This window comes from Tubulanus polymorphus, chromosome 11 (genome assembly GCF_964204645.1).
Source record: "Tubulanus polymorphus chromosome 11, tnTubPoly1.2, whole genome shotgun sequence".
Lineage (NCBI taxonomy): Eukaryota > Metazoa > Nemertea > Palaeonemertea > Tubulaniformes > Tubulanidae > Tubulanus > Tubulanus polymorphus.
Window position 1 is genome coordinate 4,558,094 of NC_134035.1, and position 511,055 is coordinate 5,069,148.

At 40.0% G+C, this 511,055-nt stretch overlaps 40 protein-coding genes and 2 non-coding genes across 55 annotated transcripts; 18 read left to right on the top strand and 24 right to left on the bottom strand.

The window, feature by feature from the left end:
- Window positions 1-7,523: 7,523 nt before the first annotated feature.
- LOC141912717 (uncharacterized) lies at window positions 7,524-13,144 on the top strand. Its single transcript, XM_074804065.1, has 14 exons — window positions 7,524-7,645; window positions 7,984-8,142; window positions 8,486-8,606; window positions 8,891-8,994; window positions 9,245-9,316; window positions 9,419-9,634; window positions 10,140-10,310; window positions 10,487-10,669; window positions 11,006-11,146; window positions 11,309-11,541; window positions 11,639-11,711; window positions 11,884-12,057; window positions 12,420-12,661; window positions 12,994-13,144. Exons 1-14 carry the CDS (start codon window positions 7,582-7,584, stop codon window positions 13,072-13,074), a joined length of 2,034 nt encoding a protein of 677 aa, XP_074660166.1. The 5' UTR covers window positions 7,524-7,581; the 3' UTR covers window positions 13,075-13,144.
- A 37,415-nt stretch (window positions 13,145-50,559) lies between these two features.
- On the bottom strand, window positions 50,560-164,722 carry LOC141912925 (one cut domain family member 2-like). The gene is made up of 5 exons (XM_074804355.1): window positions 163,411-164,722; window positions 116,591-116,638; window positions 95,410-95,463; window positions 66,829-66,867; window positions 50,560-50,834 (listed from the first exon to the last, which is right to left on the bottom strand). The coding sequence occupies exons 1-5, from the start codon at window positions 164,555-164,557 to the stop codon at window positions 50,560-50,562; spliced, it is 1,563 nt and encodes a 520-aa protein (XP_074660456.1). The 5' UTR covers window positions 164,558-164,722.
- A 3,275-nt stretch (window positions 164,723-167,997) lies between these two features.
- LOC141913039 (tRNA (guanine-N(7)-)-methyltransferase non-catalytic subunit wdr4-like) lies at window positions 167,998-178,668 on the top strand. The gene is made up of 10 exons (XM_074804478.1): window positions 167,998-168,074; window positions 169,317-169,436; window positions 170,032-170,166; window positions 174,749-174,905; window positions 175,482-175,594; window positions 176,423-176,483; window positions 176,884-177,038; window positions 177,510-177,702; window positions 177,784-177,850; window positions 178,377-178,668. The coding sequence occupies exons 1-10, from the start codon at window positions 167,998-168,000 to the stop codon at window positions 178,586-178,588; spliced, it is 1,290 nt and encodes a 429-aa protein (XP_074660579.1). The 3' UTR covers window positions 178,589-178,668.
- Window positions 178,669-180,752: 2,084 nt separating this feature from the next.
- LOC141913195 (UDP-glucuronosyltransferase 2B20-like) lies at window positions 180,753-185,835 on the bottom strand. The gene is made up of 2 exons (XM_074804666.1): window positions 185,762-185,835; window positions 180,753-183,538 (listed from the first exon to the last, which is right to left on the bottom strand). The coding sequence occupies exon 2, from the start codon at window positions 183,527-183,529 to the stop codon at window positions 181,889-181,891; it is 1,641 nt and encodes a 546-aa protein (XP_074660767.1). The 5' UTR covers window positions 183,530-183,538; window positions 185,762-185,835; the 3' UTR covers window positions 180,753-181,888.
- Window positions 185,458-185,529, top strand: Trnat-cgu (transfer RNA threonine (anticodon CGU)). Its single transcript has one exon. It is a non-coding gene; the product is annotated as a tRNA-Thr (tRNA).
- A 4,629-nt stretch (window positions 185,836-190,464) lies between the features above and the next one.
- LOC141912706 (uncharacterized) lies at window positions 190,465-197,390 on the bottom strand. Its single transcript, XM_074804051.1, has 6 exons — window positions 196,766-197,390; window positions 194,269-194,371; window positions 194,088-194,179; window positions 193,888-193,998; window positions 193,696-193,776; window positions 190,465-191,212 (listed from the first exon to the last, which is right to left on the bottom strand). The coding sequence occupies exons 1-6, from the start codon at window positions 196,820-196,822 to the stop codon at window positions 190,781-190,783; spliced, it is 876 nt and encodes a 291-aa protein (XP_074660152.1). The 5' UTR covers window positions 196,823-197,390; the 3' UTR covers window positions 190,465-190,780.
- A 1,304-nt stretch (window positions 197,391-198,694) lies between these two features.
- LOC141912801 (protein saal1-like) lies at window positions 198,695-204,059 on the bottom strand. The gene is made up of 9 exons (XM_074804200.1): window positions 203,954-204,059; window positions 203,323-203,447; window positions 202,652-202,923; window positions 201,774-201,952; window positions 201,573-201,696; window positions 201,409-201,491; window positions 200,738-200,905; window positions 199,905-200,431; window positions 198,695-199,478 (listed from the first exon to the last, which is right to left on the bottom strand). The coding sequence occupies exons 1-9, from the start codon at window positions 203,967-203,969 to the stop codon at window positions 199,272-199,274; spliced, it is 1,701 nt and encodes a 566-aa protein (XP_074660301.1). The 5' UTR covers window positions 203,970-204,059; the 3' UTR covers window positions 198,695-199,271.
- Window positions 204,060-204,302: 243 nt separating this feature from the next.
- On the top strand, window positions 204,303-205,398 carry LOC141912446 (1-aminocyclopropane-1-carboxylate synthase-like protein 1). The gene is made up of 3 exons (XM_074803645.1): window positions 204,303-204,386; window positions 204,679-204,738; window positions 205,250-205,398. The coding sequence occupies exons 1-3, from the start codon at window positions 204,306-204,308 to the stop codon at window positions 205,346-205,348; spliced, it is 240 nt and encodes a 79-aa protein (XP_074659746.1). The 5' UTR covers window positions 204,303-204,305; the 3' UTR covers window positions 205,349-205,398.
- A 52-nt stretch (window positions 205,399-205,450) lies between these two features.
- Window positions 205,451-207,176, top strand: LOC141912926 (1-aminocyclopropane-1-carboxylate synthase-like protein 1). Its single transcript, XM_074804356.1, has 8 exons — window positions 205,451-205,634; window positions 205,718-205,815; window positions 205,892-205,969; window positions 206,055-206,155; window positions 206,235-206,370; window positions 206,456-206,600; window positions 206,702-206,844; window positions 206,991-207,176. Exons 2-8 carry the CDS (start codon window positions 205,726-205,728, stop codon window positions 207,174-207,176), a joined length of 879 nt encoding a protein of 292 aa, XP_074660457.1. The 5' UTR covers window positions 205,451-205,634; window positions 205,718-205,725.
- Window positions 207,177-208,338: 1,162 nt separating this feature from the next.
- On the top strand, window positions 208,339-214,454 carry LOC141912768 (1-aminocyclopropane-1-carboxylate synthase-like protein 1). Its single transcript, XM_074804154.1, has 15 exons — window positions 208,339-208,365; window positions 209,488-209,630; window positions 209,833-209,892; window positions 209,981-210,051; window positions 210,457-210,526; window positions 210,615-210,681; window positions 210,755-210,852; window positions 210,949-211,026; window positions 211,433-211,533; window positions 211,617-211,752; window positions 211,837-211,981; window positions 212,555-212,697; window positions 212,815-212,980; window positions 213,628-213,735; window positions 214,052-214,454. The coding sequence occupies exons 2-15, from the start codon at window positions 209,523-209,525 to the stop codon at window positions 214,207-214,209; spliced, it is 1,509 nt and encodes a 502-aa protein (XP_074660255.1). The 5' UTR covers window positions 208,339-208,365; window positions 209,488-209,522; the 3' UTR covers window positions 214,210-214,454.
- A 155-nt stretch (window positions 214,455-214,609) lies between these two features.
- Window positions 214,610-215,378, bottom strand: LOC141912769 (mitotic-spindle organizing protein 1-like). Its single transcript, XM_074804156.1, has 3 exons — window positions 215,327-215,378; window positions 214,889-215,034; window positions 214,610-214,808 (listed from the first exon to the last, which is right to left on the bottom strand). Exons 1-3 carry the CDS (start codon window positions 215,376-215,378, stop codon window positions 214,764-214,766), a joined length of 243 nt encoding a protein of 80 aa, XP_074660257.1. The 3' UTR covers window positions 214,610-214,763.
- Window positions 215,379-215,636: 258 nt separating this feature from the next.
- On the top strand, window positions 215,637-223,667 carry LOC141912927 (uncharacterized). Its single transcript, XM_074804357.1, has 11 exons — window positions 215,637-215,696; window positions 216,267-216,419; window positions 216,790-216,964; window positions 217,726-217,823; window positions 218,204-218,322; window positions 218,425-218,508; window positions 218,893-219,076; window positions 219,446-219,548; window positions 219,825-219,978; window positions 221,269-221,406; window positions 221,984-223,667. The coding sequence occupies exons 2-11, from the start codon at window positions 216,271-216,273 to the stop codon at window positions 222,736-222,738; spliced, it is 1,959 nt and encodes a 652-aa protein (XP_074660458.1). The 5' UTR covers window positions 215,637-215,696; window positions 216,267-216,270; the 3' UTR covers window positions 222,739-223,667.
- A 398-nt stretch (window positions 223,668-224,065) lies between these two features.
- Window positions 224,066-229,880, top strand: LOC141912713 (PDZ and LIM domain protein 1-like). The gene is made up of 3 exons (XM_074804061.1): window positions 224,066-224,446; window positions 227,368-227,516; window positions 228,174-229,880. Exons 1-3 carry the CDS (start codon window positions 224,342-224,344, stop codon window positions 228,256-228,258), a joined length of 339 nt encoding a protein of 112 aa, XP_074660162.1. The 5' UTR covers window positions 224,066-224,341; the 3' UTR covers window positions 228,259-229,880.
- Window positions 229,881-230,703: 823 nt separating this feature from the next.
- On the bottom strand, window positions 230,704-232,069 carry LOC141912605 (ubiquitin-conjugating enzyme E2 T-like). The gene is made up of 6 exons (XM_074803897.1): window positions 231,896-232,069; window positions 231,715-231,784; window positions 231,475-231,580; window positions 231,305-231,403; window positions 230,928-231,008; window positions 230,704-230,836 (listed from the first exon to the last, which is right to left on the bottom strand). Exons 1-6 carry the CDS (start codon window positions 232,005-232,007, stop codon window positions 230,810-230,812), a joined length of 495 nt encoding a protein of 164 aa, XP_074659998.1. The 5' UTR covers window positions 232,008-232,069; the 3' UTR covers window positions 230,704-230,809.
- A 478-nt stretch (window positions 232,070-232,547) lies between these two features.
- Window positions 232,548-257,260, top strand: LOC141912603 (SPRY domain-containing protein 3-like). Its single transcript, XM_074803896.1, has 10 exons — window positions 232,548-232,670; window positions 244,269-244,460; window positions 245,196-245,311; window positions 246,136-246,223; window positions 246,932-247,103; window positions 248,715-248,900; window positions 249,974-250,123; window positions 251,903-251,960; window positions 253,079-253,344; window positions 254,097-257,260. Exons 2-10 carry the CDS (start codon window positions 244,291-244,293, stop codon window positions 254,229-254,231), a joined length of 1,341 nt encoding a protein of 446 aa, XP_074659997.1. The 5' UTR covers window positions 232,548-232,670; window positions 244,269-244,290; the 3' UTR covers window positions 254,232-257,260.
- A 688-nt stretch (window positions 257,261-257,948) lies between these two features.
- LOC141913105 (SCY1-like protein 2) lies at window positions 257,949-269,009 on the bottom strand. Of its 2 annotated transcripts, XM_074804555.1 has the most exons (17): window positions 268,846-269,009; window positions 268,138-268,229; window positions 266,618-266,800; window positions 265,795-266,097; window positions 265,010-265,156; window positions 264,239-264,454; window positions 263,756-263,872; window positions 263,539-263,664; window positions 262,870-263,046; window positions 262,379-262,501; window positions 261,859-261,972; window positions 261,319-261,451; window positions 261,115-261,233; window positions 260,537-260,637; window positions 260,143-260,215; window positions 259,937-260,059; window positions 257,949-259,612 (listed from the first exon to the last, which is right to left on the bottom strand). In XM_074804555.1, the coding sequence occupies exons 2-17, from the start codon at window positions 268,204-268,206 to the stop codon at window positions 258,791-258,793; spliced, it is 2,946 nt and encodes a 981-aa protein (XP_074660656.1). In that variant the 5' UTR covers window positions 268,207-268,229; window positions 268,846-269,009; the 3' UTR covers window positions 257,949-258,790. The 2 variants fall into 2 exon arrangements, with proteins under 2 accessions (XP_074660656.1, XP_074660657.1); XM_074804556.1 differs by lacking the exon at window positions 268,138-268,229.
- Window positions 269,010-269,119: 110 nt separating this feature from the next.
- Window positions 269,120-273,283, top strand: LOC141912748 (uncharacterized). Of its 3 annotated transcripts, none has more exons than XM_074804121.1 (5): window positions 269,120-269,172; window positions 269,776-269,874; window positions 270,417-270,549; window positions 270,646-270,733; window positions 272,079-273,282. In XM_074804121.1, the coding sequence occupies exons 2-5, from the start codon at window positions 269,817-269,819 to the stop codon at window positions 272,244-272,246; spliced, it is 447 nt and encodes a 148-aa protein (XP_074660222.1). In that variant the 5' UTR covers window positions 269,120-269,172; window positions 269,776-269,816; the 3' UTR covers window positions 272,247-273,282. The 3 variants fall into 3 exon arrangements, with proteins under 3 accessions (XP_074660222.1, XP_074660224.1, XP_074660223.1); XM_074804123.1 differs by lacking the exon at window positions 269,120-269,172 and adding an exon at window positions 269,197-269,233 and having other exon boundaries at window positions 272,079-273,283; XM_074804122.1 differs by lacking the exon at window positions 269,120-269,172 and adding an exon at window positions 269,376-269,552 and having other exon boundaries at window positions 272,079-273,283.
- Window positions 273,284-297,738: 24,455 nt separating this feature from the next.
- Window positions 297,739-320,852, bottom strand: LOC141912612 (harmonin-like). Of its 5 annotated transcripts, none has more exons than XM_074803906.1 (22): window positions 320,717-320,852; window positions 318,596-318,663; window positions 317,561-317,644; window positions 315,570-315,697; window positions 315,423-315,496; window positions 315,026-315,134; window positions 314,914-314,938; window positions 314,775-314,835; window positions 314,415-314,500; window positions 313,421-313,622; window positions 313,189-313,313; window positions 310,846-311,057; window positions 310,690-310,740; window positions 309,802-309,879; window positions 309,653-309,699; window positions 307,630-307,865; window positions 304,193-304,316; window positions 303,670-303,772; window positions 302,949-303,058; window positions 302,313-302,368; window positions 300,492-300,511; window positions 297,739-299,223 (listed from the first exon to the last, which is right to left on the bottom strand). In XM_074803906.1, the coding sequence occupies exons 1-22, from the start codon at window positions 320,753-320,755 to the stop codon at window positions 299,093-299,095; spliced, it is 2,169 nt and encodes a 722-aa protein (XP_074660007.1). In that variant the 5' UTR covers window positions 320,756-320,852; the 3' UTR covers window positions 297,739-299,092. The 5 variants fall into 5 exon arrangements, with proteins under 5 accessions (XP_074660007.1, XP_074660008.1, XP_074660011.1 ...); XM_074803908.1 differs by lacking the exon at window positions 300,492-300,511 and adding an exon at window positions 301,218-301,233 and having other exon boundaries at window positions 299,116-299,223; XM_074803907.1 differs by lacking the exon at window positions 310,690-310,740.
- LOC141912613 (uncharacterized) lies at window positions 305,036-307,359 on the top strand. The gene is made up of 4 exons (XM_074803912.1): window positions 305,036-305,067; window positions 306,354-306,637; window positions 307,022-307,080; window positions 307,301-307,359. Exons 2-4 carry the CDS (start codon window positions 306,361-306,363, stop codon window positions 307,304-307,306), a joined length of 342 nt encoding a protein of 113 aa, XP_074660013.1. The 5' UTR covers window positions 305,036-305,067; window positions 306,354-306,360; the 3' UTR covers window positions 307,307-307,359.
- A 407-nt stretch (window positions 320,853-321,259) lies between the features above and the next one.
- Window positions 321,260-329,127, top strand: LOC141912721 (peptidyl-prolyl cis-trans isomerase FKBP4-like). Its single transcript, XM_074804077.1, has 12 exons — window positions 321,260-321,684; window positions 321,917-322,180; window positions 323,166-323,413; window positions 323,510-323,593; window positions 323,925-324,170; window positions 324,962-325,150; window positions 326,057-326,249; window positions 326,715-326,840; window positions 327,490-327,564; window positions 327,699-327,845; window positions 327,951-328,028; window positions 328,127-329,127. The coding sequence occupies exons 1-12, from the start codon at window positions 321,381-321,383 to the stop codon at window positions 328,348-328,350; spliced, it is 2,178 nt and encodes a 725-aa protein (XP_074660178.1). The 5' UTR covers window positions 321,260-321,380; the 3' UTR covers window positions 328,351-329,127.
- A 2,042-nt stretch (window positions 329,128-331,169) lies between these two features.
- Window positions 331,170-343,208, bottom strand: LOC141912639 (ethanolamine kinase 1-like). Of its 2 annotated transcripts, none has more exons than XM_074803953.1 (8): window positions 343,057-343,208; window positions 336,550-336,806; window positions 334,716-334,871; window positions 333,673-333,815; window positions 333,268-333,351; window positions 332,767-332,930; window positions 332,008-332,081; window positions 331,170-331,910 (listed from the first exon to the last, which is right to left on the bottom strand). In XM_074803953.1, exons 1-8 carry the CDS (start codon window positions 343,186-343,188, stop codon window positions 331,841-331,843), a joined length of 1,080 nt encoding a protein of 359 aa, XP_074660054.1. In that variant the 5' UTR covers window positions 343,189-343,208; the 3' UTR covers window positions 331,170-331,840. The 2 variants fall into 2 exon arrangements, with proteins under 2 accessions (XP_074660054.1, XP_074660055.1); XM_074803954.1 differs by lacking the exon at window positions 343,057-343,208 and adding an exon at window positions 337,412-337,483.
- LOC141912640 (uncharacterized) lies at window positions 340,132-341,678 on the top strand. The gene is made up of 6 exons (XM_074803955.1): window positions 340,132-340,426; window positions 340,507-340,706; window positions 340,811-340,873; window positions 340,962-341,020; window positions 341,116-341,182; window positions 341,267-341,678. The coding sequence occupies exons 1-6, from the start codon at window positions 340,291-340,293 to the stop codon at window positions 341,495-341,497; spliced, it is 756 nt and encodes a 251-aa protein (XP_074660056.1). The 5' UTR covers window positions 340,132-340,290; the 3' UTR covers window positions 341,498-341,678.
- A 77-nt stretch (window positions 343,209-343,285) lies between the features above and the next one.
- LOC141912695 (farnesyl pyrophosphate synthase-like) lies at window positions 343,286-348,468 on the top strand. Of its 2 annotated transcripts, XM_074804028.1 has the most exons (9): window positions 343,321-343,404; window positions 343,707-343,968; window positions 344,224-344,367; window positions 345,530-345,670; window positions 345,772-345,852; window positions 346,282-346,404; window positions 346,539-346,703; window positions 347,125-347,337; window positions 347,713-348,468. In XM_074804028.1, the coding sequence occupies exons 2-9, from the start codon at window positions 343,720-343,722 to the stop codon at window positions 347,911-347,913; spliced, it is 1,317 nt and encodes a 438-aa protein (XP_074660129.1). In that variant the 5' UTR covers window positions 343,321-343,404; window positions 343,707-343,719; the 3' UTR covers window positions 347,914-348,468. The 2 variants fall into 2 exon arrangements, with proteins under 2 accessions (XP_074660128.1, XP_074660129.1); XM_074804027.1 differs by having other exon boundaries at window positions 343,286-343,968.
- Window positions 344,480-344,608, bottom strand: LOC141913792 (U11 spliceosomal RNA). Its single transcript, XR_012620637.1, has one exon. It is a non-coding gene; the product is annotated as a U11 spliceosomal RNA (small nuclear RNA).
- Window positions 348,469-348,815: 347 nt separating the features above from the next.
- Window positions 348,816-360,249, bottom strand: LOC141913127 (uncharacterized). Of its 2 annotated transcripts, XM_074804585.1 has the most exons (4): window positions 360,080-360,249; window positions 354,860-354,900; window positions 350,826-350,904; window positions 348,816-349,837 (listed from the first exon to the last, which is right to left on the bottom strand). In XM_074804585.1, exons 3-4 carry the CDS (start codon window positions 350,896-350,898, stop codon window positions 349,248-349,250), a joined length of 663 nt encoding a protein of 220 aa, XP_074660686.1. In that variant the 5' UTR covers window positions 350,899-350,904; window positions 354,860-354,900; window positions 360,080-360,249; the 3' UTR covers window positions 348,816-349,247. The 2 variants fall into 2 exon arrangements, with proteins under 2 accessions (XP_074660686.1, XP_074660685.1); XM_074804584.1 differs by lacking the exon at window positions 354,860-354,900.
- A 5,992-nt stretch (window positions 360,250-366,241) lies between these two features.
- LOC141912563 (small ribosomal subunit protein uS15) lies at window positions 366,242-368,788 on the bottom strand. The gene is made up of 5 exons (XM_074803845.1): window positions 368,717-368,788; window positions 368,394-368,442; window positions 367,534-367,612; window positions 367,266-367,435; window positions 366,242-366,437 (listed from the first exon to the last, which is right to left on the bottom strand). The coding sequence occupies exons 1-5, from the start codon at window positions 368,737-368,739 to the stop codon at window positions 366,303-366,305; spliced, it is 456 nt and encodes a 151-aa protein (XP_074659946.1). The 5' UTR covers window positions 368,740-368,788; the 3' UTR covers window positions 366,242-366,302.
- Window positions 368,789-369,201: 413 nt separating this feature from the next.
- Window positions 369,202-393,969, bottom strand: LOC141912811 (large ribosomal subunit protein uL15-like). Of its 2 annotated transcripts, none has more exons than XM_074804216.1 (5): window positions 393,964-393,969; window positions 371,162-371,223; window positions 371,000-371,075; window positions 370,323-370,503; window positions 369,202-369,374 (listed from the first exon to the last, which is right to left on the bottom strand). In XM_074804216.1, exons 1-5 carry the CDS (start codon window positions 393,966-393,968, stop codon window positions 369,246-369,248), a joined length of 453 nt encoding a protein of 150 aa, XP_074660317.1. In that variant the 5' UTR covers window position 393,969; the 3' UTR covers window positions 369,202-369,245. The 2 variants fall into 2 exon arrangements, with proteins under 2 accessions (XP_074660317.1, XP_074660316.1); XM_074804215.1 differs by lacking the exon at window positions 393,964-393,969 and adding an exon at window positions 371,661-371,719 and having other exon boundaries at window positions 371,162-371,225.
- LOC141912810 (uncharacterized) lies at window positions 377,838-398,220 on the bottom strand. The gene is made up of 10 exons (XM_074804214.1): window positions 398,130-398,220; window positions 387,892-388,016; window positions 386,244-386,385; window positions 384,476-384,882; window positions 382,489-383,544; window positions 381,574-381,679; window positions 381,327-381,415; window positions 380,426-380,627; window positions 378,909-379,115; window positions 377,838-378,201 (listed from the first exon to the last, which is right to left on the bottom strand). The coding sequence occupies exons 2-10, from the start codon at window positions 387,991-387,993 to the stop codon at window positions 378,167-378,169; spliced, it is 2,346 nt and encodes a 781-aa protein (XP_074660315.1). The 5' UTR covers window positions 387,994-388,016; window positions 398,130-398,220; the 3' UTR covers window positions 377,838-378,166.
- Window positions 398,221-399,094: 874 nt separating this feature from the next.
- On the bottom strand, window positions 399,095-402,047 carry LOC141912728 (ketimine reductase mu-crystallin-like). Its single transcript, XM_074804090.1, has 8 exons — window positions 401,595-402,047; window positions 400,679-400,829; window positions 400,530-400,592; window positions 400,345-400,446; window positions 400,072-400,255; window positions 399,715-399,836; window positions 399,549-399,633; window positions 399,095-399,423 (listed from the first exon to the last, which is right to left on the bottom strand). The coding sequence occupies exons 1-8, from the start codon at window positions 401,780-401,782 to the stop codon at window positions 399,359-399,361; spliced, it is 960 nt and encodes a 319-aa protein (XP_074660191.1). The 5' UTR covers window positions 401,783-402,047; the 3' UTR covers window positions 399,095-399,358.
- Window positions 402,048-403,657: 1,610 nt separating this feature from the next.
- On the top strand, window positions 403,658-406,739 carry LOC141912736 (ADP-ribosylation factor-like protein 6). 3 transcript variants are annotated; one of them, XM_074804103.1, is made up of 2 exons: window positions 403,658-403,725; window positions 404,165-406,739. In XM_074804103.1, the coding sequence occupies exon 2, from the start codon at window positions 404,236-404,238 to the stop codon at window positions 404,803-404,805; it is 570 nt and encodes a 189-aa protein (XP_074660204.1). In that variant the 5' UTR covers window positions 403,658-403,725; window positions 404,165-404,235; the 3' UTR covers window positions 404,806-406,739. The 3 variants fall into 3 exon arrangements, with proteins under 3 accessions (XP_074660204.1, XP_074660203.1, XP_074660202.1); XM_074804102.1 differs by having other exon boundaries at window positions 403,660-403,725; window positions 404,162-406,739; XM_074804101.1 differs by having other exon boundaries at window positions 403,670-403,747; window positions 404,162-406,739.
- A 153-nt stretch (window positions 406,740-406,892) lies between these two features.
- On the bottom strand, window positions 406,893-409,933 carry LOC141912735 (uncharacterized). Its single transcript, XM_074804099.1, has 4 exons — window positions 409,846-409,933; window positions 408,915-409,122; window positions 407,648-408,672; window positions 406,893-407,418 (listed from the first exon to the last, which is right to left on the bottom strand). The coding sequence occupies exons 1-4, from the start codon at window positions 409,888-409,890 to the stop codon at window positions 407,137-407,139; spliced, it is 1,560 nt and encodes a 519-aa protein (XP_074660200.1). The 5' UTR covers window positions 409,891-409,933; the 3' UTR covers window positions 406,893-407,136.
- Window positions 409,934-412,371: 2,438 nt separating this feature from the next.
- Window positions 412,372-415,214, bottom strand: LOC141912813 (uncharacterized). Its single transcript, XM_074804218.1, has 4 exons — window positions 415,127-415,214; window positions 414,302-414,509; window positions 413,035-414,059; window positions 412,372-412,802 (listed from the first exon to the last, which is right to left on the bottom strand). Exons 1-4 carry the CDS (start codon window positions 415,169-415,171, stop codon window positions 412,521-412,523), a joined length of 1,560 nt encoding a protein of 519 aa, XP_074660319.1. The 5' UTR covers window positions 415,172-415,214; the 3' UTR covers window positions 412,372-412,520.
- Window positions 415,215-416,888: 1,674 nt separating this feature from the next.
- LOC141912930 (uncharacterized) lies at window positions 416,889-418,590 on the bottom strand. The gene is made up of 3 exons (XM_074804362.1): window positions 418,386-418,590; window positions 417,579-417,786; window positions 416,889-417,337 (listed from the first exon to the last, which is right to left on the bottom strand). The coding sequence occupies exons 1-3, from the start codon at window positions 418,428-418,430 to the stop codon at window positions 416,889-416,891; spliced, it is 702 nt and encodes a 233-aa protein (XP_074660463.1). The 5' UTR covers window positions 418,431-418,590.
- Window positions 418,591-418,766: 176 nt separating this feature from the next.
- LOC141912745 (uncharacterized) lies at window positions 418,767-422,313 on the bottom strand. The gene is made up of 4 exons (XM_074804118.1): window positions 422,249-422,313; window positions 421,128-421,335; window positions 419,933-420,960; window positions 418,767-419,332 (listed from the first exon to the last, which is right to left on the bottom strand). The coding sequence occupies exons 1-4, from the start codon at window positions 422,285-422,287 to the stop codon at window positions 419,051-419,053; spliced, it is 1,557 nt and encodes a 518-aa protein (XP_074660219.1). The 5' UTR covers window positions 422,288-422,313; the 3' UTR covers window positions 418,767-419,050.
- A 373-nt stretch (window positions 422,314-422,686) lies between these two features.
- LOC141913243 (uncharacterized) lies at window positions 422,687-423,618 on the bottom strand. Its single transcript, XM_074804710.1, has 2 exons — window positions 423,538-423,618; window positions 422,687-423,222 (listed from the first exon to the last, which is right to left on the bottom strand). Exons 1-2 carry the CDS (start codon window positions 423,574-423,576, stop codon window positions 422,941-422,943), a joined length of 321 nt encoding a protein of 106 aa, XP_074660811.1. The 5' UTR covers window positions 423,577-423,618; the 3' UTR covers window positions 422,687-422,940.
- A 2,641-nt stretch (window positions 423,619-426,259) lies between these two features.
- LOC141912931 (ketimine reductase mu-crystallin-like) lies at window positions 426,260-429,627 on the top strand. The gene is made up of 8 exons (XM_074804363.1): window positions 426,260-426,423; window positions 426,569-426,719; window positions 426,808-426,870; window positions 426,950-427,051; window positions 427,127-427,310; window positions 427,635-427,756; window positions 429,143-429,227; window positions 429,507-429,627. Exons 1-8 carry the CDS (start codon window positions 426,260-426,262, stop codon window positions 429,614-429,616), a joined length of 981 nt encoding a protein of 326 aa, XP_074660464.1. The 3' UTR covers window positions 429,617-429,627.
- Window positions 429,628-432,537: 2,910 nt separating this feature from the next.
- Window positions 432,538-435,352, top strand: LOC141912932 (ketimine reductase mu-crystallin-like). The gene is made up of 4 exons (XM_074804364.1): window positions 432,538-432,683; window positions 433,091-433,247; window positions 433,649-433,832; window positions 435,249-435,352. The coding sequence occupies exons 1-4, from the start codon at window positions 432,538-432,540 to the stop codon at window positions 435,350-435,352; spliced, it is 591 nt and encodes a 196-aa protein (XP_074660465.1).
- On the bottom strand, window positions 434,345-456,825 carry LOC141912933 (uncharacterized). The gene is made up of 16 exons (XM_074804365.1): window positions 456,798-456,825; window positions 456,164-456,385; window positions 444,728-444,820; window positions 444,342-444,520; window positions 443,167-443,344; window positions 442,563-442,753; window positions 440,987-441,129; window positions 440,726-440,889; window positions 439,800-439,945; window positions 439,316-439,404; window positions 438,854-438,952; window positions 438,705-438,764; window positions 438,537-438,592; window positions 437,805-437,932; window positions 437,465-437,607; window positions 434,345-436,933 (listed from the first exon to the last, which is right to left on the bottom strand). The coding sequence occupies exons 1-16, from the start codon at window positions 456,823-456,825 to the stop codon at window positions 436,642-436,644; spliced, it is 2,211 nt and encodes a 736-aa protein (XP_074660466.1). The 3' UTR covers window positions 434,345-436,641.
- A 2,884-nt stretch (window positions 456,826-459,709) lies between these two features.
- LOC141912934 (tonin-like) lies at window positions 459,710-462,165 on the bottom strand. The gene is made up of 5 exons (XM_074804366.1): window positions 462,111-462,165; window positions 460,773-460,937; window positions 460,523-460,668; window positions 460,029-460,083; window positions 459,710-459,765 (listed from the first exon to the last, which is right to left on the bottom strand). The coding sequence occupies exons 1-5, from the start codon at window positions 462,163-462,165 to the stop codon at window positions 459,710-459,712; spliced, it is 477 nt and encodes a 158-aa protein (XP_074660467.1).
- A 1,798-nt stretch (window positions 462,166-463,963) lies between these two features.
- On the bottom strand, window positions 463,964-473,640 carry LOC141912766 (palmitoyltransferase ZDHHC17-like). Its single transcript, XM_074804152.1, has 15 exons — window positions 473,510-473,640; window positions 472,468-472,751; window positions 472,008-472,085; window positions 471,859-471,929; window positions 471,387-471,525; window positions 470,259-470,421; window positions 469,437-469,562; window positions 469,163-469,302; window positions 468,945-469,045; window positions 468,488-468,612; window positions 468,223-468,379; window positions 467,672-467,755; window positions 467,420-467,574; window positions 466,536-466,633; window positions 463,964-466,458 (listed from the first exon to the last, which is right to left on the bottom strand). The coding sequence occupies exons 1-15, from the start codon at window positions 473,579-473,581 to the stop codon at window positions 466,314-466,316; spliced, it is 1,938 nt and encodes a 645-aa protein (XP_074660253.1). The 5' UTR covers window positions 473,582-473,640; the 3' UTR covers window positions 463,964-466,313.
- Window positions 473,641-475,211: 1,571 nt separating this feature from the next.
- Window positions 475,212-490,785, bottom strand: LOC141912528 (uncharacterized). Its single transcript, XM_074803781.1, has 15 exons — window positions 490,674-490,785; window positions 488,850-489,058; window positions 488,338-488,368; window positions 487,854-488,047; window positions 486,414-486,497; window positions 486,196-486,329; window positions 486,016-486,104; window positions 485,203-485,375; window positions 484,209-484,475; window positions 483,067-483,266; window positions 481,701-481,802; window positions 481,478-481,605; window positions 476,904-480,985; window positions 476,387-476,515; window positions 475,212-475,799 (listed from the first exon to the last, which is right to left on the bottom strand). Exons 2-15 carry the CDS (start codon window positions 489,054-489,056, stop codon window positions 475,599-475,601), a joined length of 6,021 nt encoding a protein of 2,006 aa, XP_074659882.1. The 5' UTR covers window positions 489,057-489,058; window positions 490,674-490,785; the 3' UTR covers window positions 475,212-475,598.
- A 549-nt stretch (window positions 490,786-491,334) lies between these two features.
- Window positions 491,335-500,467, top strand: LOC141912983 (uncharacterized). The gene is made up of 6 exons (XM_074804421.1): window positions 491,335-491,454; window positions 492,214-492,609; window positions 493,180-493,333; window positions 493,416-494,132; window positions 494,610-494,779; window positions 496,675-500,467. Exons 2-6 carry the CDS (start codon window positions 492,328-492,330, stop codon window positions 496,999-497,001), a joined length of 1,650 nt encoding a protein of 549 aa, XP_074660522.1. The 5' UTR covers window positions 491,335-491,454; window positions 492,214-492,327; the 3' UTR covers window positions 497,002-500,467.
- Window positions 500,468-511,055: the final 10,588 nt, after the last annotated feature.

Here is a 511,055-nt window from a genome sequence, read left to right on the forward strand (position 1 = left end):
AGATGATTTCATTACAACCTACCAATATATGTCAATTCGATACAGCATCTTCAGCATGATATGAAACCCCAAAATTCCGGATCTTTCGGCCAATCTATTGAAATTCAGTTCAATACACCCTACCCATATGACAATTCAATACAGCATCTCCAGGACGATATGAAGCCCCAAAATTCTGGATCTTTCAACCAATCTATTGAAAACTCAGTTCAGAACACCCTACCCATATATGACCATTAAATAAAGCATTTTCAGGACGATATAAAGCCCAGAAATTCTGGATGTTTTGACAAATCTATTGGTTATAGTTCAGTATATTATAGTTCAGTACACCCTACCCATATATGACAATTGAATACAGCATCTTCAGCACGAAAGGAAGTCCCAAAATTCTAGATCTTTCGATTAATCTATTTAAAATGAGTTCAGTACGCCCTACCCATGTATGACAACTCAATACAGCATCTTAAGGATGATATGAAGCCCCAAAATTCTGGATCTTTTGAACAATCAATTGAAAATCAGTTCAGTACACCCTACCCATATATGAAAATTCAATACAGTATCTTATGGATGATATGAAGCCCCAAAATTCTAGATCTTTCGACCAATCTTTTGAAAATCAGTTCAGAACACCCTACCCATATATGACAATTGAATACAGCATCTTCAGGATGATGAGGCACAAAAATTCTGGATCTTTTGACAAATCTATTGAAAAACAGTTCAGTACACCCTGCCCATATGACAATTGAATTCAGCATCTTTAGGACGATATGAAGCCTCACAATTCTGGATCTTTCAACGCATCTATTGGAAATCAGTTCAGTAACCACCTACCTGAACTATTGCAATTTAAAACAACATCTTCTAGACTTCTAGACATCTTCTATGTAGCAACAAAATTCTGGATCATCCAACCGTTCTCTTGATAATCAGTTTAGTACAATCCATAGCATCTATAAAGATAAAGTACATCATTTTCAGGACCATATGTAGCAAGAAAATCAAGATCTTTCAACCCATCAATTGATTGAATACAACATATTTAGGTGGTATATGAAGCCCCAAAATTCTGGATCTTTCGGCCAATTTATTGAAAATCAGTTAAGAACACCCTACCAATTCTATTGAAAATTAGTTCAGTACACCCTACCCATATATGACCATTGAATACAGCACGAAAGGAAGTCCCAAAATTCTAGATCTTTCGATTAATCTTTTTAAAATGAGTTCAGTACGCCCTACCCATGTATGACAACTCAATACAGCATCTTCAGGATGATATGAGGCACAAAAATTCTGGATCTTTCGACAAATCTTTTGAAAATCAGTTCAGTACACCCTACCCATATATGACAATTCAATACAGCATCTTAAGGGCGATATGAAGCCCCAAAATCCTGGATCTCTTTTAATACACAATACTAATTATCAATAAAAGGGAAATGGATAAAAAAGATTACTGTACAGCGCGTGGGGTGTTTTCATTTGAAAAAGAAAGAGCCAACCGTAAGCAATCTGATGCGGGTACCGGACTTTTTCCTTTAATTACGGCTTTCGGGAGAGACGCGGGCGGCTTTGCGATTTGATGAGAAACAAGGTGTGATTTGATGGGGAGCATCCAGAAATTACGTACCTCAAAATCTCCCGTTTTTCTGACCCCCCTCCCCCTTGTACCAAATTCACTGATCCCCCTCATAGGTACATACCATCCATGACCACCACCCCCCACCCCCAATTATATTGATGCAAAGAACACAAATCAAAACAAAATATAAAAGATATAAATACCTGATTCCAACAAGTGCGTGTAAGATCGATACGGGTACCTGGTATGGGGAATTCCCAGTTGAAGTCTACTACAAGTCACTTGAACACGTCACTAGAAGCCGATAAAACACCGGTATCGGCTATTTTCATTTGAGTTTGGTGCATAAAGTACGTACCAAGATTGATTAATATCCTACGTACGTACCTTTTTGCTGACCCCCTCCCCCCATGTACCACTTTGTACCAAAATTAAGTAACCCCCCTTCCCCAATTAGAGGTACGTAATTTTTGGACGCTCCCATGAGAAACTAGATGTGTGCTTTTGCACTGTTGTAAAAAAGCAAATGCCCATTGATTCAAAGTAGGAGCATTTGAGTTTGCTGTAACGAGGGTCCATCGATTCAGAAAAGCATAAACCTGACCTAAGTTTCTTGCACACTAATCACGTACAAATTCTACCTACCAATTCATGAATGGAGCTTCGTGGATCATTTTGATAATTTTTCTTTTCCTTGGAAGATGCGACGTCCAAGATACAGTACGCAGATACGAGTCTTCTATCGGGCCACGTTGGTTTAATCATCACGTATCGACAGCAATCAGGTCCTGAGTGAGGAGGCTCTGAGTTCCACAGTGAATTTATCAGTATTGACAGCAATCAGAACCTGGGAAGTGAGGAGGGCCTGAAGTTCACTGTGAACTGTTGGTTTCAGCACGTATTGACAGCAATCAGGTCCTGGAAAGTGAGGAGGGCCTGAAGTCCACTGTGTACTGTTGGTTTCAGCTTGTATTGACAGCAATCCGGTCGTGACGACGAAGGGCCTTTCTACAAAAGCGGCAACGATTAAGATGAGAACTATTCACGTGTCTGTGCCGCTTTCTTACTGACGGTCTATCAATACGCATAGCACTGTCCGTTTGATTGCGATACATTCACGGACCTAACTCACTGTATATTAGAAACACATAACTGCTACCAGTGTAAAACTTATACTTTTAGGCAAATTCAGTACCAGATGTGAAGTACCAACTGCGCACCCCTTGACGGAGAAACCCATCCTCATTGGAGCTGCACCGTCGATGTCATACAATTACACTTCGGATACCCCAGGGCCATACTCTCATCTGGAAAATTTGCGTTTCGAAATGTGCTTTCTTCCTATCTAGTCAACACGCGGGATCATCAACTTAGAGGACTTCTACATCAACATCTACCCGAGAAAAAAAAAACCACAATAAACTATCGGACTATTTACACGTAGAAAACGACCAAAAAAATATAGAAATGGACAAAATGATCTTGATATTTAGCTATTTCCAGAATCTCATTGTATTAAATTAGGCAGCCAGAAAAATTCATCCCAATCAGTCGCTTGCCAGTTCAGACTGAATGGAAGATTGTTTGGATGAACCGGAACCGAATTTCCAATTATGTACTTCGATTTTAAAATATTCTGTTAACTCGACCGCCGATCACACATCTATATATCTGTACTTCGATTTCCGATTTCAAAATCAAACCCCCTGTTTCGCTCCCGGCAGGTGTGGTGGGTCTGTAAGGGACACTCAATCGAAAAATCAAACAAAATTTACCAGCCAAATAAATAAATAATGGGGACAATCCCTATTTTAAGATCAAAAAAGATGAGAACTTTTGATTTGACTCGATACATGTATCTTGTATTCTGTTATATCCAGTATCAAACAACGATAAATCTACTCACCACCAATTTGGAGCATCATGAACTATTTCGAACGGTATTGGGTCAACAGTGTTGGCGGCTAAAGGTTATGACGATGAGAAAATGAGTAATGAGTGATCTGAAAGAAAATATACGGGATACTAGCTCCAATAGTAGATAGTACCAACCATTGTGACCAACTCCAGCATTGTTCAGTTTACATTTTAAATATATGAAGTTGATTGTATTCTACAAGTCCCCATCAAAATGATATCTTTAAATAGGAATTTTAACTCAAATCCTTTTCAATTATCAGTAAATTCACATACGAATCTGCAAACAAAGCACGTTTGCAAAAGATTCTAATAATTCCGCTTTAATCTAGAATAATCCAGGACTCCAGGCGATCACAGATCACTGGTCCAAGCCATGAAGAAATGGAAAGTATCCAAGCTACAAACTAACTAAGACCGGGCCGAAGGTGATTGTGGATGGAGATGGTGGAGATAATGTCATCCAGTCGATCGGTCATCCAGTCGGCCAGTCGTCCAGTCATTCAATCATCTGTAACCCAGTCATCTACAATATCACCTTACCTGTGATAAGTCTTCGAATCACGTCACGATTGAGAACTGAATCACTACTAACCACAGGAACCACAAAAACACGTTTATATATATATATATATATATATATATATATATATATATATATATATATATATATATATATATATATATATATATATATATATATATATATACCTAGGATACTGGGGTCAAAAATTTTTTTGTCAGGTCCCTGTGCTACTAACGTTTGGAATAACGTTTGGCCCTGGTATGCAACTTAACTAATAAAAGCGTCGCCGGAGACTCCCGTGATGTAGTTTTCAGTTTAGATTATCGGTAAATACCCCTAAAGAATTTGGACGGGAAACATCTTTTAGCCTAAAGCAGGGTATTTCTGACTGATTCCAGAAAGCACGTAAAGCGCTAAATTCAAAAAAAACAGGATATACGTATCCACGTAAATATCTAGAAACGTTGCTAGTTCTACGAAATAGTGAAATAATGTGTATAGTTTTGAAAAAGACGCTCACGGCTTAACAAAGTTTGTTTCCACATCAGGATAGAATTTTTTGATCGAAATCGTATGAAAAAAATCGTTTTAAACCATATGAATGTATTAAACTGGTCTTGTACACGTGTATTTCATCTAATTTGCCCCTCTGAGACATTTAAAATCGTTAATACAAAAATCATTATACACGTATCAACACTTTAAATATATATCATACACACTTGCAACAAATCGATGGCGCTTTTCGCGGGTTTTGACCGATAATAACGAGTTTGTTATTCGCAGAGAAAATTTAAGATATCACGATGATGGCCTAAAACAGACGATTTCTGACAGAATTCAATTCTCCAGACTCAGATTCAGTCAGAAAACACATTGTGCCAATATAGTAAAAGAAAATCGCCGAAATAGAAATATATCAAGGTGGTCTCGTAAATGTGTATTATGCCTAGATCGTCGGGGAATGCATTCCCCTTGGAGGACACCTGGAACTGCTTATATAAAAATTGCTATATTATAAAACTAAAAATATGAAAACAATATATAGATTGAAACGATTCGATGGTGCTTCATCCGGATTTGACGAGTTATTTACGCCCAGAAAAATTGAAATCGATTTCTGAAGATATTATCAAGTTGGTGAACAATTACATTTGCAGATCACAAGGTAACAACTATAACAGAAAGTATCGACTGAGGAACAGTTTTGGTATTTTGGTGTGTTTTTTTCTTTATCGGCGATAGAAAAAAAATTCTCAAAGGACTGGTGGTTGTACACTCGAGGAGACAATGCTTAGTTCCTTTCAGTCAAAGTCTAAACAGTCAATCAAAGGTTTTCATCCCTTTGGGACATGAAGCATAATCTTCCTAATAACTCACAAGTATCACGATGAAGATAATATAAGATAATATCGCATGTCCGAAAGGGTTAACTTCTATAACTTGTATAACTTCCGCCTTTATATTTTATATTTTGCAATACTACTGTGCTCTGTGCAAACTTGTAAAATTGTGTGGAGCAATAAGATAAACTTCAACTTAAACTCCAGACTGCCGACTGTCTGCAAACTGAACAGAAATTAAAATCATATGATGATATGAAATAAAATCATTACGCTGTTCATAAAGTTGGTAGCGGGTATCATTTAAGCTGTCATCTCTCCCTGGTGAGAAGAACCACACGTGCCGTAGAACCCGCGTGAAATCCACTAGGGTACAAACGACACGAGAAAGACGAGGAAAATCCCAAAACCCGAGCTAAAAAATGTAAGAGAACCGAGGTAAAAACCTGAAGAAACGTAAAATGGCAAGGAATTAGCAGGATAACCAAATTTTCGAGTGAGTCATATCACATGCAATGGATCAGATAACAGTGATGTAAGCTTACTATAATACAAGCGAAGCAGCTCAAGAGATCTTAATAATGTATGAATTCATCAACAGTGTATTCGCCCACTAATAATAATACATACTAGAAGCATACCCATTTCCCAAAGTCGAAAGCAAAATTCTTAACTCAAAGAATACCCAGACTCTAAAGCAAGATTAGCCCAAGGAAAACTGTTTTGGCGAAAATCTACATAGCCAATGCGCTTTGGGCCTCACTAGCCGGGGCGAGCCATTAACCCTTTAGCCATTACTTGGCACAAAATCTCCGCTGTCCAATATCACTAGTTGGCACAAATCTCCACTGTCCAACCACAGTTGGCACAAGGGGGAGCTCATTATGGACCATCGCACTAAACGTGTTTATTCACTATATCAATGAAAAGGAGATCGATGAATTTTACATCGTATTATCGGAAGTTTCGTATTAATGTAATCGGGCTACTATTTTCATAGGAAAATGCTATATGAAAATCCGGGAATTCTTAAATTCATCGTATTACTGAGGTTTTCGTTGTAAAGCCGATTCGCACTAACGAGGTTTGACTGTAACAGATTTTATCGTACAGCAGGTTTTGATACGACGACCGAAAATGATGACGATGAGAAAAAAATTTATTGAAGCTGCTGAAAATATCTTGTCGAAATCATGGTCCGTTTGATATATCGAGAAATGTCATTATTTTCATCAATGATTAGCTATCCTTAAAAATTCATGGTTACAATCCCTGATATATTTTTAAATTTGTGATTAACTGCATTTCAATATCAGGGGATATTTCAGGCAGAAAATCAGTTTTATTTTATTTATAATCGTTTCTGATGAATATCGCCTAAAATTATAATGTACGAACCTGGCCCTGTACACTTGTATTTCCTCTTGGACACCTGGAATTGCCTACACAAAAAATTATTATATTAAAACTTCAGATATATATCATTCACACTTGAAATCGATGGTACTTCCTCTGACTTCGGTCGATGATAACGAGTTATTTATTCGCAGAATATTGAATTCGATTTTCACAAAGATATCATCTACGTCAAGTAGGTGAACACGTATATTTCCAGACCACAGGGCAACAACCATAACGGAAAGCATCGAAAGGTATGTTTTTCTTCTCTTTCCGACGATTGAATTGCAAAAAAGCTACACAAACGACTGGTGGTTGCACATCCGTGAAACCAGGCTGGAGATTTCATATTTGATAATTGACACATTCTTAGAATTTTAGTTAGAAGATTTAGCCTCGGTTTTTAGGAATTAGGTTTAGATTGCGAACCCGGCTAATCTAGTTGCAGTCAAAATCTGAACAGTAAATCAAAAGGGTTTTATCCAGACTCCTTTTACAGTTTTAACGGACAAACTGAACAGACAAACAATCATATGGACGATTATTTGAAATAAAATCATTTTAGTAGATCTATAATTCAGATTTTCATATTCTCATCTATCGTTTACATGCGTGCGTGTAGGTTTTATCTATTTTTGATTGATGATAAGTTATCAACTGACAAACCTACAGCCAGATAGCTCTGCAAACTTACAGTCAGATAAAAATGGTTTATCATTTTCCCAATGTCATTCTTTCTTCATTTCATATTATGCCGATTGTAGCTAGATCGACTTTTACACGGTTGAAAGTTAAGCGGTTAAAGGATGTTGCGGCTCTTGCTAATGATCACTTTGGGTGATGCCGTTGCTGTTTTGGCATCGCAACCAGGTAGATTGAAATATCAACTAGAAATCAGAAACTAACTAGATATTTATCACAATGAAATACAGAAATTTAATCGATTACTTATTTCAAATTTGTCATCGGATTTCATTCCTCAAGATTTCTAATAATTTAAAAGTTTATCACTGCTTGAGAATAATGTTTGAATTTTCAATTATCAGATTTATTCGATTTGAGTTTTTGATTTATTTTTTATAGCGTTCATCTTAATTCGCGATGCAATGTTCTACCTCGTGTTTTGCTTCTTAATCTATGAAATATTTGATAAGATAAACTTAGATAAAAGAAATACCGATATTTCATCAATTCTTCATTTTTTCAAGATTTTTTGGGAGACAATATCGAGGTCGTGGATGGTGACGTTCTGCGTTATCGGAACAAACCGGGGGCGGATGGTCCGGACAAACGGTCTGCTATTCTAGCACGCCGTAGCCTGTGGCGTAATCGGACCGTACCCTACACTTTCAATGGTATCGGCGAAGGTAAGAAGTGTACTCGTTTTCAAAAAAGCTAAAAGATATTGTCGTTGACCAGCATCTCTATTTCCAAACGCCCTGAGTTGTCATATATTAATACGTGACTATGATGTTTTATGATGTGGGCCCGGTTTTTTCCTTTATTTAATTTTCTCTCTATTATGGACGGCTGATTTATTTTACGCGCTGTAAACTGTTGATTCAAGCAGTTCTTCATCTAACATTTTATATTTCGTTTTTAATGTATATCCTGGCTAATATGACAATGAATACGATAAGATAGGTATGCTGGCTTTATCCGCTTTTCGATTACTTTTCTAGAATAACCTTCGCTCTCGTGTCGTTTCAGTTATGAAAGGTCTCATTTTGAAATCGTTTGAACATTACCACAACAAGACATGCATCAGCTTCCGCGAAAAAACTGCCGATGACGTCGACTATTTACAATTCGAAGGGGGATATTCTCCTTCGTAAGAGAATTTCGTCATATAAACTGTAGGATGTTTAGTATGTTTGCGCCATCAAGACAAAATATCGACAGATTCGTTCAAAAGTTGAATTTCATTTTCTTCTCAATAGCGAAATGTAATGCTTTTCAACCAGTATTGAACTTTTCGGGTCCAAAAATATGCATTACTTTCGATTTCTTCAGCCTAAAACGCTGGGGTTTAATGAAATGAATAGTCCATCCAATATGACAAGAGAATTATGTTATTCTTACAGGGTTTGTTTTTTTTATTGTTTCATTTCTTAGATTTTGCGCCTCATTTACGGGAAGACAGGGTGGAAAACAACCGGTCTATATCGGATCTTGGTGCCCGCTGGGTTCGATTATACACGAAATCATGCATGCTTTGGGTAAGTTACACTATGCGAGTAAGTGACTTCGTATTTATCGTAAGCGATCTTGTCATCTCGTTTATTGCATTATCATAGCTAAATTATTGTATAGATTGATGAAAGACTTCTCAGAGCCGTCCACTCGGCCAGTCTCGAATCCGATGCGGTTTCCATGGTCCAAACAGATTCGCAATTTCTACGAACGTCTATTGTTTTATTATGATTGTTCATTTCTGAATTATAATGCTCGTTATAAATATCTTTTTAGGATTCAACCACGAACACACCCGGCCCGATAGAAACGACTACATATCCATTTTGTGGGAGAATATAATGCCCAGTAAGACACTATAAATGCATATAGCGTCTGGGATTTATTAGGTTAAAAGCCTACTGATGGTCGGGGTGATTTCAAATTGTGTTTTAACTTATATATTCGTAGATGCGAGAACGAATTTCATGAAAAATGTCGGCGCCGATATGCTCGGCGTTAACTACGACTATGACAGTATCATGCACTATCCAAAAGACGGATTCACTGTCAACGGCAGAAATACGATCGAAGTCCTCGTTGATCCGAACACAGAGATCGGGCAACGGATAAAATTCAGCGCGCTCGATATTGTTCGCATAGATAGGCTCTACGATTGCCCAACCAGTAAGTATACTTCTGGACACCAGAACCGTTTCCACAATGCCGAGTTAAGTTAGTAGAAATTAACTCATTTGGAGTTCGATCATTACTCACACTCACATGTTTTGGAATCGTTTCCACGGTAAACAAATTGAACGATTATTCAAAACAGTTGGACTCGGACAAAAAGGTCTTAAACATAGCTGTCGAACAGGGCCGTGAATATTCATTTTCAATGAATTCAGCTTAAGAGTTCATTAAGACAGAATCATTCATTTAAAAGATGAAGCAAGAATTGAATTCATAGCTGTCGAACAGCGCCGTGAATATTCATTTTCAATGAATTCAGCTTAAGAGTCCATTAAGACGGAATCATTCATTTAAAAAAATGAAGCAAGAATTGAATTCATAGCTGTCGAACAGGGCGGTGAATATTCATTTTCAATGAATTCAGCTTAAGAGTCCATTAAGACGGAATCATTTTAAAAAAAATGAAGCAAGAATTGAATTCATTTTCGAAAATATCTAGGTTTAGACAAAGGAGTAACGCAGTGGTCAAACTGGGCGTCGTACGACTGCGCCTTCAACTGCGCAAAGAAATCCCGTCAGAGATACTGTTTCACGAGCTCGAACTGCCCGATAAACTACCACACCGGAGTTGAAACTCAGTACCAAGACTGCACTGAAGCCGAGTGTAACGGTAAAAATGAAAACGATTTTGCAAGAATTAAATAATTGATACTGAAAACAGGTTTTAATTAGTTACAATATTCGCGTCAGAACTAACTACAGTAAAACCTCGTTATGTAAGTCATGCTCTTTTCAAGCTTTCTTCACGTTTTTTTTTCCTACGATATTCGTCCCATTTTAACGCAGTTCCCATAAATGGTCACTGGGGAATGTGGTCGGAAAAGTCGTCTTGTTACCCGAATTGCGGCGGAATCTCGTCGATAAATCGAACTCGCCGCTGCATTGACCCGACACCCAGAAACGGAGGACTCGATTGTCCCGGCGAGGCGGTCGAGTATACACCGTGTAGGACGGATAGATGCGATATCGGTAGGTTTTGGGAACCAAATGGGCCCAGTTGGAGTGGAAAACAATGATTCCTCTCCCACGTTTATTTATGAATGCCGCAATTTTGAAACGGTAACAATAATAATGAGCGCCAAATAGCGCCCTTCACTGTGATGCAATTTCCAATTGGCTGTTCATTAAATTGGTATTATTACCCCTAGTCTATATCTATAACTGTGTATCAGTCATCTCTCCCTGGAGAGAAGTGATATTGGTATTATTACCCCTAACCTATATATGTAACTGTGTATCAGTCGTCTCTCCCTGGAGAGAAGTGATATCTGAGCAGGAACCATAACTAACTATTGTCTCTTGCAGGTGAATTCGATGCCGAATTCGAGAATTTGGGGATGCGCAAGTGGCAGAGTGTGGGTACTATGTCGTGGAAAATAAACCGTGGACCGACGAGAACGTCTAATTCTGGACCGAATGCCGATCACACTTTCGGAGACCAATACGGTAACATAGACACAATTAGAATCATTGTTACTGAGGATAGGTTAATCTTTACCACATGACCACTGGTCTAATATAAGAACAAGTCTGGATAGGGGGCGCCACGTAGACTTTAAAACAAACGGTAATTTATGTCCTTTAATTATTGAAATTGCCGTTTCTAAGGTGGATACGCATACGCGGCTGGCAGCAGTGGACGACAAAACCAGTTTGCTGTACTAAAAGCTGACAACGTACCGGGAGGTTGCAATCTGACTTTTTTCTATCACATGAAAGTCGACGGTTGGGATCAGTTGTTTTGGGTTTCTATCGATGATAACAAGGTGTTTGAGAGAAACGGACCCCAAGGCGACGCCTGGAAGGCGGGATCAGTAGCGATCCCTGATGGCAGTCACGAGGTTAGGAGAAGGAATTTCTGAATTCATTGCCAATGATTCAAGCCAATTTTGTGATAAGTAAACTATTTAGATTGAATGTTTGTTATTTCGTTTTTAGGTGAAATTTGTCGTTAAAAGGGGTTCGTCTTATAGATGTGATGTGGGCCTCGATGATATCAAATTAGTTTGCGGTAATTATTGGGGATATTTTCATGAAGATAGTGCTATATTATTTGTATTTGTGCAGCTTTATCAATTCATCAGTTTTCACGAAACGGCTGTGAGACATGTCACGCTGGTTTCTGCGCTACGGCGGCCACGCACTCCTGGCCGGGGACCTGATTCACATGATCGTTATTTCAGGAAACGGAAATGGAGGTGGTGTCGACTCGGAGCAACCCGCTGTATTGCCAAGTAACGATTTCGAGGTAGATTTTGGCAGCTGGACGAATACGAACTGGCAATTGAAGAAAGGGGAAACTCAGACGTGGCATACCGGACCTAAACCAGGCGATCACACCAAAGGCGACCATACCGGTAAGGAGATATTAAAAAGTGTAGGTGCGGGCGGTTTTACCACGTTGTGTAGCGTATAGATTCTGCTTATCATCCCGGTGATAGAACAACGATATATTACTATGATAGGTTGATACACTGCGTTGAAAATGCGTGTTATGTATGGAATGAAAATAGGGAATAAGGACAGAAAAAAGCTTTAACAAATTCTTTTTCTTTACTACATAAGCGTCAATCACTGCTTCGAATTATGAAGCAGTATTTGCAGAAATAATTATTCCCTTTTCAAATTAAAAACGTTTATTCGAAGTGACAGTTATGTCTTCGATTTAATATATCGTGCAGGAATAAAACTTACATTTATTTTTCTTCTGTATTTCAAGGTCAGTACATCTACTTGGAAGCGTCTAATGTCGAGCCTGGTTATACGGCCACTCTTGAGAACACGGTGACCACGTCGACCGGTACTTGTCAAATGGTTTTCTGGTATCAAATGTACGGGGCGGATATGGGCAGCTTAGAGGTGCACGTAAATGGCATTCGCGTTTTTAATCAGGTTCACTCTACCGGTACGATGGACTGGATGTCTGGTAAAGTGACGATCCCAGCTGGTGCGAACACCAAGGTAGTTTTCTCAACTGCAAAGAAAAGATATTTGAGAATCTCATCAAAACAAGGCGTATTCAAAAATACCTCTTATCAATAAAGGAACATAGTTGTATCTTAATGTATATGTGAAGATATTTTCGTGTGTTTTATCATGACAGAAGCAACCTTTACAACGAATTTCAGAACGAACATAACTCAACAGCTGTATATACTGTTCATTTTTGTGGAATTTAATTCACAAAATGATTAGGTCCGATCTCCTTGACCGGCACTGAAGGCGTGGTATCATTATAATTCTAATATAAACTTTTTTTACTATATTTAGACATTTTATGATTTGTGTTTCAGGTGAAGTTTGTGGCAATCCGCGGTTCCGGTGTGCTCAGCGATATCGCGTTAGACGATATTTCATTCGAAAATTGTGAATAAAATCGTTATGTAATTCCTGCATCGAAAACAGTAGTCGAATAAAAACCGCTATCACGCTACATAGTTTAACTGGTGGCTCAAACTCGTGTTCGTTATTTTGTTTAAAACAGAGTTCATTGTAGTACAGGTTTTCTTGATTTCGACCGAATTGATGGCGAGAGAACTATTAATTGAAGTTGATGAAAATGTCTCGTCGAAATGTTGGTCCTTTTGATATATCAGGAAACTTTATTAGTTTAAGAAAAAATGAGCTAGCCTTAAAAGCTACAATTCCTTTAATGTAGTTAAATTCGCGAGAAAATGCATTTCAATATCAAGGTTTATTTCAGGCAGAATATCTGTTTTAATATAAATCTAATCGTTTCTGAAGAATATCGCCTAAAATAGTTATGTATCAAACTGGTCCTTGTGTTATATGGATTGTAGGTGTATTATATGCACGTCGTTCAGAAGTGGATTCTTCTTGGACACCTGGAATCGCTTATATAAAAATTATTATATTAAAACTTCAAATGTATATTATTAACACCTCAAACGACTCGATGGTGCTTCGTCTAGCTTGGGCCGATTAAAACGAGTTATTTATGCGCAGACATTGAATTCGATTTTCAAATATATCATATACGTCAGGTTGGTGAACACGTATTTCAAGACCACAAGGTAACAACCAACTAAACGGAAAGCATCGAATAAGGTATTTTTTTCCTTTGTTTCCGACAATCGAATTGTACAAAAACTACACAAACGACTGGTGGTTGCACACCCGAAGAGACAAGGCTAGCATTTCTATATTTTGAAATCGCCACATTTTTAGACTTTTGGTTTGAGCCCCGGTTTTTTTAGAGGAATCAGTTCTTGATTGCGAACTCGGCTTAGTTCGTTTCAGTAAAAAAACAGCAGTTTGAACGTTTTTATCCAGACTCGACCTTGCCCAAACCGGTCTAGGTCTATAAAATGAAATTGTTACGGTTGACACGCCGAAAATTCAATACATCTATTAATTCAATTATTTTTCTGTTTTACATGCGTGCGTGTTGGTTTTATTTATTTTTAATTGGTGATGGGTAATGAACTAATAAAGCAGCTCTGCAAACCTACAACCAGATTAAAATGGTTTATGATTTTTTTCCAATGTCCTTCTTTCTTTATTTCATATTTTACCGATTGTAGCTAGATCGACTTTTACACGGTTGAAAGTTTAGCGGTTAAAGAATGTTGTGGCTCTTGCTAATGGTCACTTTAGGTGATGCCGTTGCTGTTTTTGCATCGCAACCAGGTAGGTTGAAATATCAACCAGAAAATTACGCAATTAGAAACTAATTCTATCAACTATATTTTTCATAATCTTTAAGAGATTAATCGATTACGTATTCTAAATTTGTCATCGGCTTTTATTTTTAAAATTTGATTGATTTTCGCAATTTTCAATTATCAGATTGATTCGATTTGGGCTGTTGAGTTATTCTGTATTCAAACCTATTCATCTGAATTCGCGAAGAAAAGATCTGCCTCGTATTTTGTACTTCTTATTCAATGAGATATATGTTACGATTCGCTCCCTTTTTTATGATAACTATCGATATTCATTTCAACTTCCACAGTCAAATTACGATAAGAAATTACGTAAATAATATAGCAGATTGTAAAGATACGTTATTTATATCAGAATACGTTGCATTTTACTCATGCTATTTCTTATCGTAATTTGATTCGTTTATATATTTCTATCTCTACTATGATATTTCATCAATTCTTTTCTGCAAGATTTCTTGGGAGACAATATCGAGATCGTGGATGGCGACGTTTTGCGTTATCGTAACAAACCGGATGCGGATGGCCTGGACAAACGGTCAGCCATTTTCACACGCCGTAACCTGTGGCGCAATCGGACCGTTCCTTACACTTACAATCGTATCAGCGAAGGTAGAAAGTACAAACGTTTTTTTTTCTAAAGCTTAACAAATTTTGTCCATTTAACTTTTTGTTTGTATTGCATTTTTCTGTTTATTCTGCTAAATCGTTAACTTTGTAAAAATTTCCATATTAAAAAAAATGAATCCGATAAGATTGATGTGCCGGCTATTTTTACTTTTCGATAACTACTCCATGGTGACCCTTCGCACGTGTCGTTTTAGCCGTGAAAGGACGCATTTTGAAAGCGATTGAACGTTTCCACAACAAGACATGCATCAGCTTCCGCGAAAAAACTGCAAATGACGTCGACTATCTATTTTTCGAAGGGGGATACCGTCGTGCGTAAGGGAAATTCGTCATATAATGCGGGATGCGGGATGTGTTAATATTCATGTGCCATTCAGTCAAAATATCATAGATGCGAGTTGGATCCGACTGATTCGTTGAAAAACTGAATTTCTTTACATTCTCGTGAATTCCATTATATTCTCAGTAGTGAATTGTAATCAAGCAGTTTATCTATCATCGAATATACTGCATTACTTTCACATTACTTTCGATAACTATAACCTAAAATGTAATATGTAGTCGCATATGAGAGTATGGCGACATTATGAGATTATGTTTACAGGGTTTGTTTTTTCTTTTTAAATTGTTTAATTTCTTAGTTTTTGCGGCTCATTTACGGGAAGACAGGGTGGAAAGCAATATATCTTAATCGGAGTCGAGTGCTCGTTGGGCTCAATTATGCATGAACTCATGCACGCTTTGGGTAAGTTACACTTTACGAGGAAGTGACTTTGTGTTCGGCGATCTTATCATCTCGTTTATTACATAATGATAGCCAACTAAAGTCTGGTAAACTTTATAAAATATTTCTCCGAGCCGACCACTCGCCCCGATATCAAATCGGATGCATTTCTGTTGTCAAAATAGATTCTCGATTTGGGCAACGCCTACTGTTTAATTATGATTGTTCATTTCTGAATTTATGATGCTTGTTATAGATTAGTTATTTCTAATTTCAAATATTTCTATAGGATTCTACCACGAACACAACCGACCCGATCGTAACGACTACATATCCATTTTTTGGGAGAATATCATGCCCGGTAAGGCAATAGAGTGTGAGATATATATATATAGGCCTATAAAGCCTACTGATGGTCGGGGTGATTTGAAATCGTGTTTCAATTTTTATTCGTAGGCACAGAGTCGTACTTCGAGAAAAAGGTCGGCTCCGATATGCTCGGCGTTAACTACGACTATGACAGTATCATGCACTATCCAAAAAAGGCATTTTCTGTCAACAGAAAAGATACGATAGAAGTCCTCGTTGATCCGAACACAGAGATCGGGCAACGGGTTAAATTCAGCGCGCTTGATTTAGTTCGCATCGATAAACTGTACGATTGCTCAACCAGTAAGTGCCCTTATGAAAATACCACGACCCTCCAAATTCCACAGTTCCGAATTTAGGTACTGAACTCATTTCTAGTCGGATCTATAGAATTCCACGGTAAAAATTGAACTAGCATTTAAGATTTGGACTCGAATGAATAAGTCCAAACAAATAACTGTCGAACAGGACGGTGGACTGAGAGTGAACAGTCATTTTCAGGTCTAACAGTCCATTTCGAGTGAATCATTCGTTTGAAGAAGGGATGAAGCATGAATTATATTTCTTGTTGTAAATCTGTAGGTTTAGATAAAGGAGTTACGCAGTGGTCGAATTGGGCGTCGTACGACTGCGCTTTTAAATGCGCAACGAAATCCCGTCAGAGATACTGTTTCACGAGCTCGAACTGCCCGATAAAGTATTACACCGGAGTAGAAACTCAGTACGAAGACTGCACTGAAGCCGCGTGTAACGGTAAAGATGAAAACGATTTCATACGAATTAAATATTTGATACTGAAAACTTTTAATTGGTTACAATATTCGCGTCGGAACTAACTACAGTAAAACCTCGTTATGTAAGTCATGCTCTTTTCAAGCTTTCTTCACGTTTTTTTTTTCTACGATATTCGTCCAATTTTTAACGCAGTTCCCATAAATGGTCACTGGGGAAAGTGGTCGGAAAAGTCGTCTTGTTACCCGAATTGCGGCGGAATCTCATCGATAAATCGAACTCGCCGCTGCATCGACCCGACACCCAGAAACGGAGGACTAGATTGTCCTGGCGAGGCGGTCGAGTATACGCCGTGTAGGATGGATAGATGCGATATCGGTAGGTTTTGGGAACCAAGTAGGCCCAGTTGGAGTGGAAAACAATGATTCCTCTCTCACGTTCATTTATGAATGCAGCAATTTTGAAACGATAACAATTTTAGTTTTTTTCGCCTGTCTTATTGGTTAACTCGATGATTAATAATGAGCGCCAAATAGCGCCCTTCACAGTGATGCAATTTCTAATTGGCTGTTCATTAAGTTGGTATTATTACCCTTAGCCTACTTCTGTAACTGTGTATCAGTCATCTCTCCCGGGAGAGAAGTGATATTATTATTATTATCCATAGCCTACATCTCCAACTCTAACCCAGTTATCTCTCTCCCAGGGGAGAGGTAACATCCGAGCAACTCTACTCAGTGTCCAGTAGTCTCCCATCAGACCAGGTACCCAGAACTTAGCATACTATCTTGCAGGTGAATTCGATGCCGCATTCGAGAATTTGGGGATGCGCAAGTGGCAGAGTGTGGGTACTATGTCGTGGAAAATAAACCGTGGACCGACGAGAACGACCAATTCCGGACCGAATGCCGATCACACTTTCGGAGACCAATACGGTAACATAGACACAATTCGAATCATTGTTACTGAGGATAGGTTAATCTTTACCATATGACCACTGGTCTAATACGCGAACAAGCCTGGGTAGCGGCACGTAGAATAAAACGAATGGTATTTATATTTTGGAATTTTTGAAATTGTTTTTAAGGTGGATACGTATACGCGGCTGGCAGCTGGGGACGACAAAACCAGTTTGCTGTACTAGAAGCTGACGACGTACCGGGAGGTTGCAACCTGACTTTCTTCTATCACATGAAAGTCGACGGTTGGGATCAGTTGTTTTGGGTTTCTATCGATGATAACAAGGTGTTTGAGAGAAACGGACCCCAAGGCGACGCCTGGAAGGCGGGATCAGTAGCGATCCCTGATGGCAATCATGAGGTCATACGGACAAAGAGTTTCAGAATTCATTGCCAATGATTCAAGACAGATTTGTAATAAGTTAACTATTTTGATTGAATGTTTGTTATTTCGTTTTCAGGTGAAATTTGTCGTTAAAAGGGGTTTGTCTTATAGATGTGATGTGGGCCTCGATGATATCAAATTAGTTTGCGGTAATTATTGGGAATATTTTCATGAAGATAGTGCTATATTATTCATATTTACATAGAAGGTGTGCTTCATTGGTTTCGAGAAACGGCTGTGAGACATGTCACGCTGGTTTCTATGCTACGGCGGCCATGCACTCCTGGTCGGAGAAATAATTCACATGATTGTTATTTCAGGAAACGGAGATGGAGGTGGTGCCGAACCGGAGCAACCCGCTGTTTTGCCTAGTAACGATTTTGAGAAAGATTTTGGCAGCTGGACGAACACGAATTGGCAACTGGAAAATGGCGAAACTCCGACGTGGCATACCGGACCTAAACCAGGGGATCACACCAAAGGCGACTATACCGGTAATATGATATGTGGATTGTGCAGGTGCGGGTGGTTTTACCACCGTGTGCAGCGCACAGATTCTGCTTGTCATCCCGGTGATAGAACAACGATATACCACCAAGATAGGTCGATACACTGCGTCGAAAAAGAGTTTTATGTGTGAAATGAAAAAGGAAAAATTTAAAAAAGAAAAGAAGAGCTTTGACAAATGCTTGTTTAGTAATATTCCCCGAAGTGAAGAATCCCTCTTGAAAATAAAAATGTTTGTTCGAAGTGACAGTCATACTGTCTACGACGAGTTAAGTAGATCATGCCGAAATGAAACTTACATTTATTTTTCTTCTGCATTTCAAGGTAAGTACATCTACATGGAAGCGTCTAATGTCGAGCCTGGTTATACGGCCACTCTTGAGAACACGGTGACCACGTCGACCAGTACTTGTCAAATGGTTTTCTGGTATCAAATGTACGGGACGGATATGGGCAGCTTAGAGGTGCACGTAAACGGCGTTCGCGTTTTTAATCAGGTTCACTCTACCGGTACAATGGACTGGGTGTCTGGTAAAGTGACGATCCCAGCTGGCGCGAACAAGGTAGTTTTCTCAACTGCAAAGAAAAGATATCTAAAAATCTCATCTAGACGAATCGAATATAGAAGTAGCTATGAATAAAAGAACATAGTTGTGATTTTGATGTATACGCGAAAGATATTTTACTTATATATTTTACTAAAGATATTTTATCATGACAGTAGGAATCGTTATAACGAATATCAGAATGAACTTTAGGCTCAAGCAGCCTACAATAGCTGTATATACTATTCTTTTATCTATGAATGTCATTCACTGAATGATAATAAGGAAACGTGATATCATTTTAATCATGATATTAACATTCTTTTACTATATTTAGTAACATTTTTTTATTTGTGTTTCAGGTGAAGTTTGTGGCAATCCGCGGTTCCGGTATCCTCAGCGATATCGCGTTAGATGATGTTTCATTCGAAAATTGTGAATAAAACTATCACGAAATTCCTACATCGAAAACTGTAGTCGAATGAAAAACCACTTTCACGCAAAAACACTATCATGGTCTTAATTTTGTTAAAAATGACTTAGTTTTTTGTACAGCAGGTTTTCTTCAGTAATTGATACCGAAAATGAATTGGCGAAACTGGCGAAAACATCTCGTCGAAATATTGGTCCTTTTGATAAAGGAAACTTCATTATTTCAGTCTTGTCGTGGCACCGCTCTTGAGGGGCTGCACCGATGTTCCGTACCCTGCACAAACCTATTAAACTACCGTTATTCAATCTAAGGCGTGTGCGCCGTAGCTCATTGTTTGCGAGAAACTCGGATACAATCCACGCATCCGCGGGCTATTGTCTCAACCACCTCAGCTCGACAAATATTCTATTTCTTCTTCTTGAAATATTAATCACCCGCTTCATTTACCTTTCAAAGCAATTAACAGCCGCATCGACCGGGGCCGGGCGCCCGTGTATCACGTGTCATATAGCTTATCGCCTGCTAGTCGATTTTAGTTCCCAGTCATCATCGGTCGACGTGTGGACCAGACATTTTATTCACGTATCGCGCGTTGTTTTTCTATAAAGTCTGTAAGATGTTGCAAATACGACTAAACAATAGCGACTCCGCATACTGCAACGTTCAAAGAATCACGCCCTAATCACGCCGTATTCTTTTCAGTGAATTTTGCCGCGATCGACTCGTTTTTCCGTCTAGAGTTTCCTCATTAAAACCTCGTACGCGGACATCATTTGTTGCTATCGTTAATAGAATTGAGTTTTAATATCGTAAACGCGTCCGCGCCCGATGTCCGGTTCATTCATCGCGCATCAATTCGCACGGATCACGATAGTAGAATTTCGTTGATTCACGAGCTTTTTTGAAAAGGCCACAAAGATCACGAATAACTTCTATGGACAGCGAAGGGGGGCAGGTACACTCAAAAACGTAGATTTTGGGGCTAAAGGTCTTTTTTGATTTAGTAATTAAGGCCGTTGTATAGAAGCTGTAAAAACCAAGCCAAAAGCCCAGTTGTAGGGAGACATGGAAACGGACAAATTCCGAGCGTTTCTTCTGTCGTACATGCGTTGGACTAAATATTATACTTAAGTTCGATATGCATTCTATGTAAAAATTTCACGCTACGTTTCCAAGGAGAAAATCTTAACAAAATTAGACGAGGATTCATTTAGATCCATATATACATACGATTATAAAAGCAAATAATTTCACAAATAATTTTCATTTATGATAAACGATATGAAAATGTTAAAGTACGTGCGTTAATATACCGCGAAGCCATATTGGATTTTGAATTGACAATATTGTAACAATAACGTGTAACACTTCAAAACCATGTGTTTACGAACGTCTCTTCGGTAATAATTCATTCCGATAATGTGTTGATAATTTCGATAAATTGATATTATCAGCTGTCAGACGACTATAGTTATATTCAATGCTCGTCGATTGAGAATCGCATTAAAGGGTTCTCGTAATCGGCGGCATTAAACATTCATCGCCAACACCTTGCGCCCCGTAAACGCGCTTCTTTTCATTCGAACTTGCGCTGAACATATGAAATTCATCTAAATATTTCAACAATAATTCGCGAGTTTATTTCATCATAACCGCCTTCGCAGTCGACGATTTAAAACCGTCTGCGCGCGCGCGGCGGCGTCCGTTATTTATTTAAATATGCATAATTTAACGACTCCAAACGACAGTAAACATTCTAACATTATTTATACAAGCGACGAGTTGTTCGAATCGTCGTATTTAAACTTGAACTGGAAGCAGGCTGATTGAGAAATCTTTGAAATTTATACATATTCGATGATGAAGTCTGTTATTTGAATTACGCAAACGTGTCCGGCCATATTGGATTTCGATATTTTTCAACGATTTCTGATTATTCGGAACGATTTTGCATTAGAAACACTTCAGCGCTTTGTTGTGTCTGGACTTATATTCAATTCACCTCGATATCCTTTTCAAGTTAGATATTTCAATTGATTCAGTCTGTCTCTGTTCATTATTTCAATATGATAGTCTAATGCGTCTTGTGGGAACATGCGGTGTAGATATTTCGAAATATGCGATTTCTTACTTTTCGTAGAAATTATAATTTTCAATCGGAGATGATTTCCTACCTATAGCTTTCTTCCTACAGTAACCGCTGAATTGTCGAAATTAACGAACTTCCACCCTGGAAATAAACAAAGAAAATAATGACGTGAACATGATTCCGCAACAATAAACACAATACGGCGAAGAATGCCTGGAAAATGCCACTTAGTCAGGTCAATATGTCGTCAGGTCAATATCTAGGAAATATGGTTCATCATTTGGAATATAAGATTGTCGATAGATTCCATAAGTCCCGAATGAAAGGTCTAGGATTCTCTAGGATTTTTTGTGGTGGACCCGAAAATTGGAATGGGCACATAATTCGAAAAAGTGCAGATTTGCCAATGCGAGGGCTACAAGTGAAACATTGATGGGGATTCTATGGGGGTCCTCCCAGAGAAAATGCTCACATGGGCTTTTCTGGCCCTTGTCATGGCCCATTTCGACTTATTTTTTCGTTTTTTATTTATTTTCTTTGCAAAAAAACGATTTCCAGACTTTTTGGAAGGCACAATTCGAATTTTGAAGGGGAGGGGTGGACCAATCCACCCGGTCTATTCGGCCCTTGGAATGCTCTAAACGACAAGAAAAGTCTACAGAATATACGGACACCTGGAAAGGCTCGATTTTCACATATCTTATGTTTACCAAAGAGTATACATAGTTCCGGTAAATCTAAATTCACTCTCATCGGGTTTTACATAAATTACTCGTACTTGAATTGTTTGTATTATTTTGTGTTAAACAAAACCCTATCATCGATTCGCTTTAGGACTAAATTGGAACAAGCGCGGCGCGGTCGGCCGATCAATTTTCGCCGCCGCCGATTTCTTAGCGTCGGTCTTTGATGGCGAAAACCAGCGACATCGCCACCTGCCCGAGCTTCTAAACCCCGACGCTTGTTAAAGTCCGGCGCAGCTGCCGCGCTTATCATAAGACCCGTGCGCGCCTAAAACAGGTAAACTATCGATAACCGATGAACAAGATCGGTGAGTTTTTATGGTCGGATTGTCGCCGGCGCAAATAACCCGTGTTTATAGGATTAATACCGCCATCACGCGTCGTCGACCGATGGCCATATTGAATTTCGGATGATAATTTTTGCCGAGACGACAATTTGTGTGTGTTAGTAATATTTCGTGCGCGGTGCGCGTTTTCGTCGATAGATAGGTAACCGATAAGCGGCTGCGATGATCTCATTAATTTCGTCTGATTTTTCGCGGTAAATATCATCGGTTTTGCGCGACGAGACTCGGCGTAAAGCAAAGCCACGACGACGCAATTTTCGATTATCAAAGAGGTACCTGTGCACGGCAGCACCTGGCCGTCCAATCACGTAGTTATTCATGTCAAATAAACCGTTACAGAGACGGCGAACACTGATATCTTACCGGAATCGACCGGCGTATGTCATATGCCCGCAAGATATACAAATTCGATAAGTTTTATTTGATTTCGGGGTCCCCGCTCTCTCTTCGGCGCTCAATTTCCCTCCCCGTCCTCGTCGCGCACATGATGAGCCGGGAATTAACAATCTGGCGCGGCCGAGCGATACGCCGATAAATATCCGCGCATCATAAACGAATTAGCAACGAAATTAGCGCGCATTGATTTAGCGCGGGTTGCTTCTCGTCTGCCGTGTTCCCGCCCAAATTAAACCAACCGGCGTCGCGCCCCGGAGCGTTCCTACCTCAGAGCCGGGCGACGCGGTTTCTAACTTTCACTGACGGGAATCGGACCCGGCGAAGCGGAATGTTCTCAACGTTCTAATGCAATAGCCACCTTCTGCAGGTAGACTCGTAAAGAAAGTTGAAGACGGGTTGATTAGAGGATGAGCCGTCGGGCGTTAGTTCGCGCATAATTCTATAACGACGACTAGTCCGTGTGCGCACCTGTCAACCGTCTGCCAAGACTTGTAACGATCAACTTTTTAATAATCGCCCGTATTTTAACGGCTCTACAAACATCGTTTTCACGATAATCAAATCATTTAGAGATGATAGGGCGGCACGAACGAGACATTTCCTTTTGTTGTTTTGCCGCATTTTGTCGACTACGCGCACTTCGATAATCGCTTTTAAAACCACCCCTAAATACGAGCGCCCGCCGAGCGACAATGAAAGCAGACATCTAACATTTACCAGATGAATCGTTCAATAGAATTCTAATCCCAGTAGATTTTATCTTTGACATTAAGAAATGTCACCAAGAATTTCATTTCAGGCATCATTTACAGTCGAGAAAAGCGAATCTTTCTTACGGTTTTCTTTTTAAAACCATTCAGAAAAGACCCGAGTGTTTTTGCGAACTATCGCTTTTTATAAAGAGCAAGGAGTAAGACTTGTCGGTGTTATCCCGCAGCAAATAAAAAAGAAATCCTTCCCCAATTATTCTTTACTCATTCTGTACATTTACTGACATCAGTATCTTGTACGGGATGGAAAGCAAGAATAACCACACTCAAACGTGGAGAACAGATAATAAGATACAAACCCTCTATATACAAATTTTAAAAGTTTTAAAATCGAGAGGTTATTCAATCAAAAATTAGTTAAGAGGATACGACATTTCGATCTCACACCTGACGATGATCTCTAGTGAGAGTTCGAAATTTCGTGTATCATTTTTAAACACTTTTTGATTGAATGAATTCTCGATTTCAGAACTTTTAAATCTGTATATCGCGGGTTTTCATCTGATCATTTTTTTGGCGTTCTCCTGGTGACAAACTAATTTTCACCGCGACAGAGTGTCGTATATATAAACTGGTAAACTTTGCTCTAATTACGCGTATACGTGCGCAATTTGAGAACGTTTTTCATTTGCGAAGACGACGACCAACCAAAATACAATTAAGTCCTCCCCTTCTATCAATTCAATAATAAGTCGCTTCAAAAAACTAACTCTGGCGAAATATTAACAATTCAAAACTTATTCCTCATGAGATCACTTTTTATCATTATTACTGATGGTCAGCTTAATAAGATTGAAGATACTCTATTACTAATGTCTTCATATAAACATGTCATGTCTCATTTCATCCATCTCGTGTAGTATCATATTAATCTTTTCTTTGTTTTTTTGGGTACAGACACCACTTGGCTTGGTCCAAAGTTGTAAGTTGTTACAGCCTGTGGGCTCTGTGACTGCACCCTAACTTATTGATGTTAATTCGGCATTTAACTTGTTCATTTCTTTGTTATCTTTAAGTGAAAAATAGGTTATATCATATTATATAACGACATCATTTCTGTGTATACACAACCTAGCTACAGCGCGGACTAAAGATAAGCCCAGATAAAAACTAGGAGCTGGTCGTGGTAAGCTCCCCCGGTGCGACACGCAATGTTTCTTCGTCGAGCAAATTGATTTTTTAAGTGGAACCCATTAGACGATGGTTTACCTATTCAGCTGGTATTTTCCGGCGCCCGACGTCGTCGTATGGCAATCATTTCTGTATAGTCCGTGGATCTTTGATAGACAATAGCCGGAGACATCCTCGGCTATTGTTCTAACAGATACGTCTCTATTGTTTCACTCCCCAGGAACCGCTGCACCTGGAAGCGAAGCTGGCATCATTAAAACATCTTCCTTAGCGTCATCGTTTTATACCTCAGTTCGCCGTGTCATTTTCGTTATTAATTGCCCCGTAATTTGCCGTATACCCCCCCAACAAAAAAATGAAAAATTGGAATTTCGAAACGTTTAATACGGAACGAGACGCACCGATCGTGTTGTAAATTACTCTGTGAAAAAAAAAACATTTCGAGTTATTCTTGCGAAAGCGAAATTATCAGCGACCATCACAGCGGCGCGGAGAGGGAACTTAGACGAACGACAGCAGATCACATCCATCCATTATATTATGAACGTCGCCGATATTTTCACCATAACATTTTAAATGTGAAATTATTTTCGGCAAGTCGAGCGCGAAAAAAGTGCCGCCGTTCGATTCCATTAGGGCGACGAGAAACTGTCGACTAGAACGAAGAGTTGCGCCAGGCGGAAAATCTCTACCGAAACGCACGACCCAGGGCGAAAAACGGAGGAGAGAGAGACGAAAAATGAAAAATGAAATCGGTGCTCTGAAAACTATAGCCGCGAGCTATCGACTGCCAGTCGAGATGGTGATGTGTGACGCGCCGGTGCGGTGTTTAGTTTTCGAGAAGTTGCTGGTTTCGTTTAGCGTTTTCGGACTGGTAAAAAATCGTTTTAGCGTGCAGCAAAATATCCAGTCGAACGATTTCACACTAATGGAACTCAAGTACATATACATATATACATATGTGTATGCACACAAAAATGATGAAGAATCGCACGATATGAAAAAAGATAACTTACTTGAAATACGCCTTGAAAAGTAGCACATATTATATCGTCTGATATTGCCAACAATAGATAATTGAGTATGATTTATGTTTAAGGATCAATAAAGTAATTTGGATTTGAATATATCAATAATTGAATTGAATTGACCGGCAACCAGTCCAGCTCCGATATATTGATGACGTAGTGCGCATCCTCTCAAAAATGATTTGTAAAATAAGAGTTGTGAATTATATCAAATTACAAAATAAACGCTTAAGTTCACAATTGTAATTTTTATTTTGAAACGCCGATATTGATGACGTAGTACACACATCAACTTACACAGAACCCCTTTGAATAACTCATACTATGTATCAATGTATATAAACATTATCGTTCGATATTTACGGCGTCAAAAAAGAGTCCGCAATACCCACGTGAGTTGATATCTATTCGACGTTTCGACTATAACATTATCTATAATAGTCGTCTTCAGAAATACTAGTGAAGATGACTATGAGGATATCATAAAAATCGCGAATAAATTGTTAGCACTTATTAAATATTTCAAACTGTTTTATCCTCAGTATGGGATCTTGTTTTTATTATCTTTAGAACACGGACTCAATGTTTACGTGAGGTCATGTCTATTCGCCGTTTCGACTAAATCGTAATAGTCATCTTCAGGAATACTAGCAAAGATGACTATAAGAATATAGTCGAAATTGCGATTAAATCATTAGCACAAGTAAATAATTCAAACTGTTTTATCCTAAATATGGAATCTATTTATGATCTTCTCAACACGGACTCAATGCTTACGTCAGTTGATATCTGTTAAGTTTCGACTATATCATAATATATTAATAATAGTGATTAGTCGAAATGTCAAATTTATCAAACATTTCAAACCTTTACTATTCCTAGTGTGTGGGATCAAACGTAAACAGACAAAATCTACAAATTCATAAAATAACGGGGCCAATCCCTATTTTGAGATCAACAATAAAATAGACGGGCTCATCGATGGTAATTAACAAATGTATATTTATATACAGTTTCTTATAATCTTCGTTTCCCTTGAATTCAGTCATTATACCTTCGATATAAATTCACTATCTTTTTCACAAATAAGCCGTTTTTACAGGTAAATTTCATATTTGGATAAAGTAGAAGTTTCGAATAAAGTTTGAGCACAAGTACAAATTTCAAACTGTTTTATCCTTAGTTTGGGATCTTATACTATCTTTAAGACAGAGACTCAAAAGTGTTTCATCAACGGTAATAAATATATAGTTCCTTACATGACATTATATATCATATATATCGTTTTTTTTTAAGATAAATTCATTATCATTTTCGCAAAGCCATTTTACAGGTAACTTTCATTTGAGGGAGTGTGAATATTTCATAAGATATCAGAGACGAGAGAAATCCCACAATAATGAAGCCAAAATTGAAAAGTTCTATAATATCAGAATGATTATATTTAAGAGCAACATTTCGGCTAAATGCTATTAGCCATCATCAGGCGTACTTGTCAATTTTGGCTTCATATTGTGGGATTGCTCTCGTTATCATCATACACGGATATTGTGTGTCTTCTCGTCTCAGAATTTCCGAAAGTTCCATCGGAATAAGATTTAACGAGATTGTCCGACGTAAGACTGTCCTATACACCATCAATCAAAATCCAGCGAAACTACATAAAAACGAGATGGTAACGAATATGAGAACGATTCGAATCAACCGCCTGATAACGACTCTCGATGTAGTTCAGGGGTTTATTGGTAGATGGCAGCATAGGAAGTAGCGCCCGAATCGAGAGGGGTTCTGAACCGCGTTTAGAATAAAACAAACACTGGCCCCCATCGCAATTACGTATTCGATATGTTCAACATGATTCTATGCAACTTTAGTTGCCTTAAATGAATAAACATAAAGCATCGCCAATCTATAATAATCTTTATCTTGCGCGCACGACATGTACTACACAGCATATATATATATATATATACTTATGTATATATATATATATATATATATATACTCGCGACTCCACCCTCTAAATAATATCCTAATCGTTTCTCCTTTCGACAAAGACTGTTATTTTTAGACGCCTTAATTCAGTTATATACGACGAAACTCGGCGCATTAAAATACCGAGGGAGAGAGAGCGATGGATATAGAGAACACGTACGTATACGAATGTGTTCGGAGCCACGCTGTTTGAAATGATGCAAATTCGAGCTCGAATTTCAGCAATTTTCCCGCCAGCGCGTCGCTGCCGAATACACGGGCGGTTGATACGCGCGCGTTGTTTTCTGCCCCATGGCCGCGTATACCGGTGTAGAATTCTATGCAATTTTCTGTGAATAATCCGCAACCGGCTACGAGGTAGACTTTGAGCGTTTTGTTTCTATTTTGAAAGTTTATTACATATGCGCAACAAACTGTTTGCAAAACAAACGCGTGCAACGTTTTATCGTCTAATGCAGTTCGAGTCGTTAATCGAAGATGTCATTAGGCAAAATATGACGAACAGGCCAAGATCGGTTTCGACCCAAATTCGTCTGTTTAATTCCACGTATAGAGATCGCGCTGTTTCAGGTGACCGACGCCATGCATATAGACAGACGGCCAATACAAGATTTATATGATAAATCCCCCGAAATTTGTAAATGAACAGATGGCATTTCTCCAGCACTGACAGTGAAACAAACTGTGACGGGTGAAGTGCGCGATATTCTCTATTGGGTGACTTTGAAAGCACAAAACATATAAAGTTTTCCGAGCTCAAACATGTTATAGTATGCAACCGAGACTGTGTCTACCCGGACGACTTCACACAAATTATAAGATAAGCCGTTTTAGGATGAAATTATTTCACGAACTGCACGTTTTTGTCAGCGAACGAAATCACAAAATAAATGGAATTAAAAAATGTATTGGATTTCATCCGTTCTACAGAAATGAATCGTCGATCAGAATTTCTTTTATTTCATTTCAGTTATTTCCTGAATAATTTACATCGATGCATTTAATGAATTTCAAAATGAACTTACAAATTTAGGGAATATGTAGATCGAAATATCAAAATAAATGCGATTTGAAAAAAGGTTGATTTCAATTCGGCAATTTCATTTTTTCCAAACACTACTGGAGGATTGCGATCCTATAATTGCGATGAAAGATTTAGGCAAACGTCCATGAATGTTGAGGGGGCGGAGAATAGCAATTATTGGCTCGGACAGTGACCCTCTGAAAACGGAGACGACACCAGCGTGGATGCAGTAATCAGGAATTCCAGACACCAGCTTTAAAACAATTTACGCCACTACGACCGCACCACACGGCTGCGATACATCGATAAATCCGAAGCTTCCAGATTGATTTCTGGTTGTACGTACGGGCACACAATCATAATTAAAGTTTACGATAGCCGACAATTTCGTAGGGCGTCAACAGAAACTATACTCGGTTTTGGTTATTAAAACGCCCGTCACATCATTTACCGTACCGCGCGCGTCAGACAGACACGGCGCGGTGTTACGTGGCGTTTTTGAAATACAGAACTCGCAGGGCTCACCCATTAAATTCACACCCTCCAGCGCTTTACAACCCGTATATTACGCTCATTTTTATCACCGGTGAAAGTTAACGACAAATAATTGTTATGAATAATTTTAGTATTTATCCAACAGGATGTATACGCGAGCAGGCTGCCAACCTCTGAAAAGTCAGTAAAAATCAGTAACAACTTTTCAGTAACATTTCATTGAAATATGAAAGAAAATTAATAAATCAGTAATCAACAGTAAGGCCTTCAGTAACATCTTTAATATTAATTTATTATAATCAAGGGGGTAAGACCCTCAGTAATACCTTTCATATTTCTATACAAATTAATCAGTAATCAAGGGGATAAGACCCTCGGTAACATCTTTCATATTTCGCTTTTAGTTAATCAGTAATCAAGGGGGTAAGACCCTCAGTAATACCTTTCATATTTCTATACAAATAAATCAGTAACCAAGGAGGTAAGACCCTCAGTAATACCTTTCATATGTCTATACAAATAAATCAGTAATCAAGGGGGTAAGACCCTCAGTAACACTGTTCATATTTCTATACAAATAAATCAGTAACCAAGGGGGTAAGATCCTCAGTAACATCTTTCATATTTCGCTATAAATAAATCAGTAACCAAGGGGGTAAGATCCTCAGTAACATCTTTCATATTTCGCTATAAATTAATCAGTAATCAAGGGGTTAAGACCCTCGGTAACACCTTTCATATTTCTGTTCAAATTAACCAGTAATCAACAATAAGACAGTCAGTAAAATCTTTCACGTGTACGCATCAAAAAAACCAAATCAGTATTTCTCGTTATAAGATAATAACAAATACTGAAAATCAGGAACAGTTAGCAGTTCTGTGCGAGCAACGGTTTCGTAATAGCTTCCATTATTGCTAGATACGCGAATACATTTTTATTTCATTCGAAAAAGTTGTTTCTGCAATTTACTTCACGATCAAAGCAGAAGATCATAATTTACGGTACTCTGGCCAAAAGAGCCTATTTTCTAGTAAGAATAACGGATACCGACGCCATATAGAACCGCTCAAAATTTGAAATAAAACATACGCGGTTTGCATGCCTACGTTGCGTATGAAAATATTAACGGTTTGAATTAACCGATTTTCGAATTCAAATAAACAGTATAGATAATGAATGCTAATTTCTGAGACTAGATCACAAATTTCAGCGCAACGTTTAGAAAGGAATGATGTTGTTAGTACGGTTTCCGCGGAGGATTAGGTATATTTTTTTGTGCAGAAATATTACGCATTCAAACATAAGAAAAAATTTGCAATAATGACATTTTATTCTTTTTCCTCAACCGATCTAACGGAAAAACACAGCCCTCCACCCCAGATATCTAACGCATTTCAGAACGAAAAAAAAAAGAAAATGGTGTCGTCACAAAATATTTTAAATTTTACCAGCTATATGTTTACTATATCGACCTACGCGTTGTGTGTATACGCCGCGTTTGTGTTGTTGAAATTAGGGTGGGTCCAAACTAACCAACCGTTACAAAACGCCTCGTCGCATCAGGCAACAACACGACGAGAATTTGGTCTGAAACGCTGTTTATGATATTCGAATAAATTTGATAGTATTGTAGTTTCTGCACACGTATAGTGTTACTATATCTGAAAATAATACATATATGTTGCTTTTGTAGTATTGTTTTGTTATTAAATCAATTTTGCGTCCAATGTAGCTTGTACCGAACTACATATATATGGCTGGCTATACGAAAATACCTTCATCCAAACAAGCCTTTGGTTGTTTTTCTTTCGCTATACGTTTTCACTGTCTTTTGTTATTCTAATAATTTCTCGAAATCTTAATTCGGAATTCGGAGTTTGATATTCTACGCTTCAAACACAATCTTCAATTTTACAAACTGCTCATGATTTCAGCGTCCTTTGGACAAGAAATGAAGTCGGTCCCGATTAATTTCGAATGAAAAAATATTAGTTTTTTTACGCTAAATATCCATGCAGGCCTATAATCGCACAAAATGATATTGCAGTATCAAGCATTTTCGAATATACAAAATATGAATTTACTCTCAGTAGAATTTAAGTGATATTTTATTCGTTGATCATTTCACTAATTTTGGCCGTAAAACATATGATGTATACTGGATTTAATAAACAAATCGTGAATTTCGAAAACAATAATTTGTGAAGAAGATTTGGCAACGAATACAGTTTTAAATTGGCCACGATTTCTACAGAATTCAAAGCATAGAATATTTTATGCTTTCATTTCATTTTGGTATCTAATGCATATCATATATTTCATGGCTCTATTATCTTGCGATAAGAAAACATGATTTTGATGCTAGATAGTATCAAACCTTTTGGGGGTGGCTATAGATTTAGGATTTACGGGTCTTAATACCGGAATCATTGCAATATTTCAGCTGCTAACAATAATTTATGAATGATATTTCCTGTTAACAACCAAAGCCTTATTTTGTATCTGAAAATCCTACGCGTGACCGGGTGCAAATCGGCGCCGATTTCTAGGGATTTCATAATTAGAAGAACAACTGACTAATTCTCTTCTTGTGATTAGCGTATTGTTTTCACCGAATCGTCTAAACTAAATTTGAAAAAAAAGAAAATCTGCAACACTCACGCTGTGCTGAAATATTTATGAATATGTCTAAACGGTGAGGCTACTTCAATTTGATTACTATACAATTTCAATATTGATGTCACCGAATGTTGACCTTTTGCCCGCGGTCCCGGGAGACCGGAACCGGAAATATACGGTGACGTAATTAAGCCGAAATTTTTTTAAAGTCGGAAGAATCATTCCGAAATATTTCTATTTTCACTTCGCGCGTACGCGTTGGTGCGTGGTACACGGGCTCGGATAGCTCCCCACCCCCCGATGAAGCCCAGCGCCACACGACGCTGAAAAACACGGAAACAGGAGACAGAAACGTGTTTCGAGAAACGAGAAACACGCCTTTTCGGGAAACAATGTTTCCGCGATCAAACACGTTTGATTCCGCGTTTCTGCGTTTCCGTGTTTTCTGCGTGCGTTGAGGGCTAAAACGGCGAGGCACAAATCTAGCTAATTAAAACGTATACATTTTTGTCTGACTTACCCGACGCGCATCCGTCGACGTGAGATTTAAATCCACCATCCGTTTGGCGACGAATGCGCGGCGGGAAATCTGGTGCAATTATATAAACGAAGACCAAGGGAACTTTATTGACAATAGATAAAGCTAAAACTGTGCTCATATTTGAAATCCATTGTCAATCTATAGCTATTTCATGGATTCTGAGTAGAGCGCCGTGCACAGTATAGTGAAATCGTTTCATTCGTTTGGACTCGACGGCACGGACGAACACGACAGAAATCGGTAGTAACCCGATTCGTGACACGGACAAGCGTGCGAGTGCTGCTTCTGGCTACCGGAGGCAACCGTCGGGTATATGTTGATAACCGGAGGGGAGGAATAGGGAGGAGAATAACAGGCGCCCAATCCGTTTAGGGGATTTTGAGCAAAATACTTAACATATTGAATATGTAACAAATTACAATTTAACAAATTTTGTTTCCTCGATTTAAACAGAAAAAATTAATATATTCCCTCTGAGTGTCCCTGAATTGTATAGATTACTATTCAAGACATTCATACCCGAGTCAAAAATTATTTTTAAAGATATTTTCGTGATTTCTAGCAACTTCCCTCGAGATATTCAACTTAATTCGTTCGACTCAGTTACCCCGAGGTATAAGTTTGATTTCAACATTTGTCTAGAAATATTCAACGCTTCGTGTGAACGCGCGATTTGAACGTGACGTCACTGAGTTATTAATAAATAATAATGTACGCGATGGATCAAGTTGCAGAACAGCCCCTCGCGCGCCTCCGACTCCATTGTAGCTCGGTATCGGAAAGTTGGAAACTTCTATCGGTAACTGATAAAATTTCGCCGGCGAATTGCTTAATCGAAGCGCGAGATAATGCAAAATCTAATACAATATTTCATTTCTAACGATCGGTAGCCCGGGCGCGCGCGCGAGCCGTTTGCCTGATTCGCTCTGCGAGGCCGCGTTGATTGGATAACCATCGACCTGGCGGCATCGACCCGCGCGTCACGACGACCGCCGCCGTAATTTTCCAATTTCGCGTTCTTTCTCTCCGTTCGCCGTTCGAGTTTGTTTTAGAATCGAACGCGGCGACAAAAAGAACCCGAATCACGCACAGAACGCACAGAACGCACAGAACGCAGAGACGAAACGTCGTTGTCGAAGTTTATAGATCGTCGCCGGTGTTTATGCAAAGAGTAATTATTCGCTAACGAGGTTTTGAGCGGTGTGACGATTGAATTCAACGATTGCGCCGACTCCGCCCGGAAAGGTCATTACGCGAGCAAAATCTAATTTTTAACTCGCGTCACTAAGACAAGTGGCTTTCTCGCTGTACAGCCAGTTAACCATAATGAGATAAGGGCCAAATGAACGGGCATTAAGCGATTTGTAATTGGCCATGTGTCACATATTTGCCTTGTAATCAATTTATCAAAGTCAGGCGGTCGTGTGGGCCTTGTAAAAAGCCCTCAAATGTTTTGAGGTGCCGTTTTCTAAATGAACTCTTTAAGATGTTAACTCACTCCCTTATCTCATGAAATCTTACGAAATGTTCTTGCATATTGGTCGGGCATAGGCAGGCAAGGGCAAGTTTGCTACTTGGAAATGCTGTATAACACCGAGGTAAAACTTCGCAATGAGTCGGCAAAAGAAGAGTAAAATATAATTAGTCCCACGATCGCTAAGTCGAAAAACTTGAAATATCGTAATATGAGAATTCATAAAAAATCCGAATTTTCGGTTTTCCCTGATTCCTGGTGATGGTCTTTAGTTTAAAACCCAAAATTCGGATTTTCATAATGAATTTTGATATTACGATATTCGAAGTTTTTGTGTGATTGTGGGATTTATATGTTACTGTAAAATGCATCTTAACTATATCCACAAATTCTTAATCGCTTTAATACGCTTCCGAATAATGTCTCAAAAATGCCCTTAAATGTGTCGCAAGACCTTTAAAAGTATTTAGACCTTGGATCCACCCCTGGCAGTCGACGAGACTTTAGACCTCCCCAAATAGACAGGATCCTTTTTCCGTTGCAGACGCTTCATGAGACGATATGAATATTGATAGCAATCTCTTAACGTCGAGTGAAGTGTTTAGAAAAGCCGGTAGGATGGACTCTGCGGATCAGGTGAAATTAAAATCCATTACCATCAGGTAATTCTTGCCCCGCGACTATCAGAGAGAGCCTAAGCTCCGCTCGATTACAACGGGGATATATTTAATTTTGCACGGATCGGCTGCTGGGGAGGTTTTACTCGCACGCAAGCGGGTCGAGACGAGAGGTGTTTCTCAGGGGCAACCGCTGTATCATCTCCCAGAAAGTAAACAATAACCCGACTGCTCGGTCACGCGATGTCTCAGCGCGTGCCGACACTTCTCATTTCCGCGTCTCGCAGACGAGAAATCGTTTTTTTTAAACAAATTTTTGATAAATTATAGATTCAGGTTCGTTGTCGACCACCGGTTTTTCCTATACGGGTTCAGACGCTGTAACAGCAGGAGTTCCTGAATCCAAAAGATCCCATTGTACTTTTGAATAAATGATTGATGTATAATTCATATGAAAAAATTCATTTTCGTGGTTATTTCATTATTTTCCTTCCCTATTTGCTCACGCAAGTCCAATTGTGTTTTCTATAAATCTATTCATATTTAATTCACTTTTTCGAATAAGCTTAGATAATATTCTCGAAGTTCACTTACTGCGTTCATATACTTATTACGGCGCAACTACTATTCCCAAAAAAATCTCCTTTTTTCGAAAATCAGGCGCTGATTCAGAATCTAACGCGATTTTCAATCAATCTTCATTAAAGAATGGAGCAATATCTGTCGACGATACAAATCATGATGTTTTTATCTGATCGTTAGTTCGGTGACGGGAAAGTGACAAATGCCGTTAATCATCAAAAAAATCTTTAATCAGATAAAACCTGTGACGCTCTTTACATTTTGGCTTATTGTAACGATTAGGTTGATAGTGGCAGTACGCACCAAGGGGGGGGGGTTCGAATCTGGGCCTCGTTCATAGACAGCTACGAATATGTCAATCTACGTAGTACATTTAACCAGTGCTTGTCGTCTGTCCTGCTGACGGCTCCGACAAATGTCATTCTATGGGCAATCAGACCGTATTTTACATTTCGCGTATCGTTCCGTATATAAATTGGTTGCCGGCGACAACTAAAGCGAAAGGTCATTTTCTAAAAGGCTCCCACACGCGACGCAGTTTGTGTCTTCCCGAGCCGGTCGGTAGCGAATAAGATTTAAAATACTAACCTTTCATCCATCGTATTCTTACGCATCTAAGTTATTATAAGACAGGTTTTTTCGCTATACCGAGCCGAAACCTTTCACCTTGTCGCTCGTAGTTCGCAGCGTGTTTATTCATTGTCTGCCGAAGTCGTCTTTTTCGTTTCAATTTTACTTCTATCTGCCACGGGGCTCCTTCCGTTCAGCGACCAACACTGGCCCTAGTCAAACACACGACTGTTCATCATTATATATAAATGCTATTTCATCACGAATCAACTATTTTTACATGTAGCGTAATATGGGCGGTCAATCTGAAAAAAGGTCACCATGAATGTCGGACGCTATTGTGCTTTAGTTGATTTTGTCCGTGCCCTACTTTGTTTGTTTGAATGCTTTTTCAAGAATGTCTTTGTACAAGGCCGAGCCGATGGTGTCGTGATTAAGAAAGACTTCGTTGATTTTGGCTGTTCTCTATTTTTTCATTGGAATGCTATTTCAAAGAATTTCTTTGTACAAGGCCGGACCGATGGTGTCGTGATGAAAAGATTTCGTTTCGCGGCGGATTGCCTTGCACTGCGCTCGCTTGCTTGTCGTCTGTCGGCGGCGCGGAGTCGTGGCTGAGAGTTGAACATGTGGTTTTACCATATTCACTGAGTCACGACAATAATGGGACAGCTTACTAATGGAAGATCGTTGCTGTAGGGAGCGAATACAACCGCTATTCTATATAACGAGCCGGGCTAATGGCACTAACTGACCGTCCTTGTACAATGGAGCGCTTATCCGCCGTTCCGAACACGGGATGATCGGCTGCGAATCTTGTTTATTCCATCATCGCCGCGCGCTTTTAAAAATGTCAGTTCGTGTAAAGCAAAATAGAATTGTCGCTCGTCAGATATTCTTTATTCTTCCAGCATCGTTTCGTCGATGGTTTTACTGCAAAATATCATTATTTTAAAAATCAGAGTTTTGCAACGTTCGCCCCGAGAACGTTGAAATCCCCTGACGACCTTATGCGTGGACGTTGAAACGGAGTCCGTGATTCACCCCAGGGCGGTTTTGGAAGAAGCCATTTATCGGTTCAATTCTAGACTAATTTTCGATTTTCGCTTCCCGGGTTGAAACGAACGATAACTACAGTACGGAACAGACATCCTGGACGGCCATTCCTTGGGCATTTTGGTGAAAAGATGAAGAAGATTGTGATACCAAAATTTGTTCGATATCAATTCTGAGAGAAACCGGCCACCAGGATCATGGTTCAAGGTTTATCCAAATGCGAGAAATCTGCTTACGATTTTAACAATCATATTCAATTGAATTGATTTTGAATTGAATTTATTTTGCATTCAAAAATTACATTACAAAATAGAAAAATTGAGGGTTCCGTGTGAATTTTCTTACAATATACAGCAAAGAATACAAAATCAAATTACATTGAAAATGGATTACACAGTTAAGCCAATTATCGTGTGTTTAAGCTTCTTTTTCGATTTGTTTATTTACTATTTTCATATCAATTTCGTCTTATCAACGAGCTCTCTGCCGAAGCTCTATAGATCGGTGAAAATACGGTGAAAAGATTTTTTAGCTAATCTAATATCAGATATCAGATATATTGTATATGTATATATATGAACACACGAACGTCCTTGACAGAGAAGCGCATCCGCATACGAGACCAGATACAATTTCATCGGGACAAAAAAGCTTTTGTATTTCAAAATTCAACATCTAAGAATTAAGCCGGCGGCTACGGGTTTTTTTGTGTAGTATTTAGGATTTTTCCATGCCGCTGCGAGGTACCGCCGGCAGCCATCCCTCGGGCGGTTATCGTTTCAGCATCGCCAGCTCTCAGCAGTGGTCCGTCGCTGCCGAGTTTGTAGCAATACGGCAATTTCATCGGTCTCTTTGTCCATCTATTTAGCGAAAAAATTCCCCTATCCGTTGTGTATACAGCCTGATTTAGAGCTTCAGAATTCGCATCAATTCGGAAGTTAATAGGCAAATCACCTTTCGTGGCATTCAGCCCGTTTATCATTGTCGTTTCAGACAATGTCCAAATCTTGAATACAAATTTTCTAATACGTAAATAATATACTTCAATAAATATGATATTCATAATATTCTTTTGCCAGACGTATCGTCACGCGCATGCGTCGAAACGGCAATCGTTTGAATTCGAACTAATTTAAATAAAAGACTACATAGAATCGTCATTCCTTTCAATAATGAGAAACGATTGATATTCTAATGGGGCTCTTATGCGCTAAAGTACGATTTCCCCGCTTTCGTCTGAACGAAAAAAAACAAGGTACGAGCAGAGGGGCAAAAACGCTGAATTCGATTAAAATTTAGGACGAGACGACGTCGCTTTCGGCTGATCGTAACAAGATTTATCTGACGGCGACGACGGTCTGTGTAGCGATAAGTATGCAGAACGTAGCGCCGACCTCGGTGGTAAAAACCCCATTTGCCCAGTGGAGCAACGTCGGCTAACCATTGAGGCGTGAAGCCCATTCATCAACGGGTAACATGTCTACGGCAATTACCTCGATTTACAACCGAAACATTCACAGATTATATCCCTGTGTCTCTTGCGCGGTATCAAACAAAACAAGACTAGAAGGTCTCGAGACAAAAAGATATCGCAATACGCTGCTTGCTTCGCTAAGATTTTCTTAACGAAAGTATATATGCAGGAGTAATAGCAAAAAATAATTTTCTTGTTTATTTTTTCTATCAGAGAAATCCGGCAAAATAATTGTGGGCGATATTCTCTGCGTTAACCGTTGTTTTGCTTCATTTTGATCACAAATTTTACGATTTACGCCTTTCGTATATGTACGTATGTAGGCTACCGTCGACAATTCGTCAAGTTTAGCAAGAGTCGGAGGTTCATTTTATCAACAACTGAGATCTGGAATCTCATTTTTCATTGTTTTCTCGGTCATTAGGTGTCGTTCGGTTGTTGTAACGTCTGCCTGCGACGAATACACAAATCGGTGCGCGTCTGCGAGGTGTGAACTGGTGCGAAAAGTCAGATTAAATTCTACATGTTAATAACCTTCCGCGCTCGGTGATTAATTACCGTTTAGATAACGTGTCCCTACGCTACTGATTTAAATCTACCCGCGTGAACTGAACGCTTCAGTTGGAAAACTACCGAAATTTCCTAATTTAAAGTGACATTTGACTACGGTATCAGTCGCCTTCCAGCCCTCATATCACAGGAATGATATGATATTTATTTTCCCCATGATTCAACATGTAACACAAATAAGCTTATATACTTTTGATAATACCAAACCGATGTTGGCATTAGTCCACAGGGAGGGGGTGTCGATTTTCAAGAATGTTGAACTTAGCTTTAAGAAAGTGCGAGTACTCGCGTAGACCACTTTAGAAATTAGATACAAAAAGGAGCCTATTTCATCAATTTCAAGTGGGGATGAAATTTTTGCTTCTTTTCCCTACAATTTGGAATTGAATCAAGTTAATTTGGCAATGTGCGAAATAGTGACATTTCTACTGGCGGCATTTTTTCCTATGTTGCAAACTGGTGGCATTTTTGCCGGTGGCATTATTTCCGTAACCAGTTTGGAAGCGCGTACATATTTTGAACGAAAACGAATGGAAGCGTTATCAATGAGTGAATCTTTTGAAATCGATGCTCAAATTCCCTCAAGGCCGGCGGCATCTGGGCGGAAATTCGTCAATCGTTCGAACCCCCCTTAATACAGGCCTGCATTGATTTTTAGATTTCATATTAAATTCAATTCATTTATTTTGGCCACAGCACATGTATATCTGACTGTGTAGCTAATGTCCTTCCTTGACAGTGGTTTCAAGTCACCTTACGTATACAGCACTATTCAATAGGTCATCACTAACGAGTCCAGGACTTAATCAAAGTAACTCGTACCTGTTTTAGGATGGGAGATGTTGGGTTTTCCTATCATATCGCCATTAGTCGCTCAAGCAGTTCGCCCACTTCTTCGTTCCCACAATCTCGACGGGTAATGCGTCATGACGTCATGAATAGAAAGGTCGAGATCAATTCTTGGAATCTTCCACAAATCTCTGTCCCTAATGTGGGTCAGGTCCGATGCACGGGGTAGAGATCTATCGGGCATTTCTGGGGAATATCCTTTTTGAGTTTTCCATTGCCGAGATGTTTGGACATGACCATCTTGAGGGAATTCGCTTTGGTTTGGACACGACTATTTTGAGGGAATCTGTTTTCGACGAATTAGGGCTTAGGATCCGTACAGGTCTTTCCTCGAGTTGGTCGTCTTCCGCGGACCAGAGAGATGGCAGGGGATATTCCAGATGGTATCCTTCAGCAGCGACCGAGAGAGACCGAGATCGGCAAATAACGAAGCAACACCTCGAAAAGTTCGATTCATGACTTTTAATCAAATACAGACCCTGATACACGTAGTATACAAATGCAAGTCAAATTTTTTTACATGATTTTTAATCATCAGTTTTTTTAAAGTACAAAATTTTACAACCAGTATATCTGACAGAGCATCTAAAACCCTTCAAGAACGGGGGGAGATATGTATCCATATTCGTTTCGTTTATATTAAGTTTTCGCCGACTTTTCGTGAAAATAAAAAAGCCAAACTGTTATTCTTTTTTTTACAATGAAACATTCCGAGTTATCATATGTAGGTAAATTGTTTTCGAAAGCGATACCGAAAATGTTCTCATAAGATATTTCCTGATCCCACAAAATTCGAATGTGAATTTCCAAATCCAATCGTTAGATTCACCTTTTTGTTTGGCTGTTTTTTTTTTTTAGCTATACATACATGTATTTATCATCTTCCAGTTGAAATTGGTTCAAATTTTCATTATTTTTCCATCTTATATTTTTTTCGTAACATTTCCACATAAATGCATAGTATATTAAATACAATTTTCCATATAGAGAATGAGGTTTTCTTTTTACAATCAAAGGGAACAATAGTAAAGTAATTACCAGTTTTTCTTTTCGAGACAAACCCTTACCAAACAATACATGGATTCATTTATAATTGAAGGTGTACAGTATAGAGTTAGATTCTAAAACGTAGAATCGAAGGCTTTAGGCAGATCGTCAAAAAACGCCGTATCGTCGAAAGCTTTGCGCGTCGTCGGTGATCGGGAAAAAAAGACGAATAGAATTTTCTGAGCCTCTCCGACGCGAACTTTGAAAACAAAACGCCTTCGAATACGGTATATCTCGTATACGATGTATGTAGACAATGAACTGCCTAAAGCCTGGAGGAAAATCGCTTTGAACCATACACAAGAGCACGGGAGGCTTATTCGACAACGTAACCAAGCGTTCGAAAATGATCTCGATTCTCGGATGTTCATCTCGACGTTTCAATGCCATCAATTCATCGTCATCGAGTTGGCGATAACATTTACCTTATTCAACCTAATTAATTCGTGCGATAATTATCACCTTCGTAAAATGCAACGAAAAACCGGCGAAAATTTCGACGGCGTTTCAGTCGCCGCATGATTAAGAATTGTAGAATAAGCCACTATTTTAATGCGTAGAGTGGGCGGTAGGGCCTATATCGACGCTAAAGTAACAGTTTCGTTCGCCTACTACGCCCGCCCGTGCTACGCGCCTCTATTCAAATTTTACATTTCACATCATGGTTAATTTTCTAGACACGATGAAGAAAATAACGATATGAGACGAGAGAGGTTTCGACGAACGTTCATTCTTCGATCTAAACTAAACATGGCAGTGATAAAGAGACAAAAACCCGGACAGCAAGGTTTATTTCATTACACATACATTCATTAACTACTATAATGGCTATATAACACGGTCACTTGCTGCCCCTAAAGAAATGATATCAATTATTATTTCTATACTAGAATAAGAATGTCGCTGGAATCGCGACGAAAACCAGCGACGGACTAGAAGATTTTCTGCTGCATTCCCCTCTCTCCGCGCGATAAATAACGGATTCAAAGGTGACAGGACTAGATATGTGCGGCTCGATACTAAATGCCCGATTATCAGTAATATATTTCCGAGGCCGAGTCCGCAGACGCGTTTTAAACCTAACCTAACCCCGAGCGAACTCGACAGAGTTGAATACCGCCGGGTGAAGTTTATAAACGCGTTTACGTGCAACAGACCCCTGGTTTATGATTGAATGTACCGGTTTCGTTTTTTTTTTTCGATTATTGGGAATTTTGCATAAATTCTAACGTAGTTAAAATTTCGAAGGTATTTCCATCGGCTTTTTACAGAGAGAAATTTAGCCCACCCCGCCCGAGATCTAAAGCGAACTTTAATAATAATAATAATAATCATATATAATTTATTTACACGGTAAAATTGGCGAGAAAAAAAAACAACAACGGCAAAATCTTGAAGAACAAACGAAATTTTTTTTTTGTCGAACGGTTTAGAAGAAAGTCGAAAATGCAGTAACTAAAAAACGTATAGAGCGGCAGCACCGGCCGAAAGGTACTCCGATTATCATTATTATCATCATATCATATTCGCGATAATCGTAACATTGTCAAAAAAACGTTCCCAGTGGAGAACCGGGCAGGCGGCGCCCCTCGCGCCAATGAGAGAGCGAGCACGCGCGCTCGCGCCGGACTCCTCGTGGGGGACGGTTAAAATCTGTCTCCGTTAATAATAATAAAGAACACGACGTGAAATCAGTTCCAAAATGTTCGTTTAAATATCTTACAATGACGCATTGAACAAACATATTTACATTATTATCATTATCGATATCAAACAAATCCTTCATTTCAGTAGAAATTGACGCCCGATTTATATATATATATATATATATATATATATATATATATATATATATTGCAATAATAGGCCGCTAAAAGAAACGTAAAAACTGAACAAACACTTGTAACCAACTGAGAGGAAAGCTTAGTGGAACCACGTTATAACGAACTCGCGGATCTTTACAGAATATAAGCGCTAAAAATTTAATTATGTTTCTCGTCGTTAAGATATTAAGAACTATCGGTTTTAACTGATCCACATTTCTGATCCGCGAAATTCGTCGCAACGAGGTTCCGTTCCGGTATTTTTTTTCAATAGACTCGGACGACGTCGAAAACGTTTTCAATTCCGTTTTAAAATCGCATTCGAAAACTGATAATCATTCGTTCGATTCGAATTAAAAAATGACGATAACTTATATGTAACGCAATAAATTCGGTAAAATACCAATCAATCGATTTAATAAAATTAGACGAATAAATTAAATTAAAATGGGCGCGCGCGCGCGCGTACGCGCGACGCGGACAAATTCTCGACTTGAGAAACGAACATAGAAATGAAATGAAATGTAAGATGGCTCCAACCGGCCTTACGTGCATTGAAATGAATGAACTTTCTATTTACATCGATACATGTTTCATCGACATTTTCCGTTAGTTCGATGATGATGATGATGATGATGCTGATGATGTTGATGTTATTGACGATCTTTCAATTAAAATGACGCTAAAAACCAACGTACGGAGAACAAGAAATTCTCGAGCATTTTTTGTTGAAATTTCTAAGCATGAAAAACAAAAAAGAAACGCTATCGACCGATCATGAGCATTGAAATAAAGACGATGTTAATGACAATGGTTCCCACAGATGCATGAATTAAAAATTCCCAAGTTTCTCCCGAGTGTTTCATGGACGATTTTTCAATTAACCCAATTAAAAATGGGGCCTTTGTAAAAATGAACAGATACGATCATACTGCAGTCAACTGGTTACTATTTGATAACGGTGATTTCAAAGAAAAATTGCCGAAGAAAGTTGCCCTCGTCAAATGCAATACGTGAAATGTAAATTAATTTCTCAAACATTACAATGACTTGAGGAAAATTTCTCAAATTCTTAAATATCTCCGAACTGGGAATTTTTTTAATAAGTTTTTCCCAATTTCCATGTACCGTGGGAACCAGAAACGTCATACAGAGTTTCACACTTTTTAATCAATTTCCCAAGCATTTCCCCGACCTGACGAAAAATTTTCAAATTCATTTATATCTCCGAACTGGGAATATGACTTTTTAGATAAGTTTTTTCCCAATTTCCGTGTACTGTGGGATCCAAAAACGTCATACAGAGTTTAACGCATTTTAATGCCAACACGATGAAATATGAAACTTTCAACTACATGCACCGAAGTACTGAATTTAAATTTACCAGCAATGATTACCTCACTCAACACTGTACTATGATAAATGGGAACCTATAATCGAGACGTACAAAATTGTACGTTGTTATATCGCGCATTGAACAGTCGTATTCAAATTACGACGAAATTACAGTTCATCATCTCTAACGCATAGTTTCCGACATCATCGTCGTTCTGACAATTCGTTGTTGTGTCTCGGGCCAGACACGCGAGATAGCAAACCCTGGCGTAAAAGGAAGCGCGACTAGTCGACGTTGATAGTTTTCAAGTGCGACACTAATTTTTCCGCTCTCTCTATCTATCTCGCTCAGTCTATCTTGTTAAGTATTAAGGCCTAAGTCGGACAATTAACAGTTTCCCTTCATTAAGATATCTACCCAAGGCATGAAATGGTGTTGTCTAGTTATGGGGGGAAATATTTTCGGATTAGAAAAGTTAACGTCGCCAAATTGTTCGGAGAATGATCTTTTCGTCGATAAGTCATCGGAGCATTTTTACGCAAAAAAAATAAATAAGAAACAAATATTGCCACAGAGTTGGCCTGTATTTCGCGGGAAGCGCAAACGTGTACATGGGCTGATATTGTCGTCACTTTACAGAAGCGAGAGGGAGAGAGGGGAGAGAGACAGCGAGCGAGAGAGAGAGAGGGGAGAGCCTCGCTGGGAACAAAACCATCTGTACAAGCTCTCAACTGGAGGTGTTTTTTCAAGATGCCTGAAGCTACATCAGTAAGAGACAAACTAGAGTGTCGCGCATCTTCAATCTTGACATCTCTCTCTCTTTCTCTCTATCGTTCTCTCCGCACTAACAGATGCCTGTAAATATATATCCCGAAAGATTTTTTTCTTCCCTTTCCGGTCATCTTCATAAGAAATACAGACATACAGGGGCGATTGATAGGTTTTCGGATAAGAATCTAAACGCGCGAAGTCAACACGACCCCCCCACCCCAGGAAACCATAATTTCAAATGAGTCTTAAATAGTTTAAAAAGAAACTATACGCGGGCAAGTTTGTCTTAATGAATGGTGGCAGAATCGCGGGCGGCAGCGTATCAATTTCCATACTAGTCGACGAAACTAGAGACCGAACGCAAATCGGTTTCCGATAGTTATACATGAACAATATCCGATATTTATTAATTAACTCGATGGAGATGAGAGCAACTTTTACGAGAGCCGTTTTAATTTTTCCGGGCGCGGCGCGCGTACGCTTGTGTGCGTTCGTGTGCATATGCTTTAACGACTCAGACAAAATGATGGACGAAATAAGAAATCTGACAATTTTCAAAACTTGCATCGAATTTTCATACGCGCTTTCAATGTCATTTAGCGCGAATGGATAATATCGTCGCGGTTCCGCCATTTTTGTTTGTTTGTTTGTTTTCTTTTTTTACAATTCTGTTTTCTTTTTTTACAATTTCGCAATGGCGCGGTATACCTGACGACGCAACAAGAGGAGACAAATACGATCAATGACCCGATACACTCGGCATCCGAATTCAATACTCGCGCGCCTTCAACAATTCATTTTATAGAAAATCCATCTGCGGTGAACGTTTACCGCGTCTAACACCAGATAGCGCCACAAGGCACCGACGAGACTGACTACGCGTTCGAGCTGCGTTCTACCGCCCTCGAAAAAAAAAATAATCCCGTTTTTTGCGAGGTCTTCATCGGTGGCGGTCACCGGCCGTAAAATGTCTCCTGAAATTGAATTCCATCAACGCGAATGCAATTACGCCGATCTCAATTCGATTCATTATTTAAATTAAAACTTTCTAAATCCGACGACGAGATCGCGTCTCTTTCTCTTTCTCTCTCGCTCGCTATCTTCTCTCATTTCTGCCCCCTCTCGTCGCTAACTCGATTTCGTAACAAAAGTATAAATTCGAATCGATTAAATCGCAATCAAGTTTCAATCGAGTTAATCTCCGCGCATTGTTTCAGTTCGCGTGGATTATGCAACGGTTTACAAATCCCCGGATATTGGAATTACGCCGCGCTGCTTGACCCGTGACTTTTACCGTCGTTCGAAATGCAACCAATATCTAAAACAAGAGAGAGAGAGAGAGAGACGTGCGCAGATGCGCGCACGCGGGGACGGGATTACAATCTCTCGACGACGTTAAAACGCTGCATCCCCCCCACCGACGACGGACTCAATTTCTCGAATAATGCACTTCGCCAATGAGCGTACGTCGAAAGCCGCGCAGATCTTCTTGTCATTTCCATAAATCTTTGTTTAAAGAAAAACAACCATTTTCATTATCAAAACCATATCGCAATTCGCAAAAGATGGCGGCCGACGTGTATAGACGTTCGGCGTGTACATCTGCACCACGTCTACGAACGGAGGAAGGTTTACCCCGGCGGTTGCGAGATTAGTTCAGCCCGATTACTGATGTGCGCACTGTGAAAATTAAATACTTAATCAGCCATGAATGCCAGATGACCGTCCAAACGATGACATATCGTGAAATATAGATAAGCAAGGCCTGCGGGTTTGCATCACTCATACACAGACCGAGACACAGACACTGAGTGTGTAGAGATGAGGATAGACTATCATTTAATATGCTTGAATTAGTGAAGAATTAGTTATGCATTTCAGCGTACACCCGACAACTAAAATCTTAACAAAACATACCTCATTATGTAGAAGTGTCTATCTTGAGATCAAATTAGAGATATTCACATATTTATAAGGACTAAGTCTTGCTTTGAATAAAACATTCAGCCAAATTTCGATATACCTTTTTTCAATGCTCACGACAGGTCAACGCGTTCAAATGCTTAATCCAGAAATATAGAACAGAAACTATGAAATTTGCAAGCTTAAAACTGAAGTTAAATCACCTAAAAAACATTCGATATTCTAGAACAGAAATTACAACATTTCGAACATCGTAAAGATGGAATTCAGTGACGGTATTTCTTGTTTTCCGTCGTCAAAACGAATTCAGCGTCGAATATGAGACAGAGAGATAAAATGCGATGACTGAAGCTCAAAGATGATACTGACTGACTAGAGACTAGTTGAAGAGGTGATAACTGCTGTCGCTGACGACCTTGGCATCGACGACCTCCGCATCGTCATCGGGGTTTTTTTTCGGTATGAAATTTTTTGATTTGGATTGAATTGAATTACGCGGCCGCCAATTATTTTTTCGAATTTCAAAGATTTAAGGGAAAAAAATAGCCCGATGCCGACGATGAAAACGCAGTTAAATCCTCATGACCAGAAATATTTAAAACGTAGCACATATCGCGATAAGACATCAATTAACGAGAATTAATCTAATTAACATAATAAATCAGCGAGAGACCATCGGAGCTAACTAGGCTTAAAATACCGCTAGACCGTTAGAATATTACGCATATATCATTTCAATAATATATCGATGTGTTACCTATTGCACAGTTCATCTCCGAAGGCTTTTTTTAAAAGCTTTTTTTTTTCAATATCGAACGTCGGCTTCGACTGCGTGAAAACCGTACGGTTATCCAGCGTACGAATACGAGCTCAGAGAGCTAAAAAATAGAATAACCAACGCGGCACGGCGAATGCCGTCAACAACCGAATATACCGGGGGCCTTGATTGTACAAACTACAATATTCTTACACCATGCGAAGTCTTGTCGCATTATTAACATCGTTTAAAAGATATGAAAAAATAGGAAAAAATTGGGAAGCCGATCATCGCGGTATAGAGGCAATTCCTAACTTATCCCTAATGTAAGTACAGCGCTTCGAGACGTTAGTGGTTTTGTTTGTTTGCGAGCGAAAAAAAAAAAAAAGAAAAAAAGAAAATGGATAACGAACAAATGCTGGGAAAAAAACATCGAACCATCATAGATTACACATTGTTATCATTATCATTTTACCATAATTATCAATAATCATCATCGAGAACACAGCTTGGAAATAGGGGGGTTGTATACAAAGGCTATATAAAAATGTAAAAAATTCGTTTTCGGTTTTTTTCATCGTCTGACTTCGTACGTACATTGATAAAACGCGGGGGGTGCCTGTACACGGTAGTGGGGATTCCCTACGACGACGTAGGGGGGAATCCCCGCTTCGGTTTCATCGACATTTATAACTAACACCATGAAATTGATTCGCACATGTTTATAATGGGCCTTTAATGTATAACTGGATTGTTGCGAGTGATAGAGAGGAGAGAGAGAAAGAAGAGAGAGAGGAGAGAGACAAAGGAAAATCAATCGTTATAAGAAAAAAAAATGAAAAAAAATCGATCAGATTTTTCTTTTCGATCACAAATCGGTCTACGTTTTGAGTTCGATGATTAATGTCCGTTGATATTCGGATTTTCAAATTTGAAAAGGAGGCGAGCAATGGAGGAAAGAATTTCAGTAATAGAGAAAGAGAGAGAGGAAAGAGGGGTAGAATTGTTAATAAAAATGAAAGGATCATTTGGAATGGTTTGTATAAGTACATAACTTGCTTTTTTCAGGTGACCATATAATGGCCAAACATAAAATAAACTTGACATTGCAAGGTCGCGTGGACGCCGCAAGGTCAGGTGACAAAAATGGTTTTGTTTAAATACACATCACTAGTCTATCTTACACGTACGAGTTGCCGACGGAAACCAGACAAAATTGCATAAATTATTATTATTACTATCTTAATATTATTACATTACTGTCGTCATAGTAACAAAATCATTGTTGCCGACGATGACGACGTAGCGGTTTTGTTTTCGCCGTTGAATCAAGATATCATTTTTTTATGCGATATGATATTTTGGCACCATTCCAATAGTCTGAACGAACTCTGTGACCCTGATTCTACCTACGGACAAAATATTTACACGGTTTTTTACTACTGCGCAGAAGATTCATCATTTGGAATCATTTATGTTTTTTCAATACGCGCCATTTTCAGTGTGTGTGGGGATTAAGTAATTACAAATCCGATGACTAGTCTGAAAAGATTACAGGGTAATCCCGTTTACACACCGAGCGAGCGAGTGAGAGTGGATTGGAATCCGGGTTAATCCGGTTGGTAATCCGCGATTCACGGATTAGCACCACTCTGTCTTAATCCACGGAATTCAACTGAATTTTTTTTTACCGAGATCATGTGGATTGTTATCGAAGGGATAGTTTTAAAACATCAATATCTACGTCTCAGCAATGCCTGGCTCTGACAACTGCTTATAAATAAATAGTTAATTAATGGTAATCAAATAATAATAAATAAATTAGATATAACCGGATGAATCGCATACGTTAAAACGTTCACCCATTGTAAATCCCGCTTTGCACATATATTAAATCGCTACTAATTATAGTTTTAAATATCATAGAATTTAAAATAAAAAACCAACATATGTCGAAATGGAATGTAATATCATATATCATATCGTATATCGTTTATCGTTGTACGAAAGAGAAAAAAAAAACGAATCGTCAGAGAAAAAACTATTTTTTCAAAAAAAACAACTGACAACTTTGCGGTCAGTTGAGGACACTGGCAACAATGTCACGATCGCCATCGTACCTACGGTAACTAGATCTAAGCGACGACCGATCGGCGACCTCGTCTGTGTGTGTGTGACCATCGCCGGTCGACGATCCTGTGTTCAGTGCGCTGTGAGTTCAATGTGTGTCGTGCGACCGTCTCGCCGCGCGCGAGCGCGGTCGGTTATCGTAAATATATATTACTAAAATTACTACTCGGTGAACTCGAAGACTTTTTCTCTCTAAGAAACGAAAACAAAAAAAAAGAAACACTTTGTTGCGCGCGTGATCTGACGATTTTTCCGGTTTCGAATCGGTCCTCTGATTTGGGCAGACGGGCGCCGCCTCCGATAGACGCGCGATACGAGGAGTGCTCCGATCGAATTGGCTCCAGTAACATCGGGCATCGTCTGCACTGCTCGTTTTTCTGCACTAAATACATATACAACGAGATATACATATATATATATATATCATTGGTTGTTCATATTCGTAAATATAACACGCGTGTGCGCGCGCCACCGCTTAACGGCGTGCACGCCACCAAAAAAAAGTCATTCTACTTTTTTTCGTCTTTATTTTCACTTCGTGGCAAAATCCGACCAGGAATCGTCATCGTCATCGTCATCATCATCGTCGTCGTTGTAGTTTCATAGTCTCTACTACGCTAGTATAGTTCCGTTTCGCTGACGCGTGCGCGCACGTCGTCGCGGTGTGCGCCACCGCCGAATGGCGTGTACGACGCGGTGTGCGTGCGTGCGCGTTTGGTGTGTATTTGTGTATAGTTACGTTTTCGGCATGCTCTCGCGATTGTTGTTGCCGTCCTCGTCCTTCCACTTATCCAAAGATCGTCTGCGGGCATTCATGAAGAAATTGGCCACCGTGGAAACCTCCAATCCCAGCTGTTGCGCTATCGTTGCCTGCATCTCCTTGGATGGGCGCTTCGTCTCTTTGAAAATTGCATGGAGTGTGCGTCGCTGAATATCGGTGAAAACGAGACGCGGTTTTTTCGGAGCTTTGTTTTCTTCGGCCTGACTTTCTTGCTCTTTCCTCTTGCAAGCTGCAAAACACGAACGGAGAAAACGACGTTAAATTTCCGGAAAAAAAAACAAACATATCGCATAATCAGGGTACATCGACGTGTGAGTTTCGTAAATATATCACAAAAGCTGAAATGAACGATGAATGAATGAATCCTGAAACGAAATATGATCGATTAATAATTCAATGCTGCAAAGTTTTCATCGATGTGTTGTTGTTGGTAGCGAGCTATGAAGAGTTCGTCTAACTCTAACGTCCAGGACCCAGTTCCACAGTTGTGAGTTAGAGTTAAGTCTGAGTTATAAAGTTAGTTCATTTTCAATGAGTTAACCCAGAGTCAAATCTTAACTCAGAACTGTGGAACTGGGTCCAGTTGAACAGTGGTAACTTAAAGTCAAACGATGAACTGAAATCATAAGACTGGTCTTAAGTTGTTAGATAGGCTATAGAGCAAAAATGAGCTTTGAGTCATATTGACTGGTTTTAAGTTGAAAGATTAGCTATAGTACCTAGATAAGCTTACACTGGTCTTAAGTAGTTGAATTGGCTTAGACTGGTTTTAAATCTAAGCGTCAACTGTGCAACTGGCTCCTGGGAGCTAGAACCACAAAAAAATTCAGTACAAGATTATATTGTGATTTGAGATGCTGAGTCAGGCATCAGCTAGTTTCAATCACGACAAACTTCTTCGTTCAGTAAACTGATCAGTGGAAACTTTTAGTTCAGTTAACCGATCAGTGGAAACTTTTAGTTCAGTTAACTGATCAGTCCCGAGTTGAGAGATGTCATGTTTAGAAAACCCCACAAAATCAACTACATTATAATAAAAGCCAACCCCGACGAAAAAGAAAAAATTACATATTTTCTTCACGATGAAATTTTTCATCAAGAATAGCTCTCTTGACATTTTTGCCAGTTAAAAAAAGAAAAAAAATTTCGCCTTAGCAAAATTTCCAGAACGTTCGTCGTCCGCGCGCGTCCATTTAAAATAATGACGACGACGTCGGAGGCTGCAGCTACGCATTCGATATCGATCGACAGATTACTAATGATTGACTGAGCAGGAATTTCGTCCGTTGTTAATTGTATCGATCGCGCGTCGAATCGCGTCTGATTTTTTGAAACCCAATCCATGAAAATAATTGAACACCGTCCGCGCCGCCCTTAATCTTGACACTAAACAGTATCCGATATGACACTGTTGACGTCGACGACGACGACGGAATTAAGGCCGCACAAATATCACCGCGCTAAATGCAAACTTAAAAACCGAATACCACCACCCACCCTCTCCCAGATCAAAACATATTGCAAATGTCATCTGCGAGTGTATCCGTAAATGCTATTTAGGGTTTCATCTAGCGAAGGCAGCTAAAATACCATAGTTGGCACGTGATGATACCAGCTACCATAGTTCATATCTGGTGATGGCAGCTACCAGATACCTGCACCAGATGATGCCAGCTACCAGATACTTTGTACCTGATGATACCAGCTACCAGACACTTAGCCCCTGATGATGCCAGCTACCAAATACTTTGTACCTGATGATGCCAGCTACCAGATACTCTGTGCCTGATGATGAAATTCTAAATGCATGTCTTAGCACAAATTTCTGTGCATCTATTGATAATGCGGCAGAAACCGAATAATTACCGATGACTGGCCTTACTCGACTCAGCACGCGCTGCCGTATTAAACGTCACGCTGTTATTTGGCCGAGATTTCTCATTTTTTCTCGCATCTTTCTTTCCCGCGGTGGTGTGCTTCGTCAGGTCGTCGTCGTCGGTTATGATCTCTGTTAACAATGGGTGTGGTTCTCATTATTACTCAGTAAGACAAACATAATGTACAGAAAAACACACCCCTATCAACCTATCTATTCACTGTCGTTAGCCGGTGGATAAATGCGTAGTAAAGTAGCTTCATTTAGGATCAAATTTCGCGAAATATTCTTCTCTTTTTTGGTATGAAATCCAGGGCGACTTCTATATTTGAAGAATCAATTTGCAGAACTTATACCCGCGAAACCGACACCACTTCGACAATTGCGAGTTTAATTCGACTCGAAAGAGTTGACACCAGTTCATTTCCTATTACTTCAACTCGATAGAATCGAGTTCAACTCGTAACTGTCCATCCGAGAGCCGGAATAGAGAATCACGTCCGGTGCACCGTGAACTCTACCTCCTTCACCCGTGTAAGATAACCGTATGATTGAATGCAATTACACCGGGGCCGTGGAATCTTCGCTCGCAAATTGGATCGCGCCACTTAACATCCAAATCCAATTAACAAATTCGCTAATAATCGGTTAACTAATTAAAGCGTTAATTGAAGCGGTGGACGGACGATTAATTAAATTCGTAAAGAGCCGCTCGATGACCTAGTTATCTATCTATACACGCGTACATCTGCCCGACGGCGATCTAAACCTGACAACCCCGACGAGGAGACAGGCGCGCGGAGGTGGCGCAAAAATACGAGTTTCGAATTTCGATCGATCGAAAGTAAACCTAGAATTAACTGAAACTTCAATAGATTTCTTCGCTCGTCGAATAAACAGCAATTGTTTTTTGGCGGGATGGAAGTAAACCTGGAATCGACTGAACTTCTATAGACGTGAAATCCCACAATTGTTGAAAGACTAAAAAGATTCATCTAAAATGGAGGTTCATTCTGAAACGATATGTCAAAACTACTGGGCCTGGTTTCATAGACCGAGTACCGAAGAGTGAACCCCTGATTTCGCGGGAAGCAAGCAAACCTGGAATCAACTGAACCTCTATAAATGTCGAATCCCACTGTTGAAAGACTAAAAAGATTATCAAAAATATTAGAAACATTTTGCGTGGTTCAGTCTAAAATGATACGTCAAACTGCCTGAAATATTTCGAACACTTCGAATAAACATTTTAGTCTTTCGACAATTGCTGGATTTTACACGTATCATTTCGTCGCGGATATTGTGATCTTACTGATTGAATAAACAGCAATCGTTGTCGCGGGATACAAGAAGCTTCGACGTACCACTGGAAAAATACCCCATTGAAATATAATAACTACTTAATCGATTTTCTGAATTCCGCAGAAATTATAATGAAAATTAAGCTGATTAAGCAGTTTATGACGATGATGGACAGATTCCGACCAGATGGACCGCACTTCAAACGGTACCCGGTTGAAAAACACTCAGCGCGGCAAGCTCTCTTCATCGAGGCTCGCGCGAGCGAAGGGTCTCTCCGGTAAAATTGTACCCTTCACACTTCAGACAATCTGTTCTTCGCAGGGAACCTGTTGTGTTGGAGTACAGCTCTCAAGCCATAGCACCGCGCTACGACGACGACCGACTCTCTACAGAAAATCTGCTGTTTTTCCCTGATTGTAACCAACAAAACACTAAAGTGTTTCGGCAACGAGGACACTTTCTTCTACTTCTCTGACGACACACGCGGGCGTGACGACATTTATTTACATATTAACGCAGATGAATTACGCGGCCAATGAAAGAAAGTTCATCCGTGTTCAAACGCGCGGTTCAGAAATATTCGAACCGTTCTATTCGTATTTGTTTACCTCAAAAGATTGCGATTCTTTTCTTTTTTCGAGCTTTCGTTCGTCGCGTTTATCATATCGCATCATATCGAGATCTTAACAGAAAAACGCGCTACGACGACGCTATTAGATACTGATGAACTGAAGGGCGCAGGGAAAAGAGAGGGCGTTTTATCAATTACTCATCGGGGGGGTAAGGGGGGTTACAGAATGAATGAACAATGACAATGAAAATATGAGTATTCTTTTTAGTCCGCTCTATTTGTACTAATTCATTAAGCGCGCCCTTCTTTCTAACGAGAGAGAGAGAATGAGAGAGAAAGGGAGAGATCGTATTAATCGTGCATCGAGGTAATAATAACTAAAGCGGATCTGATTTAATATTTCATGTGTCGTTTGTGTAGCGAGCTGCACCGCGCCGCGCCGCGTCGTGCGGGAGTTCGGCGTAAAAAATAGCTCATTGTGCATGATAGTTATAATAAAGGTGTATCTCGGAGGGGAGCCGCTCATCGCAGCTGATGATCAAGAGAAGAATTTTCCGTACGATATTAAACCGTATATCGAAACGAAGGCTGAACAGCGTTTTTAAAGGGGTTAAAAACGAGAAAATACTGGATCCAGTTCGACAGTTCCATTGATTAGATTTGACTCGGAGAATACCTCATTGAAAATGAACCGATTACAACTCTTAACTACGGGCAACTCAAAACTGTAGAACTCACATTTTACACGAGAAACTGGGCCCAGTTCCACAGTTGTTAGATTTAACTCCGGTTGAAATCAGTTCATTTCCTATGTTTTTAACTCTGGTCAACTTTAACTCACAACTGTGGGCCCAGTTAGAGTTAACTCTGATCTCGGGATCCAGTTCCGCGATTGTGACTTAAAATCAGTTCATTTTCGATGTTTAAACTCCAGGGCCCGGTTCCAGAGTTCCGAATTAAGATTTGACTCCGAGTTAACTCATTGAAAATGAACTAACTTCAACTCTAACTCACAACTGTGGAACTGGGTCCTGAGTCAAATTTAACTCAGACCAGTGGAAGTGGCTCCAGCAATGTTGTTTCAACGAGGTTTAACTGTATTCTAAAGGGGTGAACTCTTTTATCAGATCGGAGAATCCAGTTTGCCTCCAATCGTACTCTATCATTGGCCACATGACCTTTTGGAGAGTCTGAAACCTCAATTACGGCAAGGTGGTCTGATTCGGATTCTTGTGGAGACAACTGGAGATTTCGGATGCCATGAAATAATGCAGATAATGGCACTGCAAAATGTTACATTCAATATGAGAAACTGGCTCTGGCAAATCAAGGATTGACAGGTTTCGAGACGGTTATAAGAAGTGACCGAGTGATTGTCGGTCAGTTCGGGCAGATTTTTTTTTCATCGATGAGCTCTCCCGCCATTGCGAGCGAATGTCGCGTCGAGCCACACCGGATATCGCTGAAACCAGGAAAAAAGAAAACATCCGAATAAATGGGGCTGCGCGACATGTCGGCTGAACGCCGGGACAAGACGAGTTCGATGTTCGCGCTGAAACTCCGGGTAAATGCCCAGATGACACGAGCACGAGGGACAAGACTCTGCCATTAAACCGTACACGGACCACCTGCACGTCGACAATCCGCGATCGCTGTTTAACGGTTGTCATAGCAATCGCGGCAACAATGAAAACATGACAACGACGACGACACATGTTATGTATCAGACAGGGATATACGGTACATCTTTTACCTTCCGTCGTCGTCATGTCGCGGGCGATGGATGAAATCGGTAATTCACGTTCCTCCTTCCGACTATTAACGATAAAAATAACGCGCCGAGAATCTGACTTTTATGGATGTCAATCAATCTCGGAGAATCGCAGAGAACGGGTTGATTTAAATATAGCTTATGAATTTATAGCTATAGAAATAGACCCGTCTACCTGAATAATCGTATCTAGTTTTCACCAGAAATGAGAGTACGTAATTCGACATCACAAAATGTAATGGTAGTTTAATCGAAAATGAACTAGAAATTAATGCGATTTTTAGAGCATTTCGATATATTTTGGCAGTAGTTGAGCTCTTAGAACCGAGTAAGAAACCACCTTCGAAAAGTAGTTGTAGTCATAGCCTTTTAGCATTTCTTTAAAGATTTTGGACGAGGGTCTGCAGTTTCATGAACAAGTTTACGCTTTAAACGGTGAAATTTGAATTACTGTCCTAACTGAAAAGATGAAGTACCCGAAAAAGCAACGAAACCAAAATTTTGAGTCAGACATTTTTCGAAATTCGTCCGCTCTTTCCGTGGTTTCTATGTCTGATTTCTATGATACGACATTAATGAGTTTACCCCGGGCAATAACTTCGAAAACGCTGAACCGGTTGTTTTTATCATTTTACAGCGAATAGCCGGGTCCCCCGGTGCTGTTTAATCACAGCTTCGGGCGGCGGGTTCGCGCGTGGCGCCCGCTGAGACAAGACCGACGCTTGTGCATGTAGCAAGCCGGCTAGCGAGTTCGCAGAGGGGGTAGTACGCGTTGAGGAGGATTCAAAAAATTGACAACAATTCCTCCGGTCAAACAGAAGCCATTAATTAATGCGGCGACCGACGAAAAACAGTCGTCGCGTCGAAATCCGGAAGCTTAACAAAACGTACAACGACGACGGCTTAACAGCTACGCAAACAAAACGCTAACTACATTAACGTCGCGCTAATCTCTATTTTAGTGAAAACCAAATCCCTCCGAGTGACAATTACCGACGAGTCGATGTTAGCGTTGAAGATGGTTTCGGTCGTCGTTGTCGTTTTCTAGCTCGGTGGATAGTGTGAGAACGTAAACAGCGGGTGCCAATGAACCACGCGACGACGGTTACCGGTGGTGCTCACGGACCCGAGACATCTCGCTGTCCATTACGCCGTCACCGCGATCGACGCATCTGATTAGTCGGTTCATTAATTGATTGTGTCGTTGCCGGAATTCGACACCGGTTTATATATACACGGTCGCTGGTCGCTTCACGCCGAGGGCGTTCAGGCGTATCGCCGAAACGGTCGCGCCGTCGATGAAATGAGAACCGTCCAGGTGGACTGGTCGGTTTACGGTGGTGATGTCCATTAGACACTAGATTGGTCTCCTCTGTCTCTCTCACTCTCTCATCACTCGCAGGTCTAGAAAGTGATGATTTTCACACTGGACACACTTGCGAAACCCGCATTGTCGTGTTTTATGTATATACATAGGATCAATCAATACAGAATTGTGTAGATAAGATAATCTCAAGATCCATAAGTGAGGAGAGGATAGGAGAGAGAAATAGGGAGAGAGGAGAGAGGGAGGACAGAAAAGAATGATGGAGTGAGAGATGGAGAAAGGTGATGGGTGTGGAGGCAGGAGTGAGGAGAGAGAAGTGAGGGAGGAGAGAGAAGGGAGGGAGGAGAGAGAGGTTAGGGAGGAGAGAGAAGTGAAGGGAGTGAGGGAGAGGAGTGAGAGAGGGGAAAGAAGTGAAGGGAGTGCGGGAGGGAGGTGAGAGGTAGGGATGGAAAAGGATGATGGAGTAAGCGAGGGAGAAAGGATAGGAGTGACTGGAGGATGGTGGAGAAGAGAGATCGAAAAGGATGATCGGGTGAGGGAAAAGAGGGAGAGAACAGAGGTGGCAATAAACCATTTTCAACTGTCGTCTGATCTGGATTCTGGATTCTGCGTTGATATTCTCAACGTTTCGCGCTAATACACGAGAAGCGAAGCGAGTGCTTCACTCGTATCGGTAATAATAACACGGCTTAAACAAAACCCTGTCCTACGAGAGAGAGAGAGAGAGAACGAGATACAGACACCTTTTACTGCGTCGTCATCATCCGTTCGTTCGGCTGTTCGCGAGGAAATACCTGCTAAATCGCTCATTTCCTGTTTTTCTTAACGCCGCGCTTTTGACTCATCAATGCGCCGGCTAGTCGAAAATAACACCGGGATATGCGCGCCGCGCCGGCGTGTATAGTTATAAGAGCGATTTTCATGGCGACGACTGCCATCTTCATCACGAAGAGACTCGGACGTAGATGTTAATCCTCGGGGGCTTCCTAAACCGTTTAATAGATAGCCGACGATGCGAAATCGCCGGTTCCTCTAATTTCATCCCATGAACTCTGAAGGAAAGCTCGTCTTTCTCTCTCTCATGTCGCGGATTAACACATTTTTTCCATTAACTTTTTCATGCGAGATTTGCATAACCGGCCGGTTGAAATTAAACCCTTCCGACATGGCCGTTCCGAGCCGACGCTTAAACCGGAGCGAACCCGCCGACTCGAGAAAGCATTGGCTCTCGAGATATTCGCGGAGCCACCCCGAAACTAGATACATGCAAGAAGACATAAAAAATGGTATCATGCTATGATTGATATCGAAGGCGATTGAACCGATGATGATACTGGTTAATTCAAACACCACTGATTTTAAGCCTTAATGATGAAGAACAGAAGAATATTCACATCGATTCACACAAACTACGACCAAAGTGCGGCGATTTTCAAACTCTCTTAGTTTCATTTCAAGCACGGCTTCACGCTTTAAGAACATAATAACAATGATAATAATAATCATAATTCACTTTTTATTAAACTTATTAGGATATACAAGTTAGATGTAATAGTGGTTATAGTGAATATCAGTTAGATGAAGGAAGCAGTGAAAGCCTAGAGGCTGTACAGGTCACCTGTTAAAAGAGTACAAGTACAATGACACTTCGAGGGATATTCACATCAAAACAGCTGAAACAAGCGCCTCCGACGAGCTCATAAACGGACATCAAAAAAAAAAAGAAGAAACAACCAGTCATAATTCCTCGGTCATCCCTCGAATCAAGGAATGCTCGAGACACGTCGGATGATCACCGAAAACCCGAGAGAAATAAAATACCGGACCGTCGAGGTCGATAAACACGTTCGCAGCCAGAGTCGAATGTAACTGTAATCCCATTTATGACCGGTTTCGTTGCTTGCATTATAACATACGCGCTCGGATTTACCTGCGCTGGAAATGCAGAGCGCGGGCCTCGACGAGCCGATTCCTAAATCGTCGTACGAGATTTAGCGTACACCTCGCTAAATGCCGGATAATAACCCGAGTATGCCTTCAAGTGCGAACTGCGAAAACTTTTTCTAACTGCGGACCAGAATACACGATATCTTTAATTGTAATATTTATCACCCAAAATTTGATAGTAATTTGACTCAAAAATAGTAGATTAATTGAAAATGAACTATAAATGAATCCGATTTTGAGAGAAGTTTGATATTCTTGGGCTAAGGTCATTGTCAGGTCTGTTACTGACGCTGATTATAATATTATGATGAAGAAAACTACGAACACGACCGAAATATCTCACCAGATGGCGTTACGAACAAGTCTGGCATACTTGACAAGAATTCAATTTTGAATTTACATCCCTAGAAATTTAGATCGTTGCAAAGTCCATTTTGGTCGTAAAGCTTCTATTCGAATTCACAATAGCCGCAGTATGTCAGCATGAACTGGAACTTCCAGCAAAATACATGCTTTTCATTTTCATCTTGCGAAATCTGGTTTAATGCGGAGAATGAATGTTGGAAATATGGACAAAGACATAACATCATCGCCAGATTCCCGATTTCTTTTTTTATGTGTTTCATCTAAAGATAGAAATGGCAGCCTCTAGACACCAGCAGATACCAGCAGACTGCTGCTGCCACTATAAAACAGTCTTCTCTCCTGATGATTTCTGAGAGACATACATTTCTTTCTCCACCACCGTCGTCCGCCGTCACTGCTGCCGCTGCTGTACGGAATTGAAGAATTATGTTTGCGTTCGTCGACGGTTAACGAGGAATTCACAATCGGCTCGGATCAACGGCAACACTGTCAGTTCCATGTAAAATATTGTCTGATAATTGCCAGCGGAAACCTCTCTCGGGACACGTTCGCTCTCGAATTTTCAAACAGGACTGACTGACTGCCGAGCGGCTCCTCCGCTGCATAGCACTTACATACAGCAAACATATATACAAAATCTTATAACGGTGCGTTCACTCGGGTTATCGGTCGGAGGAGAAGTCCTAGATTCATAGACGGGCTCGAGGAGAAAGTGTGGCTCCAAATAGTACGGAGACTACAATTTGAGCCTTGCACGAACTAGATGATGGGCAACACTGACTCTGCCACAAGATGGCACCTCCGAGTCAGACACCTCTACACGGCTCCTCTGAGTCAGACATGAACGAGTTCAGTTTCCTTTCAACTTTGAAACTTACACAAAACACACAAGTCTGCGGTTCAATCTTCTGGAGCCAAGTTACACAACCAGACTCAAGACCAACACAGGCTAAGACCATCTTAGTTCTACAGCCTATCTAATAACTCAAGACTCGTCTCAAGATTTAAGACCACGGACTGTTGGCAACCCACTCAGATCTATGCATAATTTCTATTCGTCTTTCATCGAATTCGAAAAAATTTGCAAAGATTCTAATAGATCTTAAAAGAAAAATGGATGCTAGCTTGCCGCAGTAGCATCGCCGTGTCCTTATTGCCCTTCAAGTGTTTACAGGTTCAGAATTATAAGCTGATACTGTTCGTATCACCTTGAAAGACATAGCCATAAAACTCCCGCTAAATCGCGTCTCTACGGAGGCTAAGGAAAGGTCGAGTGGGGCCTGGGAAGCAGCTCGGCGCTCGCGCACGGGGAAACCCTGGTAGTAAATCCCACCACCTATTATCAGATTGAACAAAACGAAGGATGAAACCTATTTTCAGATTCTCGCAATCCTGGACACGAGGTTAATGGGATGAGTCATATTACGAGACGCCGAACCGGCCGCCACTATTCGGCGGCCTCCGCGTAACGGTTACTTCATCTTTTCTTCATCTCTTTTTTCGTCGTCGTCGTCGTAAACGAAGCGGTTCGTTTGAACGAGCGACCGCCGAACGACGCCGAAGCGCCCGCGGGTAATTCATCCCGTACTGAACGGGGAACGACGACGCCTTTAACTGTAATTGAAATGGGTGTCAAGTTAGCCGCGGTGATTGTGTTCGTCGTGTCTCGCGATCCCGAGTCTTATATACGAACGCGCGCGCCGTAAGATTACGCCGGCGTCCGGGTATCCAGTGTCGTTCGGTTAATTTCGCCGATCCGGCCACCGGGGACCGGCGCCGCGCACGCCGGCTCGACCCGGCTTAAAAATTACGCCGTGCTCGGTACACGCACGTAAGGTACCGGCGTACCCGTCTCGGCTGACGCATACCTGGCCGCGAGATTAGGATTACGTTGATAACGTTCGGGATTTGATTCGGATGGTTATGAGGTCGTTGATGAAATGGCAGCTGGCTGCTACTGCTACCGCTGCTGCGATGATCACAATGCCTTCGGAGAGAAGATGAGAAAAAGGGTCTACGGAAAGACAAGCCAGGTGTTTATATTTCTGATCCTCCGTTAACGCCGACATATTACGCACGCGCTGAGACAACAGATACCGAGCGACTAAATAACCGTAATAAAACTATCAGGGAGATTATCTCTTAATCTATCTTAATCCCTTACACTCGGGTTGAGGTTATCCGAGCTATGATAATTCGACTTAAACCTCTATTATATACCTATGAACAGATACGTATTATTATTTAGAACCGTGATGATGATGATGATGATGATAATGATGACGATGAAAGCACTCGCGCGACCTGTCGTTAAAAAGAAAACACGGGCTCCTTTTCGTTTAATTTCGAATAAATGAAAAACACGAGCGCAAACAGCTACTGATATAAATAATTGCGTCTTTGAATACGGTGTTCGGCGTGTTGACTCAACTGAAAATTTTACTTTCTCGTTCACAAAAAGCGGCCATTGTTGCGCGGTTGTCGACGAACAAATATGTACAGTTCGTAAGCAAACATGGCCGCCGCGCGCCGGCCGACGCCGTTTCCTTCGAAATCGAGAAACGTTTTTGTTTATTCGGCATGCTGTTACGCGCGCGCGCGCAATTCCACAGCGGTGGCGGCGGCGTCAGCGGCTTCGTCCGTCCGTCGTCCGCGTTTACGCCGACGTGTCGAACGAAAACGCAAATATTTAATTTGCATTAATCGTCGGAGAATATTCGAATGCGTTTCTAAGAGACCGCACCGCGTCGCAGGGTACCGCGCCGCACCACACGATGGTGTGTTAAATGGCGCCATTAGAATGATATACCGTCATTTACCCCTTACACAACTTATCCCCGTTTTTATAGTTCCTAAAGTGCTAAATTCAGATAGGATTGCCAAATTCACCCATTTACAAATTCCCTGATTTAACAGGTTTTTGACAAATTTTGTAAAATTCCATAAATTTTCCCAAATTTTTATTCCCCAAGTTTTCAGGTCCAGCAGCCAACCCCTGTGTTGTTTGTTTCCGATCTCTAATGATGGCAGTTTTAGTCCACAGCCCGAACTGGTTAGATTAACTAGCACATTTTCAGTAGGGGCGTGACGGGGGTACTTGTCATTCAACTGATGTCATAGTCAGTCATAGATACGCCATTACTTTTTAAAAGCGACGAGCGCGGGGTTCTAGCTTCAACAGATGACTATAATACCTCAAATACGTATCGTAATCAACGCCGAACATGTATTTTCTTATTCTCATCCTCTAGTCGGCCGCTAAGCCTCGGTCGTATCTGAAAACGGGGGCGAAAACAAATACGAAATCATGCGAGCGTCTCCGGAGCCATAACTCTCGCCGTTTCGACGTCGCGCGAATACCGCCGGGAACCACGCATCGGCGCCAGTTGCCAGGCAACTCGGCCATCCATCTTAGTTTCGGACGATTGTAACGTTTCGGGTCGCGTTCGAATCGCTGTGTAAACCGACGCGCCGCGCGAGTTGTGTGTGCTCAAGAGAAGTCGGCGTTTTCGCGCCGCGGTACCTGACTCGAATTCGAACGCCGACTTTTCCTTCGCCCGGAGCCGCCACCGCCACCGCCGCCGCAGTGGCCGCCGGCTGGTGCCGATCGCCCGGGAGATGAAAACGCGAATAAAACATACATACACGACTTTACGCGGGCGTTTCGCTCGAACAATGTCTGTCGCTATTTTTCAAACGAAGTCGTCGACGATGATTATATCCCGGTGACGAGCGACGTTCGTTGAAGAGCTTTCGAAATTATCGACGCATTAATAAGTAAAGTAACGAGAGCGCGATCGACGCACAGGTGATGGGACAACGATGTCACACTTGACGGAGCGCCGCGGCGACACTTGAAAGCGAAAAAGCTTCTTCCGTGTCGCGCGGCGCTTACTGAAAATTTCATGACCAATTTGCTAGTTTGAAAAACGGTTTTTTTTTTAAACCGGACCAACGTTCAAGAGTCATCGTCGTAACGGTGGGCGTCGTTTTCGAGAGTAGCGAAGGAAAGGGAAAGGGCGAACTTTGAATAATAGAAGAAGTCCCACAATTCGAATTTAGTACGATAAAATTTATCGAAAACAAATCCCATTTCCACTGTTGACTTACAGTCATCATCAGTAGGACTAACTCAGGCGTTGACTAAACAACCATCATCAGCCGACATCATCATTCCACCTGATGATGGCTGTTAGTTAGCATTCACGGAATAGCGTGTTTATTCGACTACTAAAATCGTGAACTTAAATCGTCATCTTTATCGTGAACTCAAGTACAGTCATTTAACCTTTTGCGATTTTAACATTTCCAAACCTATTCCGGGACTGATCTTCAAATTTTCCATCGGGCCAAATATCCAAATCGCCTTAATGAGGAGCTCACTAAGGTAGAATTGAACATTTACGCGAAATAGACATTAACTATCTAGACCACACTTTTAAAATTCCGAAGCTTTTTCATGGCTTCGGACACAAAACTTGAACATCCATAAACTTTCAAAGTCTCGAAACAATGATCAGCAATTGCCATAACTTTTGCAGGATTTTCTTGATAAATTAACCGAATTTTTGGGACCAGTACAAACCCTATCTCCCAGACCAACAAGGAGCCAGCAAATCATTTCCCATTACAAAATCTAAACTAAAGTTTTGATTTTGAAAAAAAAAACCAAACGTGACATTTCGAAAGCAGAGGGTGGTACAAACCCTATCTCCCAGACCAACAAGGACCCCGCATATCATTTGCCATTACAAAATCTAAACTAAAGTTTTGATTTTGAAAAAAAAACCAAACGTGACATTTCGAAAGCAGAGGATGGTACAAACCCTATCTCCTAGACCAACAAGGACGCAGCAAATCATTTCCCATTACAAAATCTAAACTAAAGTTTTGATTTTGAAAAAAAAACCAAACGTGACATTTCGAAAGCAGAGGGTGGTACAAACCCTATCTCCTAGACCAACAAGGACGCAGCAAATCATTTCCCATTACAAAATCTAAACTGAAGTTTTGATTTTGAAAAAAAAAACCAAACGTGACATTTTGAAAGCGGAGGGTGGTTACCAGTTACAACTAAAAATACACACATGAATTTCATATTTCGTATTTTCTGGTGATGGTGGTGGATATCAAATATTCATTTCATATCGCTTTTTTTTTCAAATTATCGTCGATCATTGAACTGTCGTTTGATGATAGATTCATCGCTTCAAAGACGCGTAGATTTTGAACGCGAATCGCGTCGATAATTTTTGGGTGTCGACGTGCGCGAGCGCGCGGCGGCGGCGACGACCGGGCGTCATCGAAATTCAAGTTGGCCGTTCGTCGGTAATTGATCGCGCTTCGTAACCCTAGACGCCCGAAAAACTTTCCGCCCTGAATTTTTTTTTCTCGAAAAAAACTTTTTCCCCAGATCGGTTTGAACGATAATTACAATCGATCGCTCGGCGATATCTATAATAATAATATTATTATTACAAAACGGAACGTTTCAAATTTTTTTTGCGAATAAAAATGCTCGCGCTAAGAATACTCGCGCGCGCGTGCAAGCTATTAAACTATCAAATTCAAACCGAGCGAAATCGCTTTATCGCGAAAAAAGATCGAGTATAAGCATCGACGATACGATGGTAAAAAAAGGTTTCTATAACAGAAAAAAAATTCAAATTGTTTCAAAATACCCGATAACCATTAATATCAGTTAAAAAAAACAAACTATAAGTAAACGATTAGAAATACAATATCTAAGCTTTCGACTGCCGCGGATAATTTTCATGAAATGGCAAATTTTTTTTCGGGAAACGATTTTCCAACAATTTCAACGGTTCATTCAGTTCAGCGGCATCGGGATTAATTCGTCAGGGCGAACACGCGGCGGTGAAAGGGTTAATAAGTCCGGGTTGCCTCGATTAATAGTCGAACGAATTCGTCGTAGGAATTTGATTAACCCCCTCCCCTCCGGTTAAACCGATCGATACGAATAAACAATTAAGAAGCTACTTTGACATTTTTCAAACGATAAAAGTTAATAATAATTTCTTTCTCGAGTTAATCATTTATATATGATAAACACGATGATTGGATATGTACGGCGTATGAGACGCGCTCGTGGTGTGCCTCCAGGCGACCGACGATGAATTCCGTATAATTAGAAAGAAAATTTCAAAGGCAGTTTTCACTTTTTCTATCAAGTCTCTTCGCGTTGAAACTGACGGGCACACCCTGTCGTCGTCGCCGCCGCCGCCGCTGCTGCCGTATGTTCATGTACGTAAACTTATACGGCGCATAGTTTCAGCAAGACTACACGCCCCTATATCATGACATGATGACATTTCGATTAAAATCACCTTCAAATTTGCGCTAGTTCAAAATAACTTCACCCTAGAGTTTGTCTAACATATATGCAAATGCACTGATAACATATACAATGGTATTTCTATGATATCTTAATCTATCTAAATGATATTAGGGTTTTCCCTGTGGTAACTAAAGGTGCAAGTGCAAAGACATTTTATAAGGGATTTTCCACGGTATCTAAAGGTATGAACGGAATGCAATGACATTTTACAAGGGTTTTTCTGCGGTACCTTTAGGTACTAATAGAACGCAATAACATTTTATAAGGGATTTTCCGTGGTATCTAAAATTACTAGTAGAATGAAATGACATTTTGTAAGGGTTTTTCCGTGGTATCTTTAGGTACTAATAGAATGCAATGACATTTTATTAGGGATTTTCCGCAGTATCTAAAAGTACCAGTAGAATGAAATGACATTTTATAAGGGTTTTTCCGTGGTATCTTTAGGTACTAGTAGAATGCAATGACATTTTATAAGGGTTTTTCCGCGGTATGGAACGGTACTAGCAGAATGCGACGTCATCTTATCAGGGTTTTTCTTTGAGGAGGTACTAATTGGGAAGCACTGATATCATTTTTCCCCATTATGAGTTTTAGGATGTTGAGCTGGCGTCGCACTGTTGTGGGGTATTTATACCCAAATAAATAAGACCGCGGCAGAGAACGATAGCGAGTTAGTGTAAGTGATAGAGATGTGGTTTTTACCTTGGAGAGCGGATTGCTGTAGGTGAGATTGAAGATCTTCTGCAAGCATAAAATCAAACGAAACATCAAAACAGAGCACAAACAAAGAAGACTATAAGTGACAAATAAAACGAAACAAATCAGAAAAAGCAGAGAGAGAGAGAGAGGGATAGAGACAAGGGTAATGGTATATACAATAGTAGCTTATTGCTTCTATTAAGAGATAGGAACATTTTATGAATGCAGCAATTAGGGCTAAGGTTTCGTTACGACATATAAGGAACTAGGACTCCGTGGTGCAACATACACAGAATACCGAAACAAGACAGAACACAAATCTTTTATAGCGGATTGTCTTAAATAGGCGACGCTTCGCATACGCAACCGAACAGGCACGAATCGTCGAAACGAAAGACGCCTCGTCGCTGCCCGGCGTCCCGGCTGCGCTTTTTTTTTCGTATAACGTCGCCGGGAACGTATCTTTAAAACGGTTTATCTACGATCATCGACACTACCTGCAGGGATAAACAAAAAATTACCTAACTACGCGCAATTCATTAAACATTCGAAAAACGCCCGAGGCGCACACACGCGCACACGAGGGTATTTTAATAACAAAATAGATCAATTTATTCGCCTCTTTCTGCATCGTTGCACACGCGGCCACACAGCCGCTGAAGAGCACTAAAATGCCAGGAATGCCGAGACGCGAAATACCGAGAACGAGTCGTACACGGCAGGATGTTCAGTCGCATGAAGCCGAAACATCGTGGCCATCTGCCTGACGAGGACGACTACAGCACGAAGCTAAAATGACGTGGCTGTCCAACTGGACCCAGTTCCACAATAGTATGAGTTATGATTCGACTGAGAGTTAACTCATTGAAAATGATTTGATTTTAACTCATGAGTTAACTCTTAACTCACAACCGTGGAACTGAGCCCCCGATGATGGCTACTAGTACGAGGCTTGATGAAGATTCGTAAATTCATTTTTAGTGCAGGAATTATCAACTATTCATCAATCAATTAATTATAAATTAATCATGAATGCTATAAATGGTGTTTGATGGTTCCATACACCAGTTATATATAAACCAAGTTATATAAAACTGACTGACTGACCGTGGTGGTGAGAAGTTTTCCTTTCACTCGACAAACGCTATCATTCATCAATTCTATCGAATACGACCGCGGTATTATTCATCGCGACCGTCGAGAGATGAGATTTTAGATTTCACTAGATTTCTATTGAACGACCGATTGCGCGTTGCGAGACACGATGATCGATATTTCTCCCTATAGGTTAATTAGAACAATAATATCTACGTTGAACACGATTGAACGCGAATGCAACGCGGCTTTTTCTTCGTCGTTCCCCCGGGCGTCGGCGGTCAGTCAAACGGTCAGTCAGTCAGCCGCTATCGGTCGGGTCCATCGTTTCGGATAATGCGGCAATCATTTCCACTTGCAGTGACTGATTTTCAATTTCGAATCGCTCGGCCGCGACAGTTTTCATGGCAAATGGGACCTAACGATACACCATCGTCGTCAACAGATGGCGCCGTAAATCTAGGAAATACAATCCACAATAACGCTAGTGCCACCTAGTGGAACCTTGATTGAACATGATAGACTTACAATCACACTAATGCCACCTATTGAATCCTCAATCGCCACAGTAACCTTATTTATAACAATATAACTAGCACCACCTTGTGGATACTCAATTGCCACAGTAACCTTACTTACAATATAACTAGCACCACCTTGTGGATCCTCAATCGCCACATTCACAATCACACTAGGGCTACCTGGTGGATCTTCAATAGCCACACCAGCCTTATACGAATACGAATACGAATATTTATTACACTCCAACCATTTCCATGGTATATGGAGGAAAAGAAACAGTATTTACAATTATTTACAAAAACAGTAGATAAAAGCACTTTGAAACATAACAAACGTTATTTACAACATACTATTTACACACACTACCGGAGGGATCTATATACATCCAGACCTAATTTGATAAATTTAGCAAGTTTAAAAGTTGGATTTTTTAAAACATCAAGATTCCGAAAGGTATTTGAATTTAGGTAGCTTTCACGGAATACGGTAAGTAATTTACAGTCAAAAATGAAATGTAGTTCGTCGCCTAAAACGTTACAGGTGGGGCATAATCTATCGGTTCTCGGTAGATGGAGATTTGACAATTTATTTACAGGTAGGAGATAAGACCCAATCCTGAACTGGAATAAGCTGGTCACTAAGTCGTCATCAAGCCGATTTATATAGTTTTCAAATTTGATATCCTTCTTATATTGTCTAAAATTAATGTATAACGGGTTATTATTTAGCCTAAATTCTGTCTCTTGCACATGCTGATCACGGAGTAAACGGTGTAATTGTTTTGGAGAAGTCCTAGAGTTTACCATAGATTGTTGTGTCCATATATACGAAAGGCCACAGTCATCAAAAGTCTTCTTAATAAATAACAGCCAGGGGCTCTTAAACCTATCATTCAGATATAAATTATAAGATATCTTATAGAGAATTGAACTAAGTTTACTTTGTTTGCACTCTATCGTTTTGACCCAAAAATTAATCATTCTACGCTTTACGCTTATATACATAGGATAACGTCCTAACTCCGCTAATACTTGAAGGTTATGGGAATATTTTGTAACTTTCATGATAATTTTACAAAATAAACAGTGGAGGTTTTCTAATAAGTCAAGGTTTTCATATCCCCAGATTTCGCAACCGTACAACGCGATAGGAGCGACGCACATGTCAAATAGTTTAAACATTACATCTACTGGAAGTTTCAAACGTCTGCCCTTTTGAATAATAGAATACATAGCTTTCATAGCTTTATCATAGAGAAATTTTTTTGCTTTAGCGAAACTACCGTTCCAATTGAATTTCACTCCGAGATACACATAATCCTCAACTAACTCTAACTCCTGATTACCGAACATGAATTTCGAAATACGCTTAATCCTACTTTTACTTCGAGCGAAGACTAATATTTTAGTTTTATCAACATTCACCGTGAGGCCGTTGTCGGCGCAATATTCAAATAATGTATCCAAATGTGACTGGAGAGATTCCTCATCTTCAGCAAGAATGACTGTGTCATCCGCATAAAGGATAATGAATAAGTTAAGTAAAGTCCCTAGTTCTGGGTCACAATTCACATTAAGCTTTTCAATATACGACAAAGTTGGTTTACCGCGCGTAGCAAAAAAGTCTTCAATATCGTTTAAGAATAAGGAAAATAGGATAGGTGATAAATTTTCACCTTGTCTTAAACCTCTATCAGCAGCAAAATACTGTGATGTGTTTCCGTTAAATTGAACACATGATTTCACCGAATTATAGATATTTTTAACTACGTTCAAAAAATTCCCCGTAATGCTACTCTCTATCAATTTTCTCCATAATGTAACCCGGCAAACCGAGTCGAAAGCCTTCTTAAAATCTACAAAGGCGCAAAAAAGTCTTCTTCCTTGACATAAGTACAATTCGACGATTGTTTTCAACGCGTAAATATGGTCAGTAGTAGAATATTTTGGTCTAAATCCGGCCTGTGCTTCACTAATTATATTGTTTGAATCGAGAAAAGTTGACAGCCTTTGGTTAAGGATACTTGTGAATAATTTACCAAGACAGCTAACTAGTGTTATACCTCTATAATTATCAGGATTAGTGGGATCGCCTTTCTTTTTAAAAACAGGTTTAATTATCCCTATAGACCACGTCTCCGGAACATGTCCAGTCTTAAGAACTAAATTAAACAGGTTTCGTAATATATTAACTAAGCACGGATACCGACTAAATTTTAATAACTCATTAATGATTCCATCTATACCAGGTGCCTTATTGTTCTTAAGCAATGAGATAGCTTTCATTACTTCATCAGCTGTTATGTCGCAGTTTAAAATATGGTTGTCATATACAGGAGGATCATCATTCTGTTGTTCAATATTATCGTTCCCTTCGTTTACACCATTTAAGTCATTTAATTGCATAAAGTGTTCAAGAAAAATATCAATATCAATATTAGCGTCCTTAGTTTTTGCATAAGTTGCAGAATTAAGCATAGCCCAATACTTTTTCGGGTTATTGACTTCACAATCTCGTAGTTCTTTAATAAAAGTTTCCTTCTGTTTTCTCTTACTTTCCCGGATGATTTTTTTATATTTCTTTGACGAGTTCTTGAAAGCATCAAAGTTAGAAGGGGTGGGGCAGCCTCTATATCTGTTTTTATTATAATTATAATCTTTACGCGCATCCCTACAGCTACGATTGAACCACTTGTTATGAACCGGGCTTCTACGTCTTCTATTTTTCCTATTGAGCACTAAGTTACATTCTTCGGCACTTAACACCAGGGAAGATACAAATCTATCAGTGAGTTTGTTATACATAATTGCACTAGTGCCACCTGGTGGATCTTCAATAGCCACAGTTACCTTATCAACTATATAACTAGCACCACCTGGTGGATCTTCAATAGCCACACCAGCCTTATACATAATCGCACTAGTGCCATCTGGTGGATCTTCAATCGCCACAATTATCTTATCAACTGCACAACTAGCACCACCTGGTGGATCTTCAATAGCCACACCAGCCTTACATCATCATCGTTTATTTCTCGAAGTCAAAACATGCAAAAGCCAGCAACACGTCATCATTCAAACGAACTATAATTCTCTAAATAAAAACGGTGACGTGGTCGGTCGCTGGATGGCATCATACGACGATGACAATAATAAAAATCATAATAACGCGCACGGCCACGTTCGTCTGCCGCTGCCGCCAGTTTACGAATTCGCCTGCGGGTCTCAATTTGTGTCACCGACAACGAGACCCGCCTTTAACGATAAAAACGCGCTGATATTCGACGCGGAAAATGTCAGAGCGCGTTCTCCGAACAACGGCGGCGAGTTTATTTATATACAATCGTATTTACACGGCGCTCTCGGTGATGATGGACCACGCGATGGGTGTAGCCTTTATCGCGCCGATGATGTCGCCTGTACCGTCGTATTAAAAGCTTCTATATATAGGAATCAGGGACGATCGCTCCGTTTTTCAAAGGCCACGCGAGAACCAATACCGTCACGCCAAATCAGCATTTTCCATTTCACGCGACATACCGGCGCTGCTGACCTTCGAGTATTTTCGTACATACTTCAACTTCGAGTAATTTTGTGATAACAAACGCACGCTTCGATTTAATAATAATACACTTTTATGCGACATACCTCGCTACGAATTTCAGGACGAAAGATTTTTATTGAATGTTAAAAAACTTCTCTTAATTTGCATGGTCATTAGTTCTTTAGTTTATATTAGTTTCATTGGTTTATGTTTATGCTAAAGAACCGAGCACTCAAGGTTACAATTAAGTAACCTCTTACAGAGTGGCAATCTCAACAAATTTCCCTCAATTTTCCCTGATTATTTTGTAGCTTCTTTTTTATTTACTGTCCAGGTTCCTGTCATCAATGCTTGCTTTCTTACAAATATCATGTAAAGTATCACGTAAAATTGAATTTTTGATGACGAAATTAATCATAACAATGACAATAATAATAATAATAATAACAATAATAATAACAATGATAATAATAATAATAATAATAATAATAATAATAATAATAATAATAATAATAGTAACTTACACAATTCCCGACTTTTAAAAGAATAGAAATTCCCTGACGTTTCCCTGATTTCGATGTAAGTGGCGCCACCCTACCTCAGTCGTACCCACCTCGAAGCACAATTTTCAAACATTTTACGGCAACGAAGCCCAACGGTTCATTGGTCTTTTAAATAAAAGAATCGGCAGAAGTTTCGTAATCTATAAAATCTGAAGTGATATAAACTCGACTGAGCGAATATTTTGAAAGGATAAATATACGCCTTGAAGAGACGAGTTCAATACTAAAAACATCGACCGCCGGCGAACGGGCAAAAAGTTAAGAAGATTTTCACGCAAACGGCGATTGATTTCTCAGAATTAAAAGGTTTACGCACCCTGGCATTTCAAGTTGTAAAACTTTCGCCGAAGTTTTCAAATGTACTTTGCTTTGGGTATATTTTTCATCCACGTCGCGTTTAGTTTCATCGATTCAGTAATTGCATAGTTCAGATTATATATAGAATTGGGTCTTGCGCAATACCACATACCAGGGAGGGGTACATATAGGTATTCAGCACTCTGGGCTGGTGCATATTACACAGAATATTTAACTATGAACGACCCAATTCTACAGTTCTAAGTTTGCAGTAGAGTTAGATTTTACTCTGAACCTAGTTCCACAATTGCGTGGATTTATTTTGAATCCGGATCCGTTATCATACCATCATTCTAGTGATCACAATTTCATTCTAGCGATCACAATATCATTCTAGTGATCATACTATTGTTCCAGTGATCTTACTATTGTTCTAGTGATCATATTATTGTTCTAGTAATCATACTATTGCTCTAGTGATCACAATATTGCTCTAGTGGTCACAATATTGTTCTAGTGATTATACTATCGCTCTAATGATCATACTATTGTTCTAGTGATCAAACTATTGCTCTAGTGATCAAACTACTGTGATCATACTATCACTAGTGATCATTCTATCATTCTAGTGATCATACTATCAGAAGACAGTTTTTTGGTAAACACTATTTTGATAAAACACTATTTATATTTTGTCTTCAATATCATTCTATCCGAAAGAACAACGTCGATCTGTTTTTGAAAGCCGTTGAGTTCAGGGTTTCTTTTTTTGCGGCTTCCGTCTGATAATGACAAGTACCGAGCGGCGCCGTTGTACCGCGATCTTTCACCGACGTCGTCGATTTTACGGTCGAGGAGGCGCCGCGAAAAAAAATCACCGCTCGCCATTCACGGGCGGAGTCGACGCGATTTTACACCGGCGCACGCCGGGACAATACGCGGGTATCAACGCCGCATGGCTCCGTGTACGCGTATCGGGCGTCTTTATAAAAACACAACACGCGCGATTAACGAAGCTTCGCGCGCTTCACCGCGTCCCGGCGACTCGCTACATCAACCCGGCGAAACAAAACCCGGTCGGAGTCGTCATTAAAATACAAAACGGGGGAGAGAGACGGAGAGAGAAAATACGGGCGTTCGTTCCTTCGTTCATTTGCTCATTAGTCGATGATGAACGCATCATTAGAGAGATGGTGCAGATGTATTCTTTACATACAGTGCTGAATAAACGCGCATATCGCGTTACGCTCGCTCGCAGAACGACGTTTCCATTACAAAACAAAATCGTAATCGAATTCGGTTAGAGGTACGAGGCATTGTCTGTTTAAGCCAGACATGCCAGGCATAGGTCGTACATGCCGGGGTATAGGTCAGACATGCCGGGCATAGGTCGTACATGCCGGGGTATAGGTCAGACATGCCGGGCATAGGTCAGACATGCGTAGACCTCATGACTGGGAGGGCTACATACGTTCGCGTTTCTGCGACGCGACCATCTCTACCAGTCGCAACCGACTGTGACCGACGCGCACTAGTCGCACGACATCACTGACAGCATAGCGGTCGACCTAGGCGACCCTTCACCACCGGTTACGTCGTGGCAGGTGAATCCGCACCCGCTCAGCTCGGCGATGAAATTCAACACCTAAATGTTAAGTTGATGTAAAAACATTAAACATTCGACCCTAAGCCGTCTTCTTCGCCGGTCGATCGATAGCGAACGACGAACACAATGAACGTAGCAATTATCCATTTAAGACGCGATAACTCGCGATCTGAGCGAGTTCTACGCCCATTCACCGCCTCGGCTACGCCGTTATTATTATCACAGTCCGGGTATTCGGATGAACGGACCCGGACCCCGAAGACTAACAAAACAAGTCGTCGGTTTATTCGTTGCTATTGACGATGCGCGCGGCGGCGGTATTTAGCATAACGAAGAGCGAAGGGTCGCGCAGGTGAAACGGTGACGTACCGTTGCGGGTCTCGACCCTAGATAAACACAGGGGGGATAAACGCAATCTCTTCCACCCAGGCGCAGCGCGACGACGACGGTGTTTATCCCCGATGCGGATTTCTGCGAGAAGCGTCGTCGTCGTCGTGCGACTTTAAACGGTATATTGTATCTACACGATGACGACCGCCTGCAGGTATTCATCGGTTAAAACCCATCGGAGACTCTGAGATCATACCATAGAACTCACATCAGACTTATATACAGAGGCGAATAGAGAATAAATTCTATACAATACAATGCATTCATAAATCGTCATATGAATAATTATAGATATCTACATCACCGGCTTGAAAAGTTAAAATCTTAAAATCGATACCACATCTTCCTGAATATACATATATATATATATATATATATATATATATATATATATATATATATATATATATATATATATATATATATATATATATATATATATATATATATATATATTGTTATATTATTATATGTCAAGATTGATTTTAGCATTAATAGTTTTCGTTTCATGTGTCCATAGTCTACCCGGGTTTATGATAATCTCGTATTCTAGATTCGGTCTTAAAGATCAGTATTAGTTCGGTTTGTAAGGGATTTCAGCTGATTAAACAATGCCATCGAATCATCATTATTGTTCGATCGTATGGGGGGGCTGTTAAACGAATGAACAGTAGCCAGACAGCTAGACAGACAGACAGCCCCTCGGGTCATTCTAACAAACAATTTATTCCGTGTCAACATCATTAACGAACACTTTTTAATGAAGACATTTTCATCGCCCAATGCTAAATATACAAGGTATAGTCGAGGCTCGGGGATCGAATACCAGCCAGTCTAAGCTCATCCCAGTTAAAACCACAGTTTCGTGACAGACGGCTATAGTTTTTTTTTTTGGACAGAAGCGACAGCGGGTCGTGGCAGCCGGGATTCGAAGAATCTAAATGCGAATCGAAAATAATCACACGAAAACTGAAAATCGTATCGACAAATTGCGATGAACCGTTCTACATAGATTTCAATAAAGAAACAGACGACGATCCTTTGATATCGGGGAAGATTATTAGAAATATAAATGAACAAATTCTCAAACGCCGATAATTCGATATTACGATGAAAGCCTCTAGTTGTTCGTTTGTTTGTTTTTACGCCGAGAAAATCCCGATTTTAATAACGATAAAAACGCGCCGAGTTTATTTTTTTCCTTCGATCGTTCGCGATGATATTTGATGAATCGGCGTTAAATCGTCCGATAAATGCGGAACGATCAGATTTCAAACGCTTTATCCGAACTTGATTACGGTAACTATCGACGATTAGTAATCGAAATAACGTATTATTATAGATAGTAAAACTCTCACGCGCATGTGCCGCGGCGTTTCGATTTTTAATTGATTAACGAACGACGCTAATTGGTAATCAATTCGCGGGTCATCGGCGGTTTTCGCAATCGGTAATCGCTAGCATTTCCTGCAGCGCGTTGAATTTCAAGTGGCAAAACATACGAATCTATTAATCGAAATTGATTTATGTTCGATGTAACACTCGCGGTTACTTTTTGTCGATAAAATCCAACTTCGAAATCTGATTTGAGGATATCCTTTTTTTTCTTGACACATTTTTCACTTTTCGGCCTCGTTTCAACGACCAGCATCAACTGAAACCCTGAGGCTTGGTTTTAAAATCATTTCTTTTCGCCAGGTCCGGTCCCAGTTTAAAAGACTGTTTTTTTTTTACTTCAAACCTCGTGCCTAATTTTAGGACCAGCCTCTCTTTAACCCCTCCGATTTCATAAGAACAGTTGCGGCTTTCACCCCAGGCCCGTACAGAAGTTTTATCTTATGAAAAATAACATATAATATATATACAAAAATATGTTACGCAATAATGAAGTCCTAATTATCAGTAGCGAATAATAGCAGCAACAAATACAATATCACATAGCCGTGTATATATATATATATATATATATATATATATATATATATATATATATATATATATATATATATATAATGTATATACATGCGACATATTTGTTTAGACGAAGTTAGAAAAAAAAAATCCGGGCTTAAAGCGCACGTTACATGTTACACGGTTTCGTATTAATTATTTAAAAATCGCAGACATATCGCTCACGGTTATTCGAAATATATTCATCAAACGTATTAACGCTCTCTATCTCTCTCTGCAAACCGAATTCTTATAACACGATATCGTTAATGACACGAGAAAAGTTCGGCGTTCGCCCGGTGGTGAAAACGACGCGCCAGACAATTTCATCTCGAATAACTGTGAAAATCTTGCGTTTTCCTTTTTTTTCCCATTCGCGTAAACATTCGTTCGAAAATAAAAATAGAAAAAAAATAACGCAGACTATTTAGGCGTGACTTCGATATTTTTTTCTGAAATGTAAATTTTCGATATCGCGAGAAACGAAGCCGTTTGATGCTTAACGATTCGGTAAAGTCGAATTTTTTTTCTCGAAATGCGAATCATCTGAAAATTTTATATAGAAAAAAACTGCTCGATTGCCTCCCATTATTACAAGCCCCGGACTCAGATTATTGCTCCCCCCAGACTCAGATTATTGCGCGCCCCGGACTCAGATTATTGTGCGCCCCGGACTCAGATTATTGCATGCCCCGGACTCAGATTATCATGAGCCCCAGACTCAGATTATTGCGTGCCTAGGACTCAGATTATCATGAGCCCCAGACTCAGATTATTATGTGCCCCTGGACTCGGAAGATTGCGTGCCCCGAACTCCGCTTGCCACAGAACCTATTTATTGCCTATGATTGTCGCGTGCCACCCTCCCCGACTTAAAACATTTTTCTACAGAAATAAATGACATAACCATCTGACTGCCCCGGAATTCGTCGATCGACACCCAGTCTACTGCGTATTAAAAAAAAAAATTCATTCATTTACAACATTAGATCTATCATGTGCTCTAAACGTCAAATCCAACAGCGATACATAAAACACAGTTTTTCAAGAGTCCTCACTCATTCATATACGTAAAGTACTTCTGCGCTGTTTTCGAGAGTTCAAACCAAACAAAGTTCTCCGTCATTGTGTCACCCGGCCGTGACGTTTAAAACAAAAGCATTTGAATTTTATGAGCATCCGTTTCGAAAAAATTCGCTTTTAAAGTTTCGAATTTCATCGTCGAATTCGCGCACAGCGTAAACAAGTGAACTGAGCCGGAGTTTGAGTCGCACGACTCCGCGCCGGAATCGGAGTCGTTAGAACGCGAGGCTTCGAGAGTCATTGACTGACAGGTATTTCATCTCAAATTTTCCCTGCAGTACGAGAAATTGTTGACGTCCTTAACAGTGAACTGAACTTTTACATGAGAAAAATGTTTAAATTCTGAAATGAGTAGAGCCGCATTGAAAAATCCCTGTAAGAACCTATCGAACCTATAGAGGCCTTCCCAAACCCTTCCCCTAGAACCTATTGATAGAGGCTGTAGTCTCAGAACCTTCTCAACCCTTGCCCTAGAACCGATTGATAGAGGCTGTACTTTCAGAACCTCCTTAACCCCTCCCTAGAACCTATCCATAGAGGCTGTGCTTTCAGAACCTCCACAGCCCTTCCCCTAGAACCTATCTATAGTGGCTGTAGTCCCAATGCTTCCGCATCCCTACCCCTTAGAACCTATCAATAGAGGCTGTGGTTAAGCATGGCAAAAACAAAGGGAGTGGGAAATCTCGATGAATAGTCTGTAAAACTTCCTTCGCGTTCCTCACCTGACTAAATACATGTTACCCGGAGGGGAATACTGCAAAGGGTCAAATTCACGATGGCTACGGACAGCGGTAAAAGGAAGCTAGGGAATTCGTCGTAACAATAGTCGTTTGTTCGACGTTTTAAGCAAACTTCCTCAGTGTGCGCGCATGGCGTGTGCGCGAAGAAAGACGAGTAATTCTCTATTAAGACGCGCGGATATTTCGAGGTATCAAAGGTCTTCGTAATGTCCGACGATAATACCGGGAGGTCTCTAAACGCTCGCATTGTGACGAGATGATTCGGCTGGCGCTCGCCGATCGCATAAACGACTCTACCGATTGTTAATTGTTAATTAAGATTTCTAATGGAACGCGTCACCGTACTTCTCGCCGAACAAAGACTTCGCGTCCGGATTAACCGTGAAATATTCGCTTTGACATTTCCGTCTTGTCTCTTCCCTGAATGGACGACCGACGTTTCAATCTAAACAAATTTAATATGACGCATGCGCGAGGGCCTCGTGCACTTTTAACGATGAAAATATCTATGACAATGAAAAAAAAACCAAATTTAACCCTTACATCACCGGCAATCATCAAACTAACTTCAAATTAAATCAACAATCAGTGCAAATGGATGCAGGTAATTGACAATAAACTAAAAATATAAAAATGATACCAATCATTTCAATTATAGATTCTGACTGCATAATGAGCAGTTTAGGGGAAATACATGAGACTTTTCAAGTTGTTTTTTTGCACAGTGCGTTCAAGGCTCGAATAGAATCATTCCTGAATTGAGTTCTAATCTGTCAGTAGTAGTAAATAAGTCTATCGGCTATTTACGCCGATTTTGAGTAAAATCCGTTTTCGCGATGTTGACCTTGAGAATTATTGAACCCGACGAAGAAGAAGACACCAGTTGCGACGGCGAACACACGTGGAATGCGCGGGATATTGAATTCTAATAACCGTATTTACGAAGCCGAACCCCCTACTTAAGGAAACCACTGGTAGTATCCGAAATCTATTAGCTCGTGTGTTCATATTGATAAACTATACCAGACATTAGTAATCGATACCAATAAAGAGAGGCAGAACCTCTGTTAAACAAGCCGGATAAAAATGAATCTGTGAACAAACAGCGATTACCCATAACTCGCCTTCAGTCTCGCCGGCCCGCCTGCCCGGTCGGTCGTTAATTTGATTAGAGAAATGAAAGAAACGTTTAAGACTCCGGATCGACTACGAAACTAGTTTAACCGTTAAACTGCCGCCATTTAAGTGTTATTATCGTAGCATTGTGACAAGACATGCTTTGAAACCTGTATAGGACTGCTAGGCATCTAGGAGTAACCTCGGGCGAGTGAGTTCAATTCAACAGGGCCGTCAACCTCTGAAAGGCATTTTTTTCCAGTAAAATTTCACTGAGATATGAAAATGTTCAAATTAATCAGTAATCAAGGGGGTAAGATCCTCAGTAATACCTTTCATATTTCTGTTCAAATTAATCAGTAATCAAGGGGTAAGATCCTCAGTAACATCTTTCATATTTCTGTTCAAATTAATCATTTATCAAGGGGGTAAGATCCTCAGTAACATCTTTCATATTTCAGTTCAAATTAATCATTTATCAAGGGGGTAAGATCCTCAGTAACATCTTTCATATTTCTGTTCAAATTAATCAGTAATCAAGGGGTAAGATCTTCAGTAACACCTTTCATATTTCTGTTCAAATCAATCATTTATCAAGGGGGTAAGATCCTCAGTAATACCTTTCATATTTCTGTTCAAATTAATCAGTAATCAAGGGGGTAAGATCCACGGTAACACCTTTCATATTTCTGTTCAAATTAATCATTTATCAAGGAGGTAAGACCCTCAGTAACATCTTTCATATTTCTGTTCAAATTAATCAGTAATCAAGGAGGTAAGACCCTCAGTAACACCTTTCATATTTCTCTATGCATCAAACAAATCAAATCGGTATTTCTCGCTATAAAATAGTAACAAATACTCAGGAACAGTCGACTGAGCTCTGATTCAATGAGAAACATTGGAGGGTGCTTGGAGCAATAATGTAGAGACATCGGGAGTGAACATCAGTATCAGAACTCTCTATAAGGGGTAGCTTTACCTTAAAATAACGAACTTAAAATGATAAAATCAGATGAATAACTTTAACCTCATGATTGTAACAAGTGAGTGCTGTACGATGTATTGAAACAAAATGATTACACAATAGACTAGGTGGGGAACGTGACGGTAACGCGCGTGTCCGCCGGCGTTCCAAGGGTTGCCTCGGATCTAGGGTCCAAAATACGAGCGATAATTTTAGAAACGTTTCGTTCAACGTCACGGCGAATTCTGCGCGACTTCTGCGTGACGTCAGCGAGAAAACAAAAATAACTCGGTAAACATGAATAAACGTAAGAGGACTGACGTAATGAAAAAACAATCGGTCAAACCCCCCACCTTTTCCAGGATTCACTACCGATCATTCTTCAGAGAAAACAAATATTTCAAATTCCAATTTCTCAATTTCAATTTCAATAGATCTATTATATGCACTGATTATACAGTCAAACACCGTTAAGTTAGATATCAATCACCAGATAAGTCGCCACATAACTTAAAAAGTCGTATCCCTATTTTCGAGCACCATTTGGTATGTCCAATTCAATTTACCACGCGTATAAGTCATCATCGGATAAGTCATGGACATCATTCTGCTATGACTTATATCAAATTTTGTTAACGATTTCATCAGTTCTGGCCGCAATTTCTACTGAATTTTCGGGGAGAAAAAAATGTGTGCGTTTTTGCACCACTCTCGTACTGGTCGAAAATTCATCGTCGCCCAAAAATATCTCGCTCGCGTATTTTCGCGAAGAGCGTATTCATCATTATTAAAATTATTATCATCATTATCATTATCATTATTATTATTACATCCTTATTTTCGAATGCCAATTCAATTTACCAAGCGTCACTAATCATTGGCTAAGTCATCGACATCCTAACGATCCTTGCTATGACTTCTGTAAGTTCAGATTTGTATCGGATTTCATAAATATTTTATCAGTTCTGGCTTCAATTTCTACCGGATTCGTCAAAATTCTTATGGAGAAAAAATGTGCGCATTTTTCCACTATTCGAAAATTTTTTAATGCGCAAAAATATCTCGCTGCCGTATTTTCGCGAAGAGCATATTCATCATTATCATTATTATTACTATTATCATTATGATTACTATTATCATTATGATAATATCGTAATTATCATGATCTATAAAACGGTCCAATTAATTTCCGCCGACGTGCGAAAGAAAGGCCGTCAGCCGGCCGGCGGACGGTAGGCCCCCTAATTACGCCGAGTCGAGGGAAGAGACGTTTTAAACTAGCGTGGCAATTAATTGCAATGCCAGTCGAAGTCGTCGAATGATGGTGAATCGGTGATCTCTAACCATCACCGGCGCTACCGTATAATTACTATAATCAGCCGACATTACCAGATGACATGTGGTTATGAAGGAATGCACCTCTCAGGAGCGCGAGACGATAAATGGACGAGTTCTACTTATTAATCCTATAATACGTAATTTGCCCGTGTATTCCGCATAAAGTCCGTATTCCGTAAGTCTTCGCCCGGAATGTTCAATTTTTTCGATCGAATCGTCTCTAATTATGCGAACTAATTAATACCTACCTGGAACGATATTTCGCTAAAATTCGGTCAAATGCGTGCGAACAGGGATAAGTTTGATCGAGGGGGCCGAATTTATCGCGGTCGTCTTCGGGTGAAAAAAAAGAGTTTTCACGCCGCGTTTCCACGTAACAAGCTGAATAAAACATCTAGATACAAACGAACGAACGAACGGACGAACGAACGGGAATGAAAAATATAGATTCGAAAAACGAAGCGATGATATTTTAAAAAATTTAACGCTATTTAAAGAAAAAATGTTCTTTTTATTAAAACGTATAAAAATGAGTGAGAGAGAAAAGAAGAGAGCGAGCGAGCGAGAGAGAAAAGAGATGTTAAAAAACGACGAAATATTTTTCGAAAAAATTGACGCCATATTATTAAACAGCTTTCGCATATAATGATTCGCAATCGTACATTATTAAATATATATATATATATATATTCATAAAATGCTGCTTCGCAAAAAACAACGAAATAAACGAAAAAACCGCGAAACGTACGACAACACGGAAAAAAAAACGAAAAATATTTTTGAAAGAACGAAAAAATCTAATCGAAAAATCGGAAGAAAAAAGACTGACTGACGAAACAATATAATGTGCGCGCCACGATCGACCAACCCCTTAACAGAGGACACGTAACCCCATCTATATTCAACAAACAGAAACGATGATGTACTATACTATATATGTATATAAAATATATATATATATATACCGACCTTTTTTTATATATATATATTCGCGGAACAAAAGTTATCAGTAAAATTATTATCATATATATATATATTTGAATATATATTATATAACGAATAAAGATTTGATCTCGTTTTTTCTTATGTGGATACCGGCGGATGGCGAGGTGACAGGTGGTCGTCATTTTTTTTTAAAATTTCGTTCCAATAAGAATCGAGGGACAGAATCGATAACCGATTCCTGCGATTCACAGACGACGCACCTATCAACCCGTCGATCGGCCGATATCGTCAATTGTTTTGTAAGTGTACCTTCATATTTCGTCCGTTGTTGATAAGGAAATAATTGTATTTTCTTTTCTATTTTTTTCGGCTAGAGATAACGGGCCTATTTATATTACTGTATACGATTTTTACGACCAAAGGAAAAAAAAATTCGAAAAAATTTTGAAAGTTTTTTCGGAACAGTAGAATATAAGCGTACTTTTCGTTATAAATCCTGATTAAAATTTTGACCCCCAAATTATCCAAATCATATATACATATATGTATATGTATACTTATATATATTTTCGTGAGTCTTTTCAGCATACTTTCTTCTGTTTCAGAGACAGGGGGACATACTTTCTAGAAAAAAAAGCGGTTCCCGACGAATTAGCGATAATTTCACGTAGATAATTTATCAAAAATACGACAAGCGGGCTTCGTATCGGGGTCCTGTACGCCTGTTCAAGGGGGGTGTCTTCGAATGCCAGCACCATGCATACAATAACATGGAGAAAAGATTGTATATAAAACCAAATAATTCGATGATGAATTGAAAACTGAGAGAGCGAGAAACGTATGCAATGATTGTATTTAGAGAGGAGAAATACTCACGTCACCGGTGCCTTTCCTTTTTAATGTGTGTGCGAGAGTTTCAAAAAATATAAAGAGAAGGACCTAAGCATATGATGAGCACACCTTCGGGAAAAATTATATTATTATAGTTATTATATATATATATATATATATATATATAATAACGTCAAAAAATATATAATAATATATATATATATATATAATAAAATGATGATATCGACCTGCTTTGAAACGACGTACATATTCGAATATATATATATATATACGAACATCTGTCTATTTTGACTGGCGATATATTTCTCTAATACAAAACCAGGTACACATAAAATATTTGAATTTCATGTTAATGCATAATTGAGACAATTAGCAGTCTGGTTGAATATCATCACGATAAACCCACTAATATCAATTCACAAAATTGTTATCGTTTTTTTTTTTTCTTTCTTACGTTTCCGGCAGAATCCTTCGACCCATCTTACGAGTTTATCGAGAAAAACAACAACGATATCATTTGTCCAGATCGATATATCGTGGGTTACTACTCATAACGATTTTCATATACTACATCTTCATATTAGGATATATCGATAATTTATGTTTATCGAAATAGACAGAGTATATATAATCGAAATATGTACATAATCTCATCACTTTATTCATATTAATTACCATCATCAGATCATACACGAATATAGATTAACGAACACGTTTTCTCGTTTAAGTATCTGCGTTTGATAACTTTTGCCCACGAATGATATAATAAAAAAGGACGAAAAATCAAAGAACGAAAAGGTAGTAATAATAATCGTGATATATATAATATCTATATATGTATATTGTATAACAGGTCAAAAATGTACTACACAACTTTGCAAAGTATTCAAAGGACAACATCGAAATCGGTTGCTGTCTCTTCCGACCGGCCGGACTCGACGGGTCGCGGCCGCCGCTGCAAGCGTAACCGAGCGCGATTAGCGTAAAAACTGCCCGAGGCGCCGCTATCCATCACCCGCACGTTCGGCAGTCGATCTGAAATCTTGAGAAAGTTACCAAAAAAAAGAGAAAAAGAGAATTCTCGAAGGAAGTTCGCTGCGGTCGGTCGGTCGTATATCGGGATATCTGAAAGCAAAGATAGCACACACACATCGCATATTTCTACTACGGCGATAACGTATTCCACCCACCCCCGAGAAACATCGATTTATTCTTCCCTTATTAATTAATATCTCCTTTAATTAACGAGCAGCGCGGCGTTTCTATTAAAATATACGTCGACTTCAAAACTGAGATTTTCAACGATGCAAATTTCGACTCTCATCTCGGACTGGAGTCGGACGCAAATTAAAACATTCGACGTAAAAAGCGGACGAGCCGCGGACCGTCGTCGTCGGTGAAAAAGCTAAAGAACGTACTCGAGGACTTCGACGCGCGGATGCGCAACATCTACAAGGACGTATATACGTACTTCATTATTTTCGAGTGTAAATTTGATGCATAAATATAACAGCTCCGACAACGGAGCGATGAACGCCATGAGAGAGAGAGAGAGCAACTCGTCTTTTGAGTCCTCGGTAAACAGAAGCGCTCGGCGACTACGGGTACGAAGAGGAATTTCGGCCGTCGACGACGACGTAACGTTTTTAATCAACCGTCATGACTAGCCCGTCGATGGAGCTAATTACCGAAAGAAACAGCGCGACGACGACGACGAGATAAACTGTTTGACGAAGTGGTGCTCGAACGGACACGAAATTAAGACGAAATACGCGTTTAATATTCGACATATACTACTGCTACTACTACTACTCGACAACTTGAATAAATTCCGAAACATTTTGACACGTGGCGATGACGATGATGATGACACTGATGAACGTACTTAGAATATCAACTCAGTTACGAAAATATCGACTCAGTTTCGAGAATCTAGTCGTAACTCGTAAATCGCAGTTCATTCTCATTCTCAGCTCATCACCTGTTTCAGTATAAAGCGAAAGGACACCTCCCTCTCCCCTGCCCCTCTCTCCCTCTTTCTCTTTCCTCTGCCCCCCTCAATCCCTTCCCCCTCTTTCTCTTTCCTCTGCCCCCTCTCTTTCCTTTCTCCCTCTTTCTCTTTCCTCTGCCCCCTCTCTCTCCACTCTCCCTCATACTCTTTTTCTCCCTGTCTCCCTCTCCCCTCTCTCTCTCTCTTCTCTCCTTTCCCTCTCCCCTCTCTCTCTCTTCTCTCCTTTATCTCTCCCTCTCCCCCTCTCTCTCTCTTCTCTCTTGGTCTCATTGTACCGCTATAATAAACGAATCCATTAAACGTGTGAATACTAACTATTCTTAATAAACAATCGAGACTATTGAATAACTGTGCGCTCGCTCTCGCTCGGCGCTGCTATTCTCAATTTTAATAGGCGCTTTGTCCAATTCTTCTTGTCAATGTTGCTTTCATTTGTAATTCAATCTAAGAAGCAGCGGCGGTACCCAGCGTGCCGTGTGTTGTGTGTATGTGTGCGCGCCGCCAGCTATTTTCACGCCCAGTCCAACAACCAAACAAACATCATCGGTAAACATCGGTGTCTGTTCAAACTCTTCACTTTCAAAACGTCTACGACTCCATTCATTTCTTGTCCACTATACGAAGATGTAACATATGTGTCTCGTAACGAAGGCCACGAGATGACCAAGCGACTATTGTCAAACTATTGTCCGACGCCCGATAATGGAAAGGGTTTAAATAAATGCCAGCTGTGACTGCGGTTTAAGTACGGGGAAACAGGTGAAGACTATGCCATCGTATGATTCGATATGAACATTTTTGTGACATCGCGTAGGACATTTTCGGCCACCAAGTGTACCGGATACTAGATATACTTCTACTATTCCTGGTACTAGCTTGCTAGGTTACAGGGCCTACATAGTTAGCTATGAACAGGCTGAGGGTCCCCACCTCCCTGATATCATATACTAACAATAACCTAAGAATTGAATGGTAACCTAAGAATTAAACATAACATTGTAAATTTAAACCTAGACTCTTCGCATTCAGCCTTTATCAATCCTAACATGCCAATTTTCTTTAATATCGCCAAACTTATATATCGTGGACTTGCAAATATCACTTAAAGAATATTGTATCATACCGAATATGCTAATATCATATTTCTATCATTCTATTCTAATCTCATATTAGCACTTGGCACGGATTGTAGGAAAAATGCCACTGCAAAAAATATCACAGGTCAAAATGAAACCAGGAACAAACGTCACCAATGATCAATAATGAGGTTTTTAATCGTTGCTTTTCAGTTGTGGTTTCATGAATAAACTTATTGATATCATTATAATAATAATAATAATTATTATTATCATTATTATCAGATACACGATTCTAGAACGCCTAATGCAAGAGTTGACCAAGAACGAAGACAATTTTTCCTTCCTTGTGCGATCGAGGAACCGGTAGCGATTACGTAACAATTCTCAAACAATTGCCGAGAGTCGCTTCTCAGAAATAACGACAGGATCGAAAACATCATGAATTTTTCAAGCGTGCGCGCGTGTTCTTCGATTCAAAGTGTAGCCATCTGCGCGAACGAACGCGAAATTATTATTATTACTATTATTAATACAAAAGGACGGACGAAATGAGGACGAAATTGAGTCCCGCGGTAACAATAGGTCGAACATCGGGTCCATTCCCACACACAGACAGGGAGAGTGAGAAAGAGAGAGGGGAGAGAGAGAGAGAAGAGTATAACTGGCGCAACGGCGCAGTTGTTATGATTGGGTAAATATCGCCGCCAACGTGTCAATCTATAGAACAATCGTTCTGAATCTAAAATGGCCAATTTGCAATTTGTACACATGAATCAACATCGCGCGAAACGAAGTCAAACAAAACCGCGACCAGGGACGCCGCGTTATAGCCTATTAAATATACATGATCGTAGAACACCTCACGCTGTCTAACGTAGGCGTTGACCAACTTCTATTTTTTGAAGCTTTATCAAACCATGAAATTGTTTCCGCTGATTGAAGGTGTCTACATCATTAGTAAATTGCCTGTTCGCGATTGTTTCGTTAATTTTTCGCGTCGGCTGCCAATTTCTACCAATTTCTACGAACTGTGACGTAAGATGATTTTGTAAATAGGCATGAAGTCAATCGTTTCATATTTTGAAAGCTGTTCGTTTCAAAAGCAATCCGTCTCTCCTTTCATCACCGGTTTTCAAATGGGAGATTTTGTAGAATTTTTATTTGTGGCAAATTTTTAGACCATAGGTTTAACGCCTTGAATACTTCCGTATCCACGTTCTACGAGTGGATAAATATCAAATTTGGTAACTTTCATTAAAGTTAGTTTTCTCTTTCCTTGTTATTATTCCATGTACAAATTTCATACATCATCTTTTTTATGTACAAAAATTTCGTATCATCCGCAATTTACGATTTCATGATGAATTAACATTGAATTGAATTGAATTACGATCGAAACGCCGGATTTGAAGGCGAGTTTTTCCATAGGCCGGCCGATCGGAGTGATATCGCAGGTGAATGATTCATTCCGCTATTCAACAATCAACAATAGCGCGTTGCATATACGCATAGAAAATACGTTTTCAGAGAGACCTGTTCGAAAACTGTGCCACCTCCGCCGCCGTCGTCATCACCGTCGACGATGATGAGAGCGGATGAATTTCAAATGCGGGCACAAATCAGCAGCGAGCTCCTCTCATAAAACACTCTCACTGTCTCCTCGCACACTCTCACTCTCACATTCTCCTTCTCTTCCTCTAGTTCTCTCCTCTCTTCCCTCTCTCTCTCTATCATACAAGCGTAACACATATGCATCGAAGTCGGGTATCGTCGAGTGGTGCTTGTTACCATTTTTCATTCACTCCGGTTCAAATCGTCCGCATCCGTACGCGAAAACAATGAATCGAATCGAATAATGAAAATGAACACGTACATATATATATATATATATATATATATACACACACACACACATATAAAGAGAGCGGAAATTTTTTCGAACCCGCGTACATTGCGACCCGGGTTCGACGAGCTAGGTGTAGGCCCGGTTCCACAGTTATGAGTTAGAGTTAACTCTCAGTTAATGTTAGTTCATTTTCGATGAGTCAAATCTGAACTCCGAACTGTGGAACTGGACCCAGTAGTATAACTGAGTTATGTAGTTAAAGAGATATAAATCGCAACGACCGATTTCCACCGCGACATATGTTGATGGCGTCGGCCGCCGCCATCGTCAGTATCGTTGGAAAGAGTCATCATCATCATTTTAATTGGTCGTTGGTGGTCGCGTCCGAGTGCCATATTTTCAAGTGCAATCATCCCATTTTGTGGGAGACAGCAGCCCGGGCTCATACGTATGTAGACATACAAGTGCACGCGCAGATGTTACGAAATTAACGCGACTTATTACGATAAGGAGGATACCGCGCTCGCCGGAAAAATATCAGCATTTAGGAAATTGAGAAATTGAAAAAAATCGACAGTTCACTTATCCGTGAATTCTCAATCTTTATCTCCGCACAAAATACTGAATATCTAATATTATGCTTGATGAGAATTTAATGTAAAATACCTACTTTACTCTATTAGCTCGACTATGACAGCTCGAACAGGACATTCTTAATCTCCGTACAAAATACTGAATATCTAATAAGATAAAATCCCACTATTTACAGATTAAAAGAATTTAAAAACCAGAATTTATTTATTCAATCAAAAATATATAAAAGACACGACGTTTCAATCTCACCCTAGAGATCATCGTCAGGTGTGAGAAATAGACTAAAAAACAGGGGTATATATATACAGAGGAGGACAGGTTAATTGAGTAAATTGGTGAGTGAGTAAATAATTAGTGTTTGGCAAGGCATGAAGTAATATACTTAGAAAGAAGGGAATTTTTTTTTAATTCTTTTAATCTGAGATTTCTTATTATCCGTTCACCACGTTTGAGTGTGGTCATCGTTCTATACTGAATATCTAAATATTATGCTTCATGAGAATGTGGAATACCTATCTTAAATATTGGCAAGACAAATATGCGATACGTTAAAACCGAAAATTCATAAAGACTATGAATTTTTGATCGAACGCGTGGAAAACGACTCTTACTGACTCGGTTAGCAGCACGGATGAGGGGTAACCACTCGAGGAGGTGCTACATCTCCCGCGTATCAATTTACGGCAGAATTTTTTTCAGAATTTTAAATCAACAGCATGTATGCTCGCTCGTACGGGGGTGGGGTAAAGGTGTAATGGCGCCGGAGACAACAGCGTCGTCGTTAACGGGCGTCTAAATAATTAAATTTCCACGAGGAACGAAATAAACAAAACCCGCGCGACGAGGACTCGACGGACGAACTCTTGATCCAGGCGTCGAAAACGCTCGAAATACCGTTCAACGATCGTTGAGTTTAGAACCGACGTCGCGTGAAGTATCGACTCGAAGTCGAGTTTGAGTTTCATCTAAAAAAAAAATTGGTCCCTATCAATAAATGAACAGGTAGCCTGACTGTATGACCGGCTATTTACATGATTTCACACTGCCGCTGGTAAGAACAAAACTTGAGAGTAATTTGTGATCAAAAACCGTTGTTTATTTGAAAATGAACTAGAAATTATTCTGATTTCGAAAGTGTTTTGAGATTTTTTTTTTAGCTCAGGGCTCCTCACTTCAGCACTAACACAGCTTTAAAGCTTGCTTGTTGTCCCTTTCCATATTGTAAATCAACTGTTTTACATATTTAGTTGATTATTTAAAAAAAATTTGTGGAGAAAATAAATAATCATATCATATCAATCATGATTTCTAATTTAAACAAAATTTAAGTAACTTCGGATGAGATGGAAAAAAACAGTCGGGGGTCAAACGAAGAATGGACATCAATGAAGACGTGGAATGTGAAGATCGTGGAATGTGAAGGTCGGAGGGACTGAAGATCGGTCGTGTTATGATATACAGTCAGTCGTAACTACAACATTTTTCCATTCGCATTTCATCGTCGTTCTGCCGACGACGCATTAGGCTCAGACCGAAAACTACAAGTTAATCCCCGCGTTCGCGAATACGACCCGACGACCGACCGACGCTACACACAACCCTCGTCGTACCCTCGTTCCTCGCGCCTCTAATCTCCATCATATCAACGTCGGACGATAAAACGTTCCCTCGCGAACAATTACTTGCGGCGTTTCATGGTTTTTTCTATCTTCTTTACGTATATCTGTTATGCGTATAGGACAAGCTGGACTAGTTCTACTGGTCAGCGCACTCGCCTTCTACGTACAAGACCCGGGTACAAGACCCGGGTACGATCCCCGTTCGATCCCCGGTGAATGGGCGTAATTTCACTGTCACTTCTCTTAATCGTTACACATCCGCACTCGATCGATCGAGTCAACATGTAAAAAATAAAGTCATAAAAATAAGTCGTTCATCGCTTCATCAGCATTTCCGCGGCGAGATTTCCGAATTCATTACATAAAAGGTCGACCTCCAGATCCGAGAGACCCGTTACCTCGAACGGCCTCCGATTCGACTCGTACCGGGTTCGACGGCGATCAAAATGAGTTCGCTCGTGATTAGAAACCGTAATCGGAGCCCGAGATCATCGTCGATATATCATCATTCGACTACGCTCATAGAAGTTTGATCGTTTTTCTATCGGCTGTTATCCGAGGCCCATTAACTCGCGCTACCGAGTTAGGGCCCGACTCCGCAATCACTCTCTCTCTCTCACTCTCTCTCTCTCTCGTTCTGTGCGTTCGAAACGGTTCATTAATATCGCACCCAAAGACATCAGCCGTCATAGTCGCAATCGGTATAAAGGACTTTCTGTCGAGACTAACATAGGGGTCATTCATTTATTACGTACGCATTAAGGGAGGGGGTAGGGCTCAGTGCAATTGCTTACTGTAATGCTTAATGTATAAGAAAAAATGGCCGATTTTGCGTACAGAGGGGGAGGGTTGAAAAATTCAAAATTTTATGCATACGTAATAAATGAATGATCCCATAGCGCGCGCCGCGTTCGTACCTCAGCAGGGCTAGGTATACATTTTTCAGAGGTTGAGAACGAGAGAGAAGGGATGAATGCATGGTCGTGCGGGGAGGTCAAAGAAAGGCAATGAGGAAAGTAGAGTGTAGGGTATACAGAGGAAACTGAGAGCGAGTGGAAAAGTGGGGAGATGGAGGAGAAAGGATGAAGGGAGTGAGGGGGAGAGGGGAGGTAGGGAGAGAGCTAGGACAGCGCGACTGTCATTCTTTCGCATAATTATCAAGTAAATGAATATGGACATAATCGGGTTTCACACATAATCTCTCTCTCTCTCTCTCTCTCTCTCTCTCTCTGTGTGCGGCACACGATGAGGATGAGGACAAGGTGAGACGAGGTGAGGCGAGGCACGCCGTCGCTGATAATAATAAACCCCTCGTCGACGATTCCACAATTCCACGACGACGACGGAAACGCAGAAGAAAAAAAACACGTCGCATCCGTAATTGGACATTTAATAGCGATCTACCGCTGCGTTAAAACGATTAATTGTCGCCGTGGAAACAACGCCTATAACAATGCCGGGCCCCGTGTGTGTGCGCGCGCCCGCGTACAATCGGTAGAGACGTATGTAAAGACGATGGCTCCGCGCGGCACCGGTGGGTGTCTTTATTTGATCGCCATATTTCGCGATCAACGTCGTCATAAATTAATGACGTGTTTTTTTTTTGCGACGACAAAATTTTCTGGATATCGTTTTGTTTTCGAGTTAATCGGGAAACGTCGATTCATATAAAATCAACGCGACAGACACGTTTGTGATTTCATGTGAAAGCGAAATATTTTACGAGCTCCTAAACAAACGACAATATAAAATACTTAAAACTTGCCGATCTTAGAAAACTGGGGACTGAGGTTACGTTTTCTTAATTCATCTTCATAATCTCGGGGTAGGGTGTCAAGATATGAATTACTGCATAGTCTGGTGTACACTCAATTGACTTTGAATTAAGCCCCGGGTTAAAGTTAACAAAAGGGGTTCGGTAAAGTTGCAAAGTATGGCTTAGATTTACGACCAGTGTAAGCTCATTTTGGTTCCATAGACAATCTAACAACTTAAGACTAGAGTAAGCTTATTTTAGTTCTAACCGATCTAACAACTTAAGACCAGTGTAAGCTCATTTTGGTTCTATAACCAATCTAACAACCTAAGACCAATCTAAGACCATCTTAGTTCTGTCGGCAATCTAACAACTCAAGACCAGCGTTAAGATTAAGAACCCCTTTTAGACTTTAAAGAGAAACTGCGCAATTGAGAAGTTAGATTCGGAACCCGATAACCCGTCAGCATCAGTGAGCATTCTATAAGTTTCAGCCTTTGTCGTTCTTCGGGGTCGGGCATCGGCGCATTATACCCGTAAGAATAAACGAACTTATATATTACCGGACTAGTATATGACAAGGTATTAGATCATATTACCGACACGCGTCGATAATACGGTTCAATACGGCTCGATAAAATCATTAGAAATCTATTATCCTCGTGCTACCATCAAACACCGAGCTGGTCGCGCCGTTCGATAATTCTATTAACACCATCATCATCACAGATATACAACATTAATGGTCGAATGGCCACGGATGACGACGACGCCGCCGCGCGAAATACCTACGCACACGCCTCGGCGAGGGCGGCCACTGTAAAGATTTGTTTTTATTCGAATAAAAAAAGAATATACTCAGCTGGAGAATCGTATCGACCGAATTGAATACACATTCTTTTTCATAACTCGGCTTCAGAGGAAATTCTCCGGTGCATTCGTTAGAAATAACCCGAAGCGAGGCGGTTACAATACTATCAATTCAATGAGATGATAATAGTAGAGTCTTTAGTTGACGTTGAAGTGAAACCCAAGAACGAACTCATTGTTTCCGAATAACTTCTGTCTTTCAAGCAAGCAGGGGCTACAGTTGGTCGAAAGTTGGTTAAAAGTAACCGGCGGATAAATACATTATAGTAACGATGAACTTTTAATCGTCACTATGTCAACTATCCACTGGTTAACTCTAACCAACTTATGAGTAACTGCAGCCTCTGTTCCGCAGTTCTGGGGCCAGTTGCTCAAACGTTTAAAGATAATCATCGAATAAATACTATAGTAACTATGAACTTTTAATTATATATATTGTCACTATGTCAACTATCCACTGGTAAACTCGAACTAACTTTATTCAGAGCAACTGTAGCCCCACAAGTATTTCACCTTAAACATTAGAAACGACAGTTCATCGTTCTTATGACCGACGGTTTCAATTTTAATTCTACGATAATCTAAAATATCAGGCGTTGTTCTTTGCGCGTGTATTTCACGTATTCCCATCGGTTTCTTCTACGCGCGTTCAAATCTCCCGAATAAAAAGCATTTACTACACAAGCGGCAAGCGAACTGACAACACCTACAAGAGCTAACCAACACCCGTGAGAGGGTATGAACCTTTCGTAAAACGATACAAATATCTTTTTCAAAATTCGTAGAGAAAAACTTCTGCTACGGTTTCGAGTTATTCGAGTTGTTCACGCGCCGGTAACGAGAAATCTGCTGAGCTGGCAATTTACGCGCGTGTTGGCTACACACAACCAGACAGTGGCGTCATCTGGTGGTCGAACGAGGAACTTCCACTCGGTGTTTAATAAGCAATTTGTTTAGATTCGAAAACATAGCGCGAGATTATCGACTAATCGGTGCTTCTAATCCGGGAGAGATGGAAAAAATTTCTGTCGTTTCAATTTCAATCGAGGTTGTTGTCCACCACGGACCTTTTTCTAAACATAATATATACTACTGTATAATTCACCCCTTGAGTCGAATACAATACCATTAAAAAACTGAAGATTTTTTTTTGCGATGAGAATCAATGGCCTGAGTGTTGTTACTACAGTGGAACCTCGTAACAACGAACTTCAGGAGACTGGAAAATCTGTTCGTTATAACTGATACAGCGGAACCTCGTTACAACGATTTTCAGGAGACCTGAAAATGTGTTTGTTATAACTGATGCAGCGGAACCTCGTTACAACGAACTTCAGGAGACCTGAAAATGTGTTCGTTATAACTGATACAGCGGAACCTCGTTACAACGAACTTCAGGAGATCAGAAAAACTATTCATTATAACCAGCAATGGTTTGTTTGTTATCAAATCCAATATTAGATGATCCGAATTTTGAAGTTGTCGTCAAATCCGATTTAAATCGTTTTATATCCCAATCATTCGTTACATCCGAGGTTCCACTGTATACAAGCGCTCTTCCAAACACTGTTGAATACTTTCTGATTCGGAAAACTCGAAACAGTTCTTATTCAATGTAGAGCAGTTTTTTTTCTCCGATTAATCCTACTTCTTCTCTATCTTTTTTTCTAAGGTAAAGTTTTCGTCGCGAAGGGTGAAAAATAACGTGTTTTGTATGAAAGACTTGTGCGCGTTTTGCTTGTGAAGTTATATTGTTATTATTAATATATACGGAATAGAATAATAATCATGTTGGATCCTACCTGCACCAGAAAGCCGCATTGACGTATACTGTTCACCACTACAAGGGTACCTACCTATAAATATACGAAAAATAAATACAACGATTAGATGAAGAGTATTTCAGCATTCAAGGGTGAAATTTAAAAAAAAAGAAAGGTTAATTCTTTACTAGCCAATATTTTTGGTCCCACTGATGTTTTACGCATTAATAACCCTTCACAATGCATTCTCATAGATATGCTGCATTTTGTGCAACCGCATGGTAAATTTTTCATATCTTTTTCACACAACTTTCATCGCCGTCGATTAAAACGGGGTATTTCTGAAAAATATCAAAATGGGCCGGGCCAAGAACTGGGTCGTTGGAACTGCTCAGGTGAATATCCCCTCCCTGACACGGCATCGCATGCGAACACGCGACGAACTGAGTTTTATAACTTCTTCAGCGCGCGGCGAAATTGAAATATGAAAATCATGACAATAGAACTTTACAATGGATTGTTTTTCAAGTTTTTTTTTCATTGTTTGGTACCGCGATGATACGACTGCGCGATACGGTGAGTTACGTTTAGGGCTGCAGGAAGTAACAATCTCGTTTTCGAAGCGTCAGTCGTTTTTTAGACGCGGTAGACCCTCGCGTTTATTTCCGTCTAGAATGCCGCGAACGGCTGCTGGAGAGTGCTCTCATTCGGCGACAGCGTTCTCTCTCAAACAGTTACCCTCATTACACACACACACATATATATATATATATATATATATATATATATGTATATATATATATATATATCCGCGTTAAGAAAATTCGAGAGAAAAAAATACTCATCATCCACCACCGACATGCCCTGATTGGAGGAGATCCATCGTTACAACTGCGGAATAAGCATCCACATCTTCCACCATGACTATTACCGGTAAACAATGCATTGGAAATAATGGTCAATACAAAGTTTCTCGTGAATGAAGCCTGCCAGTGTTACCCATTGACATACACATCGCGGCCTTAGAAAAATTCATGAAAACCTTTCCGAGTAAGTAAAAGGCTAAATGCACTTTTAGTGAGTGACTACACAACTCGTTGACATGTGTGACAATTCGATTCAAGCGGTCAGATGATTGCCCCTTTCTGTAAGGGGATCGTCCGAACAGCTGATGTTACGTGTGAACTGATTACATTTAACCTATTGATTCAACGGATTGAACTCGGAAAATCGAAACAAAATACGGATTGCGGATTGAACGTCATTTTAGAATTGAATTTCAATCGCATCCGATTCAGTTATGACTCTTATTATGTTATATATTCAGCCTGTACAATCAGTGGGGTAAAACCTTTGATCACCTGGTAATCAAGGGGGTAAGACCCTCGGTAACATCTTTCATATTTCTGTTAAAATTAATCAGTAATCAAGGGGTGGTAAGACCCTCAGTAACATCTTTCCTATTTCTATGCAAGTTAATCAGTAATCAAGGGGGGTAAGACCCTCAGTAACATCTTTCATATTTCTGTTCAAATTAACCAGTAATCAAAGGGGTAAGACCCTCAGTAATACCTTTCATATTTCTATAAGACCCTTAGTAACATCATTCATATTTCAGCAAAAATTGAACAAATGAAATCAGTATCCGAGGGGATCAGCGGGGCCAAAATAGTAACAAAAACACAAAAATCAGGAACAGCATGAGGGTGCTCCGGGCGGCTAGTATAAGGCTAGGCGACCCCTGCGTTCGTATATAATCACGCATTAGTTGAATAATCGATCGACATGGTGTGATCCGCGTTAATCGTATAAATTAGCTATAATAGTAATTAACGATATTAATCAAATACTTATAAATCTCGACGATTATATCGACGAATCAATAATGAGTTCAGAATGAGGGAACTGTAAACGTTCGAAAAGACAGAAAAAGCAAATCGGATAGCAAATAGTTGACCGAGGCTGTTGATAATGTAGTTACAATTGACAATTGAAAACGGACTGATTTAATTCAAACCATACAACGGCGTTCGGTTGAAAGCTGAATCGCGTGTGAATCATTGAGACGTAGCAAGAGAACGATTGCCAATAACACGAGCACATACAGTATCAGCAGCAAAAACCAACCAGCGCAGGACAGCGCGGAGAGAGAGAGAGAGACAGATCAATCAGAATGATCGTTGATTGAACAACCAACTAGAATGACCTCTTTCAATCAACAAATTGACCTCAACCAATAACATAATTTAACCCTTTCCAAGACAACGGCAGCGACGACGACGACGAACGACGCCACAAAATGTAGCCATCCCACTGACTGTCAAGTGAAGAGATTGAGCGCGACCGCAACATCGAAAGAAGAGAAAACTAGCGAGTCGATTTAAATGTCACCGAACTACAAAATCGATGTAAAAAGAACAGGAAATTCCTAACGTCTTCGTTGTTGTCATTTTCGGCCATGTTTGATTCGTATCCCGGACGCACGTACGGGGCGAGAGGGACGTTATCGTCGACTAAATTGAAACAAGCAAAGGTAAACAATTTCGTGCGCGCGTGTGTGAATGTGACGGGCAGAAGAGAAGTGACGCTGATGATGAACCGAGCCAGAGGCTGTATTCGCTGTGTTCGCTGTATTCGCTGTGCGCGTGTTTGCTCAGTGTGACGAGGGGTTAGAATGTCATGTACTTCAACTTCTCATCTCGAAAATGCAGACCGAAGGGGAGAGGGAGAGAGAGGGGCAAAGAGAAGAGAGAGCGAGAGAGATGGGTGAAGGCGAAGGGGAAGAGGGAGTGAGAAGGGAGAGAGCGGTCGAGGTAGGGAGATAATTGGGAAGGAAAGGGTGAAGAGATCGGTAGATGAGCTTGAGAAGAAAAATGGTAGATTAAAGATGGAATGATGGAATGGGAAAGGACAGGGCAGAAGGAAAAGGTAAGAGAGGGCTTGAAAGGAAAGGGACAGCGACTGAGGGATAGAGGGACTGAGGATGTGTCCATAACTCTTAACCCCTAAAGGGACCCTTTTTCCCCTAGAATCATTCAGAAACCAGAAAGGAGAGGCTAAGAGAGGGCTTGAAGGGAAAGAGACAGCCACCGAGAGATAGAAGGACCCGGGATGTGTCTAGAAGCGCACTTAACCCCTGAAGGGACTGCCGAACGGAAATTTTTTCCCCTGGAAACATTCAGAAACCACTCACTCACTCGGCACCGTCGCGTTCTTCTTCACAAAATTGCCAATTTCGACATCGGGTTTAATTTCGTCATCCGATAAGTAGTGGATATAATTGCAGAAACCGAGAGTCGAACGGAACCGACGACGACGGCGACCGGCGATGATTCGACTCTCACCGCCGCCGCTGGCTATATCGGTATTGTATTTGTACAACCCTCCGCGCAGGTTACAGATGCTTGGCCCTTCCTTCGTATATGCCTCGCAGATATCTCGCGCCGCTGTCATCGTCGCAGCTCGGCGCGGCGCGGTCCAACGCCGGAACGAGGCCTGAACTTTCCTTCGTCGATCGGAACAAATCAAATACACGCTGAAAACTCGTAATTAACGCCGCGGCAATTCTTACCGTTTAAAGCCCGCGAGATATAATTTCATCATCGTCGATCCCCACGATTTCAACAAATATATCATTAAAAATTCAACGCGTTTCAAATAATTCGAAAAAAAGAACATATTTCAGCCGACAGCGGTGTAAGTCGTATTACAACGCTGGCCAAATATACATGTAAAATATACTCAATTTGAAAAGCCGATTGCTGACTAGAGAGATAGAGAGAGAGAGAGAGAGAGAGAGAGAGATAGATGAAAAAGGTTATTAATTTCTTTCAAGGAATAGTTTTCTAATCAGCTCTGGAATTAGAAGCTTAAAATCCTCAAAATTCAGCGCCAGATTTTAAGTGAAAGATAACGCGTTAGAATGTTGGCATGTTTGATTGATTAAACCGGAGCAGATTGTTTCAGGTATGTGTCACGCAGATTGGTGGGTACAGCGACGTACAACACGCGCCCGCTTAAACATATCAAATTCATTTTTCCACTTCGACAAAGAACGTATTAACTATTACATACAGATTTCCCTAGATTAGAGAGCATAACATGCGGCACGCAAAGGGTTAATTCGAATGAGAAATAGCTAAGATAAAAAGTTGAAAGTTTAACCTGAAGGTTAATGTTAAAGAAAAAGCATTCGGGCTTTCTGCAAATGATCTAAAAATGCAAGCATTTTCGATGTAATCTTAGCCATGTTATTTCCATTTTGTCATATGTTTTTGTAAAGAGGGAAAACACCGAACCCGTTTGTTCGCCAGTTCAGGCTGGACGGAAGATTTTTTCTAACCCCAAACCGGGGATAAAATTTCTAAATTCTGTATGTCCGAATAGATTCCATCTTCTATATTTTGTACCCAGGGCCCGGTTCCACAGTTGCGAGTAATAGTTAAAATCAGTTCATTTCCAATGAGTAAACTCCGAGCTACAATCTTAACTTGCAACTGCGGAACTGGATCCAGATTTTTGAATATTTCATTCCTGGTAGGTCTAGCGATTGGGATTAATGAAATGAATTAGATATTCTTGTTGAAACGGATTATTGTTGAAGAGCAATTTCAATGTATTGGTCAGTTGTATTCATCTCGAGCTCGCGATGAGATGACGAAGAATGCCTGCAGTGAACCGATCTCCGAGGAATGTCAACAATCGGGTCGCGGAAGTGTCGGTCATTTCCTGTTCTCGAGCGCGGATCGCGATCGAGCTCGAGCTCGCGCGTCGTCGGCGTCTCGTTCCGAGGACGAGTTCGTCGCCGTCTTAATCTCCCGCCGAATCGAGCGACGACGACGGAAATTTGAACGCCACCGACGACAACGGTAATTAACGGACGGACCGCGAGCGTTAGAGGTGAAACGTCGCGCGCCGGTCTCTTCACGCGCGTTTCGTACGCTTATATCTGACAAAACCAGATCCTCTTCAACTAGAATCTCGACCGCGTCGTAACGTCGTACGTCGTACGTCCGCGATTCAACTAATTAACGTTCAAACGAACGTCGAAGAAATCGAATCGCGACGACGACGCCTAATCGGTTCGTTTCGAACTTTAATAGTCTTAAATTTAGTGGCAATTTCCGAACGCGTCGAAAAGAACGAGAGCGCGAACGAACACCGTCGGATAATTCTTTAATTTGAACAGATGCCGGAGATTGATGGTTAGAAATCGATGTGGACTCGGCTTAGGTTCGAATTGTCAAGCGATCCGACTTTTCTAGTAAATCCGCAGGTCGGCGCCCATTTCAACATCTTCGCTTCATCGTATAGTTTATAAGAACGAAGAGGTGGCATACTTTCTCATCGGTTTAATTGGCCTTCGAGTTATTGTTTCGTTATCGTGTAAAAGACCGTCGAAAAGAATGCTCAAGCGAAACGACATTGATCTAAATGGTAACATCCGCATTTTACCATAGCGAAAGACCATTGAAATCAATGTTGAAGCAGAAGAACATTGATTTTAAAAGATCATCGAATGGTAATATCTTCGTTTTACCATAAAAATGTTAAGGCGATATCAATGGTAATACCTCCATTAAAGACCTACTATACTAAACGACGCGGTTTACATATTTTCACACAAACGTATGAAAATAGATATCAAAACTGAACTGAACGAAGTCACCCAGTATAGCAGGATAATATATACCAGTCAAAAGCTTACATGACGAATATATTACGCAGTTTTACCCATAACTACATATAACAAAGATAAGCAGTTGAGCATTAGAGTAGACATTGTTGACCGAGCCCTAATGAGCGTGATTAATACGGACTTTCCAATTAACGAGAAGCTCTCTATCTGCAGAGGACGTATTGTTTACCGAGACAGACAGAGAGAGAGAGAAAGCGTGCGAGAGGCAAAGAGGGTAGAGAGGGTACCCCCTTATTGTCCCTCGATGTTCGTTTATATATCAAACACTAATCAGTATCGTCATTAGTTTGTATCACGACTAACACGATGACCTCATCTTAATTATTATCTAACGACCTACTGTTAATTACCGACGACTGAGTGTAGAAACTCTGAACGAATACGCCGCCGCAGACAGCCACGAGCAAAAAATTCGTTCACCTTGTGAAGGTGAAACCAGAGGCACCAGCAACCAGACTGTTGTATAGTCGATACCGGTGTCGGATCATTTCGGTTCTGTAATCGATTTCACGAGACTAGGTCTTAACCCATTTGCTTCCATAGCAAGACCGATCTATCAACTTAAGACTAAGCTAACCAATTTCGGTTCTATAGCCAATCTAATAATTTAAGACTAGGTCTAAACTCATTTCGGTTCCCTAAGACAAATCTACTAACTTAAAACAAAGGTCAGCCATATTGGTTCTATAGCAAGACCGCTCTCAGTCCATTTTGGTTCCAAAGCTAAACCAGTCTATGCCTGTTTTCTTAAACTAATCTGATAACTAAGGCCGTACTTTGAGTCACGACAGAGCAACTAGACCTGCAGGGTTATTCATATCCTTTGTGGCATCATTTGCAAATATATATATATATATATACATATATATATATATATATATATATATATATATATATATATATATATATATATATATATATATATATATATATATATATATATATATGGCATTCGTGCATGGTAAAGTTCGGGTCTAATGAAGTGCTATCACATGCAGCCATAATGAGAACATTACCGAAGTAATAACCACTCATTGATGATCAAGATAAGCATTCAGAAAAACCATTCATATAAGCCCAGTCGCGAGGTCGAGGCGCTCTGAATGCCCGGATATCTTTAGACGTTCGTTTTCGTAATGTTTCAGGTTCCCGATCTAGCCTCGTTGCGTCTCTCATAAGAGATCTGGGATACAGTACGCCGTCGCCGCCATTTAGATTTCGAAATCCACACACGCAGCGAGATTCGGGTAGGGAAAGGGGGGTAGAAAAGAGGGGGATGGGGAGGAAAGAGTGGAAGAGAGGGAGTAAGAGGGAGCGAGTTGGAAATACGATCTGACTCATTGCACAACGCCGAGTTTATCTACAATAACATTGAAGTGATGTTAACGTCAAAATCCGTGACAAAACACTTTCTCATTTTCCTCTCATTCACAACTTTACTAAATACGCTGAATATGTACACAGCGTGTACACACACACACACACACATACACATACATAAATACGCTGTAGACAATTTTCAACCCGAAGTAGACCTACTCCTTACCGAGGGATAACTTTTTAACGAGATTCTTTTTCGCTACTTAAAAACGGGTTAAGGTTAAAGCCTTCAAGCGAACTGAGATATGTCGACGGACACGCCACGGAAATTTGGGGGCAAAATTAATGTTGAGATTTAAGAACAGTCTGTGCCCATCATGGTACTAGGCCCAATCTAGCTCATCCTGCTCTAGAGCTGGTTCTAGAGCTGAATTAGCCCATCCACGTTCTAGAGCTACTCTAGCCCATCCTGGTACTAGAGCTAATCTAGCCAATACTGGTTAGAGAGCCAAGCTAGCTCATCCTGGTCTAGAGTTAATTAATGAAGCCTGGTTCTAGAGCTAATCCAGCCCATCATTGTTGTAGAGCTAATCTAGCCCATCCTGATATTAGAACTAATCTAGCCCATCGTGGTTCTAGAGCTAATCTAGCCCATCATTGTTGTAGAGCTAATGTAGCCCATCCTGATATTAGAACTAATCTAGCCCATCGTGGTTCTAGAGCTTATCTAGCCCATCATGGTTCTAGAGCTAATCTAGCCAATACTGGTTGGAGAGCCAAGCTAGCTCATCCTGGTCTAGAGTTAATTAATGAAGCCTGGTTCTAGAGCTAATCTAGCCCATCATTGTTGTAGAGCTAATCTAGCCCATCCTGATATTAGAACTAATCTAGCCCATCGTGGTTCTAGAGCTAATCTAGCCCATCATGGTTCTAGAGCTAATCTAACACTTTAAGATCAGTCTACAACCAAATCACCTACTTAAGACCGCACCGAGCTCATTTTGGTTCATGATTTAAGGGTAGTTTTAGTAAACGTTTATTAATATGGATCAGCGAAGTATGAGTCGAAAATACACAGATGAACACAAACCGATGTATGCACGGGTGTTGCATTACCGGAGCACAATGTTTGACACATGTATGCGAAATTCGAAACGCAGCATACGCTGTCATCAAGCGTTGCCATCGGTGATGTTTTTTTCTATTGTTGATATTCAACACGTATACATTTCATTGTTATAATTCGTACGTACTTAGACAACGATGGACATATTCCGTGTTTTACGCTTTGCCATGCTCGCGCGGTAATAAGACCTCGGTGGTCGTTGATTGGCTGATATTTTTCGCTGCCACAGCGACCTAAATGAATACATTCACCGGCTTACTGAAATGCGCTGCCGTCGATTCTCCTGCGGTCCAACTTCACCAGCTCCCTTCAACAGGGATTCGAATTTGATGGCAATGAGATTGTCACTGTAAGAACCCCGCCTGGTTTAGCACCGGTCAATGTGATGTTGTCCCGAAGAGTTGTACAGTTTTCTATACAGCCGATCACAAATTTGGCCCATGAACAACTGTTCACACGGATGCCAAATGGGGCCATGCCTGTTAGGTACGACCAGGGAGGTGGGAGTGGTCCGACTTAAAACCTGAAGCCAGGCCTGAGCCAAATTTCAAGACTGACCAAATTATTATGTGTGAATTGCTACAGGATCCGCAAGTGACTCACTTCGCTTTGTTTGAGTATTGTTTAGTATTGAGTGAGTAGTTCGAGTGTGAGCGCACTCTCTAAAAGCCAAATTTGACTCGGGCCAAATTCTCTACGTGTGATTGCGGCATATAGAAGGAAAGATGTACTGAGGGTGCAGTGAAGTCATCCAATAGTCCAGTTGTGAAATATTACGCAGGTCATCCATATTGCCTTCATAGATTTCTAACACAAACCGAGGCTCTTCAAACAATCAATTTCATCAAAAAACAAGGCCAAGACAGTGTGCAACAGTATCATTTTGCCTTTGAAATGTTGTCTCTTCACAAGCAACTCGACATCCATCTCTCAAATCTAACAGTCTAATAAGAACAGTTATTTATCAGTCATATATCAAAGGTTTAGCCAAGCTGAAGCCCTGCCCTTTGCCACCCCAGTCATAGATACGAAACCTAAATCGACAAATTTAAACCGAAACGAACTTCCCTGAAATCTAGAGAAGCACGCACGCCACCGCGGCACGGCACACGTTACAAACTACCGAATTGATTTCTTCTCGGAACTCGCTACGAAACGATTATATCATCTTTTGACTGCGACACACACACACACACACGTTGACGTTCGACGCGTTGATGGATATAAAAAGTGGGCCATCGATTGTCGCGTCCCGATTCGCGGCGACGACACGATGGATGCTCGTAGCGCAGCGCCGTTAATTGTTCGTCATTATATCGACTAATAATGGATTATCGTTCGTCCCACATAAAACATTCCGTTATACACACACACACAGACACGGCGACATCGATAGCTGCGACCGACCGGCGGCAACCCGTGCGCCACGGCCATCGCCGCTTCCTTATGACGGATTTTCCCCCAGTAAGCTAGTTCATTTAAAGACTTAATTTAAAGCAACGCTCGGCAATCAGCGTTCGGGTCAAACATCTGACCGTTAGTCGTCGTCTGCAAGCGTTTGTTTGTTTAACCTACGACCCGGCAATCAAACCGGCGAACGTCGTCGGTATCCGCGCATGTATGTGTATCTCGCGCGCTGTTTCACATCCGTCTGATTAAAAGCGCGGCTGAATTTTCTCCGGTACCAATTACCGAGTTATACACCTCCTCGTGCTTTTCATCGGTTACGTCTTGATTGCGCCCGCGCGCACGCCGCTAAAGACCGTCGCGAAAATTGAATTAAATCGCGCAAAAATTTGCGTGAGTGATCAGCCTCGGCGTCGACGACGTCGACGACGACGACGACGACGAGCGTCGCGGGCTCGTTTTTCGCCGGGCTCGCGCCGTCGCCGCAATAACCGACAAAACGCGCGTAACCGTTAGCGATCTAATTAAACCGCGTTACCGCGACTGCGGAATGATTCGTCGTAATAACCGTTCGGTCGGTTGAACCGCGGCGCCGCCGAACGAAAACGACGAGATAACATCGTATCGCGCCAACAACGCCACAACGGCGGCGGCCCACGATACCGAAAACTGGTTTACGCCGAGCGGTGCACGCCGCTCAGGCGGACAGCTCACGCGGAAAATTGCTAATATCGCCGAGCTGAGAAAACGTTTGACCTCTATTGGAACGAGTGTCAAACAACGCGGAGATTGTCTGACGATATACCAGCCAGTTTTATAATTGCGCTTTGCCTATTGTATACGCGATACATTGTCGGTACCGGCGGCGCTGCGAGCACAACATCGCGCCTCGCCGCCATCCTCGTCATATTTGCCGAGAGAGACGCTAAATGAACTGTTTTGACAAGTCTTGTCAGCCGCGTTTTTAAAACGCGACCGACGACTTAAAATCAGCGGCGGCGTTTATCTCGTCGACGAGGCCATCGTCGCCGCCGCGCCGAGTTAATTGCTTGCTCGGCGTCGTTTGACAAGTTGCCGGGTCAAACGCCCGTCGGGGTCAGAGGAACATCGCCTGAGCTATATATCAAAAATACAGCGAGCGCATACATCACGAAAAATACCACGAAATCGAGCTTCGATACCGACAATACTGATACAATACTGACACTCGGCCCGTCGATACAACACCAGGTCCATCAATACAATACTGGCAGCCGGTCCATCAATACAATACTGGCACCCGGTCCATCGGTACAACACCAGGTTCATCAATACAATACTGGCACCAGGTCCATCAGTACCATACTGGCACCTGGTCCATTGGTAAAACACCAGGTTCATCAATACAATACTGCCACCAGGTCCATCAGTACCATACTGGCATCCGGTCCATCAGTACAACACCAGGTCCATCAACACAATACTGCCACCAGGTCCATCAGTACCATACTGGCATCCGGTCCATCAGTACAACACCAGGTCCATCAATACCATACTGGCGCCTAGTTCATCAGTACAACACCAGGGTCAACACAATACTGGCACCCGGTCCATCAATACCATACTGGCACCTAGTTCATCAGTACAACATAATACTGCCACCCAGTCCATCAATACCATACTGGCACCTAGTTCATCAGTACAACATAATACTGCCACCCGGTCTGTCGATACAATACTGGCAAAACGACATGAGTGCGAGTAATAGACCTTGCAAAAAAGATAGCTATGTCTCCTCAATCTCCCTATGATATCATCGTTTTGATATCTAAGATTCTTCCAGAAAACATAGCCGAAAATACGAGCGATAGTAGGGAATTCGATGATGTCATTGAGCGATTTCCGAGGCGGCCATCTTGGATTAACATATATATTTCCGAGTTCTCATTTATTTCACCAAATGCTTAATACTTCGCCATTCTCATTATTTGGGCGTTACCGCGAACTTCGGCTTAGTTTTATAATAGGACCCTTAGTTTTGACCGCGTGCCGTTAACCTATGCGCCAAATGATGAATGACGCTGTATCTAAAATCAAAGCCGTTTGCTCCATCAACTTCGCTCAATATGAAAGAACATGACGGCTTTAGAAATCAGAGAGTAACGCGTGAATGCGGCGGTATGTGCGAGTATTTCGCTGAATACCATTGAATGCTGTGTATGCAGGACGACTGCAGCAACGCGAACCGTCACAGAGCGCGAACACAATGGACGGCCATCTTCGCGAAACCCTTAAATTGTTAGTTCGCCATGGTAACGAGGAAACTGTCGACGGGATACTCGTCGTCACACAGGACGTCTGCGCTCGTACGGTTACCACGACGCCGCTGGCAGCTATAGCAGCGCGGCTGACGTATACATCATCAACCCGCGTTGGCGTCGCTCGAAAAACAAACATGTCCGGTTAAAACGACGTTTCAAATCGAAAACTTGAAGTTGAAGCTAAAACCGGTCTGAATAGGACATACCCTGGGTTAGAGTAAATAGTTAGTTAGAATAGGTCTTTGTAACAGACAGGCCGAATTAGTAGACCAGTTAGACCAGGCTAAAACTTCACAACTGGTCTACAAAACCAGCCCGGGGGATGATGTCTAAACTTGGTATACCCAGGATTAGTACTATGAGCGATAAGTAAAAATGATATCTATGAAACGTCCAACAAGCCGGAGGCAGCAGATTCATAGACCAATAAGAACTCGTGATAAAACCCTGCCCCATCGGTGCTTCATTCAAAACTGGTTTACATGGCCACAGCCTTCATTTTCAAATAGTCTACAAAACTGACCCTAGCCTTCATGTTCAAACAGTCTAAAAAACTGACCCCAGCCATCATGTTCAAACGGTCTAAAACCGTGCCCCAATGGCACTTATTAATACTGGTTTACATCACTGATCCCAGCCTCGATGTTGAAACCGTCTCAGACTCTGCAACGTCTAATGAAACTGAGAACGATTAATTGATATTGTTTTTTTTTTTCTAAAGTAAACGGTTTATGTCGTGAGATGTTGACGATATTGTTTGCGGATTCGCCTCGATTCAGTAAACGCCGCCGATTCGTTGACAAGCGACGGTAATTGCCCGATTAGTATCAACTGTTTTTGCCCGTCATTGATCGTCGTTAACAATAAACTCATTGTCGCCGCGCGACGCAACAATACCCGGTCGTCACGCCGACGATAACGCGGTCACCGCCGGTAGTAATAACGTAATTGACTTGTCGTCGCTTATCAACGACGGAGAAAGTGGTGAACGGCGATAATTTCGATAGCGACGTTCGTATATGAAGAAAAACCGAAACGCTCCACCGGGGACGGCGATTGTCCGAGGAAAACGGGGGCTCATTTCCACACCATGGATCTATCTCACCCTTCCTGTCCAATATATGGCCGCCTCCTGAATCCCCTTATGACATCATCCAATTGCGTGCTGTATATGATCGATAGACCGTTCAAGAAAAAATGTCTGCCTCCATGAATCCCCCTATGACATCATCGAATTGCCTATTTATGATCTGACCGATAAGACGTGGTTATGTAGACTGGACAAGATCTGTCTTTACCAGTGATAAGTGCTTACTGTGGTTAGTGGATCAGGTTAATCTTAGTATAGTTTACTAACCGGGGTTAGTGGATCAGGTTAATCTTAGTATAGTTTACTAACCCTGGTTAGTGGCTTGGGTTAACCTTAGTACGGTTTACTAACCGTGGTTAGTGGCGCGGGTTATTCATAGTTCAGTTTATTAACCGTGGTTAGTGGCTCAGGTTAATCATAGTACAGTTTACAAACCATGGTTAGTGGCTTAGGCTTGTCATAGTATAGTTTACTAACCACGGTTAACAATAACTGAAAGTTTTGCACTAAAAATGTTCAGTCATTCGAGATATCAGCGGAATCGGCCATTTTTTCCTAGGTAACAACGCGAGAACTGGCGAACATTTCTTTATCCGACTTTTCAAAAAGCTTTCAAACATTCAAAAGCAAAGGTGTAAAACTTCAATAACTGACATTTAATGTACGCAGCTATAACCCGTGCGTATTTGATCCGACACTTGTTTATTCTCGCCGATCTTTGTAGTCATATTCGACGACGTGATTCTGATTACGAATCTTTCACATAGACGAAAACAAAAACAAGAGAAAGAGAAAGAGAGAGGACGAACTAAAGACAAACGACGACGACGACGCGTGCGCACACGGAATGTTTTTAATCAGCCGTACTTCAAACCGTGTGAGAAACAAACCCTTGATCCCTTATTCGACGATATCTATCGGCTTCGCGTCGTCGAAACAATTTTTCTTACGTAACTAAAAAAAGCGTTCGTCGTTTCGCGCTATACCAAAAGAACTTTTTCCGGCGACGGTTCGTGTTACGTTAAACCGACGACCAGGTAGGTGGCGCCGGCGCACGAGTAAGCGACATTGAATCGAACTCGTTTTTTTTACGTCATCCGTCGAAAAATAGAAAACGCCACGCGAAATTGATTACGAAGAAATTCCCCGCGGCGTACCCGAAGCGTACCCCGACCGGGATTAGCCCGACCTTGCAGTGTACCCCGGCTCCGGCTCGTACCCGACCTCGTCCGGATAGCGGTAACTAGTTCTTTATAATTCGCGATGACTGGGGACCGGATCGCTAATTACCGATCGATACCATTCGTGGTCGGTCGGCTATTGTCGGCAGAAATTATCTCCAGCGCGCAGTAACTAAGATAATCGGACTGCAGCTCGGCTCCGGCGTTTTATATATTTTAAATCCTTTCGGTATTATAGGCCCATTTATGGCGATACCGGCCTGTGATGCCATCAAGTCAGTGTATACACACACACACACACACACACACGCACATAAACGAATACAGCCACGCTAGAAATAAGAATGAACTACGCAGATATATGAACTAATCACTATAAACCTAATATCAATATTCAATGAGAAATAGGTCTTCGCTTCAATTTGTTTCAAATTTCCTAATTTGTTTAGATTTCCTAAGAATGAATCTTTAAGAGTTTAAAAAAGCTTTTGATTCTGAGAAGGAACGTAACGATCGTATACACATAATAGCAATCTTATCATAATATGTAAGTCATAGGACCATCGGCATCATTCCATGGAAATAGGTAAAAGGACATATTTGGCATCGTGAAATCTGCAATGCTATAGATTTTAAGCGTGGAATCATGAAATGGACGGCCACCAAGCATCGAGGTATCTCAGAGTTAGAGAGGAGAGGAAATATGCTTTAACGCGTTCCACTAATACGGAGAAAATGAAAGATGATTTGCCGCCGTCCGACGAGAGAAACGCTTCCAAACGGGATCCCGTCGAGAGAATGTGAAATTATAAAACGTTCATTGAAACCGATCGGAGACTGCATTAATCTTAAGCTATTTGATTTCGTTTTGAATGCGGCGGTATTTACTGCCGTCGTTGCTGGTTGCGAATATTTCAAAACTGAGAACCGAAGGGTTGATTGTCGAGACAGCAGCAACAGCAGCAGCAGCAGCAGCAGCAAGAGAGGATGGATGAATAGTGAATAGGCAGTGTTTTTCCGAAAACTGTGAAAACTGACTTTCTATAGATCGTATTCGCACGCTGCAGGCAGCCGTCAACTTACGGGCGTTTGCACTGTTCAACAAGGAATACACGTTAAAAAAAAAGTGGGGGAACCCAGCACATTAAGGGGGAAAGACTACCGAATAGCAGCATTTATAGTTCATGGCATTGGGTAAAACAAAATGACGAAGGACAATTCATATCCTCAAAACATATCACGTCGAAATCAAAATAGGCTAGTGACAAAAACCAAAATATATGTCTGAAGATGGCATAAGCATTCTAACCATCCGTGAAAGTGATCTTCTAGTCGTTGAATGTTCGTAAATGTTATGGGATTTTTATACAACTGACTATATTCGATTCAATTCAATTCAAACTTTATTGATGCTTATTGATGCATGGACAACATCGGGAAAATTTAGGTAAATGGTAGGTACAAAAAGAGAGTAAAGAACCCAAAAATTGATATAGACGTATTGATATATACCTAGGCTATATACTAAACAATTCAACCTCATAGATATATACAGTCGATCCTCAATTGCCAGAGGTAGTGTCTCGCAGTAAGATTGCCGGGGGTCCTCTTGTCGTAACGACGATGACGGGAAGCTAAGCTCGAGATTCAGTGTATGTGTACAGCGTAAGCGCGAGTCGCTCTCGTAATGAAATTGCGGGTTAATTAGTCGTGACAAATCACATCGATTTTTTACGTCATCCGAACGACTTAAAATATACTCGGCCATCAATCACGCAATTACAAATATCAGCCGTGTACGTGAACTGAGTCAAACGCATACCCACACATACCGAACCGAACATACGAACATACATCGAAAGAAAGATTCGTTCATATTTGATTGAAAAAATATATAGATTTAGGCTGAAAAATTCAGTTTTCAAATAGTTCTCCAATATATGGCATACAACGGACAAGACTTAGAGTAATTAGGATCCCACGACTAGCTCCACAATCAAATAAAACCCATAGTCAAATTGAAGCCACACAAATGTGGAACTGGGTTCAGAGATAAATCAAACTCACACACCTGTGGAACTGAGTTCTCGATCAAATTAAACCCAGATAACTGTGGAACTGAGTTCACAATCAGATTAAACCCAGATAACTGTGGAACTGGGTTCGGAGTGGAATAAAACCCACACAACTGTGGAACTGAGTTCACAATCAAAGTGAACCCAGATAACTGTGGAACTGGGTTCGGAGTGGAATAAACCCCCACAACTGTGGAACTGGGTTCACAATCAAATCAAATCCACACAACTGTCAAATTAAACTCAACTGTGGAACCGGCACCGACTTCAACGTTTCAAACGAACTTTAATAAATTGCGAGTTGACCGAACTGGAGACGAACGAACGAACGACTGACGAATTATAAACAGATTTAGTTGAACTAATAGTTTACTTATTTCATGGCGACTGATTTAACCGTGTTTGCCTAATGGAACTGACATATTATCATCATGCCGAGCGAACGTTCCATCATCTTCATCGAGTCCCCGAAGTCATCTCCGACCAGCCAGCCAGCCATCCAGCATCCAGTCGGCATCGTCTTGCAGCAGCAGCATCAGCAGCAGCTGAGACGAAAGGATGGACGTCCCCGATACGCGCGCTCGATGCGGTCAACATTCAAGTCATGTTCGCGTACGTCGACGCTTATTATGTCAAACATCGCATCCGATCTCGTCGGCGAAACTGACCGCCGGTCATTACTATTCGCGTAATGTCCGATGTAACGCCGTTTTATGGCGGAACCGAACGGCGGCCGCGCCGTCGTACGGCCTCGGATAATTACGCCGATCGCGCGCCGCGCAGCTGCCGCCGTGGCGCACGTGACGATATAAACCCGGTCCGGACCGGTCGTGTCGTACACGGACCGGCGTCGGCGAGAACGACGTAAAAAGTACGCGGCGACGCCGTACGAAAATACGTCGATCGATACGACGACACGAATTCGGCATTATTAAATCGGATTCCGACATTAGCCCGAACACAATTAGATAATCAGAGCGGTTGTCGACGAAATTCGTCCGCGACGCACGTAAAAATGTCAACTTACGTCGCGCGTCGTTCCGAGATATGTTCCTATAATTGGCGACATATCCCTCGATCGTCGTGACGACAACGACGACGACGAAAAGTTTTGCGAAAGTTTCGGCGAATAAATGATAAGCCGGAGTTGTATTCGATAACCGAGGTTTCCGCGACAGGAATTCTTAGAATATATTTACCGAGGCAAGAGACTGGGTAGAGAATAAACACGAGGAAGAGAAAAAGGAAGAGGTAGTGAGGGGGTGAGATACACGTAAGTGAGGTGGAAAGGGATGAAGGGGAGACAGACTTTAGACGATGAGGGAGAGGTTACAAGATAGGTGAGGTCCGGAGAGGCGAGATGGAGAGGGATGACCAGGGAGGGAGGTAGGGATAGACTTTAGATGGAGACTTTAGATGAGGGAGAGGTAGAGAATGAGGTTAGATGGAGAGGGAGAGGGAGGTAGATAGAGGCGAGACAGAGATGGGAATGTGGAGGTATAAAGAGAGAGGGAGAAGTGAAAGAGGGATGGCAGGGTTGATAGAGAGAGCGAGTGAGAGATGTTGAGCGTGATGGCAGAGAGAGAGAGGGAAGAGAGAGAGAGGGCTAATTGAATCCCACACAGAAATTATATTAGTCGGGTAAGAGTGGTGCTTCACTATGAGACATGAGAGTTTCAGACAGTGACACTGAACGTTACGAGATATATATACATATATATATACATACGTATACATGATGGACTCGTTCAACTCGTTCTACATAGGCTGGACAGTGATGCCCTAACCCCAACCCCCCACACAGGTTACCCATAACGTCTACACACCGAGTCGCGTTCATCACTTATATCAAATCATCTACGGCTCATAGCTCTATAAACCAAAACATTTTCATACTCCCGTCCAAGGGGCCGAGAGTAACAAGTACTGAAATTCAAGGAACCTACGTGTATGTTGGACCCTAAATATCTATAGGGGCCAAATACAGAGTAACAATACCGACTATACTCTGCACGTATAACAACATGTGATATAATACATATTCTACATATGACAACATATTGAGATTCAGCTTGTTAGGACGGATCCGATCAGGTGGTGACAAAACTCTCATTGCAGAGAGAGAGTGAAAGAGAGTATGAGAGAGGAGAGAGAGAGCATAGCCACAGCTGTCGATGTAGGTAAATATAATGCCCATTGAAAGTAAATTTGATCGGGCAACATCTTCATATTGCAGTAAATATCAAACAGCTTGCCGTAGATATATATATATATATTATATACCAATATAGTATATACCCATCCCTTGTTTCATGTGTGAATTTTCGGAAAAAGTCGATGAAACTGGAAGAGACCCACTACCAGGGGTATATCCCACGACTAATACCGTGCAGACAATCTATGAAAACTAGGTTCAATGTCGAAAAAGAAAACTCAGTTAAGTTCAATGTCGAATAAGTTACCGATATCGATGTTGAAATGTGCTAAATTTGGAAGCACGGGTTTAGTTCGAGTGAGGGTAGAGGAGTCACAGAACGTAACTGCGAAAACATCGACATCTGCAACAAATTATCATCGAATACAAATCGATTGACACGTTTTTTTCTTTTTTAATTGAGGTGATTTCGTTACGGGAATAAAGAGCAATTAAAATCGTTGGCAGACGCTGCTCGCGTTGAGGTGACTGGGATATAGGAGGACGTCTACGCTGGGTACACCAGCTGATTAATACCGCTAATAGGCTGGTATAGGGGACACAAAAAGTAGAGAAAACGCTATGTATAACAAATTATGATGACGTTTGAAAATGTGACACGAGCAAAGCCTGTCTTGAAATGTGGAAAAGGTTAGGGAGGGGAGAGGCGGAAAGGTTAAGCCCAAACGCAGGGAAATATGGAAACACAGAAATGTTTCTTGTAAATACGCATTACACAGGGCAACGCTCCGAAACATGTTTCTGTCTATTGTTTCCGTTTTCTCGCTGTGCGCATTGTTGGGCTCAAGGTGGTTGAGAGGATTGCAGAACAGCGGGGGAGAGGATCGGGAAAGAATAGGATAGCGTAGAGATGGGGCGAGTGGGGCGACAAAGAGAAATAGAACGAGGGATAGAGGAGAGGGGAGAGAGGAAGATAGGGAGAAACGAAATGGATAGTGAGAGTGAGAGAGATACAGAGAGAGAGAGAGTGAGAGAGACGGATAGAGTGCGTATGAATGAGAGGAGAGAAACTTTTGAAACAATTAACAAAACTCGTGTGGAATAAAACATAAGGTGCGTCGGCAGTCGTCGACTCAGTATTCAACCATCAACGCCGGTGAAGAGCTACGTACAAACAATACATAGTGTTACATTACTGTCATCGGATGACTGATGTAGTATCATCTCTCACCCCTTATACACGCCGCGCCGCGCCACGCCGCGCCACGCCGAGCCGAGCCGTGCGAGGCCCCCTGGATTCAAAAACACCCGACGCTTTCAAGTGAAGAATAAAAAGTCGTACGCAACGTCGTTTTTTACATCGTTTCATCAACCGTGATCCGCGACGAAAAACTGAATTTCTATTCGCGTCGTTGGAAGAAAGTACTTCACTATCTTCCGCATCGCGTCTTCGTTCTTTTTATTGGAACATTCTACAATTGTATCATCGCACTGATGGCGGCTGATCGTTGATGAAATCATATCATCCAAGGTTATACCAAATTTAAAGGACCACGTTCACAGGGTTTGACCCGAGGAATAAAAGCCACATGCCTGTGATAGGACTAGCATATCGGAAATTTCGCTTGCCCCCTCAAAAATCAACTTGCCCCACGTATATAAGCAGTCCATATTGGTGGCAATCTTTTGTTGTATCGGGTGGGAAAAAGTTTTGAGACACGACAAATGCACTAGCCCAACGTACTTAGATCGGACCCTGCACCCAGTTCCGCGTAGCTGCTTAAGCGCTAAAAGGTGGACCGATTTTCAGTTTAACATTATCCACAGCATACATTATCTGGTCCAAAAAATGCACATGTAGTTCAACGCAAGTGGTCCGAGTTCCGACTATGAACACGTTCCAGTTCGAGAATACATGTACGTGGAACAATACCGAGGTGGATCAGATTCCCGAGGTTGAATTCAATTATTTCAATCGCAGGTTGCTGATCGTACGAGTCTATTAATAAAACCGCCGGGGAAAATTTAAACATTTCAACAAAAACAACAATCGCTCGTGACCACACCCTTCGAACCGACGACGATGACATTTCAAAAGATTCGAAAACACACGATTTCATTTTTCGACGCGGTTAAAAAAAACGTTCTCTTTCAAGCGTGTCTATTTTAAACAGAGCACGCATGCTCGGTGCTAAATAAAGATAGCGTGAATTACAAAAAAACGGTTCAAATGAAATTGATTCGGCGAAATGGATGAATATGGCCATTAAGCAGTCATACTATATACCCTGAACTGGACAAGGATATATATATATATATATAATATACGTTTTGCCCGCAAGGCAATCAAGATCATCGCGCTCTAAGTCGTTAGATCCGGTATCAAATCGCTTTTTTTTTTATTCATCTCCATGAAAAAGATATTGAAAAAGATCATTACGAAGTGAATATCTCTACCTCTACCGTAATGGCCTGTTGATCCCCGAGGGTCTAACAAGCATTTCTGACCCCCTAACCCTAGTGTCAAAAACGATGTGAGCGGCCAAACTGTGCTAAAGTGACTGAAATTAAAATTGCCGCCAAAAATCAACGCAAAAATAAATACACAACGAATAAAGCTTACAACAACATAACAAGCGAATACAGGAAATATCACGCCATAGATGCCAGTAACGAGTTCTCCAATATTTCGTTTTTAAATTTTGAGGAATTTATTTCAATTCTTCAAATGAGTAACTTATTACATGGATACCGATGAAAACATTCACGGATTCGAATCGGACGGATTGATTTTTCGTCATCGCGAAGATGAAACAAGTGCGTACACACTTTTTTGAGTATGATACGTGTATGATATTTTTTGCCTACCTTGGTATGAGATACCTGAGCCTCCTTCGCTTTTTACTGTCGCATCAACTGAAGAAACAAAAATACGAGCCACATTCACTAAAAACGTCATCATCCGAATGAAAGAAAACGTTGAAAGCAAAAATCGTCTATTCAGTTACAGATTAAACAACAGCAACCCCAGTTCCACAGTTCTCGATAAAAGTTTGACTCCAGGACTCAGTTCTATTGTTATCACTAAAGCTAAATCAGTTCATTTCAAATGTTTTATCTTAACCGAGAACTGTGGAACAGAGTCTCAAAATCAGATGCACCGTTTTTGGTTAAGCTAAATCAGTTCAATCAATGGAATCCAACTGTTTTATCTTAAGCGAGAACTATGCAACGGAGTCCTGGACTTAGTTCTCCTGTTATTGGTTAAGCTAAATCAGTTCAATCCAAATATTTTATCTTAACCGAGAACTATGCAACAGAGTCCTGGACTTAGTTCTACTGTTATTGGTTAAGCTAAATCAGTTCATTTTAAATGTTTCACCTTAACCGAGAACTGTGCAACACAGTCCCTGAATCAGTTCTTTTGTTATCGGTTAAGTTTAGATCTAAAATTAGCTCAGAATTTTTAACTCAAATGTTCGAACAAATCTGAACGGAGAACTATGAAACCGGGTCAAGCTTTTTAATTAAAATCGAAACTCTAGCTTAATTCAGTAACTACTTTTAACATAATCATCCATATTTCTGGCATGCACAGGACGGGAAACAGGTTCGGGAAGACGAGACCAACAAAAAATCGAATGTCAGCTAGGGCTGCAGCGGAGGAGGAGATGAAAATAAATCAAATCATCTTTCGCTTTTTCTAAAAAATGCCTACAGGGAAGGGAGGAGTGCCAGATGACCCCGGATTTAGGTACGACGAATACTGCAATGTACGACACGAAAAAATGACATGTTTTAAAAGACACATTTCCGAACGTGAATTTCACAATAAACACCGAACTTCGATTGTAACAGCAGCGCCAAGAAGATACATTTCAAACAGATAATCAAGATATTATAAATGATATCATCTCGCTACGAATATAGACACATTAATAGAGTACGAAGCCAAAGGCGGCGATGATGTAATACATGTTTGCAACTGAATACCTGAGAAACCCCGCCAGGCGACTACCGTATATTGTTCCTGCAAGTATCAGGTTTTATTTCTTCGTGCTTATTTAAATTTGCCCCGAGAGACACAAAAAAACCGATCCGCAAAACGATGACTGATTCTTCGTTTTAGAAAAATATAAATTCTTCCAGACGAGAGGCATCAATTGATCGTACATTAATGACGAAAATGTCACAGGTTTGTTTTCAATCATCCATTTCCTCTCCCTCTCCCTTCAACCTCTCCCTCTCCCTTCAACCTCTCCCTCTCCCTCTCCCTCTCCCTTTACAGCCATCATTGTCAGAAGTCTTTTCTCGCGGCGACCACCATTGTCGAAGAGGTAGTTTGCGACACGTATTTTATCTAGACCTCCATATAACGTCGCCGAGCACGACGCGAACAAAATAAGAGCCCCGCGTCTCGTCGAAAAATTTTAAGTAGGCAGTAAATATTTTAATGGAAGTGCAGCGATAAGCAGGTAAGCTGGGGTAAGCCATCTAACAGGATATCATTTGACTGTCGATGAAAAGTCACGCTCTAAAATCTCATCCGCGAATACGAAAGTGATGCGCGCGCCGAGATTACAATAGAACAAACCAGGAGACCATGAACGATGAGACTGAAATAAAACCGGTCTTATCACTAGTTAGCCTTATCACATCTCAGTACGGTAGTCTCAACTATGGAACGTTGTTCTTCATAAATAAGATTGTTTTATTATCTTTTCATTCCTACAAAACTGGGCTTAATGACTAGTTAGCCTTATCACATCACGGTACCATTCTTCATAAATAAGATTGTTTTCATATTTTACCATTGCCTCGGCTCTTCACGCGCACGCGAGAAGCTTTTTTAGTCACGATTTTTTTTCACTTTGTCGAACAAAGAGAAACGCAATTCGGCTTCGGGTCGAACGCGACGATTATTCTTACATCATTTAGACCTAGATCACCGGGCGTATAGCGTGGAGCCACGAGAGAGAGTCGAGAGAGCGAACGCACTTCAGTTTAATGCGTGAGTTGTTGGCAATTGTTAAATTATTCAACCTATTACCCGGTGAATCTGTACGCACACTAACGCTTCCCCAGTCAGCAGCCTCTAAACGGCGTTATAATTAATTCGTCTGCTATGAATCAAACGCGATTCCTGTTCTCCCCCTATTACGGCATTAACTCCACACGAGAACGACCAAGTCTGAGGAGGAGGCCGCCGGTTCGCAAAATAAAACGCCGTCATTCCAAAGACGACGACGACATGCATGTTATACATAATACGTCAGTGTGTTGTATATAAAGATGAAGAGACCTTGAAAACCGACGATGATATCGTAGACACTTCGACTGAAGTTAGACGCGTAATGAATATAACGAGCGATAAAATCAAACCACATGTCTAGACACCATACGCATTCAGAATATTATCAATATTTCATTTTCGTAGTAACAAAAATACAATTGGTCGTTACTTTAACGGTCACCAGTATAGTTCATATCAAAACATTGTTTGTTATTCCACTGCATTGATGGCTGGTCATACCAATATCTCGATGTAATGAACATGCCGATATACCAACGGTAATGAAGTCATGTTAGTTAATTTCAATGCTAATCATACCAATTTAAATGTCCATAAAACCATTGTCAATGGTAGTCATATCAATGTAAATGCTATTGATGTTAATGGTATTCATACCTATGTCATGCCAATGGTAATGCCAGTCATACCAATGGCACAAAAACACGTGCATCTATGGTATGCTTATGATTGACAAATGGCGAATGGTAGTCATATCAATGTTAATGCTACAAATTTTGATGGTACTCATACTTCTATTGTAAATGCTACTGATGAAATATAAAAGCTTATCTTGCCAATGTAAATGCTGATGATAGCATAGTCGATGGTAGTCACACCAATAATAATGCTAGTTGTACCAAAGTTACAAGAACGAGTGCATCTATGCCTATGGTAGTCAGACTTATGGCTAATGGTGGTCAGACGAATGGTAAAAGAATGAATGCATCTATGAATATGGTAGTCAGACCGTTGGCTAATTGTGGTCAGATCGATGGTACAAGAACGAATGCACCTATGACTATGGTAGTCAGACCAATGGTTAATGGTAGTCAGACCAATGGCTAATGGTGGTCAGACCGATAGTACAAGAACGAATGCACCTATGCCTATAGTACTCAGACCAATGGCTAATGGTAGTCGGACCGATGGTACAAGAACGAACTCATCTACACCTATAGTAGTCAGACCAATGGCTAATGGTAGTCAGACCGATGGTACAAGAACAAACTCATCTACGCCTATGGTAGTCAGATCAATGGTTAATGGTGGTCAGGCCGATGGTACAAGAACGAATGCACATATGCCTATAGTTCTCAGACCAATGGCTAATGGTAGTCAGACCGATGGTACAAGAACGAACTCATCTACACCTATGGTAGTCAGACCAATGGCTAATGGTGGTTATACTAGTGGTTAATTCCAACTGCGCCAACACTTCCACGCGCTTAATGGTAGATAACAGAAATATAGATACATACATATAGCTAATGGTAGCCGGCGTGTAACCATTTACCGAGCGTCTTGATTCAATAAGGGGGAATATCGGTACGATGGCGACCTATGATCTTTATTGTCGAGTGTGAAATAACTAAGCGCACCGAGTGAAGAGATCTACTAAACACAGCGCAGCGACAACGGCGATGACGATGACACGGTGCTGGTATAAGCCTTCCATACGCGGCTCACAGCCATTTAGATCCCGCGGCAAAAACGGGAGCGATGACGAGCTTGCGAATATCTCGTATAGAATTTCCTGTACACGATGTGAATGTCGCGCGGAGAGTAGCCCCGCGGCTGAAATACCAAACCTTCGCCGTATTAACAATGAATTCTTAGCTATATATATATATATATATATATATATATATATATATATATATATATATATATATATATATATATCTGTATAATATGTAGCTGTATTGTATTATTGTAATTTAACTGTTGTTCCCAAGTTCCCAAGTAGAACCTATTAACCTAACTGATCACGATGCATCAAATCTTTGTTTTCTCATTCAACACAACAATTTCTGGTTCCTGCTAATTGATGGCAGGTTGGATGGTGAGAGGGGTGGATAGGGGGAGATGGAGAGGGATAGGTGGGTGGAGGTACAGAGATGCTGGAATACAACGGGATATGGTGGGCTGTGGAGGAGGTACAGATGGAATTGAAGGGACGGAACGAGTGTGTCATTGCTTACTGGTAGCATGAGGCGCGATGGACGGCCATGATGTAGTAACTAATAATCTAACTACTAACGTTGATGTTACATAATTCTCCACAAATTCTTAAGGCATAAAATGTAATCAACATCAGTAGCAGAAGCAGCAGAAGCAGCAGAAGCAGCAGCAGCAGCAAAGCCAGTTATTCCATCAGAGAAACGCACGCACACACAGCGAGCCATCCTTTCAATTGACTCGGTATTCGGTCAAATAATTGCATTTTATATAACGGGGGCAAAACACACATAATAAGATGGACTGACTTTACACGACCGTACGATATCAGCATTTTCCACGAAGAGTTCATCGGAATGCGCAAGAAAATGTGCCTCAAATTAATCAGTGATCAAGGGGGATTAAGATCCTCACTAACATCTTACATATTTTATGTTCAAATCAATATTTCTAAGGCATTTCAGTTTCATGAGGAAGCAAGCACAGATAATAAATACGATCTAGGAAGGATTTAACCCCGAATCTAGCGACGAGGTCGGAATTGACGGAGGGAACGGAACGAAATCAGAACGCCTAGTCGAATCTGTGCTTCGACAACCATCAAACGCAGCTGATACCGATAGTAAATAGACTAATTAATAATCACCGTTAAAAAAGCGATAACTCGCAAATCATACTCGAATAAAACATGACGGCAAGCTGGCGTCGTGGACCTGTCATCTCTACATCCATCCATCCAGCTACATTACACGTACAACCGGCTGTTCGAAGCGCGCGACACAAAAAATACGAAATACATCGAAATCGACGTTCTACAACTGAACGATTTCACCGGTGCACGCGCACAGGTTGCTTTAACGACGTCGCTACCGTTACAAATACTGAACGCATTAAAAAACGATCTACGATTCGAAACAAAACGACTCATTGTGTTCTGCGGTTCGTCATTATTTAATAGTCGTTGAATGAGAACACTGATTGATCGAACGCTTTGTGAAGGCGCGCGCGCGGGCGCACGCCGAATAAAACGCCGGTTCGATTTTTCGTCGACCGCGAACAATAACGCGTTCGATTTTCGTTTTTCGAACTCGCGGGTTCAGACAATACGTTCGCGCGCGGGCGCAAGCATCAGGTGTCGACGTTCCATTCACGGTGCGTCGTTTATTACTTTTTCATTATGAAATTAACAATGGCCGACGAATGAAAGAGAATGCGCGTGTGCCCGGCTGCTGTTTAGCAGGATGAATAGCTGAATGGCCGAGGTGATAAGCACTAAACTCAAGTACAGCCCATAAACAAGTGGAACATTTAGCTATTACACAATGAGCTCCGGGAAGTTGTCACCTTATTGAAGTCATCGATATTTTTGAGGCACAATTTATACTTCCAATTCTATTTTCGAAGTTTAAGTGAATGTCTGTATCTGTCGTCGACGTAATGACCGTCTCACTTTAACTATATATAGTAAAGAATTACGTCAGGCGGTTATGGAGTTTAACGGGTTAATCTACATCGAAGTTCGATCCTTTTCCTTCTAATTCTTTTAAATGTATATAGATGTTACGCAGGTGAGGTTACAGCGCAACGCCATGCGATGGCGAGATGACCATTCGACGGTCGATCACTGCAGCTCTCGCCGATCGCAGGATCTCCGAATCCTAATCTCAATACATGCAGAAATTCGCAGCCATTATGAAAAAAAGCGCACATTCAATGACTATATTTATACATCTCATCGCTATACAAACTGCTAGCACTGCTGAACACTGCTGAACACTGCCGAGCACAGCGCAGCACAGCGCAGCTGTCACCGAATAGCTCATTACTCAGTCGTAGCTATTCACCTTAAAAGGCCAAATTAATTAAGCCATAAAACAAACGGATATCTGTCGCGATTGTGTCTCGCTCATCGATGTCGTAGTCGTCGGTGAACACGATTGTCACCCGGATTATCCGACAATCGCGATAAGACGACGAACGACGTTTACCGCTGCAATTTGTCCGGTATTTTCTTGCTAAGCGAACCCGACGAATCGGTTCAATAGTTAAGGGGGTTAATCTCGATCTCGTATCGCCCGCATTCTAAGCAGCAATCGCGAACTAGATCCAAAGGAAATCAGAGGGCAACATGAAAAAAGAAGCATCGAGAAGCACCGAGAAATGGGTGGCAGGCTGGAGTAGCGGGCGGCGGGCTGGAGTAGCGGGCCACGGCCTGGAGTAGCGGGCCGCGGGCTGGAGTAGTGGGCTACCTTTTTAGACACTATGTGAAAGGAAGAATAGTAACAAACATGTTCTAAATCGAGACAGAATAAAGAATGTCGTTCGTAAGGCAGGGAAGGGTATCGCCCTGAGGGGGGTCAAGGTGTAAACATTGGCTACTGCTGCGGTTATGGATGGAGGGAGGCGTACGAAAAACGTAAATCACCCTTCGTCGTCGTCGAACTCATCAGCAAATAGAGCGTTTAACTCGTTCGTTCTCGTATAAAAAGGCGAAGAACGGCTGATTGTTTTTGACTGCGCCGGCGTAATAGCAGCGAGACTCGGGGAGCTCGCTTGTATACCCCGAGAGATGCACCCATTAACAAATGGTTCAAGTGGCAGCGAAGAGCGAACGAATCCGGCGCGCGATGTTACTGCGATCCGCTTTCATATACACAAACGACGCTGAGAGATCTGTCGTTGTCGTCGTCGTCGTAGTCGTTGAACGAGTTAACGATGACTCCGACATCCTTCCCTCACAACCCCCCTCCATCCCTACTCCCTCGCGATGTCGTAATACCAAAACATAGAAGCAGCCCTCCTCCCCCCCCCCCAGCTCACTCTACCACTAAAACAACTCTTATAATGTTCCATCCTTACATAAAGTATCTGTAAGGGTTTAGGACCAGGAATCTGGCTTCTTATTTGAAAAACTAACAATCCAATATAGCTGCAAAGCAGCCACAACAGGTTTTCTGCCTAGCAGCATCATTAACATGCAAACGTTTGGCAAATTATAAACCATAAGCCATTCTAATACTTTGTGAGAATTATAAGAAAACAAACTTGTTTATTGCATTTAGATGCATATTCACAGCCTGTTTAAGTGCAAAAACATAAAATCGACCACAATTTGAAATGTGCAAATTTCAAACATCAGGGTAACAACTTTTGGGATCCTGAGATTTCTTTTCTTTATTAACCACTAACTTGGCATCGATTACATTTAACTTCACCTGACCCTAGTTTCACAACCTACAGCAAATCATATGGAAATGAGTACTTTTCAATATCTATAAGAAACCGGTGTCCGAGCGTAATTCAGCAGCGTCCGGCGTAATTCCATCCCGTCGTAACTAACCTCGAGATTCGTATTTAAAACGGTATAAATCTTAAGTCGTCGATCGGAAAGAAGTCGTGTGACTAAGAATTAAGAGTCGTCGGGGGAGTCATCGCGGGAGTCGTTGTTCGTGTATTTTCATATAATTTTCCCGTCGACGTCGTCGTGCGTTGGTCTCGGCGCGCGCCGTAATCGAACCGGCGCGCCCCGTTCTCAAAACGTCGAGCTGTTATTTTTGATTTAATGCGACGACGATATTCTCCCCGGCGGTCGGGCGTAATGGAGTCGACTCCGGAGAACGCGGCTCGTCGTCGTGTTTTGATAACGAACGTCGAAAACGGCCGACCGAGAGTCGTTTACCGAGACGCAGTAAACCGCGTTTTGGGAGCGGAAGATTTTCCGGCAGCTTTCGGATTCGAGCTTTCCAAGTGAAAACAACGCTTTCAAAAAGAAACGGAGCTCGATCTCCGACGACCATTTACATCAATTCATCTCGCAGGGTGGCGCCACTTTCCATCCATTTACAAATCCTCAGAGTTTTCCATGTGATTACACAAAATGGTTTTGAATAAGGTCAGTGGTGCCACCCAGACTTGTATCACGACTGCCGAGAACGCCAATACAATTCTGATTTTTCAGACCGTATAGGTCTAAGAGGTGAGGTAACGACTTCAAAAGTGTGACTTCGGGATGGAAATTTTATTTGAAAATGCGATGAAAACTTTTCCCTGAACAGATGCATGGTTCGTGGTTCAGACATACATAAACATTCAAACATATATAAAACTGCCATCTGATCATGATTTCTGTAAAGCTGAAACCGCGAGTATTTTGACACATTGAGCGACAAAAAACCCGTCTACGGTTAACCATCGCGCGTATGTCAAGCAATCGTTCGGTAATCTCGCGGGATTAAAAACACCGCGCGCAACGACATCGACAGCGACGTATATTAAAAAGCCATTTATATCAAATTTACTCGCGAATATACAATTCGCAGCAGATATTTTAATAAATCGGTTGCTTTCAAACTAAAACGCCGAGTCACCGAGCGAACTGACTTATAAACTAAACTAGCTCATCGGGGCAGGACGCGGTGGCATGTACTGTTTAAGCATAGACTCCACGGTTCAAGTAAGAAAGCAACTGCATTCAAAAAATCTAGAAGTGAATGTTGGACACATTGATAAATCATTGAAACATATCCTTCATACATATTTACACCGCAAGCTTCATAGGTATTCGCTAAAACATTCTAAGCTCGTTCTTATCAGGGGCCCCTCACACCCGTCGGAGGAAAAAGAATATATAACCAGGATGGTTCAGAGGAAAAGTCAATTCCCCATGAAAACACTGGTTACGTCATGAATTCAGCTCGGTCAGTCCGTATGAGTCTCTCTCCGAGGCGCTTCGGGAATCGAACTGGTAAATATTCCAACAACGCCCCGACGTTAAAACCCGCACCATTATCCAAACACTCGAATGGCAAAGCGCTCGCGCGTCGCATTGCGCGCCGCGGCTGAAAGGGATAAAGATTCAATCTCGAGATAGTAAAATTATTAATACTGTCTATCATAGTCAATTATATCAACATTCACGGAATCTAAACACAGTTCAGGGGTTTAAGATGCGTTTCCCGAGATAAAAACGAAACACTTCGTAATAAACTAGTTAATACGACCGAACCCATCAGGCATTTCGCGTTTAAAGAATATCTAGATATTGTTTCATGGGCTTTTGTGAATCCACGGCTCAAGGATTTCAACATCTCCTGAGAAATTATCATTTTTGCGCTCGTGTCCAAGGACGAGGCTTATCCTCTGCTGTTCAATTTTCACTAACGACAATCCAGGGTTCAGGGAAACTCATAATATTCGTAATAACATAAGCTAGGAAATAGCACATTATGGGCAGAGAACATCTAGATTTGTACTATGTTAAGCGTACAAACATAAAAACATCTTTGGCCCTGGGCAACTGTTCACATGGATGCCAAATGGGTCTGTGCCTATTTGGCTCAGGCCTGGACCGTGCTTATTTGGTCCGAGCTGAATTGTCTCCCTGTGATCGGCTGTCCTGAGTTCCCGTATGTCAACGAGGCTGACCGCACAAAATCTTTCGAACTTCTATACACGACGCCGCCATGGCCGCCGTTGCGCGATTGTTGACATTCGACGTGGTGATTCACGATCAAAAAACGTCGTCGTCATCGTCGCCACGTAATTACATTTCACGCGCGAAAAAAAAACCCGACGAATTCGACGCGAACGATGAATCGGACGCCGAAATAAAACGGCCTTTCACCGACAGGATGCGCGCGATCATTGGATAAATTGGCGCCGGAGAAAGCGCAATAATTGCCGGCTAACATCGATTGACCGACGCTCGAATTCGACTTATTCACTCAAATGACCGCGCTATTCACCGGCGCTTGTTCAATTTCCGTCCGACGTTCGGTCGTGTTTTTGACGGAATTATCGCCCATTCTACGCGGCGATCATGTGACACAGTGAACCCCTAATACCGGCCGTAACCGAGTTTACTGGTAATTAGATCTTGTCGCGCGCGCTAGTCATCGGGGCGGGCAACGTCGGCGTTTTGAATTCGCGTAATCACGTACTGTTGTTCCGGCCGGCCGTCGTGAATTTGGCCGACGTTTCGTCGCTATCGACCCCGTCGGCCACCTCTTCGTCCCTTCGACGAACCGACGAATTATGCCACAATAAAGACAGATTTGGCCAGCAGATGTCGCTGAATCTGCTTCGGCTTGTAACGAAAGCGATACGAATTACTCGCCGTCGAAATATTCCCCTCATTGAGCCGCATTCTTCTGGGGGCAGGTTTGAGGTTAGTTTTACCCTATTGAAGGGTAGAGGCAAGACGAGAAACGACGACCAAGAAACTTGCACCTAAACCACAACCAGAACAAAAACCAATCAACTCTGCGTCAAAGACAAGAACTGTGAAAGACAACTCCGTGACTACATAAATCAGGACCCAGCTCCACAAGGGTGAGGTAGAAGATTTGACTCTGAGTTGAAAATAAACTAGTTTCAGTTAACTCTAACTCATTAGTGTGAAATGGCGTCCCGAATATGAGAAATCTAGTTAAAAATCTTGAGACAAAAATTCCGCACACTTAGCATCAACGTCAACTTTGACTCACGTAGAATTATTCAGATTTCCAATGTTGTCACTTCGCGACGATCTTAACCCAGAAGACTGTGACCCGGTTACTGGAAAGAAGAGCGCTGTCGTCTGCCGCCATCATCACCACCCGTGATCACGTGACGCTCAGTCAGCGACGTACGGCGGCGCGCGGAAGGTTACGACCGTTTTTCTTGAGTTAACGACGTAAACAATTTCCACAAGTAGATGCGCCTCGAGTAAAGATCGGGCGATCGAGCGAGTGAAAGAGAGAGACGACGACGACGACAGTGTCTCGACGGTGATAGCGATTATAACACCGTCGTTTTACCTGTCACAACGTAGCGACATCACCGCGCGCGCTACCAGCACATGATTAACTGTTCAGTTTTATCCGTCGTTCTTATCGTGACATCACCGCGCGAAAACGAGAGGCAATTAAAGATCGCCCAAATATATTCCCCCCACGCTAGGACAGGCTTCCCATAACCTCGACTTTCGCGTTTGCCTCTCCGAGCGTGACCTCCCTCTGTCTCTCCTAACCTCTCTCCCCTCTCTTCTTTTCTTCTAGATCATTCTCTCTCCTCACCTCTCTCGTTCACCCTCACCCCTCTAATCTCCTCTCCCAGCTCTATGGTATGCAACCCCCATATGGAAACTGCCTATTATCTCAAAATTCACTAAATTTTGTCAAGCATCTTTCGATTGTTCGTGCAATAGTGATCGACAAGTGAAACGGTGGGGTTAGGGAGGGTCGGGATGATCCAGGACAAGCCAGCAATTCATAGAAACATAACCACATCGTCACAAACTACAACAAAGTTACGGCGATTAATGAACAGAGTTTTCTATTCGTATTATTAATTATTCCCGGAGGTTCGTCACGCCAGCTCGACGCGCACCGTCTATCATTCGTAGACGCACCACACTCAGACGTTGATCTCACAGAGAGCGAGAACAGTTTCAAAAATCCTACGAATTTTACCGATGACGACGAAGACGAAGATGCAGCAGTCGAGTCTGCGCACCGCGGGATGCGAACGAGACCGCGCGCGCATTCTTATCAATTCATCGCATTTCTCAATTAATTTAGGTTTCCACTCAAATAAGAATCAGTCATCCAGAAATAAATCGTGCCAATCTCAAGGGCAAGGGTTCGTTTGATATGAACTTCTCCGCGGTTCGTACGGTGGTGGTACTAGTGGGAATTAATTCGATCCTCTTCATTTGTTTCGAGGAAGAGGAGTGATGGGGAGGGAGAGGAGGGATGAGGAAAAGGAGTGATGAGGAAGGAGAGGAGGGATGAAGGAAAGGATGGGAAGGAAAGGATGGGGTGATCTCGTCAAGTCAAAGAAGACCTCGTTTTCTCGTGAACAGGATAATCACGAAAATGGTTTCATTGCGGCGTTCGGATTTTAAAACGATCCTCGTTTTGAATTGACGCTCGTTTTTCTAATTTCTCTCATCGTCGCCGTCGGTTACAAAAAAAAAACCCGTCGTCGAACCGTCTGACGAGTCGGAAAGTAACCGGAGCCGTTTTATATTGTTACCCGCCGCCGCCGATGTAGCACTAAACGCCTTTACACAGAACCGCGCCGTGTGTCGTCGGACTTTCAACAACGACGCCGAGGCACGGATAGTAACAGATAGCGAAGAAGAGACAAGACACTGAAAAATCCCTACCACTCTCTCTCTCTCTTTCTCTCTCCGTCTCTCTCTCTCTCGGGGGAACTCGGAAACTAAACCGGGCTTCCAACTTCGGTTGCCATGGTTACGCGAAACATAATATAACTTGTCCTCAAAATATAAAAAAACGCCGGTTGTTGTGTCGGTATGTTCTGAGCTTTAACTCTCGTGCTCTCTTATTCTTTACGACGAAGAGAGAGACAGATAGAGAGAGAGAGACAGAGACGGGGAGAGAGACACAGAAAGAGAGAACGCATTCCGAAGTTTCCTCAGAGCGCAGAAAGTAAAGTGTAAGCTAATGAGAGTACTGACGTCTGGGGAGAATAAATCACGGCGAATGCGGCAGAAAAACGACTTTAATAGCTCGGCCGTTTGCATCGGGAATGAAGTCAATTGACTGCACCAGCGAGTGAGAACAGAGAGAGACAGAGAGAGAGGAGAGAGAGAGCTAGCGAGAACAACCGTCATCGCTAAATGTAATTTAATAGTTTCATATCTATAAAGCGATGTTCAGCATTGTCGCAGTTACACACACATACGCACGGAATGGGAGAGATGACAATAGAATACGCTGTAACCATCCAATCTATTACAGGGCCGTGGGTTTCGCTACCAATTTCGCTCCCGAAATATATCTATGATCTGATAAGCCTAAGGTCCGAAGAATGCATCGGCGAGATTCTCAACGTATAAAGGTTACAGGAGATAGATAGAGGTCTTACTAGAGGACGGCGTGTAAGCAGGACCCGGTTAAGACCGTTTGCAACAATAATCGAACATCTATAGCTACATTTCCTATTGAAATAGAACGACGCGTTGTTGGCTACAGATGAATGAGTTGATAATTAATATAATAAACATAACGACTACGACGACGATGACTATGACATTGTCGGGCGCGATGTGTTCAGTCGCGTATAGAGTGGTAGCCGGTGAAGAACGTATACGATGAAAATACAGAGAGAGAGAGAGAGAGAGAGAGAGAGCGGCGCGCGCCATTGGTACAGCTGTCACCGTTCACACCAGTATTATTAATCAGTAGCATGCGTATTGCTGTTCGTCGGTTCGGGCTCCGGTTCTGCCGCCGCCGCCGCTGCTGTTGCTGCTGCAGTAATAACGTGCCTCTTTTGTATGCGTAATTAACGATACGAGCCGTGCATACTTGGCTGGGTATTTTTAATGGGAATCTTCAATTTGTCTCGCAGGCGGGAGAGCACCGAGATGAACGAAGCCTTTAATCGGCAGCTCGAATACAAATACGGAACAAACGACCGTTGCGAGCGCGAAGAGATATCGATAGGAACCGACGACGGTCGGGTGGGACGGCGAGGAGAGGTCGACGTGTAGCGAGATGGGTCGGAATAAGGGGGTAAAGGACAAAGCGAGAAGGGAGGGAGAAGAAAGAGATGAGGGAGAGGAAGGATAGTGGGAAAGATTGAGGGAGAGGAGAGAGTGATAGAGGAGGAGAGGCAGAGATAGAGGGATAGAGGTAGAGAAAGAAGAAAGAGAAGATACAGAGGGAGAGAAGGGATAGAGGTAAAGATAGAGGGAGAGATGATCAAGAAAGAAAAACATGTCAAGTAGCCGATAATATAGAGGTTGTAAGACTAGGAGATAAATGGAAAATTGAGGTACAGAGAGAAATGAACCACGTTTATGATAGTGAAAATAGAGAAAACGAGAACATCAAAATGGCATGGAAGAGAAGTTGGCGAGATGTTTAGATGAAAAGTCTATCGTCGTTGTAAGGCAGAAATTTGAATGATCCTACAGAGACTGTGCAAAGAAAAACGCTCAATACAAAATGTAGAGAATGTCGAGCGCGCTCGGAGAAAAATGCTTAAAAACAATGCCGCTGAAGCCGTCGTGTGTTTACTTGAATTTCTTAAACGGAGGATGTTTGCGAATTGAATGCGGACTCGAATTACCGGGCGTCCGTCGAGGCGACATGCTCGCCGAGTTGTCGCTAGTATTTATCTTTGTATTGTCGTACGATGAATTCAAGCAAACACGTTGATTGGGTTAGCCGTGTCAACAGAGAGAGAGAGAGAGAGAGAGAGAGAGAGAGCGGGAGAGAGCGCGCGGAGAGAAAAGAGAGGAGCTGTACACGTTACTGGTCGGGTCTGCGAGATATTTAACAGGCAGCTGCTGACACGACGGAATACACGCTGAATTAACCCCGACTGGTCATATACGGCTCCTCTTTACATAACCGCACCGTCGACTACTATCCGCTGCTACCGTTCTCAGCCAATACCGGAATAAACCGATTTGCCACGCCGAATGCGTGGTCGCCACGTTATTAATGGTTTCGATATTGCTTCAGTTTTAGAATGTTCCTAACGGGTCTGATTCGACACATTTTCTCGTCGTTTAATTTTCTTTATTTCCCGGAACACAAATTAACTGATAAGACAGAAATTTCAGCCACCTTGCCACGATGTGGAGCTATTAGCGCAAGGGGTTTCAGCTAGCAACTGCATGTACCTAGGGTTGTAATGGACCAAGCAGACACCCTTTCCACAAGGCACTGATAAAAAAGTTTAGGTTTTAGGTTAGGGGTTGGCCAGCAGGTCGTGTCAGCTTTCCACAACGCGGTGCTGGTAAGGTTACGATCAAAGGGGTTAGCAACATCGCTATATACTATTAGTCAATACTAAAGGTTACTTTAATCAGCATGAATGCCATAGTACCAATAACCATTTCATAAATTATAAAACGTCACCAGTGGGATAAACTGCCTGCGCACTTCTTAACGAGGGGTCACGTGCACGTACCCCCTTTAATCATAATATCATTACGATACACGATACAAAAAGCTTAGGTGAAACAGTATCTTAAATACCGGATAATTATAACCCGTGCACGACTCGTCCATTCTCTCTCGGCGATGTGCTTAGAAATAATCAGAAGGTTCGCTTACAAGATCAGATTTACTAAATATATCACGTATAAAGTCACCAGAGTTCATCATCGCAGCCGCCGCCATTTTTTTCTCTAGATTTTCGATTATCGCCTGAAAGATTGGCGCGTACGCCGATTTCATTGTTTAATGGTAGAGCGCCGAGCGTCGGCGCCAATTTGACTCGTCGGCTTATGGCGCGATGGCGTGGTCAAACCGTCGCGCCATTCGTCGAAACAAAGCCGGCAGCAACGCGCCGCTGACAACCGAACGGCCGGCTAACTCCGCGATGATTGAGTCAGCGGACCAGCGCGATAAAAATGGACTTGCGGTCGGGTTAGTTGTTGCGCTAGGACCTAATCGAGACGCCAGGTAAGGTAGAATCCTATAATCTCTGTCATTTGCCGGTTGCAATGTGTCATTTAGTTGTCATCGCGTCCGGCCGCCGTCGACGACAAATTCATCGCAAATCCTTTAATAGCCGAAGACTTAATACGCGGACGCTCGACGCGGCACAATGGTAAAAAGATCGCCACGTCGCAATTACACGCGATAATGCCGATAATCGCCGGCGAAATATCAAAACTCACATTTCTGACGGTTCGTCGATGATGATTCGGACCGCGTCGGGTCAGAGGACGACGGCGACGACGACGCGGGAGCATAAACGCCGGCTACAGACACGGCTACCCGCGATCTCGCAAAGCCATCCCACGACGTATTGAAAATAATCATGTTCGAAAAAAAATTCACGAAATCCGGAAATCGAGGACGATTTCAATGAGGAAGTTAAAGCGCGCTATGTGGCAATTGAGGATGATATAAACATGGAAGCTAAAATACTACTGCGGCAATCGAATTTATTACCAGGTAGCTAATTCAGCCTAAGCTGGTCTCTCGAAAAGCTTAAATATAAAAGCTAAGCATTTATTACCATACCCCCCCCCCCAAAAAAAAAACATTTGTACACATTGTTCAAGTTTGTATCAACTTTCTTTTTATTCGATAATTTTATTTTTCTTGTAAATCCTCTATGCACCAGAAGTTTTGGTTAGAATTTAATAAACTATCTTATCTTATCAAACGAACAGCTATGGTTAGATTGATACAATTCTCTACAGAGTATCATCTCCAGATACAAGATAGATCCACCATTGTCAGTGTCTGGCTGTATCCAAGTTTGGTAAAACGATTTGCCATTGATTTTGCCTTTGATTTGAGTTTCTAATCAAGAAAACGCAGGATAGAATAAATTTCAACAATATCAGAAAGCCTAATACCCTCGGCATCGAGCCAAAATCGAGTTCCGCTAAAAGTCGGTTTTGGCCAATCAAAAATGAACGTAATTCGCAAAAAAATTCCCCTTAATGAGCGACTTGTAATGTAACCACGTCAAGCATCCGTCAGGTGGCGCTAGTAGTAAATGAATCTTGCGAGCTTGATTTCGGTTATAAACCTACGCAGATGAAAGGCTACAATCGACAAAAAAACGGTTACAAAAAAAACACCATCCCACCAAAACTTCCCCCCCGGCCGCCGGCCGCGAAAATATTTATCAATAATTGACCGATATCTATTCGCGCGAGCGAGCGAGCGCGGCTGAGGCGTCGTTCGTAATAGAGAAATAACCGCGTCGCGAAATCGGTGCCATCTTTACGAAATCGCGGAATAAACGACGGCGAATGAAAAAGACTTTAGATCGTCGATCGAGATTCGAGCGAGAGCGCGCCGGCAAGAGACGGCGAAGTCATGAAACGTCAGATCCGTTCGGCTGATAAATATCCGGGCGAACGCGCGGTAATATTTCTAGACGAAGAAGAAGAGATAGAAAACAACATCGCCCCTGTAATATACACAGAGATAGAGAGAGAGAGATGAGAGAAATATGAATCTTTCATGTAATTCGCGAATATTTCAGTTTTTTTTTTTTTTTTATTGCGGGAAGAAAGACACCAATCCGGTATCATTCGTAATAGATAAACGAAGCAAATATGTCGTCTTATCTTAAAACCCACGATAATGAAGAAAACTAAGAGAGTAACGTTTTTTCTTTGTAATCGTGGGTTTTTTATGCCATAAACACAATTAAGATACTGTTTATATACATTGACACCTATAGTATGCATTATTTAGGGGGTTCTGTGTGTAAATTGATGTGCACTAACTACATCCTCAGTACTGGCGCTTCAAAATAACTATTACGATCGTGAATTTTGGCGTGTCAAGTCAGTTTTCAAGCAAGTTTTGTATATGTCAAGTCAGTTTTCGCATCTTCAATTGTGTTATCATAGACAATCTATGTTGAAACCATCTTCGGGCGTCACTATTACAGAAGCTGTCCGATATATTCATTGTGTAAATAAACCGAGTCATTTTCTAATAAATGCACGCGATAGAGCGTTGATCTATCTCTCACTGGCCAGCGGTCATCGCCGCAGTTGAGAAAGATGCTTGATGCATTTGTCATAGGAATAAACAAAGACTGGACCGTTGTACAATGTGTATGAATGTGTAGAGATAATAAAAGCCTGTGGGTGAACAAACTGAAATTCTGATGTATACGCCAACTAACTAACAACTCATTTCACAATAACTCATCTAAGATGTTGATATTCTTGCGAGAGAGAACAAGAGAGAACAATGCCGGCCAGCGTATTTCTCATTGAATAATAGAACGCTGTCACCCCGTGAGCTGCAGTAGAATCGTAGCGATTGTTTCGGCAAAGATAGAACTCGCGAGCGGTTTCTATTGCAACCTGGTTTCTATTGCAACCGCGGATGATAAAACGTGATAAGAGTTTCGTCTTACATGTGCGGCCTCCGCGAATAATGAATACTTAAAACGATCGTTTTCGAATATCTGTACTTATAGGGTTTGATCGTAAGACATCAAATGGACTCACCCCCCCCCCCCTAATTGATTTCAGAAACTCGTCGGTATAATCAGGTATTCAAAGCGTTTTATGATTAGTCTTTGAAAAAAAAAAAAAACATATTTTGCAAAAAGATTGTTACAATCTAAAGCGCTTTTAAATAACAAATTATTATTATTTTCATTATTATTATTATCATTATTATCATCATTATCAATAAAGATTTGATTTGATAATCCGAAATGTTCCAATAATGTTCAGCAATACGAAGTTAGTCATAAATAAATCCAAAACACCTGAAAGAACGCATCACTTCACTACATTATCACTCTATAATATACAGTATATATAGCCGTATCGGGAGCCTCACAGCTCTGTGTGCGATAAATCCATTTGATATTAACTGCGTTGTATATTGATAATAATTATTCTACATTACGTCGAAACGAGAGTCAAGGGCAATTTTCATTGAATTCCTATATTTCCGATCGAAACTGTCAATGTTGGAATTCCCCGGTCCTACTACACTACACACACACACACAGACACACAAACAGGTTGTGATCGATAGCAGTCATTGACTTGGACTCCTTACAACTCCCTCTTCTCTCCCTCTGTCTGTCTCCTGTCTCTCCTTGATCTATTGAATTTCACTCAGACTGTCTCAGTGGCGTGTACGCATTCGAGAGAGAGAGAGAGAGAGAGAGATCGGAAAAAAGAAATACCGCGTAAAGCAGTTTATCGAGTTTATTTTTCATAACAAACCCGACGACGAAGAGACGACAAAACGATCTGCGTCGAACTGATTTCCTTCGACGTTCAGTTATAGACCCCCTAAAGGCCCGAGTACCATACTAACCCCTACAGGCCCGAGTACCATACTAACCCCTACAGGCCCTGAGTACCATACTAACCCCTAAAGGCCCGAGTACCATACTAACCCCTAAAGGCCCGAGTACCATACTAACCCCTACAGAATGAGGCCCGAGTACCGTATCAACACCTACAGGCCTGAGTACCATACTAACCCTACAGGCCCAGTTAACATACTAATCCCTACAGGCCCAGTTAACATACTAATCCCTACAGGCCCAGTTAACATACTAACCCTTACAAGCCTAGTTTACATACTAAACCCTACAGGCCAGAGTACCATGCTATATCAGAAGAAAACAGCTTTATAGGTCAGGAGACTTCACTTTTCTATACTAAGGTTTTTCACGGTCTCAGTGCGAACACATACCCCCGTCCCCCTGGAGAAAACCGAGTTGGCTGATATTAAAATTAAGATTTCTGTGCTTCCTGAAATGTGCTTATATCAAAACGCTTCAAATTTTCATCATTTTCGCAAGACAAGGCCTGCAAACAAACCTCCCAACAAAATACTTCGCTAGCAAGTTTGTTCCACAGAAACTTATATTCGCACCTCCCCAAGAGAGATCGCATACAGGCCCTGGTTTGGACGAATAAAAAGTCAGCGATTCTACGTGGCTGCAGAGAGTGGTTGAACATGAAGACGCCGGTTTGCACTCGGAATCTCAGCGGAACGGATCCTAGAAATGAAGTGCTCTGCACACAATCTGCTGATATTATTGTTTTCCTTCAATCGAACCTGTCAAACCCTTCACGCGGCGGCGGCGGCAGCATCGTCTCTCGCTACAGAACTCGACGGTCGTTCCTCAGTCGCAGTAAGAACTCATCGACACCGAAACCGAAACCTTCATTTTTACCCTCACTTTCGTCTCTCTACGATTTGTCACATTTCGCGAATGCGTTCTATTACCCGGTCGAGGACGACCACACTATAGCACGCGGTTGAAAAATCGGTGTCCATTTGCAAATAACTTGTTTATATCCAGTTCGTAGGTTTCAACGATTTACCAGTTTCCGATGATTGTGGGCTTCACACGTTACTAAGATTTACATTACGCGTAAGAAATTTTGTACTTCAACCTCATTATTTCGTCGAAATGAACAAGACGAAGAGAATCGAGATCTGGCAAACTGGAGAAATAGAATTTTTATTCGCTCGTAACCCCAAATGAAGCCGCATCGCAGCAAAGTCGGGCGTTTCCCTTCCCCGGCAAAATCATTTTCTAAAAACAGATTTGTCGCGCGCGATAATTTCGACGACTCGAGGTGTGGAATTAAATGTTTAACGATGCCGCTGCCGACAATAAGTGGACGAAAGTCGCCGCCATGAATTATGTGTTTCTCGGCGCGGTTCGTGCGACTAGTTTAAACAATGCAACGTAGCCCACGGCCGCGCTACGACCGACCGCCGAGCGAAACGTCTCCGGAATTTATAAATAATTCCGTCGTCGTCGTCGTGTATTGAGAACGCGGGCTCGCGCGCGCCGGCGTATTCCCTCGCTCGCCGGTACTCGTCGTCATTCCGAACTGGAAACGCTGGACGCAACTGTTTACGCAGTGGTCGGAATGCGGCTGACCGGACGACTCTTCTTGACAAGACGCGTCGCGCTTGAACTTCGTAATTTCCGTATATGTGTATACGTATAGTTTGTATGTATATGTAGCATCGTCAGGAATACTTGACGACCCGCGGGGGCCGCATAAAGTCCGAACGCGGCGGTGTCTGCTGAAATTACCGACAACAGGCTTAAAGGTCATTTTTCATTACCTACTCTTGAGTGCAGGCCCCAGTTACACAGTCGAAACTTAAGCGCGAAATTGGCCTTCGATCTTAAAACCGATCTTAAGTTGTTAGATTTGCTACAGAATGAACGCGGTCGTAGACCCGTCTTAAGCGTAAACCGCGACTATGCAACTGGGCCTAGTTCTAATTTCTAATCTATTGAGAACCTCTACTGCGAATCCCTGCTACCTGAATTAAGCCTACCCGGAAATTCATTTTCTAGCCTCAAATATGTTGAGACTCCCGTCAAAACTGAACGAGACGAAAATCGACCAGAAAAATGCCATAACCATTGATAAACACACTATATCCATGTTGAGACGATGGCTATTAGGAAAGGATATGGTTGGGATTAGTATATACCAAGATGACTATTAGGATATAGTCGATACGTTAAATAAACTACTAGCTCAAGGAAAACAGTATTCCTGCAGATGACTATCAAGATATAGTCAAAACATTGAAAAAGCTACTAGCTCAAAGAATATAGAATTCCTGAAGATGACTTTTAGGATATAGTCGATACATTAAGTAAACTACTAGCTCAAGGAATAGAGTATTCCTGAAGATGACTATTGAGATATTGTCAAAACGCTGAATAAACTACTAGCTCAAAGAATACAGAATTCCTGAAGATGACTATTAAGATGTAGTCAAAACGTTGAATAAACTTCTAGCACAAGGGAACATTTTCAGCTTTCGTATCATTGTTTTTGGTTATTACGGCGGGATCCTCTACATTCAATGTTCCTACTTAAACGGTTTTTTCTAGCAGAGGAATTATCGGCCAATCGGTGTACATCGATATATACATGTATTCATGGTGCGTTCATGTACACGCGCGTAACAAGCATCGTTATTGTCTTATGTCATGACTGCGAACCCTTCTACCACAACGCGTTCATTAATTATTTAATCGTTTAAAACAATGCGCAGCAGCAGCAGCAGCAACAACGAAGCCGGCTGACGTGAGCTTTCTGAGCGCTTATTATCGAACGAGAACAAAGAACGGACGAGAGAAGGGGAAGAGAGAGAGAGAGAGAGAGAGAGAGAGAGAGAGATCATGTCCGTGTATAACTTACAGTGAGAATAGAACAGTTCGCCGTGCCACGAAGCTCAGGTGGACGACGACGAGCTTTTGTCTCTCCGCGCGCGCGAAAGAAAAACCCGGTTAAGGCAGCTTTTGTCTTCGCGTATTTGAGAAAACCCCATTACACCGGCTTTTGTCTCTATCTCGCTCTCCGGCGCATTCGTCATATACGCCACTAGAAAAAACCCGTTACGCTCAAACGGCTTTAGTCATCGCGATGAGAAAAGGAGCCGTGAACACATCCTCGAGGCCTCGCCACAACCATCTATCTGATAACGCTACCGACTTCAAGCGAATTAAAGATTTTCTAAATAGATTTCGAGCAATTTGCGATCACGATTAAAGAATAACGGCCGCTTCCGAAATATCAACTCATATCCTGGGCCCAGTTGCACAGTCGTGACTTAAGTCCAAAAGTGGTCTTAAATTCTAAGACTGGTCTAAAGGTGTTAGATTGGCTATAGAACCAAGTTGGTCTTAGACTGGTCTTAAGTCTAGGCCGTGACTATGCAACCGGCCCCTGAAGTTTTAGCAAGTGATAAGTTCTACGAAGTTATCGCAGTTATACAGGGCTGGGGTCCGGGTCGGGGCAGCCGCGGGCTCTAGCCCAAATTTCTTAGCTCATGAAATACGGACAATAACCCAAGACAATCATTGCTCGCGCCTTGTCTAACTGTCTACTGCTAATGCTAACATCTGTAAGTTGAAAATGTTTTGAAAATAAAATCGAGCTTTTCGTTTTATCGCATCGACGTTATAAACGCAGGACGGAAAGGAATGTCACTAAAGCTTCGCGATATCATCTCAAAATCTCGAATTGAGTATTAAAAAACCTGACAACTTAAAAACAACTTCTACTGAAATCGCGAATCGGTAATTTGATCATCGTTGATACAGCGAGCGGGATCTATTTTAATCCGAGTGGCGCTTACAGTCCTTCGGGGCGTCGCCCTAATAACGCCTGTGTATTTCACAAACTACGTCACTGTCATCATCGTCATCATCTTCATCATCATCAGCATCATGCCTGTGAGGTAAAATACTTTGTCACATTGTGCTAAACACTAGAGAGAGCGGAGAGAGAGCGCGGAGAGAGAGAGCGCGGAGAGAGAGATGAGTTCGGTATCTAATTCCATTAGTATATACTGCAAGAATGCAATGTAACGCAATGCCTCATGAACACTTATAATCACATACACACTGACTGTCTCTGAGTGCGTTACGCACGGGAGCCGAGTCCTAGCCTGGGTGTGGTCCTGTATCATTAAACAAAACATACACGCCGCCACTGCTGCTGCTGCTGCTGCTGCTGATGCTGCTGTATTTTCTCTCCTGTGGACGAGATGCACGCCGCGTGCACCGATTATTTTTAGCAACTTTAAATAAGAATTGCATTTAGGAGAAAAAAAAACTGCCGACGGGAGCAAATTTTCGAAAGTCAGCGTTTTTCATCCGACGGTTGCAATTTGTTTCGAGTTAAAATCCGACTAAGCTTTCAAATCGATCAGGCACTGAACCGACTTGAACTCGGGAAGCAAAAATTCTGTCGTTACCGACAAAAATCACGTTCAGTCCAATAAATCGTAAACGAGTCCAATTTTGACGCCGCTTTTATAGAGTGGTATTCATTTCAACCACGCCGGCCGGTTGCGTACTCTTATTCATCAGAGTTAAGCCTAAAATTGCGACAGAATCGATAAAACATTCAATGAAACGATCAAAGTTTCTCGTCACAAGTCCACATTCGACTATTCAGGCCTTTGGGGGAGGGTTGGGGGCGGTGGTTATTAGGGGGGCAGTGTACCGATAACTAAAAACACGAATCAAACGTATCGTTAACGAAACAACGATGAATCGACGAAATGTTTACAAACAAACAAAGACGCCCTCGTACTGGTTGCTGAACTAGTTGCTGGACTAGTTGCTTCGCTAGTCGTCATGAGAGATAGTCCGCGTATAGAGGTAGTCCACAATCATGGCGGCGCTAAAAATCAGTCATTTAATATCGATTAGTTTACGTATAAACGCTACACAAACTGGATAAAAATGCGTCAATATCAATATTAGAAAAATGTGAAATCTTTTTCTTAAATCTGCAGCGGTGATGCAGCATAAATCGACAGTAAATAAATCGCGTTGTTTATTAATGTGATTTCAATGATCGCTCGCTCGCGCGCACAGTCTCGCGCAGCGGCGGCGGTTTCATCATCGACGCTAAATAAACGCTGAATCGTTTTTACAAACGCGAGAATCGTGATTCCATTCAACGTCGTCGTCGTCTTCGTAAAAACGTTCCGTTACTCGAAGCTAACTCGTTCTGTCTCTCGTTGAGAGGAGAGAGAAGATACGAAATCGATACGTTTGAAGTCAAGGTCGCGGCACGGGTGATCATCGCGCTGCTGGTTTTTGATATCTAAGACTGTAATAGATCGAAGACAAGCTCAGTCTCCCGGACCCATCCCCCCTCCCAAACCCTGGACCCTCCATCCCTATGCACACCTAGATGGCTAGTTCAACCTGAGCACAGTTTAACATAGACCCGCGTAAGAATATGTCATCTATCAACTCCTAACCTATGAACTACCCGAACCTACAGCGCAACCGCAACGGACCCCATCCTCCCCGCCTGGCAGGGATTCGGACCTGATGGCATCGAGATTGCCACGGTAAGAAACTCTGCCACGCTAGACCGAGTGCGCAGCTACACGCGTAGCTTACATGATGTAATTATCAGCCAATCAGATATCCCGTTTTATTTTAGCCCGTTTTTCCCATCTATAGTTCTTCCCTGAAATTTGCCTCAGCAAGTACAATGAGCAATCTGTTTGGTGCCACAAGTTTTCGCGAGGTAAATCTGCGCATGTAGCTGCGCACCAGGTCTAGTGTGGCAGGGGTTCGTGCCATGGATGGCTGAGTGTAGCGATGCCATCAGGTTCGAACCCTGCCGTGGGAGGATGACGGACCCTAGTTACTACCGATTCATCTTCACAATTTTCATCAACGACTCAGTCATTGCATTCTACATCGTTTAACGCTACGTTCTTCCTCGTTTCGTAGCTGAGAAAAATCAGCGAAGTTGAAGTGAATGAAGTTTGACGTCGAAATCGAGTCTCGAAGATAAGCGAAGTATCAACCGTCTATTATGAAAAACTTACTCCACGTCGAAAACGTTTACGTTCAACCCGAGTTTATATCGGGTTATAAAACGATATGAGCCCGCAATATTAGTAACGCTATCTATTATTGCTGAAAATCAACTTGAATCGAGAGTTTGAATGATCACTAAGGGTAGATATCGGGGGGGGGGGGTTGTTGCATCATTGTCACTCCGCTTAGAGGGTTCGAACGTTAGCGGTTAGAGGGTTCGAACGTTAGCGGGTAGCCCCCGGACTGCTTCAGCCTGGGTCATGTTCTCGCAGCCATCAGTAGACGACAGATCGTCAACAATCGTAGCTAATGAAGTAAAGTTAAAGGTCATCTCTCGAAGGCGACGGCGTATCCACGGGTATCCACGTCGCCGCTGACAAACGACAAAATAACCGCGTAACGCCGTCGATATAGCATTCAGATACTTAGATGATAAAAGACGAAGGTCATTTTTGCCGATTTCGAGCATTTAACGAAATTAACGATTTAGAATCGGGGAATACTTTTGAAACGCTTCGATTGCGAGTAAAAAAACAGCAAATTCATCTAAAATGGGTTAGTAACTAGATCCACCACTAGACGGCGTGATTACCAGTCAGTCGTAATATACGTCTATACGCGTAAGCCCTGAAATAGGGTTAACCTCAAGGATAGGGGTTTGGCTGTAATACCGGATCGTCCGCTAGATGGCGTTATTCTTCAGGACAGGGGTTTGGCTGTAATACCGGATCGTCCGATAGATGGCATTATTCTCGAGGATAGGGTTTGACTGTAATACTGGATCGTCCGCTAGATGGCGTTATTCTTCAGGACAGGGGTTTGGCTGTAATACCGGATCGTCCGCTAGATGGCGTTATTCTCTAGGATAGGGGTTTGGCTGTAATACCCGATTGTCCGTTAGATGGCGTTGTTAAAGGGTATGATGACCACTGGTATGGTGGACGATGGCAGCACAAGTTCTACACGCCGACCCTCGAATCTCCGGAAATAGGGTTATTCTCGAGGATATGCGTTTGGTTGTTATACCTGATTGTCCACTAGATGGCGTGATCAACAGTCGTTCAAATATGAATAACTCCGATCTCAATTTTTGCGCTCTTTTTAGTCAGTTAAGCGGCGCACATTCACTTCAAACATTTACAATTCATTTCTAGTCAAAGCTCTGTCCAACAACTAGCGCTACTGGCAAATCCTAAGTACCAATGATTTACCATTTTTAGTTACACAAACAACAGAAATTCATGATATATCGATGTATTCAAGTATCAGGTCGGCTGAATTCCTTTTCATAAACAGCTGACAAATAATGTGATCGAAAGCTACTTGTCATAAAATCGTGCCATGAACGTTTCTCGAACGTTGACCTCCGCGGTCTCATTCTTCGAAAAAATAAAAAGGTTTCAATAAACAGCCAATAAATGTCCAATAATCGTAATGAATATCGGCAAGAGACAAGTGTCGGAATCGATATCTGAGAAAAATGGATTTCAGGAAAATTTGCTTAACGTTCAAGTTGAAGTCCGATCGGAACGATTTAGATGATTTCGATTTCATTTCCGACCCCCGTAATTAACGTCCATTTGGATTTCGGACAAAATTAGTCCAGGCTCGAAAAGATCAGACTCGCGCAGAGTCTGCTGTAATATAAGATACGCAGAGGTTTCGTCGTTATGAGATTAGTGACTTTAACGAATAAACGTTTAAAATGTTAGATAAAAACCAAATATCCCGATTAAAATTCGGGAAAAACGAACGTAACGAAAACGAAATAACTTTTCATCGTCACCGCGATAGAGGGGTTTATTACCTTTCGACATGAAATAAAGAGGCACTGAAACGAAAAGAAGATGGAAAACATATCCGTAATTAGGCATAGGTGGCTTTTTTACCAGCGAGCAAAATATCATTACGATAAGTTGGCGAAAAAGGAGGCAGAAAACGCTGGACGGACTAAAGGCATTTGACTCAGTAGGGTCAGGTAAAAAACATAGTATCATATTAAATTTAGTTATGATACATGACGCAAGGAAAAGAAGATGGAAAACATAGGTATCCGTAAATTAGTCATCAGTGGCTTTTTCCAGTGGGCAAAATTTAGTTAGAACATAGGTTTTTGCAAAAAAAGGACGCAGAAAAATATGGACGAACTAAAGGCATTTGACTTAGAAGGGTCAATTAAAAATGGCATGGCATAATATGAAATTTAGGTATCTAAAATACATATCTGAAACATATCTGTACATTAGTCATCGGTGGCTTTTTCTAGCGAGCAAAATACTGTTACGATAGGCTTGCGAAAAAGGAAGCAGAAAATGATGGGTGAACTAAATACATTTGGGGCTTAGTAGGGTCAGGTCAATGACATAGTATCATATCGAATTCAGTTATCTAAAATAGCCTACATGATGGCAATCGATGATAGGAGCTTGAATGGAGCCATTAAGGCTGTAAAATCACTACCGATGCTCTCCGGTCCCTTGTGGATAAACAATGAATAAATAATGGATTATAATTGATTGAAGTATTAATGAGTGATAATTGTACGCTATGATTTTCAAATGAAAATATTGTTTCATGATTCGCACAACGTAGTTATATTATTAGTAGTAGTTATAGTGAACGTGCGTTATACTACAGTAGTTCTGACATACTACCTTAGTTCAGTACATACTACCTTAGTTCAGTACATACTACAGTAGTTCAGAACATACTACCTTAGTTCAGAACATACTACCTTAGTCAGTACATACTACAGTAGTTCAGTACATACTACAGTAGTTCAGTACATACTACAGTAGTTCAGTACATACTACAGTAGTTCAGAACATACTACAGTAGTTCAGTACATACTACAGTAGTTCAGAACATACTACAGTAGTTCAGAACATACTACCTTAGTTCAGAACATAGGCCTACTACCTTAGTTCAGAACATACTACCTTAGTTGAGTATGTACTACAGTAGTTCAGAACATACTACCTTAGTTGAGTACGTACTACAGTAGTTCAGAACATACTACCTTAGTTGAGTACGTACTACAGTAGTTCAGAACATACTACCTTATAGTTCAGTACATACTATGGTAGTTTCAGTGCACACAAGCCTTCATCATCAGGGACCACTTTTATAGACTGGTACCATCTTTAACCACTGGAGGCTAACTCAATTGGAAATGAATTGAGTTAGCCCCCCGGGTTAAAGATAGTGCCAGTGAATAAAACTGGCCCTGGCATGATACCAATAGCTTCCAGTGGTTCGAACCCCGATCCTGCGCCCATCCCCCACGTAAAATTCAGAAAAGGATCCAGACTTAATTAAACTGTAGCTAACGTTTTGAAGTGAGCATGTACAGTGTTCTAGCCTATTTGAGGCGAGACTTGGTTAAACTTGTGAACATTGCGTTCTCTCTCTCTCCCTTTCTCTCCAATCTCTTTCTCTCTCTCTCTCTCCGTGTCGATGAAGTACGATTAAAGTAATCACCGGCGAAAAAGAACATTAACAACGCGCAATAGTTGGCGTGTTATATGGGTGTGGCCACATATACAGCTATAGCTGCTTTTATTCATTAGCTCATTCAGCTTGTGATAATACACATTAGTCGAGAATAAGTTCGTTCTCCGATATCAAATACTTTCACGGTCTTCACAAAAAAAGACGATACTTTTTCCCGCAGAATACTGTTTACTGCGTGTATCTGCATATACACGAGCGGTGCTCTTATGTTATATCTATACGAAGGTCTCGTTGTCGACGGTTTATTCGGTCACAGCCGTACTGCTGGATGCATTGCTTTTAACTGTTACAATTAGTCATATGAACAATAGCTCATTAACTGCCGAGCGCGCGGAGAGAAGAGCGGAGAGCGAGAGGAGACAAGGGGAAGGGAACGTGAGGCAAAGAATGGAAGATCGGACTGGGAAATAATGGAAACGAGAAAGCGAGGAAAGAGGGAATGGGTAGATATTGAGAGAAGAGGGGGAAGGGGCTATTAGAGCTGTAGATGGCAGGGGAAGGGGAAGGATGGAAGGGAATCTATATGTGCAGCGAACGCTATAGAGAGGGACAGAATGGTAAAGTGAATGGCAAGGGAAGTATTAGAACTGTAGATGGCAGGGGAAGGGGAAGGATAGATGAGTATCTATAGGGGCAGCGAGTGCTACAGGAGAGAATGGTAAAGAGAATGGGAATGGGTGGATATTAACGGAATAGAGGGAAGTGAAGTATCAGAGCTGTAGATGGCAGGGGAAGGGGAGGGATAGAGGAGTATCTATAGGCACAGCGAGTGTTACAGGAGAGAATGGTCAAGAGAATGGGAATGGGTGGATATTAACAGAATAGAGGGAAGTGAGGTATCAGAGCTGTAGATGGCAGGGGAAGGGGAGGGATAGAGGAGTACCTATAGGCGCAGCGAGTGCTACAGGAGAGAATGGTTAAGAGAATGGACCGTGAACTATTTTAACCATTATAGGTCAAGTTCGAGCACGCGCACATGTATCACTTAAACCAGTTTTTCGCTGTACTGAGGGGGGGGTTTCAATGGATTTCACGCCGCATCGATTTTCTGTCACCTTTAAAACGAAAAGTCGAAAGCGATTTTCCGAACACACGGCGCTCCGTATTACTTATACACGGCGCGGCTCTATTAAACGGACAGTGGAAACACTTTTCACACCCATTATTCGAACGTTTAACAGTCATTACCGGCGACGCCGCGACGGATCAATCAACGTCGAGATGTTCACACTTTTCGCTAAAAAAACCTCTAAATGACGTTATCGTTTAAAACGGCAATACCTTCGCATACACACACACACACACACGATCGCTAAACTGTTTTAGCGTTCCATCAACTTCGCATATACACGATTGTCCGACTGTTTTAGTGTTTCACGAACGTTCCGGACTTTCTAAATGTCCAAAAATGATCACTCGGCCCAAAAACGAAGCGCGACGTTTACGCAGCCATATACGTCTTTCGTCCCCCGATTTATTTTCAAAACGAGCTTTTTAACCCCTTCTTGCCCTTAACATTTTTAAACTAAACAATCATTTGAAACAGGCATTTTTACTGACAGATTTTTTTCTCTTCGGGCGGCGGCAGCGGCGTCCTCTTCTGCGAGCTGCGTTTCGGGTTAGGCATAGAGCGTGTTTTAACAACTTCCCGGTTAGTGGATGCACTTGAGCTCGACGAAACGGGCAAACACACGCGCAAACACCTGTCCAATAGAACCGCCCGATTTCCGTCTCTCGACGAGCGCTGAGCTGCCGCATATGTTCGCTTTCGTTTTTAAAGAGCACTTGAAAATTCAAAATTAATTGTCAACCTTCGTTCGTAGCCGATATTTCAACGTACATATATATATATATATATATATATATATATATATATATATATATACATATTCTACATATTACGGCCACAATAACAATGGAAAGAAACGGTGTGTAGGACATGTGCTGCCATCGTCCAGCGCGCCACTGGCGGCTGTCACCCGGCCCATAAACCGTCATCATACCCTTTAACAACGAAACATAAATACCGGCGACAATGCTTCGATTGTTCCTAATCGCGGGAAATGTATCAAAAGCTTCAATTCGATTTCAGAATGATTCGTTTATTTAAGTGCTTCGTTCGGTCGTTTGGTCATTTCGCTAGAAGTATTATTATTGGCCGACCTGTAAACTGACCAGTAGGCAAGTTTGACCATTATAGCGATGACTACGACTCCTTTAACTGACCAAAAGACAACTCGTTCCTGGTCAGTAGAGTATCAATCTGTGACTAGGCAACTGTGACTGGCCCATAGGTATGGTAACTCTAATTGACCCATAGGCAACTGTGACTGGCCCAAAGGCAACTGTGACAGGCCCATAGGCATAGTAACTCTAATTGGCCCATAGGCAACTGTGCTTAGTCCATAGGCAACTGTGACTGGCCAAAAGGCAACTGACTGGCCAAAAGGTAACTGACTGGCCAAAAGGCAACTCACTGTGACTGGCCCATAGGTATGGTAACTCTAATTGACCCAAAGGCAACTGTGACTGGCCCAAAGGCAACTGTGACTGGCCAAAAGGCAACTGTGACTGGCCCATAGGTATAGTAACTCTAATTGGCCCATAGGCAACTGTGCTTAGTTCATAGGCAACTGTGACTGGCCAAAAGGCAACTGACTGTGACTGGCCCATAGGTATGGTAACTCTAATTGGCCCATAGGCAACTGTGACCAGCCTATATGCAACCTGTGATGGAGCATAGACAACTTAGATCACAACTACCTGTAGGAGACAGTGAATAGCATATAGATTACTGGCTCAAGGCATAGGTTGACTACTGACTCTTAAGTGACCGGGACTGGCGTCGAAGTCACTAGTTTGACAGTCGCCGCAATCATGACTAATAAAACGCAGGTTGAACTAACGGCAATTTGGCAACGACGATTTATCGGATTATAAAATATAAACATTTTCGCCGAATTCGAAGAAAAACTGAAACGCGATAGAGATAGACTTCGCCCCGGCGGCGGTCTCCGCGAATGAGAACAATAGCTAGAAGAGAAACGCTGATTAAATAAAGACCGTATATAGACTCGTCGGTGTGTATGGGTGTGTTTAACCTAGCGCAGCCTGCAACTTCACCCGTTCATTGAGAGATGAGTTTTTTTTTTTGGTTGTCATTCGCCGCGCTGCTGCTACCGAGTTATTAGAAATTATCTCACCACCCGCTGTTATAGCGCCATAACGAAATAACCAAAGACCCGACCAAATGAGAGAATGTGTATGTGTGTGTCAGTACGGTACGTGGTGCAATTCAACAACTGCAATTTAATTCCGTTTTTGTTATCGTCGTTTTATGTTTATATCAAATTTGTGTTATATGTGGAGACAGCGATGACAGTAGGAAGAGTTTTCAAGCCGCCCGACGATGATTTGTTTAATTAATTTATAACCGCGCGCGCGCACGAAGTGCCGAGGTGATTATCGCAGTTCACGTCCTCGAACAACGACGACGGATGAAATCACGAGAACCAATTAAAAACCGACTAATTCGATAAATTGTTCTCTAGTACTAGTAGCAGGCAGGCATCGAACGTCGAACGCGTTGCGGCCCTGTTTCAAAAAAACGTTATCGCGAAAACTATCCAGAGGAAGGATTTGGGAGGGTTCTGACCAAGTGTCCGTTTGAAAACCACTGATCTATGACCGAAGTCCACAGCATTTCTTACTTTGACCTACTTCAGATCAGAACCAGTCTTTGAAAATCACAAGCGAAAATTTCCAACCCAAATTTATCTATGACAAGTCCACAGTATTCGTTTATTTACTAATGAGGCATAAATATGGATCTAAATTTTCTAAGTTATCTGAATCCCCCCCCCCGACTACCCTAGATAGCGACAACCCATCTGTCTTTCTCCCTCTCCCATGTCCACCTCATCCCTCCGCTTTCCCCGTCCTTTTTTCGTCTTCATCCATCTGCCTCCGCGTCCCTCTCCCTTTCTCGACTTCCCTCTCGGTCCCTGGTCGCTCTTCCTCACGGCCTCTCCTCTCTGGCCCCCCTCACAGTTCTCTCAAATACTGCCGACGCGCGCCGCGCCGTTGTTGCTGTTGTATACGGAGACGCCCGTGTGAGTCATATTAGTAGACACAGTCGACCCAAACGTAATTTACCCGACGACGATGTAATGTTGCAGGCCCCCATCTCGGTCCGTCACACTGCGTTTCACCGACGATGATTACAAGATTAATACATTTCCAGATATAATCATAATCTACTAGTCTATTAATGCGCGGTATTGCAATTAGTCGAGCTGTCCGCTCTATACACAATATACGCTCTCCAGTCTCTCTACGACGAACGACTCCAACGGCGTCCCATTCATTAGACCGGTCCTACCGGCGCGAATACAACCGTAAAGAGAAAATGTAAACACGTACAAACGATGAAAAGTTTTTTTTTTGTCGAAAATACCGAGAGCTTATTCGCGCGCGTTATCGCGACATCATCGAATCATCACGAGTAATTACATTCCCGATACATACTTCATGCTACCGGGTGAAACTATGACGTTTTTCTACTTTCGTTCATTCTGCATATTTTCGGTGCCCAAAAACCCGAAGCCCGCGTGCGAGAGGACCCAAGTATAGTCACTTTGCTATAGAATTCCTAGCCAGTTTAAGAAAGCTGTTACAAGGGACGGGGGTAAATCGGAATGTCCTAAACAGTTATTCCGAATGGTTTAAAGCCCGTCGAAGCACCAGGACTATATGGTCCTAATTAATGCCCTATGTTATTGCATATGGGGTTTAACACTTTTCTCTATGACCAGGGCCAGTCACGATTGGCTTACAGCTTACTACTTGTCTCGGACCTAGCACTGGTCAATTCCCAATGGAGTTTAAGCCTTTCAAGAAGACATCATAGCTGAACGTTATAGCCTCACGGCTTCTCAGGGCCAAGTACTGGTCAAACATGCTTTTCTGAAGACCACGGATAATCAGTTCTTCCCTAGGGTAGACCAAGACCGGTCACGAGTCCTATATCCGCGCAAATTGCTTAAACACAGTATAATTTAAATCTCATATCGCGGACACACGCGGCTAAGCCTTAACTCGACGCGATCGCATGCGAAAACCTTTCAATCTTCTACGACCAGAAACGTCATCGCAAAATAATCCTATTCATAGTTTTTTTACACACTCACACACACACATAAACGAAGAAGAGCCTACTTCATATCCATTTACGCGGTAATACTCGATGCAACCCGACGATATAAGACTCAGATGCCGGGTGACGAACTACCGATACCATTCCTCCCTGCGTAGCCAGGATCGAAAACAGGCCAAATCATATTATCTAATCGTTTTACGAACTTTTTACGAATCGTCGTAGATTCGTCGTCGTAGGAATCATTCGTAATAACTCGATTCTCATTTCGTTTATTGGACTCGTATAAAAGCCTCCAGTAACAATAAGCCACTTATTTTTTTCATCACCTCGCGACAAAGTTATTAATTAATCCAACCATTAAATTAATTGATTAATCCTCGTGGTACAAGGAGTCTTGCGTGCCTCTTGTGCCGTGCCTCAAGAGAACCGGGCAGGAGGGTGGAACCAGAAAATCTGTGGAACCTCGTTACGACGAACTTCAGGAGACCAGAAAATCTGTTCGTTATAACTGATACAGCGGAACCTCGTTACAACGAACTTCAGGAGATCAGAAAATCTGTTCGTTATAACTGATACAGCGGAACCTAGTTACAACGAACTTCAGGAGACCAGAAAATCTGTTAGTTATAACCGATGCAGCGGAACCTCATTACAACAAACTTCAGGAGACAGGAAAATCTGTTTGTTATAACTGATACAGTGGAACCTCATTACAACAAACTTCAGGAGACAGGAAAATCTGTTTGTTATAACTGATACAGCGGAACCTCTCGTTACAACAACGAACTTCAGGAGGAAACGAGTGGAACCTCACCAAAATCATCAAGACTGTAATATCCAATATATTATTATATCTAAGAGAATGTTACAAGGTAGAGACATACTGATCTATCAATGGCTAAACAATGATGAAAATACATTTTCTAGACCTGCAGCCACCCCACCCTCTGTCAATGGCTCTCAGCAGTGGCGTACAACTCTTGCTAGAGTAAGAATGTTAAGTAGTCGAGTGTCTATTTATTGGCTCAATGTTGATGTCACGCCTGTCCGATTCCATCAAACAGTCATAGCGGCAACATCAGCATCTCCAGCAACCCTCGTTGCCCCGCATCATTTCTGCTGCTGCACGCGCTCAAACGTATGCACTTAACAACCCTGACGTCGTCAATGGCAACGTCGTTTACAAACCCGGCTCTGTAGCCCCGTGTTGTTGGGCGCGCCGATGAAAGAACGATCGAATGACCCAATTTTTCGTTTTTCCAAAACAGTCGAACATTTTTTCTTTGTCATTATCGACGCATTTCTCATTTACGAAGCTCACGGAATAAGGATGGCTCCGAATGTAATGGTTTGGAAATTCTAGGAGCCACCCCTATATCACATATATGATTGTTTTATGCGATCGAACCAACGATACTGTCTTTAACTGTTTTAACACGTCGATACAAACTGTGACTGAATGATTACTTTTAAAACGCTCATAGTTTTATTAAGCATTTCGAAAACGATACAAACTGCACCTTCCACCGGCAGGATTTGAACCTGATGGCATCGAAACCCTGCCACACTAGACCGGGTGCGCAGGTTTACTGCACGAAAACTTGCAACACCAATAAGATTTTCCGTTGTGTAATAACTGGGACAAATTTCATTGATTGACTTCAAATGGGGAAAACCCAGGCTAAAGTAAAATGGGATATCTGATTGGCTAATAATGACATCATCGAGGCCGCGCACTCGATGATGGGATAGTATGAGGCTCAATGCTATCAGGTTTGAATCCCTGCCGGGGGGGGGGGGAGAATATATGAACCGCTGATATCAAGACTACGAACTCGGTCTGAAGAATATTCGAATCGATACAAACTGTGACCGAGTCGAAACGATCTTTTCTCGTTCTCGACATCGAACACGACCTCCGGATCTTAATAAAAAACAATTGCATTCGTCGACTGCCTTAAACGCTGACAAAAAAAATCAAATCACCAGAGAGTAAAAAAGACATTAATCTTCCGCTATAACATAGACTTCCATGAACTATACGCGTTTATATACATCATATATGGAATAAAAAGTGTTTTCTCTCTGGCGCTTGCGAGAGCACACACACACACAGCGGAGGAGAGTTATAATCAAAAAGCCAGATGTCGCAGTTCAGTCCTTTCAGGAATTAACACACAACAGCTGCTGTCACATATAAAAACAGCTGCTGGAGAGAAAGTACACGGCGCGCGGCGCGGGCCTCCTCCTTGTAACACTCAACACTTATAAAACTAAATACAACTGTATTTATACATCGTGTATTGTTTGCAACTAGACCCCGGCTAGTTTACGTGGTGGGGTTGGAGAAAATGACAGGCGGCTAGAAACTTCTCGGTGTTCCGAAAAAGCGTTTCCGATCAAAAATCCTCTTAGATACTACAGGGTCAAACTCGTTTTCATAAACCGCATCCTCCACCGGCAGGGATTTGAACCTGATGGCATCGCTACACTCAGCCACGGCACAAGATCCTGCCACACTAGACCGGGTGCGCAGGAACATGCGCAGGTGAACCGCGCGAAAAGTTGCGGCACCAATCAGATAGCTCGTTGTAAATTGCTGAGGAAAATTTCAGGGGAGAACTATGAATGGAAAAACCCAGGCTAAAATAAAACGGGATATCTGATTGGCTAATAGTGACATCATCTAAGCCGTGCACTCGGTCTAGTGTGGCGGGGTTTCGTACCGTGGTGAGTCTCGTGGCCATCGCGTTCGAATCCCAGTCGCGGGAGGATGTTTAAACCCTGGCTAGTTAAGCGGGTAGGGGTTTAGTAGAAAACGGGGAAAACGACCCGCCCGATCCCCGCCCCGATCCGAAATCCCGTCATTCTCGCGATTTTACCCGATCAAACTCGTTTAACACTCATTAACTTTCATTCGTTAATCGATCCTCACATCGTATATGATTAAGACGAGAACACGGCGTAAAGTCGAAAATCAACGCGAGACGCGCGACGACATTTGCGATTGAGAGGGGAAAAAACTGCTTTTTAATCCGGCGCCCGAGTTTACGAAGCTATACGCGGAAACGTGAGAAGCAGCCGTCGTAAAGTAAGAGACGACAGACGACGCGTCTTTGTTCTCATTTCGAATTGGATGAAGAAGATTCGCGTCTAATTAAGAAATGAAGGCTCAGCGGGCGGCGGCACGGGAATGTGAGCCTTAATGACAGTAGAACACCGAATACCTGCGCAGGCTTTCACCTGCAATGCAACCGGGTAGTTATAATTGACCTATAGCGATTTGATGATATCGGATATAAGCCGATTGATGCGGCCACCCCTAACCCTCCAGCTATCGAGGGAGAGTTCTAAACCGGTGTTCTAGTGTCAAATATCATCATCCGTCTGAATGTCGAGATCGTTGGGAGTCAAGCTGAGAAATTCATATGAAATTAAATCACTACTTTCCGACGTTAAATACCAGCTGAGAACCCGGCTGAGAACGGCGTCCTGTAGGTTGGTCATTTAGGACGCCCAATTAAGCCCGTAGCTCGCGACGCCTGCCAGACGGACGAGGCCCAATTAAACCCCCTATAGTTCGTCGCATAATTAAACCCGGGCCGCCTGAATTCGGGCCCAATTAAAATATCCGCAGTTCGCGCTCTCCTAACGAGGAACTAGTAATTTAGAGGTCGCAGGCGTCGGCGATAATCTGAGAAAATGTTCATCTGCGATCCTACACAAAGAAGAATACGCGGAGAGAATGAAACGCAGGTAGAGAATAGAACACGACGGGAAGTCGAATCATCGACGGGGACGAACAATAGACAGCAGCGAATTTAATGAATCTGAGGAATATGGGGTACACGACGCCACGCGTGCGCGCCTGCGCGCCTGCACACGGGTACACGCTTATATACCAGCTGATGTTTAATACATTGAAACGAGGTCAAAACGTCCCCCCTCCCTCCTAAATAAAACGCACTTACTATAAACTGAAGGTGGGTTAACGTTACTGAACGAGATGAAACGACGATCCGGGTTTCGGTGTTCGATTTCGAATTGAAAAAGCCGTTATATTACTTGATCCGGGTTAAACTAGTTCAACAATGAATACAAGCACAACTCATCGGGCTATACGGTGTCGTGTGTGCGTGTGCACGCTCCTAACTAATTCAGAATTTAAGCATGAAAACGTTTTTTGTGTTGCATCTGCCATTCGAGGGGGTCGTACGGATCAGGGAACCCAGAATACCGCTATATTTATTTCGCCCTTGATCAAAATCTCCTCGATTAAATTGCCATTCGTCACCAGCAAGGACAACTAGACACCGTAAATTCCCGACTTTTCCCTGATTTTCATGAAAAGAGTCAGAATTCCCTTATTCCCGCTGATCTACAAAAACCCTGGCTAGTGTGACAACCTCAGTCTATGGAACTCACCCTTTGTAGATCAAAAGCAAGTTTACTAAGATTCGAAGAGTGGCTGGGGAATCGCTAGTGGTCGTCGGACATGAATCATGAATCACCGGCGTCGTAGATTCTCCTATCATCGAATCGTACGGTGATTCTCTCTCAAGCGCGGTTAGTGGTAGCTGATAGAATTAAGGAGTAAGTGTGTTACGAGCTACTGTTTGCATGATTAATATCATTTCATATGACATCATCGAACGCGATTTAACGAACGACGCGACTCAATTCGATCAACCGCGGCGGTCTCGGTCGCATTCGACGAGGCCGACTGTTCGACGTCCTTGCGACGTCGTTCGGAGTCCTTGCAAAACATTTCTGCCGGTCATGATTTGGGCAAAAATTCATGCCTAGCAAAGCTAGATTTGGCCTTTCTTTGGGGTAAGGCGGTTTTAGGTCTCGTAGATGAAAATCGCCGGGGCCCAGTTCCACAATTATGTGAGTTAAGATTTGACTCAAGAGTTAACTCTAACTCACGACTGCGGAACTGGATCCAGGTTTCCATCTCGCGTGGGCCTGGAAAATCTCAAGATACGCCGCGTCCCGTCCATACACCGATCAAGCATCAGTTAATCGCTAGACACAGATTATCCCTGGCAGATATATATATATATATATATATATATATATATATATATATATATATATATATATATATATATATACATACATACATAATGCAGCACAACGAGTAAATTAATGTCATCTCATTGAAAGCCGCATCAAATCAAATCTACGCGATTCTGTGACCGACGCCGGCGCGCGCTAGTATTCACCAGGCCGCACGAACCTAATTAAACCCGTAACATTCAAATTGCTATACTGAAGATCTAATAACGTTTTGAGACCGATGGACGTCCGCGTTGCGCGTTGATCACCGCGCACAGTTGTATACGAGCTCTACGATAGAATGTCATCGGTTCAACGCAGAGATTCCGATGATGACTCAAAACGCCGTATTGAAACGTATACGTCGAGCGAAATGTTTTTAAGTAGAAAACAGAAAATATGCACGAAAAATTGGACTTATACAACGAAACCTAGTAGAAATAATAAATTCAGTTCATTTACTATATATATACCATGGGGTGGGTTCAATACAACTCAAACATCACTGAAGGCCTAAAGCTAAAGAAATTGAATGCACAAAAATATGCAATTTGAACTGGACTTTCAAAATTTGTGAATAATTCCCCATGTTACCTAGAATACGATACCACGAACCAGCTTACTTCTTCAGCCCTACCGAGGGGAAAATTTGATCGGTTTATTATGCCTACTTTTGTCGAGGGGACCAGCAGAGATAAATGAAGCCATTAGTTCATCAGTTCATCGACTATATTACCAAGCTTGTTCAGGTGTTTAATTCAACTATCATTCGGTCGGTCTTATTCTAACCCCGGTGAAACAGGCTGTAGTACGGATGATACCGATGATGGAAAAACAGCCTCGGTGAAATAATACCTTACACCAAACGTGATTACGTTTCGTATATTGAATCGCCGTATTTCAATAAAGAGACGAAGCTATATTTATTCACATGTGTTTCGCGCGCTATTATTCTCGTATTATATTCGAGAATTACGAAGTTTTCACGTGAAATTCTCGGCGTTGTCTATTCATTGTTTATAAAGCGGAACAATGAATTCATCTCGACCGGAGATGAATAAATACTGAGTTTAGTGGTAGTAGAACGCCGGTGGCTATAGATGTTGCGGGTGAAGACAAAAGCGATGTTATACGGGAGAAGAGAGAAGAGACAAGGGAACAGAGAATAGAAGAAAATATCAGCGCCGGCGAAGAGAAATTCTAAAAGCTGGGCATCAGTCACAGAACATCATGAGATTCTGCCGCGTTCCTCCATCGCAGGGTTATCGCGAGGCTTTCTGCCACTTTCTTCCCTCACAGGAGCGCCGTGAACCTCTGGCCGCGTTCCTCCCTCTCGTGAGAGATTTAAACCTGATGGCATCGTGAGACTCTGCCAATTTCCTCCCTCACAGGGTTATCGTGAGGCTTTCCGCCACATTCTTCCCGCACAGGAGCGCCGTGAACCTCTGGCCGCGTTCCTCCCTCTCGTGAGAGATTTAAACCTGATGGCATCGTGGGTCTCGGTCATGTTCCATCCTCACCACGGGTTTGAACCTGATGCCATCGTGTGAGCCTCGGCCGCGTTCCTCCCCTGACTGGGATTCAAACCCGATGGCAGCGTGAGACCGGCCGAATTCATCCCACTGGGGGTATTACGAGTCTCTGCCGCGGTACATTTGCCGCAGTCGCTCAACACGAACGAACGCGTGAAACCCGAAATCACGAATTTTTAACGGGGCGAATGACAGTAACGACATCAGTTGAACGGCGCGTTGAAGAGTGGCGCAATGAGTCGTATTACAACGATATATTCACAGTTAAACGATACCGATGATCATCGGATACTTAACACTTCATAGAAAACACTAAAAACCATCATCGATTATTCATATATACACTATACATATATACACATTATATATAAAATCGTATCGCGTTGAAATTTGTCTCTGAAAACATAAAAACGAATCGTAACACGTGTCCTCGATGCCTCTTTCCCTTTATTAATAGCTGCGTCGTAATTAATTATTCAATATCCGTAATTAGCTTAAACCGGGAGCTGATTGTTTCGTTATCTATGGATTCGATTCATAATTTGATAGCGGGCGATGCTTTACTATCGAAACTGAACGTACGTGGCAAGGGGAGGGGCCCGACGCTCGAAAAATGTACCCATAAATAACAATAGTAGATTTGAAATATCGAAAGTATAGCGTTAATCGCGGTTGCGTCGGTTTTGTGTATTCGATAGGTACGCGTCAACTCGGCGGCGGCGTTTATCGATATCGGGGAGAATGTCCTCAAAACCGATGATATAGATTATCGGGTATAAAATGATCTATACCCAGGAAACTGGAGAGAGCAGGGGGAGAGAGAGTTGGTGCGGCGGTAGTAGTTGGTAGACAATGACACTGATTCTATCGATGAAAAGTCCAATATAAACACGTTTGATGTATATAGCGTATAGAGCATGCATTATACTCTATATACATGCCTACCGACATCCTGCTTCATCGAAAAAGATAGAAAATAGGTCCCAAATTAATCAGTTATCAAGGGGGGTAAGACCCTAAGAAACAGCTTTTACACTTCTGTTCAAATTAATCAGTTATCAAGGTGGGTGAGACCCTCAGTAACACCTTACATAGTTGTGTTTAAAATAGTAATCAAGGGGGCAAGACCCAAAGAAACACCTTTCTAATTTCTGTTCAAATTAATCAGTTACCATTCTATTCTATTCTATTCTATATTCTGTTAATCAGTAATCAAGGGGGTAAGACCCTCAGTCACATCTTTCATATTTGCGTTGAAATTAATCAGTAATCAAGGAGGGTAGGACCTTGAATAACTTCTTTCACATTTCCCTTAAAACTAATCAGTTATCAACGGGTATAAGACCCTAAGTACCTTTCATATTTCTGTTATAATTAATCAGTAATCAAGGAGGATAAGAGACCCTGAATTTCTCTTAAAATGAATCAGTAATCAAGGAGGGTTTAAGACCCTCGGTAACATCTTCTGTACAAATTAATCAGCAATCAATGGGGTTACACCCTCAATTACTCCTTTCGCATTTCTGCGCGACTGCCAGGGAAACTTTTTACGAAATCTAAGGTGTATTTGTTTTCAGCCACAAGCAGCAGATCTGCACGATTTGAATGTGTAACCATACATGTTCCCCGGTATATATATACATACACGCGCGTCAACGAATACCTCATCATCTTAGTGTTCGTAATGCGCCAAATTTGTACAAAACGTATCTGCACAGCTGTGTAAATGTGCGAAGTTTTATGGAAATCAAGTGAATACAACATTGCACGGCCGCCGCGGCCGTACAAGAAGCGGCAGCTAATATGCGACTGGGCGAAAAACACTTGTGCACCATCATACACTATATATATATACGTACATAGTCAGCAGATATTACGTTTATACGTATATACGAAGTATTGAGATGAATTCGAATTTATGTCAAAAATGCCGACGCAGTAAGATTAAGAGTCATAGACGCTACCCGTAACCCGCGCGCGTTGCGTAGTCATTGTTCTTAATCAGTTAAATGACAAACCAATTAAAATTACCTCATCGACGCGTAATACTCTAAGACTGTTGTCTATACGCGGAGATAGCGTGTAGTTTGCGCTGTAATTTCGTTTTGACAAATTTACAGTCATTAACCGAGATGCGCCGATGATGTAGCTACTGCTAGTGTAAGCTGCCGGAGCTAGGTAGCTAGCTAGCTGCCTGGCTGGTTAGTACACACACACCCGCATTTAAGGCAATAATGAATCTATCAGTTGCTACTAATTACAGGTAACAAGAATCTACAAACGTAAATGGCCGACTGTGAATAGCAAACACGGTCGTATTTTTTTTATTACTGTGCACGCGGTAGAGGGAGGGGGAGAGGGGGAGGAGAGGTAGGAGTGAGGGGATAGAGGCGATAGACGGTTAACGTAGAGGAGAGACGAGATGGAGGATTGGAAAGAGGAACAGGGAGACGATTGGAGAAAAGGGGGTGAAGGAGAGGGATAACGATGGCGTAGCGAGGTAGGTACTAAAGGGGGGGAATTGATGCGGAGAGGAAGGAACCGGGTAAAGTACGCGTATTTCATGCACATGCGACCGTTAGACAATGGCGCACTCAGACGACGAGAGAGAGAGAAAGAGAACGGTGGTTATTATTATGGAAATTAAGCAGTATTTTTCAGCGGTAATCAGTTAAATGCAGCAGCAGCAGCAGCAGCAGCAGCGGCAGCGGCAGCAATATATGAGAGCTGAGCCGAGAGCTGGAGACTCATAGCAGCAAAAACCAATATACGGTTTCCCCATAAATACGACAACAGAAGACAAGCGTATAGGCCTATTCAAAAAAGAAGGCTGAATAAACGTCAGCGTGTTTGGCTTCTTCAAATATTCAAAGTATGAATAAATACTTCTTTTTTTTCGAAATATTCCTATTCAAGGTTTGAATAGGCCTACATAATACTTCATGCTTTTTTTTTCTCGAAATATTCCCATCATTCGGCCGCATTTACGTAGAGATGCCTAAAACAAGCGTACTTTTACTTCAGAATCGTCATCGATCATATAAATCGGGACTCAACAATTACAAGACTCATGACAATGCGATGACTTACAAAACGATGAATTAAAACCAAGTCCAACCCTGGATAAACCGTAACAGTAGAATAACCGCACTCTGACGCAGAGGTAAAAAGTTTAATTCTATTTATCAAAAATCAAAATCTTAATCTTTTAAATTTCGTATAGTGGATTTTTCACCTCCTCGCCGATCAGAAGAATAAAATAGTATTAGGTTCGACGGAATTACTCTGATTCAGATTTTCCGACTAAATGTAGTTTTTATGACAACTACTACGCGCGCACACACACACACAACACGCGATAATAACAAAAACGCATCAACTACACCGCAGCATCTGCAGCATCGGCGGCTGCGTCGTTAGTACGAAGACACACCCATTCCTTAGGTGATGATGGATGAAAATGACCTTTTCAAGAATACTTTATACACACTTTAAACAACATTGTTCTAGCAAAGAGCCGCACACCCATATATATATATATATATATATATATATATATATTTATATATAAATATATATATACATGAGTCTTCTCTGTTTTCAAAAAAGGCTTTTTTCAAAACCAAACATTCGAAAACAAGACGACAAACTTCTGAGAGAGAAAGAGAGAGTCGCGTTAAAAAGTAAAACGATGAAAAACCATAAAATCTCTTTCATTTTCACGACGTTTTTGTCGATCGAACCCCTTTTTTCCGGCAGTGGCGACGATCTCGATCGGAAATATTGTATTTTCTCAGATTGAAAAAAACCGATATCAACATTATTCAAAATCGTAAAATTTTCAGATCCCGCTATTCGAGTCAAGCCTTTTAGATCGCATAGAAATGAAGAAAATCGCAGACTTTTCAAATACAGATCCCGAGAAGCAAAATGTGTTTAGTTCAGTATTTACGATATCCGATTTTTTTCACCGGTATCAATCTATTAATATAATAAACGCAATTCATAATGATCGATAAAACTGAAAACCACTCGAAACCCGATAATAAATCATTTCATTCATTAGAAATACGAATGTCGAACTTGTCTCGTTTTCAACGCGTGTTTAATCGACGATTACCATTTCATACGCTACATAGAATGCCCGTAAATGGATCGGCATTTTCTCTGATTTTTTGCCGTCAAAAAAAAGGCAACACCGGGGTCTTTTCTATCGGATTGTTTTAACACATATCAGTCCAAAAAGTACATGAGGTAAAAAAAAACGATCCAAAAAATGCCCATACCTGATGGAACGCGTTGACTTACTAGTCAGACTAGCTAGATAAGAACTAAACTGTTCCGTGGCACGTGAAAGGAACCGAAAACTGCCCGTGACAGGGTACTACCTAAAGCTACCACAAGACCGGGGCAGGGAACCTCAAACTATCGTAAGACTGTGGCAGGGAATGTGGATCTGCGTGGATCTACATGCATTTATGAGAACCGTTCGTAAGCGGAGGCTGCCGATTCCTGATTATTCCCCGCGAATAAACGGACAACCGATCCGCGGGATGCATTTACGAGACCAGTCGGCCACCACCGCGACGGACGCGGATTGTAATTTCATTAACTCTCGTTCGTCTAACTACATATGACAGGCTATAATCATAGAGCCGTACACCAAACTACATAATCACGAGCTCTTAATAATACCTAACATCGCTCATTCACTCGACAATCCGGTCAATCTTACAAACGCTAAACGTATTCTTCTAATTTTCGTAAAAAATCGGATGAAATAATCGCGACGTTCCTTAATTTGTTCATCATCGTTATTGACAAAAACGTTTCCACAAGCAGCGGTATAGCGAGGTAGTTAGATTTTATGGTCTGACTTATATAGAAACTTCATCTTCGATACAATAATCATTGGACACCCCCTCGAAATGATAACACAATTCTCAGACATGCTCAATTCGAACTAGACCAGGCTAGTGAATATAGTCAGTATAGGTAGACCTATTATCTTAAACTTAGTCCTCGCCGTCGAAACGACTGATAAGAAAAAACCGTACTAGTTTTTATGACACGACGAGCGACGAAACCTAAAAACGAATACAACCAACTAAGCGCTTTAAAACATTGATCCCTGAATTTTTCTGAATCAAATTTAAGAAATCGAACGCAAAGCATTTTTGTGAGGGAAATGTGACAGTTTTCCGATTATTTAAGTCAGCGACCCGGTCTTAATCAATGACAGGAATGGTTGAATTGTCGAAAAAATAATCTCAGATACCGAAAGTCAATAAAGAGTAAACATTTTATGAAATTTTTCTGAAAAATGAGCATTATTTTCTAATAAGGGGGCCTCACTAAATTCTTTCAAAAACCAAGCAATTCTAAGCGAGATTTAAAGGATTTTTTTCTCCTTCAATTATTTCAAAATAAGCTTCGATGCTCGCGGATATTCCGCTACCCGCGGATATTCCACTTTCTGAATTTATTTACAGCGTAACAACCGAACAAAAAAACAACAACGAACTTTTGCGACAACCGCAAATGATGAAAGCTTGATTGAATTCATGCGCTGCAGCGCTGAAAAGAATAAATTCGTTCGTCTGGGTATCTTTTTTTGGCGGGGTTTTTTTACGGAAAGGTGACACGCGTTGGTAGCGGTATATAGGAACTGCCAAAAGGCGAGCCAGCAGCAGCGCGATATACGAATAGAACTATTAGTTAGGCGGCAAAGTAGATTGACGGTTCATGATCAACACATTATGTCAGTATTTGATTGACTGAGTTATGGATCTCCGAGGGACCATTATAGTATTGATCCCTCTCTCTCTCTCTCTCTTTCTCTCATACGGAAACCACGTGTATTTTGCGATACCGGCAACATCATCATCCGTAACAAGCGTTTCAAAAACAGTCGGTTTCTTACTCGCGATTTAGTCGAGAGGGAACTATTTTATGAATTTCGCCAGGGGTGGGGGGCCGACCCCTGTATAATGACCTGATAATAAAAGCACCGAGCTCGTGCTGAAATTTTGGATTACGTCACGGAAAAACCTCACCAAAACTTACAGCATTCGCAATGGCAAGGTTCCTGGACGCGATAGAGATTCAAAGATTGAATCTAGCAATAGAACTAACACACCGCCCAACTAGGTCCAGCGGGACAAATCTGCCCAAACTGAGTCCGGGATGTGGGGCTTTTTCACAACACCAGACCCACCCGCGATGAAAGTAGATAACCATAAAATGCGGACGAACGGAGTGCGCGCCTCGTATTCGCGGACTCCGGGCGCGGGTACATTAAGATAAGGACACACATACACCTAGAAAAACGTGATCAGTAAAATGAGCTTACCTGCTAAACGAAGAGCTGACATGCGCTGGAATTCGGGCTCTTGTAGCCACTTCCACATTCTACGGAATGTCTCGCGGCCCGATTTCAATTTGCTCCACGGTTTCGGATTGCGCAGTAGATCACTTAACGTGCCCTGACTGCGGCACAGGACGCGCTGCGCGAACACCGCTTGCGGAATGCTATACCGTTTAAGCTCGCTGCTTATTTTCTGCGCCAACTCTTTCGTGTTTATCTCTTCGATTTCGTGTTTGGAGCCGCCCGCGCCGCCGGTCGGGTCGTTCGCCGACGTCGGCCGTTCGCGCAGTCCGCTCGAGCTCGGCGACGGAGAGCTAAGTCCGTTTAGCGTTTGGTGCATCATGTGATTCGGCGAGCCGAGCCGCGAGCCGGGGCCGCCTAAACCGCGCGAGTACGCGTCGTACGTATTTGGACTGAGGTTCACCATCGGTTTGTGTTCGGGTTTCGGCGAGTGTATTCCGTTTTGACTGTAAGCCGGGTACGAACCTAGACTTTGTTGTGCATAACCGTTACTGGACATCATCGACATGGCGGGCGCGGCGCCCGCGAGCGAATGCCCCATATTCATATTCATACCCATACCGCTGATCTTATCGTACCTGTAAGCCGCGGCGTTCATGTCCATGACGTTTCCGACGTGTCCTAAAGTGTTATTTTGCATCAGAGTGAAGCCGCCGCTCACGCTCGGGCTCGGGCCGTGGCTGAACTTATCCGAAACGGTCGAAATCGGCGGCAGAGGCTGCAACGGGGTCAACGTCGCGTAACTATGGTTCGTCGCGTTATACCCGGGGCTCATCCTACCGTTAAGCGTTTGGTACGTCGGCTCCGGTACGATTTGGTGCGCGCGAAAATCGCTGGCGTCGATCATATTCGCCACGGCGCTTACTTCGACAGTAGCGGCGGGGACAACGGTCGTCGATGTAGTTCCAGATCTCGGAGATGAAAGATCGTGTTGTTGTTCGTGTTGTTGTTGTTGGTTGATGATATCGGATGCTGCTGCTACTGCTGCTGTAGAGGGACTGCTGCTCCCTGCTGACGAATCGGTCGTGTCACCTCCTACACCGCTACCAGTACTACTGATGATGACGATTTGTTGATCGTTGTGAAGCTCTCCCATATTTTCCATCGTCATATTCTATAAACTAACGATCAAACGGCGCGTACACGGTTCCACTGATGATTATTCGAACGTCTAGTTTGCCGCGGATTGGTTGGCTGCGCCCGAAATGGGGTGTTCTAGCGCTGTTCCGTCGCTGAAATCGATCACGATGAAGACAATGTACACAACGCGACGAAATCCTCCATGTTTGACCTGACAGGCGCATGCGCACAAGCGTCTAGAGCGGCGTCGCGACGCGATCGCGCGTGCGCCGAACTCTAGAGCCATGCAACGAGCCTCCACCGTGAGACGTCAATCATTTGGCATTTTATGCAAATTAGGCGAATTTATTATCGGGCGATTTGTCGGCGAGGATTCGAATGTCAGAAACGCGGTGGCGATCGCGCCGTCGACATCTCTTCCGTGCAGAAATTAACCGTCAAACAAACCATTCGGCGATTTGTAATGAAAAAAGAAAAAATCCGAATCCGCGATTTAACTATTTAATTACTGTTGTTTATTTATCTTTCTCTGTGACAGCTGATGTTCGGGGTCCGTTTCAGCATCAAACGCGGATGGCCACGTTAGATAATTAATTGCGGGTTTGGATTTTTCTTTAATTAATCGAATTAATTAATTAACTACTGTTAATTTTTCTGCCCGCTGGCAGTTTTCGGGTCACAGTTTCTTCGGAAGAGACAGAACAACACAGTAAAATAAACAGTAATTGATTATCAATTAGATACGAGTTTGGATTTTTCTGGCGAACGTTTTTTAACAGCAAAACAGTGATGTTCGAGTTTTAATGGGATCTAGAATTTAAAGTGTCATCACACGCGTGTGAATATTAGGTCAGCTGCGATGGCATCCATCCAAAAGTGCTGTTTATTCAAATTTTGACTGTATCTTCTATCAGGAGAACACGCTTATTTGGACACGATCTACGCATTTTGCGGTATCCGGTAACGACCGTTTTAATTCTCGTTGCAAAGCTGCAATTTTGCTACTACCAAATTTTGTGGATTTTTAAGTAAGTAATAACTATTCAATCGATGTTATGTTTAGATTATGTGGCAAATATAACTAGATTTAGATTCATTTCGAAAAAAACCGTATTGCGCTTGGTTTATCATTAGCGGGTTTTGTTTTAGAAAACACGTCGTTGATTAGACGTATAACGGAATGATGAAAGTTTTCGTTTTTCTGCCTGTGGACTGTGGTATTTACATCGACGACGATACACTGCCTGACCGTCCCGTCTCCATGACGCTCTGGGGAACTTATCGCATGGGCGGAGCATAGAAGCCGTCGTGCACCGATTACAGATATCCAACCATAATAGCGCTCATTGCTGTTTTACGGAGAACAAAAACAGAAGCGCGTGGTTTTCGCTTTGCCGCGGTCGTTAATTACACATTTTGACAACACTTTCGACCATATTTTGGTCATCAGAGCATAACGGCGTCTCCCACTTATTTAACCCATACAATTAAACTATTGATTAATGATTAATAGTTAAATTGTACAGAAATAAATCGTCAACAATTGAATTGCGATCGAAACACAGAATCGAAAGGTTCGTCATTTTTCGAGTGAACAGGGATGCGGGTTCTCGAGCACATTCATATATAAGAGCCCGCGTCTTCGGTTTTTCAAAACACAATCCACGCTTTCGAAGGTTTTTGAAATAAGAACACGCGTTATCTAACAAAATTCAAGTGCCCGTATAGCACATCTGACGCGCGTCCAGAAATATGAGGTATTTTCGTTTGAAAAAATACAACAAAACATCAAAGAAAGAATAACGGGCGAAATAGCTAGTTTAAATTTCGCCAGTCGAACAATTGGTTTAAATGATGATGCAAATCATACTATTAGAAAAGCGCGCAAAATAATCTGCTTTGTATCTAAATTATTCAAAATTATATTCAGTGTTTGACAAAGCCAAATTCATAAATTTTTACGAGTAACATTAGCCATTTCTTGCGTTTCAAATCATAAATTTGAAATAGTTTTAAAATTCGCCGAAACATCACAAAATGCTCCATCTGTTTCGATCCTTATGGTCGGCAAAATGATTGTTAATTAATATTTTATATAAATAAAAGCGACACATTGTTTCCCGGTATTTGCCGTTCGGTCATCGGATATTTATTCAGAGGGCGAGAGGATTCACGCGCAATCAACACAAGACACAAAGATACAAATCACCACATGGAGATGATTTAGCCCGGAACGAATCGGCACAGATCAGACCCGAGTCGGATTTTGGCCCGTTAAATCCACAAGACACTAAATAGTCGGTTGTATGAGTTAAAATAATTAAAAATTCATAGAAGAACAAACAGTTTCATTTTTTTCATATATTGAATTTAATACGCTCAACGTTTTTGGGTTATGCCTCAGTCCGTAAGGATTTTAAGTACATTAATGAGTGATTTGAATTGAACAATACCCCTTCTCGAGAAGACAAGTCACAAATGCTGCAAAACTACAGTGCGTATCGAAACCAGGAACAGTTAATCGCCAAGAATTTTAAGAGTTTATTCGTAAACGACATAAAATGAGCCGTTTTATCAATTTCAATGACAGATCGACCGAATTTACAAAACCGGAATCCGGCACGTTGCGAATTTATGGAAAATGTGTGAATAAAATCGGCGAAATTGAATAAGATGGGATAAAGTCTATTGTATTACGAGGGTAAATCATATTTTCGACCTCTTTGGTTGCGTTTAATTCTTTCCTAAAAAGCCGCGCAAACAAGAAGCTTCAAAACGTAAGTTTTCCGGATTAAAAGGTGAGTTAATGAAGAAATGATGAAAAAAATACTAGATATCTCTAGAATTGATTAAAACGACATGTTTTCCATGAAATTAATGACATTTTGTGACCTCAAAATGGGATCATCGCGCTTTGGATGTATGATAATTTATTGCGAATATATTTGAAATATCGTTGACACAATGGACCAGGTAGATGGTGTTACATGATGCTGGAAGATGGCACCACGTCGCAACGATTCGTTCTCAGCGCGATCGAAGATTTCTGCCGATATTTCGAGGTTCGTCTCCGAAAAAATGGCACAATAGACAACAGAGTCTTTCAAAATAAGAAAAACAATGTGGTTCAAGCAGTGAAGAATTTGTTATTTGTTATTTTATCGGGAATGACCGTATCACCCGTATCGGCGCGCGAGAACGCCGCCTGGACAGACAACACCGTTCGTTGCTGCCATCTAACGTACTTTCTAAGCGTTAACACGAATGTTCAGCTTTAAGAAATTTGCATTCCAACAAAACGCATTTTCAAATCATACATACACGCAAAGATACAAATTAAGGTTAATTTCCTCAAATATAATTGAAAAAATAAATACTAGTGAACAAAGTATTGCATGAGCTTCGGTTATTATTAATTCAAAGAAATAAATAAGAATGGAGCATGAAGTGACCTTACAGCTTCAATCCAATATGGCGGCGTCCATCGTTCACGCTGGGGACTATTTATTAGTTATAAGCGGTCATTCCATCGCTCACTATTCCACTACGTACGTAATTCAACGCTTTTACGATAGATGACGATGCTGAGATTGTTATGAACCGGAGTTTGTAGCTATTCATAGACAGTGCGGCTGTAATTCTGGCCTACAAACGAAAAATTCACTCGCGTAAGCCGTATTTCCGGTATTGCGCAATACTCGTTGTAATCCACCATAAACCACAATTCGAATCGAATTTCGTTTTTTACTTCGAATTGCAATGCATTCTTAACTAATGCTTGATTGGCCGTGATTCTAACCATTGTCCTTAACTAAGAATATGTTTAAGACCTGTAGAAACAGGAGTTCGCTGTAGAAATATCAATGGTCCATCTTTAATCCTAATCTAAGAACTGCACCGCAGTTGATGGTGCATTCGCGAACGCATAGTAGGCCTATAATCATGCGTGACGCTTACCCTAAAGGGGTATTAAAATTGAAGTGTAGTGTCATTGCCTTACTGTAGTCTTGTCCGGCTAGGACTGCTGTTCTCAAATTCGCTATTAGTAGACGAGCCTGGCGGAAGCAATTTGGGGCTGGTACGATCTGGAGTATTAGTAGAACCTTTTTCAAAAGGTTGGAGGTGTGACCAGTGAGCGCTGAAAGCGTGAAGCGAGTGGTCTGTAGGGCCTGCCCATAAAAATCTCAAATAAGTCTCTCGTAGATGTATTTGAACCATGCAATCTCCGCCGATGTTGAGCAAGAACTTGTGTACGAGTGGAAATTGAAATAGCGAATTTGGATGGAACCGATTTGAGGAAATTATTGTTCCGACCAAGATCGGCAAGTCGCTCCCTTTCCACCGGCCCTCTTAGATGCATACCATGTTTTAGATTACAGTCGGTGGGGATATCTACGCGTTTTAACTTTGTAATGTATCTACAAGTTTCGTCGAGTCCGTTACTTGCTAATTGCGAATATTCTATGTCGTTAAATTTGTTGTGTTAGTAGCTAGGTATTATCAAGAATCGAGCGGCTCCGATATGTATTTGGGCATTATAGATTTTCAACTCTATGCGCACTCTCAAGTTTTTTTTTGTTAATATGAATTTGCTTAAGACCCGAAAGGGTTAATCCATACTTCTGAACTGAACTAGATAGAACTGAACTGAACTGAACTGAACTGAACTGAACTGAACTAGATAGAATTTGATTGATGTACATACACTTGTTTTAGCATTATTTAAGATATTCGGGAAGCTGTTAATTCCTTCATTTTCCCCGTAATTAAGTGCGTTATTTTCCCCATAGCGATGGAATTAATGAAGTAATTGATGTAAGCGACGGTGACGAGACTCAACCTCGCGTTACCGAGTCTACCGATAAGACAGAAGATAAGCCGGATAAAGAGCATCTCACTCGCAAAGACAAGTAAGAAATATTTGAGAGATAACTGAATAGACTAACGTATTATGATTATAAAGCTAATATTGATTCTTATGAACCAGTTACATAGTGTATAATTTGATTCCTGTTCATGCATTGAAAATGAACTGACTTTAACTCTCAAGAATCAGACATATATGGTGTGAATCTGAGTTCTGTATCTATTCATATTCCCCTCATTAGAATATTACTCTCTTTTTCCCATAGCTTTATTAATTGATGGTATATACTTAAGTTTATAACCCCCTACCCTGCAAATAGTACATAAAATGCCTTAATTCTTCTTCATCATCTAAATCATCACGAAAAGCTATTTGTATTTTGAGCCCCAATTTACAATTCAATTTAATAAGTGTTTCCGAATTTATCGTTTGGATAAGTCATCACATTACTGAAGTCATCTCTATTTTTAAGTCTCAATTTATATTTCCAATTCAATTTACTACCGGTTAAATGTAAGTCATTTGGATATCAGTCATCAATGTAAAGATCGGACCAACTGCAATGACTTAAGCGAGTTTGAGGCTGTATTTCAGAAAACGCCGTGTGCCCTATCCATCGTTTGTTCTGTTACTTTCAGAGATGCCGGGGAAGGAACGTATCGAATACTGGCGTTTAAATTATCTCATTCGAAAAAATACCTCGCCGTTTCTACGGATAATAAACAATTGTTACTATATAAACTGGATGCGCGTTGTCAACTGATAAGTCGGAGGTAAGCTTCTAAATACCAGGGGCCGGTTGCATAGTCATGGCTTAGACTTAAGACCCGTCTATGACCAACTTAGTTCTATAGCCAATCTAACAACTTAAGACCAGTCTTAAGATTTAAGACCACTTTTTGACTTAAGTCACGACTGTGCAACTGGCTCCAGGGGCCGGTTCCATAGACAGGGCTTAGACTTAAGACTGGTCTAAGACAAACTTAGTTCTATAGCCAATCTAAGAACTTAAGACCAGTCTTAAGGTTTAAGACCACTTTTGGTCTTAAGTCCTGACTATGGAACTGGCCCCAGGGGCTGGTTGCACAGTCGTGGCTTAAGTCCAAAAGTGGACTTAAATCTTAAGACTGGTCTTAAGTTGGTATAAGACTGGTCTTAAGTTGTAGCCGTGACTGTGCAAGATCTATTCACGTTTAATCAATGGATGCTTGTCCATAGCTGTCCTAAAGATCATAATAAGGATAATGATAATATTGATAATAATTATTTATTTATATAGCGCACTCCTAAAAATTGTTATCAGTACACTTTACATCGGTATCAAGTAAACATGAGCTGATAAAATAGTAATTTAAAACGCTTGGAGAATAGATATTAAGTTCAAATTTACCGGTGCCTAAGATTAATTGCGGTTATAGATTTCCTAATAAAGAAGTTAGTTTTCAAATTCTTCTTTAAACATTGAACTGATGCACTTTGTCTAATACTTATAAGGGCAGTTGGTTCCACAAGACAGGTGCTAGAAATTCAAATGCCCTGTCATCTATTGCGCGTTGATAAGACTGATTAGGCTTCAGATTTGATTCTTTATACAGTGAGAACACTATGAACAAAGGAATTTTAAAATCCATAGAAGCAAAAACAGTACAAATCTCATTTTCTAATGAGTAATATATATTTATTATAGCGAACGTTTTCGGGAGTTACATTATCCCCTCTTCAGGCATAGCGCAAGTGATATTAGATTTACATATCATACTGGTATTTTCAAATACTTTCATATATCTTCACTCAGTAATTTACATTGTGTGCAATTAATTATCTTTGCATTGTAATTATCTTGTCGCTCAGTAATTTGAAATTGTTTGTAATTAGCTTCGTCTTATTCTATATAAATACCAGTGATATGTAAATTTTAATTAATCACTTGCGCTATGCCTGAAGAGGGGATAATGTAACTCCCGAAAACGTTCGCTTATAATAAATATATATTACTCATTAGAAAATGAGATTTGTACTGTTTTTGCTTCTATGGATTTTGAATTTTCTAGACTCTCTCCCTGAGAACAAATTTTAACTTTTTGAGATTCAATTTACGATTGCGGAATTCAATCAGTTCCAGGTACGATACAATGTTTTATCCGACTCGGAAATCAGTTTTCGACGGGTCGTAACAACATGTCGGTACGAATTGCTTGATTTAATTCTTTTGTTTACGAGTAGTTAATAGCCGCGCGTTCATCACGAAATAATCGTCGGATTCACCTCTTGACGAGCGAATTGCTCCGCGCATCCCGATGTCAAATCGAATTTCCTTTTGTCCTCGGCGAATTTAATTCCGGTCTTATTTCTGTAAGCTGATGAATGAACAATGCCCTCGGAGCGGCGGCGGAGGGGTCTCTTCGGGGATCGATTTTCTGCTTGACCGCGTGTATTTCTCGCACCTGGTCAGTTAACCGTTCCGCGGACACACGCGGTTTACGCGCTTCGTTTGACGAGCAAATCAGAACTTTTAATTCGTGATGTCATCGCTCTATTGCCGCCTGTCTTGAAATGTCGTATTTCACACCGCGTGCTTGCCGCGCATTCACATTATTAGAATTCGCGCAGATTACAGATTACAGGTTATGATGTAAAAAAAAATCCCGCTAAGTAAAATGGTCGTTTCACCCATGGCTGAAACAACTATAATCTAGAGTGAAAATTTTTGTATCACCTCTAATACATACATACATGCACCATGATCCTATTTGACTGGAAACAAAAGTACAGCGGTCTTTAGATACTATCAGTAATCGATTAGAAAAAAACTGGATTGACCAGATTATGATGTAGCCTATAAAAATTCCAAATAAAAACCCTTCGATAAAGAAATAGAAGAATCTAAAACGATCGTTCTTACGATTTAGAATAGAAACGAATCTTGCGACGGATTTTTAAACAAGTGATGAAGATTTCATTGTGAATGCGAGATTTTCAGAACGGTCTTTGTTGCGTTGGATTTTAGGAACAACGCGGACGGGGAATGAGCGAGGAGCGACGACGACGACGTCTCTTCATCATCGGTTACAATCCTCTCTGATCAGAAATCATTTCCTCGCTCTGTCGGGAGTTTCCTCGTCTCTCTCGCGGGACGACGGTCGCGCTTTGATATGTCGCGGTGGCGACGCGCGCTGTAGATTTAGCCAGTGGCTATAGATGTGTCGACTCACTGTCGGTTTAAATCCGCGGCCGGCATTAATTACGACTGCTGTGTATGTTCGGGGGTTTCTCTTAGCCGTCCCGAGGTTCTGTCTAACGGAGATAACGTTGTCGTTTCTTAATTGAATATGACTGCACTTTATAATACAACGCGGTAAGTATACAACATCGACCCCCAGTGGTGACAATAGCGCAGCTGCCAAGTGTTACCGAGATTATCCTTATTTGTCCTTTAGCCACCGAGAAATTAACTGATTTGATTTGATGTGTACGGAAACATGAAATGTGTTACTTGATTACGGAGTAATTTGGAAAGAAATATGAAAGGTGTTACTGATGGTCTTACCCCCTTGATTACTGATTAAATTGAACTAAAAGATGAACAAAGTTGTTACTGAGGGTCTTACCCCCCTTGATTACTGATTAATTTCAAAAGAAATATGAAAGGTGTTTCTGAGGATCTTACCCCCCTTGATTATTGATGAATTAAAACAGTAATATGCAAGATGTTACTGAGGGTCTCATACTCTTGATTACTGATTAATTTGAACCAAAAGATAAAAGTTGTTACTGAGGGTCTTACCCCCCTTGGTTATTGATTACTTTGATAAAAAATGTGAAAGTTGTTACTGAGGGTTCAGCCTCCCCCTCGATTACTGAAAACTCAATGGAAAAAATGACTGATAGACCGATATTAACCTCAGTATTCAGAGTTTTTTGTTGTTTTGATGATAAAACCGTCAGAAAGTAAATAGTTAAATCAGCAACTGTGGGTTTTACTCATCAATAACTGATAGAAAAAACTGATATATTTTCAATGAAAAAAAGATAAAACAGCTTCCACAATATTGATGATATCTTAAGTTTGTTATTCTTACATTTTCAAGATTGATCTGAATCTCGCCTTCGGAGAATCAGTACGACTGTCGGAATAATAAACTTAGAATCATCAAATTCGAGATCATTCCTTGAAAAACAATTGAGCTTGTTAGCAATTTGTCTTTTGTCCGCTCCGTGAGAGGAAGGGGGACGTTCCGCTAATCGAACAGCGCGTATACAGGACCCTCACACGTTGCATGTAGTATGACTTACAAGCAGTTCTTCAGAGACGAGATCTCATCCGAAACACCGGATGCCTCTGAAATAAACATGTGTCCGACTGACGGAAACGATATTAAAATTCGCTCGCAGTTCGATGATTGAGATTATTAATAATCGCCGAGGCGCGGTCGGGAGCCGGGTCGCCGTTTCTAATAATGCCACATCCGACGCGCATTGTCGGAATTACTCTTAACCGACGTTGTCTATTCTTCGCGCTAAGAAAGTTGCGTCGTGCGACGTGTTACACATCTGCGACGCGGGTTAATAAAATTTTCTACATGGATGACGCGCCGGGAAATTACAACCGTAATGTTGCCAGCCTCGGCGGTGCCTCCGTCAGAGACGCGTCAGTCTGGTTGAACCGTAGTACCGACATTTTTATTCTCGTCTCTATGAATAGGACTTAAAGACTTTAATTTAGAAATATGTCTGCCTCCATGAATTCTTTTTATGACATGATCTGATTGAACCACGTAGGACTTTATAGAATCTTCATGCAAACATCCCTGCCTCCATGAAGCAGACATGCTTTCTAGAAGGGTCTTTAAAGTCCTATGTGATGATGTCATATATGACATCACCTCCGAGGACTATATAGACCCTTGTAGAAAGCATGTCTGCCTCCAGGAATTCTCCTTATGACATATAGATCCTAATAAGAAAGATATATCTGCTTCCAGGAATTCTCCTTATGACATCACTATTCAAAATCATATTTGCCTATTTGGTTTCTTACTTTGTTTAAAAAAAGCCCCAGTACCGGTAAATGATAACTTCTACCAACTACCAACGTCCCTAATTCCCTACAACGTTCAAAAAGAGGAATTTATTCTTCTACTGGAGGGACTGTGTTTATAGGACCATTATCTAAGAGCTCCATTACCATTTTTCAAAGGTTAAGAATTACTTTTCCAGGGCATCCCCCTAATGATAAATCCTAAAAGTTTTAGGATTTATTATCAGACGAATTGCCAAATTTTACACGTGTACAAATAAATTTACTGTTATGAAATTATCTATATTGAAAAAATGATTCGTTCTATTTTTGATCAGGTGTGTAATACGTAGAGTGAGCTGTATGAGTTTCGATCGTGCTGAAGAATTTGTGTTGTGCGCTGACAAGTCCGGAGATGTGTACCGTTATCCAGTCCGTGAACCTGAGAAAACCGGTGATCTTCTGCTCGGCCATTTATCGATGGTTCTCGATGTGGTATGTATTTTTCTCGGTGACCGTGGTGATAGATTTTTAACCGCGATCGCACGAGCGTATTTGCCCGGGGCAACTGTTCACACTGGTGCCAAATAGGTCCGTGCCTGTTTAACTCGAGAATTATTGCGTGTGAATGCTAAATGGTGGCTAACGGCTGTGGATCCAGAAGGGGGTTCTAAGTGCCCTTTTTGAAAATCCACTTGACATAGGCCCTTATCCCCTCTACTGTTCTTGATCTAAAATGACGTAAAAATATACCTACATTTTCAAAACAATTTTCCTCCAGACCCCCTGCAGGCATTTCGTGGCCACGTCACTCACACTGGGACACTGCCACGTCTAAAAAGTGCCCTTTCCATATGGGGTGACCCACTTTCTACTACGCTGCCTCACCTTGCTTGCCACAGCATTTTACTTTGAAGTGAGTGGTTAGTATGTGAACACACTCTCTAATTAGGCACGGGCCAAATTTGACTTGGGTCTGCTCCAGGGCCAGTTCGACTCGCGCCAAATCGTCTCTTTGTGATCGCGGTTTATTTCTCGTTTCCCGGTTTAAATAGTGGTTATTTTTTTCAGGTGATATCGCCGAATGATGAATTTATTTTGACGTGCGACCGAGACGAGAAAATCCGCATTAGTCGTTATCCGAACTGTTACAACATCCACGCATTCTGTCTCGGACATACAGAGTAAGATCAATTGTTGTCCATCGTTGAATTAGAAGCTTATGGGTTTGAAAGCAAAACGTTAAAAATACAGAGTCGACTCCACTGGGGCAAGCCAATAATTCAATGAGTCAAAATTTTTTCAGGTGCCTGTGATACTCCAAAACCGGAGGTGGATCCAGGAGCCAATTTTGAAGAATTTGGTACATCCCAAAACGACACTTTGATGTCCAGAAAGGCCATATTAGGTGCACTGAAATGCACCAATTTTCTGTGTTGAAGAAATGAAAAAGGCCACTCAAAAAATTTGGGTCAAAAAGTCCCCCTGGACCCACCCCTGAAAGCAAACAGAGTCCATTCAAGCGTCTTAATTTGGTTTTTAACTGATATCGAAAAGTTTGTTACACTATTACTGGATACAGATTTTTAAACAAGTTGGAGTTTAATATGGTCAAGTTATAAAACACGAAGTAACCAATGAGAATAACAAACTTTTTGATGAAATCGTGGGGCCAATTGCTCAAAAGTTGGTAAAAGATAACCGGTGGATAAAAAGTAACATTGAAGTTTGAATTGTCACTACGATCATTATCCACTGGTTAACTATAACCAACTTTGAGCAACTGCAGCCCCTGGCTTTGATGTTTCAAAATCAATAGTTTACAACTGCCCAGTTTGCCACCTGCTTGTATACTACAGTATATTCTAACTGAATGTGGTAATATCTGCGTATTGAAACAGTCGTGCGACATCCTCTCGACGCTGTCATTTCAACGATTGCCCGTAGATGGCAGCAACTTCTAGCAGCTCCTACTTCAAATGATTTGATGATTGTTTTATTGATGGTTTCAGGTTTGTGACGGCGATGTGTTTGCTAGATGGTTTCAATGATCTGATGGTATCCGGATCAGGGGTAAGAGAACCATTTCAATGAAATCATCCCTGAAAACCAATCTTTTGCAAGCATTAGAATATCTTTAATTTCCTTAATCTAATTCGAATTATTACCTGCCGTAAATCAAATCACTGGTCCTCATTTGTTTCATAAAACAAGTCTGTTATAATCACAAGTAACTACAGTAAACCTTGTCCAACTCGTGACAAACTGGGACAGGTGAAATTGGTCCGAGGTAAGCGAAGTCCGAGTTAAAGATAGGAAAGATAAGTTAGGAAGTCCCAAAAATGATTTTTCTAAGTTATTCAAAAGTTCGAGTTTGGCATGACCGAGGCATGGCAAGGTTTACTGCATATTGTAAAAAAAATGATTTAAGTATCATTTCTGGATTTTATGTTTTTTTGTATATATTTGATAGGATGCGACGATACGACTGTGGAATTATCGCGATGGGCGCCCTCTATCCTGCATCGACTGCAAACGGCATACGGTTACGAACGTCAATGACAATTTAGCCGTACAATGTTTACGTTATCATTCTCCTAGTCGGCTGTTGGCGGTTAGTTTTAAAAAGTAAGATAATATGTCGAAATACTGATTAGTTTTTTACAGAAATGTGAAAGATCTTACATAGAGTCACCACCAGAGATGGCCACGACTGTGCCTGATTTTCCTGGTGTATTTAATGTGTTTCATTTTTGTCCCCGAAGACTGAAGAATACTGAATTGATTTATACAGTAATGTGCAAGATCCTACTGATGCAGGGACGGATCTAGGGGGTGGTCTCGGCAAGTCCAGACGCCTGCCTTCTCATTGAGGTTGCCCTTTTCATCAAGTCAAAGATCGTTGAAATCTGAAAATTTGTCACTGATCCCTTCGGAAATAGCATATTTTCAGATGTGTTTCTTCAAAGATATCAAACACAGAGGATAGAATCCCGTTAGTGGCCTATGACATGACTGCTTTATCTGGAAAACGGACTCCTGCCTTCCAACTTTCCTGTGAGGTTCTTTTCATCGTGAGTATATAATTTTTCTTTTCAGACAGAAATCAGTTTTACTGTTTGTCGTAGAAGAAAAAGACCGTTCCACTCATTTATCACTCGAACAGCATTTATCGACGACGGGCGACGTGTGGGATCTGAATTTTGACGCCGATGGAAATCTGTTCGTTTTACAAAATATCGAAAATGAAACTGTGCTAATTTTCACGAAGAATGAAAGCGGAAAATACGACGTAAGAAGGGGAACGATGACTGCAGATAGTTTTTAAAAAGCCGTTTGATTTGTTATCTTAAAACATTTCTTCATTTTTCAGGAATCCAAATCGAATTCTTATACAGCTATGATGGACAGAATAAACAGCGATTGGAAGTTTTTTGCAGGTATCAAATTATGCAATATCGTTAGTAAGGCGAGAAAGATTGGTACCTTGTAACTGTTTCTCCTAATCGTCGGAGTCATTTTATGAACTGCAATAATCAGTTCATTTCTATAGCTGCCTGGGGTCAGTTGCTCAAAAGTTCTTTACAGTTTACCAGTGGATAGTTTACACGGTGAACACCTGGAACACTCAGGCAATCAGAAAAATCTAGAAAAAATCACAGAAAACTTAGGGAATTTGGATAATGCTATTGACCGCGTGTTTCTTTTTCAATTACGTGATTCAATGGAAAATGAATGAATTGTAGCATTTTGAACCTAGGAATTTCTCTGATTCACTCTTAACTATTGAATTTTGTGTAATCACGGAAAAATCAGGGGATTTGTAAATGGGCAGAAAGTGACCACCCGGATTATATACACTTTATACTAGTCTCGATATGTTGTTATTGCTTTTAAAATTTGCGTAATCTGTGTGATTTGTTTTATGGATCTGTGCGTAATTTACGTGTGTTTCTTTTTTCAAAGATTCGCTGCAACACGACGACGATCCCGGTTACTCGAGTTTATACAAGGTGAAATTCGACAACATGAAAGAATATTTGGAGAAAAAACACAAACGAATCAACGCGGGAAAAGCATCGTCTGCCGAGACTGAGGAGGAGGGGAAGGTGCTGGCGTCGTCCGCTGAGATAAATAACGAACCTCCTCTTAAAAAGAACAAGATTGTGAGTTCTTAACACAAATACCAGACACTGATTCATCTATAATGTAATATGTTTGTAAATACTTAAAAATACAATAAAACTCTATCGAAATATATACAGATGAAGTAGATTTTGTTAACTTCCTTGTTTTGTGTCGTCTGTGTTGATTCGTTCTTCTTTCGATACGATGTTTACGTTAAGCGCTGATGCAAATAAAGCAATGCACATTTTGAAAAGTTTAAATTCTTTTGCACATTTTGAAAAGTTTAAATTCTTTTTCGATCAGTCGATTTTGGAACATTACATTTACCGTAATGATAGTTAAAACAAATACACATCAATTGACGGTGGCGAGGAAATGTGACGCTGCAACCCTTTAAAGCCACGGAACCTGTAGTTGTCAAATTTGGCAATACGTAACGGGGAATATGGTTAGAATGTCCTAAGGTGGTTATTAGCATTTTTGTACAATTTCAATTTTGAATTTTGCTCTTTAGCAAAATGCTAGTATGTACATGAGTGACGTTCCGCATTCTAGCAACCCACGCTGTGGCTGGATATTTTCCAGTGTATATATGAAATGAATTGTGTTCTACCAACATCTTCTTCGTGATTTCCAATCAAGAACCAGTAATCGTTTGGTTTCCTGTATTTTTCAGGATAAATAAAATACGCTGTACAGGTAATACGATAGTCGCATTGTAAGCCGTAGAATGGTAAAGAGTAGAACCATTTCCCGACCCTATTCACTAGGTTCCGCCAGAAGTGTGGAAATTTCTAGAGACTAATTTCTCATTTTCAACGCGTAATATCAGTTCCCTCCGGGGGATCGCTGTATTTCAATAATGTTAAAGGAGAGAGGGCGGTGCCGGCGGCTGAGAGGATGCTTGAGAAAAAAATTCACATACATATATATACACAGAAGAAAGCCTTATATATTTGTATAGATAGGTATACTTCATTTCAGTGAAAGAATTTTTACCAGCGATACCCGTCTGCGTTTAAAATCTATTATATGTATAGCCCGTGTTTATGAGAAGTATCTGAGATGATAGATAGAGATAGAGATCTTCTGAAAGGATGGCTCGAAAACAGTAAAAGAGCAGCTATATTTACATCGGTTTTTTACAGCCACGATTCAGCGCTGTATGCGATGTTGCCTCTGGGATGTTAGTAGAATATTTTACTGACGGGTGGAACGGGGAGTAAAAGCGTTGAATAGTGTGCGGTTTTTGTAAATCCACGAAACTGTGAGAAACGTTTGAACTTAATGCAACCCGTCAAAGAATGAGCTGTTACGTTAGTTATAGAACTGTAACATGATTAATTACGATATCCAACATTCCTCTCTTCTAAAAAAAAGTGTTCTCCGTCCAATCGACATTTTTCCGATATATATGCATGTAATTCAAAATCTATTACTGCAGGTCTTATCCCCTTGATTGCCGATTAATTTGAACAGAAATGTGAAAGTTGTTACTGAGGCTCTTATCCCTCTTGATAACTCATTAGTTTGAACAAAAAAATGAAAGGTGTTACTGAAGGTTTTATCCTCTTGATTACTGATTAATTTGAACAGAAAAATGAAAGGTATTACTGTGGTCTTATCCTCCTTAATTACTGATTAATTTGAATAGATCGGTGTTACTGAGGGTCGTACCCCCATTGATTATTGATTGATCAGAACAGGCATATAAAAGGTATTGCTCGGGGCCTAACCCCTCTTAAGTACTGAATAAAGCTCATTTGACATTTAGACTGTTACTGGTAGTTGTGAGCTCCGAAAAATTGTTGTATTCTCGGGACTTGTCAATACTCGTCTGGTAAGTTTGGTAGTAAGCTATGATAATCTCGGGCCGTATTCTGACAATCTTATCGTTTACTATTGAACCTTCAGGGGTTGGGGGAACGCAGTATTACTACTGGGAGCTGACATGTGATTTATAGTCGAATGTATAAGGCTTACTATTCTATTTATTCCGCTCAAGGTGGTGTTTTTTACCGAGAGCGAACTCAACAACAACAACCGGTATAACATTGATATTTCTTTCCGCAGAAGTTAACCGGGTAAAAGTAGCCACTCGAACGGCGGGCTGTTCTATACGTGCAACTGATCAAAACCTGATCAACACATGTTGTTTAATGACATGGACAAAACAGTATCGAAGTATATTTAACAATTTATTCATTTAGTGAGAATACATTTAGTAAATATTCAATATCAACAACTTTCCTCAAAACACGTTAATACTTTGTACTATATATATATATCTAGAAAACTGCAAAATAATATGATTAAGAACAGTCTGCAGAACAGAATAATAATTACCCCATGTTAGAAAGAAATCTACGTTAAAAACCAGCAACCTAACCTATTGTTTGAGATATCTAACTTAACCTATTGTTTGATATCTTTTACTTAAAAACGTTACTTATGACATCTATCCAATTCGCTTTGTAGAGATAGAGGTAATAAAAAAGCTCTTTTCAAATGTTCGAAGCAGAAAACCCATTTCCGATTGAGTTTTCCTCTTCCAATTCGTATTGTTATAGTTACTTGAACTCCTTCTCGGAGAAATGAGAACATCGTTCTGGTCTCCTCATTTCTTCGACCTCCCATCGAAATTGGCACCAACGCCAGACGCGTTAGTTAGTCTGTATAAACTCTGCTAAAAATCATATATTCTCCGCAAAAAGTATAACACACTTTTTAAATAACTATCCACACACAACACAGCAGCGATTATTTATAAATCTGGAATAATTCATATATTTATACCCACCATTGCATTGCAAGCTGGTTTATTAGCTGTTTATTACCAGCGCTGTACGAAACATTTATACAGGATCTTAATTAAAAGTTAAATTTCTTCGTGATATACGCGAACGTATGGACCTTACCGTCCAAAATCCATGAGATATAACCATACAATACGTATGTAGTTGGGGCTTGACTGGAGGTTCGGTGGTAAATTCACTGTTAAGTCAATTAACCATTTGGCAAATGTCAAAACCAGATCTGCCGAATTTCGGAAACATTAGTTGATTATGCAGCGTCACAGTGTTGTGAACGACATGAATGTCGTTTGGGGCTGAGAAGAGGTTGCCGGATTTCTCTTCGGGTTAACCGCGATTTTTATAAGGCACAAATGTGTTCGCGCACCTTCGTGCTTCTATCCAGGAAACTGTTCTAGTGAAGAGTTCGTTGATGGAAAAGACTCGTTTTTCGGTCTTAGAGTATATGCCCAACAAGCCACAATGATTCTTGAATTAAATTTTGATACTATTTTGTTATGAAGAATTTGTTCATTTTTTTCGAATTTCTTTATTCATTCACCAACGTTTTTTGTTTTCTTCGATCTGCGAAAGCCTTCGAGACATGCGCCGTTTTTGTATCTCCTCGAAGTCGGGCTCGGGCGGTTCGCTGATGTATTTCCGTTTGACGAACGACGCCGCCTCCAGGATCATCAAGGCGACGACTAGCACGGCTGCGACCATCAAAGCCAAGATATCCAACATGAAGAACTGCGACAACGTCAAGTCGTGGATCGACGTCTGCAGGTGATCGCCCCCGTACTTCATGACGTGGTCGATCCAATACGCCGCTTTAGCGCGCGGTTGAACCGGTTCGCTTCGGAATATCTTCGACATTCGGTCGATGGCGTGCTCGTAGGTCGGATTGTCGATTATCTCGCGGATCGTGTGGGCCAAATCTTCCGGCTGGAATTCTTTCATGTCCATCTTCAAACCGAATTCTTTCATAACCATGCGGTCGGCGTTGTATTGCTGGTCCCCGAATATCGGGAAGCCGATCATAGGAACACCGTGGTATAACGCCTCGCTTTGTCCGTTATTACCGCAATGGTTGATGAATACTTTAGTGTTGTTGTGGCCGAGAAGGTCGTTTTGTGGCAGCCATTTGACGGTTTTCACATTTTCTGGCAGTTCCAGAGGTTCGTCGGCGGCGATGTCCAAACGCCATACGACGCGCTGGCGAATCATAGTGAACGCTTTTATGAATTTGATACGGATGCGATAGGGCATGTTGGAAAGTACGGAGCCGAAACTGACTACGACCAGGCCGTGCTCAGCTCCGTCGGCGAATTCGCGTAGCTCGCGAGATAAAGGTCGCGCCGGTTTCGTCGTCAATCCGCCGGCGTAAATAACATGCGGAATACTCGGGCGAGGGCAGTCCAAATACTGGTTGATGTTCAGAATCCACAATTTGGATTTTTGCATCAAATCGAAAAGGCTGATGAACCGACGTTTCGGTATATAGAACGAGTATCGAACCTCCTCGGTGTGGATGATGTCCCACAGTATATTCTCGTGCGTGTCGGCTCTTATGAACTGTTTGACGCGAGTCGCAACTGTATTCGTATCTTCGTCGAAGTAACACGGTTGGAAACTAACAACCGGATGCATTCGAAACGTCCACGTGAAAAACATATCGGTCATACTGACGTAGGGGATTTTATACTTGACCGGTATCAAGTAGGAGCACAGCTGTAACGCGTCGACGATGGCCAAGTCGAAAGACATGTTTCCGATGCGGTCGGTCAAGTGTTTGTCGTATAGCATTTGCATACAGTTGTACCGCACGCGCGGCTGGATCATGTTTTCTTGCATGCGTAAAAGGAAACTATCGCCTCGATATTTCAGATACAGTTCGAAAGAGGTTTTGTCAAAGTGTTCGAAATCGGTCATTTCTTTATCGGGTGACTTGAAGAATAGATATTTCAAGCCGGTGATTTTGATTTGACGGACGGTTTTGACGTTTTCGTTCAGCACCATCCACACCTCGTGGCCCATGTTGATTAAGCCTTCGGCCACGGCGCCGGCCTCGTATAGATGATTGGGTAACTGAACCGGGAACATGATGACCTTGTCGCCCGAGACCATGTTGTTACTGGTCGACATAATGGCCGACACGAGTATCAGCGCCGACAACGTATCGGCTATCTTCCCGGCCATTGCGGTCACCTATTAAAAACGAAAATACGATCTTTATGCGATAGTCTTTATAAATCAGGAGAATATTCAAGGTGGTTCGGGGTCCAGACATCCCTGCAGCCTTCTTATTGAGGTTGCCATTTTCGTCAAGACAGCTATCGTTAAAACCCCTCGTACAAATTGGACACGATCCTATCTCGGAAATGGCATCTTTTCGAATATAGGCCCTATTTCTTTATTCGGATGAATATCTAACACTGAGGGTTGGACCCGGTTGACCTTTAGGCATGGCTGCCTTTTTACTGGAAAGCCTTTTCTTACCTCATTGGCCCCCGCCTTCTGATTTTCCTAGATCGACCCCTGAGACCCCATATATTTTAGCGTGTTATCAACGTCTCGCCTTTTTTTGTGGGCTATACTTTGCCAAACACGATCTTCGCATCTAGAGACAACATCTTTAAATGTTATATAACTAACTATATGGGTTAAACCTCTTTCCAATCGAATGGTGGAAGCAGTCGGTAAGATTGATAGCGCATGTATTTATATTAGCAGTATACCACTCCACTCTCCGAACTTTCTTCACATCTAGTTAACTGCGCGCAAGACGTTAAAAATTGTTTTTTACGTGTAGCCCAAAGGTTTTCTTCGATGTATAAGTCGGGCGATATGGTATACTGGAAGCGTCGGGTATTACCGGTACGCTACGTGTAACCGTACACCAAAACAACCCGTCTGACTACCATATACAACTACATTCCTAGTTCATTGAAATGATAATAACAACGATATAGAATTATACGTTAGAATACCTGGAGAAGAATATTCTACATTCAATGAATAGTTTTTTCTCTAATGAAAATTCTTATCGTTATTACAGTTTTTGTCGTCGTATTCTGTATTGGATTTGATTGAATAAGGGAACTAGTTTAGTAGATGAATTTATTGGTACATTGTTTTGCTTAAATTGTGTATTTCTGCAATTGTGTATGCAAATAAATCATCACATCATGAAAATGACTGACATTTGAAACTCTTGTATTGGACACTGTTCTGCCGGTAGAGTATGGCTAAACCCCGAGGTCCCCGAAACCGAATTTCCCAATTATGTACTTCGATTTAAACAAAACAAAATTGTAAACTCGACCGCCGATCGCGCAACTCTGTACTTCGATTTCCGATTTCAAAATCAAACGCTGCCCCCGCATGTGAGCTGGGTTTGTAAGGGACACCAACTCAAAAAATCAAACGAAATGTACCGATCAAATGATTAACAACAGGGTCAATCCCTAGTCTAAGATCAAAACCTGGGGTCCCATGCTTTGAAACTTTTCCTATATACATCAGTACATATTATCATCGTGGATAAAAAGAAATCGGCGCATTCTATAGCTTTAAGCGTGGAAAATCGCTTATTAATAACGTTGTTATTATGAATGCTGATAATAACAAATCCCGCTATACTTCTCTCACTGATAAAAAGACGAAGCATAGACATTGTATGTACGAAATGTTACAGGATATCTCGTGTCTTTGTAAAAGATACATTAATATTTTCAACTTTAAACATATTAGTGTGAAAAAAAACACATGGAAAATCCGTCTAGAAGGAAATTGAAATCTAATTTGTGGGTTTAAAAAAGATAGAACTAAAGAAATATCCAAAGCAAAAAATGATAATGATCACCACTCCCATACAGTACTATATAAATAGAAGTTTTGGTCGCCTATATCATCGAAAAATGAATTGAAAAAATCTGGTCAAACATTTTGGAACAACAACAAAATGACTAGCTTAGACAAAACTTACGAGCGTTAATACGAAGGAAGGTAACTTATTGAACAGTATTAATAATATTATCGCTTTAACCATTGAACGCCATGACATGTACGGGCTGGCATAATGAGTGCGCGCTTTATCTAAGTAATATTTCCGGATGGGAGCAGCTGGCTCGGTGGCCAAGTGGTAAGGCGTCGGTCTCGTAAACCGAAGATCCCGGGTTCGACCCCCGGCCGGGCCTAAGGCGCGACTAGCTTTTTTTCGAAACGGATAACTGCCTTCTGACTCTGTCTCAATAGATTTCTGCTCAAATCGACTCGATATTACTCTACAAATTGATACCAGACGAACCTATGACTCAATCTATTCACTTAAATTTTTATATCAACGAGGCGCTAAAACAATAAAGAATGATTCTAGAGGGAATACAAAACGAAAATCATATTTGAAAGTTGCGTTAATTAATAGCTTACTTCAGAACGTGCGTAAATCCGAGTGTGAAGGTTTCTGCTGAACCTCTGACACGGGAAGAAATGTCGGAGATGTATCGGCGGCCGACGCGAGAATCGGAAAAAAATAAATCACTCCAGAGTGCGCTACGAACCACGAGCTGAATCGACTGACACGTTTTTGCGATAAGCATTTTAAGCAAAAACATTAGATATGAAATTACTATGAATTACATATCTTAAAACTCTTCCAGTGTCGCGTTTCTTTCATAAAGGGAATAGCAGATAAATTACTGGACACCAATAGTTCCTTTTATTATGTAGATCTGCCGCTAGTTTTGAGTGTCATTCATAATAATATCTGTCCCCGGGACTTGGGGTCTAATCTGCTTACATTTTTGCGATGTATTGGAAGAAAAGATCATTTGAAATGAAATCATTATGAAATATCTAAATCCAAATGCGTATCATTGCTCTAAAAATATTCATAAAAATCAGGATCCAGTTCCACAGTTGTGAGTTAGAGCAAAGTCTTGAATTAAAATCAGTTCACTTTCAATGAGTTCGGATCTTAACTTGGAACTGCGGAACTGGATCAAGGATGTTAAACCACGTATTAAGACCTGGCCCTGGGGCTATAATAGAGCCCTGGGGCCGGTTGCATAGTCATGGCTTAGACTTAAGACCAGTCTAAGACCAATTTAGTTCTATAGCCAATCTAACAACCTAAGACCAGTGTTATGATTTAAGACCACTTTTGGACTTAAATCACAACTGTGCAACTGCGTATCTGTAGAACTATAGTAACTTATCGTATTTCTTGACATAATATAGATTCCAGTGCAAATACAAATAATTGAAAATATATTCGCGGTTCACATCACAAGGTAGATGCAGATTCACATCACAAGGTATAGATGCAGATAGATGTGTTGGAATAGGCTAAAGTGGTGTTTTTTAAACATGCTATCTATTTTATCGTACTGTGTCGAAATGTTTGTCACCGAAGTTTATTTCTATAGAGATCTGTCCTTTATTCAATAGGGAATGTGTCCCTTTTAACGGTGAAGAATAATATCTATCACCGGGATTGCGATTTATGACCAAGACAGGTCTTATCACCGCTTTGAAAAACGAGTTATGTCAATATTGATAGCTTGACTGCTATGGTTATTTTCATGCTTGCGTGTGTGAACACAACCGATGACGCAACTTGTTGAATTTGAGCGCAAAGAACGGTGAGTTATGCTCTCTTACTTTTACACTATGATCACTACGATGCATCTTTTGAAAATCAAAATTAGAATCATATTATTAAGAGTTTACTGGTCAAAATTATGATTGCTAGTTGTCCATGGATGCTGCATTGATAGTAAAAGTCTGATTTCGATGTTTGTATATACGGAATAATTCTGCTAATTTTCAGATCTATACCGTTCCGACATGTTCACACGTGGCGTATTTTGCATTTTGATGATGTGCCAATCGGCGTCAATGACCGCGAACCGGACCTACAATACTACGACAATCGAGTCGCGGACAACTGGTGGACCGGTCACTTTGGACACTGGCGTTTCCTCGCTACGACCGGTCGTCGTCCGAACTACTGCGAATGCATCGGCTACGGTGACCAAAACTAAAACCAACGTTGATTCAGCGCTGCGAAAACTGAGGGTTGATTATCCAGGCGTATCTACGTGTAGAAATGAACTGATGCGATGTCGCTTGACAATCGACGACGAACAGAAACAAATCCTTAAATTCCGCAGATTTCAGAAAGATCACTCGCACGTCGTCAAATTCAGATTATCAGGTTTGAACGTGTCGACCGAGTCGCTATCGGCGGTTGATAAAACGACTTTCAATCCGTTCTGGTGGTCGTGGGTTTCGAGCGCTGGTCAATTCGTTCTGCACATGCCCGTCGATTACCACGTTCTATCTCTCGGTTTACTCAGTTTGCGAATCGAAGAACAGAATTTGAACATCTCGAGTCGACCGAGTTCGTGCGAGTCGGAATTGGGCCCGAAATGTTTCAATCTAATCATCCATCGCCTTCTACGCGGGTTTACTAGGAAACCGAACACATCGGTGCCCAATATCACTTTCGGTCTCGGGTCCGACGATTTCATTTGCAGAAGTGCGTTTACCCAAACGTGGTTAACGGGTGAAACGGTTGGGATTGGGTTGGATTGTTGTTTAGAAGGAGTGTTAGATGATAGTTCATCCTTGTGCCCGGTGCAGATGACCAGTCGCAGCTATCGCGACAAGCGATTGGCGCTCTTTATCTTCGGAGTTGTTCTGCCTATTTTTGCCGTCGTCATGGCGATCACCTGGCCGAGTTTCCGTCCGCAGAAATTCCCCGAGGTTCTCACGGCCGAGTTCACCGATCGCCGAATTAAATTCGACCATTTTCGCGTCGAACCGGAGCCGACTGGCGGCCTTCTTTCCGACGCCTATATACGAACCAACCCTGACGAGCTGATATCGTACACCACGCCCGTATCGTTGACTATGTTTATGTCGCTGCCGAATATCGACCCAAATAAACTCAGAGTAACTTTACTGATATTATGTCAGTATATTTTCATCATTACGACGATAGTGCTTTATCATTATGGTTCGGTGTCGTACGGCTATACGACCGAGGAACTGAACACGACTGAAAAGATAGTCTTCAACTTGATGAATATACCGATAGCTTGGATCTACACTCGTTCAGATATGTGGCCCTTTAAAGTAGGCGTGTTGATGATCATGCTCGTCGTTATCTCTACGATGTTGCTGGTTTGTTGGTGGCTTTTGGAAAGTTCGGCCATTCGTAAATTCACTTTGCGTTGGATCAAAGTCGTTTTTCTACGCGTAAACGTCATTCTTAAGCTGCCATCTATCGAACGGTTTTTGCACGATATACTGTTCTTCGCACTTGTCGTCGTGGTTATCGGTACGTACCCGATCGCCTTTACCCTTTTCCACATCCCCGTTTACGTGGTTAGCGGTATCGTTATCAATGTCGATATCGTAGCGCCCTATCTCACCGGCAGTGCCATATTTTTCTACTACGCCCATCGAGCGTTCGGTAAATTGTCGCAGCGATACACCGAAATACAACGCTACGTTTTCGAGTACTGCCTGTCGGGGGGTGAAATCGGGCGTTACCGGGCGCATCACCTTCCCCACGACCGCTTGCAGAAAACGATGACCAACATCGGTAAGGTAAAAATCGAAAGACGACACAAATTGATATTCTATTACGGCGACGCTATTCCGCGTATCAATCGTAACATTTGTCTGAAACTGTGCAATGATTTGTACCCGTTTAAAGAGAATATGCTGCGAGCTGCTATTCGCCTAACGGCCAACACTCTGTTCATCTTACTGATAATGTTGACGATTATTATTATCAGCCCGGAAAGGGACGAGGTCAATACGATGGTTACGTCGATGGTGACCCTGTTCGCAGCCCTTTTACCGCAACTGGTCGAAGTCTTTAATAACGAACAAGACGAACAGCTCAGAGGCGAGAGCCTGCGGCATCGAGTTTATCAGAAACTCAACAGTTCGGATCTCAGAGACCTCCAGAAAAAGATCCGCCCCTCGGAAAGTAGCTACTCTGTTCTGGATGAAGTCGACAGTTTGTCAACAGCTGAAACGGAAGTCGTAGAAGAACGCAACAATCAAACGTTGACTCACAGCGGCGCGTTCGAATTGGAAACTTTTCAAATGACAGTGAACGACCGACAGGAAGAGAACGTACAAAGTCGCAATCAGATTTAATCACCGAAAATACAACTTCAAAAGCAGAAAGTCCCGAACCAATCGATCAAAGGAGGATGAGTGTAAGACTTTGATCTATATTAATCCAGAGTCGATCGCGAGAGACAGTTATATAGATATAATATAAAAGCGTTTAGTTTATTCTTCGCTGTCGGTAGTAGATAGACAATAACACGATAATGCTACAAGCTTATATACATAATGCTTACTATTTACAATAAACAAAACAATAAATATAATCAAAAACTATGGTCGCTAATTAGGCTTTGTATAATATTAGGCTTTTTTATTCGATAATTTTATCTTATATCGTTGTCATGAAATAGGTATTATATGATACGTAAAAAGATTAAAATACGTAAATTTTGGGGCCAGCTCATCATAGCATCCATCAGTAACTAGACAATTCAATTATAATCAGGGAAGACTATACTAGAATAGAGGGAGTTGTGCAATCCTAGAGACTCTTTTGGACCAATGACCCAAAATTGAATGATAAGAGCAGAAAACATTTTGGAATACAAAGTAACTGGCTCTGGTGGGCTACTAGGCTCAATGAAACACAACGCTTCACGATTATACCATTTGATTAATACTTTGGCAAGATAAATGAACTTTACATCATTCCATGACCGAAATAGAATCCCAATTAAATCTCAAATAAGGAAAGAAATTTTTGTGAATAACCAATCGATTCTCGAGGAGAGCACAACTCACTATCCAATGGAATTTATGTTTTCTGAATATTGGCTGAAATATAATTATGTGAACACGATTGATAAAACACTATATCCGTGTTGAAGCGATGTAGAGAAAATCCCACAATGATAACGAAACAGTCCTAAAAGGTTACTTTGAGTCAGTAAGTTATTCAACGTTGCGACTATATCCTAATAGTAATCTTCATTATTCCTGATGATGACTATTTAGGATATAGTCGAAACGTTGGATAAACTACAACCTCAAAATAACATTTTCGGATTTTTCACCAAATTTCCGAACGTTTGTCATGGTAGTTTTGAAAAGGGCACAATTCCAAGATGAATATTCAAAACTAAGCAGAGTCAATTTGTATGAGGTATATACATTTAGTTTATTGATACAGAAAGTATGTATAAAGAAAAGTCGGGTCTGTATGAACAAAGTGATCTTAAAAAAGAAAACATTTTTTATTCTTTAGGTGGTACCTATGATACTAGGGCGAATTTTTAATTTTGGACCGACCCCCAGCTATTGTGACAAGCGCCTTCGGTTTTTAACCGCACGAGCTCAAAGCGTCGTGGTAATGAATCGGCCGTCCGGTTGTAAGACAACTTGCAATGGTTTTCGGCCTCTAGAGGGCGGCGTTGGTGCCTTCCGCTTCCGCCGCGGACTCACAGTATTCGGTCGTTTCTTTCCGGAATCAATGAGTTTTTCGCTTGATCGATAGCGTGAAAAACTGTCCGTTTTCGGATCGGTTATCGAGAAAACTGACATGTCCTGATTTTTCGCTTTTCCGCTCGTTAACGACTTTTTCTTCTTTTTCGTAAGGCTAGCCTTGATGTCTAGTAGTTCGTTCATGTCATCGCAGGTGGCGGGATCGGTCAGCGATTTCGAACCTTGTTTGAGGATCTTTTTCTCGAGTTTTTTCAATCTGGCGAGTTGGCGCCTCTTTCTCCACACGTGGACGGCGATTTTGTACGAGCAGTACATAGCAACAATCTGAGTGAAGAAAAAAGAAACGGACAAAATTTACTAGAAATGAAAAGGCGTACACAATTTTCAAAGGGAAAATATTCAAAATCAGCCCATGCATGCAACGAATCAATGAATAGTGAAAACACTGCAGTGGAAAGTCGAGAGAAGATACACAATATCCGTGTAAGACGAATAACGAGAGAGATCCCACGATAAATTCAGCTAAAAATTAAAGGTTCTATGGTAAATTGGTATACGCGTATAATTCGAGCAACGTATCGGCTATGATGATATTTAGCCGAAACGTTGCTCGAAATATACCGTTAGCGGTAAAAATCCCCTTGGTAAAAATCCCCTCGGTAAAAAATCCCCAATTCTTCAAAGTAGGTAAAAATCCCCCTCCTGAATGTGGTGTAAGTAGATACAATCTTAAGGTCAATGAATTCGTATAATTATTACATATATCCAATTTATTATTGTGGGACATCATAAGGATATCATGAGTATACAAACTATAGTATATACTTGAATTAAAACATACTACAAACTACCAGCCCATTAATACTAAATTAGTACTTAAAGTTATCACACAGCTTAATGAAAGGGTTCATCGCACTAATATATTTCACTAGCTTGAATCTAAAATATCTAGAATTAAAAGTCCATTATTGCTTATAATTCATGGCATTGCACTGCTCAAATATACCCGAAGTCAACAAGAGTTTACAGTACAAAAATATTCCAGTTCAAATTTTTAAAAGATATTACAAATAAAAAGTTCATTGTTCTTATTAGTTCCAACAATTTATTTTATTCTATGAGTTTACTTAAAGAATGTATCCCAACGAAAGATTCCATTGTGCAGTTCAAACTAATTTCAGTCTCATTGCAAATAAACGAAATTGGAGAAACATTTTGCTTTGAAATGTTCTTGAAAATCACCAAGTGGGGATTTTTACCTACTTTGAATATTTGGGGATTTTTACCTAGGGGATTTTTACCCAGGGGATATTTACCTACAACCGAATACCTGTATACCATTTTACCATAGAACCTTTCATTTTTTTGCTGAATGTATGGTGGGATCGCCTCGTTACTGCAGTGGAATGCTAGAATTCATAAAGCGATGCCGGTTGATGATCTGAAAAAAAACGTGTAGCCCTAAATGTAAGGAAAAGTGTTCGCAAAATAATGAAATGAATTTGGGAAGCAAATAAGATTTAGACGTGTGAATACGTGGGGGATATACGTGCGTTCGTGTCAAAGTAGTGAAACAAATTTAACAAAAAGGTGGAAGCTGTTTTCTACCTTATCGTCCACACGAATCAGACCCATTGAGGGGCGGGGCATGGGTGACAGCTATGTCGACTACCCGAGGTTCGGTGACAGTTAATTACGGTAGCGTCGACACCTCGTGCAGATGCACCCAAACAAGCCGAGTAATTACTTATGTTGCGGAGCATATTTTCTAATGGATTTTGTATTATTTCACGCAGTCTGGAAAATAACCAACTAATCGTAGCCGTGAAACTGGTAAGATAGTTAGCTAATCTAGAGGGGCAGTGGTTTATGGTAGAAACGCATCGGTCCACGTTCGTACACGCCCGCCGTATCGCCCGTCTCATCTGTTGTACCGTTCTAAACAGCGAATAAATCCCGAACAACTGAAATATCAATCATCGAACAAACTAAAACATTAGACAATACGCCGCCGATGACAAAATGCCGAAGCTACTTTCGAGAAGGGTGCTCGTAGAATTCGAGGATTGAACAGACGCGGGACAGGGTTTGTAATGGTGGAGGGTACGTATCCGTCCGTGGTATCAATAACCGTCGACTATGAATTTGAATCCTCGGGATTGAATAATGAAATATCTGTGACCCGTTCGGCCACCAATAAAGGAAAAGTCGAGAAAGCAAGAGGTCAGCCACCACGCTGACTTGCATCTCTGGTCACGCAATATCCCGACTATATAAACGGCTCTCTATGGCGCTGTCTATCACATAGACGTTTTTGTTGAAGGATACGTTACCTATGCTGAGGTCGTTTTGGTGATGACTTCGCATTTGAACACCGAGATGAGCTTGGTAAGTGCCGCGAATCAGTTGTGGAACTTCATGGGTAGTTTGTTGTAGCATGAACCCTATAATCCCACAGGGGCGGATCCAGGCTGGTTGAAAAGTGGTTCGCCTTATATGAAAAGGCCACTTTTAGTCATAGCGGGCGTCCGGGTGAGCGCCGTCGGGTCCCCCAGAAAATTTGGAAAATTCAAGTACATTTTAGTGCATATCTAGGACTACTGCTTTATGTGAATCAATTCACGTACTCCTATGTACATTTTCATGCTATATACTGAATACAGGAATACTGATTTTCGTCATAGATCAATGTCAGTTGGAATCTTTCACCTGTGATTTTCAAAAGGGCACTTGGCCCGAAAAGGGGGTTCAAACCACCTCAACATCCCCCTGCGGTTCCGCCCCTGACCCATGGTGTAGACACTCACCTCTACTACTCCCACTACTACGATGATGTCGGCTGTCGGTGCCACAAATTTCGTGCTATAGTCGTTCAGTGTTCTACATCCCTGAAAGATATTACCGTTTGGAAAATGAGAAAAATACCTTTTTTCGGAAAAAAAGAATTTTTGTACGCGCTGAAGTGCGTATATTTTCTGTATTACTTCAAGGAAAATTACCTGACAGTGTTTCCACGACAAGAACCATTTAGCAAGTTCACCTTTTTTGAAATAGTAAACGCAGAACATGAGAATTTGCACCGCGCTCAGCACCAGAACCACGCAGAAGTACTGGAAAATATTTCGAAGTGAAAAAAGTAAGTGCTACATTGCTAACTTTCGCGTCTAAAGACGGATTTCACCGAGAAGTGCTAACTCACCAACCATAAGGCCCATAGATACTCGCAACATACCCCTACCATACCGAGTAAAGAGATACCGACGATTCCACTACCAAAACCGAATAGAATAGCTGAAATCAGAGAAAAGAAAATAGTAATCAGAACTACTACTTAGAAGAAAAGAGAAACTTTGATTTATTCCCTAAGATGAATTACTTACTTATCATTAAGTTGATTGTACCACTGACCCCGGGAATGAGACTTAAAAAACCAATTAAATAACGGAGTACCATTGCCATACCCAACACTGTAAATCCTCCTAACTGAAATTACCAAACAAATATCCATTTTTCTAAGGAACCATTTCTATTTGTTCCATCTGTAGGGCCTAACGATAGCCGAGTTTAATATGAAGATATATTAGAAAAAAATTGAGTAGATGTAACGAGCAATCATCTCAATAATTGCTCGTATAGATGTAACGAACACGCAATTGCTCTCAAATATATACTTGGTATATAGGACGAAATTGATACGAGGAAATATTCGTTTCTGCGCATTATTCGCGATTTTAGAATTAGTATAAACAATGATAGTCAAACTTCAATTATTTCTAGAAACATCATTTCGCTTGATCTCAAAATGAAAAAGATTTTATGGTGAAAATAGAGGCCATGCACTGCCGAAGGTGTGTGACCTTGAACTCACCTATCGCAGTGAATCGTCTGCAGTATGAATAAGCAGATATTTGTTAGGATGTAATAAATTAGCGTAAACCGCAAGGAAATTTGCTGCTAAATTTCTAATATCTATCGATTCTAAATATTTACGAAAACCTGCCATTCACGTGCAGTTTCCTAATTGAAGGTCAAAACTGCTCGGAAATATGGCATATAAAATTATTATTTCTTTTCTGGCGTCGTGAGTCGAGTTTGACTAAGGACTTTTGAAGTCAGCTGAGAAATCATTCAATGCTTTAGCTCAGTTTTCCTTTTTTTCAAGAGATGAGCAGTCGGCTCTAGTTCCACGTATTTGGGTAAAGGGGACATGAGCCAATTCTATAGACTGGGCATCATTCAACGGTATACGACTGGTCTTCAGATTTACGCACGTCTTGCATGTGACGTCATAGTTATTTTTACTGACAGTTTCAGAGACTTGTCATACCTTGGAGTGATTTGACAATCAAATCATTACTCTAACGACAAAAGCTAATCGGGCCATTTACGAACTTCGGAGAGTGCGTCAAGTAAATTGCTTATCGCGTTTCATCACCTATATAGTGACATGGAAAAAAACAACATGGCTGCAAGATCTCCGTTGAACTGTAACGAATAAGAAAAGAGACGCCCACTCAACGGGGATCGAACCCGGTTCAAGCGTGCTGACCAGTAGACCAATAGAACTAGCCCCTTTGGCAATTGGGTATAAAGCTTGTCGTAACAGAACAAACTAGATCTAGTTTAAGACGTGAATGTAGAACGGCCAGTTGGTTTAAGCCGCCGGTCACTGGGTCTCGTCAATCCAGGGTTTATGGGTTCAAACCCTGGTGGCGACAGAGTTTCTTAGTCGAAGGTTCGTCTCTGGTCTCTCCCCCGTGGAGAAAAAAAATATCGAACCCGCTTATAACGCCCTGCGTGGCGCTTAGCGGGTTGAGGGTGTTAAAAAAACCTCCAATGGGACTGGGTTTAGGTTGCAATACTGACTCTGTTATCCGAGTCAATCGGGCAAACAGACCCTGTGATTTTCTCATTTTTTCCTCGTATAGATTCACAAGCGATTCTTTTTATCGCACATATTCTGCATCAATCTAGTAATTGCCCACCTTAGGATCGGATCGTACGTGAGTCAATCTCGTACAGAGAACGGGACGTTGTTCGAATTTTTGTGAGTCACGTAAACAGATTCTAGTATAGTTTATAAAGCAACCTGTATGATTAGTAGTTACTTTGATCTTCCCTTTTTAACGATGTGAGCATGCTTTGTAACTCGCAACGAATTTCTTGTTATACGTGATAAAAATGATTGTCGTTCGGTGGTTGTGTAAGCGATTGAAAGCTAATACGAGGCAAAAATGCTGCGATCAAAAAGCAGATTTTTTCTGCATGATTTTCTGTGACCTTTTTCACGTAAGAATATCTAATTCATTTTCCGCTGAAATTAAATTCTCTATCAGTCGTTTTGTCACTTTAAAAGAAAACGAAACGGAGAAAGTAGGAGAAAATATTCAAGATATTCTCGTAATATCTGCGAAATCTTTCAAGATTTGGTATTTCAAGTATTACCGTGCATTTCTCTTTTCGTATACGTATGGCCATTTTGCGCAGTACAAATCTAATGAATAAATTATATATACAACTTCCGTGTAAGTCTAGTTTCCATACTTTCAAAAAAACATTAATAGCTATTTTTGGAGATAGATTCAAAGCACGTTGAATCTCTATTTACGGATTACAATCAGAATTCATCCTGTTTAGTGAATATGTATTTATATGTATGCCCGTGTATTTTTGTAAAATCCTATATATTCAACGTATCTCGTGATATCAATAAGTATTTATCATACATCGTTCTTAGTTTATAAACTCATTTCGAATATTTTCACGACGTTATCCCCCCCTCAAAGAGACCTTTGTCGTGGAAAATGATAATCCTACCTAAAATCTAAACTTCTTGATTCCCCGCGGAAAGTTAAGCGTATAAGATATGATACTTACCAGTGCTATAATTGATACTATGATGACAAACGTCTTGTGGCAAAGAACACTCGCCATGATATTTTCTAAATGTTAGAAATCTTAGAATATTGAACGGTTTGACGGCTAACACAGTCTCTTTTAATACAGTTAGACGTCTTCGTATATTTTCCGCTTAAGTTTTCGACTGTATTTGCCGGCTCTATGCTGCAAATTTCTTAGACGCTGCTGCCTTCCCTAGAGATCGCGAATTCTGGGCATACCTTTCTGGAGGGCCCGGAATACCTGTCGAGTTACACACCGAAAAATTCCCTTCTTAATAATCCTAATAATTGTTCGCGCACATCTAGCAATATTTCTCGACGATGCCAGAAAAATCCGTTCGTTTCGGTGAAAAACTACGGATTTCTAAACAATGAATTTGGAGTTCTCTAGGAGTTCGCATTTCAAACGTTCCCGTAACGCGCACAAAGTCCAGTTGTAATGTTTTTTTTCCCAAATCTAAAATAAATTTACGATAATTCAGGCCGCAGATGCGGTGAATTAAAACAGGTAGTTTTTAGTTTACGAAAGCTGATAGGTGTATGAGAGACGTTGAGATGGTTCGGTTCGCATTTATAAACGACCGATGAATGCGCCCAGTGTTTTGCGGTTCTGCATTTTATACGTGTATATCACACGGGTATTATATATGCTCAATAGCTAATGCAAACATGATTAGTTCAATTGAATTGTTTTTTTTTTAATTTCAATTTATTGACACAATAGATGGAATATGTCACAAAACGATAATGTGTGTATTAGATTTGAAGCCTATGTTGATATTGAGGATGATTCAATTACCGGGTTTAGGCCGTTCGTTTGCAGTTGGCAAAAACCCTTGTCCGAAAATAGTAACAAAAACAAAGTTTAAGGAACTTTAAATATCCCCTGACTGATCATTTTCCTCGTAGGGATGACGAAATATTAGATTTAGATAAAACTCTCTAAAGCGGGTCTAATCATCGAAAAAAAAATAATGTGGATTTAATATTTGACCATATTTGGATAAGTTGAGATAGATATATGCGTTATAGACGTCACCGGTCGATGTGATGATATTACATCAATGCGCTTGGCTTTAGTTAGATTTCGGTAAGAACTGTTCGGTGATGCTCGTCCAGATAATTCCTCACCGAAATTATTGTAAATAAAGCACAGATTGAATCTAATAACTAAAAGCAATTACAGTAAACGTTACTCGGACCGGCAGTTGTGGTTCTAGGTAAGCAATGTCTGAAGATAGGAAAATAAGTATAGTAAGCTACAAGCACCGAGAGAATTTATAATACTGGAGTATGTGTTCATTCTCCAGGAGGGGCCGAGGGGCTAGCGAAGGAATCCCCTAAAAGTGCTCCTCAAAAAGTCAGTGTCAAACAATTTGGGTCAAGACTTTGCTTAAATTGCATGTGGTGTTTCTTTAATGAAAAGCAATCCATTCTCAAATGATTTATTCGGGCACTTCGTGTCAAAGATGTCCTTTATTCAATAGGAAAGTGCCCCTCTTCACCGTGAAGTGCCGTTTTTCTTGAAATAGAACAACCCATCAAAAAAGCTTGGCGCGGGCCCGAATCTCCCATCCAACTCGATGCTAGTCAAGTAGCTTAAAATCAGAAGTAATGGCAGATTTGAAAGTCCTGCCTTACATATTTGTACCCGATATATTGGAGTTTTGCATCCTAACGTTTACTGTGAATAGTTCATCTATTCATCCTCCACACACTGAGTCAGTTGCAGCAATGTCCTCAGTCCAAGAATGACCTGAAATCGATCCTCTTACGTTTTTTGTTTTCATATTCAAAGGCACGAACGAGCAAAGCCTTTTGACTGTTGTTGTGGATCAAACTCATAAATAAGAAGCAACTTCAATTTTTCGGTATAAAATCAATTTTTCAATTCATTCGAGTTGATTCTTTTAATTCATACATGATGAATTGACACTTAATACACAAATATAACGCAACGCATGCGCAGTAACTGTACAGTAGTAATACATGTATTCATCGTTCTTAATTGCTTGAAATTTTTGCATGAAGTCCGTGGCCCAAGGCGTTCATCTCCTGCCCCTATAGGCCGCGTTCACACGAAAACTAGTTAGACCGGTCTAAATGGGTCGGTACCTGGTCCGGTCCAAATTTAGACCGGACCAAATTTTGGTGAGCGTTCACACGGCGTTTTGAAACGCGGTGATAAAATCGCTAGTCACCGGGCTCACAAGATGTCGCCATCAGCTATATAATCAATTGCGCCTGAATTTAGTCTTGCTTCCAGATTCGAAGTATAGCAAGACATTCTTTATCTGATCAATTCGATCCTCTGTGAGGTTTCGACATTTTTGCGAATTCGATCTTATTCTATCACGCTGAAACTCTTGGACCGGACCAAAGTTAGACCGGTCTAAATTTCGTCGTGTGAACGCGCCTATAGTCACCAATGTAACGTTAAATGCATTTCCTTTATAGTGGGGTTTAAGTTTCTTGCGCGTCTATCACGCCGGAGCGCTTCGCTCCAATATATCGGCCAATCGATTCAGGCCGTAGGTAGTCGCGATTTCGCGCCATTTCGACAGAATGTTCTTCGCTATTTTATCCTCGTCCGAAATCGCTTTGAACATCGCGACGATACGAACGCGCGGGCAATGTACGTCGAGGTAATCCAGAATCAACGGCACCGAATATCGCGGACTGGCGTCGTCCTGAAAAATACGAAAAAGCAGATACGTTTTTTAAGCGGCGGCGCGCTACGGAGAACTTACAAAATCCTGATACGCATTTCTTGCTGCTCAGGGATTGCCAAGTATTTCATGGGTGATTTTTCAAATTTTCCAAATGGAAAAATCGGGCCTTCATAAAAATGAACAGATACCATCGGTGACTGGTTGATAAATGTGATTTTCAAATCGCTGTAGAAAGTCGCCCTTGGCAAATGCAATACGTGAAATGTAAATGAATTTCCAAAATATTTCCCTGATTTGAGGAAAATTTCTCGAATTCCCAAATATTTCCTAACTGGGAATCGTTATTTCAAAATTCCCAAGTTCCCTGTACTGTGGGAATCATCATGTGATTATCCGAGGTAATCGCAATCTATGAACCTATCAATGCCGTATTTTAATACTTACCGCTAACGGCGCCGGTTCATGCAACATATTCGTAATATCCTCGAGGAATCCGCGAATAATCTGATACAGCAGCACTGACGCGCGATTTGAGTCGCGGGTGCCGCGTTCCGGCGCCGGCGACGACTGTTGACTCGACGCGGCGGCTGGCTGCAGCGGCGTTCGCGTCAGCTTCGACGTCGAAGGTTTCGGCGACGGCGATACGATGATACGCGTAGCGTGCGGTTCACCGGAATCATGCGGTTCGCCGGAACCCTGCGGCGTCGCGGAGATTTTCTCGTCCGTCGATGATTTCAGATTTTCTTCGACAACTGCTGTATCACATTTCGTATTATCCTTATCGGTTTTCGCGTCGCGTGTATCTCCGTCTTGCTGCTTATCAGTTACTCCGTTATCCGTTGAACGTTTATCATCTTGCGACGAATCTTTCTCCGCCGGTGCCAGAGTTTTCATCGGAGTCGATTTCCTCACCTCGATCTCCGGCAGAACGGCGTCGAGAATTTTCAACAGACAACGAATCAATTCGGTGTCTGAAACGTAACGACACAAAAATAAATATAGGTTCAAGACTTTCAAAAAAAAATTCTAGGTATAACGCAGTTTTATAACTCAGTAAATCATTTTCCATTCTTGACTTGCAACTGGAAATAACTTCCTAGTGAACTAATGAATTCATGACTAACTGCCCTAAAAGACTCTGATGAAAGTGTAGAGTGGTTTCATTTTTATTGCGCAATTGTGAAATTCCGAGACTGTATACATAATCTACTACTTCAATGGCAAAATTTGAAGATTTCCACGGACTCAAGTTTTGATCTCTAATAATCGACCCTGACCTTTATTCAGAAGGGAAAATGTGTCCGGCGAATCCATGATGAGTACGTTGAGAACGGACAGAGTCGACGAAAGGCTGCCTTCGCGTTCCTTCAAACCGATCACTGGATCGTCGCATACGATCACTAAATACTGCATCAAATACACACTCACTTCTTCAGCATGATACACTGTATATATAGAGAGAGACATCAGTATTGTAGTTAACTATGCAGTCTTAATCAGGCTTATCGAAGCCCGCTTGAATTTGGTACGCATCTATTTTTAGATCTCAGCAGAGTTTATTCGGGCGAGGTGTCGTCGATCTGTTGTCTATTCCCTGAAACCCTCAGACAATTGACAAGACTTGTCGCCATCCTTGCAAAAACAGATCGCCAAGAACTAAGGGAATCTCGTTTCTGGACTAAACGCACTTTTTATTTCATTTGAAAATGAATTAAAGGTTTGTACAGGACACCAGAAACCTGTCGACATTAAATCTATCACTTTGCATGGAAAAATCAGATCGTCCAGACTTCACTGATTAAAAGTTGATTGTCTGAGGGGTGCGGGGTACATGCAGCAGCTTGATAGCTGAATTTGAATAAGCCATTGAAATCATAATTCATTTCATAGCTATGATTATACATGTATATGGTGTTGTGTCGGCAAAAAGTCATCGATTAATACTGACCTAAAGACTGGACACCGGTTTCTGTGGTCGATACCAATTGGAATATGTGTAAATACGTATCTAAAGTGACGCTCGGTTGAAATCTAAATGGAGACAATAATAATATTCAACAGTCGTTGTCGATCACATCAACTGGACCAGAATCTCAATTCGCCAAGATTTACCCGATTTGTTTGAGAGTTTCGAGAAGCGCCAGCAACATTTCGACCGTTGCCCATTTGTTGCATATATCGTCGTCGATATCGAGTAATTTGTCTAAAAATTCGCCGACGTTTGCTAACAGATCATCTACAATAGGACACGAAATACCGTAAACCGACTAATCAACGAAACAACCTGATACAGTCTACTGTTTAACAACTTACTATTAGTCGAACTGGACAGAATGAACTGGATGTTGGACACGAGGTCAGGTGTTGATTTAATGGCTGTGATCCATGGCTGACGAGCCTCTGGCGTGGTGGAGACGCATGCGTATAATAACCGCATCGTTTCGACGAGAGTCGGTGCATCGTGATTCTCCGTCAGCAACATCACTAATTTTCTGTAATTAATTGATTGAAGGTTTAATAGCAATGCACTGTGAAGCCTGAAGCACCATTCTTGAAATCAGTTTCTTGTGACATGGTTGCACCACACGTCAGAGGCTGGTTGCTGAAAAGTTGGTTAAAGATAACCGGAGGGTAAATACCATAGTAACAATTAACTTAAAATTGTCACTATGTCAACTATCCGCTGGTTAACTCTTCAACAACTTTTTAGCAACTGGCCCCTGACATTTATGGTAGTGCTATTTCAAATAGTTGGCGAATGTTTTGGGGGTGTAGTTACAGGCAGCAGATTGCTTAACCAGGGCGCTTCTCGATGCAGGTCATCAAAAGGGGATGTTTCAAGCATGTAATGTGGATGTTCTCAAGGTGGTGGTCCAAGGCTTCAGATTGTCCGAAGGCTCTAATTTGTCTAATGAGGGTATTGCCAGGCTGCAGTTTGTCTGGGGTAGTTCCAAGCTGCAGTTTATCTGGGGTAGTTCCAAGTTGCAGTTTGTCTGTAGGGGTAGTTCCAAGCTGCAGTTTATCTGGGGTAGTTCCAAGTTGCAGTTTGTCTGTAGGGGTAGTTCCAAGCTGCAGTTTGTCCATAGGGGTAGTTCCAAGCTGCAGTTTGTCTGTAGGGGTGTGGTTTAAGGTTAAGCTTGATTCCTATCATTTGACTGTGAATAGTATAATCATATTTTCAAATAACTTACACTAATTTCTCATTTTTACTAATTTCCTCGCCGACGCTTGAAGTACATGCCATATTCGCGAGAATTCCGATGCAGATCTCGGTAACGCGAGGTGCCTGAGACTTCGTAATTACGCCAGTCAATATCTCGATGGCTTTGAATTCTTGTAGAAATTTCACGACGTCTGTAGACATCGACATGTCCCATAATTTACACAGTTCATCCTGTAAGGCTTCGTCGATATCGAATCCTTGCTCCGATTCTTTCTCTAAGTTTTCTTGGTCGTCGACTTCCTGAGAAAATAATTAACATTATTTCATTTGAGCAAAAAAGAAATTATCATCATCTTTGAGCATCATGGCAAAGTCTAATGATGCCATCAGGTTCAAATCCCTGTGAAGGAATGTAACAGTCTCACAATGCCATCAGGTTCAAATCCCTGTGAGGGAGGAGTGTCACGTGTCATGATGAAGCCATTATCTTCAAATCCATGCCAACTTTTAAGATTCTGAAAATTCTGCGGATAAAAATGAAGGGATGAAAATCTTGAGTTTTAAGGGATACGGCATGATTCTGTAACTGAAACATCTAGTTGATTAACTAACTCGATGCTAAAGATGTGACATTTGAAAACTTTCGAAGGATACATTTCACAAAATACTTTTGCTAATGACGATGATTGTAGTAGAGACCTGTATTAATTTCATGAGAGTTGTAAACAGCCAATGTTTGCTGAACACAGTGTCGCCAATGTTATCAGCGTGAATTAATTCCGTGCGATCTGCTAATTCTTGCGGTGGAGACGGGTTACGATCACCTGCAGAATAAGAAAATAACTAATCAGAACAAATTAATCATCATTTCCCAATCAATGGCAGTGCCGCGACATAAATAGGCCCCCCTCACTGGGGGGTATGCGGGGGTGGCGGATACACCCCTTTAGAGATAGCTAATTTATAAAATTACTCTGTAATCAATGTTTAAGATTTTTCTTGCCAATGTGATAAGTCTTTTATACCTCCTAATGATTGATTAAGACTAGAGCTCGGTAAACGTCTCTAAAGCCTCCAATTTTCAAAATGTTTTTTGAGGGAGGCCCACCAAACACCCGGCATTGTGCTTGGATACTGGATTGATGCAAATTCGACCCCCTTGGCTTATAAAAATTCCTGGGGACACCTATGAGTCTCATCATCATCATCTAAGACTATATAAGTATGAGACTCTCCGAGTCCGAGACTTATGGATGTGACTGTGAGACAGGAGAGGAGAGTTGTTAATGTTAGTTAGAGACTGAGTGGAAACTGGTGAGATGTCACTTACAGCTGTGGTCATCCATCCCGCGCTGTCACTCTGTCAGTTCCGAGCTGTCTTGGTTAAATCGAATAAACCGCAAAAACTACAATCCGTGGCAAAAACCCTCGGCGTAGCGTCACCTAGAACCAATATATAAACAATTTATTTGGATTGTATTTAAATAAGGTAGCTTGACTTGAATTTAATAAAGGCGATTGACTTGAATTTAACCATCCTCGCATGCCAGGGTTCGGTTGCCTCCCAGTGACGTGGCAAGCGAGGATAGATTTGATAACGGGTCTTCGTAAGATCTTCGATTATTCACATATTCATTTTCGTTACAATGGCTATTAACGCTCTTTCCGAACGAGGCAAATACATGCGAGACATGCATAATTTTCTGATCGGATATTACAAAAATTACGAACAAAACCCGTACGATCATGCTGCCAATAAATCTGTAAGATTATTTTATCTAACGCATTAACACCTGCAAATAGCACAGGGACTCGTCACAATTGATAGTGAATGAATAAAACTAGTATCAATGACCAACCCCAGTATCCCATAATAAAAATTTGTTTTTATTATACAGGGATACTGGGGTTGGTCATTGATACTGGTTTTATTCATCCCACTATCAATTGTGACAAGTCCCTGTTGCAAATAGCGATGTTGTTTATGGAATTTATATGTACACTCTCTCTCTTTCTCTCAAAATGTTCATAGTCGTATTTTATATTTCTCCCTAGGGTATTATCAACTTCGGAACTGCCCAGTCAAACCTGTGCAGTGATATCTTGAATGCAAAGGTGCGTCGCGATTATTCTCAGGGCCATAATGACTTAGTAATCGCATTGTTACATATGAGTATTCCTACTCAAATCACCTAGATGCCTTTTGAGTTCAGTCTCGAATTCGATAAAAAGGTTCAATATTGGATGTTCGCATCAAATGTAGCATTTTCGGCATTGTCCAGTCTTTTTGTATACGGTAGCTAATTTCTCTAAAAAGTGACCACATTCTTTCATCCGTGGATACACCCGATAAATTATTACCGTAGTACCGGGTACTTTTAAACGTTCCCGTTTTTAATAGTGAAAATGCGTTTATTATTATGTGTTTTACGCAGGCTAGAGTTAGCATTTTCATAGAAAACGATCGCACCGTATTCAGATCGTTTCTTTTCTCCATACGTGAAACACAAATACCGAAAAAAGAAACCATGATTTTACAGGATGATACATGAATACGTATATATATATATATAGTACTAATGTAGCAAACACACATGCTCAAATAGAGGTTGTCGTCGATTTTTAGATGAGGGAAAAATACACCATCCATTGGACGTCGGATTGCCAATCATATTTCAATTATGCCGGAGTTGCACAGTTAAGTCAAATAACGCTTATTGATTAATGAGCCAAACTAGAAATTGATAAGATATGTTGACGTGAGAAATGTTACCATGTATGTAATTTCTGCCAGATTTCGAGAGGCTTTGGCCGAGTTTTTGACCGAGAGGTTTAAATCGTGTACACAAATTCACCCGCAAAACGTAAGTGCATTCGTTCAACATCCCATTTCCCCCTCGTTACATTTCGAAAGATTATTCGTCTTTAAAAAAAAACTCCACAGTTGTCGGTGGTCACTGGTTCGGGGAGCGTTTTGGAAGCATTAGCGTTTCTACTTAGTGACGAAGGAGGTATGGTATGATTGTAACCATTGAAGGTTTCGTGGCATTCATGTTCCCCTATAGGCTACCGGAGGCATCCACTTTCGTTTTAGATTATTTCATGGGCGCGACCCCGATGTATTGCGGTGTGTTCACCAATATTGAAACGAAAGCAAGAGCTAAGATATATCCGATTCCGCTAAGCAGTAAGGTACCAAAAAAAATCCAAATTTCCCAATGGGCACCTTTCTTAACTTGAAAACTATGTAAAACTTGATTTAATGCAGTTAGAACCCGGTGAAACGGAGCCATTTCAATTGTCTTTGACCCGCGTTAAAAGAGCATATCGGGAGGCGATCGAAAAGGTAGGAAAAAATGGGACAACCTTTTGAGATCATTGCGCTGCGAATGAAGCATCGCTAGTGATTAGGTTTTTCTCTATTTTTGAAGGGAATTCGAATTAAAGGTATCATATTACTAAATCCGTCCAATCCGTTGGGAACTGTAATGGATAAGCAATCTTTGATGGATGTGCTCAATTTTGCTGCTGAGTGAGTTTTAGAAATAAAAGTTTTACAATCCCTATTTTCTAATAAACTGTTAAAACCAGTTCGATTTCTTTCTCGCCAGACACGAGATCCACGTGATTTCCGATGAAGTTTACGGTTTGTCCGTATTCGATAAAAACGCGAAACACTGCAGCATTCTGAGTCTCGCTGATTTACCTGATCCGGATAGAACGCATTTCGTATGGAGTTTCAGCAAGGCAAGTCCAATGTCCTGCTTTATGTTCGCTTATGGGGGTGATGATACCGTCTGCGATGAATTGTATTTTTAATTTCGTTTCGTAGGATTTCGGATTATTGGGAGTACGATGCGGAATTTTGTTTTCGTTCAATAAGATTGTGAACGCAACGATGGCCGATCAGTTAGCTTGCTTTAGCGCCGTGCCAAAGCTTATTCAGAACATGCTTACGAACATTATTTCAGACAAGGGTATGTTATGAACTTTTGTAGACTTTCCCATCGACACAAATGAAATAACCTTTTTCTAATAAGCTTTTTCTCGTGTTTAAATTTTAATGACACGCGTATAGAATGGTTGGATGACGTGTATTTCCCGACGAACCTGAGGCGAATGAAAGAATGTTACGACTACATGAGTAAAAGATTAAAAAGTATCGGTATTCCCGTGCTGGACGGAAAGGGGGCTTTCTTTCTGTGGGTGCAATTTGGAAAGGTAACAGGCTAGATCTTTTTGGCATTTTTTGAAAATGATAGAGGTCACAGCAAGCTGAAAACTGACCATCATTTTTGTTCGGTTACTGTGACCGTGACCCAGTCCAAAAACTGTTTTTGCAAAAAGCGATCAAATCTTTGTTGTAGGTATTCGGTGATGATTGCACTCTTGATCAGGAATTCGAAATTTTTGAGCGGCTACTCAACTTAGATGGCGGAGGCGTGTACATTGTACCCGGTAGAGAGTTTAAGTGTATAGAACCCGGCTGGTTTAGAGTCGTTTTCACTATGGATAAAACTCTACTCGACGTTGGTATGCCCGCCGTTTCGTGATCAAAGATGTATCCAAAAAAGTATCCACTATTTCGTTACTATATAATCGCGGGGTTTTTTTCAGGATGCGATCGTTTTGAGAAACTAGTCAATTCGATCGGGTGTCCAAAATTATCATCCAAAGTTGGTGATGGAGTAGTCCTGTCGGCATAGGACTGATAAATCGGAAACTGGATTTCTACGGACCCTACAACGCAGCGATACTATTGATTTCTTTTGAATGATATAGTAGTATGAAGTGTGTACCCGTTAACTATTATAGCAAGTTTCATTAAAGTTGTGACAAAAGCAAGTTGTGACACTTTTAGAATATACACACAATCTTTAAAGACTTATATACAGCTTATATTTTCGTCTGATCGTTTTTAATGTGCAATCTTAGCATAGCAGTTTTTCGCTTAAGACCTACAGACACGAGGCATGATTGGTGTATAATAAATACATAACCACTTCCAGGACTGGGTGGATGCAATTAATTATGGCGTGTATAGAAATATATAACATCAATGATATTGAAGTATCAAAAGAGTTTGGTGCAAAAAGAAATAGCATTTTTTCATTTCGTGCATTTAGATGGGTTGAAAAATTCAATATGTAGCAGCTTTCATCCTGATGTGCGACAGGCTGCCGCGCTGAACGCCCTAAGTATTAGCACCTGTTGCCAGAGCTAAAAATTCTACATGACGCTAAGTGTTCCGCACTATCTGCCAGAAGTCTCTGAGCGCTCCGTAATCATGGCATCATGAAGTCACCACCCAGACCTGCTGGAGCGTAGGTCGTGCGGCGTTATTACGGGAGACTCCGACGATTCAGTCTAGCCGTTGTTTCCCAGACGTAGTAGGGAACCCACGTACTACTAATGTCCGGGGGGCCATTCAGACTACGGGTTAGATTCACACTTTGGTGAATACGTAAAATGTCCAAGAAAGGCAGACACGAATTATGCAAAATTTATTGTAATTCTTTAGTGCTGTTATCGATTTGACATTTTTTGGCAGTGAAATCGCTCATTTCATCTATACCAGTAATTGTGCACAATAAAATTGTAATTGTATATTTTCGGTGAATTGGTCAACAAAGAATCAATAAAGTTATTTTGAATTTGAGTTTGAACTTGGTATTTGACAACTCTATCACCGCCGCCAGGTCTGATTTCAAGGACGTCGACCCACCTCTTCATCCGAAACAGGTACCGGCGATTTTTCGCCCTTTCGTCTCGAATTATTAGTCTTTTCGAGCCCTTCTAAAGTTTTTTGGAGGTTTTTGTTCCTGCAGTCCAACTAGCAACAGACAGATGCTAGCTTCTGATACATTGTCATTTTTAAGGTGTGCTGTGTGAATGTTTTGTTCACAGGGAAATTGATAGTGAATGAATATAACCAGTATCAATGACGAACCCCAGTATCCCTGTAAAAAAACAAGGGTGGCAACTAATCATCAATCTGAAAATGACCTCTCCACGTCAATCAACTGTAATTCCAAAAATCCTAAACCGATTCACATGAAATTAGCTTTAATACAAACTAGAAGACTTTTTGCTTCCAACGAGCCTATAACGATCACTCTACGACAAATATCTCACAACGAAATCGGCATTTTACGGGAGATAGCTCAAAATGTAGGTGTTCAGATTCTATGGTGGACAGCAAAAATGGCAGAGACACGCATCCCTCAAGTTGTCTTGTTGCTAACAAACTACAGTGTTACAATAATTAGTTTCAAAGTGAAAAAATGGTGTCATTTTTGCTATTTCTGTATTCATATCGCATCAAGTACGGACTATGATGAAGGAGCCTCTGAATGAATATATTATGATAATAAGAAAACTGAATGTGTGAGGTTTGTAATGATAGTTTATTTTTCACAATCGAAACTGGATTTCTGGTGGTTTGAAGTCACAGCGATTTAAAAATATCGAGAAAATGTCGATCGTCTCTTAGTGTCTGTGGTACATCAGACACTAAGGTTCATGGTGAATGGTCTTAAATGACCAGAAACAGAATGGTCGGACGGTTCAAATAAAACATTGTCATCGATTGTTCAATTTTTCGTTAATTTTCTCACTAAGGATTACTAGTTTTATTAAGTGCAATGGATTTTGAATTGCTGTTTGGTTGCCTCAGTAGAGAAGTTAAGAGAGGGACATGTATTCTATGTTTGAGGCCTAAGCTGTGTGAGATGACAATATCGGCCTTTTTCAATTTGAATGCCGGGAATGAATTTTGTTTCTCAATAATATGTGGTTTTGCGGCGTGAATTTTGGAAAATTTTTTCCGGTTTTTAAATTAATTTGTGTATGATATAATTGTAGGTGAGGCCGCGGTTACCTGCCTGGATCCAAGCAAGATGTCTCTTTCTCAGCGCGCCAATGATACTTACAATTTAAACAATTTTTTGACAAAATATTACAATCTATTTCTTCAAAACCCGTACGATCATAATACCAATAAATCGGTGAGTTTATAGATATAGGTAGCTGAAATTCAGATGAATCAGTTGATCTTCCTAAAAATCAGAATTTAAATGATCAGTCAGCGTGAGGCTATATGATATATGTTATTTGTTATATTTGATAGACACAATCTCACAGTGAACCTAAGCATATTTGCATTAAAGTTGCCTGAACTTTGCTCGTTTATCGATATATTTTTTTTAGGGTATTCTCAACCTGGGCACTGCCGAGACTAATCTATGTAGTGATATCTTGAGTGCGAAGGTTCGTTATCGATTAGCAGGTCATTCGCTCTTATTAGGTTATTGTAGATATAGAGATAGGCCTAATTTTGAAATACGTTGAATTCTAGATAAAAGAAAAAGACGTCATTCAATGGACGACGGAATGCCAGTTTTATTTTGACTACGTCGGAATTAAACCGTAGGTTATGTTGCCGATTACTTAAATGTTTATGCATCGGGCATTTCAGGGATCAGTTGCTCAAAAATTGATTAAAGACAACCAGTTGATAGATACTATAGTAACAGTGAACTTTTATTGTCACTATGTCGACTATCCACTGGTTAACTCTTGAGCAACTAGCCCCTGGTTCTTCGAATGAAGAAAAATGGGGAATTCCAGATTAATTTTTCTCCCTTCATTGTCATTTCTTGAAAGTCAGTAAAATCGAATTTTTGCAGTCTAGTTATTCTTGCTGGTGCCAAGTGGCACAACAAACCTCTTGATAAAAACTGACCCCACTGAGGATATCTTAGAATTTAATCGGGGAACTTTATTTTATGGCATCTTTCGTTGTGCCAATAATTTGTTTATGTAATTTGTCAGATTTCGGGAGGCATTGGCCACGTTTTTTACCGAGAGATTCGAAGCATGTAAGAAAATCGACCCGAATAACGTAAGTTCGATATTTCATATTTAATTCAATGTCCGTATTCATTTTCAATTCTAATTCAGTGTATTTCATCTGCCAATTATTTGCACAGCTGTCGGTGGTCACTGGTTCGGGCGCACTTCTGGAAGCTTTGGCATTTCTAATCTGCGATGACGGAGGTATTTAAAACACCGATTTGTACCCGGTATTTGATTCGATTTCGCTCGCTCGTTATTCATATTTTCTTCGTAGATTATTTGCTGGGCGCGACGCCGATGTACGGCGGCGTATTCACCGACATCGCGGCAAAATGTCGAAATAAAATCTATCCAATTTCACTCAGTAGTAAGGTATTGAAAAAGAAAACATCTACGGATTTTCCTCATGTCGCGAACCTCGTAATTTGAATTATAGAATGGTTGATTATTGGATTCTATTTAATTCAGTTGGAACCCGGTGAAACGGAGCCATTTCAATTGTCCTTGACCCGTGTGAAAAGAGCTTATCAGGAGGCAATCGAAAAGGTAAAAACTAGTGCAATTCTATATTGATATGTGTGCTTCCTGTACCCTGTACCCTCAGACAATCACCTTTTGTTTTAAAGTCTGGACAGGCTGATGATTTTCCACGCGTGGTGTTTAAATGTCTTAAATTAAGGTGCAGGGTACAGACAGCAGGTTGACATAAGTATTGGTTCGAGGGGTGCAGGGTACAGACAGCAGGTTGACATAAGTATTGGTTCGAGGGGTGCAGGGTACAGACAGCAGGTTGACATAAGTATTGGTTTGAGGGGTGCAGGGTACAGACAGCAGGTTGACATAAGTATTGGTTTGAGGGGTGCAGGGTACAGACAGCAGGTTGACATAAGTATTGGTTTGAAGGGTGCAGGGTACAGACAGCAAGTTGACATAAGTGTTGGTTTCATTTTAGGGAATTTGTATTAAAGGTATTTTACTACTGAATCCGTCCAATCCGTTGGGAACCGTAATGGATAAGAAATCTTTGATGGATGTGCTGAATTTCGCTGCTGAGTGAGTGTAAAAAATTAAAAACATTCCTTTTAACCTACCCGCTTGAATAAACGGTTAAAACCAATTTTTTTCTCACTTGCCAGACACAAGATTCACGTGATTTCCGATGAAGTTTACGGTTTGTCCATATTCGATAAAAACGCCAAACACTGCAGCGTTCTGAGTCTCGCTGATTTACCTGATCCGGATAGAACGCATTTCGTATGGAGTTTCAGCAAGGCGAGTTCACATAATTTTAGGATATACGACAAACCTCATCACATTCAACAGTCAGTCTGAAACATATTTCAATATTTTTTTCAGGATTTCGGATTGTCTGGTTTACGATGTGGAATCTTGCATTCGTTCAATAAAGTTCTTAACGCAACGATGGCTATGCATCTGACATACTTTATTGCCGTACCAAGACTATTACAGGATACGCTAACAAAAATTATTTCAGACAAAGGTACAAAGAAAATTTAATCTTTATCATGCAGTCTGGATCCGCCATTCAAACGTTCAACCTTGTAGTTTGACAATCGGTTTTTTAAATTGTGCCGATGAAATGTCTAATGTTTGGTGTTTGTAGTTTATTTTCAATTGAAAATGTCTCATGTGAAGTTTTGACCACATGTGAAGTGTGGACGATCAGTTTTTGAAACTGTGCTGATAAAATGTCCAATATCTGGTGTTTGTAGTAGATTTTCAATTAAAAATGTCTTGGGGTGAAGCACTGAAGACAAGTGAAATGCGTACAATTTTTGCAAGTGTGCTGATATAATGTCTAATGTTTAAAGTTCATTTCAATCAAAAATGTCCTTGGTGATTATCACTAATTATTGTAATAAAAAAGTGTGACATCCCCTCCAGATTTGTTACAGGGATCCAGTTTCATGAAAAAAATTAACAATAATCTTTTGTTTTATTGCTATTGGTTATTCCATGTTTTCAATGAGGACAACAATTCAAACTCAAACTTAAACTTGTTCATGAAACCGTACCGTGGTGTATAAGTCTCTGAATGAATGATATATTTTAGAATGGTTGGATAGCGTGTACTTCCCGACGAACCTGCAGCGTATGAAAGAATGTTACGACTACATGCGCGGGAAGCTAGAAAGTATCGGTATTCCCGTGCTGGACAGCAAGGGAGCTTTCTTTCTGTGGGTGCAATTCGGAAAGGTAATACGATGAAAAATTAAGCGCATCCTTCGAAATCGCCTGACTTGCTATCGGAATATGGCTTTGCTTACACCGAATTTGATTCTGACGTATTTTTTATGTTAACGCGTTTTATAGGTATTCGGTGATGATTGCACTTTCGCTCAGGAATTGGAATTTTTCGAAAGTTTAGTCAATTTAGACGGCGGAGGCGTGTACATTGTGCCTGGTAGAGAGTTAAAGTGTATAGAACCCGGCTGGTTTAGAGTCATTTTCACTATGGATAGAACTCTTCTCGACGTTGGTACGTGTTCATATCGATATATCGCGGAACCTCCGTAGCGAGAAATTCGATAATTGTTAAGCTGAATATCTTTCTAGAAAAACTATGTACCATTACATAGAAAATACCACACTGATTTAACAGAAGAAAAGCTTTCAGCTATAGTTGAAGCTATAAATCTATCTAATCCAATGTTTCTATAGACTATATCTTAATATATCTCTTAGTAGGAATCATTCCTGAAAATGATGTATTTGATGTCTTAGTATTCGGAAATAAAACCCATTTCTCTCGTTTTAATTGATGAAACAAAATACGAGGGTAAAATCCATCGACCTCGAATATAAAAAAAAGGTTCTTAGAGCTGTTCTACTGCGATCAAGATTTTCAATATTTCTCCAATCATGAGGTGGTGGTAAAAATTCAGCCCAAGTTTTAGAGCGCTAACTATCCTTTTGATTTGACTTAGAAAGTACAGGTACGACTAAGATATTGCAGTGACCTGATTTTTATAATTATAACAAAAATATCAGTTATAACTGATTGATTCTCCAGTGCCTTGTATTTCTTTGCATCGAGGTTCCACTGTTATCAGTCAATTTCTCGAAAAAAAATTACAAAAACTATACTGCAACTGAAATGATGCGTTCGTTTTTATCATATTTCAGGATTCGACCGTATGGAAAAAGTAGTCAATTCATTCAGGTGCTCGAATAAAGATGTTGAATTACCTGAACTCGTCGAGGGAGCCGTCTCTAATTCTTTGCTGTCTCAAGGTAAATTTCCAAACATGTATCCGTAGAGAATCCCGCAATGATAACGAAAAATAATGGAAAGTCCGAAAATTTCAGTCGTAACTCAGTATTATCTGAATAGTAGACGAATATTAAAATAAAGTCGAAACGTTGAATAAACTGCTAGCTCAAGGAAACATTTTCGGCGGACTTTCGTTGCTATTGCGGGATTGGTCTTTATATTATCTTCACAACATGGATGTAATGTTTTATCAAAGTAGTCTTAATTGAAATCGGAACTGGTAGCTCTTTTTGAAGACCCGAATATGTTTCGATCTATTCTTTTTCATGTAATAAGACGCGCCGGCGTCATTGGAGGGACTGCTGAGCACGTTGACGACGCAGATCCGCGATTCAAACTGGTTGAAGGACAACACGGCCGAACGCTGGCAGAGCGAAAATCCTGAATTAGCTCGAGAATGGCAACGAGCCACGAAAGATCAAAAATCAACATAATGCAGCGCACGAAATATATGAATCTTTTCTGTTGACAATCTGTGATTTTTGCAATTCAGGGACTGTTCTTAGATTTTGCTTTATTTTGATGAAATTCTCTGCATCTATACTTCAGTCATTACTTTATACATGTATTTAACAGTAATCAATAATGCTCATCGTAACGGGATTAGAGGTCACGCAATGTCTTAATAGTCAGGGATTCCAGGAAATATCTTAAGTACAGGGGCTGCAGTCGCTGAAAAGTTGGTTAAAGATAACCATAGTGACAATGAAGTTTTTATAGTCACTATGTCAACTATCCACTGGTTAACTCTAACCAACTTTTGAGCAACTGGCCCCAGCAGATATAGTAAATAACTTTTATGTGTGTGCAATTAATCAAACGATAATGTATTTCAAATACATGACAAAACTAACGTCCAAATATATTATTAATAAATTCTTTTATTTGATAATTGAGTATATAAAAACTAATGTAATTAAATGAAGATGATTTAATGAAATGCTCGCGTGTTTTATCGGTGGGTGTTCGAAAGGATTCAGATCTCGATTTATTGCGTTGAACCAGATCCTGCGGACTTCGTCGAAAGATTTGCCTACATATAGAAATACATTCGATAAGGACAAGCGAAAGACTGTATTCTCCTATGGATACATTTCGCTGTTTTATTCGTACCTTTATCGCTGCGGTTTCTCGTCTAAGTTCTTGGATGACTCGCACTAAAGCTTCGGGGTTGGCACCATTTTCACAAAGGCGTACGCAGATCGACATCGTTTCGGCATCCAGACCCGTGTTGAGCAACTTCGATATTTCAAGCAAAGCTAGATAAATGAAAAAAGAAAGAGTTACGGTCGCTCTCGAGATGAAATCTAAGGCACCCGTTGGCGACCGCCCGCTTGTGGTGAAAATTGGGAATATCGACCATCTCGTGCTGCCACCTTGTAATAGGCGACGCTACCAACCCGGAAATAAATTCAAAATTTCACTTTAAACCTAAATATCCGATTAGATTAACGCTTGATTCGGGGTTTCATAGCGCCGAACTGTGGCCCACTAGTAATTACGTCGCATAATCGTGATAATTTTGGAAAGTAGTCGGTTTACAAGACGTACCGTCCATCGCTTCTCTAGTAGACGAAATATTCTCTTGAGTGGAGGCCGCCATTTTTGGATGATATATTTTAAGGAGGTGAATATTTTAATTCGTAAATATTGGGAATAAATTGAATTTGAAAAATTTGAATGAATAAACCGTACACATGAATTATCAAAAACGAATTTGTATATGTTGAGATGATTCTCGGAGTGGAATACGCGTAAGAACGAAGTTCGGAGTGTAAGCAGTGAATTATCGTTGGCCGCTGATTGGCTGACCTGAAGCGGGTAGTTCAAACACAGCTGTTCGAGAGTGTCGTGAAGTTGTCATCGGATGCGGAGCCAGAACAGAACGTCGAAATAAAGATACGGTGCCAAACCTGCGAACGTAAGTTGATTAGCTTTTTTATGCATTTTCCACCAAGCAAATATTGTAACCAGTCAGCTTTTCATTCCTTTCTTCTGTCATGTCTGTTTTATGTTGTGTGCAAAGGTTTTAGGCCCTAATTTTCTGGCCTAAATCTGTAAATCACAGACAGGGGTTCGTATTTGAAGTTTGGGGTGAACTGTTGCTTAGATAATCCAATATCAAAGGTACCATATATATAAACTTTTTATACAGTACCTTGGATATTGGATGATCTAAGCTACAGTTCACCCCCAAACTTCAAATACGAGCCCCTGTGGCCTAAATACTATATAGGCCCTAAAGTACCATTTAGTACCATTTTGCTGCCAAAAATAAGATTTTCAGGATTTGGATAGGTGGAATCAATATAGGGCCTATTTCATTGCTGGTCAGTGAAAAGAGAATGCAGTTTAGTTAGTAACCCGACCGCAGCTTGTTGGTAGCGGACTGGGCTGCAGTTTAGTCAATAACTGTTAAATTTGGTGACTATTATCTCTGCTAGGGGCCTATATACAAGAAGATAGGCGTAATCTTTGTTTCTTTCTTCAGACGAATGTCTTCGATAATGGACGAAAGCCGATTTCACATGATGGATCATATGCTCGATTTGAAAACGCCGAGCCCTTACGACACGCGTCACACGCCGAGCCCGATCTTCAAAACACCCGGAAAATATGTGTCTCTCAGTCAAAACAGTCCTCGGTAAGAAATTAAACTGATGAAACTGTAGGACTAAGGTTTAGAAGGTAGCGACTACATGTAGGCTCTTTTTTTACCCCACAGTCAATAGCCTCTGATAGTTGCTCGCCCCTAGTTCAAATATTCTCTTAACAACATCCTCGCTTGCCAGGGTTTGATTCGTGAGTTTCAGCGGGCGGCAATCAAACCCTGGCAAGCGAGGATGCTTTACAAGGGATAGGGAGAGCGCCCCGACCCTGTTCCGACTGCCTCGAGATTCGGTACTTCAAAGAATTTATTGATCCCGCGAGATCCGAAGCAAGCAGAGTCTACCGTGTCAGACTGTACTGATAACCAAATTTCAGTAATTTGACCGTGTTAATTTCGCTTTTAGGTATAAAACGACTCCCGGTGGTAACCGCGCGTTGACTACTCCGAAAAGACGTTTGAACGCGGCCTCCGCGATGTACAACCCTTTTGAGAACCACACGGTCGATTTCTTGCATTTGCCTACGTTCAGCCCGAATGTATTTTCGAAAGGAACTTCGACGCCGAGCCGGTCAGATTCGGTAAGTATATCAGCTCTTTTGAACTGCTCAAATCAGGATTCAAACCTTATTTGTCGAGATTGAATGAATCACTAAGTCGCCGCATTATCTTACCACAGTCCAATTCTTTAACCCTGATTTGATGATTCCAGTGGAAGACCAATGGCTTAATTCCACAGGTCAATGAAAACCAGGGAATTCTGACTCTTTCTTAAAAATCTGAGGGATATATCAGAGAATTTGAATTTGTGGATATTAAGTGGCACGAGGAACATCTTGATAAAAACAGCCCCCACTGAGGATATCTTAAAATTTGACCAGTGATTTTTAATTTTTAGTGTCTTGTTGTTCTGACTGGTAATAAGTGACACAAGGAACTGCTCCTCTTGATATGAATCAGCCCCCACTGCGGATATCGCATAATTTGATTAGGGAGTTTGAATTTTGGTGTCTTGTTAATCGAGAAATTTTGTTATCAATGGTCTGGGAGATATCAGGGGTTCCCTGATCTGTAAAACATTAACAGAAGTCTCAACTGTTATGATGATGATAATAATAATAATAACAATAATAATAATGATACGTGTCTTATTAACTTATATAGCGCTAAATCCAGCGTATAAAAACCACTCAGCGCGCTTCACGTAAAAGCCTCATGTAGCTTCCAACAAACTTGAATCCTTGATCGAAGGGAAAGCAGTGGGAGGCGTAGGCTATGTCTGAATCATCGCTAGTGCGTCGGGTTATTCAAAATTTCTAACTCGTCTCGATTTTTTTCGCAGACGCCACAAAAGTTCCGCTGGTCGATCGATCAACAAGCGTTGTTACATCCGGCTGATATCGATGAGATGCCTCATCATCAATTAAACCTCATCTCCGTGTAAGTTTCAGGTCGAATACGATTAAAAACTGATTCCCGGGTTAGATAATCTTAGTTGTTGTAAAGACGACTGATATTTGTCTGATTAATAATATTTAGAGAATCCTACAATAATAACATATGAAACATATTTAGTACCACAATGTTTCCTTGAGCTAGTAGCTTTTTTTTTATTCAACGCTTCAACTACATTTTAACGGTCATCTTCAGGAATACTGAATATTAGAATATAGTCGAAACATTGAATAAACTACGTACTAGCTCAAGGAAACATTTTTGGACTTTGTATTGTTTATTTGTTATTGTTGAAGGATTCTCTATATATTATCGGCACAACACAGATATAGCTATTTTACCAATGGTTTTGTCTTTGGTTTTAGAGATGATGAAAATACCGAATACATGGCTCAACAAGCGATCGACACATTTTTCACGAGTAATATGATCGCGCCTTCACCGTGGTCAGAAACGAACAAAACAGTGTCGAGAATGAACGAAGGTAAAACGCTTTCTCCGTCGTCCGTAAGAGATTTCACTGAGAATGCTTTTAATTGTTTGGAGGAAAGAGAAATATAGACTTCTTGTTTTGATATTGCTGTAGATATGAAAGTCGAGGCTAGTTGTAAAGACACGTCTGGCAATAGAAGCCAAACTAACAGTTCAACTACGAGCAACAAAAAGGACGGTATGTATGACTTCTTACAACAGATCACTGGATCAAAAATAGACTCAACAACTGTTCATCCACGCTTCGCATGTGTTCAGGACCTAACCTAAGATATCTATAATTGAAAATGAACTAGGGCCTCCAAACACTTGACATTAGACATTTTATCTGCACACTTTCAAAAACCGATCGTCCACACTTCACATGTGTTCAGTAGGCCTACTTCACCTGAGACATTTCTAATTGAAAATGAAATATGCAAACACAAGACATTAGCGGTTTTATCAGTTCACATCCAAAAACTGAACATCTACACTTCACATGTGTTCAGGACTTCATCTGAGACATGTTTAATTAAAAATGAACAACAAACATTGGACATTTGGCGTGTTTGTTTTTCAGTTGGTTGTCAGACGACGCTCACAATACCCAGTGATATCGACGTGCAATCAATACTCGGTGAATTCTTCACATATATCCAGGAAGAACTGGCCGCGTCTGGATCGGACGTGCTCAGCATTTCGACGCTCCGGCGCAAACTATTCTTTAACGGTGGCGACTTTAAACGCGAAGGATCCGCGACAAGGTACGACGTTTATTCAATTTGAGAAACTTTCTAAAACTATTCCCGGTTTGATCGCTGTGACATTGAACTGTAAATACAGTAATGCCTTAGGTGATGAATTGTATTTTATTTTTGTTTGCACTCTACTTGATGAAATCCGTGAAAACCATCTACATTTGAATACTTTTTGTAACTTAAAAACAAATCCAACAACCCAGTTTGCTAAATTCATTAAAATAGGCTTAGATGTATAGGAACCCTCAAAAAGTTAATATATTGTGACATGTATCGTTAATAAGTTTGTTATAGGCCTATTTATTTTATAGTCTCCCTCTAAGGAAATGGTTGTAGTGTAAATAAATTCCTAATTGCTGACGTGTTTTGTTTCAGTGGATCGAGTTTGAAGACGATGTCAACCGATCATTCACCGTCAGTTTCACCGTTACGTGGTACAACACCAGAAAAACACAGTCCAATCGTAACTCCTGCATCTGTAAGTTCGTTAAAAACGGCGTTTTCTTTAATTGAAACAATCTAGATGTCAGGACTTAGTTGGAGACATATTTGATAAACCATTTTGGAATCCGTCCAATTTGGAAATCCGTTAAGTGTCACTTGCTTTGCATAAATGCTCAAAAACTACTTTTGCCCCAGCCTTAAAACTTGGAACTTCGCTTTTAATTGGTAACTCATTTGTCAACTTTTCGATCTCTTTTCTTGTCTCGTAAATCGGCTGAAATTTTCATTCATTTCTCGTTATTGCTTTCAGACGCAGTTTTCGTCTAGTCCTATAGCGTCGATTCACAGAAGCGCTAGTCCGGCGTATCGACGCGGTTCGTTCGAGTTTACGGAACACCTCTCTTCACCGGAATTATCACCGATTAATACTCCCGTATCGAAACAAAACAGATATCCGCTAACCGGTAAATATTACAACTCTGATTCTATTCTGTTAGCACATTTTCAGAAGCTGATCGTCCACACTTCACATGTGTTCAGTACTTCATCCTGAGACATTTTAAATTGAAAATGGACTAAAAATAAATACAAACTCCAGACATTAGCCATTTTATCAGCGCACTTTCAAAAACTAATCATCCACGCTTCACATATATTCAGTACTTCATTTGAGACATTTTAAATTGAAAATGGACTACAAAAAAATACAAACACTAGACATTAGACATTTTATCAGTGCACTTTCAAAAACTAATCATCAACACTTCACATGTGTTCAGTACTTCATCTGAGACATTTTAAATTGAAAATGGACTACAAAAAAATACAAACACTAGACATTAGACATTTTATCAGTGCACTTTCAAAAACAAATCATCAACACTTCACATGTGTTCAGTACTTCATCTGAGACATTTTAAATTGAAAATGGACTAAAAATAAATACAAACTCCAGACATTAGACATTTTATCAGCGCACTTTCAAAAACTAATCATCCACGCTTCACATGTATTCAGTACTTCATTTGAGACATTTTAAATTGAAAATGGACTACAAAAAAATACAAACACTAGACATTAGACATTTTATCAGTGCACTTTCAAAAACTAATCATCAACACTTCACATGTGTTCAGTACTTCATCTGAGACATTTTAAATTGAAAATGGACTACAAAAAAATACAAACACTAGACATTAGACATTTTATCAGTGCACTTTCAAAAACAAATCATCAACACTTCACATGTGTTCAGTACTTCATCTGAGACATTTTAAATTGAAAATGGACTACAAAAAAATACAAACACTAGACATTAGACATTTTATCAGTGCACTTTCAAAAACAAATCATCAACACTTCACATGTGTTCAGTACTTCATTTGAGACATTTTAAATAAAGAATGAACTACAAACATTAGACATTTTATCGGCGTACTTTCAAAAGCTGATCATCTGCGCTTCACATATGTTCAAGATTTCATCTGAGACATTTGTAATTGAAAATGAGCAAACACTAGAAATAGGACATTTTATCGGCAAGCTTTCTAAAGCTGATCATCTGCGCTTCACATATGTTCAAGATTTCATCTGAGACATTTGTAATTGAAAATGAGCAAACACTAGAAATAGGACATTTTATCGGCACGCTTTCAAAAACTGATCTTCTGCACATCACATGGGATCAGAACTTTGCCCTTAAGTCAAATTCAACGAAACATTTATCCTAATTATACATGTGTTTGTTGTTTTAGCTTCTGCCGTGCGACGGTTGGACGTCGAAACGTTGTTCGGTTCAGCTCATGGCAGTAATATATCTCCATCCTGCGGCCGACCGAGTATCAGTCCGGATTTATCACCAATTGCCAATGACGAAAAACAACCCAAATCAGGTACCATTTATATTCCATATATTTACAACCATCCACAGTGACTTAGTATTTCAAGAGTTAGAGAATATGGTTGCATATCTGGGGTGGATTTCGACTTGTTCCAAAATACAGGCCCCAGTAACTGGTATAACCTTTAACCCAGGGACCAGTTGCATAGTCATGACTTAGACTTAAGACCAGTGAAAGACCAACTTAGTACTGTAGCCAATGCAACAATTGAAGACAAGTCTTAACATTTAAGACGTCTCATGGACTTAAGCCACAACTGGGCCCTGGGGCCAGTTCCAAAATTGGTTTTCTCAAGACTGGTCTTAAGCTGTTAGATTGGCTAGCCTATAGAACTAAGACTGGTCTTAAGTCTAAGCCATGACTATTCAACCGGCTCCTGGGGCTAACTCAATTGATAATGAATAGAGTTACCCCCGGCTTAAAGTGAGTTACGGTCTATAAAACTGGCCACAGTTCCATTCTCAGACCTGGTGTAAGACACTGGTGGCGGTTTATCCGGGGCAGTATACCGACAGTCAACGGTTTCATATTTGATTTTGTCGTAAATTAGATCTGATTTCATTTTCAGTTGAAAAAGACTTTGCGTCGAAAACTCGTACACGCATCGAATTCGGCGCGAGCCCGAAAACCGACGTCGTCGATAGCGGCGGTGATACGAGAAACGAGTCGGCCGCGATGATGGACGTGTCCGGTTTCCAGGATCTGGTTACGGCGACGACGAAGGCAGACGCACCTCAATGGCCGTGGGGTCTGTCGACGATACGCGAGACGTCGATCAACGAATCCGAGTTGACGAACGCCGTTTCGAAATCGTCGACCAACCATGATACCGGATACCAGACGGGCAGTTTGCAGTCGGCGACCGATTTGACCAATCAGATGGGTAGTTTGCCGTTGTCGAGTCGCGATTGCACCATGGCCGACGATACGGAACTCGACGGCTCCGAGGGAATCCCCGTCGAGAGCGGCGTCCCGACGAACCGTCCGACGGTGGAAGGCGGCGGCGGCGTCGACGATTTTAAACGTACGAACGTTTTTCGATTGTTCGCGAATTGCGGTCAACAAACCAACGTTCAGTTCGTGCAGCACCAGAACGCGTTTCAACAACAGCAACAACCGTTTCAGAATAAACTCTACCCGGGGACTACGTTTTCGGGTTACTGCCATGCGGCAGCGGCCACCAGGGCGGCGTTGGCCGTATCGAACCCGGCGGCGGCGTGCATGAATACGTCCGGCGGTCCGGTGATCGCGTGGAATCCGGTCGGTTCGTCGACGCCCGAGAAATTAAACCAGTTACAATCGATAGACGTGCAAATCGACTAACATAATGATTGACGGTAGTAAACTCCGCCCATTTCTCAGCGGAACTTGAATCTGTGAAACATGGATTGGAAATTGATTCGATGAAATGAGAGAATTTTGTGGGAAGTGCTAGATATATTTAAATGAAACCTGAAACCAAAACTGCATTTTCCATGTGGAGTTGAGATGATTTAACAGGTTATGAGTGTAAGGAGTCTACTGTTACTAGTGGAGAAGTAAAATGGAAATAAAGCCAAAAATAACGCATCTGTTAATTGATTGGTACGGGTCGACAGTTTACTATTACAGGCAGCACGAGTCGAAAATAAATCGAATTTCTCCTATGTTCATTCGTTGTGGCGTTTAAACAGGGTCCCTACGACTCCTTGATTGCTTGAAAACTCATTCTAAACCAGAAATGTTTTTCAAGTCCTTGAATATCCTTGGATTTGAACTAAAAATGCCCAAAAGTCCTTGAAAATAACTTGCATTTTGAGAAATGGGCAATTAGAATTTGTTCGGATTTATGCTTACTTATACGAACAGATTCCACTGAATTAAATGGTATACTTAGAATACAGTACCCATTTTAGGTGGAGTCTACAGTAATCGGGATATGAAAAAAGTGCAGACCCTCCTCGACATTTGAAGTTTTCTCCTTGAAAACTCCTTATATCCAGGAATGACTGATCTGTAGGGACCTGTGAGAAATTTTGCTGGGTATAAGTAGGTAAAGTCATTTTATTAACCAGACATTTGTGGAACTAGGTCGGCTAAAGTCTTACTCAGTGGTAGACTCAGTTCTACAGATGTGGTTAGATTTCGTTCTTGGAGATGAAATGAGTTGATTTTTTATATTGCGCGAGTCTGATATCGACTAGAACTCAGTTTTATTCGTTCAGAATTATCGTGATTACCGATATTCTTATAGCGCGCAATTTTTTTCTGAATAACGTTTTGTATTGGTTTTGATTTTTTTCTTTTTATGTGAATGAATAAAGATTTATATATATTGATATTTGTAAAAAAAAAAAAACGTAAGTCGTTTGTATTTTTTGTTCTTAAAACCGCAGTTGTGGAGTTCAGTATTTGCATCGATTCTCTATCTATTTCTAGATAAATCGAATAACTTGCAAAGTTAGATAGAAAACCTCTCGGCAACTTTTCTTTTAATTGACGAACGGTTCGAAGAATCTTAGTTATTTTCGCTTCGGGGGAATGTTCGTGAAATTACACAAGGACAAAGTGTGGTTATAGTTTTTTGTTTTAAGAGCAGGTGGGAGCTCTTCCATCGGCTGTGATGCATACACCCACAAGAATCTACTCCCCTAGAAAACTTCACCCGCTCTCAATCTCTCTTAGTAGAGTGTTATATGAAACACTACCCGGTGACTATCTTTACATAGCGCGTTGCTGGTAAATTTAGAACGTATTTTCTGTGTACGAACACAGAGTTTGGAGCGGGAGAGTGGCTGATATACTGAGCGTTCACCGCCGGAGCGAGGAATTCCTTCCCCCCTCTCTCATACACACCTCGTGCTTGCTTTATACACTGTCTGTGCCCGACAACATTGACGACCTTGTCTTACCGCGGATCTCGTGTGTAATTTAAACGCTTATCAGCATGACTACGATGGCAGTGACATTGCAGCGACACGACAAGCTACAGCCGTGGGGCTTCAGGCTCCAGGGAGGTCGAGACTTTAGGATGGCGCTTTCGATAAAAAAGGTAAATGCTTCGTTTACGATCAACAAGTTGTTTATGCAAACCGTATTTGACTTTCGTTTCAGAGGGGGTTGGCGGATCCAGCTGAGTTTCTATACATTTTCATTAATTCAACTAGATTAATGGCTTCAAATTCGGGCCTATTTTACTTACTATAATAAACGATGGCCTGTCAATAATTGGTACAGGGTATGGATTAAATTGGAAGGTCTTGGCATCCAAAGAAGATGAAATGTAAAACAGAATTGAAATAGATGCTAAATACGGTAGAAGCTCGTTACAGCTAACTTCATGGGACCAGAAAATGTTGTTATAACCGATAGTTCGTTAAATCCAGTATGAAGTGTTTCTTTTTACTTGGAATGAAATTCTATATTTGTAATATCCGATGAATGCTTGTATCAGAGTTCGTTGCAACGAGGTTCCACTGTAATTCGTTGCAAATTAGATGGCATTTACTTCACAATTTTGAAAATCGTCCAATAGATATTGTTCTGTAGTGACAAATTAGGGAGTGTGGGGTCCACCAAACTGCAAAAAATTATTTATAATGTACATTTTTTACATCTGGGAACAAAATTATTGGTTTTGCCTCCTCCGGTGCCCTACGCTACTTTTATTACATTTAGAAATATCATTTTTTGAATTATGAAATGTATGGGTAATTTGTAGTATTTCAGAATTATTTCATCATACGTATTGCCTTAGTATAACTACTGGTTGTTTTAGGGTTACCCGCTAATGTTACGATCAACTACGTAATTCTGAATAAATATCCACGTAATTCTGTCGTAGATTTATTCAGAAATGATATAAATATTGGAAGTAATATAAACGTTGCATTTCAATACGTTTCCGCAGTATTCAATGGTGCAATGTTTGTCACTATTTGTGGCGAAAAATAGGTGTCAATCAATTTATAATTCGTGTAACGCTTTACGTAATAAAAACGAACACGGATTGAGTAAATAAACAACGGGTTGATGTAATATAAAATCCACGCGTCAATTAACCGAGGCCGATCTAATTAAGACGTCTCAATAGTAGCTCTATTTAAAAGTGTTTCTATTATACGGTAATATCAAATGCCACGGGAGCTAACGATCCAGCCGCCGGTTAGAATTCCACACCTCATCAATAACAGCATAACACCAGCAGCCACCATCGTGATATCACAACATAACATAACATTTTCATGAATTCATAGCGCATTGTACCTGAATTGGAAAAAAAAGAAGTATCAGTTCGTTTCCACGATCATAATTTAAAACGTCTTAGAATCCGGCTTGGTCCTTAGATAGGCCTATACCGCATACCAAGTTTCAGAAAGATCGAAAGATGAAAATTCTAGACACAAGAAGCAATTGATAAAAAGTATGACATTTACCCCTGTACAGTGCCCCCTGGGGGACATATCAGAAAAAATGACCACTGTTCTGTAGGCCTTTGTTCCATAGATATGTCACCAAATTTCAGATAGATTGGATGGCAATTCTGGGAATATCAGCCATTTGACAGATGGGGACATTTTTTGTCCTCATGGACTTTTTGTCCCTTCCGACCCACAGGACAAAAATGTCCCATCTGAAACATCCATCAACTTTTGCTTTACATTGCTAGAAGTCCTAGAATTTCTGAAACTGAATTTCTGAATTTCTGATCTTTCTGAAACTCGGTACGTGGTATCACTAGACCTAGGGCTACAGAATTATGGAGAACGTTTTCCCTTTGTCCCCCAGGGGTGCTGTTCAGGGGGGTTAAATGTAATATTTTTTGAATTGTTACTTCTAGAGGATTCTTCCGATTGTTCTGAAACTTAGTATGTTGCGTCATGACTCTTTATTCTAGAGTTCATGGTTGTATCTATGGCCAAGGCCAACAGAAATACAGGGTTTTTATTCGGATGTGTCCTTCAGGGGGCGCTGAACATGGGTATGCGATATTACTCAAGTCCTACATTTCCATCCAATCATTCTGAATCTTGGTATGATGTATCTATAAATTGACCAAAGCCTACGATTCTATTGAGCTGTTTCTGATTCGTTGCTTGCGAGTTCAATGAAATAATCCATTTGAAGTGTTAACCAAATTCAACATTTTTTGACGCAGCCGAACGCTATTCGGAGTGTGGGCGGATGGGTGAATGATAAAGAAAAGAAATGTTAATTGATGAAAAGTTAACGCAGACGGAACGCTTTCGGCTCCGGTTGTACACGTCTTAGCGAGCGGTTTATACGTCATTATATCGGAGAATAATACGAAGAATGCTACGAATGCTATGCATTATTTTTACAAACTGAGGTGAACCACCAGTTCTGATCTTCCAAACAGAGTGATAGCTAGAGATGCAGTATGTTTGTTCGTCTGGAACGGTGGCGATTCCCCTTATACTTCGTGTGTAGGATTTTAGAATAAGGAAATCTTTTTAGTTAGAATCAGAGATCATAATATGTAAAACCCGATATTGATTTCGAGAAGGAAAATGCCCAGGGGGCTATATTAGAGCTTTCAGAATTTTCTTTGTTTTCGGGGAATTGTGGCGCACTGTGAAATGACGATTGTCATATGTTAACAATAGCCCGATATATCGGTTTATAGGTTTTTTGCGTATGAGACCACTTCATAATTCATTCATATTTTATGCGTTGTGAATTATATACTTGAGCTAAACTCAAGCTGAAGGGTTTTTCCATTGCTACCGATCGAAGTTTGAAAATAGTCACAGGATTTTTAGATATTCGGGGTTCACCCAAAACTAAAAGAAATAAGCCTGCCGTTCCATTCTTTTCATTTCAAGATTATGTTAAGGTGAGGAACTGCCATCAACTGGAAAATTCTCCAGAGCTGAAATGGTGTCCCCCAAGCCTTCGGTAATGATCAATACTTATGTGTTACTGATTCTCTTCATAATTATTTTCTTTTAGGTGGAATTGAATTCGCCGGCTCATGGATATATAGGGCCTGGAGATATGATTTTAGGTATAGGAAATATCGACGCCTCTCAACTGACGCACGTACAAGCGCAAACAGCCATCAAACAACAAGGAAATGTTCTACATCTTACCGTTAGAAAGTAAGTAAAAATCCACCATCAGAGTACAGTGATACAACGAACTTCAGGAGACTGCAAAATCTGTTCATTGACACATGATACAGTGGAATTAACCTCGTTACAACGAACTTCAGGAGACCGGAAAATACGTTCGTTATAACTGATAGTGCGTTGCATCCAGTGTGAAATTGATTTAGTTTAGATCGTCTTTTTTGGATAAAATTCTCAGTTTGTAATACCCAGATACGTAAATTGTTTTGTCCGAGTTTTTTATAACGAAGTTTAACGTATAGTATCTTCAAAATCATTGTGATTTTTGATTATTGTGATAGATCCATTAAAAGTATTACGCACTGCTAGAAGCCCCCTTTTCTGTATACTCAACGGGCTTTGGACTCAGTCTATCCTTTCTCTCTGCCAAATTTTGATAGACACTGTAAATCATATTTTCTTATCGGAAATATCTCTATCACTTTTGAGTTTTATGCGGGATCAACAAGTGCTCCGTCTGGTAATAACGAATACATCTGTACATACAGAAATGGCAGACGATTTCATAACGATGAAAAGCGTCGTATATTTTTTGCCTATTATTCAACTTCAGCTGTTTTACACATCACTGTGGTGATGTGTATTTCGGTCTTAAGTAATTAACGTATGTTCCATTCTATATTTCAGGGGCGGAGTTTTGGAACCACCCAATCTGAAACCGCGTGGACCAGTGAAGTTCTCCGCCTACACGGCGTCTCAATTTAAATTCTGATCGAATGGATGTTTATCCATCTAAGATACAAACTAGACATAGCGATAAATGAAAAAATTTTCGTGGAATATATTTGTTATACGTTTGAAGAAATTGGAAATACTGTTGCATTGGGGTCGTGCAGTCTTGTCATTTGTGTACATATGGGAGCGAGAACATTAACACGAAAAAAAACTGATGAATTCATCGTTTACAAATTTGTGTATGATATTTATCACCGATTGATAATTTTTACGCTTGGAATCTTTTTTTTTTTCATTGTATAATGTATTATTTAGATATGTATTAACTAGATATGAATATATAATTGTACGATGGCTGGTTTGTTGAAGCCGACATTTATCATGTTTATACGTACACGCAACATCTATAAGATAATTAAGTAAAATATTTGTAAATAGTCGCCATATTTCTTAACGTCTAAGAAAGTTTATATATTAGATATGTAAATTCTATTATATATTATAGTATTAATATACATATATACATATGATATTCCGGTTCCTGTGGAGCGAAAAAGATCTGCTATTTAAAACAGCGCTATATGTTGGTTATGAAGTAGCGAGAGAGGAGAAGCACTTAGTCTAATCTACGACGGGAATAAGAAAACAACTTGTTCGCGTTCGTTCTTCGCAGACGATGTTAGTGATGATGATGAAGGATATATAGAACGGTTTCTTGTATAACTCGCTATGCTATAATAAACTATCATCTTTACGTTCAGGAGTTATTTCACGTGTAAAGAAGCGTCTGAGAGATCAGAATAAAGGAGTCGTTGTACTTGTATTTAAACGACGCCTCGAAGCAGTTTCGATTAGTAGAGCCACGTATATACATGAACAACTGGTCAACAATTCCATGAAGATCATCGTAAAATATGTGTAATATCATTTTATGAAATGGATTTCATAGTGGCATTCATAGATACATGTCTATATATATGTAATTATTCACGAGACCCTGATATAGAAGGATTTTCTAGTGGTTTCTAGCTACGAAACGAAACCAGTTTGTCATCGCGTCATCATCAGTGTAGTCAACGTATATATATAAAAAAAATCATATGTAAATCATCGGAACAAACACGTGATCACGTGATACATTTAAATGAGCGTATCTTCGTCGGGAGAACGTATACACCTCGATCGGTTTTCGTGTACATACGACGGAGCCACAATTTCTGGCTCTGTTTTTTTAGGAGGTTTTATGAAATTTACTTTAATCTTAGCATCTATCTTCGATTGTGCCAAACCTATTACTGACGACTGTTGACGAGGATACAGTTCCATGTACGTAGTCCAACCACAGGGGCTTGTGACAATATGATAGCGGGGGTGATACCAGTATCTCTTATCAGGGATACTGAGTATCAGCATACTGCGACCAGCCCCTGTATAGTCCCGATTTAAATATTGACCCTTGCGTTGAATTATTGGAAATAACTTTGAAATCACCGGTCGTGGAACTGGATTGAGGAGTCCCAGTTGGTCCATGTGTTTTCAACGAAATTGCTTTCTTTTTTTTAAATAAAACTAACTCACGCATTCAATCATGAGTGTCATATGCGATAATATATGTATGTGAAAAGTTTTGGTCTAATTGAAAATAGAAAACGTAATCCATTTGCCATAGAAATTGTAATCGTTGACTTGTTGCGAGGTCAGTACGTAACACTGATTCAGGTTCCAGTCGCCTACCTGGATTCTTCAACGTAGAATCTCACCAGGCTTGCCTGGAAAATTTATCCCTGTCATCATCAGGATGGTGTTCCTTATTGGTGTTTGCCAAAAACGTTTTGGGAATCAAGAACTGCACTTGAGCCGCGATCACACGAGCGTTTTTCGCCCGTGCCAAATATGGCCCGGAAAACTGTTCACACACAGTTGCCAAATTTGGCCCGACCATTAACAGCCAAATTTTAGCACGGGTCAAATTATTACGTGTGAATTGCTACTGGTTCCGGAAATGACTTCGCTTCGTTTAGTATCGAGTAAGTGGTAAACGTGTGAACGCGCTCTCTAATAAACGCGGGCCAAATTTTAATCGGGCCTGATCCACGCCAATTTGATCCTGGTCAAATCGGCTACGTGTGGTCGCGGCTGAAAATTCCTGGCTTGTGACAGTTCCTGATGTTCGCTTGATTGTGTCCTATTCCCTGCTTGTATGGCCACATACCTTTCCCAGCACCTATCGTATCCTTGAAGATTTAGTGGAAGAATGCCGTTGGCACCAATGAGACGTAGGACTATCGCGCAGACCCCGATTTAGTCAGTGTATGACGTCGTATGATAGCTAGTTCTGTACTCGAGAATCTCACAATGTAACCATGGCGTGGGAGAAGAATGCGGGTTTTCCTTCGAAGATTTGAAGCTGCACCCAGGAGACTTTTAGTATTAGATCACTTAGAGAAATAACTGACGAAATCGTGAGTTATATATTCGTATTTGACTGTTTGTTTATTATTCAACCTATTATATAAATTCACCTTGCGACAATGTTTCTTTATTTCTGACAAACTAAATTCGATTCATAAACAACGGAAATGTATCATTCACGAGATAGCTTCGTTTTCCTTGTCCTGAAATAAAAAGGTCGTAGTGAAATCAACAATTGAAGCCGCAGTTAAGTTCAGCCTAGCGTAAATATCATTGATTGATGATTTGAATTACCTTTACTTGACTTGCGTAACGTTTCGTGTATTCTTTAGCTTTCGTGTTGAATTTCTCTCTATCGAATCTGAATTCGTGAGCCTTAAACGAAAAACAGGAAAACATATCGCTTCGATTTAACCTTAGAGTCAACTGTATTTTCAAAGCGAAGATATTTGAGAGTCTTGGCCCAGTTACACAGTTGCGAGTTAAATAAGTTCAATTTCGATGTTTTAACTCTAGAGTCAAATCTTAACTCAGAACTGTGGAACTAGGTTTAGTATCTTATATATAGGTGTCACTTAACCTAAGACCGACTTAACATAAAACCTAAAGGGTCTTATGACTTAGGTTTAGGGGTCTTAGGTTTAGTGACATCCCAAGTCGATGATATTTACGATATCAGCCATTAGGGGATCGTCGGGATTCGGTTCGGAAAGCAGCAGCTGAATCGAAGTCAGAATTGTAGAAATATTCAAAGACGGTTTCCATGAACCCTAAAAAAACAATATTGACCTTAAGCAAAAATCTAACCAAGTAAAAATTGCGAACTCGAACATAAATTTACCTTCGGGGGCATTTTCAGACTATCCAGACATATTCTACCACCGTTGTCGATATTTGGATGGTATACAGGGGTTGTAAAACGTACTTTAGGCGGCTCGAATGGATACCTAGAAGTATACAATCTTATTTAGTAAAATATTCATCAGATACAACACCAAAATATTAAACTGATCCTTTTATCTAGGATCCAGTCAGTCCGAGATGGGAGAATCTACCGTTCCGGGATTAAGTTAGTAAATACCTATCTGGTATTTGAATTTCGAGTCCAAACAGCCCATCAGCATACGGAGTTCCATCACTACCAATCAACTCTAGTAAAAAGAAATCAATAAAGTACGAATCTGTTAATTGTTTCGTGCATTAGGAATGTCGAATGATCGGATCGGACGGGGGGGGGCGGGATCAAGAGTGCCAAGACGTACGCGCTTCCATTTCGTCTGATTTATTTTTCTTCACCCAACACGAAATTCCCGGGGGTGGATCTGTCTCTAACATCTTCACCTCCTTCCTCAGCCGTCCTAAACGAGCTGCCATGACGATAGAACGGCACCGGGATACGGATAAGAAGAATTTTTTCACTTCAAACTATTGAAATGGTCGGCGACCTTGAGAATTTTGACGTATGTTCGGTTAATGGTTGATACGCAGTTTTGGGCTCGAATCCTGAAATAGCTAATCATGGTACCGCGAACCAGTCAATATCCCTAATCGGCGGATTAGGGATTTGAAATCCACAATGAATCCGAACTCCAACATTTAGGGAGCACTACACTCAGTCTCCGTATTTACCGGTCTTGGACTTAAATAAAATTCAAATTGAAATTTGTTCATCAATTTACAAATGCGTTTTTTGTCGGTGATCGCTACAGTACAGAAATAAACTTTCATAGGAAAATGAATGAAAAGTCCGTAAAGAAAATCTAATATAATGTGGAAACTAGTATATCCACGACATTTACTTAAAACACTAAGTCCGATTCCGTGATTTAGGGCGCAGGGACCTGAGGTCAGTTCAATGAATGAAGAATTGTGTCAATTGTGTTCACACCGTCTGCCCTGAACCCGGAAGTATTTTTCGTGTTTTTTCAATATTTTTGGGATTTTCCACTACTGTGGTGTTTGAATGAAGTGGTGCAACTACTGACGACGAATTAGGTGGACCGCTCTACTTACCGTGAGATCATATCATTGTTTAAGGTAAGTGTAGCTTACGCAATCAATAATTACAACAGGGATTGTTTCCGTTTTGTGTTGAGCTTTTAATAATTGTAAAACTTCACAATCACACTCACCACAAGTAAATTAAATTGTCAGATTGAAGTCTAAAAGTTTGCTCGCTCTCTGTTTTTATGCTTTGCTTCACGCTAAAGGCCTATTAGTAACTGGATTGAGTATTTAGATTGAGGTTTAATACGTGCGACAAACTAAACAGAACAGAGAAACATTTTGAATAATACAGAAGAATCGTACTATATTATTATGATTTCTCATCAATTTTGTATTTTATCCTTTTTCTCATCTTTATTGTAAAAAACCCTGACTTGTATATTATACTCATATGACAAACCGATATATATATATATTGAATTGGTTAGCCTATTCAGTTGAAAAATTGAAGAAGGCAGTCAGCCTTTCCACACTCTCGATTGGCTGATAGTATTTTTTTATCCTGTCACTTTTCTAACCCACTTCATCAATGATCGTGGTATGCCACCATCTGAGATCAGTTACAACGATAATATAAATGCCACTGAAAATTTGCCTGACTTCTCTGCTAATAAATCGGTTATTCAGTTATTGTCTTGCATGGATCAGGTAATTTTGAGACTTTGATCAGAGAAAATTCAGGGACAGGGAAAAATAATCAGGGAATTCTGAGTGTCCATATCTGTACGAACCCTGCATCTCGCTACTTGCCTGCTGACCAGTAGAAAATCGACTAGGCCTACTCATTATTATCTTTATAACATTTTGGACTTAGGCCTATTATAATCATACCACTTTTATATTCAGTATTATACGGTATAATATTGTGGGCAGTTTGTCTGAGTCCTTCTCCTTAAATCTTTCAATCATTCATGAATCTTATGATGGTTTCCTATAATGATATAGCTCTTCACTGATGTAAATAAGACTTGTTGGTAAAATACAATGGAATATCTATATTGAATCGGTTGTAGCTCACAATATCCGTGATAAAACGATAATAGTAGAATCCTTAGTATAAATGAAGTTATGTCTAGAAAGTTTATTAAAATATCAGAAATGTTTTAGATATATTTTCACCCGAAATATTTCTAATATTGCAGTAAACTTTTTAGACATTACTTCGTTTATAGAGGATTTTACTATCAAGAACATGTATATGTATGTATGGGTATGTGTGGCCTATCATGTTAGGTACAGGTGACACTAATGCGCAGTAGGCGCATGACTGATAGACGTATGAGTACATGCTATTTATATTTTCAGAAGTTCAAGTCCAATCATTTATTTTCCTGAAAACCTTGTTTTCAATTCAGCTATATTCATTAGTAGCCTAGATTCGGTCCTCCATTGCTTGTATAAACTGAAATTGTCCTATTGTCTAGATATTAGTATATATATTAGTCTTAATTTATAAGGTGGTAGAAATTGGTCAGAAGTGTCCATCCCCAATGCTACGCCTTTTGCTTAAAGCCTACCAGTGCAGATAGGGATCATTCATATTACGAACGCATGAAATTTGACTTTTTCAACCCCCCCCTGTAGGCAAAATCGGCCATTTTTTTCATAAACATTAAGCATTACAGTATGCAATTGCACTTAACCCTCCCCTCCCCCAATGTGTACGTAATAAATGAATGATCCCATAGTACATGTAGGTCTTAGATGAAGAAACTATGAAATGTGGCAGAGTGTGCTATTGTTGAATTGTGTATCGATAGGCAAACAAGTCGATGTCCCTAATCAACGGAATCCAACTTAATTCCCATTACGAGATTTAGGGAGAACTGCAGACAGGAATCAAAATGTAGAGGCAATTTTTGATTTTTTAATCCGTAATCAGGAACTGAAATCTCCGGGGTATTCGGCCCAGTTCTCATGTCTGTTTCGGAATATGAAAGGAGTGCCTCAATGGTTTTGCTGTGTATTAGAATATTGCGCGTCTCGGCCAGACAAACATCAATCTCTGCGAATGTTTTCCCGATCGGAAATAACGAAAGTATAAGTAAATATATCATTTATCATCTGAGTCAACAGTCTAGACGCAGTTGACACAAACTGTCATTAGCAGTAGGCTATCATCGGCGTCGGAATCCGTCCTATTCGCATGATCTCGGCGGTTTTAAACCGTGCGCATGAATCTCGTTTAGTCTCGTTAATGATTTCGTTTGAATGCCGATCCCAACGAACCCCGAACCGTATTAGAGATCATCCTCTAGTCATTTTCATCGGTCTCGTTATTGTTAGCGTCGTCGTCGGTTGCTGTAGGGAAGCAATTTTATGCTGCGTTGGTTTTTACACGGTCTTATTATTAATACGGCGGTGGCGGTGGCCTATCGGATCTCTCTCTTCGACGCGATGATAAAAACATTGCAACAGCTTTTCATGATTGCAATTTTCTAAAATGAAATGTTTTACCTCATCATGTATATTAACCCTGTAACTGCCGGCGTTGCATAAGACAGAAGGTAAATGAATGATTTTTCAAAATGTCCAAGGCTGCAATCAGTTATAACGAGCGCATTTTCAGGTCTCCTGAAATTCGTTCTGATGAGGTTCCGCTGTATCAGTTATAACAAACAGATTTTCAGGTCTCCTGAAGTTCGTTGTAACGAGGTTCCGCTGTATCAGTTATAACAAACAGATTTTCTGGTCTCCTGAAGTTTGTTGTAATGAGGTTCCGCTGTATCAGTTATAACGAACAGATTTTCTGGTCTCCCGAAGTTCGTTGTAACAAGAGATTTCATATGGAACTGATGTTCGGTTTGTTTTTCCCTCATTCAGTATTTAGTATCAGCTGTAGGATTTGAACTTTCTCCCGAACCCGCAGCGAGAATATTACATTTAGGGCAGAGTCGTCGAAACCTAACTCGAAGTCATCGGCGACTGCGGTCATTAATAAAATGAAATGACTCATCGGTAACTATTAACGTTCCCATCGATAGCGTTGGATCTCTTCGGCTGTTCGACACGCGCCGAGATAATCAATCTCTATTGAATCTAAGAGATGTCTCTTTGCTTCGTTGATCGGCTGCTTAATTTTCTGTAATGATTGCGTCTGCGACTCTCTCCTAGACTCTCTCCTAATAGACACATCGGTTTTCATCGGTCGTCGAAACCCTAATCTCGCTTGAAGATCAATTTTCTGGCAATTTTCTGGCTTTCGAGTTTTGTCTCTACTGAAGATGGCTTTGCATCGCCTTTTCAATAATTTTCGCCTGTTGCCAGTAAGCTCCACTCCAATCTGATCCGACTAATTGGTACTTTCATTTTGTATCTAATAATTCTTTTCTCTGTATATTGTTTATGTTCGATGTAAATAAAATATCAATCAATCAAAACCCACTCGGAGATTTGTTTTTTTTAAATATTTTTTTCAACTCTTATGAAACCGATATCTATCCGATAACTACTCACATAGGTCTCTCTATCCATAAATATTACTCTCTAACTCAGATATCATTGTCAAGTCAAAAGATCCGACTTGAGCAGAGAATGCTGTACCATCCAACTCAGATATCGCTCTCAAGTTAAAAGATCCGACTTGAACGGAGTCTACTAAACCATCCAACTCAGATATTACTCTCAAGTCAAAAGATCTGACTGGAGCGGAGTCTACTGTACCATCCAACTCAGATATCACTCTCAAGTTAAAAGATCCAACTTAAGCGGAGTCTACTGTACCATCCAACTCGGATATCACTCTTAAGTCAAAAGACCCGCCTTGAGCAGAGTCTACTATGCAAATCAAATATCGCTCTCAAGATCTGACTGGAGCGGAGTCTACTAAACCATCAAACTCGGATATCACTATCAAGTCAAAAGATCCGACTTGAGCCGAGTCTACTGTACCATCCAACTCAGATATTACTCTCAAGTCAAAACATCTGACTTGAGCGGAGTCTACGATACCTTCAACTCAGATATCAATCAAGTCAAAAGATCCGACTTGAGCGGAGTCTATACTGTACCATCCTACTTGGATATCACTGTCTAGTCAGACACATTTTTACCGTACCAAAAAAAAACCCGGTTTGAGCTGAGTTCCTGATGCAGAAAATGTTTTTAAATGATTCAACTGATTCGATCTGGGAATTGAAATGTAGTGAATTATTCCGCGGACTCTGAAACGAATGGTTATTCGTCTCAGTAAATAACATCGCAGAATTCTCGTAATCTCGAGCGTCTTCGAGCTGAAAATCTAAAGAAAAAAACCGAGACGACGCTCGCTCAGCCCCTCGAGAGACCGAGACCGACGTACGTACGCGCAGTTATCAGAGACGAAATCTTCCGAACCAGTCGGGTTGATTAATTCGCGAGTCGGGTTTTTTCCCCGCCGCGCTATTCACTGCCTCCGGCGTATCGGATCGCGAGCTGGAAAATACGACAATAACCGATCTACGCGGACGCTAGATCAGAATAAAATTGGCGCTGCTGTTTAACGTTTTCGGGTGGATCTAGAAAAAAACAGAACAAGGGTCTAAATGAAAAGAGGCGAGCGAAATGGAGTGACCATACGTCGTATCGCATATGAGCCGAAAAATTCGCTTAGCAAAGGGAGCTGTGGCGAGCGTGTGCATCATAAAACCGTAATTACTACATATCTTCACCATTTACGTTGTGATAAGCGGCTTATTGTTAAATCTATTTGAGATGAGCAAAACGGAGTGACCCTGCGGCCCAGATCCCCAAATGCCGTTTTTGCATTGTCGTTTCAATTTTAATCGCAAAGATTTTGCTATTTTTCGATTTTTGATAAGTTCTATCCAGCACGCATGTTGCTATTTACACGTGTTGCTGGTCGACTCTACCGGGTACCGGGTTATTTTTTCGTTCTATAATGCAGGACTGCAGAGCTGGTGTACCAGTGACCGGCTCCCCGTCTGGAATGCAGAGCCGGTCTACCGGCGACCAGCTTTGCGCTCTGGAATTCAGAGCCAGTCTACCAGTTGGAATGCAGTGCCAATCTACCAGCTTCCTGTCTGAAATGCAGAGCTGTGATCTACCAGCGACCAGCTTTGCGGTCTGGAATTCAGAGCCAGTCTACCAGCTGAAATGTAGAGCCAGTCTACCAGCTGGAATGTAGAGCTGGTCTACCAGCTGGAATGTAGAGCTGGTCTACCAGCTGGAATGCAGAGCCGGTCTACCAGCTGGAATGTAGAGCCGGTCTACCAGCTGGAATGTAGAGCTGGTCTACCAGCTGGAATGTAGAGCTGGTCTACCAGCTGGAATGCAGAGCCGGTCTACCAGCTGGAATGTAGAGCCGGTCTACCAGCTGGAATGTAGAGCTGGTCTACCAGCTGGAATGTAGTGCCAGTCTACCAGCTGGAATGTAGAGCCAGTCTACCAGCTGGAATGTAGTGCCAGTCTACCAGCTGGAATGTAGAGCCGGTCTACCAGCTGGAATGTAGAGCTGGTCTACCAGCTGGAATGTAGAGCTGGTCTACCAGCTGGAATGCAGAGCTGGTCTACCAGCTGGAATGTAGAGCTGGTCTACCAGCGACCAGCTCTGTCTTTGTCGGATCGATAATAATATGATCGCCGCATCAGAATTCCCGCTTCAGACTGCGGCAGCATTCCGACATTCTCTCTCGCTCTCTAGAGAGAGACGCCCGACTAAATTACATTCTTTGATGATGGTTTTTTCGCGTCGGCGCTCGGTGGTGTAAATGAAGCCGGGATCCAAACGCCGGATATCGATTTCTCGCTCTGTTTGTGTTCGCCTATTACGACGCGTCGGCAATTACGACTTTTCGACGAACGAAATTCGGGCTGTTGACTTTTCGTTTGTTGTTTAAATCCGTTTATCGATTGTGTAAATTGGCTCGCGATAATGCATGGAGCTGCTCCTGCGAAAGAGATCGGAAGCTGTACCGCCGGGGCTGTTACATTCACACTAGTTAGTCCACTCATGGACGTAAAAACTAGATATCTATCTAGTTTACACGTCCATGGTCCACTCTAATTTGGCGCGTTCAATGCTGCGCGTTCAAACATGTTTTTTAATCAGCTGTTATATGTTATATATAGTTTAGTGTCAGTATTAAGTTATCAGTGTCATCTCTACAAGTGAAGCCAGCCTGTAAAAGGCTTACAAGTCACAAACTTTCATGCAAATAAAACGTATTCATGGTCTGTTACCTTTACGTCGTTTAGGACGCTCTTTCAATATTATAGATGCACGCGTATGTGATTATTCTACAATTTCATACGATCAGAGTTATTACCTCGGTACTTGAAAGTGACGTTTCATATGGACAGTTAGTACATCTTCAATTTTGTTCTATCACTGGTCCAGCTATAGACGCAACACTGTGATCGACAGTCTATTGAAGTGAAGTTGAAATGAAGTTCCTGTTCAAAAATTATTTATTCCAAAAATCAGAACAGACCAGGATCGGTAGGCCTAATTTTGGTCGGTCTTAGTCGTTATAGCGTAAATGCTTGGTCAGGTCCGTTGTAAACTTGATTTAGAAAATTTTAACTATCTATTTGGCTAGATAGAGTTGTATTATTCAATTTTAATCCTAAAACCATATTGCACCATCGACGATGACAAGTCTTAATTACGTCATTAATTGAAATGTCTGTTCTACTTTTCTCATACGACGCTTTCGGGCGAAAAATAATTCCCGCTGGGCGACATGCTGTAGCCGTCGTCGAGGGTTTCTCGTTTATATTCTCTCGCGTAAAACAACGCGAATTATTATCGACAAAAAATATTACGCGATTAATGACTCACGAAGCGAAATGCGAAACGTCGGGAAAACTTGATAAATAATTCCCGATACACAACGACGACGGCCGACCGAGGAAGGCCAACAGCGCGTTGAGGTCGGGTTACAATCTGTTGCGACTCTCTTCAGTGTCTCGTTTAACCATGTATTCCACTTAGTCCATACGTGTTTTCTGTGTTCTGCGTTTCATGCATGAAATCGTCGTATGATTCATTACACCTGTACAGATGTGCACAGTTCCCTCCTCTCCCTCTCACTATCAATCTGTCTCTACTCTCTCACCCTCTCCTCTCTCACCCTCTCCTCTCTCACCCTCTCCTCTCCCTCACCCCTCTCCCTCACTATGTCTCTCCCTCACCCCTCTCCCTCACTATGTCTCTCCCTCACCCCTCTCCCTCACTACATCTCTCACTCCCTCACTATGTCTCTCCCCACCCGCTCCTCTTTCACCCTCTCCTCTCTCCCTCGCCCTCTTCTCTCTCCTCCCTCACCCCTCTCCCTCTCTCTCCCTCACTATGTCTCTCCCTCACTATGTCTCCCTCACCCTCTCCTCTCTCGCCCTTTCCTCTCCCTCACCCTCTCCTCTCTCACCCTCTCCTCTCTCGCCCTCACCCTCTCCTCTCCCTCACCCCTCTCCCTCTCTTTCCCTCACTATGTCTCTCCCTCACTATGTCTCCCTCACCCTCTCCTCTCTCGCCCTCTCCTCTCTCTCCCTCACCCTCTCCTCTCTCGCCCTTTCCTCTCCCTCACCCTCTCCTCTCTCACCCTCTCCTCTCTCGCCCTCACCCTCTCCTCTCCCTCACCCCTCTCCCTCACTATGTCTCTCCCTCCCTCTCTTTGTCTCCTTTCACCCAATAGCCACCCCCTTACTCCTCACTCCCCTCTAACGATCTACGGAAAAAAATTACCATTCAAGACCCGTTTTCTCATCAAGCGACAAGTCTCATCGGGACCGACATAAAAACGCCTAATGGGGAGTTTGTTTGCAGACGGCTTTATTTGTGACACATTTCGACCGCGCGCGTTCGCGGCAGTTGTCATTTGTTTCTTATGCTATTTCCGGATCTAGTTACAGTGTAGTTATTAGGTGTCATTGTTCAGATCGGTCCCTGCGATGAAGTCGGGTACCGACGAGTGGGAGTGTCTGAGATACGAGGGGGAACTTCGGCCTTCCTCTCTCTCTTCTCCATACCTCCTTATCTAAGACCCGAACTGTACATCATTAAGCCCAAACTGAACCTCGGTAGGCTGTAGGGCACTCTCGTAGATTTATGATTCGTGATATATATATATATATATATATATATATATATATATATATATATATATATATATATATGAGATCTCATCATAGAGGGCACATTTTAATGAAAACTGGCGTAATCTGTCGCTGTTTCTATCGTGGCAGTGCTAGTTATACCCGCTGGCTATTATACTCACATCAAGCGGATATTGGTCTGATGAATATTGGTTTATTATGGCAACCCGCATCTCTCTTTCTCTCTCCTCTCTCTTCCCTCTCTCACTCTCCCCTCTCTCCCTCCCCCTCTCTCCCTCTCTCTCCTTCTCCTTTGCTTTCTTTTTGTAACGTTACTCTTTCAGCCTGCAGAATGTTCATTCATGAGAGATGCAACTCCGTTTTCATTACTGATTAACTAGGGAACAATTTCTTCCATGTTTAGATGAAATTTTCATGAAACCATTTCCACTTGTTACTCGCTTTATAGATAGGTTCCTTTCCAGCTCGGCTTGACTGAGGTGAAGTTTCGATGCTTCAAAATTCCATTTCTCATCGAAGGATTCTAATTAAAAAAATCAGTTTTGAGTTTTTTTGCGAGCGCCGGGCATCTCTTAGCTCTTAGATCATCATTATCGGTGTAATTTGTGCTTATTTCTAACGGTATCGAATTGTTACGTCGCGGCGGCGCGCGCCGGTGTCCGGTGTACTTTGACGGCGTTGTTATGTCAGTCGCTCGGTGTGTCGTTATTCTCGGAACGTCTGGCCATAAATTCTGAAACTTAGCAGAAGTGTGTGAGTCATCGCCGAGCTGCGCACGTTCAGTCAGTAGATGTGTGACATCTATCCGACCACCTGTAGCTCCTTCAGCGCTCGACGAATTCGGTCGAAAAATTACCATTCGAAACTCGAGTCCGTACAGGAATGTATTAACGATATGCGCAGGGTAAGTCACGTCGTCGTAGCTAATCTGTGTGTGAATTCTTCATCTTGAATTTGATTTATTTCGTCCGAAATTGCCGAAGAAAATGGATTTCGAAAGGTGTGATCTTAGAAAATTACCTCAGATGCCATGTTTTAGGTACGCCGGGATGAATGCTTATTTTGCAGTAGTTCTTTAATATTATGATATTTTTGCACCTGTACGTCGCATGGAAATATCTGCTGCTTCAATTCATTGAAGAAATAAATGTTTTGGCGACGTGTTTCATTGTGGTTTATGACTATGTGTTAACGGGTTTCCAGGTTCAGTGTCGTCTTTTCTCTTCACTCTTATCATCATCTATCCGTATCATTCCCCATTCCTTAACCCTACCTCTCTCTACTCTCTCTTGTCTCGCCCTCTCCTCCATATTTCACTGGTTTCCAACCCGATCCAGGTTCAGTGTCGTCTTTTCTCTTCACTCTTGGCATCACCATCCTTATCACTCCCCGTTTGTTAGCCCTCCCTCTCTCTCTACTCCATATTTCACTGGTTTCCAACCTGATCCAGGTTCAGTGCTGTCTCCTCCTTTCATTCTTTCCATCCATATCCCTCCCCATTTCTTTACCCTTCTCTCTACCACCCTCATCCTCCATCTCCGCAAGATTTCGCTGGTTTTCAGGTTCAGTGTTGTCTCTTACCTTCAATATCTTTTCATCATCATTACCACCATCCCTATCACTCCCCATTCCTCGTTCACTTTACTCCCTTTTGTCTCATCCTTTCCTCTCTCTCTCTCTCTCTCTCTCTCTCTCTCTCTCTCTCTCTCTCTCTCTCTCTCTCTCTCTCTCTCTCTCTCTCTCTCTCTCTCTCTCTCTCTCTCTCTCTCTCTCTCCCTCTCTCTCCTCAATGTTATGCTGTAGGCTCAAACACTAGATGTTTACTGCTGCGCTGCGTGTGTGTGTCTGTGTGTGTGAGATGCTCTTGAGTTTTCTTTCCACCGTTGACTAATGGCTAATTTGTTTTTCATGATTGATCTTTTATCGGGGATTAGCTCCGAGGATCAATACGTCGTTTGTCGTCGTCGTTGTCGCCCCGTGCGACGAGAACGCGTTCGCTCCTAGATATATTACTTCAGTTCTGTAGATGACACTCGGTTTATTTAGATTTACGCAATCAAGAAAAAAGAAATGAAATCTTGAATTCCGTTTTTTCAAGTCAGGGAATATCGGTAGTCTCTTCATCCAGGTTGCGCAGTCATCACTTGAGTGCCAAATCGACTTAGGTTATTTTTTTTGCCATATTAAGTTTTATCATCAAAAATACCAATACAAGAATACAGTATATAGGCTAGCAAAGCGTCAATCTGACATTTTATGCTGTGTTGAATATGAATAGTTTAACATCATATTATTATTGGCGCGATATTTTGAAATATGAAAATACTCTCCAGGGACCAGTTGCTCAAAAGTTGTCGAGAGTTAACCAGTGGATAGTTGACATCGTAACAATTAAAAGTTCATTGTTACTATGGTATATTTATCCATTGGTTATCATTAAAATTTCATTGTTGCTATGGTATTTATCCATTGGTTATCTTTAACCAACTTTTGAGAAGCTGACCCCCGGGATCCAGTTCCACAGTTGTGAGTTAGAGTTAACTCCGAGTTGAAATAAGTTCATTTTCAATGAGTTAACTCACAACTGTGGAACCGGGTCCAGAGTGCTAGTTGTGTTAGTTACTGGTAAAGGTGGTTGTTTTTCATCCCCATGTTTCAAGGGACAGGGTAAATATTCATTAAAAATTATCCAAATTTTTTTCGAATGGACTTGGGTTATTTGATTTGTCTACGGAACCAAAACGGTCTTTAAGCAAAGCCTTGGCTGTGTGACTTACCCTGTGACTTACCCTGAGGGAAGTCTATCGCTTACCGGTTATCAAACTGAAAAACAGGCGCATATTCTGAAATTGTTTACTTTCTTTTTCTGCACGTTAGTAGAATTAGCAGGCCGTACACTTAGACAGGGAGCGAGATTAAAACCCATTGTATACGAATTTATAAGATTAAAACCTTAGGCTAAACAAAAATCATACCTAGTTACTCAGCAGCGGCCGGGTCATTGTTGTAAAATATAATAAAATTTGTAGTCAGTTCATTTCTATAGCTGTCGGGTGTGTTGAGGTAAAATTGATCACGATTTTTAAAAAAAAGTAATGTACAGGGTAGATAGGCGGCCGGCCGGGTCAACTTTCAAGCTCAGCAGAGCGGAGAAACAATATATCAATTTTTTAGCCTTATCTATTTTAGAAATCTATCCATCAGATCAAAATTGAAAACGACAAAGGGTTTTGGACCATCGTCAGGTGTGAAGAGAAAATAGAAATACAGTCAAGCCCCGATATACCGCCCACATCGGTGCAGAATGATTTTGGCGGTATAGAGAGTATGTTGGTATATCGGGGGTGTTTTACTATGTATTTGTATAGAGATGTACATTGAGAAAACATGACAGTAGGCGGGGTGGCAGTTTATCGGGGGTGTTTTACTATGTATTTGTATAGAGATGTACATTGAGAAAACCTGGTGGTAGGCGGGGGTTGCGGTATATCGGGGGTTGACTACATTAAAATACCGGTATGGAAAACGAGTTGATTTTTAATCATGTTCTCATTCGTGTTTGTTTTTTCGTAGACTGTGATGTTCTGAGAATGTGATGTGGAGTCGAGAAGCAGCAATTTTACAGCAACTCGTAGATGAACGTAAGTCGATGTACCGTTATCATCGCGTACGCCACGCAGCCGGCGCGCTACGACCACCAGCCGACCGCGATCTCAAATACCACGTCCGTTACGAACGAATAGCCGTCGAAAATGACACCCTCAGGTACTATACACGATTTCGTCGAACATTTTAAAGATTTTCTAGGCAGGGGACGGTTGTGTTGCATAGTCATGGCTTAGACTTAAGACCAACTATTATAGTCCTATAGCCAATTTAACAACTTAAGACTGGTCTTAAGATTAAAGACCACTTTTGGACTTAAGTCACGACTGTGCAACTGGCTCCAGGGCTATTTTGACTCAAAAAATGTTTTCTACTGGTCTTAAGTTGTTAGATTGGTTATAGAACTAAGATGGTCTTAGACTGGTCTTAAGTTGGTAGATCGGCTGTAGAACCAAAATGAGCTTAGACTGGTCTTAAGTTGTTAGATTGGTTATAGAACTAAGATGGTCTTAGAGGACTTTCCTTAAGTTGGTAGATTGGTTATAGAACTAAGATGGTCTTAGAGGACTTTCCTTAAGTTGGTAGATTGGTTATAGAACTAAGATGGTCTTAGACTGGTCTTATCTTCAATCTCAGCCTTAACTTTGCAACTGATGCCTGGACGATAAAGCCATTTACGCACCATTCATTTTCACCTGCATCTATGAGCAATCAACTCTCGACTGTTGAGATGATTGCTCGTAGATTTATTGAAAAATCAAACTTTTCTCCAGCTAGTAATGGTAAATATCATGTACGATCATGTTCTTTTCTATGAAATTTACGAACATGAATTCGATATTCGTGAGTTGAAGTTCGAAACGTTGAAAATGTATGTCTTTTTTTCTCTGGCAGCTATACGGAAGAACAGGGAGGTCGCGTTGGTCTGTACATCGCATCTACGCCGCTTAAACCGAGTAATAATTATTTCGAGGTTGAAATCATCGACGCCGGCGTAAATGGAACGATCGGTAAGAAGAAAGCGACGACCTTTTAACCTTATTTTCCCTAAACCAGAAAGGGTTCGATATGTTAGTACTGTCTAGTTCAACTTAACTTGATAGCATATCGTTACCTCAGTCAGTTTTGGTGGTACATACCCGAAGAAAGCACTGGCAGTTAAAAACATTAATTCTTAATCCATTTTTAACTGTATTGAAGGATATCCGAAAAGTCTTCATGAGAGAAAAATGACTCTATGATTAAAAATAAATGTTTTAGGTCAACTGCCAGTGCTTTCTGATCCGAATAAGGCTTTTATCGGGTATGTACCACCGAGACTGACTGAGCTAGGTGATTATACCCGATAAAAGGTGTCCTCTCAAGTCAAGTTGAAATAGACAGTCGGCACAGGTCAATTATGCGCTAGAAAACCTAACTCAAAAATTTAAAATCGGAACGTCGCAAATTTGCGACCTGTAGACGAATAGGGGGGTAGGAAAAATTGACTTAATCTGCTAAGAGTCCAATCAATTAACACAATCAAATACGTAAGACATAAATGGGAACTGATTTTACACGCAACATAGGGCTTATGTCTATTATGGGCTTATCCCGGTCGTAATAGATCCCAGATTAATCATCGTTTTTACTGGTCGTATCAAGTCCAATTTGAGGAATTTGTTCAAAAGTTTTAGAGAAATGTCCCCAAAAAATCAATGTCATACAAAACAATAGACATTGAAATTCGCCACGGTAAACTGGTTACGGGTTCATAGATCTGGAACGCGATGAAATGTTTCTGTTTTATTGTTCGGAGCAACACGTGAATGATATGATTATGATTGTTGTTTAGGTATCGGATTGGTGCCGGCGATGTATCCGTTAGATCGTCAGCCCGGCTGGGGCGCTGAATCAATCGGTTACCACGCCGATGACGGAAGGTAAGCTCCGTAGAAATAGAAATGATGTCAAATATCTTGTGAGGGATGTATTCATTAGATCGATGTAAAAGATTGTGTGAAAATATGTTTGCTTAATTGATTGCGATAAAATCTTGTGAAAAATTCAAGAAAAATGTCCGTTGAAATATTTCCATTCGCTTTTATACCATGGAGCTCAAGAGATCTTGGTTTGGTCCAAATTGTGATCAGTAACTGCAGTATTTCATGTATTGAATCTGTATCTCAAATTCTTTTGGATTTAACTCAGATGATGGGTGAAAGCAAAAACGACTAACTTGTTACAAATTGTTAGATCGAAAATTATGACAGAAATAACAGGGGCCAGTTGCATAGTCATGGCTAAGACTTAAGACTAGTCTAACATCAACTTAGGTCTATAGTCAATCTAACAACTTAAGACCAGTCTTAAGATTAAAGATCACTTTTGGACTTAAGTAGTGACTATGCAACTGGCCCCAGGGACTAGAAGAAAAGTCTTTTTGATGTTTTGGTGGAATTCTTGGTGGCACATCCGTACTCCAAGTAATCAAAAGAAAACGAACTACTAAATACTAAATGTAGGAATGTAGTGTTTAATGTAGGAATGTAGTGTATAATGTAGGAACGTAGTGTGTAATGTAGAAATGTAGTTTATAATGTAGGAACGTAGCGTATAATGTAGGAAGTTGTTTTTTTTGTGTTTTCTAGATTGTTCAACTGTAATGGTTTTGGTCGACCGTTCGGTTCGAAGGCATACGCCGGTGATCGCATCGGCTGCGGCGTCGATTTCACAGACGCTTTCGATTCAGAAGACGACAAACAACAACAGCAACAACAACAACAAATGGTCACCGTATTCTTCACGTGTAACGGGAAAAAGGTAATCATTCGATAGTTTAGAATAAAGATGAAAAAGTCTGAAAATGTTTTTCTTGAGCTAGTGTAGTTTATTCAACGTTTCGACTAAATACTAATAGTCATCTTCAGGAAGTGTAGTTTCTTCAACCTTTGGACTATAGGCCTGTACTAATAGACATCTTCTGGAATACTCAGATACAACAGAAATTGTAAAAACAAAGAGAGTAATTTAAGTAATCAAGATTGATACAAACTAAGAAATAATATAACATAGATTAACATATAACATTATCTATATTTTTGAACAAATGCTTACCACCATTTAAACATTTTGTGCTCTGTGCAATTGTATCCATTGTTGAGCAAATAAACTAAACTGTAAACTGTAGAAACAGTTACTGAAGCAGATCTTTGGGAGCAAACTCAAACCACTTGCCTACCCTGATTTTATTTTGAAAAAGCTCTTTTTAACCCTTTCAGTGCGTCTACACCGCAGTGCAGTGTATAAATTGGTGATGGATTTTGCTAGTTCACCGCGCTGCGGTGTATTAATGTAATTAGTTATTAGTTTTTATCTCTATAGATGGTAGCACCTGTCAAACATAGTGAAATATTAGTAACTAACAATACACTACGCCGCGATGTAGACACTTTATAGTGCTTTTCCTGTTATTCAACACACTAGGGTGGAATTTTAAAAAGTTTTCACATTTTCTCCAGCACTTTAGGGTATTAGTCAGCACGGAAAGGGTTAACCCATGTTTAAAAGAACATAACTTAGATCTTAAAAAATTTAGACCTGAAAGCGTAGTTGCTAGTCACGTTTTCCAAACCTGCCACAATATTATGATTTTGAAAATGGCAAACTTATCTACCCTTGCAGCGATGGGATTAAAAGACACATTTTAGAATCCGCTATTACTAATCATTGAAAATTCTGATAACTGTATAAATCTAAACAATGGTTTTTCTTCCCGCAATAAAAATTCTTCTGCAAATCGGTTAAACTTAACACTTGATGCATTCTTTGATGGTCTGTTCATATTCTACTGTTTGAATTGTAGTCATTCCACTTGTATTCACTATTGTTTGGATTTTAAGTACCCCCTAGTTTGTCGCTTTTCATCAGTTAACTTTTAATAAAGCTTATATTCACTATTGTTTTATATGATTACCCCCTAGTTTGCTCCCCCTGCTTCAGCTTATAACTGTTTCTATGTTATTGTGTCTTAGTTTGTGTCAATCTTGATTACTTTAATTAGTCTCTTTATTCTGAAATTGTATATATGCATATATTTCACAATTTCTGTTTTATCTCAGTATTGATGACTATTAGTTTATAGTCGAAACGTTGAAGAAACTACACTAGCTCAAGGATACATTTTCGCACTTATTTATTTTCTCGTCTTTATCGTGGGATTCTCGTTATATTATCGTCGCAACACGGATATAGTGTTTTATCAATGGTGAGAAGACTGGTCTTAATGATTCCTTAATGAACTTATACTGGTTTTAACTCTTAAGTAAAGCCTGTACGATCAACCCTTATATAAAAGCAGTCTTAAAATCATAGGTTGGTCTTAAGTTGAGTTGGCTTTAGATATGTTGTAATGCATTTGATTGATATTTTTAGGTTGGTCAGGTGCTATGCGGTTTGCCTCAGGATGGATTTTTCCCAGCGATCGGGATGCACTCTGAAGGCGAGGAGGTTCGCTTATTAATGGACGCCAATTGGCAAGAGGAAGACGTGATTCTGATGTCTATAGATAACACGGAAGAAGAGTGGTTACGGTTACATGACGTCAGAGTTAACGGACAGGTACGTAGACATCTTCTGAGTACGGGATGGATATGTTTGTGAAATGTGTTACAGAGGGTTTTACGAATTACGGTCAAAACGTCCTCGCGCCAAAACATCCTCCTGTCAAAACGTCTTCCAGTCAAAACGTCCTTGTCTGTATTAGGGGCCCATGTCCTCTCCACACTCAACAGCTCAATCAACAGTAGTGGGGAGAGGGCGGCACCTCACGATAGTCACCTTTAGGAACCTTGATGTTTTAAAAAATCTGAACTTTTTTTTAGATGTATTTAGTCCCCTCCTCCGATAGTATGTAACTAGGATGTTGTAAATAACGTTTGTCTTACGTTTTAAATACTTTTATTTTCTGTTATTGTAAATATTGATCGACTGCCTCATACACCATCCATACATTAAAGGTCATATATTTAGCTTATAACTCAGATTTAAGTGTAGTAATAACTATATGCATTGATGGAATTTATTGTATGATAAAGTTATTCTGGCGTGAGTGAGGACGTTATGACTGACGAAGGTGAGGACGTTTTGACCGGGTATGTGAGGACGTTTTGACCCTGCACCGGTCTTACCCCCCCCCCCCCGGCCTTGATAACTGATTTATTTGTATAGAAATATGAAAGGTGTTACTGAGCGTCTTGTCCCCTTGATTACTGATTCTTTTGAACAGAAATGTGAAAGATGTTACTGAAGATCTTATGCACCTTTTTAACCGATTAATTTGCCCAAAAGTATGAAAGGTCTTACTGAGGGTCACTGATTACTTAGAACAGAAATATGAAAGTTGTTTCTGAGGGTCTTACTCCTCTTGATAACTAATTAATTTGAGACTGAAATTTCAATAAGATGTCCCTCCAAACATTTCAACATACAACTGATAACATATCATATTTTGGAGAGGTGGCGATGGTAGCCGATATATTGTAAAACGATTGAAAAAGAACTGACTTTGAATTTGTACTGTGAAACTCTTGGGGTATTTTTTGATATTCTACATCCAGTTCTCCAGCATTTTCAATCAAAAAGCCACCGTGTGTTCGGGTTTAAATGATTTACTCTGTTAATTCTCGTTACAGATGCTGGAATACACCGGCCGCGGTAAAAGCATCGTAGACGTCGGACTAGCGCAGGCGCGATACCCGCTCAATCCGACGAATCACTATTTCGAAATTGAAATTATCGACCCCGGTGCAAATTGTTATATAGCCATAGGTTTAGCAAAACGGGTAAGTTTACGTGAATTTTTAAAGTTAATTACAAATACAAATACATGTACATCATCGGTTTCATAATTGAAATATCTTAAATGTGATTAATCAGAGAATTTGTGAAAGTAGTAGATTAAGGCAGGTTTCGATTGGTCTCTACCGGTGATTCCAAAATTCTCTCATGGCGCGTTCGTTTCGACCAGAATACACTCGACCTATTCCGGAATCTGTAAACCTGATAGAAGCGGTCGAGAGTTTGTAATCGACAATAGCTATTCCTTCACCGGAATGCGTTCAATCGAAACCTGCCTAAGATACAGTTAACATCGTCTTACTCGGTAGCGTTTATGGGCTGGAAATATTTCACCGAGTTGAGAATTGGAGAAATAGTCGGTTTTTTTCGGGATAAATTTTAATTAGATTTGAGCACCGACTTAAAAGCGTGGCTTACCAAATTGGCCAGTACCGAATTTTTTAATTCAAATCAAAATTTTGGTCAAATTTGAAGGGTTTACCGAGTAAAGACGAGTGCGAACGGATACTTATTGAGCGCGATATTAAGATTTAAAACATTTAATTTTGCTCAGGAAATAACTACGAAATTCCTTACCGAGCAACAGATAGATATAGAAATTGATCGCGTAGTTGAAGCTTTGAACGACGGTGAAAACGGCGTAGAACCACTCGGTCGACGCCGGCGGTAGAGGAATGAACGTGATCAGCACGGTCGGCAAAGTGAAAACGGCGAACGCTACCGAAACGGTGACGAGCATCACGGTCGTGCGTTTGGCGTTCGCCGTTTTGGTTTTGGCGTCGCCGATGTCTCTACCGGTGACGAGAACGTACGAAATGACGGCGTTAAAAACAATCGTCAACGACACGGGAATGACGAAGTGATAGAAGACGATTACTCGGAAGTACGTCGTCTGATCGCGCAGCGCGTAGTAACATCCGCCGCGTTCCGGCGAGTATTCCGTAATCACGACCGCCCAGATCGAACCGACGACGTTCGGCGCGAACATCGCGACGACGACCGCGCGCGAGAAATGCCGGGTGCAGACGAGCCGCGATTTCAACGGCGACAACACGACGACCAGACGCTCGAACGAGATCGCGACGATCAGCCACGAGCTGTAGCAGAACGCCAACTCAAACACGAAATCGTAAATCGTACATTGCGCGTACGTCAGCGCGAAACCGCCGTCGTCGAGTGCGTAGTCGACGAGCGGTAGTCCGGCGACGCAGAGCAGCACGGCGAAATCGGTTATCGATATCGCCGTCAGGTACGTCGCGTACGACAGACGACGCAGGCGCTTGCTCGTCGTCATCACCGCGAAACTGGCGACCGAACCGAACGCGCCGAAACTGAACACGATCGACAGCGACATCGCCGAGAATACGCGCAACGCGCCGGACATGCGCGAGATCGATTTCAACGCGATGGAACTCGCGTACGGCATTCCGATCGATACGTTCATCTTCTGCTTATGTTTTTCTCACTTCGTATTTCTCGTTCTGTTACCTGTCTTTCTCTCTAAATTGCTTCCATTTCGATAATGACAAATATCTGTATATTTGGATACGGAGTTGGATTGGAATTCCTGTGCGTGCGGATAATTGGCTTTTCATTCGCGATCATAATGGCTTTGTATCCATTAAGAATTCGCTGGAAAAGTTTTAGGTTTGAACGTTGAGTGCACTGTCCTCGGGGCATCGATGAAAGCGCGATTCATTGCTCTTAACAGACACTGAAAATACTGCTCAGAATATATTGATTTTTTCATTTGGTGCTTTTAGGATTACCCGAGACAGCGACATCCTGGCTGGAATAAAGGTTCTATAGCTTACCACGCAGGTACGTATTTGAGCTTAATATACTAACCGATCACAGAGAGACAATTTGGCCCCGGACCAGACCCTAGTGTTTTATTAGACAGTGTGTTCACATGTAAATCACTCACTCGTTACTAAACTGCTTTCAAAATGATGCTGTGGCAAGTAACATGGTTCCCACAGTACAGGGAAATTGGGAAAAAACATGGGAATTTTGAAATAATATTCCCAGTTTGGAAATATTTGGGAATTTGAGAAATCTTCCTCTAGTCAGGAAATATTTGGGAAATTCATTACATTTCATGTATTGCATTTTCCAAGGGGAACTTACTTCAGCAATTTCTCATGAAAATCACCTTTATCAACCAGTTACCATTAAAATGCAGTACGATGGTATCTGTTCATTTTTATGCAGGTCCCATTTACCATTTGGAAAAGTTGAAAAAAGTCACCCTAAAAATACTTGGGAAAAACTTGTGAATTTTTAAGTGTAACTGTGGGAACAATGACTGGGAGCGATTCACCTCGTTTAGCAAGGTGAATCGCTTCCAGAACCAGTTAACATTGACATGTAGTAATTTGACCGATGTTAGAAAAGCGCTTGGGCGATCGCGGCTGATGATTCAAATCAAAATGACACGATGTTTCAAGACTTCAGAGAATTAGCAGATGTTTGCTAAACAGTTAATTAGACAACGAGAAAGTATTTTATTATGAAGCAGATTATAGAGCCAGAGTCTGTAGCTGTTGTCTACAAGAAAATCTAGTTATAGCCAATGGTTTTTATGAAAACTATTTGCAGATAATTATTCAATAAGTTGATGATGACATGTGTTTATGAGACTAGTGTATAATTAGCGGATGCTGACCAGTTAATTAGACAACACGAAAGTCTTTAAAAAGATTAGTTGACTAAATACAAATACTGGGTATACATGTATATACTTCCTGTACATATAACTATAAATATGTAGAGTGAAATACTCATTAAGCATTATATTTGAAGATTATTTCAATAAAACAGTTTCAAATCCAAGCCCTATAATCTACTTGATAATATGCCCTCTAATATATATATACCCTATAATACTCACACTAGTGTCTCGCTTAAAACTTTGATTCTATCTCATTTCGTCGCAGATGATGGAAAAATATTCATCGGAAGCGGCGTCGGCGATCACTTCGGCCCGAAGTGTCATAAAGGTGATATAATGGGCTGCGGTATTTTGTTCCCTCGCGACTATAACTATAACGATCTGGACAGCGATGGTTCACCGGATGGCACGCCCGACGACGGAGACGACCCGATCGACGCGTTGTTAGAATTAGAGAACTACGACGACAGCGCATCGGAGGACGAGGAGTGGTGGGATCAGCCGTACGCCGGCAACGGAACTAAAGTTCAGGTAGTTATGATTTTGTCGGCTAGGTGGCGTTTAATGCTGAGTTGGTGCGGTTTGTGTGAATGCAATAATTTACTTCAGGAATCAATTTGCGGCCTCATCTGTGGTCCACTAGTGTAGTGTGAATTATGGACAATCAGTTTTTGAAAGTGACTGAAATGATTAATGTTTGATGTCTGTAGTTCATTTTCGATTACAAATGTCTCAGGTGAAGTCCTGAACATATGTGAAGTGTGGACGATCAGTTTTTGAAAGCGTGCTGTTAAGATGTCTGATATCTGGTGTTGGTACATCATTTTCAATCGAAAATATCTCCGGTTAATGAAAGTAAAACTCGTTATTGCAAAATCTAAAATATAGAAAATGAAATTTATTCATAAAGAGTTGAAATAGAAAATTTAGATGCACAGCATTTCGGACTCTCTGCACAGAGACCATCATCAAATAAAGATAATTTTCAATTTTTCTGTCTCAGGCATAAATCACTATAGTTAAGCTAAAAAAGATACCTTGTTTTTCCTCATCGGCTGAATCATTTGTAATCTGTTTATTTCTATAGCTGCCCGGTCTGTTATTCCGCTTGACCATGATTTAAAAAAAAGTAATGTACAGGGTAGTCGATAGGCAGTCAGCTGGGTCAACTTTTAAGCTCGGCAGAAATGAGTAACAAAGTATAAATTTTTTAGCCTTGATAAAAATTAACGAAATTTTCTCCGAGTTTCAAATTAATCGAATTCTGTCGTTTTGTTTTACAGGTGTTTTTTACGCGCAACGGCAAAACGATCGGACGCCGCGATATTCGCATTCCAAAGGGCGGATTCTACCCGACCGTCGGCATGCTGAGCAACGACGAAAAAGTGAAAGTCGACTTGCGACCGTTGACCGGATGAAATGCGGTTCATGGACTCCAGTTGTTCTGTTATATATAAAAATACGATAAAAGCGTTAAATGTTGACTGATGATGATTGCTGAAGGAAAATAATGCATTTTATTATTACGTTTTTTTTTAAGACAAAAAGTTATGAATGACTATTATGTAGTAAACGGTCCGTTGGTTTGTGTCTTGATGAAGTAAAATTTATTTCAAGTGCCAATATTCGTTTAAAAATAAAACGATGAACGTAGAGCTATTTACCATTTATGAGCGTACAATAGGCATGTGTAAAGCTGTTAAATGTGTTATAATGGATGCATAGTGCGTGTTGTGCAATATTGAGATTATCGTTTGCGGCATGGAAAATTCTCACGTGAAAAAGTCTATTTTTCCTCTTTGCTGAAAGCGTCTGAAAAGTAACAAACTTACGGCTTATCAAACTGAACTTACGGCTTATCAAACTGAAAAAGGTCACATTTGCGATTAAAGTTGTGTACTTGTCTTTATCTATACGGTTAACGTAAGCCACTTAATATAGTAAAAACAGATTTTTTCAGCGTCCACCCCCGGGGACAGTCGCTTGAAATTTAAGGGTAAGCCGTCAGGTGGCTATCATAGTAATGATACGATTTTGATTGTCACTGCGGTATCTTGTCCACCTGGTCAATTTGAACCATGTACTCAAAAACAGACTCATTTAAAGAGTTTTGGTGCCTTATCCCTTTCAGTGTTGTATAATCGATTCTCAAAAGTGCTGGAGATGATTTGAAAGGGTTAAAAAATTCCACCCCAGTGTGTTGAAGAACAGGCTATAGTGGCTATAGTGCATCATCGCGGTTTATCGTTAGTTACTAATATTTCACTATGTTTGACAGATGGTGCCAATTTATACACCGCACTGCGATGTATACGCGCTGAAAGGGTTAACCAACTTTTGAGTAACTCACCCCGAGATACCTGTCCCTGTAGGTGCTATGTATATGTGTATTTGAGTTGATAGATATGTACCAGTACTACTACAGTTTTTGAAAATGGCTCATAGATTTGAGTTGAAATGTCAAACTATCAGATAGTTTTTCTTTTTGATTGTGGGTTTTTGTCGACTAATTGATATTGGACAGCCACTTGTCTATGGAAACCAAAATGTACCAGTACGTCGCGTGTAAGGACGCACTTGATGGTGGTAGTTTTTTCGCCCCGCAGTAACGTTTGTTACGTTGTTCGTTTTTGAAAGTTGTTTGTTAAACGGTTCGTTAGTAATGGTTTCGATCGTCTTCCAATTAGTGGATCGTAATTAATAAGTTTTTTTTATCGATAATCGTATGATGTAATGAGTAATTAATCGATTTCGAGAGAGAGAGAGAGAGAATATTTGATAGTTTTTGCGTTCGTTAACATTGTCTTGTATTTCATAAGGAAACGAGTGTAACTTGTGATAAATATATGTATGAGTATCATATAATACATGTCCTATAATACCATATAGATACTGATAGATATGCACTATTTAATCTTACAAAGCTGATACCTATTTCTAAACTATTCTTCTGTTCATTTCGATTCAAGTTATTTTGCGCCCCGGTTGTTGAGTTTGTGTATTAAGTTTGAAGATGAAGAGAGGATTATAGTATATTGAATGCGTATACAATGTGTATGTCTATATCTAACTGACTCAGCTAGCTAGTACTAATCCTCCAGGAGGTCTCAGCTAGCTAGTACTTCTCCTCTTAGGGGTCTCGGCTAGCTACAGTGGAACCTTGTTACAATGAACCTGGATATAACAATTCATCGGATATAACAAATATGTAATTTTGTTCCAAGTAAGACAATTTTATTAATTTCATACTGGATATAACCAACAATCGGTTATAACGAACATATTTTCTGGTCCCGTGAAATTCGCTGTAACGAGGTTCCACTGTAGCGCTACTCTTGTTGGAGATCTCGGCTAGCTAGTACTACCGTACTCCTCTTGGAGGTCTCAGCTAGCTAGTACTATCCCCCTTGGAGGTCCCAGCTTGCTAGTACTATACTCTTCTTGGAGGTTTCGTGCTGCGAGTTATGTTTTAAATCGGCTACTACGTAAGTTTGTTGTTATTTGTTTGTTAACTCATAAAACTTATGAATGATTAGTTGAAAAAAAGAGCAGGGACCCATTACATAAAACGACTTTGAAGTTTTATTAGTCACAGTAGCAAAATACTGAAATGTTAAGCTATTCTTCGAAACGGGTCCCTGGTGGCTAAGTCCAAAATAGGAAAAGGATAATTAGTAGGCATTATTTCAACTTGAATATTATTTTTTGGCCGGCGACTGGGCTGCCTTAGGGCAGTGCCGAAGTGCTTTCTCTACTTGTGCTATAGTGATTGACTTTGTTTAACAAGATGGTTGTTATTTTTTCATTAGTGCTGTTACCTCTATTTTATCTGGGCCACTATATGGACCTAGGGCCAGTTGTATATTGTTAGACAAAAACCTAAGACCAACTTCTATAGCCGATCTCTCGATACCAGTCTAAGCTCATTTTGGTTAAACCCAGTGTTAGGGCACCAGTTCTATAGCTAATCTAGATGTTGAAGTCAGGTCTTAAGATTTAAAAACACTTTTGGACTCGAGTCAAAAGTGCGCAACCGTGACGATCTGGTCTTAGGTATTCGGTATTTGTGGTTTTAGGAGTGACATAGCCCTATATGAGGGACGGCGCTATTCTAGGATACAAAAGTAACCTAAATTGAAACGTAAAATATTAACGTTGATATTTGTGTGTGCGGAAAAATGTTGATAGATGCAATCGTTAAAACTACGTACTGGTAGATTATGTTACACGTCATGTTGCTAGGGTTGGTCGGGGTCTGCCTAGTTTCTGTAGTCTTCAGTTAGGTTCGAATCTAAACCGATGACTGCCGAACTGCGGATACCCCCGGCCGGCGTACTGAACTTGTGCATTGGTTGATTTATGTATAAAGGAGTTTTATTTTTACCAATTTGTAAATATCTATATGAATATATATATCTGGTTGCATCTAAATAAATGATATTGGTACAGAGTGTAATCGATTTGATTGGTCTATTTTGAGTATTATCCATTCGACCTCGCGGATGTATGGTGGACTCGGCTAAATTCAGATTTTTTGTTGAAGATTTTCAGAGCCAGCACAAATCAAATGGTCCTACAAGATGTGACCTGAGCCGAGTCTACTGTAAATCGGGATCTTATTAATTTCAACAAACTCGAGGAGACAGGAAATTTGTTTGATACAGGATCCAGTTAGAGTTAAAATTAGTTAATTTTCAAAGAGTTAACTCTGGGTCAAATGTTAACTCACAACTGTGGAACTGGATCCTGTAGTATAAATAACACAGTGGAACCTCGTTACAACGAACTTCAGGAGACCGTATACAACCACACCTGACTTGATCAAGTTGCTGAAATATTTAATTCCAATCCCTGGCCAAGTGTGGAAGTTTTTTAAAGGTTCCAACTTCATGTTCGCAGGAGGCTTGCTGAAAACATCTGCAACGGAATCAGGAACATGTAATCAACTTCACTGGGGTTCGTCGATGGTAAAATGGTTGAATTCCTCAAGAACTCATCTATCCATAGCTGCAAATAATACATACAAGGTATGTGCCAGTTGTTTCATTCAGGGGTGGAACGAGCAAATAAACCTCCTATAGACTCACAATCAAAAACACAGTTATAATATTCAATATCATATTTATTTATAAATATTTATATACATCTGATCACCTATTAATGCTATAACAAGTATCCAGGAGTTACCGCAGGTATCTAGATTCATTAAATATTCACTCAACTTATAGTCCCTTACCGAACCCACTTACATCAGGAAATATTGACTAGATGAGTTTATTTGACCACAGATTTTAATTGAATGCAAGATCCAGCAGTGTTGTCCAAATGTACCCTAGCGAAACCTAGTGGTATCTCGCTTGCGGCAAGCAGAATCCTCGATTGCTACTTTGAGTCCTCTTTCTTCGAGGAATGTCACCATTACGATATATCAATCATATTGCTTAAGCCAACCGTCTTCAACTCGACAAAATCTCTATACTTTACGTTCAACTAGTTAATCAATATACAATACTTTAATGGTCACAAAGATTACCCTCAATCTAAATACAACGATTTTAAATCAAAATCATCACCGTACGAATTAAAGCATCTTATTGACGATAAATTCATTAATTAATAAACAATGCGAGGAATTAACAATATATACATATAAATCATAAAGAAGAAACAGTTTTGACTAGAATTGACTTAGGACAATATCATCATTAACCAAGGGCGGATCCAGGGCCAATTTTGAAGGACTTGTCATATCACCAAAGATCACTTCAATGTCCAAAAAGGCAATATTAAGCGGAAATGCACTAGTTGATAAAATGCGCTCAAAAAAATTTGATGGACTTGTACAAGTCCGGTAAGTCCCCCTGGATCTACCCCTGCAAATCCTCTAATTCCCTACACACCACCGGGTAAAGGCAGTATTTGAGCAGCTTATATAAAGGTGGAACGTCGTCGTCGCGTGTCGGATACGATTCAATCATCAGCCGAATATGTCCGATATATCGTTCGGTTTCGGCTTGTTCTGATTGTTAATACTCTGTTGCGACGGCCCGCCGCCGAATAGGCTGTCGAAATCGTCGTCGCGTCGTTGTTGGTTAACGACGCTTTGTTGCTGTTGTCCGTTCGTGATCGCCAAGTTACCGAAGAAGCCCTGATTCGACTGCGGCCCCGGCGCCGGGCGGTAATACTGGTTCGCCATGCCGCCCGGCTGCGGTATCATACCCGCCGGCGATCCCATCACGCCCTGATGATATCCGATCATTCTCTGCGGCTGCTGCTGACCCATGAATCCTTGTTGCGGTTGTTGTTGGTATCCCATGTACGGTTGTTGCTGCGTCATCGCCGCCGGTCGAGCAATTTGGTTCAACGACGGTCTCGGCTGATTCGACGACGTTTGAAGTAAACTGTCGAACGCCGATAAATCGACCGTCGCTTGTTTCGGGGGCATCTGCGACGCGGCCGCTGCGCCGTACGACGGTTGACCGATCCCTCCGCTGAACGAATTCGACTTCGCCGGTCCATACATCGTACTCGTGCTCGCCATACCCGGTCCGCTTGGGTTGTAATTCACCCCTTGCCCGTGCGTCGTCGATATGTTATAATTAGGCGCGCGGTTTGAGTTCAGCCCGGTCGACGCATCCATGAAGTTGGAATTGACGAGCGACGACGTGAGATCTTTAACGCGCGGTTTGTTCGCGGTCGGCGTCGATTTCGCCGTGATCGGCGCTTGAGTTTTCATCCTCTGTTGAGCTTCTTGTTCACGAGCGAGTCTTTGTTTTTCTTCCATCGTCAAATTTGTAGCCTGAAAACACGAGATAACAAGATAATCCCGCAATTCTAACAACCGTTAGTTTTTTCTAAAGGGTTTCTCTGAATGATATTCATCAAGACTGGAAATAGTCCCAACTATTTATGAATGGGGATAAGACCGTCAATAAAACATTTCATATATGTTCTGCAAAACTTTATCAGTACGGCAATCTCAGGGGTAGGCGAAAAATATTTCACATTTCTGAACACAGGCAAAAATTTACAAATCCAAAATCCCCCTAGCGAAACCTGTTAGTTGAGGCTGTAAGTTGAGGTGAACTATATTCAAATATTATCACTCCGAATGAACACATACTTTAGGTGTCTGACTCGTTGGAGAAGTCGGTGACTTTTTGGTATCGGTTTCCCGCGAGTCACCGGAGCTGCTGTTACTAATCGACACACTACTGATACCGAAACCACTCAGAAATCGATCCATCTGAAAATCGGAATAATAACATAGTTTATAACGCGCGGTGCAGTGTAGCAATACCCGGGTATCTCCGGTCTAGTGATCCTTACCATCGTGTCCGATTTCGGCGCTTCAGTCGGTACTAAATTGTTCGGGTTGTGCTCGGGTCCAAAATTGATCGTTCTGAAAGTTCAACACGCAATATGTAAAATATGTATGTTTAGAGGTCATGCAACCTCACAACAGCATTTCTTGGTTTGGACAGGGGATGATGACTTCTCTCCATGGGAGGATGCTTGAGTTGGTTTACTCAGCAAACAGCTCCTCGAATGGTTTGGTCAGTTCACCCATTTTGAAATACGACAAAACAAATGTGGCTGGTTTAAGCATATCAGTTGATAAACCCATCTAAACAATGTGATTTTTCAGTTACTCTAATGGGTTTGCTCTAAACGAATGCTCCTCAGTTGATGAGCTCGTTCAGTTCGATAGCTACGAACAAACCTTTGTTCTTGCTGCATGGAATCGAGCTGTTCTAGTTTACTCCTATGTTCCGATTCAACGCGTCCGATCATGTCTTTTATCACCGAGATGAAACCATTAAACTACAAAACAAAATATGTGATCGCTAGTAATAAGTAACTAAAGCCGCCGCAATCCTTGAATTTTGCTTGAGTACCAATAAGAATAGTATAATTCATGACAGATAGATTGATGTATTCTCAATGATGAAAGTAATGAATAATCCCACAATTGATGATATTTCAAATTTATTATTTATCTGGCGGTTATGAGATTTTTCTAAATCCTCCAAATCCAATCTTCATATAATAATGAATGATTCATGCATTATTCATTAGCTTCATTCTTATTTGCTTACTGCCACCTGACTAAGACATCGAAGTTAGAGGGACATTGATACTTCAACACTAACTATTTTTCATGATCTTTTCCCCGACGATCAGGGAATCATTACAAACTCAGTATCAATCAACTCCTCTTCTCATAGACAACAGAAATTCACAGATTTCAAATAACCCATTAAATTCAATAGAATCTTAACGATTTCGTCATTCACAAACCTGTTTTAAATTGAGATTACTGTCAATGCATAAAGGCAGCAGGAATGGTAAAGTTTTTGTCGCGAGGATGTCCTTCGTTATTCCTAATTTCTTATGACTAAATGCTACTTGATAAATACCTGAAAATCAAATTCGTATTGCGCAATTAATATGCGTCGTATTCTTCGGTAAAATATGAGGTTAAAACAAATGAAATGAACGTACCTAAAATACTCATGAGGACAGCAGGTTCACGCGAGGGAATCTCTGTTAACATCGGAAGCACTTCGTCCAAAACAAACCACTTGTCCATGTATTCTAATAACTGCCCGATACATACGAGGCAGTTCACACGAACCTGGACAAAATTATCAATTCTTAAGTTTAGAATTCTTAAAGCGAAGGATAATTGGATACGAAATGTAGGAAAAACTAGACAAAAATTTAAGATAAATACTATGAAAGTTATTTCAACTCAATTGCTACAAGCCTTCATCAAAAAACTGTTGAAGTCTTTCTTTGGACTGTTGGTTTGTCTATGGAAACTACAATACTATAATTGCTTCTTGCGAACAATGTAGACAAAGAACTAGCTTACCAGGTAGTTACGTGATCAGAGTAAAAAAGTAAATGTTTTAGTTTGATAAACAACTGTCCCCAATTTCATGTAGCAAAATTGTGATTAGTAGCTTATAACAACCATCTAATTTCAGTAAACTCGATGATTAAAACTAGTTGTAATTATCTTTGTGAAACTCGACTCACCCCTAATAATGATGTAGCCAAACAGAGTTTACGAATTCTCGGCAAAATGGCGTTCTTCATACTGCTATATTCGATCAAACTGGCGAACGTAGGAATAACGCTTAGACAAATCTCCTAATGAAAATAAACAAACATAAAACATTCAATGCTCAGAACCACCAGACAGGGTTCTGCAGAATTTTCTATCTTACATTCTCAAATTTGCCTGATCTGAAATTCAGGGGCAGGTTTTACAGACTGGTGTTACCTTTAACCCCAGGGTTAATTTAATTCATTTTCAATTAAGTTAGCCCCAGGGTAAAAGGTAATACCGGTCTATAAAACCGCGCCCTGATTTCTACAAAAAAATTTAACAGTTTTATTGAATGTATTGATCAATTAAACAGATGAATACTATAGTAATAATGCAGTTTTCACTGTCAACTATTGATCCTTTAACTCTAAAAAAGTTTTGAGCAACTAGCCCTGAATCTGATTTGATATTCTAGACTATTCTAAACGCAACTAAATGTAGCGTTACCTGTATTTGAGGCGAATTGCTTTCCAACGCTCGGAAGATCATTGGTAAGATATGATTCTTGACATCGGCGGGCGGCGTTTTCTGCAGCAATAAACTCATATTCTGCATGAAAATCAACGAAATCTGCAAAAAAAAATATATCAATTTCTAGTCATTGCAATCCCTTTTTCCATCTCTTCTTTCTACAGCGGCAGATCCAAGCGGTGTTTGGAGATCCTTCCAGAAACTGTGGAGACACGTTAGTTTCTTTGACCTCAACAAATTGAATAGTGATATCACAACTTTCACTTCTGGTAAATCAATCAAATAATCAATCTGAAGATTAGCATGTACATTAGGAACACCCCTGGACCCAGTTTCACGAAAAAGTGTGCAGGGTAAGCCAAAAACGGTTAAGTTTGATATGTTGTCCTCATTAAAAACATGAAGTAACCAATAGCAATTACGACTTTGTGTGAAACTGGGCCCTGGTTTCTCTTGATGACACTAACCTGTACGGGGTTCTCGATGGCGAATGCCGGTTTCAGCAACGGCAGACAGTGCGTTACGTACTCGCTGTCTGTAATCTGTTCGGCGATCGCGAGAATGCTCGGCAAAACGAATGGAACCATATCGGCGTTGACGAATTCACTGAATAAACACGGTAATATTCTCTGCAAATGAACTCTCTGAAACACAATACGAGTTTAGTGAGAAATATTCATTCTCTCAACCCACATGAGCATGACATGAGTTTCTTTATCCCTCAACCCACATGAACTCCACTCTAGTTACTTCGAGGTTTTTTTTAACCTGAACTCACTCGGGTCCGAGATTTCTCCCAAATCACTGAGCTCTGTTTCTTTTCCCCTCACCTAACTGATATTTCTTTATCCCTCAACCCACATGAGCACCGCTCATAGTCTTCGTTCAATTTTTGTTTTAACCTCAACCACTAAGATCCATGATTTTTATGTTCTCTCAACTCACTGAGCTCCGTTTCTTTTCTCCCTCAACCCACTGAGCCCCACTCAGGTTCAAGGTTTCTTTTACTTATTGACGGGAAGAGGCCATAGAAGAACTGTGAACCAGGAAACTCTACAACTACCACCACAATTCAAATTCACAAATCCTGTATCAACGAGACACCATGCTCATACTATTTTCTGGTAGTAGCTTACCTTTGGAAGTTTGACGACGACTTGAGGGAGACCTTTGAAAAACTGTGATTTCTGTAGATTATCGTGTTGTATCATAGAATCTAAATACTGCAGCGTCGTAACGCCGACATCTTCGAAGAACGGAATCTAAAATGAAACCGAAAATGAAGAATATTAAACCAATAAACGTCATCAACGGGTGGGTTGAAGAAATCAGAATCGTAAAATGGGTGGGTACCTTTGAGAGTTGATTTGCGTCTGGTCGAACACTCGGTTCGGCGTTCAGTAACATTTTCACGTGATCGCGAACCTCTGACGGAATACTACCCAGCAGTGATACCTTCATACGTCTCAACTATAAACAATATAAAACCACTATTAGTTCGTACTGAGCTTAATTTCATTTCATGGTCTAGGCAGCGCTCGAGTCACTTTTCAGATTGTAGAAATTTTGTCCGATTTGCGAGTGACATCCGAGTTAGATGGTACGGTAGACGCTTCACTTCAGGTCAGATATTTTTGGACAGGATAAATCTCTCCGATTTGAGAGTGATATCTGATTTGGATGGTATATAGAGGTCAGAAAATATCCGAGTTGAATGGTTATCTCTGACTTGACCAGACATCTTTCAGTTGAATAGTTACCTCTATTACATGCAACATATTTCCACAATTTCTAAAATCTATATTCAGAATCCGATTGATTTTGAGTGACCCTTACCTCTTGTACGTTTTTATCGAACGTGCTGATTTGATTGTTGCATTCGTACAACGGTTTCCCCTGGTTGAACACGGCATACATGAGCACGCCGAACGAGAACATGTCACTGGCGATGCTACACGAGCCGGTCAGTTTGTACTCGGGCGCGAGATTGTTCAACGCGGGCTGCGCTACGTGGGGCAACTCTGGTTCCCAGTCGATGAACGTGAATGCCGGCTGTGAAATAATAACCACGAGAATTCTGTACTTAATCATTAACGGGTGGTTCTTATATCACAAAGTTCTTACAGATCAAGGAATCCACAATTCCATGATTTATTCCCCTGGCCCTCAAAAATTTCCTTGATTACCACCAAGAACAACAAGATAGCAAAAATCCAAATTCCCTGATTGAATGAGAAGATCTTCTTGTCTGATTCATGGATATTAACGGTTGGAAGTTGTTGTGGGTGGCCTGAAACCCCCGATCTGTCACTGCTTCAAGTATCTATTGTATGTAATCAATTCAGGATGCTTACAGATCATGGAATACAAAATTCCCAGTCAAGATCAAAAATCTATATTCCCCACCTTTTCCCTGATTTTCAGGAAAAGTGAGAATTCCCTAATTTTCCCTGCATGTTCAAAATTGGCCACCTCTCAATACGTACTTAACGCTTATGATCAACCCCTTATGAGAATTCATACGATTATTATATTTATAGACTATATTTTCTAACTTAAATCCATTTTTTTATCGACATTTACGACGACGGTGAATAGCTATTTTACCTGATCGGCGCTTCCGATGTTCGGAAGAGAGAAATCGAAGCCGCTCAGTTTCCACGCTCCGTTCTTAACGACGACGATCGATTCGGGGCAGACGTTTTTGTGTAACATCTTCACGTCGTTGTGAAGAAACGTCAGACCGTCGGTGATCTGAAACGAAATGTAATCCTTCGTACACAAACTGACCGAGAATAGACATTTCTTACTAATTATGATTAAACTATCCAACATTCGTCGAAGATTTTAACTGTAAATGAACTACAAACACCAGATATTAGACGGTTAATCAGCACACTTTCAAAAACTGGTCATACACGCTTCACATGTGTTCAGCACTTCATCTGAGACATTTCTAATTGAAAATGAACTACAAACACCAGACATTAGATAGTTAATCAGCACACTTTCAAAAACTGATCATACACACCTCACTTGTGTACAGCGCTTCACACATCTTAAGTTGAAAATCAACTACAAACACCAGACATTCTATCAGTACACTTTGAAAAACTTTACATACACACTTCAATTATGTTCAGAATTTCAACATCCCCGGTGTTTGTAGTTCATTTTCAGTTATAAATAGATGTTGAAATCCTGAACACATGTAAAGTGATGGTGAACTACAAACACCAATCATAATCATATCTAAACATTTTTCGCAAACTGATCAGGACTTAGCAATAGCTGAGGAACGACTAGAAAGAGGATGGCTCCAGGCTGCGGATACCTGGATAAAAAATGTTGCCAGTTCAGTAATTTGAAAATCACCTGTAGTTCGTACTTACTTGTAACAATCCGTATTTGATTTCGACGTCGAACAGTTTGCAATCTTTCAATTCGGCCGGTAAAGGATTCGGCACATTGTCGCAGTTGCCGAGCATGTTCGCGAGACTGGCGAAAACTCGTTCGGTCGCAAACGCCAGACTGTCGCGCGACTCCTCGATCGGGTGCAGCACCGATAGTATTTTCGGGTGTCGTAAACGCGTTAGATTGGCGACTCCTTTCTTCAGCACCGACACGATGATCTCCTTGTCTTTTTTCGAATAGCGATCGATCAGTTTCTTTTCGAACATGAAAACGGACGCTTCCTGCGGACGGGAGATAGAAATTCAGATTCAGATTTCATCGAATTACAAATTCTCGTGAGATGATGAAAATACCGAATCACTTTTCTCAATAATACAAAGCTCGAGTAACTAAAAGAATACTTTAAGGCAATCCTTCATTCGACACAGTGTAAAATGGATATAAAATGATTTAAGTTAATGCAGTATTTCAAATACCAGATCGATGTGATTAGTCTCTGCTGAAACTAGTTAATGATAGCATGGACTTTTCTCTATATTCAACTTCGAGTAAATGAAAAATTTTAGGCAATTGTCCAATACAATATACAAAACGGATATAAAAAACGATGGTTCATTCAGACTGCACAATTTCACTAGCGATATTAAGGCTGATTTCAAGTACGGGCACTCCCATAAATTAAGCGATTAACCCACAAAAAACAGGTTACATATGATTGAATATAGACTATAGTTCTACTTGGCATCTAGTTAAATGAATGTTCGCCGGCTGGCTGGCTGGCTAGCTGACCGGGTGACTTACTTGTTTCGTAGTTTTCTTCATCGCGTCGTAGATCTTCCACAGACAGCCGGGACCGGCGCTCGCGACGTGATTGCCGACATCGAACTCACGAGTGACCGGATTGCCGGGCAACGCGCCCGACACCGTGTTCTTGATTTTATATATCATATCCATCGTGGTGATCCCGAAACTGAAACTGGCTCCCTGCGTATCAGTAGAAAAAACAAACAACGTATTTTATATCGCCGCGTAAACCAGACGCGCCTGACCCAGTCTTGCATTTGTGAGTTCATATTAGACACTTAACCGTTTCAGTGCGTCTACACCGCAGTGCGGTGTACGAATCAGTGATGGATTTTGCTAGTACACTGCACTGCGGTGTATTGATTTAATTAGTAATTACTAATTATCTCTCTTGAAAGATGGCAGCACCTGTCAAACATAGTGAAATATTAGTAACTAACGATATACCGCGCCAGGGTGTAGACGAACTATAGTGCTATTCCCGTCATTCAACACACTAGGGTGGAATTTCTTCAGAATTTTAAAATTATCTTCAGCACTATAGGGTTAGCCAACATTGAAAGGGTTAAAGCAAATTGGAAATGGTCTTTTGGATCCAATGCAACAGTTCTAGACTCCCGGGGTTAACACATTTAAAATGAATTAATTCAACTCAAACTTAACCTACAACTGAGAAAAAGGGTAGGTCTACTTGTAATTTTGACTACCCAATACACATAGATGTAGCATTGGGTCATTAGTTACAAACCAGCAATTGGATATTGGTCACCATCAGAAAGCAGAAATAAAGTGTTCAAATCAAATCAAATCAAACCCAGTTCCTCAGTAAGCAGATAGATTATTATGGCTTACTACGATGGTTTCTACCTCAAACTTGATTTCCGGTATTTCAAAAACAAAGCAATTTTCATGCGTAAAATATCATCATGGCAGTGACAAAGACAAGATCCTTTTATTTAGAAGCGTACGATATATCGTAGTTTTCCTACAAAGCCGAGATGCCCAGGACAGTGGTGCTGTAGGCACAGTCAATAATGTGTAACGACAACAAAATACAATACGCCCCGATGAAGAAATATACATGATTTTAAAAGCTAGAGTGCTAGATTTAGACAGGGTAGCCACTTTTCCCCCGTTTACGAATTCAGTGAGCGATAACGCAAAATTGAATCTGCTGTAGGTGAATGGAGAAATTTCCCGGCTTAAAACCTTACAATTTATCATAAAAGAAATAAGTCATCTCGTCAATTGCATATCCTAATTCTCTCGAGTTCGATGGGGTTTTTGGCAAAATTTGTCAAATTCCCCGAGTTTTCCCTGATTAATTTTCTAATTCCTCAAGTTTTCCAGGCGGGTGGCCACCCTATTAGATAACCTAGTGTCGACCATGCACCAACCAACAATCAACGACAATGAACCGATGATTCCCGGACTATATTATAATCATATCTCCCATCACCGCACAATTCCACTTATCAATATATATATATATATATATATATATATATGATTTCTACCTCAATTTTATTATTAGCATTCTTAACGTTTTCGACTATATTTTTTTTCAATGAACTGATACTGTCCATGATGCGCGTGGAAGAACGGCGATCTGAAATAATTGAGAAAGTTTTGAAGAAGCGCGATATTGAGCAGTAACCGATTTTAGAATTTTTAGGATCCGATACTCCGTAAGAAGGGTCGATCGTAACAACTGAGTATTCATCGAGCTACTACAACAGTTACTCATACACATTATAGATTAAAATGTGGAGGGGAAAAAAATGTGCTAATCAATTAAAAATAACATTAAGATTAATCAAAGGGGGCAATGGACAGGATCAAGCTAGGACCAGTAACCTATGCTAGCCAGACCCAAGATTGAGCTAGGCCCAGCGGCAGTAGTAGGGTGAGGCTCATGCCTTCGCAGCCACCAACAGAGCCAAAATTGAGCTAGGCCCAACACTCCAGTCCAAACAGAGGCAGAGCAAGGATTGAGCTAGGCCCAGTAGTACTCCAAACTAAGGCAGAGCAGGGGTAGGCCCAGTACTCCAAACTGAGGCAGAGCAAGGACTGAGCTAGGCCCAGAACTCCAAAACCGAGCCAGCTAGGCCCAATTCTCTCCAAACTAGATCACAATCAACCCGACACTCGTCCAGTAGGGCCGGCACAGGGAACCCGGAAGTGATTTTAAAAGTCCTAGTTTTTATTTCTAGCAGCGGACTAACCGGTGTTTCTCAGCAAATATAAGAACGATTCATCGATTAGACAGCTCTCTGTCTCGGTAGCTGTCTATTTCACCAGTTCCTCCTGTAATCAGCGACTATTCGGCTCGGATACCCCACATTCAAACGACAAATTAATCAGAATTTCGATGACAGTTGTTTGACAAGCTGTACCGGAACTACTGAGTAGTGTATCCTAAACCTCGGGTATTGGATTTATTTTTGGAAATAAATCCAAATCCATCAATTACGCTGACCGGATGTATCCACTAAATCGCGGTTCGGGACTTGACTGAATTGAATACGAGTTGTCTGTCGCTGATTTTCGATGTAATTGCCTAGCCTACTTATATTTCTATTTTGATGATTCTACTTTGATTTCTGAGTTAAAGTAAAGACGAAAGTTTAGGCCTTTCTACTACGGATGGTTTATTTTGTCACTTTACGTAAAATAACGTAGATAAAAGGGAAAATGCCCCGACTTCGTTCGGCCGGCGACCCGGTGGGCCCGTGGAGGTCGTGGACGTGGGCATTCCCATTTCTCATCATCATCGTCATCATCCTGCTATTCTTTACTTTCGCACCATATTAAATGTTCTAGTCTATCAAATAAGAAAAATATGAACATAAAGAGTGGAACATAAAGAGTGCGGCCCGAAAGTAACGACAGGAATCACAGTGCAATTGGAAGGGAGTGTGCAGTGTGCACAGTAAATTAATCCATCGGTTTCATGATTGAATATTTCAAAAAATCACCTCTAACCCTTACACAATAAGCCAGAAATCGATGAAAAACTTATTTAAATTCAACCAGCGTTCAGTCAGGGAAGGGACCTTTTTCTTACACCACCAGTCCCTACTCTAGATCAGACCAGAAACTAGTCCTTCAGGAATAATTATCTAATCTAAATTGTGTATTTTCTTGTTATTCAGTTGCTAATGAAGGGAGCTGTAAAATAGATAGTGAAATCATCATGAACAAGAAAGGTGACAAGTACAAAAAACATGGCAATAAGGGAAACATCGCTGAAGGTAGGGTATTGCCTTAACTGGTTTAAAAAACGCTCAGGCTATTTTTACGACGCCGTAAACGGATGACACTAGCTATATTTACGACGTTTCATTCTGATTGGCTAATAACGTTGCGCATGCGCACTAGGGTGCGCGACTTAGAAAATTCAAGGCAAGTGTGGAGAATAGAGTTAGAGAAAATAGAGCGGATCGAGCAAGACTCGAACCCGGGCCAGTTAATTACTAGCGCAGCATCATACCACCAGACCACCGAGCTCGCTGACAGTCGGTCAAATATTTTAACTAGATATAGCCTCACCTTACCCTAATCCTATCCCTAGGGGTAAAACGGACCCTTACCCTAACCCTAACCCTCTGGACCCTCTTCTCACCCTCTTGACACTAATCCTCTCCTCTCTAGACCATAATCCTAAATTCAATATAAAACCGTCGTAAATATAGAATTCACGACCCGCTTTACGATGCCGTAAATATAGCCACTTTGTTAAAAAAAAGAGACTTTATCATCGCACTTCTTCATTTAAATCTAATTCTGTTTGCAGGTCAAGGGTTTGCCGGAAGAAACAAGAAAAAGATGGTTTATGAATACAGAAAGATGCAGTTGAAAGAACGGAAAAAGCAGAACTTAGAATCCACAAATTCGAGAAAAGAAAAATCACATCCGAAGAATAAAAAGTAAGTGTCAGGATTATGAGATTGTGCTGACTGTCAACTGGTCGAGATGCGTGGCAAATTTTTGACCTGCCAATGTTGAACTTTGAACATTTTCAGACCAACTGGCAATAAAAGCACGAACATGCTCACGAAATCACAGATGAAATACACGAGTCGAAAGATGGAAAAAGAGAAGAAAAAAATGGTAATTTTTGATTTATTCGCGACTTGAGTGTTTTAATAGGGGTATAGCACTGAGTTACACTTGCCATATGATGACATCCGTCCGAACCCCTGGGGGCAGTTGCACAGTAGTGGCTTAAGTCCAAAACTGGTCTTAAATCTTAAAACTGGTCTTAAGTTGTTAGATTGGCTATAGAACTAAGTTGGTGTTAGACTGGTCTTAAGTCTAAGCCATGTGGGGGGACATTTTCAGTAAAATTTCCGGTGAAATGAGCAGATGATTTCAAAAGAAGACCAGGGCCCGGTTTTATAGACTGGTATTATCTTTAACCCGGGGGCTAACTCAATTCATTATAAATGGAGTTAACCCCTGGGTTAAAGGTAATACCAGTCTATCAAATTGGGCCCAGAGGGTTGGCTGCTGCAAAAGTGTTTTTGTTTGGCGTATGCGAAATAGAGGGCTTTGAAATTCTTATTTCGACTAGTCACCATTATGCCACAACATATTTTTATCAGGTTCATACAAGGGGCCAGTTGCTCAAAAGTTGGTTACAGCTTACCAGTGGATAGTTGACATGGTGACAATTAAAAGTCCATTGTTATTACGGTCGGCCATCCATTAATCTTTAACCACCCTTTGAGCAACTGGCCCCAGGGACCTGAGGAAAAATCAGGGAATTTCTGATTTATTTGAAAAATCGAGTAAATTCTGACTCCTTGAAAATCAGAGAATTTTGGTGTCTTGTGTGTTCGCGCTGGTGGTGAGTGGTACATGGAACCGCTAGAGGAGAGACAGCCTCCATTGAATATATCTTATCATGTAATCAGGAAATTTTTGGGCAATGGTCGGGGAAATTGGATTGCCCGATTTGTGAGGACCCTGCATTATTTAAGTAGAGAATACTAACCTGTCATCTACGGAAGCGATAAAGGGCCTCGAATTGTCGCGTTCAAACTCGACAAGTCGCCATATTTATGTCGATATATCGCGATATATCGTGTCAAGTCGACATGAATATGTCGACATATTTCGTTTTCACAACCATTTTCCTCGCGACAAGTCGACATATTCATGACGACTTGAAACTCAGTCGTCATATCACTGGCATCTTCGTCTTACATTTCGACGTGTCTTCAACTGACGACTTGTCCCGTGGAAAATGGGCGAAAAAGCGAAATTTGTCGTGAAAACGTCACGATATGTCGATTATTCATGTCGACTTGACGCGATACATCGACATAAATATGGCAACTTGTCGAGTTAGGACGTGACAACTCAAGGCCCTTTATCGCTTCCATTGTCATCCCCTTCGTTTTGAATCAGTTTCAATCAATTGAACGTGACAATGACTTTGTTCTCGTTTCAGGAATTGATTAAGAAGCAGAAGGCGTCGAGCGAAGCGTTGAAAAAATATCAGGACAAAAAGAAGGAAACGCACAAAAAACTTTGCAAAAAAACATTCAAAGGGCAGCCACTGATGTCGAAACAAATGGACGTGTTGTTAGAAAGAATACAAAACTTGAAGAACACTTGAATTTTCTACAGAGTTTACGTGTTTTTTATTGGATTTTGTTTTGGAAATGAACACCTGCAGCATTCGACTCGGATATCGGGGTTGAATTAGGATCGACGAATCAACCCAAATTAAACTCCCCTGCCGACAACTGCATTAGTTGTTGTATAGTTGAGACGATCATAATGTTGATTAATTATCCAATGTTGACTTACAGTTAGCGAATTGAATTCAAATACAAAGAGTGATGACTTATGTAATAACGCCAAGTTTTATCCTGGGCCCAGTGTCACAAAACCAGTTTAAGCTTAAAACGATTAAGTTTGAATTGTTGAACACGTTGAAAAATGAAAGTAACCAATAGCAATTACACCAAAAATTTAGGTTAAACTTTAACATGAAACTGTACCCTGATAACGACTTAGCTGAGTTTGACTCTAGAGAATAAACAAAGCCAAGTTGCATATTTGAACAATGTCCTGTCGCGCTCGAGTAACTGAAACCGTGACCGGGACGTGATTAGCCTATATGCATTCTGTACATGAGTCAGTTATGAATCGGCTGTCATACGAGACACACGTTAGTTTTGTATAGATTTTGGATATCGACTCTGCGAGAAAATACATTGGATTTTTAAAACTGAAATACATTATTTGGAACTCACAAATTCAGACTTTCAAAAACCATTGTTCGTATCTGGACGCTGCAACGATCTCGTAGAGTTTCAAGATATCGACTTCGGAGCTGCAAGAACGTTCACAGGTTTTTGAAACGGGAATTCGCTACTCGATTTAGACAAATTGGAATTCTCGAGTTCACCGTTCGCATCTGGATAAACTGCAGCAATCAGTGTTGGAGCTGATGATATCGTAGGATGAAGTGTCGATTTCGTTGAAGATTGTGACGCTAAGAAATCTGGAATAAACTTGTGTAATATCAGGATATAATAAGCTCATTATCAGTGCATTGGAAAATCATCATTGGATTGATAAAATGTGACCGCTAATTGATTAAACCGTTGGTGAGACATTCTTATACTCTAAATAAGTTACATTTCTGTTTGTTCTTTGTTAATTTATTCATGTATGATTATGCCATTGAACATGATTAAATTGATGTCTATATTTGATATTGTTTGTTATTATTTTATGACTCTTATCGTGAGAATTAATGGTCTATTGGTGACTCGGGGGCACCAATCATAGGTTCGTGGAGAGACTCCGATGGTAAGACGATGAAAAATAGGCTACACATTGCCCTGGCAGGATAGGAATGAAGCCTCGTCACCGTGGGAAAAACTCCTTTTACCCTGGCAAGCGAGTATCGGTCCGGTCCCGCATTTTATAGGTCCGACTCCGCATTATGGCTGCCTTAATTTCCTAGGGGAGTAGCCTTTTTGGCTCCTTTTTACCCTGGCAAGCGAGTATCGGTCCGGTCCCGCATTTTATAGGTCCCGTTCCGTATTTAGGCTGCCTGCCTTTCCTAGGGCGAAATTGACCCTTTTGACTCCTTTATGCCCTGGCATGCGAGTATAGGTCCGGTCCCGCATTAAGGCTGCCTTTCCTAGGGGGAAATTGGCCTTTTTGGCTCCTTTTTGCACTGGCAAGCGAGTATAGGTCCGGTCCCGCATTTAGGCTGCCTTTCCTAGGGGGAAATTGGCCTTTTTGGCTCCTTTTTGCCCTGGCAAGCGAGTATAGGTCGAGTCCCGCATTTAGGCTGCCTTTCCTAGGGGGAAATTGGCTTTTTTGGCTCCTTTTTGCCCTGGCAAGCGAGTATAGGTCCGGTCCCGCATTTAGGCTGCCTTTCCTAGGGGGAAATTGGCCTTTTTGGCTCCTTTTTGCCCTGGCAAGCGAGTATAGGTCCGGTCCCGCATATAGGCTGCCTTTCCTAGGGGGAAATTGGCCTTTTTGGCTCCTTTTTGCCCTGGCAAGCGAGTAAAGGTCCCGTCCCGCATATAGGCTGCCTTTCCTAGGGGGAAATTGGCCTTTTTGGCTCCTTTTTGCCCTGGCAAGCGAGTATAGGTCCGGTCCCGCATTTAGGCTGCCTTTCCTAGGGGGAAATTGGCCTTTTTTGCTCCTTTTTGCCCTGGCAAGCGAGTATAGGTCCGGTCCCGCATATAGGCTGCCTTTCCTAGGGGGAAATTGGCCTTTTTGGCTCCTTTTTGCCCTGGCAAGCGAGTATAGGTCCGGTCCCGCTTATAGGCTGCCTTTCCTAGGGGGAAATTGGCCTTTTTGCCCTGGCAAGCGAGTATAGGTCCGGTCCCGCATATAGGCTGCCTTTCCTAGGGGGAAATTGGCCTTTTTGGCTCCTTTTTGCACTGGCAAGCGAGTATAGGTCCGGTCCCGCATTTAGGCTGCCTTTCCTAGGGGGAAATTGGCCTTTTTGGCTCCCTTATGCCCTGGCAAGCGAGTATAGGTCCGGTAACGCATTTAGGCTGCCTTTCCTAGGGGGGAAATTGGCCTTTTTGCCCTGGCAAGCGAGTATAGGTCCGTTCTTGCGTCTAGGCTGTTGTCCGTGCCCACCCTGGAGAAGGGGTGGCTCCTGCTCGATTTTGCACTGGCAAGTGAAGATTAATCCTGCGATAAGGGGAATGGGTCAAACGAGTAATTCTCACAAGAAATGAATAGAACAATAACGACAACGAAATACTAATTCAAAATATTGATTATGATATATTTATGTTTATTCTTAAATGGTCAATCATAAATGAATGAATAAAGGAAGAACAAACAGAGGAATCAGACTCACCTCTCAGTTTCAATATCATAGAATAAATCAATCTTTAGAAAATATACAATATCTCATTAACGTTCTTTATGATTATCGATTGCACTTGATAATTATTCCAATCACTGAGTATCAGCTTATTATATCCCGATATTACACAAGTTCAAATCATATCATCCATTCATACACTGATTGCTGCAGTTTTATCCAGATGTGATCGATGGGATTTTGACTTTCGACTTAATACCAGGTGACTAGTGTTTTTCTGAATACAGGAATCATTTTACAAACAACAAACAAGAATCAACCGCGCTTTGAAAATAAATTATCAATCTCGCTCGTAATTTAACGTAAGTCATTTTTTCATCTCAAAACGATCGCGTTTGATTATTATTCCGATGAACACGCGCATTGTCCGATACACCATCTGATTATTATGTTCCGATATTGCACAAGTTTATTCCTTACAGATTTCTAAGCGTCACCATCTTCACCGAAATCGAGCATTCATTCGCCGATTATTCTACGATAAGAGTTCGGACTGATCGTTGCAGTTTATCCAGCTGTGAACGATAAGTTGATAGTTCAAATGAACGCGTATTCCAATAAAGAATTCCATATTCTTTAGTTGCAGCTCCTTTGAGCAAATATTACGGAATCTCTACAAATAAACCGTAAGCCTATGTGAGCCGTGAGACATTACAACTGATTCATGTATACAATATATCTGGTCACGTCCACGGTCACGGTCACGGTTAATCTAACCGTACGCGACGCTAAGATCAAATCATGCGAGTTGTATAAGTAAATGGGATAATAGGGGTTCATACCAAAGGTCGAACGGTGAGTGAGTAAAAAATTAAAATAAATCCCCGCACGCTCGAATTTATTTTAATTTTTTACTCACTCGACCATTCAACCTTTGATATGAACCCCTATTATCCCATTTACTCTTAAAATATTCATGTTTTAAAAGTGAGAGTAAAATGTTAACAGAATAATCTAGAAAATAAGATCAAATATAGATTTCGAGTGATAAAATATAAATTTTAACATAAAAAGTAACGAGTATTAACGAGTGAAATAATTCATATTTAAAACATTGAATATTCATGTTTACATGCGTTAAATTCTTGATTTTTAACATAAAAAGTGTGAGTAAAGTGTGAGTGAAATAATTCATATTTAAAACATTGAATATTCATATGAGTAAGAATTATTTTAATAACATTTTGTTTATAAAAATGAAGAAAGAAGAAGAAGAACCGAAATTCAAAATCGAAATGAAGCCAATGTAATAAATCTAATGCCTTACTTTCACTCATTTTTATAGTTAAAATATATAAAATAAATCAAATTAAAAGATGCTGTTTTAATCCTCCAAATCATTTAAATCATTAACTTTTTTATTGTTATTTTTTCTGTGATTGTTTCCATTTAACTTCTTTAACTTTTTACCTAATTTCATATTTTCATTCATCAAATCTTTACTGATATTTTCATAGAAAAAGAAAAGTGCAGCCAATATTAACCCTCCTGCTATAAGATAAAAAGCTTCAAATCATTTTTCCCAATTGGAATGCTGAAATCTTCCATTTATTTAAGAGAAAAATTAAAATTAATTTGAAATATATTATTTTGAATATTTAGAGTTGAATTATTATTTTTGAGTTATGATATTTTGATTTAAGATGGTGTGATTTATCGCTTCGAGTATAATATTTTCCACAATTACATAACACTTTTTCATTAGGTTCATATTTAGGCGCAACAATTTCATTATCTAAGTTACATTGAACTGCAACATCTTTATATGATTTTTCATTATCTAAATCACATTGAATTCCAATATTTGATGAATTTTCATTATAGATAATTTGTTTATTATCAAAATTAAAATAATATAATTGTCTTTTTTCAATTCTTAAGTTAATCAAATCATTATAATCTTTTGAAAGTATTAAATCACTTTTTCTTTCATTGAAAGGAATTTTGAGAATATTTATTATGTTTTCATCTAAAGTTCCTTTATAATTAAAAACTGTATTGAATATTTTAGGATTTTTAGCGCCATTATCAAAAGTATCAATTAGATCAGTAATTAAATATGTTTCATTTGATAATATTTGATTAATTACAGTAATATTTTCAATTTTATAATGTCTTGCGGACACTAGATTTGTTGCTGAAATATAATTTCTAATGTTAAACTGTGAAAATAATTTATTGGCTTCATTGATTTCGATTGTGAATTTCGGTTCTTCTTCTTTCTTCATTTTTATAAAAAAATTTTTATTAAAATAATTCTTACTCATATAAATATTCAATGTTTTAAATATGAATTATTTCACTCACACTTTACTCACACTTTTTATGTTAAAAATCAAGAATTTAACGCATGTAAATATGAATATTCAATGTTTTAAATATGAATTATTTCACTCACACTTTACTCACACTTTTTATGTTAAAAATCAAGAATTTAACGCATGTAAATATGAATATTCAATGTTTTAAATATGAATTATTTCACTCGTTAATACTCGTTAATTTTTATGTTAAAATTTATATTTTATCACCCGAAATCTATATTTGATCTTATTTTCTAGATTATTCTGTTAACATTTTACTCTCACTTTTAAAGCATGAATATTTTAGGAGTAAAAGAAATCAAAATAAATTCGAGCGTGCGGGGATTTATTTTAATTTTTTACTCACTCGACCGTTCGACCTTTGGTATGAACCCTATTATCCCATTCACTGTATACTTCTGAACTGAAAAATATCGTACAATTTGTAGACACATAAAATCAAACAAATCTGCGTAAATTTAATAACAATACAACAATACAATACACGGGTTGGATTCATGCAGTTGATGATAACGATCAATTCTAAAAACTTAAAACTCAATTACTGTTATCCATTTCGAACTCTACCTGATTTTTTCAGCATTTGTTCACTTTTATCAAAGTCATCTACTGCTAGCGTTCCCCATGAATTGTTTAGCACATTTAAATGACAGCGAGCTGATGAGCCGCTACGTTTGTTTATATAGTCTTCAGTCAGAATTGTGCAATTATTTTTCTAATTTTGTGTGTTGTTCTCGGGGTCAAAGGTCTATGTCTCGTAATAAAGAAGTTTCCAGTTTCTAGGCGCCAGTTTATGGCGGTCCCTCGAGGTCCCCATTGTTGCGATAATTTGCGCTCATTTTTAAAACATAAGTTTAGATTGAATATCATATAGTTCTGCAGTCCCTTGCTCGATGAAATCAATTTATACACCATTTTAAAGGAAATGAAATGCAGATATTTGCTGGCGATTCTTGGAATTTTTGAACGCAACAATTGAGAACAGTGACAATGTGAAACCAAGGACCGCATATCTTAACTGTGCGTAAAAGAAACCGCAATATCTATTAATTTAGAAATATCTAAGTATTTCTTGAAGCTATATTTCCTATTTTCACAGAGGTTAAGGAGGGTTATTTGCAGTTTAAGCCTGCGTTAAAATCTTTTGAATATCTTTCCTGACGACTGATCTGTACCCGCTTGAGTTTGAGATTACGCGCAAAAGGGGTCTCTTTAATTTAATACAAAATCTTCAGAATGATATGAAGCCTCATGAATCTGGATCTTTCAACCCATCTCTTGAAAATGAGTTCAGTACACCCCACCCATAAATAACAATTCAATACCGCATCTTCAGGACGATATGCAGCCACAAAATTCTGGATCTTTCTACTGAACTATTGAAACTTAGTTTAGTACACCCTACACATATAGGACAATTGAAATCAGCATCTTCAGGAAGATATTAAGTCCCAAAATTCGGGATCTTTCGACCAATCTATTGAAAATTAGTTCAGTACATCCTACCCATATATGACAATTCAATACTGCATCTTCAGGACGATATGAAGCCCAAAATTCTGGATGTTTCGACCAATCTATTGTTTTCAGTTCATTACACCCTTCCCATAAAGGACAATTGAATTAAGCATCTTCAGGACGATATGAAGTCACAAAATTCTGGATCTTTCAACCAATCTACTGGAAATCAGTTCAGTAATCAAATACATCATTTTCAGGACCATATGTATAGCGAGAAAATCCAGATCTTTTGACCCATCTTTTGAAAATGAGCTCAGTACACCATACCCATATATGACAATTCAAAAAAGCATCTTCAGGACGATATGAAGCCACAAATTCTGGATCATTCGACCAATCTATTGAAAATTAGTTCAGAACACGCTACACATATAGGACAATTTAATACAGCATCTTCAGGACGATATGAAGCCACAAAATTCTGGATCTTTCAACCAATTTATTGGAAATCAGTTCAGTAATCACATACCCGATCTATTGCAATTGAATACAACATCTTCTAGACCCCTTGTAGCCACAAAATTCTGGATCATCCAACCGTTCTCTTGATAATCAGTTCAGTACAACCCATAGCATCTATAAAGATTAAATACATCATTTTCAGGACCATATGTAGTGAGAAAATCCAGATCTTTCGACCCATCCAATGGAATTTAGTTCAGTACACCCTACCCATATGTGGGTAATTCAATACAGCATCTTCAGGACGATATGAAACCACAAATTCTGGATCTTTCGACCAGTCTTTTGAAAATCAGTTCAGAACACGCTACACATATAGGAGAATTTAATACAACATCTTGAGGACGACATGAAGCCACAAATTCTGGATATTTCTTCCAATCTATTGAAACTTAGTTCAGTACACCCTACCCATATATGACAATTTAATACAACATCTACAGGACGATATGAAGCCCAAAATTCTGGATGTTTCTACCAATCTAATGAAAATCAGTTCAGTACACCCTACCCATATAGGAAAATTTAAAACAGCATCTTGAGGACAATATGAAGCCCCAAAATTCTGGATGTTTCGACCAATCTAATGAAAATAAGTTCAGTACACCATCCTCATATATGACAATTCAAAACAGCATCTTCTGCATGATATAAAGACACAAATTCAGGATCTTTCGACCAATCTCTTAAAAATTGGTTCAGTACACCCTACCCATATATGACAATTCAATACTGCATCCTCAGGACGATATAAAGTCCCAAAATTCTGGATCTTTCGACCAATCTATTGAAAATCAGTTCAGAACACTCTACACATAAAGGACAATTGAATTCAGCATCTTCAGGACGATATGAAGCCACAAAATTCTTGATCTTTCAACCAATCTATTGAAACTAAGTTCAGTACACCCTACCCATATATGACATTTTAATACAGCATCTTCAGGACGATATGAAGCCCAAAAATCTGGATGTTTCGACCAATCTATTGAAAATCAGTTCAGTACACCCTACCCATTTATGACAATTTAATACAGCATCTTCAGGATGAAACGAAGCCCCAAAATTCTAGATATTTCGACCAATCTCTTGAAAATCAGTTCAGTACACCCTACCCATATTTGACAATTCAATACTGCATCCTCAGGACAATATAAAGTCCCAAAATTCTGGATCTTTCGACCAATCTGTTGAAAATCAGTTCAGTACACCATCCCCATATATGACAATTCAAAACAGCATCTTCTGCATGATATAAAGACACAAATTCAGGATCTTTCGACCAATCTCTTAAAAATTGGTTCAGTACACCCTACCCATATATGACAATTCAATACTGCATCCTCAGGACGATATAAAGTCCCAAAATTCTGGATCTTTCGACCAATCTATTGAAAATCAGTTCAGAACACTCTACACATAAAGGACAATTGAATTCAGCATCTTCAAGACGATATGAAGCCACAAAATTCTTGATCTTTCGACCAATGTATTGAAAATCAGTTCAGTACACCCTACCCATTTATGACAATTTAATACAGCATCTTCAGGATGAAACGAAGCCACAAAATTCTTGATCTTTCGACCAATGTATTGAAAATCAGTTCAGTACACCCTACCCATATTTGACAATTCAATACGGCATCTTCAGGACGATATGAAGCCACAAAATTCGGGATTTTTCAACGCATCTATTGGAAATCAGTTCAATAAACACCTAACCAATCGATTGCAATTGAATACGACATGTTCCAGACTGTATGTAGCCACAAAATTCTGGATCATCCAACCGTTCTCTTGATAATCAGTTCAGTCAACCCATAGCATCTATAAAGATTAAATACATCATTTTCAGGACCATATGTAGCGAGAAAATCCAGATCTTTCGAACCATCTCTTGAAAATGAGTTCAGTACACCTTACCCATAAATGACAATTCAAAACAGCTTCTTCAGGACGATATAAAACCCCAAAATTCTCGATGTTTCGACCCATCTATTGAAAATTTGTTCAGTTCATCCAACCCATATATGTCAATTTAATACAACATCATCAGGACGATATGAAGCCCCCAAAATTCTGGATATTTCGACCAATCTCCTGAGAATTAGTTCAGTACACCCTACCCATATATGACAATTCAATACTGCATCTTCAGGATGATATGAAGCCCCAAACTCTGGATCTTTCGACCAATCTCTTAAAAATCAGTTCAGCCTACCCATACATCATCCCTACCCATACATCATTTTCAGGACCATATGTAGTGAGAAAATCCAGATCTTTCGACCCATCCATTGGAATTTAGTTCAGTACACCCTACCCATATGTGGGTAATTCAATACAGCATCTTCAGGACGATATGAAACCACAAATTCTGGATCTTTCGACCAGTCTTTTGAAAATCAGTTCAGAACACGCTACACATATAGGAGAATTTAATACAACATCTTGAGGACGACATGAAGCCACAAATTCTGGATATTTCTTCCAATCTATTGAAACTTAGTTCAGTATACCCTACCCATATATGACAATTTAATACAACATCTACAGGACGATATGAAGCCCAAAATTCTGGATGTTTCTACCAATCTAATGAAAATCAGTTCAGTACACCCTACCCATATAGGAAAATTTAAAACAGCATCTTGAGGACAATATGAAGCCCCAAAATTCTGGATGTTTCGACCAATCTAATGAAAATAAGTTCAGTACACCATCCCCATATATGACAATTCAAAACAGCATCTTCTGCATGATATAAAGACACAAATTCAGGATCTTTCGACCAATCTCTTAAAAATTGGTTCAGTACAACCTACCCATATATGACAATTCAATACTGCATCCTCAGGACGATATAAAGTCCCAAAATTCTGGATCTTTCGACCAATCTGTTGAAAATCAGTTCAGTACACCATCCCCATATATGACAATTCAAAACAGCATCTTCAGGACGATATGAAGCCACAAATTCTGGATCATTCGACCAATCTATTGAAAATTAGTTCAGAACACGCTACACATATAGGACAATTTAATACAGCATCTTCAGGACGATATGAAGCCACAAAATTCCGGATCTTTCAACCAATTTATTGGAAATCAGTTCAGTAATCACATACCCGATCTATTGCAATTGAATACAACATCTTCTAGACCCCTTGTAGGCCACAAAATTCTGGATCATCCAACCGTTCTCTTGATAATCAGTTCAGTACAACCCATAGCATCTATACAGATTAAATACATCATTTTCAGGACCATATGTAGTGAGAAAATCCAGATCTTTCGACCCATCCAATGGAATTTAGTTCAGTACACCCTACCCATATGTGGGTAATTCAATACAGCATCTTCAGGACGATATGAAACCACAAATTCTGGATCTTTCGACCAGTCTTTTGAAAATCAGTTCAGAACACGCTACACATATAGGAGAATTTAATACAACATCTTGAGGACGACATGAAGCCACAAATTCTGGATATTTCTTCCAATCTATTGAAACTTAGTTCAGTATACCCTACCCATATATGACAATTTAATACAACATCTACAGGACGATATGAAGCCCAAAATTCTGGATGTTTCTACCAATCTAATGAAAATCAGTTCAGTACACCCTACCCATATAGGAAAATTTAAAACAGCATCTTGAGGACAATATGAAGCCCCAAAATTCTGGATGTTTCGACCAATCTAATGAAAATAAGTTCAGTACACCATCCCCATATATGACAATTCAAAACAGCATCTTCTGCATGATATAAAGACACAAATTCAGGATCTTTCGACCAATCTCTTAAAAATTGGTTCAGTACAACCTACCCATATATGACAATTCAATACTGCATCCTCAGGACGATATAAAGTCCCAAAATTCTGGATCTTTCGACCAATCTGTTGAAAATCAGTTCAGTACACCATCCCCATATATGACAATTCAAAACAGCATCTTCTGCATGATATAAAGACACAAATTCAGGATCTTTCGACCAATCTCTTAAAAATTGGTTCAGTACACCCTACCCATATATGACAATTCAATACTGCATCCTCAGGATGATATAACGTCCCAAAATTCTGGATCTTTCGACCAATCTATTGAAAATCAGTTCAGAACACTCTACACATAAAGGACAATTGAATTCAGCATCTTCAAGACGATATGAAGCCACAAAATTCTTGATCTTTCAACCAATCTATTGAAACTAAGTTCAGTACACCCTACCCATATATGACATTTTAATACAGCATCTTCAGGACGATATGAAGCCCAAAAATCTGGATGTTTTCGACCAATCTATTGAAAATCAGTTCAGTACACCCTACCCATTTATGACAATTTAATACAGCATCTTCGGGATGAAACGAAGCCCCAAAATTCTAGATATTTCGACCAATCTCTTGAAAATCAGTTCAGTACACCCTACCCATATTTGACAATTCAATACTGCATCCTCAGGACAATATAAAGTCCCAAAATTCTGGACCTTTCGACCAATCTGTTGAAAATCAGTTCAGTACACCATCCCCATATATGACAATTCAAAACAGCATCTTCTGCATGATATAAAGACACAAATTCAGGATCTTTCGACCAATCTCTTAAAAATTGGTTCAGTACACCCTACCCATATATGACAATTCAATACTGCATCCTCAGGACGATATAAAGTCCCAAAATTCTGGATCTTTCGACCAATCTATTGAAAATCAGTTCAGAACACTCTACACATAAAGGACAATTGAATTCAGCATCTTCAAGACGATATGAAGCCCCAGAAATCTAGATCTTTCGTCCAATCTATTGAAAATCAGTTCAGCACACCCTACCCATATAGGACAATTGAATTCAGCATCTTCAGGACGATATGAAGCCACAAAATTCTGGATGTTTTGACAAATCTATTGAAAATCAGTTAAGTACATCCTTCCCATATTTGACAATTCAATACAGGATCTTCAGGACGATATGAAGCCCAAAATTCTGGATGTTTTGACCAATCTCTTGAAAATCAGTTCAGTACATCCTACCCATATTTGACAATTCAATACGGCATCTTCAGGACGATATGATGCCCAAAATTCTGGATGTTTTGACCAATCTCTTGAAAATCAGTTCAGTACATCCTACCCATATTTGACAATTCAATACAGCATCTTCAGGACGATATGAAGCCCAAAATTCTGGATGTTTTGACCAATCTCTTGAAAATCAGTTCAGTACATCCTACCCATATTTGACAATTCAATACGGCATCTTCAGGACGATATGAAGCCACAAAATTCTGGATCTTTCAACACATCTATTGGAAATCAGTTCAATAAACACCTACCCGATCGATTGCAATTGAATACGACATGTTCCAGACTGTATGTAGCCACAAAATTCTGGATCATCCAACCGTTCTCTTGATAACCAGTTCAGTCAACCCATAGCATGTATAAAGATTAAATACATCATTTTCAGGACCATATGTAGCGAGAAAATCCAGATCTTTCGACCCATCTCTTGAAAATGAGTTCAGTACACCCCACCCATAAATGACAATTCAAAACAGCATCTTCAGGACGATATAAAACCCCAAAATTCTCGATGTTTTGACCCATCTATTGAAAATTAGTTCAGTACATCCTACCCATATATGACAATTTAATACAACATCATAAGGACGATATGAAGCCCCAAAATTCTGGATATTTCGACCAATCTCTTGAAAATTAGTTCAGTACACCCTACCCATATGTGAAAATTCAATACTGCATCTTCAGGACGATATGAAGCCCCAAAATTCTGGATCTTTCAACGTTTCTATGTGAAATCAGTTCAGTTAACACTTACTCGATCTATTACAACTGAATACAACATCTTCTAGACCGTATGTAGCCACAAAATTCCGGATCATCCAACTGTTCTCTTCATAATCAGTTCAGTACAATCCATAGCATCTATAAAGATTAAATACATCATTTCATAACCATATGTAGCAAGAAAATGCAGATCTTTCAACCAATCCATGGAAAATTAGTTCAGTATACCCTAACGATTATATACGACAAATAAATACGGCATCTTCAGGACGACATGAAACCCCAAAATTCTGGATGTTTCGACCAATCTATTGAAAATCAGATCAGTACACTCTTCCCATATAGAAAATTGAATACAGCATCATCAGGATGATATGAAGCCCCAAAATTCTGGTTCTTTCTACATAACTATTGAAAATCAGTTCAGTACACCCTCCCCATATAGGACAATTGAATACAGTATCTATACAGGACGATATGAAGGCCCAAAAATCTAAATCTCTCGACCAATCTATTGAAACTTAGTTCAGTACACCCTACCCATATATGACAATTAAATACAGCATCTTCAGGACGATATGAAGCCCAAAATTCTGGATGTTTCGACCAATCTATTGAAAATCAGTTCAGTACACCCTACCCATATATGACAATTAAATAGAGCATCTTCAGGACGATATGAAGCCCAAAATTCTGGATGTTTCGACCAATCTGTTGAAAATCAGTTCAGTACATCCTACCCATATTTGACAATTCAATACAGCATCTTCAGGATGATATGAAGCCCCAAAATTCTGGATCTTTCGACGCATCTATCAAAAAATTAGTTCAGTACATCCTACCCATACAGGACAATTCAAAACAGCATCTTCAGGACGATATGAAGCCCCAAAATTCTCCATGTTTCGACCAATCTATTGAAAATCAGTTCAGTACACCCTACACATATAGGACAATTGAATATGAGGCCCCAAAATTCTGGATGTTTCGATCAATCTATTGAAACTTAGTCCAGTACACCCTACCCATATATGACAATTCAATACAGCATCTTCAGGATGATATGATGCCCCAAAATTCTGGACGTATCGGCCCCACTCCGCGCGGTTGCACCACAGCGCGGGATTTACGCGAAGCAGCAAACACAAACATGGCCACTCTCTCAATTTTCAATGATAGAAATCGTGTGTGCATTTCAATTATTTCGGCTGTTAGGGTTTTAAGGCACACTATAAGTTGATGATGTGATATGGCGATGTTAATTAATGATAATTATGCAGTGAAGCTAGTCACGAACGGTGCCGATTGAGTGTACAGCTGCCAAAAACACTGAAATGTGCGTAGTAGCGTAACTATTTGCAGTGAATTGCAGACGAAACATGAAGCCTTAACGGCCGTTTAAAAAAAAATTATACCAATCGCAATTGTAAAATAAAAATGAGATAGAACCTAAGTTAAAATTCTGGCCATTTCTAAAATGTTATTACTAATTTTTAGTCAGTGCCGAACGTTTAGTTTTCCAACAATAATGAGGGGTGGTAGGTAGTCATGCAATTCAAGTCAACATTTATTACACGTTACTTCCGTGTTGTTGAAAATCTCGCGAGTCCTGGACCAAACCCCATTGAACAATGTGATCTGTGTGCTGGCCATAAATGCACACAGATCACACTACACTACCCATTACACACTCCAGTACCCACAGCTTTCATATATCCATCCAAATATTTAGAGTGTCTTTCTTCCTGGATCTTTCAACGTTTCTATGTGAAATCAGTTCAGTAAACACTTACTCGATCTATTGCAATTGAATATACGACATCTTCTAGACCGTATGTAGCCACAAAATTCCGGATCATCCAACTGTTCTCTTCATAATCAGGACGATATGAAGCCACAAATTCTGGATCTTTCGACCAATCTCTTAAAAATTAGTTCAGTACACCCTACACATATGTGACAATTCAATACTGCATCTTCAGGACGATATAAAGTCCCAAAATTCTGGATGTTTCGACCAATCTGTTGAAAATCAGTTCTGTACACCCTACCCATAAAGGACAATTGAATACAGCATCTTCAGGACGATATGGAGCCACAAAATTCGGGATCTTTCAACGCATCTATTGGAAATCAGTTCAATAAACACCTACCCAATCTTTTTTACAATTGAATACGACATCTTCTAGACCGTATGTAGCCACAAAATTCTGGATCATCCAACTGTTCTCTTCATAATCAGTTCAGTACAACCCATAGCATCTATAAAGATTAAATACATCATTTTCAGGACCATATGTAGCGAGAAAATCCAGATCTTTCGACCCATCTCTTGAAAATGAGTTCAGTACACCCTACCCATGAATGACAATTCAAAACAGCATCTTCAGGACGATATGAAGCCCCAAAATTCTGGATGTTTCGACCAATCTATTGAAAATCAGTTCAGTACATCCTACCCATATAGGACAATTGAGTACGGCATCTTCAGGACGATATGAAGCCACAAATTCTGGATCTTTCGACCAATCTCTTAAAAATTAGTTCAGTACACCCTACAGCTATATATGACAATTCAATACTCTGCGCCCTCCAGGACGATATAAACCCCCAAAATTCTGGATGTTTTGACCAATCTGTTGAAAATCAGTTCAGTCCACCCTACACATATAGCACAATTTGAATTCAGCATTTTCAGGACGATGAAGCCCCAAAAATCTAGATGTTTCGACCAATCTATTTAAACTTAGTTCAGTACACCACCCATATATGACAATTTAATACGGCATCTTCAGGACGATATGATGCCTCAAAATTCTGGATCTTTCAACGTTTCTATGTGAAATCAGTTCAGTAAACACTTACTCGATCTATTGCAATTGAATACGACATCTTCTAGACTGTATGTAGCCACAAAATTCCGGATCATCCAACTGTTCTCTTCATAATCAGTTCAGTACAACCCATAGCATCTATAAAGATTAAATACATCATTTCAGGACCATATGTAGCGAGAAAATGCAGATCTTTCAACCAATCTATGGAAAATTAGTTCAGTACAATTCAATTCAATTCAATTCAATACTTTATTACAACTTAAAAGTTTTACAGTAAAACATACAAGTATATAATGCAATAAAGGAGAAAAAGGACAATTAATTTTAAAGAGTAGAAAATTACAATTTAAAATAGACAGGATAACACATTTGCGGAACAAGCATGATTTAGAGGACACACTCCGGGGCTCAGTCATGAGAAAACTGGAAGAAGCATATGTATACTACCAGGGAGGTGGGAGTGAAAAACCAAGTAGAGGGTTCACTCCCACCTCCCAGGCATATCTAACAAAAAACCCTGTTTCTTTTGTCTGTTATTTGTTGTATATAGTTACAGAAAAGGTTACAGATCTCAAAGTCGTTACCATAGGACATCAGGAGAATAAAAAGTTCATCCTCGGAAAAATTTTCGAAAACACCCTAACCATTATATACGACAAATAAATACGGCATCTGAGGACGACATGAAGCCCCAAAATTCTGGATGTTTCGACCAATCTATTGAAAATCAGTTCATAAACCCTACCCATATAAGACAATTCAATACAGCATCTTCAGGACGATATGAAGCCCCAAAATTCTGCATGTTTCGACCAATCTATTGAAAATCAGTTCAATACACCCTACACATATAGGACAATTGAATTCGGCATCTTCAGGACGATATGAAGCCCCAAAATTCTGCATGTTTCGACCACTATTGAAAATTAGTTCAGTGCACCCTACCCATATATGACAATTCAATACAGCATCTTCAGGACGATATGAAGCCCCAAAATTCTGGATCTTTCAACGCATCTATCAAAAAATTAGTTCAATACACCCTACCCTTATATGACAATTTAATACAGCATCTTCAGGACGATATGATGCCCCAAAATTCTGGATCTTTCAACGTATCTATGTGAAATCAGTTCAGTAAACACTTACTCCATCTATTGCAATTGAATACGACATCTTCTAGACCTTATGAAGCCACAAAATTCCGGATCATCCAACTGTTCTCTTCATAATCAGTTCAGTACAACCCATAGCATCTATAAAGATTAAATACATCATTTCAGGACCATATGTAGCGAGAAAATGCAGATCTTTCAACCAATCTATGGAAAATTAGTTCAGTATACCCTAACCATTATATACGACAAATAAATACGGCATCATCAGGACGACATGAAGCCCCAAAATTCTGGATGTTTCGACCAATCTATTGAAAATCAGTTCAGAACATCCTACACATAAAGCACAATTTGAATTCAGCATCTTCAGGATGATATGAAATGACAATATTCTGGATGTTTCGACAAATCTATTGAAAATCAGTTCAGTACACCCTACCGATATTTGGCAATTAAATACAGCATCTTCAGGACGATATGAAGCCCAAAATTCTGGATGTTTCGACCAATCTATTGAAAATCAGTCCAGTACATCCTACCCATATAGGATAATTGAGTACGGCATCTTCAGATCGATATGAAGTCCCAAAAATCTAGATCTTTAGTCCAATCTATCGAAAATCAGTTCACAAACCCTACCCATATAGGACAATTGAATTCAGCATCTTCAGGACGATATGAAGCCACAAAATTCGGGATCTTTCAACGCATCTATTGGAAATAAGTTCAGTACATCCTACCCATATTTGACAATTAAATACAGCATCTTCAGGACAATATGAAGTCCCAAAATTCCGGATCTTTCAACGCATCTATTGGAAATGAGTTCAATAAACACCTACCCGATCATTTGCAATTGAATACGACATGTTCCAGACTGTATGTAGCCACAAAATTCTGGATCAACCGACCGTTTTCTTGATAATCAGTTCAGTACAACCCATAGCATCTATAAAGATTAAATACATCATTTTCAGGACCATATGTAGCGAGAAAATCCAGATGTTTCGACCCATCTATTAAAAATTAGTTCAGTACACCCTACCCATATATGACAATTCAATACAGCGTCTTCAGGACGATATGAAGCCCCAAAATTCTGGACTTTTCAACGCATCTATCAAAAAATTAGTTCAGTACACCCTACCCATATAGGACAATTCAAAACAGCATCTTCAGGACGATATGAAGCCCAAAAATTCTGCATTTTTTGACCAATCTATTGAAAATCAGTTCAGTACACCCTACACATATAGGACAGTTGAATTCGGCATCCTCAGGATGATATGAGGCCCCAAAATTCTTGATGTTTCGACCAATCTATTGAAACTTAGTTCAGTACACCCTACCCATATATGACAATTTAATACAGCATCTTCAGGACGATATGATGCCCCAAAATTCTGGTTCTTTCAACGTATCTATGTGAAATCAGTTCAGTAAACACTTACTCGATCGATTGCATTTGAATACGACATCTTCTATGTAGCCACAAAATTCCGGATCATCCAACTGTTCTCTTCATAATCAGTTCAGTACAACCCATAGCATCTATAAAGATTAAATACATCATTTCAGGACCATATGTAGCGAGAAAATGCAGATCTTTCAACCAATCTATGGAAAATTAGTTCAGTACACCCTAACCATTATATACGACAAATAAATACGGCATCATCAGGACGACATGAAGCCCCAAATTTCTGGTTCTTTCTACATATCTATTGAAAATCAGTTCAGTACATCCTACCCATATAGGGTAATTGAGTACGGCATCTTCAGGACGATATGAAGCCACAAATTCTGGATCTTTCCACCAATCTCTTAAAAATTAGTTCAGTACACCCTACCCATATGTGACAATTCAATGCTGCATCATCATGACGATATAAAGTCCCAAAATTCTGGATGTTTCGACCAATCTGTTGAAAATTAGTTCAGCACACCCTACACATAAAGGACATTGTGAATTCAGCATCTTCAGGACGATATGAAGCCACAAAATTCCGGATCTTTCAATCCATCTATTGGAAATCGGTTCAATAAACACCTACCTGATCGATTGCAATTGAATACGACATGTTCCAGACTGTATGTAGCCACAAAATTCTGGATCATCCAACCGTTCTCTTGATAATCAGTTCAGTACAACCCATAGCATCTATTAAGATTAAATTACATCATTTTCAGGACCATATGTAGCGAGAAAATGAAGATCTTTCGACCCATCTCTTGAAAATGAGTTCAGTACACCCTACCCATAAATGACAATTTAATACAACATCTTCAGGACGATATGAAGCCCCAAAATTCTGGATGTTTTTACCAATCTATTGAAAATCAGTTCGGTACACCCTACCCATATAGGATAATTGAGTACGGCACAGGACGATATGAAGCCACAAATTCTGGATCTTTCGACCAATCTCTTAAAAATTAGTTCAGTACACCCTACCCATATATGACAATTCCATACAGCATCTTCAGGATGATATGAAGCCCCAAAATTCTGGTGCTTTCTACTTATCTATTGAAAATCAGTTCAGTACACCCTCCCCATATTGGACAATTGAATACAGTATCACAGGACGATATGAAGCCCCAAAAATCTAAATCTTTCGACCAATCTATTGAAAATCAGTTCAGTACACCCTCCCCATAAAGGACAATTGAATACAGCATCTTCAGGACCATACAAAGCCCCAAAATTATGGATCTTTTGACCAATCTTTTGGACGATATGAAGCCACAAATTCTGGATCTTTCGACCAATCTCTTAGTTCAGTACACCCTACCCTTATATGACAATTCAATACTGCATCTTCAGGACGATATAAAGTCCAAAAATTCTGGATCTTTCGACCGATGTACTGAAAATCAGTTCAGTACACCCTAAGGACAATTGAATTCAGCATCCTCAGGACAACATGAAGCCACAAAATTCCGGATCTTTCAATGCATCTATTGGAAATCAGTTCACTGATAAGGAATGAATCATCCTCAGGTTAAAGTCAATAGTAGTCTAGGCCTATATAGCAGCCAGTCTATATAACTGACCCAACACACGCTCCCATTTCTTTCCACAATTTGGTTCAGTACACAGAATTGCAAACAGCCCTGTCCAGAAAGGTTAAATCTATTCTATACTTGGTACTCATTCTTCTTGAAATTTCGGATATTTCGAAGCGCGATAATTCCCCTTGCCGGCCTTCATCATAGATTTCGGGGTTGCGCGCGATCGTTCACGTGAAACTCGACTCACCTATAATAAGATGTGGCTAAACAGGGTTTACGAATTCTCAGCAAAATAGCATTCTTCATAGTAATAACGCCAAGTTTTATCCTGGGCCCAGTGTCGTAAAACCAGTTTAAGCTTAAAACGGTTATGTTTGAATTGTTGAACACGTTGAAAATATTGAAAGTAACCAATAGCAATTACACCAAAAATTAGAGTTAAACTTAAACGTGAAACTGTACCCTGATAACGACTTAGCTGAGTTTGACTCTAGAGAATAAACATTAAAGCCAAGTTGCATATTTGAACAATGTCCTGTCGCGCTCCACTATATAACTGGAACCATGACCGTGACCGGGACGTGATTAGCCTATGCATTCTGTACATGAGTCAGTTATATATCGGATGTTATACGAGACACACGTGCAGTTTTGTATAGATTTAGGATATCGACTCTGCGAGAAAATACATTAGATTTTTGAAATACACTATCTGGAACTCACAAATTCAGACTTTCAAAAAAACCATTGTTCGTATCTGGACGCTGCAACGATCTTGTAGAGCGGATTCAAAATATTCACTTCGGAGCTGCAAGAACGTACGCAGGTTTTTGAAACGGGAATTCGCTACTCGACTTTCTCGAGTTCATATCGTTCGCATCTGGATAAACTACAGCAATCAGTGTTAGAGCCGATGATATCGTAGAATGAAGTGTCGATTTCATTGAAGATTGTAACGCTAAGAAATCTGTTTGGAATAAACTTGTGTAATATCAGGATATGATAAGCTTTTGGACAATGATTATCGGATTGATAAAATGTGACCGCTAATTGATTAAACCGTTGGTGAGACATTCTTATACTCTTAATTAGTGAGGTAATTGATTAAGTTGCATTCCTGTTTGTTCTTTGATAAATTATTCCCGTATGATTATGCCATTGAAAATGAATAAATTGATGTCTATATTTGATATTGTTTGTTATTGTTTTATTCATTCCACTCTTATTGTGAGAATTAATGGTCTATTGGTGACTCGGGGGGCTTCGATCATAGGTTCGTGTAGAGACTCTGATGGTAAGACGATGAAGAATAGGCTACACATTGCCCTGGCAGGTTAGGAATGAAGGCCCGTCACCCTGGGAATAACTCCTTTATGCCCTGGCAAGCGAGTATAGGTCCGGTCCCGCATTTAGGCTGTCTTCCTAGGGTGAAATTGGCCTTTTTTGCCCTGGCAAGCGAGTATAGGTCCGGTCCCGCATTTAGGCTGCCTTTCCTAGGGGGAAATTGGCCTTTTTGGCTCCTTTTTGCCCTGGCAAGCGAGTATAGGTCCGGTCCCGCATTCAGGCTGCCTTTCCTAGGGTGAAATTGGCCTTTTTGGCTCCTTTTTGCCCTGGCAAGCGAGTATAGGTCCGGTCCCGCATTCAGGCTGCCTTTCCTAGGGTGAAATTGGCCTTTTTGGCTCCTCTTTGCCCTGGCAAGCGAGTATAGGTCCGGTCCCGCATTCAGGCTGCCTTTCCTAGGGTGAAATTGGCCTTTTTGGCTCCTTTTTGCCCTGGCAAGCGAGTATAGGTCCGGTCCCGCATTTAGGCTGCCTTTCCTAGGGTGAAATTGGCCTTTTTGGCTCCTCTTTGCCCTGGCAAGCGAGTATAGGTCCGGTCCCGCATTCAGGCTGCCTTTCCTAGGGTGAAATTGGCCTTTTTGGCTCCTTTTTGCCCTGGCAAGCGAGTATAGGTCCGGTCCCGCATTTAGGCTGCCTTTCCTAGGGTGAAATTGGCCTTTTTGGCTCCTTTTTGCCCTGGCAAGCGAGTATAGGTCCGGTCCCGCATTCAGGCTGCCTTTCCTAGGGTGAAATTGGCCTTTTTGGCTCCTCTTTGCCCTGGCAAGCGAGTATAGGTCCGGTCCCGCATTCAGGCTGCCTTTCCTAGGGGGAAATTGGCCTTTTTGGCTCCTTTTTGCCCTGGCAAGCGAGTATAGGTCCGGTCCCGCATTCAGGCTGCCTTTCCTAGGGTGAAATTGGCCTTTTTGGCTCCTCTTTGCCCTGGCAAGCGAGTATAGGTCCGGTCCCGCATTCAGGCTGCCTTTCCTAGGGGGAAATTGGCCTTTTTGGCTCCTTTTTGCCCTGGCAAGCGAGTATAGGTCCGGTCCCGCATTTAGGCTGCCTTTCCTAGGGTGAAATTGGCCTTTTTGGCTCCTTTTTGCCCTGGCAAGCGAGTATAGGTCCGGTCCCGCATTCAGGCTGCCTTTCCTAGGGTGAAATTGGCCTTTTTGCGCTGGCAAGCGAGTATAGGTCCGGTCCCGCATTTAGGCTGCCTTTCCTAGGGAGAAATTGGCCTTTTTTGGCTCCTTTTTGCCCTGGCAAGCGAGTATAGGTCCGTTCTTGCGTCTAGGCTGTTGTCCGTGCCCACCCTGGAGAAGGGGTGGCTCCTGCTCGATTTTGCACTGGCAAGTGAAGATTAATCCTGCGACAATGGGTATGGGTCAAACGAGTAATTCTCACAAGAAATGAATAGAACAATAACGACAACGAAATACTAATTCAAAATATTGATTATGATATATTTATGTTTATTCTTAAATGGTCAATCATAAATGAATGAATAAAGGAAGACAAACAGAGGAATCAGACTCACCTCTCAGTTTCAATATCATAAAATAAATCAATCTTTAGAAAATATACAATATCTCATTAACGTTCTTTATGATTATCGATTGCACTTGATAATTATTCCAATCACTGAGTATCAGCTTATTATATCCCGATATTACACAAGTTCAAATCATATCATCCATTCATACACTGATTGCTGCAGTTTTATCCAGATGTGATTGATGGGATTTTGACTTTCGACTTAATACCAGGTGACTAGTGTTTTTCTGAATACAGGAATCATTTTACAAACAACAAACAAGAATCCACTTAACAACCGCGGTTTGAAAATAAATTATCAATCTCGCTCGTAATGTAACGTAAGTCATTGTTTCATCTCAAAGCGATCGCGTTTGATTATTATTCCGATGAACACGCGCATTGTCCGATACACCATCTGATTATTATGTTCCGATATTGCACAAGTTTATTCCTTACAGATTTCTAAGCGTCACCATCTTCACCGAAATCGAGCATTCATTCGCCGATGATTCTACGATAAGAGTTAGGACTGATCGTTGCAGTTTATCCAGCTGTGAACGATAAGTTGATAGTTCAGATGAACGCGAATTCCAATAAAGAATTCCATATTCTTTAGTTGCAGCTCCTTTGAGCAAATATTTCGGAATCTCTACAAATAAACCGTAAGCCTATGTGAGCCGTGAGACATTATACCTGATGCATGTACACGATGTATATCTGGTCACGTTCCGGTCACGGTCACGGTTAATCTAACCGTACGCGACGCTAAGATCAAATCATGCGAGTTGTATACCTCTGAACTGAAAAATATCATACAATTTGTAGACACATAAAATCAAACAAATCTGCATTAATCTAATAACAATACAACAATACAATACACGGGTTGGATTCATGCAGTTGATGATAACGATCAATTCTAAAAACTTAAAACTCAATTACTGTTATCCATTTCGAACTCTACCTGATTTTTTCAGCATTTGTTCACTTTTATCAAAGTCATCTACTGCTAGCGTTCCCCATGAATTGTTTAGCACATTTAAATGACAGCGTGCTGATGAGCCGCTACGTTTGTTTATATAGTCTTCAGTCAGAATTGTGCAATTATTTTTCTGATTTTGTGTGTTGTTCTCGGGGTCAGAGGTCTATGTCTCGTAATAGATTAGAGGGATAGTTTCTGGTCGCGAAATCCATATCCTTATCCCTAATTAATGATGCGGAATGGCATTTCGTGTTCATATATTCCCGCTGGGCCAAATAAAGAGAATAAAAGAAAAAACTCAGATTATCTGAGACACTCTGCGGACAAGATTCGGATGAAGTGGGCATTTGAGTCTGGCCTATTCTTGACCGAGGGTTGTGGATAACGGGATTACATTTGCATTGCTGAAGTAGATGTACTTAACATGGACTCTAAAAGAAGAGTCTACGATTCGAATTAAAAGAGCATCGGACCACTATTTGGGCCCAGCCTACTCGAATGGTCCAGAGTCTCCATCCCTTCTATAACAAAGTTTGATCCGGTGCAGATGGTAGAGATGGTGGTGATGGTGATGCCGGAGAAGGTGATGGTGCAGAAAGAGGAGACGATGGTGATGATGGCAGTGATGCTGTGGGTGAAAATGGTAGCGATGCCAGATGTAGTGGTGATGCTGGTAATGGAAATAGTGGGGATGATGAGTGGTAGCGATGCTGGTGATTATGTTGATGCTGGAGGTGATGGTGATACTGGAGTAAATGGTGGTGATGCTGGTCAAGGTGATGATGGTGGTGAGGCTGGAAGTGATGGTGGTGAGGATACTGGAAAAGGTGATGACGGAAATGAGACTGGAAGTCATGGTGGTGAGGTTGCTGGAGAAGGTGATGGTGTTGATGATGATGATGATGATGATGATGGAGCATCCCTTCTATTACAAAGCTTGATCCAGTGCAGATAGTAGAGATGGTGGTGATGGTGATGCTGGGGAAAGTGACGGTGGAGACAGTGGGGATGATGGTAGTGATGCTAGGGGTTGCTGGAGGTGATGATGGCAGTGATGCTGGAGAAGAGGTGATGGTGATAGTCGAGATGGTGTTGATGGTTGTGATGGTGATGCTGGAGGTGATGGTGCAGATAGAGATGATGGTGGAGACGGTGGTGATGCTGGTGGAAATAGTGACGCTGATGGCGATAGAGAAACGGTGGTGATGATGGCAGTGATGCTGGAGGTGATGGTGATAGTCAAGATGGTGTTGATGGTTGTGATGGTGATGCTGGAGGTGATGGTGCAGATAGAGATGATGGTGGAGACGGTGGTGATGCTGGTGGAAATAGTGACGCTGATGGCGATAGAGAAACAGTGGTGATGATGGCAGGTGAAAATGGTAGCGATGCTAGATGTAGTGGTGATGCTGGTGATGGAGATAGTGGGGATGATGAGTGGTAGCGATGCTGGAGGTGATTATGTTGATGCCGGAGGTGATGGTGATGCTGGAGTAAATGGTGGTGATGCTGGTCAAGGTGATGATGGTGGTGAGGCTGGAAGTCATGGTGGTGAGGATACTGGAAAAGGTGATGACGGAAATGAGACTGGAAGTCATGGTGGTGAGGGCACTGGAGAAGGTGATAGTGTTGATGCTGGAGAAAGTGATGGTGGTGGTGGTGATGATGATGACAAACTGGACACCAACTTAACACCTAGTTTGAAATGCGTTCTGGCGGCAATAAGAGATCATACTGTCTTGATTGTTTATATTATGTCAGCGGCATCCATTCAAATAAAAAAGAATTGTTTCTTATGTAATAATGGTGATATTTTCATTCATTAAAGCGGTCTATTACATCATAAAAATCCATTGTTCGATATTGAACAATTGAATAGAATTTCATAAGTCACGGCCATTCTCTATACAGGTTCCAGATAAACAGCAGAGCGATCTAGGAATAGGTAAGATCGAAATCACAGATGTTAACATGAAATCTAGATGAATTGAGAAATTATATTTCGATGATACATTTCAATTGATTATTGAATTCAATTGATGATGAAATGAATAGAATGGGTGATGTGGTATGGGTGATGAAACAATAGATGATAAGCAGATCTTTTTCAAGCAATTTCCATGAGGAATATTGAGGATTCATCTATGTCAGGAGGACAGAGATTAAGACATCTTGTGAAATTGATTTTGTGAAGTTGTCTATACATATATTAACATATACTGGTACATATATGGATCATTCATTTATTACGTACGCAGGAAATTTGACTTTTTCAACCTCCCCCTCTGTACGCAAAATCGGCCATTCTTTCATATACTTTAAGCATTACAGTACTCAATAGCGCTGAGCCCTCCCCCTCCCCTAATGCGTACGTAATAAATGAATGATCCCATAATCAAAATAAGTAACATATGTTTAAAAAGTATGGTAAAATGGACGAAAATATGGGACGGATTTTCATCAGATCTTCAACAGTAAAATACGGAGATTTAAAGCGTATTGAGTCGAGAAGAAAAACGATATCCGTGTATGATGAATAAACGCGAGAGATCCCACAATTACGCAGCTAAAAAGAGAAACGTTGAAGGATGTACGCCTGATGATGGCTAATAGTCTTTAGCCAAAACATTGTGCAAATATATATATACTCTTCAATTCAAATTTTCTCTTGGCTGAATTATTGTGGGATTTCTTCAAAGTATATTCTTTCACCAAACAGTTCGGTTCATCTCCTAAGTTGAAACTTGGAATGTTACGGAACAATCTACAATCAGATCTTCAACAGCAAAATACAGAGATTCAAAGTATATTCTTTCACCAAACAGTTGAGTTCATCTTCTAAGTTGAAACTTGGAATGTTACGGAACAATCTACAATCAGATCTTCAACAGCAAAATACAGAGATTCAAAGTATATTCTTTCACCAAACAGTTCAGTTCATCTTCTAAGTTGAAACTTGGAATGTTACGGAACAATCTACAATCAGATCTTCAACAGCAAAATACAGAGATTCAAAGCATATTCTTTCACCGAAAAAGTTCGGTTCATCTCCTCAAGTTGAAATATGGAATGTTACGGTACAATCTACGATATATGCCTCCTCTCCTCACAGTTCGATATAAAGGTTAATTTTGAATGCGCGTGATTCGAGTCCTATTCGACGATCATATAAACGAAATCGGCAAATCAGCGTCCCCGTGATCACCATCGACGTCATCTGCTGCGAACTGATTCTTCCGTTCGTCGTACGCGCGTTCCTCTCGTGCGATCAACTCGTCCAAATCAGAAATAGGTACTGAAATATACGAGCGTAAATTGAATCAATTTTATGTATTATATACAGTAGCAATGACTGCAAGCAAGAAAACGAAGGTTCATAAGGAAGGACCGGTCTTAGTTGCTCCGTGTGGATAAGAGGGTTGTGGGTTCGAAGCCATGCTATTTGATCAGGACACGTCAGTGTTACCCGAACCACTGATCTAACAACATACGTTGTACGTGGATTTAATCAATCTGATTGAAGAGTTTTTCACAGTACTGGAAATAAAATAAAAACCTAATAGGCCTTTCCCTTCAATAAGCTAGGTGAGTATCTAGATAGTTAGAGGAGTTTTTGTCATGCCATATCAGACGACGCCGAATACGATAAAGTGATCTAGATGATGACAACTTTCTCGGAGGTCGGTCATCGCCTGAAACCGGGAGAAGATTCACAAGTCGACTAAAACGAAGTACCGAGTGTGTAACGAGGGTGTGATGATTCATGCAAAGCGGGGGCAGTAGAAGCGAAGATATATCGTATAAACAACGAATTTACCCCGATTGATAGTGAGGCAACATCGGGAATAAAATCAATCGAATATTCAGACAATATTTAATTGTGATTCCATTTTTTTCATGCAATCATTGCAGTGACAAATTCTAAATACCGCCGGTAGTAGTCGTCCGGCACCGAAGGAATAATTTCACATAAATGGATGTGGCTACACATTTATACACTGTAAATGAGGTTGGCCTGGCTTTTTTCAAAGCAGTTTAAAAAACTTCAACTCCGATTGCAATGGACACAGACTTTCTAACATCACCCCTCATACTTAAATACTGTACAATGCAGAGGTTGGCCAAAAATTCAACCGTAGAACTGGACCTGACGCACAAGGCGTACACACAGGGATAATTGAATGATAAAATACACTCACTTAAACCCTTTTCACTTTAAACACTTTTTCTATCCGAATCTGTCAATTGTCACTTATTTCAATATCAAAGAATGAAAAGCTACGGTGATACATTTCAAAACATCCCCCGCCGAAGGTCGAGTTCATAATGAAAAAAAAAAAATCTAATAATAAAATTGAATGCGATAATCTGCGCGTTTGCCCAGCTTACAAAACTGCTCTGAAACTACACCGACCCATCCAATGCGGACCCGTGGTTTGCATTTGATGACTACGCTTCAAGTGAATGAAATTGTAAAAATACAGTCGTATTCAACATTGTCATGCGTAGTTCACATGCATTTCATTATTTCTAGCCGTGAAATTCATTTAATACTATACTCACTCATGTAATCAGGCCGCGTGCTTTAATAATCAATAATAATAACGTACTCGATATTAAAAACAAACATTTTCACGTAATGAAAAAAAAATTTGCTTATTAACGCAATAGGAAGATGCATGCTATCTCATGATTTAGAGAATATACTCGTTGATGGACACATTCACTCCACCCAAGAGTTCCCTCAGGGTGGCCACTTTCCACCTGTTTACGAATCCCCTGAGGTTTCCCAGATTTTTCCACGTGATTACACAAAATAATTTTTAGGTTCAAAGTTCATTTTCCATTGAATCACGTACTGGTATTGATAAAGAAACACGCGGTCAATAGCATTATCGGAATTCCCTGGGTTTTCCAGGTTATTGGTAAAATTTGTCAAATTCCGTGGGTTTTCGCTGATTTTTTTTATTCCCTGAGTTTTCCAGGTCAGTGGCCACCCTGTTCCAAATTTGACAACCTCCAAACTGTACCACAACTGAGTTCCACTATGGAACTAACTGATGAAATATCTAACATGAAACTAATCGTGATCAGTTAGATTGGTTCCATTGAATTGAGACCAGTTTTATGCATCTCCCTTTGATTGCTGCGCCCAGTCACTACCAAAGTCCAAAAATGATCTTAGATCTTAAGAATCAAGTTGTATGCTATGATACAACTGAAATGTGCTCGGACTGGTTTAAAAAGTCTTGACTGCAACTGGCTGCTGGGCGTTGTAGGGATACTTACCTAATAAAGCACAACACTAAACGAGAATCATAAAGAATAGTTTACCGGTAAATCATATTCACAGATTTTGACAAAATTTGATCACAGTTTTGAGTAAATATAATGCTTAATCATTTTCTCTGATGATGAAGTCTAGTCAAAACTCCGAAGCCGTCAGAAAATGAATGTTTTAATCATCAACTGTTGGTTTTACTCATCAACTCTTGAATACCGAGATTAATATCAGTCTACTAGTCATAATGCTAAACATCTGGTTATTCTCTAAGGTTAAATCTTACATGATTGAAATGAGACGGATAGACGATGCGAAAAGTTCAGAAACATACATGTACATGGCTAAATCAATTTAAAAAGAAAATTCATAAACAGACAGCGATGAAAATGATAGCAAACATTACGATATCTGACAGACATTTGAACGGTAGTAATGACGATTTCAAATAATGATCGAATCAACTGATTAAACTTTACCTAAATTACATATACGACAATGGATACAAGCTGAAATAAAATAATCATTTTCGATGACTATTCTAGACATTTCGCAAGCTAATTTCGACGTCGATGATACGTCGACGGGAGTTAGGAGTGTAAATATTTGAAACTATTTCCAGATGAATATCATTAACCCTTTCAGTGCATCTACACAGCAGTGCGGTGTATAAATTGGGTACTTTGCTAGTACACCGCATCATGGTGTATTGACGTTATAAGTACACATGTAATTTTTATCTCTATTGAAAGTTTGCAGCACATGTCAAACATAGTTGAATATCAGTCACTAATGATACATCGCGCTGCGGTGTAGATGCACTATAGCGGTCTGACGGTTATTCAACACTGGACTGGAATTTTTCTGAATTTTCATTTATCTCCAGCACTTTCAGGTATTAATAAGTCAGCACTGAAAGGGTTAAGAGAAACCCTCAACATCAATTCAAACAACACTGTGATTGTTTTCTCTTTTTTTCTGCCCAAATGTAAGAAAAGAAAAACAATAACAGTTGTTTGAATTGATGTTGTGCGCTTTTCATAATGATAGGGGTTAGGTGTACTTTCATATATATTACCAGTAACGTTTTTCATTCTACTTACATTTCGTCCTCGTAGTTTTTCGGCGGTGCCTTCGCGATGACTACTTGTATATTTTCCTATTTCAAAAAAAAGGTTGACACTTACTCTATTCTTTCCATAGATCCCCCATGACATCATATCGCCTAGTACAGACAGTGTCCCTACAGATCAGTTATTCCTGGATATAAGGAGATTTCAAGGAGAAAATTTTAAATTTCGAGGAAGTGTCTGCATCACTTTCATGTCCTAATTACATAGACTTCTCCTAAATTGGTACTACTTTTCTGGTTTGGTTGTTTTGTAACCAAATCTTTAACCTTAAGACTAACTAAACTCAGTTTCTAATTTGGTAATTGCCAAATTGGGTAAAAAAAGTCCTGGCCCCAACTGTACCGATTTAGGCGTAGTTTTCTGTACAATTACAAATATTTCTAATTGCCTTTTTCTCAAATTGAAGGAGTTTTGGGCATTTTGCTCGAATAAAAGGAGTTTCAAGCACAGGTGTTTTTAAGGAATCGAGGAATCCTAGGGATCCCGAGTGATTTTGGTGGCTGTTCCCGTAAATTCCTCACTGACATCGAAAATAAGCTACGGACTTCAGGATGGATTGATACTATAAACCGTGGGAAACTAAATAACATTTTGAGCTCGACTTACTGTGGCCTTCTTACTAGCTTCTTTCAGTATGTTCTGAGCTTGAGCCAGAGTGATGTCTAATAAACTCGATTTATCGACGATCATCAATTGATCACCTTTATGAATCCCACCTGAAAAATGAGGAAAAAAAAACAACATATTCTGTAGTGATCGAGATGAAGCGAGGGAAACGCACTGGGAAAATTCATGCAAATAATGATTTCACTTTCCATGGTTTCATACACTGAGTTCTGCTTTACCCCTTCAGTGCTGACTAATTAATGCCTAAAACTGCTGGAAATAATAATTTGAACATTTTCAAAGATTCCACATCAGTGTGTTGAATAATGGGCATACCACTATAGTACGTCTACACAGCGGTGCGGTGTATCGCTAGTCACTAATATTTAACTACGTTTGATAGATGCTGCCATCAGTGTACAAGCAAAGTCCACCAGAGTAGACACAGTGAAAGGGTTAATTCAGATCAGTTTAATATAGATTTTGAATTAATTCAGATATCATTCATACCCCATACATTACATACATAAGTGTATGTTAGATATGACTTTATACCGGATTAGATCAATAATCGCATTGATTTCATTGGTCGAAAATCATCTGAATTAAGTGGGTTTGACTGTATGTATAAATGTTACTATCAGTTAATTCGAAAAATAGAAAAAAGCTTTTTTGCAATTTTACAGTTTATCCGGTGAAGTGGTGAGATGCTACAACTTACCGTGTCGATCGACAGCGCCACCAGGGAATATATCAGAAACGATGATCTTTCCTGCTAACGGTGAGTCAGTGCCACCTTCGATAGCGATATCTAATGGAAAATCCTAGAATAGAGTCAAAATTCAAAATATTTTAAAATCACTTTATGGATCCGTAATGTGGAACAAAACATCATTGGATAGACAGTTCAATAAACTACACAGGAAAGTTGAGAGACAAAAAAAACCCAAATAAATATAACAGAGTGAATTATATGAAAGATAAGTGGATCAATACAGCGGTATAAAACTATTTACAGTGAACCCCTGATATACTACCCTCCCACTTACTGCCACTCCCACCTACTGCCAGTTTTTCTCAATGTACATCTCAATACAAATACATAGTAAAACACCTCCGATATACCACCATACACTCTACACCGCCAAAATCGTTCTGCACCAATGTGGGTGGTATATCGGGGCTTGAACGTAGTTCGGTTTAGAATTAGACTTCTATTTCACTATTGATTACCACAAACTCACTTTATCAATGGTCAATAACGCTATCGTTCGTCCGGCAATTTGCTGCGGCGTGAATAATTTCGACGCATCGAAGTTTTCTTCTTTCATCTCGTCTGCCAATTTAACGTCTTCGATAATCGTGCACCTTCAAAAAACCAGTGGAGAATTCCAGTGAATTATACAGTAATGAATAATAAAAATAATAATAGGAATTTAATAGGAACTTTTTAACGAATTGATCAAACACCGACTAGAAGACAGGTCAAGCTTGTGTCAAGTTCGGGGGCCTAAAATCTAGTAAAGTGAATATGAAATAATTTTGACTACGTAAAAAACTGACTGTAAGTAAATCACGCCATCTAGCGGTGACGTGTCACATTATATAGTACAGGCACTAATGAGTAAAAGGCAAAAACCCAAAATATCCCCACATGTATAGTACGGCTATAAATTAGCCATTGTCGCTGTACATGATGGTCAATATAAGGGCTATAACAAAACCAATGCTACTTTGGTTCATCTCTGATAGTGCCCGAAACCAAATGCATTATTCAGAGAAAGTAAAACATGAAAAAATTGATACAACTGATTTACAACATTCTCTCTAATGAAAAATCTAACAAGTTTATAGGCAAGAAAATCATACACTCCTTTTCATAAATGTCAAGAGGGATTTATAATGAAAATTTCTAAATGCCTGATAACACAAAAAAGAATGGGAGGGCATTTAATTAAACTCGAGCAAATAATAAGGCCTTATCGTCAGTTTTGTTAGTCAAAAATGAATAAGGCAGATGAACAAACATTCATTACAATATATACGGAGAGTTGAAGCGGTTAAGAGCGTCTCACCACAGCCCCACGTTCAGTTGTCAAAGCCACATCAACTTAAGAAGGTAAGATTTTTGAAAAACGGATCATCACACACGCATCTGGTTCTTTACAACTTAACAGTAACGTTTTATTGTGGTACTAATAGCTGCTGCGCATTGAATTAGAAATCTAGATTTTTATATCATTTTTTAATGGGGAAATTCCAAAAATAAAACTTTTAAGTTATTTTTCTAAGGGAGAGATGACTGGTACACAGTTACAGATATAGGCTAGGGGTAGTAATACCAATATCACTTCTCTCCAGGAAGAGATGACTGATAAACAGTTACAGATATAGGCTAGGGGTAATAATACCAATATCACTTCTCTCCAGGAAGAGATGACTGATAAACAGTTACAGATATAGGCTAGGGGTAATAATACCAATATCACTTCTCTCCAGGGAGAGATGACTGATACACAGTTACAGATATAGGCTATGGGTAATGATACCAATATCACTTCTCTCCAAGGAGAGACGACTGATAAACAGTTACAGATATAGGGTCGGGGTAATAATACCAATATCACTTCTCTCCAGGAAGAGATGACTGATAAACAGTTACAGATATAGGCTAGGGGTAATAATACCAATATCACTTCTCTCCAGGAAGAGATGACTGATAAACAATTACAGATATAGGCTAGGGGTAATAATACCAATATCACTTCTCTCCAGGAAGAGATGACTGATAAACAGTTACAGATATAGGGTCGGGGTAATAATACCAATATCACTTCTCTCCAGGAAGAGATGACTGATAAACAGTTACAGATATAGGCTAGGGGTAATAATACCAATATCACTTCTCTCCAGGAAGAGATGACTGATAAACAGTTACAGATATAGGCTAGGGGTAATAATACCAATATCACTTCTCTCCAGGGAGAGATGACTGATACACAGTTACAGATATAGGCTATGGGTAATAATACCAATATCACTTCTCTCCAGGTAGAGATGACTGATATACAGTTACAGATATAGGCTCGTGGTAATAATACCAATATCACTTCTCTCCAAGGAGAGACGACTGATATACAGTTACAGATATAGGCTCGTGGTAATGATACCAATATCACTTCTCTCCAGGTAGAGATGACTGATATACAGTTACAGATATAGGCTCGTGGTAATAATACCAATATCACTTCTCACCAGGGTGAGATGACTGATGCACAGTTACAGTCTCAATAATTAGCTGATGTTAAGATCGCCAAAGGGGTCCATCGCTTAATTTTATTGTTATTAAGCAAAACTGACATCTAAAATACTCTTGGAAATACAATTCATCCGTTCTACTTTCAGCAACATCATGTTAAGAACAATCGCTTGGGTCGTATTTTTCGTAGCCGTCGTTTACATGGTTACCGGACAAAACTCGACGATGGCGCCAGGCGGAAACACCGGTGTGGCCGGCGGAAACACCGGTGTGGCCGGCGGAAACACCGGTATGGACAACGGAAACTCGACCAGCGGAGGAAACTCAACCGAGAGCGCTGAATCATCCTCATCTTCATCGTCGTCGTCATCTTCGGAAGAGGATTCCGGTTCGTCGTCCGAAGAATCCTTCGATACTTCAAACAGCACTGGTAAGTGTACTTTAAACTCGGGGCCTTATGTTTTACTCATCAAAAACTGATTTGATTTCGTCGTTGATTCAGTTTAGTTATCGATTCAAGTTTAACACTGACTAATTCTAACTGTAACACACGATTGTGGAACCGAAACCTTGACCAATTTTTTAAGATAGATTAATGGGCATTCATTGAGTCTATATGCATCGGTGAGGGAGAGGCTAGAAATTTGTCAATTCTATGCATAATGCTTAGAATTGGATGGTTGCATACATTGGTGATTTGAAAATCAGCAATATAGTTATTGAGTTTAGATACTTTAATCTGAATGAACCATTACGACACAAATGACCATAAAGCCTTTTACTAACAATACTAACGATATTATATTCATTCCAGACACTGGAAATTCAACATCTGCCAACTCAACTGTTGTCAGGAGGAAGAGACAATTGGAGGTGAGTTTTTTTTAATAGAATCTCAATTAGGAATGCTCTCAGCTTGACTGTTTAGCAGAAAATTTCGTTTTAACTGATAGATCCTTATATCCAATATAAAATCCATCCATTCGGAGAAACCTGTTACTATAAATGAACTTCAAGGCACCAGGAAATCTGTTTGTTATGAAGTCATCAATGAACATTTAAGAAAATATCTTTTTCCGATTCCTTTTTTCAGATCTAAACGCAGCCGATATTTCTTTCCAAATCTAAAATATTTCCCGATTGAAGATGAGGAAAAAGTTGAAAAAATATTAAATTGTGATTTCTATCATTCAAAAGCAACTTATTGTCTTTTCACTGAAGTTTCGTTCAGGATTTTTATGTTCATCACGATGAAAGACTTTCGCTAAGGAATGGATCAACCACAGGTTAGATTCAGAATTACTTTATACAACTGACCTAACACAGGTTCAATCCCATTTCTTTCCACAATTTGGTTCAGTACACAGAATTGCAAACAGCCCTGTTTGGAAAGGTTAAATCTATTCTATACTCGGTACTCACTCTTCTTGGAATTTCGGAGATTTCGAACCGCGATAATTCCCCTTGCTGGCCTTCATCATAGATTTCAGCGGTTGCGCGCGAGGGTTCACGTTGACGATAACTCTCGATTCGAGTTGAGACGTTTCCGGTGACTGTGGGCGCGGCATCGAGGAAGACGCGGGAACGCCAGAGGAGGAGGAGGAGGATGGATTCAGAACGTGCGGTATATGATGAACCGGCTCGGTGGCACCATGAGTCTGAAAACATAAAACGCAAAATTCACAAACAACAAAACAGTTCCATAACAAGAGAAATCCCACAATAAGTTCAGCCAAAACGAGAAACTTGAATAGAAGAGTTATATATATTTGCGCAACGTTTCGGCTAAAGACTATTAGCCATCATCAGGCGTACTCAGTACGCCTGATGATGGCTAATAGTCTTTAGCCGAAACGTTGCGCAAATATATATAACTCTTCTATTCAAGTTTCTCGTTTTGGCTGAACTTATTGTGGGATTTCTCTTGTTATCTTCTTACACGGATATTGTGTATCTTCTCGTCTCAAAACAGTTCCATAGTTCTACAGTAAGAAAATTTGACTCTTTGCAGTCAAATAATTCAATGGAAATCGACTAATTTCATCGACTCAACATCTTGCAGTCAAATTACAGGGCTGGCAGATGCAAGTTGACATTGGCCTGGCTGATGATACAATTTTTTTAATGGGTGCATTTCAAAGGCTATTGAGACCATTATAGTTTTCCGGTATCATGATTCAGGATTCACTATTGAGTCAATTTGTTGATGAATGTTACAGATCATAATGATTTAGACGCAGAATAGTAGATCAAATACGTTTTCATCAATGGGCGCAGGCCAAAAACCTTCAGGAACAGTCATCATCGGCAAAATTATTGGCCTTGCCAAAACCGCCCCAGCTACGCCAGCCCTGAATTAACTGACAACTGTGGAATATCTATAAAACATTCTCCCATTAAAATAAATGTACATGCAGCGACCTAAAGGAAAAGAAACAATGACTCTAACACAAAAGAATGAGGATACTTCAGAGCACGACTTACACAATAAGAATCACTACAAAATTCAACATAAAAGTGCTTGTTTTCATCAAAAACCTAGCGACGATTTGACATGCTGTGCATAAAAAACACAACTAAAACACAACAGACGTACAACACGATATCACCATACAGTACTGACCCCTGGTGGTGTTAAGTGTTTATAATACATAGATTCGCGTTGCGCTTCTTCGGCTATTTGTTGGTATCGTTGCAGACGGACTTGTTGTTCGCGTTCGGCGCTGATCTCCTGAACGTGTTGCACGACGTTCTTCATTTCCTCCTCTTTCTGCAGACGTTTTATTTTCAACATCTGACTGTCCTGACGTTTCAATCCGTACGGCTGTCGCAAATAGCCACAAAATAGGCGTTTAATCAACAAACCGACTATCTCAGATACATCACAAAATTGTAGAGAGAATCCCACAATAACAGTGAAAAACAGTCCGAAAATGTAACTTATTATTGTAGGATTCTCTCTACATTATCGTCTCAACACAGATATAGTGTTTTATCAATCGTGATATCACAAAATTGCAATACATGTACAATCACATTTCATAATTCTAACAACGAGAAAGTTATTCTAACACAAATCAGCATTGACATGTGCAGATTGAAGAACTCGCGTTTGTACAATTTCCAGCTATGAAATTTTACGAAGATATAATACAGACAACCTATATAGAGCCACAGTAGGACGGAAATTATTAAGACTTTCATTTTCAGATTGATAAAGTGTCATAACAATAATCTCAATCCATTTTATGACAATATCTCTTACTTGATGAGGCTGAACTGAAATCACCTCATCAGGTGAGATATACTAAAGTTAGCAGTGCATGCACTTCGTAAGCCAAATGTTAACTTGATTCAAACATTATCAATCTAAACATTTAGTACCCATCCTATTGTGGTTCTATAAATCATTCCAATCTCCACCAAAAGTCTATTATTTACATACCTTCCTTCTGATTTCTTGCTCCCGCATCAGTTCTTCAGCTTCCTTCGCTAGAAACATAAAAATAAGAAGATACCGTCCATAAAGAATATCAAATTTTCAGAAGAAATCCCTCACTAAATCAGCAACTTATTTCAACCTATGATCAATACCTATTTTCTCCTGCTCTCGTTCTTGCTCTTCGATGCTGATGCGCATGAGTTCGTCTTGAAGTTCACGGGCGTTGCGTTCTAAAATTCGAAAGGTTTGAAATTAACTAAAAATTGACGCAATTTCGAATACAGAAGTAGTACGATGTAACAATATATGTTTGCCGTTCAGAAAAATATCAATTAAATGAACCATGTTAGAAGCTAACAGCAATGTTCCATTAACTCTTAGAATACCTGGTACCCGTTCATCTAGCGATAGCATATGTTTCACATATATTTTCTATTTAGTTTGAATGTTATTCTAAAATATGTTTGTATAAAATGAGATTGAACTAGTGCGTTTTTAAGCTGTGACATTTTTCGGCAATTTTTTTCACTTGGAGCGAGCAATTGGCGGTTTTCTGAAAGTATTAACAGTGGTGTTGGAACCGTAGCGACTGCAGCGGCAAGAGCCATGGCAATAATTTACTGTTTTTTTTTTTTCTCTAGAATGTTTTTGATGAAATTGATATTTATTCGCCACGGCAATATGAGAACCTGTCAAAAATCGGCCATTGGCCGTGGCAATCAAAAATTGCTTCCAATTGCTGCCTGATTAAACTTGTAAGATGATCAGAATGATGACTAAAGTGCCAGTAATTTCTTACAGGTCTCCTTGAAGAATTATTCACCACAATCGTGAACAAAAATTCCCGAACGCAATGTCTCGACTTTTAAGGAAGTGTAAATAAGTGTATAAATTCATCGAGGTCACAAAGTTATCGAAGCTCTAGAAGTAAAATGCTGCTACATATCGAGATTGAATAAAAAAGTGTCGATTATTTTGTTATAGAAAAAACAAACAACTGTATCGTGAGTTCTACGCCGTATCGAGCTACTTTCAGATACCTGACACTGGTTTCTTTAATATAGACTTGGTAGGTCTAGCAGCCCTTATCGCTGGACAAAGTGAGAAAGAAATGTTTCGTGTGAAATGAACAAACCGCAAATTGTGACATTTTTTTCAAAATTTACGTTCGAAACCGTCGTGACAAACAGTCGTACCTTCTTCCTCTTTTCTTATCCTCTCATTTTCTTCTTTCTCTAAACGTTTTCGTCGTTCTTCCTCTTCGAGTTTTTTGCGTATTTGTTCGCGTTCCTGTTCGCGTTGTCGTTCGAGCGCGGCGGCTCGTCGACGTTTCTCTTCTTGTTCCGTCTGCTGTCTGAGTTTGGCTTCGGCTTCGTCTTTCTGTCTGCGTTCTTCAGCTAACACTTTGCTTAAAAAAAATACACACGTGCCAGAGAGAGAGGTGTAGACAGACCAGACTAACTAGGATCTCTGATTGTAGTAGTTTTCACAAAAAATGAGAATAATTTGACATAAAAACATTCTGCTTTTGAGGGTCTTTTAATATTTTTGGTACTTTTGGTAATTGAGCTCTTGAAAAGAGTTGAAACCCTCATAAAGAAGTCGTAGTGTGGATCTGCATAGGTGAGATAGAGCTTGGATAGGCAGAATTTCTGCCCCAACCACAGAAACAGACCCTGGCAGGTGATCCTAACGTGAACAAAACCAAAAAATCACACGTGCTTTTCTCCAAAGATCGCTTCAATAACACTCCAGGCAAAAACGAAAAACAAAATATCTTAGAAATAGCAAAACAACTGCATCACATAAAAGCAAAGCTGATTTCCACATATCCTTACAAATTGATGCTTTAGTTACAAACATATCCTAAATAAAACGAGACGAATAGTACTTTATAGGTTAACTAGTTTATTAGATGCACGAGCTTTCGCTACTAATGTATAGTAGCTTCATCTCTCATTCACCCGATGGAGCTACTATACATTAGTAGCGAAAGGTCGTGCATTTAATAAACTAATGTCTATTTCAACCTGACTTGAGAGCATTCCGGGTGGCCTAGCTCGCTCATTTTTGGTAGTACATACCTGATAAAGGTCTTATTAGGACCAGAAAGGACAGGCAGTCAACCTAAATCATCATTTTTTAATCCATTTGAAACTGTATTGAAGGATATCCAAAAAGTCTTCACTGAAAGGGGTTAAATGAAGAGAAGTGACTCCATTATTTTAAAGTTTAACAATATGTTTCAATGCCTACGTATCAAATTTCAGTTGGTAGGCATGGAAACATATTGTTTAACTTTCAAATCATGGAGTCTCTTTTCTCTCAGGAACCCCTCTCAATGAAGACTTTTTGGATATCCTTCAATACAGTTTCAAATGGATTAAAAAATGATGATTTAGGTTGACTGCCTGTCCTTTCTGGTCCTAATAAGACCTTTATCAGGTATGTACTACCAAAAATGAGCGAGCTAGGCCACCCGGAATGCTCTCAAGTCAGGTTGAAATAGACATTAGTTAACCTATAAAGTACTATTCATCTCATATTTATTCTACACCTGGTTAACATGGCTCCTCCACGAAACATATCTTGTTGCAGTAGTCATCGATCGTAATTACAGTATATAAGATATATTGAAAAATAAATGATAGCTCTACATGAGCATAATCAGATACTTGAGTTATGATATATAAAATAATATATGATAATCAAGTTATTTGGTAAGAAAAACCTTAAAAAGATTGTTTCAAGAAACATCTTCTTACCGAATCAATTCAATACTGAAAAGCACAAAAAAAGAGTATAAAATTGTATAGAATGTCTTTCCATTGAATTCATCCTCACCATACATTTCCATATACTGATACATAACCTATATCAGCATGTAACTGGCACAAACATGTCTGTTTATGACTGCAGTGAACTGATGTAAATCTCAGCATAGAGTTAACGAATAAAACCCACAGTTACTTCTGTAAAAACAGGTTATTGCCTTGAGGTTCAAACTAAACCTCATCATCATAGGAACAAAAGAATAAACTGTTTTTACTGAAGTAACGGTGGGTTTTATTATGTATGTTTATCTGAGGCATACATGTAAGGCAGACATGTACATGTAGTTGAGGCAAACATAAACATGTTGTATCTGAGGCATTCATAAACATGTATCTGAGGCTTACATGAACAGGTATCTTAGGCAGACATGTACATGTAGTTGAGGCAAACATGAACATGTATCTGAGGCATTCGAACATGTATGTGAGGCATTCGAACATGTATCTGAGGCTTACATGAACAGGTATCTTAGGCAGACATGTACATTAGTTGAGGCAAACATGAACATGTATCTGAGGCATACATGTACATGTAGTTGAGGCAAACATGAATATGTATCTGAGGCATTCATGAACATGTATCTGGGGCAGACATTAACGTGTATCTGAGGCATTCATGAACATGTATCTGGGGCAGACATAAACGTATATCTGAGGCAGACATGAACATGTATTTCAGGCTCAAGACAGTAACATATCGTGTACCTTTCTTTGTCGTTTTTTTCACGTAATTCTTTCTCTTTAAGAAGCGTCATCTGCTGTAATCGAAACGATTTTTCATCATCGGGATTCATCCCCGGGTGCAGACGGGGGCAAAACAAATCAGAACCCTGAAGCGATATACATAAACTATGTTTTAATAATTACTCCTACAGTAAGAGACCAGAAACTTTTGGACGTAACAAAATTTCAAATCAATATCTTATCGAACACTTACGGCGCCTTTTCTGATGGTTATCGTAAGTTGACAACTGCTCTTCAACGCGACTACGGCTTCCGAATGAGATATATTTAGAAAACTCGTTCCGTTGACGTCGACGATCTGATCTCCAACTTGTATTCCGGATTCTTCGGCGAGACTTCCGACTCGTATCGACTGTATGAATATACCGGGTTTATGAACCGGACCGCTGCATATACTGCATTACAAACAACATAGAAGATTCATAGAGTAGCTGTCTTGTTAATCGGGTTCAGAATAAATAACAAGACAAGTAGCACTATATAGATTAACTACTTATTTGACGCACAAGCTTCACCTGATGAAGCTTCTATACATTAGCTTGAGCGTCAAATAAATACCGTAGTTAACCTATAAAGTGCTACTTGTCTCGTTATCTTAACAACATAGAAGACAGAGTTATTGAATGGTTGATGATTTCACAATTCATTTTCCGACATTTTTGACTAGATTTCATCATCAGAAAAACGAAAATAACATAATAATGGTAGACAGTGTATACCATTACTTTATATCGATACACTGTCCACCATTACACTACATACCATTATACACTTTACCATTATACTGTTTACCGTATTGTTATTTTCATTTCTCTGATTCTAAGATCAATACAACTCATAGAAGGCACCTTATCAAAGGTACACAAATTTTTTATCAGCGGTACTGTGCAAGGCACCACTCAATAGGGTGTCATTGTCTCTAGCGCCACCATGGATAAATTTCTCAAAAGCTGATTTAACGTTAACCAGTGGATAACTGACATAGTGGCGACATATTTGTCACCATGGCATTCAGTTGGTCAAAAATTGTGATGAGTTAACTGGTGGATAAGATACCATAGTGACCACTGAAATTGCACGGTGACTATCGTGTTTGGCCCTGATGGTTAACTTTTGAACAACTAGATATGGAACCTATATTGACCGCGTGACGGATGAATATACCCCCGGTAATTTTATTTACATACCTACATCCAAAACTGTCGGATCCAGCCATATTCACGAACAGTTTAACCTCGTGGTTTTCGTTTTCTACACCGTCCAATACGTGTTGCTGCCATCAAAACGAAAATACGACGATAATGAATGTAGATAGCACGATGATAAATACGTAGTCAAACCCCGATATACCGCCCACAGAACAATGCAGAACGGTGCAGAACGATTTTGGTGGTATAGAGAGTATGGCAGTATATCGGGAGCGTTTTACCATGTATTTGTATAGGGATATACATTGAGAAAACCTGGCGATATGCGGGGATGGCGGTATATGGGAGGGTGGTATAACAGGGGTTGACTTAATATTTCAATGTTTCTGTATCTCTTACCAGTAATTTCGAGGAGTCCAAATAATCGACGTATTTCCATGAGACAGGATCGGCAGCAGTACTGAAATCAAGTGACACCTTGATGTAAACTGTGGACAGATGGATACATGTTAACTAATCATAAACCCAGAGTACTTACTCTCTGACCGGAATCATTCCAACACCTGAAAATAGAATTCGCAATTTCGTTAGCTCAGTTTTGAAAGCGCAGAATTCATGATTTTCAGACCGGGATTCGGGCGAAGGCTTACGTCTAACTTTCAGGATGATTTCGCTGCGAGATTTAATCAGATTGAGAACCTCCTCGTGAATGGCCTGATCGATCGTGAATCCGTTCACTCGAACTATCTGATCCCCGACCTGAAAACGCAAGCATACAAAAATACAATACAAACCTTAATGTTGACCAAAACACTAAAAATGTCCATAAACCGTATCTTACTCAAGCGGATGCAAAAACCCACATTCATAATAAGAATCAGCCCATCTAGTTGGTTATTGAAAAATTGAAATAAACATGCTGAATATAGGCAGAAGTATTCAGCCTGAAACATTAGATCCATAGGCCTATACATAAACCTGTTGTTTTACTGATTGTACCATTTTAAGAATCTGCTTTTAGTCTAAGACAATTGAAAAGTAACTCACACGCAGGCCTTTCAGTGCAGCTTGAGAATCAGGCAGTACATGCGATACAAATATACCAACACCATGCTCCAATCCTACAAAATACTCCAACAAATCGATGAAATGAAATCATTCAAGAAGCAGACCTACAACTATTACTATACATACCACCACGAACTGCGAATCCTAAACTTTCGGTCGGGCTACGGCGTAAACGAATGACTCTGAGTTTCTCGCTGGGTTTCGGCGGCGCCAAGCGGTCGTATTCGATCTGATGTTTCAACGGTATCAGCGGCCTGAAACACGATTTAAACGAATAAATCGTAATATTCCAAACACCACCACGATAAGTAAACGTTGAATAGAAACGCAACTAAAATAGATGTATCTTCCTCAAGAACTCCTTGGAACAATAACATTCCAAGGATAAATACGGTCATTCCTCATTGCCTCTCTTTACCCAGTAGAAAAAGTATACCTCGCCTGATAGCACTGAAAGATAGTTCAAACAAGTTGAAATATCATTTTTGGTATGGTACCATTATAGAAATGTGACACAGTAAGATCAAAATTGGAATTTCAGCAATAATTACTGGTAGTACTTATTCTCTTTGACCATGTATTCCCCATAACCTCGCTAATACCAAATACTGCACTGGTACTTGGACCATCGATGGAATTATGTTTTACCTCGACCAGGATTCGGGCCAGACCTCCTCATCTTCGACCTTATACCTACGCACCCAACAGTCTATCCGAGACAGATTTATTAATCAAAGCTGTCTTCCGAATTCGTAAATAGAATTCCAAAATGCACGGAACGAATCCTGAATCTATATCGAATCTATAAACGATGAATACCGAATTTCATTATCCTTCGTAATTGTTCTAGCTGTGAATCCGCATTCTGCGAGCATAAGACAAAGTGGAAAAGTATTCCATTCAATCCGATAGAGATTTGAGGAGAATTGAACACAAACGTACACGCAGAAATCCGGCACTATCAACTGTTGCCTACTCATGCACGTAAACTCTCTCTCTCTCTAGTTACCAGCTACTATCCCCTGATATTAATTATGAATATTGTGATGTAATGAAGACAAATAAAAGATTACGGAATCGTTAATAATTCAAACGCCTAACATCAATTCTTTTTCAAATCACAGCTATTTCTGTTCAGTTCAGTTCCACAGCTCTGTGACCATCGAGTTAAAATGGAATTGTATCGAAGCGGGTTTCTTGCAAGAGGCTGAACCTGTTGCATCACTTGCGAATTAATTAGATTAGTCCATTTCGGGTTTTTTTGTCAAAAGGTCTCGACGAGTGATGATACATACTATACTTCGTGGGCTCCCTACAGATCAGTCATTCCAGAATTCAAAGACTTTTCAAGGAGTTTTCAAGGTGAACATTTCAAAAAGTGTATGCATCACTTTCATATCCCAATTACTGCAGACTCCTCCTAAATCGGTACTGTTTATCTTAGTAAACTACAGTATTCAATTCGGTAGAATCCATGTGTATAATAACTAGGCCTAAAACCTAAAATTTTCTAATTGCCAATTTCTCAAAACTCTAGCAGATTTCAAGGACTTTTGGGCATTTTGCTCAAGTTCAAAGATATTCAAGGACCTTGAAAAATATTTTTGGTTTAGAAGGAGTTTTCAAGGAATCAAGGAGTCATAGGGACCCAGACTTGGTAAAAAAGAGGCAGTTTCGATAATTTACACACGGGACAAAAACTTAACCTGGGTTTTACGAATTGAGAGGCAAAATCTGCGTTCAACGTATTGTACAAAATGCAATTCCGATATTGCAGAAGACACTGGCAAACTACGTGTGCACCAGAGATCGCACGAGTAGCCAGACTCACACACGTGAGACCTCACAGTTCAAGTAAACGCTTATACAGATAAAATGCTTGCGAAATCATGTTAAATTTATTGGATCGATAACGCAAGGTGAAGCAATTAATTGAGTTACTATTTATTTATTCATTCTGTTTACCTATAATAAAACACACATCCCGCAAATTAATCCTGCTAGGCCGCGAGCGCTGCTATACGCGTCCCAACAAGATCCCTGGATCTATGAACAATAACTCGTATTGGGTAAACGATGAAATCTCACGAAACGCGTAACGGACAATGAATTCATACCTGATATCGTCGTAAAGCTGCATTTTGATCGGATTATCGATAACATCGCGTAACTGAGCGATCAAAGCCTGCAGATCTAACGTACTGAAAATAGAAATCAACCAGACTTCGAGTCTTAAAGAAAAATACATTTTACTTAGAACTCACAACTGTGGAACTAGGTCCAGTTGCACAGTCGTGACTTAAGTCCAGAAGTGGTCTTAAATCTTAAGACTGGTCTTAAGTTGTTAGATTGGCTATAGAACTAAGTTGGTCTTAGACTGGTCTTAAGTCTAAGCCATGACTATGCAACCGGCCACAGGAGCCAGTTGCTCAAAGGTTTGTGAAAGATAAGCAACGGATAAATACCATAGTAAAACAATGGACTTTTGATAGTTACTACGTCACCTATCCGCTGGTTAACTCTAACCAACTTTTGAGCAACTGGTCCCAGAACTCGAAAAATCCGGATCCAGTTTCACAATTGTGAGTATAAGAGTAACCTCACGAGATAAATCTTAACTCGAAACCGTGGAACTAGGTTCAGAACTCAAAATCTGGATCTAGTTTCACAATTGAGAGTTAGAGTAACCTCTCCAGTCAAATCTTAACTCACAACAGTGAAACTAGGTCCAGAACAAAGTTCCACCTCTAACCTATAGCCTATTGAGCAAATATCTTGTCGTCAGTTGTTCGGAAACTAATGAAATTATGGCATCGAGAAATGAATATGCTTCATGGATTGCTCCGATGATTACTATCCGATGGTTAGGGTTTATTCTACTTAATTCTCGGATCAAAAAATTACAAATAATCTTGAAGGTCAGGGTAAACCCAAAAGCATGTTACATTCCTTCTTCAATTTTACCATTGGGTCTTATCTGTGTACAGCGTAGAATAAACTGCATGTAATAAATATGCAGTAAAAGTTTGAAAGAACTAAGAAATTGTACGCGTTGATTACAATTTTGGAAGTACAACTAGGGCTGAAATGAAAATCCTGACATAGATGGATGCATCATGATTTTGGGAAGGAAAAAAGTTTTCTTACGTTACCTTTGATAACGTCTGAGAACAGCGTATAAAACTTCGCGATCCGGTTCGTCAGGAAGCACATTCTGCACCTGTGTCAAATAAAAATATCACGATTAACTTCATGACTTTATTCGATCTCTCTGGTCCTTTAAAATCCTGCCTGAGAAGCACGCTTTTCCACATGCCAGTACTGTTATCAATCGCCGTGTTCGGAAAATTTAGCTCTGTCTAAAAAATGACCACCTTCCCCTCAAATCAACATACTAGTATACGTAAACCAGAAAACAACTCTCTCTTTTCCTGCTATTCGTCGCTATATTTACCTTAGTCATGATATTTGTCCTTAATCGAACTATCCTATCATCCCAACTTGTGTTAAAATACGTCCAATCCATTGCTGAACCCAGTTTTTATACATATCAAGTTTTTTTTTCAAGTAATCTCAACGCGGGGCTATGAATTTAGTGGAATTAATCGGAAGCACAAATTTTTTTAAACTATATTGCTGCCTAATTTTTAAGTTTTGCAATAGGAAATTAAATTATTTTTCAATGAAAAATAAGTTATATTGTAAACTCTAATTCAAACACTATTTCTACATCCGATGATGAGTAAGTTACATATACAAAATCCTCCTGTTTCAGTTCACACAGATTTGAACGTTTTTAAATCTTAAACTCTTAAGGTGAACGCATTGTCATGAAGAGATGAATAACATGGAAACATTGCAGCGAAATTGTTACCGCTCTGAGCAAATAATCTCGAGATCGTGAATAATTAAATGCGCGCAGCAACAAGTTGATCATTAATAGGTTTGATTACCTGTCTATATGCGTGGTATCTAATTACACTTTAACGTCGCCGGGGAGGCATACGCAGGAAATCTATCAGAGGGTGAATTAGCGACCAGCTTATCACCTTACGGTCACAGTAGACTGCAGTTTGACCTTAATGGGTATACTTTATAGTGAAACATTAATTAATTAACAACTAACCACCCGTTCTAGTCATTCGAATTAAAAGACCTACAGGATCAGGTATGTTCTCCAAACCAAGCTCAGCCAAGAACTGATGTCCTTTTTAAAACAGGTTGAAATCGACATTTGGTGAATAGCGTTTTAACACATTTGAATCTGGGATTGTGACTATAGTATAGGCAGACTTTCAGCCAGTATTACAACAGTCAAAATGAATTACATGCATTTTTAAAAGGTTTGACCTGAAAAAAATACCGACTTGCCAATGTCTACGAGATATGTGAAAATACGAATAAAAGAAGTTGACTGCCACCACTAGAAGAACACAATTTCGCACATGCTCACCACTTCAAAATAATTGCCCCTTAACTCTTTCAGTGCGGACTAATTAATACCCTATAGTGCTGGAGATAATTTGAAAATTTTGAATCCACCCTAATGTGTTGATTAACGGGAATACCACTATAGTGCGTCTACACTGCGGCGCAGTGTATCGATAGTTACTGATATTTCACTATTTGACAGGTACTGCCATCTTTCAAGAGAGATAATTACTAATTACATCAATGCACCGCAGTGCGGTGTACTAGCAAAATCCATCACTGATTTATACACCGCACTGCAGCGTAGACGTACTGAAAGGATTAAGGGCTACCAATAGAAAAGCGCTAAGTTTTCTATGCTTTGGATACCGCTGCTGAAAAGTAGCGCTACTTATGAAACTCGACATAAGGCCTAGGCCTAGTTGATGTCATAGCCTATGCTATTATAAATACTATGTGATATATTTGAAATTACAAAATATATATTCAAATTTGATGTAGCGAAAATCTTAGCAAAATCTGACACATATCGCTACTTTTCAACTGCAAGGTCCCTTATAACTTGACAGAATGAAGCCAAGAAATGATTGAAGCCAAGCCAAGACTTATCGGCATAACACATGTTTTCCTGTCCAGACCTGTGGTCTAATTAAGGTTGAAAAGACCTATTCTTACTACGATGCAAATGAAAGGCTGTGAGGCCATGTCAACTCCCTCCAAAATGTACTAACTTGACTCCAAGACCAAATGTCCAAAATTCAACTACTAAAACTACTTAGTACTAGCCCTCCTCGGACTGCTGCCTATTTACATTATTTTTAGCGACGAAATAAATAACCTACCTTGGTGTTGAATTCCTTAGCCACACGACGCTCCATCATCACTTCGAAATGCGGGTTATTCACAGTTTTACAGCGCTAAAATTTGACATTATTTGTTGTTATTTACAGTTTGGGCGCACAACGGGAAACCCGGAAATGAAAACCTTAGGGAATCCCCTGTCCGCGATCGGGATTTCGTCAATTCAATTGAATTTATTTCTAAAGATTCTTAGACTGAAACTGATAAATACAATTCAATAAGTATGTTAAAGTGATAAAAAACTTTGACATATTCAAATGAAATTTAAATTAGAGTAGTTTTGAAGCCTTGCACGCGCAGAAAACCCGGAAAGGGAATTGCTGGAATTCCCCTTTTGTAGCGGGGATTCCACAAGTGCAATTTATTTATTTTCAAGCGAGAACGGTGCATTTTAATTTCTAACACGAATCAATCACGTTTTGTAAAGAACGAATTACTCTTGAAATGAAATTAAGATAAATCAAAATGAAATTTGACTTTTCAGTTTTCGCACGCGCAGGAAACCCGGAAATGAAAATCGTGGAATTCCCCTTGGACATTCTTCCGGGTGGTCTATTCTAGATATTTCGTCGACGCGCGTGAATACGGTCGCACGCTCCTACCAATTTCTCTCCGATATCCACCGATCTCTTCGAACGAGCGAAAATGACGTCCACGGCACCCGCCGCTGATATCGACGCCGCTTACAAACCCTTCAAAGGCGACGATTTCGACGACGAAGTGAACGATCCGTTGAAGGAACCCGAACGAGCTCCTCCCGGCGAACCGGAGGATATTTCCACCGATCAGGACGGCGGACTCGTCAAACAGGTTTTACGGATAGGATGGGGCGAATCGCCGTTGTCCGGTGATAAAGTTCGCGTTCATTATTTGGGAACATTTTTAGACGGCACGAAATTCGACTCGAGCTACGACCGAAATGAGTTCTTCGAATTTGAATTGGGGAAAGGTACGTGTGACCTATATTACGTCCTTTTCATATTAAGATGGCCTTTTTGGAATTTTATCAAATTCTGTGAAACTTTCAGTTTCTAAGACGAAAATCATTTTGCCCTTATCTCCAAACAGTGATTTAATCCAATTTGGCCGCCTTAATATGCATGAGGCGTACTGTATTATGTGTATTAATGATGAACAATAAAGTAAGCCAACAATTCAACATTTAACATGTCTACTTATAGGTCAGGTTATTAAAGCCTGGGACATCGGCGTTCCAACCATGAAACGAAACGAAAAAGCCAAGTTCGTCTGCAAACCCGAATACGCTTACGGGGAACACGGCAGCGGAAAAATACCGCCGCACGCTACGTTAGTTTTCGAAATCGAGTTGAAAGATTGGACGAGTGAAGATATCTCGCCGAAAGGCAGCGAAGGATTGATTTACAGGCGAACTCTTCGTAAGGGTGAAGGTTACAAGATGCCCAACGATGGTGGTGTAGTGGAAGGTAATATTTCTGATTGCGTTTGAAGTAGTATTTATTTAACACTTTTTTAAAATCAATTTTTATACTGGCATGCATTAGTTTCGACTGTAGTTTTACTGAAACCTAGAAACTGTACTCCTTCAGACAGTCTGTAGCCTGTAACCATTCCCTGTCAGACATGATTCCACCCTTTCAGATTTTCACCATTTTAGTGTTAAGCGTGGACGATCAGTTTATGAAAGTATGCTGATGAAATATGGAATGTCTGGTGTTTGTAGTTCATTTTCAATTAAAATGTCTTAGGTGAAATTCGGGGTCCAGTTTCATAGACTGGTATCATCTTTAACCTAGGGGCCCGTTTTGTAGACTGGTATTAACTTTAACCCAGGGCTTAACTCAGTTGCAAATGAATTGAGTTAGCCCCTGGGGTAAAGTTAGTACTAGTCTATAAAATGGGGCCCTGGACGCATGTGAAGTATGGATGATCAGTTTATGCTGATAGTGAGGTTGTACAGGGTGCGGGCTGCAGACTGAATCCATATCTGTGTTAAATTCTAAACCTAATCTAATCCTTCTCTGGAAGGGTATCAGGACAATTCCCCCCCCCCCCCGAATGAAATCTTTTTAATGTTGAAGTAACACAGATATTTACTTCAAATTAATTACACAAAGTGAACTAATACTAGCTTATTACTCAAGGACTGCTTTAAAATTTTTGATCTGCACACAACATCAGTAATTCTATATCTTATAAATCTATATTCAATAATATACAAATGAATTTCTAAGTAAAGTATTTAGGTGGTGTTAATCCAAATGATAATCAAAAAGGATTTTATTCGGGGGGGGGGGGCAATTGTCCTAGAATCCTCTGGAAGTTAGGGCAATAACCTTGCACTCAAGTACAGCCTTCTGGCTTACCCATTGTCCTTTCCAAATTATCTGATGCTGTATTTATGAAATTTATTGTAAAAGGGAGATAAGTGAAGAAATTTTATTCTAACAGTGCACATCGTCGGCCATTACGATAAAAAACAATTCGACGATCGCGAAGTGAAATTCGTCGTCGGCGAAGGCAGCGAATCGGGAATCATCGACGGAATCGAACACGCCGTGAAGAAGTTCAAGCAGGGTGAGAAATCGCGGCTGAAAATCAAATCGAAACTAGCGTTCGGTAAAGATGGCAAAGAGGAATGGGGAATCCCGGCAGATGCGGATATCGAATACGACGTCGAGTTGAAGAATTTTGAGCGTGTACGTATGATTTAATGGTTTGGCTGATCGTGATGCTTAGAATCCCTAAAAACCTTTGAGTCGGAGTTTTTGAAAAACTGTATTCTTCTTTTATAGGCTAAAGAAGGTTGGGAAATGGACGCAGAAGAGAAACTTGACCAGTCGCAAATAGTTAAAGACAAAGGAACGAATTATTTCAAGGTCAGTTAAATACGTGAAATTCAGTTGATCGAAGAAAGTGTTTCGTAAAATGTGCCTTACTCAGTTACTGTAAATATTTTTGATTGAGTTATAAAGGAATACTGAGTTCGGGACTCGGTTCAAGTATTGTCAAATTTATACCGAGAATTGGCGAAATTAAACCACAAATTTCAGCTATTTTGAATTGAAGGCTAGTTCCTCTTTATTTTTATGCAAAAAAAAACAACAATTACGAGTTGAAGTTTTGGAAACGTCCAATATCGATTTGTAGATTTTCTTTAATTGAATTAAAACGGTAACTTTAAATCTTATTTTATTTGTAACTTCGAAGGATGGAAAATATAAATTAGCGGTGAAACAATACAAGCAAGTGATCGATTATCTGGAGGAGAAACAGGATCATGAGTTTAACGGGGACGATGAGAAAACTCGCCGCTCGAAACTCATGTCGGCGGCGTATTTCAACATGAGTTTATGTTACATCAAAGTAAAGAACTGGTTCGAGGCTTACCGAGCGGCCGACCGCGGACTCGACCTCGATAAGAATAACGAGAAGGGCCTCTATCGTCGTGGTTTGGTGAGTAGCGAGCGAATATAGATATGTTTCATTTAAGGTGTGAGAAAGGAATGGCTGGTATCTGATCCATAAAGCCACAACAGAATCTCAAGTTAAACAAAATTGATCCTTGAAAATAGTATATATGTCTTTGTACGATACTGGAACATACTGTGGAACCTCGTTACGACGAACTCGGACACAACGATTCATCGGATATAACAAATATAGAACTTTGTCCCAAGTCAGATAATCTAATTAATTACATGCTGGATATGAAGAACTATGGGTTACAACGAGCATGTTTTCTGGTCCCGTGAAGCTCGTTGTAACGAGGTTCCACTGTGTATACTATTTTCAAGGATGAATTTTGTTTTAGTTGTGATTCTGTTGAGGCTTTATAGATCAGTCGACTCTACTGGTTGTAGTGTCAGGTCTAGTTAGGCTTAAGTTGTGTATCCATAATCGGTGCACTAGGCTGATGTAGATAACTCCTTACGAGTCATTGCTAGGAGTCACTTCTCACCCTGTAGAACCACTAATCTGAAATCAGGTTCTTGTAAGTGCAGTAGACTGCTTACATCTTAAGTTAGCCTATGGAAATTCAATTGCTATACAATTGAAATTAGGTTCTTAAATTTTTTGTTGACAATCAGCTGATAAATTCTAGTTAAGAGGCACCCGAAGTTAGACTGTGGAAATTTAATTGATATTCAATAGAAATCAGGTTCTTAAGATTTTACTTTACATTAAGCCGATAAATTCTAGTTAAGAAGAGCCCGTCTTTGATGCGCGTGCGCTTTTCATTTCAGGCTCGTTACGAATTACGCGATTTCGACGAAGCTGAGAGGGATTTGAAACGCGTTCTCGAAATCGACCCGAAGAACAAAGCCGCGCATAATCAACTGATACTGTGTCGACAGAAAATCAAAACGGAGAGGGAGGTGGCGAAAAAGAAATACTTCGGCATGTTCGATAAGTTCGCTAAGATCGACGAAAAGGTACGAGATAAAAGATTTCTATTACCTCAAGTCTTTCAGTGCTGTCTTAAAAGTGTCCCTAAAGCGTGGAGCAGTATGGCCGAGTGATTGGAGTGCTCGGCTCTGGGAAGCCAGGTCGTGGGTTCGAAACCCCGTACATTGCCGTAGTGTCCTCGGGCAAGACACTTATCCTCATCGCCTCTCTCCACCCAGGAGTAAATGGGTACCTGGTCTGATGGATGACTCCTGAGCGCCTAGCAGCTGCTCGGATGTTACCTCTCCCCAGGGAGAGATGACTGATACATGGAATAGAGTTATAGGCTGGGGGTAATAATACCAAGTTTGGAGCGCATTTGAACAAGACTCTAGTTTGGATACTTGCGCTATGTAAATGTCAATTATTATTATTATTATTATTATTATAAAGTGCTGGAGATAATTTGAAACTTTAAAAAGAATTCCACCCCAGTGTTCAATAACAGGCATAGCACTTTCATCGCCAATTTATACACTGCACTGCGGTGTAGATGTGCTGGTAGGGTTGAAAACGAACGCTATGAGATGGGAAAACACACGACATACCGGTACATAGTCTTAATGTTTCTAGCAGAATGCTTAACCATTTTCATGGTACAGTCAAATTCGAGACGGTCATTTGGTCGATGACTTACCAGTATCCAAATGACGATTTACGCTTAGTAAATTGAATTGGGAAATTACAAACTGGAATTCAAAAAATGAAAAACGACTTCAGTAATGTGTTGATATTACTGAGACTTGGGTTCGGCAGTATTTATTTGAAAGATAAACTTGAAATACGTAAATGAGAAAGATATCAGCATTTGATCATTCATTATTTACTACAAAGAAATCCGTGTAATTGCTGCCGCGTTTTGATGAACTGATTTTTGATTCATCTCTAAACAGAAAGCAAAAGAGAACAAACAAAACGGCGACGGTATGAAAAAGATCGAGGATTGGAAGAACGAAGAGGCAGACGGAATGATCTCGCTCGAACAGGAAGCCGAAGCGTTCGGCGAAGAGATTAACGTCGTGAAAGAAGAGAAGAAGGATAGAAGTGAGAAGATGGATGCGACCGAGATGCCCACGGATCACCCCGGTAAATAGACATTACTTTCATTTCGGTATATTTCATGTGCTTTGCTAAAATCTCCACAAACAACAAGAAAAAAAGCTCGAGGTTATTCTGACTATGTAAACCCAGGGGCCTGTTCCATAGTCGAGACTTACGACCAAAAGTGGTCTTAAATCTTAAATCTGGTCTTGAGTTGATAGATTGGCTATATAACCAAGATGGTCTTAGACTGTCTTGAGTCTAAGCCCTGTCTATGTGGAACCAGCCCCAGGGCTCAGTTGCACGGTTATGACTTAAAAAAGGTCTTGAATCTTACACAAATGGTCTTAGATTGTGATATTGGCTACGAAAGCTAATTAGTTTAGTCTAGACCAGTTTCGAATCTCTAAGTCTTTACTCAGTAACTAACCCCAGGAGTCCGAGTTCGTAGATCTAGACCTAGTATTGATAACAAAAAGTAAATGGCTACGATGATGAACGTTATTGTAGCTATCCCCGACGACTTGACGGGCAGCCCGCTCGAGTGCCCTCATCTCGCTATGGTCGACGCCATGAAGAAGGCGTACGAAGACAAACAGAAAATCGATAAAATCAAAGCGGAAAAATCGAATAAAGGTACAACGACGAGTAGTAACGATTGCGGTCAACGGCGCTTGTCCTTTGAAACAAGCGAATGTTAATTCTGCAAGTATTCGAAAAACATTTGTTACGTATTAGGTACTGCATAGGTAAGCGTCTCTTAGCATACGTTGTGATCGGTGTATTGTATGCCTCGTAAAAAGGACAAGCACTTGACCCCCATATCGTCATTACATGTGCAAGTTTGAGCATAAAACATGCATGTCTATTACGTATATTTATGATGCTTCACTCGTCTTGTTGTTTAATGTAAATAAAATAGCATGATTTGTTTATTCTTTCTCACAAAGATATGTTGGATTTTTTCATACACATATTTTACTCCCGACCCTGTGAGTAAGCGTCGCACTAGCAACTACAGACGTAGTCATCGACATACACATAGACATACACAGAGTGGTATTGATTACTGTTATCGCGAATATTGATGTCGTTTTCTCGCGCCGAGTCGAAGCAAGACAAGAATTGATCAGTTATTGATCTGCGCGCTCTGTCACAGAACTAGCACTCATTAAGACATCGCGTCGTTAGCAGTAATTACTAATTATTTGTCGTCTGCCACTATGCACGGTAATATTGATTTATTCGTAATACCGATGGTCATTTCGTAATGTATATTACGCAGATAAGGCGAAAAAAGAGAGGGAAGAAAAAGAGAAAAAGTTTGAAGAAGCTCAATCAGCCCATCCCCATATAGAAGGTATCCAGTGATAGCGAATAGTAAATTTTTGATTTAGTTTTGATTAAAAAGAGAATATGAAATCCTAATCATTGAAATTAAAAGTACAGACGGTTCTTAGAATGAGCAATGTAGCTGACGAATTTTGTTTTAAGTACCAACCGATACGGACGGTAACCCGATATTAGAATGCCCTCATCTGGCGATGGTCGATGCGATGAAAAAAGCGTATGAAGATAAACAAAAACAAGAAGAGGAGACGAAACAAAAGAAAATGGCCGCAGCAGAGGAGGCAGCAAAAGGTACAAATGAACCAAAATTATGGAGAATATATGGAGAATAAAGAATCCATTCGGTTCATCGAGTTGACTTTGTTTTAAATCAATGAAGTTGACCCTGTTTTATAGAAAAAGCTCTGAAAAAAGAACGAGAAGAAGCTCAGAAGCGACTGAGCGAAGCCCGGTCGGCCCATCCCGATATCGAAGGTATATCACGAATCATAGCTGTAGTTGGTATCGAGAAACTTTGTTGCCGCAGAGAATTGAGTTTGACGCGATTTAACTTTTGAAAATTTGAATTAAAGTACCGACTGACACTGATGGTAACCCGATATTAGAATGCCCTCATCTGGCGATGGTTGACGCGATGAAAAAGGCGTATGAAGATAAATTAAAACAAGAGGAGGAGACAAAACGAAAGAAATTGGCTGCTGCAGAAGATGCTAAAGGTATCGAAGATGGTCTTCACTTGTTGAGGATGCAGAAATCTTGCATTTTTGTGTCACGGTGTGTTTCTGACCTTTGTTGATGTTTTCCCATTACATTCTTGTGTAGAAAAAGCTTTGTTAAGGAAAATGGAAGCTCAGAAGAGACTGAATGAGGCTCAGAACGCCCATCCTAATATCGAAGGTACTTTCATAGTAGCCATAGTCTTTCACGTAGCGCGAGATTTAGATGCAGATATCTTACGTTTTCGAGTGATATACTTATCGTACATGTACATAATTTGAATTGAAGTGCCCAGCGACACGGACGGTAACCCGATATTAGAATGCCCTCATCTGGCGATGGTTGACGCGATGAAAAAGGCGTATGAAGACAAACAAAAACAAGACCGGCAAAAATTACAACTCGCGCAAGACGAGAAATGCAGCAGAGAAGGTAGCATTTGCAGTAGATAGTTGAGAATTAGAAATCGCACAGATTCGTGTCGCAGTAGAGAGTACAGCACTGAGTTAATAGCAGTTATGGAATTGAGATCGTGGTCGATTCTAGGCCCCGAAACGGTCGAAGATTTGAGCTTAAAATGACGCGGAAGTTGAAGAAAAGTTTGTGGAATTCCATTCCACTACAGGATAAGAGACATATTATCCACTTTAGGATGATAAGAGACTTATTCAAGCACTGATTTCAAAGACCTATTTTAATGCTAGACATAGAATTTACCCATTTATATACTTGTAGCTGTGTTTTATTGCTGTTGTTGCCCTGCATTCATTTACGATTATATATAACGATGTTTTCTTTCACATTTGCAGGTCATTTCTTACTAAAAACTAAATTTCATTAAAATTGAATGGACTGATTAATCGATAAAGTCATAGCAAAGATTGCACTGATGATAAGTTTGCAAAATTTTTCGTTTCAGAGACCGAAGCCAATAAAGTGTGAAAATCTACGATGCGAGATTGTCGTCAAGGACAACGCAGCAGACGCGCTGATCTCAATATGAAATGATTAAATGTAGCTAAAAGGTTCAAAACGGGAGATGAAAAAACGTTTCTTCACTTGAGCAGCTAAACTACTGCGGGTGACTGCATTTAAACGGTCAGTATGATATGCAAAAAGTTAAAAAATATGGTGCAGTTACAGAAATGTTGAATCCAGTTTCGCAGACTGTAAGTTGAAATATGAACCTTTCATTGTTTAGGCCTACACTCTCGACGATTATAGATTGAAATTTTACTCTTTTGGAAACGTAATCGGTAATTTTAACGTTGACTGTGGAACTGGTGCTAGGAATGAAATATAACATTGTTGCATGCATCTCATATAGCGCGGTATTATATGAAACATTTTGTTTATGTCGTCAGTTGGCATTCATATTGATAATCTATGTGCAGTTGACTAACTATCTGTAAAGCATTTATCAGCGATAGTAGACATGTAGTTCATTATTCTGTAAAAGCATTTAAAAAAAGAACCAGCTCTACAGTCGTACGAGTTCAAAAATTACGCAATAGTTTTCACGGCCGTCAATGAAAGATTTTGAATTTCACTCAGATAAGACTTGAGTATTTGATGTTTTGTTATTTTAAGAAATGAACCGATTTCTAAAAATTTCAAAATTATGCAGGTTATAAGTAGTTGATGAAGATGCTTACAAAACGTTTTCCGCCACCCACCTCCTCCCGACAAAATTTCGCCAAATTTTTTGGCAGTAAATCGGTTTTTCATCATTTTGTAATTTTCGCATTTTTCGTTACGCGAAAGATAACTACATTCCTCGTAATGCGTGAATATTCGGTCATGAATAGTTTGTAGTTTGTTTATAAGTTTAAGCCTATGTATATATATTATCTATGAAGAATAATTGTTTGTGTTGTACCATAATTGTTCTGAAGGCCACGAAAATAATCCTAAAATTTAACTTACCGATATTTTACATTCTTATATCGTATTCTCCATGTCGAGTACTTCGCTGTACGTCTGGTATCGTCTGAAATAAACCAAATTGTTCTTCAACTTGAATCGAAATTCAGTTTTTGTTTGTTGTCAGTTTTACTGTAATGGACTCTTTGATCTTGGCGAATTCAAAACTATACAGGTTGAGGAACTGTCTGGTCATGTCGGAAGTGTGAAGCCCAGGCTTTGTTAGCCACGCTCTTGAGGAAACCAGTCCAGAACCCACACTCGAATGGCAGGCACGTTATACATGTTGCAGTCATAATAAGGATTTGCCCGATAATATTGTTAGGATGATTATAAAGATAGGTGCCCAGTTGAGAGTTGCATGCACAAGTACCTTTTACCAAGGAAGTATTACACTTCCCTGCTTTTACAGAAGACATACGTAGTTAAGGGCTCTGTAGAATCTTGCTGCTGTGAAGCATTTATCAGGCCCCAAGGCTGCCATTTACAGTCAAATTCAAATTACTAAGTGTAAACATGATAACCATCCAAACTATGAGGACTTGAATAAGTTTGACTTCATAGTGTGCAATGCCTATACATAGAACTTGTTACATGGAATCATGCCCGAGGACTATTTTTTCACTTAAGAGCATGTTACAAGAACGTCACTAAGATGTTTTGCCATCATCAAATCTTATCAAAATTCTGTAGCCATCCAGCATCATACTCATCTACAAGATAACATACGCAACAATGCTTTTAACCCCAGCTTGTCAACTGGACACGCTGTTCCTTGTCAAGTCATCAAAATCATATATCCCCAACCCATTTTCCAGGGGATTATGAAATACTGGTAGCCGTCTAGTCGGACACCTTACACTGTATCAAATATCAGCCTTCCACTATAGGTCAGACAGCCTCAAATAGCATTCTAACAGATTTAAACTCCTCGAATAAACGAACAATGTCTCGATTTTGATGATAAAACCAATTTATTCACGAAAAATTAACAACTAAAGTCATGGATGTGTGCATTAAATATTTGTTCCCAAAAAATCATTGTCGATTACATCACAGTTAAAATACGAGGGGTTTATATTCTACAGTAAAAAGCGCTTTTAATATGTTCCCAGCTCCACAGTCCTGCGATAACATTTGACTTTTAGCGTTAAATAATTGAAAATAAACTAATGAGACAAATCTAAAAATAAATTTCATTAAAAGCCTTTTCTATAAGCTATAAGTGGAATTATTAAGAATATAAAATGGTAGAATATTAGAAAAGTGTGAAAATTAGTATAGATGGATACTTAAGTGTGAGCATTGCCGAAAAATAATAGCGTACAATTGAACGAATCAGAAATCAGTTTCAAGAAGTAGACCATATTTCACGCAGAATTTAGCACCAACATTTATGCGTCGAAACAAAGAAGGATATCATGAATCAAAAATAATTTAAACAACCAACGAATAAGTATAAACTCTTCCATCCAATATAATCATCGGCCATAGAAATATGGCGTCGACACGGGCTTCCCCGATAGTAACTCTGTATACATTCGTACACGTAAGGAAGTCGAAAATGTGACCGTCAGCTTTCTGAGAGTCACGCGCGGACGGCTGATAGTCGACAGTTCGCAGATCTCTCTATCGTAGATTCTCGCCTAAACCCGATTTACCAATATACATTCATTCTTCTCTCTGAAATACTCGTTGAACCTCACGACGGCGTAGCTGAAAATATATGCACATACATACGTTATGCCGACTAATTCTTACGATAAACGTGGATCGATGCTCAGAAGTGAAGAACGCTATTTTCTTTACTCACTCGAGGAAATCGAAGTCGAGTGTGGAATGAGCCGCCTGAATCACCGCCCACATTCCCCAGAATAAGTGAGCCATCTAGAAATATAGATAAACTAATGATTAATGCGTGCAATATAACCACATTTGTCTACGAGGACAGGGGTTCATATTGTGACAGAGTCTCCTGACACTGTCAGCTTCGAATCCCTGTGAGGGAGGATGGGTCTACTAAGACAGGGGCTCGTCACTCAGTCTCCTGTTATTTTTGTTTCTCTGATGATGGAAGTTTAATCAAAACTACGAAACTATCAGAAAATAAATAGTTTTTAGTCATCAACTGTTGGTTTTACTTGTCAACAAAGTTCCCTGAAGCAATTGGCTTAAAATTCCTACGATGGAGAATAGGTCTGGGACAGTCTCACGATGCCATCAACTTCAAATCCCAGTGAGGGAGAATGGGTTTATTAGGACAGTGGCTTGTCACAGAGTCTCACGATGCAATCAGCATCAAATCCCAGTGATGGATAATAAGTCTACTATGGCAGTCTCACTATGCCATGAACTTCAAATCCCTGTGAAGGAGAATGTGTTTACTAGGAGTCTCATGATGCCATCAATTTTAAATCCCTGTGAGGGAGAATGTGTTTACTAGGAGAGTCCCATGATGCCATCAACTTCAAATCCCTGAGGGAGAATGGGTCTACTAGAATAGTGACTTGTCTCCTGCGACGGATCCCTGTTGTAAGGATGTACCCATGCAAAGTGAAGGGTCAATACTTACAAGCATAAAAACTTGTACTTGTTCATACAGAGTTTCCACTAACTCCTCAGTGATCGGCGCATCCGACCTGCCTTCTATGTCATGTTTGTACTCGAGATATTTGCGCAACCACGGCAATTGCTCGTCTTTTTTCGGCAACTTGTCATAGTCGACGACGTCGAGTCCTGAAATATGTGTGGAAAAACGTAAGCCAGAGTTCACTGATGTTCTTCAGGAATCGAGGGCATCCCGCATTCAAACGAAGGATTAAAATTCACGCTACCCCCTTCCTAATAGCTACCAACAATTAAAAGCTTGGTTCCAAATCAATTAATGCTTTTAGATTCTGGCTTAATGAGACAATGATAACGTTTTGAGTTAATTTTGGGCATCTTGAATAAAATGAAAATTTATTTAATTCGCTTATACACCACCCTTGCTTATCCGCTGAAATTTCAGAGGCCCTGATAGTGGAGTATAACCGAGTGTTGATGGGTATTGTAAGGACATCTTTCAACATACCTGCCCATTCACAAAAGTGATTACCGATATCATAACCGTAGTAATTAAATGCGGCATATTCGTAATCAATAAAATACGTTCGATCTGCAAAACAAATAATACGAAAAAAGTTGTTACTGGTAGCTTTCAGCTGCAAATTAAAAGCATATCTTGACTAGTACACTGAATAAACACAGTATTTCAGAGTTAATGGATAAAACCCACAGTTGATGATATAACAGTTTTATTCTGACACTTTTTACGTTTTAATTAAACTTCATCATCAGAGAAATGGAAAAAACAGGGTTTTTTTCGACTTTTTTTCATTTCTCTGATGATGAAGTTTAGTCAAAACTTCGAAACTGTCAGAATAGATTGTTAAATCATCAGTTACTGTGGGGTTTGCTCATCTTATTTCATACTCACCGTCTTTTTTGTTGTAAACCATATTTTTCAGTAGTAGATCGTTGTGTGAGAAAACGGGCGATGCTCCGAATGATTCGACGACATCGCGTAATTGTCGTAATTCCGTCTCTAGTTTCGCGACGCTCGGCACCTCATTGACAAATCTAAAATGACAAAAAAATGGAAACTTAAAATGATTTTATTCAAAACCTAAGAGTAAGTTTTAGGTAGGTTTCGATTGAACATACGCTGTACATATTAACTGAACTTTAGAAGAAAAGTTCGAAATTTGGTATGTTCTCAGTTTTCTGTTAAGATATGATTGGGTTGTTAACGGCGCGTTTTAAGTACGATGGTTGAATCGACCTGAGCCGGGATAACTGAGCTCAAAAACTAGTTCGGAAAAAATCTAGCTCACTAGCTGTCACTCCAGCAGCACTACAGAAGATACATACAATATCTTCAACATATAATATCTTCAAGCATGCTGTCCTCATATATGCCTATCTATACCACTGAAGGAGCAATCAAGCTAATTATTATAGCTTATCAATAACTATGAGATCTCACTTGAAAACTAATCAATTATATTGAATTAATTGCTTTTTGTTTCTGCGTTTGCGAAAGTACTTAGTGATATTCAAACGGGAGGTATACCGTACACAATACAGCCGATAAAAATGCATTCGACATTTCAAATATCAATTTCGATCCACTGTTCTCACTGAGCAAACGTGGTACAGCTGTCACCAGTTACTAATAAAAACCACCAGTGTTTCCAGCATTCAACGATTCATCAAACAAATGAAACCCACTCGACGACATACTCCGAATACTGGTGATGAAATTAATCATTCTTTCGCTATATTACGATGTAGAATGTATGGTAATTATAGTTGAAACAAAGGCCAATACTATAGGTTTTTAGCATTTTAACCTACTTAAGAATGTCACATATGGCACAACTATATAGTTTTCATATTTATATATTTTTCATTTTTTTTTTAGTAATAATAAACCTCTCAGTAATGTACGGTAATCTATCGTCTAAATTCATATCGTACCTGTTGTTTTTGTCTGGATCGTCAAAGCTTTTCGGGCGCAGTGCCAAGTATTTTTTCAAAGTGTTGAAATAGGACGACTCGCACGGCCGGCCGTTCGTATTCGGTATATCTGAGTATTTGATACTGTGGATAAGCGCCATTTCTCGGGCAATCAATCTACCAAAAAAGAAAAATAGATTTAAGACATAAATCGCTGCTGCGGGTTTATATTGCGAATGCGGCATCACGTCATAAAGCCAGTTTTAAATCTCTGCTAGGTAGGAAGATGGCAGAATCGCACGATGTGTCATCAGTTGGTATTCCTGCTAGGGGGATGGATCCATGAGGGCGGAGGTTTGTACCGTGGCGGTGCCTTATAGCGCCACCAGGTACAAGAAAAATCAGCATTTATAATTCATATTTCAGCACTAGTCTGAAGAATACCAGACGATATGACATTATGACCCCAGAACACTTGCTTTCAGCACAAACCATTCGTCTAACCCTAGCATTTCTAGTGTCACTTGGCCCAAAAGAAGACCGTAGGTACACAAAAGGTTACGTTCGAAAGACATACCAACCGGGGGCCAGTTGCTTCAAGTTGATTTGATAACTGGTGAATAAATACCATAGTTACAATGAACATTCAATTGCCACTGTGTCAACTATCCACTGTTTAACTCTAACCAACTTTTGAGCAACTGGACCATCAAAAGTTGGAAAATCTGTCCGTTATAACAAATGGTTCTTATGGTTCTCATATAAGAACTATTTGTTATAAGTACTGACAGATTTTCTGAAATGGGAGGAAATTACATGATGTACATCGGAACCTCTTTGCAGACACTCCCGCAGACAAAAACAGTCTGTTTAATTCGAACTGATATTTCATTTTATCAGTGAGAAATGAATGATTTGACATTACGTGCATTGTCAACATAATATATAGGCTAGTCCTCTTATTGTAGAGTATTATCATAAACATATCACGGAGTATTAACATATCACGGCCTAAAATTGTGAAAATCAAATGTACCCAGTAATTGAAATAGAATAATTGTAATTGCCGAGAAGATAATACGTTCTATTATACTCGTACATACATTATGTATATACGATATCATTAATATCGACTATAAATATAAAACGACTCGGGTCTGGACAATAGAGAACTATTCAGTAACATATGGATCCCTAAGCATTATTGATCTAAATGAACTTTCCAGAGACAGACAGAGACCTGGATGAAAATATAGAACGATTTGAATTGTGCATCCACTTAAACCTGGAGGACATGTATTTGGTTTGATCAGAGGAGTAAAAGTGGTATAGCTGTATTTCATTCTGATACTGATAGCAGACTCAATCCAACAAACCCCATTCATCAAAGTTATAATTCGATGATTTCAAATGTTTTAGAGTCAAAACTATGGTTCTGTTTTTCCTCAAAGGCTCTAAAAGACTATTTGACCTAATTCTTGAATATTATAGAATTCCCGGGCATCGGCCTAATGTAGATTACTTATTTCAAATCAATTGGGACATGTGATTTATTTTCGAGAAATCTAATCTAGAAAATTGAATTTTAGTTGATTCAGTAAACCTTGATTCTGTCCCTCAGACATGACTGGGAAAAAAACTAAATCATTTTCTGCTACAAATAAGGACCTGCAAAATTTTTCTAGAGGTAATAAGACAAATTTGTCGGGTCTTTTTTTTGTCCGAGTTAGGCTAGGTTTACCATATTTTAGGGAAAGCCAGATTGGACTTTCTATTGGCAATGGTTAAGAAATGATTCCAATTGCGAAGAGTAACAAATTAAAGTCCAAATCTCCAGCGGCCATATTGAACTTACCCGGACACGTGAGGGTCTCGTACGATCACGTCGTCAGTCACCGAGCCATGGATGAATCCGTAAGCGAGTCCGTTATTGTATACGCAGTATAGCGGTTTCGCGGCGCCGATCGAATTCAACAGCCTCATGTTCATCTGTTCGGCCTGCCGGTCGATAATCAGTTCAGTTTTCTTGCCGTAAATTCGAATCAGGACGACGTCGTCGAACGCCCCGACGTAACATCCAATCAGCTTATTCGTGATTCCATCGGTAAAAACCTGAATATGAAAATAATAATAATAATAATAATAATAATAATATGTTTTCTTATATAGCACAGATCTAAGAAATAATCACAATACAGAAAATTGTTAAAATTACATAAGTTAGGTATACATGCATAATAAAACAATACATAGTAGGTTTTAAGAGTAGGTTTGGCTAAAAAGGTATGTCTTAAGATTACGTTTAAAAATATCAACAGACACACTTTCAGAGATATTGGAAGTTTGTTCCAGAGGATTGAGGACTAATACATTTAAAAGATCGACTGCCGTACGAAAACCATTCATAGTGAATCCATCAAATGACGTAGCGAAGTGTTTTATATATTTATATTTATATATATTATGTTTATCTATTTATTATTGGAAATAATTCTCTGAAAGTTAGGTGCACTTGTATAGTATTCGGAATAATTACTAGGCCTACAGTGCATGCTACCCCTCATATAGGCTCATTTTTTGCAATCATTGCAGCTCTAATTTGATCGGATGCGTTTTAATAAATGTGCTTATAAACCTACAGTCTGGTTAGGGCCTACATATTTCGTAGTGACTGCAGTTTGGTGTCCCTATAGGGCCTAATGGTTAGGGTAACTCACTGTAATTTCGGAAGACCACATAAGTTCGGAAGTTTTCTTCTACGGCCTCTCCGCGGTCGCGGAGAGGGAATACCTATTTGGACTAGCTTAAATTTGAAAAAGGGGGAGTAGGTTGGTATTTCCTGGGAATTCCACGGGAATCCGCGCCATTTTGATGACGTAGTACGCATTTCTTTCTGGCACACGAAATCAGCGCGGCAAATCGCTAAAGTCGGTCACGTAAGTACACTATTGATTCGACCCGCTTTTACGGCATTTCGTGGCAGCCGATACGTAAACACTGCCGCGAAGTTCTAGGAAGCCGATAGTTTGTTTATAAACATTCATTTACTATCGGAATACGCTCATTGTTACATAAACGTCGATTTTCAAAAACTCAAACGCCTACACATAATTTCGGAAATCCCATACCCAGCTTTCACGGCTCCTCCACGTAATTTCGGAAGTTCCGAAATAATGTATAATTGTTATTGCGTATGTTTACACAGCTGTTTTTCCTAGAAATGAACGATTCTATTTCTAATTCAAAACAACAAACAACTTTTTTAGATTAAAATTGAATTTATTTAAGCTTAGGCCTATAATTAGTTGGACCTTGTGGCTAATGACTGTAGCAGCCTAATAAAATTAAAACAAATTGAAAAACTACCACAAATTGAAGGTCTTAACCCTAAGCTGTTTTATCGGCCCGAGGACAGTGCCCTTTCTCTGTAAGCATTAATTTAAAATTTGGTTTTATTTCCAGGATGCCAAAGGTTTATTGCAAATGGTCAGAAGACCAAATGACCAACGCGATTGAATCAGTGAAATCTGGCTCTTCGATATTGAGAGCAGCCAGTGAGTTTTCTGTACCAAAATCAACTCTGCATGATAGAGTTAGTGGAAAAATCTGTCATGCAACAGCAAAATTAGGCAGGCCGACCCATCTCAGCATGGTGGATGAGACAAAACTTGCAGACTTTGCAAAGAACCGAGCTGATTTGGGGTATGGGTTTTCGAAAAGTAATTTTCTGAGGTATGCTGGTGATTTGGCACTCAAACGCGGCAAACCATTCCAGGAGGTATGTCTATTGACTTGTGATCTGTTAATTCTCAGCTTGGTATGTAGGCCTATAAGTTAAAAAAACCTATATATATATACCGGTATTTATATCTGTAGGTTGTTCCTAGTGACCAGTTTTGGGCTGGCTTTAAAGCCAGACACCCAAGCGTATCGTTGCGAAAGCCAGAGGGCACTGCTGCTGTTAGGCACCAGTGCATGAACGTGAAAAAAGTAGGCAGCTATTTCAAGGCCATCCAGAGTGCATTGGCTGGTATTCAGCCAATGTACATCTGGAACCTTGACGAAACCGGGGTTCAGTTGACCCACGTACCAGGGAAAATCGTAGCAAGGTAGGGCAAATTGATGATTTTTGATGTAACGAACTGGCCAATTACACTGATCTTATTACAACTACATTCTTATTGTTAATATATCATCTAGAAACAGAGTTTAATTTTACAATTCTCTGCTGATACCTTAATGAATAGGCCTACTTGGTTTTTTCAGAAAAGGAAGCAAGTACGTTCAGTCACGGATTAGCGGAAACCGGGAGACGATTACTGTTATGGCGTGTGGTAATGCCTCAGGGCAAATGCTGGCACCACACGTCATATTCAAAGGAAAAACTGTCGCTTCGCTGCAATCGGTGGATTCGATAAATGCTCCGGCTGGAACAACTCTGTCAGTTTCAGAAACAGGGTGGACTAAACAGGTATTTATTAAAACAACAAAAATATTAAACAATTATTTGAAATCCACCATATTCTAACCATTAAATGTATTTTATCTTTGAATTTTCTAGGGTATTGCCACACTTTGGTTTCGAGAAAGCTTCCTTCCGGCAATCGGACAAACACGTCCACAAATATTAATTTCAGATGGCCATAATAGTCACAACTTCCTAGAACTAGTCGAATTAGCCAGACAGAACGAAATCACTCTAGTTGAGTTGCCAGAGCATACATCACACTGGCTGCAACCCCTAGATAGGTAACACCACAATCCTTTTCTTAACTCTTTGTAGTATATTCTAGCAATAATATTAATGGTTTATTTTTACATAAACAGAACGTGTTTCAAGACTTTAAAGTCTAGCTGGAACCGCTTATGTCAAGAATTCTCCAATGATTACCCGGGGAGAGTGATAAACAAAAGCTGCTTCTTCGAAATATTTCGCAAGGCTTGGCAGAGCATTTCACCAGATATGCTTATCAATGGTTTCAGGTCTTGCGGAATATTTCCTTTCAACCCGTATGCCATACCAAACGAGGCGTACTTACCGTCTACAACAACTGTTCGCGATATAGTGAGTTATACATTCATATATGTATTGTATCGGCTAAAATGTCCTCATATATAAGTGACTAGCATTTATTTATATTCAGATATCAGATCCTGCTTCATTATTGCCAATACAATCATTTGAATTGAATCAAAATCCACCAAGCGAGGTAACATATTACAATTATGCAATTTTGCAATAGAATTTGAAAAATTTACGTTTTTCTTGATGAATTTTGTTCCATAGTTACACTAATAACAGTTGACGATAGCGTTATGATTGCTTTAACAAACTTTTAGAATTACTTCTGTGTTTCAGCATTTTTCTGTCCTTGGAGAGCTGCTACATGCAAGATATCCTTTTAAAAACCTGAATAAACCTGAATAAATTTGCAAGAAACTGAAATGAATTCAATTCAAAATATTTTATTTTAACTTTTGAAAATTAGTGAAAGATACTTATACTGTTTGATATTTTTTTCAGGCTCTACCGGTGAACAATTCTCGTTCTTATAGTACTGCGCTACAGACGTTGGAGTCGGTTATCTCACCTGAAATGAAAATACAATTTGAACGTCAATACAATGAGGGATATGATGTCGCGGGAGATTCCCTGTATGAGGCATGGAAATCCCTGAAATCAAACGAAATTAACATTCATTCCAACATTTTCAACAATTCATCATCGCCAGGTGAGACTCAAATGAAATGGGTCTGTTTGATTCAACTAATTGTTAGAACGTGAAATTACCTTTCTAATCTCATTTTCAAGCTGACTCGGACAAGGATGTTTTAAAATATCCGATTGTGGAAAGTCGTCGCTCGAAAAATCGCACAGAAGATTCGAAACGATATTTCATCCTCACAGCAGATGATGCCTATGCGAAAGCTCTCGAGAAAAATCGGAAAAAAGAAGAGAAAGAAAACAAGAAATTAGAACGACAAGAGAGAAATAAGAAATGTGCAACAAGTGTAAGTTTCAGGGACAACCTCCGGTCGAGTTGTGAGTTCATTCATTTCCCGGTACATGGTGATGATTCTTGACCTGCTAGGTACTTAGTCTATAAATATTTCAGGCGTCCTCAAGACCAGTGGAGTCTCCTGTCGAGGAAAAAAAAAACGAAAATCGTGTAGTTGAGGTAGGCCTATGAAAATTAAACATTTAATGAAATAAGGTTTTTTGGAATTTAAAATTGAGAAGGGCTACAATGTGTATCTGAATTTCAGGATCCTGTGAGTGTGCCTGAAACAAGTGGCGTGAACTTGATTCACGAGATCAATATAAGGTAAATTACTACATGCTTAGCTTAAAAACATGTAATAGGCCTACCTGGTTAATAGTGATGAATAATCTATCATTACTGGGTAATTATCATTGTAGTGAAGGTTCATATGTAGCCCTATACCAAGAGGGCCAGAAAGGCAGAAAGCACCTTTACTTCGGAGTGGTATGTTTCATCGGCTAAATTTTAACTGAAAAAAAGGAGAAATAGAATTCATGTACGGATAGTTATATATTCAACTATTTGCAGATTCTGGAAATATCGAATGACGGAGAAACAATGTCGGTGCAATTTTTGGAACAATATTGCAATAAAAATCTGTTCGTTTGGCCGGACGTGGAGCTCATAGAAGATCATCCGGTTGAAAATATTGTAAACAGCTTGGAACCACCAGAAGTAGTGAACACAAGGATTCAGATGGTTTTCCGGGCTGCCGAATTTGTGAAAAGTTGCGATTTATTTGCTTGCATATGTACATAAATGTTTTACTGTAGGCCTACTGTTGATAATATATGCACGTATTTGTTGTTAAGAAAAAATTATTTAAATCATTAAAGTTATTTCTGTTATTGGCTACGATTATGTATTATCTCTTTATTCTACAGTCGTAAGATGTTTTATAATATTTATTAGCCTACCGGCACCAGTAGGCCTATTTAGTTGTGCAATAAAAATGTGCTGTTGTTAGTGTTTTGCCTTTAATAGACCTACATACATTCTCAGTTTTCCATTTTATTACCTTCTTATCTAACGGTCCTCCTTTCAGGTGTGATGAATTTTAGGATCAATTTCCCAAGCCAAACATTCTTCGTGTTTGCATGATTAAGCAGTCATCTCCCGTCACTTACAGTCTAGGCCACCGTTTGATTTCCAACGTGACAACCATGTAGTTTGTATGACAGTTAAGATACAGTTTTGGTATCTAAAGCTTAGGTGTGAAAGATAACGGTACATCATCTATCTAATCCATCAAAATCCACGTGGAAACACCGTAATCTGGCAATCTTCCAAATCATTTCCGGGTTTGACTTCTGGGCACATCTATTCGTCGCATTGGGGACGGTGGGTAGCGTAAAGCCGAGGGAATATCGAAAATGAAAACCGGCTCGTGATTTTTCTGAAACGCGCATGGAAATTCGAATTTTTTATGTTATAAGCCATCTAATAGGCAATATATATTAAATATTAAACAAAATGCGATCTATGTTTTGTCTTAATTACCTAGACGAAAAACTCCCTCCAACGGCCATTTGTGCGGTTTGTGATGCTACCATCCCTAACAAATTGGTATAACCCATATCCCCCATAAACAACATGGTATCGCCCGTTTTCAATAGCATACAAGCTGCGTTTAAATCGGCGTACAGAGCATTTCCGAACTTACGTGTTAGGTTTCCGAATTTACGTGACCGCGGCTTCCGAAATTACGTCGGCATAAAAAACTTAAAAAATCAGTGCGTTTATCTATTCAAACCCACAAAAAAAATGATTTTGACAATAATTTGGGCAAAAAACAAAAATACATATAGGAGCTTAATTGCCGATTACTGCTAATAATTGACGGAATCCACCGATCAAAATCGCATTTCTATAAATGTATTCCGAACTTACGTGGAGTTACCCTATGTACGGAACCTGACATTAGCGCTAATCTTTAATAATAATAGCGCCACATAGTGGAAAGGTGACTTTTAAAGCAGTGGAAGCCAATATTCATACCCTACTATTTTCTAACCTTACCCTGAACCTTTCAATGTAGGCCTATGCGTAGGCTGCCGGTAGGGGCCTATCTTATCTTTTCATTTATCGATAAGAAGGGAAAAGCAGTCGAAAAATTTGTCAAGAGATATAAAATCATATCAGAACAACTTGACTATTTGACAAAAGATCAACAATAGTAGTACGTCGAAACAACTAATAAATGATAAGCACCGTATTCAAGGCCTTGTTGAAAGACTAAACTAAACAGATTTAACACAGACTACCTGATCGACCATGTAATGACGGTTTACACGATGAATTTACGGTTTAAAACTCACCTTTTGTTTGATATCGCTTTCTTTCCATTGCGGCCTGACCGATTTTAGTACTGCTAATATACCCGGGGTGACGTTATCTTCGTCGATCGTAATATCCAGTCGCATTACTTCCCGGTTCAAATCGGCATCCATGACCCCTCGCTACCCGGTGACACCTCGGTAACGAATGACGCTCTACTCAATTGAAATGAATTTTGATTGAATTTGCTAGCGGCCTCGCGCGATTCGTCGTCGCAGTGTGGAGCCGGCGTTATTTACTTCCGGGTTCTCAAATTTCGCGAATTTTGCGATAAAAATCCAGTTAAATCGCTCATTTCCAGAGCACCGTTTCAGAGAGAATCTCTAAAAGTTTGTTCCCATCTAGATTAACGACTCTGTTAACGATACCCAGAGATTTAACAGCGACCGATTTGATATTTCACTTCAGAAAACTAGTTGAAAGTTTCAAAAGTTCCTCTTTCATTTTTCTTTTTGTCGCCGTCGGCGTCGGTAGTTTCTCCAAAAATGCTTTTTACCCATTAAAATTAACTGATTTTCCATCTCCAACACTTATGAGATTTCATAAATGGAAATATTTATACAAATTTGCTCGAGTGGGAGGAACAGTGAATGATTATTATTGAGAAAAATTGTTGTTTTCCATTCCATAGCTTGTGGATTGTTATGTTAAAGAGTAGTTTGAATTTGATCAGTTCAACAAGGATTTATCATCAGTTTATACAGCACTCCGTTTTATCATCACTGTCGACGCAAGCTTCGTCTGAAATTATTCCGCCCATCGCCATCAGACGGGCATCCCGCCGCCGGTACTCGACGTCAAATATCACCACCAGGTGGCGTGATAGCAAAGACGGAAGCTGCATCTCGAAGGAGACGTATGGTGTAGAAAATTCAACGGAAAGAATTCTGAAAGTAAGCCGCCGTGTTGAGATTATAGAAACTCATAGCCACCAAGTCCCAATTTCATTTCGCTCTGGGACTAAATAATGATTTGAAAATGAACTAAATCCTCGTTCGTTCCAAAATCCAGCTCCACAGCTGTGAATTAGTTTAATTCAAGGTTGCCGGAACTGCGTCCGTATTCATACAACGATATCTGAGTGTCTCTGGCACACGTTTCTTCTGGCTACCCGTCATTTACTCATATCTTACTCATACCTCTTACAGATGGACACGAAAAAGTCTCAACAGAAACAAACCGATGAGTTGAAACTTTTCGACGACGTATTTCCTCAGATTATCGACGACGCGATGAGCATTCAAGGTCATACGCAACATGAAATTCAACAGGCTATGGACCATTTCAAGGAGGTACACCTGCCATTTATCAGTTCAATCAACTTTTTTTACTGCACGTTGTTACTGTTTAAAACATTTTGGAATCAATATAATTATTTCGACAGTATATTTATTTGAGTCTATATGGGGCGTCAGGTCAGTAAGGGACACCAACTGCCACCAGTGCTAAAAATTATGCCTCCGAAATCTCTTGATGGCGATTCCGCACAGCTCCTTTCGAAGCTATGTACCATGAATGGCAAAGGCCCTTTTATAAAGAATATATGGATTTGGTATGGTATTTGTATGAGCCCATGTTTGTCGAATTTCGCGGTGTTTCCCAATGATATATAAATTTTCATTAATCGACATTTATTGTTTGGAAGCAACACATACCTCCTACTAGACCAACAGCTTTAATTCCCTATAATAATAATCCATGCATTCAGTCCCTTTTGCGAAAATTACCATTTGTTTTCGACACCAATGATTAATTCCTATATGAGTAGTTCATGTAGTCGACGATAGATGGCGAACGAGTTGAACTTTCTATAATAGATATATTGATACGATAGGTATCTAATAATACCATATTTTTGATATTCCAATGAATCAAAAAAAGGAAAGATGAAAATAATCTCGATACATTTAAGTATCGACACCATCGCTTTGGTTCCGTCGCTTTGGTTTTATTCTATCTAAAGTTAGAAAATAAAATCATCTCGAATCTTACTCTGAACTAAATGGGGGTTGTATGTCCGCAATGATAAATGGCTATTTTCCATTCGTAACTTCAATTTTCTAAAACTAATTCCATGGTTCCCACAGAACAGGGAAATTGGGAAAAAATTGGGAATTATGAAATGATAATTCCTGGTTTGGTGGAAATATTCTCCTCAAATCAGGGAAATTGTCACCCTGATATAAGTCACGTATTTCATAACCGGTTACAAAATATTTGGAAAATTCATTACATTTCACGTCAAGGGCAACTTTCTTCAACGATTTCCCTTGAAAATCACCTTTATCAACCAGTCACCACTAAAATGTTGACTGCTGAGCATGATGTGGTATCTGTTCATTTCCATTTAGGAAAATTGAAAAATCACCCATAAAATACTTTGGAAATTTCTTGGGGGAATTTTTAATTCATATAACTGTGGGAACCATGTAATTCATTCTCGTGAAATTTCAGGTATTATTGTATAACATTCCGGGCGGCAAGAAGAATCGAGGACTGGCCGTCGTGTCGTCGTATAAATATCTCGTACCTAGCGATCGGGTGACCGACGATGATCTATTACGAGCGAGAATTCTCGGCTGGTGCGTCGAAATCGTAAGTATCTCTCCGAGCGCGATCGATTCCTGCAATGTATTAACCGACGAGAGCATCGTAAGGAGTTATTCACAACGTTGTCTGCCGTTTTATTTCGACAGTTACAAGCATATTTCCTCGTAGCCGACGACATCATGGATGAATCTTCTACGCGGCGAGGCAAACAGTGCTGGTATAAAAAAGTAAGCCACTGCCGGTCTGACACAAAAGGTTTTCACCCCAGTATCCTAGGTACTATATATATAAAAAGACTTTTTGTATATGTTGCCTAGGATACTGCGGTCAAAACTTCTTTTTGTCAGGCCCTTGTGAAGAAAGTGACATTTTTGCACTTCTGCAAATTTTATTAAGCCCACGCGCCACGCGCAATGCTTTCATTTATTGATGAATAGGAAATATCTCAGATATTTCCTATTCATCAACGAACAAATTGAATACATCAACAGATGATCTGGCAGTGCTTCGAGAAACGTAATCTGAATTTTGAAAAATTCTCATATTCAGATGCATGTTAAAACCATCTCAAGTACATCTTTATGATCAGTCAGTCTGCTTCGTTTTTCATCATTTTATTTGTTTCAAACCTTCTCTTTTTTTCGTATTTTTTTCAGAAAGGAATAGGAATGATCGCGATCAACGATAGTTTTTTTATCGATTCGTGCATTTATGTGATATTGAAAAAATATTTTCGCGGTGAAAAGTATTATATCGATATCGTCGAACTATTTCACGAGGTAATCAAATGTAGTTCTACGAATCTGCCTATTACTCTTTAGTTTAGTTAATTTCAGCAAGTTTGTCGAAGGAATAGTCAAAAGTAAAACAAAAAAAAATTATTTTATTTCCAATTAAATCATTTTGTTTGCAGACGGTTTTACAGACGGTGATTGGTCAGTCGTTGGATCTGCAGACAGCCACATCAGACGGCGAGGTCGACTTCAGTCGGTTTTCGACGGAACGTTACGCGGCGATCGTCAAATGGAAGACGGCTTTCTATTCGTTCTATTTACCGGTAGCGTTAGCGATGTATATGGTACGTCAACTCAACAATGAACTTGGGTGGTGTTTAAGTTTTTGCGCCGCGGAATTTCGCATTTATCAATAGAATAAATCAAAGAATTCCTCTATTAAAACCTATATCTAAGATATTCAAACATTTTACTTGAAAGGATTGTTGATTCCGACAAATAAAAAGCAAAAACTGAAAATTTTATTATTGAAGCCACAACGTGGAATTGTGAGATGCAGCAAAAATGAATATTGAACAGAAAGATAATCTGGATATTACATTACATCGAAAAGCAATGGCTGCACCTGACTGTTAGGAAATACCTGAAATATGGCGAAAAAGAACTATTTAATTTCTGAAGTTTTACTCGATAATTATGAGATTTCATTTTGTTTGTGTGTATATTAATACGTTATAAATGTGCTTTTATTTGTTGTATTTCCAGGCAGGTATCACTGACGCTGAATCGCACGCGAAAGCCAAACGTATTCTATTGAAGATGGGACACTTCTTTCAAGTACAAGACGACTATCTGGACTGTTACGGCGACCCGACCGTGATCGGTAAAATCGGCACCGATATAAGAGATAATAAATGTAGCTGGTTAATCAACGAAGCTTTGATAAGAGCTTCACCCGAACAGATTAAGGTGCTAGAGGTAAGATGAAGGTTACTGTTACGAGCCCTGTTATTCTATTGGGCAAGACCCAGTTCTACACATTTCGGTTTCAAGATTTAACCGTATAGGGCAAAAACATCGAAAATAAACTGATTTTAACTGATCACTCAGCAAGCGCCGCTGTGCCAAGATATTGTGTACTTTATGTCTCCACTGCTCACGCTCTGTAGTTAATTGTTTCAGGATTTTCGATATCTGATGTTCTATTGTTGAGGTTTATGCCAATTTCAACCGATAGTCAGTTTCATCAGCACCTGTGGAACTGGGTCATGCATTTCTAAGTTCATCGTGTATGTCTTTGCCATGATCATTATTTCTTCTAAACATATTTTGTTCTTCGATGGCTATTTTTAGGAAAATTACGCTCAGGCCGACCCGGCGAAAGAACGGAAAGTCAAAGACGTTTTCGACGAGTTGGACATGAAAGGAATTTACGCGCGTTACGAAGAGGATAGTTATCACGAACTCGTGCAATTGATAGAGACATCTAGTGGCGATTTACCGAAACAGATGTTCGTCACATTCGCCGAAAAGATTTACAAACGAAAAAAGTGATCGAAATTGATTTGTCAAATATGACGTATTCAAACCCGGTTTTATAGTTTCGGTGTTAAATGTGAGCCTGAACATAAATCTAAACCACTACCAGTAACTTAGGAGCTAAATCTTGGAGTCGTAAATTTCTTATGGGTATAATTAGTATCCACTAAAAGAACCTCTCCACATTCCAAGGTCCAGTTGTGCAGTCAGGGCTTAGTTTTAAAACAATTCTGAGCCTTATTTTTTGGCAAATGAATCAACTTAAAAAACGAGTCTCAAATTTATATTTTTTTCGGACTGGGCCTTGTAATCAGGACAATCTTTCTGGTTTAGGACAGGTTAGGCAATATGAGTAGTAAAGTCACATGTCTTTAGTACTAATACTTTATTTTCCAACATCCAGTAAAACCTGGTCCTGACGTTTCTCAATTTCTCTGTCTTTCTACCCAATTATATTTTACTAAATCTCAACGTTTATCATGAATATGCTTTGCCATTATTATTATTATTAATGTGATTATCATTATTATTTAATTGTCGGTAATGACTATGTACATCTTGTTTACAAAGAAAAACGGAAAAATAAATCAACCTTTAAGTCTGTAAATAGAGTCTCAAGATTTACGTTTCTACGGAGAATGAAGGATATTTTGAATAGAGACACGACTGTAGCACACACGGACCCAATCCCAAGTCCAGTTTATGAGACCTAGCCCCAGTCTGAAACATACGGAAGCCCCTCTGTGACATACGAGATAATATTTTCACAATTTCGACTTATTATGTCGAAATTCGACATAATAATAAGTCGAACTTATGAAAACATTATCTCGTATGTCACAGAGGGGCTTCTGTAGAAATAAGAATGAACGCCAAACATATGTTTTAATGTATTTCGATAATTTATTACTGCCACGAAAAACACTGAAAAAGTTGTCATCACAGAAAACAGGACTGATCGTATGAGATACAGCGAACTTGAAGAACTGAGAACTGACAGCGCTTTGATTTCTTTAACATTTCACATTTTCAAACAATAAACCTCGGGTTGATTTTTGCTGACTTCAAATATGAAAAGACGGCGTTATCGTGGAGGATAAGAATTAATCAACTTCTCAAACCGATTCTCAGGGGGGTTTTGGCGGAACAAGGGGACTGCCCATACAGCATCGGTGTTTTTTAGCGGGCGTTGAGAATCGAAGCGGTAAGTTTAATTTGATGGCAGCATTCAAATGAAACAGATAGTTGCGTGCGCGATAATTATCTATATACATATACATTATGTGATGGCATTTCGAAAATTCGCCGGTTACAAACGTCATCAGAACCGCGATTTAAACGCGATGCAGTCATCGTGTTTCACCGTAAGCGCCGCCCCAGGCGTTAGCGTTTTGCCGTTTCTCCGTATCGGAGCCGTACCCGCCGCCCCAACCGTTCGCGTTCAAACGCTTCTCGGCGTTTTCCCCGTACGCGCCACCCCAGGCGTTATGGTTTAGACTGCCTCGTTTGTCCGTCGATTCCTCCAGCCCGTAGCCACCTCCCCACGCGTTCTGGTTTTGCCGTTTTTCCGTGCCGTACGCGCCGCCCCACGCGTTCGCGTTCTGACGCTTCTCGGCGCCGTAACCGCCGCCCCAACCGTTTTCGTTCGGTTGCCGTTTAGAGCCGCCGGTCCTCTTAAACATTCGCTTATTGTTCAGACTACGCTTGCCCCAACCGAATTTGGATACTTGGTCGCTGTTTCGTTTCGTACCGTGTCGCAACAGTTCGGCTACTTGGTTTATATCGCTCAGTTGTGCCCAGGTATCTGTATCGTGTGCGGCCGATCGTCTGTCGTTAGATTTCGGCTCGTCGTCTGCTGATGGGAACTGGCCCTCGCCGTATATCGCTAATGCATCTTTGTATGATTTATCGACGTCCTTATTTTCTTCTGAATACGAGCCTGAAAATATAGAATAAATATTTGAGAAACATTTTGTGCGTTATTAATGAGTTTTGGAAGCACTCAAATGACCCTCCCCCATGTTGCGACGGTTTCGTATTGGAATATGACGCAGTTTATATTCAGTATTCTCGGATGGTGAAAAAATATTTCTGTCCGCGGAAAAGCGACGGATTCCAGTGGAGTTTTTATATACGATTCGACGCCGAATGAAGACAACAACTTTCATCCGCATCGATTGAAATTTGTGAAGTCCAATATTACGGGGGTCCGTACCCCAGCTTACTCATTGAGGTCGCCTTCGTTGGCAAGATAGATATCATCAAAATCTACCAATTCGTCCATCCACTCAAAAGATTAAGTGCACTCACTAGGGATCGAACCCCGGGTCACAAACCGAGACTAACACGACTTGACCACTTTGCCAGTGGTTATCGGCGTAGTGTCGTATTTGCGCAACGCATCTTATCTGAACGAACTACCTATTGCGGGCCTCGTAGTTTGCAGTTTGCAGGCATTACTGGTCTTTGCTCGAGAAATGCCCGTTTATTTCTTTTAGACCCCATTCCCAGATCCCTCCCGGCAAAATATGGTTTTTCACAGATTTCAAGAACAGCGTCTCAGTTTCAGAACTGGCGCGAAATGTTTTTTTTTCGGAGCCATCATTAAAAATCTATGCGAACGGCAAACTCGTGGTCGCCTGGTTCACCGTCTAAGTGAAAATTAACTACGCCTAGTTAATAACACTTAACGTCAATTTCCCGCTGTTAAACGTTAGTTTTTAGGACGTTAAGCAAACGTTTCACGTAGTTAAAAACGCTTACGTCGCGTCGTTGATTGCTATCGATCATTGTCGACTCACGTTGGACGACCATCGAACGAATTATCGTCAGCGCGCGTGCGCGCCGAGCCTTTTTAGCTTTTGAAAAGAAACTATGCCCGATCATTGATGGGATAGTCTCCTGATAGTTCCTCTTGTGAAACTTACCCGGGATATTCAGGATGAGTAATAGAGATACGATCGTGTAGCTGTGTTTTCTGAGATACTTCGTCCAGTCCATCTCTATCTACAAAGATAATCAAATACGTGAACAGATCTATACGAACTTTAACAGTTTTACGAGAACAGAAAAACAACCATTGGAAACCTGCGGGGAAAGACTCGCAGAAATTCCCAAACGATTTTTTCCCACTTTTCCCCATGTCCCAGATTCACTGAGACCATGAAGGCCTGTTTTTAAGTTACTTAGAGTATGGGTCCACCACCCAGAATTCTGAAAAAAATCATCTTTTTCTTAGTCCTTCATGTTTTCATCACAATTTTTCAATAGAATATCATTTTATATGTCCGTCTTGATTTTCATTGTAGTATCTTGTAAATGTTCATCTCAATTTGAAATGCAAAAAAGTTCAGTTTTTTTTCAATTTCTTCCATCATTTGAATCAAATAATTTTCACTCCTTTATATCTTTTTTCCTTCAGTCCTTCCGAGGTTTTATGTGGAAAATACTAAATAATTTCTCCTTTTCCCTTCCCTTCCCTTTCAATTCTTTCCTGATCCCATCCATTCTAAAACGCCTATTGTGAAAAATTTTTGCCCTCCCACTTTTTCGTGTACTCCAATCGGTACTCCAAGTAATTTAAAAAGGCCTAAGTGTCAGTGTACCAAAGAAATACTAGGATCTTAGATCTCTGTGGATATAACCACTTCCATCAGGACGAGGGGAAGATGTCCTGAACGCTTTTTTAATTTTATCGAATTTCACTATTTTTGAAGTTAATGAAATAATTTTTGTCCAGCTTTATCGAATGATTATATCATCGTAACACAGTCTGGGACAAAAACAAGGGGTATAGGGTAAAAGTTAACAGTTCCGTGTCTTTGCGAGCGCGTGTGTCTTAAGCCCAACGCACACGGCACCGAAAAAAAAGTTTTTCCCTCGTGAAAAAAACGTTTTCGATGTTTTTTGTTATGCCGTGTGCGGGCAGGGCAAAACACAAAACCCGCACTGAAAAACATTTTTCACGAGCAAAAAACGTTTTCTGAAAAACGTGTTTTCTGTTTCGGCGAAACAAATGTTTTGCCGTGTGCGTTGGGCTTTAATGTACTGGAAACAGAAGAGGAAAAAGAGTTGCCGAATAAAGCTGTGTGTGTGTGTGTGTGTGTGTGTGTGTGTGTGTGTGTGTGTGTGTGTGTGTGGTGTGTTGCTTTCTGTTGAGGAATTTACATAACTTTCACAATTACTTCGTTTGATGGATAGTTTCCCGTTGTTCGGTTGACGGTAACACCGGTCTCCGCTAAACCGTGCCTTCTAAATTAACCGTCTGTCACGCTACATAATGGCGGCAGCGTGACTGCACATGCAAATATACGACACCTTACCCCACGCGTCAGAGCACGGCGCGGCGGTCGCGGTCCCCGCTTTTTCTTATATGCTACTTGCGCAAGCACGTGTTTGCTTTTAAGGCTTCAATGCGCCGGTGTTGTTTTTGCCAGATTTTACGGTCGAAAAGCGGTCGTAAAAACCGTCGAGCCGCGGGTGCCTTCAGAGTAGTTTCTCGCGAAGCGGAAAACCCCGCGCTATGAAATCGAAAAAATGACTAAGCGGCATCGAGTGGAGAAACGAGTCCCATGGGACGATGGCTTATTCTAAGCAGCTTGCAGCAGAGATCAGTATAAACTGATAGATCGTCCGCTAGATAGGATCGAAATTAGGTGCGGTCGCTATTGATTTTCAGATTCAAATTTGAATAGATTTCGCCATCATTTCGAGCACGGGATTCGAAAAGGATGAGCAGAAGATCGACTAGCCGCATATAAAACCGCTGGACTCCGGTCGAATTAAACGCGAATAAATGTCAAATCAATTTCGCAACTGACGGAAAAACGAATAGTCGACACGTTTAGGTCATTTATTCCGACAATCGGTAAAATCGTAAATTCATTAGCTAAGCATCGCGAAACGCGGTTTGTTTGACCGTTATTTCGATTCGCTTGTGCACCAAGGGTGAGCTGTACGGTGTAAATGAGAGAGCGCGTCTAAATTGATGATATTCGACGAAACTCCTCCTCGCTAAAAAAAACCCGTTTTCAAGGCCGAGCTACGATAGAACACTACAAATGAATAGATTACGTGGCAGTGACCAAGCTTGTTTCACATCTTATATGTTAAACGGGTTAATTTACGAAAAGGCTTCATTTGGTTATGAATTAGACGCTTCGGACTTGAACCGAAGTATACCCAAGTATCTCCAATTCTTTATAACACTTCCATCGAAAAAGCCGATTAATTTCGAATGTAGAAATTGTAACTTGACTAGACTCGTACTTTCCTAACGTTGCGGAAACCCAAGCATTCGAAAAACCAAGTGATTTTGAAAACGGAAATTGTATAACTTGCCTTTTATAGCCATCCCGTGCACTCCTTACGTTGCGGGAAACCTAGCCTTCGAAATCCTATCAACTAAATAATTACTAATTCCGATTTTGCAGGAAATAATGTAAGCTTTTTGTATTTATTATTGATAGAATTGGAGGCCCTACACGTCACGGCCGCTGCCAGGGAGAGAGGCCCTTGTGATAGACATTCCCAACATTTCAAAACGATAATTATATATAACCGTTAACATGGAAAATGTCGAATAAATGTAAACCTATGTTTATTAGGGGTTTTTTTTAATGAACTTTTTTAAAACACGCCAAAATACCCCATATATTATATATAAATATAGTCAATTATCAGAATATGAGGAATGTATACAATATAAACCATAGAGTGAAATACAAGGTGTTGTCCCGAATGGATAGAATGGAATCAAAATTTGAGTGCTTATTTCTGGAACTTAACGTCAGAATAAAGAAAAGAAGCCGATGTGCACGGATCTGTTTTCAACAAGCTACTACCCAGTCATCAATCGTTTGTTTCAGATGAAATTAAGAGCCGGGGAAATTGAATCTTATTTGTGTACACGATACATTGTGTTCTAGTGTTGTAATCAGTTACTACAAATAGCGGTTCGCATTTCTGTGTTGTAATTGATGGATGGTTGACTGATCGGCTGATTTCCGCTGCTCAGGCGCCGCGTTCTCACGTCGGTAGAAACCGCGCCTGCCGGAGGAGTCGAGGGCGCAGGGCTTCGCAGAAAATCTATTCTTGACTCACAAAAAAAATAGTTTTAATTCCCATGGGAAATTCAAATTCAAACTCGCCGATTCATTGGTTCCAAGGTTTTGACCTCAACTTCTACATTTCCCAATGAATTCTATCCCCGAGTGAAGATTTGTATAAGAAATGCGAGCGCTGCACTTTTTTTTTAATTTATGAGTTTTTGTGAAAAAGTTCAAGGATCTTGAAACATCGTGTGATATCTCGCGAAACTAGAGATGCCCTCTTGACAGTATACCTGGTCACACAAGACGACTATTCCCTAAAGTGTATAGATTCGACAGTGCCACATCCGCGAATCACTGAATCACATGTTGAGAAAGTTGATAACACATTTACAATGGTGTTTATGTAGTTCAAGAAATTGATAGGTCGAAAATTGCTAGTTTGACATTTCCCGCAATTTGACAGCGACCAAACGGCCATTACACGCGAGCGGTCGTGTTGGATTTGAGTGGTAAACGGTTAACGGTGTTTCCTGTCCAGTGCGTATCCTCGAGTCCTATGTAAACCGAACTACCACTGGTTAATGGCCACAGCAGACGCTTCATCTTATCTGACCGTATATTGAATGTTCGTTTGTTGGCCCAAATACTATCAACGACGCTTTCTCAAAACTTACAACGATATATGAAATATAATTTCATCATGAAGATTTAGATAGTTGCGAAATAAAAAAACTTTGCGTCTATAGCGTCTGAAGTATACTCGATTATATACGTAGTGCATTTAATTATGATGATGATTAAGTCTTGGTAGAATAACCATTCTCAAACGTGGAGAACAGATGGTAAGATCAAAAACCTATTATACACAGATTCAAAAGTTTTAATCTGGATACATAGTGGGTTTTTACCTTATTATGATTAAGTCTTTATTTCGTACAGAAAGTACAGACTAGGAGAGAAAATAGAAGAAAAAACAAACATATGAAACACCATATTTACATGGAAGACTACCTATTTACTATGTGAATGATTAAAGGACTTGGTTTCGAAAGGTGAAAATGGATTAAGTTAACATGAAACAGATACAATAGTAATTGATTAGGTGTTATTTTTGGTTTTTACCGATTTTCCGAAAATTCAAAACAAAAACCGTTTAAAATCGAAATCAATTTTCGTTCTCGTCTGCAAAGAAATGCTGATCGATTGTTCATCAACGCGTTCGACAAAATGGCGATTGTTTCACACGAGAATTGAATCGAAAAACCTATGATAGAAAAATCAAAAAGTCGCGCGCACCGAGTTACATTGCCGATACGTTTTTGTTTGCTCCTTTTTTAAACTGACACAATTTCCAAGCATTTTTTTTCTATTTCTTAGAATTATACACCAATGGTGATAAGAGTAGAAAACTGAGTACGGAAAAGTTGAGGTGGAGTTACTATCGCTGCTTTATTGTCTGTTCTCTACATATCATTTTCAAGATTTCAACGCCTCTATTTTCTATCCTGCTTTAAACGATTGTTTCCCACGTCGAAACGAATACTTTTTAAGAATTCGTTTTTATTCCGATTTTCATTTCGCGTTCATCGCATTGCGCGTACTTGATAGTAATTAAGTATTTCGCTATCGATAACATGTCCTAATCTAGTGTTGATTGAAAGGGCTGTTAGCTAACTCTCCGCAGGTAGGTGGCTTGGAGGGATTTAATTTTATATCTAATCCATAGGTCACGTGTAAAATATTAAAAAAAGTGTTTTTGAAGTATTGAAGCTGTGCTGTGATCTGAAATTGATAGAGAGAATTTTTGGTTTTACTTCTGATATCCTCAGTAAGAAAATCAATTTGAACGTCGGTCATTTCAAAGCTCTGATCCTGCGAATCAGTCATCGAAGTATCGGGTTAATCAGAGGGCCATTTTTCTAGAAATGTCTATTCGCCTTGAGAGCATTTTCGTTGCCTCTACACGGTTATAATTACCATAGCCGATATTAAATGTAGACTAATTTGCCGATAAATGATATGACGTGCCACATATCACAACGACTTGTAAGCCGACCGGGTATTTTTGAAGCGAGTCGATTTGTGGTACTTTCTGCGATAACACGCCATTCATCGTTAATAATTGCATGATACGTGATATAAAAACGAAGATCCGACGGTTTCGTGTGTCCGCTTTCTCGAATCTTCTGTATTTACCACGCCCTGTGATTTAGAGTAAAAATCAAAATCGCGTTTGTTCGATAAAGATCATCTTAAAATGTATTTACTTTTATACGGGGATATAATTTTTTTTAGGTGAAATGGTAAAATTGATGCATCGCGAATCATAACAAAGAGAGTATCAAAAAATAAAACAGCCGAAAAGTTCTGAACAACGTCGACAAGTTGAAATTCATCAGAAACTTACCTTTGATACCGAATTTTCGGTATCAAACTAAAACCATTTCGAAGGAGAATAACAAGTATAAAACATGATATGACAAGTTTATATACGATGATCTGCTTCAAACAATAGCACACATAACATGTACTATTTGTACTTTTTACTTTTTAAGTTATTCCAAACATTTACAAGTTAAAATTAAGTTTTACATGAAAAACCATTTGCAAGGCGGACTGACAAGTATGATATAAAACATATGACAAGTCTATATGCGGTGGTGATCCTATACGCTTCAAACCACAGATAACTAGGTGGGATTAACAAACGGGAATCAATGAATTGCGACATAAATTTACTATCTGAAGAGAAGCCTATGTTATCGTTTTGACACGAGAATTAGAGAAAAAAATGTTTTTAGATACTTCTATATTACTGGCAGTACGAGTACATTTTCTCAAGCTTCCCCTGAAAAGATGATTTTTTCTCTAACCGTCACAGAATTGATTCGCTATTCTATTATCGATATATGTCATATTGATTCATGATAGCGGGAAATAACTTCACAACGACCCACACAAACTAAACGGGTAAATAACAGACTAATTAGATTCGCGACGCCCGTATATTGAAGTCGGTTATTATTTTTTGTTAGTTAATCGATCGGTTCGATACCGGATACTAATTGAGTGATCGATTTTTCATTAGACATGAACCCGGTAAACCTCAGCAGATGAAAAAGAGAGATCGGGTGTTGCGCGACCTTAGGAATTCATCGAAAGAACGATGACAAAACTCTTCGTCATTACGCACACATAACAGTGTTTTGTTATTATTTCAGTCATTAAGATTTGATTATCCAAGATTTTCTAACATATTCAATGAATGTATTCATACTATGCATTCGAAATAAATACATTCGAGATAGTGAGTCCCTATAATGATCAAGACTCTCTTTACTTTTTTAAAAACTTTGAAATGTTGCAACGGCTCACAGGGGCGGATCCATGGATCAGACTTGGGGGATTCCAAGGTTAATGTTAATCAGCCGTGTAGCAACTGAAAAATAGAAGCCTCCTGATGCATTTAGCATTCACTGACATAGGAGTTACTACTGATTTGTTCAGAATGATTTGGAATAGCGGTGTTAAAAGAAAAAAAATCAGAGGGAGATTCCAGACGCCCTGGAATCCCCCTATACCCGCCCCTGACTCGGTATATCTTAATACTTACACACTCTGATTTAGTCGGTAATCTGTGTGTGGTTTATTTTTGACGATCGGATTATTTCACACCAAGCTCATGCGATTATATTGGATTTATTTGTTAGAAAAGCTTACATTAACGATTAGGTAACTAAGTAGTCGAATAAAACACTCTAAACTGTAGATGAATTGGGAAGTCCCACAATAGATTTTCAATGATGAATTTTATCAAAACGAAACCACAACGTTTCGGCTGTTGACTAACAGCCATCATCAGGCGAAATGAGTCTGGCACCTGATGGCTGTTAGTCCATTTTATGTAAAGCGTTGGTACAAGTCTTCAAAGAGAATGACTCGATGTATTCATATAAACATCATTATCAGTATCGTTATTACTATTATGTATTTCATTATCGTCGACGAAAATTCGAAAATGCATATTTTAGGAATTCGTGCCTTTCGTAAAATCTGAATCTGTACATTTTCATCAAAGCGTTACTGAAAATGATAAGCTTTGAAGAAGATACATTCATGCTATGCGTTGAGTAACGCGTCGCATTCCAAAACATTTCCGTGTTGACACGTAGCAGTCATAACAGATACCCCCTTATTACATAGAAAATAGAAACATAGAAAACCTGACTTCGACGACGTAGATGTAACCAGATATTCGGAGATTTCGGGATTATTAATATCTGATGAATCGAACAGAAGGAAAAATACTAATATCTAAATGACGGTGATTAAAAAGAGAGAGATTGGTCGTATTTCAAACGAAATAGTTAGCGAATATGTGATCGCATAATACGCATTCCAAGTGGTGATGTGTAAATGTAGCAAATATTTTCAATGACCGTTCGAGGTTTGGGTATCTTATCGTAATGAAGGACACCACTACGTTAAGTATATTGTTGTTTACAGTTTGCGTCCAGTTTTCGTTTGACTGTAGTTTCGAAGCGTATTGAGAATGATAAGTTCAGTGTTGAAATTGTTTTGAAATAATTTTTCGAATACTGAATAATTCCTGATTTGAGTTTAGCTTACTACATTTATTCATTCATGTACAGCATGTTTCTGTCTATAAATGAAGAAATCCCACACTTCGAATTTGAAATTATACGATCAAATTTATTATTACGAAACCACAACGTTTGTGGTTTCGTAATAATAAATTTGATCGTATAATTTCAAATTCGAAGTGTGGGATTTCTTCATTTATCTACAGTTTACACGGATTATAGTGTTTATTCGACAACTACTATGTTTCTGTCTGTTTGCATTGTTCACGCGGGCGCATGGGCCCAGAGGTCCACGTCTCATAGATCAGCCTTAAGTTTCATCTGTGGTCGCCTTCAAGATTCCAATTATTCGTATATACATGTACTCAGGTTATTTCTGTGATACGTTGAAACAAGGGAAAATATATATACTAAGATACTAACGAAAAGAATAACAGAATTAGAACCCACTATATACAAAACGAATGTAATTTCAGCGAGGATCTCCGATAAAATCACAGAAACCAAACTTAGTAAATAGATTCAGTTTTCATACACTCTCTTTCATAGGTTCACCCTTTAGAATGCATACGGCTTCTTGTTGAAAAGGGCACAAAATGTGCGTTGTTTTCATAAAAAAGGCGACACTCACACGTTGTTAAATGTACCGGTACTAAGATGAATCAACGAACAGTTGCCCTTTCGGTTACAGCCCTCGCAAAAAATCCTGGCTACCGGCCGTATTTTACAAGACATCCGACCGAGGAGAAAATAATCGTTGTTCATATGATCCGCGGAATCCGAAACGCGAAACGTGAGATCGAATGCAAGGAAAACTTATAGAATGATAAGATTTTTTACAAATTCATGTTACATTATTGAATAGTGGATATTTTCTTGTTTTCAGTTTCGCTACAATTCCGCGAAATATTGAATAGCACCGCTGAGGATTGACGGTCAGGTAGTTCAAGTATTCTTTTAAAGATCAGAATTCACAAGATTCAGCATCGCAGAATCACCAAAGTTCAACAGCCTAACTGAAATTCGGTTTCTCTTAGTTCGACTATAGTCGACTATCTCACATAACCGAAGTTGGCCCTGACATTTATGTTCTAAAATGAATTGTCGCAAGTATTGTGTTACGATGGAAATTGCGAAGTAAATAAATTCATAAATATCGCGACGATATCGTAATTCAATATCGCGATCAAGTTCCTTTACAGAACCAAACAACAAAAGAAAACCACAAAATGCGAAAATATCCAAATAAAATGAATTGTATTCGGTCGAAAATAATTGTAAATTTTTGCAAATTTTCATTGAAATTCTACCGCCAAAAAATACTGGAGAATCTACTACAGGTGGGATGACGAATAGATTAAAAACACCCGTTTCGCAATTTAACTTCCACGGTGGCCAACATTAGGAACATTATTCTCAAATGATTTCGGAAAAAACGCCTTATCAACATTCGATGAAAACAATTGCGGTTAATTTTTTCGAACCATCCCACATATTTTTGTAAATGATGAAAGTCGAGCTTACCTTAAACCGATGTCGTTGACTTTTTCACTCTTGTTATTTTTTCTTTCTGCTGTATGGACGGACCTACAAAACAATTTTCCTCGCCAAAATGCTCGACCAGTTTTCTAACGTCTGCCGCAGCACAGCCTACGCGCACCTGTTTATATCGTCTGTTGGTGAAGCGTTTTAACCGATGCTGCCGTAAATCGCGCGCTAAATGTCTCGGACCTGTTATCGGGCAATTTTCACGTAAGCGTCGAACGGGTTGACGAGGCGTTGTAGACGCGGCGATGGTATAACGTTTACGTCGAAAATGACGTAATCTTCTTTTACCGGATCGGTGCTGGTTTGATAGATATCTATACGTAATAGCGTTAATCGTAGGTATCTAAATGACTGTTAAATGAACCAATTTAAACTATTTGCGACCTTGAAAACTTTAGACGTCATGTCATGAAAACCGCGTTTCGGTATCTTGAAATTTGGTTTGAAAAACATGCAAGGATGAGTTTATAATCGGGGACTTTTTGCGAGTCGAAATTCAAAACGTTTGTTTCTGTTGGTACTTTCAATTCTACAGGACCCAGTTTCACAGTTGTTAAGATTTGGCTCAGAGTTAACTTATAGAAAATGAACTAGTTTAAACTCATCGTTAACTCAAACCCACAATAGTTGATCCAGTAGATTTTACTCAAAGTTAACTCATTGAAAACAAACTAATTTTAACTCATCGTTAACTCTATCTCACGATGGTGGATCGAGTAGTTTCGAATCGGAGTTAACTCATCGAAAATGAACTAAACTGCGAGTTAACTCAAACTCACATCTATGGAACAGGGTCCAGTTCCACAGTCATAAGTTAGATTTAACTCTGAGTTGAAATTAGTTCATTTTTAATGAGTCAACTATGAGTCCAATCTCACATCTATGGAACTGGATCCAGTACAGTAGTGCGGCCGGGTTGCTGTATTTCCTTCGTACTTATGATATTTGCATTCGATTCGTGACTATTAAACAAATGATGACTTTACCCGCATCGTGTCATAAACCCGAGCACTTATCTAGAATATAATTCTAATGTCTGTTTCCATGTTCACCGGAGCTTGCGACATGGCCCGATTTGCATACGACATTGTTTGTCGAATGTTGAATGTCGATGAATTTGCATCGACACGCCACACCGAACGAACGCGCCTAAGACGCAAAATCGGAATTCGATTTTCAACTATGACGATACTTATTCAATAATGAATCGTATCGTGTAAGGAGTGATTTAGTTATGTGAACTTCCATCCCCCGACAACGATGAATAGTTGGTATTATATATCTCAAAATCGTTCACGTGATATTCGCAAGATTTTACATTCATATCGAAATCGAGACTGGAGACCTGACTAACTGACTTGCCCTGAGCCCTGTTAACGCTATAACCATCGCATATTATGGTTACGATGTTACATTTTCCGAAGAAAGTCAACGTTTGGACATCAGGACTTTATTCTACGGTTCGGGTGATACCTCGGTGATACCTCCAATCCAACAGGCTGTACATTCCAATCCACGTCCCGAATAGAAAACGGGAGTTGGTCCTCCATTCCCTATAAGGAGCGTCAACAATTCTGCGATCGTGGCGGGAGACTGAGGGCAAGTGCAAGACGGTCAGAAGGCTTTCTGGTTTCCATCTACTTTTATGAAGTTTGACGACTTGTAGTAGTTAGAGTTCGAAACGTCGTGTCGTCCGTTTTTTAATTCTTTGAATAATAAATCTCGCTTTCTTAAATTTCTAAATTCGCACACAGCGGGTTTTTTTAAATAGTATAATCGATTCTCCACGTTTGAGCGTGGTTATTCTACTGATATTAATGAATTTACTAAAAGCTGCGCTGCGGTTCCAGCCATATAAAACTCAGTTCTTAACTATTTCATTGCGAAGCCGCTCGCTGCGAGTGTATATAATCAGTACGATAATTCTGATACAGGTTGGTTCTTGTTAACGCCATCAAGGCCGGTGTATAACCAGCAATGACGTCCGCGGAATTGATGGCACGTTACGCTTGGATTGGGCGCAATCATACGACAGATCAAGCATCCACTAAAACGGACAAAAAGAACGTTGGAATCCCATTTGTAGCACGTAATAGAAGCGAACACGCGTTTATTCACAGTCGAGATGGGGATGTATTTTATTTCGGACTCGGATGGATGGTGAGGTGCTCTCTATACAATTTTCTGGTCTCGTCAGGTGACACGCTGTCACATTTCATAAAACGCTGACGATCAAATTCGAAAGATGACGTCAATCAGATGACCGTTGAGTCGTGGGATTTTCTTTTCGAAAAATTTTCTGAATCGCAAATTCTTTAAACTCATGAACTTCATTTGGGAATTTTGATTTATTCAGTTATTAACCGAAGTTTTGTAAATTTTTCGAAATTTTGAAAGGGTTTATCTGGTTAGATCGTAGAAATGCATATGCATTTCTATGGTCAGAAAAATGCCCAAAGTAGGCAGAATATGCATACTTCAAATCTAAGCTATATTCATATATACATTTTCGCTACCAACATTTCAAAGGCATCTTCTTGGAACCTCAGGTACAATACGCAACTCTGACTTTTGGGGGTATTCTATTTTCCACGTGCGTCGTTGAAATTCCCTTAAACGCCATGCATCATTACTACACAAACACTGGGACACTGCGCAAACACTGCAACTCAATCATACCTGTTATCCAACTTCGTTTTAGGTACCGACGTATCAACAAATGTCCATCAATAAGTCATTAGTAACGCTTAGTTGATTCGTTGAAGAGTCCTTCTCGCCCGGAACAAAGTCACCACTCATAGCCCTAGAAAAAGTACCGTACGTGGGGCCTACGTACCACTCTAGATAAATAAATAGGATATAACCATCAAATTTACAGTTCGTTCACTCACGTGTTTATCTCATAGGAATTATTGTAAGAGTAAGGAAACTAACTATGAAACGTTCAAACTGTGATGAAAGGATGTATGGCCGCCGTATGATGGACCAGGGGTGGACCTGGATATTGGAAGGCCGAGGTCAAGAAGACAATGACAGGCGCGCATTTCCTGGATAAAGCAGTCATCTCAAAGGCCACTAGCGGGGGTCTTACCCGCGATATATCTTTCTTAAGAAACAGTTCCCATAAGAGATGCAAATTCCAGGAGGATGACGGTCAAATTGGCAGGTTTTATCTTGACGAAATGTTTCCTATTCAACATTTCGAATATCCCTAATAGTTATCTATCTACTAATACTAAGGTTACAACGAATATGAAATATATCATCAGAGTTTCAGTGAAATTTTTCGGTATAAGGAAGGTGCGCTGACCGCTGTGATGGTCATATAGATGGTCAACTCACCTACAAAAATTTCTAACAAAATCCTTCCACATTTGAAGACTGTATCGTAATAACGATAAGTTCAAAATGACCACAGCTATACAACCCCGGCTTGACCGGCCGCATTACAGATGTACTGAACCCGTTCAAAATTCTTAGAAAAACGCAATGAAACCGTGTCACGTGTGCTTTCAGTGCCTACTTCTATTGATTTCGAATTTCAAAGAATCTCCTCAAAGCCCCAACAAGGATTGTGTTCTTCTTTTGTGCATTGATACAAACACATGTGATATATCGAGAAGTAAAAATTTGCAATGTCTCACGATCAAATGACTAAAAACTAAATTTCAAGGAATTAAGTCATTCTTTGAAAATTGGTTTTAAAATCCATAATTCTGCGCATTTATCTTACGTATTTTGACGTTTTAAACCGTTTTCGGTTGTTCTATTGCGAGTTTGGCATATTCGAAATAGGATTAAAATTAGTGACCCAAAAACAGACGTTGAAAAAGTCGCGCCAGTAAATCTGAGAGATTTCAAGTACGATGAAATCTTCGGACACGAAGAACAGGCATCGTGTTTTAACAAGAAAAGGTGATTTACATAATTGCCCACACAGCGGCGCGGTCTCGCGCTACTCGCTTGAAAAAAGTAAATGTACTCTCCGCGCCTTGTTAGACGTTTGACGATGTTTACACGTTTTAAAGAGAGACGGTTATTTACAAATTGTCGCGTCGACCCAAGAACAACTTCACCTCGTTATACAGATCGGTTTATATAGCCGGTGTTTTTCGCAATCGTCGTGTGTTACCATACGCGATTCTCGGAACTCGAATGAAACGAAAATTCCGAATATTCAAATAGAAATTCCAAAAAAAAACTTCAGTGGAACCTCGTTGCAGCAAACTTCACGGGGCCAGATATTATGCTCGTTATAACTGATAGTTCGTTATATCCAGTATGGAATTAATCAAATTTTCTTACTTGGGATGAAATTCTATATTTGTTATATCCGATGAATCGTTGAATCCGAGTTCGTTGCAACGAGGTTCCACTGTACTTCGATTCGACGTCGCATTTCTACATATTGAAACATGTTTGAAAGTTGTACATGTGTACATATACATTTGGAGATATTGCGTTTAGTTTGGGTTTGGGATATAACATCGAGACTCCTATGGGAATAGGTCCCTGAACCATAAGAATGAAATGTTTAAGAAAAAGCATATAAACAATATTCAACGACTGTAAGATTAAAGCAGTTTTCGCATCTTTTTAAGATTTGTCGAAAAATACTTTTCGGTATAAGCACAAAAACCTTGCAGGATGGTTATTCTTTTTCGTCGAATTACACAAAAAAATCTCAGTGAAGTTTCAGTTCTAGTACTGATAAGTTCGCTTTCATCGGCAAAAGGCTGGTAATTGGGCCCCTTTCGGGTCGAGATCAGAGGCCGCGTGGTGTTGCACTGTTATTGAAGACGTCTGGTTTGATAGCGGATTTAATGATCTGCCACGATGAATCCGCGACAGGCACAGAGCTTGAGAGATTGATGATAAATGCGATGACGCGCGCGGTCTATTTAACGGTTTGTGTAAGTTGTCATCGTGTCACAGGCTATCGAACCGTTGCACACCTTGTTCGCGCAGTGCGCAGTTTAATCTCTTCTTGTACGAACTGGAACACCTTCGCCGAAGACACCTCAGACGACGGCGGATTCAAAGAGTTCTTTGAGGCGTCGTTACAACACGGCACCAATCTAGTAACATAGATCCAGTCGTGGGCTCTGACAGCGGTGCCCGTATGTTCAGTTTCAAAGAAACTTCGAACGCCGGAACAAAGATCCATATAATGTAGGCCATAGCTAACGTATCACAGCTGATAAACAAACCAAATTAACACATGAAGTTCAAAAGCGAAGAGTTGCAGAATCTGCGCATTAGGAGCCGTTTCTATCACATCTCTAACAAGTTTGATCGCCTCTGAAGCTTAGAGGTCCTATGGGCGGTTCAAAAGCCAGGGCCTCCAAAATGCGAATGCGCCGGTTTGGCCGCAACACGTTGACTCCGTTTGAAAAATTCATTTATTTTACTAAATTTTTGTCACCTAATGAACATATAACCACCTTTTGAAATTACTTCATGTAGCGAATTTTTCCTTATAAAGATACCTTTTGATTCTATTAGAAATATTTGAATGGCCCGGGTCACGGCTTCACCGACCCGCCTGTCGAATGTTTGTTTGAATACTCTAATCCAAACTATTGATTTTGTCAGCATCATCGTGGATTTGAAGGACCCCATAATTTCGGACCGATCCGTTTTTCAATCATTACTGCGGGCATTGCACATTTTTGTCCTATGTACTTCCCAATGAATAAATAAACCATTTCTTTCAAATGTACAAAAATATACATTTCCTTTAGAATGGAGTAAAACATTATATTCACTTCATCTCATTGGCAACTTCTAACTTTTCCCGCCACTAAGAAAATAGAAGTAGAAACTACTCTGCTTCTACCCTGCTGGAGAACAGACACCTCGTCCACCACACCCACGCCTTCAAAATCAGCAATAACATCAACTCAAACAATCGACATAAATACTCCGTATTAATGTTCCGAGTCCTAGCTTATATGAGTTATTTGATCATCACTACTCATCTGCCATCTATCTCAGCATCAAAGAACTAAACTGATCAATTCATTCTCAACTTTCAAGCCTGCGCCCAGCATACCATGAATTATAATCCAATAAACAAGTAGAGAGATGATCTACTGACGATGGAAGCTCGACTATAGAATCAACACAATGAATAAATACTGTACTTTAAACAAATTTATTTTTCATTTTTTTCCACATTTCATTTCGGGAGTGAAATTTAAGCGACAAGCGCCGATGCGGTAGCGGAATCGTATTTCCAGTTCGGCGGCAAAACCTTCTTCAGCTTGTAGTATCGAGCGAGACGATGAATTCTACTCTCGATCAGAATCAATCGGAATTTAGCATCCTTGTCCTGAAAACATAACACAAATATACATCATTGAGGACCATCACTACGATTCCTTTAGTATAATACAGTAAACCCCCGATATACCGCCCAATTGGTCCAGAATGATTTTGGTGGTATAGAGAGTATGGTCGTATATCCAGGGTGTTTTACTATGTATTTGTATAGAGATGTACGTAGAGAAAACCTGGCGGTAGGCAGGGGTGGCAGTGTATCAGGGTTGACTGTATATCTTTAATAGGCTAAACCTAAATTACTGTTTTTCAGGTCTCCAGTTCAAGTAGCACGATCTGCAGTTTTCATGCAGCAATAGAAGACCAAAACTGATCTTAAATCTAAGAAATAACTTTCTAAGCGAGTGGTCGACTTAGTCTAAAATTGTTATTAAGGTTGGTTAAAGAAACAATCAATGGTCTTGGACAGGTCTTAAATCTGACCCAAGGGTGCAGGCAGGTTAAAGAATTATGACCTACACTGCAGAATGGTTTTAAGACCATCTTTGTGAAGAGAATCCCTCAATAAATACCGAAGTCCAAAAATGTTGTCTAAGCTAGTGTGCGTATGGTTTATCTAATGTTTCGACTGAGTTCCAAGTCAACGACTGTAGAAAGTGATCCATCAACCAAGTCTCAAGATTATACATAATTGTGGACTTGGACTATGAAACTGCTATGAGACTATGAAACTGCTATAAATTTCTCGAAACGTGGAATTGTAGGGAACACTGATTTCAGTTCCCTAAGTTTCATCAAAAATTCCTCAACATTTAATCAACGCATCTAATGATCCAAGTTCAAACTAGTCAACTCAATAATATCTGATCGAAGAATGTACCTTTCTGTTACGTTCCAAATGTTTACGGATGGCGACGGCCTTCTTGATCAAATGGTACAGATCCTCGGGGATGGAGGCGGCGAGACCTTTCGCTTTCAGGATACGCAGGATCTTGTTACCGGTAACGAATCGGACCTGCGCGACACCATGACTGTCTCGAAGGATTACACCTACGCGACGAAGAAAGAAGATTTGTAAAATCAAACTCGACATACTACTGCATCTCGGGCAGTTCCTATAAATTATAACTGGAAAACCGAATGCTTACCGATCTGCGACGGGGTAAGACCTTTCTTGGCCAATTTGTAGATTTGCTCTTTTACATCTTCAGATGTAAGCTTCAACCACTGTTTGAAATGAAATCAGGGAAAAACGGATATATTAGTTTTGACGACGTGACGCGACAATAAAACGATAGTCAAACGAAGGAATACGATTGGTACAAACAAGTCAAACCTGCTATACCCGGATCATTTTACTAACTCTCTAAGCCAGGTCAATGAAAAGTCATCAGGCTTTACAACCTTTACAAAATGATGATACAATATTAGTCCGGTCGTCCTTATTACCGAGATGACATGAAATGTAACATATTTATTTATTCCTTATCGATTTTAACACTTGAAATCATATTATATCAGTAATAAATACCTGCTGGAGTCATATTTTGTCGGATATTTTTATAGAAAAATAACTTTTAACTATACAGAGATGAGATCGTCGATCGAATCAAATTCAATGAAATTTCATTGCTAACGGAGATGACGCATTTGAAGTCAATATTTTTTCTACATAATATCCGGCAAAATATGACTCTAGAAGGTATATATTACTGATATAACATGATTTCAAGTGTTAAAATGGTTAAGAAATTAACAAAATGCTATACTCGGTAAATTGTGTCATATGTGTAATTAGAACCCAATAGTCTGCGCCTAAGTCAAAACTGTTCAAAACTTTTGGACCAAGATAGATTCGAAATTCATTAATAGAGCAAGGAAAGGATTTATATATTTCTAATGAACCCACTGCCTGGAATCAGTATAAATGATCCGGAATAAGTGCAAGTTTTACTGTTGTAGGTTCTCGAAATTGAAGTAGAACTTTAACAGTTCCTCTACTACTTACAACAGGTACTGAACGTCTGTATGGCAGAGCTGACTGGGAAATACCCTTTCTGAAAACACAAATTTAAACTCTTATAGTTCGGTATTCACCCAGTTTTACAACCCAAACCATCAGCGATATCAGTAGAACTCAGTGTGCTCCTCGCTCGGCACGCTGCCCGTACCGCGGCAGAGCTCTCGATTCAAGTCGAATTATTACATATATAACCGCGATTAACAATCAAACCACAAATTAGTAACATCTAAAACATCGTTACGAACGAACTAAGACTATATAGAAAACCTACAGATTATCGGTTAATCTGTAAAAAAGGATTTACTAACCCAGGTGTGTGCATGCGACCCATGATTACGGCTTCTCTAGTTGTGAAAGACCCGTATGTTCTCCACGTGCCGCGTCGGCGGAACCTCGCACGGACACCGAACCGGACATAAATTCAAATGTATTTTATTATGCCCAAGCAATCCGGCCACCTAAATTCTCTTCTCTCTCCTAAATAGACAATATGCTTCTCTGGACCGTTTAGGCGGTCGACAAGTTTTAGTGCGATATTATGGGTCCCCTTCCTGTGATGGTGGGCTCCTACTGCGACTCACCTCATTACTCAATACCCTAATCACTTCGCGTTATATTTCATCAATCCAAAGGAAGGCTTTTTAAGCCTACTTGGTAACCCTCTTCGTACAACATATTCCGCACCAGGATAGAAAATAATACCATCAGTTAAGACGAAAAATACAATCAACTAAATTCCACAAGTGCCAAAAGATTCCAAGAGAAACAAAGCCTAAAATCAATCAAGATATAGTTTTTCAGTAATTTCTTTTTTTATTTATTCGCGATATTACAAATCTATGCGACGAGCACACAACAGCCGCCGGCCTTCTTTATTTTCTCTTCAGCAATTCGACTGAAAAATTTCGCTTTCACGATAACGGGCTGTTCGGGTAGGAGTCCTTTACCAAGAACCTTGAAGTATCCCTAAAACGAGAAACACGAACAAAAGCAACATCAGTATCAACAGATCAATCATCACTTAACTGAAATTAATTTTATAAGTACAGCGGAACCCGCTTCATTCGACACCAACTAAATTCCTCGGCTTTACAGGAATTCAGGATTATTAGATAATGAACAAATGGACTGCAAATAATGTACGGATTAGACCAAATATCGAATTGAGCGCGTTTTACTGTATCTCGATGTAGTGGACCGTAGAAGTACAGCAATTAAACAAGTAATATAAGTATCCAGGTTTCACAAGCAATTTCAAGCCTTAATCGGTTAATATGCATGAATCGTTTATTGACAAGAAGTTAAACCAAATACGACTAAACGTCAACTACCAGCTTCAACTTTTTTCTTGCTAAACTGGACCTAGGCTTTAAGTGTTTCGAAATTGGAGATATTTTCAATTGATCTTTGAAAATGACCTTCGAACACACAACGCAAAATGCAGCAGGAACGATGTCTTAAAGGATGGATCCTGGTTGCACCATGTCCAAGGGGCATTGTTGAAGTAGAGAGACAGAGTACCTTGGTCTAAAATGATGGATCCTCAATGTACTATGTCTCAGGGGCGTTGGGGTGTAGAGCGGCGAGACTGAGTAACTTGGTCTAAAATGATGGATCCTCAATGTACTATGTCTCAGGGGCATTGGGGTGTAGAGCGGCGAGACTGAGTAACTTGCTCTAAAATGATGGATCCTCAATGTACTATGTCTCAGGGGCGTTGGGGTGTAGAGCGGCGAGACTGAGTAACTTGGTCTAAAATGATGGATCCTCAATGTACTATGTCTCAGGGGCATTGGGGTGTAGAGCGGCGAGACTGAGTAACTGGGTCTAAAGTGATGGATCCTGGAAGGATGCACTGTGTCTGAGGAAGGGGTGTTGAAGGGGTGTAGAGTGGAAAAACAGAATTCAACGTACCGCCTTCACGACATCGATGACCGGAGCTTTCTCGGTTTTCTTCTCCTTCGCCAAATACGTGTTCCTCGTGTTTTCGGTGACCAGCGACCACAACTTGTCGAGGTTGACGGTCGGACAGTAAAACTTCTGCGTCGTTTTGTGGAAGTGTCTCATACCGACCTTACCGAAATAACCGGGATGGCTGAAAACGACAGACGAAAGGGACATGAGAATTCATTTCTGAAGATGCATCTCAAACAGGGAGGGTTCAGGTGTTCGATGTAATGAGGAGATCAGGATCTAAAAAGGTTATTTGGAGAAGAATGTCGAAATTTTGACATGATTCAAGAGAAGCAAATCATTATTCATAGTAGACTCCTCTTTACTCAACATTTGTGATATATTTCTAACAGCTCAAATAAAGCTACAGTGGAACCTCGTTATAACGAACTCTGATACAATGATTCAGAGGATATATCAAATAATCTTAGAATCACGTCCCAAGTAAGAAAATTTGATTAATAACGGACAATCGGTTATAACGAAAAGATTTTTTGGTCCCATGAAGTTCATCGCAACGAGGTTCCACCGTACCAAGTTCCCTAATTCTACTTTTACAAATTTACTTAAGACTTATTAGCAAGTCCAAGTAAGGCCGAAGTACTGTACTCCAGTCTAACGCCCGCCTGACTACTTACTATTTATCGAAGTTGATTCTGTGATGATGTTGGCCACCAGCGTTACCACGACCTCCAGGATGCTTCCTGTGCTTACCTGGAAAATTGAAATCATCAACAGTTAGAAAGTTACAAAATGTGAGAACAGTCCAGTAATTATCAGATTAATATTCGAGAACTTACCAATTCGACCATGTCCATGACTAACATGTCCACGAAGCTTCCTAGTCTTCTTATTTTTGGTGGTCTAAAAAGAACGAGGAGATGTTTAGAAAGATATTTGGTTGCCTAATTCCTGATCGAGCCCAAGCCATGGCTCGGGCATTTATCATCAGAAAACTTCAAAACAGCAACTGAATTGGAGGCCATCCATGCTCGTGGTACTCGTGGTGTTCGATAATTCCTGCACGATTTGGAATACGAAAAATGAAGTTGTCAATTTAAGAGTTACGTGCACATTTTCAGGAATAAGAGCGATAGCGACATGTTAGATGGAAAAATCGTGGAGCCACCACAAAAGCGTCGATTCAAAGGCCATTTCGGCAATAACGCTCAACCGCAGAGGGTCATCGAAAAGCTTAAATCAAACTCTGATTAACTAACAACGCAAAACCAGAAAATTTAGGCCCGTTTAATGGATGTTTGGCGATTGTTTAAATACATTTTATCTAGAGAAACCCACCATTTTGGCTATTTACGTCAGAGGGAGATACTTCCTTAATGCAATACCGGAGAGCCCGTTTCCGGATTTGCGCAATGCTCCGTACGCGAGGCAGCGTCGGTTCGATTCGAATCCCAATTTTCTCAAGTAAAGAAGAACTCAACATGTCGAAGGCAGTGTTTAATCGATCCGTACCCTAATTTTCGCCCCCATTTACTGAGAACGAACTATTTTCGGCTCTGAACTATGGACGAAGAAAATTTCCATACACTCTCAAGCCCACAGTTTCCGCTTCACTTCTGATTTGTAATCTGTTGGTATATATGCCGAGAAATTTCCCTGAAAGAAGCTCTAAAATCCTAGATCACTGGAATTGCACTTGTAGATAACTTTGGGGGATAAGAAGACAAAAAACAACATCAAACAAATGATTTTTAATTTTACAAAATATATTTGGCACGAAGTATAATTGATATAAGAGCACAACGGTCGAGACAAGCATCCTTCTTGGCTTAAATTCATTTATATTTTTTACAAAATCTATATATATTTCAAGCCCGTACAGATAGCCGTATCTTTCAGATGAGGATATCTTTAATTTTTGTCAATTCTTTAAAAAACACGGTTGAAAATCGTCGAAAAATGTATGAAATACGCGATAATGATATCATTGATAAAGGTATCTAATCGTAGACCGCACCTTACTCGGTCAATGTGGAAACTGTATCGAAGCCAGTGAATATCATAAAACAGGGGCGCGGATCCAGGATTTTCAGTGTGGGGGTGCTCTATTGGTAATCCCCTGGAAAGTTTTGAAAAACTAAGTCTAATTTTCACGCATTCCGAGCGTTTTTAAGCACTGTTAGATCATCTTTTATATCCAACAGTACCGTACTTAGAAATTCGGCGTTAAAAAACTGGAAATAAATAATCCGAAGAATATTTTCCAAAGCACCCTTGGATCCGCGCCAGTAAAGGTAAGTTTTTGCAAAGTTTCATTTTCTTCTGATTCTCAACTGCGTGAAATATCCATATCAGCACAGTGAAATATTCACAGAATTCCCTGATTTTCAACTCAGCACTGGTGCAATATTCACAGATTCACCAATTCTAAACTCAGTACAGTATACAGGTCAGCGCTGAATGGCACTACCGTGAAAGGTGGAGTCTACAATAGGCCTATAACATGACTGCAATTGAGGTATTACGCTAGACTATGATGTTTTGGCAATTTAAGAAACATTTTTGGCAATTATTAATTGAAGAATTAAGCACAGGGGTTCATTCAATTCATAACACTGCTAAAATTTAGATGATACGAATTGCGGATAAAAGAAATTCTTACAAACTCACATAACTAAACAATAGACCTTAAAACCCTTACAGCGTGCAGTGCGTTGTATAAATCGGTGATGGACTTAGCTGATACACCGCATCACAGTGTAGCTAATACACCGCATCGCAGTGTATTGATGTTATCAATGATTAGTTTTTTATTTCAATTGAAAGATGGTAGCATCTGTCAAACATAGCGAAATATTTGTAACTAACAATACACTGCAGAGTGATGTACATACATCATAGTGGTATGACCATTACACAACGCACTGGGGTGGAATTTTTCATAATTTTCGAATTATCTCCAGCACTTCAGGGTATCAACAAGCCAGCACTGAAAGGTTAACAGTATGTTTTAGGGAGAAAGTACTTAGAATGTAAACTGAGATTTTCATTTCAAATGTTTGGATGACACGATCAATATTCATATTAAACGACAAAGAATATTAAAATATGGCACAAGTTTTCCAGCAGACGCAAAATACAATCTCAAAAAAAAAACATACACACAGAATCTTACTACCAGTAACATCTTTATATGTAAACACTGCTCTTATAGGTTGTTATGAATAGAGCAAGGAAATGAACTTAGACTGGTCTGAAGTCATGACTGCACTGAATTAACCCTGGAACCACCACTAGTTAGATCCTGAAACCGCCGCTACTGAGCTGGTGGATACAACCACCAAGCCGAGTCATTCTTCATTTAATCAACAACATAAGGACAACAATATAATGATACCGCCACGAGATATTGAATTCAGCGAATGAATGCGACCGATTATTATCACCGATTCATGTCCTGTAGCAGTCGAATACAAAAGCAATTAAAAGGCTTTACAAGCCGCGACACGTTCTACGACTTACACGTGAATCCGACGAGGATTTCGCGATACAACATGATGGACGACCAATACAGAAACGCATTAGAATCCGTTCGTATTTTCAATGAAAAACTACTGGATTCGAGTCGTAAATCACGAGTCGGTATCTGATAGCGTTTAAATTACAAAAGCACACATACGCATGACAAGCTGTGAAATGAAATGGAATGTAGAGCGCTAGTGAAATAAACACGTTGCCGACATTCGATTTCGAAACGTTCATCACCCAACGAGCATAGATCATAGATACTATTTTCAACACATTACCCGACTGAAGTGTCAGAAATCTAAAAGCTCGCAGGGAAATAGGATTTTAATTCAGCTGCTTTCGCAATCTATTCTAAGAGATTACGTCGGCTTACGAAGACATGACGTAACGTCGGATCGGTTCAAAACACGCCCAAAAAACTTCTCCCATTAGTCGCTTAAGTAACCAGTTTCTGTTAGTATGAAGAGGTATGAATGAATCGATTAATCTCGAGCGAATTGATCACTATGATTTTCAAACACGTGGAAATGTGTTCTTATGACCTGCGCGCAAAAATAAAGACGCTAAGATACAGACACGATCAAACCCCGATATTACCGCCCTCCCATTTACCCCCACCCCTGCATACCGCAGGCTTTCTCTATGTACATCTCGATACAAATAAATAGTAAAACACCGCTGATATACGGCCATAATCTCTATACCACAAAAATCGTTCTGCACCGATGTGGGCGGTATATCGGGGCTTGACTGTATATCTCGGAAGCTTAACAAATGTACAATGTAACAAACATCTACATACATATTTCATTATCATATAAGTTTATCCTACAGGTATCATACATTACGTACATGTACGTTTTTTTTTAGCACGTAATTAGTTTACAGCAGTTGTTGTTTTTACAGTAGTATTTTTTAGTAGTGATAATTCTCGTGTTATCCTTAATAATCGTCATCGATTAAAGCCGGGTTCCTTCTGAAGAAAACCAAAAACTCGATAAGTCGTGCGCCGACCGACATAAATCATTACATCATATGAACTAACGAAATTCACTTTTCAACGCGACAAATGTTACAATATGTCAATCAGTACCAGGGAGGCGCGTTAGACCTGGATAAACCAATCACGTATATCCTTCTATAAAAGATGGCTTCCCTGCTTCATCGCCATAAGACGTCATGAAACTTTAAATAAGCGATTCGAATTTTGACGAAAACGTATATCAACGATCCAATCGCTTGCTAGTTATTGGATGACGTCATAGACATATGGGTACACGAGGCAGCCATCTTTTACGGAACGATCGATATATCCTGAGTGAAAAATGTACGACTTCTTTTTCCGTATTAGAACCCACCACCAACACCAAAACACCGTACGGTAGGACCTCGGTAAAACCGCTTTCAAAGAATTAAGAGACATACTTTAAGATCACCATCCCCCTATTCAACTTATACTCGTATTTTTCCTTTTGATAATAATATTTATATACAACGAAACTAAAACACATGATGAAATATACATCGAATCGTCAAATATACACGAAACTGTCGTCCACACCGACGACGGCGGGCGCGTGGTGGACATTCGTTAAATTATCTACAATAAAATACCACCGGAATTCACGACGAAAATAAAACGCATCGTTCCGGTATTAACAATAAATAACAAATAGATATCGTCGACAACCCGCTGTTTCAAAGCGATGCAGCCATTTGTTTGTTTTTGTTACTTTAAAGATCGAGCTTTGCTCAAGCCCGATGCCAATAGATGCAAATTGATTGCAAATTGCTTCGAAATACGGCCGAACCAGCTGCTGGCTCATGTTATTCAACTAAATGGCGACTTTCGCCTTGATTTTTAGGTCTCTAGCAACAATTAAGATTCGTTGATTCAATGCTTTCAATCTACAAGTATTCGTGAAACTGGACCTCGACTTAAAGGCAATCATTAAAGTGAAGCTAATAGTCAGCGTTACTAGAATCGACGGTTGACTGACCTACCGACCCTCACCCTTCCTGAGACAGTTCATATATATATATATATATATATATATATATATATATATATATATATATATATATATATATATATATATATATATATATATATATATATATATATATATATATATATATAATAGCTATACATATTTGTGGAAGAATGAATAAACGATTAAATAAACTAATAGTAATATTAATAATAATAATTAATAATAATAATAATAATAATGATAATATATAAACTTTATCGTAGTTATTTTCAAAAACTACCACTCTAGCTATGAATGAAGATGAGACTGTCCTATCCATTGGATCATATCCAGCGAAAAAATAAAATCTATTTCATTTACGATCGTCAGAGGATTATATCCGCTCCGCTTTAAGAAATCTTTAAAAACACATTTTCCGGATCGCATCCGCAGATTCTTATAGAATTTCATACAATAACCGTAAGAGAGAGCGCGTGCGTATTGTATAGGCATGCAAAAATGAGAAAAAATTTAGGCGCTCACTTAGTGTCCTCGACACCAGATTAGACAATATTAGAACTGAATAAAGCTGGATTATTTATTGCTTCATTTTTCGTCAAGAAGAATTGGACTTAGTTTTAAAACCTATTGTAAAAAAGTATTGTAAGTTTACAGAGAATGACCATTTGAAATAGCATCGGCTGGTTGCGGCCTGGGTACGATAATGAAATAAATAAAGTCCTTCGATAGAACGCTCAAAACCATATTCATAACAACCACACAAAAACAACTTATTGTTTATAGCCTTTGAATATATATGATTGTCACGTTTTCATTAGGACACTGAAAATGGAAATTTGTTTTTAAATTTTTGGATGACACTGAATCGAAACGACAAAATTCGCTATCAAAAGGGATTCAGGTTTGAATCTAAATTTAGTGTCGCTGATAGCCTTGGATTCGGTTCCTATACATGTTTTCCTTAAACACCACTCTGGATCCAGTTCCACAGTTCTTAACTGACTCATAGTAAACTCATTGAAAATGAAAACTGATTTCAACCCAAGAGTCAACTCGTGACTGTGGAATTGAGTCCAGGGTTCTATGTATAACTATTGCCATTGTATATAATATATTCCTTTATTTACAAACATATTACGTAATCTATAAATCTAAACCCAATGACAAAAGCTAAGAATAGTCATCGAACACAGCGATCAACCTAAAATAAAAAATATTTTCACTTTTTTTTCAAATCCGTTATCACAGTTCATAATTCGATGAATTCCCCCTTCAAAACATACCATTGTAATAAACCAGGCCAGAGTAGACCCAGAAATTCGAACCAGACAGCGTCGTGAGATTCTGCCATGGTACAAATTAGGAAAATCTACTAACAAGATCATCTGAATTATACTCCGACCGAACCCTTACCGAACATACCGTAAAACTAAAACAGTCAAAGGCTCTTAAGCTGGGGATACTAATAATCAATGCTTCGCAAACATTTTCAATGTTGCTAGGTTTTAGTTAAATATCTTACATTTCCAATTACAATATAACATTTCATATTTGATAAATACACATATCATTATCATTGAGCTGCCTTCATAGAAAAAACCTTTCTGCTGAATAATCAGACCATATATATATATATATATTCATATATAGGTATGTACATCGAACAGCAGACGACAGTTTTTAGCTCCACATTTTTACAGACCCAGTTCTACAGATACGAGCTAGATTCAGTAAATTCAATTAAACTGACAGTATTCGATCAAGTCGAAATTAGTTCATTTTTCCGTTATTTCGAAAAAAGTTGACCGATAACTGTAGACCTGGATCCGAAATTGTTTCGATTATTATTGTGACCCTAAGACTCGTAAACCGTGGAAATTCACACTTCCTTAAATTATGTAGTTTTTGATTGGACTTTGTCATGCAGTTTGACCATACCTTCGAATACCTGATTCAATATATCGACACGAAATAATCATTTAAGTAAACGCAGAAGCGAAGCTGATATAGATTTCGAGCCTGAGGAGAGTATGAACACATATCTTACAAAATCCGATTCGACATTCATATCCGGATGGTGCGATGTCCATCAGCGCGCGATTAATAGCTTATCAGACACAATTTCGAAAAAAGAAGATGAAATTTCATTCATTCTCGGCGTTGGTGGTGACGACGGCTATATTATAAAGTAAAAACTGCCACCAGTTTGACATGACCACGTCGCTGTCATGGACTACGAACGAATCTTTTATTCCCTGCCCAAAATTAATAATACTAGCTCGTTTTAATTTTTTAAATCTCACGTGTGATGGCCGACAACTTTCACGTATCATCGTCGTCTGTGTCCACAGTAGCATCTGTAACGAAAAATAATAATTATTATTATTATCATTATTATTATGATTTACTATCATTTACTAGTATTTCACGTTATTATTTATCATTATTATTACTTTTATTGTTACAACTCATTGCTACTATCATTACTATTATTATTTTCATCCTTTAGTGTAATTATCAGTTTATGTGCATTTATTAATTTTTGATCACCGTCAAATGTGACTGTAATTTCGATTATAATTGTAATTGCTTGTCATGTCCTCTGGACCTTAGCATGTATTTATTTTGTATACCATTGACTTGTTTAATAAAATTAATTTGTACTAAAAAAAAAAAAAAAAAATGAAAAATAATCGATAAAGTTTGGCACGAAATTCTTGGCCACTTTTGGTCTTAAATTATCAGCGTGGCCACTTGTATTTGAATTGCTTTTCCTCTGACTTTTCCCCGACTATTGCATAACATGTACGTTGTTTTCCCTGACTCGATCAACTAGGAATCCAATCATTTAACACAGTCAAATACGTAAAACATATACGGAAATTGTTTTATTCAAAAAAAAAAAAATTTCCCCCGACTATAAATATCCCTGATTTTTAGCTTTTACACAAAATTCCTCGACTATTTCCAGACTATTTTAACGAAAAGAAAGTTCCCTGACGTTTCCCTGATTTCCAGGTAAATGGAGCCACCCTGATTATGATTTCGGCGTTACACGCGTTACCTTCAGGAAGTTTGTCGATTTGGAAACTTCCGATCATTTCATTTTGCAAATGCGAAATAGTCGCCAACTGAGGCAGTGTCATGAACAGTCCACTAAGGATTAACCCGCCATTTTCGGGGTGCTTTTTGATGATTTCCTGTGTCATCAAGTTCAAGTATTTCGTATGCAGCTTTTTAACTGAATCTTTACTGGTCAGTTTTTCCCGATCTGAAAAACAATGGTTTATGGAAACTGCTGAACGTGCCAGAGTCTTACGATGCGATCAGGTTCGAATCCCTGTGGGGGGGGGGGAACGCACGTGGTAGAATCTTACAATGCCATCAGGTTCAAAAAATGTGAGGTAGGAATGTGGAAGAGTTTCATCATGTCATCGAGTTCAAATCCCTGCAAGGGAGGGAGGAAAGTGGCAGAGTCTTACGATGGCATCAGGTTCAAATCTACGTGAGGGAGGAATGTGGCAGAGTCTCATGATGCCATCAGGGTTGAATCTCTGTGAAGGAGGAACGTGGCAGAGTCTGACGATGCCATCAGGTTCAAATTCCTGTGAGGGAATAATGAGGCAGTGTCTCACGGTGCTATCAAGTTTGAATCTATGTGAGGGAGGAACATCACAGTCTCATGAAGCCATCATGTTAAAAAATCCTGCCAGGGAGCTATGTGTTTACTATGACAGTGGTTCCTACTCATGCTGTAAGATTCTCTTCAAGAGAGAATTGTTTTAGTACTAAAGGGTGTCTCAAAAATGTGTTACCGAACCTCTTAAATAAATAACGCATTAACTATAACTGCAATTCAGTTTTGGGGGGTTAGATCGGTAGATTTGGATGTTTGCTCGAAGATGGAATATCGAAATGCAATGATAAGCCATGCATGCCTCAGCACTACCACGTTTTTTAATGGCCATGAAAATTAAGTAGATCCAAAACAAGAAATAAGGATTGACTCCTTCAATTATTGTGTACGTTTATCGTTAAATGACCAGTTGTGACATTGATCCTTGTGTTATTTTTCCTGTGGCGGATGGCAAAACCATCAAACCAAAGACTTAAGCGTCGGAAAGTGAGAGATTTTCGAAATACTGAATCCGATGAGTGAAAATTCTGTGAGGGAAATAAGTGTTCGAGCTGAACTGCGCATTGGGAAAATGGTTGCCATAGTGAAGAAGTTACGTACCAGCTTAACTAGTAAAGCGAACCAATAATTTTATTAAGGGGAAATCTGTCTCAGCTGATTTGACAGTGATTTTATTGTCATGTCGAAAACGGCAGCTTGTCACGCAACAATAAACGTGCGCAATAACGGAACAAACCTTATTTCTCATTCTAATTTGATGTCATTCGTATTCAACAAACGCTAGCGCTCAACCACGCATGACTGATTGTTGCCTTTTAATATAGAATCCTCAAACAAACATCACGTCTGCCAACCCTATCACCCGAATAAATCTATCACAATCATAGCTAATGAATGATTAATCTGAGACACCCTGTATAACGGAGGTTCGTTACGTAACTCACCTGGCAGCGTAGCGCGTATAGCGCTGATCAAAGCCAGCTCGCGATCGGACAGCGAGTAGCTGTTCAGCGTCGACGAAAAATCAACCATCATTTTAATCAATTCCTTCGATAAGAAATGCACCATCCAGTGCATGCAGTACTTCTTCTTACTGGGTAACAAAATATGACACTCATCGTCGTAGAAACAACCGCTGGCTCCGATCTGAAACGAAACGCGAAATTTTCCGTGTTTGAAGATCATAGATTTCACCATCGTTTAATCAGGTTATATCATAGGTACAGCCTTTGGATGAACACGTGCGATCATTCGACGACATTTCAAAACCACGGCAGACTTATAGTACAGCTTAACCTCATTACTTATACAAACTTAGGGAGACCAGGAAATCTGTTCGTTATAACCGATAGTTCGGTATATCCAATATGAAATAACTTTCCTATTTGGGACAAAATTCTAGGTTTTTAATGACTAATATCAAAAATACATAGTATTTTTGCTAATATGAATCGTTATAAAAAGGTTCCACTGTAATATACTTAAGGTAAACATCCTCCCCGGCAGGGATTCAAACCTGATGGCATCGAGATTGCCACAATATGATCCCCTGCCACACTAGACTCGCAGCTTAGATGATGTCAATGTTAGCCAATCAGATATCCAGTTTTATTTCGGCCCGGGTTTTCCCATTTATAGTTCTTTCGTGAAATTTGCCTAAGCGATTATACAACAAGCAATCTGGTGCCGCAAGTTTTTCCCGTAGTAAAGCTGCACATTTACCTGTGCACCCGTTCTTGTGTGGCTGAGCGTAGCGATGCCTTCAGGTTCAAATCCCTGCCAAGGGAGGATGTACTTGATACAGTACAATGGTATAAAAGGCGTACAGGTTTAAAGTGTACTCACCATCCACAGTTCAAAGAATCCGTGTTTCATCAGTTCTGCCTGATCATCAGCTGGCAGATCAGTCATCCCTGGGATTTGTCGGCAAAAATCTATCGTGAAATGAAGAACAATTACATGCAGTTAATTCGTGGACAGCAGAGTCATAGATTTCCGCATTGGTTTTATGATTCGTGGCGAACCATCCATCCGTCAATCTCGGTTGGACCCGGATATTGAGAGGCAGAAGATGCAAAAGAATAATACTTACGGCTTATATTGACTGAGCACGGTGTCACTGCCGATATCAGCTCCTTATAAACACTGGCAATCTCGGACCTTTTCGATTTGACATTCGCCAATTGATTGGCTTCATCCTAAAATACACGAAAATACATGAAATATTCATGAACTTGAATTGCAAATTATTTGCGAATTATCTCTAAAACACAGCGGTGATGAGAGCTTGCATATCATTCTTTTCCCCGGCAGCGCAACACCGCACTACAGCTGAATGCCCATTTAACAGGTTTCCAGGGTAAAAAGTAAAAAGGAGAACTTAGAAGGACTTTTTCGGCAATTTTAGACCCAAAAGGAGGGACTTTTTGACTTATGAATGCCTTCACTGGAATACTAGTCATGTAGACCGGTCATACATTTCTGGGTAATTCCATAAGGCTTTCCTGTATATTCAATCTTACTGGCAATAATGAATTACCAGGCCAGGGTAATAAAATGCTTCGACAGTCAAATTCTCGAAAAAATTGCGCGTGAAAAATACATAAAAATCAAATTTGGAAGGACTTTTTTATCAAAAGGAAGGACTTAGAGCCAAAAAGAAGGACAAAGATGATGTTTGTCCAAACATTCTCCAAATACAGGACAAAGAAGGACTTGGAAGGACGGCTGAAAACCCATAAAAAAATACATCCATTTTTGCCCATTATTCGATGCACTGAGGAGGAATTTCTAAAAAATTTCAAATTATATCCGGAATTTTTCGGTGTTAGCTAGTCATTGGTCTTAAATCTAAGCCACAACTGAACAACACTGCGCCCAGTTTCGCAAAAAGGATTAAGGCCTAAATCGATTTAAGATAAACTGAATAAACTAAGAAATCAAACAAATTTATGAGTTAAATCTTTTTGTGAAACTGGCCCCTGAAATGAAAAATCTATAACATTACCATATGAATGCCGAGTTCGATATCTTGTCGTAGTTGTTGCCGGGCTTCGATATAATCAGCAACAGCCGTTGAGAAACACCGATTTAAATGCTCGATCACCAACTCCGGATCACCGTCGATATCCGGTATTACGACTTCATCGGTCGCCGTCGACGCCATTTTTGATTCGGCGTCGACCGGTGTTTCTCGCTCGTCGGTAGTCGCGACGCTTTCGACATCATCGAACATCCGCCTCTCGACGGCGACGTCCGCGTCGCTGCCGGTCGCGCCGACGACCCCGCCGTAATCTCGGTAGAACTCTTTCGTGATCGCGATGGACGACGGATTATTGTTCGACCGTAACGACAACGACGCGTGATCGGCAGACGGATCGCCGCCGTTATCTAACGACTGCGCAGACGCCGACGTCATCTGCCACGGATTCGGGTTCGCCGACGCCGTTATATCGTTTACGCACTCGGTCAAATACCGGTCGATTTGACTGAGCGACCAGCCGCTCATGTTAGTCTGCTGCGATTCCAACGCGTTCGAATAAGCTTCGTTCAGTTTGTTCATTCCGCCGCCGCTGCCGCCACCGCTGCAGTAAGCGTCATTCGTTCCCGGTTCGTCTTTGATGATTTTAACGCACGGTGGCGCCTCCCCGCTGACGGATGCCGCGTAATATTGCGGTCTCGACGATTTACCGTTTACTTGATGTTGTTGATAGACGTTACCGTTGCCGATGTGGAGCTGCTGATGCTGGTGTTGATGATGGAAACGCTGGCTCGTCGCCCCCACGGCGTCGTGACCGTTTCCGACGTGGATGTTGACCGGCTGGTCGTAACGCGGTATTTTCGTCGCCGGTCCTGACAGCACGTCCGGTGGTCTGTCATGGCTGTACTGCCGGCTACCTCCCTGCTGCTGCCATTGCGTTTTCGAAACGGGCTGATTTTGAAACGGGGCCGGAATAGCAGAACTGACCGACGTCAACACGTTGCTCGCTGCAGGATTATTCACCTGATGCAACAATTTGTTAATCATTTCTGTCTGGCCATTTGAACTGTTTGCTTCCAACACCTACAACACAATTCAAATGTTTTCAAATGAGCATTTAAAACTGTATTCCATTCGTAACATACAATTAATTGATAATACTTTGTGACAAAACAATGAGTTCAATGGGTAACCCATTGTTTTTTCTCCTTTTACTTATTATTCGAACCATATGCAGGATTACTAATCTCTGAAAAGTGCTCTCAGCAATAATTTGAGTTACTTTCAGGAACAATTCCATTGAAATATGAAATGAAATGATCAAATTAATCAATGAAGGGTATAAAACCCTCAGTAACATTTTTAATATCTCTGCTCGATACAGTTACCAAGAGGGGTAAGACCCTCAGTAACACCAAACAAATTTCTGTTCAAATTAATCAATAATCAAAGAGGACTAGACCGTCAGTAACATTTTTCATATTTCTGTTCAAATCAATCAGTTTATCAAGAGGTACAAGGCCCTCACTAACAACTTTTATATTTCTGTACAAATTAATCAGGAAGGGTAAGACCCTGAGTAACATCTTTCATATTTCTGCTCAAATTAATCAGCAAGCAAGAGGGGTAAGACCCTCAGCGACACCTTTCATATTTTAGTACATATCAAACAAAATTAGTATCCCTAGGGGACAAAATACTGAAAATCAGAAACAGTTTGAGGAGAAGATGCAACTATAACAAATTTTGTTGAGGAGATGAATTACCACTTCGAGCAAGTTGTTCAAAAGATGGTTAAAGATAACTGGCGAATAGATACCATAGTAACAATGTAGTATCAATTGAAACTATGTCAACTATCCCCTGGTTAACTCTAACCCACTTTTGAGCAATCGGCCCATTATCATTATCATTCTGAAAGAAATGTAAATCAAAATCCAGTCACAAGTTTCAATATAATATTCCGAGTTACGAATGATACTTTCTTTTAAGAGAAGTAGCAAATAATAAATACCTGATTGAGTAATTGTTTAATGACGGCTGGACTCGACAGTACGGACGTATACCAGCCCCGACCCTCCGACGAGTTACTACTGTTCGGACGACTGGGCGTCGTCGGCGATACCGGCGACTCGGCCGTCACCTGCGCTGCGGCGACCATCTCGACGTCGATCGGCGACAGCGGATGTTTCTTCGCCGGAGCGGGTATAGATGGCAGCGGCGTCGCTGCCGTCGTCGTCGCGACGGGAGGCTTTGAATCGTTAGTCGTCGTCGACGGCAGATTCACGTACATCGGGCTGTTCTCGTTGGAATCGATTCCGGAATCGTTCGGCGCCGATAGCGACGTCGATTCTTTCTTTTCGCGTTCCGTCTGCAGAGCGCGTTCTTTCTCCAGTTTCGGGATTCGTCCCATTTTCACGGCTGCCAAAATGAAAACAACAAAACATATTTTCCGAGATCAGTATGGCGCCACTTTCAGGCCATTTAGTTTGTCACGTGATAACAACAAAATCTCGAGTGAATCAGAGAAACTTCTAGGTTTAAAATGTTACAATTCGTTCATTTTTCACTGAATCACGTCCTGATCAAGAAACACGCGCTCACTAGCATTATCCGAATTCCCCGAGTTTTTCAAGGCTTTTTGGTAATATTTGTCGAATTCTCGAGAATTTTTCCAGATTTTTTTTTGTTTCTTCATAAGATAAGATAACTTTATTTGTCTCCATGACTAAAAACAATAGTTTAAGGAGGTTATAACAATGGTAATAATAATTCTTGATTAATGCATATAAACTATCACTGTTCAATGTGCAGACGAGATTAAATCTTCAATTATCTATCACATTTTGAGAGAAAATTAGCTAGTCTTTTCAGGGTAGTCAAGTTACTGGTATTCAAAAGTTCACTATATTTGAGTATATGTATATTGGGGCGTTTCTAATATCTTTCCGGCAGTAATTCTTTGTCCGTTACGTTTATACTTTTTACGCACAAAAATACAATGGAACTCGTCACCGATTTCGTCCAGGTCATAGTTACGTTTTTCGTTTATAATCCACTTCGAATTGAATTGATTTTGGAGCTTAAGGCGAAGGAGGATTTTATAGAGTATTGTGCTGATCTTGGTGTTGTTATAGTCGTTTACGAGTCTAGTCCAATAGCTAACATTGCAGATTTTCCCTGCGATTTCGATCGGATAGCGGCCGAGCTCACCATATACGAATGCTGATGGCGTGGTTTTCTTAACACCCAACACGTGTTTAAAGAAATTAAGATGTAGCGATTCCAGCAACTTCAGGTCTTCGTACCCCCACACTTCGGCTCCGTACAACATGCCGGGTAGAAATGTCGCATCAAATAATTTTATGTGAATGATTTTTGTTGTGATTAAAGGGCCGATTTAAGGGGTTACCCAAGGGAATCTAGGCACACCCCAACTTTGAAGAATAAATCCGGCAACCGAACAAAAACTGTGCGAGGATTTGGTAAGAGGTTTCATCTGAAAAGTTATTCAGTCCAAATCTCTTACAGTTATTCTTCGATTCATCAACTGAATTAGACAGACACTTGTCGATGAAAGATCCAACACCCACAAAATGTTAGCGTAAAAAATTCCTCGTTGACATTTCAAGTGAAAATATAAATCTATTACACGCAAGTTTTTCTCAGAAACCCGGAGAATATTTTTCGCAAAGTATGCGACTATCGAGACGTCACTCGCCCCCGGGGACCAGTCGTTTTATCGCAGGGCACCCTCTTCATCGTCGCTCAGTTCTACTCACCCTCGACGGACATGCCCATCAACACGCATTGTTTGAAGCGACATGACTTGCAGCGATTCCGATTTTTTGGCGACAGAATGCATTGACCACCGAAAAAGCATTTATACTTCTCCGCCTTGGGAATACTCCTTTTGAAGAAACCCTGAAAATGCATGAACACAGCAAATGACACAAATTCGTTAGTCAGTCTTTAAGGTAGGTCTACATTAAACCCGCATTACTGGAACTGGGTTCTGAGTCAAATATCAAACTCGCACAACTGTGGAACTGGGTTCAGAGTCAAATATCAAACCCGCACAACTGTGGAACTGGGTTCAGAGTCAAATATCAAACCCGCACAACTGTGGAATTGGGTTCAGAGTCAAGTATCAAACTTACAGAACTGTGGAACTGGGTATCTAACTGACACGACTATAGGCCTATTAGGATACAGAGTTTTATAATCATATGGTGATTTTTTTTCGTTCTATTGTTTTTCCTTATCCGTATATGTCATTCTTCAGTTGGCATGGAGATTAAACCCTTCAAACGACATCGATGGCAACTTTTCCACGAATTAGCTACGGTTTCTAATATCTCGTAGTATCAGGATATCTCGGTATCAGGTGTACTTTGCGCCTCGATTAACTTAGCACTTCGCTCCTTACGTCTAGATGCAAATTTAATCATCAACATCTGCCGTGGTGGAAAACTTGTTAATATCAAACTAGCAAGAATCGATCCAAGCCCCGAAACTCAGTCAATTAGCGCGTATAACGATTTCCTAATTTTCATCGACATCGTTTCGAATTTTTCGAACGCGCGATCTTCGTACGACAGTGCGACGTGGATCTCAATAGGGAAGTTTCCCAGTTACCAGGCGCCATTTTGAGGTGGTCCCGAAGGAACCGCATTGTTGGACAGATTTTAACTAAAACTTCTAGCGCGATTAATTGTCGTCCATTCCTCTTTTGGCACAAATGTATCGTTAGAAAGGTGATCATTTCTATTTTCCGATGGTGTTTATTTTACTTTTCTCGGCTTTGACAATCGGATACAGTTGCAGTTTAAAAAACATACGTCACTTTTAGGAAGGCGCCTAAAAGAAATTGGTAATTTTCTGTTATTGATTGTAACTTTTTCATGTTTTGAGATAAAATGTAGAATTTTCCATTTAAGATAGTTTTATCTAAGGACTTTGTTGATACTGCTTTCATAAAAATACCTTCATAGAAACGCGCGTGGCCACCGCTTGAGTAAAGCGCAAAGCGTACGTGAGTGGGTTGAACAGTGGTTGTCGCAGCCAAGAAAAATGAATTTAACACCATCAGAAAATAGAAATTGTCACCTTTCTAACAATTCGTAAGTTTTAATTTTGCGCCAAAAGAGGGATGGATAACAATTAATCCCGAAAGAGGTTTTTGTTTAGAAAATGTTAAAATCTGTGCAACAATGCGGGACCTTTGGGACCACCTCAAAATGGCGCCTGGCAACTGGAAGCTTCCCTATCGAAGAAATTCAACTATACGAATATTCAGATAATGAACCATATATTCTAACAGTTAGAAACTCGGAACTACAGAAACAACCATCAGGCGAACTAAGTGAACGGTTGTAGCTGGTGGGCGAACCGAATCATAATTGTTTCAATATCTGTGTCAAGACTTACCTTACATCCTTCACAGGTAGCTACGCCGTAATGAACGCCAGTCGCCTTATCCTTACATATCTTACAATCACCAAACGGATATGGGATCGCACCATGGGGCATAATTACACGCTACATGGAGAAACCTGCAATTATTAAAGAAAAAAAAAAACGTTATTAGCGTTCATTACAGTTGTATCGAGAGTACTATATAAAACCATGCATAGCGCGCGTGCGCATTGCGCGTAGAAGTCGCTAAATACGCTGCCAGAAAAACAGTATATGAATTTCGTCATAAATTCATGAAGACTAGTCAAACACCAACATGAAAAAAATTATAAAAAATTGGCAAGCTGACAGCTTGGTGGTTTTGTATTTCTGTAGTAGAATTAATTGAACTTTGAACTGATTACTTTTTTTAAAGAGCTAAGCAAGCGATCGGTGTCGTCTTACATCGTTATGCGTGAAATGTTACACCCAGGAATCTGAACGGTTTTATTGTAGACGTGGACCAAGTCAGTGCAACCTTTTAGATGGTCGCTATTTGAATATCGCGGTGTCTTAAAACGGAATTCATCAAATGTTGATAATTGCTAGATTACTTATCGGATTGTGTTAAAATAATTTTGCTGTATAGAAAATTTTACAGCTGAATTTAAAAGCCCGTGAAAATCATCGAAGATTCTTGTTTTGGATTTGGCCACAACGATAGAACGATTTTCTGTAGGTCTACCATCACTACCTAATTAAGACAGGTTTCGATCGGTCTGTACCGATTCCGGAATTCTCATCCAGAATATACTCCACCTATACCGGATACCAGGATGGATAATCCGTAAACCTGATAAAAGTTTCTAATCCGGATTTCCATCAATCGCAATCAACCGACTCAAATGCAGATGGCGCTACTGCGGTATAACTGTTCGAATGAAAAACACTGGGATCAGATTAATTATCACGGAACTACAGCGTCTCCGAAGTGATTACTCGACGATCTAATTAACAACGTTTGGAGGGGTTTTTAATAACTGGTATCCGATAGCACACCTCCCTCGGGGGGGGGGGGAGGCAGGGATGAGGGGATTACACATTTTCAATCGAATAAAGTCAACACGAATTCGCCATTCGTTTCGTGATCTTTTTAAATGCAGGAATCTCTTCGAGGCGAGAAATAAATCAAGAGGTTATTGTGTCGAGGTATTATGTAATAAGGTTCATCGCTCTATAGAGAGGTGTATGTGTGTATGCATGCGCACGTGTGTCTAGCGCTGCAGACTACACTTTCAAGTCGATTGAAATCATTTACAATCTCTTTATCATCGTAGCGTTTTTGAACAAGCTGGCTGAGTTGTAGTAGTCGGGTAACGTTTTTTTTTGCGCGCGGGGAGGAAAATTCTTGTTCTCTTATAGTCTATACCGGTAGCCTGATAAGCGGCTCTCGCTGCCGTATCATCATTCTTAGCTATACATTATAAATGTCAAAGCAACCTTTACATGAAACTGGACACTCACCGGACGATACGTTTGGGAACGGATGGGAGCAGTGAAATCTTTTGAGAACCGTATTCGAGTTGATTATAAGAGTACAAACAGTGTCCACGCAGTCAGAACAGGATTTCCAGTGGTTAAGATAAAAGAAGTGGCCAGGATAAAAGAAGTACGAAGAATGACTCTTTTTTCGGCAATGTTAAACCCAAAAGGAAGGACTTTTTGACTCGGAAAGAAGCACTTTCCCAAAAAAATAAGGGCCAACGAAGAAGCATTTTAGCAATGCGTTTGCCGGGATGCTAGTCATGTAGACCAGTCATATATTCCAGGGTAATTCCATTATACCTTCCTGTATAATATGATCAATCTTCCTGACAATTGAATTACGTACCAGACCTTAGTAATAAAATATTTCAGCAGTCGCATTCGCGACAAAATTGTCGGAACAAACTCCTCTTCGCGAATAAAGAAAATGGAACAAGTTTTTTTGACAAATACAAGTCCGACTATTTTACACACCCCCTCCCCCATCTAGTGTCACACCTATGTATTTTGTAGCCGCAACAGCTGCAAGGCTGCGTGATGAATTTCATTTTCATTCACCGACAGCCGGACCGGGCCCGGGCCTCGCCTCGTGTGTGAAATTGAATCTAGGCAGCTGTTACCAAAAATCATAATAAAACACTGTACTCCAACATGTTCGCCGTGCTCCAATTTCGCGATTTATGTGTTTTGTCGACGCAACTTTTGAAGAGTTGCCAGATTCGCTTCATGCATATATATATATATATATATATATATATATATATATACGTATATATATACACGTATATTAGTTATTTGAATGTCGTCAAGTGTCGTAAACAATATTTTTTAACACTGGGAACTATCTCTCTCTACTATATCTACCACACTGTACGGCACTACTCCGCCACTACTCCCTGTATCTCCGCCGCACTAAGGATCATAGGTTTAATAGATATATCTAAACGCCGCCCGCTGCCACCGCTATTCGAGGTGTTTTGATCTTACCAACGCCAGCAGCAGCAGCAGCAGCAGCAGCAGCAGCAGCAGCAGCAGCAGCAGACGAAATAAAGAAACAAAACATCAAAACATCGAAGGAGGTGGTCTACTGCGCACAAACACGCATTCGCCGCCTTGTCCTTGACCCTGCTGGAATAAACAGAACGAGCTCTCTCTCTCTCTCTCGCAGCGTCGCAGTAGAAATACATGTATAGTGATGACATATTCGCGCCCGATCCTATTTTATCTTCCAGCTGGCAGCCGTCGTCGTAGCTCGTCGAAACCCTCGACAATTCATGCATTCCATCGTAAATACTACGCTATTCTAAAATTCAAATTTCATAAATTCGGTCGCGCCACACGACATTTCTACCGATGAAATTCAATCTTTTGAGATCGTCGAAATCGATACCCAAGTTGGATGGTATTACCGGGAGGCAGGTGCAAGACCTATATAAAGTAAACATCTAAAGCAAGGAGGCCAGAAAAACAGTTCGACAAATGCTTATCTTCAAGCTTTGGGCGTCGAGGGGGGATTCCCGTTTCGAACTCACCGCGCAGGTCGAGCCATCAATGAAAAACACTCACTCTATTTTCTGTATTAGATATAGAAGCCATATAAACCACAAAATCCCTGCGTGACATTTGAAAAGAAGCGCCCGATAGATAATTAACACACAGCAAGAATAGCCGTCGTCATTCATACGCATAGCCTAGATCCAGGCCAAAATATGAAGCCATGTGTGGCATAACTTCTTAACGACACAGATGCCAAGAACAATGCGTTGATATTTTGATATGTTGTAGCAGGCGTAAATTGGTTTCAAAAGGGCCGAATTTCGTCATCATGCTTCGGGGAAATGCAGGGTTTAATGGCAAGAATTCAATTTTACTCACTGTACAATAATGAAGGCTCAGTGAATATTGTACTCACTGTCAACTACTAGTGATCCTCGAATCAAATCAACTGATATGTGAGGTTACTAGCTGCTCGCTAGCGCGTCAGCTTTAGAGCTTCTGAGCAACAATCTGAGGACATGAGCTACAAACTAAGGACATCAGCTATAAAGTGAGGACATGAGCAACAATCTGAGGACATGAGCTACAAACTAAGGACATCAGCTATAAAGTGAGGACATGAGCAACAATCTGAGGACATGAGCTACAAACTAAGGACATCAGCTATAAAGTAAGGACATGAGCAACAATCTGATGACATCAGCTACAAACTGAGGACATGAGCAACAATCTGATGACATCAGCTACAAACTGAGAACATCAGCTACAAACTGAGAACATCAGCTACAAACTGAGGACATCAGCTACAAACTGAGAACATCAGCTACAAACTGAGGACATCAGCTACAAACTGAGGACATCAGCTACAAACTGAGGACATCAGCTACAAACTGAGGACATCAGCTACAAACTGAGAACATCAGCTACAAACTGAGGACATCAGCTACAAACTGAGGACATCAGCTACAAACTGAGGACATCAGCTACAAACTGAGAACATCAGCTACAAACTGAGGACATCAGCTACAAACTGAGAACATCAGCTACAAACTGAGGACATTAGCTACAAACTGAAGACATCAGCTACAAACTGAGGACATCAGCTACAAACTGAGGACATCAGCTACAAACTGAGAACATCAGCTACAAACTGAGGACATCAGCTACAAACTGAGAACATCAGCTACAAACTGAGGACATCAGCTACAAACTGAGAACATCAGCTACAAACTGAGGACATCAGCTACAAACTGAGAACATCAGCTACAAACTGAGGACATTAGCTACAAACTGAGAACATCAGCTACAAACTGAGGACATCAGCTACAAACTGAGAACATCAGCTACAATCTGAGAACATCAGCTACAAACTGAGGACATCAGCTACAAACTGAGGACATCAGCTACAAACTGAGAACATCAGCTACAAACTGAGGACATCAGCTACAAACTGAGAACATCAGCTACAAACTGAGAACATCAGCTACAAACAGAGGACATCAGCTACAAACTGAGGACATGAGCAACAATCTGATGACATCACCTACAAACTGAGAACATCAGCTACAAACTGAGAACATCAGCTACAAACTGAGGACATCAGCTACAAACTGAGGACATCACCTACAAACTGAAGACATCATCTACAAACTGAGGACATCACCTACAAACTGAAGACATCATCTACAAACTGAGAACATCAGCTACAAACTGAGAACATCAGCTACAAACTAAAGACATCATCTACAAACAGACAGCTACAGACTGATGACATCAGCTACAAACTGAAGACATCATCTACAAACTGAGAACATCAGCTACAAACTGTAGGCCATGTGGCAATATGAAATGTGAGCCAGATATATGAAATCCCAACACCACTAGATTCCGATACGAGGAGTAAACCCAATATCAGCCTGAACTCACGGTGAACTCTGACGAACCCTCTCAACAATCCGTGGGTTTTGGTGCACATGTCAAGAGCAAATATTTATGAAGACGGGCGGCGATATTCTCAAACTAGATCCATTAAAATAAAAAACTGGTTCAAATATAATAATTGTTTTTTATCGGGACGACCCGGTGCTGCCCAGGTGCGTGTAGAGTAACTGACAATAGGAACCAAAAACGTAGGAACCCCGATAACGATTCAATTCTTTAAGCAAAGAGGTCGCAGCCCGGGACGTGTGACATTTCGAAAGTTTTATACGAAATCAGGTCGTAATAAGAGAGCGTTAAATAATTCAATTGAAAATCAAGATTCTTTTCGGCACCTATTTTCAGGGTTACTTCGTGTAATCCTTAAGTATAAAACCTATCACGGCTACCCCCGGTAACAGTGCAGACGACTCATTAAAAACGTCGTAATTTTTCGAGTCAAAAATAGAAAGTTCTCGAGATGGATTTTTTTGTCGCTGTTGAAATCTGATAAAATAATTGCAAAAATTGCGTAACAATCGAGTTTGATTCAATTTCAAACACGTTGACGATGAACCCGAGTCGACACTTAATAACAATCAGAAGCCGTCGAAAGCTGCGAAAATTATATGAAAACACGACGACGGACGTTTCTACGGATTCCGAGATCGAATTTCGGATTCATCGGCGTCAATTTCTAAGACGAATTCGGCGAATCTACGCCGCCCAATATTCTACGGCTATAAGCGCAGAGATTACTTTTAGGACGATAGAGCCATTGTTAGGGCTTCTCTTTCACGCGCGTCACCGACGGTGTTAGGGATCATTCATTTATTACGTACGCACATAAAATTTGACTTTTTCAACCCCCTTTCCCCTCTGTACGCAAAATCGGCCATTTTTTCATATACATTAAGCATTACAGTACGCAATTGCACTGACCCCTCCCCTTAATGCGTACGTAATAAATGAATGACCCCTTATCCAAAGCGATAATTCGTAAAGGAAAGGTGTAAGATCTGAAGATAGCGATGTTTTTATACGCGCTGTGGCTGCTCACGTTTTAGTACAGAGAGGACAGTCCTCAAAGTCCAAAATGCTGAACAACTTCGTCAGCTCTTTCTCAATGGTCCCAAAGAGGATATTGTCATTTTGGCAAATTTTTTGAAAAAATGTTTTCATTCTTTGTAAGCAGGCTATCTTTGTCCACTGGGATGTGTTTTTATTACAAAAAAAAGAAGAAATCTTCTTAATATTTGCAAGTTTCTCTACGTTCAAATTTTAATAAAGTTAAATCTTTTATCGTCAATATATTTTGTGTCTGTATATTTTGTATTGAATCACATTGTTTATGATCGAGGATTGTTCGAAAAAGCTATCGGTCGTTAGTTCCGCATTCGAAGTGTATCGTATTCACTATCTCCTATAAAAAACAGCAAATGTTTTAAAAAAAAAAGAAAAGGTTTTTAACCTAGCACTCGGTCTTCGTTACGCGGATGGGCGAAATTGACTTAAAATTCAAACGAATGGCGAGTATCAAGTATAGATAGATGCTACGCGTTTTTCGTTTCAGCGAGCGAGGTGAATATATATAGAAACATAGCGTGACAATCGCGTTACCGCGTCGTGACGACCATCAATTACGCGGTAAACGATCGTCGTCGTCGTCGGAATTGATCGACACGACACCGAGACAAATATCATCGCCCGAGTCGCCGTTAATCGAAAACGCACCCGTCCTCTTTTCGCCGCGACGTTTTTGGTCTCGAAACTGGTTCTCACCGATGACGACGACGACGACGACGACGAACGAGAGCCGAAACTTCGCGTCGTTTCAACCTCTGTTTTCAACAGTTCGAATTCGTCGTCGCCATCGCCAGGCGTTTGATCCGCGTTTCCATAGCGACCAACAGACAATAAAGATCGCGGCGACGACGAAGTTAGAAAAATCTCAATCGCTCCTTTCGCTTTCCTGGCAAAAAACCTATCGATTCAAATCCCCCGCTGCTTTGAAGATGTTTAGTTTGCGTAAAACTTTTCTCATCAATTTTCTGAACGCAAGTCGAGTAACTAGGTCCCTCGTAATGAGGTACCGGCACTCACCACTAGATGGTGCGACCAATAGTCAGTTTATGGGAAAATGATTTTATAAATAACTGGTTAACATACGTTCAATCCACAGAGCAATTCTCCTTATCTATTCAAAAATGTTCACGTAAATAAAGTAAATGAACATAGATTCACTGAACGATGAATTCTGTAACAATCCTCTATGTACCATTAAGTATGGTTAAAGTGTAATTAATACCTTATCATATCTTACATAGACCATCCTCGCTTGCCAGGGGTCCGGTTTCACTCCCGAACTCGCTTCCACCAGCCCCCTGGCCTCACGAAGCGTGATTTTATTACTGGCGCTGTTGCGCATGACGTCATATATCGATTTGTGAAATACTTCCTTGTTCAGTAAAACGTTCGCTGATTGGTCCATTTAACAGGAAAACTAATAGAAGCCTAAAGTCGTTTGTTAGAAGCGCTGTGATTGGTACGACTGGATTCTGGTCGGCTAGTAACGACTCCAACAACTCGTGAGGTCAAGGGGTTCGGCGAACAGCTTTAGCGTAGTGGGTTCGAATCCCTTGACGGGTGAAGATGACATAGACATACTAGCATTAAAAAAAAAAAACATCAACCTTTCTAGTCATTCAGCGTTGTCCAATTTGCTGGAATTTAGAGGCCCTATAAAATCTCAAAAATTGAAAATACAGCCTGATTTTGGTGCAATCCGTCGCATACAAGTAACATGTAGCATGACAGAACGTTAGGAGTGATGACCTCAAGTGGTGTACGGGCTGTTTAGACAGGGATAGATGTAAAAAACGGGCAGGGAATTGGGGGAGGCTACTGCTTTAATATCCTAAACCCTATTGGTTTTGCTGAGCTAGAAAGCGAGGTTTTTAACAACAATCAAACGAATGTGGTTTAAATATCGAATTGCGGTCCGATCGGGAACCTGATTTCGTAACACGAAAAGTTTAGAACGTCTGTTTTTCCGTAAACTTTGGTAAGCACCGGGACGCTTATCAAAAAACAAACAACTTCGAGAATATTCTTCGAAATAACAAACCTTGACAGAGGCCTAGATCGACATTGTTACAATCTCATGTCGATTTTCATTCACCTGCCCCGCATGAATTATTGAATCACTCTATGCATAAATTACGCCTAAACGATCAAATTGAGGATTGCTAAAACCTCTGGACCCAGTTCCACAGTTGTGAGTTAGAGTTAACTCTTGAGTTAAAGTTAGTTCTTTTTCAATGTTTTAACCCAGGGTCAAATCTTAACTCAGAACTGTGGAACTGGATCCAGGGCGGCTATTTCGTTCATCTCTCCGTTAAAAAACGATGATCGCTACTGGTAAATTCCATTATTAAGCGCCTTACTCACTTTGTAAATACTTTCTTCAAAAATGATTTATCGCGATACTTCGCGCGTTTCTTAACGTTCCTGATTTACCCAATACGTGCCTAGAATTCACGATAGCTCGATTTCGAGAATATATCGGATGACGACCCGAGTAACGAGAACGGCTTCATGGAGACAGAAGGCGGAGAGAGGGAATAGAGAGAGGGAGGAGAGAGGGAGGAGAGAAGAGAGAGGGAGGAGAGAAGAGAGGGAGGAGAGAAGAGAGGGAGGAGAGCGTTTTTACTGGTGTCACATTCGGAACCTGTGCCCACGTGAACCCATAGAAACGTCTTCCGATTCATAGACGTTTACGAAACAATTTCAAAAATAACTGACAACTGGCTTTTCATAGTAACGCGTCTAAATATACGTCGCTTAACACATTTTTAGTGATGTAACGTACATCGTTCGTGTGGCTTCAGAAACAGATACGACTCGAATACGAATAACTCTCTAATGATATTCAATAGCCGGCTACGACCTACGCAAAGCGACCCGTGATCATATTTCATTATTGCGACTGGTCTAGAGGCCGATATTGATCTCTGTATTTCAGAATTAATGAACGAAACCCACGGTTAGTGAAATGACGGTTTATTCCGACAGTTTTGAAGTTCCGCGCGAAACGAAAATCTAGTTTTTCGTCGAATTTCTCATCGAATTCTGCGGGATTTTGTTCATTAATTCGTTATACATATTTTGTACCCGACTTTTAAGAACTCGCTACAATCGCCAAAACCAGTCCCTCAACCTACGCATAACCCTACTGCTGGTCGTAACGAGAGGCCAGAGTCGATCTGTCAAAAAAAATTCTACCGCACCCAGATTTGAGGTTAGAATCCAGGCGTAGTATCTGCACTCGCGCCATCCTAACCCCATGGAAATTGTTCCGTGTCAATTACTAAACGTTGTACTATTCTGTTGCCAGTTGCTCAAAGCGGTGGATAGAGTGACAATCAAAAATTCATTGTTACTATGGTATTTATCCGCCGGTTATCGTTAACCAAGTTTAGAGCAACTACTGGCCCCAGGGATTGCTGGTTAACAGGCCGACAGTTTGCCTAACCCTAGTATAAACTAAATACATAGCCTATATATTCACATTGATAAAAATTCACAAAATTCTAATTGGCACCTGATTTTGAGACTAAAGGACTAAAATATGGGCCAAATTAGCCTAATTCTGTCAATGTCAGCTCATCCCCAACATATGGCCGAGGCCATTTTTAGCACATGGCAGCTGCCCCCCCCCCCCCCCCCGCGAAATTTGGGAAAAGTACCATTTTTGCTAATTTTATTGTTATATCCTATAGAACTGCCCTTTTTCAGATTACTATCTCTCTGTCCATTCAATTCAATTGATTGAGAGTTTGATAACTAGACAGCAACGAGAAATAATATATTTGACAAGATAGCAAAATCAGAATTTGTAAGCCCTGGGTAAACTCTACCTAAACTAAAAGTCGAGACTTAAATGAGTGAATTTAAAATGCCCCATTTTATAGAGTCTAGAGACATTAAATTGATAATACGTTTATTAATGCAAAAGCACGAGACTGACGACAATAACACCTAACACTACAGCACTTAGAGTCAGTGCTCTAACTCTCACATAGCCGGCAGCTCATAGTAGTAGTAGTGCATGTAAAATGTAGAATAGTCGATCAATTCCGATCTAAGACAGCAATATGTGCATTGACGGCAGCAGCGGGATGTCGAACAAACAACTGTGAAATAGTCGACTAATCGACTTTTTACCCAGCGAAAATAGTCGCTTTTCGGCGATTCTGAAAGTTGATACGGCGCACTGAAGCGTGGACAACACGTAAATAGACAAAACCTACCGATATATAGATAGAAATATCCGTATAGCCGCTGTTTAGAGTCGTTAGCGCTGGTTTTGTCGACTATTTGCTGATGTAGGGCACCTTCTCGCGGCGCTGTTTATAATGTAGGACACGGTGGAGGCGCTGTTGCGTGTAAATATCAATTCGGTCATTACGTCATTTTCATAAAGCGCCGTTACATAGATCGGACTAGCGCCCGGACGTTTTCAACGAGGAACCTGTTCGGATTAATGTCCCGGACGTATTTCACCATACATCATACCGGTGCGCCGCACTACTGATCGGTGTTCGGCCGTGGTACTGGTGAATTTTTTCCCGAGTCACCTGCGAGGTGTCTGACTCCTCGGGGGATGTAGAGGGTTCAAGTTCAAACCTAAGTTGGGCTTCACGAGGACTTGGAGGAAACACCTTCTGAACACGGGGGTTCAGCTGGGCGCAGGGTTCGTCATTTGAGCCGGCCAATCGCAGGCGCAGATCCAGGATTTTTTCCAGGAGGGGGTTCATAAAAATCTTAATGTTAAACTACCGACTAAAATCTCTAATGAAGGGCCTATACGGTAGGCAAACATAAGATAATGACACTCGATGTGTCGTTGCGTACTCTCTGCCCGCTTTGTCTTGAGTACATTCCTTCAAGAAAGTGATTTAAGAAAAAATTGGTAGCTGGATCCGCGCCTGGATCGTAGACTTTTTAAGAATACTAGTCCAGTGGAAACACGATTTTTTGGCCCAAAACTTCAAACGTTTCGATTCATTGGCCGGAGGTGAATTAAGGGGACTTGAGTCGGACATCTGATCAATTCGGTATTCTGAACAAGTTGCACGTCCGTGGTATCAAATATCACTATTACCGCAGATTCATGAAAAATTTTCCAGGTTTATTGAGGGCGTTTTCAGCTGCACCAGATATATAGATCAGCGTGCAAAAAAAAACAGAAAAAATAAAATCGTCTTATAACCGCTATTTAAGAAATATGGATTTTTATTTTCGATCGGCCGAGTCGTGACCAGTAGAATTCAGCGAATTATGATCGCTATCATTTATCGTTTATCTAAATGAACAAAAACGATCACACATTTCTTCTAGGAAATCTTCCGGATATGTACAGGTTATCGTTGATGTCACCCGGTAAAACAAGCGTAAGATTAGATCATAATTGACACTCATAAAAGATAAATGAAATATTTATTGTAATATTTCATAGGTGTCTGCGTAGACTGCTTTTTTAGTTTTCTCGGTGCACCAAGTCATACACTAGTTTTGCCGTAACTACATCTTCAATTGCCATTCCTTTAAAAAAAAATCAATAATCAATGCGTTTACGGTATAAACATGAATTCAATAATCGTCCAAGTTTCAAGTATCATTAAATTCGAGAAACAAATGTAGTGAGATAAAATATCTAATCGTTTTACCCAATGATTTGAATACTGTCGTTTTTTCGCAGTTAGTTTCCTTCCTGCTGTCGATAACTTCTCCGAGTTCTGCGTAGATTTCCGCCTGTAGGAGAAAAGTTTCGAAATTGATCAATAAGGTCGGCGAAAATTTCATCTCGACGATTAATATTAGGTCGATAGTTACCTTAGAACGGATGATATCTCCGCTCTCAACGGCCGCCCCGTCTTTAGTGTCCACGTATAAAACGGAATGTTTCAGTAACTCGGGGTCTAATTCCTGTAGTCCCGGTGCGCAGGCGCCTACAGCTGAATAAAGAACGACGATTTTAATTTTTTCCAACGCATTTCTTCCACTGTTACTGACCGGGGTAGTATTCGTACAATGTACGATTTCTACTTTTGAAGTTGCCTAAGTTGCGTATTTTGAAATTGCGAAACCACTTTTACATCTTTTACACCCAACCTATAGCTCAGTCTAGAATAAAGGTTCCCAGGGTTGCGGATGATAAGATGGAAAATTGAAAATGAATTTGAAACAAACCATTGATATGAGCTCCTGGTTTGACCCAGTCTTTAAAAACTAGCGGCTGTTTCGAGAATGTGGCTGTGACGATAATATCAGCGTTCTTCACGGCATCTTCCGCACTTTCACAAACCTTTCCTCTACTTCCGATATGAGACACCAGTTTCTCCGATGAACTACGCGTTCGGCTGTAAACTCGAACCTATACGTTAATAGAATAAGTTATTCAATCTAAAAAAATATTTTCTTCAAAAGTTTTATTCGGTTTTTCATTTAGCTTTGAAGACATACTTCAGTGAACGAGTAAATTTGCGAGAATACGTCCCAGTGACTTTTGCCTTGAGTACCAGCTCCGATTATCGCGAAAATTTTTGGTTCGCCGTTGCAAAGATACTATTTTGAATAGAAAATAAATATAGCGATGTGTATCGAATAAAGGGACATTAAGGGTTTAATGTATGATTATCTCCGTGTACCTTAGTGGCGACAGCAGACGCGGCTGCGGTTCTTATTTCTGTCACCGAAATGGCATCAATTATCTATTTTGAAAAAGAACATTTTAACAGATATGTATTCACACGTCTTTGTTCTGATTATTCGATTGAGTTTTTCTCAGTAGCCTTACCGATATTATACTACCGTTTTCAGCGTGGAATAGCAACAGGACGCCTTGATAAGGTGGCAGATTTCGGCTTTTATTTTCGCTGTAACCCGTTATAACTTTCACCGCCAGCGCCTGATCGCCGGCCGAATAACCCGGCATAACGAGCAATACCCTGTGGAGGAAGTTGCAGCACACATGATATTCACCACTACCGCTTTTTAAGAACGGTATTTTGGTTACACGTATTTGCGGTTTTTATGATTCTTGTTTCAAAAACATTCACATTTTGATTTTGGACTTATCCGATCTGTTATTGTAGTGAAATTTTGAGATATTGTCTACCCCGGCTAAGCACTTCCACACATTACACCTAATTCTGGACACATGGTTCTTTAAAATTCTTACTTCTTTTACATATGACAGCTAGGGTACTTTCACTAATTGTCGGGTCCCTTTGCATTTTTGTCTAGATAACTCATTCGTCCAGTCGTGTTGAACAACTACCAAAGGGTCTTTCGTCGGGAATTAGGTTTGATTAACTCTATCACTGCGAATTTATTGCGAATTTTGTAGGTATTGGTATTTTGTGAAGGTGTGAGTATAGGTTTGGGAATTAGATTTTTTCATACGGAGTGCCATCGTGCGGTTATCAGTTTCTATTCGGAGAGATTACTGTGAATCGATAATATATCAATTTGTGTCACAGCATTAAAACATGTGTCTCGCTGACGAACAGAGCTCACTGTAGTATATACATGTATGTCGGACAGTACGCAAACACTCAGACAATAAAAAAATCGGTATGAACCGATGTAGGCAGGTTATAACATATACGAACCAGGATAAGCCTGACAATGAATATTTCACTCCCTAAATCAGATTTAGCCGAATTGAAGATTGCATTCAGATCATTTTCTCTCTATGATGAATCACTTACCCATTATGGTCATTGACCTCAACTGTAGAACGCACAGGTTGAACGACCCCTCCTGCCTCTTCACCCTTAGAAAAGTTCCTCAACGCTTCTTCCAGCGCATCGACTAACGGATGGACCGGGTTCAAAGCCTCGCGTACTCGCTGTTCACTGATGTATTCGGGAGCTGTCGCTGCACTGGTGTGCGACATCGTGATATAGATTACCGAGCCGGCTTGTTATCAATGCCAGACTTAATGCCTCCAATACCTTGCAACACACTACTTACTACTCAGCAGAAATGTTTGGATTCCGCTGTGCCGGGGGTAATGCAAAGTTGACTTTATCTCAACCTTTGAACTGACTTTATTGTGTAGAAGGTTTATGAACTAAACTTCGGACATTCATAATTTCATACGTACTTCGTCACCAGCGACGAGGAGATGGCTTGCAAGCTTCACTTTGGCAAAACAAAGTGAGGAGTCCGTTGGGAAACAAACAATTTATAGTCACATCTAGTTTTCCAGAAAAATGTCATAAACCAAAAACTGAATCGGATAAAACAAGTACATAACTATTAACTTTAAAAATGCCTTAAGACTCTTAATTGAAAGCAGATTTCTTTAATAAAGCTAGCTAAAACGGTGACGATAATATCGTTATTCCTTGGGTAGAAATATCGGCGTCAGATCTCGACCGTATAATGCTGCCCCTATGTAAAACCATAGCGGGATAAATGTGAACTAATTTTTCACTCGCCTGCCAGACACTTTTTACTGACTTATAGGACGGACTATTTACCAATTTGCGGGCCGGACCGTGTGAAATTCTGGAAACTGCACTGAAACTACACAACTGACAATGCTTCTACTAAGCATTAGTTAAGAAAGTGGGAAAATATGATTTGTTTCAACTGTGATTACTAAAGGCCTACAGATTACATTTGACATGGACCCTGCCGATTCAGTCCAGAAAAGATACAAAACCAGTATTAGAATTGGCTTCCAAAATTCTCAAGTTCTAACTTGTGGTTAGATATCTATAAATTAAGATGATCTATTTGTTGAGATTTGGGATCTGGGATCTATTAGCAAAAACTCACTTGAATTGTTCGGTGGCAATGACTGTAGGGCTGGGCCGACTGCTCAGACTGTGCTTCTACGAGAGGCTCTCAAGTGCATTCGTTTTCAAATTTTGAATGAATTTTTCATCTACATTTCTCAAAATTTCAATTATTTGGCCTTTTATGAGACATCCACAATCGATCGATAAGAACTTCCCCACCATCCTACCCTCGGCAGGAGTGGAATCAGGCCGTGGCCACACTGCTGACAGCAAAATGAAATGAAAAAGGCATTAAAACTTTAAAAAGGGCCACTATCCATGCCTTTCGAGAGACGAAATTTCGAAGTTTGAATATTATTTTCAAAGTTGTGAAATTCCACACGTTTTCTCAAACATTTTGGGCCTGGCGGCACTAGAAACAAAAGGAAACAGATCATCAGAAAATTTTACTCGATTCTAACTTTTTTCAACCTCACAGCTGGGGAAATTTCTCGAGGGCACTCGCCGTAGAATGAACGGCATCGCCACACTAGAGATCCCCTGACAGTCTGGTCCTGGACCCACCCTGGGGCCACGTGAAAACAAAAATCATTCGATACTTAATTACTTGCATCTGAATAATTGAATGTGCTAAAAATCGCCAGCTGTATGGTTTCAGCGCTGTTTCAAGAATTTCAGAAAACTTTCTGAGTGCGGACCGCTCGACCAGAAACCCGGGGAGTTAACGAGTTCAAAGACTCTGGCACGCGAGTAAAAAGTTAATTTCCTGTTTTCCCGCTATCGTAAAATATAGGGGCAGCACTTGGCAGTTAATATCTGACCATGGACTACAATTCTACTGTGGCATGCGAGTAATAAATATATTCTTAAATCTAATTTCATTCATCATTCAACATGATTTTGTTTTAATCAATAAATTCCATCTATAAAAAAGCTTTGTTTCAGGTAAATATGCTTTTAAAATGGTTTCAAAGTAATTTTAATGTAATCCATATCGTGCTTGTCAACCAAGGTCGTGTGGAGGCAAACATACCCTCAGAAGAAATATTTTCGTTTCGATCTAAATTTCCGTCGATTCAACTCAAAAAAGGTCCAATTTTGACAATATAAAGGTTTTAATTGACAATTTCTTACGCTTCCTTACATACACTAATGGGATTAGTTTAGTAGTAAGGGCAAGGTGGTAGGGTAAAAGCCAAATCAAAAGCCACCAAATTAAATTTTATTTCCTCGCGACCTCTCTCTCTGCCGTCCTCCTCGTCCTCACTATCACCACTACCACCACTTACACCAACGAACTAGCGCGAATGGCAGTGGCACCAGTCACTTGGCTTACCCTCTGAGTCTGGTCTTACTTCATGAAGTAGCTCAGAATTGTACCAGATGTTTTATGGGTTTCACAACTAATTAAAGAAACTATACTAACTAAACTTGGCCCCTCTGCTGCCCTGGACCTACTATTATTCAAGCTCCTACCAATTGAACATCAACACTATAAAGTTATTCATATTTTTCTTTCATTTCAGAAGACTCTTGAAGAATTTCAACAAATACCCGACCAGCAGGGACAGATCAATTGCCGTCTGTAGAAAATACAAAAATGGGTCTATTCGATCGTCTGGCCAGTTTTTTAGGCTTCGCTAAGAAGGAGGCGAAAGTTCTCATCGTCGGACTCGACAACAGTGGAAAATCGTCGATAATCAACCATTTAAAACTACCGCAGTCTCAAACGAGCGACATCGTTCCGACCGTCGGGTTTAACATCGAAAAAATCAAGAATAGCTCCATCTCGTTTACGATGTTCGACATGTCGGGTCAAGGTCGTTACCGCACTCTGTGGGAGCATTATTATAAAGATTGCGACGCGATCATTTTCGTCATCGACAGTTCCGACAAACTGCGTTTAGTCGTCGCGAAAGACGAACTCGATTTGTTGATGCAACATCCGCAGATCAAACAACGACGCATCCCGATTTTGTTCTTCGCGAATAAAATGGATTTGCGCGATTCGCTGTCGAGCGTTAAGTGCGTGAATTTGATGAAACTGGAAACGATTCAGGATAAAGCGTGGCACATCTGTGACAGTAACGCGTTGACCGGCGAGGGTTTGACGCAAGGCGTCGAGTGGCTGACCGATCAGATCAAAGATTCCATTAACAATCGGCGTTAAACAAATGATTGCGGTTCGATTCACGATAAATATACATTCAGATGCTGCAGTAAACCTTGCCTAACTCGGACAAAACATTGTTTTTTTTCGAACCTTTACTCGAACTTCACTGAGAACCTTAGTGTCAGTGGTGTATCGCTGTCGCGACCTATGACATGGTTCATGCGAGCTCTTAATAAATATACATTCAGATGCTGCAGTAAACCTTGCCTAACTCGGACAAAACATTGTTTTTTTTCGAACCTTTACTCGAACTTAACTGAGAACCTTAGTGTCAATGGTGTATCGCTGTCGCGACCTATGACGTGGTTCATGCGAGCTCTTAGTACACGCGGTATATGGAGCACCGTGAACCGGACACTCTCGGGACTTGGTGAATCTCATTTAGGCCTAACTGGTCCCAGTTAGTAGGCGAGGTTAACTATCCTTCAGTCAAGCCCGCTGAAGTCGGAATTTCAAGCCAATTTTCTGCGTTAGTCATGGTAGCATCCTCCCTCGGCAGGGATTCAAACCTAATGGCATCGCTACACTCAGCCATGCCACGAACCCCTGTCACGTTAGCTTTGCTGCATGAAAAATGTGGCACCAATGAGTTTGCTCGTTGTATAATCACTGAGGAAATTGCACGGAACTGTAAATGGGAAAACCCTGGCTAAAATAAAACAGGGTTTCTGATTGGCTAATAATGACATCATTCTAAGCTGTGCACTCAGTCTAGTGTAGCAGGGTTTCGTACCGTGGCAATCTCGATGCCATCAGGTTCCCTGCCGCCGGGGAGTATGTCATAGTTAGATGTTTTGGACCATTTCCTTATACGCTTTCGATGTTGAATATGTTCCATATAAGTAGCATTTTCACTTACCGCAAATCAAACAAAAATCCCTGTTCAAAAAAGATCCGACTTACTCTGGTTTTACTGTATGTCATCTCTAAGTCAAACAACGAATGATTATTCAAACTGGGCTCACTGTTTCTTGATATAACGATTCAATCATTATTATTTGATTGATTTAATTACGATTTTTCAATCGTTGCTGCATACGTGTATGTTTTTCCCTAGTCTATTTATTATAAGACCGATGTTATAACTGTTTAAAAGATCAAAAACCCACAACGGTTCCAAGTAAAATCTGACATGATGTTGCCTTTAAATGTTGTCTAATTGTTGAAGCGGGTAGCGGGTATGTTTGGGAGCGTTCAAATAGCACGTACAATCTTCGGGGAAAGGGATAAAAGAATACTGTACTATCTTTGTTACAGGGGAGGGGGTTTCAGAAAAATGTACATACTTTTCTGATCATACTTTTCTGGGTCTTAGAAAAATGTAAGTACTTAGTGGACGAGAGATGTCCAAAATTATCTCACACACCCTCAGATACAAATTATTGAATTAGTATATCCTAAATCATCCCACTACTTCTAAGATCTACATATGATTTTATATAATAGACATATCTTCAGCATCTCAGCGTTTTTCAATTACAGGTAGGTCAACAATTTAAGCGTTATATTATGGCCAAAACGTTGGTCTTTTGAATAAGTACCGAGATCGTGAAAGCGGGAGGGCGTCTAAAACATGGCGAATTCGACCGTTAAAGTACTATTCGAACGCTCCTTTTGACAAATGAATAGTTTTTGGCTAGCCGCCGATTAGTGCCTAAGGGTCATTCTATAGAATACAGGTGAAAGATTGGCCACATCCTACCGATGTTCAATGCGACGATGCAAAAATCGGCGAAATTGTTCTCAATAACTATAGTGATAATCATCTGAGATTTGTTGAGAGATTTTCCACCGTTTTTAAAAACCGTCCATCAATCATCCAACTGCGCGGGGCCGATTGTATTAGTCATTTATAAACTGTATCTGATTATAGTTTATCTGATTATAGTGCCGATATTCGTTATATGTTGTCCACTCACTGAATTGTGACAATAAAGTGTTTACATTCACTACTCAATTTTGTTTGTTGATTGAATTTCTTTCTTCATGTTTCGTACGCGTCGTAATGGAAAGATGAATTAATTTTCAATGGTACTGTTGATTTTCTGATAGAAAAAGAAACTCCGAAAAAATTTCCCCCTTAAGATTTTTGATAGATAGGAATTTACTTTCTGGCGGAAGATATAATTCCCGCATCGTCCTGAATTTGTGGTGGCTAGGGCACTTGAAAAAATGCGAACACTTTGGCAATTATCCGGCAGATAATTCGAAAAATTATAATCACGAATTCGCCCAAAAAATCATAGAATTCGAAAATAAAGTGACACGTATTATGCTAGTGGTATCTATTATTATATCTATTTTCTCTTCCCCGTCCAGGTATCTTATCTAGTTTTCCAGCGTCATAGCGCGAAATGCTTCCATGTATTTGTTTTTAGCGTGACATGTGTATTGGGAATCCCAGCCGGTCAGGTCAGCTGCTGTCGGCGACCAGATCACCAAACGAGCCATTACCGATACGGGTTGACGAGATGTAACCACCCTCATGTTGCCCGTTGATGTCAACTCGGTGGATTCTTTTTCGAAGTCGCTCAAATCGTGCATCCTTTGCGTCTTGTAGAAACGAACTTCTGGAAGCGGATATCCGGTGGTATCGCAGTTCAAGATAACCTTAAACAAAACAAAATATACGATTGAACAAAATAGGACAGGACCCAGTGCATCGCAGATTTCGAAGTTCGGTCCATGTACTAACTAATTGAAATTCATTTACAAATTTTTTAACGATAGAGTCAATTTTTAACACCGAATGAGTCCAGAATTTATAGTAATTCGGTTGGACCAAAACTTAACAGCAGTAACAAACGTAACGGACGACCAGGAACAATTTTGAAATTACCTCTTTCTTGCTAGTTGCATTGGACACTGTTTCATGCATTTCGTTGTTTGAAATGAATCTAATCGGTTCAAACTGCGCGAATTTGATCGCTTTCGTTTGAATGGGATGTCGATAACCGACATCCAACTTCCACTGATCCTCGAAAATCGCTGACTGGCTTCCATCCACTTTGAAATAGGATATGAGAAAGTTTTCCGCGCGAATCATCGAAACTGGTTTTACGAATTGACCATTTTTGCTCGTCATTAGAATATAAGGACTCGGATAAGCCACAGAGAATACAGTGACCATGGTCTTCTCTTTATGGCTGATAGGTACTACACCAAACTTCTCCAAAGCGTCCGTGTTGGCGTACCATAAATTCTGGTACAACGGAAGTGTATATACCAATACATTTCTGATCTTTCCGAAATCGCCTCTCTTGGTGATGAAAGAACACATGGAAGTGTGAATCTCAACTACTTTGTCGACGCCTAAGTTCAAGTATGGAACTGATGCGCAGTATTCACCAGTATTTTCATCTGTTGCGTTCAGTTTAACGACTATCTTCGCCTCGTAGGTCATATCGTCGATCCATTTGTTATATGTTCCGTGATTGTCGATCGAGTTCGGACTGTAATGGTCCGTTTTTTTACCGTCGTTTGCGACGAATCTGTACCAGTCGTATGCAGCCCTCAAGACGCCTCTGCTTGCTTTACTGCGTGAGAATTGCGGGGCCGCATCAGTGACATCGAACGTCAAGCGTCGCTGTAACGTCACCGTACCATTGACTGTATCTTCCAGCAGTATTGTCTCCGGAGACCCGGTAGCTTTACCCAACGGGACATCGCGCACGATTACCATTTTACCGGCATTTACCATGACATGTATGGTGTATGTTTGGCAGCCAGTCAGTATTATCATCAGTCGGTACATTCCTAGTTTTTCTAGTTTTTCTGGGGCTGATTCGACTTCTAAACGTGCTGTTGTTGACGAGCCCGAAGTTTGTTGAGATATTTTACCGTATCCATCATCATCTCCAGCATCTGGAAATATAAATTCAGAGACCTTCGCATCATACTGAGACTCACACTTCCTGATCTGCTGAAAATCGAAAGTATAAGAAACGAAAGAACTAAGTTTCTTTTTTTCCTTTTATACTACTGAAATCTCATCAGTTTTATTAATTATCAGTGATTTACAGGACGCCGGACGATGTTTTTTATGATTGCGACTTATGTAGATAAGTATTTCTAGTATATACGTATACGTATATGGACTAATTTACCCGTATTGGTGATCAGCACTTCTCGTTCGGGAAACCGAATATACCAGTGGGTTTCTAATTCCAGGCTCGTATCAGCGGTGACTGATATGACGAACGGTTTTCGTGGTTTGTACTCGGAAACTTCAACTCGCCGAATCCAACCGAGATTATCCGAGCACTCATTATCCTGATCGTCTGCCCAAACAATACTAAACGACGCGATACATACCTAAAACAATTCATACAAACAAAACATGGTCAGATCTGGTTAATGGATTAGTATCTCTGTTTATGGATTTCCATGATTTTGTTTGTAATTTCTGAAGACTCGTAGATTCAGATTCGCAGACGACCCTTTATTGTATTCAAAATCCTTACGTACTGAGACATACAGAATATGGAAAGTATTTGAGATCGATAGGTATAATAATAAACCAATAAAAAGAAAAACTAAATAAGTAGTTATATACACTTGAGATAGATATGTGAATGATTATATCAAAGCATTCAGTGATGAATTTTCCAATGGCTTTTTGTAGATTACAATCGGTTATAAGATAACTATCAGGATATAGTCGAAACGTTAAAACAAACTCCAGCTCAGAGAAACATTTGAGACTCGCTTTTCTTTTATATTGTGCAATTATTTTGTGTATCATCGGTATTAATCGGAGAGTTTCATCAATATTAAAACGTGAAACTGCTAGGCCTTCACCGTGAATTTAGTCGAAACGTTAAAATAAACTACAGTTCAAACAAACATTTGAGACTCGTTTTTCTTTTATATTGTGCAATTATGTTATGTATATATACACGGATTCAGAGTGCTCCATCGAAACTGCTATAGGCCTACACCATGAATTTTCCTCTGATACATTTTAAAATATCTACAAAAATCGGTCATTCATTTATTCATTTCTAAATCGAAAAAAGACTGAGACATCTTACTCACCGTGAAAATTACTGCGAAAAAGGACCAACTTAGCTTCCTCTCCATAGTGCCTACACTGCGTGTGAACGGCCAGACTTGTATAAACAAGCCCTCTATTCACAAATGATGGAATATTTGGTCTTTTCACATAGATTACAAGTGGGTAATTGGTACGTTTAACATATTACCCGGTAACGTTTATCGTGATTACGAGTTGTTTTCCAAAGTAGGTCCTAAATATGTTTGTTAGAAATAATTCACATTCGAATCAACGTGTCCTCCTCCCCAATCACAAATATCATCAGACGCTTTACATTTACAAAATGGTGGCAAATCTTACCTGCAGAGAAAACGAAAAGTCACGATGGAAATATGATTTTTTGTTTCAAATTGCACACTGTTTTCTCAATGATAATTTTATGCTGAATGAATGACATAAACAAAATTATATAGGATTGAACGAATTCGAGGACCTGCATGTCTCCACTCACCGTAGGAGTTTATCATAGATCTTTCGTCGATGCAGTATTTTAAATTGTACACGATGCCAGTTCAAATGAGTATCGCCGAAAGTAAAATTGACGATACCGTTTCTCACATTGGTCGACGTGGATTCGGGGAAAAGAAAGCACACACACTCATTTCGATTCTGAAGTACTCGGAAACTTCAACTCGCCGAATCCAACCGAGATTATCCGAGCACTCATTATCCTGATCGTCTGCCCAAACAACACCAGACGAGGCGATACATACCTGTAACATTTCATACAAACAAAACATGGTCAAAAAAGTGGTTTCTTGATTAGTATCTTTGTTCATGGATTTCCATGATTTTGTTTTTAACCTTACTGAAGATGACTATTTAGATAAAGTCGAAACGAGGAAATAATCATGAGTACGAAGAGAAATTTGGGACTCTTGCCCTGCGAGATGACGCCATAAGTATCTTACCCCGAAATATATATCTATGATAGATTGGCTAAAATAAAACAGGGTTTCTGATTGGCTAATAATGACATCATTCTAAGCTGTGCACTCGGTCTAGTCTTCGTGCTTGCTCGTAGGTCTAGTGTAGCAGGGTTTCGTACCGTGGCAATCTCGATGCCATCAGGTTCTCTGCCTGCCGGCGAGAATGTCATAGTTAGATGTTTTGGACCAGTTCCTTATACGCTTTCGATGTTGAATATGTTCCTTATAAGTAGCATTTTCACTTACCGCAAATCGAACAAAAATCCCTGTTCAAGAAAGATCCGACTTACTCTGGTTTTACTGTATGTCATCTCTAAGTCTAACAACGAATACTTATTCAAACTGGGCTCACTGTTTCTTGATATAACGATTCAATCATTATTATTTTATGATTTAATTACGATATTTTAATCGTTGCTGCATACGTGTATGTTTTTCCCTAGTCTATTTATTATAAGACCGATGATATAACTGTTTAAAAGATCAAAAACCCACGACGGTTCCAAGTAAAATCTGACATGATGTTGCCTTTAAATGTTGTCTTCGTTGTAGCGGGTAGCGGGTATGTTTGGGAGCGTTCAAATAGCACGTACAAACTTCGGGGAAAAGGAATAAAAGAATACCTTACTATCTTTGTTACAGGGGAGGGGTGTTAGAAAAATAAACATACTTTTCTGATCATACTTTTCTGGGTCTTAGAAAAATGTAAGTACTTAGTGGACGAGAGATGTCCAAAATTATCTCACACACCCTCAGATACAAATTATTGAATTAGTATATCCTAAATCATCCCACTACTTCTAAGATCTACATATGATTTTATATAATAGACATATCTTCGCCATTAAATTCTGGCGCCTATCTCAGCGTTTTTCGATTACAGGTAGGTCAACAATTTAAGCGTTATATCATGGCCAAAACGTTGGTCTTTTGAGTAAGTACTGAGATCGTGAAAGGGGGAGGGCGTCTAAAACATGGCGAATTCGACCGTTAAAGTACTATTCGAACGCTCCTTTTGACAAATGAACAGTTTTTGGCTAGCCGCCGATTAGTGCCTAAGGGTCATTTATAGAATACAGGTGAAAGATTGGCCACTTCCTGCCGATGTTCAATGCGACGATGCAAAAATCGGCGAAATTGTTCTCAATAACTATAGTGATAATCATCTGAGATTTGTTGAGAGATTTTCCACCGTTTTTAAAAACCGTCCATCAATCATCCAACTGCGCGGGCCCGATTGTATTAGTCATTTATAAACTGTATCTGATTATAGTTTAACGGAATTTCGCTGTGCTGATATTCGTTATATGTTGTCCACTCACTGAATTGTGACAATAAAGTGTTTACATTCACTACTCAATTTTGTTTGTTGATTGTATTTCTTTCTTCATGTTTCGTACGCGTCGTAATGGAAAGATCAATTTTCAATGGTACTTTTGATTTTCTGATAGAAAAAGAAACTCCCAAAAAATTTCCCCCATAAGATTTTTGATAGATAGGAATTGACTTTCTGGCGGAAGATATATTTCTCGCATCGTCCTGAATTTGTGGTGGCTAGGGGACTTGAAAAAATGCGAACACTTTGGCAATTATCCGGCAGATAATTCGAAAAATTATAATCACGAATTCGCCCAAAAAATCATAGAATTCGAAAATAAAGTGACACGTATTATGCTAGTGGTATCTATTATCATATCTATTTTCTCTTCCCCGTCCAGGTATCTTATCTAGTTTTCCAGCGTCATAGCGCGAAATGCTTCCATGTATTTGTTTTTAGCGTGACATGTGTATTGGGAATCCCAGCCGGTCAGGTCAGCTGCTGTCGGCGACCTGATCACCAAACGAGCCATTACCGATACGGGTTGACGAGATGTGACCACCCTCATGTTGCCCGTCGATGTCAACTCGGTGGATTCTTTTTCGAAGTCGCTCAAATCGTGCATCCTTTGTGTCTTGTAGAAACGAACTTCTGGAAGCGGATATCCGGTGGCATCGCAGTTCAAGATAACCTTAAACAAAACAAAATATACGATTGAACAAAATAGGACAGGACCCAGTGCATCGCAGATTTCGACGTTCGGTCCATGTACTAACCTAAGAATTGAAATTCATTTACAATTTTTTAACGATAAAGTCAATCTTTAACACCGAATGAGTCCAGAATTTATAGAATTTCGGTTGGACCAAAACTTAACAGCAGTAACAGACGTAACGGACGACCATTAACAATTTTGAAATTACCTCTTTCTTGCTAGTTGCATTGTACACTGACTTATGCATTTCGTTGTTTGAAATGAATCTAATCGGTTCGAACTTCACGAATTTGATCGCTTTCGTTTGAATGGGATGTCGATAACCGACATCCAACTTCCACTGATCCTCGAAAATCGCTGACTGGCTTCCATCCACTTTGAAATAGGATATGAGATAATTTTCCGCGCGAATAATCGAAACTGGTTTTACGAATTGACCATTTTTGCTCGTCATTAGAATATAAGGACTCGGATAAGCCAGAGAGAATACAGTGAATATGGTCTTCTCTTTATGGCTTATTGGTACCACACCAAACTTCTCCAAAGCGTCAGTTTTATCCTGCCATAAATTCTGGTACAACGGAGCTGTATATACCATTACATTTCTGATCTTTCCGAAATCGCTTCTCTTGGTGATGAAAGAACACATGGAAGTGTGAATCTCAACTACTTTGTCGACGCCTAAATCCAAGTATGGAGCTGATGCGCAGTATTCGCCGGTATTTTCATCTGTTGCGTTCAGTTTAACGACCATCTTCGCCTCGTAGGTCAGATCGTCGATCCATTTGTTATATGTTCCGTGATTGTTGATCGAGTTCGGACTGTAATGGTCCGTTGTCCGACCATCGTTTGCGACGAATCTGTACCAGTCGTATGTAGCCCTCAAGACGCCTCTGCTTGCTTTGCTGCGTGAGAATTGCGGGGCAGCTTCAGTGACATCGAACGTCAAGCGTCGGTGTAACGTCACCGTACCATCGACTGTATCTTCAAGCAGTATTGTCTCCGGAGACCCGGTAGCTCTACCCAACGGGACATCGCGCATGATTACCATTTTACCGGCATTTACCATAACATGTATGGTGTATGTTTGGCAGCCGGTCAGTGATATCATCAGTCGGTACATTCCTAGTTTTTCTAGTTTTTCTGGGGCTGATTCCACTTCTAGACGCGCTGTTGTTGACGAGCCCGAAGTTTGTTGAGATATTTTACCGTATCCATCATCATCGCCAGCATCTGAAAATATGAATTCAGAGACCTTCGCAAAATACTCAGGACACTTCGATCTGCTGAAAATCGAAAGTATGAGCAACGAATCTTATCAGCAATCTTCCTTTTATGCTACAAATATTTCATTATTCATATTGATTATCAGTGATGCACTGGACGCCGGATGATGTTACTTATAATTGCGACTTTCGTAGATTATAGTATTTCTGGTATAGGCCGATATGTAAAATAGAGATGGAATAATATACCCGTATTGATGATTGGCACTTCTCGTTCAAAAGACCGAATATACCAGTGGGTTTCTAATTCCAGGCTCGTATCAGCGGTGACTGATATGACGAACGGTTTTCGTGGTTCGTACTCGGAAACTTCAACTCGCCGAATCCAACCGAGATTATCCGAGCACTCATTATCCTGATCGTCTGCCCAAACAACACCAGACGACGCGATACATACCTGTAACATTTCATACAAGCGAAACTTGGTCAAAAATCTGGTTACTTAATATCTTTGTTCATGGATTTCCATGATTTTGTTTGTAACCTTAATATTTCTGAAGATTCATAGATCAAGATTCACAGACGACTTTTTACTGTATTCAAAATCCCTACGTACAGAGACATACAGAACATATAAAAAAATATATGAGATCGACAAGTATGGTGATAAGCAAATATAAGAAGTACTAAACAAGTATATTCATATACAGTTAAGATAGATACAAGACATGTGTATATGAATGATTACGTATATCAAATCATTCAGTGATGAATTTTCCAACGGCTTTGAGTAGATTACAATCGATTAGAAGATAACTATCAGGATATAGTCGAAACGTTAAAATAAACTACAGCTCAAACAAACATTTGTTCAAACAAACTCGTTTTTCTTTTATATTGAGCAATTATGTTATGTATTTACACGGATTCGGAGTGCTTCATCGAGATTAAAACGCGAAACTGCTATAGGCCTACACCACGAATTTTCCTCCGATACATTTTAAAATATCTACAAAAATCGGTCATTCATTTATTCATTTCTAAATCGAACAAAGACTGAGACATCTTACTCACCGTGAAAATTACTGCGAAAAAGGACCAACTTAGCTTCCCTTCCATAGTGCCTACACTGCGTGTGAACTGCCAGACTTGTATAAACAAGCCCTCTATTCACAAATGATGGAATATTTGGTCTTTCCACATAGATTACAAGTGGGTAATTGCTACGTTTAACATATTACCCGGTAACGTTTATCATGATTACGAGTTATTTTCATAAGTAGGTCCTAAATATGTTGTTAGATATAATTCACATTCGAATCAACGTGTCCTCCTCCGCAATCACAAATATCATCAAACGCTTTACATTTACAAAATGGTGGCAAATCTTACCTGGAGAGAAACGAAAAGTTACGATGGAAATATGATTTTTTTTTAAATTGCACACCGTTTTCTCAATGATGATTTTATTCTAAATAAATGACATAAACAAAATTGTATAACATTGCACGAATTCGAGGACCTGCGTGTCTCCACTCACCGTAGGAGTTTATCATAGATCTTTCGTCGATGCATTATTTTAAATTGTACACGATGCCAGTTCAAATGAGTATCGCCGAAAGTAGAATTGACGACACCGTTTCTCACATTGGTCGACGTGGATTCGGGGAAAAGAAAGCACAAACACTCATTTAGATTCTGTATAACTCAAATAATTGCGCCGTCCGTACATCTTATCTAGTTTCCCAGCAGCGTCACATCGCGAAATTCTTCCATGTATCTGTTTTTAACGCGACAGGTATACTGCGTATCCCAGCCGGTCAGGTCAGCTGCTGTCGGCGACCTGATCACCAAACGAGCCATTACCGATACGGGTTGACGAGATGTGACCACCCTCATGTTGCCCGTCGATGTCAACTCGGTGGAATCTTTTTCGAAGTCGCTCAAATCGTGCATCCTTTGCGTCTTGTAGAAACGAACTTCTGGAAGCGGATATCCGGTGGTATCGCAGTTCAAGATAACCTTAAACAAAACAAAATATATGATTGAACAAAATAGGACGGAACCCAGTGCAGCGCAGATTTCGAAGTTCGGTCCATGTACTAACCTAAGAATTGAAAATCATTTTCAATTTTTTGACGATAGAGTCAATTTTTAACACCGAATGAGTCCAGAATTTATAGTATTTCGGTTGGAGCAAAACTTAACAGCAGTAACATATGTAACGGACGACCAGGAACAATTTTGAAATTACCTCTTTCTTGCTAGTTGCGTTGTACACGGACTAATAAACATTTGGTTGTTTGAAATGAATCTAATCGGTTCGAACTGCGCGAATTTGATCGCTTTCGTTTGAATGGGATGTCGATAACCGACATCCAACTTCCACTGATCCTCGAAAATCGCTGACTGGCTTCCACCCACTTTGAAATATGATATGAGAAAGTTTTCCGCGTGAATAATCGAAACTGGTTTTACGAATTGACCATTTTTGCTCGTCATTAGAATATAAGGACTCGGATAAGCCACGGAGAATACAGTGACTATGGTCTTCTCTTTATGGCTGATAGGTACTACACCAAACTTCTCCAAAGCGTCCGTTTTGGCGTACCATAAATTCTGGTACAACGGAGCTGTATGTACCATTACATTTCTGATCTTTCCGAAATCGCTTCTCTTGGCGATGAAAGAACACATGGAAGTGTGAATCTCAACTACTTTGTCGACGCCTAAATCCAAGTATGGAGCTGATGCGCAGTATTCGCCGGTATTTCCATCTGTTGCGTTCAGTTTAACGACCATCTTCGCCTCGTAGGTCAGATCGTCGATCCATTTGTTATACGTTCCGTGATTGTCGATCAAGTTCGGACTGTAATGGTCCGGTTTTTTTACCGTCGTTATCGAATGATTTGTACCAGTCTTCAGACGTGGCACTCACGATGCCTTCACTGGCCTTACTGCGTGAGAATTGCGGGGCCGCTTCAGTGACATCGAACGTCAAGCGTCGCTGTAACGTCACCGTACCATCGACTGTATCTTCCAGCACTATTGTCTCCGGAGACCCGGTAGCTCTACCCAACGGGATATCGCGCACGATTGCCATTTTACCGGCATCTACCATGACATGTATGGTGTATGTTTGGCAGCCAGTCAGTATTAGCATCAGTCGGTACGTTGCTATTTTTTCTAGTGTTTCTGGGGCTGATTCGACTTCTAAACGCGCTGTTGTTGACGAGCCCGAAGTTTGTTGAGATATTTTACCGTATCCATCATCATCTCCAGCATCTGGAAATGTAAATTCAGAGACCTTCGCATCATACTGAGACTCACACCTCCTGATCTGCTGAAAATCGAAAGTATAAGAAACGAAATAACTAAGTTTCTTTTTTCCTTTTATACTACAGAAATTTCATCAGTTTTATTAATTATCAGTGGTTTACAGGACGCCGGACGATGTTATTTATGATTGCGACTTATTTAGATAAGTATTTCTGGTATATACGTATACGTATATGGACTAATTTACCCGTATTGGTGATCAGCACTTCTCGTTCGGAAAACCGAATATACCAGTGGGTTTCTAATTCCAGGCTCGTATCAGCGGTGACTGATATGACGAACGGTTTTCGTGGTTCGTACTCGGAAACTTCAACTCGCCGAATCCAACCGAGATTATCCGAGCACTCATTATCCTGATCGTCTGCCCAAACAATACTAAACGACGCGATACATACCTGTAACAATTCATACAAACAAAACATGGCCAGATATCTGGTTAATGGATAAGTATCTCTGTTAATGGATTTCCATGATTTTGTTTGTAATCTTAACATTTCTGAAGATTCATAGATTCAGATTCGCAGACGACCCTTCATTGTATTCAAAATCCTTGCGTACTGAGACATACAGAATATGAAAAGTATTTGAGATCAACAGGTATAATAATAAACAAATAAAAATAAAAACTAAACAAGTAGTTATATACATTTGAGATAGATATGTGAATGATTTATCAAAGCATTCAGTGATGAATTTTCCAATGTCTTTTTGTAGATTACAATCGGTTATAAGATAACTATCAGGATATAGTCGAAACGTTAAAACAAAAAATAAACTACAGCTCAAACAAACATTTGAGACTCGTTATTCTTTTATATTGTGCAATTATGTTATGTAATTACACGGATTCAGAGTGCTTCATCGAGATTAAAACGTGAAACTGCTATAGGCCTACACCATGAATTTTCCTCTGATACATTTCAGAATATCTACAAAAATCGGTCATTCATTTATTCATTTCTAAATCGAACAAAGACTGAGACATCTTACTCACCGTGAAAATTACTGCGAAAAAGGACCAACTTAGCTTTCCCTCCATAGTGCTTACACTGCGTGTGAACTGCCAAACTTGTATAAACAAGCCCTTTATTCACAAATGATGGAATATTCGGTCTTTCCACATAGATTACAAGTGGGTAATTGCTACGTTAAACATATTACCCGGTAATGTTTATCGTGATTACGAGTTGTTTTCCAAAGTAGGTCCTAAATATGTTTGTTAGAAATAATTCACATTCGAATCAACGTGCCCTCCTCCGCAATCACAAATATCATCAAACGATTTACATTTACAAAATGGTGGCAAATCTTACCTGGAGAGAAACGAAAAGTTACGATGGAAATATGATTTTTGTTTCAAATTGTACACTGTTTTCTCAATGATGATTTTATTCTAAATGAATGACATAAACAAAATTGTATAACATTGCACGAATTCGAGGACCTGCGTGTCTCCACTCACCGTAGGAGTTTATCATAGATCTTTCGTCGATGCATTATTTTAAATTGTACACGATGCCAGTTCAAATGAGTATCGCCGAAAGTAAAATTGACGATACCGTTTCTCACATTGGTCGACGTGGATTCGGGGAAAAGAAAGCACAAACACTCATTTCGATTCTGCATTACTCAAATAATTGCCCCGTCCGTACTTCTTATCTAGTTTCCCAGCAGCGTCATAGCGCGAAATGCTTCCATGTATTTGTTTTTAGCGCGACAGGTATACGAATACCAGCCGGTCAGGTCAGCTGCCGTCGGCGACCTGATCACCAAACGAGCCATAACCCGCTCTGGTTGACGAGATGTGACCAACTCAACGTTACCCTTCGATGTTAACTCGGTGGATTTTTGTTCGAAGTCGCTCAAACCATTCATTATATGTGTTTTGTAGAAACGGATTTCTGGTAGCGGATACCCGGTGGCATCGCAGTTCAACGTTACCTAAAACAACAATATACATAAGATCAAAACAAGTGAGGACCCAGTGCTGCGTTTAGCGGAATAGTTCCACGATCGAATATTTACAAAAAGTACCCGATTATTGTAAGAGCTTACCACCAACGATTTAGGTAACTAACTAGAACAAAGCATGATAGGACCTATAGTGTTATACCACAGTGTTGTCGAATAAGATCTAACTCAAATAGAGTTGAAATTCATATTCGATTCATTTACCATAAATGGTGCAATTCGAACATCGAAAGGGTCTAGATAGTTACCTAATCGATGGGCTTGTATAAATATCCGATCCGTGAAACTAAACCACAGGTACAAATACATAACGACCGGGAACAGGATGAGTCGAGAAGATACACACTATCCGTGTGAGATGGATGACGAGAGAAACCCAACAATGATTCAGTCAAAGATAAATAATTCTTGAATTGAAGTGTGAAAAATTCTTGAATTGATGGCTAATAGTTTTTATAGCCGGAACGTTGCTCAAAATAGATCTCTTCAATTCAAGAATTTTTCATCTTTGACTGAATCATTGTGGGATTTCTCTCGTCAACGATTACGAACAATTTTAGAATATATTACCTCTGTCTTGCTAGTCGCATTGAGCACTGTTTTATGCCATTCGTTGTTTGAAATGAATCTAATCGGTTCGAACTGCGCGAATTTGATCGCCTTCGTTTGAATGGGATGTCGATAACCGACATCCAACTTCCACTGATCCTCGAAAATCGCTGACTGGCTTCCATCCACTTTGAAATAGGATATGAGACGGTTTTCCGCGCGAATCATCGAAACTGGTTTTACGAATTGACCATTTTTGCTCGTCATTAGAATATAAGGACTCGGATAAGCCACGGAGAACACAGTGACAATGGTCTTCTCTTTACTGCTTATTGGTACCACCCCGACATCTTCCGTTTTATCCCGCAATAAATTCTGATACAACGGAGCTGCATATAACAGTACGTTTATGATCTTTCCAAAATCGCTTCTCTTGGTGATGAGTGAACACATGGAAGTGTGAATCTCAACTACTTTGTCGACGCCTAAATCCGAGTAAGCAGTTGATACGCAGTATTCGCCGGTGTTTTCATCTGTTATCTGTTCAGCGTTCATTTTAACGAATGTGCTCGTCTCGTAGGTCAGATCGTCGATCCATTTATTATACGTTCCGTGATTGATGATCGGGTTCGTGCTGTGATCGTTCGTTTTTTTACCGTCGTGATCGAATGATTTGTACCAGTCTTCCGATGTGGCCCTCAAGACGCCTCTGCTTGCTTTGCTGCGTGAGAATTGCGGGGCCGCTTCAGTGACATCGAACGTCAAGCGTCGCAGTAACGTCACCGTACCATCGGCTGTATCTTCCAGCACTATTGTCTCCGGAGATGCGGTAGCTCTACCCAACGGGATATCGCGCATCATTACCATTTTACCGGCCTTTATCATAAGATAAATGTAGTATGTTCGGCAGCCGGTCAGTATTATCGTTAGGCGGTATGTTCCTAGTTTTTTTCGTGTTTCTGGGGCTGATTCGACTTCTAAACGTGCTTTTGTTGACGAGCCAGAAGTTTGTTGAGATATTTTACCGTATCCATCATCATCACCAGTATCTGAAAACGTGAATTCAGAGATCTTCGCATCATACTGAGAATCAGGCTTTCTGGTATGAGATGGTTCAACACCGAACATTCAAAGATTGAGCAACAAAAGAACAAAATTTCTTCCTTCCTTTAATATACCTAGTAGGTATACGAAAAATACAGATGGAATAATTTACCCGTATTGATGACTGGCACTCCTCGTTCAGGTAAAGTAACGAACCAGTGGGTTTCTAATTCCAGGCTCGTATCAGCGGTGACTGATATGACGAACGGTTTTAGTGGTTCGTACTCGGAAACTTCAACTCGCCGAATCCAACCGAGATTATCCGAGCACTCGTTATCCTGATCGTCTGCCCAAACAACACCAGACGACGCGATACATACCTGTAACATTTCATACAAACAAAACATGGTCAAAAAAGTGGTTTCTTGATTAGTATCTTTGTTCATGGATTTCCATGATTTTGTTTGTAACCTTACTGAAGATGACTATTTAGATAAAGTCGAAACGTGGAAACAATCATGAGTACAAAGAGAAATTTGGGACTCTTGCCCTGCGAGATGACGCCATTAGTATCTTACCCCGAAATTTATATCTATGATAGATTTATGAGTCCCTGTCGCAGTTTTCTATTTGAACAATTTTGATGATTGTAGTTTATCTGGACACCTCGTAATCTATGATAAATTCTAGGTTATTTTCAGAACAATAAAAAACACCGCGAGCAATACACGATAAATGATAATCTATAAACCGATACATTAATTTTCAGGCAACATAGAAATTATATGAAATCAAAAAACTATCGATCTGGACACCTCGTAATCTATGATAAATTCTAGGTTATTTTCAGAACAATAAAAAACACCGCGAGCAATACACGATAAATGATAATCTATAAGCCGATACATTAATTTTCAGGCAACATAGAAATTATATGAAATCAAAAAACTATCGATCAGCTTGATTACGAATCATTGACGGGGTTTGATACATATATACCACAGAGATTTAGTCAGTTCCAAAATTTGGAACGCGACCTGATTCGCTCTTTTGGGTCGTTCCAAATTAAACCGGTCTGAAATGGACCAGACCAATTTGGAACCGACGCTTTTCAGGTGTAAGCGCTTGGTCCGATCCAAATTGGGCCGGGCCGAATTTAGACTGGTCTAAGTATAAGCTTAAAACATGGAACAGGCCTATGTTCACAACAAATGTGTCGATGATACATTTCAGAATATCAACAAAAGCGTCGTCATTCACATTTCTAAATCGAACAAAGATATATTTACTCACCATGAACGTAAGAAATGTCAAACTTAGCTTCCCCTCCATGGTGACTACACTACGTGTGAAACTGCCAGACAGAAACGTGTATAAACAAGCCAAAATCATAAATAATGAAATGTTTTGTCTTTCCGCGTATAGGTAATTGCAACATTTAACATATCACTCCGTAATGTTTATCGTAATTAGAGGTTATTTTCCAAAGTATAGCCGTAAATATGTTATCGTTATCAGTCAAAATTCACATTCGATTTTACGTATCCTCCGCAATCACGTATACGTATCTGATATTTTACATTTACAAAAAATCGTGAGAAAAAAATGTGAGAAAACGCAAACTCATGACGGAAATAAGATTTTTTTTTCTTAAATTTTACATAGTCTTCTTAACGTTAGTTTAATTCCGAAGGAATGACAGAACCAAAATAGTATACGATTGAACGAATATATCATCTAAGGGCCTGAATGTTTCCAGTTACCGTAAGAGTTTATTATAGACCGCTTTTCGATGCATTATTTCAAGTTTTACATGACACCATTTCCAAAGAGTATATACTCTTTGGAAATAGCGTCAAAAATCGAAAGTAAATTTTACGTTAACTGTTATGTATAGTTTCGCTGAGAAATGCGTAGAAAAGAAAACACACATATTTATTCCAATTCTGGATTACTAAAAAAATTTTCCGTCCGTACATCCTGATCTAGTTTTCCAGCGTCATAAAGCCAAATTTTTCCATGTATTCGTTTTTAGCGCGACAGGTGTACTGTGAATACCAGCCGCCTACGTCAGCTGCTGTCGGTGACCTGATCACCAAACGAGCCATAACCCGCGTCGGTTGACGAGATATGACCACCTTCTTGTTACCCGTCGATTTGATCTCGGTGGATTTCTTTTCGAAGTTTTGCAAACCATTCATTCTTAGTGTTTTGTAGAAACGGATTTCTGGTAGCGGATATCCGGTGGCATCGCAGTTCAACGTTACCTATAACAACAATAAACATAAGATTAAAACAAGTCAGGACCCAGTGCTGTGTTTAATAGTTCCACGATCGAATATTTTCAAAAACCATCCGATTATTTTAAACCTACCACACCAACGATTTAGGTAACTAACTAGAACCAAACATGATAGGATCCATAATGTTATACGACAGTAGTTGAATAAGAAAATAAAAACAGTAATTTTCAATGTTTTTACCAAAAAAGGTGCAATTCACCAATAAGAAGGAGTCCAGAATTAGTATTTCGCAGGTACCAACAAATACACTCGATCAAGAACTATTTTAGAATATGTTACCTGTTTCTTGCTAGTCGCATCGAACACAAATCTCGTCATTTTTTTGTTTGAAATGAATGTAATCGGTTCGAACTTCGCGAATTTGATCGCTTTCGTTTGAATCGAATTTCGATAACCGACGTCCAACTCTCACTGATCCTCGAAAATCGCCGACTGGCTTCCATCCACTTCAAAATAGGATTCGAGAAAGCTATTCGTGCGAATCGTCGAAACTGGTTTTACGAATTGACCATTTTTGCTCGTCATCAGAATATAAGGACTCGGATAAGCGACGGTGAATACAGTGACAATGGTCTTCTCTTTATGGCTGATAGGTACTACACCAAACTTCTCCAGAGCGTCAATTTTGATGTGCCATATATCCTGGTCTAACGGAGGCGCATATACCATTACATTTTTGATCTTTCCGAAATCGCTTCTCTTGGTCATGAGTGAACACATTGAAGTGTAAATCTCAACTACTTTGTCGACGCCTAAATCCAAGTATGGAGCTGATGCGCAGTATTCGCCGGTATTTTCATCTGTTGCGTTCAGTTTAACGACCATCTTCGCCTCATAGGTCAGATCGTTGATCCATTTGTTATACGTTCCGTGATTGTCGATCAAGTTCGGACTGTAATGGTCCGTTTCTTTACCGTCGTTATCGAATGATTTGTACCAGTCTTCAGACGTGGCACTCACGATGCCTTCACTGGCCTTACTGCGTGAGAATTGCGGGGCCGCTTCAGTGACATCGAACGTCAAGCGTCGCTGTAACGTCACCGTACCATCGACTGTATCTTCAAGCAGTATTGTCTCCGGAGACCCGGTAGCTCTACCCAACGGGACATCGCGCATGATTACCATTTTACCGGCATTTACCATAACATGTATGGTGTATGTTTGGCAGCCGGTCAGTATTATCATCAGTCGGTACATTGCTATTTTTTCTAGTGTTTCTGGGGCTGATTCGACTTCTAGACGCGCTGTTGTTGATGAGCCCGAAGTTTGTTGAGATATTTTACCGTATCCATCATCATCGCCAGCATCTGAAAATATAAATTCAGAGACATTCGCAAAATACTGGGACTCAGGCTTTCGGGGATGATGCGGTTCGACACCGAAGGATTGAGCAACAAAAGAACGAACTTTCTTCCTTTTTTCAATATATCTAAAGGTACACGAAAAAAAGGCGATCGAGCAATTTACCCGTATTGGTGATCAGCACTTCTCGTTCGGGTAACCGAATATACCAGTGGGTTTCTAATTCCAGGCTCCAGCGGTGACTGATATGACGAACGGTTTTCGTGGTTCGTACTCGGAAACTTCAACTCGCCGAATCCAACCGAGATTATCCGAGCACTCATTATCCTGATCGTCTGCCCAAACAACACCAGACGACGCGATACATACCTGTAACATTTCATACAAACAAAACATGGTCAAAATGATTGATTGAATATGTGATTGATGCATTTCAAAATATTGACAAAACATTTATCTATAAATGTATTTAGAATTGGGACGTCACGAATACAGCCAGCATGATTCCCCGCGATAATTCTGTTTTCACATTGAAATAGAGTCAATGGTTAAGCGTAGAACTTTTTCTGACTGTAAAAATTGTTGCGAAAGTCAAAATTAGCTTCCCCATAGTGATGCATATGAACTGCAGTAAGCGCTGTATTCGTTATTATGATTTATTCGTATAATCGTGTAAATTGCGAGTGGATATTGCGACGTTCGATTTACTGTGGCATGTTAAACGTGCTTATTTTCCAACATCAACATAAAAAGACGTTCTAATTTCCGAACAAATCATATGACTGACGCGTCAGTCTCCTCCGTAATCGCAAACGTCTGTAGTATCACGGTTGAAAAATTCCAATACTTGACAAAATGGTTTGATGTAGGTGACAGATCCTGCCCAAACGATACGATACATGCCTGTTACAATTCATAGAAGAATGATCAAACATGATCAAAGTGAATGATAGAAATTTGTTAATGACGCATTTCGAAATATGGACAAAACATCCATCTATGCGTTATTTTTAATCGTGCACAGAAAAAGACAAAGGCGTGTATTTTCAGTTGACTTGGTGAAAGTCTTCATATTTGTATGCCGGTAACTTTTGGTTTCGTGAAGTAATCGTGAAGACAAATAGTACTTAGAAGGCTTACTAGATTTCATTAAAAGTACGAGCTTTCGCTACTAGTGTATATAGTAGCTACATCAGGTAGTTGAGCACTCATTTCAGCCGGTGACCTGGCGAAACTATAGAAGCGAACGCTCATTTTCGTCTGTTGTGGGGTATTTTTCAATTTGTACACTGTCGATTTTCCAAATATGATATTTTTTCTGAACAAATGAAACAAGCATAAAATATTGTTGTTGCTTCGAGACTTATCTTACTACGGACTTAAGTCGGTGCAGATGTTATAGATTTTCCGCAATTCAGATATTTCTTAAGAATCTAATTAAATGCAAATTTGAGGTACAAGACGCCTGCGTGACGACATATCAATTGAATAATTACAGTCGTAAGGACTCCTTGAATTGTCTGAGGAAATAAAGCATAAAGACATATGATTCAAAAAGGTAATCAATTCATCCATCTGTTTCCTCTAATGGATCAAGCAGTTGTTGCGGCCAGACTGTCTACCGCTGATCGCCGCAGACGGATTGTGGACTGATCATCTTGAGGATCTATTTGTAAAATAACAGCGACTGTTAGCGAGGATGACTCCCGAATACATCAGTGAACAGCGAGTACGCGCGGCTTTGAATCCTGTCCATACGTTAGTCGATGCGCTGGAAGAAGCGTTCAGGAACTTTTCTAAGGGTAAAGAAGGGGGCGCAATTCAACCCTTACGTACGAGGCTTGAAGTCAGTGATCACAACGGGCAAGTTATATTTCTATTTCATGGCGTTGACAGCGCATTTCCGATTAATTTTTGGGTAAATGAAATTGATAGTCAGAGTCGTGGCACTTCTGGCGTGGTGGGAAAATGTTACATTTCAATAAATGGACCAAAATTGTTTTGACAGAATGCTGATCGCTATGCCTGTCTATTCGGTAAACGACCAAGCACTCGCCATAAAGGTACTTACGCTATACAGCGAAAATAAGAGGAGGAATCTTCCGACTTATCAAGGCGTCATGTTGTTGTTCCACGCCGATACTGGCTGTTTGGCATCGGTAAGGCTGTCAGATCACATGCGGTACTAAGTCAAAATAGTCCGATCAAATCGTTCGCAATGTCTTATGAGATTTCTTTTCAAAATAGATAATCGATGCTATTTCGGTGACAGAAATAAGAACCGCAGCCGCGTCTGCCGTCGCCACTAAGGTACAGGTCTAGCTACAGAATGATTTTCTTCCCCTTAATCTATTGACATTGTAACGTCCCTTTTATCTATGATATATAGTGCATCTACCGCGGTGAACCGAAAATATTGGCCATTATCGGAGCCGGCTCACAAGGAAAAGGTCACTGGAATGTGTTCTCGCAAATTTACTCGTTCACTGAAGTATGTCTTCGAAAAACCGAATAAAACTTTCGAAGAAAATATTTTCTAGAATGAATAACTAATTCTAACGTATAGGTTCGAGTTTACAGCCGAACGCGTAGTTCATCGGAGAAACTGGTGTCTCATATCGGAAGTAGAGGAAAGGTTTGTGAAAGCGCGGAAGATGCCGTGAAGAACGCTGATATTATCATCACAGCAACATTCTCGAAACAGCCGCTAGTTTTTAAAGACTGGGTCAAACCAGGAGCTCATATCAATGGTTTGTTTTTCAATCTTTTTTAATTTTCTATATTCTCCTTCCCCTGGGAGACTTTATTCTATGAACGCCGAGCGAAGCTGGATATAAGAGGGGTTTCGCAACCTCAAATCCATAACCCCCAAATTTCAAACTACAAACTCACTTATATTTTTCTTGTAAATTCAGGGAAATTGAAATGAAAACAAATGACAAAAAATATTCTATGCAAAATTTACTATTTTCAACTCGATCTGTTAGTGAGTTAGAGATCTGAGAAAATCAAATAATTACCTTGATAATAAAAGGTTTTTATAATCAACGGTTGTTTCAACCAATGTATTGCAGCATTGGGAGCCAACTCGCCGGACCGGCAGGAACTGGATCCAGTATTAGTGAGAGATTCCGTCGTGTACGTCGACGACAGACGAGCCGCCATCGCGGGAAGTGGAGATATAATCCACTCCAAGGTAGAAATAGAAAAAACAAAATTCGGTGTTTCATCATAGAAATTCGATTTTTATTTTTTGAAGAATTCACAGTGATGCATCAGAAGTAGTATATCCCAAGAGAGTTAATGTATTGGCAAATCTGATTGGCTGTTATTTGGCGTACTAACCAATGCGAAAAATTGACACATTCATAATAAGAATAACATTCTGATATCAATTTCATTATCGTTATGGCTGGCTTATGTCGACAAGCAACGCGACGCCTACCGACTCCTACCGACGCAACTGAGAGCAACCGCGATCGCAGCCCAGCTTATGTCGACTGCGCTCCGATTCGCAGCAACTGAGGTCGACTAGCGGGATATGAGATCCTCCCAGTTGCTTCCCTACTTATGTCGGTTGCGATTACTAGCAACTGCAACGGCTCAAATGGTCACGTCATAAGCACTTTGAGAATAAATTTGAATTATTAGGAAATATATTTCTATTAAAAAAGCTATTTCTTTAAGACTTTGATCTTTCTGATTCTGTTTTGACTACAACGTGCTAGCGACATCTATAAAGATGGCCGCTCACACCATAATTCTACCAATTTCGTTTCTAGATCTTTGGTCCAGTCCTCTGCCGTGCTGAAGGTTTTGTTTACGTTTTGAACTACTTGAATTTGAAAGTTTATGACTAATTACGAATGACGCTAACTAGCGGTGATAATTTGTACTATGTATATGCGGTCTCTCATTGGCTGGAACCCCAGCGCTCAGTTCCGTCGCGTCGCAGATGAGCTTATGTCGGCTGCGATCGAAAGCAACTGCCCGCCTACCGTAGGCCGGAGTAGAACATGGGCAACTAGCCGGATATGGCTTGCGACGAGTCGGTAGGCGTCGCGTTGCCGTAGCAAGCCGGCTTATGTCGAACCGATTGAGGAGCAACTGGCGGCCGCTAGTTGCCGCTAATCGGCGGTAAACCCAGTTGCGTCGGTAGGCGTCGCGTTGCTTGTCGACATAAGCCAGCCTTGGAGCAATCATGACAAATGATTACTCCAAGATAAAACCTCATATTACAGTCAACCCCCTATACACTACCCACATCGGTGCAGCAGAACGATTTTGGCGGTATAGAGAGTATGGCGGTATATCGGGGGCGACACGGTATATCGGGGGTTGTCTGTATTACAGTCAACTCCTCATATACCGGCTACATAGGTTACTCAGGATTTTAGCGTCTGGTATAGGGGTTACTTTCACTACATTTATTACATTTATTTATTTTCACCGGTTGAAAGACAAAATACACATGTTCCATTCTTGGAAAATAACCTGGCGTTAAGCGCTAATGCTGATTTATCGGGGGGGGGGGGTATATAAGGGGTATATACTTGTTAATTTGTTGTCCATTAAACTGTAGGCAGAAATCTACGCAGAAATTGGAGAAGTGATCGATGGTAGAAAGGAAATAAAACGTGATCCGATCACTATATTCAAGTCATTGGGTAAGAAAGAGATAAAACAATAACTTAACTCACAATTAATTCTTTTTCACAGTTTGATAAAATTGATCTCAAGTAAATCAGCGGCGAAAATGAGCCGAAAAATAGATTTACAAACATTAACAATTGAAATCAAATACGGTTTTACAACGAACTTCGGGAGACCAGTAAAATATATTCCTTATAAACACGAGTTCGTTATGTAAAGTATGAAATTATCGATATCTGTTTCTGTTCGGGGCGAAATTATAGAGAGTTGTTGTTGATTTTCCTATTTTAAAGGTTTAGCGATTGAAGACGCGGTTACTGCCAAACTTGTGCACGATTCTGTGCACAAAGAAAGAGCAGCCGACACTGACAGAAAGTCGAACCAACAAACTGGACGAAAATAAACATTTACCGATACTACATTCAACGTCCAATTAATCGTTGATCGTAAAAATAGACGTTTTTCGAATTTAACTGACATTAATTTCACGTTCAATTGTAATATGGACGTATCTTAACTGACATTAATTTCATATCCAATTAGCAATTGTAAAACTGAATATATATATATGTTTCAAAATTTCTGATATTCATTTAATCAATTTCTGAGTCCAAGATCGTACGACGCGTATTAGTAACACATTACACGTAGCGAAAACCGACGGTTGGAAAAACTCTTACATTTCTGTAAGTATTTTCTCTGCAAAATAAATTCAGCAACGATTTGTTCGACCAACAAATCACTGCTTAATTTATCACAAATTCATGTAAGCACAACCAAGAATTTTCAAATACTAATAACGGTTAAAAAAATTCTATAAAAGATCCACTATATGAAGATTTGGCAACTTTATCTTCATATATTTATTCAGGTTCTTCCAGTCTCGATCGATTGTTACTATTAATAGATTTATACGTGATGAACATCATTTAGATAACGATAAGCTTGTAACTGTTTCTGTTAATTTTTCCATTAGTTTGTATCACTACTGATTACTTGATTATTCTCTTAGTTCTGGATTTGTATATTTCACAATTTTTTTGTAACTCAATATTCCTGAAGATGAAACGTCGAATAAACTTCTAGCTCAATTAAAAACATTTATCGTACTTTATGTTATTTTTCGTTGTTGCTGAGCAGTTGTCATGATGGATTTCTCAATTTCTCAAACATTTCGAAATTTGTGCTTCAACTTTAGGATGAGTAAAAATAGTGTGAACTATCATCTTCAAAACATTATTGAATTATAGAATATTCACTAGTATCTGCCTAGTTTGAAAATGAAATCTCGGTAATAAGACAGATAACAAAAAGCGCTATTCCGAAAGCTCGCTCTCCGAAGGCCCTTTTAGATAGCTCGGTTTCAAAGTTTTTAAATCTATCGATGCCATCAACTGTCCTTAACAGTATATTCCATAAATGAGCTTCACACGACTTAAAGTCACGATCACCAAACGACGTGCGTGTTCTGGGCAACGCAAGCGTATTTGTAATAACAGATCTTGTTGCCACTACTATTAGATGTCGTAATGAAGATTAGGTCCTGTAAATATACAGGAGCTATGCCATGGACTCGAAGATCTGGACTGATATCTTAAAGTCAACTCTTACCACAATCGGGTATAGCCAATACAATCTACCCAGAATCTGAATAAAATAACGAAATTAATTTGCAACGAACACGTATATTCCATATAGTGTATGAGTCAGGAGAATATCAAAATATCGATTATATGTACATTTCAAGCGATCGAATTTCTGTCAAACTGTCATCACCGTCATGACAGGTGTAGAAACATGTCAACGGAATAAATGCCGATGATTTCTGCGTTTCAGAATGAACCGAGTTTAGGCCCTAACATCGCTGAGCAAAGGTAAGCGCAATTATTTTTTCATTTTCCAGTGAATACGCCACAGTCTTCAGCGAATCTTCAGAGCAATCTTTCGAATCGAGAGAACCAACGCGCACTGAAAAGATTACACTCAAAGACCACAACATTTTGGCTACACTGACTTGAATAAATCGACCTAGAATGAATTTTCATCTACCGCAGTTTCTGTCAGAAACTTGTGCAAAATCTCGTTTATCATCAGAAATCACAGTTTTCAAATCTTAGTTCATTTGTAGTAAAACGGGACGTAATTGATTACGTTTAATTCCACCGAATTTCAATCTATTTGAATATAGGCTAATAAGATGCAGACGATCGCGATCATTTTCGTATTCATAACATGTACGTCTGTCGATTCGTCGATGACAGACGGAGACTGCCGTAATATGTGCGACAAGACGTGCGCGTATACAAGATGTCGAGTATGATTTGTTTCGACCTGGAAGGATGCGAGTCCCAATGCGGCGGAGAGCCTTCGGGTTGGGACTGTACCAAGATGGACGGTTATTCTAACTACGAAGCGCGAAAGAACGCGTGTCGCAGCCAATGCGAGAATGTGTGTGAATACACCAATAAAGATGAAGTGAACATCTGCACGTACGCGTGCGTGAAGAATAGCGGCGAACCTAACCAAATGGCTTGCGCCGACCTAACTTCAGCTCCGGATTGTTACATAGATTATATGGAAAATGAACGCTAATAAATCAACTACACGATGAACCGTCATAAAACTCACATTTGATTCGTGATTAAAATGATTAAAATTGAAAAACAGTTAGAATCAAACTTTCGATTTCTTATTTTGTTTTGAATACGGTAACATCTATCAAATAAACAGATTCATAGTGACAATGATATATAAGTTATACATTTTTGAGACGAATTTTCATCAAATGTTAGACCAGACAACTTAACTGAAGAACATGAAAACGAAAAATGAATAAATAGACCAGCAGGTCAGATTTAGGGTCAGAAGGAAGGGGTGTTCACTAAAGAAATTTAGGGCCAAGCTTAGCCGCGATTTCTTCCACACTCAAAAGTATTTTAGAATCTTCTAGAATGACGAAAGAGCCAATTACCGCAACATTTTTATATTTCTCTTCAGTCCGGAATTTTTGAGGACTGTTTTCGGTGTTTAAGATTTTCAACGATTCAGATTGCTTAATCTAAGAATCCTAATCAAATGCAAATTTTAGGTACCAAACGCCTGCGTGACGATATATCAATTCATTGATTAAAAAATACGTCTCCTTGAAATGTGGAATGTGGGTGGATTAAATAATTTAAAAAGGTAATCAATTCATTAATGTGTTTCCTCTAATGGATCAAGCAGTTGTTGCGGCCAGACTGTCTACCGCTGATCGCCGCACACGGATTGTGGACTGATCATCTTGAGGATCTATTTGTAAAATAACAGCGACTGATAGCGAGGATGACTCCCGAATACATCAGTGAACAGCGAGTACGCGCGGCTTTGAATCCTGTCCATCCGTTAGTCGATGCGCTGGAAGAAGCGTTCAGGAACTTTCTAAGGGTAAAGAAGGAGGCGCCATTCAACCCTTGCGTATGCGGCTTGAAGTCAGTGACCACAACGGGCAAGTTATCCATTTCTATTTTCTATGACGTAAAGAAGCCATTTTCCGATCAACATTTGGGTAAAGAAATTATTGCTACCCAGAAATCGTGATCAAAAGTGGTAATATCCTTTTATGTAATCAGGTCGGGACCCAAAAGCAACGCGCAAACTATAGATTGTGAAAATACGTCGGATTTAGATTGTTCTGGCACAAACCAATTTTGCATGTACGACAAAAGGTCACGTTACGGCTCTGTGGACTCAGTACTGAACAATAGGGGTTTTACAATGAAACAGCAGCTACAGCGTTTAATTTTTTGCTTATGAGCCTAGATCTACATCGATATCACTCTATTTGGGAAAATGCTATTTTGTATATCACATTAATGGGCAGAAATTGTCTTGACAGAATGCTGATCGCTATGCCTGGCTATTCGGCAAACGACCAAGCACTCGCCATAAAGGTACTTACGCGATACAACGACAAAAAGAGGACGAATCTTCAGACTTTCGATTTTCACGGCGTCTTGTTGTTGTTCCACGCTGATATCGGTTGTTTGGCTTCGGTAAGGCTATCAGATTCCGGGTGGTTTCCAATCAAAATCGTTCGCAATGTCTTATAATATTTTTTTTTCAAAATGGATAATTGATGCTATTTCGGTGTCAGAAATAAGAACCGCAGCCGCGTCTGCTGTCGCCACTAAGGTACAGGTCTAGCTACAGAATGATTGTCTTCCTATAAAACTGTTGAAATTGAAACGTCCCTTTTATCTATGATATATAGTGCATCTACCGCGGTGAACCGAAAATATTGGCCATTATCAGAGCCGGCTCACAAGGAAAAGGTCACTGGAATGTGTTATCGTAAATTTACTCGTTCACTGAAGTATGTCTTCGAAAAACCGAATAAAACTTTCGAAGAAAATATTTTCTAGAATGAATAACTACATATATTTATGACGTATAGGTTCGAGTTTACAGCCGAACGCGCAGTTCATCGGAGAAACTGGTGTCTCATATCGGAAGTAGAGGAAAGGTTTGTGAAAGCGCGGAAGATGCCGTGAAGAACGCTGATATTATCATCACAGCCACATTCTCGAAACAGCCGCTAGTTTTTAAAGACTGGCTCAAACCAGGAGCTCATATCAATGGTTTGTTTCAAATTCATTTTCAATTTTCCATCTTATCATCCGAAACCCTGGGAAATTTTATTTTAGACCGAGGCAGGAGCGTAAAATATGTAAAATTGATTTCGCAATTTCAAATTACGTAACTCTGGTAACTTCAAATATATTTACTTTTCAGACTTCAAACAATTTCAGGGAAATTTAAAGTCTTTCCAAATAGTATTCTATACAAAATCTACTGTTTCAAATCGATCAGTCAATGAGTTAGAGTTCTGAGTAATTCAAATCTTTACTCTTAGGCAGAAAAAAATGTGTCGTTTCCACAAACGTATTGCAGCATTGGGAGCCATCTCACCGGACTGTGGCAGGAACTGGATCCTGTATTAATGAGAGATTCGGTCGTGTACGCCGATGACAGACGAGCCGCCATCGCGGAAAGTGGAGATATAATCCACTCCAAGGTAAAAATAGAAAGGACAAAATTTACTTTTTCTTCATGGAAATTCCATTTTTTCTTTTTTAAAAGAATTCACAGCTATGCATCATAAGCAGTATAACCCAAGAAAGTTAATGTATTGGCAAATCCGATTGGCTGTTACCGTATTTTGGCGTACTAACCAATGCGATAAATTGACACATTCAAAATAAGAATAACATTAAAATACAACATTATGATATCAATATCATTATCGTAAAACCTTGGAGTAATCAATTGACAAATGATTGCTCCAAGAAAACCTTACATTACAGTCAACCCCCGATATACCGCCCACACCCATACAGAACGATTTTGGCGATACACAGAGTATGTGTTTTACTATGCATTTGTATCGAGATGTACATTGAGAAAACCTCAAGGTATGCAGGGGTGGGACGGTATATGAGAGGGCGGTATATCACGGGTTGTCTGTGTTACAGTCAACTCTTCATATAGCGGCTACATCAGTTATTCAGGATTTTAGCATTTGGATATAGAGAGTATATATAGCGGTATAACAGGGGTTATTTTCACCATATTTCAACGGATTATTAGTAGTTGACTGTACATGGATGCATTTGAAACTATTCAGGCAGAAATCTATGCAGAAATCTATGCAGAAATCCGATCACTATATCCAAGTCATTGCGTAAGAAACAGAAAAAAACAATGACTCTCAATAGAAATAACTCATTATTAATTCAGTTACAGTTTGATAACATTGAACGTGTTCATGAGTCTTACGATAGAAAGTAGATTTACAAATATTCAATTGAAACCAAATATAGTTTAACTATATTTATTAACTGTTAGTAACAACTAGTTATGTAACGAACTTTAGGAGACCAGAGAATATGTTCCTTATAAACAAGAGTTCGTAATATTACGTATGAAATTAATGATATCTATTTTTGTATGGGACGAAATTCTGAAAGAATTTTGCTGATTTACCCATTTTAAAGGTTTGGCGATTGAAGGCGCGGTTACTGCCAAACTCGTGCACGATTCTGAGTGCAATGAAGAAGCAGCCGACACTGACAGAAAGTCGAATCAACAAACTGGATGAAAATAAACATTCACGGAAATACAATCAAAGATTAGCGTAACACTAGGCGCATTTCGAATTTAGCTGACATTAAGTTTCACATTCAATATTGTAATATGGACGTATTTTAACTGACATTCATTACATATCTCATTATTAGCAATTGTAAAACTGGATATATTTCAATAGTTCTCATATTCATTTAATTGATTTCTGTTTCGAAGATCGTAAGACTCGATCGTATCGGGTATAAATTAAACTTAGTGAAAACTTAAATCACATAGTTTTCCAATCTTAGATCTTTTTCATGCATCGAATACTTGAATGAACAATCAAATGATCGTTATCGATTACGCTTAAATCCACCGAATCAGAATTTATTTAAATACAGGCTTTTTTAGCATGCAGACGATCGCGATCATTTTTGTATTTATAACACGCGCATCTGCAGATTCGTCGATGACAGACGTACGCATATAAGACGTCGAATATGCTTTATTTCAACCTGGTAGGCTGTAAAGCCGCGTTAGCTTGAGCGCTTTTGGCCCGGACAACTGCTCACAAGGGTGAAGCTAATTGAGCCCGTGCCTGTTTGACCCGGGGCAAGTTCATCCTATCTGAGTAGGTCGTGTTTTTCAAAGCGGTATCAACGCAGCAACGATACGACCAGTAATAACTGGAATTTACGATACGCGGTACATATAAAACAGGTACTTTGTTCGTTCTAAATTAACGATTTCTTCACCAACCTATATTATATACATGATCGAGAATATTTCAACAATATTCATATTTGGACGGCGAAAATATCATGAGAGCAGTAAATTAACTATGAATATGAGTATTCGCTTTTGAGCAACAATATTGTATCAAGATTCAAGAGTTTGGCATAAAACATGATATAAGATAAACTGACTACGAAAAAAATACGGACCATAATATTGCGGCATAACAAAATGGATATACTCGCATACATTTAAATATATCTAATATACAAAGCACTACAAAAAATAACTAAATAAAAATTAAAACTTAAACAATGATAAACATGAGCTATAATCTAACATTTAAATAATACTCTGCGAATATATAGTTTTAACACCTTAACATAATTTCATTTAACGAAAAATCAATAAATAGACCAGCTGTTAACGGAGAAATTTACATGATTGCAACTTTACGTGTAAAAACATTATCACTCTTTTTAAGTACATGTAACGCCTTTTTTTTCAATCCCACAAACGTATAAAAAAATTTATTAGAAAAATATCATCTATATTCGAAACCGTTCTTCGAAGATTCATCGAAATTCAACTGTTTTTTTCTGTTCTATTGCCAAATATTTTCGACGATATTTTCGACAATTCACCCCGAATCGACGCGATAAACGGTGCCGGGGAATCGCCCAATTGCAAGTCGTCACCGTTGTCAGTGGGGACTGGTATATTTGTTGGCGTTGAATTGGGATCGGACTGCGCCGGTACGGTATCGTTTTCGTCAGTTACCAGAAGGATGCGACCGTCGACCGGTGAAACGGGACGCGAGCTGACGGGTGAATGAATTACGATAGGTGGCGCTACGGAGCCTCCATCAGCGGGGAATCTATAAAATCGAATGAAACAAATAAATCAAACCGACTTTTTGGAATATGTAGATTGCAACTGTATCCAACTAAACGACAATGATTCGACCATATTCAATGATTGTCAAAATTGATTCGAAGATAAATCTCAAAATTAGAACGATGAATTGAGTATGAGAGAAAATCCACAATCACAAGGAAAAATATCAAAGATATTTTGACATTTTGACTCAATTTCCAGAGACACTTTTTCATAAGTGCCATCTGTCTATAGAGGTAATTTGTAACTCGAAACTGAAACAGTTCATTTCAGAGAACCATCTGAAACACCTAGTGTTAGACCAAACAAGTTAACCGAGGAAAGAACCAACATGGACGATTGATTATTTCAAAAATATGAAATTTGAAGGTAAATTCAAAAATTTATCATTGGTCATCATCGCATCCCAGTAGGTTGTGTTTCTCGAAGCAGTGGATGTTTTCTTATTCTCAGCGCAAAACGATTGATTTAAAAGGTTGACTGAAAATTTCGACAGAGCTTGAAAACACACCTATTATACGGAGGAGTTGATATAAGTTCCGAAGTCATGTTTATACTGGTGTATTCATTGATAGAACTGCGACGGGATGTCGGCTGTGAATACGTCGTCAAACTTCTCGGCGATAAATCAGCCGAATGATGCGTTACTGGGGCCTGAAAATAACCAATTTAATTAATGATAACATTTGCCATAAGCAGTTTTCAGATTATTAAGTTTTCAAAGTTAGAACGAGATATTGTAAAATATGATGCTGGATGATGGTGCAGTTATAGAATGAGTGTTTTAATCACGTGTAAAATAGACACAGTAGTCCACTATTCTGATATTGAGATTAGCTTCAACAACCGACCTCATTCGACATCGAGGTGAGGTGCGCGATTTCATCTCCGGCACGGTAAGGAGTCCACGTTACGTCGCGGTATTCCCGGTCACGGTCACTTCGATGGAAATGCATCGGCGTGTGATGCGGTTCCTCTCCTGAAAATAACCCGAGAAAGATTGATTAACACAGATTCTAGGACAATTGCCCCCCCCCCGGACAAATGCCCCCAGACAATTGCCCCCTAGGACACTTCTCCCTGGACAAATGCCCCCCCGAATAAAATCCTTTTTGATTTGGATTAACACCACCTAAATACTTCACTTAGAAATTCATTTGTATATTATTGAATATAGATTTATGAGATATAGAATTACTGATGTTGTGTGCAGATCAAAAACTTTAAATCAGTCCTTGAGTAATTATTATTCACTTACCAAATTAAAGGAAACTTAATTAGTCCACTTATTAGTGCATTAGTTAAGGTTGGCTAATTCATTGGAATTAGTCTTAGTGTTACTTTAGCCAATCAAAAACTTTAAATCATTCCTAGAGTAATTAGCACTAATTAGCTAGAGTTAGTTCGCTTAGTCTAATCAATCAGAAGTAAATACCTGTGTTACTTTAAGATAAAAAATTTGGGGGGCAATTGTCTGGGGGGCAACTGTCCAGGGGGGGCAGTTGTCCAGGGGGCAATTGTCCTGAGACCATTAACACCAAAAAAGCAAATGCTTGAATGTTGAAATGCAGCGATGAACTTACTAGGTGTGTGCGCGAATGACTCTGAGTTATATTCCACTTCAGCAACAGATCTGAAACTAGAGTCAAAATAGAAAATAATACACCCCTAATTGAGGAAACATACTAAAGATGGACTATCGGTACTAAGCCTTGAAATCCTTAGGACTAACGAGTCTGATCAATGCTTACCTTTCTGAAAATTCTGCTGGTTTGTCCAATTCAGGTGAATGATGCTGTTCTTCTAGCAATCTAAGAAAATAGACGAAACATTGTGCATTGTGAATTACTGCATGTATACAGTAGATACATATATATATATATCGAGTTGTATAACAAACCTCGGTGTGATCATTGAAAAAGCCTCGTCCAGTAAATCATGCATTCGTTGTCTGGCCTGTTCTAAACTTTCATCACCGGTTGCACCACTACGATACGACCTACAAAATCAAAATGGAATTATAAATAAACTCTCCGCCATAACAAGGTTCAGAGAACTGAATCCTGTACTTTATCCAAGAACTACCGGTAGGCGCAATAAACTCCTGATATACCACCATTCTTTGAAGGTAAACTCTTTACTGTAAAATGGTTTGTCGCGCGCAACATAATGCCTACAGTATACAATCAACACCTGATATACCGCCTCCTGCTAAACTGCCACCCCCGCCCCATGCCAGGTTTATTTTCGAGAACTCATACCTGTATTCTATCATGAAACTAGTCATAAGAAACTCACGATACAGCAACATTCTTTCTATATGCCACCAAAATGACAAATACTGCAACCAGGTTGAATTTACCTATATCCAGGATCATGCGTGAAAACATCAGGCAGATATTCAGGATCACCCAACACGGCATCAATTTCCCTATCCCTTCGCGGGTTGATCTGAAATTCAGATTTCACTTTCATAACATCATGAAGTTAATGATTATCAAAATTCTGAACTCCAAAACTCCAAAACCCCAAAAAGAAACCATGGATGATGGAAACGCTCAATATCAATTCATAAAACTAATGGCCACAATTCTTAAGCCAGCATAAATCAGTACAAAATGTAAGCAAAATGTTTTGGTCTCTCATTTTAAGATACATCATCAACATCATCACACAAAATTAGAGTTTTTTTGTGGCACCCCTATCGTTTGGTAGTCACTCAATAAATGATATTAAGTCGATATCCTATATTGTTCAAATTATGTACACTATCTAATATTTATTGAGAAATAAATTCTTCATTCATTCAAAGCATGTTCAACCGGTTTCATTACATTACTACTTACAGGCAGGTTTCTGATTGGCTGTGATGTCAAACCCTGACTTGCGAAGATCGGAGGAAGTTCTTCTCTGCGATGTATCATCTCGTCGACTTGTTGCAAGTGACTTGGTGACGTTTGTGTCGTCGCATTGTTTTCGAGCCGATGAGAATCTACGCAATAAACAAAGTAACGATCAGTTCACCATGGTATACTGAGTACTACACTATATCCCACAACATGCTCACATTATTTTCAATATATGAGAGCTATTCTTAAAGCTAAGAATGTCTAGCGTATATTAGTGAAATGATCATAATAATACTATTTTCTCTGCTACACTTCACTGCGTTTCAGCAGTTTACACAGGGCAGTTGGAAGGAAAATTTCAGTGGGGCGGCTATTGATTTTATTGATGAACAGATAAAGTACCTGATTGCCGCGCAGCTGTATTTCAGCGAGCACCAAATGCGCGAAGCCCAAAAGGGGTCTAGGGGTTCTCCCCCAGAAATTTTTTTATTTTCCAAGCTCCGAGATTGATACTGAGTGAATCTGGCTATAAAAATCATGATATTCATTACAAGAGGATATAACATGAAAAAGAATATCTGCCGCCCCCGTTCCGACGGCCCTGTTACATACCTCAATATCACATTGTATTATTGTGTAATATAATTGATAATTTAATAAAACCTCAGCAGAAATGCTCATTAACAAGATGAGTCTTAACAAGAGAAAAACTTATTTTATAGAAACTTTTAGACAAAACCTTATTTCCTAGCGGAATCATCATAAAAGAACAATTTAAGAGAGGTACTTTATGTACCTACATCACAAAGGAAACTAACTATCTTAACTAAGAGGAAGTCTGTAAATAGGTCTAAGGCCTTCTTTGATGGTAAATAATGATATGAAGTCTTCAGAGACTTTTAAATGTTTCAAAGTAATCATACCATCGTCAATGGGAGCGACGGTGCTGCTTCTGCGTCGCCGATTCACTTTCTTCTTCTTCTTTTTAACCGGTGGATGATGATTATCTACGATCAGTTCGGCCGCCGATCCGTTCTCGCTGATAACGGTAACTTCATCGCCGCGTGCTGACTCGTTCCAACCGGGCCTAGCGGGAAAAAATGAACAGCGTAAGTCGAGATGAAACAAAACCCTACACGAAGAGCCCCACTGACAGATTGTTGTGAAAATAGTTTTTTAAATACCGGGATTTTTTCGATTTATGTTTGTTCAACGTTTCCCAGTCGAGTTCACGTTCCAGACGATTAGCAATCGATTTAGGGTCGGCCATTTTCTTCGACTGTTCAGCAGATGCCTTGTTCGGTTTTAGACCTCCTTGAATATCATTCTAAGAGAGACAGAGAGAAAAGACATGGCAATGTTAACGGTACATAAAACTAGGGGTTCAGGGACACCATGCCCACTTGGGAAGTGGTTCCAAATGCTAAACAATCTAACAATTTCAATATTCAACGCCCCCTGGTGACCATATACAGAATCCAATGACCTTGAAACTCACCACAATCATAGAAAATGTCAGCAGCTACGATTTTGTAATTGATTGTGATAACAAAATATGCCTTGTTACCACTTTAATATGGAAATACTAAGTTATTCTACTATTCAACGCCCCCTGGTGACCATATTCAAAACCCAATGACCTTGAAACTCACCACAATCATAGAACATGTCACGAACTATAACTTTGTAATCGAACATGGTAACAAAATATGCCTAGGTACCAATATAATAAGGAAATACTAAGTTATTCTACTATTCAACGCCCCCTGGTGACCATATAGAATAACTAATGGCGTTAAAACTTGCCACAATCATAGATGATGTCATGAGCTACAACTTTGCAATTGATTGTGGTTACAAAATATGCATTGATACGAATATAATATAGAAATACTAAGATATTGCATTATTCAACGCCCCCTGGTGGCCATATACAAAAACCAATGACCTTGAAACTCACCACAGTCATAGAACACGTTATGAGCTACAACTTTCTAAATGATTGTGGTAACAAAATACGCTTAGGTATCAATATAATGTGGAAAAATTTATACCCACTTATGAATGAGTACTGCTGACACCAAGATGGCCGCCAATTGCGTCATAATTGGCTTATGAAAAATACCTGTCTCAGGTATAAAACATCTCTTTCCAAAGAATACCCATCACAAATTGCAATGAGAAATGATAAACCAGTAGGAAGCTACAGGACTCAGAATTTGGGCCAAAAGTAACATTTTTGGGCACTAAAAAGGTCATAGGACGGCCATCTCGAGTCTGATCGACCAAATTTTTGTTATGCTGATGGGCCCTGGGGGACTTCACATATATCCGAAAGATCAAGGTAATTGATCAAAGCATCTTCAAAATTTCCCTCAAAAAGTTCAAAAATGTGTAAAAAGAGCTGATTTTGGCGAACAACAATGGCTGCCAGTCGGCCATATTGAATCTGACAGGGCCAGTTTTTGGGCTGAAGATGTGTCTAGGGTAGATACATGTGTAACCCAAATATCAAGACATTACCTTGAAGCGTCTTCAAAACTTCCCAAAATAACTGGATTCCGTCTACGGACGGACGAACGCTATGATGGACGGATGGACGACGGACGAAAAGTGAACGCAATAGCCCGCTGGGACTAAAGTCCCAAGTGGGCTAAAAATCGAAATCTAAAATTATTTCGAAATGTTCAACCACTGAAAAATGATTATAAATAGAAATCTCAATCAGTGAATGACAGGTTTGCGGCACTAATTTCTTACGGGAATGAATTTGTGTTGATTCGGCGATGAAGAATCAGGTCGTGTGGCAGGAGCTTGACGACAGAATCGATAATATATACACAGCGAAATCCAACAGCAGAAGAAAACGACGACAATCGCACCAAAAACGGCTCCGATTATCCAGAACGGTTTTTCTAGTTCCGGCGTCGGGGTCGGCGTTTTGTAAAAAGCTGTTTAAAAAGAAATGAAAATAGATGGGTGGTAGACAAGGAATGAATGATTGTCTCATCTTATGTCTATTTCAACTTGCTTGCAAATCAGGTGGCCTAGCTCAGTCATTTTTGGTGGTACATATATGATATAAGTCTTATTAGGACCAGAAAGGACTGGCAGTTGACCTAATACATTAATTTTTAATCAATTTGAAACTGTATAGAAGGATAATCCAAAAAGTCTTCATTGAAAGGGGTTAAATATAGAAAATTGACTCCAAATTAATCTTTTAGGTCAACTGCCAGTCCTTTCTGGCCCTAAGAAGACTTTTATCAGGTATGTACCACCAAAACAGACCGAGCTAGACCACCTGATATGCTCTCAAGTCAAGTTAAAATAGACGTTAGAAAATACAACTAATAAATCATACGTTCTGCATTGGTGGTAACGACTTCTTGCAACTGTAACGCTAACTCTTGTTTGGAAAACGTGTTCAAAGCGGCTATCACATCTTTCGCGGGCACGAACGAATTATTATTTGTCTTATTCGCTGTAACGTGAGTAACGATGACTTCAGTAGAAACTGAACCTCGACTGACATCGATCAGCTGAAAATTGAGAAACATACATAAATGAATTACACACAACCACGTATACGTTACTTAGTTTTGTAACAAATAGATGACTCATCTGAATGCTGAGTAGTAGCTTGGATATCACTTCACCCCTCTCTCAACCCTGGAGCTAGTGGCAGAGTGGCGCAGAGTTAGAGAAATAGGCTAGAGTTTATGATATAAAAGTAGGCTTTTGTAAAGCATTCAGAGGGCTCGATTGCGTGCTGTATGAATCTTAAGTATTACAACTGTACTGCGAGGCATCTTCATGCTATAGACACCAGTGTGCGCAATGCAAGGCAGGCCTACGGCGAAGGCGAGTGTTCCATCAATATGAGATGATTTCATAAATCTAGCCAGCGCCAGTGCAGTCTTTATCAACTTCTGCGCTGTAGATGATGTGGTCAAACCACTCTCAACCGCGAAAGATCAAGAGAATTCATACAAATACAATATATATATTCATAAACAGAAATCATGCGTATATAAGCTAGTACTAATCTACCATAATAACTACCGGTACTGTATCATTCATTTTAAACTATCGCGTTAGTGGAGCATATTCTACGGTATACAGAATAGATATATATCGATGAAAGCATTTATTCACGAGAACGAATATTGAGCTGGAAGCATCATTTAGTGTGTTTTATGTATATGTTGTGTGTGTTTTACCTAGATCAATCAATTCAATTCTTCTCATCTGAAAATTATCGACAAGTCAAAAAATGTATGAAATACCGTATATAGATAAGGATGTCGGGGCTAATGGTCATAGTATATGAAATAATATCCGGGAATGCCAGTGTTTGGAAACAAAAATTTTAACGAAAATACTGAGACTATCAACAAACTATAATAGCACAATTCAGGAAAAAGTAAATGACAGAGAAAAAAGTCACGATTCAAAATTTTAAAGTTGAAAAAATCAGAGCTTCAACTACTGCAAAATCCTTCTACTCATAAAATCATCAGTAATTTCGGGTTATACCTGAACAGCTAAATCTGCAGATTTTGCAGCACGTTTAACTCGACGAAACGACCTACGAACGCGCAAATCTTTTTCACGCAGACGGACGAATCCTGCTGCTATTGCTAAAGCTAATCTTTCTTCCAAAATAGCCTGATAGGTTGCATTATACACAGTCCTCAATCTGGGCACGCTCAAAACTGAAACGAACACAATAAAGACACAATATATATCTATATCTATTGGTAGAAAGAGTATCACTGTTAACTGGACACCAAATTACACACAAAAATGTTTAACTCAAAAGTTTGATTCAGTTGATTTTGGTTGGTTTCTTATTTTCAACGAGTGTTACAATATCAAAAATAGCTATTTCCCTGGAAATGAGAAAAAAATGTGTAACTTACTTGTATTGACCCAGAAGTTGGAGTATCTTCGGAGCTTACTAACAGTAACCGCTGTAGGATTGACTGAAACAGGTGTTGGTGGTGACTGGGAAGCTGAGGAAGAGACAGTAGGTGAACCATGTATAGGTGAACTCGTAAAAACAGTGCTTGCCGTAACGACCCCAGAGACCAGTGAGCTAGTAGGAACATTCATAGTAGACATACCAGAAATACTAGAAAGTGACTTTAAAGATGAAGATATGGTTTGAGTAATAATAATAGATCTAGAAAATGAAATGGTCACAGATTCAGAAATAGAATCAGTTGGAATAAAAGTTGACAATATACTAGGATTACTTGGTAAAAGAGAACTAACAGGTTTGGTAGAAGAGGGCAATGTTTGAGTGATGACGATACCACTTGTTGGTGGACCAGTTGTTGATGATAAACTTGGTGGTAGAGAAATAACATGTTTGGTGGAGGAGGAAAATGTTTGAGTGGTGATTGTACCACTCGTAGATGGATCAGCTATTGATGATAAACTTGTTAAAGGAGAACTGACAGGATTGGTAGAAGAGGACAATGTTTGAGTGACGATGATAACACTGGTTGATGGACCAGTTGTTGATGATAGACTTGGTAAAGGAGAACCAACAGGTTTGGTAGAAGAGGACAATGTTTGAGTGACGATGATAACACTGGTTGATGGACCAGTTGTTGATGATAGACTTGGTAAAGGAGAACCAACAGGTTTGGTAGATGAGGGCAGTGTTTGAGTGGTAATTATACCACTGGTTAATGGGCCACTTGTTGGTGATAGACTTGGTAAAATAGAACTAACAGGTTTGGTAGGTGAGAGCAATGTTTGAGTGATGATTATACCACTGGTTGATGGACCAGTTGCTGATGATATACTTGATATAAGAGAACTAAAAGGTTCAGTAGAAGTGGACAATGTTGGAGTGATAGATATACCACTGGTTGATGGAACAGTTGTTGATAGACTTGGCAAAAGAGGACTCACAGGTTTTGTAGAGGAGGACAATGTTTGAGTGATGATTAAACCATTGGTAAGTGGACCAGCTAATGATGATAGACTTGGTGAAATAGAACTAACAGGTTCGATAGAAGATGACAATGTTTGAGTGGTGATTAAACCACTGGTAAGCGGATAAGTTGATGATGATAGACTTGAGAAAAGTGAACTAAAAGGTTTGGTAGAAGAGGACAATAATCGAGTGGTAATTATACCACTGGTCGATGGACCAATTGATGATAGACTTGGTAAAATAGAACTAACAAGATTACTAGAAGAGGGCAGTGTTTGAGTGATGATTAAACCACTGGTTGATGATAGACTGGCTGAAATAGAACTAACAGGTTTGGTAGAAAAGGGCAATGTTTGAGTGATGATTAAACCACTGGTTGATGGACCAGATGATGATAGACTTGCTGAAATAGAACTAGCAGGTTTGGTAGAAGAGGACAATGTTTGAGTGGTGATTATACCACTGGTTGATGGACCTATTGCTGATGATAGACTTGATATAAGTGAACTAAAAGGTTCAGTAGAAGCGGACAATGTTTGAGTGAAAAATATACCACTGGTTGATGGAAAAGTTGTTGATAGACTTGGTGAATGGGAACTAACAGGTTTGACAGGAGAGGACAATGTTTGAGTGATGATTAAACCACTGGTTAGTGGATCAGTTGATGATGATGGACTTGATAATAGAGAACTAGTAGGTTTGGTAGAAGAGAATATCTTAGTGGTAATTATACCACTTGTTCGTGGACCAGTTGCTGAGGGACTTGGTGAAATAGGACTACCAGGGTTGGTAGTAGAGGGCAATGTTTGAGTGATGATTAAACCACTGGTTGATGGACCAGATGATGATGGACTTGGTAAAAGAGAACTAACAGGTTTGGTAAATGAGGACAATGTTTGAGTGATGGTTATAACACTGGTTGATGGACCAGTTGATGAAAGACTTTGTGAAATAGAACTAGCAGGTTTGGTAGAAGTGAACAATGTTTGAGTGGTGATTAAACCACTGGTTAGTGGATCAGTTGATGATGATGGACTTGATAAAAGAGAAGTAAAAGGTTTGGTAGAAGAGAATATTTTAGTGGTTATTATACCACTTGTTGGTGGACCAGTTGCTGAGGGACTTGGTAAAATAGGACTACCAGGTTTGGTAGAAGAGGGCAATGTTTGAGTGGTAATCATACCACTGGTTGATAGAGTTGATGATAGATTTGCTGAAATAGAACTAGCAGGTTTGGTAGAAGTGGACAATGTTTGAGTGGTGATTATACCACTGGTTGATGGACCTGTTGTTGATGATAGACTTGATATAAGAGAACTAAAAGGTTCAGTAGAAGTGGACAATGTTTGAGTGAAAAATATATCACTGGTTGATGGAAAAGCTGTTGATAGACTTGGCGAATGAGAACTAACAGGTTTGGCAGAAGAGGACAATGTTTGAGTGATGATTAAACCACTGGTTAGTTGATGAGTTGATGATGATTGACGTGATAACAGAGAAGTAAATTGTTTGGTAGAAGAGGAGAATAGTTGATTGGTAATTATACCACTTGTTAGTGGACCAGTAGGTGATGGACTTGGTAAAATAGGACTACCAGGTTTAGTAGAAGAGGGTAATGTTTGAGTGATGATTAAACCACTGGTTAGTGGATGAGTTGATGATGATACAGTTGAGAAAAGAGAACTAAAAGGTTTGGTAGAAGAGGACAATAGTTGAGTGGTAATTATACCACTGGTCGATGGACCTGTTGCTGATGATAGACTTGATATAAGAGAACTAAAAGGTTCACTAGAAGTGGACAATGTTTGAGTGATAAATATACCGCTGGTTGATGGACCAGTTGATGAAAGACTTGGTGAAATAGAACTAACAGGTTTGGTAGAAGAGGGCAATATCTGAGTGATGATTAAACCACTGTTTAGTGGAAGAGTTGATGGTGATACACTTGAGAAAAGAAAACTAAAAGGTTTGGTAGAAGAGGACAATAGTTGAGTGGTAATTACACCACTCGTCGTTGGACCAACTGATGATAGACTTGGTAAAATAGAACTAACAAGATTGCTAGAAGAGGGCAGTGTTTGAGTGATGATTAAACCACTGTTTGATGGACCAGTTGATGATAGACTTAATGAAATAGAACTAACAGGTTTGGTAGAAGAGGACAATGTTTGAGTGGTGATTATACCACTGGTTGATGGAACTGTTGCTGATGATAGACTTGATATAAGAGAACTAAAAGGTTCAGTAGAAGTGGACAATATTTGAGTGATAAATATACCACTTGTTGATGGAAAAGTTGTTGATAGACTTGGTGAATTGGAATTAACAGGTTTGGCAGGAGAGGACAATGTTTGAGTGATGATTAAACCACTGGTTAGTGGATGAGTTGATGACGACGGACTTGATAAAAGAGCAGTAAAAGGTTTGGTAGAAGAGGAGAATATTTTAGTGGTAATCATACCACTTGTTGGTGGACCAGTTGCTGATGGACTTGGTAAAATAGGACTATCAGGTTTCGTAGAAGAGGGCAATGTTTGAGTGGTAATCATATCACTGGCTGATGGACCAGTTGATGATGGACTTGGTAAAAAAGAACTAACAGGTTTGGTTAATGAGGATAACGTTTGAGGGATGATAATACCACTGAGTGATGAACCAGTTGATGAAAGACTTGGTGAAATAGAACTAACAGGTTTGGTAGAAGAGGATAATGTTTGAGTGGTGATTATTTCACTGGTTGATGGACCATTTGATGAAAGACTTGGTGAAATAGAACTAGCAGGTTTGGTAGAAGTGAACAATGTTTGAGTGGTGATTAAACCACTGGTTAGTGGATCAGTTGATGATGATGGACTTGATAAAAGAGAAGTAAAAGGTTTGGTAGAAGAGAATATTTTAGTGGTTATTATACCACTTGTTGGTGGACCAGTTGCTGAGGGACTTGGTAAAATAGGACTACCAGGTTTGGTAGAAGAGGGCAATGTTTGAGTGATGATTAAACCACTGGTTGATAGAGTTGATGATAGACTTGCTGAAATAGAACTAGCAGGTTTGGTAGAAGTGGACAATGTTTGAGTGGTGATTATACCTCTGGTTGATGGACCTGTTTTTGATGATAGACTTGATATAAGAGAACTAAAAGGTTCAGTAGAAATGGACAATGTTTGAGTGATAAATTTATCACTGGTTGATGGAAAAGCTGTTGATAGACTTGGCGAATGAGAACTAACAGGTTTGGCAGAAGAGGACAATGTTTGAGTGATGATTAAACCACTGGTTAGTTGATGAGTTGATGATGATTGACGTGATAACAGAGAAGTAAATTGTTTGGCAGAAGAGGAGAATAGTTGATTGGTAATTATACCACTTGTTAGTGGACCAGTAGGTGATGGACTTGGTAAAATAGGACTACCAGGTTTAGTAGAAGAGGGCAATGTTTGAGTGATGATTAAACCACTGGTTAGTGGATGAGTTGATGATGATACAGTTGAGAAAAGAGAACTAAAAGGTTTGGTAGATGAGGACAATAGTTGAGTGGTAATTATACCACTGGTCGATGGACCTGTTGCTGATGATAGACTTGATATAAGAGAACTAAAAGGTTCACTAGAAGTGGACAATGTTTGAGTGATAAATATACCGCTGGTTGATGGACCAGTTGATGAAAGACTTGGTGAAATAGAACTAACAGGTTTGGTAGAAGAGGGCAATATCTGAGTGATGATTAAACCACTGTTTAGTGGATGAGTTGATGGTGATACACTTGAGAAAAGAAAACTAGAAGGTTTGGTAGAAGAGGACAATAGTTGAGTGGTAATTACACCACTCGTCGATGGACCAATTGATGATAGACTTGGTAAAATAGAACTAACAAGATTGCTAGAAGAGGGCAGTGTTTGAGTGATGATTAAACCACTGTTTGATGGACCAGTTGATGATAGACTTAATGAAATAGAACTAACAGGTTTGGTAGAAGAGGACAATAGTTGAGTGGTAATTACACCACTCGTCGATGGACCAATTGATGATAGACTTGGTAAATTAGAACTAACAATATTGCTAGAAGAGGGCAGTGTTTGAGTGATGATTAAACCACTGTTTGATGGACCAGTTGACGATAGACTTAATGAAATAGAACTAACAGGTTTGGTAGAAGAGGACAATGTTTGAGTGGTGATTATACCACTGGTTGATGGAACTGTTGCTGATGATAGACTTGATATAAGAAAACTAGAAGGTTCAGTAGAAGTGGACAATGTTTGAGTGATAAATATACCACTTGTTGATGGAAAAGTTGTTGATAGACTTGGTGAATTGGAACTAACAGGTTTGGCAGGAGAGGACAATGTTTGAGTGATGATTAAACCACTGGTTAGTGGATGAGTTGATGACGACGGACTTGATAAAAGAGCAGTAAAAGGTTTGGTAGAAGAGGAGAATATTTTAGTGGTAATCATACCACTTGTTGGTGGACCAGTTGCTGATGGACTTGGTAAAATAGGACTATCAGGTTTCGTAGAAGAGGACAATGTTTGAGTGGTAATCATATCACTGGCTGATGGACCAGTTGATGATGGACTTGGTAAAAAAGAACTAACAGGTTTGGTTAATGAGGATAACGTTTGAGGGATGATAATACCACTGAGTGATGAACCAGTTGATGAAAGACTTGTTGAAATAGAACTAACAGGTTTGGTAGAAGAGGACAATGTTTGAGTGGTGATTTTACCACTGGTTAGTGGATGAGTTGATGATGATACACTTGAGAAAAGAGAACTAAAAGGTTTGGTAAATGAGGACAATGATTGAGTGGTAATTATACCACTGGTCGATGGACCAATTGATGATAGACTTGCTGAAATAGAACTAGCAGGTTTGGTGGAAGAGGACAATGTTTGAGTGGTGATTATACCACTGGTTGATGGACCTGTTGCTGATGATAGACTTGATATAAGAGAACTAAATGGTTCAGTAGAAGTGGACAATGTTTGAGTGATAAATATACCACTTGTTGATGGAAAAGTTGTTGATAGACTTGGTGAATCGGAACTAACAGGTTTGGCAGAAAAGGACAATGTTTGAGTGATGATTAAACCACTGGTTAGTGGATGAGTTGATGACGACGGACTTGATAAAAGAGCAGTAAAAGGTTTGGTAGAAGAGAATATTTTAGTGGTAATCATACCACTTGTTGGTGGACCAGTCGCTGATGGATTTGGTAAAGTAGGACTATCAGGTTTCGTAGAAAAGGGCACAGTTTGAGTGGTAAGCATATCACTGGCTGATGGACCAATTGATGGACTTGGTAAAAGAGAACTAACAGGTTTGGTTAATGAGGATAACGTTTGAGTGATGATAATACCACTGATTGATGAACCAGTTGATGAAAGACTTGGTGAAATAGAACTAACAGGTTTGGTAGAAGAGGATAATGTTTGAGTGGTGATTATTTCATTGGTTGATGGACCATTTGATGAAAGACTTGGTGAAATAGAACTAACAGGTTTGGTAAATGAGGACAATGTTTGAGTGATGATTATACCACTGGTTGATGGATTAGTTGATGAAAGACTTGTTGAAATAGAACTAACAGGTTTGGTAGAAGAGGACAATGTTTGAGTGTTGATTTTACCTCTGGTCGATGAATCAGTTGCTGATGATGTACTTGATACAAGAGAACTAAAAGGTTCAGTAGAAGTGGACAATGTTTGAGTGATAAATATACCACTGGTTGATGGAAAAGTTGTTGATAGACTAGGCGAATGGGAACTAACAGGTTTGGCAGAAGAGGGCAATGTTTGAGTGATGATTAAACCACTGGTAAGAGAATGAGTTGATGATGATACACTTGAGAAAAGAGAACTAAAAGGTTTGGTAGAAGAGGACAATAGTTGAGTGGTAATTATACCACTGGTCGATGGACCAATTGATGATTGACTTGCTGAAATAGAACTAGCAGGTTTGATAGAAGAGGACAATAGTTGAGTGGTAATTATACCACTGGTCGATGGACCTGTTGCTGATGATAGACTTGATATAAGAGAACTTAAAGGTTCAGTAGAAGTGGACAATGTTTGAGTGATAAATATATCACTGGTTGATGGAAAAGTTGTTGATAGACTTGGCGAATGAGAACTAACAGGTTTGGCAGAAGAGGACAATGTTTGAGTGATGATTGAACCACTGGTTAGTTGATTAGTTGATGATGATAGACTTGATAAAAGAGAAGTAAATTGTTTGGTAGAAGAGGAGAATAGTTGATTGGTAATTATATCACTTGTTAGTGGACCAGTAGGTGATGGACTTGGTAAAATAGGACTACCAGGTTTGGTAGAAGAGGGCAATGTTTGAGTGATGATTAAACCACTGGTTAGTGGGTGAGTTGATGATGATACACTTGAAAAAAGAGACCTAAAAGGTTTGGTAGAAGAGGGCAATGTTTGACTGATGATTAAACCACTGGTTGATGGACCAGTTGATGATAGACTTGCTGAAATAGAACCAGCAGGTTTGGTAGAAGTGGACAATGTTTGAGTGGTGATTTTACCACTGGTCGCTGAACCAGTTGCTGATGATGTACTTGATATAAGAGAACTAAAAGGTTCAGTAGAAGTGGACAATGTTTGAGTGATAAATATACCACTGGTTGATGGAAAAGTTGTTGATAGACTTGGCGAATGGGAACTAACAGGTTTGGCAGAAAAGGGCAATGTTTGAGTGATGATTAAACCACTGGTTAGTGAATGAGTTGATGATGATACACTTGAGAAAAGAGAACTAAAAGGTTTGGTAGAAGAGGACAATAGTTGAGTGGTAATTATACCACTGGTCGATGGACCAATTGATGATAGACTTGCTGAAATAGAACTAGCAGGTTTGGTAGAAGAGGACAATGTTTGAGTGGTGATTATACCACTGGTTGGTGGACCTGTTGCTGATGATAGACTTGATATCAGAGAACTAAAAGGTTCAGTAGAAGTGGACAATGTTTGAGTGATAAATATATCACTGGTTGATGGAAAAGTTGTTGATAGACTTGGCGAATGAGAACTAACAGGTTTGGCAGAAGAGGACAATGTTTGAGTGATGATTAAACCACTGGTTAGTTGATGAGTTGATGATGATACACTTGAGAAAAGAGAACTAAAAGGTTTGGTAGAAGAGGACAATAGTTGAGTGGTAATTATACCACTCGTCGATGGACCAATTGATGATGGACTTGCTGAAATAGAACTAGCAGGTTTGGTAGAAGAGGACAATGTTTGAGTGGTGATTATACCAGTAGATGATGGAACAGTAGTTAATGATAGACTTGGTAAAATAGAACTAACAGGTTTGGTAGAAGAGGACAATATTTGAGTGATGATTAAACCACTGGTTAGCGGAAGAGTTGATGATGATAGAATTGAGAAATGTGAAGGTTTGGTAAAAGAGTGAAGTCGAGTGGTAATTATACCACTTGTTGATGGACTGGTTGATGATAGACTTGGCGAAAGAGTACTAACATGTTTGGTGGAGGAGGACAATGTTTGAGTAGTAATTATATCACTGGTTAATTGGCCACTTGTTGATGATAGACTTGGCAAAATAGAACTAACAGTTCTTGGGGAAGTGGACAATGTTTGAGGGGTGATTATACCACTGGTTGATGGAACCGCTGCTGATGATGGATTTAGCAAATGAGAACTAACACGTTCGGTAGAAGACGGCAATATTTGAGAGGTGATTATACCACCTGTTGATGGAACAGCTGTTGATGATAGATTTGGAAAAATAGAACTAACAGGTTTGGTAGAAGAGGACAATGACTGAGTGGTGATTATACCACTGGTAGATGGACTAGTTGATGATAGACTTGGTAAAAGAGAACTAACAGGTTTGGTAGAAGAGGACAATGTTTGAGTGGTGATTATACCAGTGGTTGAAGGAGCAGCTGTTGATGATAGACTTGCTGAAATGGAGCTAACATGTTTGGTAGATGAGGGCAATGTTGGAGTGGTGATTATACCACTGGTTGATAGAATACTTGTTGATGATAGACTTGGTAAAATAGAACTAACAGGTTTGGTAGATGAGGGCAATGTTTGAGTAGTGATTATACCACTGGTTGATGGAACCACTGCTGATGATGGATTTAGCAAATGAGAACTAACACGTTCGGTAGAAGACGGCAATGCCTGAGTGGTGATTATACCAGTAGATGATGGCACAGTAGATGATGATAGACTTGGTAAAATAGAACTAACAATTTTGGTAGAAGAGAACAATATTTGAGTGGTAATCATACCACTGGTTAATGGGCCACTTGTTGATGATAGACTTGGTAAGATAGAACTAACAGTTTTCGGAGAAGAGGGCAATATTTGAGAGGTGATTATACCACCTGTTGATGGATCAGCTGTTGATGATAGATTTGGAAAAATAGAACTAACAGGTTTGGTAGAAGAGGACAATGACTGAGTGGTGATTATACCACTGGTAGATGGACTAGTTGATGATAGACTTGGTAAAAGAGAACTAACAGGTTTTGTAGAAGAGGACAATGTTTGAGTGGTGATTATACCAGTGGTTGAAGGAGCAGCTGTTGATGATAGACTTGCTGAAATGGAGCTAACATGTTTGGTAGATGAGGGCAATGTTGGAGTGGTGATTATACCACTGGTTGATAGAATACTTGTTGATGATAGACTTGGTAAAATAGAACTAACAGGTTTGGTAGATGAGGGCAATGTTTGAGTAGTGATTATACCACTGGTTGATGGACCAGTTGTTGACGAGAGACTTGGTAAAATAGAACTAGTAGGTTTGGTAGAAAATGACAATGTTGGAGTTATGATCATACTACTGGTAAATAGGCCACTAGTTGATGGTAGACTTCGTAAAAGAGAACTAACAGGTTCGGTAGAAGAGGACAATTTTTGAGTGAGAATTATACCACTGGTTGATAGAATAATTTTAGTAGATGACGAAATATCGTTTCGAGTTTGACTTGGTAAAAGAGAACTAACAGGATTGGTAGAAGGTGGCAATGTTTGAGACAATGTAGACAAAGTACTCGTCAACGAAGATAATGAAGCAAGTGAGGTAGGTCTGCGCGGAAATGGACTAAGAGGAAGAGTAGATTGCGTTGGGAAGCGTCGCTTACTGAAAGAGAACTGAGAATGAAATGCAGAATGAGCAGAGGAAACCAATGACGATTCAATCTGCATTGGTGAGACTACTGCAAAGGAAGGTAGTAGATTAGTAGACAAAGATTGCTCATTAACAGTAACAGTAAAGAAAGTGGATTTAAGAGGTACATCAATTACAGATAGTCTTTTACTATTATAAGTAGAAGGTATAGATTTAGTACGTATCATGCTGGGTGTCATTTTACGAGTATCTACAATAGAGGATAAATATGCATTACCGGTATTAGTAATTGCAGGTGTAGGTGCTAAGGTTGAGGTTGCCACAGAGGATGGAAAGATTCTACTATCTAACATTAGAATTCTACTCGAGACATCACTGTTAACGTCGTTAGTAGCACTCATTTGTTTTGTATCGTATCCAGGACTGATTCGTCGAGATGCACTAATTCTTCCTTCCTCCATGGTTGAATTTTGTACGCTCAAATTGGACGTTCGAAATACCAGATCCTGAGTGATTCCCTGCACTGCAGCGGTGTTACTCACCAAATCACTTTTTGACATAATCTGACCATTTTTTGTAAGTATAAGTGAACCATCGATGACGACAGCAGTGGTACTTGGTTTCGTGAGTATTGATAAAACCGGAGTGATGACAGCAGCGTGTTCTGTTTGAGCATTTGCATCGATAGAAAAGGACGGCGACAAACTAGCACGATTAGTTTCTAAAACGCTCTTTTTCGCACGAGAAGACCATGTTTGGCTAGAGCGAGGTGCGAAAACATTCGTGCTGCTAATTTCAATCGGAACACTTCGAGTTTGGCTGGATATCCGCGCGCTCATTAAGTTATCAGTTGGCAAATGTGATGTTCGTGCACTCCTAGGCAAACGGCTTTTCTCCGCATCACTAAACCGCATTTGAATCGAGCGTGTATTTTTGGCAATAACATTTGTGTGGCTAATTTCAAGCGGAACTTGAGACTGAGTTGAAATAATCGGTTCATGGAAGCTGATTCCATGATCAGTTGTTGAATGCGTATTCGATATGGTTGCACTCGACGGTGATTTAACGGTTTGAGTTGACGCAATGACATTTGTGCCGGTAATTTCAACTGGAAAACTTCGAGTCGAATGCGTATGATCCGAGGCTGCACTGTGTGATTTTACTACAGTTTCAGTATACGGTGACGACGTTAGTAAAATGAAGGATGATTTTACTGTGTTAGTAGCAGTTGCCTTCTGTACAGAGTTAGTCGTTTTGGTTGCGAACGATTTCTTACCATTTAACGATGATGCCTCCTCAGTAGCGCCAACAGCAGTTGTTAATTCAAAAGCAGTTGTAAATTCATCAGCAGTAGAAGTGTTCTCAATGATGCTTATTTGAGATTTTTCTGCATCGCCGACGCTTCGCTTGAAAACATTTCTTCTGGCGCGTGAAGAACGTACCAATCTACTGCTTGACAGTTCAGCGATTTTTTGCGATAAATTTCTGGGTTGATTGGCTAAAAAACACAATAAGAATAAGTTGTATCCACAAAATATCACAGGAAGGCCAACCAACCGGGACAAATTTCTATTAGAAACAAGTTTTAAAGTTTTAAAGCCGTAATCAAAAATAGGCTGATCAAAAATACCTGTATCAGGTATAAAACATCCCTTTCCAGAGAATATCCATCACAAATTGCAATTAGAAATGGCAAACCAGTAGGAAGCTACAGGACTCAGCATTCGGGCCAAAATCTATATTTTTGGGCACTAAAAAGGTCATAGGACAGCCATCTTGAGTCCGGTCGACCCAATTTTTCTTATGCTGATTGGCCCTTAAATACAAACGAAAGATCAAGGTAATTGATCAAAGCGCCTCCAAAATTTCCCTCAAAAAGTTCAAAAATGTGTAAAAAGTGCAGATTTTGCCGAACAACACTGGCTGCCAGTCAGCCATCTTGATTTTGACAGGGCCAGTTTTTGGGCTGAAGATGTGTGTACGGTAGATACATGTGTAACCCAAATATCAAGACATTACATTGAAGCGTCTTCAAAACTTCCCAAAATAACTGGATTCCGTCTAAGGACGGACGGACGGTGGACGAAAAGTGAGCGAAATAGCCCGCTGGGACTAAATTCCCAAGTGGGCTAAAAATGATCAGTACGATTATCAGTACGCCCATGACAAGGTAAGAGACCCTCAGTAACACCTTTTATATTTCTGTTTAAACTTACCATCTTGTCGTATGATGAAGATTGTAGTAGTTACTGTCAACAGCAGCGTTAATACGTATATAACATATGTTGAAACTGAACGACCATTATCACGCCACAATCTTCTATTCCTGCCAATATCATTCTTCATTTCAATGAGCAACGAGGCCTAGCAAGCAATGAAGCCTATCGCATCTAAAAATTAAACAGAAATGTTCCCTTATAGGCTAAGTCTATTGGGTACTTTGTGTACAACCATTGAGCAGGGATCAGTTGATGAAAGTTAGTTAAAAATAACGGGTGGATAAAAACCATAGTTAAAATTAACTTTTACTTGTCACTGTCAACTTTACACTGTTTAACTCCTAACTAACATTTGAGCAACTGGCATCTGAATCTTAAGTTAGCGCCCAAATCAGGGGCCTTGTTATTTGGGCAAGGATATAGGCCCTAGTATTTGTTAATTTCGTTTAAGAGATCATACAAAAATCAAAAGTCACTCAGTGCAACGGAGTCTATTCATTTTCCTGGCATTGATTTTTCCTTGGGATAATTCTCTAAATCTTTTGAGCACATATACTTTAATTTGGTTTTTATACTACCAGCAGTGAAACTGTGCAATCTCAATAAACCATCATCTTTTTTTAGAGGCTATAGTTAGCTAAATTCATTGACCATTGACATTTGGGGATATTGAACAAAAATACAAGCCAGACAGGTAGATATTCACTTTAAAAAGTCAAAAGTTGAGCATGAAGAAACCATCCTCCCCCGGCATGGACTCCAACCTGATGGCATCGAGATTGCCACGGTAAAAACCCTGCCACACTAGACCGAGTGCGCAGCTTGGATGATGTCATTATAAGCCAATCAGATATCCTGTATTATTTCAGCACAGGTTTTCCCATTTATAGTTCATTTTTACTAAAAATGTATCTCAGCAATTTACAACGAGCAATCTGATTGGTGCCACAAGTTTTCGTGCGGCAAACCTGCGCACCCGGTCTAGTGTGGCAGGGGTTCGTGCCGTGGCTGAGTGTAGCGATGCCATCAGGTTCGAATCCCTGCCGAGGGAGGGTGGAAGAGACAGGCCTCGGGATTATTAAACTACGACACGAACTTGAATAGGAACCGGTACGGTAGTAGTAGTAATCAGGTAGTAGGGAGAGACTAATTAGACTTAGGCCATATAAAATAAATTACTTGATTCTCATCAGCGCCCGCCCCGAGTTTAGGGGCAGGCGCTTGGAGTTTTTTTTATCTTGGAGGTCTTGCTAGTCTTCATATATCATTAGAGCTTGCAAAATATTTTGTATAAAATATAAACCTCCCTCCTCGATGATTTTTTTACAACTTCTGATGAGAATCAATTGATTTATTTTATATGGCCTTAGTTGGTCAGGGGGTAGGATAGTCAGTAACCTGTCTGTTTAGTTTCACGATCGGATATTTTCACAGCTCATCCGATTATAAAAAGCTTACCACCAACGATTAGGTTACTAACTAGTAAGGGGGATAGTAGGGTAGGGCAAAATAACCATCAACATCGCTCAACAAAGTCAAACTAAACATTGACAGACCTGGAAAACTAGCAGAATATTTTGACAATCATCTGAACTTATTGTTCTTAATATTTTGGTAGCATTGAGTGACTCATCATCGTCGTAATTGTGTATTGAACGAAAATAAATTTGTCAAAACACGAAAACTATTTCTTCCAAAGGTACTCTGGATATTTCGAATCCCTCAGAGTAGGCTAATCTATTTCCTAAAAACCGGGTATGGACTTTGGACTTTGCTAATCAATCACAATTTGCAATTCTTTATTTACCATTTTTACATAGTTTAGGCCTAGTCAGTAACCTGTCTGTGGTTTAGTTTCACGATCAGATATTTTCACAAACCACATATATAAGCTCATCCGATTATAAAAAGCTTACCACCAACGATTAGGTAACTAACTAAGTTTAGGCCAGTAACCCCAAGGATTCATTAAAGCCCTTAATATCTGTTTTGTTCCGCATGAAAAATTTGAAAACACTATCAGTCCCAACGATGCGAATTGTCAATTGATAAAGATATTCCTGGTCACTGAGTTGGGCATGCCGATGGGCTACCGCCGGGACTATTCATAATATCGACGAGAAAAGTTATCCTTTCTCGTATCGAATTTTAACTATGTAGTGTTGAAATCGGAGCCGTTCCTTCGGGCATAAGGACGGCGGACCTACACATCGACTCTGGCCCGCAGTACCAGGAGGAATCCTAACTAATGATACCTACTGGGGTCAAAAACTTAATATGTCGGGCCCCTGTGAGCTCAAGGAAACATTTTCGGACTTAACGTTATTTTCTCGTTAATATTGTGGGATTTTCTACATCTACATCGTGGCCACAACCGACGCCTCCGAGGAACCTGAGGTAAGGTCCAGGTCCGATCGAACTTTCCAGCAGCTAAGATTGCCTGGCAGCCCAAGCGCAATCCACTGCGCAACTAAGCAATGTAGTAGCGACAAATGACTTTTGGAAGTGGAATTGTTGTGACCATGCGAGTTGTGGTGACCAATCCCAGGTGTGACCGACTAGGCCGGTCGGATGCCCGGCCCCGCCCGGGCGCGCGCGTGCGATTACCTAGCATTCTCGAAGTTCACGGCCTGTTTAACGATGAAATACACTCCATAAACTAAATGAATAAAAGAACTAATTCATCCTTAACGTTTCAATGAAGAAAATTTATTGAAGGCCGAAAAATACCGGTACCCGGTATCATGGTTAATTATCGTGATTTCGATCCGACTTGATCGCAATTATGCTCTTTTTACATCATTTTATTTCAATTGGTAAACATATTCGAATTAATCCAGTTCAAAATCGTTGGATGGCTTATTTTGGTATAGACACTTGGATCGCCAGCGCCACATGGGTATGGACCAAATGACAACATACCACGAAGTACTTCCCTGTCACCATCTAAACAGGTTAATGGCCCTCCCGAATCACCCTGTAATAGAATTTCAAAAAGACATCAATCAATGATTATTGAACCTCGTTGAAATGTTCTAAGGCGTAGATCCAGAGGCCAATTTTGGAGAACTTGTCAAGTTCGAAGGGACACAAAAACGACGTCCAAAAAGGCAGTACTCAATGCACCAATTATCTTTGTTCACAAAATGAAAAAGGGCGGTCAACAAAAATTTGATGGATTTGTACAAGTCTCATAAGACCCTATGGATCCGCCCCTGTTTCTGATAGGTTAAAATGAACGATTGTTGCACCATGTAACTCATCTTCATCGTTGAATAAAACCTGATCGCGAGTTTTGATCAGACCCGGTGTCTTATATGATGAAGCACAAAACAGTGGAATTGGCCCCTGAGTTTGGGCTATTGGATCAAACTGAATTCTAACCGAGAAAATTGGATCCATAAATTCCTACTTACAGAACAAGTGTCTTTTCCGTCGTCACCTTCTATGCAAAGATGGAGATCAGTAGAATTGAATTCTGGGAATTTATCTTCGTAATAATTCTCGCATATTTGCAGAGATACAGGTTTCAGGTTGGTTTTCATAAGGTCGTTCGAGTATCCTTAAAAGTAAACGGTAAAGTGACGCACGAAATTCTACAAGTGTGGGTTTATTATCAAAACACGAAATCTGATCAGGGTAGAAAGATAGCTTAATATGTTTTACCCGTTTCGTTAACCGCGGAACCGTCGGTAAATCCCCATCCGGAAGCCGTACACACCGCATCGTTGCCGAGATCATTGTTATTATCGGGTAAATTAACGGCACTCGCCCCTGGATCGCCTACCGGTAACCCATCACCGGCTATACGAATAACCGCCACATCTTGTACTGAAAATTCATAAAATAGTTTGAGCTGGTTTCATTTCCGATTCTTCTGGTTATATAACGATTTCAATAGTTTTGTTGACGTTCATTTGTGATAATGCTGAATATTGTAAGATTCATAATAAAAAGAGTGTAGTAAGGGCATTTGTTACGTGCATTTGGCCAAAATAATACAAAAATTGATGGTGTACCGTAAACCCACCTCATATAAATGATGAAACTAACCACAATTCGAATCTTTATCGATTGCTGTTCCGACGTCTTCCAGAAATTACTGGATATAATGCACAGACTTTTATGAATGCATTTTTCATTGGAACATGAAAAAAACTATATCTAGGTAAAAACTGCGCTTGGCCCCCCTCTGCTGGCATCCCCTGTTATACTGTAATACCCACCTGGATTATTCCGGCTGAAAATTGGGTTGCGTTTAATTTCTGCGACGTTGAAAAGATTCTTACGGCTGATACTATCTCTTGATATCGTTCTAATGAACAATTCAACGTCGCTGTTGTCCCCGAAAAATAGTGAAAAAAAGGAAAACAGAATGAGAAGCAAAGAACGATTCTACAGTCGTTCGTACATATCTTTCGTTTAAGTGTTGATCGAAAAGAATCACACATTTTTCATATGCAAATACAATTTTGTAACAATATACTTGTAAAACTGCAATTATTTTTAAGAGTGAGAAATAACTGTTTCACTGTTATCCATATTGTCCATGTTTCTAGTAATTTTGGTATGGACAAGCTCTACCGAGTTCTTCACCGGGTTTCGCGGCGAACAGAATTTGAATGATAAAGCTGATAAAAATGTTTTGAAAGATGTCATATTATGTCCACTTACGTTGGTGATAAGTTATTAAAACAATGGGAGGCGCTTAATACGGTGAACGTATTCAAAATGATCCCGCCGCAGAAAAAAGTTCGCTCTGCGTCTTTTTTTCGAAAACCGACCGACCACGGGATTTCATTATGAGCGACTTTTACGCCGTTTGTTATTTGCTCTGAAATAATAACGAAAAACAGATCACGATGCTGCGGGGTGCTAATTCTAGGGTCAGCGTCAAAAGTCTAATTTTTCAAACGAGATAAGATGGCTTTTCAAGAAATCGACAGCTTAATCGTAGTTCGTTAGCACCGTTTCGTTTTTGTTATTTAAAACGATTGCACTTACCAGACGGGGCCAAAAACTCCGCAGCAAAGATTACAACAGTTATAAGCAGATTCATTTTCACCAGAACAACTATCTGCCCGCACACTCGTGCGTTCAATTAAATTGATTCTGACGAAGCCAGCTGCATTCGACACCGGTGACAGTCTTGTCAGAAATTTTCCATCAAAATATGATGACATTTTATGTCAGAAATATATCTATCCGATGCAAAATATGTACAGGAAGCTAAAATCGAATACGTGCATATAATGAACGTGTAAATACATTGATTCTCTTATAGTTCTATGATTTGAAATTGAGATTGTGAGATTCACGCGAAGAAAGATCACTCGATTACCTCGAACACCCTCATTACCTCGTTTAAACAAACTTCAGGACACCTGATACAGTGGAACCTCGTCACATCGAACTTCAGGAGACCAGAAAATCTGTTAGTTATAACTGATACAGAGGAACCTCGTTACAACGAACTTCAGGAGACCAGAAAATCTGTTAGTTATAACTGATACAGAGGAACCTCGTTACAACGAACTTCAGGAGACCAGAAAATCTGTTAGTTATAACTGATACAGAGGAACCTCGTTACAGCGAACTTCAGGAGACCAGAAAATCTGTTAGTTATAACTGATACAGAGGAACCTCGTTACAACGAAGTTCAGGGGACCAGAAAATCTGTTAGTTATAACTGATACAGAGGAACCTCGTTACAACGAACTTCAGGAGACCAGAAAATCTGTTAGTTATAACTGATACAGAGGAACCTCGTTACAACGAACTTTGGGAGACCACAAAATCTGTTCGTTATAACTAATACAGCGGAACCTCGTTACAACGAACTTCGGGAGACCAGAAAATCTGTTCGTTATAACTGATGCAGCGGAACCTCGTTACAACGAACTTCGGGAGACCAGAAAATCTGTTCGTTATAACTAATACAGCGGAACCTCGTTACAACGAACTTCGGGAGACCAGAAAATCTGTTCGTTATAATTGATGCAGCGGAACCTCGTTACAACGAACTTCGGGAGACCAGAAAATCTGTTCATTATAACTGATGCAGCGGAACCTCGTTACAACGAACTTCGGGAGACCAGAAAATCTGTTCGTTATAACTGATGCAGCGGAACCTCGTTGACCAGAAAATCTGTTCGTTATAACTGATGCAGCGGAACCTCGTTACAACGTACTTCGGGAGACCAGAAAATCTGTTCGTTATAACTGATGCAGCGGAACCTCGTTACAACGTACTTCGGGAGACCAGAAAATCTGTTCGTTATAACTGATGCAGCGGAACCTCGTTACAACGAACTTCGGGAGACCAGAAAATCTGTTCGTTATAACTGATGCAGCGGAACCTCGTTACAACGAACTTCGGGAGACCAGAAAATCTGTTCGTTATAACTGATGCAGCGGAACCTCGTTACAACGAACTTCGGGAGACCAGAAAATCTGTTCGTTATAACTGATACAGCGGAACCTCGTTACAACGAACTTCGGGAGACCAAAAAATCTGTTCGTTATAACTGATACAGAGGAACTCATTAAAACGAACTTCAAGAGACCAGAAAATCTGTTCGTTATAACTGATGCAGCGGAACCTCGTTACAACAAACTTCAGATCAGAAAACCTGTTCGTTATAACTGATACAGTGCAACCTCGTTACAACGAACTTTATGAGATCAGAAAATCTGTTCTGCGGTTTAGACCGTTCCTGATGCACATTAGCCAATGAATGCTATAAACAGATGATCAAAAGATATAGAAATCAAAATCGCCAAACTACACCAAAAATTAAAAAAACATTTTCTTCACATTTCAATTTGACATTTATTCAAAACGTCCACAAAAGCATTGATAATAATGATAATAATAATTATAATAACATATAAATTGTATATTAGTTACTCAGTACATTCTTAATATCAACAAAGTATCAAATGGTAAATCATAATATATATTATACAGCGGCTAGAGAATCTATATCTTCTAATATGTAGCGAGGAGAGTTAGACGGGAGGGGCGGACCCACAGGGGAAGTTAATAGTGGTATATATAAAAATAATTCGAAATAAAACACGAAAATCTGACCCAGACAATGAATGAAAAAGACACGACAAAAAACTCCAACATCGAAAATTGATGAAATAAATAAATTAATTAATGTACAATGATGTGATTCGCTAGGTTAGGTCCAGGGTTTTTATAGACACGACCAATGATAACGACTCCTTGCTTCAACACTTCAGGGTCCTTACAGATCAGTCATTCCTCCTATAGATCCAGGGGCCGGTTGCATAGTCATGACTTAGATTTAAGACCAGTTTAAGACCAACTTAGTTCTATAGCCAATCTAACAACTTAAGACCAGTCTTAAGATTTAAGACCACTTTTGGACTTAAGTCACGACTGTGCAACTGGCCCCTCGATACAATCCTGGATGTAAGGAGTTCTAGAGGAGAACATTTCAAATCTTGAGGAGTGTCTGCATCACTTTTATGTCCCAATCAGTCGGTACTGTTTATATTGGTAAACCATCAATTCTGTGGTTATATAAGCAAATTGTTCTACACTTTTCGCTACCTAAACCTGGTTTCTAGTTAGGTAACTGCTGAATTGGGTAAAAATAAATCGTACCAACTGTATCGATTAATGGGTAGTCTAACAACTATAAACTAGACTAAAGTTTCTAATTGCCTATTTCTCAAAATTGAAGGAGTTTTATCAAATGGGCATTTTGTTCAGAATAAAGGAGTTTCAAGCACCTTTAAAGGGCACATGCCATCTAGATAGAATATTGTGTTAAAGTTATTATCAAATGCGATATATTCACAAATATCAAATATGCTACCGGTTCGAAGTTGATTTTAGCCATTACTGAGAAATATGACTTTTAAATCATCATGTGCTCACTGTAATTGTCTACGGTATATTAGCAGGTGCGCGCGTTTCTGACGTCATCTCTGACAAACGCTCGCCGTTTCCAGTCATTTCACTTGACATTTCATAAGGTTTTTATCACTATGGGAGTGTTTTTGAATTCATAACCGTTGTATACTGTTGCTACTGTTGTACTTATGATAAACGTATATAATTAAGTAGCGCTGTCGGTCTGCCAATACAGCGAACGAATGATCTTGATTCTATCGATTATATGCATAGGCTAAGCGTACTAAGCGCGCACACGATATTGTGTTGATAGTCAACTACATGAATGTGTTGTGAACTACATGAATGAAGTGTAAGATAAACGAATTGTTAATTTACAGCTAATTAAAGACACTTTTTTATCAGTCACATCTCAGGTTGTTATGTATATACTAAAGATTCACCTGGTTAAGAAATCAAGAAAGTGCAATTTTGATGGCATATGCCCTTTTAAAAGCATTTTCCGTATTGAAGGTGTTTTCGAGGAATCGAGTTGTAGTGGGGACCCTGTCAATATTTTTTCATATAAAATCAACATAGAACGCGCATAAAATCACACAGGAGGAAGAGAATTTCCAAAATCAATCTTGTAAGATCCAGAGGCTAGTTTCACACAAAGTACGTGAGACCCAAGATATAGAGTGAGGCTCGAGCTAATTTTGATTCTTTACCGAATCGAACCATACAAGTCTAATAATACGAGTTCATTTCAAAGCCCGAATTGAATTCTCCTATTTCGGGACGGTTCGTCGTTGTAATGAAAGTTTGTAAACGGCATAAATTAAAATATAATTTTTGATCGCGGATATCATGATACAAACGAATAAAATCCTATCATCAATAGATTCAACTATAATACAATACATGAGGACAATAGCCAACCAGGCAGTTACCTTAACTAATTCCTTTTGCCTAAATAACTGAGCCAAACCGCTGAGCCCTCAGCAAGTTTATCAGACTTGTGAAATTAAACCTCAAAGGCTGAACTGGGTCGGCACCTGAGTGGCTATTTCCTACGGGCTTTTCTCCTCGAATAGTTTGACGCGAACTATTTGCACCAGAATGAGAACTATCAAAGCCGATTATATTAGATGGTTCAGTTCTACAATCATCAGGTAAGTTTAATGTGCTTAACTAATTCATTTTCAATGATTGAACTAAACACAGTCTTCTTCACCGACAATTAGGTAGTTATCAATACAGAGTAGAGAGGCAGGCACAAATATAGGTTATACACCGTTTGAATACGTATAATTGATGTTTCTATCGGCGTGTGCTCATACTAGGTGGTATCCGTCCTTCATCGAGTTCGATTCCATCGACTCCAGTCGGTATACTTTCGACCAGTCGGTGCTGGACGGTCGACACAATCCGAAACAACGCCAGCCGACTAAATCGACAAAATTTTTCAGGAAACCGCGGCTGAAACGACGAGAACGATATCATAATCTGGCCGATTTCGACAGTGAATGTGAAAGATTATCTCGCGCTAGACTTACTGGAAAGGACTGTGATAAACGCCTCTTTTTTCAGTGTGAAAATGAGTGTAACGACCTAAATTCATTCGTTCGTTTGTTGTCATGCCTAAATATACGACCTGCAAACAAAACGAAATCAGGATCACATTTTAACACGAGTCAATCATTGACGATAAAGCTTTTGATAATTATTAAGAAGGGTATTCGCCAATTTTATAGTCAGGGACCAGTTGCATAGTCATGGCTTAGACTTAAGACCAGTCTAAGAGCAACTTCGTTCTATAGCCATTCTAACAACAACTTAAGACCAGTCTTTAAAGACCAATTTAAAGACCAATTATGGACTTAAGTCATGACTATGCAACTGGCCCCTGGGTCTCATCTTTACAAGGAGAGTCTCATCCTAACTATAATCATTTCAGTTGTACAGTAGACTGCGTTTACCCCAAAATCGATTGCTTCCGATGATCGCATGCATCAGACAATATATTACAAATTTTCTCACGACATAATTATTCATGGCAAGCGCGGTCTACAGGGTTCGTACAAATTCCCTGAATTTTCCCAGATCGAAAGTTCCAAATTACCTGATCCCGCTAGGCAATAACTGAATAACTGATTTATTAGCAGGGAAGTCAGAAGGAAATTGCCTCATCAACACTGCAACAGTGATACACATGTATATCCTTTTTGCATGGGTCAGGCAGGATGAAAAGAGGGCAAATTTTCTGTCTAATCGAGATAAGTGAGCGCCTAAGGCCCAATTTATGGGGGTCTGAGGTCCCCCAGAAAATTTTGAAACTACCGTAGGGGTCCAGGGACACAATGCCCACTTGGAAAGTGGTTTCAAAGACTGTCTACTGTATAATTAATTTGTAAAATGTTCTAAGGGTCTACTAGAATACCTGATATATCTGACACACGAGCAGTGCGCCGACCCATATAAAATGTAAAACAGCATTCGCGAATATCCAGAACACGAACGGAGCGCAAGACATGCTCGTCGACAATGCTGCCATAAAACCATCGCTAGACTGAATCTTACAGTGTTCTTTCCAATCTGAAATATCGAAAAACGATCGAATCAAAAAATCAGACGCGGCTTTCTATCGAAATCTCTTACAAAATCGGTCGTACGACTTCAGCACGATACTTACACATAGTGCAACCGAATATACACCAGACGATCATTCCGAACAGGAAGAATAAATAACCGACAAAGTATTTATGGTTTTTAGCTCCTGAAAAATAACGGCAAAATTCATTTCATAGTTGAACACGCCGGTAGAAAGTTCGGCAGTTGAGTCTATGAGACGTTGTTTTCTTCAGTTGAGATTGAAATAAATAACCTCATTACAAAAATACGTGAACGAATGCTTGCAAGGGAAAAACAGACAGACAATTCTGCAGAGAAGCACATCAGAACTTTCTGCTAAAAAAATTTCGTAGAATTCCGCACATTTTTTGTCAATTTTCACATTTTTACACCATTTGTCACGACTTTAAATGCCTATTTCAACTTTGCTTGAAGACTTTTTGGCAATCTTTCAATACAGCGTAAAATGGATTAAGATGTTTTAGTTCAGCTGCCCATCTGCGGTGGTCCTATTAAGACGTACATCGGGTACGTACTACTTCTCAAGCTAAGTTGAAATAGACGTACGTAAATACAAGGTAGAGCGATGAATGAAATGAAGTGTATAGAGACCTATGCAGTTATCGACCCACGGACAGTGATGATCGAATTTCGCGACACAACGATTACACATCGAGCAGTGTTTCGATCGAATCGGCCGTTTTACCAAACACGTATTACAGAACTGCGTTAGAGGCAGCGTTTGAGTTTCAGTCAGCTCCAATATGTACTGCAACGAATAAACAACGACAGCAATATAGGAATTTATAATTTCAGCACCACTCGCTCAAGAGTGTGGAGCATGAGTACAGATCAGTCGTTCCTAGGTATACTATACCTGGACTTTTTCATCCGTCGTCGACGTCAATACACCCGGATCTTTCTTCCAAGCCATGTAAAAGTTGTAGAACAAGAAAATACTATTGATGAAGAATGGAATGAGAATCCGTGGACTATTCACATCTGAAAGCGTAGCTTCGGTTAAAGAACAAAACAGCTCGATTTTGAAGCGTCGAGTTGCGAGGTATTTCAGACAGACCCCTTTCTATTGGGAACTGTCATTTTGCTTGGTTAGGTGATAATTTGAGTCAGAAAACGAGTATTTAATTGATATCCTGTTGGTCGAAGATTTGTGACTATTCAACTAGAAAAGATCTATTCAACAGTAAACAATAGACATATCGTTCCGCTCAGAACTGGTAGAATATTGACTATTGACGATACTATTTCCACTTCACGAAAACAATTTCAGCAAGATTACGAAGCATGTCGCGTATACGCGAGAAAAAGGATACAAGGCCAACAGTAAACGAACCACGTGTAGTACATGCAGAATTTCGTGGCGAGATACAGAGCTAGCGGAGCTTTCAACGTGAACGAACTATCGAAGAATAATCTGAAAATAGCAGAAAGATTGAATAATTTTAATACGGTACGATAGTAAAATTTGCGGCAATTCAGCGCGTTTTCATATGTTTGATGCTCGCAGTCGAATGTTCGACTCGTCACTTACTTAGCTATACCTCTCCATATAAGCGTTAGACCGACGTATAGAATTATTTTCACCCACCACGACACGTCCAACTCGGCGAAATAACCGATACAAAACAGCATGACGAATGGAAACGAGAACATTATTCGATCTTTGACTTTCTGCAAAAAAAAAAACACGTGAAAAACACATCGAATCATTGGTTTCAAAAGAACATTTTTATGGTATTCACGCTTTTTGGGTTTATTTTTTGACGTTTTAGTAGTCAGTCCAAAACAGCTCAAATGCGGCTTACCCTGCTATGAGTATAAGAGTCGATGGCGTTAGTTCTATCGAATCCTCGTTCTACTCGGTAATATTTGATACGTTTCATCACCCAGTACTGTTTCCTAGACATCGATATCTGTAACGCTGTTTCACCCTGTCAACAATGAGAACGAAACACTATCACCGATCATCAACCAATTCAAACACTGTTTCTTCGCAAGCATCTTCTCCTTGAGAATCTCACGAATTATTTCACGTATTTTTAATGCCTTTTAACAGAGCATTTCAGAAAATGTTTCTGAACATTTTGCAGATAGTTTTCATAGACTCGTTCTGAACATTTCAAAAACATTTCTGCATATAATTTATATTTAGGAAGCAGAATTGAATTTATCACAACAAATAACTGAAATAAAATAACTGAGCCAAGTTACGTAGAACAGGTATCAAAGTTACCCCTAAGGGTAATGCTCAACCTGGGCCTGGTTTAATACACTGGGTGTCAAAATTACCCGAAGGGAAAATCCTCAACTTCGGTGAAAACCACCAAAATAACAATGAGAAACCGCGGTAATAACTCAAAAGTTTCAAAATGTTTTTGTCCCCACATCTATGAACCTCAGCCCTGGTTTATTTAAAGCTCAGGGGCCACTTGCTCAAAAATTTGACAGGGTTAATCATTGGATACCGGGTAGTTGACACAGTGACAATTAAAAGTTCATTGTTACTATAGTATTTATCGGCCGGTTATCTTTAACCAACTTTTGAGCCACTGACCCCAGAAATGACTCGCATTAGTTACCGTTGTAACTGAATCAATTCAGATTTTACGAAACTTTCATCGACGTACCTTTTTGTTTTGCGCGTCGAGATCAACGCCGGCGTCATTCATCAGTCCGAGTACCGTATAATTACCGGACATACACGCCCAGTGCAACGGCGTATTCTTGTGTACGTAATCGGAAAGGTGAACGCTCGCTCCGAATTTGATCAGTAAACGCGCCGGATCCATACTGCACGAAATAATACAAACACAATTCATACAGTAATATATCGGCTACTAAGGTTCCTACAATTCCTGGTATCCAGAATTCAAGGACTTTTCAAGGAATTTTCAAGGAGTAATTTTCAAAATTCAAGGAGGTTTTTCGCGGTCATATATAAGGAAAAAAAGTCAAAAATTCAAAAACAAAATCCATGTTTTTTTCAAATTTTGATCAGTTGTTGTGTGTGCCGTTTTGGTTTTACATGTTTAAATGTTTTAAATCTCAAAGTGAAACAACTTTCACTCACAAGTCACACAATGAAGAATAATAGAATACACTGTCTTCTGAAAAGGACCTTTTGAAAATTTTTAATAGGATTTTCCCAGAATTTAAGGAGTTTCAAGGAGTTTATGGATATTTCTCAAAATTAAAGGATTTTCAAGGACCTTGAAAAACATATTCAAAAATCAAGGAGTTTTCAAGGATTCAAGGAGTTGTAGGGACCCTGTGATTTTCAATAACCTCAAAAATACAATTTGATTTAAATAAGCTCCGTTAAAGCGGGCCCAGGGTTTTAGGGTAAATTTCTTAAATAAATTCTGGTTTCTGCATGATTACGAGCATTCGAATCGGGACATACTAATCCCTATTGTCATCTGCAGTTTGTGTCACTTTATAGGAATTTCTTATCACCAGTAGGGGATACTTACGTATATTTCAATATTTCGTACATTTCAGGACGAATATTTCAAATTCTTAGCATATTATTCAGATCAATCTGATCCCTACTACCATTGTACTCAAAATGCGTCAAGTTAAGCTTAAAACGATTAAGTTTCAATTGTTGTCCTCATTGAAAACATGAAATAACCAATTATCGGGTAGCAATTAAACAAATATTTGAGTTTCACTTCTCGGATTCAGGACACTGAACCCCTCGCAGTAGATAAAACTTCATGACAAATCATTAAAGTTTTAGGATTGATAGTTACTTGTTGATTCTGTAAGCGGCGTACATCAGAGCGGTCATTCCGTTTTTATCGCGCATATCGACGTCGATGCCCTTCGCCAGCAGATACGCTACGATCGGCGTATGTCCGAACTGAGAAGCCAAATGTAGACAGCCGCAGCCTGAAAATAGTGAAATGCCGTGTTAAAAACACTGATGTACGTACAGCTTGCTTACTCCGATCTAGTTCATCCAACCCCCTCTCAACACCTCGATACCGTCTAAAGACATTTGGACATCTTGCACCGTCTCTTTGGAACTCGCTAAATTTGGACATTCGAAACATCACTGAACTTAATACCTTTAAAATCCTTCTGAAATATCATCTTTATGTGAAAGCATTCAGTATCAATATCATAAAAGCCCTGGTGAACATTGTTTCAATGAAACAGGCGCTGTACAAATTTACTATTATTATTATCATTATTATTGAGAGGTTAGAAAGCGTACAGTACCTTCACCGTCGAGAATAGCTGGATCCGATCCGTACGACATCAATAGAACAACCATCGGTAAATGTCCCTGTCTGAAACATATAGAAATCAAACTTTGTTCACGAATCTTATCGAAATACTTAAATTAGTTAATTGTGAGAAAATGTTACCTGGTTGCCCAGTGTAGCGGCGTTGAATTTAAAATACCGCCGAGCTGATCGATGAGGGCTCCTTTCGAAATAAAATATCTGAAATGTCAAACATTGAAATTATGGTTCAGACCGAGATCCAGGCTAAGTAATGCTGAGGGGGTTTTCGGGTCCACGCTGCAGATTGAAACCCGCATCATTTCTTTTTGCATCTGACATTTATCTAGTTTGTTCTTAGAAACAATGGTCTTTTTTTTCAGGGTTCTTATACTTCAGGGATCCAATATTTCCCTGATCAAAATTTTTTAATATCCTCAACGATGGCTGTTTCTTATGTAGAGGTTCCAAGACACCAAAAATTCAAATTTCCAGACTTTTCAAGAAAGGGGTCAGAATTCCCTGATTCCAGCAGGGAAAAAAATATATCCGGAATTCTCTGAATTTCCCTGATTTGTAAAAATTCTTTTTTTTTTTCACTTACTTGACTAAATCGGCACGATTGTTTATAGCAGCCCAGTGTAACAGCGTAACGTTCTCGGCGTCCGGTTCATTCACGTTCTGACCGCTGTCGACGAGTTCTTGAACTCTCTCGATTACTCCGTACTGCGTCGCGCGAACTATGTCGAAATTCTTGATCTCCTCCAGCGACGGATCTTGAGGCCCTCCGGGAGGGGGTGGGGGCGGAGCACGCGCGGTCATCGTCGTCGACGGTGGATTTTTGCCGTCGTCGCAGTTGAGTTGAGTCGGGTACAAACCCTCATCATCCTGAAATCATTAATCGGTAAATGGCTAAAAACTGTTGACTCGAGATTTCGACTCTTTTAACATTAATTCGTTAGGCTGCAATGAACTCCATCTCGTTCGTTTAAAATCTCTTCGTTCGTTTCTTTCTGTATTTGCAGTTGAGTTCTATCAGTTACTGCTGTAAGACGAGTATTATCAGCAGGTGCAACTGAATAGGCATGGTTTCAGTAGGATTTGAACCCACAACCTCTCGATTGTGAGTTCTCAAAAACACCTTATCCACCAAGCCACAGCACAGGACAACAATAGAGACTTGTAACAATACCGTCTATAAATCAGCTAGCTTTTTAATAACAGTCTTTACAAACGCATAGGATAAGAAAAATACATGTTGAATCAGTTGAGAATCACAATATCCGCGATAAAGAGATGAGTAAAAATCCCACAATATATGAATCTAACAAGATTATTCGAAAATAAAGAAACAATACAACCACCCTTCTTCACTCTAAATTAAAATGACTTGCCGAATAAATACGTATAGTATGTAGGCCTATAGTAACCACCCGTGTGGTATAGCAACCACCCGTGTGGTATAGCAACCACCCGTGTGGTATAGCAACCACCCGTGTGGTATAGCAACCACCCGAAATATTTCTTAATTTTTAAATGAACTTTCCTACAATAAATGTTATTGTAGGATTTTTACTCAAAAATACATGTTTTTGATCATGAAAGTAGCCATACTGGTATCCGAAGTAAAGTTATTGATTACTGACCTTATCTAGATATGGTTGTACAGGATTACACGACGGATCTTTCTCATCCGGTAACAATTTCATTGAACTCATTTTAACGATTGTCCAGTCGATCAAGAAGACATTTTCTAATCGAACCGATTTTATACCGTAGGCCTACAGAAATAAAATATAACAAAATATAGAGATGTTACAACACTGTAAGGAACTGAGGCCGGTTCCATAGTCTTGGCTTAGACTTAAGACTTAAGACTTAAGCACACTTATGGACTTGAGTCTCGACTGTGGAACCGGCCCCTGATGCCTAATCTGAGTTAGTAATCTATTTGTTAGTGGTAAGTTTTTATAGGCCTAATCGGATGTGGTTTGTGAAAATCATGCGATAGTGAAACTAAACCACAGACAGGTTACAGCTGACTAACTTCAACATATTTTACTCACAAGTAGGCCTTAACGACCATTGCTTATGCTCAGACCTACTTACTCACAGATCTTATCAAAACATTACTGGCCTTATACCCATTACCATTACCACTAATCCTAAACATTACCCAGGCCGGTACAGCCGCGGCCAGGCAATACTATAGGCCTACATCACAGGTAGTTAGTTACCTAATCATCGGTGGTAAGCATTTAAAATCGGATAGGCTTATACCAATGATGTGCTTTATGAAAATACTCGATCGCGAAACTAAATCATAGATAGCCTAGATTAAGACTGACTTGATTATTAACACTAACAGGCAGCCCCACCCAAACAACATCACCAGATAGTGAACGTTCAGTAACATCTTAATGGTTTATCAATTCCCCCATATCTGCCAACACAAAATTCGACTCTAATTTAAGGCCTATCTTTTCAAGTGCTTATCTTTTTACGGGACCATCGGAAGGGAATTTGTTTGGGCAATTCAATTGAAAATGAAATTGAATTGAATTTGTGTTATTTGTCCCCCTTTCTCTGTAGAAGAGTGACACAGCTCGCGTGAAATTCAGGGTTTTACAGTTAAAAGCGAGTAGATACATATGGCAGAATTGACCGGTGCTGGCTAAACGTTGAATAATATAGAAATATTGCATAAAAAGACAACTTAACGAACCTCAGCCTTATTAAGGGTAGTTACTACACGTTCGCAGTCACCACGTACCTAACAAACTACAATTCAATTCTGCTTTTATTGTGCAAATCTAGAAAGCGACATCGGAACATTATAAAATGATTTTATGAATCTTTTATCGTTGATTCTCATAGCATATTGATATTCTAGTTGTAATCCTTTCGAATCGATTTTATTTGGATTTTTTCTTGCCAACAACTTAGAGAAAAATCATTTCTCTTCGGATTAGCGCTAGAATAGTTAAGTTACCTAAATCATTGGTGGTAAGCTTTTTATAAACGGATGGGCTTATGGGATGGCTTGTGGTTTGTGAAAATATCCGCTCGTGAAACTAAACCACGGACAGTTTACTGACTAGCGCTTGCAGTTTTTTTTCTTACAATCAATAAGACATCGGCCAAGTGATTTCTTGGGTAAATCTTCGCCTTTTCCTCACAAGAAAATATTGTTCTGACTGATCCAAGACTTGCCCTACACAGTAGACTGTGCTGACAACAGAGACTATCGTACAAGATTATCCTCCAATTCAGGCCAACGCTGCTCGATAATCCGTGAAAAATTTCCATTGAACATTAAAACGAAGAAACGATTTAAATGTGGTAAGATTTATACTAATATCTTATATTACATAATTCATACAGTATCATACAAGATTTCAATCTAAGTACAGTAGTTATCATACACAATTCAAACAGGCACACGCCTGTGCACACGCACATGCTTGCACACCACTCTAAGAGAAAACATCTATATACAATCAATCATTCCGAGTATAGTATAGTGTAGACCCTTCCGTAAAACATAGCCGCCTCCCCGATCCACCTATGACATCATCAATACTCCGTTACATCGACCATTGATTTAATCGATGATGTCATAAGGGTATAACAAGAAGGCGGCAATATTTTACGGACGGGTCTACAGACCACTGAAGACAATAATTTATAAAATTCCATCCGTCTAAAACTCGATTTCACGTCACAATCGTCGTTCTATAGTTTTATAGTTTGCTTTTTCGACGTCGAAGATGGTTTCAATTTCTGCTGCGTAGGTGGCGCCGCTTGCGCAGACGACGAGCTCGTCACGCTCTTTTTCAGTTCCCACTTTTCGAACTGTCGTAGTTTGGTTACGTACGAGTCGACGAATGCTTTGATTTTAACCGGATTGATGTCTCCGCTCTTACTGTGACAAATCTACAAATATTCAATTTATCACGATTAGTTGAGATAATGCACAATATCCCGGTGTAAGTATTTTGAGCAACGTTTCAACTAAGGTCAATTATTATTAGCCATCATCAGCTGGACGTCATCTTCAGTACGCCAGATGATGGCTAATATATTCTCTAGCTGAATCATTGCTCAAAATATATAAAGATTTTACTCGAGAACTTTACATCTTTGGCTCAATAAGCTTTGGGATTTCCTTTGTAAACCGTATTTGAGCAGTATACCGAATACACAAGTTTTTCGGTAAAATTATTAAAATTCCCCGAGTTGCCCTTGATTTTTCTATGAATTCCCCGAGTTTCCCAGGTTTTTCTGCTCAGTATCCGGCCTGTATAATTCACCAGCGAGTAAATTCAAATCCTTCAGTTTTGGCAAAAAAATGTAAAAAATTTGGTGCTAATAATTCACACAAATCAATCCATTCGACAAGAAACTTTCGACGAAGAGTTTAGTCGCAGGCTTTAGTCGATCAGATACACGAACGTATTCAAAAAGAACTAGTGATTTGCGAATTTTCTCCATCTCTATTCGTGTGACTTAGACATAGTTACCTTTGGCACTGTTTTGCGTAGAATTTCCTTGTATTCCTCTTTGGTTATTTTTCGCGAACTGTAATGTGGTTTGATGGCGAGTTTCACTTCTTCAATCACTCGTTCTTGACGATTCAATTTCTGTAATACCTACAATTGTGGAAAAGATGTCATTGTAACAAACTAACTACAGTCAACAGATATTCATAAATCATATCACATATCCTTAAATTTGATTCACTCCCCTGAACACATGTGAAGCGTGGTAGATCAGTCTTTGAAAGCGTAGTGATAAAATTGTTTATGTCCGAAGTATGTAGTTCATTTTCAATTGAAAATGTTTGAAAATGTTTCATGTGAAGTCCTGAACACAAGTGAAAAATGGATGATCAGATTTTGGAAGTGTATGAAATGTCTATGTTTGATGTTTGTAGTTCACTTTCAATTGAAAATGTCTCAAGTGAAGTAGTGAACGCATGTGAAGTGTAGACGAACCATAATTGGAAGAATGGAGATAAAGTATAAACGAGAAACGAACCTTGTCATTTTTGCCTTTCGACGATTTATGTCCGTCTTGTTTGTGTAGTTTCGGCTGCAGCCAGTCCGGATTCAACCAACTCGGTTCTTTCGATTTACCGTCCTTCAACGACGACGACGACGCTGAAGACGAACTGCCCGACTTTTTGAACGCCATAATGATGCTGTCGTCTTTCGACGACAACGACGATGACTTATTATTTTCTTTCTCGGTTTTCTTTCGCTCGGAGCTCGACGACTTCGCGCTCGCGTCATCGCCGTGTTTACCGCTGCCGCTTTTACGTTTCGAACTCTTACCACCGGCGGCGCCGCTATCGTTGCGTTTCGGCTCGTCGTCGAGCGGCGGCGGTGAGAAACTGAACTCGAGGTCGTCTATCGGCGACGCGGCGTCCATTTCGATCACTTCCAAATCGGAATCTTTATCGCCGAACGGTTTCGACGACGACGAATCTTTATTCGCCGATTGTTTCATCAACGCCGACGTTTTACCGTGCGACGACGCGACTATTTTCGAGAACGCCTGCTCAACACTCGACGAGGTCAAGCCCGTCTTTTTACTCGGCGGCAAAGCCGGCACTTTGAATTCGTCTTTTTTCTTGTCGGTCGCGTTGGGTGCTATTTTCGATAACGCGGCTAACGCTGCTTGCGAGTTCAGTAGTTTGCCGATGTCTATGTTACCGACGTGTTTTTCGGAGTTTAGTTTCGAGCCGCTCGGCGTCGCGGCCGCTGATGACGCTACGCCAGTTGCCGGTTTTATTAACGACGCGTTACGATTCGCTGGACCCGAAAGCCGACCGGTCGGAGAGGACGCCGGCGGTTGACTGGTAGAACTCGACGCGGGTAGTCGACCCGTTTGACTCAGTGGTTGACCGGTTGTTGGACTCGATGCCGGCAAGCGCCCGGCTGAACTTGGCTCCGGTAGTCGACCAGTTGGACTCGACACCGGCTTTCGACCGGTCGGACTCGATGCGGGCGGTCGACTCGGCGAAGTCGTCACATGCGCCTGGGGCGGGAGACGACCAGTCGACGGACTGGAAACTGGTCGATTTAACGGCGATACGATCATCGGCGAGTTGTTCATCGGAGTGAGTGAGAACCGGATCGGCGACGACGTAGGGGGCGCTTGCTGCAATTCTAACTGTTGTTGTTGTTGTTGGGGAGATGGAGGGGTCTGGGGAATCGTAGGCGGCAGCGAGAGAAGGGGCTGTACGTCGAGCGGAGGAGGAGGTCGAGACATCAGGTGTTGTGGAGGCGGTTGAACTAGATTCTGGATAGACATGGCAGGCGGGGGCGGCAGACGGTGATCCGGTGGCGGGAACAGATGCATCGCTCTCGCGTGAAACCCAGGCGGTAGCTGCATAGAGGGAGGAGGAGGAGGCTGCGACATCACCGGGAAATGAGAAGGGTGAGGGGGCATTTGACCGTCGTCTTCAGGCGGGGGAGGGGGTAAGAACGGCGGAGGGGGCGGCTGACCGGGTAATCCACCCGGCTGCGGTGGAAGCTCCATGTTGTCGAGCATGCCGCTCGCGCCATTCGGCGGCGGCATCAATCCGGGCATCACGAATCGATTCTGTAAAACGCCGCCGGGACCGACTTGTAGCTGTAGCCGCGGCGGACCGCCGGGGAACCGATTGACGCCGGCGAATCCCATCGGTCGATTCAAATACATCGGATTGATGACGAACTGCTGTCGTAGATTAGCGTGCGACATCCCGGGTGGGAGCATGCCGAGTCTAGGGCGCGACGGGGGCATCATACCGGGCATCAACGGCGGAGGCGGCACCTCCATCTCATGCGGTAGCGGTATCCGATGATGTATTTGCTGCGGAGGCCCCGGAGGACCGTTGAATACGAGCGTCGGAGGAGACTGCATCGGCGGAGACCGTGCCGGAGGGACCGGTATGAGAACGGCCTCGCGTACGCCGGACGCGTCGCGCGTCGGAGGCGAGTGCGACTCGGTCGGCTCCGCCGGATCGTACGTTATATCCATATCGACTAAACCGGTCGTCGACTGATTTAAATCGGGTCGGTGAGTCGCGTCGCTCTGATCGGGAACGACCGGTTGATGCCTGCTATCCGGTACGCTCGGCTGTACGACGCTGATCGGCTGCGAATCAGATGGCGAGAATTCTCTCGGCTGCGGTTGGGGCGGGGGTGGTTCGGGTAGACTAGAATCGAGCGAGCTATCCGGAGTGGGATTGAACGCCGTATCCGGAGGGGGTGGATTATAAACGGAGTCCGGGCTGCGTTGCGAGTCGCTATTCGGAGTAAGACGACGAGCGTCGCGTGGAGGACTGGCGTGTGGTCGCGTGTTGCTATCAGGACTCGCGTGACGTCGTTTAGATGGCACAGGCGGAGGACTGGCACAACGCTTGGATGCCGGACTCGCTTGACAACGTACGCTCTCAGGACTGCCCTGGCGGTGTAAGCTATCGGGACTGGCATTACGGCGCACGCTATCGGGGCTCTTATTGCGGCGCACGCTATCGGGGCTTGCGTGGCGGCGCAAACTTTCAGGACTCCTGTGGCGGCGTACGATCTCAGGACTGCCACGGTGGCGCACGGTATCGGGACTCGCATTGCGGCGCACGCTTTCAGGGCTTGCATGGCGGTTCACACTCTCGCGACTCGCGTGACGGCGTAGAGTCTCGGGACTCTTGTGACGGCGCACGGTTTCGGGACTCGCGTGATGGCGCACGGTCTCGGGACTCGGTCGGCGATATTCGGGAATATCGCGTCCGAACTTATCGCGTTTACGAGAGGAAACTTTCCGTTCGGCGCTGCGGGAACGTCGTCTGCCGCCGCCGCGTTTCTTACGTTCGCCCGACCGCGGTTCCGGCGACGCTTCTTCACGAGCCGCGCGTCGACGACTCGTGCGTTCGCGCGATGGACGACGTCGACGTTCGTCACGGGAATGCGATCGCTCGCGCGATTTATGCGAATGTTCGCGCGAACGCGACCGCTCTTGACGTTGCGACGTTCGCTGGGACGACGATGTCGGTGTCCTGTCGCGTGGCGACCGGCTGCGTCGGTGCCGGTGTCGACGGTCGTCCGACGAGCCGTGTTCACCGCGATCCATCTCTTCCTGTTCGGTGGTTTTTTTGCGGTAATTCCGATTTTTACGCGCGCTGTCTTTCTCCGATTTATCGTTGTTCGTCGTTTTTTCCTCGTTGAGCCGTTTCAGGTTTTTCTCCCACTTATTCTGACCCTTCGGTAGCAGCGGAGGCATCACTAAACGACCCGGTTGAAACGCGACGATCTGAACGTCGTCGTCGCTATCCTCGTCCTCCTCCGCCGCCGCCGCCGATTCCGGCCGCTGTTTCGGTAACCTCGGCGACTCGGAAATCGTTTCTTTCCGATTTGCGTCTTTATCGCGATTCTTTTTATCATCTTTAGTCGAATGTTTTTCTCGCATTTCGACGATTCGTACGTCGCCTGGAACGTTTTCCTCGTCGTCTCGATCGTTGTCATCGTCGTCATCTTCGTCGCGTTTACCTTTACGCCGGCTGCTGCCGCTGCCGTTTCTATCTTTATCGTGACGATTTCTACGACGGTTATTCGAGTCGTCCTCGTCGTCGTCGTCACGACGTCCCGAACCGCTCCCACGACCTCCGCTCGACCTATGTTCATTCGAGCGCGATCGCTCGTTTTCCTTACCGCCGCTCGCCGATTTCGACGACGACTTATCGTTTTTTTCGTTGCTGCGTTTATCGTCCTTCTGTTTGTCGTCGCTGGCGTCATTCGGCGCGGCCGCGAGACGCGATTTATGCGGCAATAAAACGGCGAATCGTTCGAGCGTCCGGCGTCGTTTCTCGTCGTCCGATTCGTCGTCGCTGTACAAGGTGGCGCCACTCGTACTCAACAATAACGTGTCGTTGTTTTTCGGATTCCATGCGGAATCGTTGATCGATTTGTCCATGACGCACTCGCGCATCACAGGCGGCGCATCACTCGTATTTATAGTTTCCTCGCGAGAGACGGGACCGACATCCTCGATCGGTCGTTCGCTCGACGATTCGATTCCGTTCGCAATCGTGGACGGCGCTGCGCTCTTTTCTTCTTCTTTGCGACGCTCGATGAAACCTTAAATGAAACGTTGATTCAAGTCAAATGTCGGCAAATCATACAATATTTCACTACCAATATTTACGGAGTTCTCCTAGCCAATTTTAAAATTCAGGGTGGCACCACTTTCTGCCCATTTAGAATTCCCCGAGTTTTCCCGATTTTTCCATGTGAATACAAGGAAATAGCCCGAGTGAATCAGAGATTTCTAGGTTTAAAATGTCACGATTCAATTATTTTTCATGAATCACGTATTGATAAAGAAACACGCGGTCAATGACAAATTCAAATTTCCTCATTTTCCCTGGGGCTAGTTCCAAAGCCACGGTTGACTTCAGACCAATTTTAAACAACCTTAGTCCTATATAATTAATCTAACAACTTAATACTAAGACTAGTCTTAAGATCTAAGACTATCATTTCATTTTGAGTCTAGACTATGGAACCGGCCTCTGAGATCTGCAAGAATGCTGCGCTTCAACTGAATTAATAATTTAAGTAAATACATACCGTCTTTCGATATCTGTACGTCTTTACTTTTCAGATGTAACAGTTCTTGCCCGGCGATGATACTGCCGAGAAAATCTACCGAACTCGTTGCGGTTTCGGACGTCGCCGGTCGCTTGTTCCTTACCGGTCTGAAAATCAAAAACGACAATTCCGGATAACTGGGAATTCAAACCGCCGACGAAATCGAAAGAAAACGTCGACATTTTAGAAAACTACTACGTACAGATGAGGTTTAGCGATGGCACAACGGAACTGTAAAGCGGAAGCCGAATATTTGTTCCTTTTCACCGGAGATACAGAAACCGACGGACCCGCAGCGGGTTCACTGTAATATATAGAAATAACCATCGATTAAAGCTACGTTGATGAAACACTCTCACCGTTAATGAATTAGAAACCGTACCTCGGCCAGGTTTCATAGACTAAGTATCGAAGTTATCCCTAGGGGTAAATCCTCGATTTGGGTGACAACTACCATAGTGACAATGAGAAACCACGGTTATAACTGACAAATTTCAAAATGTTCCCAGGGACTATCTTTCTTCCACATCTATGAAACCCAGCCCTGATGATTAAAATATTTATCGTCCGACAGTTTTGGAGTTTTCACTAAACTTCATCACATTCTATAGCAGGGTCCGATCTTAGCCCGAGACAAGTATTATCTCATTAGGGCAAGTAGATTATCATTTTCACTCGTCCACCGGGCTAGTGCGATTTTATGTCTCAAAGCTTTTTTCCAACTCGATAAAACGATTATACCGCCAGTTGGACTGCCCGTGTAGAGCAAGTGGATTATTGAAAGGGCTTATGAAATATCAGATATGCTTGCCCCAGGGGCGAGAGGCTTTCATTCTTTAGATCGACCCTGCATAGTCGAAAATGGTCATTAGTCTTAAGACAAGTCTTACCGTAAGTTGTTAGATTGGTTATAGAACTAAGATTGTCTCAAATTGGTCTTAAGTCTATGGAAAACCTATTAAACTCTAGTAGACTTTATAAACGAAGTCAAATAGGCCTATATCTAAAATACCAACAGCATCTAAAAGATAGACGGTTAAATCTACTGATTGTAATATACCCCCACCCCCTTCCGCGAGTTATTCTAATTGAAGTAACTATCAACATTTTGAAGAAAGGACAGAGTGAGAGAGATTCATTGAGAAAATATTGAAAAGTTTTGAAAGTTAGAGGAGATTTTTCGGAAGTTGCCAGGAGGGGAAGCACTTCAAAACGAACACACACAGATGATGCAAACTTGTAGTAAAATAACCAGGGCGGCCAATTCCCCCCATCTATACATCGTCAGAGTATTTCATATTCAAACACTAAATTCGTATGCAAGCGTATCTCTGGCAGGTGAATGGAGAAATTCCCTGAGTGACTCAGCTGGAGAAACGTCTTGGTAAAAGATTTTATGATTCATTCATTATTCTATTATCGATTAAGAAATGCGCGGTAAATAGCGTATCCTTTATTTCCCAGGTTTTTGGCAAAATTTCACGAATTACTCCCAGATCGTTCTTCTGATTCCCTCTGCGTATTCCAGGTCAATGGCCACTCTGATATTACGAAATATTATCGCCTACCTGTCAGTCACAGGAAGATCGAGATCATTGCCGAATAACGACAGCGATTGTACGCAGATATCCGCGTTGCGCGCGTCCAAAATCTCTTTCTTCTTCTTCGGATCTCTGAGCGTCGGTATTGACCGGCCCGGCGGCGGTTTACCTAAACCGAGGGATCTCGCGATACGGGACTTCGGCGTCAACGACTTCACTCGTACTAGCTGTTACGAAAAAATAAATCAAATGAAATGATTATTTTTCAGATTTATTGCGTCATATTTTCGAGGTAGTACGGTCAACACCAGTTTACTTCAGATCGGTTTAATCCTCTCATTCTTTTACGCAGTCAATCTATTCATTAACGTATGTTAACCCATTAGTACTCAAGGAATTTCACTGCGTAGTGTCTATTACTCCTCAGAGAATGGGAAAATCAGTTTTTATCACTATATCATTCCCTGTTTATTTTCATGTACCCGTATTACAAGTTCGTTATTTTGACGTAAATAGTCAAGGCTTTCATTTATGATATCAGCTTTGATGAAGTGGGCCACCAAAATCGTGTCCTTTTGGCCCCCGAAATTCATCTAGACTTCTTGGATTTGAAGTGAGCGCTAAGATCTGTTGTGCTGTGTTCGAAATACTCGGGAATTTCAAATAGGAAGATGTTGATTTCTGTACTGTATTCTGAGGACTCGGGTGTCTAGTTTATCATAAGCTATTGGGTTCGAATCCCGCTATAACCGTTTTTGTGCGGCATACGAAAAGTGCCAGGGCAGATTCGGACGGCTTGAGGCGTAATAGGCAGGATGGAACGGGCGGCTTGAGTGCTAATGGGTTAAACATGATATCAACCCGGTCGCGACGATTCTGGATCAAGCGGGTTCTTATACTGCCATAACTTGGTTCACAAATGACCATTGAATGAAGGAGCAATGAACAAAGATCATCTACATAATTCTAGTTACAAAGGATCATCTGATGACCTCAAGTCCTCATCTGCCTAAAATTGCACTATCAATTTTCGATTTTCCAATCTTATGTAAAGTGCAGAGATTACTATGTAGATAGTGCACTATATCAAGAACATGAATTATCATCATCATTATTATCAAAGGGAAAATCATTTGATAAACATTAAAGATTCAAACGATTGTTATTACCTTTCTCTTCGATTTCCTGCCCTTCTTCTTGCGACCGGTTTTCCGCCGTTTGGTCGTCGAAGTTTTGCCGGTCTTTCGTTTTTTCCTCGCCGGAGTTTTTCGCTTACGATTCGTCGACGGCGTTTTCCGTTTGACGCCGGACTTTTTAGCGACGGCCGACATCGTCGCGGAAGCTGCTGCTGCTGCTACTGACACCGTACTGTTGCTCGTGACTAGATTAGTTGGGTCGTACGGCGCGTCATCGGAGTCCGATCCTGAACCCAAATCCTGTTTTTATGTAAGAATAAAATGATTTTTGTTTAGTCATTTAGATTAGAGGACCTTCATTCATTCATTCATTCATTCATTAATATACTCCAGCACACTCGCATTGGCGAGTATTTTTTGGAGCGTGCACGTCAGTGTTAAAAGAGAAAGGAAAAGAATGTGCATAGAAAATATAATTGATAACAATAATGAAAGAGATAATGTACATTTTTAAAAACACTGAAGGATTTAGGTGACTGGGTCTGTCAACCGACAACTGATGCAGAGAGAGTATTCCATTGGGCTATTGTTAACCTTGTTAACTATCGGTTAAAATTTGTTCATTTTCAAATACAGTAGACCCTATCCTGGGCTCTTGTTCTGAGTCGAGTTAGATAATGGAATTCAATTTGCGCTCTGTCGTCTCTGGAGTTAACCCTTTCAGTGCGTCTACACTGCAGTGCGGTGTATAAAACGGTGATAGATTTCGCTAGTACACTGCACTGCGGTGTATTGATGTCATTATTAATTATCTATCTTGAAAAATGGCAGCACCTGTCAAACATAGTGAAATGCTAGTAACTAACGATACACCGCACCGCAGTGTAGACGCACTATAGTGGTTTTCCTGTTATTCAACACACTAGGGTGGAATTTTTCAAAATGTTCAAATTATCTCCAGCACTATAGGGTATTAATTAGTCAGCACTGAAAGGGTTAAAGAGGTAACCAGGAAAGAGTAACGTACGAGTATAACTGGTCGACGACGTCGTTGTTGAATGCGAGCTCGAACGCGTTCGGCGATTGTCGTTCTCGCGATGCGGCGACGCTGCGCATTCGACCGCGTGAAAGCCGACGGCTCTCGATCTAACATCAAGTCGTTCACTTCCGACGTATCGATATCGACCGACTCCGACAGATCTGTAATTTAGAGAATACGGTAACTTCGCGATCAATAAATAAAACAGACGTTATTCAAATTACTGTCATCTTTTTTCTTTCTATTCTAGTTAGAATCGATCTCATCAAATTACAGAAGCTGCGGTTGCTCAAAGGTTTGTTAAAGGTTACCGGCAGATAAATACCATAGTAAAACGATGAACTTTTTTTAATTGTCACTATGTCAATTATTCACGGGTTAACTGTAACCAACTTTTGAGCAACTTCAGCCCCAGGGCGTCACAGTTCTTGGAAAATATATAGAATGAGAAAGTACAGGGGTCGGTTGCTCAAAAGTTGGTTAGAGTTAACCAGTGGATAGTTGATATAGTGACAATTGAAATTTCATTGTTACTATGGTATTTAACAGCCGGTTATCTTTAACCAAGTTTTGAGCAACTGGCCCCAGAGGTTTTACCAAATGACCCTTGGGTCAAATTCAACCAATTCTATCTTGGAATCAATCGGATTCAACTACGGGACCCAATTTCAGCGTTCTTGGTTAAGTTCGACTCTTACGGCGAATATCCTAAGCGGAGACTCTGATATTTTCAACCGAGATCTATGGAACTGAATCTAGAAGATTAAGGGAATTAATGGCGCGAATGAATTTAATCGTTACCTTGTTGATTTTCGCGGACGCAAGTCGGACAAAACCATTCATCCACTGGAACGCTGAATAGTACTGGCGTCAAACAATCCATATGAAAGCTACAAGCGAAATCATAACAGCAATAATTCAATTATTCTTAAATTGATGAAAAAAACTTACGGAACCGGAATCTATTTATAAAATAGTTACCCCTGATCACAGCCATCGCACAGTAACATTCGATCCTCGCGATCAGACTGATGACATATTTGACAATAAGTGAGATCATCTTCGGGGGTGACGTCGTCGTTGTCGACTCGCAATGTGCGGTCGTCGCATTTAACCTAGAAAATTGACGATACGTATATGGTATAAAAGAGAGAAGAGAGACAGAGAGGGGGTAGGCAAAGAGGGTGAATAATACTCACGCGTTTTAAGATGTTTCCTCCGATTTCATTTCGTACGAAGATTAAATGATAAACTTGTCGATCGACGGGACACGTATTTACGTTCTAAAAGTAATCATCATAATTATTCAGATTAGATCAGACTATTACCTGATAGCTCTAATTGTAGTCAATTCAACAAAATTGTCGTTTGATTAAAAACGAACTAGAAATCATTCCGCTTTTTAAAAATATTTTTGGGAGCGTAAACTACCCTCAAATAGTAGTAGTCATAGCCAGGTCAGTACAGTATAGTTCACCTATCAGATTTCTACGCATATCAATCAACAACCTCAGAAAATTTCAGATAACAGTTTAATATAAATTCTATAACAATAGATACAGACCAGACTATACCTGACATTTCTCATATTAATAAGTTTTAACCAAAAATGAGAAATTCTGATGTCAAAAATGGTAGTTAAATCGAAAATGAACTCATTCTGATTTTGAGAGTTAAGTGTATCAAGATATTTTTGCGAGTAGTGACTTCTTAAAAAAGAGCAGATAATACTCTCAAAAAGGTTTGATTATAACATTTATTTCAAAGCGATTATTCGAATGAGGCCACAATGGAGAATGTATGTTTCGTATCTGTCCGCGATGCTTGGTCTCGAGTCAATCGCAGTCATCAGAAAACACAGCGAGCGTTGTCGTTTGATTTAGGGATGAATCGTGTCGATACGTTAAACGACTTTCTAACGTACGAGTATCTGAGTACATCCCACGGTCACAATCTTAACAACAAATTTAAGGGTAGCTGTAAATCTTCATCGGTGGTTCACCGAGTTAACTCAATTCCCAGGTGAAAATTGGCCAAATTAAGTACAATAGACGGCGCTTGCCTCGGATCTCACTGGACAAGTTAACTCTCTACAAAACTCAAAGGACATTCAGAGTAGGGATGGGTCGTTAATGCGATGGATTGGAGTACGAACAGGGTCCGATCTAAGCACTTGTCCGATTGCCCGGGACGAGTATATTATCATAAGGGCAAGTAGGTAATCATTATCACTTGTCCTCTGGGCTAGTGCAATTTTATGTCTCAAAGCTTTTTGCCAATCGATAAAACAGTTGGACTGCTCATGTAGGGCAAGTAGATTTTTGAGGGGGCAAGTAAAATTTCAGATACGCTTGCCCCCGGGCAAGTGGTTCTTATTCCTTAGATCGGACCCTGAAGAAGATTTGTAATATTGTTTGAGGCTTAATCTTAGTGTAAACACAATCTGCTGTTTTCCAAAATGAGCATGATAAGTAAAATTGTAGTTTTCTATCTGAAGAATTGTTATTGAATGAAAGTAAAACAGTCTACTGTTTGATAAAGGGCTGAATTTGAACGCGCAAAAAACGTAGCTTACTTTTCCGCGATGAAAAACTGTAAGGTCTCTGACGATTAGATAATTTTTTTAATTGTGAACTTACGTTCGACCATTCACGAATGCATTCTAAACAGAATGAATGATCGCAGGTCTCCGGGTTTCCGATCTCCTGTCCGATAAACCGACTCAGACAGATCGGACAACGCTCGCATTCATCGTTACTCTCATCGCTTTCAACTCCTTCCTCTTCATCTACATCATCATCATCACCACCGCCAGCCTCTTCATCTTCACTGCCTGAAAATCATCCATAAAAAGGTTTAGCAACTGGTTGAAAAAATTCATACAAAGTTAAGTTAAATCGTATCAGGTCCTATCTCAATATTCTCAAATGCTCAATTATTCTTATGTTGCTTTAACGTAGGTTCACAGTATCAAGAACTACCTGAATTCAACATAGACTTCTTTACTTTTTCTTGACATTTTTACAGACATATTCAAATAATCATTATAGACAAATTATTTTTTGAAACATTTTCCAAGCAGCGTTAATATATTTCAGGGAAATTTTCTAAGACTTCATTTACCTTCCGTTTCCCCGTCTTCATCTTCAGTGTCCTAAAAAAACCGAACAAAAAATGGAGAATTTTAATTACTCGTGACACAATGCCTGATAATTTTTGACGCCATAAAAACGGTTAGAATAATGTTTATAAACTGATTGATACCTAGTATGATACGACGACGTGTAATACGTCATCAATATCGGCGTTTCAAAATAACAGTTGCAATTGTGAATTTAGACGTAATCAAATTCATTGCAAAATAACACGGCGCTTGTTTTATTTATGATTAATTCTAAGAATTATTTTTGAGACGATGTGCCCTACGTCATCAATATATCGGGGCTAGACTGGTTGCCGGTCAATTCAAATCAATCATCAACGACCTTAAATCCAAAATAAATAACTTACGATTCTTAAATATCATATCATTTAGGTTGACAATAGAAAGAAATATATGAGTTATTTTTCAAGGCTTCAATAAACTTTAACGTTAGTTTTCTAGTTATATCTTTCATCATTTACACAATGCGTACCTCATCATCATCTTCTTCTTCATCATCAGTTTCATCTTCAATTTCATCTTCATCACCTTCGATTTCATCGCTTTTCATCAACTTCTTGCTGTTGATATCATCGTCTATGACACCATCTTGCTGCTGCTGATGCTGCTGCTGATGTTCATGTAACTTTTGTTTTGCAGAGATTTCTAAATCATCCTCCATTAAAACATCCTCAGACATACCTATTTAGGAAATATTGCAAGAACGCTGTCCTATCATCGATGTATATGATCAAGAATATAAACGTAGTGTCTCAAGATCCTCGGTGGCGCCCTTAACCACCATACAAATAAAATATAAGCCACGCTAAAAAAAAATTCATATTGGAAAATTGATTGGAGAGCATCTACGTCGTCGTATTAAGTATTGGCTTTTTATTCGAGCGCCCTTTCCTTTCGACAACAGATACGCCAGGTTCACATGTTCAATTTCATTATGCGGTACGTCAATAAGTGTATAAACAGTATCAGACTACATGTCATTCAGTAGCCTATATATGTCAATAATTGTATACTGTTTCCAGTGAGCACGTGCTACACTAGAATATAAATATCCAGGGATTTCCCGACAGTTGAAAAAAATCAATGCACGCGAGGGTCAAGACGGGTCTAGACTGCTGCGCTCAACGGGCTGAATAAAAAAAACAGTATTTTGATGCCTCAATTTTTCAAGTATCCCATTCGGTGCCTCAATTGTGCAGCTTATTCATTCCCAAGGCAAAGGCATCGAAATATATGCAAACATTAGGTAATTAAATCAAAATTAATAGGAAAATGCCGAGCTTTATTGACAAAAATTTCATTACCTAGGTCTATCTAACAAATGTGACAAATATTAGATGGATAATAAGTCATCAAACTATTTCAATCATGCAGCATGTAGGCCTACACCGATCTCTGGAAGAAAAGTGCTTCAAGCGAACTGCTAATGATCGCTTCTACTGTCTGTCACACCTGCTCTCCGTGCAACGTTTTGGTCCGTAATTTCGTTAATAATCAGTTTTTTATCTACCTTTATTACGCATCAATTTGTTTAGTGACGCATTTGCATTCAGAAATAAACAACTATTTTTACTAAAGTTGTTTTTGTTTTCATTTATGAGCGATAGTTTACTCAACATCAAAATCCGCTCCACAGACGCTCGGAAACATTACAGTGACATCATCACCTGCTCATTAGCATATCAAAATACAGTAGGTGGCGCCATGTGACGGGCCATAAAAGCGTTTTTCAGCATTATGCAGGCGTATGCTACGTAAACTATCGCTGATAGATAAAAACACAAACAAATCTATGCCAGTTCATGATTTATTTCTGAATGCAAATTCCTTACTGAACAAATTGATGCATAACCTGATAACATTTACAGATAAACCGATTATTAACGAAATTACGGACCAAAACGTCGCACGGAGAGGTGTGACGAAACAGACAGTAGCCAAAAAAGAACTTGTTGATTATGAACCTTCCCCCACCTCCGGACCAAACAAACAAATGAAATGCTGGGGGACCTAGCCTATATGAGCACCCATTACAAAATTTTTTCCGTCCGTATCCCCATTCCTCCGAGGCGTATGAGGGCTTGTGCCTTAAGCGCTAGTTTTTTTAGGACTGCAATGATTTATTTTCAACCCGCAATAACTCACTGTCTGCTAATTATTCGAGGAGGCAGATCGATTCGATATGATGGCCGATGCCGATGGGGTGCACTTTTTAGTTTTGTTTTCACTTTCTCCTCCACGATGCTACGACGCAAACCAGGCACAAATTAGCGAATTACACATTTAACATAATTACCTAACTTAGAGACGACAGCGCGCTGCGACTGGACGTCGATTTGAACCAGAATCGACGAGTTTTAACACGAAAAAAGTCAGAAAATACACAGCTGAACTGAGAACAAGGTACCCGGATGCGGTATTACTAAGTATCGCTAATTAAAATCAATTCAAATTTATTCATAAACATGAATTGCTGCATCGAAAAAATGATTTTCCCTCTATTTAAGTAAAGTAAATATATAAGGACTTTATGAAGCGGCTGTTGTTCTCTTCTCTGGGCAAACAACGAAATCAACGTTTCGTGCACCAGGCGAGTTAAGTTTAAGGGGGTTTAAGTTGCGCGAATGGCACTTCGAGTCATTTTAGGTCTTGTCTCGTAGCCCGTGATGATCTATGTGGCCTCTACGAGACTCTCCACCGCGCTCAGCGGATCTGAATTCAAAATAAAAACCGAATGCAGACAGTTATGACACGACGATCAGTTTTTCCTATGCGCATTCATCGTTTGGAATATCACTCAGTGGTATCAAGGGTCCAAAATAACTATATAAAAGAATTTCTATGGCATGTATTTATAAGATTGTCAATATTATTTTCTATTTTTTTTTAAAGTACCACTTCGACACTTCACCATCTGAACAACATGTTGAATCTCATGAAATGACAACCCTGTTTGACCTAAAATGTTTTATTTATTTATGATTGCTAGGACCTAAATACGCGATGTATTTTAGATGTGTCATAACGAATCAATTGGATGCGAAATATAAGCAGATTAAGTCCTAACGACTTAACCGGTAAATATATCTGATACATTGCGTTAATTGTTGTAAATTACATAGAAAAGACGATGATAAATATTTGATAGTCTGTTTAACCTACTCCGATATAGTTTCATTTTGTCTTGTTGTCAATTCAAGTGTGGTGACTAAATGGCCACAATCGTTAATTCTACTTAGCATACATAGTTGGCTTTTGCCTGTATGTTGATGATAAGGGATTTAAAAGATTGAGCCAAATTCTTTCTTTGCCAGCCAACAAAAGGGCAAAACGGCAAAAAAGAGTCGAGCGAGAGGGGTTAATTTCAACATTCTCAGAACCACAGCTGATGAGGGAAGACTTGAAGAAAGAAAGGAACCTTTCTTCATAGTAAAACTAATTAGGTTTATGGATATGTTCTCATAATGTCATTATTTAATGCAACGATAATTTGTTTAAGGATTTGTAGGGAATATGATGATAATCCAAATTGTTGACTTGGTCACGATTGGTAGAACACTATATCCGTGTTGACGCGATGAGGAGAGAATCCCACAATGATAATAAAAAGTCCGAAAATGAAACTTCGAGATAGTAGTTTATTTCAACGTTCCGACTATATCCTAATAGTCATCTTCAGGAATGAAGATGACTATCCTGACTTTCCTGAAGATGACTATTAGGATATAGTCGAAACGTTGAAATAAACTACTATCTCGAAGTTTCATTTTCGGACTTTTTATTATCATTGTGGGATTCTCTCCTCATTGTTGACTTGGCTTTGTGAACTTTTTCAGGTAAAGGGGCCTGGTGAGGGTTAAAGGTCTATATGATAAAGTTGCATCGTCGTTCTCAGCTGAGCAAACTTAATCACTTAAGTTCTCGAAAATCTCTTCTGCGCAGCGCTCAAAATGGGGGATGCCAGTGAAGCTGTTTCTAGCACCGTTGACGGTGAGGTGATCGGCGAAACTGATGTTCCGGTTACCGTCGATGAAAAATTGATTACGCAAGATGATATGACCGTTGAGCAGATGTTCGACGCGCTGAACCGAGTGCCTTTACGCTATCTGGCGAACAAGGATGAAATCAGCGTTTATATGAATTGTGAGAGCGTTAATGGTCACGCTTGGAAACTGATTCTGGAGGCTGCGTATGAACATCGCAGAATTCCTAAATATCATGTGATGATTAAGGTAAATCAAATGAAATCATCGTCATTATCTAAGATCCGAATGAAAAACTCGAGCCCAAAACTTCTTAAAATTTGCATCTATATTTATATCAGGGGCCCTGCAACTCCTTGATTCCTTAGAAAGTCCTAAATGGAAAAGTTTTTAAAAGGTGCGTGAAACGCCTATGATTTGAGCAAAATGTCCAAAACTCCATCAATTTTGAGGAAAAGGCAATTAGAACTGTTTGTAGATCGAACAGTTGGATTTTATTTATTTACCAAATTAGGCAGTTACCGAATTAAAAAAGTGAGTTTAGTAGTTAGTGTACGGTAAAGGATAATTGTTTCGTACAAAACCACTGAATTAAAGGTGTACCAAGATAAACAGTACCGATTTAGGAGGAGTCTACTGTAATTGCAGACACTTCCACGAAATGTTCTCCTTTAAAACTCCTTATATCCAGATATCCAGGAATGACTGATCTGTAGGGAGCCCGTTTGATAATAGGTAGACTTTCAGGTTATTTGTAGGTGGTGATCTAAGCAACAACTACGAAGTAAAACTTTTGGTGATCCATCTTTTTCTTTGTAGAAAATCGAGAACATTAACAACGGAATGAAATCGCACAGCGACCATTTAATCGATCATCTCGAAGAACAGAACTTCACGGTCGGTGAATTCTATCAGATCTGCAAGGCTACAATACCGACCCGGCGAAACATAATCGATTTGATCGAAAATTCCGGTAAGCCCTGCTCCTAATTATGGGCCAATTCCGAATGATGCCGGGTTGTATTGTAAATATTCACCTGCTCTTCGATCATCAGTTTCAGAAACGATGGAAAAATGGGAGACTCAACAAAAAATGTTACGCGATGAAAAAGAACGCTTAGACAGTGCGGGTAAATTCGTCTGCGCAATTTGTCGATGCCCAATTTACAATTTGGAAAATACTCCCGTATTCAGTTGTAAATGTTTGAATCAGCTGACGGCCTTACGCATCGGTCCATCAGTTTGTTCACCGGGTGGCATGCCCGTCAGTCCGCCTATCGGTACATATCCGAGTTTCGGTAGCGTTCTACAACATAATCTGACCGTTTGTGAAAACAACAACGACGTGTACGTCAGAGACGGAAACAACGTTTCGTATCCGCAGCCGTCTGCCGATCAATTGAGGACGATATCCGGCGTCAGTTTGGTGGTGAACACGTCGGACCGAGAGAGTTTGTCGTCGGCGAGCGATTCGCCGCTTTCGAATCGGTCAAGTTTAGGCGATTCGTATTTGGGCGATTCGCGCGCCAGTTTCGATCAGGTGCTGTGCAGGGAGGCGTTCAACTGCTTGGCGACGGGTTATCAGGCGCATTGTCCGAACGGCAACGAAAGCACCGCGTTCAATCGACAGGGCAGTTACCCCGGCTCGAACGGCGGTAACAGACCCGTACAGAACTGTTTTCAGAAGCGTCGATCGGACGGCGGTATACAGGTCGGGCAGTGGGAGAGACAAGTGATGAATCGTACGGAAATTAACGGCAACAGTATTCGAGGTACGTCTAGTATTTTCCGTTAAGAGTTTCGACTCAAATCTAACTTGTTAATCGTTGTTAATGAGTCTTTCGATGAAATGCTCCGAGTCCATGTGTTGTGAAGTGAAGTTTTTACTATAGTTCAATAGTCAAAATCTATATCTTATGATTACCTGTAAAATACTATATTCACGTGATACACGGTATGAGTAGAGATGAGTCGTTTGTCATAGACAGTATTTACTTAGTAATTAACAGTTTCGGAGTTAGATAATTGTTGTCATCAAAGTTTGGATAGTTTACTGTTAATATGAAATCCCGCGCTAAAAATGAAATATGATTGAAATTGTAGTAAGGAAAATATACTAGCTGGAGGAAACTTTTCGAATTTTATTTTTGATTGTTGGTGCGTGTTCGAATTGTGATGGGGGTGGACCAGTCCATCCGGTCCATAAAGTAACAGTAATTGATAACTGGATGTCGATGGTTTTATTGTAGTGAGCGCGCTGCAAGTGACATTCGTACCAGTGATGAAACCGGTGGAACTCGTACGCAAGTGTATCGAACAGTACAACTTCCTTCGTCAACGAGGGGATTTCGAACAGTGTCACTTTCATTGGCCGAATCCGCAGAAATCGAGCGACGAGTTACTTCGCAATATCAACTGCGTAAGTATCCTGTTTTATATATATATATATATATATATATATATATATATATATATATATATATATATATATATATATATATTTGATAATTGATAATTTGATAATTTAGCGTAGTCTAGAAAATCTGTCTAAAGGAGTGTTGTTTTTAGGAGTGGGTGGTCTGAAGCACTGATGCGTCAGCGATGAAAGATGAACTTTGTTTTTACCATATATAATCAAGGTTTCGAAAGTGTTTTACTGTCTAACAACCAACAGCAAATGAAACCATCTTCGCTGTATTTAAGGGGATTTTTGAAAACGCCTCAAGGGGGAGCATCGGCATTGTTAGGGGCCATTGATAATTGAATAATAATAGATACAAACTACCAAAAATCCTCCTCTTTATGTATTTTTTGACGCCTTATAAAACGTTACCATTATGAAACCTAAACAATGCTAACCATTCAGCGTCATTTTACAAACGACAGCCGTAAATCGATGTGCAAAACGTCACAGGTCTATGTGTACACAAACAAGCTATCTGGCAAAATATTATTGACATAGATATAGAATGGCTTCCTGTGATTATATAATGACCTATATTTGAACGTCGAAATGTTATATTGCATTGAATATCATTAGAAGATGTATTGTAATAGTAAAGGATGTATGATTATATCAGAAGCGGCAGGCATAAATAGAAATGATAAGTAAATCAGATTATTCGGTTAAATGGCGGATGTATACACGATTTGGAAGTCTGATATAAAAGTCAGACCCTGACGTGGGCATGCCGGTGGAATGACGAAGCTATCTACGATGTGTGTAGGGCCGGCGTGAATTTCATCAGCGGCTACAAGCGGTCTATATGGAAATGTGTAAACATATAATTTCAATATTCAAACGTTTTAGAAAATATGTTTGATATTAGGAGTATGCAGGTTTCGTGAGATTAGCAATTTATAATAGCATAGCTGTCATATACGGCTCCGCTTCTTCTGATGGCATGTATATTAGGTGACAATTTAATTCAATTCTTTATTGATCCTTATTACATTGAAATTCCGGGATAAAATTCCCAAATTCAATAAATACAAATTTTAAAATAAATTAATACAACATACATGACACACGGGTAATTCATACAGAACAACATAAGCATGTTATTTTAAATGACAATGTCTACTTCAACCCACCCAGACTCAAGACTCTAGGATATCGAGTGACAGCCAAACCCGTGGCCCGGGACCGGGCCGGCTGGCTAGGCCACACGATATGCTCGAAGTCATGATGAAGCAGACATCAGAAGAGCTCTTTCTTCAACCATGGAGGCAATGAAGTTGCAGACCAGCTTAGAGGCCTAAGTAAATGAAGTCGGTCGCAAGTTCGCGATCAATTATTGAGAATTTTCAATAAAAAAAATTTAAACCACTACTAGAGTCAAAGACCTGTATCATCTACCCAATCGCCAAATCTCATCATTCCCCAAATTTCTTAAAACTTCGATTTCAAATTTGCAATTCCACATTAGCTTAGCCCAGAAATTCTACATTTTTTTCGCAGGCGTCAAATAATTTTCTAAAATTAATTTTCTTGTTGATACTGCTCCTTAGGGGAGGGGCTAACTTCTTATTTCACGCGTTGAAAGACGATGGTTAATGTAATTGGTTAAAGAAAATAGATGATAATAAATACATACTGCCAAAAATTCTGAAAGACGATGGTTTAAGATCAGCAAGGTTTTGCACGACCCCCTTATGAACGCTGCATTCTCTCCTACTATTTTGTGGAATTTGATTTGATAAAGAAAATCTTTACCACCGGTCTCGCAATATGTCGATGTCTCTGTTTTCTGAAATAATTTGAAATCGAATGAAGTCAGTTTGAACGGTATTTGATATGGTTTTATGTTACAGGCTAACGTCATAGTGTTCTGTATCCCGGAGAATATCGGCGCGTTTTCCATGTACTACAAACCGGGTCTCGTCGACGACAACGAATTGCTTCAAAAGAACCGAACTATACAATACATCGTGCAGTACATCTACCGGAACGCGCGCGATCTCGCGCGACGCGTCGTGCTGCTCACGTTGCCGGGCGCGTCGGTGCCCGCGTTGGCCGCCGAGCCGTTGCGGGCTTGCCGAGCGTTCAAAATGGACGGCGACATGAACAAGCTCGTCGGACACATGAAGAAAATGTTCGGACAAGTCGCGATCGAGAAACGAGAGATGGGGAAGAATTGATGATCGCGTAAGTCGCATGTTACGGTACAATCCGGTCAGGTCATGTGTACTATTCAGTCATATCCGATCAACCCGCATGTATTCAAGTTATTGCTTATTAAAATCTGCAATGAGCAAGTTGCTCGAAATTTGGTTTGTTAGAGTTAACCAGTGGATAGTTGACATAAGGACGTCGCTATGGTATTTATCCGCCGGATATCTTTATCCAACCATCGAGCAACAACAGGCAAATTCAAAGTTTCAAAGTTTTTAGATAGGAAATTGAAGCATTCTTAGACTGCCGATGGCTTGGTAAATAATTCAAAACTGCATTCGACATATCTGAATTGAAATTCAATTTGATCCGGAATAAGTGAAATCAAACCGCTGTATAAATGAATGTGTATATATATATATATATATATATATATACTGGTGATGCTGTTAAACTGTTTGATGGCTGTACGAAAGAACTCAATGTTGTCATGGAGATGCTTGCGTTTTTATGGAACAGCCTCAAAAATATTTATTTACGCAGCCACATATATCACCATTAACATGTGAGAGAACTGAATACAATTGATAAATTGTATGCTGGCGAATATCAAACAACTCTTTTAGGTCCTACCAGCACTGAATTATGGTCTCGGCAGCGAACAAATTGGGTTTAATAATCAGATAATGTGATGGCTGATTAATATTTCACATGGGTGATATCAGATTCAATTAATCAGCGTAAGGCAGTACGGGGAGTGTTGTTGATTTATTCGATGAATTGAAATCAAATTCGAAACCCGATTGATTTCGCGAATAGACGGCATCATAATTCACGATGAAATATATGCAGTAGAGAGGCTGCGTACGGGCCTTTTTTCATGCGAATTTTACATTTTTTCGTGTTTTTCGTTTTCAAGCGTTCATTTCATATTTGACAAAAACCACTTCGTTTATTGATGACATCACTGAATATATCAGCGCTCTCGGAGTAGAAGAAGAATAAAAGATCCAGTGCCACTGTATTCATGCCCTATCTGCACAGGATACTGATTATATATAGCCTATATGCACAAATAGACATCTTTTACGATTGTATACGCTGTTAGTAAAGTGCTCTATATATGCTTTATGTATTTTTATCCCTGTCACGTCGTGTCGGAACCGGAAAGAAATCATTACATTATCGAATATACATGTAGCAATAATATATTTCATGGGCAAAAGTCTCAGTAGGTAAATAATTCGACTGGTAATACTCTTCTCGTCAATCAGGGGTTCGAATCCTGGCAGAATTTTGCTAACTCAATGTTTGAATTTTTATTTACGGCGTCGCGGTATTTTTGCTTTGATAATCTTGAACGACGAAATGTGTGTCGTTCATTTATGTACTCTGTGCGTGTCGAGCGAATTTTATTGAGATATCCTACGATCGGGTTCGACACACTATCAATAGTGTGGGTGGAAATCCTCGCGTGTAATAAAAATTTACACCCACACGTATTGATACTATGTACGGCGATGTGCTACTTGTTGATAAGATACGCTTACTACCACTCCGAGATCTACGTGTGAAAGTTTGTGCTATGATTATTTTAAAAATGTGTCCCGTGACTAAGAGTGACGTCAGCACTATTTTTGATTTATATATGCGCGATTCCGAATGATTTGTTTGGAACGGGTTTCTCCAGGGTTCGGGTTTCGTATGTAGTTTGAAATCGATTTGAGTTCGAAATTGATTGGAAATTGTTCGTTGATTCGGTCAAATTTTATTCTAAATGCGCCGTGTCGATAATCGGCCTTAACTGAATGTATCTTATGTAAAGGATGACTGGTAGACTGTTTCAGAGGTCATGAGCGAAACCTGCAGTTGATGATAGAACAGTTTATTCTGACAGTTTCAGAGTTTTTTCTAAATTTCTCTTCCATCAGAGAAACCAAAATAACATAATAATCATTATATGCATTTCATTATTACCGGTATGTTAATTTCGTTTCTCTGATGATGAACTTGAGTCAAAACTGTCGGATTAAATTCTCATATCATCAACTGTCATTTGCTCGTTAAACATTAAGGATATCGTTAATTTCAAAACGCATGTCGCTTTTCGTGTATCGATATCAATATATATAACCATTTACGCCACCCTAGAACTCCGAAACCCCAGTAATACTTATGAAACATGTTGGTATATTCTTGGAGTAATCAGACTGCAGTCTGATTACTCCAAGGTATATTTAAGTTGGACTCGATTTCGGATGCTTTACTCCATACTGCTGTCAACAAGGTTCATAATGTTTTAGGTGCACAAATTGTTTTTTGGAAGAATTTTTAAAACGAAAGCTTTTTATACGTATCTGAATGTTTCGATTTATGTACTGTGTAGTCATTCATTCATATGTACTTTACGTGTCTACACTTGTTGCGACCTTTACATTGAGAATTCCTTGCGTGGTGCACACGTCTGTATCAAATCAAGCCAGTACCGATGTACATGTACTGAAGACCTTGTCTACCTTGGACAAACTGGAACCTCGTTGCAACGTACTTCCAGGGGACCAGAAAATGTGTTCCTTAGGCTAAAAAAAAAGATGCCTTGTTTCTCCGCAGCGGCTGGGTCATTTTTGTAAAATATAATAAAATCTGTAGTCAGTTCATTTCTATAGCTGCCAGGTCTGTTATGGTAAAATTGATCAAGATTTAAAAAAAATTAATGTACAGGGTAGATAGGTGGCTGGCCAGGGCTACCTTTAAGCTCAGCAGAGCGGAGAAACAAGGTATCAATTTTTTTTTGCCTTATAACCGAGAGTTCGTTATATCCAGTATGAAAATTATTAAATTCTGTTACTCTAATTAGGGTAACAAATTTATAGTTGTGTTATATCTGATGAATTGCTATATCCGAGTTCGTTTTAACGACGTTCCACTGTATTTAAGGCTTTGATGATACGTCACGAAGTACAAAAGTAATTTTTTCGTTTTTGTCTGTCTTAGATAGTCACAATTGCATGTCCGAGTAAGGCAAGGTTTTAAGTACTGTTGAACTTCGAATGAATTTTATTGACCTTTACACTATTTATATTTACTAAAAACAGATTTTCTGGTGGCCTGAATTTTATTGTAAGAAACCGTCGCTTACGTACAGTTTTGATGGATATTCATGCTAGATGTAATGAACTATCTATTATAAGGGACTGATTTTATGAATTGCTGTCCCTTGCTAATATTACAAGCACTAGAAGTGAGATGATTATTTCTATATGTATTAGAAAAAGCTTGTAGGAGATTATGCAAATTTATGTGGAAGACCTCATTAGAAAATGTGACTAACTTTCTAAATAGTTTTATATTCAAGATTCCAGGTTTTAGATTTCGGTATAATTTCGTTATTCGTGAATGATGTCTGTTTTATCTCTTTGATAAAGAAATTCTTAATGATTGTTACCGATGATTGATTATTTAATCTAAAAATTTTAATGATTTAAAATCAAATGTAGGAAATAATCTATATACATTATGTATATATATATATATATATATATATATATTATAATGAATAGTTGTAAAAATAAATTTTAGAAAAACCATTTATCTCTTTATTTTGTATTCATTTGGAGTTGTGTGTTACCCCAAAATTTGATGGCAAGTTTCGAAAAATTGTTCTTTTGAATTTTCCTCTTTAAGCTCCTCTCAAGATTGGTATGATCAGAGTATAGAGAATGATTCCCTAAATGATTAGTCATTGGCCTGGACATTTTTTCGCATCATCATTATCATAGGTAGCATCGCTTTAGATGCTATGGTACGTTTATTCATCCTAGGAAAAGAACCCGCCAGTCAGCTCGGTTACCGTACAGTGCTGCCTTCATATGTTTCACAACCCGACTCCAGACGGTGCCAGTGGCCGTAGATTCGCGTAAACAATTCTGGAATTCTGCTGGAAAATAGGATTAGCGGCTGGTAAGTAAGGCTTTAATTATTAATTGTTTTATACTGATTGTGATTTAGATGATTATTAGTGGAAGGTATTGCGTCATATCGTGTAATTAGATATGTTGGCTGATTCGGGCCATCCATAGCCAGCGTAAAATTCCGCCGGGGGTATGCAATGCAAACGCCAAAAACGTCCCAATTTTCTCTGAAAGTCAGTTTTTGCGCGCCAAAACAAAGAATATTCCGTTATGGCGCCCCCGTCAAAATAAACTTTCATTTTGGCGCCCTCGCCAAAACAACGAAAAATGTCGGACGCAAAAATTGACTTTTTTTCATTTCGCCTTTGGTGCAGTTATTTCCGTTCTGGCACCCCCGCCAAAACAAGCATTCAACCACAGTGAAATCATTTTTCAATTTCGCGCATTGATCCTGTGTTAAATTTGCATAAATTTGCCTATATAGAATTAGAGAAATTTTGACGTTTTTCGTTGCTTTGGCCGAAGCGCAAAAACGAATCTTCGTTTTGGTGGGGGCACCAAAATGAAAGTTCGTGTTGGCGGGGGCGCCAAAACTGAGTTATCTTGGTTTTGGCGGGGTCTGAATAAACTCAACAAAATAGAGGTCAAATTAGATGGACAAAAATCTCATTCATAGAGGGAGTGGGGATTACAAGGTCCGGTTTCACTAATCAAAAAGTTGAGATCAAAATTTTTTCTATATTGCTTTAGTTACCTCATTTTGCCAATGCGGACAACAATTAAAACCGATTGAAGCTGAAATTTGTTGTCTTATTGGGTCCAGGAGATGTCCATGATATAGTAAGAGATAAGTGGTGTGGTGATGATAGACAACTGAGACCCGAAATGTTTCATGAAGATTGAAGCGTCATTGCGACCACAGCCCGAGCTCGTATTCGAAGTTCAGGGGTGAACTGTAGCTTAGATCATCCGATATCCAAGGTATAAAAAGAATGTATATAGTACCTTGTAGGCTATATTGGATGATCTAAGCAACAGTTCACCCGCCAACATCAAATACGATCCCCTGTGATTGCGACAGGAGCAGCAAGTATTTCAATAGGCCTTGTACCTGGATATTATTTTATGTGCCGAAATTGTTTTAGTGTCTGCATGATCAAAAATAAAACGAGGAAGAAGTCTCTAGTTGAATAAAAAAACCAGTGGGGCGTACTATATAAAAAACAATTTGCGCTTATTCTTAAAATCCTGGTTCTGTTGAAGATATCTCAATATCAACAATCGTCGGACAATGACTTCATTGAAAGTCTATAGAGAGATCGGCGGCCGATTTCATCGAAAAACTGGTTCTACGCGAATAACATAAGATATATGCGGCACAACGTTCTCTAAAGAAAGGACGATTTCCGCTGTAATATTTACTGCGCGAAGATCCACGGTTAATTTGACTTATTAAGGTTTGTGTTGACTGTTGCTCGGGGTGTCTGTGTCTACGGAAATATCTGGCTTTAGGCGAAAGCGCTAGAAGCACCGCTGAAATCGTTAGATTTTGGAGCCTTTTTTTTCCACTGAGTGGAACACGATTACTGCTGGTTAGGCACCTTTACGAAATTTGCCATGGATTATAGATTATGAAAGGATTATTTTAAATGCATATTTTAAGGTAGGCAGGTATTAGGCCGGAGCGGAGGAACTGTGCGTCTGTGAATTTCTTCTTATTCTTAGTACTTTCCTAAAACATTTCAATTCACAATTCCTATCCTTGTTGCCTCTTGTCATTAGAGAAATGACCGAGACCCTGACAGCTAGTGGTTATAGAAGTTTAATGCTCAATAATCTCATTCAGCGCGATTATTCTGTATAAAGTCAATAGATTCTGTATAAAACATTAAACCATGAGACCGAAATTGATAATAGACGGAATAATAGGGTCGGTCTGCGCTGCCTGGTTACTAGGGCAGTTACTAGGGCACTTATCGATTTGCGGTACAGCGTTAAGTAGTTCTCGTTCAAATAATCAGGATATTTTTCACCACAATCAATAACAATCGGGCATAGTTTGTGTTAACTTGTGGATTTTTCGCGTCGAAAAACTTGTGTCCACTTTTTGATTCGGGCGACGCAATGATACCCTTGACATAACTATAGTAGTATTTCATATAAAGATACGAAGAGATGTAAGAGATCTGAAGAGAGTTGTGATGCTATCTTAGAAATTTGTTCCAAATATTAATATTGACTAAGGCCTTCCTGGAATTAATGCCAACTTTACCTTGAAATTCGTAACCTAGAACCCATCAGTTATACGTAGAAGTAAAGCTAGAAGAATTTAATTGATTTGTTTTTGCAAGGTTCTAGCAGAGAGCAATGGTTTCTTAAGTATGAAAGATAGTCGGGATAACAAAATGATTTCCATTTATATCAATCATTACTCACTTATTACACTGGTGGCAATCTAATTACTGATATGAATAATGTATACCGAGCCAGTAATATTGTTAATTATTCTCTTGTGGATTTGTGTACATAATGGTAGATCAGTTGACCACAACATCGAAGGCAACCTGAAGTACGTGAGCCAGTTGAAAATTTCACCATCATCAAAATGTGTAAAAATTTCTTTCATCTCAATATATGATATGAGCCGCGATCACACGGAGACGATTCGGCCCGGACCAAATTGGCACCGACCAGGCTCCGGCCAAATTTGGCCCGTGCTTAATTATAGAGAGCGCGTTCACACGCAAACCACTCACTCGATACTAAACAATGCTCAAACAAAGCAAAGTGGATCATTTCCGGTGCCAGTTGCAATTCAAACGCAATCATTTGTCTGGTGCTAAAATTTGGCCGGGCCTGGTCCGACGTGTTTGGTCAGGCCAAATTTGGTCCGGGCCAAACAGGCTCGGGTCCATTTGGCACCCGTGTGAACAGTTCTTCCGGGCCAAAATTTGGCGCGGGCCAAAAATGCTCGTGTGATCGCGGCTATAGTTTTGGATAAAGTAGTTTGAATCTGTTTTGTTGCACGAAATCCTGTAGTTTGGTAAACGATTTACTCGGTAGCTGACCACAGTTTGATGTGAGATAATTCCGTTGACCGCTTTCTTCTAATTCTTGAAATTACGAAGTTCAAACAAACGTACGTGACGTGTATACACAACTGTATAGGTATATATATATATATATATATATATAGGTAAACATGTTTCTTGTTAAATTTGTTTGATAACGAGAAATTAGTTCGGACTTTCCAGTCATAACAAGTATTTGAGGTATTTGAATAGATCGGGTATTTAGATTAATAGTAAGTTCTAACGGATTTAGACTTGTCACGATAGACCGTCTGTAGACGAGGAAGAGAGAATTCCGCAATAATAATGAAAAACAGTCCGAAAATGTTATTGGAGCTAGCGTAGTTTATTCGACTTTTCAACTATATTCTAATAGTCATCTTCAGTAATATTGAGTTACAACAGAAATTATGAAAATTTCATACTGGATTGTATATAAATATATTTGATATATCTATGTATAATTCAGAGACGAAGAGACTAATTTAAGTAGTCAAGAGATGATACAAACTAAAGAAAAATTAACGTAGAAACAGTTACGCGCTAAAACAGATGTTTTTCATTCGTTTTTATCGTGGGATTCTCTTTACATTATCGTCACAACTCGTTTACAGTGTTTATTAAACATTAAATTAAATTAATCAATCGTGACCGTCGACAACTTTGACCGTATAGAACCGAAATGAATGTAGCCTGGTCTTACATCTAAGCCTTCGCAGTTCAAGTCATCCCCGGTCTTCGATTACATTTGGGTGACTTATTCGCGAATATTCCACATAGAAGCCCGTGCACAAAGACGTAACGTTTTAAGCCTAGCGCACATCGACACTGCGATTGGAGACAACTAGTTGCTACCGAACGATTACCCCGCGCACATCGAAATCTATACAACCGGTCAGTTGCAGCAACTGCATGGCGCGTGTCGATCGTCGAGATCCAGAGCGCGCACATCGACGGATATGACTGCGATTGAGTACAACCAGTTGCTCAAAAGTAGAACATGGGCAACTGGCTGGAACTGGAGATAGATCGACGCTTACCAATCGTAAGCTCGCTCACATCGACACATTCAAGCAACTGATCGTATCCAGCCAGTTCCTCTCATGCGCTGAAAACTGCCTTGCAACTAGTTGTCTCCAATCGCAGTGTCGATGTGCGCTAGGCTTTAGACCTCGGTAAAAGTTGGCTCGACAGCCAAATAGCTGAATTCAACGGTATGAAAATCATTCTCTCTCGTTCGAAGTTTAACCGCAAGGCGAAAACATGTTTTTGTGTTTCACTCGTCGGTTCATCGCTGGGTCTTTCTCCGATCAAAAACGAAAAACGAAAATTATAACGTCGTGAAGTAAGGATAAAAGATAAAATATGCCCGTTTGGTAGAGCGGATAATTTTGGATATTTTCACAAGCGTCGGGGTCGTCCGATAGTTTCACAAACAAGTTTCTTTTTTCTTCGAGGTTGTTTTTCTTTCCCCGACACAGGTTCCGTTTTGTCGATCAATTTTTCATAGCGCGACCTTTTCTTTTGTTCGAACGCGACGAAAACGACGAAAACGTATTCGTTAGTATTTTTCCGCTCTCAGGAACTCTTAGGTTTGATTTAGGTTTATTTATTTCGCTCTAACCAAACATTGGTACAAGAATTTGTACAATAAAATTTATAATTTACAAAACTTAAAAACAAGAAAACAGAGATACACATAGAATAGAATGATAATAGAGATAACAGATAATATATTGTTATTTACAAGCATTAAGTAATTGTGACATTTTAAAAGTGTTGGGTCTATTTACATAAAAAGGTGTTAAGAAAACTCTTCGTATATTGTTTAGTTTGGAACACTCAAAGAGAAAATGGAATTCATCACCGATTTTGTTAAGACTACAATATGTACAAATACGTTCGTTTCTATCAATATTTACATTGCTGAGTTTGTTGGCATCTAATTTACGGCTACCGATCCGAAATTCAGCGAGACTATACACGAGGTGGTTCGGTACAACGGATAAATAGTTTTCATAATCATTTTTAAGTTTAATGATTCTATAATTTACGCATATGTCACTATTTTGCAATTTTTCCCTCCATGTCTGAATGTATCTATCTTTTAGAGATTGTTTTATGATGTTTATCGACCGTAGATCGATTACCTGCTCTTGCCACACATAGTTCAGCCCACAGTTTTGTATAATTTCCTTAATTTGGCAAATCCAATCAGATACATATAAATCTTTTCTGTATAAGTCGTACAAAATATCATACATTACTAGATTCAGCTTTGACTTGTTAGCATTCAAAGTTTTGTTCCAATATTTAATCATTCTAAGTTTAATAGTAGTCGATAAAGGTAATCTGCCAGTCTCGCCATATATCATAGTATTATGGCAAAATTTCGTTACTTTTAGAACTAATTTACAAAACCTTGTGTGGACTTTTTCTAGTATATCGATATTTTCATGGCCCCATATTTCACACCCGTACAATAGAATTGGTGCCACACAACAATCAAATAACTTAAAAAGTATGTCTGGAGTAAGATTACATCTTCTGCCTTTTTGAATAATAGCAAACATTGCTCTTTCCGTCTATGCGCGACGCTATGAAGCATCTTAACGCGCGCGGTTGGGTAAATATTGTCCGGGAAATCCGATTATGTCATCATCTGCCGAAAAAAGAAGCGAGTCTCTCGCAATTGGAGAAGTCAAATTATGACATGCTTTCAGAGATTTTTTCGGCTTTGCTTCGGTAAGGCTAAATAAAAATGATACCTCGTTTCTCAGCAGCGGCCGGGTCATTTTCATAAAATTTGATCGAATTTTTGATTAGTTCGGTGTGATTCAAGAATAGGGGACCATAGCAATATATATATATGTAGTGATAGTAATCAAATAAGTAATAATAATAGTAATTGATAATGATGATATATAATGATAGTAATATATATAGTAATTAATGAAGATAAGGAACTAAACCTAGCCACTAGTCCCCTATTCTTGAATCATACCATTAGTTCATTTCTATAACTGCCGGGTCTGTTACGGAAAAATCTATTACGATCAAAAAAAAAGTTATGTACAGGGTAGATAGACGGCTGGTCGAGTCAACTTTTAAGCTAAGCAGTAAGGAGAAACCAGGTATGAATTTTGTTAGCCTATATAGAACATAGAAATATCTTCGAATATATAGGTGTATGTCTGCACTAGAATTATGACTCATTTTATTATTAAAGACCCTTTACAATGATATAATACACAGATGATATTTGTTTGTATACATGTGTAGGGCCTACACGAGTATATATGTTAATTTAGAATTTACTCTAATTGGCACCGGTTCAATTTATGATGAAATATTGATATATCGCGAATCTGACTTTCCAGGATCTCTACGATATGCTATTGTATATTATTACCATTTGTTTAATTAGACAGCAATTTGATATGACAAAAGGTTGTGAGATGAAGTGAATTAAGTAGAGCATTTTGAAAGACAAATTTTGTTGAAATGTGCGATCGGCGAAATCCCAAATAGTTCCAAACGTTTAGCACTTCCAGAATACATTTGGCAACCCTAAAAGGGTAGGCCCTATTTCATATTTGTATCCATCCCAATTCCCAAATGTTAAATCAGTCATGCCAGTCCCTCCTACACGTATTGATGTTGAATCCTGTGTTAAATATTTAGCTACAATATTTCTTATGGTCATCCATCCTTTTCTGGTCAACCAACTTTTCGCCTCCCTTAAAAGATGAAAGAAAAAAGTTCTTTGCTTCGGTGAGGCTAAATAAAAGTGATACCTCGTTTCTCAGCAGCAGCTGCATTTTCATAAAATTTGATAGAATTTTTGATCAGTTCATTTCTATAACTGCCGGGTCTGTTATGGAAAAATTTATTACGATTAAAGATTCGCCTCCGTAAAAAATAATTAGTAGCCGGATATCGGGCGCACGCTTACACAATAGACAATAGAGCACTTGTTGGCAAATAATCAGAATCGTAATAGTAGGCAATAGATATATTGGCAAAGTCGTTCTGACCACGTGCCAAAATTATCATTTCGAACAATAAACGCGTTATTTTTTCTCCACCTCATGATTTCCGGCGTTTGCAAAATCATTCGACTATGTCAAAACATTTACAGTGAAATAGAATTGCGTATTAAAGCGTTCAACGCAATTTGTATATTCGATATCATTATAACACTGTGGAATACGACAGATACAAGTGGGAATATTTGTTTAGCTCGATGGATTATTTAAAAGTTGGAACGAAGTAAGTTTGATATGTGTACTTCGTTGTCGTTTAAGCAGTGAAGGTTAAGCAGGGCTATATTTGGCGGGGGTCTGACACCTAGTTCTCACATTATACTCATGATTCTGTATATAAAGACTATGTAAAGTTATGATAATCATTCTCATTCCGGGATGCAATAAAGATTGTACATATAAGGTTTTAAATGCCTTGTTGTTCCTGATGGAATCCTGTATCGCTGGTGTAAATGCTAGTTCCCCAGCCAGCCTGCCGATACAACAACCAGCCGGTTACAGCAGTTGCCCCCTCCTCCCAGAAATTTTGGTTCAGCGCCCTTTTTTGCAAATGATATTATTGTTATATCCTGTCGAACTGCAATTTTCAGGGTTTCTCTGCCCCCCTCCCAAGAAAAAATTCAAATGTTAGGTACGACCCTGTTTAGCATATTTTTCTCATAGATACAAGGTCAGCTTTTCTGTAGGCCGTTCGTGTTATGACAAATGTATTGAGAGATGACATTAGCTGCATTTCTGTAGCTCTATGTATATTTCGAGAACGACCACTAAAAGGGATATGTGTTTAGTCAGGAGTCATTCAGGGGCGAGTACTTGAATTCCTCCTGGAGGCAATGATGATAAAAGCCGCGATCACACGGAGACGATTCGGCCCGGGCCAAATTGGCACGGATCAGGCTTGGGCCAAATTTGGCCTGTGCCTAATTAGAGAACGCATTCACACGCAAACCATTCACTCGATACTAAACAATACTCAAACATAGCGAAGTGGAACATTTCTGGTGCCAGTTGCAATTCAAACGCAATCATTTGTCTGCTGCTAAAATTTGGTTGGGCCTGGTCCAACGTTTTTGGTCAGGCCAAATTTGGCCCGGGCCAAACAGGCTCGGGCCCATTTGGCACCCGTGTGAACAGTTGTTCCGGGCCAAAAATGCTCGTGTCATCGCAGCTAATGTGTCTTACCCATGGACACTACTGTGTGTAGTACCAAAAATACATGTATTTTGGTAGTACTGGAACCCAGGGGCCGGTTGTATAGTCATGGCTTAGACTTAAGACCAGTCTAAGACCAATTTCGTTCTATAGCCAATCTAACAACTTAAGACCGGTCTCAAGATTTAAGACTTTTGGACTTAAGTCTCGACTGTGCAACTGGCCCCCGAACTCGAAACCTCTCACCCTATATTTATACATACTCAGGTCCTAGTTTGGTTATTATAAACTGAGACAATGATATTTATTAAATCCGTTAATCTGTTAATCTGTGGTGGATTAGTGCCACCTGTTGGGATTATAAACATAGTGTTTGATATCCAATAGGGGATTAATATTAAATCTCTCTATTAAAACAATGCAGTACCACTACCCTGTACACCTGTTCTCTATGTCCCCAGTGCATTTACCATAAAAAGCGCCTAAACTGCCTAATTTTGTCCAATCTATAATTGATTCCAATGAATTGAGATATATTTGAGATATTCTCCGAAATACCGATACTATCAGTCTGGACGACTGTCTGCTAACAGGCTATTTTATTGTCGATAGGTAAATATAGTATTTTTGTCAACTATTCTCTCTTTTCGTAGTCGCCGACTGTCTGCTGTTTTATTACCGATAATTACTGATAATTATTTGCTTGATATTTTCTGATTTCTTTTCTCGTGCTTTGGTTCTTCAATCTCGGATAGATAAGACATTTCGAAATATTGAATTGTTATTTAGTTAGAAAATTCGTATTCTAATTTCCCCCTGGACTCGTGGAAATGAACGCATTATAGAACCGAATTCGAACCGACGAAATCGGGTCCTGGCTCTTATCCATTTCTTTTTTATAGATCAATATTAGCTTCATAAGTAATATTTGACCTGTAAGTCTACATATATTCTCTCGTTCGATCGTGTTCCACATACCTGACGCACAATATCGAACGATCGATTTACCTATAAAAAGATGATCTAATTCTTACCGAAAAGGATTCTAAAATTAGCAAATTTCTTTTGTGCGCGAGACTCGTGAATCCTGGCGGGTGATTTTCATTTCATTGTTTCTACCGTCGAGACGTTTAGAAGTTTTGCCGACCCTGGAATTATAGTTGTCTTTTCTCACAAAAGGCTTTTTTGAAAATCATTCATTTTTCAAAGATTGTTTCGGATTTTCTTAAGAAATTGCGCAGGATTCTATCGAATTCAGATCATCGCGTGGAATGGTCTTGCGCGTAGAGGTATGACAAATTATTTTCATCTCAACGAATATATTCGAAATATTTATAGTTTGCGAGTCAAAAAACGAATAAAGTTATATCAAATTTTTGTTTAGAATTCTAAATCAGAATTTAGTTGAGGTAAACATGAGTTGAACGTTGAAAAATCAAAATCGTCAATAGCTTTGCATTTATTCATTTGCAATTTACCTTAACAAATTTCGTTAACACTTTATAAGTCTGTATAGTTCATATTTCAATAGACTTGTAATAGTTGACTGGTGTCTGTCGGTCTAACGGAACTCAATAGTTTATTTATTTATTTATTTACACGGCAGCTATGACAATGTCGTTTATTCGTCCCGTCTTTTGGTCGTATAATTGTGAAGACGGTTATTATTTCGCAATATGTACCCAAACCCCGGCGTACGCTATCATTCGAAATTGCCGCTTTTTCCCTACGTTCAGAATTTCAATACGGATTATCCATACATCTCGGCTATGAACTCTTTGCGATTGTGTGAAAGGTATTTTTCTAGACGTTCTCTCTATTTTAATATCTGATTTATTTGAAACTCATTTTCTTTCATATTTGAATGAATTGTTACGGAAAGTAGTTGTAACGGATTCAC

Coding starts and splice junctions, on each gene's coding strand:
- LOC141912745 (XM_074804118.1), bottom strand. CDS start 422,287: ATGGAGGGGAAGCTAAGTTTGACATTTCTTACGTTCATG. Junction 420,961..421,127: donor AGTGCCAGTCATCAATACGG/GTAAATTATTCC, acceptor TCACGTTTTCAG/ATACTGGTGATGATGATGGA. Junction 419,333..419,932: donor ATGCGACTAGCAAGACAGAG/GTAATATATTCT, acceptor TTGTTGTTTTAG/GTAACGTTGAACTGCGATGC.
- LOC141912603 (XM_074803896.1), top strand. CDS start 244,291: ATGTGGAGTCGAGAAGCAGCAATTTTACAGCAACTCGTAGATGAACGT. Junction 244,461..245,195: donor GTCGAAAATGACACCCTCAG/GTACTATACACG, acceptor TTTCTCTGGCAG/CTATACGGAAGAACAGGGAG. Junction 251,961..253,078: donor TTCTATAGCTTACCACGCAG/GTACGTATTTGA, acceptor ATTTCGTCGCAG/ATGATGGAAAAATATTCATC.
- LOC141912736 (XM_074804103.1), top strand. CDS start 404,236: ATGGGTCTATTCGATCGTCTGGCCAGTTTTTTAGGCTTCGCTAAGAAG.
- LOC141912813 (XM_074804218.1), bottom strand. CDS start 415,171: ATGGAAGGGAAGCTAAGTTGGTCCTTTTTCGCAGTAATTTTCACG. Junction 414,510..415,126: donor TTTTCGCAGTAATTTTCACG/GTGAGTAAGATG, acceptor GAAATGTTACAG/GTATGTATCGCGTCGTCTGG. Junction 414,060..414,301: donor AGTGCCAATCATCAATACGG/GTATATTATTCC, acceptor TCATATTTTCAG/ATGCTGGCGATGATGATGGA.
- LOC141912528 (XM_074803781.1), bottom strand. CDS start 489,056: ATGTCTGAGGATGTTTTAATGGAGGATGATTTAGAAATCTCTGCAAAA. Junction 486,498..487,853: donor GCATTCGTGAATGGTCGAAC/GTAAGTTCACAA, acceptor GATTACTTTTAG/AACGTAAATACGTGTCCCGT. Junction 486,105..486,195: donor TGCGATGGCTGTGATCAGGG/GTAACTATTTTA, acceptor TTTCGCTTGTAG/CTTTCATATGGATTGTTTGA.
- LOC141912766 (XM_074804152.1), bottom strand. CDS start 473,581: ATGAGTTCAATGAAATTGTTACCGGATGAGAAAGATCCGTCGTGTAAT. Junction 472,752..473,509: donor TACAACCATATCTAGATAAG/GTCAGTAATCAA, acceptor TAATGATTTCAG/GATGATGAGGGTTTGTACCC. Junction 472,086..472,467: donor AATCGTGCCGATTTAGTCAA/GTAAGTGAAAAA, acceptor TTGACATTTCAG/ATATTTTATTTCGAAAGGAG.
- LOC141912932 (XM_074804364.1), top strand. CDS start 432,538: ATGACTCCCGAATACATCAGTGAACAGCGAGTACGCGCGGCTTTGAAT. Junction 432,684..433,090: donor CCTTGCGTATGCGGCTTGAA/GTCAGTGACCAC, acceptor TTGTCTTGACAG/AATGCTGATCGCTATGCCTG. Junction 433,833..435,248: donor ACCAGGAGCTCATATCAATG/GTTTGTTTCAAA, acceptor CCCATTTTAAAG/GTTTGGCGATTGAAGGCGCG.
- LOC141912931 (XM_074804363.1), top strand. CDS start 426,260: ATGACTCCCGAATACATCAGTGAACAGCGAGTACGCGCGGCTTTGAAT. Junction 426,424..426,568: donor GAAGTCAGTGATCACAACGG/GCAAGTTATATT, acceptor TTGTTTTGACAG/AATGCTGATCGCTATGCCTG. Junction 426,720..426,807: donor ATACTGGCTGTTTGGCATCG/GTAAGGCTGTCA, acceptor TTTTCAAAATAG/ATAATCGATGCTATTTCGGT.
- LOC141912446 (XM_074803645.1), top strand. CDS start 204,306: ATGCGAGACATGCATAATTTTCTGATCGGATATTACAAAAATTACGAA. Junction 204,387..204,678: donor ATCATGCTGCCAATAAATCT/GTAAGATTATTT, acceptor ATTTCTCCCTAG/GGTATTATCAACTTCGGAAC. Junction 204,739..205,249: donor GTGATATCTTGAATGCAAAG/GTGCGTCGCGAT, acceptor GTCGATTTTTAG/ATGAGGGAAAAATACACCAT.
- LOC141912926 (XM_074804356.1), top strand. CDS start 205,726: ATGGGCGCGACCCCGATGTATTGCGGTGTGTTCACCAATATTGAAACG. Junction 205,970..206,054: donor ATCGGGAGGCGATCGAAAAG/GTAGGAAAAAAT, acceptor CTATTTTTGAAG/GGAATTCGAATTAAAGGTAT. Junction 206,156..206,234: donor GTGCTCAATTTTGCTGCTGA/GTGAGTTTTAGA, acceptor CTTTCTCGCCAG/ACACGAGATCCACGTGATTT.
- LOC141913039 (XM_074804478.1), top strand. CDS start 167,998: ATGGCGGCGTCCATCGTTCACGCTGGGGACTATTTATTAGTTATAAGC. Junction 168,075..169,316: donor ATCGCTCACTATTCCACTAC/GTACGTAATTCA, acceptor TTTTCCCCATAG/CGATGGAATTAATGAAGTAA. Junction 176,484..176,883: donor TGATGGTATCCGGATCAGGG/GTAAGAGAACCA, acceptor TATATTTGATAG/GATGCGACGATACGACTGTG.
- LOC141912640 (XM_074803955.1), top strand. CDS start 340,291: ATGAAAATACAATTTGAACGTCAATACAATGAGGGATATGATGTCGCG. Junction 340,874..340,961: donor ACGAAAATCGTGTAGTTGAG/GTAGGCCTATGA, acceptor TCTGAATTTCAG/GATCCTGTGAGTGTGCCTGA. Junction 341,021..341,115: donor ATTCACGAGATCAATATAAG/GTAAATTACTAC, acceptor TTATCATTGTAG/TGAAGGTTCATATGTAGCCC.
- LOC141912748 (XM_074804121.1), top strand. CDS start 269,817: ATGAACAAGAAAGGTGACAAGTACAAAAAACATGGCAATAAGGGAAAC. Junction 270,550..270,645: donor TCACATCCGAAGAATAAAAA/GTAAGTGTCAGG, acceptor GAACATTTTCAG/ACCAACTGGCAATAAAAGCA. Junction 270,734..272,078: donor AAAAAGAGAAGAAAAAAATG/GTAATTTTTGAT, acceptor TTCTCGTTTCAG/GAATTGATTAAGAAGCAGAA.
- LOC141912930 (XM_074804362.1), bottom strand. CDS start 418,430: ATGGAGGGAAAGCTAAGTTGGTCCTTTTTCGCAGTAATTTTCACG. Junction 417,787..418,385: donor TTTTCGCAGTAATTTTCACG/GTGAGTAAGATG, acceptor GAATTGTTACAG/GTATGTATCGCGTCGTTTAG. Junction 417,338..417,578: donor AGTGCTGATCACCAATACGG/GTAAATTAGTCC, acceptor TTACATTTCCAG/ATGCTGGAGATGATGATGGA.
- LOC141912983 (XM_074804421.1), top strand. CDS start 492,328: ATGGGGGATGCCAGTGAAGCTGTTTCTAGCACCGTTGACGGTGAGGTG. Junction 492,610..493,179: donor AATATCATGTGATGATTAAG/GTAAATCAAATG, acceptor TTTTCTTTGTAG/AAAATCGAGAACATTAACAA. Junction 493,334..493,415: donor CGATTTGATCGAAAATTCCG/GTAAGCCCTGCT, acceptor TTCGATCATCAG/TTTCAGAAACGATGGAAAAA.
- LOC141912706 (XM_074804051.1), bottom strand. CDS start 196,822: ATGGCGAGTGTTCTTTGCCACAAGACGTTTGTCATCATAGTATCAATT. Junction 193,999..194,087: donor ATCTATGGGCCTTATGGTTG/GTGAGTTAGCAC, acceptor AATATTTTCCAG/TACTTCTGCGTGGTTCTGGT. Junction 191,213..193,695: donor TAGTAGTGGGAGTAGTAGAG/GTGAGTGTCTAC, acceptor TTCTTCACTCAG/ATTGTTGCTATGTACTGCTC.
- LOC141912811 (XM_074804216.1), bottom strand. Junction 371,076..371,161: donor TCATGGACATGGTCGAATTG/GTAAGTTCTCGA, acceptor TCAATTTTCCAG/GTAAGCACAGGAAGCATCCT. Junction 370,504..370,999: donor AGAATCAACTTCGATAAATA/GTAAGTAGTCAG, acceptor TGTCGTTTTCAG/CCATCCCGGTTATTTCGGTA.
- LOC141912717 (XM_074804065.1), top strand. CDS start 7,582: ATGTTGCGGCTCTTGCTAATGATCACTTTGGGTGATGCCGTTGCTGTT. Junction 9,317..9,418: donor GTGGGAGAATATAATGCCCA/GTAAGACACTAT, acceptor ATATATTCGTAG/ATGCGAGAACGAATTTCATG. Junction 11,712..11,883: donor TGATATCAAATTAGTTTGCG/GTAATTATTGGG, acceptor TCGTTATTTCAG/GAAACGGAAATGGAGGTGGT.
- LOC141912728 (XM_074804090.1), bottom strand. CDS start 401,782: ATGTCGCACACCAGTGCAGCGACAGCTCCCGAATACATCAGTGAACAG. Junction 400,256..400,344: donor AAATTTACTCGTTCACTGAA/GTATGTCTTCAA, acceptor ATTAACGTATAG/GTTCGAGTTTACAGCCGAAC. Junction 399,424..399,548: donor GACAGTATTCAAATCATTGG/GTAAAACGATTA, acceptor TTTTTTTTAAAG/GAATGGCAATTGAAGATGTA.
- LOC141912768 (XM_074804154.1), top strand. CDS start 209,523: ATGTCTCTTTCTCAGCGCGCCAATGATACTTACAATTTAAACAATTTT. Junction 209,631..209,832: donor ATCATAATACCAATAAATCG/GTGAGTTTATAG, acceptor TATTTTTTTTAG/GGTATTCTCAACCTGGGCAC. Junction 211,534..211,616: donor GTGCTGAATTTCGCTGCTGA/GTGAGTGTAAAA, acceptor CTCACTTGCCAG/ACACAAGATTCACGTGATTT.
- LOC141912769 (XM_074804156.1), bottom strand. CDS start 215,378: ATGGCGGCCTCCACTCAAGAGAATATTTCGTCTACTAGAGAAGCGATG. Junction 215,035..215,326: donor TACTAGAGAAGCGATGGACG/GTACGTCTTGTA, acceptor TCATTTATCTAG/CTTTGCTTGAAATATCGAAG. Junction 214,809..214,888: donor GAGAAACCGCAGCGATAAAG/GTACGAATAAAA, acceptor TTCTATATGTAG/GCAAATCTTTCGACGAAGTC.
- LOC141912563 (XM_074803845.1), bottom strand. CDS start 368,739: ATGGGTCGCATGCACACACCTGG. Junction 367,436..367,533: donor TCTTACCCCGTCGCAGATCG/GTAAGCATTCGG, acceptor TTCGTCGCGTAG/GTGTAATCCTTCGAGACAGT. Junction 366,438..367,265: donor ATTTGGAACGTAACAGAAAG/GTACATTCTTCG, acceptor TTATGTTTTCAG/GACAAGGATGCTAAATTCCG.
- LOC141912934 (XM_074804366.1), bottom strand. CDS start 462,165: ATGAATCTGCTTATAACTGTTGTAATCTTTGCTGCGGAGTTTTTGGCC. Junction 460,938..462,110: donor GGAGTTTTTGGCCCCGTCTG/GTAAGTGCAATC, acceptor ATGAATTTTCAG/TACAAGATGTGGCGGTTATT. Junction 460,669..460,772: donor TTCCGCGGTTAACGAAACGG/GTAAAACATATT, acceptor TTTACTTTTAAG/GATACTCGAACGACCTTATG.
- LOC141912639 (XM_074803953.1), bottom strand. CDS start 343,188: ATGGATGCCGATTTGAACCGGGAAGTAATGCGACTGGATATTACGATC. Junction 336,807..343,056: donor AAAGCGATATCAAACAAAAG/GTGAGTTTTAAA, acceptor TTTCATATTCAG/GTTTTTACCGATGGAATCAC. Junction 334,872..336,549: donor CGAGACCCTCACGTGTCCGG/GTAAGTTCAATA, acceptor CTTTTTTGGTAG/ATTGATTGCCCGAGAAATGG.
- LOC141912927 (XM_074804357.1), top strand. CDS start 216,271: ATGTCTTCGATAATGGACGAAAGCCGATTTCACATGATGGATCATATG. Junction 217,824..218,203: donor CAATTAAACCTCATCTCCGT/GTAAGTTTCAGG, acceptor CTTTGGTTTTAG/AGATGATGAAAATACCGAAT. Junction 218,509..218,892: donor TACGAGCAACAAAAAGGACG/GTATGTATGACT, acceptor TTTGTTTTTCAG/TTGGTTGTCAGACGACGCTC.
- LOC141912735 (XM_074804099.1), bottom strand. CDS start 409,890: ATGGAGAGGAAGCTAAGTTGGTCCTTTTTCGCAGTAATTTTCACG. Junction 409,123..409,845: donor TTTTCGCAGTAATTTTCACG/GTGAGTAAGATG, acceptor GAATTGTTTTAG/GTATGTATCGCGTCGTTTAG. Junction 407,419..407,647: donor ATGCAACTAGCAAGAAAGAG/GTAATTTCAAAA, acceptor GTTTTGTTTAAG/GTTATCTTGAACTGCGATAC.
- LOC141913105 (XM_074804555.1), bottom strand. CDS start 268,206: ATGGACAGTATCAGTTCATTGAAAAAAAATATAGTCGAAAACGTTAAG. Junction 265,157..265,794: donor TCAAATACGGATTGTTACAA/GTAAGTACGAAC, acceptor ATTTCGTTTCAG/ATCACCGACGGTCTGACGTT. Junction 261,452..261,858: donor TGGCTACATCATTATTAGGG/GTGAGTCGAGTT, acceptor AATTTTGTCCAG/GTTCGTGTGAACTGCCTCGT.
- LOC141912801 (XM_074804200.1), bottom strand. Junction 201,953..202,651: donor AGTAAAAATGAGAAATTAGT/GTAAGTTATTTG, acceptor AATTAATTACAG/AAAATTAGTGATGTTGCTGA. Junction 199,479..199,904: donor ATGAACCGGCGCCGTTAGCG/GTAAGTATTAAA, acceptor CGTATTTTTCAG/GACGACGCCAGTCCGCGATA.
- LOC141912925 (XM_074804355.1), bottom strand. CDS start 164,557: ATGACGATGGAAAATATGGGAGAGCTTCACAACGATCAACAAATCGTC. Junction 95,464..116,590: donor CTCAGGTATCTCATACCAAG/GTAGGCAAAAAA, acceptor GTATATTTATAG/GTAGGTACCCTTGTAGTGGT. Junction 50,835..66,828: donor ACAGCAATCCGCTCTCCAAG/GTAAAAACCACA, acceptor CGTGTTTTGCAG/CTTGCAAGAGGAAAGAGCAA.
- LOC141912933 (XM_074804365.1), bottom strand. CDS start 456,825: ATGGCTGACTGGCAGCCAGTGTTGTTCG. Junction 456,386..456,797: donor CTGGCAGCCAGTGTTGTTCG/GCAAAATCTGCA, acceptor TGTGTTTTTTAG/CCAATCAACCCAGAAATTTA. Junction 439,946..440,725: donor CGTCGCTCCCATTGACGATG/GTATGATTACTT, acceptor TTTATTGCGTAG/ATTCTCATCGGCTCGAAAAC.
- LOC141912613 (XM_074803912.1), top strand. CDS start 306,361: ATGTTAAGAACAATCGCTTGGGTCGTATTTTTCGTAGCCGTCGTTTAC. Junction 306,638..307,021: donor CGATACTTCAAACAGCACTG/GTAAGTGTACTT, acceptor TATTCATTCCAG/ACACTGGAAATTCAACATCT.
- LOC141912695 (XM_074804027.1), top strand. CDS start 343,666: ATGATTATTATTGAGAAAAATTGTTGTTTTCCATTCCATAGCTTGTGG. Junction 345,671..345,771: donor TCGGCTGGTGCGTCGAAATC/GTAAGTATCTCT, acceptor TTATTTCGACAG/TTACAAGCATATTTCCTCGT. Junction 346,704..347,124: donor TAGCGTTAGCGATGTATATG/GTACGTCAACTC, acceptor TTGTATTTCCAG/GCAGGTATCACTGACGCTGA.
- LOC141913195 (XM_074804666.1), bottom strand. CDS start 183,529: ATGGCCGGGAAGATAGCCGATACGTTGTCGGCGCTGATACTCGTGTCG.
- LOC141912721 (XM_074804077.1), top strand. CDS start 321,381: ATGACGTCCACGGCACCCGCCGCTGATATCGACGCCGCTTACAAACCC. Junction 323,414..323,509: donor AGTTGAAGAATTTTGAGCGT/GTACGTATGATT, acceptor CTTCTTTTATAG/GCTAAAGAAGGTTGGGAAAT. Junction 326,841..327,489: donor AGCGGAAAAATCGAATAAAG/GTACAACGACGA, acceptor TATATTACGCAG/ATAAGGCGAAAAAAGAGAGG.
- LOC141912713 (XM_074804061.1), top strand. CDS start 224,342: ATGACTACGATGGCAGTGACATTGCAGCGACACGACAAGCTACAGCCG. Junction 224,447..227,367: donor TGGCGCTTTCGATAAAAAAG/GTAAATGCTTCG, acceptor ATTTTCTTTTAG/GTGGAATTGAATTCGCCGGC. Junction 227,517..228,173: donor CTACATCTTACCGTTAGAAA/GTAAGTAAAAAT, acceptor TCTATATTTCAG/GGGCGGAGTTTTGGAACCAC.
- LOC141912810 (XM_074804214.1), bottom strand. CDS start 387,993: ATGCCCCATGGTGCGATCCCATATCCGTTTGGTGATTGTAAGATATGT. Junction 383,545..384,475: donor TTAAACAATTACTCAATCAG/GTATTTATTATT, acceptor ATTGTGTTGTAG/GTGTTGGAAGCAAACAGTTC. Junction 381,416..381,573: donor GTGCTCAGTCAATATAAGCC/GTAAGTATTATT, acceptor ATTTCACGATAG/ATTTTTGCCGACAAATCCCA.
- LOC141912612 (XM_074803906.1), bottom strand. CDS start 320,755: ATGATGGAGCGTCGTGTGGCTAAGGAATTCAACACCAAG. Junction 314,501..314,774: donor TGGACTCCTCGAAATTACTG/GTAAGAGATACA, acceptor TTTTGATGGCAG/CAACACGTATTGGACGGTGT. Junction 299,224..300,491: donor CACGCGGCCTGATTACATGA/GTGAGTATAGTA, acceptor CGTATATTTCAG/TACCTATTTCTGATTTGGAC.
- LOC141913127 (XM_074804584.1), bottom strand. CDS start 350,898: ATGGACTGGACGAAGTATCTCAGAAAACACAGCTACACGATCGTATCT. Junction 349,838..350,825: donor ACTCATCCTGAATATCCCGG/GTAAGTTTCACA, acceptor CTATATTTTCAG/GCTCGTATTCAGAAGAAAAT.
- LOC141913243 (XM_074804710.1), bottom strand. CDS start 423,576: ATGACGAGATTTGTGTTCGATGCGACTAGCAAGAAACAG. Junction 423,223..423,537: donor ATGCGACTAGCAAGAAACAG/GTAACATATTCT, acceptor TTGTTGTTATAG/GTAACGTTGAACTGCGATGC.
- LOC141912605 (XM_074803897.1), bottom strand. CDS start 232,007: ATGGCAGCTCGTTTAGGACGGCTGAGGAAGGAGGTGAAGATGTTAGAG. Junction 231,581..231,714: donor GAAATTCAAATACCAGATAG/GTATTTACTAAC, acceptor GTATACTTCTAG/GTATCCATTCGAGCCGCCTA. Junction 230,837..230,927: donor GTTACGCAAGTCAAGTAAAG/GTAATTCAAATC, acceptor TTTTTATTTCAG/GACAAGGAAAACGAAGCTAT.